Below are 576716 nucleotides of genomic sequence, written 5' to 3'. Positions count from 1 at the left end.
TCTTACAGGGCTTTGAGGGAGCCTGTTTTTGCAGGTTTGTGGGGTTGGGTGAAGTTTCTTCTCAGTGGGAGCAGCTATTCCTGAGTAGCTAAGCTACAGGGCTGCCCTGGGAAATGTTGTAGTCATTCTGGAAGTTTGTTTTAGCTGTCTCTAAATTCAGTTTGAAGATGTAAAGGCTGCTGGTGAGATGTCATCTATAGGGATTTCTGATGGTGGAAATGAGCTGGATTTCCATTTCCCTGTGGGTCTTTCTGAGGAGTCCTCAGCTGCGCTTGCAGCCCGTGCCAGCCCAGATGTCAGGCTGGCAGCGGGGATCGAGCTGGTGGTGGTGGTGGGCATGGGGATGGGTGACTTGTCACCCTCCTCCACCCATGTTTGTCCTTAGCAAGTAGAACAAAAGCTGGGGAGTATTTATGCTGAACCAACAGCTCTCATGGTTCTCCTCCCTTGGCTCTGACTACCTCCAGCAATTTATGGAACAAACCTAGAAAGGCTGCTGTCCTCCTGTGTTTTACATCTCCTTCTCTTTCACTCATCTTTTGAGTTTTTTTCCAGTGCTGCTAGTGCTATCTTTAGTTTGGACTGTGAGACTGGGTGTAAAATGATCTGGAATTGTATTTGGGATCAAACCTCTCTTCTTTTAAGGTAGGCAGCCCAGGGGATGCTTAGGCAGGCTCTCTGTTACTGAGCAGAACCACTCAGCTATGGAGGTGCTCCTGATGCCCACATTAGCTGTGTGGTGATGATACTGCAGGAATAGGTGCTGTGGATGTCCTGAGGGAGAAGGCATCTCTCCCAGCCAAACTTAAAATGCGGAGCTTTAATGAGCTGCATGTTCTCCCCTGTTCAAAATGAGCCCCAATGTCCTTGTTCCACTAACATCTACTTTAATTAGCTCATTCATTTTCCAAGCATTTGCATAGGGGATGATTGAGGAATTAGGATAAGTAATTTTATGAATATTGCTATGAATAGTAAATGTTGTTCCTATTAAAATGGGTAGTTAATAAAACATTTTTATTTCTTATTTTATGCTTGTGCTCTATTTTCAAATGAAACAATGAAAACAATTAGACAAACTAATACTTTCAAAATAGGAAAATAGTGTTCAATCCCTAATGAAAGAAGCTATGATAAAGTGGTTATATCGGTGAAAATGAAAGTGTTCAAGTGAAAGTGAAAATAGGATCAAAATTAGGAAATAATATCCCAGTTCATTTTTGGTAGGATGCTTTAGTCACTGAAAGCAGGGGCAATAGCTTTGAAGTGTATATATATAAATGAATTTGTTACTTAAATTATTATACATCCAGTAAAAGATGAGGACAAAAGTGAAAAAATGGTAATTAAGAGTGCAACACTTTTGTTCTAAACAAAAGCAACATGGGAGGTGGTACAAAAGTCATGTGTATGGGAGATAATCACAGTTCTCAGATATCCTGAGATAAATTCAATTCTCACTTATTGTTTGTTTGCAAGTAATTTCATCCCACAGACCTCGGATAGACATTTTAAATTACCTTCGCCTGTAAGGAAATCTGTATTTAAAAACAAGAATTATAGTTGTTGTGAACTCCTGAGGCCAAAAAAATCCATAAGTTGATCCAAGTGGCTGAGGGGAGGGGCAAGTCACTGAAAGTGCAAAGAAGCTTTTGTTTCTGAAAGCCACAGACAAAAAGAACGTATTATTTAAATTGGTATTTTATCTCCCAAGAGCAAGTTGCAAAGATCATTAGTCTGAAAGTAAAGGATAATTGAGGGTATTGCTAGACTACAATGGTGAACACTAAATACTGACCTCAGAGCAGACATCATAAGGCAGAGCAGCGTGAAAGAAGATGTTAGATCAGGGGAGCTGATAACAGGAGAGAGTTTTATTTTGTGACATCTGGGTCTCTAGCTGCAATGCATGTGGCCTAAGCAGCAGACTGGAGTACTCCTGGGTGCTCAATAAACTCCGTGAACCCTCTTTGTGGTTGCAATCCAGTTCCTACTGAACAAGGGTTTGCCTTGACTGTAGCTGGAAAATGTTAGTTAGTGGGTGTTTAATGCTTAAAGGCACTCTGCCTTCTCGGTATGAGGTTGTTGGCACACACCAGCGGGCACACATCAAACCCAGGCAAGACCCCCCAAGCGTGGGTGCAAGGAAGCCCGCTGCTGCAAACACACTGAGTAGCAGCTTTCTTGATGAAGAGGTGGAAGACAATTTTGCCTTGATTGTGGCTTTGCTCTTTGATCCCAACATATGACGAATACTATAACGAGTACAGAATATGTGAAGACAGTCTGGTGCAGTGATGTTTTCTCCAGGATTATCAAGCATTTCCATTCTATAGCACAAGGATCTGCCTTCAGATGCCCCAAATTATGCCCTGTGGGAGCAGCTCCCCAAAATACTCAACACCTAGAAAAGATCACACCTGCTTGGAGTAGGCTGGGGACTCGGACTCTGTCCTACCTACTAATGAGCTCTGCTATTTCAGCCAAAGGGCAAAAGTCATTAGCTGGGAACAATGTTTGCTCCTCTCCTCAGTAAGCCTCTGGTGCATGTGTGCTATGACTTCAGGGAGTAACGAGGGAACAAAAAGTTTTCTTCCACAGCACTGGAGCTGCAGAGAAGATGACTCTGGGCAGTTTCCAAAAACTCATAGGAAAATGAGCCATGAAAAGGCAATCCTGAGTCTGTGACTACACCTGGGCACTGCAGCATCCAGGGAAGCAAAGCAGGCAGCTCTTATGCAGATGTTGTTCAGCAAACCTCACGCAGAGTTGCACAGAGCACCGCACTTGAACAACGGGCTGTGGGAGAGCGGTCCTTCATCAGAGGATGAGTCCTGAGTGCGGTAAGCAGCAGAAAAATCTTAAATGTTGAAGTCAGGGTCACTGGTGTCTCCAACTAGTGCTGTTTCTGGTGATTTAAATAACCCAGGAAGTCTGCTGACTGTCAAGAACTGCAAAGAAGAAGAAGAAGGAAAAAAAAAATAACAGTGATATATGTCAAACCTCGGCTTCAAGGCAGGAGTGAGCTGTTATGTCCTATAATGCTGTTAATTCTTTTGTATTCCTTAATCTTTTTCAAATGTTCTTGGAGCCCAGCCAGCCTGGAGCACATGTTGTAAATCACTGAAATTTATGGTATATAAGTCTCAGTATATTTCACTTGTCAGATTTAAAGTCTGTTTTGGGAAACAGTCTGAGAATTACCTTCTGTAGAAAGTCTCCTTTACAAAGTACACTGGAAAAAATGCAAATGGGTCCATATAAAATACTTGGTATAGATGCATAAGCGGCCTTGGAACATAGCAGAGGTCCTGTCAACCTATCCGTATCTTGGAGCCATTGCTTGACACCGCACGATCTGGGGTAGGATGGGGTTGAGGAGCAGGTCGGACAAAGGCAGATGTGGCCTCCTGGAGATTTCTGCAGGATTTGGCAGTTTCCAGGCTCTCTCCAGTGACTGCCTCTTCTTGGCTGGCACTGGCAAACAGCTGTTTTTCAAACAGGCTCACGTACTTTTTCTTTACCTTATTGCTACCCTTTTTGGCCCTAACTCTGAAACTCTTGTTTCAGAAAATCAAGAGGCACTTCAACAGAGCTGTCCTTGTAAGTAGAATTCAAAGGCTTGTGGTGCAGCCTGACCTCACCTGCCCATTGCTCTGGAAAGCTCCAGCATAGAAAGATGTTGTGGCCAGCTTTGCATTCATCTGCTTTTTCATCTGCCCCTTAAACTTTTGAAGACTGCTGTTCCTAAAGCTGACTTCTTTTTAATCAAGGACCCCAGTTCCAGTTTTCTTCCTGCACTCAACGCTGCCATGGCAGCCACTTTGGTCAATGAGTTCTGGTCTGAAACTCCACCATGGGGCATCATCGCTTCTGCACTTAGGACTGGAGCTCTAGCGCTTGGTCTCCAAACCTCAAAACACAGCCCAGGGCATGTAGAAATACTTGCAGGACTGGATCTTCAGGCGATAAATGTATTAGAAAGAACAACTACTTGAACAGATCCTGGCACAATCTTAGTGAAATTTTCAAGAAATAAGCACAATATTAATTCCAAACTGCCTTCTGCATAAAGTTTTGGGTGGGAAACTGTAAACAAGAAAAAGCAACATAGTCCTAACACTATCGGAGTAACAAAGGAATACTAAAAATATTCGGAGATGTTATTATCAACCCAGATAATATTAAAGGCTGTGAGGCCCAAAGGAAATTACAACACACACTGGAGATTAAGCAAGCTGTCTCCCAGCTGACTGTGCTGTCTACTCTACCATACTCAGCTATCACTCATTAAACTCTGAAGTATATGTTTGTTGCATAGCAAAGGCAGCAGGATTCATAGAAGACTCGCAGAGTGTGCAAACTGCCACTTTAAACAGAACCTTGTTAGTAATGACGTCTGTTTAGATTACCTGCTTGGCTAACCCAAGTCAGGCTGCAAGAGCAGATTGGGTTTCCACCCAGAAATCTGCAAGCCCTGCGCGTCCCACATGGGGACAGAGCAACATCTGGGCCTTACTGCAGTGCTGCTCTCAGGAGAGTCAAAATGGGTACAATATCCATGTGTAAACCTCTTATTTGTGGCAACTCCGTGAATGCCGGTGGCCTCGTTTGCTGTATCTGGAGCCTCGCTACATACGCATCAGTAATCCTGCCTTTGAGGGCATCTAAAGGGACTGCAGCACAGGCAGGAGGCCAGGAACCACGCAGTCAAAATGTTATTTCTGTGCAATGTGTCTTTTACCCTGAGACTCTAAACGTTTTAGGTTTAAGCAGGGGCCCATAGGGTGTTTGGCTGTGCAGAGGTGGGAGAGGAGGATGGCTCTTAGATCGCTCTCAAAAATTCACCAGACTGGACTCAGTTCTGTGGAGCCCATTAGCGTGAAGCAAGGAATCACTGCGCACCATGGGCTGCTGCTCAGATGAAGTGAGCAGCTGGTCCTAAAAGACCAAAGACTAGTGCAACTGAAGGTTTTACTCCCCAGGCACGGAAAATACTGGATTGGGAATGAACAGTTATTCAAACTCCAGCAGGTTTATTATGAAATAGTCGTCTTGGCCAGAGAAGTGAAGATCAACTTCCAGGAAAACGTGTGAGTCCTCATTTTAATTTCAAATTCTGTTTAACTACAGTGCTAATTACCATTTAAAGCCAACGGCTTCTGTTCACATTTGAGAATCTTGCAAGCAGGGTTTTTAAAGCCTTTATGATTCACCTTTAAGTAGCTGGCAGTCATCATCATCGCATCAAAGTTTAATTTGCTCTGCTCCAGTACAAAGTCCTCACTACTTGGTTGGCAAGGCTGCTTGGGTTAATTACTGTCTACCAGGAAAAGGACAAATTAAATGTAAATAGCCAACAGGTCCAACTAAATAATGAAAGAATTGCCTGTTGCATCACACACTGGGGTTTGCATCTATTTAAGCTTAGTGTATCCATGTATAACGACTTCATTTATATTTTCTCTTTAAATGTATTTGCAATGTCTGCAGAAGAAACAAGACAGAGGTTTTACTAACTAAGCCCAAATTTGCTTTTGCCTCAGTGTAATCCAAACTAGCAATCATTTCAGCTGCGGTATCCCTGGAAGGTGTCAGCCTGGAAAAGGAGTGGTCACCTCTCCCTGGTACGCCTGAGGTACCAGAGCTGCCGCCTTATGGGGTGGATGCTCCTTACCTAAGGACACGTGAAGCTGTGCTTGCAGAGTTGGGATGGTGACCAGTGGGTCAAGAGCAAAATCAGCCCTGTTGGTAGGTTTGGTCCGTTGTGTCTCTCTCCTATTTGTCAAGCATGAACAGCGACACTTTTGAATTTTCTACATCCATGCAAGTAAATGCCATGCTGTCGTCTCCAAAACATTGTGCTATTCCTGCCCTCCCCTTTTTTCTTTGAAACAGTCTTTTCTGATTTTATTATGTGCTTTACCCTGGTTCTAGCACTGAATTTGGTCTCTCCTGCTCCGTGCAAGAAGCTCTGAGAACTGCTGCAGCTCTAGAGATGGAGGTGTCTTGACTTTAATTTCCAGTTTCATCATGGCCTCCTAGGTTCAAGAAAGACCAATCTGAACACCAGTGCAAAAAAATAACAGAATTAATGTCTGGCACAGCCTTTCCTCAAATATTTTGAGACAAAACTTTGCAAAATAAAAAGTTTACTAACACAAAGGAAAAGCCTAGAGAAAGTTGCTCCTCAGAGCATTTTAGAAAGATGTCAGAAGGTGATAAAAGTCAGCAGGAATTTTCAAAGTGCTTCATAATGTGAAAGGAAAAGAGAATATTTAATGTAGCTGTATGTTTGAATGTATTTCATTTATGCCCAAACACTAGCCTCTACCTCTCCACAATCACTCTAACTTCTATATGCTGAAAGGACACACTGAGCACTGATACGCTGTAACACTACAGGCAATTCATTTGTAAAATGACTGCAATTCCTTCTTTTGACACAAATTATATAAGAACCAGGGAAATCATATTCCACTCATTTGGCAAGCACTTAAAAATTAGCATATATCTGTATATTACTTGAGAAGTTAAAAAAAAAAAAAAGGTAGCGTAACCTGCAGAGAGATACAGTAGAAAAATCTGCTCAATACTTGTCTGTGGTCCATAAAGCAGATACAGGTTGAAATGTGTAATGGTCAGAAGGGTGAACCAGGCAAAGTATCAAAAACATTTGAGCTTAGCATTAGTGAGACTCACTTGGAAAGTGCCTGGCACACCTCATGGCAGAAGGAAAATGCAAAATCAGCAGGAATTCAAGGACAGGAGGTAAAAAAAAAGATTCTGACTTGAAAAGAACAGATTTGGTGAGGCTGAAAAGGTGAGGACTGATTACCTGGAAAAAGATACAAATGGCATGGGAATATTAGCATTTAGCAGGTAACAAATGGCGTGGAGAAGGTAGCTTGGGAAATTCTGCCTCCCCCATCTCAACACTGGAGCATAACGACATTAAAAGAAATTAAAAAGAAAAATGTTTTTATATGCAAACCAGTGATTTCCCTGTGGAACTCACCACTTCAGTGAATCAATGAAATTAAGAACATGGCAAGACCTAGAATTAGTGGCTAGGATGAATATTAGGAATATCTAGAGTAGCTGCAATTAGTCATAACAAAAATGCCATGGAAGAGATGAAAATTCATATTTTACCACTCAAAGAAATCCCTAGCTATAAAGGTAAAACCTCATTTGCGTAGTGGATTATTCCTCATCTCTTTTTTTCAGGCTCTAGCCTTCCTTTGAGGCATCTATTATAAATTCTTGTCATCAGAAACAGTACTTCTTTATGTGAACATTGAGACTAGTTCTATGAGTTTGAGGTTTTTAAGCTTAAAAAGTGCCTCTTAGCATAAGAAATACCTGCAAAGTAATGCTCACAATGTGTGAGTTACAGGGAACATTTACTTTTTTTATTTCTTTTCATGACTGAAGTGAATCTGCACCTTATATTTATATGTAATTTTTTTTTTTTCTTAGACAAGCCTTACAAAACTAGAAGTTTGCTATTTTGTACTGTATGCTAAGGCTACTGTCCACAAATTCAAACCAGAACTATATTTAGAGCTTCATGGCTAGGTTGGAAGTTTATTTTATTGTACTCCCCACATGCATTATGTCCACTTCCAGTCATACAGGAGGGCTTATTTCTAAGCCAAATGGAAACCGCAGTAAGATTGATTTCTCTCCCACACAAGTCCAATTTGGCTGATTAAATGTTTTGCCTTTCTCATCAGCTGAGAACCAGAAACTTCAGTTCAGCTGTGTCTTGATTTTCCCCACATCATGCGAAATGAGTTTTCTGTAGGCTGGAAAATAATAATAATAATTTTTAGTATTCTTGTGAAATATTTCAATTCAGAAAAGACTATTTGTTTGGGCAGCTTTGGGGAAGGTGATGATAGTATTTCTTTTCTTCTTTTTTTTTTTTTTTTTCCCCAAAAAAGATGGATTCAGAGCTTCAAATCTTCCATTCCTTGCACTCGCCCTCCTCCTTCAGTCATTTCTGTTTTAACAAAAAGGGAAGGGAAACAAAGTAAGAGGAGAGAAGGAAAAAATTGAGCTACTTCATGTATTTGAGCTGCATCCCCCAGCCAGCAGCAGTCACCATCGCAGCTTTTCGGGTGCAGCGGAGCTGGCCGTCCTTCTCGCCTGATTTCTGTGCAGATGATTCCCGCTCCCAGTATGAATGAGCAGCTGGGAGCAGAGGTGGGACATATCCCCACCGCAGCGGAGCTCTTCGGCAGTGCGGGGACCTCATCGGGGCTGAGGGACATCATCACCGCGGGGTTTGCAGGAGGACGGTGCTCCTCGCTGGCTGGCCACTTTGCTACCTTCCGCTCACCGTAAATAGAATTTTTACTATTTAATATTTTCCCTCCTTAGTGTATGCAGAGAGGGATGGCTGTATGTAATTTCCTTATCTTTCCTAGGTGTGCAGTTCTCAGCTTTATCATGTAATTTTCCCAGCACTGTTTTGAACATTTCCCGATTCTTGCTAATAGTTTTCCCTCAGTTCTTGCTCCCAATTAACCTTTCATACTTCCTTTAATCCAGTAAACTGCACTTTCCACCGTTTACATTTTTTATCTTACTAATTGAGTTTTTTCATCTCCATCTTTTGATTCCAAATCTAATTATATTGTTATTGCTGGTGTAAAACCAGTAGGTTATTGATAACTTCTGTTCATTACTAAATTAAACTCTGCCTTATCATTGTTCATTGCTTAGCACTCTGATGTGGAAATCAACCTTCGCTCGGCTCTTCAATCCTTTCCACTGTTTCCCAAGGCTTGATTTACTAAATATCTTGTGTCAAATCATTCTGCCCAGCCTTCTTCAGTAACAAAATTCAGCTGTGGCTTTGTCCAGGCTTTATTAAAAATACATGACAAGCAGCAAGAGATTAGCCTATCACTTTGTGAAAGGTTCAAGTGTTCCTAAGCAAAACTGCATATATATTATGAGGGAATAGAAGAAATATGTCTCCAAGAACCTTCAAAATCTTGGAGTAAATGCAAAATTTCTTTAGTGCTTGTGGCACAAACATCCTTCAAACACATTCGCATATTCGTTACCTTTTGTGTCACAGAGTAAGAAATTTTTAGCATATTATATATTCTCGTGCCTACAAAGGCTGAGAGCTGTTACATATTCCTTCCCCAACCTGTGCTTTAGATTTAATAAACTGAATGCTGATTTGCATGTTGGCAGAGACGACTCTGTGGAAACAAATAATTGGGTGGGTTTTTTTGCTATAAGCCAAAGTTGATGGCAAGATTTTTCATATAATGCTAAAATAAATATTCTGACTAGCGTGGACTAGTAAATGCTATATATAAGAAAAGGCTCTTTCCAGGGGAGAAAAAGAAAAGCACAACCATCAGCAGAAGCCTGAGACTGGACACAACTCACTCGAGACGCATACCAGTATTTGACTCTATTTAGGTGATCTGAAGACTGTGAATATAGGAAACCCCATCCACGTGTACTGGCTGTCAGTGGATTCTCCCATCCAGATGGATTGATGTAAGGTGATTGCTATCTTCTGCTTTCCTTTTTCCACTCAGGTGTCAATAAGGGTGTTTGCAGGGTTAATTTCCTTCAAAGCTTGCAGGGCAAGTAATTATTTCACCACACTGTGGAGTAATGTTTTTTCTCAAGAACTGAAATGTTGCCTGTTCTCTATTCCTGGTTGTAGTCTACCAAGCTTCCAAGCCAACAAATCACCATCATCTGATGCCCGTAAATACCAGATTTCTGGACACACTTAGTCGCCAAGTAATAAACAGAATTGAATTAAATTAAAAACTTTCTTGGAAATCCAACTCGGGCAATTTCTAATCAGAGCAATATTGCAAAGGTTCCACCAGCTGACCTGACAAATCTTTCTTCCACAATGATTAACTCATCCCAGATTGCATATAGTTAGCTTCTGCTGCAAGAGACAAAGCCTCTTGTTCAGAATAAGTGCAAATCATGTGTGGAAAGCACTGCAATGGTAAGTGAGGGTCATCTCACTTCTACAGCACAAAAGAGAAGAATTTTAAAAAATTTAGAGATATTCAATTACTAATGGTAGAGGGCCATGGAAGTTCAGAGAGAGCTCTGAAGGGCAATATGGTACGGAATAAGAAATAAAGTTAGGTATCAGCTGCATAGGAATGAAATTGAACTGGACATTCATGTTACAGAAGAAGAAAATGACTAATGGGATGATCAGACAAAGAGATCAAAAGCAAGGAGGGCAATTGCCGGAAAATTATTGCCAGCAATTACTGGACAAGACGGGACTGGAACTTTCTCATGACGGGAGGATAAAGCCAGGGTCTTGCTAATCTTTCAGAGAAGAATATTGAGAAGATAAGATGGGCTAATGTCAAATTTAGTGTAATTTTGCTGAAATCACTTGAGAACTCAAGAGACTGATGTAGTCCTATGAGTTCAAAGTTATACAAAGGCTGAAATCCTTTGCAAGGTGACAGTGATCTGGAAACAGAGTACGGAGCTTTACCAGCTGCAACAGCCATTTCACCTTGGTCAATAATTAATCATATTGAGTTTTACAGACAATTCGTATAGTATCTTGGCATAACGTTGTGACACTAGGAAACATTGTCCCTTCTATAAGATTACAGAAAAAGTTTCCAACTCCTTCCCATGCCTAGCATATCCCCTCTGCCACCAGCTCCAGAGATGCAGGCACCAAGTTACTATCGTTACTGAGAGTTTAACCAAGCCCAAACAATTGAATAACCTGCTTTTCTTGTTCCCAGGCAGAACAAGGTTTTAGAATCTACCTTTCCCTTTCTCCCTTTCTCCTTCATTCCTTGCAACAAACTGAGAGTTCTGTCTTTTTTTAAATTATCGTTATTTTTTTTAAACTTCCTTCCTGCTTCCCTGAGGACTGATAGATGCTTTGATGCAAGATACAGCAACTGAAACAGGAGAGTCCCTTGCACTTTCCAATGTAAGCTGCAGTGCAAAGAGGCAGACTGAGCCTCTTCTCCATCTTCTAGAAAACTGAGAGGAAGAGTTGCTGTCCAGATGGACTTGAGTGACCCTGTTCTGGGTCTAAGAGTTACATGAATCTTTTTTTTTTTTTTTTGAAAGAGCAATGGATGTTAAGGAGTGGAATATACAGCACAATTAAAGTTAATGAATATTCCCCAGGCTTGGATAAAATATAGTCTAGATCCTCTGCTGGAATGAACTCAGGGACATCTCAGACTTCAGGAAAGCTTTACCCATTTGCACCTGCTTAGCTTCTGTGCTTAAAAACTGCTAAGTCCTTTGCTACCATGAAGCTTATTTTGGGAACAGTCAAGGTGTGTTTTCATTTAAAGAAGTGCCATCATGCATAATTTTCACCTTCTTTAAATCCCCTGATGCTCTGCTATAATAGAAATAAATGCCTGAATACACTTGTGGAATATTCTGTTTTCTTAAGATAATTCAGAGATCATGTACCTAAATGTAATGCAGTTGTATGTGATTTGTTATTCCTTGTATTATGCATAGACTGCAGGATATGCAATGGTATGGTAAAATCTTTAAAACATATTCTTGATTGACTGAAATCAATATTCGTCTCACTAATTTAATACGAGTTCTGATATATACTGCCTGGCAGCTCAAGTCTTCCATTTGATAACGCCCTATCCGACAGCGAAGACCAAGGACTGTTTCTCTGCCCCTGAAACCTGGGCAGAATCCTTTAACTTCATCAATCAGTGTATGTCTCTTACCTTGGATGTCCTTTGCTTGTCCAGGGAGCCCTAAACTCTCCCAGAGCTGGAGGGTGTAGGTCGATTAAGCATGGTTCGCTGAGCCTGAAATGAGTGCAGTAATTCAAGCCCCGAGAGCTTCAGGAGCGTGTGGTTTTGCACAGGGATGGAAACGGCTCCCTAACTCTTCTGAAGATGCTCCAGGGAAAAACCCCTCCCCGCTCGTCCAGGTCTGATCCTCAACATCCTTCTCTACCTTTCATCCCCGATGATGAGAACAGGCAGAGCTCAATGGCTGGAAATTATGTGTCAGACCAGGCTGGCAGATTACGTTTAACATCTTTTCCTTTCATACAGATGCATCAGCACCTGTGAAATGGCGAAAGAAAATCTGAACATGGGATAGGTGTCTGGGAGGCACAAGAAGAACTTGCCCTTACACATTATTTTCTGATAAAGTTTTCTGTTTTATGCCCAAGCGTCTGTGTACCTCCTGCAGTTTTTCATGATATGACTTACAGGTCACTCCTCTGCCTTTGGTGTGCACGCATGCATGGAATTTAATTGTATTGGTTTACAGGGTTCATGAACCCTCCCTGCCTGCACCTCCTTCCTGGCCAGGTGGGACACTTCCAAAATTCAACAGACTTAAGCCACGTTAGAGGTTCCGCACTGTGCATCCCCCAGCATGGGAGCTGCTCAGAGAAGACCTAGCTCCCAGCTGGCCTAGGGACCCAATTTTCCTTTACATTTAAACTCAGATATTTGGGAAAGGAGGATGTTGGGATGTGCTATTGCTCCACCATGGAGGCAGGACACAGTAGGAGCACTTGCAGTTGACCCTAAACCCACTCCTGAGTCCTCTACTATTTTTAACTGGGGAGAGGTCCCATGAGGAGAGGGGTGTCCTCTAGGACTGCACCTGGAGCCCTGAAGGCAGAGCAAGGCTGTCCTGTGACAAGTGACGAGTGGTGGCCTCTGCAGAGCAAACAGAGCTGAGTGGGAGGAAGGAAATATCACCTGGTTTCTTATGGGGGTGGTCAAGCTCAGAGATGAAGGCCATGAGTCAACAGAAAACAAACACAGGCTGCTTTTTCCCAGTGAAACCTCAAGAGGAAAGCATGGTGGAAGGGAGTGAAAAAATGGGATGTAGCCCCTTTTATTGGTACCTGTTTTGGTACCTCCTTTGGTACCTTCTTCTGCTCCAGCTTCCCTAACTGACTCAAGTCCGCATTTCCAGAAATAAAGAATATACTCGGCTTATCCTGTCCTTCTTGAGTAGGCAATGGAGTTTGCTTCTGTGCTCCTCTTGAGGTAGGATTTTTCAAAATATATATTTTTTTTTTTTCTGGACACCTGCAAAAAAAGCCTACGTGATAGTAGAGCTACAAGAGGAGAGAAAAAAAGCATTTTCTTTTCAGGCATGCCATATAGCGCAGAAAATTTACGATGCTATTGCAAATGAAAGTCAGACTTTGTGACAAATGAGTCATTATTAGCCTGTGAAAACTATCACTCAGTTTAGTTAGCTAGGGCATTATTAAGCCGAGCAGGACGTGATGGGACATTTACAGGAACAGACAAATGGTTCGCCGTCGCGCCCACCTGTATTGTTTATGACACGCACTTTGCTCGGTTTGGCAGGGTGCCACATGGGCTGTGTTAATTTTAGCAGCAAGGACACTAAAGAATGCAGACATGGTTAATAATGTATGCTGTTGGGGTCCTCTATTGTCTCTGCTTTTCTTGTCGCAGTCCTCTGTGTGTTCATTGTGAGAGGAGGGAGGGAGGAAGCCAGTCAGGAAAGAAAAGAAAAAAGAAAAGAACCCAAAATACCCAGCACTTGTCCTCCTAGAAAGGCACAAGGCCAAATTCCCCAGTTGTGTAAATGGGGAAGGGCCTGCGGAAATCAGTGCTGTTTTTTAAAGACAAGCCTGTCGAGAAACTGGCCCCAGTTCTGAGCTTGCCCGTTGCCTGGAGGCATCCCGGTCTTATTTCAGAGATGTTAAATACCTCCAGTTTCCATGGAGGTCAGGGGGTTGACAGAAGTTTCTGTGATGTATAACTGCAATATGGAGCAAGACTGAGCTTCCAGCTGTAGTTGTCTGTGGTGCCTGTTAACACCACTTTTAGCAAAGAGTCTCTGCACCTTCCTACTTCAAATTCACCATTTCTACTGGAGAGCAACTCCTCGCTGCCGCTGCTCGTGGCCTCGCCTGCCCGTTCGCCTCCCTCCCAAACAGCCACGTCCAGAGCTCCCGCTTTCACACTATACGGAAGCAAGCAGTGCTTCCCTTCATGTTAAGGATAATCCCCCTGTTGTTTCTTTTTGTTGTTTCCAAGAGTTCTGGATACTCTTGGATACAAGCTCTGCTGGAGAGGACTCATCCCTCTTCACGTATCTGAAATGAATTTTTCTGCTATTACAAACAAGCCATAACGGAGAAGGCACCAAGACTAACATAGATCTTAATAAGAGGGATTTAGTTTTTAACATACTTATTATGACTGACTAATTAAATGTCTCATAAATACAGGGAAGACAGCTGCAATTCCCGTTTCTGAGCAAAAGAAGTCCACCTACTGTAATAAATCTGTTTTTCAATTTTTATGGATCCTCTAACCTTTGAATTAGCATTGCCTTTTTTTCTTACTGTCTCCAGCAATGAATCAATCGTCATGCCATTTTCCAGCAAATGTTATAACCCAGTCATTCACAAACTCCTGTTGCAAATCCGCCTTCCTGCAAACTCTTATTTGTTAATGCAACAACCTTCAGAATCATCCATTTTAAGAATAGCAGAGTGGGATCAAATTTTTGAGCATAATGACAATGTCAGTGTAGTTTATGAAACCATAACAATGTAAGATATGACATCTGGTAAGCCCATCATGCATGTAATGTATGGTTAGCTTCAATGATTCCTCAGAGTTTTGCTCTCTCTGTAATGTATGGGTGGCAGCGTGCCACTCAAAGTAAGGAGAATCATTCAGCTGCCTTGAATATAAAGTGGAGAATATACTATGCTTCAGCGGGCAGGCTGGTGGCACAGGAATGTTGATGCGGGTGCCCTGCAGAAATGCCACGCAGATAAACAACGTTAGAGGAAAAAACTTGCAGGTCCATAAAGGAAGGACTAGTCTGGGGGGATGCTTTTACATTTATGCTGAAAGATCTTGGTGGCTACGCGAAGGCTGGGCAGTGATGTCCGCTTAGTCGAGGAAGACCTCTCGGGTTCAGGTACAACTAAAGTCCACGTGGTCTGTGCAACCATCTCATTCTCATTTATTTAAGGCTTCTTTTGCACATAGGAGGAAAGCCCCAGATTAAGTTCTGAGGTGGATGATGGAGCAAATAGAGCAGAGCATGGGATGGAGGTCACTGAGCCACTGCTGCCACTGGCACGTGTTCACGAGGATGGTTGCAAAAGGAGCAGCATTTTCCACAGCGACGGTGGTTTTCTAGAAGAAATAGAAATGGGAAAAAATGCCGGCTTTGACATAACCCACCCATTAGAGCCGATCTGCCTCTCAGTGGTAGTTACAGACACTGATTACTATAAAATATGGATATTTCCCAGTCTTTAATGTATTTATCATCACACCCCTTTGAGACAGGGCAGTGCAGCAGGCAGAAAAAGGAGAGTGATCTTGCATCACCTTAGCACCCAAGAATTTAGCAGCCAGGGATTTCGGCTAAATGACCAACCACCATTTCGCCCATAGATAAAGTGGAGAAAAAGGCCCTTTCAAAGGGCAATTTATCCTTCCTGCCTTAGACCCCCTTCCTCAGAGATCTTTGAGGCCCTGGCCCTCAAGCATGCCTTCTTATGCACCTAAAAATGCCTGCGTCTGAGACAATGGCACAAAGCCCTGCATCTCCCATTAATACCCCAACCAGCTCCTGCATCACCCACGTCGGCAGTCATCACAGAGAAACCCTTTCCTAAGTCAGGTTCTTTGATTTCTGGACAACAGCTCATAAAGTTGGTGCCTTTATTTGCACAACCTTTGGTTTGCTTGGCATCGCGACCGTGCTCCAACATTGATGCGACACCTAAAGCATCAGCAGAAGGAAGATGAGAAAGAGCCGTAGGTACATGTAGCCCTGGAGACATCTTTTCATGGTATGGTGGAACATACAGATCACTGTGGAGGGGCTTTAAAGGTGGTGATTTCCAGATGTATTTTTAAGGGAATGGTGTAAACTGGGAGGCAAATGTGATGGGAATTCTGCTGAGATGTTTCTGGTAAGAAGCTACAGTGAATGTGAATGTGACTTAGGTCTTCAGGCAACAATTATATAATATTTTAGAAATACCAAGTATAGTAAATGAAACATGTACACACACATCTCTTCCTCCTTTCAATGTATGTCCTTTTTTGAAACTAGCCAAATGTCATTGTTTGTGCCTTCCAGGATTACAATATTAAACTTGCCATAACTGCAGAATACTTCCAACAGCAAAGTGGGTCTTGTTAGCAATTGTAACCTTCAAATATATCAAGATCACTTGCAGGTCTCCAGCCTTTTAATAAAATTATTATTTTTTGTTAATGGTGTCACAGGCTCATAACTGAAGAATGCAAATAACTAACAAAATTAAATCCTTTCAGGCATTCCCATGGCTGATTTTTATTTATTTATTTAATTTTAATATATGATGGTAGGAAACCATCTTATATTAAATTATGGGTAGCAAAACACAGCCTAGCTCTCAAAGCAAGGTCTCACTGGTAGAGAGAACTCATTAATGTCATTCAAATAAATTGGTGTGAAATATGATCATCCCAAGCAGTACATTTATTTACACTTGCAAATCAGAAATAATACAGTTAAGATATATGAGGCAACAATTAGGGACTATGTCTGCAGGTATTCAAGGAAATATCATTCAGCTTCTACTGCAAAAAATGAGTATTTTATTGCCAGTGTATCTGTCTAATTGAATAATGAGGATACTAACGCTCTTTTACAGGTACAGCAGCAATGGAAATTTCAACTAAATATAGAACTAATTCCCCTGAAGTAGACCTGGTATAATAAGAGGTTTTTCATCAACTCCATACAGAAGCCATCTTCTGCTTTAATTGCAAAGCCCTGGTGATGCCCAACAGGCTGCTCCAGTGGATGCCTTACTCCATGTGGGGTGCACCCCAACACGACATAACTTCCAAAATGTGGTGCTTGAAATGTCCAGAGTGGAAGAGGAGGCAGCGATGGCAGCGATGGCGGGCAGGACAGGTGGAGACTGGTCTTGTAGCGAGTGGTACACGGGCTGTTTTGGAGCCACAAGGTTATTCCTTCCAATTTGCAGAAAATATTTTTAACAAGGGGAGGCTGGAAAGAAAGTTGTCTTGAAGAGGATGGGTCTCACCTAGATCTTTTCATACTGGTCTAACCTAGATATTTCATATTGGTCTCACCTAGATCTTTTCATACTGGTCTAACCTAAATCTTTTCACCCGGGTGCTACTCTAACTCTTCTTTTTACCCTCTCCTCAGGGCAAAGAACAGGGCACAGCCCAGGGTAAAAGGCAGATGTCTCCATGCTCCCAGGAAGCCCCACCTCTGAAGCCATCACCCACCGATGTCCAGAGGAGCATTTCAGCTAACTTCATCCTTGAATTGGGGCCATTCAGGGCAAGGGGAGCAAGAGGGTGACAGCTCTGTGCTATCCAAAGACGCTGGGCACAGTGACTACTCCTGTTCCCATCCCATCTTCAGGCTTTGCTCTGTCTTTACAACAGTTCTTCAGCAGACACAGAGAGTTTGGAAAGAGCAATTGGGACATCTCAGGTTTGCTAAGGCCTCCAGGCCATATAACGATATACTTCAGCAATGATCTCAGCTCAGTTCAAAAGTAAATGGCTTTGCCGTACATTTACCTACCGGTGGTAAATGCTGCTACGGTTGTAGGCTCTTATTCTATTAACATTATTATTTAATTATACTGTAAAGGCCCATGGCAATACTTGGAACATCAATACCCACTAGTGTAGTTTCCTGTAGTTTCCTAGTGTAGTGTGAGTCTACTGTGTTAAAAAAAAGCTTTTAGCAAGTTTATGAACAGTACAATAGAGTCACATTTTTTTAGGAATCAGCTGAAGCATCATGATGAGGGCTACATTTGGGGGATAAAAAAGTACAACTATATTAGGAGGTTATGATTACTACACATGTCATTGTCATATCAGTCATTCAGCAATCATATCCTAATAAACTGCTGTGAAATTTGTCATTTCAAAGTCAGATTAATGCAGATTCATATAATAAAGTCATCACATCACACAGCTAAGTAATTATGTTCAAGCTTTGTCACTGCAATGAATGTCTGTGTGCCTAAGTACTGAGGGTGACTTTTTTTTGGCTGCTGTTTTCTTATTGATGAATTAGAGAAATAGGCTCTTTAATAACTTTCCTCTGGAAAGGTATTTTAATAAGAATCCAGAAAGACAGAGAGGGGAAAAAAAATCACCTTATTTGAATAATATAATAACTACTGGATTCTCCACGCTGTTCTTTGGGAACCTGTGGATTCATGGCACTCATTACAGATCAAAGAACTTAATTCATCTGTATATCCTTGTTTGTGCACAGAAACACAGAATAAGTTAGAGAGTCAGCATATGTTAGAGTGAGCAGCAATCTGTTATGGTAGTAATTTCACTGCTTGCTGTACTACAGAGGGCTGTGCTATAACACGGCTCATTATAATGGATGTACTTTATTTTGTTCAACCAGTCATGGTAAAAATATTTGGCTAATGTTTTCATTGCCTGCCATCTGTGTGGTCAGCAAGGTTGTCCAACAACATCCGAAATGTCACTGCTTCAAACAAGGGCTTAATTGGAATTTAATCAGACAGCTCATTTCTATTAATTAAATACCAGTTGATTAATGCAATGTATTTTGATATGAAATAACTGTGGCCCAGATTCGGCTGTGCTTGTGCACAGTGAGAGCTGCTCCCTCTCCCTAAGGGCGGCTGCTGACTGCAGCACAGCTCAGCTGGTATGAGCAGTGGTATGAAGACTGACTCTGTCCCCAAAAAGCCGTTTAAAACCTGCCAAGCCAAATATCAGAAAATACCGTAATTAAGGTTGCAAGCACAGTCCGGATCCAGCCCTTCCGTCGTTTGTGTTGGGATCACACGTACATTTGTTTTCCCTCTGGCCCCGCTCAGCATTTGGAGAAAGTGTTGCAGTATTTCCTGGCATTGCCGTCATGCACCTCGTGCCGCTGCTCGTCCTCTCTCCAAACCTGTGTAACTTCTCAGATTTATCTTTGTTTCTTAAGGCTTTTGTCGAACATCTCCCAGTGACATCTTTTAGGTTTTTTATGTATGTTAAGGGATTTGCAACCCTGCTCCAAGATGAGGGGGTAGTATGCTTTCCCTCTTATAAATCAAAGCTTGAGGCACATCACAGTGAGGCCATGCAGAAGAGTGCCAACTGATTTTTTTTAATCCTAAATCTGCAATAAGAAAGGACTGTTTTATCAAAATACTACACTGTTTAGATCTTTCTTCATAGCCTATTGGTGGTAGGATTTCATATTTAAGCAGATGCTGGCTCAGTAAATATTGGCTCGTTTTTCTCAGCACCCTAACAATTGCAAGCTTTGTCATGTATTTCAAATCATCTCACAACATCAGTCAAGTGGATGACCCGAATGTGAATTAATTTGACCAGTAGGTTTCTACTGTAGCTAATATGGAGCCTTTAGTTAGTCTGTGGCAGCGTCACTCTGAGTTTTGCAATGCCGTTTTTAAGACCCCGAATGATTGATTCATGGTTGGTGGGAGTCCTGTTTTTGCTTTCACTCAGAAATTGTGTGTTGAATAGGTTTTCTTTCTTGTGAAAAGTGAGAGATGGGAGTAGGGGAAAGGGGAAAGGCAGGGTGGACAGCCAAGACTTCTCCCACATGCAGTCAATATGGGACTGGGAAGTGCATCAGACATGGGAACCCAGAAGTATACATGGCTTCTACAGTTTAGGTACAGACCAACGTATTGCCCCTAAATCACAAGTCCTGACACAGGAGTTGACCATTTAAAAAAGGTCTGGAGTCCCACTGCAGACTTGCATTTTATTTTATGAACACTGTCAGGAGAAAAAAAAAAAAAGTATTCACAAAATGGAAAGACAAAGAATTTTAATAAATAGCATCATTAGGGCAAAGGCAGTCATGCTGCATGTTTCTCAGCCATGTCTTGAAAAATGAGAGAGTCTGATGGCAGAAAGCTGCAGTTCTGATTAGTGTCATTCTCAAAACATCTGAACATTGGGAAATGCACCAGTAACCAGCAGCAATATTCCCAGGGCTGCCCTAAGGTTGACATTGAAGAACAAGGTGCCAGGATGGTGTCATCAATCTAAACAGTAATTTACATTTATCATGAGAAATAAACCCTGGAAACAAATGGCAGCTTGCTACAATAATTTATGCAACTGATATAAACTTAAGGAGTACACGTAGCAATTAACTTTTACCAATCAAAGTGCTACAATCTCTGTGAAAAAGAGTGATGTGAAAGGAGCATCAGGCTGCAGCAGTCCTATGGATTTCTTTGAAATATTCATTGCATATTTTCACTCAAAACTGCCAATGAAAAATCAAGTTGTTAATAAAAAATAATAGTCCGCGAGCAGTTCTTTAACCTACCAGACCCCTGTAAAATCCAGATCCTAGTACTACCGAAGCACCGTGATATTGTGCATGCGTGGATGAAAGGTGTAATTGATATTTGGGTTCATTTCTTCAACAGTTCACTAGAACAGCCTCAAGTAAGAAACGAATTTCAATACAGTTCTCCAAACCCTACGTGCAGCAGGGAGTAGGCAGCACCCCACCAGAACAGGTAGAGAGCACCTAAAAAGCTGCAACACAAGGCTAAAGTAATGAGCCCCTCTCTGATGTGAATCTCTTTTAACCGGTACTCGTTCATTGACCATTCTCATATTACTGACAGTTAAACAGTAATACTGCCCCTTAAATCTGCCTTCCTACTTGCCCTTGGGTTTAATTTAGGGCAGTAATTTCAATCTGCAGCTGGAGCCACTATAAACACTCAACTAAAATGATATTTTTCCTTTATTTTTTTTCCCAAGAACACTAGTATTTTCAGAGTTTTACTTCCTACATGGATGTCCCCTTTTTTAAAAGCCCCTGTAAGAGACACAGGCTGTAAGTTATGCTCCAGCCTCCTCCGAAGTCATGGAAAGGGGCATCCAGAAGTAATTGCAATTCATCCTCCCAGCTTGAAGCAAACAGTTTTAATTGCCCTTATTCTGCTGACAAGGCTTTGTGCTCAGAGGTTGCCTTGGTCAGTACTCATTTAGCAGCCCAACACATCAGTTAAGAGGAATGCAACATTGCTTCTTGGATGGCCAGTGCCACTATTGCCTCTCCCTGGGTGCTAAGGGATCTGCAGACCCTTTGGTCAGCCGTGGCCGGGGGGGTCTCCGTATGCTTTCCTGTCTTTGCACTCATTTTTGAGACAACCTCCGCTAAACAAGCAATAAATAGGCATGTTCTTCCAGCAGCCCTGTGTTAGGATGAGAGGGAGCCTCAGGTGAAGTGGGGTCGGACCAGAGCCACATCTACCCCAGTATCCTGTTCTTGACCTGGCCAGTAATGAATTTTTAGGGTAAGGTCAGGACAGGGTGAGCTTTCCAGCTTTCTGGACCCAGCAGCAGGTTGATGGCTGGCTGGGCTGGAGGCCGTATCCTGACCGGTGCTAGTAAATGCAGCATCCACACATCTGCCAACCCCTTTTCCACTCACTAATGCTTCTTGGCCCCCACCACATCCTTCTAAAAACCTCAGTGTATTATCTCCATAAAGCCAGCGGTGGGAGCCCTGTAGACAAATCTGATGTCAGGGACCCGCTGAATTATATGAGCTGTGCAAAGGAAGGTAAGCAAATGTCCCGACGAGTGTGGAACACGCTGGGCGAGGAGAGGTGTTGCGGAGCAGAGAACGGATCATTACCTGTCTTACAGCATAAGGAGCACAGGCTTTACGTCTTGACCCAGGTCACAGAGAGCTACGGCAGAGGCAGGAACATAAATGCATCTCCTAAATCTCAGTATTGTTCCTTTTCAGAAAATCTTTTTGGTTTACGACATTTAATAAAATAGGTTCTTCTATCACAATGTTTTTGGAGGTCAACTGCCTCTTCTGATCTTATTTCTCCATGTTTCTAATTAAGCTACTGTGAATCCCAACAGATTTCAAAGAGAGGGATCAAGAACCATTGCTTTCATGATCTAGTTAATACTTGTAAATATCAGCTGTCGCCCAATTCCCACTATGAAGTAATAGGTGGAAAGAGGAAGACACCATAAAACACTTTTTACTTAAAGCCAAGAAGCAATAAATGATCTCTATGTCCTTTGAAACCTGAGTGGCTTTTCCTAAGGCTATAAATTTCTTTTTAGGACCCAGCAGATGTACTCATTTTATCAGTTCATAATATTTATTTTTTTTTTATGCTGGATTTTGTGGGAGGCTTTTTTTGTTGTTGTTTATTTGGTCCTTGGACATCTTCACACTTGCAGAACAGGTCTGCCTGCTGAGCAAGAAAACTCTGCATGGTGAAAAGGCCCTGGAAGTCTTTCCTGTGTCACCTCCAGGCAAGGAGGTCCAAAGGACATCACACGGGGCACAATGCTGACTCTGGGCACACCAGAGCTGTGTCCAGCTCTGAGAAATGCCCTTACTGGCCCCAGCACTGCAGAACTGGACTGCCTTGAACAGTCTTCTTAACAAACTGATCTAAAGTTTTTTTATATAAGGGAGGGCTTTCAACAGAAAGTAAATAACTAACTTTTTTTGAGACAGGGGGAGAAGACATCTGAGTATAATGACTAAGCTTATTTTCTCAGGAACTAAGGAAATACTTGAAAATATGTTTATATGCCGACAGTTGCAGATTATGACCTCCCTTGGAATGACCCAATTAATTAAAATTAAAAAATTGGGTAAAATTAAAAAGTGGGGTAACGTCGTTCAGATGCAGCTATTTACACCAACAAGGATGTGACTATTTACACCATCGAAAAATTAGACTTATTCATTTTTATTTCTTTTTTCAGATGAATTAGCAATGATAAATTAGCTCTGTTACATATCACCCTAATTAATTTCCCCTAATGCTTTACTCATCATTGCTGAGCTATTTATGAAAGAACCTGCACTTCTGCATCTTATCTCTTGAGCTATTTCATGGTTCAATCTGATGGGAAAAAACCCCACGTGATCTGGTCTGTTCAGTGCAGGGAGATGTACAGAAAATGGAAGTGGGTGAATGGATAGAAACAGGAAATTGCAGCTTCACACAATCAAGTTGTTGCTCCGAGGGCATCAGGATCAGATTTAGAAAATGAGATGAGAACATAAGGAATTCAGAGGAACTTCTTGATTGTTTTCCTGTGGTTTTTTAAACTTTGTTAGTGTATGAAAATGTGAAGTGGACTCAGCACCACTGGAAATGTCCCACCCCCAGTGAAATACAGCAAATACACTATACGTAACACTGCGTGTAAGTTGGCCTCAATCATCAGGCAGCTGCTGCCTGACTCTACAAAACCTGCACCTTCAGAGCACCCTGAGGAGTTTCTTGTCTTCAAGTAATTTGTTGCTTTCACCCTGTGGTGCTGCGCTATCTCACCAGTGTGGCAGCTCCAGAAGATTCCGACCCAGTTGCAGTGTCCCAGCTTTCTCCGTTTGGGGAAAAAGCAAAACTGCACCCCCATTTCTTCCCTTGGGGAAAATCTCTGGGCATTAAGGAAGAAAGAAGTCCATGAGGCTCTGAGCTGAATTAGTATCCTAAAACATAATTGGCAAGGTTTTGTATTAAGCTCATTTTCAGAGTTTTACCTTGATTTTTTTTTGTAAAAATCTTTGCTCCAGATTGCTTTGTGAATCAGAAGTGGTAGATTTTTCTGAAGGAAGAGAATTCGGATCCATCCTTGTTTTCAGTGCTGAGCATCAAAATGCTACTTTGTAATACTTTTGATGAGTTTGATACTCATAACTACCATTAATATACCTTAAGTGAGAAGACTGACCTCGTCTTTTTCATCATTAGTAGAGTAGTTATGAAGTACTCCCACCATCCTGATAAATGTTCCTAGTCCATAAATGAGTCAAGCCTGGACCAGCTGAGGATCATCTTAACCGCAGAAGAGATGGGAATGAATAGGATAACTCAAGCCAGCAGCATCAGGACTCCCTTGTCTTCCTCCCAGGGAGTCCAAGAGGTGTTGGCTAAATCAATAAATATTTACAATATGAAACAGAAAGCATCCCATATTTCAGCTTTATGGATACCAGCTTGAAATGAAGGACAATCCCATATAGTACAAGTAATTCATTTATCTCATTGTGAGGTGCATGTTGTGTTCTGAGTTACATGGTATAAAATGTAACACGAGTTGCAAAAATGGGTAGGAATAATTTAACGTAGGAAAATTATTTGCTCTAATTTTTTCCAGCTTTAAATGACCTATAAATGCAGTGTAACAGTCACAGAGCTGTTCTTAAAAAAAGTCCAGCTTTTTGAATAAATGACAAATATTATAAGCGTGTCTGCAAAAGGGATTTATAAAATGGAAAAGTCCAGGGCACAAAATATTTCCTCATTTTCTGGTAGAATGTTCTGTTGCTTTTATAACATTGTCGAGGAAGCAGAGTAATACCTTAAATATATGTAAACTTATAAATACACAGGAGCTGAGAGCCATCCTAGCAAGGCAGATGAATAATAAGCATTTCACCAGTCTATATCATGCATCAATGTTGAGACACTGGATAGTATTAAAATTGCTGTACTCTTAACGCAAAAATAAAGAAATCAAAAAGGGACAGACCGCATGCTAAAATGTGTTTCGGAAATCCAGTGCAATGAAAATCACTTTGAACTCTTGATGAGATGAAATGGTTATATGGGCAGGAAATGAAGAATAACATCAGATATTCCTTCTTCCCTCACCTGGACACACCGAGAGCTGTCAGCTGCCCTAGACTAGTCTTGCTTGTCTGATACAAATTGCAGCAAAACAGCTAGTTATGGGAATTAGGCTTGATATGTAGGACTACAAAAAGCTTAAGCATATTCTTATTTAGTCTTGCACATAAGGAAGACTATCTGAATTGATTTTACATGGTACCTTATCTTCCTTTTACACAAAAGCTCTTATTTATCCCGGTTGCTTAACTTGAGGAACTTTGCAGACTGTTGAGAAATGGTAAGGATAAACCTGGAAAGGAGCATTTCTGTAGGAGCCTTGCAGCCAAGTGACCTGATGGCTGGACAGATGCTGTCTGAAGGCTGTACCTGTATTTAAAATGTTGTTGTTGGGACAATTGCCTTGTATCTATGTTGACTGAAATAAAAATAAAAAGCCAGAGACAAAATCACGTGGAACAACATTAGTCGGTAAGGTCTAATCAGCTTACTTCACGTAAGTAAAACCTTAAAACTGTTAAAAGCATTAAGAGATGCCCAGATGAAGGAGCGCTAACCCAACTATGATAGCTGTGGCCCACCTCCACCCAGAGGTTGTTAGTGACCCCGCACAGCCAGGTGAGGAGGGGAGTGTTGCTGTGGGTTGAAAACCCAACTGCACATTTCCTGAAGCTTCTTCAAGGTTGACTCTGGTTTGACTGGAGGTGTGAGAAGGGCTGTGAGCAACTGAGGCAGCAACGGCTGTAGACGTTAGCGTTTTCACTTTTGGACCTTGTCAACAGCATCAGGTCATTGCCACAGAAAGACGCTGACGCTGAAAATGAAACACAGACTAAATGAGAATGGACAGCCCGTGAAAATCTGGAGCACCCTATATCTTCATCACTGTAAGAACAATACTACACAAGGGAAGGGAGACTTTGTTTTTGAAGCAGCCAGAGCTGTGTGTTTATACACCCAGGCACGACTCAGCAGGCAGATAACCCAAAGTTGAACAATCATGCTCTCAATATTGACCACTGTCATAGAGCAGGCAGCAGACTAAGCATTAATAGTTTGGTTTAATATGGTGATTCTTCTCCACACTCTTCTTAAATGCAAGTTTTCAATGTGGTGTGGCTGCAAACCCATTACAATCACTCCAGTGGAACTTGGAGCAGGACAGGAACCCTCTCCCTCAATGCAGCTCTGGTTTCATGGCACAAAGCATCTGGTTTCCATTGCTGCACAACGTATCACCTGAGAGACGTTAACTGAGTGTGAGAACAAGAATCAAGAGAAAAGCAACAGAAATCAAGATCGTGTTGCTGGAGAAAAAGAAAGAGATTGGCATAGCTTAAGTTTCACGGTATGAATGAAGTTCTCCTACAGGGAGGGGATAATGGGCTGTGGGTGTCACTTGAGTGTTACCATGAGGGTTATTTCACTGGTGCCTTACGGCAGAACCAGGAGCAATGAGATTAAATGAAAGAAGCATATAATGAAATAATGGGAAAAAAATCCTTGTAGCAACAAGAACTAACATATTTGTCATCTAATTTCTGTTATGTTAAACAATTTGAATGCCTTTTGAGTTTGGGTCCATGTAACATGACTCACCTGTGAGTATTTTTGTTTCAGTTGTGATACAGGTGTATTATTCTAGGGCAGGAGGCATTGCTCTGTATGGGGTAGAGCTGCATACTCCTGAACTGTGAACTGGAGAGTTTCACCTCCTGGAACTTTATCAAGAATCAAATCAAATTAGTTTGTGAGCCACTGATGTGATAGAAGATTAGCCAAAAAGCCACTGTCTTTGCAAGCTCCCCATTGCCTTTCCTGACAGCTCTTCGGCTCTGCAGTTTTTATTTATAATCTACATGAAGGAGCAGGAAAAGCAAAAATCTTGCTTGGAAATGCTAGTGGAAATGGAAGTGCATGCCTTTGCTTAAGCTATATTATCTTTTTTTTAAATCTGGTAACTCACTATGAACAGCCTCATTCACTATGAAACCAGCTCTTTTATTCATTAAATAAAATTAAAACGGCTTGAGAAGTGCTTTTACCTTCTAAATCTAATAGCATGGGCAGATGCAGAAATTATTGGAAACCAAAGGTCTTTGGGAAATCCCCTGCTAATCACGCCACTGCTCCCTGCAGGTCTGAGTTGTCAGTTCTGGGGACAAAAGCGATCTTTCACTCTCCGTTAGGACGAGGCAGTGAGAGGATGGCATTGCTGGGAAGGTGCCTCTGCAGACAGCAGCACAGGGGGAAGCGAAGGCTCTCCAAACCGAGGTTATGAAATGCAATGGGCTTTGCTTGGTGGTTGGACTCTCAAGTCGGGTTACAGCTGGATGTTCAAAGTCAAGGATGATAGCAGGGTAAAAGTTGAAGTTCAACAGCTGCCAAGCATTGCAGGTGAATGAATCGACTCACAGAAGTGATTTAAGCACCCAAGGGTTAAAATCTGACGGAGCTAAAGATGTCAACTGGACTTTAGAATGTTGGCATTAGGCTTCAAAATGACAAATTCAGGAGAATAAGTTTAAACTAGTCTGTAAAACTGATTGTACCGCCCTATGTGTGCCTATACTTATGTGCTTTTACAGTTCTAACTCTAGTTATAGTAAGCAGTGTATTAAAGCTGTGCCATAACTTTTGATAAACTAGTAATATGATCACATTATCTGCTGTGGGAGCTTTGAAACCTCCCCAATGTTAGCAGTGATGATATGTTATTTCCAAGTAGTGAAAGGGCTGTTTACTCCTCTTTTTAAAATTATTAATGACATTTGGAAAAAAAGAAAAAAAAAAAATCGAACCTCTTACCACCTCTGCTCATAATGTTCATTCTGCCTTATCTTCTACTCTGACATCATAATTTATTTAGAGTGATATTTCAAAAACTTGAATAGGGTATTTCTTGAAGGACTTTCTGCCCCTCTCATCATCCAGGCTTTTCCTGCCCTGCCTTTCGCTGTACCTTTTGCTGACTTACTGCTACAGGCTTAGCAAAGCAAAACTGAGGTTCTCACCCTTCCCTTAGCAATGGTATTATCAGATATGGCAGATGAGGTGTTGCTTTGCACAAGAAATTAGTGGTAAGAACTGATTAATGCTTACCCAACAGGTATTGAATCTGATTCAGATTTCAGACCAATTTTACAATGATGTTACTCTAGTGAGATTGATGGAGCTGCTTCTGATTTACCCTGAGGTACATCCCTTTAATAGAAATGAACTGACTAACAGAAATATGGTCAGATTAAAAAAAAGACAATGTGATTTATCAGCTACTTTCTTCATAGACACTGGTTTTGAAATTTCTCATCTGATGTCCCATCTTGTCTAGAATTTCATTCGTGGCCCTCTTCTTGAGTGGTCTCTGTATTGACCTAAGGATTTTGCTCCTTGGTACATCAATCAGACTACGTTTCCCACAGCCTATTTTAGTAGCATTCCTTTCATCTGACCAACTTCTCTTGCGTTGCAAAAAAAGGCCTTATTCTACAAAGTTTTCAGCAAAAGCATTAATAGATGTTGCAACTTTCAGCACTTATTCTTTATGTCCAATTTTGTTATACAAGTCTTTTCATTACAACCTAATGAATGACCTAGTGATAACTGAAGAATCCCCAAGGAAATTTAGAAACAGCTTGACAGATATTTTGGGAAGCTTACATGATACTGAGCACATCATCTTCAGAGCTAGTTTAATGCCAGTGTATGGACATGACGCAGTGCCGACTAGCTGAATTTCCATTGTATTTTTGAGTGGGGTAGTGATGGAAGATGACTGAGTTTTTTGTTCCCAGCGCCAATGAAAAGATTGACAGGAACTTAAAGAAATGAGATGGAAAGGGTGCAGAAGATGCTGTATTGGCTTATCGCCAGGATGAGGGAGAATATGATACCAGAGTGTGTCATGATGGAAAAGAAACTCCTAGCTTAAATGTAAAGAATTATTATTGAAATTATTACTGAAAAGAGAACCAGTGCTTGGCTCTAAAATTAAAAGCAGAGTTGATAAAATGACCAACAACATTCTGAAAATTTTAATTGAAAAAGTGGGATAAATTTTTCAAAGAGAAATTTCTTCCCTTTTTTTCCTGTCACTAAGTAACACTGCTAACAGCCCAAAAGAGCCACACAGTTTTGGTGAGGAAAAAGTGTTATTGTCAATCAGGCTGGTCTTTTGGTCTTTGTCTGTAATTTAATGCAAAATTTTCTATAGTAAATTCACAAGTTGTGTTTGAGCTAAGGTATCTCTGTAGAGAAGTTATTCACTTCTATTAAATAAGGATATCAAAAATAAAATGTTCTTGACCAATCTATAGGACTTAGGTGCTTTAAACACTCTTCTAGTTCTCTTCTGACAAAATTTTCATACCTCCTAGAAGCATTTCTTTATAATCTTAATTTTTATTTGGCAACATTTTCCCTCTACACATTTCAATACTTTAAACACATGAAGACATTTTTGCACAGAGTATGAGCTTTTGTCCTTGTCCCCCAAAGAGATTTTGGACCTGAGACCAGAGGCAAATTTCTTGAAAGCAGGAGAGTTAAATTGGTATGAAATTGGTACAAGCTAAAGTACGTCCCCTATATTCAGAGGACAGACAAATTGGAGAAGTGACCTTTCAGGGGTACATGCTCATTTATTTCCATGTGTAGATAAACCTTGATCTCATAATAATCAAGGAATGCCCAGACAGTGCTATGATTTTTTCCCTTCTCTTCCTGCTATATCAAAGGTTCGGATGCAAAGTAAAAAGGCCTGCCCTCTCTGACAACCCCAGCTGACATTTTGACACAGACTTTGCCAGGCATCTTCACTCCCTGCTGTGATTGAGAAGGACATCTCTTTGCTGCTGGCCTTGTTATGTAGCAAGCTGTGTCAAGCACTGGGCGTATTCTCCCTGCAAGTGAGCACAAGTCTTTCACCCTACTACTCTTCCCTGTTTCGCAGTGACCTTTTAATTTGATTTCTAGATTTTATTTAATTTTTTTCTCATACATTTCCTGCACAATAACTACTCCTCTAAAGCTGGGGGGCTTTTCTCAATCATATTATTAACATTTGGCTCTTTCTACTGAGGTGTCTTTCCTTCCTTGAGCTGAGATTCAGGACAATACTGTTTATTTCTTCCAACTTCTGCCTTCCTGAGCAAATCAAGGGCATTTAAGCACGCAATTCACAAAGAGGAAGAGATGTGTTATGAGCTACAAACTGGAGCCCAAAGACCAGGGCAGTTTGGGCAATAGAGTCCTCCATAGAGCTCAGAGTCCGCAGAGAGGAGCATGCTGGAAAGGTTTGGCAAGATGGCAAGAGACAGACTCGGGCAGAAGAAATAATTTATCAGTGTGCTTTATTTCACTGAGGAAATGAAACTCCTGAGACATCACACACACCTGATGCTCGCGCTGATACTGAAGAGGGAGAACCGCAAGGACACTATATTGATGCCTCTCTGGACTGATGCATCTCATGGGACTTCAGTGACCAGACATGTGGACTGGGGTGCACTGGGGGTGTCCATGGCTCTACTGTAGAACCCTAACAGCTCCAGACTCCTTTTATCATCCACTGCCTGATAATATAGAGGACTAAACTACTCCAGAAGAGTCACACTCCAGAAATTCCTACTTTTCTCCCCTGAGCGAGGATTGTTTCTGCAGCTGGTTCAGATGCAGATATCTGTACTGCAGACAGCTGCTGGTGAGTATAACAACTCTTATCTTGATTATAGAAACCATAACAACTTTCCTGAGCACAAGTGGTTTCTGATTTCCTTGGTGCGAATGCTGGTGATCCATAGATGTTATGTGCTAGGTGCTATACAGTTCTGTGAAACAGAAAAAAAATAGACTCCGTTTACTTATTCCTCACTGACATACTACTTGCAGATACTCTTAATTGTAGATTTCACAGCAGTTATTTTAGGGAAGTTTGTGTTTCTAACATCTGAAATCATAGAATCACAGAATGGTTTGAGTTGGAAGGGACCTTTCAAGTTCATCTAGTTCAGCCTCCCTGCCACGGGCAGGGACACCTTCCACTAGACCAGGTTGCTCAAAGCCCCATCCAGCCTGGCCTTGAACACTGCCAGGGATGGGGCATCCACAGCTTCTCTGGGAAACCTGTTCCAGTGCCTCACAATCCTAATTGTAAAAAATTCCTTCCTTATATCCTGTCTAAATCAACCTTCTTTCAGTTTAAAACTGTTGCCCCGTGTCCTGTCACTACAGGCATTGGCAAAAAGCCTCCCTTTATATATTGAAAGGCTGCAATAAGGTCTCCCCGGAGCCTTATTTTCTCCAGGGGGAACAACCCCAACTCTCTGAGCCTTTCTTCATAGGAGATGTGTTCCAGCCATCTGACCATTTTCACAGCCCTCCTCTAGACCTGCTCTAACAGGTCCGTGTTCTTCTTGTACTGTAAAGACAATAATTTGCTTTTAAAAAAATTGGTCATGCATTTTGCTATGTTTGATTTTCTTTTTCATTAGCCGCAACATTCTCCGGTAGCTGAAAACTGCTAATTTGCAATGAGAAATAAGATTCAGGAAAAAGATATATCTAATTTTGGAGAGTACTTCCAGATCCCCACTACACCACTCTAAAAGTACAAAGGGTTTTAAAGTTCAGAGACATAGCAGGACCCAGAGGAATTAATGACCTTAGGATAAGCGCAAATAAAGCCCTCTGTGTTGTTAATGTCATGGGTTTGGGGGTTCTTTTTACTTTAGAACTTTAAAAAACATCTTGAAAGCTGCCACTGGTAACCTGTTAGCCTTCTCCTCCTCCTAACAATGTTCACAACATTAATCGAGCCATTTCAATTCTCACTTTGTGTGAGGCAGCTCAGCTCACACTGCTCTGGGTCTGCAGGTCTTTCGAGACCCTGGTGTGAAGAACATTTTCCAAAAATAAAGCAAAAACTGGCACCAATCAACACTCCAAAATGTGTCTTGGCAGAATTGCATCAGGGAAAAACAGGAAACTGTTTCCCAGATAGACCGTGGTCAAAAAAGCCTGACAACTGCAAAGAAGATTTCCCCAAACCAGAGTAGCCCTCGGGAATTTAACTTTAAGCCATTCCCTTCTTTTTTTTGGAGCTGTTTCAGGGCAGAGGATTTGAGCCCAGTTCCCAAAGCATCGTTAGAAACAACCTCCACCACGTGCTCCAAGTGATGGGTCAGCAGCTGACCCCTTCCCGGTCCAAAGCAGGAAAACATTGGTGGCAGCGGGCTGACACTGATCATGGTGTCTCCCGGCTCTCTTTGGGCAGAGTTTGCTTCTCTGTGCTGTCAGTTTTAAGTCTTCATTGTGATTTTGGGACTTGAGCCCTTAAGCCAAACCCACCTTCACGTCTGGTGTTGAGGCTTTTGAGCTGCATTGTGTTTGTCTAAAGAAGCTCGCCGTGAATGAAGTGGGTTGTTTCACTTCTTTATGTCTCTCGTATCCCAGCCAACAAGCCGGTTTATAAAATATTCATAGCATAAATGATGAGCCAGAAAATCAGCTCACGTTGGCATTTTCACATCCCAGCCTACAAGTGCCAGGAGGATTCCTGGGTTCATAAATGTTGGGTCTGGGAGGGACCACCAGGATGGGCGGCTCTGATCAGTAGCCGGTGGAGAAATTGCTGCAGTGACCGCTGTGGACTGCTCCGCTGTGTGTCTGGGGCCAAGCGTGGCTCTGGAGAGTTTCCTGGGCTTGGTTTGGAGGCTGTGAAGATTTGGTTACATCCCTTCCTGAGCTATTCCAAAATCCTCATTAAAAAAAAAAAAAAAAAGTAGTAGAAAAATTAAAAAAAAAAATAAAATAACTACTACCTTTTCTACCAGTGCAGCTCTGCTGGCTTTTATTTATAGTCATTGGATTCAGAGTCCTGAATTAAAGAGCTGCTCAGGAAGAGGAATGTTTTTGCCCTTTCATGGATCCTTTATACACTGCACTCAAGCTAACTCCTAACTTTTTTTTTTTTAAGCAACTGAATGCATTTAGTGTCTCTCTGTAAAGAACCCTCTGATAGCAGCTCTGTGCAGACATTTCAATTTATCAATCTCCTTTCAGAGCGCAGATGCCAAAACTGGACCCGCTATTACAGTAATGGTCTCAGTAATGCTATATACAGAGTGAATATTGTTTCCCGCATTCCTATTCCCCTAGTCATGCACATGAAGACCATGCTGCCCCTTCTTCTTTCTCCCTTCCTCGCACGGTATATTTGGTTTTATACAAGCAGTGTTTCCTATGGCCGTTGAAGACAGCGCTTGGAGTGAGAAGGAGGGACTATCACATGCAGCTATAGACTTTCCCTTTGGCTATCTGGTCTCTGTGTTTCACTGCGTTAAAACATTGTTTGATAATGGACAGCTTTTCCAGGAAATCCAGATCACTTTCTTTCATCACTGGCTCGTATTGAGAAGGCAGTTGTAGTTCTCTGAAATGGGACTGTTTCCTCTATCCAACCTGATCTTCGTAGGAAGGGAAAAAGCCAGTGTAGTTATCTAGAAGCTTTAATCTTGAAATATGGTCATTAGGATTTGCCATGCTACTAGAAGCATATTTGAGTGGTCACGTTTCTTTTTTAAAATAATGATTATTCCTGCATCTCTTACAGGCATCTCTTGCACAGCTTCCAGGTCTGGCTTCCACATCTTTCAAAATATTCATTATTTTTGCCCTTTTCAGCATTGCCTCATAAAAATAAATTATAGGAATTAAAATTGGGAAGGTGATGGTTTAATTTCTCAAAAGCGAAATAATCACTCAGGTTTATGGAAATTGGGTTGTCCAAAAGAAAATGGGGAATATAAAATGCAAATGTCAGGTGGTTGGAAGGAGGTCATGGTGCCAGCACGTATGGCATAGCCCCGGGAGCTTTTCCCACCCAGCACAGTGCCTGCTGAGCCTAAACCCAGTGCTGGGTATCACATCTCCATCTTGACGTGCTGCTGAACCGCATACTTCCAAAGCCATGGCAAAGAAAAGCCATCTCACCTCCAGGAGGATCCTCAGGGTGCCCCAGGTGTCCCCCTGGGACATCAAGTGGCTTTTGCTCTGCAGGGGCAGATCCTCCGAGGGTGAAAATCAGTGTGGCTCCGGTGGGGTCAGTGCAGCTCAACAGGTTTGTACCCGCAGAGTATGTGGCTGCTCGCAAAGGACATTCTCATCCTTATCTTATTTTGCCTGTTCCTGAATTGAATTTACTTGATTAGTCATGAAACAAAAGCCATTGGTAATGGATGAGATTTATGCACCACACATTTTGCTGTCTAATAATAATAATGGCTTAAAAAATTAAAATTGACTTAGCCTGTGAAGGACGTTGTGTTGTCACTGGTATGCTTTTCCTTGCAAAATTCCCACTTTGATGCTGAATGTGAAATCTCATATTAGATGGAAACATATGAGATGCTCACGGCAGACTCTTTGTCATCCTTGTCAGGAGCGGAGGGCTGAACTCTGGGTTCTCAGAGCTCAGGGCGGTTTGAAATGTGCAGCTCCTTTTCTTCACCAAGTTGTTCAATATTCAAAACTAAGTTTGACAAAAATGTGCCAAGAAATATTATGTCAAGGTGTTTTCAAAGGAAAAAAAGGGGGAAAAAATCCATATTGTGAAATAGCTGGTTACTAGAATATAAAATACTGCATCATTAAGAGAAGAGCACAGCGTATCTCCCCTGCTTCCTTTTAGGTCCCAATTCATCAGACAATTCCTCTTGAGTAAAGCACGTGCCAAACTTTATGCATGTGCTTATGTGCCTGGCTGAATACAGATGGACTTAATCATGTGTTTGTATGCTTTGCTCAGCAGGTTTCTTAATTAGAGAAGTTGTTTAAAAAAAAGTCCTACGGTGATGGCTTTTCCATTCTTTCTTTAGGAACCAATGTCTTTAAAACTAGTGATATGCAATTGCATCTCAGCATGTTACAAAATATTAATTAAAGCCACACTCATGCAAACAATCCCTCTTTACCAAAGAGCCCAAGGGGAAAGAAATCCAGGCACCAGCAAATCACTTGTTTATCTGAGCACAAGTTCTTTTGTAAAACATCTAAAAACCAGTGGCGTGATCATGAAATAAATGCCACGATAAATTAACTGGCCTATTGCCTTTTTCCTATGGTACTTGTCAATGCTAGCTCCATAAAGTACGCCTGACTTTCCTAGCTGAAACAGCAGGAAAAAAACACTGCAACTAGCTAATCTCCATTCACTGGGGGAAAAACCATGATGAAAATGCCACCCTGCATCCACTGCAGCTCAGTCAGAAAATATCAAGAGAAACAACCTGATCCTACAACCTCTTTGCACCTGCTTTTCTACAGCTTTTAGAAGCATGAATTGTACACCAAATTTTGGGCCTTGTGATGTTGCACACTCAGAAACTGCCAATGTGGTACCTGCAAAGGCAGCAGGTTCAAAGGGATGAGGGTGCCCACGGCTGCCTGGGTGAATATTTTGGTTTAACAAAGTATTAAAGATGCCATTCAGCCAAGTGCCCAATGTTAAGCAAAGACATGAATTCATCATCACACATAAGCATATAATATAATTATTATAGCAATTTTTTAAAACTAGGTTTACATTTAAGTGCTTCACAGCTTGTTTTCTTTTTATTAATAGGGCTTTCTGTGCATATGCATGCACATATTTTGATAGTGCCCAAACTCAAGCTATGGATGTATTGAAAGTAATGGCTTTACTGACTCAAGCCTATGTTTAAATTAAGAGATTTTCTTTAAAATTACTCTCTAAATTAAACCTAAAGACTATAATCTTTCTTTGCCCTTGTTACCACTGACAACCCTTCAGCTCCCTCTCCAAAGAGAAGAGAAAAGCTAAGTACCACTGAAGGACCACTGAAGCTCAAAATCAGACCACTTTCCCAGATAGGTGGCAAACAGCACAGCACTTGCTACAAAACAGTGAATGAAAATAACTTCTAAAATCTGAATATAGGGGAGAAAAATAATAGAATTTTATTAAACATATATTTTTAGAACTGCAGCAGCTTAGATTCAACTCAGTAACTGAAAAAATTTCTAGTGGCTTTGCCAAGCCTGTATACATACATGGGCAGGGGCCTTGTTCTAGCAACCAGTAGGTAAAGAAAGGAAGATAGCATCCATTTAAAAAAAATCTATTGAGCTTTTTTGAGATGCAATTTTGGAGCCAAGAAATGACTGATCCCATGCATATGTTGTACAATGTTTGCTATGCAGGGAGGGAGAAGAGAGAAGCATAAACAGGGTCTGGAGTACCTTGTGGACAAGGTTGAAGTAGGTACCGTTGCTCCTGCCAAGCATTAGAGGAGTGCAGGCTGAGTTTCCACTCACATTGAGGCTTTTTTGTGGCCACAGCAGCTCTGGTTGAGCCATTCCTCCACGCAAACAGTGAGGCTGCAACTCTGCCCTCAGCAAGGAGATGGAGCATTTTGAAAGCCCCCTGCATTAGAAGCAAGGACAGCTGGAGCAAACAGGCTCATTAAGATCTAACCTAGATGACAGAAATTCTTTTGCCAATTAAATAAAGAGACAGAACTGTTTTATTTTCTTTCTCTCATCATGAATTAACACTGCTAACCTACATATACCTGGTCTGTATTGACCACTCTGAGCTTTGGTCTCCAAAAAGTCTGAATTTCTTGACTGCTCAGTACCTTGGTTTCTGCTCTCCGCATGGTATGCACTCCGGAGGATTCACAGTCAGCAAAGGGAGACAACAGTAAACTACTGCAAAACACATTTTGTTTTTAGGGAATTTTGATATACATTTGGATTTCTCGAGTGATTTGTGGAATTCACTGGTGCGAGGATAAGAGAGAGAAGAGCATGTTGGAGGCTGGTAAAAACAAATAGGCAAAAGGCATGCGAGAATAATATCTGCATTTATCCTTGCTAGGAGAGTCAAAACATTTTTAGTTTTATCCAAAGGAGTATTTTGGACATTAACAAAACATTTCACTATTATTGACACGTTTTAACTTTATCAAAATTAGGGAGCTGAAATGACTCATTTCAACTCCTTTCTTCAGAAAATGGTGTCAGAACTGACATGTTCTCACAAAACATTTTGATCTTTACCAAACAATAGTTTAGCTACAAAAGCTCTCAGGGGAAAACAGTTTGTTTTAAAAACATAGCACCATACCAGCTAATAGGAAGGCAATTAACTCTATCCCAGCTGAAACCAGGACACCAACTTTCTCTGAAATGCAAACTCCTGGGTTTTCCCCCCTCTACACCCACCTCCTGGGGTGTTCCCCAAACCCGCTGCGAGGGTTAAGGAACTGGAAGCAGAGGGGTGTTGGCTGGATGTCCCGTACTTACTGAAGAGCACTGTCCAGGTGTACTCCATCTCCTTCTGCCTCCAAAACAGTCCAGCCACATGAAAGCAGTGAGTTGCTTGTGTTAATACCAGTGTTGTCTTCTCATCCAGGCTAACCAACGTGGTGATAACACACCGGTGTTGCTCTCAGGACCAGCAAGAGGTGCAAGAGCGTGGATCAACACAGCCTCAAGTCTTCAGCATGCACAGCCTCTGTCCCACCAGGTTTCAGTGCTGGAGGCGATGCAGGTGACCCCAGTGATGATATGGACAATCCCAAATGATACTTGTTTCCTTGAAAGTCATGGCCATCCTGATGGCTGTTTTAGACCTGGCAACTGATTTAATGCCTCTGATTGCCAGATATTGCTCACACCTTGATAGTTTCTTGCAGTAATAGATGGACTTGCAGTGGTGGTTTTTTTCTAAAGGAGCGGCTAAGAAGGGTGAGGGGCCATGGGACAATGCGGGGTCCCTGTGCAGGCACCCCATCTGTGTCCGTGTCACAGAAGTGTTAGGACTGCCCATGTGCAGGTGTTTGCATTGCTCTGAGTGTGCAATCACACCCCAGACAGCCCTGGGGTGCCACAGCTGCTGCTCTTTTCATTGCAGAAACTCCCAGGTTTCTTCTCCAAGGAAGCTCTTCAACAGGTGAGCAACATTTTGAGGAGCAAAGTGAATTTCCTCCTCAAGGGGGAACCATTAAGCTGTTGCAGAGAGCAAACCCCAAGGTGGGATCATCTCTGTCCGGGAGACTGTTGGGGGCACATTTCTCCCAAAAATAGTGCTAAGAAATGATGGAATTTAAAACAAAACAGGCTGCAACACATCCTGCTCCAGGGATGTAAGGTGAGGGATGCTCACTGCTTTGCTCCATGCTCCCTCCACCACCACAGCTTGCGAAGGATCCTCTCCTCCTGGATGTGAGCAGCACACACATAACTTGTGCCACAGCAACATGAATACAAAAGATAATACAGAAGGTGAGTGGGGTCTTGAAATGTCACTTGTTTGTCACATTCCTGTTACTACCCCTTATTTTTGCTGCCTGCCTTGGCATCTAGTGGCAGCAAGATGCAGTTATTTCCATTTTACATGAGTGACACCAGTGGGGACAGGGGAAGGTATATGTAGCAGAAGATAATAAGGCTTCTCCTTTGTTCCCCCAAAATAGCAAAGGTCTAACATGATCAAGTCAAAAACGCTGTGCAATTTCTCTGATGTCAGACAGAGAAAGACATCATCTGATGAATCTCTTTGCATGCCTGACCTGAATTCCATGTGAAAATGCTGGATGTGCTTTCTTTTGAAGCTGTTCCCTGTAAAACAAGGAAAAAAGCAAATTCATTCACCAATTTGCCTTCTTTTTAAGAGTATGGATTAAAAAGGTGCTTCCAGACATTGAGAACGTCCATTGTATGTGAGTGAGAAAAAACTGTGCATCCCTCAGGACCAAAAAAACCCCACCAAAAAAAACCCCTCTCTTTTGTGTCACTTAGGCTATCCTAAGTAACACATCAGCATTATCAGGCATATGCAGCTCTTTAAAAAACTTCTGCAGAACTGGGGTGGAAGTTAAGAATATTTTATTACTATTTTTTGGCCAGCGGTTTTCCAGCCTCCATCTGACCCTGAATTCATAAGAAGATTATCTTTGGAGCCTAGGACGGGTTAGGGAAGAAGAGCCTATTGATATTATGTTCAATTTTATATCCTTGAAATGACGTTGAAACTAAAGCTATCCTAGATGCTTTGTTTTAAAATAGGCAGGGTGTGTCCTGAAGTCAAATGCAATGCTGTTGGTGAGAGGTGCAGGGAAATGTTCACTGTCCCCGTTTTTTTGGGGGGAGCAGCGAGGAGGAAACAGGGTTTTATGGCTGTGAGGAGTTCAGTGTTACAAAACCTTTCCTGCTCTTCAGCAAGACAACCGGTGGAGATGTTAAAGCCTTCTTACAGGGTGTGGGACTTGCACCGAAGCAGGCAGCAGCTTGGTCTCCCGGTGACAAGAGCAAGTCAAGTCCAAGTTTTCAGCATGAATCAGGTCAAGCAGAAACTCGAAAATGCGTTTCCCATATATTGGCGAATGTGTCAGCTGCCAGGCTAATGCCTGTCCTCGCTTCACACCTGGAACTTGTCAAAACTCATATGTTCCTGGAAAAGGCTCTGGTTTTGGCAGATACTATCCACTGAAAAAGATGCTTTTGAAAACTCCCGTTGAGCCCTATTTATAATCCAAACCTGCTTGTGTGAGGGTTGAGCTCCACAGATAATGCACGGATTCAAATGAAAAATCACCAGGTTAGCATTTAGGGCTGTAATTTTTTATCTCTCACAAAGTGCTGCTTCTCCAGTTCTGCAGCTCATTTTTGTCAGGTTCAAAGAGGAAGAGAGCTTTATCATTTAGAAAAGGCCAGAAAAATCTAGGCCTCTTTCTTCCTTGAATGTTAATAACCATATACTTTCCCCTCTACCAATTACAACACAACTGATGTCAATTAGTGCACGTCCATTGACTAAAATCTGTCTCATTATTTGCTGTTTTCAACAAAAAGCATAAGGACGTGCCCAAAGGCTCAGCAGCTGCCCGGCTTTTGCAGCAGCGTGTGTTGCAGAGCGAGTTAGCTCCCAGCACCCCGGCAGGTGAGGCTTGTGTCAGAAATTACGAGTTACATTTTCCCCCTTTGGAAGAGCAAGGAGAGGGCATGGCCAGCGTATTGTTACCGGCATTATGCGTCTAGAAAATGAGCTGGCTTTGGAGACCCAAGGTGCAGGTCCTGGGGAAAGCCAGGTCTGCCCCACACACAAGGGTCTGCCTTGGCCAAGGAGCAGAGCAACACGGTGGGAAGCAGCAAGACGTGTGAGTGACTGTTCAGAGCTGTCCTCATCCACCAGAAATGGTGCTCCAGAGAGGGAGATGAGCATGAGGGAGGAGGAGGAGGGAGAGAATAGCTCTGCATGTCCTTCAGGTTGGAATATTTTAATTTGAGCTCATTATTTTGCCAATAAAACTCACGTTAGAGTGAGAACTTGACTCTGCTAAAGGGTTTGAGGCTTAAACCAAGCACTCAGGGGCTCCACATAGTGAACAATCAAACCCAAACACAAATATTTTTTCACTATAAATTTTTAACAAGAAATGTCATTTACATGCTTGTACAGCTAACGCCAAGAACTTTTGGGGAGGTTTTTACAGTGACTTCAAATTAACCAGTGCCTGGGCCAAAGAAGATGACATTCACAATCAGAGTCTGCCTGGTGTCTCACTGGTTGTCTTGGTACTTTTTTTTTTTTTTTCCCCCAGAGATCACTGTGTAATTTTATGGCTGGGTATAAGCAACCTATCAGGGAAAATCGCCAAGTTCAGAATTAGGAAGTTTTCTGTGGCTACCTATTTCCACAGGGCTGTGAAAGGGCATGCTGAGATTGTGCTTCAATAAGAAAGAAACCAATACTGCCAGGCTAAACTCACTCTTCCATAAAAAAAAGGTCCAACTGCTGGGACACTATAGTCAGAGCTAGGTGTTTGTTTGAGTCATCAAATGGGAGTGGGATTCCTTGGAAAGATTTGCCTGGCCCATGAGTTGATGGACAGCCTTGAAGATCCAGGTCTAAACTTCTTCATGCCAAATGCATGTACAGTGTTGTGTAGAAAAGCCTGTTTCATGGAGATCCTCAGAGTTCATGCTGCTGGGAGGTTAATGGACTGCATGAACATGGCAATGAAGGAATCTGGTGAGCTGATGTTTGACCATTTTTCCCATCCCTGCCTTGGTTATATGACCCAGATCTGAGGAGTCTAATTTTCTTTTTTACCACTGAAGGAAATGTACATGTTTTAAAGCGTGTATTTGGGCAGACAGTATTTGCAGGACCCAAGGTATTTTGCAAAACAAGGTCCCAATCACCACCAGCAACATTGTCTGCCTGTTTTCAGGAGAACACTAATGCCTTGTGGGATAGTATCATCTTTCCTCTTTTCAAACTAATTTCACAAGAAGAATTACAAAAGTCTTTTACTGCTGGGGGAACTGAGATGTAGAGAAATTCAGTGACACCAGTGGCCATAAACTTCAGGGAAATGGTGGAGTTACATCTCCTGTGCAACATTTATAATGTACGGCTTGGAAAGACTTGACCCATCCTTGTATTGACCAGGAACTGCATGATTCCCTTTCTGTTGGGGGCAAAGCCAGAAGGTCTGAACAGTAAATAACACTGAACTCCCCTGCACAAGCAGATATTCTGTGGGGACTACAGCGATGCTTTAGCATTTGTCTTCAGACAGACATACTCCTTGCAACCTGCTCTCCAATGTTTATTTGTCCAAACACCTTGTAGATGCTTCAGGCCATAACAGTGAGTCCTTCAGTGAAAAATGTAGACAGGAAAGAAAGAGGAAGAAACACCAATTTGGTTTTCAGCTGGAATTTTATCCAGTCCCTCTTTAAGTGTGAACCCTTTGTGTGGGGCCTGATGCACTACAAACACATCTGCCTCCATATTTTTTCAGTAGGTTTTCAAAAACATGGGTACTACTTCAAAATCAAGGCAGTCACAGGCATCGGGTGTCTTGAGCATGGCAGATGAGAATCAGATTTGTTGCTTGTTTTCTGTGCTGATTTGAAAGCTGATTTTTTTTGGAAAGGTAGGGCAGGTTTGGAAATGATTATTTCCTCCCTTTGAAGCTTCCCCAAAGCGCAACGGGGCAGATGGGGCTGTGAGGTGCATCCTGTACACAGATATAACTAACAGACAAAAAGCTCCTTACGTTCAAGACAACAGAAACGTGGTGAATATCCTTGTTGTTTGCACACTGGAGCAAATTTGTTGCTGGCCCATGCATGCTGCATTCACATATTCCTTTCCTCCTTGGCCCTGTGGCTTTGCCGTGCTGGTGGCAGGCCCCCTCCCTGAGGAGCGAGGTCTCCCACGTCCCACCTCGGATGCTCTCAGACAGAAGTGGCAGCAAGCCTGACAGCCAAGAGATTAGTGCACGTGGGAGGTAAAAACCCTGGTGAAGAGCATGCTTGATATATTAAACACTATCCACTCCCTGTTTTGAATAACAATTTGATTATTCTTAGCTGCGTTCGGAAGAGAAGAATGCTTCTAATCCTGTTTAACCCTCTTTGGTTTTTGAATTAGTTTCCTAAGCTTTTAGGATAATGAAAAGGCATTACCATCCGTCGTCTGGCACCGTTTGTTTCCTACCACCTCGCAGCCCCCCAGCCCTGACGGCCTGTGACACTGCTGAGCATCCCTTGCGATGCTGGAGACCCCGGGAACCTGCACGGTGGTAGGTGCTGGTTGCACAGGATGAAGAGGCAATCCGTTCCACAACCATCGTGCACTTCAAGGTGTTATTTCCTTGAACTTTGTGACCCTTTGTGGCTTACAGTTAAATTCAACTAAAAAACCCCCAAACCCAAACAGAAAAGCAACGCTGGCGTTTGGAAGATTCCCCCCTCTCAATTTTTCCTAGGATTTGGCTTTCACAGTTCTCTGGTCCTTGTGAGCTGCTCTCCTGTGTCTGTTTTGCTTAAGCAGGGTGGGAAAATACGTGTGTGCCTCTGTATACGTGTGTGTGTCTAACTGGGCAGGCTTCTCTGGGAGTTTTTTTATGGTGAAGTCACCTGGTCTTTCTCTCTTGGCTGGGGACAACATCTGTGCTTGGCTTGACAGCAGCGAGAGCTTCCCAACCTACACGGGTGTCCCGGGAATGCTTTGCCGAAACACTGAGTTTCAAGCTGAGCTCTTGGTTATTTCTTTTTTTTTTTTGTAGGAAAGGTAAGTGGCTCATCACTGGGATCTTCCATTACACTGTTTCCTTCTCCCTGAGGCTGCCCAGTAGTGTTGTGCTTTCCCTTTCCCCCAAGGAAAATTAAAAACCAGTTGAAATTGAACAGGCTGCGTGAGCTTTCTTCTAGCTGCCGTGGCTGGGTAAATAACTTACCTTGTCAGCAGGAGACACCATTTTGCCCCCAATCAATACGGCTGACATAGGCGAGCGTCCCTTCTTATTAAATGCTCCTCATCTGCTGAATTTGAGTCACAACTCTATTTTACAAACACACATCATATACATGGATACATTAACAGTCAATACCTTTCCCCTGTTGTTTGTTAGGTAGATTGGGAGACACCGGGGAGTTTTAAATTTTATTCCCAGCCAGGGAGGGATTTTAATGTCATTACTCACGCTGAGATCTTCTCTGCTCTACAAATAGGCCATTGATTTTAATGGGGCAACTTGTAGCGCGAGGCATTATTTAGTGTGATTAAGAGTATTATAATTTGACGACTTCTGTTTGTTACCATAATGGGATGTGCAGATAGTGACAGGATAACTGGTCATTGTTTTCCCACTGAAACGAAAAAAGTGTTTGTGATATAGCAAGTGTAATCTGTTCTCCAGCTCTGGGAGGTATAATTGGAACAAAGGGGAAGGTGGTGAAGATGTCATTTGCGTGTATTGTATGGCTGTTTCTGTCTATGGGTCAGCATTTGCATTTTCCAGAGTTTTGGAAATTTCTAAACTTTTTCCATATTTCTCTCTCCTGTAGGAAGTTTCAAACAAAACGGACCGAGTCTGATCATTCCCTGTTCAGCCATAGTCTCCAGGGCTTTGGGGCTCTCGGGGTACAATATATCTCTCCCAGCTCTACATGACTAAAATGAGCAGGTCCCCAGGGGTCCCTCGGTAGGGACCTCTCACGCGGCCGTGCCCATCAGTCAGAGGCTTTGAGGAACACTGTCACCCCGAAAGCCCCTTCCTACCACAGGCACTGTGGAGCGGGGGGGAACTGGTGTCCCCTGTCCTGGATGGAGAGCAGTCTCTTGCCCAGGGATGTCACTCGTCACATGTTTGGGCTCTTCTCCCGAGCGCAGGGGACGAGCAGAGGCACTCAGACCTCCTCCTTTGCCTCCACCACTGTGGTGCCTCCAGCACATCTGGGGACATCAGGATACACATATTTTATTTTGGTAGGATAGAAATAATTTTTTGGTCAGGCTCGTTTCATCCACAGCATCATCATTCCCTGCACCAAGGAAAGCCGGCAGCGTGGGTGAGCAGGGAAAGGTACAAATACCATTTTCAATGGCAGTTTTTGATGCAATTGCCCCATGCTTATGGGTCAAAACCCACAGAGAGGATTAGCATTGTGGCAGCAGGTGGGCTATTTCATTAGGAGAAGCTTTTCTCCTAATAGGGAGAATGGACAAATCTATCTTTCTACATAAATCTGAGAGATTTATACAGTAGCTCGACGAGTTCAATTCATTTGTCTATGTCTTAATCAACTTCAAAATACAGGAATTGAGGGTAGTATCTATGGGCAACTTTGTTTTTTCTCAAAGTGAGTTTTATTTTGAAATGTTTCCCTGCTCCTCCTGCCTTTTATTGCCTTTGTACTGGCTAAGGTTTCTGATTTTGGGGAGAGCACCCACAGTGAATATTTTTACAGAAAGAGCTAAGATGAGTCATTTACTCCATCCATACAAATGATGGCGAAAAAAATGGAACTTTCAGGGACTAATTACATAGAGATTTTTAAATCAAGGCTTCCAAATAGTATATAATAACTCATGTGGCTGCTAATATGACAAAAAATCTGCTAGATAAAGAACAAAATAGAAGGACCGGGAATATTTAGGATAGTTTAATGATGAATTAAGGAATTATCATTGTTCTTCCTGGGGATTTTAATTTGAAGCGAAGAACATTAGATGCCCCTGTTTCTTGCCTCATTTAACGCTACCAGGGGTAGTCTGCTCTCTTGTTTTCTGGATGTGTTCCCTGCAGTACAACCTATCATGTTAATTGTATTCTCACATTTTTATTACATTCCTTCCCCCAGGACAAAAAATAGTCTCCTTTGGAGAGATCAGATGCTCTCCTCTGAGGCATATTCTCCCCAGCACAGCTCTCATTGCAGAATGGTCCTCACCTGGCTGCTGGGCTCCCCAGGGCAGCCTCCCCAAAGAAGACACAAAAGGAAAAAATAATCACCAGTGAAAACTGTTGCCCTGAAACCAAAATGTCAGCAGCCCGTGCTACCTATCTATGTGCACGTAGAGGCATATATGTCATAACTTGGTTTATTGCCCATAGTTAAAGCAAGGGAGGGCCAGCCTAGCATGTGCACCCATCCTCTCTGGGCAGCAGGATTTGCAGCAGCTGCTGGGCTGGGCATTGCAGATGCCTGCTTTCATCTCATCCCTGTTACTAGCCCAGTGTGTCCACCCTGGCGTCGCACTGATGGGATGGCGTTTTGGCACCTGCGGGACCGGCTCCTTGCACGCTGGCACGCATCCTCCCCCCAGTGCCCAGACAGCATCTGAAGGGCTGTGAGACAACGGGGCCATTGCCATGCAGTCACTAATAAGCAGTAAAATCCTGTGGTGTCCTTCATGCCTCCCCAGGTTTGCTATCAGATTTGGAAGGTGTTACTAATTTTACTGCTAGCCTATACATCAGCCTGTGTTCTCTCAAACACTTCTTGATGGGCTTGGCTTGAATTTCTAATCCATAATGAAGTCTGGAGCTGAGCTAATTAAACATGAGCTGTGGTTTCATTTCAAATCTGTGCACAGGTTGTCCTCAGATGAACCACAGTGAAGGCCCAGATTCAACACAACGCTCAAACACGTCTTGAAGGACCAAACTCGGTGTGCACAAGCGTACCCTCAGAGGCTGTAGCTCTGCAGGGCAGAAGGACCGACCATTGCGAGCATCAGCTATTTACGCAACAGCATTTTCGATGGGCCAGCGTTATTTGGTCTGATCCTACGTGATTTGCTGGGATTTTCGAGGTTCTTCCTGGAATAAAGGGCAGCAAGAACAAAACAGCTCCTCGAAGCCTTCCTGCATCCCGGTTGCTTCTTGCAAGCGAAGAGCGGGATTTCACTCGCTAATTAAGGAGATAAGAGTACGCCCTTTCTCTCCTCTGAGGAAGCAGGCTCTGTGCAGGCTGCGCGGGGGTTAGCACCTTGCCGGAGGACACGCAGTGGATGTGGAGCAGTGCACAGCTTTGAATTCCTGCACGGCGATCCCTTGCCTCCCGGGATCCCCAGTGGAGAGATGTGGTCGCTGGTACTGGGGCAACTGGGGACCCTCTCCCCAGAGCCACTATTTGCGCAGCCAGGGCTGTTGCAAAGCTCTTGCAACGAACCCAGCCCAAGCAGGAAGCAATCGCATCTCAATGCAATTATAAAGAAATACAGCGCTTTCAGGCTTAGAGAAAGCTGTTGCAGGCATTAGCAGTGCAAAGTGGAAAGTGCTGTTTTCTTACTTGCTCTTCTCATTTCTGAAGCTTCAGTCTGACTTGATTTATTCCAGCTACCTTGTGGCTCTTCTACGTTTAGAGAAACAGACTCCTTTTTAAAGTACTGTTTTAAAAGATGTTTTCATCTTTCTTGTCTAGATTGAATTGATATCACAGCTTGTTTGTCCCTGACATTGGTAAACAAACAAATGCATTCTTCTGTTGTTAAATATTAAAAGAGTACCAAGTACAAAACAGATGATTAATGACTTGGATGCTTCCACCTGGCAAACCAAATTACTGAGAATATTGGACAGCACAAACTTCATAATAAATTGATTATTCCATCCCTGCTTAAATGTAGGGTAGAAGGTAAACAAAACCAGATGACTGGTGAACGAACCATTCATGCGTGGACTTAGACCCTGAAACTTCCCTTAAATCATTTTATTGACCTGCTTGTAAAGCTCTGAATATTTCATTAGTGTCAAACTTTGGAGGCGGGAATGGTCAGTGTGTAGTCGAGCCCTGATGTAGGCAGGTCCTGCAACAGATTGGATGAGCCTCTTTCCTACACGAAGCCAGGAATGAATTTCCCTTTTATTTCAGCAAGACTAGTACTTGATTTTGGGTCTTCCTCTGCAAGCACATAATTGGACCTCTTGTCACGCACTAGCCCCCACTGTGTACAGATAAATCCCTTATTTTCACTGATAACAAAACTCTACTCCTTGTTAAAGACAGGGGATAGTCTTTTTAGAAACTGTTTTTCTGAAGTGCTGATGAAACACCAGCACGCTTTGCAAACATAGCTCACATTCAGCTTTATTTTGCCATTTTGGAATAGAGCTGAGACCTTTCTGAAGCAGTTAAAGTGAACCACGCCAGCTCTGAGTGGGCACATGCTCAGCGTGACATACATTTAGTTTTGTATGAGCTTTTGCTATTTCTAAATGCTGAACACTGCGATGACACCTACTGAGGGAATACCAGGTTTCCTCCACACATCTGATTTGCAAAACCTCCAGAAACCTTTTTTTTTTTCATTTCAAAATAAAATGAGTGAGAAAAAAATTCAGAATGACTCTTTTTAATTTGAAACTCAGCGTCCTGCCCACACAGATGGACTATTCTCCTTGGCAAAAGAAAAAAAAAAAAAGCACTTCTCATCGCTGTTTTCGCTGTTTGACTTCTGTTCACCAGCTACAAAAAGGGCTGGAGAGGACAAACTTCATCCCTGTCCACATCTGATGGTGGGACTGTGGGAGTGGGGCAGCTCCGGGCACTGCACACATGAATTCAGGTGTAACAGGTGAGAAATGGTTGTATTGCTTTTCCAGTGTTGGTCCTGAGAGTCCCTTCCCCAAGTACCTAGTACCCTCAGTGTCTGGTATGATTGCTATATGACCAAGGTTTTTTTCCAGAAAAACAGCACCTCTGGCTGTTTTCTTCTTCTAAGAGGCAGTTTAGAAATAGTAAGAGATGCAGAGAAGTGGTGAAACCCAATTTATACTTTCTTATTTTTTAAGCAGATGAGTCATTTATATATTTTGGCAATTAATTCATCCGCAGTAACAGCAGGCTTAGCTGCCTGTAACCAGCCTACCCCTAGCACAGGAGATTTAATGGGGTTACAAGGCACTTAAAGATGAAGCTCTGAATGACAGAAGGGAAAAACAAACAACATTTTCTGTTCTGTTTAAAGGAAAGATTATTCAGAAAAAGAAAAAAAACAACCAACGTGAAAAGCTTTAAAAAAATACTATTTCTCTTTTCCTCCCCTCAAAAATGAAGTTTTTATTGCTTTTTGTGGTCAAGCCTAAGGCAGGTTTTGCTATTTGAAAACAAAGTGCCATCAACCTCTAGCAAATACAAACTTGCAGTCTCTGGTTTCTTCAAGCCAGCTATGATTTTTTGCCTTCGTAAATATTTATTTCCCCTAACCAAGCAAGAAATCCAGTGGGATTTATTTGATTAACCACACATTTCTGTACAATCCACTGCAGAATGTAAAGGAGAATTTGTAACCAGACACACAATGGAAGAGGACCTCAGATCTCTCTGAGGAGTGAGGCTGGTGGGATTTTATCCCGTGTCTCACCTTGCGTTGTCCTGTGTGGGTATCTTTTTAAACCCTTAGGGCAGTGAAGCTCCCATCCCTTTGGGACTGTAAATGACATTTCATGTTTATCATACATGCAGCAGGCTGATCTGCATCTTTCCCAAAAGCTTTCTCCAGCTAGGGAGTGAGGTTTGACTCCAGTGTCATGACAAATGTTTGCCAGCTCCCCAGTGCTGTGGAGCACAGCCAGGCAAGTGTCTTGGAGAGCATTAAGGCACCAGACAAGAGCAAGTGGAGGATGCAGTTAGCACAGTGGGGAAAGGATGTGCTTCTAAATGTGGTTCGTTAAATCCATCACTCCAAAGCAATAATAAACGTGGAACTTCAATGGCGTAGGTGAGACTTGCAGGCTTACTCTATGCAGTTTTTTTATGGTTAGGGTTAACTTGTCCATGTGGACCCCAGGATAGCACCCAGACATGCCAGGTCTGGCAAGAACACGTCTGTGTATGAAGGCTCCCACCAAGCACAGATTTGGACCTTTTTCTCCGTGTGCAGCTCTGCGGGCTGTGCACACAGGCTGTGTTCAGAGACACTCTGATTTCCACCAGCACTGGCTCAGGCCCCAGTGCAATTCCAGGGAAACCTGCAAGCAGCAGCCAGTCCCTCCCATGGGTAGGCAGAGGAGGGGCAGGTGGTCCCAGTGTGCCAGGAGCCAGGAGCGGAGAGTCATCTCCAACAGTTGGAGGTCAGGTTGTGCCAAGAAAAGGTGTTTTCTGTCCTGTTCTTTGCAGATTCATAAGAGTTCCTGCTCACAACAGCTGGTTCCTGTAAAAGCCAGATAAGTGGTGTGTCAGCTGCAACCACGGAATCCTGCCAGGCGTGCCGGCTTGACCGGTCACCTTGGCTACATCTGAGCCTGGCAGTGCACTGCCCGTTCAGGTCTGACATCCATGCACTGCACTTGAGGTCCGCAAAGTACCACCGTTATCCTGCCTTACCCTTCCAGAAGGCAGATGGATAAGAAGATGGAGAGAGCTCACATTTCCTACTGTTGCTGTAGACCAAAATGTCTTTTCCTTAGTGCATAGACCTTGACATACCAAGGAGCAACTCTGGACAGGGGCAAAAGGCACAACCCACTTCCCCAAACACATAAGCTAGTTTGGAGATGGTCTGCAAATAGTTAAAAAGGAGCAAGTGTAATCCCCTGGTGAGCTTCTGCCTTACATCCTCTTGTCCCTGATTCCTAGGAGCCCATTGAGTCCTACAGAGATGCCCAAGCCAGTGGGGACCCAGGGCAGTAAGTGTGCCTGGCTTCAGACACCTGGACCCACGCTGACTCCATCCCTCAACCAGCATCTCGCATCACGCTCTCCTAGTTTGACTTCTGAGATTACCCTAGTTGGTTGTGTCACAGGCAGATCAGCTCAAGCTTACCAAAATAAATTTTTTGTTTGCCAGTTCAGGGCAATTACTTTGCCACTTGGGCAAAATGATGCCCCAGTTTTGTGTTGCATTGAAGCAGCTCCTTAGGCAGACTTGGTTGAATGGTTCTGGCCAGCTGTTTTAAGACCAAAATGAAGTCTTCATTAAAGAAGGTAGGCTGTATGTAAGGTCTCAAAGATTTCTTCTTTTAAGATCTTCAGGCTCTTCTGGAAGCTCAGCTGAATGTGAAACCAAACCAGGAAATACTAAGAACTAGAAATGTGCAGCATGCTCTGTAAGTCAACAAGATTGCTGCAAGTTAGCACTTCTGCACAGCAGGTCTTGCTCATCTGCTCTTTCCCCAAAGCCATACTTTGTGCTTTGCGTGTCCTCCACCAGCTGAGCAAGCACAATCTTTGTTATAGGACCTCAGACACCCTCTGTTCTGCTCCAGCTACTCCTGGTGCTACGTTTGTTCCACCGCTTGCTTCATTAATGATTTTATCCCCATTACTATGGCACACTGTACTCCTGGCAAGTGTTTCTCATAGCTCTCTATTTGCAGTGGCTGTGGGTTCACAAAACATGGTGTCTGTGGACCCGCTGGAGGTGAGGCACAGTGAAGGGAGAGCAGGGGAGTGAGGCAGGCCTTTTCACTCTCTAAATCAAAATCTAATAAAAATGGACAAAATCTCTATTTGTGTTTTGCACAGTTTTTTTTCATGACCATAGTCAATAATATGACAATAAAGGTGATCCCAAAATAAACCTGGATTATCACATATGTTTGGTTTGTTTGATAAATAAATCATCAACCCCTTGATAATCCCACCAGTACACTTAGATTTGTGCAGTACTGCAAAAAAAAAGGGAAGTTAAATGTTTATTTGGATAAATGCCCATTAGTTTTTTCCTTTTCTCCTCCTTCAAAGACTCCTCCAGCCAGCTCTCAAAGCACTTTTTTCTTTTTTTCCTTCATACACAGTTCAATGCATTTGCTAATATATGGCTGCTAGAGCTGAGTTAATTTTAAACAGAAAGCACCGTAATGATGTAGGTCATTCGGTCACCCACAAAGATCATCTCCACTGGCTCAGCTACATCTTGTACATGCTGATGAGAGCTCCAGATCACGTACTGGCTGAGATCCTCTGGCACCACTCCGCTCGGAGGCAGCAAAGGGGCCCCACTCTCTGTCTTCGTTAGTAATTAAAAGCAGCATATGTGTTTGAGGCTAGGAGCGAGGCACTCCAGCCTGGACCAAGCCACCGTTACGGCTTGGTGCAACATCACCCAAAAGGCACCTGACGTGGTGCAAGGCAAGAGCCAGACCAGACACCCAGCACCGGGGATTTTTGGGTGGGGATGGAGGTGCAGGGAGGCTCGGGCAGGGCGGCCGGAGGGGACGCAGGAGGGAATTGCGATCGCTGGTGCTGCAGTTGGCAGTGAGGTGCACAAAGCCTTACTCGGTCTCTGCAAGGGAAACCAGGAGAGCCACAGCCACGTTTGAGACTGATCCTGACACCTCATTTCTGATGCAGAGACGCTGAGCCATTGCCCTGTCTATCGCTGCTAAAACAAATGTAGCTAACTCTCCTGCAGCAGCAAAACTTGGAGAGGAAAAAAAACCCAGTGGGCTCATTTGCAGTTGCAACCAGATTGCAAAGGTTGAGGGAGAATTTGGGGGCCCTGGATGCTCTGTTCCCCCTCATCGCACGCCGGGCTGTAGCCTTGCAACAAACACTATCTGCCCAAACCAGAAACACGGATGATTGCTGTGAGATTCTTTGATGGGAAGAAGAGTTAAGGTAGTTACACTCTTTTCACAGCCCTTCAACAGTTCCTCTGTAATCACGGGAATTGCTTAACCACACACTGGCTTGCTTTGCAAACGTATCGCTGCTATCCAACACCCCCGAAAGCTGTTACGGCGGTGTTCAAGGGGCAGGCAAAACATTTCAGGCGGGTGGCTGAGCGAGCGCGGCTCCCTGATGTGGGGATGCTGGGCCACCACAACGCTGGAGCCGGTGGGAGGGAGACAGGGAGAGACCCTGGGTCCAGCCACGCTCACCGTCCCTGCAAAGGTTCTTCTCGCAGGCCCTGGGGCTGCACCCTGCACCCGCTGTGATAGGAAGGCACGCGGACCAAAGATGCGTCCCCTCCGTCGTCTGCTATCCCACGGGTGAAGAGTCAGAAGTCCCTTCTGCCATCCATCACCACAACCCCGCGATGGCACCGGCAAAGCCTGGCAAGGCTGCTGTGAGGAACGGAAAGGACCAAATAACCTCAGGATGGTAAAGGACTAATGTTCCCGCTGTACCGAAGGCTTTTATCTCTACCAAGGAGCATGAGCGTTTCTCTGCAGTAGTTGCAATAGTTTCAGAAATACTTTCTGCACTAGTCCCAATAGCTCGTGCAATAGTGGCAGCAGCAGAGCAGGGCAGGGGAGCAGCTGGGAGAAGCATCTGCTTTGCGCTCACGTCCCAGCTGGAGGAGCGCAGGCAGGTTTGCCGGGTAGTGTCCCCACTCAACCAAATCCTTTTACGCCGTGGAGACTCTTCAGTCCCGTAATGACCCCAGAGCACCAGCTTCAGCTTGGCTGGGCTCTGCCATCCTGCCTCAAAAGGGCCAGCGGATCTCCGTGCCCCAGTACAACCTTTACACCGGCCCCTGCCTCACTCTGCAGCTGGTCCCCTGGAAGTGAGTCGGACAACCTGGATCTCCAGGGGAAGCTGAAGGGTTGTCTCCTGTCCCATGTCCCACGACACACGGGTGCACGGCCGGAGGAGCGTAAAGGTGTCTGGAGGACAACCGCCCGCCCCGTCATGATAGAGGGCTGTCCTGCCATCAGATGACTCCTGCAAGAGAGGAACCATTTCCACCTCTTTAGTTTGTTTCTTAAGCAATTGCCCATTTGGAGGCGAATATTTCAATCTGTGTCTTTTTGTAATGGAATTGAATTTGCAGTTTGATGGCAGCTATAGATCAATACATATTTTCCCTGAAAGCAGCAAGAGATTGCTTGTGAAAGGTAACGAGATTAGTTAAGAAGTTAAATACCATTACATCTGGAATTGTGGCAAATCGTTTGTGCCATGGTCTGTTGATTAGCCTTATTACTCAAACTGCCACAATCCCTAGCTGAGTTCTCTTTGCTTTGTCTGTTCGGCAGGTCTTCCTCCGCTGGCACAGTGGGACTGTCCTCCCTCTTGGCTCTGCCATGAGGAAGCCTGCCAAGGAATTCTCGTGTCCGGTCCTCTTTGTGAGCAGAGGAAACATGCTCCCCGTGGCTTTGCTCCTACCCCGCTGGTACCCGGTGCTCCTCAGGATGGGTTCAGACCAGTTTGTGGTCCACGTGGAGTTTCTTGTGCCAGTGATAGTGAATACGCCAAAGGTCTCTTTACTAGCACTAATGCCAGATTTTGTTTGAATTGAGCTTGTTCTTTCAAACATTCTTCCTAACATTAAGAAATAAAGCAGATAAAAAGGCTACAGGGTATGCCAGGCTGACCTCATCGCTCCTAAAGGCTATACAAGCAAGTCCATCAGCTTCCCTGGGCTCTCCAGATTTCCCAGAAGTTATGCTGAAATATCTTTTAATTTATTTAGGAAAGTAAATCCTTCTGTTCAGTGAGGCACCTGCATCTCACTGGGTTTGGTGGTCCTTTAGCGGTGTCTGTACTCCCCTTGGAAAATGTGATATGGACCTTTTTTAAACACGTTCCCGTATGTGGCAGCTTCTCCCTAGCTCTTTCCTTGTCATCCCTCTTTGTTTTCTCTGCTGTTTTCCAACAGCAGTTTGGTTTTCTTTTTTCAGCCAACAAAACCGTGCGCTGCACAGCAGACATCTGGCAGGGATGCTGGTCATCCTGCTGCTGCTCCCCAGCAGTCAGCTCATCTTAGCCGTGACCACCAGCGTCTCCGACCCAGGGATTTGTCCCCCCCACAGAAAGGTAGAGCCACTCCTGGCTTCCAGCCCACGGTGAGCAGCTTTCTCCATTATAAACCACTCAGGGGGCACGCGAGCGAGCTGGCAGGGCAAGGAGACAGCGTGATGGATAACCGAGCAGCAGCAAGATCACACCATTAGTGATCTCAGGCTCTTTTGACACGGTGAGCTGACATCCCCATAAATACTGCTCGGGCTGCTGCTCAGGGCTCTGTGTTTCTCTGAGCTGGCTAGCTGTTCAAGTATTCATCTGCCTCTCTTCCCACACACAGGAACCAGACCGGCAAGTGCTTTTAGGCTAAAGTCATTGCATGCATGTGCGTTTGCTGGAGCACTTGAGTTCTGCCTAGAATTTCACAGGTCAGTAAGTGGAAGCTCTGAGAGAAGCCGAGTTAAAAAAGAAAAAAACCCAAACAAAACCAACCCAAATTATTCAAGAGCTGCTTCTGTTCCATAGCTGCGACATGCAACTGGTATACGGGATGCTGAGTAATACAAAACCCTATCTTGCAAAGGAGCAAAATTAAAAGGAGGTGGTTTTGGGGACTAATGTTGCCAGGTGGCTCTGGAGCCTGGGATGAGATCCTGCTTCTCAGGATGGCTGGCAATCCCCTGTTCCAGGCACTTAGGCTAATTTTCTGGGGTCTCTGGTTCGCTGGTTAAATTAGCAAGTTTAGGAAACTGCACAAAACCAGAAATCTGGCCCAGGAGGTAGTTTTTATTTAATTCTGTTCTGAAAAATGAAGTTTATGTTTTTTGCCCAGAACTGAGCATTTGAGGCTGTGTTGCTCTGATGTTAGTGTAAAATAATTGTAAACCTGTTTCCCCTTACGCTGATAGCACTGAAAAAAAGTGCTTCTCTGCTGCTGAACCGAATGTTTGCTCGCTCATAGAAAAGCCTGGCAATTGATGCAATCCCACATTCAGTTTAGCTTTTGAGGGCTCAGAAGAGGAGGGTCAATGCTCAGGGAGAGACGTGGGACCACGTCTGGCTAGGCTGAGCCAGGCGGTGCAATAACGGGTAAATCGCGTCCATCGGAGCAAGGACAGCCCCCGGTGACTCTTCACAAGCTTTCCAAAAGTTATGGACACAAAACTCATGCTAAAGCTCACGACGTCTTAAGTTATTGAAAATAACCTGGAAAAAAGCCCCAAATGCAGTGGACAAATCCCCAGCCACTTTTTAAACCCATTTTCAGGCATCTGTGTAACAACCTGCTTTTGACATGCACTGTCAGTGACATTCCCCACCAACTTCAGAGTGGGCTGGAGCTGTTCGGTGGCTTTAATATTCAGATGTTTAATGAGATGCCCAATTAAGCTGAACCATAGCCATTTGTGCTGCCATTTATTACAGAAACCCAGGGGAGTTAAGTGACTGACTCATTAGGATTTCAACATATAGATCCTTAGTGTTTTTAAAAAGTAAATAAAAGAGAAAGCTTAATTTCTTGACACTGTTCTGATGGAGGACAGAGGATTAAAAAAGGTAGAACAGGAAGGTTGAGTGTAGTGCAGCATTTCACGCAGAGCAAAGGAGGTGAGGCAGGGACTGTTTCGCCGGCGACGACATGCAAGACGTGTGAAAATTTTGGCCTCTGCAATTTGCATCTCCCCAGACAGAGCCAGATGCCATTTCAGGTTTCAAAGAGAAGTTAACAGGATCAAAATTCGCTTCACTAAATCTCAGTTGGTTCGGAAATGTGCCCACGAACTTGAAAACAAGCTGGCGTCACAGGGACTCACGCTGTGCAATGAAAGCTTTGCGTAGCTGTAGCAAATGCAGTGTCAGGTCGGAAATATGGTGCCTTTGCCCTTTTTTTGGGAGGAGTAGCAATGAACGCTGAGCACGGTGGGACTGCACAGTCCTTTTTGCCTGGTGCAATTTCACATAGGTTAACGAACAAAGTACGAGTTGACTGAGGGCCAATATATGTTACATATCTATCTATATCTATATTCTGGCTGCTCTCTCGTGCCAAAATGTGCCCTGGGCAGTGGGAGGGGAGGACAGTCCCCAGCGTTGCTCGCTGGCACTGTGCCGCTGCTCCCACAGCATTTGGGATGTTTAGGGCACAACATGCTGTGCAGATGAAGGTCTTGGCTCTCACCTGCATAAATCGAGGCTGCTACTTGGCGCTTGCACCAGAGTAACTCCACTGAGGGGAGAACGTGATCTGAACAATTTTGAGAAAGACCACTAGCCGGATTGTCTTGGTGGATTGCTTTCAGGTGTGCAAGGTATCAGACCTGGCTATGCAACTCGCTTCTCTTTTGTGGTTGCCTAGTTATTCAGGTTTTTATTTTGCATGTTCCTTTCTCCTAGTTTTTGGGGGTTTGTTTTTTTCTCCATTCTGTTGCAAATCTGAGAACTTCTAGTCGTTTTGACTTTTTTTTTAGGTGAAGCGATAAACATTTTCTGTACAATTGCCTATCTGGGTTTAGAGAAAGTTATTTCAAATGCAGCAGCAGCTAAGGAAGCAAAATGATGTTCCAAAACATTTCTCATGAACAGGGACCGTACTAATGTGCTACATGTACCCTGCCAGGTTCACTGCCCACTCTATGAAAACAAACGTTGATCGGGGCACTGCAGTAGGAAGACCAACAAGAAATGTTGGTTTGACTTCAGCCCTCCAACCAAAGCTAAAAACCCTGCAGACTGTGCAAGTTAACTGCAAATTCTGCCGTGCAGGTCTATATCACAGCGTACGTTCAACTGTGCTTTCATGGGTGTCTTGTGAGCACCACCAATTTCATGTGTGATTGGTTTTTGGAAATGTGTTGAACAGAATCCATTTTCAGAGCTCATTTATTCATGATGAGGTTCATGTCACAAAATGCCAATAATCTGTTTTGAATTATAAAGGTTAAATCTCCCAGTACGCTTGTTACTCTAGGTAGAACAGACCTCAGTGAGAGCATCTCGCTGAGCTTTTTCCCTCCCAGACATTGTTTTCCTCCCTCCTAACCCAGTAAATCATCTGTTGTGATCTTAAACCACTTCCTGAGCTTAGAATTATAATCTTTTATTGACTGAAGTACTGCTAAGGGTTCTTAGGACAGTAATAAATATGTGCTTTCTGGATTGGCTCTAATTTATTGCAGAAAGTATAAAACTCAGGTCACCAACAAAATCTCAAATCTATGTGCAGTTATTGGTTTTTTTTATGTTAATACTCCAAAATATTAATGTGGGCAGGCTATGGTTGTGGGGACAGAAATTACTTCTGTTCAATTACAAGTAAAAATATATTTTTAAAATGTACAATATAATACAATTAAGTTATTATTAATTAAATATAATTCAAAGTCTAGCTGTGTGCATTCAGGCTATTATGCCGCCAGTGCCCATAGCTGGCCTCTCTGCAGATGGTTGCTCAGACCAGCGCAATCACTTTCTCCACAGTTGTATTCACACTGTATCTTAAATAATCTAAATGCTTAAATACTCTAAGTCTAAATTAAACAATCAGTTTAAAATAATCTAAAATTAACTATTTATACCTATTCTATTTATACTAATAAGACTCTAAAGAAGAAAAAACAAACCCCTAACTATGGAAAAAGTGAGAGGTCCGTTTCAGCACATACATGCAATATTTCCTACCCTCCTGCCCCCCCATTGTTAAGCAAAAGCAGTGGCAGTAAAATTCATCATTATATATTTTTCAAAAAGCTTGATTAGGAGAGTGCGAAAGGCTCAGGAAGTTATTTACAACTATGTATGTGTTACACGTGTGGTACTGCTATTTCAGGCTTTTTGATTTCTTTCTCAGCATCAGCTCCAAACATCAGTTCATCCAAAGTCATTTCCATCTGCAAAGACCAAATTGAGAAGTTCCCCGAAACACTATTTGTGTGTGTGTGTGCATGCATGCACAGCTTCAAAACTGTAACATTGCCCCAGGATCTCGACAGTCCCTGCCAACGATGCAGAAAAATTTCCGGAGGACCCTAAGCAAGGTCAGATCTCCCCAAGTGGCAACGTGGGGACAGTTTTATCAGAGCAATGGACCAGATGCCTCTGGGGAAGGAAGGAAGAAACCCCTTGGGGGATATCGAGGGAATAAGTGCCCCACAGGTGTTTTTTCCATGGACTTTTTTTGGTTTTTTCCCAAATCTCTTCATTCCTTTCAGGCTGTCTCATAAAGATACTGTGCAGCTCCACCTGCAAAGTGTTCCTGACGTGGAGGATGTGGCTGCTGGAGAAGGTGTCCTGCTGCTGTGCTCCCCCGCTGCTGGCAGGAGTGAGTGATGTGGCATTATTTCCCTGTCTTCTGGAAAATAAATTTAACTTCGGGCAGAAGCACAGATCTGAGTTCTGTCTTCCCAGGGCATTTCAGAAGGCATCAAACAATGTTAAACCTCAGGGCTATTTAAGCAAATACCAGAGAAATAATTGCTGGCAATTCCCTGACAGCTTGCAGCAAGCTTCCCATGAAGTTTTTCAGTAAAACAAACATCTGATGCACAGCAAACATGACAAAACCACTGTATTTATGATGACATTTTTTTTTCTCTTCCTTGCTCTTACTTATATTTAAATGTAGTGAATAAATGGGTTTAAATAAGATTTCCAGTATAACACATGCATGTCTCAGCTTATTCATTTTAGCATGAACCTGCTGTACAGGTGGGGTTGCCTGCTCCTGCCAGGAACAGGGAAAAAAGATGTCTCAGCTCTTTCCAAACATTATCAACAAATACTCCAAGTTTTTTCCAGCTGGGGACACGTCAGTGGGTCAGAAAAGTCTGCTGCTCATAAGACTAATATCCAGCACACAGCGAGGGCTGAGACTGCCTGCAATCAGCCAGAGAAATGCATTATGTCGCACAGGAAAATGTGGTAATAAATCTAATAAAAAAATATTTTCAAGAGCACCCGACAGGCAGCCTTGTCCCCCAAAATCTTCCTGCCCCACAGCCGGGAGAGTGGCCGGGCTCTGGCCACACCGCTTGCTTGTTCCAGCTGTAGCAGCACTAAAAGTAGTTCTGCAATAAGTGTCATTTTAAGTGTCATTCACCAAGTGCTCTGATCCTCATGCATGCCTGAGCTCTCTGTCTAGCAGGGATTCAGTTATTTAGGTAAAAATGGCTGTATCCACCTGTGCGGCAATATTTACTTACAAATGTCACTAACAACTTGTTAAGGGTTTTAGTTTTGTATATAAGAAATGCCAGCAGCCTCGTCAAGTCTTTTGCACAGCTCAAGAATAAAATCTACAATCAACTGAAACTGATGGAATATGAAAACCTAACAGAAAGCAGCATCACCTTTCTCTGAAGCCCACAAAAGAGTTTGCATTATCCTCCTTACCAGGAGGGCCCAAAATGGGTCCTGTAGATGAACTTCAGTCCATGAAGCTTGCACATTCACACCCCAGTGTTCAAACAGAAGCAGCCCGGAGCAAATGGGAGCTCTGGCAGGACAGGGAGCTCCCCAAGGGCTGTGTTACACAAGAATACATGGAAACACCTCTTTTCTGCATAAAGAGATACTTATGGGGATAAGAAAATTAATTGTGATATTATTATTCTCTAATTAGTAGGAAAGCGACTAACATTGCTGTCAGAAAGGGCATCAGAAGCACAGAAACAGATATAAAGGTGTATGCTCAGCACTGCGGCTACTGTAGAAAAGGTCTTCTTTTTAAAAAACAAGAATGTGAAACTGAGACTCAAAAGGAGGAGAAACACACCCATTTGAGCAATGAGAGCCATGGCGTCCCAGAGAAGGGACACCCACAATTACGATTTTAGTGGCTGCCAAGCTGTTTCACGTAGCTGCGATTTAAAAGGAGCCCCGAAAAAGCATGCCGGGTGTGGAGGCATCTCCGGAGCGGCTCTGCTCTGCCTTGCTGCAAGGCTGGGATTTTCCTTTCCAAAAGAGAAAAGATTTTGAAACCTGGGTGGCTCCCCAGGTGGTCCCCAGGCTGCCCCTGGCCTTGGCAGGTCGTGCTCCCCCCCCGCGCGGGGACGCAGCCCCGTGCTGTGGGCTCTGGCATGGACCCTCCTCTGCCTGGGCTTTGCGTTTCCAGCCCCTTCCCTCACTTTTTCAGTGCAAATTGAGTACTGGGGGCTTTGCATGGAGCAGCAATATTTCCTGTTCAGTCTTTGTGTGGGGTTTTTTTTCCTGTGGCACCTCACAAGACAGCAGGGCTGCCAGCTCTAGGGTGAGATTTCTATGCAGGAAAAGGGGAAAAAAACCCCTACTGATGGGATAGTAAATTACCTTTTTATGTTTAAAGTAATGGTGCTATCTTCCCTTCCGTCTTGTAATTTATAGTGTGTTTATATTTTTAAAATTTCTTTTCCAGTTTGACCATGCTTCTTGTGTTTCATATCATCCCAGGTACCTACTTGGACCACAAGCCTGTGGATCCTGTGGTTTGTGAGACATCGCTGTCTTCCTGCAGAGACATCCTGTTGTGCTTAACCAAAGCAGGTGGAAGACTGAGACATCAGGTGCTTAGACCAAGGAAATGTACACCCTTCCTCTCCGCTGCCAGTTTTAGGTTTCACTGCATCACATCCTAACTTGGAGACCACGTTGAAGACACCTCTGAGACTGCACAGGCAATTATAATGTGGAACCACTGACGAAACCCCTCCGTAGATAGTTTTCTATGCAAAGGACAATGTCAATCATAGAGCAGTGGAGCCCATGCATCTTCCAGCACACGGTCCGTGGAAAAAGTAGATGCTATTGAAGCCCCGGTGATGTAACCCATGACTCAAGTGAAACGCATTTTTGGTTAATCAGGGTATTTCTGAAAGGAAGCATCGCTCATTGATTTCTCCAGGGGGAAGCTGGCAATTTTAAACCTCTTCTTTGTTCTTTTTGAAGTGTCAGACAACATTTTTGGCCAGTCCCAAGGTGTAACCAGGGTAGGAAAGGTTTTATCAAATGGTCTCTTTATTTCTCGTAGCTTGGCTCCAAAATCCCTGGCTGGCAACTGATTTCTAAAGCACAACAATGATCTGCTGCTTTCAAGCCACGCCACGGAGATCAAGTATGATTGCTGCCATAACAGCTGGACTCTACCAGCCGCCCAAAGAAAGACAAAGGGGCCATCTCAGGGTTTAAGAAATACATATATTTCCTTTCATTATGAATTGTATCAGAGTGCACCAGGAGACGTTAAGATGCAGAAAGTCACTTGTGTACTTCTTTCATTCTGAAAAGAAAAGCTCCAGCTTCACAGCTGCCTTGCTGGGAGGGTGTGAACGAGCACGGGAGATGTGTCCCACCAAGCCCTCCAAAGTGAGAAAAGTGGAGGAATGCTTTTGTTACTATTTTTTTTCTTCTCAGTCACCAGGATAGCAATTTAACCCAGCTTCCCCAGGAAGGGTTAAGGATGTACCCTGTATTTGACCAGGCAAGCTCGGATGGAGGCAGGCGCTATGTCTGCTTCCATGTTACCTTTTTTTCCTTTTCAACCTTTATTTTTTATTATTGTTCCAGCTCCCAGACCTGAAAAAATCCACAGAATGAGATTTCAATATGCACTTCTAAAACTCCCCAGCAGCCAGAGCTGGCAAGAAGCTCATCATGCTGTGTGAAGTGAGGGAGAGGTGCTGTCAGGCACCCAGTACAAAAACCACTCAGCAATGGAAAGTAATTCCATCAGTGTGGAGCTGGTGACCGCTTTCAATTGCAGCTTGCAACGTACAGACTCCCAGTCTCTCTGAGCTGCAGCACAACAGAAATGTGTAGTATAATCTCCTTCTAGGAATAAAAATATCCTGCATTATAACCTGCTCATCCTCCCTTTTCATCCCTAGACTTAGGAAAGCAAAATAAAGTGAACACATTTTAAACAAATGAACAAAATGATTCACCCAGTAACCCCAGTTTAATCTGGAAAATTGCTATTCTGGGATCTGAAACAGAATTAAGGCAAAACACAGGAACATTTAGACAAGAGGACTTCAAAAGGTCATCTCTCAGAAGCAGGACTGCAGATTGGGATCCACTGCCAGGAGGACAGAGAGAAACACTCCCATCGGTATGTACAGGCTTTTTATAATCACATTCTGAGCACCAGGTAAAACAAAAACAGAAGCAAAGGTTATAAATAAAAGCTAGGAAAGCAGGTGCCTAAAAAAACCCATCAGCTGGGATAGCTGGTTTGGGATAACCATCCTCTGCAGTGGAAACTTGCACCATCTTCAGACATCATCTGCTCTATTGTGTGCTTGGTTCCAGACTAAGAGCTGAAGTCACCCTTCTCAATTCTTAAGAGTTGCTTATTGATATTGTAAGTAACGAATTTTAACCCTAACCTACCTTTATTTTTTGGTGATCCTAACATCTTGGAGAAGAAAAGGAAGAAAAAAGCCAGGCATGCACATTTGCATGTGCAATTATGCCCCCTAATTTGCTGCTGTAATTACGATGAGAGCACATTAAAATCATGTAATTGCATGCGTAATGGATAATTAGGCATGTGTGTGGATACAGTCTGATAGCTTGCACATTTAACTGTGGCAGCAGTGTAAATATTTTGCACAAAAGTTTTCGTAGGCTTAACTAGTTTTGCTAGTGCAAGTCCTTGGTGTCCTACATGACACCACTGTATAGATGCCAACTTTTGCATATATATTCCTTCACAAGGAAGTGAAGTGATACTTTTTCCCCATGCAAAAGCCTGCCTCTGTGGAAGGAAGGCCAATAATTTTGTCTCTTCCTGGAAATAGCGCAGCTAATGTGAATTATGGTGGATCTGTTCATTCAGCTGTGGGCAGTGCAGGGCAATCTCTGGCCGTTGCCATTGCATTGGGGTAAGTGCTAGCAAATACCAATATTAAAAGGTCATTTACCAGCATGAAAAATGATTTGTAGAGCTTGTTTCTCCTGTTTATTTATTCTGGAGGATTATCAAGTCCGCATTATCTGTTGTTTATCTGTAATTAGGTCAAAGCAAGGTTTGCTTCATTCATGTTCTTGTTCCACCCATTTTTCAAAGTGTCATCTTAGTCTTCTGTAATTATTGAGTACTTCACAGATCAAGTCAGTTTTGAAACCCGTTAAAAATCCAATTAATGAAGAACTTGAGAGTTCCGCTTTTGCTGTGGGACTGCCTCAAGCCCTAGCTTTGCTTGCATGTGAAGTGGTTTTGCCTTTGACTTCATGTACTGCAAGGATCACTTGTTTATTGAATGGCTCGTCAGCTCCTGCTGCATAGCTGTGATACTAATTGGTTGCTTGAATTTCATGAGCTTTTTAAGCAAAGATGTGGGATGTTCTAGTTCAGCCAAGTTTGATAAACTTTTAACTTAGTTCACATCTATCTGCTTCTGTCTCTGGCAGTCACACTGCTGAGCAAGGTCTCCAATGCCCATGTGCCCCAACCCGGATCACTGTCTTTGCTCACAGAAAACTGTGGTCCCAGTGAAATTCATCTTCCTCCTTCAACTCCATCACAGCTGGGTGGCATCTCTCTATCCAAAGGCCCTAGGTACTCTTTCTCACGGTACTAATCAGAGCAAGTGCAGAGCTTACCGACCAACCAACCCATGACTTTGGGTGTTCACGATCCAAGAGCTGGCTCCTCTCAGCAATTGCTTTCCCTTCCTCTCTGACCTGTCTAGGAGCAGCAAGCTCTCCTTATCTGCTCTCCAGCTCCCTGTCCAACCTTCACTCCTTTCTTGGCCACCACCCTGAAACACAAAAATTCAGTTGTCTCTACCTCTCCAGAAAGTTTTGCCCTTGCTCTGGACAAAACTCTGAGGCTTGTAGCCAGCTTATTTCCAGGAGACCACAACCAGCAGGGTTCCAAATAAAGAGCTGGTCTCTCCTGGCACTTGGGACCAGCCCCTCCAACTCCTGCTCCCCAGCCAAAGGGGAATTTTGAAGGGAAATTTGGCTTATCACCTGTTTAGTCTGACCCTGCTCGGAGAAGGGTGCAGATGACTTTTCTCTGCAGTGAAGGTGACACCACTTGGTAGACTTTACAGGGAACTTCTTCACAGCCAGACTGAGCAACCACCACAGTCTTAGCTGTGACTGAGCTGTCTTTACTCATCAGAGTAAGGCAATAAATGGCTTGGGGAAGTCTTAGTCTCTTCTGCAGCTAGGTTGAGGGCAAAGCCAATCAGCCCTTAGAGAATTACTTAAACAACCTGAACCTGCTCATTAGCTTTGTCATTGCCATGAAAGGAGCAGGTCATAGCATTATTGTTAGGGTAGGCTGACCCTTCGCTCACTGCCCCAAAAGCTCCCAGGGACCAGCTGAGTTGGCTACTGCACACTGGGATGTGGCACAATAGCTTGTCTCAATTCTGTAATCAAACTTTGCCAAGTGCAAAGATTTCAAGGGAAATAAAATGTATGAACCCAAACAGAAGACACAATGAAAAGACAAAATTATGAAGGTTGTAGAAAGGGCTGTTTAATCACTTGGTATTGCTGTGATTTTTGTAATGCCATCTATAGCAAGTAATTCCGTCATTACACTTCTCATCATCATTTTAAATAACCTACTTTATAGAACAATGAGATTAATTAATCCCATTAGTTCAGATTTGCTAGGAGACCCTAATGAATTTTCATCTAGGATTTATGTCTTCCTCATCCTAAGAGCCAGAGAAAGGTTTGGGAATGTGGGAAATTTCCTTGGCGGGTGCTTGGTGTCCCCTCTTTCCTGACAGGAGATGGTTTGTCTGTGAAAAGGGACAGTTCTGCTATTACTAAGGGGCTCTCAGTCCCTGCGTTCATGTCTCAGGGTCGCGTGAACCCTTGGGCCACCCTGATGGTCAACGGGACCAATTTGTATCAGGACAGATTCAGGAGTAGTGAGAAACCATGAGAAACCTTTGAGAGAGGACCATCTGGTCCATGAGACAGGAGAAGAAATGACAGAGGTGAGCAGAGAGGAGCATGGGAGGACCATCAGGGGTTCCTCCGACCTCCAGAAGATATGTGGCACCACTTTAGTGCTGGAAGCACGACAGTAACAGTCTGTGATGATGCCGTCTCTGAGATGAGATTACTGAAACAGGTCTGCGTCTCCGACATCTGCCAGCAGCCTTACCCGATGGGAGTCTGATCCTGCACGCGGCAGCGCGCAACCTTCTGCCGTGGGACGTTGCAGCCCAGTCCCTGCATCCCATCGGACTTCCCCGCGCCTGCCAGCGCCCTGCCAGCCAGCTACAGGGTGTGCTTCTTCAAGGCACCTGGATCCAGAGTGAATGACTCGCAAAACTGCAGCAAAAACAGGAGTGAAGGCCCTGAGGGGTAGAGCGGGCAGATGGGAAAAAGCGGCAGGAAAAACTCTGAGCATCTGGCTGTGGCTTTACATCTGTCACGGGAGGTTTGTTACCTCTCAGAGAGACACGTCTTAAACAGTTTTCCGTCGGGCTCATCAGCTCCCTTTCAGTTAACGCAACAATTGGTGCCTGGGTCCTGGCACTTCACATTTATCTTGTGACGTTTCCCAGCGCGGCTCGAGCGAGCCGCATCGCAGAGGTTTCACATATTGGGGCACCATCTAAAGGGCAGCTGTTATTGCACATAAATATTCCAAAGGAATCTATATTTACACAACAGAGGAAGAGGAAAACACAGCCTCACAGAACTTGCTGGAGTTAGCACACTTGTTTAAACAAAGCTTCTTTTAGCAGTATTGAATTAAAGCATCTCTTTAGCAGCCTCAGCAAAGGGGTTTCTTTCCTCATGCTCTGTGACTGGCATTACATTGTATTTAACATTTGCATTTTCTTGTTTAGCTTCATACCTCCAAATGACCCCAGCCCATGGAAGGGAACATTGCAGACAACCTTGGGTGAAGGCGAGCAAATTAGAGTGAAGGGAGAAGTGAGAAGCTGTCAGGGGAAATAGCTAGACCTCCCAGGTTGGATTATCACTTTACCTGGGATCAGACATTGTCAATTTGTCAAGAAGTAGGAAGTTAACAATAGTGAATTGATCCCTCAGAGGATTAGTTTAATCCCACTGTGATAATCAATATAATAAGCACTTATTAGCTTTCTATTCAAGCTGATGCCTCTCTCCAGAAGAGCACACAAATCTCAAATAGCAAAGGATCCTGCTGATCTCTACCACTGGCAGCAGGTGCTGGGAGAGGAGGAGGAGAGCAGGACAAGGCGAGGAAGGGAGCTCACCAGGAGCACACAGAAGGACTCATTCTGTTCTGCAACCCTGACTTCCCTCAAAAAAAGGTTTTATTTTGGGAAGCGGGGGGGGAAGTCACACATAGACACCCCCCACCCCACCCCTGCCAAAAGCAAGTCAGAAAGAACATATTTCTAGGAGAAATGTAATTCTTAAAAAATGGCTGCCTTTGTTAGCATAGACGATATTGTCTTGGGTCAGGTCCATGTGTTTTGTGTCACAGCAGTTACTGAACTGGCTTGTGCTCACAGGCCATCTGCTGAGGTCCTAATTGGTAAAAATCCTTTACTCATTTCATCCCATTTCCTCCTGTTTAGCTTTTCCCAGGGCTTTAGTCCTGCAGCTGTAAATAAACTTTCCACCGATGTCCCTACCCAAAGAGGCACTGAAAGGCTGACCGGGAAAATTTCTCTCCTTATTCTTGACACTCGGCAATATCAGCCCAAATTCACTCTTGGACCATGCCTTGGGGTTGGGTTGCAGTAGATTTGTAATGAGGCTTGGATACATGGGCTCAGAAAATGTATTTTCCTTCTTTCCCTATCAGCTTCACCTGAACAGCTTTAAAAAACTACGCAATTTCAAAGGAAAGCCATGCATGTTATTTTTTGTGATGCAAAAGGATAAAGTCCTGAAATACAAAATTGGAAAGGCAGTTATACTGAGAAAGTGTAAAATGAGTGAATGCAAACTTGAACTATTCCTGACAGCAGTTTAGCTTTTAAAAGTCACTTAATGCCCTCCTGGGGCAGTCTCTTAATCACAGTAGGCTAATGGGCAGTTCAGAAATAGGTCCCATCACAGATGTTGCCTTTCAGAAGAGTCCTAGTTTTCAGGTCCTCCTCGTCCCATGCTTTGTACCAGAAGGATGCATACAGGTTTTCAGAGCAGCACTTGGGACCCAGCACTCATTCCAGTGAACTAATTAATTTAATCAGAGCTCTCACCTTCTTTTCACCTTACTTACTAATTTCAGTGAAACATATTGCTTCTTTCAGAGATTTGTGAGAATATAAATAAAACATTGCTTTAGACTGTTTACGCCTGTCTTGCCATTTGAAATGCACCAGTCCAGTGATATGTTGGTTTTTCTCACTAGACTCATTCCTCATCTGGAGAGTTAATTGAATTGCCGTTTTATCTGATTTCATCCTTCCCAGAAAGCATGCCTTGCACTGTTACGATTTTCATGGCTTCATTACAACTTACACATTTATGAGCGTGGAAAGGATTAGCAACTCCTTTTTTTATACCCACGCTATCCGGGCTACGAAGGAGAGTTTACATTCTCTGCTGCAGAGCAATGATACTGGTGACTGCCAGCACCTAAAGTGTTTCCCCTCCTTATTGCCTCAGTTGCTTGTTGTATTCTAAATAGGCTGGGAAACTCTAGAGACAGCTCCTGTCTAACATTATCTCCTTGTAGAGTACCAAGCCCAGAATCATCTCAGGGCACCAGTGTAAAGTAAATAAAACCCAATCTGCTCCCAGATCGAGACCCCTATGGCTCTGTCAAGGCAGTACTGCCCTTTCCCTGTACATTATTCAAAGCAACACTCGTGCTTAGTACAGCTGTGTCTGTGGGCCAAACAAGTACCGCTCTTTGCAGGACCAAGCCATTGCAGATGGGTACCAAGACATGGGTTTTGTAGAGCCCCAGGGTTCTCCTGACTCTCTGTACATCAAACATCCATCATGACAGAAGGAAGTGCTGTCAAGGGGGGGTTGGTTCAGCAAAGCTAAAGCAGGATGAAAAAGTTCTTAACTTAGGAACTAGGAGATGAAAAATGGAAGTGGAAGATTTAGGTTTAATGTATGGAAAAGATTTTCCAAGGATCTCAAATAGACCACCTTTCATAAGAAAGGCAGCGGCGATCACATTATTTGGGATGCTCTCAGTTATGGTGTACTGAGCTTATAAACATTTACTGTGCAATGATTTCATGCATCTGAACCATCCATTGGGAAACTAAAGGGAGTAATATCACTCCCGTGCACGTAAGTGGTTGTGGAAAATCAGACCTTAGCACTGTTGACATGACCCAGGCAATGAGGACAGAGTGTGGTGGGTTGACCTTGGCTGGACACCAGGTGCCCACCGAGCCGCTCTATCATTCCCCTCCTCAGCAGGGTGTGGGGGGCAGAATAAGATGGAAAAAACTCGTGGGTCAAGGTAAAGGTGCTTTAATAAAGCAAAAGCAAAGGCCATGTGTGGAAGCAAAGGAAAACAAAAGATTTATTCTCTACTTTCCATCAGGAGGCGATGTCCAGCCAGGTCCTGGGAAGTAGGGCTTCAGTACACATAGCACTTGCTCCAGAAGACAAATGTTGTAATAACAAAAGCTCCCCCTCCTCCTTCTTTCTCTTAGCTTTTATAGCTGAGCTGACATCATATGGTATGGAAAATCCCTTTGGTCAGTTTGGGTCAGCTGTCCTGGCTCTGTCCCCTCCCCAGATCTTGCCCACCCCCAGCCTGCCGGTGAGGGGGGGATGTTGGAGAGACAGCCCTGATGCTGTGGGAGCACCGCTCAGCAGTGGCCACAACACCAGTGGGTTATCCACACCTTTCTGGGTACCAATACAGAGCACGGCACTACGAGGGCTGCTATGGGGAGAATTAACTCCATCTCAGCCAGACTGAACACGTGGAGATCGGCCATACTCTAAAAAGATGGAGAGAGCTTAGGGAGAGGGTGATGGTCTCTGCCCAGCCTGATCAGGACACATCACTGAATGCAGGTACCGCTGGGCTCTGGAAGGGACTGAATGATGCTGACAGAGCAACCTGAAAATCTTTCTAACTTTCTTATTTTCCTCTGATTACACTAATTCTCACTGAGGATAAGTACGAGCATGTAGGAAGAAAGACTATTGTTTCAGCTGATTTCCAGGAGGAAGAGTTGCTCAGCTGCCGTGGTCTTGTATCCCAAAGGTGTACAGTGAATTAAACAGATTGCAATCAGTCCAAAATACTTCACCTGGAAATAGCATATAAGTTGGCATTATCAGCAATAGCGCTATATTCTTTAGTGTGGGGTTCAAGATCTTTTTCAGGTGTCCTGGCAAGTAAAAAAGAGCTTTAGAACAAAATTATATTGGAGCCCTGCTCACAAAAAAAACAGTTTTGAGGAATTAGAAAGACTGGAAAGAGACATCTGAACCTAAGTAGGGCTTTTAACTGGGTATCAAGTGGTCGGGCTGTATCCAGCAGCGGTGTGGTCTGAGACAGATGGAATGGATAAAGACTGAAACGCAGACTGCAGGGGGGACAAGCAGAGCCTTAAACCCACTCTACGTAATTTTTCCAGGTCCCTCCCAGTCTATGATGCTCAAAAAGTTGAAAGCAGTAAGTATGTAGTGTAGCTTAAAGATAAAGGAGGTGTCTCTACCCATAGCTATGTATAGGATCACCTACAAGTGCCTGAAGCAGTTGTGAACATCACCCTGAGAAATATTACTCATGCTGGTAAAGCGTGAGTCTGGCTGCTATAAGGACACGCTGTCCTACCACAGTGCATTTCGGAACAGATCCCTCAACCTTCTTCATTGCGTTACTTGAGCATTTTGTTGTTACTGTGTGCAGTCACCATGCCACGCAGGGCGCATCCCTCCCCACGTTGCCCCACGTGCCCCAGCCTGCCTGGCAAGGAGTTTCCCAGTTGCTGCCTGCACACAGGACTGGAGACGGGCAGGAGGCAGGCAGGGTAAAGCACCGTGTCCTTGTGCCAGCTTCAGGGACGGTGTTTTTTTCAAACACTCTAGAGTTACATGCCTGCCCTTCATACTAAAATCCACCTCTGGCTGCACAAAACGTCCTCTCAGCAAAACCGAGGCTGAAGCAGTCCCTCCTGTGCAGGATTCGTGCAGAGCTCGGCGAGGCAGCGGCACCCTGCTGCTCTCCCCTGGCCGGCGGGGTTGCAGCATTTCTGCCTGCCCAACCATTCATCCCCTGCTTCTGGTTGCCAGGGTTCAGCTCATTTCCCCGCATTTGCCTTCTGTCCCCTGTTTGTGTGTTGGCGGCTCTTTGTTACTCGGATGTCAAGAGAGCTCATTGCCACTGGAATGCACCAAGCTAGTCTTCCCGTTAACGGGCAACCACCACCATGGCTTCTGCTGAGAGACCATCTACCTTCTGCTTCTGCTTTGGACACCAGAATGAACGAAGGCCAAACCCTGATCCCCATGTACTACAGACCTTGAAATGCTCACTGCTTTCCTGGAGGTGCTGCAAACCAAGGGTCCTGTGGTCACCCAGGGACACATTTGGCCCCGGTGCAAGCTGTGGCAGCCTCCGTACTGCTCCAGGCAGAAGCAGCTGGAAGGGTCCTGGGGGGCTGCGCTGGCACCAGTGCAGTGTGCTGGTGACTGGCTCTTTACAGCTCCTGGCAAGACTTTCCCGTGCTTCCCACCTAAAAATGGCTTGGAATAGCATGCAGGGAGAGCAAGTGCCCCACCTGGGATTGGTAGGACATAAATGCAATTTTCAGTTGCCTCTAAGTGGGATGTTGATGCCTTTTCCCATCACTTACAGTTTCATGTCGGTCCCAGGCAGCTGGTGGGCTCCTCTAACCTATCTGCATCACAAGCGAAAGGCAGTTTTGAGGAAGACTAAGGAAGAAAACTTCCAGAAAGCTTGAATTGGACATACCCTCAGCCCCTGTCACCACATTTATATGAGATTTCGCAGGAGCTGAGAAGTGTGCCTTGTGTTCTATATGGGTGGCCTGCTCCTGGAAAGTCAAGATTTTACCAGGCTTGTACCACTCCTTGGGCAGGAGGTCCCGGTGCATCCCGCGCACTTTAGCCATGCCTCACACACTTGGGAGTGCATCTGCACCTGCAGGGTGAAGATGTCCACCCACTCTGACACAGCTGCAGCTACAGGTTAATCAGAAAATGAGGACAAGCACCTAGAGCTCTCCACGGCACCTGGACAAGCTTTCTGGTAGGAAAAACAGGCCACACCTTGGAAAACCCACTTGCATGGATGTCTTAGCTGCAGCTATGTTGCCGCAGCTGCAGGGATCAGCAGCATGATGCAGAGGGAATTACATGGCCCCTAACGTTGTCTCACTGTGTGTGGCTGAATAATTCATTGGTGTTCATTACTGGTCCTCTCTCCCTCTTCTCTCTTCCCCCAGCCCTCAGTTTCTTAATGAGGTGACCCTTATTCAGCCCTTTACTCCATGCCCATCACAGAGGGCATTCCAAGTACTCAGGGGCCGTGAACCAAAGCTCTATCTTTCACAAGAAAAATTTACACCTGATGCTCAAAGTGACACACTCCAGAGGCAGGCTCTAATCCCCATGCATTATTCTGTATTTTCACAGTCATTCCTCAGAGGGAAGCAGTTTATTACAGAATTGGCACCATGCTTGTGTATGTATGGTTGTGAGACCTGGGGAGCTGTGGGTCAGCCAAGCACCATTGCTCAGCAGAAGCAGTTGCTCTGTCCATCTGAATCTGAAGGAAGAGCTGAGACCGAGGTGTACAGCCCTACCACCACGTCATCTTGTGGCTCTCTTTCCATCTTTAAAGTCCACAAGTCTTCAAAGGTTGAGATTTCTCCTGGTGCTCAACAGAAGAGGAATGCATGTTCCTCAAGGGAATGTATATGTTTTGGCTTTGCTACAAAACAGCTCTTTCAGCTAATATAATGGAAACTGAGATGTTTTTGTAACAGGACCATGGGAAGGGTATCCATAAGAAGCTCTCAATTAACACCTATGCTCAGTGCACAGCCAACGGGTGGTGCCAAGATTTGCAATCATGGTATTTTCTCATAAGCCAGACACTGCTTTGTTATGTTCAGTAAGCAATACAAAAATAACAAAAGCTGTTTGAAACCCCCCTGCAGACATCCTTTCAAACTAGTGAGCCCTTGGACAGCAGCCTCCAAACCCAATCTCTCTTGGCTGCTGGACTGGTGCAGCACAGCATCTTGTCGAGGCAGTGCTCAGCACCTTCCCGAGCTGGCACAAACAGTGCTCGGGGTGAGAAGGATGTGTGCCCCACGTGCAAGGGCTTCTCAGAAAACCCGCTGCATAATGACCTGGTATGAAAATGACTTACTGATTTTTGAGGTCAGTAGAAACTGCTCTGATCAGATAGTCTTGCCTATTACCTTTATCAAACATATCTTTTACCTTGTGCTTGCACTACACAAATGCTAACCTGTGGTTCAGCAGTATGATGTCTTTAAGGCGAAGCACCTAAATACCAAGTAAAAGTTTTAAAACCTTATGATTTACCATGATTCTAGGAAAACTGCTCCAATGGCTGATTCCCTCTTTAAAAAAGAGCAACATCTGTGCCCTGTTTCAAGTCTGAATTTCTTTGTCAAGCTTCAGCTTTCAGCCATTGATGGGTGTTTTTTCCCCTACCTTTTTTTGCAGAATTTAAGGTGGCTCTCATAATAATCTTTCCATGTTCTGGACTGTGTTCAAGTCAACTTTTAACCTTTCTTTTGTTAAGCTGAACAGACTGAGCCACTGTGGACTTTCACTGCAACGCTAGTTGCAATGAAGCATTAGGACATGATTATTTTGAGGCTTTCTGTAAATAAGTGTCTCCTTTGGGATTAAGGAGCGGGCATGAGGCATGCAGAGGGTCTAAAGCAACACCTTTCTGGCTCAGCCCTAATTTCTGCAGCTAGTGATTAGGCATACTGCCAGAGTTCAAAGCACCGCCTGTTTAAGGAAAATAACATTAATGGAGGAGGTGTTCACCACAGGAATGACATGATTACTTGACTGCTGTTAATGAGGGCTGAGGAGCAAACTGCAGCCAGATACTGGATGAAAATGTTGCTGCTCCCTGAAGCTGAGACAGGGAACTCTGAGATCAAGTTCAAACGGCTCATGGAGAGTCTCCTCTCTGTGGCATGAAAACACCAGAATCGGAAAGCTTTAGGATGCTGCCAGAAGGCCATGGGCTTCAACCCTACCTAAAGCACATCAAAGACTGTCGATGTCTTTAGATGACTTCAGACACTCAGCCACAGGACACACAACATACCTGTCTGGAGACCAGACTGTACTCCTGGTCTGCTTTTTCCATATCGGGATGAGAATAAAGCCTTTGAGTGTGCAGAGGGGCCATCCCTGTGCCCACTGCTCAGAGCAAAGATGGGTGGATCTGCCATGTGTGGCAAAACTCTAGGCTTTACCCCAGAGTTTTGAAAGATGCAGGACTTGGGCTAAAGCAAACATATCCCTGGATAAATATGAAGGCATGCGAAAGATGAATAGTTCGACACTTTGCAGTTCCAGAGTTAATCTTATAAAATGTCTTAGTACAAGGTTTTATGTGTAAGACAAACAATTTTAAAGAAACATTTTCAGTTGCTATTACTTAATCTGAAATCAATGCCTTGCTTACATGAAATAGAAAAAAAGACTACTTTACAGTTGTCTGATTTCATTCCTCAATAATAAAAATTGATCCATCTTTCTTTGAAAGTAAGGGAAAAAACCCAGCATAACTGTTCTCAGCAACACTTGTGTAACACTGTTACCTGAAATATCACAAAATAACTATTAATAGTAATTAATTCTACTAAAATACATTGTCCCCTAAGAGACTGGGTCAGCTACTGTAATGCATATTAGCAAGCAGCTCCTGCCCTGAGGATTTTACTTTTCAAAAAGGTTGACGGAGAAAATTAGATGAGTATGAGCATCTTCTCTACTACTTCAGTGAGAAACTGAGGCATAGATTCAGTGCATGGCCACCCTCGTTCAAGGAGTCTCTGCTGGAGTAAAACCCATCCCCAGACCCACAGTGATTTCCAGCAAAGTGATGACTATCCTAATAGTTGTTAAGGCTGGTGGCAAGACTGTATTCCCGAGTTTAGTTAAAACTTCTCCATTTAAATGACAGTAAATGAGTGCCTGTCTCTTGGATAAGCCATTTGTTGGATAAGAATCCTGAAAAAGCTCATGAACTTTATTCTGGACTTTCAACATCAGTAAATATCTCAAGGCTGCTGTCCAGGTAAGCCAATGGGAAATGTAAATGCAACATCATGAAGCTAATATATGTAAGTTGTGGACACTTGGTAGCCTCAGTTCACTGTGGCTTAGTTTTACCTCCTCCAAGGGTCTATGGTGAACGACAGTTGTCCTAATTCTGAATCAGAGCATCCACATGGGGAGATTCGCAGTTGGACCAGATGATCATTGTAGGTCCCTTCCCTTTCCTTCCCTTCTCTTCCCTTGATTAATGAGCTTAGTCTTCATGCTTTGGGTTACTCTTCATGCTTTGGGTTTCTACATCTCTGCTTTCTTGTGTGTTCCTCTGCAGAGAAGATGACACTGAACTTCGCCGCACGTGCCCGGCATTGGGCATCAAGATGGAGGATCTAAAGTCTTTATTAGGCAAATTGCTGGGTGTTTCACTAATGTTACTGCCACATGGCAGTGCTTGAGTTTCTCAAAGCCCTCACTTGCTGATAAGAAAACACTGAAAACATCCACTTATAAAACATACTTTGAACAGGAAAAAGTGGCAATTTAGATTCTTGTGCTTTCTGCTCTTTGCAGGCTACGCCGTAGAGGCAAGTAAACAGTCAAGGCTGTGATCTGAAGTGGCACAGTAGATGTGCATCCTGAAAAGCAGTGCATCCTGCTGCTTCTGTGCTTGAGTTGTGCTATAATTGATGGGTAGGTGCAAAATGTACACGTTTAGCTGGGAAAGGGCAGAGCAGTGTGCTTACAACACAGCATCAGAGGTGACTGAAACAGGCAGAAGAGCCTCGTTCAGTTAGAAACGGCACCTCGGACTTGGCCTGTGCCGGGGATGGAGAAGGCACCGCAAAGCACAGCTCTGCAGCGGGGAGACGTGCCCCCGGCTGACGGCATGTGGGAAACGGCTGGAGCCAGGGGCAGGCTCAGCACTCGGCAGTGAAGTAATTAATTAAGCAGTGATGAACAGCATGACAGACCCGTGAGGAAAGGAACATAACCAGTGTGGAAATGTCTGATAAATGGGAGGAAACATGACCGTGAAAGGTGTCCCTTGCTGCCACCAGTGGCCCCTGACAGTGATGCCAGGGGAGGTGGCAGAGCCCCGAGGACAAAGTCAGCACTGTCCACCTGGAGCTGCCAGCCGTGGACCCGGCGTGCCGAGACCAGAACATGCAGCTGCGTTACGAGATGTCCCTTAAGTCCCCTCCGTGGAGAACTTACAACCTCCAGCAGAAAGTAACATAAATACATCGGATCGATTTCCTTGAACTCGCATAAATCTATGAAGTCAGCAAAGCCACACTGATTTACTTCCCGTGAGGAAATGGCCAATAAAGATGATGTTTAATCACTGTCTCTCTCCTCCTGCATGACACACGAATCATTCTCTGTTGCCCTCATTCTGCAACCAACAGCTTGGGCTTGTCCACAGCCCCTTGCAGGAGCCCAGAGGCGAGAAAGAGAAATGTCAGCATTGCCCACATCGCTGCCGAGCTGCTCCAGAAGGCAGCTCCCCTTTGGACTGGTCTCATTTTACACTGTAATTTGGCTTTAACCTCCTACCCATACTCATTGCTTTCCCTTTTCTGCTGTGTTAAACACTTTTCTAACCCAAAACCAGGAAGCCCAGGGCCAGCTGCAGCGTGGTTGAGAGAGGGGCTCTCAGCAAAAGATCAAGTTCATATAAAGGGAAAAGCAGAGCGAGACGCTGGACCCTTGGGGGAATCGAGTCGCTGGAGATCCCGTGGATGTCTCCATCCTCTCCCGCATCTCCATCCACGCGGGGAGGCTCTCAGCAGAGCCCAGTCACTGAGGAGGGGCTTTGCCTCCAAGGGCTTTGCCTTCCCCTGTTTGCCTTATTTATGAGCCTGTGTCCATCACCTGCGTTGGGCTTGGGGCAGACGAGCTCCCGCTTCAGCTGCTGGCACAACCCCAGCAGCCCTCCCTGGGGCCATTTGTGCAGAATTAGGCCATTTTCAAGCCTCCCAGTGTTTGCCTAAACCAGAACAGAGCCTGTCCTCTGGGAGAGCGTTTGAACGAGCCTCTTCCTGATCTGGTTTGGCTGTGCCTGATGGGGAGTTCAGATGGGCAGCTATGGCCATCTCCTCAGGGACTGAGAAGGAAAAGGAAAAAAAGGGAAAGGAAAGGGAAAGGGAAAAAGGAAAAGGAAAAGGAAAAAAGGAAAAGGAAAAGGAAAAAAGGAAAGGGGAAAGGAAAAGAAAAAGGGAAAAGGGAAAAAGGGAAAGAGGGAAAAGGGAAAAGGGAAAAAGGGAAAGAGGGGAAAAGGGAAGGGAAGGGAAGGGAGAAGGGAAGGGAGAAGGAAAGGAAAGGAAAGGAAAGGAAAGGAAAGGAAAGGAAAGGAAAGGAAAGGAAAGGAAAGGAAAGGAAAGGAAAGGAAAGGAAAAAAATCAGCACAGGATCCTGAGATCCCACAGAAACCTTATTCCATGTCTGTTCTCCTTTTTTGTATCAAACACAAAAGGAATCTTCCCTTTCACACAAACCCCTCTGTTTTCTAGTCTTTTTAGGAATTTGGTGTCACACTCTGACTCTGGAGTTTCAATGAGCACATCTTTAATTTCAACTGGCTTAACATGTGTTATTAAACTGAGCTAATTAACCCAAAATACATTCTTAGTGAAAACAAAGCTGTTCCTAGTTTTCAGAGGAAGGTACCAAATCAAGGAGCAGATTATACCTGTGTTAAACCAGTAGACAAGTTTTAAATAATTTTCTTTTTACAAAGTGACATCTTAATCCATGCAGTGGAAAAGGGCACACCTGCACACCACTGAGTTTTGACAACATAGCCTTACATAAATGGGAGATAAAATGCATTAGTTTAACCCTCCTCCAGGGCCCATACCTTCTTATGCCACCAAACAGAGTCATGATCAATCAAGAGTCCGTAGTCTCAGCCCACTTTTTGTAATATCTTCATGAAGTAAGGCACTTCCATTAGTGTGATGTACTGTGTTTTCACATATACACTATACCCCTAGCTATAGCCTTGACCAGCTGCATGGCAGGAATAAATACAGAGCCATGTCTTACCTGTATTTCCCAATAGGATAGCTAATGCTCCTCAGTGCTCGGTAGTGAAGGCTTGTCTCTTTTGGGCTGTGCAAAAACACCTCTAGGAAGAGGTACAAAAGCTAAAAATTGCCTTGTCTTCACTAGAATCTTAACTGGAGTAAAGTCAAGAGCACATCTATTATATTCATAGTAAAGACAAGTCCTTCATCATCTGCTTGTAGCATGGTACTTAGAACATCAAGAGGTAACGGCATTGGAAATTGGTGCAATCAGTTCCCAGAACACAAGCCTTAACACAGTAAAGGGGAATAACAATAACACAAAAATAAATTGCTACAGTTATAGCTGTTTTATTTCTCTCATATTGGTAGAAATTTAATATCCCACTAGAGCTATTTAGTTGTTTGTTTTAAAGTTAACTTTGTCCTTTAGGAAAGAAATTGGGAAGAAACTGTGTAGATTTGTCCAATATCAGAGAAACATAAATCTTCCCTACTTAAGCAGTCAACGGTCCCTGCTTCTCCTGCAGCCAACATGGAGGCTGTCCTGGAGAGCGTTACTCATGCCGTCTCACGTACTATACTTAAACGAAGGAAAAAAGAAACCTCCTATGGGAGAACTATCCCATGTGCAATGCTGTTGTCCAGTGTACAAAGCAAGAACCAGATGCTGGGATGCTGCTGCTCCTACTTGCAGGATGAGGAGCCCCGAGCTGTGGCAGAGCAGAGTTGTCCTGTCTGAGCATCCCAGGTACCCCACGTACCTGTTGGCGAGAGACTCTGCAGGACACACATCACCCTGGGAACAGCAGCTGTCTTCTCAGACCAAAGGTCCAGTTAATCCAGTGTCCTGGCCCTCACGGTGGCCAAAAGTGGATGTGCAGGGACGAGTATAAACACAGGGAAAAGACGTGCTATCCTTGCCTAGGTACTCCATCCTCCAGCCATTTGCAACTCATGAACTGAACAAGAAGTAGTGTCTGTGTAGCTAGTGACTCTTCAAGAATTTCTGCTCCATGAATTAGTCCAGGCTCCCCCTGAAGCTGTGTAGTCTCATTCTGGAGTTGCGAACACTGGCAGAAACCCATTTCTCTTGTTGGCTTTTCCACAAAACCTGTCTCTCCTTGGTAGACCTCCAGTGTGACGCCAAAGGTCAGACTCTGTGCTTCAGACAGGCACAATTTAGGGAAAAATAATGAGAAAATCAGCATAAAGGAAAAAATATCCAGCCGAAGACAGTCTGACTGGCTCTCACCCACAGGTGCCCTTTATTTTCACATGAGCTCATGTTATACTGATGATGCTACTGATCCTTATAACAAATTCTTCCTGCTATTTGGGACTGCGTTAAGTGGTGCCTGACCAAATTGCCCAAAAAAAGAAAAGTCTCGAGAGGTTGGCTGGCCTGATGGGAAAGCATTGGACAAAGACTTGGGCTCTAATGCTGGCTGTGCTTGTGGGCAAGTTCCTTCACCTTCTGTGCCTTTCTTTCCCTTCCTCACCTTGGTTCATCTTATGTGTCCTGAAAGTGAGCACCCACGGCAGGGTAGTGTCTCACGAAGGACTTGCCCTTGGATCATCTCTGTCCCATATTTGTGGGTTTAGAGGAGTCTGCGTGCCTCAAGGCCTTCTGTTCCCACCTCCCCTCCGCTTTCTCATTCCCAAATGCTGTGAGAAGAAAACGATGCCGTGCTGCAGTACTGCTTCACAAATCCCAATGCCGATTCGGGTCTGTCTTTTGCTTTGCAGAAATACTTTCAAGAACAAGTAGCCAGAACCTCTACAGCTACAAATCACTGCTGTAAAGCAACATTTATAAAATGAGAGACCATGTTCTGCAAAACACTAACCTGCAAAAATGCCACTGAGCCCCAGACACAGTGCCAGGTAGCCTGGAGAGGACTGCAGCCACGAGGGCAGCCAAGGAAATCAGCACTAATAGGGACACGGTGTCACATTTGCATCCAGCATTTATGACCCCATTGCCACTGACTAGATACAATTTTGGTGTCTACACTGAAAACCTCATGGGCATCAGGAGTGCATGAGACCCGAAAAACCTGCTTGTAATGAGACTTGAGATGGGTCTGTTTAGAGAAGGCGTAGAGGTGACTTGCTCATCATTTACAAGTACCTACATGTGACACATTTTCTGATGAGAGAGGGCTCTTTCATCCAGCAGGAAAAGGAATAATTAAGGATAATATTTAGTACCTGGACCTGGAAAAATTCAGGCTTGAAATGAGGTGGAATTTTCAACAAGAAGAGTAGCTAGCCACTCAAACAATTTATTTAGTGGTTCTGACACCACTCAAAGGCCTTAAATCAAGTTTGAATATGATTGTGGGAGCTCTGCCATTAGCAGAAGCTGCAGGCTTGATGCAGGCTATTTGGGCAAGGGGTTCTGACAGGGGAGGAAGATAACCCACATCATAAGCCAGCTCAGTTCAAGCTGAAGGTTTTCAAGTAGTGACTTCTCTGATCCCCCAAATGGCACACTTTTAGCAACTTTAAACAAGAGGAAGTTTCACACAATACAATAAATATTTTAAAACAAAGACCCACAATACATCTAAGGAGCTTGAGTTTTGAAGGAAAAAAAAACTTCAGTATTTTTCTGGGGTTTCAGCTCTTCAACAATACCCAAGATCAGAGCAACATTTTGCTGAAAAGTTCAGCCTCTGGTTAAATGTCACTACGTTGGCAAATTTCCTAAAGGTCTTGGCCAGCTGGCTGCACTCAAAGTTTGTGAACCTTCAACCCTTTGGGTTATTTCCACAATTTCTTTGTTAAAAGTAACTAGCATTGATTTGCATCAGTTAAGCACCTGGCTCCTGTTTTTGCCTTGTTTCTCTATGCAGTTGCAGAAACTGTAATGTTACTTAGAATCAAAATTTTACACTCATTGATGTGTAGCAGGCACATACCATTAAAAGAGTTTTACCAGAAAAGATTATCCATCACTTTAAATAGGTCATGCATACACTTAGCATATGTTACATTAATTCTCTTACATGCAGCCAATCACACTGGCTAATTGAAAATTTCTGTAGTCACAACCAAAGAAAGTAATTTCTCTGATGATTAATAAGCAGGGAGTCCGGGAAAAGAGGAGAAAAAAGAAGCAGGAGCATGAAAGAGGAACCAGACTTGGTGGGAAGTTCAAGAAGAGCTGCATCCTACAATGGACCCTCCAGTTGCTGGGGTAATTTATATTTAAAAGTCTCCATCTCCACCTTGCACCTGGCAGCCCTGAGCAGGGAGGGACCCCTCAGCATCTTCTCCCAGGTCCTGCCATCTGCTTGGGAAGGTGAGTACTGAGGATCAGACCCATTTCAGAGTTTAACACCTCCCAGGGCTCACCGAGTGGAGGAGTGGAGGGGAGCACTGAGATGCCGTTGTTGGGGACGTGGTTAATGCGTCACTTAGCATGAATTCAACCAAGACATTTTTTCCTTCTAATTACGCCCATGGCTTTCTTCAGCTGGGTTAAACTCCTTCTTAATGCCAGGTATTTTTAACCACTGCCCTTTGCAAACGCTGCACCAATGTCCTTGTTTATCAAATTTCAGGTCAGAACAAGTTTTGCTGAATTCTTAAAAGTGACAGAGCAAATGGCTTCAGCCTTGCCTGCTGACATACCACCACATTACATGTCTGCGTCCCCTCTGAAATATAGGAAGTGTTCCCCAGTTGCACTGGCAGAAATGGGAGATGAATCAATTCCTCTGCATTTGTTCCCAGGCGCCCGTAGTTGACTGTCAGGACTGGGCTCAGTCCTTCTAGAATTGATTAAGCCCCTTCCTGGCAATTACGGTCACGCACACACTTCCAACATCACCGTCCCGGGCTGTGTAGGCGATGTCTAGTTCGGTGCCAGCGGATCTGCACCAACTCTGAGCACTCCTCCACCTTGTTGCCTTCCCTTCAGACTCTGAAATGCTGCAACGGTTTGCAGGGCAACTCGGTATGGGAATATTTTTTTGAGACACGCTGTAATACCAGTTAAGGACAGATGATCTTGCAGGGACGGGCTGAATTTGTCGTTGATGTCTGCACACCTCCTGGGCAGTCCGTCGCTTGTTGCTTGCTACTGCAGCGGGTTTAAAAGCTAGAAGACCTGTGCCAGGGGGTGGCCTTGGGGACCTGCCTTCCTCCGCGTCTGAGCAAGGTCCTGGGCTCTGGGGCTGGCTTGACCCCGGGGGGAGGACCAGCACCTCTGTCTGCAGTCTCTGCAGGGGATGCTTAGACAGGGCAAATGTGACCAAAAAGCAGCAAAACAGGAGCCATCAGGGGAAGCTGCTTCAGGCATCCTTGTAGGAGCACGGGCTAGCGGCTCTGGGAGCCAGCAATCAAATCGCAGCTCCAAACTGTGAGTTTCCCTTTAACAACTGCAAACCCGACCTGAATGAAGATAATAAACACATTCCCTTCCTACCAGAGCATCTCCCAGAAAGGTAAATCCCAGTTTGCATTTAAATCATGCTCGTTTCACAGAAATTCCCTGAAGAAGCCCCTGGCAGTGAGGAACTGCTTCCACCCACTAGATCCGTGAGCATCGCATTGCTCCGGCATCTCCCAGCGCACGGCACTTTTAGTAGACTGTGCCTGGTTTCCCCTGTAATGAGTACCAGGTCTAAATGAATCCAATTTATTTTGAGATGCTTTCAAGAGCTGCTGCTTTGCATTTCCATTGCCCACCACTCCCTGTGAAGCTTCCCTTGCTTCAGCAGTAATGTCATTTGGATATTAATTCACCAAGTGCCTACCTAGTGTCCCTCTTCATTAGCCAAGTACATCATTTATGGAAAGGCTTTAATTAATGAAGCCAGAATTGCCCTTTGCTATGTTATTTTCATTTCCTTGGGCCAAGCAAGGTAGCGCCCAGCTTGCTCTGTGCTTGGAGACATCTCCTGTTAACGTCACGGAGAGCTTCGCCCGTGTTGGCACAAGGTACTATCTGAGACAGCTGAATCCAGGGTGGGATATCTCAGCTGGAGTAGGTCTAAGAGGGGACTGGGGGTGCAGAGAGAGGTCCTGGGCTGAGGATTGTGCTCATTTACAGCAGCTGTTACATATCTCCTTATGCGGGTCCACAGATCTGACTGGCTCTGTGATAGCCGCTATAATAGACCATCAAAGGACAGCTTCGTCGTGACATTCATTCTTCTCCACTGTCAGCAATCTCCTCTGCTCTTCTTCGGCAGGCACACAGCTCCCAAAGTGCCCCGAACAAAAGCAGTATATGCATTTTTACACAGCGTGAAGATCAGCTGCTAAGAAATGTGCTGCAGCCCACTCCCCAGCTGTGCTCTGAACATCTGCATCCACCCGCCAGGAGCACGCTGCCGGAGGAGGGCACTGCCTCCTTTGCGAGAGCTCAGCGTTATTCACAGCAAAGCACAAGATCTTGAATTGTCATCTCAAGTAAAATCCATGCCAGGACCTTCTTCATCTGTGCGGCGTTTTCTCCTCCCACCAGCTCCGCCATGGCTCCGGCTCTTGCCTCTCTGCTGGGAACACAGCACTCCCCAAACCACTGAAGTCATGCAGCTGTAGGTGCAAAAAGTGCCAAACGCCACCACCTCACAGCTTCCCTTGTTGAGTGGAGCCCATCAACACGCCTGCCAGGAGCAGAGCCCAGCCACCCCTGCTCTGCTCGGAGCCCTTCCCAGGTGCAGATGCTGGGAGACCCACATCCCAGTCCACCCCCATTCTCCACCAGCCCCACGCTGACCCCACTTCGTGCTCTACCCAAAGCCCTGGAGCTTGCTCACGTCCTGCTCATGGAGCTCAGTGGCTTCTGCACATGGGCTGGGGTGCCGGAGCGATGCTGAGACAGGCTGAAGACACTCTCCTGTACGGGGCTTGCAACCCATCTTCATCAGAGCAGCCGATTCATGACCTGGCTTCTAAGGAAGCATGGAGGCCAAGCCGAAGCTGGATTAATGTAGCGATGGATGCCCTTGAACAAGACCAAGGACTGGCCACAGAGCAGAGCCTGGTGGGAATGGAGATGGCAGGTGCCGGCCAGGAGTATTGCTGGTCCCGGAGGATAACGGGAAGTCCTCCGTGTTGTGCCGCACAGTTTCATTTTAAATGATTGCTCTATCTGACTGAGCCATTCTGCGCTGAACAAGGCTGTTGCTTTCTGCTGCTTTCAAGCGGCGCAGATTTAAAGCTATAAAAGAATAACTGCATTACGGTAGGTCTGGGGTGGTAAGTATTAAAGCTCTTTAGCCTTTCCCCTTTAAGGGGATTGTTTAACAAAGACAGTCCCACTCACCACTTTACTCCATCTTTATGCTAAAAGGTACCAGTAGACCAGAAAATTATTTTAGATTTCAAAGGAGCTTCATTTCTGGAAGGTGCCTCTGAGTTTTCTCATCCATAACCACAGAGAGGGAAGGTTTCTGAATGGCAATAACAATCTGTTGCTGCATTCACTTCCAGAGAGATATAACACAGTGAAAGACATCCTTCTGACAAGACTCGCTGAGGAATAGCACGCTGAAAGCATTCAAGGCAACTGGGGAAGAAATGTGAGCCAATATTTCAACCAGGTTCCTAAATCATCGCATTTTCGCAGCAGCATCAGCGACACAAAAATGAAGAGAAAACACAGAGACCTGAAATCAGTGGCAGCTTTAGGTCACTGCAAATGCTTTAAATAGCCTCCTTTCACAATTCCAGCTGTTTATGCAAGTTGATATTCTTTAACTTCACAGTTTGTCACAGCTTATTATTCATGGTTGCATTGTTGTTCCTTCCCCAACGAGGGGAGCAAAGCTGAGGAGGGGACTGGACCCCAGCTCCCGGGTGAGCAGCATGGCCAGCTAGGAAGCTTTCACCTAAGTAAGCTTGGTTTTGTAAGCCATGGGAGCAAGCTGGCTTTTTGGCAGAATTGTGGTTGGTTTCAACTGCTAATAGCTCAAGAATTTGGTGGCTTTGATTCCTATTTAATTTCAGTATAATGAACATCACTTTTACTATTTAACCTCCTTGTATTCGGCAGTAGATTTAATGTTGCAAAGCACAATTCATCAGTCCTGGAGGAGCGTAATATGCCCAAATGCTGTTATAGATGGTAGTAGAAGGGCCATGTTCTGGCACAGCCCCTCTAATTTATTTAGGTACTTACATGGCCTTCATCACCATAGTTACCTGAGTGCTATCATTAATGAATTCATTAACATTAAAGTGCTTTGTGTGATTTTACCCTTGGAGGGGAAGAAGTATTGTGCCTGGTTTGCTGAGAGAACTGAGGCAGAAGGCAGAGGGACAAGCTTGGTGTCACACAGAAAGTCTCTATCAGGTGCAAGAAGCAAAGCAAGTTCATGCAAGCCCAAATGCAGGGCCACAACTGCAAAACGTGTTTCTTTTCCACTTCTGAGGATTGACGATCAACATAAGTAAAACGTAATTACTGGTAGTTCTCTGCCCTAGGATGACTATTGCACCAAAAACCTACACGTGCATTACAACTCTTATGAACCATCATATCTGCATTTCCAATACAGAAAAAATGTTGTATTTTCATCTGTATTGGGTTTGCATGGCAAAGGTTTGGTAGTGGTGGGGCTACAGGGGTGGCTTCTGTGAGAAGCTGCTAGAAGCTTCCCCCATGTCCAACAGAGCCAATGCCAGCTGGCTCCGAGACGGACCTGCCGCTGGCCAAGGCTGAGCCCATCAGCAAAGGTGGTAGTGCCTCTGGGAGAACAGATTTAAGAAGGGTGAAAAAAAACAATTGAGTGACTGCAGTCAGAGAGAGGAGTGAGAACATGTAAGAGAAACAACCCCGCAGACCCCCAGGTCAGTGAAGAAGGAGGGGAGGAGATGCTCCAGGCGCCGGAGCAGAGATTCCCCTGCAGCCCGTGGGGAAGACCATGGTGAGGCAGGCTGTCCCCCTGCAGCCCAGGGAGGTCCATGGTGGAGCAGATCTCCACCTGCAGCCTGGGGAGGACCCCACGCCGGAGCAGGTGGGTGCCCAAAGGAGGCTGTGACCCCGTGGGAAGCCCACGCTGGACCAGGCTCCTGGCAGGACCTGTGGCCCCGTGGAGAGAGGAGCCCACGCTGGAGCAGGTTTTCTGGAAGGACTTGTGACCCTGTGGGGGACCCACGCTGGAGCAGTCTGCGCCTGAAGGACTGCAGCCCAGGGAAGGGACCCATGCTGGAGCAGTTTGTGAAGAACTGCAGCCAGCGGGAAGGACCCACGTTGGAGAATTTCATGGAGGACTGTCTCCCGTGGGAGGGACCCCACGCTGGAACAGGGGAAGAGTGTGAGGAGTCCTCCCCCTGAGGAGGAAGGAGCGGCAGAGACAACGTGTGATGAACTGACCTCAACCCCCATTCCCCATCCCCATGCATCTCTGGGGGGAGGACGTGGAGAAAATCGGGAGTGGAGTTGAGCCAGGAAGGAGGGAGGGGTGGGAGGAAAGAAGGTGTTTTGAGATTTGGTTTTATTTCGCATTATCCTACTCTGGTTTGATTGGTAATAAATTAAGTTAGTTTTCCCCAAGTTGAGTCTTGTTTGCTTGTGACGGTAATTGGTTGAGTGATCTCTCCTTGTCCTTATCTTGACTCATAAGTCTTTCATTACATTTTCTCTCCCCTGTCCAGCTGAGGAAGGGAGTGATAGAGCAGCTTTGGTGGGTACCTGGTGTCGAGCCAGGGTCAACCCACCACATCATGTTATGTCTGTACCTTCACAACTGGCTTTTAACTATTGTAATTTGCACTTCCGCAGAAACCTCTGACTGACCAGGCGTTAAACACAGCACTGGAGCATGGTTTGTCTAGCCCTGCTTGGCAGATGCTCTGGTCCCATCAGCTGGGACAAGGCACAGCTGGGGGGATGCCATGAACTTTTGCGGTATTTCACATCACCTTAACCTGTAGGCATGGAATGTTTTAGTCAATTTTCTGGGTGTGAAACTTTACTTCCTAGATAAATCCCCAAGAGAATGAGTTCTGACTCTTGCCAGAGGAAACAATTATCACGGCTGAACAATAACCATTTTGGTTGGCCTTTTTACCTCCCAAAACTCTTGGTAGAAAAGCAGTCACCATCTTCACACCCTGTTGAAGCTAGCTCTGCCTTCACATTCCCAGTGATTTTGGGGCTTTTTGTTTTAAGATTAAGAGAGCTTAGTGGGTGTGAACAATGTCCTGGCTCTTTGGGAAAACTGTGCAAACAGATGAATCAAGCAAAGGTTCCTAGAAGTTGAAATATGTGAATTTGTCCCAACTGTAAGAAGAAGGGTTCGTTGTCCTTGGGGATACTCAGAAGTGAACTGGCCCCAGCCCTGAGCTACCTCATTTAACTTTGCATCTGGCCTGCTTTGAGAAGGAGGTTGGGCCAGGTGACTTCCAGAAGTCCCTTCCAACCTAAATTACCCTTTGCTACCATTAATTTAATATCTGGTCAAATATCACTGACTGCAAAATCATAATAAAGCTATTTCACTTGGGTTTTAAGAAATACTAAGTTAATCTAATAAGAAAGTAATTCATCACTTCCAAGTCCCATCTAGCAGAGTAAGGAGTACTTACACTGAGCTTGGATAAGCCAGGGGAGGTGGGCAACACGCTGGCTGTTTCAGTTCAGTGCTAATAAATGCAAAATCATTAGGACTCTTGCAAAGACCTTGTCTCACCTTGGGCTGGTCAAAGATGCCCTCTCCGATTGCCACAGTGACCTCTGCTAAACATCTTGCTTTTCAAGTCATCTAACGCCTTCACAATAAACTGGTCCTCTTCAGTGCTAGCAATGCCTCTCACCAAGGAAACTTCCCTGTGGTTCATCAGCAGGCATCTCTGGGAGGTATTTGTCCCATTTATCCTAGCCTTTTCCCAGTCAGCAGGTCTGCAACAGGTTGGTCTCTCTCCAGGGTGTCACGACCAGGGCTGGACAGACCAGGGAGTCAGGTTGAATTCGGAATTCCATCAGGCTAAGTTAAGGTGAAACGACACAAAACGATCAGTTAAACATTTTATTCATGGCAGAAGCAGCCTGAACTTGGGAGGCATAAAAGTAGGTGGCGGGGTTTCTCACAACAGGAATTGGCATGGAACTACCTCAGTAAACCGTGTAACCCGTGGTAACCATATACACCAATTCAGGGAATGAGGAGATGCCTCCCATCAGGTCAGGAGGTTCAGAGCAGACCCCCTCGCTTTCTAGACTCCTCAGAGAGGAGCCCAGGGGTGGCTGGATCCACTCCTAGTCCCAGACTTGGTCAATGGTTTTATGTCTAAAGGGATGAGGTGTAGGGATTATGGAAAGGAAAGAGAAAGAGAGAGCAAGACAGAAGGAGAAGAAGGAAAAGAGAAAGATCTCACCGGTCCTGGGTCCAACGTTGGTCTAAAGGTCCAGTTCTGGTAGGCACGCGTGCGTGGGGCTTCAGTTTGTGTCTTTTTATCATCTCCTTGACCCTCCTTTGGACAGGCATTCTAACTCATTAGACTAATTAGGTGTCATGAGCGGTTTGTGCTTCCAGAACCTTCGGGAAATGGGTCAGTGGGCTTGGGGGTCGTTTGGGGAGGAACTTCCCCTTCCCTGCAGACACGACCATGGTTTGATCTTTGGCCATGCAGGGTGAGCTGCCCTGCTTGGCACATCAGAACAGCACGTCACATGGGTGCTGATCGGCTTCTTTTCACCTGTGGTTCCTTGCTAGGCAGGGTTCCTTGTTATGCAGATTTTGTCGTTATGCAGAACTTGCCCCACCACAACGTTTAGGACATTAACCATTTCAGTCTCTCTCCAGGGCACTCGGCTTACCCCTACAGATGCTCCTCTCCCATAGGCTGCACGTGGAGCCAAACTCCTTAGCACAAGCACCTAAGTTAGATTCCCCAAATTTCTGCAACTACTACTGATCTGTAGTTCTTTTTCTGATGTCATTAATGTCCATATTAAATAGGACCTGTCAAAGACATATTTGTAGTGATCTCTAGCAGTCACCTCTCTCCATCCCAAGCCACCCCAGCTGAACATACAGACACTTTCCCTTTGGCCAGCACCCTAACGATCTGGCAATGTAGGTATTAATCCCCAGCACCTCTACCTTCAGTAATAATTTCCTGTGGAGAACAAAGTCAAATGCTTTACTTACATTAGATAGCCTCGATCTGCTGCATTTCTCTTATCTAAGGAACTGGTTTGATATTAAAAAAAAAGATATGCAATGTCTCTGTTGTAATCTAACATTGATAAAACCATGATGTAATTTATATTGTCTACCCTTTGCTTTCACATCCTTAATTACTCTTTCCTTCAGAAAGTGTTTGGAGACTGAGCAGAATATCGAGATCAAACCACCATGACTGGAGCTCCCCAGGCCCTGTCACGTATACAGGTTTTTTCAGTATGGTATATGCTAAAACCACAAAGACCTGACTCTCAAGCTCTCAGTTCCTTGGCTAGCCTTGCTATTGATACTGATATTTTGTGGTTGGTTTTTTTTCACTACTGAAGGTAGAGGATAGGCCCTTGGCTTGTTCACACGCAGCAGTTGGAGGTTTTCTTACCTTTTGTATTTTGCAATTTCTGCTGCATCTCCTTCATTTCTATAAAGTAGATGGAGGGTTCAGACTCCTGGACACCCTTCTCCTTACAGAAAACAAAGGCATATTCATTCAACATTAGGCCTTTTCTCAATTAACCCTAATCTTCATTCTATTTAGCCCTTTTTATATGTACAAATCACAAACTTGCTGTAACAGGCTGTTGGCCATTCTCATTTTCCTTTTATACTTTCTGACCTCTGAGGCAAAATTTACCTTTCCAGACATCCCCTGTTCTGTTTGCTGGGAAGTATCTGCTCATTCTCAGTATCTTCTCTGAGGTTCCTGCATGACCAGGAAAGTCCGTGGCTTTACCCAGCTAATGGTGGTGTGTTTGTTTTATCTCCTGGTGGGAATACGGAGCTTGCAGTACCTCCTGCCTCCTCCACATTTGCATGACTGAGCTCTCTTCATGTCCCCCCCCCGCCCAGGTTTCTGTATTAACTGTGTCAGTTGTGGAAATGATAACAGGGTTAACACAGAGTGTAACGGAGTCCTCTGCTTAACATGAGAGACAGAGCAAGTAAAACACTAGACTACACATAGAAAATAATGCAGATAAAATTTGCAAGCTATTATGTGACTTGTCTATATACAGCATTGATTATTTTATGTAAAGGAGGAATTAGTGCAGAAAATTTTTACAATGAAAGAATGAAGGCTTTGTAAACCTCATCTGTTCACAATTAAGTTGCTTTTCCTTATGCTGGAGACAGACAGCAAGGAGCATTATAAGCCTATGCAAACTAGAGCCCTCCTTTCCCTGTCCTGTGCTGCAGGATGAGGGTCCCTTCATGGAAATGAAAAGGTAGGGAAGTCTACGTTGATACAAGAGCTTAGCACAGAATTAGACAGTCTAATTAATTGTTGATAAATGTTATAGAAACGGAAAGAATTAACAGGATTCAGGAAAGGATTGGAAGCCGATATAAGCATTATGGCAGCAGAGTACAATTAAATCATGCGCTCGTGAATTTCTGTATGTATTTATGTGTATTCAGTGTATATACATGTTGATGTGTGTTTATATACATACACAGATTTACTCACCTCTGCTTTGTAGACATAAACATATAAATATATATGCACATAAATACACAAATGGTCTATCAAGACTATCAATCAATATTAATGAACAACCTTGGGCTAGCACAGAACTGCTCTCTGGTTGGCATTTAGATATTCTTCTTCACCTGATGCGCAAACTGAAGGAGAGACAAACAAAGGCTCCAAAAGGAGCTGCAAACAGGGGCTGCTTGTCCCTGCTGACCGCTGTTACCACTGAGGACCTTCTTACTTCCAAAGCATAAATGGCCGTAAAAAGCTATTGACTTGCTCTCCCGAGCCCATCAAAAGGAGTGGAAGGACACTCACCAGCCAGGCCTTGGATCGCACCCACAGGATGTTTCTGTTTCTTAGCGCGAGGTAGGTAACCGTAGCTATCTGCAGAGGAAAAATGACTGAAAACATCAAACAAGTGAGACGTCTGGTTTGCTCTCACCAAATAACACCGTGCTGCAGATGTGCCCTCATGTACATGAAGGGGTATTTTCTCTCTTTTCCTCTTCCATAAAGAAAAACGGAAGAAAACTGTAAGAGCTGCAAACCTTGAGTAGGCACAGAGTTTGCTTTTCATGAGGAAATGCACAAATTCAGTCATTCTGGCATCTCCAAACCTCACCGGTACTGGAGAGGCTCAGCAAGACCTGCGGGTTTCAGACCTGTCCACCATGAGCGCTGGGACACCTCCGCATCGGCCAGCTGCATCAGCAGATGCTCAACATCAAACACCAGCCCTGCAACAAGCTTCTCTCTTTTACAAATGCTGGATGAGCCCATTCCGGGGCCATTTAGTGGATATGGGACATCTTGGGCACCACAGTAAAGCTCCCACCGTTCGTATCGAAGGGGCTGACTCTATATATAGGATTGAAAAGACTTAAGAAAAATGATTACACTTAGGTTAGGACTAAGAAAATGGTTCTGAGAAGGAGAGGAAAGCAAGTGCTCAACTGCTGTTCCAGGATCTTTTGAAGGCTCAGCAGCTCTGTGCAGCTTTCTCAAAACTCACCACCCAACTACGGGATTAATTCTAATAATTAAATATTAACTCTGCTTAAACCAAAGAGATTCCACAGAGATGACTTCATATTTCAAGATTAATATCATCTCAGCTTATATGCACACTATCCATGGTAATTAGGAAAGCTACTTGCTTCTGTAATTTGAAATTATATTCAGTATGACCTCCTAAGCTGACGCCATTACAGTCACCAAAATTTACCACAGTGAATTTCACTTTGCCTAGTTAAAGGCTTGCTTTTTTTTTTTTTTTTTAAGGAGGAAAAAATTAAATGAAAAAAACCCCTAAGTCTAAAAGTATGATCCTGAACCTCTGTTTGCCTTATTCCCTGCCCTGGAGTCTCTAAGCTCCTTCATTCCTGGTAGTCCTAAAAGTCTCCCATACATAAAGGTCTTCTCCTGAGCACGTACAGAGGTATCTCAGTTCTCACAAGGCAGAGCAGATCACCTCATGCCTGAGATATGTCCTTGTTGAGACAAGTCCCACAAACACTGGCCACCTCCCTGTGGGATTTTTCTGGTGGTGGACAGTAAAGACACCTAAGTATATGATGTTGGTTTCTGCTTGCCCATCTCCAGCTTTGCACCATGGCATGTCCCCAGCCACGGTAATCTGCCTGCCTGCTGCATGCCGTTGCCAATTCAGTGTCCCACTGTGCCCGTCCCAGGTAACCCCATGTCTGCACCCATTATCTGAGCCGACCTCACGAGGTCTCTGGTTCCACACTGACATACATGGTTAAATGCTTCAGACTGCTTTAAAACTGAGACTGGAAAGCAAATTCTGGGGTGGGTTTATTAAACATACAGCCTGTTTTCTAATGCTTACTGTATTTTAATCTTGGATGTAGTCATGTAGCTGCCGGAGGCCAATCAAAGGTGCAACTTTTGGTAAACTGTTTAATGTTCTGAGTTTCTGCCTTCTCCCTGTTGGGAAAGAAGAGAACAAGCGCCTCTTATCATGTTTGTATAATTAAAGCAAAAAAGAAAATCACAACCTCCACCCTCAGTCACAACAGGGAATTCATGAGTACAGAATGCAGTCAAATACAATTATTTATCAGTCCTAGCCTGAGAATAGCTTTTATGAAAATCCTTTATTATCCTTTCAATCAAAGACAGAAGAGGCAAAACTATCCTATGGCTAAGTCACTCTGCCCTTCAATACCTCTCTTACTGTTTTATCCTTATAGGTATTTTCACTAGCATATTTTGCCCAGTGTTCTGGGCATTAGTGGTTGGAGTTATTTTTGGTTTTGCTTCCAAGCATTTCAACTTAGGTGTGAATGAGGGCACTCAGCCTTTGCACTGCTCACAGAGATGAAACTGTAGGAGCCGTTTTTCTATCCTGTTGATGGTGAGATGGTGCTGTCAAATTCGGTATGGACTACAAGGTCCAAGCCTGAGCTTCATTGGATAGGGCAAACCATCCCCATTGCATTTTTTCTTCATCAAGAAGGTCCCCACAGGCAGTAACACAAAAGAACTCCTATACTTTATACAATTTCTTCCTGTTGCCTCTGTGTGACACAGTCATTTGAAATTTTGGGTTCAGTGGAAGATGCTGTGATACAGAGCTGCCATTATCACCCATTGTACCCAGAAGAGAGAAACGGAGGGATTCATATTTAGTTCTGTGACAGTCAAACTGCAACCTTTTTAAGTGACTCTCATTGCGAGCCTTCCCACATGGTGTGGCACTAAATGTGGTACCTGAACTAATCCCACACTTTGCTGGTGATTTGCTTTTCAAAATATGGATGTGTTAGTCTAAAGGAATGAGAAAGTCATTTGTTGGAAGAGGTAATATTTCAGGTTTGAAAATGTGCTCTTACTGGAGACTTCTTTATGTTTTCTACCTGTACCTATCAAACCAATTAAAAGTGCTACCTCTCTGTGCAGACTTGACCTCACTAGTGTATGTAAAGTCTGAGAAGGAATTCAAGATATTCTGAAATAAAAGTAAAGGCCGAATAATGAAATAACGATAGCAAGCTATGAGCCCTTTTCCTCTGAAAGTTGGCTGAAATCCTAAATTAAACCCTTTCATCCCAGCAACTGGTTTGAAGCTCCTAGTTCAAACTGAAAATAGTCGTAACCATCTCTTGAGGAATAAAGAGTTGACCCATCTGAAATCTGATCTACAGTGCATATCTTTAAAAGTTCCAGTAATCCTCATATAATTATTGTATAGTAGACTTTTTTTTCCTTCTACTCCCACATGTGCACTTCAATGGAAAAAAACACTTTTTATTTTTCTGTTTTATGAATAATACAGAAATACATAAATAATAGAGATGTTATTAATAAAATGGCCAAATATGTATTCCCCTCAAAATGCATGAGTTTGAATGGAATGTCAAACAGATTACTCGATGAATATTTGATATTTTAATTTATTGGGCAATTTCTTACAAGAATAGCTGAAGTCCTCAATTAGACTTCATACCCCTGGCCCTCCATCACATCTGCCACCGAATCATGCCGTATTCCTTCCACTCCTACGAACCTGCCTCTCAAGAAAGATTGGTGGTTGCAAGAGCAGTCAAAAACTACCTCCATGCTGACACTGAGACTGTCAGTCGTGGGCTGTCCCTCAGCACAGATCAAACCAGTCTTTGGGATGCTCTAACTTGCCCCAGGACTTGATGTCTCTTCTTTCTGGGGTGCAAAGACATCTCCTTCCAGAAGATGTCTGAGAGCAGATGAGCTTTTGCACAGCAGCGGGCAAAGGTCCCCAGCCGGGAGCTAAAATGAAGGGTGCAGCACAGCCTCAAATCACGCAGCCACAGCTTCAGACTCGTCCGTGGAAAGACAAGCTTTTGCAGAAGCTGAAACCTCCCACCCGACAGACGCGGGCACTGGAGGCAGCAGTGCGGGGTGGTGGGAGCCGGGTAGAGCCCTGGTCCCATCTTCTTCCTCAGCTGAAACTACAGGGGCTCTTGCTCTGCGGGAGAGCGAGGCAAACCGTACCGCGGTGCTGCTGTACGTACAAAAGGCTCAGGTACACTTCAGGTCCCCCTCTTTGCTCCTGCATACCCAAGGACCGCTCAAAAAGCAGAACAAGACCTGGAAACCCCACAGCAATGATTAAAGACACAGGGGAAACGTGGGTGTGGAAAGAAATTAAAGACACTAATGCTCTTGAGCCGCCTAGAATTTTATTTAATTAATTTTTCAATCATGTTGAAAGTGGTGAACATTTTTTCTCAGCCGTGACATTCTGACTTTTCAACAAAATGAAAAATAAATTTGGCTCGAGCAGAAGATAAACAACAGCCACCAGGGTTTCTGCAGGGGATGTATCCCCGCTCCTGGTGCTGGCTTTCTGCTCTTCCCACTGGAGAAGCAGTAAAATAAGGCAGAGAAAAGGATGCTCCGAATGGAGCAACTTCACGCCACTTCCACCCAAGTTGAACTGAAATAGGCTTGTGGTTCAGCTCAGATCACTTCCATTTTTCAGCCCACCTTTGCTAAGCAGTTTGCAAAGATGAAAAAGAGACATTAGAAAATAACAGAAGGGGAAGAGAAGTCTGACTCACGTGAAACAGGAATAGAAAAGCATCTTTTCTGAAAATAGATGAAAAAGGAGTAATTTTTTTCTTGAATTCACCTGCAAAATTCATTGCCGTAAGCTATTATTGAGGTGAACAGGCTTTTACTGTTAAAAGTATTAGACAGGTGTGTGAAGTACCTAGTAAACTGGATATAAATTAAAAGACACATTTTTCAGAAAACTTAGTGCATATTAGACAATTACAACCCTTTTTAAAAGCCAGGAGACATTTCCATTGATTTCACCTAGACTGCACCTCTAACAGCATCTAAATCCCACTCTATTTTAGTCTCAAACTGCTTTCATTGGCCTGAATAAGGAAAAATAATTACATTCACAATGCAGAAGAGTTTTGCAATGTCTGACATTAGTTCCTGTTGAACAAGAACCCGTCCGGGAATTGCACATCAGCCCCACTGCAGCATTTCCTGCGCATACAGGAAAACGCCGATAGGTGTAGGTACGTTATGTTTTCAAAAGCACATTGACCACCAAAGCACAGCAGCTGCATTTATCGCACTTTAGGAGGTGTAACATAACCCAAGCAGACGTTTCCAAGACCCTCCACCCCGAGGGCTTGGTTGGAGCAGAGGGATAAGTTGCTCCCATCTACTTGGGGCTGGCACAGACCCCACTGCTCCACACACTGCGCATTCCCCTACCATTTACAGTGTTTTAAAGGTCTTAAAAATCAACCAGCATCCTTTGTCACATGTGTCCAGGGAAGCCTGGCTCCTCTTGGTGCTCTGGATCCAGCTTCCAAGGGAAAGGGTTATTATCACCACTACGTTTTGGGAAAAAAACTGAAACATTGCCTAAAATTGCTTTCCAAAGCAGAGCAATGTCGGGACTGTGTGACCCTCCACACGAACCTCCTGGGGCGACGGCAAAGGCTTTTGAACGCTCAGAGGCACTGTGCAGCATTGCATTCCACCGAGGATCATCGTCCTTGCCTGGCAAGGTGAGGGCCACGCATGGTGTCACGAGCGATGCTGAGACCTCTGACAGGCTGCTGGCAAAGCTGTCCCAGGGAATAGTCACCCGGAGAGCACACGGTGATCCGCTGCCACCACCACGCGCTGGATTCAGGCCATGAAGCAAAGGGGTTTCTTCCACTGCGCAGCTGTCTGTAAGGCAGTTTTCTGGTCTGTGGAGCATCCATCACCGTGAAGAAGGCACCCCTGGGGCTAAAGAGAGGGGATTGCTCCAACCTGTTTGTCCCCATCGTTATGCTGTAAGCGTAATGATGATCAGAAGCTCACGGTCGGTGAAGCTATCACCATGTGGGACAATACCCAGTCTAAACTTGCCCTGGCTCCTATGTTACTCCCAACCAGCCTCCAGGATGATGCTCTTATCCCTCTGTTAATGCCACGACTCCAGGGACACGGCGGACCTAAAGGTGACTTGGTAGAAACCAGCAAGACCCAACGGCAAGTCTTTCACTGCAGCTCCGGTGAAGGTGCTCCTTTGACTTTTCCCATGGCACGAGGGGGTCTGGCAGGTCCTGGGGCCAGTGCTGGGCTCCTCGCAGCTAACGGCCTTGGCATCACTTGCAGCCACGCTGGTCTGACCTCTCCTACAGAAAAACAACTTTTAAAGCACCTGATGATGAAGACGTAGCTGTCAAACGTGGTGGGTGCTTGGGCCCTGGCTCTGCGATGGCTAGGATGAAAATGGAGTAGACTTCACCCAGGTGCCTCTGTGAGTTTTTTTGATGCACTATGTACAAGGTCTAGGTTGGATGAATAATTAAGATGAAGAAGTTGAACTCTGAATCCATCACTTGGAGCTCCACGAAAGTCTTTGTGGCAGTTTGTGGCACCAGTTAGGGGCTGACTGAGGCAAGATATGACCGGTGATGACAAAAGAGTCTTTGTCAGTTCATCAGTGAGAGCTTTTGGTGAGAGTCACTCCCCCAAAGGGAATTATCTCCATTTATCAACATTTAGAAGAGGTTAATAGCTCCTCTTATTGGGTGGGGATGCAGGCAAGCTCATTTCAGGAATCAGAGAATGAGAAGTCATCCAGTTTCTCACAAGATGTGCTCTAAGGTGAGAAACCATTTTCCCCCTGCATTGGTACAGCCCCGAGCACACGGGAGCAGTAGTCCAGGACAAGCTCCTGCTTAGGAGTGAACACGGCCTCTTGCTCTTCATCTCTCCCGGCCATCCTCATTTGGCATCAACATATGGCTGGGAAATGCAGTCATTTAAAGTCATTGCATCGCCTAGGCTTTTTTTCTCCTTTCAAGCTTGTCATGCTAATTTCTAGCCTTATGTGCCAGCCATGAATCTTAGCTTAAAATCAAAGCATTTCCAAGCAGACTTTCTCAGGAGAGCCTCCGACAGAGGCGAAGCCATGTTTGCTACCAGAAGGAGACTTCTCAAGCAACAAAGTGCATTGCACAGTTGTTGAAAGCCTATTTCTCTGGGGTTTCTTAGCGCTAATCAAGGCAGGCACGGGTGTTCAGTTTGAGAGTCAAAAAAAAAAAAAAAAAAGACATGAAAACCCACAAGAAGACAGAGGTTCAAGGAGGGGCAGGTAATCAGGGACACACAAAGCGAGGTCCACAGCAGCAATACTTTAAAAAAAATCAATATAACCCTTTAAGCGGAGGTCTTGGTTTGATTGCTGTTCTTTTACGTGAATAGCGATTACTGGGCCTGAGAACTGCAAAGGATCTCCCGTTATTTCATTGCTGCACTGCTGCCTGATGGGAGCTATCATTTTAAAGAGGAGAATACCAAGTTGGGTGTCCACACTTCCGAAAACTGTTGTTTGTTTTTTTTTTTTTTCTTTAAGAATGCTCTATTTAGCATAAGCAATTTCAACATGCTTGTTCAGGTCCAGCTGAGCGTGGAGACCAGCTGCAAACCTCGTGCTGTTTGGAAGAAGCGGCAAAGCATCACAGCCCTCACCTGGGGAAGGTGCAGGAGCTCGTGGGTCAGCGGCATAATGGAGGAGCTGCCAGAGGTGGTGGTCAGACTGGGTATTTGTCCTTGCGTCCAGGGTTTTCTGGCCTAAATTTGTTTTGCTTTGGTCAGTAACGGTACCAAGGGAAGAAAAAAAAAATTTAAAAATTTAAAAGAAGTTTCTCATGCAGGGTCATGCAAGAGAAAACCAGAGGCACACAACCCAGTGACCACACCAAACACGTTATCGTTGGGGCCATGCAACGTTGTGCTCACAGCTTGCAGGGTGGCTGTCCCAGTGCTGCGTCACAAGGAGACGTCTGGAGCAGTTTGGCCGCTGGAGCACAGTGAGATACAGCACAGCTCCAGGGCTGGAGCTTCAGCGCCAGAAACAAACGCTGTACAGCACACCTCCTCTGGGTATCTCCAATACAGAGCTGGTACAAAACGAAAGGCAGTTGTAACCTCTGTAACCCACCTCTCCAACGCGAGCAACTCAACAGAAGAAAAGCAAAGGATGCCACACAGCCTTGCCTAGACAGGACCACACTCAGCCACGCACGCCCAACCTCACTATGCACACCTAACTCACTCTTGCAGGAGTGTGACACTCCGGGGACAGCTGCTTTGCAGGTGTAAATGATAACACACTGATTTGCACCAGCTGCCAGGCTGGCCCTCTCAGTCGAAAAATCTTCCAAACTCTAATGCGGCTACACAGTGTTCACCCTGCTGAAATTTTATTAACACTTTCTCCAGACACCTCTAAGCTCCCTGTCCATGGCCATGAATCATCAGCGACACTCACAGTGTAATAGCCCGGTGAAAAATTAATTTGTTCATCTCCAGGTTCCTGGGAAGTGTGAGACTCGCAGAGCTGATCCCTTTGCACCTTCCCAGGAGGTTTCGTCCCACGTGCTCCAGGAGTACCGCGTACGGAGGAAACCTGCCTGCACCCTGGGGGCAATGCCCAGCATCCCATCAGCACCCCTCAAAGCCCCAAAACTGAATTAAAATAAGTATATTCTTTTTCATCCTTAACCACAGTGGGTTAAAAACTGCAGCGGGTTTCTCTGGAAGGGGACCTGCCTTCCTGAAAGGATTTGGGGTGAGAAAGCGAAGCGGGATCTGGTGGTGCTTCGTCCCTCGGCCCACGGCCAGCAGAGTGCACTCAAAAGACATTCTCTGCTCGTGCAAACCTCTCCTGCTAATAAAATCCACCCTGTGTTTAATATGTAGTGGCTGTAGTGAGGAGCTACTGAAACTTAATTGTTTCCCCCTGCATTATGAAGAAGAATAGAGACGCTCCAATGGGATTTCATTTTATTCAGGGAAATAAACTCGGTCTGATTGTGTTATTTTAAATAATTCCCAGGATTCATTTCCATAGTGCAACAGGGGCAACTTCACCAGCAGGAGTGTTGTGTATTAATATTTCCCTTTAACTTAACAAGAATTCACATTTTTTTTCTGCTGATGATGCACAAGACACTCATTATTTTCTGAATGTCAGCCTTATTGGAGCTATCCTTGTGCACTACTTGTTTGTAAAATAGCCAGGCTATGGTAAGGACTGCATTTTTAGTATTTTGTTTATTATTGCCAGGATGCCCAACTTCTTCTGTTGCCTATAATTTGAAGCTTGTGGCCACAATGTGGCCAATACATTGAGCAGCCCCATTTGTCACTGGTTAATTAGATGTGACCCATTTCTTTCACGCTGTTCTTCCCTTCCACTCCGGGGAACGGCTGTTCGCATGCCAGTCAGCGTTAGCCCAGCAGGGCAGAATATTTTTTTGATTATTTGACACAACAGTGCTGCATTTTGCAGCCAAAACTGTGCGTGTGTGCATACACACAAACGAAAAAAACCACACATCTTGCTGGTGCAACAGTATTGTCATTGTGGGAAGCCAAAACCAGACAGTGGATGTGTCTGAACACGGCAGGTTTAAGCTAATTCAGCTGGCCCATCCCTCCGGACAGGATGCGTCGGTGTAGTGGATGGCACCGCCGAGTTTATGAGGATCTAAGAGGACTTTTCCTTTCCTCCTGGTCCAAGGAGATGGGGACCTCAAGGTGACTTACAGGTTAGCTATGTGCAAGCAAGGAAAGCTGCCTTTGAACGGCGGCGGCGAGTTGTGTGCGTCCACCTGGCTCTTTTTAAGGCTGCTCCTCCGAAACATAAACGTCCCTTATGCGCAGCCCGTGCCCCAGCCCGTGGGTACGGTCGGACCTGCTGCAAGGGGACGTGCTGCCGGTTCGCAGCTCTGGGGACAGTGAGCATCCCCGTGGCTGCTTTTCCCGGCTGGCAGATGGACTGAGAGACAGGCAGACACAGCGTCTCACAGTCTAGCTTCTATTTTTCTGCCAGTTTAACACAGGCCCTTCAGGAGGATGAAGGAAAACTGGTGGACCAAAGCAGGGCTTGTTTCAGCCGCTCACAGTGAAAGGACCTGGAGGGTATTTTTTTTTTTTTTAACACGTTACAGCTGGCGTGCTCGGTGCTGGCAGCCGAGCACAGCCCTGCTCCTCTGCAAGCCCCAGCTCCGGCTTCTCTGTCCTGCCCGTGACCACGAGCTGCAGCTCCTCATAGAAACACAACGGAGAGATGAAGCTCGTCAGCAAAGTAAGCATTTTGTTAAGGGCTCATGATGCAAGAGAAGGGTGGGGGTAAAACGTAGGTGAGAGCGGCAAATGAAGGCAGGGGCTGCTTAGAGGGCTGCCCTTTGCTGAGCAGAAACACCGGTAGATGTGAGCACCGGAGCTTCCTCGCAGCCCAGCAAGCCCTAGCAAGAATCCAAGTACAGCTTTTCTAAGAAGAAGGGGGCAAAAGGGCTGTAGCCCTGGCCACCACCTTGTTACTCGCTCATAGCAGATGACGTGTACGTAGGCGTTCGTTTGTTCGGGCCACCTCTACCCACCTCCAGAGACACGCACGTGGATCTAACTGGAGCACCCACATCACCAACATGCAGCCGTCTCTGGGCGAAATGGTTGCTGGCCCTGGAGCCCCAAACGGACCTGCCTCTCTTCACAAAGACGATGAAGAGCTCATGGGCATACAGCAAACTGAGGCATCCAGGAAAGAAAGGCACAAAAAGTGCCATATTTTAATTACATCGAATTGCTCTTCCAGGTGTTTTCCACTGCCCTCTGACTCGGTGAGCCCAGGAAGGCTCACGCATGGTTTAGATGTTATTATTGTGTTTGTATACCCCTACAGCTTCATGCACATGAAAGCTTCAACTGCGCATCAGAGTTTGAGGACCATGGCAAAACCCTGTTCTCGTGGCAGGTATTAATGGTTTCATTTGCGCTCTCTCTGGCTTTATTTCTGAGACTGAAACAGAGCAAGCGATGCATTACAGAAAGAATGAAAGACCAGAGGGTTGTTACATGGAGTTGAACTCTTTGTCCCAGGAGGGTAAACCTAAAGCCGCTCTGACAAGACATCACCCCTCAGGGTGGTGTAAAACAAGCTGCACACGTGGGTACAGAGATCTCTCCAGTCAATGAGAGACAGACAAATGCATACCTACGGGTCACTGCTTCTCGCTTCCTGAACCACACGATGGCCGTTTGGAAATTTCCCCTCTAATCCAAACTAGAAGTATATTCACCATAAAATGACAGCTTGTTTGAAGAAAAAAGAAACCCCACCTCACTCCCTGAGAGTGCAGTGGCTTTTTGCTGTTGCCTCCCGCAGGGTATGAAGAAGAGGAGAAGGGTCCCTGCTTTCTGCCCGACTTCACATCGGCAGATCAGTTTGCTTCTTTCCATTTCTTTATGGGATGAAGTCTTTTACTGAAAATCAGTGGAAAGCAATATTTTGCCTGGTTGCTTGAACTGGGCTACAGTCTTGGAGAAGATGAACCTTAATCTAGATTTTACTGGGCAGTGCCCAGTGGTTGGGCTCCCTCCGTGTAAGGCTGAAGGATAAGCTGCTGCCATGGCACTTATCACAGAGTCACTTTTTTCAGCCGTACCTCTGGATCCAGAGCAAGAAGCCGGACAACAAATTTCAGCCATGAAGCATCACGCAGACCATTAACTGACATTATCCCGGGGTGCATGGATACCAAAAGTGACTGCATTTGTTCTGAACAAATGAGAAACCTACCAGAGAGAGTAAGCCCAAGGCACACAATAACATTTAACTTTGCCTTAGACCAGTGTATCTCCCGTCAGCAGCCCAAATGGTTTCATCCATGTAAATTCTTGGACGCCAGGAGGATTCTTCTCAATTCACACCAGTCCTGGAGAGCAGACCTAGCCTGAAATTAGGTAGTTTGATGTAATTTATAATAGTTCTGAGACTTAAACTGCACCAGTGAAGATAACAGGTGTGTCTAAAGGGTCCGTCACAGTTATTTATCTAATAACTCCATCCCTTGGAGGTTTGGCCCTAAACATTGTTAAATGAGCCTGTTTCAATTTTCAGAACAAACTACATCTTATCAAGAGAGTGTGAAAAGGCACAAGGCAGATGCTGCCGAAACCTTTGGAGGATCTGGGGCCGCCACTTCAAATGGGTCTTCAGTGGTTATTTTCATTTCCAGCACCTGACCCGAAGAAGGGAAAGCCTCGCTGATACGGCAGCTAAAACCCATGGGCTAAGAATAAAGGTGGGAAGAGCCTGTGCTGTTCAAAAGGAGAGCATTTAGTGTTTGTGCTCGTAACTTGCTCCTTTGCCAGTATGAAGGGTAGAGATTTAGTGCGTATGTGTGTCTGAGAGAAAAGTAAAAATTACATACAAATGGAGGAACTCTCATCACGCTGCAGCTGCAGAGACCGGAGCTTTAACAAAAATACTATATACTGCAATGCACAAGCAGAGCTGACAGTCGACTCTTACCTGGAGAAGAGCAACATTTTCACAGCAAGAAATGATCCAATTTTTGTGCCGCTTGTAACGGTTAAGCCTGGCATTGCACCCCCACTTGCACTTCCATCAGAGCATGGTTGGTCACGGTCAAGGTGAAACACTTTCTCAGGCACAGCTCCCGCCGGCTGAGCCCGTCCCACACGACCCACGCAGGGACCAGACTGGCTTTGCGCCTTGGGCTGGCATAAGGGCGATGCTCCCATTCGCTCTGCAAATGCCTCTTGTTGGGCATTCCTGCGTATGCTTGCCCATAATACCTCCACGTGCAAAGGTTGTCCCTCTGGGAAGCAAACTCCTCCGCAGCCCAACAGAGAGCACTGTCATGCAAATAGAAAGGCTGGGAAATGCAGTTATCTGGCTTTGATGGAGTCATGCAATTCCTGTCTGGGCCACCTTAGAGGGACGGGTGCCGTCCCACCACGGGGATTCCTTCTACGCCCTTGCAAGAACTCAAACAGTAAATGATCCAGGCTTGAATCAGGCACCTGACAAGCACTTTTCTGCCCCTTTTTTAGATACTTATTCTAGGATGATTTACTACTTTCGTATAATCTGCTCACACTCTAAACATGCCTCAGATGATACATGCAGTCCCCAAATTCAGCAGAATTGTGAGACCAAGTTAAATTATTTAGTTTTGCCTTAGTTTTGTTGGATGTTGGAAATCTCAAGCCAGCGTGGCTGATAAGGAGGGACTAGAGTAACAGGCACAACTCACCGACACTGCCAAATTACTCAGAATCTTAATGCTACTTAATGGTCTCCTTTAGTCAAATCTCAATTATTTGTAGACTTGCTCCCAGCGAGAGAGAGAAAATAATTTGCTTCTGTCTGGTGTTGGATGAAATGAAAAAGCTGCTAAGAAAAGAGCTTCTGAAATAAATGGCTGCTGGAGTGTGGGAAGCATTAGAGTCCCAGAACTTTTGTTATTCAAGCAGTTAGCCTAATTCAGTTTGATTGATTTCATTTTATTTTATTTACCTTGCTCCCTCCTGCAACAGAGGGGCCTATAAGACACACTTGGTGCTACACACCACTATACGATCCTCTCGATACCGAGAAATGCAAACCAGCCCACTGCGATGTGCTTCGCCGATGGCTCCTTATTTCTGGGGGCAGAAGAGTGCCGTCAGCTTTACTTACCCGGGAAGATTTTGCATCAAGCAATACAGCAGTATTGCTAGCAAGGCAGCATTGCTCGCACTCGGCGGTTAATGCCCCGGCTAGAACGATGCCCCGTGCTCAGCTGCAGAACCTGTGTCAGGAGAAGGTGAGGGACTAATGCTGCCGTTACTTCCCACGGGAAAGTGCTGCAGTTAATTTTCTTGGGATCCGATGCCTTTTTTTAATCAAGACTGATACCCTGATAGACCAAATCATTGCAGCCCCAGCTGTGATAACCTACCGCACAGTTCCTTGAAGTGTGAGGGCTGGCTAAAATTAAGCTAAGCAAGCAGTTGAAAACCTACCCCAGTGCCTGCTACAAGATTATTTGCATTTTCCCCTTTAATAAAAAAGTAGGAGCAACCTGATGCTTGCAGACACCCTACAGGGCGGACGGCACAAACTACACCTTTCTCGGCAGACTGGACTGTGCTCTGCCCGTGGCCGAAACCCCCGCCGAGGTCGGCAGAGCCCTGGCTGCACACAGAGGTGCTCAGCCACGGATGGGTCCCAAAGCTCCCCGATTCCTCCAAGGGACCCCAAGCACGGGTCCAAGGAGGCTGTGCTGGGCAGACCTTGCTGTCCTCCTGCTTTCCCAGCTCTTCGCCCCACGGGTGCATCACCCGTCCGACGCGTGGTCTCCTTGGGCAGCCTCTGAGGACACTCGGCCGGGGCTGGTGGGTCACTCTGCACCGTCTGAGCAAGAAGAGGGTCTTCGTGGTTTTGGGAGCTGGCAGGGAGCAGGGGATGGTACTGAAATAGAAACTTGTTTTGGGGTTAAAAGTGACAGATGAGCCTTGTGAGCCTTTCCAGTGATAAATGAAAGCCATAAAGTGAACCTGGGGGGATTTTCAGGCTGAAGCGGCATATGCAAGTAGTCTGCGGGGACCTTCTTTGCAACATGTTTTCCCTCCCAAAGCAAACTGCAAGTGCTGGAGCTGACGGAGCCCAGCCACAAACCCCAGTCCTGGCCCAGGGAACACCCGAAGGAGACCAGCTGAATTTCACAAGCCCCAGAACAATTTCCAGCTAACTTATTTCAGTGGGGAGCAACCCCACTGCTATTTCATGTCAGAACGAGCGATTTGGGAAACTCCAGGTGGCTGTCGGCTCTGACTTGGTGAGTTATTTTAATTCCTCCTTTTTCTTCAGGAAACTACTGTCTAGCGAGATGGTTGGGTTTAGGTTCACAGCTTAACATCATCAAGCAGATCTTAGTAGTAGCCGTAATGTTTAAACATTTAAGAGCAAGATACTTTAAAAAAAGCCACGTCAGATGATACTATTCAGTGGAAATCATTTGGGCACTTATCCCACAGAGATTTATGCACATGCTTAATTTCAGACCGCGAGTTACTCACATGAATTTCAAGCACAGTGCTTTTGTGGTAAGGTTTACTAGGTGCCTTCCCCTCTGCAGAGCCGAAGCCTGAACTTCCAAGAAAGCGTGCCAATGATGTGCTAACAAAATGCTGTGTCCCTTCTAATGGCTGTTCCACAGGGTAGAGCAGCAGCCAGTTAATGATTTCAGCTTTCAGGACTGAATAAGGTATATCTGTGCTGTGAGGATCTCGGATTTAACCATGTGACGGCTGGAAAGAGGGTGAGAAAGGACCAGCCCTTTACGGGTTATTGATGTTCAAGCTATAAAGCAGACAATAAGGTACACGTCCCTCTTCCTTCCACCTCCACTTGAAGTATCTCAAACAAGAAGGGGTAGGGCTGGGCCCTGGACATCTCCTGCCAAGACCTGCCACGGACGGAGCTTTACAGGTGAGGAAAACACGCACTGTCCTCGCAAGGTCAAAAGAGCTTTTGGAGTATGTCCATGTACCATGCCGCGGGGCTGTTGGCCATAGGAGTAAGAAAGGAGACTGGGGGCAAAAGTAGCTGGGAGGGGACACCAGAGCCCTGGGTGCAAGTCTGGGTTGGGATGACCATCGCCCAGAAGATGTGGCACAGCTGGTGCTTCGAGGGCCAGTTTGGCACACGCGTAGCAGGACGGAGAGGCTGACGGTAGAGAAAAGACAAAAGGCAACTGAAGGTTGAACGTAATCTATTGAAGGCCATGCTGTGAGTGCAACCTCAGGAGATCTGCTGAGGCAGATTACCCCGAATTCTCCTTGCAACTGAGAGGCAGATAAAAAGGAGCGTCAGATGGACCCAGACATGCAATCTGGGACTCCCTTCGAATAGCGAGGCCCACCGGTGAAGGTGATGAGATGCGTTTGGGTGGTGTCATGGAGGGACTAGCTTGGCTAGGCTGTGAGCAGTGCAGTGGCAGCTGAGGACCTCCACCCTCCAGTGGTGCCCATGGCTTCCAGACTGTTGAGTCGACTTGAGCTGAACCTCCCTGGGACTTGCTGTGCGGGAGGCAGCTACAGGCCCCGGTCTCCCCTCACCCCCAGATGTCCCATCACTGAATGAGACATGTCCACAACCTGGCAGTCCTTCACCTCCTCTGGATAAGCGGCTCCACTACACCTGGAAGGCTTTTTGCATGTGAAGCGGGAAGAAACCTGCATTAAATGGCTGCTGTTCTGCCACGTCCTACAGTCAAGCAAGAAGCTGCTTGGCGAGAGTTGGCCGTTTCCTCCAGTACGTCACCGTAAGCGAGGAAGCCACGCTGCTCTGGCTTCCCGCACGGAACAACCTTTGCTGAAGCCCACCCAGGGGCCGCGAACAATCTGTCCCGAGGAGTCAGTGCAGCTGGAGGAACTACCCTGCGTTTGGTAGCGTTGCTGTCTGCCTTAGCGATGAAGCAACAACCACGTGGATTTTGGTGTGCGTCTATATACCAGCGTGGATCTCTGCAAGGCTTCCCAACCTTCAACCAGCAGAGAAAACCTTCCCCAATCCCCCACTGACCTGATTTCCTGTGGGAAAATGGTTGCAGACAGGCTCAGTTCTGGGAACGCATTAAACCTTCGCTCCAGAGGCAGTGAGAGTATCTGGTGCCGAACAGTGTGTCTCTGGCGGGGTGGGGGCACAATATTTTGAGCGCATTTACAGTGCAATCTCAGCACCATCCTCACAGGCTCCAGCTGGCAGCGGGTCAGTGATGGGCCCCAGCCAGTGCTGAGTGCCAGCCTGCGCTCTGTGGGCATGGGGCTTGCCCAGAGAAGCACTGCGCCCATCCCTCCTTCCACCTCCAACTTTCTTACCAGGTCGGGAAGAGGGAGCAGCCCCAGCAAGAACCGAACTCGGCCCCTTGCATCCGTCAGTGGATTTCCAAATGATGAATTGGATGGCTCTGAGCCCTTTGGGGATGGAAGCTCAAGAGAGCAATGCATTGGATCATCTCAGAAGGGCAGCACTGAGGAGCTCAGCCCCTGCCACCAGTGGCCAGGAGAGCACTCAACATCGCTAGACGAGTCCAAGCCTTGTTAACGGTGTCCCGCCTCGCGCCAGTGGGGCCACAAGAAACCCTGACAGTGCAATTGCTTCTTCCAGAGCACGTCGCTTTGTCCTGGCCTTGAGCACTAATCCCTAACTGGTGCAGGCGGAGGAGGAAGCTGAATGCAACTGTGTCCAAGGTGCGCACGGTTTTGGTGCAATCGCTCGCGGGAACCAAGCAAGAAGGGGAGAGGACAGGGGCAGTCGCTTCCCAACAAGTCCTTAGTTTGCTCTGGTAAATTGGAGGCAAGAGACCTTCACCAGCACGAGTCCCACGGGACCCCAAAATGTACAGACATCAGGCAGCCTGGGAAGGTGCTGGGAGCCAGTGAGGTATCTCAGATACTTGGTGAAGGCCGACCACCGCCGAAGGGGGAAATGACCAGATGAAAACCCAGCAGCGGGCAGCGGTTGGGGCATGCTTAGCCACATGGCTGCCTGCCAGATGCACGGAGCAGCTTGTCCCCTTTGTGCCCCCTCCCTGTGTCACCTCTTGTCGTGCCAGGGCCTGGGAGCCCCCCCCCCCCCCCCCGAGGCTGGCGACTGTCCTTAGCCCCATGCCCTGGCGCACTCAACCTTAAGCAAGCACAGGGTGCTTAGTCAGTCTTGGCTGGGGAAAGCAGCGCTGCTGCCCCACGAGTGCGTGTCACCGGTGGGGCAGAACACGAACCCCGCTGTCCCCCCCCCCAGCACCGGGCAGCGAGGCAGCGGAGTGGATTTGGGGGGGGGGGCAGGACACACAACGAGGGGACAGCAGGCTCAGAGTGCCCTCAGGGAAACCCCACGTCCGCGGACGGGCCAGAACCCCCCCCCCCCCCTCCCCTCCTTTCTTCCCCCCCCCCCCTTCCCTCCCCTCCGGCAACCGGGATCGGAGCGCGGACCCAGCGCGGACTCAGGGCGCCCCGCACCGTCCGCACCGCGCAACCCGCCTCCGGGGCGCACCGCGGAACGCACCGCACCGCACCGCAGCGCACCGCGGAACCCGCTTCCCAGCGGAGCCCGGCGCTCCCCGGCTTGGTGGCGGTGAGCCGCGGGGACACGGGAGGCGGCGGCGGCGGAGGAGGAGGAGGAGGAGGAGGGAGGAAGAGGAGGAGGAGGAGGCGGAGGAAGGCGCGCAGCAGCGAGCCACGCAGCTTTGACGTCGCCGGGCTGCGGCTCCCCGGCTCCGCTTGCCGGCACGTATAGCACAACGTGACGGCACACCGCCGCCCTCCATTCACACTCACCCGCTCGCACTCAGCGCACACGCACCCACCCGCATCGGCGGAGGGAAGCCCACCCCCCCACCCACCAACACCCCCCCCCCACACACCCCGCCATGGGCTCCGCGGCCGCTCCGCAGGCGCGCTGAAAACCGCCCCCCCCCCCCCCTCCCGCCCGCCCTCCGCGCTTAGAGCAAGACCCACCTCCGCGGCTCCCACCCCCCCACGCCACCTCCGCACCAGCGCGGGGGGGGGTCCCCGCGCATCATGCGGGGGTCGCGGCGCTGCGATGGCATCTGATGGCCGCGGGGCGCGGGAGGCTGCGGAGGCCCCGCGCAGCTCTCGGCGGCCCCGGCAAGAAGAAGAAGAAGCGGCGGCGGCGGCTGCTGCCGCTGCCGGAGCCCTGAGGGGGCTGCCGTTCTGAAGGGGGGGGGCTCCGCGCCGCTCCGCGCCTCTCCGCGCCGCCCGCTGCGCAGGAGGAGGAGGAGGAAGAGGAGGAGGAGGCGGAGGAGGAGGAGGAGGAGGAGGAGGAGGAGGAGGAGGAGGAGGAGGAGGGAGGACCGGAGCGGTGCCCGCCGCCTTGCCCCCGCCGCCCTGCCTTGCGCGGGCGTGCGCGGCTCGGCCGCAGCGGAGCGCGGGGCTCCGGCGGGCGCTGCGCTGCCTCCCCCCCCCCTCCCCGGCTCTCTCCCCCCGCCCCGGCTCCGGGCTGGATATGTGGATGCTCACGTGAAGATGGATGTAGCGATCGGGCTGCTGGGGCTGCTGACGGTTCTGCTGGAGGGCAGCTCCGGCCAAGGGGTGTACGGTGAGTCCGGGGCGCGGCGTGACCTTGTCGCCGGGGCGGGAGGGCGGGGGTGTGTGTGAGTGTGTGTGTGTCCGTCGTCCTCCATATCCCCCCCCCCCCCCCCCCCAATACACACACACACATCCCGCGGGGGCGGCGGGGCTCCGCTGCGCTCCGCGGAAGCCGGCGGAGGCAGCGCCGTTGCCATGAGACGCTGACATTGCACGGCGAAAACCCGGGGCGGGGAGGGGGGCCGGGGGGGTGGGGGGGCTCCGGGCCGGTCCCGGGCCGGCCGCGGAGCGGGTGGTCGCAGCCGCTATGGGGTTTCTCCGCGCCCGCGGAGCCGCCCCGGGGGTGTGTGTGTGTGGGGGGGGGGGGGGGGGGCCGCCGCACTTGTTAGCAGCGTCGCTGCCGCCCGCCCGCGGCCGCGGAGCGAGGGGCGGGGGCGAGCCGCAAACTTCGCGGTGCTCCGCCGGGGGCGCGCAGACCCCGCGGCCGAGGGCGGCTCCGCGCAGGGGAGAGCCCCGCGGAACCGTTTCCCCGGCCTTCCCCCCCCCCCCCCCCCCCGCCTCCCCTCCCCAAGGCAGTGACTTGCAAATCGCCGCCGCGGAGCGGGACGCGGAGAGCTCCGCGGAGCGCGGAGCCGAGAGCCGGCGGCATCCCCTCTCCCCTTCCCGCTTTTAGCGCTCGGGTCCCGGGCGGTTGCGTGGGGTCCGGTGCTGGGGCCGCGGGTCTGGTTGCTTCCCCCCCTCCCCGCCGCCACCACCCCCAAGTTGGCCCCGTTTCGGCGGAGCCCGGAGCCGAGCAGCGGGGAGAACCGGCCGCCCCGCCGGACCGCGGTGCTGCGCGGGGAGGATGCCGCCCGGTGCGCTGGCCCCGGCTCCGGTGATGCCCCGGTGATGCCCCGGCCCTGGTGATGATGTCCCGGTGGTGATGTCCCGGCCCCGGTGATGCCCCAGTGATGATGTCCCAGTCCCGGTGCTGCCCCTGCACCGGTGATGATGTCCCGCTCCCGCTGATGCCCGGCCCCGGTGATGCCCCAGTGATGATGCCCCAGTCCTGGTGATGCCCCAGTCCTGGTGATGCACCGGTAATGATGTCCTGGTCCCAGTGATGCCCCAGTCCTGGTGATGATGCCCCGGTCCCGGTGATGCCCTGGCCCCGGTGATGCCCCACTCCCGGCAATGATGCCCCGGTCCCAGTGATGCCCCACTCCCGGGGATGATGCCCCGGTCCCGGTGATGCCCCGGTCCCGGCCCGGTGGCGGGGGGGTTATGTAAGTGGCGCGGCTGGGCTCGGTGGCGGTGCGGTCCTGCGGGGAGCGTTGGCTCTGGTAGTCGGTGTTGAGGAGACTTCGTGAATTTGCCAGTAAATGCTTCGTTTGACATCTGCTCCTTCGAGCCCCTGCGCCTGTTTCAGCACTAAAATATTTGCTTCTCACTAACAAGGCAGCCCCAGCTAGAGATGCGCTCCCCCTCCCCTCCTCTTTTTTTTTTTTAATTTTGCAAAATTTCAGTGTAATTGAAAATGTCTGAGGGGTTCTGCTCGCAGCGGCTGGATCACTAACGTGCAGATCTTAGCACCAGCAGCGCCGGGGCTCTCTGCCTTCCTCGACACACAGGCACATATTGTTGGATGCGCTGGAATAGCAACTGCTGTCGTGAATAGGAGAGGGCTTGTTCAGGCAGAGCGTGTTTTGTGGGGGCCTACAGGAAAGGGAGCTCTTGCCCTAGACTGAACACCGGCATCGATGCACAGGCGATGTCACATGCAGATTTGTAGTAAGACTTTTGTTTGGCAATGATGCGTTTTCATCCTGTAAAATGTAACGCCTTATTTAGGTTAAGGACGATGGGTGAAGGGCTGGTGAGAGTGCGGCGGGGGGGGAGTGGTGTGAAGTCAATCGTATGTGGCTGCACTATATTTGAAACCTGTTTCATGTGAATCTGTGTTTCTTCATTGACTCCCAAAGGTCAGTTTGAGAAAGCAGACAGCGCTCTGCCAAAAAAAAGCCAAGCCCAGGGTATGTCTCCCGGCAGCCTGGAGCACCTTGAAGAGCCTGCTCGGTGTGCTAGGGCTATTTTGAGAAAGGAGGTTTTGAAAGTAGTGCCCTGAGTTACATTAGCAAAAGCGAGCCCCAGCCTGCGAGAGGCAGCCTGCTTAGTGCTTGTTGCTTTGGAAAAATAAGTTTGTGGGATTTGAACAACTTTTTTTGTCCCTTATTGAAGATTTCGAGATCCTCACAGCTCTGCTTCCAAGCCTGGTGCAGTTAGGAAGATGTCTTGCTGAGTTAACCCACTTGTTCCCTGCTTTTGTGCCAATAACCCGCAATGCCGGCGTCCCTTCTGTGAGCAGGCAGAGCCCCAGCAGCCTCCTCCGTAAGGAAGGCTCGGGGAGTTGCTCCGCTTCGCGAAGCGAAGGAGCGTGGTACGGTGTCTGGCCATCCTCCCCGAGCCCTGCCGCCCTCTCCAGCCCTGCACGGAGAACTTGCTGCTTTGCCGGTCACTCAGACCCATCACTCAGGCGCCTTCTGCCGCTCCGACTTCTCTCCAGTTCCTCCCGTTGAGGTTGTGTCTCATCCGCAGCAGGACATGTGTCCCCGGGCTGGGGTCTCGCTCGTGATGTGCGTTGCCCAAGCTCCACCTGCCTGCTCTCCGGCGCTGCCTGCCTGCCTGCCGCCGATGCTCGTCTCCGACGCTGCAGGAGGTGTAGGGAAGGACCGCTCAGCTCTGCCCTGTGCCGGCACAGTGCCTGCCGTGGCAGCGTGCGTGTCCACCCAGAACAGCAGCGCTTGAGAGCTGTTTTGGTGCCCTTAAATGCAAAATAAGTGGTCCACGTGTGCTTATTCCTAGTTCGTACAAAAAAGCAAATTAATGTCCTGTGATGTCTGGCTGTACATCTCACCGTTAACTTTCCTCTGTTGCTTCTGAATAGTAAAGCCGTGATTAAAAAGTCGGTTGCTCGTACAGCTGAACCTAAGGGGGAACTGAGGCACCGGCACTGAGAACAGTTTCCTGAGGCTGAAGAGCGGGTCAGTGACGGAGCCAGGACAGGCGCAGGTCTGCCCGCTGCCCGCCGTCCCCTGCTCCGTGCCTCACGCTGCATCTTCAGGGGGTGGGGGGAGAGCAGAGCTCCTAAAATCCCCAGCAAGATATACAGTTCCTCAGCTCTGCTTTGCCCAGCTTGTTTTGTTTGGTGAAATAATCTAGAAAAAACTCAAGTGCTGTATGCACTTTTCCTCCTCTTTAAATTATGCATGACTTGCACTGTTAATAAAGCAGAAAATGTAGGTATTCAGAACATGATGGTTATCCTTTCACCGAACCGCAAGTTGCAAGAGAAGAAATGGCTAAATGAGAAGGCCAACACGGGCATGGAGCGTTTTTAAGCAGATAAGCAGCAGCTCATCAAAATGTGGGAGTTTTGTGAGAGTGGAGAGCAGATTTTTGTGACTGTTTCCCTGGTGCCGAACTGCCCCGGCCGGGGGGGGTCTCACTGGGGACCCGGGGTTCAGGCGCTTGCTCCGGTGTTAAAGCCGACACTTTCTGGCTCTGGGAAGCTGTTTCCAAAAGACAGGAGTCGCCACAGTAACTGGGAGCAGCCGCGGTACCTGCTGGGTGAGGTGTTGCTGCACCCATGGGGTGTCGCACACGGGAAAGGGGTGCAGCCCCCCCAGCACCCGGAGCAGCCCCCTCCGTGACACGGCTTCCCCGGGGCCACCGGGGCATGTTTTACCTACTTCTTGCAGAGCTTTTTAGTTATTTTCCCATGACTTCAGCTGGAAATAAGCAGGGCAGCTACTGAGGACAAGTTTTTCGTGGATGTAAACACCAGGTATGTCGTAGGGAAAAGTGTTTGCGTGCAATACTCCTCCCTCTGTGCACCCCCCCACTGTGTTGGATACTAACTCCTACAATGAAAAGCACTGAACATCCCACCTGCAGATGCAGATGACTTTAGGACGGCTCTAAATGCCTGCTGAAAGCAAGTGAGCACAAATGTAACGAGTATCCACTGTGCTCAGACACGTCAGAGTCTCCCCGAGGCTCTGCACCAAATCGGGCTGTGGGACTCCGCGTGCAAAGTGTTGGGAGAAGCGACGACGGCCAAGGGAACAACCAGGCTTTTCGTTGCTGGCGCAATGTAACGTGGAAGCGTGGGTATTTATTGTATTAAATGTCAGAGAGGTTGCCCTTGTTCCTCGTGCCAAGCATAAAATGTTATCCAACGGACTTAATTTTTATTGCAGTGGTGTGTTTTATAAAGAAGCAGGTTTGGAAATGGGGAACCCAAACCCCAGAGCTGCCCCTTCCACCCCAGGTAGCAGCTTGAGCAGGGTCTGCTGAAGCGCTTCGTATCCCGGGGGAGGTGGAGCAGGGTTACCCAGTGTCGGGAAAGATCTTCCATCGCCTCCGGCTGCCTCTTTATAATGATGATGATTATTTTGTGGTACACTCAGCTCCCCGGGGGGATTAATGACTGCTGGCTTCGGAGCTGAGAGTCTCTGCGTGCCGCTGGTGACCTGGCCTTTCCCTAACGCTTGCTCTGGTCGAACAAGTGGATTGGAAGGATGAAAGAAGGGAGGGGGGGAAAAAAAAACCCAACACACTGAGCAAGAGCGGTTTCCCCGTTAGAAAGGCTGGTTGCCCGTTTCTGTCGGTGAGGGCAGCCTCTGGATCGCTGGTCCCAGATGTCACCGCGGTGGCACGGGGACGGAGGGTAATTCCGCGGCGCTGCTCGCCTCGGCTGGGCATGAATGCGGGCGTTGTGTGGGCCGGTTTAACCCTGCACAATTTGGGATATTGTGCGAGGGAAACGCGGCGGTCCCGGGAACAGGGGAGGAATTATGCGGTGCCGCAGGGGCCGGCGTTTCTGAGCAGCTGTGTGCTCCTCCGCCGCCAGCTCCGGGAGGTTTTGCAGGAGCCAACTGATCACCGAGAGCTTTAACTCTTAACTGAGCCCCGGGGAGGGATCTCCTCCTCCCTCTCACGCCGCAGATGTTTACATTGGGATTTCAGCAGTGGTCTGAGGTGAACTCCAGCTTCAGCAGCCAAACCTGGGAGCGTGCAGAGGCGGGGAAGCAGCCGTCGTGCCTCTTACGGACAGCCAAGGGATTGGGATTGACTCTGCTCCCGTGGTTCTTAGTTGTGCCACAGGTAAGGGGCCGTGCAGCACCCGGCATCGCGGGAGCGACGGAGTCTGGTGTCCAGGCGCGCTGGTCTGTGCATTCGGGGGGGCTGGTCTTGCCCTGGGGTGCAGCAGTGTGCGGTCAAAGAGTGCAGATAGAGTCAAATTGTAAAAATGCTCTATAGTGAACGTGTGGGAGAAGATCAGCAATGGAGATTAAACCTGACTCGAGGTCTGCTGAATCGATGCAGAAACTTCCATCAGGTTTTGCGTGTCCCGGGACGTGTGTGACAGCTCAAAGCGATCCCCCTGGCATGCAGCGAGTTGCCACGGTGCTGTGCTGGACGGTGTCGCGGCACATCTCATCCTCCCGGGAGCAGCTGGTGCTCTGTGCATCTCTGGTCAAAATGTTGCCTTTGACTCTGCGTGAGGGAGATTTGGAGGAAATCTGGCGGCAAGGAGACAGTCTTTAAACAAATAAAATAACAGCTCTCCTGGCTCAGAAGAGCAAAATCCAGTTTAATTAGAATCAGTCAGATAAGTGCTGGAGAGGAAGGAAACAGATGAATGATTAAAGCTCAGTTCTGTCTTCCACCCTCCTCAAATATTTTCTGGGACATCCTTCGGTGAAGGGATGATCTGCTCCCTGCACGCAATGCAGTGCCAGCCTATATATGCATGTATATATATGTATACTCTTGTAGGGCACTGGGTCTTCTGCAGTATATCCCCTTCTTGCAGCGGAAAAAAACCCCTTTGGATGGGAGGCACACAGACACGGGCCACGCAGGAAGAAAATGCAAGCGGGGAGGTTGCTCCCTGCATCCCCCTGCCAGTGCCAGGACGCCGTCACCCTCCCTGACTCGGGCTCAGGGCCATAAGTTGTTTCTTAAACGATGTTTCTTAAACCTGGAAAAGACTCTTTGTTTGGAGAAAGGGGTTTTTGAGAGCGGCTGTCCGAGGGAAGGCAGCTCCATCGGTCCCCACGACCCGGGTCTGACCCGGTGCCGGTGTTCGGCGTTCGCAGCGCTGCCGCTCCATCACGGCTGGGTGAGCCCTCCCTTGTAGCCACACCGAGTCCCCACGGCTGGCTCCCCGTTAGGTCCTTTGGTTTATCTTTTTATAGAACCTCTTTCCAATTTCGAGTTATGTCTGGATCCGGCTGAATTATTTCCTGCCATCTCCATAAATAATGGCCTTGCTAAATATAGCTGAAAATGGAGGGAAGTCAGTTTGCTATTCTCAGACAGATTTTGAAGCCTGGCTCTTCTAGAAGGAGGACTTTCTTTCAAGACACGGTGGCTGTCCAGGAGCGGTCCGGTGCCCCACCGTGGGAGATACCTCCTTCCGTGAATGCTTCTTGCAACCCTGAAAGCTTGAAGGACCGAGTGGTTGCCTTGAACGTCCTTACAGGCCCACGTTGCTCTTGGCAGCATTCAGCTTGATTTTGACGTCTGTTTGCCCCGATTGCTTGTTGCCAGCATATTTGGGTACCAGGGAGGTTTGTGATCTGGAAAACAGGTCTTATGAGGAGGGACTAGAGAAGATCCATGCGTTAAGGTGGTTAAGACTGACTGAGGTAGTTAAAAAGGGAGATAAATGTATGTTATAATTATCTCAGGAAGGAAGAGACAGGCAGTGGTGAAGAGCTAGCTCCAAGCAGCCACCTAAGGTGTTGGAGGAGCCAACAGCAATCATTTGAAGTTATCAAAGCCCACAGTGGAAATAAAGATGAGTTTTTTTAACAGCTGGGGTAATTAGCTGTTGGAGCAGCTCACCGAGAGATGTGCTGGACTCCCTGATGTCGAACATCTTTGATATACAATCAAATGTTGCTTCTTAAATTGGCGAGCTTGATACAGGTGGGGATTGCTAAGGGAAATCTCTGGCTCATGGTTATGTGGGAGGTCAGCCCGGATGAGACCCACTGTCTCTCCTGGCCTCAAACTCCAGGAAACAATCTGTTTTTAATATATCAAAGCAGTGATTGGAGTAATATATGTTACTTAGCAAATGGTCTGGACTTTAGTTATGTCGCTAATACGTGAATACCTGATTAAAACACCACGTACCCTTCAGAGCGCAGCGTATGAAATGCGTCGGTAGGTAACTCTCAGAGTGGGAAGGGAGGAGGAGATGGGATCAAGGGACCGAAAGGTCCCTTCCACTCCTCTGCGTGCGTGTAACGCCTGCCGTATCGCTTTCCGTGGGCTTTCTGGTGGGTGTAGCGCACGCCTTCTTCCAGCTGTGGTAGGCGCTGCTCGGGAGTTCACAGCCAGGTTTTTTGGCAGGTGGCCTCTGAGCGCCAAAGTGCCCAAGTCCCACTGGCTTCAAAACGAGAGCGGTGCCCAGGTACCCTGGGAACGGGGCTCCGGGGGGGCTCTGGAGGCGTTGCAGCTGAGGGATGCCACGCTCCGAGATGTAGTGGCTGGGCAGAGTCTCACCGAGTGCTGCCTGCTCTGCCGGAGCCACCTCGTCGGGCTTCGTGGCACCAGCAAATGGAGAAATCCCCCGAGTGTCGTTCTGTAACTTGGAAATGTGTTTTTTGTGACTCGACGGAGTAGCTGGTTATCTCTCACGTGCTGTAAGACTGCCCTGGAAGATGCCGTCTCTGCAGAGCGGATAAGCATCGGTGTCTTGAAGCCGGGGAGCCGAGAGGCCGCCGGGGCCAGGGCTGGGGCAGAAGCAACCAGGAGCTGCTGCAGCATGTCCTCGGGGCATGAAGAGGTGGGTGGAGGAGGGTGCCAGGCACAGGACACCCCGTGCCAGCAGCATACAGGCGCCGGAGGGTGATGCAGCCCTCGGTGAGCGGGCGCCTTCACGCCTTGCTGCAAAAGGCTTGCTCTGACCCTCACCGTCACCAGCCTGATTTTTACTGAAGACGTGGGAGTGGCGCTGGATGAAAACCACCTGGAAGGTGGGGTGGAAGAGAAAGATCAACCCCGGAGCAAGCCTAGGACCATGCTGGGGGCTGTGCACGGCTGGGCTGGGGTGGAAGCGGGCACTGGGGGTTGGGGAGGCAGTGTCCCCTCTTAATGGCATGGCGGGGGGGCTGTAGCGGGGTGGGAAAACCTTCCTCCCGTGTCAGTAGAGCTCTTCAGAGGCATGCCACATGGCATGGCCATGGCTTTGGGAAGAGCCACATCCTTTCCTTGGCCCCTTTTCTTCTCTGGCCCCTTTCACATTTCATCCGAGATGGATTTCAAGTATGAAAAGATAATTATTTAAAAAAAAAATAAAATCCAAGGCTGGAATTTCTAGGCAAGCAAGTGCAAGCTGTATTTCAACATGCACTTCTCTCTTTAGCCTGTTAGCAGTACAAATCCACACTAGCAGTAATATTTTTCTCTCGTTTAACAGAAGTGGTAAGTGCTACCGGAGGATCGAAGGGAAACGGGGGTGGGAATGGTGGAGCGGGGAGGGCAACACGATACCCAGTCGGGGCATGAAGGATGAGACGTGGTGTGATCCTCCAGCCCCCGCGCTGCTGCCGTGGCTTTCACCAGGCTGCCGGGTGGCACCAGACAATTTTTTGTGAAGGAATAATTCAAGAAGATAGCTGTAATTTTAGGGTGAAGAAAACACTCTGCTTCTGCCTTTATTGTGCTTTTTAGATCTCCTCCAGTCTTCGCAGTGCTCTTCAAAGAGCCAGCAGTGAAGAGCCTCCGTCCCAGCACCCACCCTGTGGGAGGTCCCACCAAAGGTCCCCCAGTTCTGCCTGGCACCCAGCATTGGTACCCTGCGGTGTCCCTGGACAGGAGACACAGACAGCTGTGGGCCCATAGAACGCTAGTATTTTGGGATGAAATAAAAATGCCCATCAGATACAGGTACGAGCCTCCTCGGCTCCTGCCGAAGCCTTTTCTGTGTCCCGCTTGCTGTGGCATGGCTCTGGAGCCGGTACATCCCAGACTGTGGATTGGCACGGGCACCCCAAACATCCAAGCATCCCATGTCGGGACACGGTAACGGGCTCTTGAGGACTGTTTGAATGACAAGGGACGCCTCGGTGCTCAAGGGTTCACCGATGGCACATTTTGGATTTCATCTTTGGATGCTTTTGTCACACGTTGGGCTGGTCCTTGTTTGCAGGACTGTGGGACATTTGTAATGATTTTCAGCTCGTAACGTACTTCTTTATTAACAAATGCATGTGGCTGCACAATACTTCAGCATTTGAATGTTTGGGGAAGAGGGGTGGGTCATGAAATTACGTTGAGATGCCTCTGTCAAGCACTTTGCTCTTCCCACATGGCCTGTACCTGACGCGTGCCCCAACACGCTACAGCATCGTGTACCCCTCTGCACCGTGCAAGAGGGTGGGCTCCTAAGTCATCCTGCTTTTCCATTGCACCCAGCCCCATCAAGGATGGTTCCTGCAGCTTGTGAGGTGGTAATGATGCTGCAATAAGCACGCAGAAAGTTGAACCGCAGTTGCTGTGAGCTCACCCGTGGCCGTGGGTTTAGGCGTGAGCTGCCTGCGGCTTTGGCGTGGCCGTACACAGGCTGTGTAGCAAGCGCGGGAGCCCGGAGTGGCTGTATCCCGACTGTCGGTGCGTGCTTGCACGAAACTCGGTGTCACTGCTGCCGTCTCACTGAAATGGGGCATGTTAGTAATTGCACTGGTGCTTTGGTGAGGTGTCGGTTGGAGTTGGTTCGCACGTGGCCGCTGCTAGACGATGCCTTGCTTTGTCGTGTCTGCACTGCACGGAAATAACTTGGGCAGTGTAGTTAAATTAATGAGTCTTTAGCTTCCTAGAAAAGCGCGGTTTCCGTAAAAAATTATTAAAATGACCAATTTTCTTTACGACTCGTGATTTGTTAAATAATTTGTTTTCCCCACGATTGAGAAAAATGGTTTTGTGGATTGTACCCACCAGGTGGGAATCACAGAGTCACTGCGACCACCAGAAGGGCCGGAGGAGAGGGCAGCATTTAGCATGCTGATTGTCCGGGCTGTAATTATATGCTAAATGGTACTTGTGGCCAGTGAGACTTTGCCTTTCGGTGCTGGTCGGGAGGACTTTGGACCGGCGAGAGGAGCTTTGGCGGTGTGCTGGTAAGAAGAGCTGGGGATCCTGCCGGCTGCTGGGTTGAGCCTGCCCGCAGTGACCGACCAACGTCGGTGCTTCTCCATCACCGGCAGAGATGCCCTGCGAGGACAGGTGGATACGTGCTGTCTGTGCGCTCCTTACCGAGAGCCTCTTATGGCTTTTAGCATCTCCGTCATCTTCCCTGAGCCGTGGGAGAGTCTGGATCCAGCGACCGTATGCTAAGGGTCTTGTTACGCAGCACTGGCGTCCGTTTTAAAGCAAGGTTTTCTGGTTTCGCGAAGGTAAAAGCTAACTGTCCTTGATGCACCGACCTGGGAGCCTTCAGTCCTCTGGAGACAGTCAGAAAAGCTGCGCCGTCATCTGGAACGTGAAACTGCTGGGACTTTTACTCCTTACATCGTTTCACTCACTAATTCTGCCTGGTGGCCTATGGATTGGCGAGATAGGGATCAAAGAGGCAGGGAGATAAAAGCTTTATATCAAGCCGACCGACAAGCAGTCAGTCATCCTCCCATTTTAGCGGGGCGCGCTGTGATGCTTAATTCCAATCGAGGAGTCGATAGGAGCTGCGCCTGCTCCATCCGCGTGCGGGGCAAGGCGTGTTCGTACCGCGGCACGGCTCGCTACGGCTTCCTCGCAGGTACGCGCAGCCGGTGTTGCTGTTAATACGTGGATTAATATTCTGGGTTCCTGTCTCATTTCTTGAACTGGAGTTAAACCTTGTGGGGGCAGTTCTTGTTTTATGAATATTTGAACCTTGGGGAACGCTGAACTTGAAAGTATTTTCCATACTAGGGAGATGATGTGGCATAATGAGATGTTACTGGAGCTACCGTGCTTTGCAGTCCTCCTCAAGCAGTCTGGGAGGAAGCTTATAGAAATGATGTTGATTTTAGGTACCTCTTATTTGTGCAGTGTTTTGAGAAGTTACTTCTACTGCCTCTGTGTCGCAAGGGTCTCCGCCTCCACAGAGGTTAAATAACTTCCTTCCATCCACCAGAAGAGCCTGACCCTGCTGGGATGGAGACTCGGATTTCCATGTTGTGTAGCTTCTTCCACTGGTCCGTGTCTGCTTTTTGAAAATCTTTTTGGTCTAATGGAAGCCTGACAGGCTTCCAGGTAAGTCCTGCTGACCATCTCACTGTTTTGAGCTGCCGTGATTAGATCATGATGGAGTTGTGCTCACTTTACTTTTTTCCCTTTCCCAAAGTCATCCCTTGCTGTTATGCTGGTGATGGTTTGTGGAGCTACCCTGACACAGTTGTACAATAACCTACTTTTGGGGAATAAAAATTCAGCTCAAGTGTTCCTTCCGCAGCGTCGTGTGGTCACTGTCTTTATTACAGGGATTAAGATTGTATGTTCACTGAGCACAATTGCAATCATTTGGCAGTTGAAGCCATTCTTTTCAATTGCTTGATCATTTACACACTAGTTTGCTCCTGCTCAAACTCTTCGGAAACACTGGCCTTAGCATTTCATTAGCATCATGTTGTACAGTAGCTGGTGGGTGCAGGGGGCATGCACTTCCAAGTATTGCACCACGAGAGCATCATTTAGGTTGGAAGGGGGCTCGGAAGGTCTCTGGTCCAACCCCACCATTGGGATGGGTTGCCCAGGGCCCTGCCTGGTCCAGTTTTGAACATCTCTGCAGCTGTTCACCCACAGCCCTCTGGGTCCTTGTCCCAGTGTTTGACCAAACCCCTTGTGAAAATGTTGTGCCTTGCACCCAGGAACAAGTTCCCTTCCTGCATCTTGTGCCTGTTGGCTTCTTGTCATTTTGCTGCGCACCTCCATGAAGACACTGGCTTTGTCTTCTCTGTGACCGTCCACTGGGTGTGTGATGATAGCAATTAGTGTCTTCACCTTCTTTTTTCTGGACTGGTTGCCACTTGACCTGCTGCCTGTGTTTTTGCTAATACAGCCCAGGACGTGGCTGGCTTTCATCCCTGCAGCAGCGCACCAAAACCTTTTCGGTAGAGACGCTTTCTCAGCCTGTCCTGCCACATGGGGTTGCTTCCTCCCAGCTGCAGGACTTTTTATTTGTCCATACCAAAATTCAGGATTTTTTTGTCAGCCCATTTCTCCAGTCTGTCCTGCTTTTTGGCTTTCCCCATCCAGTCTCCGTGTTCCTGGGCCACGTCTCTATATTGTCCCCTTCCTCAAAGTGACAAAGTGCTCTGAGCATCTCCCTGGGGAAGAGCAGACCCTCCTCTGAGCAGGGGGGAACATGAGCAAACAGGGCAGACTGATGCTTTGACTCTCGTCCCATGCTTAGAAAGAAAAGTCTGTTTTGTGTTCCCAGCTCACCATGCTGGGACTGGTTGAGGTGGGATGATAACTCCTCACGACCCTGATGGAGGTGGCACATCTCGGAGCAGCTCGGAGGGCTCCTGCAGGGAGCAGGTCCTCGCCCGTGTGAACGAGGCGTGTGCAGTGGTACTTCGAGTACAGGTTTTTTCCTTTGAAAATCTGGCATCTTAGTGTACCGCTGTGAAACTGAAAATCCTTGTGAATATGCTCGCAGCATGATGGGTGCTGGAACAAGTGCTGGCTGTTGAAATGTGCTTGGTGGGAGTAACGCGGTGGAGAGAACTGGGGTGATTTGCATTCTGTAATTAGAATAACCCAACCGTTTGGAGAAGGATGAGCCGATCTGATGAACTGATTAAATAAAAAGTCATTGAGATAATGTTTATAACAACAATGCACACACTTTATCCAACCTCTCCTGCCTTAATAGTCCCTTTATCTTGTAATGTGACCCCTTTTCTAAGAAAATTATTTGTGCTGTTAACAATAGTATTTAATAAAAAAAGTAGCTGGATACCTGAGAAACTCCAGGATTTCCCCAAGAATCAAAAAAAAAGGATCCTTACCATCCTAGCTGTGCAATCTGCCGGCTCTTGGTGGTTCTTTGTGCTGGAAAGGGGAAAAGCGTGTGAACGAGGGGCAGGAGAAAGGCAAGAAGAAGGGGAGTATGGTGGTGGTTCCCTCCCGTGCCCCCACCGCATCCCTGTGCCGCTACCCGTCTTTCATCAAACCATCCCCTTCCATCATGTCGCCTCCCATCCCAGGCATGCCACCAGCGGCTTCCAGCTTCACCCTGAGCTAAAAACTTGAAGGTCATTACAATTTAGGGCTCAGGGGCCTGGATTATGAATTAGCAAATAAATGAATATTTCCTGCTGGAAGGAGCTGGAGGAACTGGACGCTGCATTAGGCTGCTCACCTGATTAATAGCTGTTTTTCCTGAAGGTGAAGTTACTCTGCTCTTCTGGGTGTTGGATTGCTTTCTTTTTTTCTTTTTGCTTAGCATTATATTGATGGGATATAACGCAATAAAGCGGTTTTGGCAGCATTACACTGCAAGGGCCAAAGCAACGAGGGAGTGTTGCCACAGTAGCTGTTTTAGAACAAGTTTTGCCCTGGCGTTCAGTCTTCTGAAATGATGGGGCACAGTCCTCCTTCCCTTGCAAGCCTCATGCCGTCCCTCCTCTGGCAGAGGGGTAAGAGGCAGACCTGAGAGAGACATCACCATTTCGTGCAGCTGACAGCATCCCATACACCCAGCTGCCATTTAGATAGCTCGTTATTTCGGTTGCCAGCCAGGGCTGTTCCCCACTTCCCCATTTTTTTTCCTCTTTCCCCCACATCCCTGCCAAATGGTGCAAAAGAGAACTTTGTATATCAATCAGCCACTTTCCTGCAGTCTCCCCTCAAAATTTAGCACAGCCTCACTTTTTCCTCTGCACATAGGCGAGGCTGCCAATACAAAATTGTTTGTAGAGCTGTTTACAAGGGGCACGTCTGCAGCCCCACAGCTGGAATTAATTCTGATCGTTACTTAAAGCAAGGCCAGGCTGGCAGCTTGCTTTTCTTCCCGTAGGGGTTGTGAGCAGCCTTGGAGCGAGTTGGCAAAGCTGGGGTGCTCCAGTTACTCTCCTCTTCCAAATGTGAGTTTTATTTTTCCTCTTCTTTCATTAAAATGACTCATTTGCCTGTGGGGGGAGGAGAAGGTGTGTGGGGGAAGCTGGTACTTTCTTATATGCACTGCACAAATGGGTTAAACCGTGATCGGGGAGGTGGCTTCTTTGTTGTGACACTCGGTTCTTCTGTGGGCTCTTGAGCAAAGGTCACAGAGCAGCTTTGTGGTGGGTCTGTAGGGATGCTCTGGTCCCAGGGCTGCATCTGCCATGTGCTTCTCTAGGTTATCCTGTGTGATGTTTGACTAAGTCCCAGGGAGGAAGAGACAAAAATGATGCTTTAAGGAGAGATGGGTCTCTGGGATGCGCCTGGTCAAAGTTCACTGAGGCCGGACCTGGGGCAAAAGGAGAAATATGTGGTTTTTTGGATAAGTGGTAATCTCCAGGAGTTGCAGGAGTCATCCCGGGCGATCAGAGTGTTTTGCCAAAGCGGAAATGTGCTGGGGGTTATTCTGTTTTGGGTTTTGCTTTTTTTTTTTGTTGTTTTAACTGCATAAGTGCTTTAATATAGAACAGAAGGGAATTTTCAAACAGGCATTTCAAAATGAAAAATTGAACTGTTTCACTTTAAAAATGTCAAAACATTTAAATGTTTTCCAATTATTCAGAAATGCTGTGAGGAATTTATGGAATATGTCAGGCGTTGGAATTTGCCTTTTTTTTTTTTCTGAAAAAAGTTTTGTGGGAGGAGGGGGAAAAAATGGCCTGCTTGAGCTTGCATAGCGGTGAACCCCATCTGGTATGTTGTGTCCCAAGTCTTAGGTCAATGAGAAATGAGCTGATCTCCAATCGTATACAAGAAAACCTGTCCCCTTTCAGTAATTTCTTCTATTATAATATGATTGTACATGTGCCATCAGCTTCCTTTGTACTGACATTTGGAGCGATCTATTTTAAATGAGCAAGGCTGTTGTCGCTTACTTGGCTTTCTTTGTAGCTAGAGGTCAGATCCAGCTCATGATGCCAGCTGGGTTTTGTCTAGCCTATAGTGTCCTGTTGTATTGCAATGCCAATTAATTGATTATCAGTTAATCCATTGTACATGACTGTAAATGCTAATAGCCATGTGGATGAACAATTGTTTGAGGTGTTCCTTCCCATGCAGAAGCTGGGATGTCTGTGTCAGCAGAAACCAGGACTGAAATGATTAATGTGTACGAATGAGCATTTTCTGTATTCATGGGGCGTGACTTAATTTGTGTTGGTATTAATGCCTTCCTGGGCTGCTGTGAACGTTCAGCCAGTGCCTGCTCTTAGCCAAGTGCGTATTTCCATACAAACAGAAGATCTGCTTTGTAATCTGTGGTCAACCATGTTGAAGAGCTTTTCACTAATAAGCTATGAGAGTGCTCATCTGAGGCAGAAGCTCTCACATTTTCTAGTTAGTTTAATTAATATATATGTTTTGCCTTATAGGAAAGCTTAACTTTACCTCAGGCACCTGAAAAAAAAAAAAAAGAACTTTTACTGTTGCAGCTAAATATTCTTGTAAAGAGAACATTTTGTTGCCCACAGCTACTCTATACTCAAGCAAGTAGAGCCCTCAAACTTCAGGGGCTTTTAGAAATGTAATACCAATACCCTGCAACTAAACTCCCATCCAGCAAAGTCCGATGGGATTTCACTAATGGGCTTTCCCATCCCCCCAGCACTCACGTAGGAGCCCCCTGAGAGCTCTCTCCCTGCTGTGGTGTGATGAGTCAGAGAGAAGGGAATGGAGCTCCTCTGTATTTTTTTAAGGATTATGGTAAATTGTAGGAGCGATGCAGAGATTTAGGGCAAGCATTAGAAATGAGCGCGTTTAACTAAGGAATAGGTGCGAGTCCTTTCTTTCCGTGTTTACCAGCCAAGGTCTGAACTCCTTCGCTCTCTTAGGTAGTTCTTGATGTTCCTTTCACAGCTGATGTTCTGGAGAAAGAGTGGTGCCATGTGCTCTGCCTGAGCTGCTCAGGTAATAGTGAATATGGATGGGGAAAACAGAAAACTGGGCACTCTGCTACCTGCAGACAGTGTCGTCTTGGCAGTACGAGATAAGCTGTCCGGTGAACTCTGGAACAGAGCTGGAGGGTGCCAAGTGTGGAAACAGATCAGGGTGATATTTAGATGTGGGTACTGCTGTTTCTGAAGCCCTTGCCCCTCTTGGTTGATTGATGTTGGTAAGAAGTACTTGATGTTCAGTTGGCAGGTTCCTGCAGTCCAGTGACTCGTTTGTTCATCGTGGGCTGGTAGCCAGATTTGTTGCACTGGAGATGAACGTGGTGGATTGATCTATGAGGGCAAGTGTAGTCTTGTTCCTCAACCCAGGTGTTGCAAAGGTAGGGCAGACCCAGCGTTCACATGGAAACAGGATTTTTGTTTAAGACACTTCCAGCTCCAACCTCTGGAGCTTTTGTATGGTTGCCTTGGTGCAAAAATGCCCAGTCCCCTGTCTGCAGCAAACCCCCTTATAGCTGGGAGTGAGGACGATGCATAATGGCCTCCTCTTCCCAGAATTCAGTTTCCCACTGCTGCCTGCGATACTCTTCTAGATGGGATCAGAGCTCATCTGCTCCCTGATGCAGCGCCACATCTGCGTGGTGTTCAGCTTGTAAGGCTGGGAGAGGTTTTAATGAGAAGTGTTGCCATGAAATGGCTGAATTGTTATTCAGAGACTCTAAGTTGCTCTTGAGGCAGTAAGTCCTGGTGGCTTGCATTCTGTGGGAGACCTGAGTTTTGTCTTGGTACAGTGGGGCAGAGAAAGGAAACTTTGAAGCCCCCCAAGTCAGTGCAGTGGGTCGGCCAAGAGGAGGGTGGGAGAGGGCTGAGACCTGTGGGCACTGCTGTTGTGCATCAGAGGAATAATACTTCTGCCTGAGTGACTCCAGATTTGCTATAAACAAAATCATGATCTTGCCCTTGTATCGTTCTCTTTATTAATGACCCTGGGTCAAAGCAGCTGGGCAGAGCATGTGTGGGTGGTGCAGAGCTGCCTTGCTGAGTGTCATGACCAGCACTGCTGGCATCTTCCAGGGCTGATGGAAGTTCAGAGCTCTGGGCTTGGCTGGTTTCTGTTCACGTTTCCCTAACTGCTGTTTGAAAATGCAGTACGCATAGTGCAGGGGAAGAAACATTGCTCTGACCCCAAAGTCTCTCCAGTACCAATGCAATGGGTGAGCAGGGTTTCTCACCTCTACGTTTTTACTGGAGTGGAAGCACTCTCTCGATCGGAGACGAAAGTGGCTGTGGAGGAGCTCAGCCTGTGCCGCAAACCTGCTGCGGGAGCTGTCGGCTGGTATTTTTAGATGACATCTCTCCTCCGAGGCAGGAGCCCAGGCTTCCTTTTTCACTCTGGGTATGAAGCACAACGGCTCTGGCACGGTGGATGATGGTTCCGGCAAAGGTGTTGGGGAGCAGCTGTGCTGGAAACGCAACTGTTGTGAATGGGAGTGGGAAATACCTTGAGTTGTGGGGCTGTGATTCAGCCCTTGCACTGATTTATATAATCTCTGCTACTGATATATCCTGCTACTAATACTGCCCGGCAGGCTTGAGCAGCCTTGCTGTGCTTCTATATCCTGATGTCTTGGTGGTCCGTAATCTCTGAACGGTCCATGTGCCTCAAACCTGATGTTGGCCATCCCCAGTTTGTGTAACTGAGCTTGGCTGCAGGGTACTGGCTTGGAGCAGTGCTGACCTTCGTTGGTTGGTCTCAGTTTCTGATGCGGGAGGGTGTGTGTGTGCGCATATGCAGGCAGAAATAAAGCAGATGGAAGTGTGTGGTAATGAGGACAGCTGAAGATTAATCTGTGGGTCAGTAGCACTCCACCATTGAGAGTTGCACAGCCGTAGCTAATACAGGAATAAATTAAATTGCAACAGTAGTTAGGATTGGTGTTGAAAACCTGCTCCACAAATTGGTTGTGCAGTGAAATATGTCCAGAGAGGAACCCGTCTATCATCATCCCTATTTTGGGAGTTGGACTTGATGATCCTTATGGGTCCCTTCCAACTTGAGACATGCTATGCTATGATTGAAAGCTTAGTTTGTTTTTAGGGTCTTGTGCTTAAAAAGGGGTTAAAAACCACTTTAACTGCTCCAGTGCCCGGAAGGGGGAGAATTAAGGACTGAAAAGCTGTTCTGCAGGTTGCCTGGAGAGGTTGTGGCATTTCCATCCTTGGAGATATTAAAAAACTGGCTGGACATGGTCCTGGGCAGCTGGCTCTAGATGCCCCTGCTTGAGCAGGGGGGTCACACCAGATGACCTCCAGAGGTCCCTTCCCACCTCAACCATGCTGTGATTCTCCATGAGCATTGCCCCAAAAGGAGTTGCAGTTCATACAAGGACAGTCCTGTTTTTCCATTTTCTTCACTCATGTTTCCTTGAAAGCAAACAAGTACAGGTAATGTCCAGATTGCCATTGGGAGATCAAGAAAAAGAAATGGAAGAACAGGTATTGCCATGTACTGTGGCACAGGATGACAAGAACTGGAAAATCCTGCTTTATTTTTCATGCTGTCAAAACATTATGGCTAAAATTGCCCTGGCAAACAACTTTTAACCACATACTGTTATGTATTTTTGAGTAGGAACTGTAAAGTGAGTATCAAAGCGAGCATGCTTTGTGGCTGTGCCCTGTCTGAAGAAAACACTGTCGTAGGGCCATGGAGGATGTGGTTGTTGAGGGATGTTTTTACCACACAGCCACGGTGGGTGGGTGCTGGTGGGTGGTCTGTGGCTCCTGCTGCTGCCAGGCTGCCAATTATATTGGCAGTCCCATTTGCTGGTCGTTCATAGGCCATAGGATGGGGAAGAAAAAATGTTTGCAAGATAGGTCATGCCAATGGGGGAAAAAGTGAGCCAGCTTGGTGGAGACATCCTTAAAAGAAGAGTAAATCTACTAGTGTGATGAGTGGGGAAGTGCTCTGCTTACACTGGGGCTCAGCAAATCAGCATTCTGCTGTCAAAATCACACATTTCTAGAATTATTTCATTATTTATCCATTATAGCAGAATTCTCTTATGCTTTTTAATGTAAAATCTGTGGCTGCTTGGCATCGTGCTGCTCTCTGCTATCGCAAGGCTTCATAACATGGTTCTGTAATGAAGAGGTCTCTATCAAACTGTGTGTACTTGGATGTGCCCAGATGTGCTCGTAGTGCTAATTCCAGTGGTTTGGGGAGCAGGAGGTCAGGCTGGCAGCCCGCTCATCGCACAGGGCTGTGCTTGTGCCATTCCCATGAAGGGTAGTAGGAGCCAAGGGCTGCACATTAAGGAATCAATTCTACAATCATAATGTGGGCAAATCCCACCAGGTGTTTTGCTTGCACATTTGGTTTCTTAGCCAAGATGGTCTCTATTTCATAAGCCTGTAATGACTCACCAGTGGTTTTGCTCTTGCAAGGAATGAATGTGCGCTCCTTCCTTCCTCATATCCTTCAGAAAGCGAATGTACAGCACTTGGCTGCTTGTTCTGCAGTTATTAGCTTATAAAGCACCATATGGAAGAATATTAAATAAAGCACTGGCTTTTTCTGAGTGCTGAGTGATGTTAGCTGATAGCACTAGTCCTTCTGAGAGTGGCAGTTGTGTGTTTCTGGCTGTCTCCCTGCTGTCTGTTACAGAATTTGTGCCACGTCCCTCTCGGAAGGGCTGATACAGGTAAGAGCCACTCAGCACAAGAAGGACCTGGGGTCTATAAAACAGAATTGGACTTCTGTCACCTGCAGGGCCGTTGTATAACATGCTCCCAAATCCAGTAGCTCCCTGCGAGGCTTATACTGGTGCTGGATGACTGTCTGCATGGCATACGCCTTGGTGGGGAGGGCTGTTCTGAAGTGTGATGGTGTATTCCCCAGTATAACAGTGCTTTTGGGTCACGGCCTTCCAGAAATGCATCTCTGGTTCTGGATGTACCTCACAAAAGGTAAAAAACTTCTGTGCGGCAGTGGTGCTCAGCTCCTGGGGCTCGTGCTGAGCCCAGGCAGAGCTCAGTGCTGATGTGATGAGGGTAAGGTGAGCCTGGAGACACCTGTAGTAGTGGTTCCCAATGTTATTTTAGCAAGACCTTATTCTTGTGTCCGTCTCGTCTTTGCCTTCTCTCTCTCAAATCCCATCTTTGACAAACTAGTCGGGACTTTTCCCAGGTGCTCTGTGCCAGAGGTTTAACCTCTGCAGCCTGCAGAGTTTGCTGCTTGCCTCACCACCAGCACAGCACTCAGGGAGCCTGGATGCTACTCCTGAACTGTGCGAGATACATAAAATAGCCCCAAAGGAGCAAATCTCCTGCACTGCGGAGAGATGCTGTCGGGTGTCTGTTGTGCTCGAAAAGTTTCTAGTTTTACCTAGTTAGAGATCACAGTGAAGTAAAAACAAAATCATATGCGGAATTAAGATCCCCTTAGGGTTGGTTTTTCTCAATTAAAATTTCAAGTTTACAGCTGCTCACTTAAAGCAGGAAATGCGTTTTACCACTTAAGCGTACGGTTGTGTCATTAACTTCATAATTGTAAGACTGTGTTATTACACATTAAAACGTTAATAAAACTTACCTAAAGCATGGAGGTTTAAAGCAAAACTCTGACAAGCTGTGTGAAGCCGGTGCTTTAATAGACCAGCTAGAGTAAACTGTTTTGTGTACAGACCTTAATTTGGAAATTTCTGCGGCTGCTCCCTCAGAGGTGTGTGCTCAGGGGTATCCCTGTGCAGGGGAAACGCAAGGTTCCTGGAGTATTAAAGTTCCCAAGGTCTGGAAGGAGGAGGCTGGTTTCCCAGTTTAAAAGCCATTTGGAGGGTGTGATGCAGTGGTCACTGGGGGACTGGGTAGGGTGGGAAGTTGAGGACAGAGATGGAAAGGGAGAGATGAAGTGTGCTAAGGAAACTAATAAAGAGCTTAGCAGGGCAGAAAACTAGAGCTGTTTTTCCTTTTTTGAGACAAATTTACTTGGCCTGCAAAGCCTTCAGGGTGGGACTATGCTGTGTTTGTGCATCACCTGTCACAGTGGGATCACAGCTCCTGGCAGAATTTCCAAGGATTTATTGCAATGTAAATAATAATAATTAGCATGTCCTTATGAAGTAGTCATGGTAGTATTTAGTTTAAGGTGGGGGGGAAAACAAAAGGAGAAGCATTATTAATTACTGTAAGAAGTATTAAAGGATCATTTGCCTTTCACAAAGGCATGGCGAATGTAGGAGATCTGATACCAGGAGCCCATTTTAGTGTGAATCCCCTTGGCTCTGCCGTGCTGGCCCCATCCCTGCTGCTGCTGGAGGAGAGGGACAGGGATGGAGCGGGGTGAGCCCCAGATGTGGGTGAGCTGTAAGCTGTTGTTCAACTGCAGGGTAATTTCTAGAAGGTCCTGTGGAATGTTTTCCATTTTTATGTATTTAAAAAAAACCCAACCAAACAAAAAAACCACCACCACCAACAAAAAAAAAAAACCCAACCCCAAACCAAAGAAATTGGAAGATCAGAAAACACAGTAGGCTCTGCAAAGCTTGTCAGCTTGTTTCCTTTTTAAATAGGAAGGTGAAAATGAGGTTTACAGAGGAAGGAAGTAGAAATCAAAGGAAGGATGGTGATGGCTTTCTAAATTGTCTTGGAGTATGTCCTAGGTGCATCAGAGAAATACCGAGCAAATCCTCCCAAACTTGAGCAGAGAGGTGGGAAATGAGGAAGCAGTCTGGGCATCTGATTCAGGTCACGGGTGGTTAGTGCTAAATACGTGCTCTAATTAGCTGACTGAAAGAGTTTCTCATGCTCTTCTAGGGAAAAACCTGCTATTGACATGTGCTGTTACTGTAATTCAACAGAATCCATTCTCCTTTGCCTGGGAAAAAACCCTTTTTCAACTTCCCATCATCTAAGCACCTCTGTTGTAATGGTACGTTTGTGACTAGAACAGTCTAGTGCCTTGGTGATACAAGAATGTAAGAAATTGGTACAGTCTGGTCAGGGCATTGTGTAGGATAAGGAAAGCAGCCCAGAAACAGCAACACTTAAGCTTTCAGGCATTTAAAGAGTTATGAAAAGATGAAACCCAAATAATCCTAACAGTAAAGCCGTCCTATTGCACACTTTGAGGTACTGCGCTGTCTGTTCTTCAGGAGTAAGTACATGATATCTCTTCTCTGATCCCTGCGGTAGTGGGAACTAAAATAAGTCTAGGGGATCTGTTCACAAAATAACCATCTTCTGGGTTTGATTGTGTTTTCATTTTAAGATGAATCTTGAAGTTCATCTCCCTGCTTTAGTATCTGAACGTGATTCTATTGAGTACCAGCTCCCCCGTAAGGGTTTCGGGACTGTTGTATTGCATTGATTCCTTTTGCTCTGCAGTCTGGCACAGACTTAAACTTCTGTGCCATGCGTGACTAAACTGTCCTACAGACCTTTCAGCCCTGCAGGAAGGAGCTGTGCCTCACCAAAAGCAATGGTGTCTGATAGGAAAACTCTTGAAGTCTTCCTTGTTTTGGACTATACATTTCTTTTGATGGATTTTGGGGAGAAAATGACGTAGAGCCTGCAAAAGGAGGAATGGGGACTTGAGAGGCAGTATGTAACGGCAGGGCAGCTGTATTTGGACAAAACTGGTCTGAAAAATGGGCAGTGTTCTGAAGCAGCTCACTTTGAGAGCGTCTCGAACACAACGGGAAGCTTCTGCCCCAACCTCCTGGGGAAAGAATGGGTTTAACATTTACTACTCTAAGATACTACAAGATACCTTTTATTGTTCTCACCATCCATGTGTGACAATAACTCACAGCCTGGACAAGTTTTTATTTTAAAGGGAAGAGAGGGATAAAATGTCCAAGGGACATCTCGTGTTAGCTGAGGTGCAGATTGCTTGCCAGAAGTGCATGGGGCTGCTTTAAACTGGAGATGCAGAAAATGGAAAATAGAGGCATCCAGACTTAAAACAGACATGCTGTTGCTGTGCCATAAACAGGATTTCTTCCTGAATGTGTGCCTGTGTCCATCTGATTCAGGTTGTCGGACTGAAGACATCCAGTAGATTTTTAATTTTGAAAAGGGTATTTGGGCAAAGCAACCTTTCTGGCTGAGCAAAGCAACATGCAGTCAGATGGATGGCAGATCTGCGTCTAGGTGTGTCTGCATGGGTTTGGGTCCTGGTGAGATGGTGGCTCTGGGTCTTGGGTCAGAGGTGGTCACCCCTGTGTCCTCAGGAGCAGGGCAGCCCCATGGGAACAGTTCTCTCTCAAAGCAGGAGACAAGGCGTCCCCAAGGGCATGCTTGAACCCGACCACATATTGGGGACGTGATGCAGAGAACGGTGTGGGAAGTGGCACCATTCACCTGTGGCTGCTGGAGGTCCCTGAAGGGTCCTGCTGAGGTGGAGAGAGGTGTGGGGGGAACAGTGGGACCTGGGTGCTGTGGCATGGAGAGGAATCTGGAAACTTCTGGTTCAGCCCTCTGGCTTCTAAGGGAAGATACAGTGCTCTTTGTTTCTCTTCGTTGTGTAGAGTTGCCAAAACCCAGAAAGTTTTCAGGGCAGAAATATTTCTTTTAACAACCAACCCATCAGGTAGTAGTGATCTTGGAGACCCTGAGAGCATTGCAGTCTCCCTGGCAATATGAAAGGAGGCACAAACCAATGCAATGCTTATGTTTGGATAAAAAGCAATACTCTGGGTTTTGACACAGTTGTGGCCAAGTGATTTATTGGCTTGCTGTCCTAGGAAAATGAGGCTTACTCAACCATACTGTCTGTATGTCTGTTCCTCACTGCTGGCTCTCAGAGCTGGAGAGGAATCTCTATTCATCTGAGGGTGTCCTCCAAGGACACAAAACCCAAAATGCTCAGTGCCCTCCCACCCTGCGCCCTCATTCCTGTATACGTGTGTGTGGCTGGTTCAGCTCTTACTAACATGGGCAGCTTTTTAAAAACAAAACCCAAACACTTTAAACTATACGTCATTGTGCTGAGAAACAGGGTTCCTGGGAGCTCTGGGAGAAGTCACTGAATGTGTCGATTTGCAGCGATATTATAGTAGTTCCAGTTGTGCCTGATTTCACTAAAAGCTGTGTTCCTTGTGCTGAAATACTGTATGCTCTTAAACTGGTATCCCCACCTGTATAAAGGGCTGGTCAGTGATCATCTTGGCCCACGTTATTTCTAGAAGGTGGATTATACTTTCAGCAAGAGTTGCTACATTTTGTGCAAAACTCTTAAAATCCCAAAAAACTTTTAACTAAAACAGGTATTTATAGATACTGCATTAAAACCAAATGTCGCCAGCAGTTTCTGTGCTTCAATATTGCTGGTGAGGGTCTTCTGTTGGAAGGAAAAGGCATGTTAGGAGTTACTCACGGCTCAGCTGTGTTTCCTGCCCTCAGCTGTGCTGAAATACCTTGATTTTTGCCTTTAGCCTGGGTGTGTTCAGAGACCTCATTTGTAGTGGGTCCTCACAAACAGCTGTCCTGGCTGAGCCCAGGAGATCCAAATTATGGAGCAGGAGTGAAATACGTAGGTGGAAGCATCCTAAAATGGGTCCCCCACTATAACCCTCTGCAAAATTGTATAGCTACACCCTGAGTTATGACATCATTTCCCCAATTGTAAGGAAATGAGTCTAGGTAGTATGTGATGTTCTCATACCCCTCTGAAGTGCCTACAGCCGTGCAGTTCAGGTGCTGAGGACTGCACTGAGCATCACAGGCAGGTTTTGCTCCCTGTGCTGAGCCCCATGCCAGCATGGGGACGTTTCTGATATTCCTGGCTTTGGTTTGGTACCTTGCTCGGTATGTTTATGCGTGGCATGGTCATCTCTCCCTGCCCTGATCTACCTGTGCAGTTGTGGGGGGGGGTCGTGATTAACGTGCGGTGCTGACTTTTGGCAGTGTCCTCTCCTCCTGCAGAGCCTGTCGCAGCCCCCCGGGAAGGGGAATCGGTGCTGACCTGTGCAAAGACCCGGTGCGATGTAATAATGCAGCAAATGGTGCCAGGGGAAGCTGGAGCTGTTAATTTTGCTGCGTAGGCGCAGTTGGTAGTCGCTTCTGGTGAAAGGGGAGAATGTAGTTTATGGCCTATTTGAAGAGAGATTTAAGTGTAGGCCTGATTTGAAGGATGAGGCTAAGTACCCTTGTGAAAACAGAAAGAAGGGTGTTAACTTCTTTTGGAAAGCACTTCTAGATTTGCAGATGTAAAGTACTGAGAGCTCTGCATCTCTGAGGATTATTATTAATTAGGGCTGTTGCAGTGGAGAGCTTCAGGCTATGGAGGAAGCTATGCCAAGGGTTCGCCCCAAGCGTACGCGTGGCATTTGGATACGGCACAGGGTGTAGGCATTAGGGTCAGTCCAGAACCGTGTCCTGCAGGGAGCTGGCAGAGCAGGTCTCCCAGGAGCAAGTATTTTCCTTGACGAACAGTGCTTCAAGCTCGCTTGCTGTGGCTCAACATGCCTCGTGCCTGCGTCCTGCTCAGGTTATTTAACAGGGCGACCTGTAAAGTCCCATTGACTAACTCAGCAGACGTCTGTGCTGTGTTACTTTGGGCAGGTCTCACCTTGCAATTAAACGTGGTGTTGCCTTGAGGCAACCATCCACGCAGGCAGTGCAGCCAGGCTGCTCAGCCCTGCCAGCCCTGTGTCCCTGTCCCTTGCAGCAGTGCTCTGCAGTTTTGGGGCTGTGCTTAGGAAGAGCCTGTACCTTGCTGCTTTACGTGTGAAAAAGAAAGTTACAGAAAAAATATTGAATTTTTATTTTTCCTACTTGCGTGAGGTTTGCAGCAGAACCAAAACCCGAATCTTCTCAGACTGACTTGCAAGATGCTGTGCCGGGTGTGCAGAGCAGAGCCCTGTGCTGTGGAGGTAGTGGATGCGGCACCTGGAGGTGGGCTGTGAAATCATATTAAACGTATAGAGGCTGTTGGCAAAGGTGCTGAATGAGTTCTCCCTGCCTGTCTGAGCTGTGGTCCAAGGCTTGGCCCCTCCGGCCCTCCATCTGCTGAGTTTGAGGCAGTCTGAATGAGTTTGGGAAAATGAGGGATGGGTGCCGAGTCCTGCACAGAGCCCTGCAGCTGCAGACCTTCGTTTCTATTAGCAACAGTCCGTGTTCAGAGTCAGGGGAACTCCTGCTCCCATTTGTCATTCAGATGCTGGGTTTTTTGCAAGTGTATCTCAGTAGGTACAACTGACTGCAATGTTATAAATGTCTTCCTGTGAGATGCCGTAGTCCTTTTTCGTAGTGTCTCCTTGAAGACGTTGAGCAGGGAGAGCTACACAATGTGCTGCCACATGGGGTCCTTTTGTATGTAGATCCTCTTATTTGCTAATGGGATTTAGATTTAGACTTCCATCTAACTAACCTGAACACTTGCCCTAAGGTAAAGCAGTCTTTTATACCTTGCAAAAGCAGTACATTAAATGAAGTGGCAAGCAGGTGGAGGCTTTACATACCGTGTTGTCTGTACTGTCAATGCAGAGTACTGCAAAAATCACATGTAGCCCTGCGGCAGGGACCAGGTTCTCCTTGAAAGGCTTCGCTTAATCCAGTGGCACTGGAAAATGTGTTCTGCTCACTTGCAGATGCTTTTGTCAAAGCAGGAAACAGAGCAAAGTGAAGAGAGCGTGGGATGGTGCAGGGACAACACTTGCTGAGCAGCTGGGATGCGCTGTGATCTGCAATAACAGTGTTGTGGAAGATGTCCTGCCTTCAAACTTGAGGTTAGATGGTCCTCTCCAGGCCTTACTTCAGGAACTGAGGTGCAGGAGAGAAGCTATATATCTTCTAAAGAGTAGCAATATTGTTAGGGAGGGTACTGGCTTTTCTTTATGGTTTGCTTAGCTATGTGTGTATCTAGGGAACTTGATCCTTTCCAAAATGCTGGCAGGTGCCCAAAAGTCCATTGACATACAGATGATGAGTTAAAAGTCATCACGTAATTGGAGAGCTCTGTGGGATAAGGTTAATGTATATAAGCGTGTATGTATACAACACAACTGTTATATATGTAAAACTGTCAGGTATTTATAGGATTGTAGTATTGGATGTTGGTTTGGAGAAGGTGCATCAGGAAGTCAGATCACGTCCCCACTTGGGCACGAGAGGAAGCTCATGTAGGCTGGGCCTGGGGGAGCAGTTTCTTTTGGGGCTTCCCATGTATCCACCAAGATCTCATTCCATCCTGGGCTGGTGCAGAGCTGACATGCTGCCGCATGGAGGAACCTGCCCCTTTCTGAGCAAAGGGCATGTCTGTGGCTTTTCCACTGATGTTATATTTGCTCCCAGCTGTGCACATCTGGCAGCATTGCCTCACCTATGCTCCTAACTCCATGCTTTGCACAAAGACCTGCATCCAAACAAAACTTCTGCCACCCTCCGTGGGACCCAGAATTCCTGTTGTTCCTTTGAACCCATCCTTAAAGCACGTCATGGCCACACTGATCTCCTGCTCCCTCCCATGCTATGGTCTCCCCTGAGGATTTTGGGGCAGTCCAGAGACCCGGTATGGTCTGCTGCTTCGAGGAATCTACTGTGGAAGTACAGGAGTGTTTGGGGATTCCTTGTGGGTCCAAGGCTTTAAGATAGCTTCAGGATAGCAGGATCCAACTCCTGCTGAGTTTATTCCCTTGCTCGTAGCAGCTTCGGACTGAGGTGGCCCACGGCTCAGTGAAATGTTTGGTGTGAGCAGTTATGGGCTGGTCTTGCCTCTTGCCCTGCTATTGCTAAAGATATCCTTAATGGCTGTGGCTGCACCGAGGCTTCTTGTGAGCCGTTTTACTTTCTCAAAATAAGCAGTGAGGGGTTGGAAATTTATTTTGCAGTGGGATTTCACCTTCCCTCTCAGCAAAAGCTGCGGGGGCAGTACCCCAGGGGCAGAGTACAGCTGAACCTGCTGACTGCAAAAAGCATCCCTGATATTTTATTTTTTGGTCTTTTTATAGCAGCCCCTTGGCTACAAAGGCTGTGCAGTGATGTGCCAGGCTGCATCTCCTGCACGTGTGCGATGGTGAGGGAAGGAGGAGTGAGTGGTACTCATGTGCAAGGGCTCTTCACAAAGTCTGCTAGCAGAGCTGCTTGCATTATATAAATTATATAGGTGCATTGCTGTCAGGCACTGAGCTGGACAGCTGAGGAGTTTTCCTGGATGGGACTGGGTTCTGGGTAGAGTTATAGATGGGGGAAGGAGGGCTGGAAACCTTTGGCTTGTCTTCTATTTTCTGTGCAGGGTGTGAAAGACTCATCAGGGATCCAGTGTTGTAAATGTCTATATACAATGTCTCTTACCCACTTCTTCAGGGTCTGGGGCATCGCAGGAGCTTTGCAGCTCTGTGCTTTTCATGTGTCAAGTGAGTACTGTGAGAAAATCTTGTTAGGGTGCATCATTAATTGCTTCATTACTATGTAGCATGGTAGAAGTGTTAGAACTACATAAAAACATTGTTTTTCCCTGTGTTCCTGACTATGGTAGGTAGGTCTTGTGGAATTATGTTTGTGTGACATGCTCCTTTATCACAAGGAAATAGCTTTCATTTTGTGTGAATTGAATAAAAATGTGCAGAATGACATCATGCTGCTTAAGCAAATGGCAACAGCAAAAGTTGAACTAGTTCAGCGTGTTTGCTTTTTATAGCACATGAATGAAATTGCTCACTAGAGCAGCTGTGAGTTGAAGAGTTCTTAACCATACATATTTCAGGTAAATCAGTTCTGAAAAGTCCTTTTTAAAGTCTCCAGGGAGAGAGACAGCAAGGAAGAAGTCGTCAAACTGAAGATTAATTTAAGGCACATTGTTTCTCGCTATGGAGTGCAGTGCAGGGCTATGAAGCTTGGGAGACTGAACATTAAAATTACCATCCTGTTACATAAGTGCTAAATAAAGAATATAATCAAGACTTTACAGGGAAATGGTTCAGATCATCAGATGGAGTGCAAAGGTTACTTTAAATTTCCACAGACGCTTGGCTCTCTAAACACAGCACGGTTATCCTCCGTACGTGTGCCCTGCTCCTAGTAGGGCACCTGTGATCCTTGCAGGAAAGCCACCTCTTCCTCCTGCCGGGCTCCTTCAGGAGCTCTTCCAGCTCTTTCCAGTCAACAACTGGCCTTTGGATTTGAAGCAGTTATGCACGTGGTGGTTGTGCAGGAAGCCCAGGTTTATTTCTTCAGGACAGGAAAGCTTTAATTCCCTTGGTTGTGCTTGTGTTGGCAGGGTGTTTCTTTGACCATGGGAGATACGAATCCATAGAAAGGCTGCAGGGAGGATTGAAAGCTCTTATGGGTCAACACTCTCAACACTTCAAGGTCATCCTGAAGTCCAGGCTCTCAGACCTGGATCTGTTGCAGGACCCAGATGAGCTCACCCAAAGGTCACATCTAGACTTGTTAATACTTCTTTGTTCCCCCACCTTGTGCTCAGGGCAGGTTGGGAAGATGGTTGAACGGCGAGTGTGGCTGATGAGTTAGCATCGTCTCTCCCAGTGCTGCGCAGAAAGGTGCTGAGGTTGAAAGGCTTGGAACTGTGTCCTGTGGCTGTTGCTTGTATGTATTTACAGGAAACATCACACCCGTACGAGGGGGTCTCTTCCATGCTGATGTGCAACAGGTAGAGCCAAAGTTGTTAACCCTAAACAAGGGCATGAGTATGAGAATGGCTTCCCTAGGTCAGACCCCATGGCAGTGCTTTCCCTTCACAGGAACTTGTGGCAGATAACTGGAGACAGTGTATAAGGTCTGTTCTGGAAATCAGGCTTCCCCCAGTGTGCCCTCCTGACTTCTGCCAGCTCTGAAGGATTTCCTGAAATGGAGGTTGCATACATATCTGTACATTTAAGAGTCTTAAATGAGTCTTTCCTTCTTCAATTCTTCTCACTGCTTTTGGAACACTTTCTATTTTTGGTCTCCAAAATATTCTCTGAGAGCGCTACACAATTTCCTTGCATGGTGTGAAGCAGCAACCACACAATTTCATTGCTGCCTCCTAGTTCTTGCATTATGAAAAACAGTGCAAGCTCACTCTGCCACCTTCTCATGATATTAATGATTTTATGAGAGACTGCAGCACCAGATGAAGCAGAGTGGAAGAAGAATGACTGCTGCTGCTTTCCTTTGCACTGCAAGTATGACAAACTCAGATGCTGGTTCTTCTAGCAGATGACAGAAGTGCTCATGCAGCACACTGGATGGAATGTAATTGTGTGTGCATTTGGATGGGAGTGCATTCTTCAGCAAATCTCCATATTCTGGCAGAAAAAATAGATTCCCAGATGTTAAGGTTAGAAAAACCTGTGAAATCCTCTGGTTATTTCCGATGCACCATGGAGACCTTTAAAGATGCATATGTGTTTCTAAGGGGTGATCCTATAGTCAGAAATGGAAAACCCCTATTAAGGAGAGTGAAGCTCTCAGTAAATTTTTGTAGTTCTTTGCACATTTTTGTTCTGATTTTGATTGATCCAAAAGGTTCTTTTGCCTTTTCAATTAGTTGCATTACAGTTTTATCAATTGGTGAAGGGATGGAGGAAGACTTCTAACTGCTCACAGGCTTCATGTCTACGTGCATGTCCCACCTTCTGAACACAATTTCTGAAGTTTTTGATATTCTTTGCAAAGTGCTTTGGAGCCTGGGCAGGAAAAATGAGTGAGAGTAGTTGTTGCTGATGTTAACTTCGAGGAATTTATTGAAGGACTAACAGTATTTTTTTTTTTTCTTTTCTCCTCAAGACCCTGTCAGCTCCATTTGAAGGGCTCAGGATGGTGGCACAGATAGCATCTGAGCTTTCAGTTGCTTTTAAAATAAATTTATGGTTCTCATGATAGTATAGAAGAGCTTGACAATGTGACTCTTATGGGTTTGAAAAGCAATAACTTTGAATTTACTTCTGAGAACTCTTGATGTACTGGCCCTTCCCATGGGTTGAGTATTGTCCAGGAAGTGCAGTATATTATATGCCCCAAAACACATCAACTCAGATTTAATGGAGTTGGTGAGAGCTTGAGGTCAAAGGAAAAAGCTGGAAATCAAAATGACTGGAGGAGTAAGGAACAAAATCCAGAGCAGACTGCAGAAACAGGCACAGCAGAGACCCTGCTCTGGCAGAGTGGGAGTCTTGAATCCTCCTTGGGGGTAAATGCATTTCAGAAAGGACAGTGGAGGTGAGGAAACGAGGTGAAGCTTCTGAAATACCAACAGCAGCAAAGTCAAGTGAGCCAGAGAGCTGTTGGCTGTAGTGAACGAAATGCAGGTCCCCAACCCAAGTGGGGTGTAAAAAGCCTTCTGCAGCCGATGGGCTAGAAGTTAAAACATGCCAGCACTGCGCTGTACCTGGAGGAAATGAGCACAGTGGGGAGCAGGTGGGCAAAGCTCAAAGCAAATGCATTACCCCAGCTCAGGTGCTCGGGTCCTTCATGAGACCATCTGGACCTCACAAAATCCTGTCTCCAGTTTGGCTACTCACTTGATTTCCAGTCTACATCTCCAGCTAAATTCAGTGTGCCCAGGAGTGCCCACCCAGCATGGAGCAGTGGGGTTAAACACACAAACCTGCTAACTTCCAAAAGAAGGTGGGCACGTGTGGCATCGCCTGTTGGGATGGGGCCCCAGCTCCTGGGGATGCTGGAGCTGTGCCCGGGCAGCTCGGAGAGTACCGCTGAGCTCAGACCAAATCACTTTGTGGATGATTCAAACCACCCGTGTGTACAGGTGGTCTCCCAGGAACGTCCCCTGGTGCTGCGTAACTCACTGGGTTTGGGTGCATCCGTGTGACCTGCAGAGCTTTGTGCCAAAAGCCTGACCCAAATTCTCCAGCGCCGCTGTGGTTGGGCTCCCCGGGGCTCAGCGCGCTCTCGAACCTCCAGACCAGCTGTCTCGCCTTCAAGGGCTGAGCAGGAGAATGCGGTTTTAGGGTATTGCATGCTTTTTCTTTTTCTTTTTTTGGCATGGAAATAATTGTGTAATGAGAGAGCTAAGAACACTCTGGTAGCTTTGCGTGGTTCCTCTCTAACTCTAGCACTGAAGAGCAATTAATCAATGTGAAAAGTAATTATGACATTAAACGACCAGTGACAGAACTCATGTTTTCCCACCCACAAGCTTCCGTGGTTTTCCAAAGCTGCTCTTCTGAGTATCGTAGTGTGGTGGGAGCTCTGATGCCATTTTTCAGCATCCTATCTTCACTTTTTGAATCATTTCTGTAACTTTCAGCAGGGCAGTCACTTGCCTCCTGGCATATGGAATAACTGGAGACATTTTGATAATCATGAGGGGGGGAATTATTTTCTGGAAATAGAAGTGTTGACATCTGCTTCAGAAAATAACAAATGTTCAACCAAATAAACTCATTAAATACCCCTTGAGTGCCATGGCAAAACTATAATTGCACATCTTGCCTGACATCCTGAGCTTGTATGCAAGGATTGCTAATTATTCTGCAGTTTTCCCTCTTAGATGAGTGCCACAATAATGAATATTTATCAGAAGGTTCCTAGTGGTTTGTTTCCGATGGGTTTGATCATGACAGTCTCGCACTGCTGGTATGTGAAACAAATGCCCAGTATATTTATGGACATACTGGTAGCTGTTCCAGCACTGAAATGGAGTAATCACGCTGCCTGTTGTTGTTGTATGATGGCCATCCTTAAAGGTACCAGTCGAGATTGGGGCCTCAGCAGTTTTTACAGTGCTTGTAAATACCTTGTATACCTACCTGAAGGCAGTCCTTATTTGTTTTATATATATATATATATATAAAAAATATCTCTATAATGTAGTTTATGTACTGCAAATACATAGTTCATATACCTAAAGGCATTAAACCAAAATAGATAGGAGAACGTTCAGGAAACTTTGCTGCCTTCATTTGGAGCTGGCCATCAGGGCAGAATTCAGCTCTCATTTTGTTTTATTTTACATGAATAATTTATTCACATGAAAATAGCTCTTGGATATAGCTGCAGCTGAGAAATGGGGAAGAACTTGGAGAACTGCAAGAGTTCCCCTCAGTTAATGTCTTATTAAAATGTTTTTGTTGTGTCTCAATGTTTTTATTTGGGTTTTTTCATATTTAATGAAAAGATTAAAGCAGAGCACAACATAAATATTTTGGGTTTGAGTAAGAGGATCCAAAATAGTGATGTTTCAACAAAATCAAAAACCCAGCAGTAACAACAAATACCACTTCAGTTCAGCTCAGCCTAAATCATTTTTTTCCCCAGTTTGGCAAGTGAACCAAAAAATCAATATTTGTCCAGCTCTAGAACTGGGTCAAAAAGAGATTAAATTATTTCTCTGACATACAGTCAGGGGCAGCACTAGGAGCGGAATGCACATGTTGAGCACACCCATCTCCTCCTGAATAACTAAACACTTATTTTTTTATGTATCTAGAATTGAAGGCTGCAGTAGTGGAAGGGGAGATTAGTATTTATTTTTCCCTTTACAGATACATTAAAAAATAAGGCTGGTTGAGGTGTGTGGCTGTGGGTCAGAGCAAGCAGCCCTGTCTCAGAGCCGTCAGTACTCCGCACCTACGGCTGGAGTAACGCGGTGGTACATCCTCGCTGTTTATCTCCATAATCTCATTTATTCCTTTCCATAGCTGTAACACTTTAAATGCAAGGCTATCTAGGTGAATAACTTTAAGACTAAATATCTGAATATTGCCCATTCCAAATAACAGTTTTTGCGGCCTGGCAATGTGCAACCCATTTGGCTTGGTGGGGAAAACAGCACGGAGGCTTCGAGCCATTAAATAGCTTGTCTCTGTTTAAGGCAGAAGCCTGTGATTTGCATCAGGAGGTGCTGTTGTGTGCACACGGGCTGTGCTTTGTATGGAGCAGGAGGTGGCAATTAAAACCTAAATTTTTATATGTAGGGAGTGAACAGGGTGAAGGTTTACCCATGTTTCAGCATTGACATAACCATTGATTTGCTCAAAGCTTTCATTGTTTCGTTCAGATAAGATGCAATACAAATAGGGCTATGTGAAGAAATAGGCAGGCTTTATTAGGATGATGTCTTCCATACCTAGGATTTATAAACAGGCTGGGTTTTTTTTTTTAGGAAAAAGAATCATAACTTTTCTGGATATTTTATGTATTTATTTTGTATTGAGTTGCTATGGCTGACTTGTGACAGCATCAACTGCAACAAAAAAAAAACCCCAGCCTGTCATTCAGCTTTCTGGATAATGTAGATATATACATGTCCACTTGGCATGTTGCATTCCCATCCTCTGCTTCTCAGCGACAGACAAGATGTTGGCCAGCACTGCTTGGCCCTGGCACACCAGAACTAGACCCAGTTATCTTTGGTGTGAGCCCAGAAACGTTTGAACAATCACAGATGCTCACTGGAATACTGCAAGTAATGATGAATCCAGCATTAACCCTTCAAGTAGGTCTGGTGGAGCCTTGTCCTTTTTTAGAAACATACCCTTGTATCCTTGCTGAGAGAAGAACAGGTTTCCCGTTTCATCATGGGTGCTGCTGGGGGTTGGCAATTTCTGTTTGATAGAGGAGGGTCCACAAGTATGTGGTTGTACTCAAAATGATCAGTGATTACAGGTTGGGACAGCAGTCTCATATCATGGGTTTTAAAAGCGGGGGGGGGGGAACTTTTTCCTTGTCTGTGCTTGTACGTCCTTCCCCTTTGCAGATGAAGACTTCCATGCCTGGAAGAAATACAACTAAAACACTTATTACTCTTTAAACTGAGCTGGTGACTTGGTTATGTGCTGTGGGTAAGGTAAATATTGGGGAATAGCCATTCTCTTGCTCCAGTGCTGCCAAATCTCGAAGTAGGCAGTGCTTTATTTGTGAGTAATTGAGGCTGCAGCTGCTGAGGTCCCTTCGCCATGTGAACAGACCCACTTTTTGATTACTGCTAGAGGAATATGCTAGGCTGGGCTGGGAGTGTGGCAGATGTGGCACTGCTCTTCCACGGTGTGGAAGTCCTGTTTTTTTTTTTTTCTAATTGCTTCTCTGCAATGTGAGATTGTACATATGTGCACACATGAATTTACCCACTCCCACCATGCGAAGCCTTCTGCAGTTGCAGCCAGCTGCATAGCTGAAGAGTCAGCAGTTGGGGAAGGAGGGTTGTTCAAGCAGCCTTGGATAAGGCCTTCCAACTTCATATTAGTATAGTCTTTAATTAGATAAGCATGAATTGCTTTCTCAAGATCCCCACTCAGCTGAACAGAGCAGGAATATTGTTTGATATATTCTTCTCTCTTCACTTGGTTGTGTTTTCTCTTTTATTGTTTTAAACCTGAACAGAAAATGAAGAAGATGCTTGATCCAGGTTGTATGCTCTGTTGCATCATTAATAGCACGATAAATAAATTGTGGTGGCACTGGAGTGTTGTTGGGCAGGAACCCAACCAGCCACGTAGCTGCAGGTGCCCCTCACTATCCAGACACACCACAGGACCACGATGCTGCTCAGAATATACAACTGCTAATTTCTGCATCTTATCACTGTAGGATCCGGCTGCTCATTAAGGACTTGTGGAGGAGAAAAAACCCCAGCAACCTCCCAAGAACTGCATCTGCACTTCTGGTTCTGCTTAACTTTTCTGTATAACACCTTATGCCTCTCTTCCTGGGTTTTGGATGCATTAGGTTGTCACTGCTGCTGGTGACAGCCATAAAACCATCCATCAGCAGACAGCTCTGCAGGGTGGTAATGTTGTTCCCCAGAACAACAAATAAATAAAAACTAATACCAGGCAAGTAACTGCTAATTTAGGGTGTGTGAACATTCATCAGAGCTGCAGAAGCAGCTGGTATCATCTAATTTTTTTTTTTAATGCTTGGATTAATGGCATCAGAAGGGCTGTGATCCTCCTGGGGTGCCAGTGGGGAGGTTGCATGCCTGCTAGCAGGTCCAGGCAGTGCAGGACCCCCACTCCAGCATCACCAGGGTTGAGCATCGTGATGGGGTGCTGGTGTGTGTTTGTTTCTGCATGTCCCTGTGTACTGTGAACGTGAGGGGCTCAGCCAGGTTCTGTTGACTCGTGTCTGTTGGGTTGGACCTTCTGCAGGTGGTTCTGAACCCTACCTAGAAGTTGTTTTAGGCTACTACGGCTGTCTGCTTCTTGTGTTGACTTGACAGACTCCAGCAATGGGAATGCTTGTTTAGTATTTGGTGCCCAGTTAGAGGTCAGAGTCCTTGCATTTAAAGATGCTGGGATTTTAAGATTTCAACTTTTTTTTTTTCACTGTGATAACAGTTGCTAAATATTATTCCTACAACTTACATGTCTGAGACACAAATTCTCAGTATACATAGCAAACCACAAATACAGACAGCAAAAGACTTCTACACTCTTGGAGGTCATAGACCTTAGATATAAGCTAACAGCAGCCTGTACACAAACATGCTTTGATGGCTGCAGCCTAAGCAAGTGATACTGGTTTAATGTTTGAATGAGTAAATGCTCCCAAGTCCCCTTAGGTTATCTCTCTGCGCATCCGCAGCCACTCCCTGTAATCTCATCTAATCTCTGTGTATACCGAATGGTATAAATTGAAATGATTACCCTGCCTGGCAAGCATTATTGTTTCCTCTAGAAAAAAAAATTAATTTTTATGGATTTTATGGTTTGTAGCTAAAACTGGCTCCAGCCCATCACGTTAGTGCCAGAAATGCATTTCAAGTCTCTGAAATCAGCTTTTCCATAGACTCTCTCCTGCTCCTAGGTAGGGTTTGGGTGTTAAATGCAGCCGGAGGTGGCTTCAGTACAGAATGTGTCCCCAGCCTGGTCTGGCAGGGTGGCACTGATGGTTCCCCTAAGAAAGTGGGAGTCCGTCTTGCTTTTTCCAAGGTAGGACTTTGGTTGCTCTCTTGATTTCATGTGGTGGAAAGCAGATGCCATTTCACTTTCCACACTCATTAATGCGGTGGCCTTTCTGGCTGTGTACTTTGGCAGCGCTGACAGCTCTGTGAGCAGGCTCCGTGCTCTCCCAGAGCATCTCCCCCGGGATGGGGGAGCTGCAAATGGCAAACTCACACAAGCTGCAGCATTTCCACTTCAAAAGCCTGAAGCCCAATCCAAAGGAACACAAAACCCAATGTGTGCATCTTGTAAAATGGCTCCCAGCCTCATTAGGACAATTAAAACACTTGTATCTCCACTAAAGTATATTGTGGGATTAATGAATGGGGTTTATATTTCTAAAAGCAGGTATAATGTCATCTTCTGCCATGTGTAATGTCTTCAGATGGTGAGATGGGCAGATTGGTCTGCTGGTCCAGCAATTGCTAACGGCTGGGATAATAAGAGGAGGTTCAGAATAATCTCAGATATTCATCATCTTGCCACCTCTTTCTGCTTCTTCTGAGCCCTGATATGGTTTGGCAGCTGCTGTTTGGGTGCCCCAGGCTGAGGAGCAGGGCTGTCCCATGAAGCTGTGGCCACGGAGCGGTGTGTCCCTGCCACGGTTGACCTTGTGTGGTCACGCTGGTGACCACATGGGGTATTGGTAAGGCTGTGGAAATGCGTTTCATAAATTCAAATTTGATTTTAATTGGAAGCCTGAATGGCATGTTGGAAATGGGAGTGGGTAAGGGACACTGAGAAATTCCTGGACTTGCAATAGCCAGCACTTGTCAGCGTGTGGCATGAAAACTATCCCTGGGTGAGGTTATTGAGCGGTTGGGGGCTCGGGGCTTGCTGAGGCTGCAGGCTGTGTGGCAGAGCCTGGTGTGCCAGAGTCTTTCCCAGGTTGTTTCTGACACCAGATCACAAAAGCTGTGATTAACGGTGAGCCCAGGCAGTCACACAGTCAAATAAAATAACACCAGAAACCAAAGGACCACATGCGTTAGAAATGAAGCCTAAGCTATAACTTGGATGCAAGTGGGAGCCACTTTGTGATCTTCCTTGGGCTGACTCTAGAATGGCAACTTTTTACATAACTCCGGATGATGACAAGTCGGGGAAAACCACCCCAAAATAACCTGCTAGTGTAGTCTTCCCTTTTTTTTCCCTAATGCGCACACAATTTTCCTCCAAACATGACTTTTACCCAAAGTTTATGTTGTCTGCTAATGTCTGTGATAAAGACAACTTTAAAAGACAATACTAAAACCGAAGAGGGCTGGAAGTGGGAGGAGGTGAGGGGTATCTCTGGGGGACACCCCTCCCTGTCCATCCCTGCTAAATGGAGGGGAGGACACCGGAGTGCTGACAAATACTCCCAAGCAACTGTGTTTAGCGTACGAAGTATTGACAGAGGGCTTGCGATACTGCCCGAGCCGTTCATCGTGCATGAGCACTTCGATTCAATATACATCTGCGTCTTTCCACGTAGTTACTGTGTGTGTCTGAAGGCTGAGGATTGCTCATTTCCACTGGATTTCTGCGGTCCAGCAGGAATGTGATGGAGTAGTTAAAAAAATATGGAAAAAACTACTAGGTTTCTTTTTATGAAGGTTTTTCCCACTGCTGTCATTCTTGAAAACAGCAGACTTTTTTTATCCAAATTTCTAGAAAATGAAATTAAACTGGGGCTAGGAGAGAGACTGAATAAAAATGACTCATGTGAATGGATGCCATTGAAATCCTGTATATCTGCAAATGATAATTGTAAATTAAACCCTTTATTTGTTATAAGCTCTGTTTCGCATGTATCTATACACCCATCCCTTTACATAGCCTTTATGAAGCACCCAACCAGTGAAACATTGAGAAAATGGAGGCGCAAACAAGACCTGCATCATGCATACCTCTATATGCAAACTCACCGCATGATTTATTTCCATATTTGCATACACTTAAAAATATACTAGCAAAGCTTCAAGATACTCTATGAGAACCTCCATAACACTTGTTTATCTCTTGCCTCTTTTAAATATGGATTTGCATAGCTGAGTGCCATGATTTAAATTGCAAATGGCACATACAGAAGCAAAACCTGAGCTCTGTAATGGGGCGAGAGGTACGTTTCAAAGGCATCGGCTTAATTGTGTTCCCTCACTGTTGCGTTGAACTCTGGTTGCCCGCACGTCCTCTGCCTGCCATTCTTGATAGCCTTCTGCATGCTGTCCTCTGCACAGCTGCTTCCCAGCCGTACGCTGTACTCCTCTCCGTTGCTCGTGCACAGGGACTATGTTGAAAAGCGAAGGTTACCCTCCTGAGACTCCCTCTCTTGAAATTTATGGAGTAGCGAAGCTGAATTCGACATGAGCCATAACTCTCTGGCACGGGACGGATGGATCAGCTCCAGTGTAAACTAAGGCTGGTTTAGTCAAATCGGCCATCTGCCCATGATGAATTTATGCGCTCGTGTGGCACATTGCCATGCAGTGGCTGAGCTCTGCCTGGCTCAGAGATGTCCATGAGGAGGACATCTTACTCCAAATCAAGTTTTCTCCATATTTTTGGTAATTTCTACCATTGTGACCATACTTTAATTTGCTCTGGTGACAGTGCTCTGGGTGCAGTCTCTGCCCCAAAAAGCTCACGGTCTGTTGGGCAATCGGGAAAATCCTCTTTTCCTCCATGGTGGGGTGGCTCGAGGGATGCTCATGGAGTGCTGGAGCCCGCTCTGCGGTGTGCGCAAGGACATGTGCCGCTGCTGGGGAAGGCTTGCTTCCTCGGGGGTGCTGAGCACCCCGGTGTGGTGTGTAGTGCCTGTGGGCGGCTGCCTGCCTCTCATCTGCTGGTGCTGAGCTGCCTCCTCCAGTGCTGGCAGCGGCAAGGCTGCAGCGCTGGACCCAACCACGTCTTCGTTCTTCCCTGAGCACGTGTTTGCAGCTCCCAGGCTGGCTGGTGGCATCTTCTCATCTGTGCCAGCACTGCAGCCCTCTGTGCGGGTGGCTTTGGATAACGAGCACCTCTGGGGATGGATGGGGGAGAGGATCCTTCTCGCTGAGGTTGTGTAAGGCTCCTTTGTCCTTGGCTCATCTGCACAGCTTAAGTGAGAAAGCCTGGAGTTGTGCAGGAGGAAGAAGTTTCCCAAAAGGAGTGTTTCCACACTTCTGTGGTAGGAAGAGGACGAGAGAAACCTCATACTGAGTTGAGCTACAGCAGCAGGTCTGCTGTAGTTGTGCACCCTCAGCCTTGTAGAAGTCTTCTTCCCACTGTGGGCTGTCAGCTGCAAATCTCTGTGAAAGCTCGTTTGCATTAAATGACTCTGGCAAAGGAAGGGCTGGAGAAAATAATCCTCTTGCCTTGAGCAGGAGGGGTGATTTTATGTAGTGTTTTATTGGGTCATCATAAATTGTTTCTGGTCTCATGTTCATTTTTCCCAGGTAAGTTGTGTTGTGCTGTCACTTCAGCCTTAAAAGCACAGTTGGGTGCCCCTTGGGAAGGGCATTGAGCTGGTTTTGGAGACCACCATCGGCAGAGTCGCTGTCTGTGGTCACTCTCCTGCCTTGGGCGTTGAACCCTAGAGGCTGACGATGCCATGGGTGTTATAACCCAGGAAAGGTCCGTGGGCTGTGCGGGGGGAATGTGAGACGTGCTGTGCCGTGCAGCTCATCCAGGGACAACTGTGGTGTCCTGTGCCAGAGCTGGTGGTTTGTCAGAGGACGAGGGGTGGGATATCTTTGATTTGCATGTTTTGGGACTTTTCATGGATTAATCATGCTGAGGGTGTGGTTTGTGTCCAACCATGTGAACAACACCAGGGAGCTGGCAGGCAGGTACAGTTGAGGTGAAGCACGTGCTGTTGTGTGACAAACTTGGAGATGATGCTGGGTCCAAATCCGTACCTTAGGAGATCTGCACAATCTTCTGCTGAGGTCTCCTGGGATAGCACCCAGAGCCAGCTGGTCATCAAGGTATTTGAGAAACGCTAGGCAGAGGAAAAGGCAGACTGACAGCATGGACCTCGTGTTGGCAAGAAGGAAAGAGATGGCTGCCAGAAAATGTATTAGCACAGACTTTGCTGAAGCTGGTAGTCATGGGGCATGGCATGGCTTGGCCAGAGAGCTGGTGCGAGAGCTCTCGAACGAGTGACTGTGGGTGCAGAGGTCTGATGCCAGCCTGAATGCCCCAGGACCTCCCGTCTAATCTCCCCCAGAGAGGGCAAGGGAGGGTACAATGGTGTCTTTCATGCAGTAAGTGGGGAAAAATATTTGCTTTGGAGAGATCGTTTCAACACCTTCTTGATGAATGGCAGACATGCTGCTGGCAGACCGAACCTGTCTCCTCTGAGCCCCTCTGTAGCACCTCAGTCCAATGGCTAGTCTCCTCAGGCTTTGCCAGCATGCTGACAACTGCTGATATGGAATGCAAATACCTTTACTCATTTCCAAATGCCGAATATTGGCTGGAAGCAGCCATGGTAGGTTCATCTTCTTGGTTGGCGGTACCAAGCAGCCCAGGCAGTAGGTGCTTTTGCAGGAGCATGTATTAAGCAAAGGGTCCCAAGGACCCATTATTGCTGTTTGGTTCCCACATATATTCAGGATATTAACTATTCTATACTCTTGCCATTCCTCTCGACATATGTTATATAATCATTTTTGCTATAAAAACACTTTCTGTATGTTTTAGTGTTTGCAAACCTCAATTACATCTTCTAATAACCCAGGCTTAAAGCTTTGCACTGACTCTGGTTTGAAATGATAACATGTTTCTTCCCAAATATGCTTTGTATAACAAAGTTAGTGAAGTAAATATTTTATATTTGAAAGTATTATTTTCTACTGGAGGGAGAGAAAAAAAAAATTACTGTCGCATCTTTTTTTAATCTGTCCTTGACTTGTGCTGGTTTTGGCTGGGATAGAGTTAATTTTCTTCATAGTAGCTAGTATGGGACTGTGTTTTGGATTTGTGCTGAAAACAGGGTTGATAATACAGGGATGTTTTTGTTACTGCTGAGCAGTGCTTACACAGAGCAGAGGCCTTTTCAGCTTCTCACCCCACCCCACCAGTGAGGAGGCTGGGGGGGCACAAGGAGTTGGGAGGGGACACAGCTGGGACAGCTGATCCCAGCTGACCCCAGGGGTATTCCAAACCGTAGGATGTCATGCTCAGCATATAAAGCTGGGGGAAGAAGGAAGGGGGGATGTTTGGAGTGATGGCATTTGTCTTCCCAAGGGACTGTTAGGTGTGCTGGAGCCCTGCTGTCCTGGAGATGGCTGAACTCCTGCCTGCCCATGGGGAGTGGGGAATGAATTCCTTGGTTTGCTTTGCTTGTGCGTGTGGCTTTTGCTTTACCTATTAAACTGTCTTTAACTCAACCCATGAGTTTTCTCACTTTTACCCTTCTGATTCTCTCCCCCATCCCACCGGGGGGTTGTGAGCAAGTGGCTGTGTGGGGCTTAGTTGCCAACTGGGGTTAAACCACAGCAGTCCTCTTATGATGCCCAACGTGGGGCTTGAAGGGTTCGAGATAACAACAGGTTTGATTGGAATGTGCTAGATGGAATTTGTAGCTGTTATTGCTGTTTAGCTATTAATTGGTAGGCTCCTGTGCTTGCCATGGGGCTTGCTTGCCTCACTGTCTATTAGAGTCTAGTGCTCGTTAGTGGCTGCTCTTTGCTTTCGCTGCTTGCTGTACTGCTTATCATCTTACTCCGTACTGTGCCTGGGAACATTCTGATAACAGCAACGGCCGTGCGCCTGGGCTGGCAGATGGCCAGGGCATCGCTGGTGTTTCTGTGCTGCTGTACTGGAGAGGCTGGAACTCCAGGGTGAACTTGAGTGGAAGGGATGGCGACCTGGGGATGAGTCCGCTTTGGGAGCAGGACAACCCAAAGCCTCTGTGGCTGTGGTTATGTCTGTGCCACAGCAGATATATCCCTGAAGGGATTGTGGCCCAAGGATAAGTCCATGCTGGAGAAGGTACGCCTCGAAGCATCCGTGGCTGTGCATGAGGTCATGCTGGAGCACCTCAAAGTGTGTGGCTGTGGATAAGCCCACGACAGAGCAGGTACAGCCCTGGAGGGACTGCAGCCATGGGCAAGGCCATGCTGGAGCAGGTTTACTTCTGAAGGGACTGTGGCTGTGGGTAAGGCCACGCTGGAGCAGGTACATCTCTGAAGGCATTGTCACCCATGGAGAAGGCCACGTTGGAACAGGCGCACCTCAAAGTGACTGCGGCTGTGGAGAAGTCTCTGTCGCAGCAGGTATAGCCCTGGAGAGAGACGGTGGATCGTAGATAAGGCTCCACTTGGAGCAGGTACAACCCTAAAGGACTGCAGTCCATGGATAAGTCCAAGCCAGAGCAGGGTCAAGGGGAGGAGTTCATTGCAATGCTAAACCCCACGGTCTGGTCTGAAGGGACAAGGGGTGGAGACTGTAATGGAAGTAATTTTAAATTGTTGTAACCCATGATTTGAGTTGCATGTTATAGGAATTACTGTAGCAGGAACCACCTGACCCAACGGAGGACAAGCCTTACGAGCAGCAGTACAAGTGCAAGAGTGACCTGACCTGCTTTTGGTACCCAATAACTCCACGCCACACACCGCCTCTCCTGTCCTGAGTGACCACCATAACAGATGGAGCTCAAAGTCATGACTAAATGATCTCAGTGGACATTTTAAAGACATTTCACAGGGGTGGTCCATAGACTTAAGGGAGTGATATCTGTGTATTATATCCAAGGAAGGGAAGGGGTTGGCAGTTAGTGAGGATGTATTGGATAGTGTGGTACCTGAGCATGATGTAAATGGTATGGAATAAGGGGTGGAGAATGTGCTGGTTTGGGCTGGGATAGAGTTAATTTTCTTCACAGTAGGTAGTATGGGACTATGTTTTGGATTTGTGCTGGGAAGAGTGTTGATAATGCAGGGATGTTTTTGTTACTGCTGAGCGTTACTGAAAAACACTGTCAGCTCCACCCTATGAAGATTTTATTCAGAGAAGTAAATGTTTTGGTGGCGGCATTATGTTCCCATTCAATACACCTCGCAGTTTGTAAGCTGCTGAAGGAAGAAATGGGGACACTTTTGTTTCATTTCCAAAGCAAAGCAAAAGCCTGTTTCGAATGTGACAGGCTGTGTTATGAGGCTGGGGATGTCTCTCTGTTCTGATGAGGTACTAAAATCTTGATGCGATGGGCTGTGTGGCTGCGGTGTCAGTGCAAGCAAAAGCAAGCTGTGTAGGTCATTAAGTGATTGCCATAAACCTGCACGTCAGCCCCTCTGAAGTGGGGGATACATTCCTCGAGGGCTTTTCTCACCTTCTGCCTCCGTTAACCTGCAACTTCATTGACATTGCTGACAAAAAAAAGGAATATTTAGTGTGCTGATCTTGGAAAAAGCCAAAATGTTTTCTTCATCTGGATCAGCAGCTTCTTTGTGTTCAGTTCAGCCCCGCTGGCGTTGCTGACACAACCAGGTTTTCACTGCATCTCTGTGCTGCTGGCCAAAGCTGGAGGTGGCTTTCCCAGCAGCTTTGGCTGTCTTTGGGAAGCCCCTGTTAGAGCTGTGCTGCTTCTGGGGTGGCTGCTGAGCTCTATAGGAGGGGCTGAAAGTTCTGCTCCAGGCCAGGTAGGGTCTACAGGGGTTGCAGGAAAGAAAACTCATCGTTGTGGGTAGGCTGTGTACCTTTGCTGTGAGTGCTCAAGCGTATTTATTATAAATATGAATGTACTCTATGCAGCAAATTTTCATGAGATTGATGTCCATCCAGAGTTTACTCCAGTAATCCTCCAGGATTTCTGTGTGCTTCAGTATTTAAGCTTAATCCGTCCCATCTAACTTGAGATGTCTCCATTGGAGCCAGCTAGCTTGGACACCCTGCCACAGCTAACCCCTGTCGTGGCCAGCTGAGAAAACAAGAGGTCCAACCCCAACTGACCAACCAACCTCTTCACCTTCAGCTGATAAAGTCACCATCCCTATCGAAGTCAGTGAAGGGATGCCTCTGAAAGCCATACTCTCTAATGGGGTTTTCCTCTGGAGACCCTCTTAAGAGGCTCTTTTCCTTCTCTTTGCCAAGACGAGGAACATCGTTGCTTATGTTTGCAGTAATGCTTCATTAGCCACTGAAAATTTAATTGCAAGTTAGGTGCAGGCTGTATGCCATCCATTTTACTCTGGCCTGGAAGATCAGTGTGCTGTTCTTGCTCATGGGACCAGATGGCAATTTAGAAATGCAATGGGGTCGCTTCTAGTAATTTGGCCAAAATCCAGTGTAGACCATTATATTCTGCCTACCTAAAATCTTCCTGTTGCTTTGTTTAACTTTAGTTGGCAGCCAAACTGTTCATCCTTGGCAGATGAAAAGGATGCCTCTGCGTTTAAAAAAGCAATGCTGAAGTTTTAATCGTTTAATGTTCTGTTGAGCAAAGTCAGTAGAAGACGATTAATCGATATTAGAGATACAAACTGGGGCTTACTGCTTTTTAGCAAAAGGATAAAACAAATACCAGTGGACTAGTGGAATGAGCGTGTGCATGCTCTGTGTGTGTGGGGGTCTGTTTCTTTAGAAATCCCTGCTTTTCCTTGTTAAAGTAGCAGTATAATGTAGCACAGCTTGATTTACTTTAACAGCAAATTAGTTAATGATCCAGGTTTTTATTTTGTTGTGCTTTTAATTTGGTGGAGTGCTAATCAATCATAATTCACAAGGGCATGCGCCCTTTCAAATGCCCTAGTCCTGGTCTGCTTTAGCAGATAATCCTGGGTGTGTTGATGAAGTCAGCTTTGGCCCAGAGCGGGTACACAGTGTGCTATAGCACCTTGATATTATTGCAAAATGTAATAAGTTTCATAACCTGAAGAGTATTTTTAATTACCTCCCCACAATCCCTTTTAAGTGATGGTTAATGTCCATTTGACTCAATCTGCGTAGTGCTCTGCTGAGGCAGGAGCAAATGCCTCTATCTCCTGGCAGCTGACAAGGGACACAAAGCTCTTGGACACACAGTTCCTATTAGCCAGTTGCTACCTGAGATTATTTGTAGGACTGGAGTTAACTTTTAATGTGTAATGATGCCTTTGAGCTACACGTGAAGATGGAGAACAGGGTGGGAGCAATTACTGTACCTAAGGAGCAAAATGAGCTATCCCAAGTCATGCCACTTGGCTGTATCCATCATCCCAATGGAAAACCTTATGGGTTTTATCCTTGGGATGCTGCTGTGAGGTTGGGGTTGTTCATTTTGCTGAGGCACGGGGCAGCAGGAAGGGAAGGGGCACCAGATTTGGGGCAGTTTCAGTCACAAATGGATTTAGTGTGATTTCTCTGCTCGTGGGAAGAATCCACTTCTTGTCTGTGTTGCTGAACTGTCCCTGCAAGGGATGATTTGTATCTGATTAACTGCATCATAAACATACCTCGGAAGAGCAAACATTTGCCACTGAAACAGTTCCTGCAGCTCCCAGATCGAGGGCGTTTTTGTAAATCCTCCTCGGGGAGGGCAGGCGCAGCCCTTTCCCACGCTGTGCCGACTGCACATGGCTCTGCAAGTGCTATGGGGAGACGGCACTGTCGGCTGGAGGAGAAACTTCTGCCATGAGGACGGCAGTCTGGGGCTCTTAGAGCCGCCCAGGAAACTTTCCTGGCACTTTTCTGGCTGCTGCAAATCCTTTGGGAATGGAGGGGCCAGCCAAAGGCAATGCCAAGGGGATGCACGTGCTGCGTACAGAGCGAACGGGCGAAGCGTTGCTCCCGAAGCTGGCCACCCCTCTGCGATGTTTCCATCCTTGAAAGTGCAGCAGGTGAAGCTCTGACCCCAGCGAGGCGACTGGGAACGCTGCCACCGCCTCCAGCAGAGCCAGGATCCTGCCTACGAGCTTGTACAATGTCTGCGTCCGTCCTGCCGAGCCACGGTGATCATTCCTCCACGGCGTGTTGGGGTGGGTTTCTGGGCTCATTGCTTATTTTTTTTTTTTCTTTAAAATAACATTTCACTGGCTCAGAGCGGAGATGCGAGTCAGGCATCGTCCCCCGGGCAGGGATGTTGCCTGTGTGCCACGCTGCTTTGGCTGCCTTTCAGTCCTGCCCCATCTTTCCGACTCAGCTGAGGTCTTAATTTAAATTCTGCTATTGATTGGGGATTGTTTGCTTGGATGCACTCCTGCTTATTTTAATGGAGCTGTTAATAAAATGTCAACTATTGCGTGTGCTCTGCTGCTGGCTGGCTGCTCAGCTGTAGCCTGGCCGAGGAGGGCGAAGGGAAACCTGTCCCGGCGTTACACTGCTGGGAGGCTGCTTGTATGCTGTTGCTTTTAATTACCCATATAAATACAAATACAGTTTAAAAGCACATGGCTTTATGTATACCTGTAATAGTTTCATTTAGGACCAGGAATCGGGAGGGATTTTTGTTTTTTTTTTTCTTCCTCTTTCTTAGCCCTTTGTTCCCTGGTGCCAACGTGTCATGATAATAAATTTTTTCTGCAGGTATGTTTTGGTAGAGTTAATGACATTGCAAGTAGCTCTTGCTGGGTTTGTGCTTGAAGTGAGTTTAATCCTTGAGCTGCGAATGCTGGAGACAGCAGAACTAGGAGCGATCGCAGGATGCGGTGTAGAGGTCGCCTTTTCGCGGAAGAGTTTGGTATTTGGTGTGAGCAAGGCTGAATGTGCTCGTTTTAGAGACCAGTCTGCATTTATGGCTGTGGGAACTGAGGGTCAGGTCTGTCGGACGTGTGAAATGCCATTTTATACTAAAAAACCTGAAGTATTTCAGGAATGGTATCCCTCCAGTGCAGTTATAAATGCAGCGGTATTGTAGTAGCGTAGCTTGATTCGTCTGCGTACGTCAAAATGTTTTGTGGAAGAAATTCCGAGTAATTTCCTCTGCTTTGCAGAGGAGGAAATCAGGCTGGAGGCACGTGTTCTGGGGCTGTGACAGCAGGTCAGAGCTAAGACAGGCTGGTACTGAGGTTACTTTTTCTCCCAGCCAAGGCTGTCTCTCTAAAGGACATAAAAATTGGTTAGATCTCAGCCTGGCATAGGCATCTTGCCAAATTAGGAGCTACAGCTCCTTGAGAGGCTGATTTATTTTTTAGATAGTTTTTATTTTTACTGATTTTTTTCTAGAAATCTTTCTTTTACATTTTGCAAGTTTTTCTTAGCCTCATTGAGGGGACAGATTGAGTGAACTTATTCAGTGTTTTCCAGCACACAAAACATGGCAAACTTCATTTGTGCCTGGCAGAACTTTAGTGACTTAATCATGAGAGACTTATGCCCATCAAATGCCTAGAGGTCAAAGGATGGGTGTGTACTAGTTTTTTGGGGTTTTAGTTTAAAAAAAAAAAAAATCAAACAAAACTACTAATAAAGGCTATTTAGTGAAATACTAAAGTGGTTAGAATAATTGTCCTGGAAAAAATGCATTTTTAGAGAGTAAGTCTGGAGACATTTCAACAGAAAACAATTTTTGCTGGTGGTCTCAAATGCGTTGTGTGCTGAAGGCATGACAGAGCCTCCTCAGCTGAGGAGCCCTTTGATTAGGGCTCAGATTCAACAGATCCGTTTCCTCTCTTGCATGTTCCCACAGCAAGAGCAATGCTGACTAATTTCTTTTCATTTTCAACCTCATAACTCAGTTTGATTACATGTTGTATTAATTTGGTGGTTTGATGATTTAGAGCTATTAAACTTAGTTTCAGTCTGTTATGACCACAACTTGATCATCATTCTGTTCTGTCTTGAATTAGCTTGTAAATATGCTTGCTTATTGCATATTTGTTTGCTCATCCTTTCTTAAATAAAATCTACTAAAAGGAAATAGAACAGGCTATTCTGTCAAATTGCAGCGTGGGTTGCAACCTCAAAGGCATGGGTGACCTCAACTGATGAACAAAGATGATGTTCAGCTCTGCTTTCCAGCTAATGTCAGTGGAATTGTCTGTTGTCTTTTTTTCAGATGACCCCAGACTCTCCTGTTAAAACAGGCCAGGTGGGAACCATCTCTGACCTAGAATCAATTTACTGGGGGTGGTGGTGGTGTGAGTGTAGGTCCTTGCTGAAGAGGTGCCAACTGTGCTTACGGGACTCCCAGTTGGTGCCCAGCTTGCCCTGGTGAACCATGGGTCTGGGAGATGTTCCTGGAGTGCTTCACAAGATCCCACTAGAAATCCTCTCTCCTGATGGTTTAAATAAACCATTCAGCACTTGGGGAAGATCACAAAATAGAGACTAGTGGCTGTCCAGTCCCTGAAGGCAGCTTTGCAGCATTCCTGGTGAAACTGTAGCTCAGCTGAATTCAACAGCAGAACCTTCCGGTGGAAAGACTCACCAGGGCTGGGTTTTCTCTGCAGACTTTTGGTCAACACAGAAAGCCGATGAGGTGGTTGAGAGCAGGTGCAGAAGATGGGAGGACCATCCTCTGCCCATAAAATGGAAGAAGTGGGCATCACGGTTTCTGTAGCATCATAACACAGCATCCTCTGCAGCTGGCCCTACAGGTACTGCGAGGGGAACATTTGATAGAAATATAGTTTGGATCAAGTTATGAAAAACTCCTGTAATGTTGACAAATTAAGAATTTCCTTTTTGTGCAAAGGCCATGCATAAGAATGGCTATTTTGAGCTGTAAGTGAATATATATGTTATGTGGAGAGCAGGTTATGTGCTAGGTACAGAAAGGTAGTTGGGTGATTTTATGGTTGTCATTCTGTGTAATGTTCTACTCGGTTATTAGCATGAGTGAAGCACACTTGTGCTGCTTGCTGAACTTTTTATTATGTCTCCACAAATGTACCCTCTAAAATTAGCAAGTAGTCCAGCCCAGCTATTTTTAGTTAAAAGGTTTTATTTCTGACACAATTGGTCAAGGGAAATGAATAGGGTTTTCCAAGAAACTCTTGATGAAAGCAAGAGAGCAACTCTGTTAGAAACCTGAACACACCGTTCATGTCCCCAGCAGTTCCTGGGGGTTGAGAGCATTTGAGTGTTGCCCACCAGGGTATGTAAGTACCTAACTCCCATTAAACTCATCAAATCAATAGGTTTTAGACACCTCCACTTCAAAAGCGTAGGCCTGGAATTGTTGTGTAAGCAGCAGCTAGCACATCGCTAATAGGACTCAGAAGAAGGTGATGCTATAATTGCTGATGGTGATTGTGCGTGTGTGGTGGCGGGTTTTTTTTTGAGTGTGTACTCAGACAACCCCCTAGAGCATATGCTTTGTGGAAAAAATGATTTGAATGAAATATAGAAAAGTAGTTTAATTGCAGTGATAATGTGTGTGTCGTTTGTGGAGTTGATTGGAAAAAATGTCATAAAGCTATTAGTAGCCCATAACTGCAGTTCTCCCCTGAGCTCCTCGCTTACATTTTCTTTGTCACCTTGGATCGCTTTTTCTTCTTCTGTTGTGTTTGGGGATTATATATAGGGCTAAAAAAGCACACGGTGAGTGTCTGCATTTTTACCTGCAACAATTTCATCCATCATCATCCTCCGAGGGATGTGTTTCTATGTTGTAATTTCTTTACACATCTGCTGGGTGTTTTTTTTTTTTACTTGACTTCTCTTGATTTTAATGGCTGTTTGACTCCCACATTTCAGTCAGATTCTGTTATCTGTAAAATGCAGCTGCAGGCATGTTTTCAGCAGGCATGGTTTTTTATATATAGATATTATATATATATATATATATACAGGCGTGTGCACACACACACATATATACACCCTTTCTAGACTTTTTCAATATGTACTTTAAGTCCTGTTCCAAATGAATTGCAATCGAGCTTTGATGTTTTCTCAGTCTGACAAGTAGTCAGCAGACTCACACTAGGAAAATATTTGTTGATGTTTGAAGATTATTTGCTGATATCTGAGCTGTGCTGATGGATTGTGCGCGCCCTGGTTGTGAATTTGCTCTGCTCTGGGTCCTCGTGTTGATTTTCCCTTATGGTAGATGACATCGGGATCCTTTCTTTGAGAAAAGTGGGAATGAGGATGTACTGTTGGATTGGAAGAATGTGAGAAACTTCTTAGAGCGCTTTGTGGTTTATTTCAGCTGGGATATACTAGAATGGCAAGAGAGGTTGAAAGACTGAGACTTGTGTCTCATGGAGTTCTGCATGTCCTAGACATGTACTAGATGTTAAGTACTATTATTACATACATTTCAAAGGTCTTAGATTTCAGCTGGGAACCTCCGGGTGTAGAAGTCCAGCATGCCATAACTCTAGGAGAAGCAAATATACTCAATGATAGCAGTCAGTGATACATTTTGAGTAATGCTTGTGTGGGAGGAATGGCATGTGGGTCTCTCCCAGGTCTTTCATTCAGCCCCCCCAGCATAACAGAAAGAGGCACTGGGAAGAGCAGAAGATGTATGTAATCATGTGGGTCAAATTGGGTTGCTGATGCCTTACTCTGTCTTCTTAGAGCTGCAGGTGAGATTGAGATGGCTGGGGAGGAGAAAGGACTGGGTTCCTGTTGCCTACGGTATTTCCTGCAGGTGCAACTCCTAAAGGATTCCATGTCCTCTCTGTACAAATACAGCAAGTCCTGGGAAGGTTTTAACCATAAGCTGTTATTGAAGCTATTTTAGAGATGCAGTGTTGCAAAATGAATAATTGGCTTTCTTTGAAGTCCCCAGAAAGAAAGAGGGAGCAAGATGTCCCCTTCTCAAAGGGCAGACAGAAGGAGAGGCTGCATAAGACAAACCTCTGTGGCTCCTAAGTCTTCTGTGGCGAAACACAAAGGTTTGGTTCAGAGGCAGGGAAAGAAAACTTGGTGAACATCCTTTAATCTCAGATTTCATCTACAATCATGGACTCTGAGCTGAGTTTGGATTTTGGATTAGACTCTTTTGCATAGTTAATGTGTTTGGTTTAGATGCAGCAATACAATTTTTCCTACCCAAAGCTGATTTAACAGGAATTGGATAGGCCATTTTTCCCCTTTCTTCTAGTAATGCAAGATAGTGGGACCTGGGAGGTCTCAAGTTTGTGGCCATCGCTTCTCCCAGCCAGAGCTTAGTGTTAACGACATCTGTTTGTTAGTGCTTCCAGCAGCTATTCTGCTCTGAGCTGGGTAGCACTGCACGTGGAGTGTGTCCACTGGTGAGCAAGAGAGACTCTTGGGATGTAAATGAATGAAAACATATTTCACTGCAGTTCTAGTTAGGGCTGTTTTCATTACCAAACGCCTTCTACTTAAGACAGCCTGGGATTCATTCACTCCTGTTTATGTTCCTCAGTTACCCTTGAAATAGCTCTGCTTTAGTCATTGAAAACGTAAGTTACTGTTAGATCTTTCATTGGCATTGCTATAAAAATGATTGCCCTTTCAAGTCTTGACTTAGAAACCTGCGTATGTGTGCAGCTTGGGGGGGAAATATTGGAACATGTTAAAAAAATGTGGTGGAACATATTCCACTTCTTTATGTCTTTGACCAGCTCAAAGATGGCCAATTCCTTCACGTTTGGCAAGATAGAATCATAGAATCATTTAGGTTGGAAAGGACCTTTAAGATCATCGAGTCCAACCGTTAACCTAACACTGCCAAGTCCACCACTAAACCATGTCCCCAAGTGCCACGTCTATGTGTCTTTTAAATACCTCCAGGGATGGTGACTCCACCACTTCCCTGGGCAGCCTGTTCCAATGCTTGACAACGCTTTTGGTGAAGAAATTTTTTCCTAATATCCAATCTAAACCTTCCCTGTTAAAACTTGAGGCCATTTCCTCTTGTCTTATCACTTGTTACTTGATAGAAGAGACCAGTACCCACCTCACTACAACCTCCTTTTAGGTAGTTGTAGAGAGCGATAAGGTCTCCCCTCAGTCTCCTTTTCTCCAGGCTGAACAATCCCAGTTTCCTCAGCCGTTCCCCATAAGACTTGTGCTCTAGACCCTTCACCAGCTTTGTTGCTGCTCTTTGGACATGCTCCAGCACCTCCATGTCTTTCCTGTAGTGAGGGACCCAAAACTGAACACAGTATTCGAGGTGCGGCCTCACCAGTGCCGAGTACAGGGGGACGATCACTGCCCTAGTCCTGCTGGCCACACTATTTCTGATACAGGCCAGGATGCCGTTGGCCTTCTTGGCCACCTGGGCACACTGCTGGCTCATATTCAGCCGGCTGTCGACCAGCACCCCCAGGTCCTTTTCCGCCGGACAGCTTTCCAGCCGCTCTTCCCCAAGCCTGTAGCGCTGCATGGGGTTGTTGTGACCCAAGTGCAGGACCCGGCACTTGGCCTTGTTGAACCCCGTACAATTGGCCTCGGCCCATCGATCCAGCCTGTCCAGATCCCTCTGTAGACCCTTCCTGACCTCAAGCAGATCAACACTCCCACCCAACTTGGTGTTGTCTGCAACAACTGAGGGTGCACTCGATCCCCTTGTCCAGATCATTGATAAAGATATTAAACAGAACTGGCCCCAGTACTGAGCCCTGGGGAATGCCACTTGTGACTGGCCACCAACTGGATTTAACTCTGTTTACCACCACTCTTTGGGCCTGGCCAGCCAGCCAGTTTTTAACCCAGCAAAAAGTACGCCCGTCCAAGCCATGAGCAGCCAGTTTTTCCAGGAGAATGCTGTGGGAAAGGATGTCAAAGGCTTTACTAAAGTCCAGGTAGACGGCATCCACAGCCTTTCCGGCATCCACTAAGTGGGTCACCTTGCCATGGAAGGAGATCAGGTTAGTCAGGCAGGACCCGCCTTTCACAAAACCATGCTGACTGGGCCTGATCACCTGGTTGTTCTGCACATGCTGTGTGGTGGTGCTTAAGATCTGCTCTATAAACTTCCCTGGCACCAAGGTCAGACCGAGAGGCCTATGGTTTCCCAGATCCTCCTCCTGTCCCTTCTTGTAGATGGACATCACATTACATGGTGCATTATGCAGCTGATGGGGAACCTCCTTTACCACAGACAGATACCAATAATTTCAGCATTACTCTGTCATCTCTTGAGGGAACCACTGAGCTATAGATTTGAATTAGCATCCTCAGTTGAAATATTGTCAAACATAGGCCAATGTATGGATGGAGATGTGTTTGCTGTGTCCACAGAGCGAAGCAACTCTTCATAAGTTGCTCATATCATTGGCTCTTGAAAGGTTAAGATCATTTCAGTAAGTAAAACAGTTTAATTCATATTCTAGTTCCTTTTATGTCTCAGCATTAGATGGTACATGGACACATGGGCAGTGTTCTGTCTTTAACAGTTAGCAAGGTCTGTGCTTACTGTGCCCCAGCCCCAAAACCCTGCTGTTCCCTTCCCAAGACTCTTCTTGCTGGCAGAAGCCCCCAGGTTCCCCAGCAGGTGGGCAGGTGTTGAAATTAGTCATGAAAACATCTCTGTGTCCTGTAGGAAAAAGTCCAGGGCCTTTTGTTTGAAGACAAACAGTGAGCAGGTCATGGGTGCACCATGCTCAGGCATCAAAGCAGTGGTTTGGCCAATGCAGCAAGTGGTTTTCCTCAGCAATGCTTTACTCTTTATAGCTCTCCGAGTGTGAACGAGGTCTCCTTTGGGCTGTAGTGTGACAGCAGCAGAGGAGGAGGATGGTAGTTTCCAGATAAGGATGGTGAATGTCCTTTGCTGTCTGTCCTTGGTTATGTCTGTCTGCCATGCAGGTGCACGGCCCTTCTCATATATCCTCCATCATGGTATAAGCTTTAACTTTGGTTTCTTTTTTTGTGGACGCTGCTTTGTTATAATTTCTCATTCCCCACAACAGCGAGATTTTTTTTTTTTTTTTTTTGATCCTCCTCATTCTCAGGATCATCACTATTTTGATGTGTTCCTCATGCTCTGAAGGAGCCACTAGCTGAAGAAGCTCTTCTGGTGCTGCCCCTGTGCCTGGGGCTGGTCCTGCCCTTTCCCAGCCTGGGCTCAAGGTTTTCCTTTACCTTTTGGATGATATTTTCATGAAATTGGATAAGAGTCTGGCTTCAGCTCACTGTTTACACGTGTAGCTTTAAGCACGTCAGGAGGAGGGTGAGGTGGAATATTTCAATGAATGTGCTTTGAATTATTTAAGAATTCATCTCAAACTCCTCAGCTGACTTCAAAAAATAAACCTGAAAAAGGAAACCTGTTTTATGGATTATTCAATTCTGACAATTCCTGATGGAAACACTTTGACTTTGCCACTTTGAAATGACGTTTTACTTCTCAACCTGCCTCTGTTTAGTATAAAAAAAATGCAGAACCCCCCCAAATTTGCAAAAAAAGCCTGTTTTTGTCCAATTTAAATATTTTTCTTTTTTCTTCCTCCTTTGGAAATTCTGAATTGTCTTCATTTTTCATTGGCAGAGCATGTTTCCTCAGCTAGCAAGCCCAAAACCCAGGTCCTGGCTCACGTTCCATCTTCCACTACTGGTCCCTGCTCCTGCTTTCTGGCCACATGGCCCTGTACAGCCAACACTGCCATTATTTGGGGGGGGAATATGTTTCATTTTGAGTGCCTGCAAGTGCAAAAAGTTTGTGTGGGTCTCAAACTTGTTGTCTGTCGGTATGAGACGGGAAGGACTCTTCTCCACCCCCTCCATGTGCTGAGTCCCAGTTTGGTGGAGGAGCAGTGACAACTGCAGTTGGGGTTGGGATTATCATGTTGACAGAAAGTGCTCCTGAATGCTAGAGAAAAGAGAAAATGCTTTATATGCCTTGCTCTTCTCTCTCAGCTTTTCTGACAGCTGCCCAAAGAAAAATCCTTAATTTTTTTCTTGGTCATGCTTTTTCTTATGGGTGGGGAGAAAAATAAGTCTTCTGAAGATGTAAGTCAAGAAAGAGGGTTGAAAGGAAGCTGAGTCTGTAAACTGGCTGAGCGGGGACACTTCATATTATAATGGTGTTAGAAAAGACCTTTTGGTAGGAGTGCTGCTGAGGGTGTTGGTGGCATGAACTTCACAGAGCTATGCCATTATGTAGCCTTATTAGAAAAAAATGGGGAATCTGGATGGTTTTGGGTGAGCCTTGGGGAAGAGCCTTCCTCCTTGTGGGTGCAAGAGTCAGGTTCTTGCTAGCCACATCCACATGCAGACAAAAAGAGCTCTGCAAGGTGTAGCAATGTTATTGTGGCAGCTTTTGTACCCAAAAGGGGAAAGCAAACAGTTTGTGATACTCGGGAGCAGAAGATGAGTGAGGAACTATGGAACCAACATCACAACAATGTTGTGGGGCTAACTAAACCGGGCAAAAGTATAGAAATCCAGAGGTAAATGTGCTGTGCTCTGCTCAGCCTTTGCCTCCAGGCATGGCAGCAGATGCACTTGGATGTTGGATGCAGTATGCTGCTGAGCGGGGGATTTAGGGACGGAAGAGCAACCTTGAACCTGAGCTGCCTTCCTGTTGTCAAAGCAGTTAAATTCTTAACAAGAATTTAACAGGTTTTTGTATTTAATTTCATTTTCTTTCTGGGGACAACTATCAGTCTGTGTGACAGCAGCCGTTGTGGGGCCTGACTGGACGTGAAGCAGCCACAACTCACCCAAAATTGCAAATGTCAAATGGATTTATTTTGTACAGTTTTGTATATGTGGTACATACAAGTCAACATTAATGAACAGTGGCACTCCCTGATATCCAAGAAAACTGCTGTTCTTGTGCATCCTAAACTGTTTTTCCAGCATGTGCTCTTTAATGTACACACTGATGCTATAAAATTTCACTCAGTGTAGCAGACATGGCTACAGCTAATGAAACAGTCACTGGTGTCCCTTGTGTTTTCAAAACTCTTCCAACTCTTCCTTGAGCTACTCTAGCTCTGAGCATCTGTGGAGACCTTGCTTCATCATGGGATGCCCACAGGGTAACTGAGTACTTTCCAAAAATTGGATGCTCTGCCCATGAAACTACATAGAAAGCCGTTATCTTGATATTGGGAACCCCCACCGCCAGTTTGCGTTTGAGCTGGAAAGGAGAAAGGCTGTGTTTAATTTTGGGTAGAAGTGCTGTGGGTATCTCATGCTTCTGGAGGCCGACTGATGGAGGAGCAGCGAAAGCAAAGCTTTAATTTGCAGATCACAGGATTATGACTTTGAAATGCCTTGTCCTACCCTGTCCATGTTTAACTGGGGTGCTCAGCTGAGCACTGCGGGAGGTAGCTGTAGGCATGTTTTACACCATGCAGAGTTGCTGGACCACCAGCAAAGAGTGGACAAGTCCAGAGAGGAGCCACTTGGCCCTTGGTCAGCACCAGAGCAGTGGCCAGGTGGTGATGGGAGCTGGAGGTGGGTGTCTGGGGTGCGGAGGAGCTGTTGGGGAGCCCCTGTCCAGTGCGTGCAGCAGCTGGTGAATAATGCAGAAATTAATTGAAAATGTAATGAAACTGAAACCGTGGTCTTTCAGCAAGTCACTCAGATGCTGTGTCTTGCGTGTCTGTGCTGAGTCGGGCACTGAGAGCACCCTCTGGGACTGCACCTGCAAACCTGATACCAGGAGAACAGGAGGGAAAATTGGGTGTGGGAAATTAAGCGGTAGTGAGAAACTTCTCATGCACTGGGCAGGCAGCTTGTTCGAGCTGAGTAACTACTCTTTTAATTTAGTGTGATTTGATTAATGTCAGCCAAGTCTTTAGGATTGCAAATAGGCCTAATCAGGGAGATGGGCAAGTTTAAAGTGCAATCTTTACATAATAAGGGCTCAGTAAATGTTTGTTTTTCCCATTTTTTTTTTTTCCCTTTTCTCATAATTGCCCAATATTAGCCTGGTGTTTCTGTGCTTTAGTTCTTTTCCCCTCCTCTTTTGTAAGATACTTGTAAGATACATGGTTATAGGTGGTTCTTCCCAATGACTGTCAGCAAAACTTAAATTTCTTTTATTTCAGCTGTATAGGACCTTGTCAGTGATTTCTCTGTAACATCTTTGATATAAAGGTGTACGCGAAACTACCGTGTGCAAATCATATATGTATTTTGAGTCGATTAGTCCAGTCCTGACTTCAGGAGAAAAATCTGTGTGTATTCTGGCATCTAGAGCAGAAGTTCTGTGGGTTCACCCTTCTCCAGCCAAATGAAGCCTGATGATGTGAGCAGAAAAGTTTGTGAAACCCTAAAAGTCTGCTTACTGCTTTGGCTTGACTCGTGTTCAACACTATTTTCTTTTTCTTGTTCCTAACTCTAGCTTCTCACTGGTAGAACAGCACCTGATGCTGGTGGATTATGGATCTGCTTTGTTTTTCTTGCTTTACACACTATTGCTGCCGCTGGCTGGATTCTGCCCTGGATTCTCTATAAATCCTTGCTGTCCACCTGACGATTTGCTGAGGAAATTCTGTGGCTCAGGACGTGTGGTATGGCTGTGCCTGGGTGCGGGCAGGACCAGCTCCCTACCAAGGGACAGGCTGCAGATAGATCCCGTCCTTCTGTTGGACAAGAAAAAGATTTTAGTTAGCAACTGTTTCTGCTCTTGAAGTTTTTCTCAAAGTTTTAACTCTTGCAGCATTTTGGAGAGTGAGGTTCTTCTGGACAGTTGCTTGTGCGGTTTGGGAGGAGGGATGCAGCTCTGGTCCCCAGCTGCACAGCGTGGGAAATAGGATGAGGCTGTGTGGGGAGTCCTGGTGTGTCTCATGGGCAGAGCCCAGAAGGAGCAGTTTTCCTTGGAAGGTGGTCTGGAGAGGAGGAGGAGGAGGAGGAAGGTGCAGTCCTTGGAGGAGCCTTTTGGAATGGAGAGGCTGAGCAGGTTTTAGGTCTTGTTATTTCAAAACCTGAAGAGGAGAGAGGGTGGCTATTGGCAAATGCAGTTCTAGCAAACGTGGATGGGAAGGAATTACTCCAAAATACCCAGCAAACCCAAGTGGAAATAATTTGCGTGATGTCATTCCATGATCACCTTTCTTTTTGTTGGGTCTTGGTTGAATGGAGACAATAGGCAAAGTTCAGTCTTGTCTTTTCTTTTCTTATAGCGGAGTGATTACATTCAGCAACATCTAAAGGGTTCTTCGGGTTCCCTGATGAACCACAACGGCACTGGTTGGTATATGACTGGCAATACAATAAAAAAAGTAATTCCCAGCAATTTGGCCCCAAATTCAAAACAATTATTTAATTTCAATAGAACTCTCAAAGGCACAAGCAAATTCTGCTTGGCACCTTTCTGATACAAATCATGTACATTTAGTGATAGCTGAGCAATTTTTTAAAATGAACTGTTTCCTACAAGGAGCTTTCAGCATGAGAAACAAAACCAATTACTCACAAATTCAGATTACTTTCAGCAAACAGCAAGACAAAGTTAATAACATAGCAATTAAAAGTGAAATTTTGTTTCTATTTCAAAGGGGAATACATTATTTTTTCATGTCAAAATGAGCTTTTATTTTTAAAGCAGTCCTAGGTATGAAAACAAAACAGATTCAGTCTGGGACTGCTGAGAACACTTCATTTTTGCCTGAAACTGCTTTTACCACAATTTTTCTATTTTGCTGAGAAAACCAAACCAACTTTTGATTGCTTCTCCAGTTCTTGTGTGTGACTAAATTGAAGCAAGCCCCAGCTATTCTGGTAGCTCTTCATGGCAACAGATGAGGAAGCTTGCTATCAAAGGCCATCTCTTGTTGCTACAGGGTCTTCCTGTTGTTTTCTCCTCTGCTTTCACACCGTATTTGTGTTTTCCTTTTAATTTTCCTTCCTGTTGTCACACATTTGAAGACTTCTCTTTCGTTGAGCGAGAAGAGGGCTTGCACTTTTCCCTTGCTGTGTTTAACCTCTCTGCATTTGCACCAGGGCTGGGGGATCCCACAGTGCCTTTTCTAAACCCAGAAGGTGCTTTTATAGCTTTGGGAGATCAGTAGTGAAGCCAGAATCTCCTTGGAAGTGGGACAGGCCTTCTCCCCCCCCCCCCCCCCCCCCCCCCCCCCCCTTTTTTTTTGTAGGTTTTTTGTTTGCAAAGTCATTGCAGAGGTAGTTTTCCATGCCAGGCTGTAGCCAGTTTGAGATTGAGCCAAGAAGGGCATCCAAGAATTAGGCTTGCTCTAGCATAGTTGAGGAGATGTGAAAACATCCAACTATTTTATTCCAGTGATTAGTAACCTGGTGCTGTGCCAGTCTGCCACTAGGTCTGCTAGCACCGACCTAAACAGTTAGATATGTGTTCTCAGTTACTTATAATAAATGGCAATTTGTTTTTATTTCAGATTAAATTTTGCTTCATTACATAGGACTTTTCATTGCTCTGAATCATATCCTAGGAATCATCCATTAAACTTTAAAGACATCTTTATTTTGGTTTATTGATATCTTTTTTTTTTTTCTGATCTGTGTGCTGAAGATGTTCCTTGAGAACACGGCCTGCCAGAAATTGCCTTGTCTTATAGACACAAAGAAGTGTGGTTTTATGCATTGGTTTAAAAAAATAGTAATAATAAAAATCCTGAAAGAACTTGCTTCAAGATATAGAGAAACACAAGATGCAGTGTGTTAATTCTTGCTGTTTAAAAATCTAAATAAATCTTTAGGTACATAATCATGTAATAAAACTCTCCAAGGTTAGAACAAGCACTTTGAACTGGGGAATTGCACCTTCGGTCCTTTCCTGCGCTACAGGTTTGCAGTAAGACCTGGGTGCTTGAGATAAACTGCTACAACCCTCTGCTCCAGGATGGGAATGGTGGTGGTCACCAGCCAGGCAAGGAGCAGAGCTGTACTGCGAGGACAAGTCCATTAATACCTCAGTGCAATGCAGCAAAGGGGAGTGGGGAAGAGCAAAATAAGAATTAAAGTGAACAGTCGTAACACATTTGTAATAATGTCTTTTATAAGTATTATCTAGGTTTTTCACTGTGAGCAAGCTGCTAAAAAAAAAAAAATTAAAAGGAAAAGACTTGCAAATAGGCCAATGTGAATAAAATGTGTTGTGTGTGATAGTCTGACGGTACCGACGGCCAACAGGTCGCTTTGCTATAGCTGCAGGAACACACTGAGAGCTGGGATGCGACACTGAGCAAGATGTGCAAGAATGATGGGCAGAAATTCCTCCTTTATATAAAGTTAATGTTTTACTTTGAGTACAGTTATTTATTCCACAAACAAATTATTGAACTATAAGAACAAGGACAATTAGACAGTTCTCCTCCTCCTGAGACTTTGTAAGAGTTTGATTTCTGAAGAGTGCTTTTTGGGGCTTGAGGTCTTTGGGTTTTTTTGTTTTCTTTTAAAGCTTTCCCCTGCAATTGCAAGTGTAAGGGTTAGCTGTGTACAAGCTGATTTCAATTTATTTGTGTACTTATGTCACATTCTCTCCTCCTTGGTGACTTACACAGCAGCTCACCAAAAGCTGCGAGCATAGCTGAGACCCGAGCATTGCCAGGCTAATGAGAGGGAATTGCCCCATGGTCCTGCGGGGACTTGTCAGTATTGAATTTGTGAACCCTGTGGCGTGTTGCAGGGCTGTGCAGAGCAGGGAGGGCTTGCTCCGTTGTGTGCATCTACCCTTGGGTTGGCCCCAGCGAACTCCTAGTGTGCAGCTCAGAAATATCCTTTATTAAGCAAAGAAAAACATAAATGCCTATTCATTTCAAATTTGCAAGTGTACTAGTAATACCTGAATACTTAAAACTGTGCATCCAAAAAAGGCTGTATTTCAGCTCAGCAATGGCACTGTACAGACCTTGTACGTTAATTTTATTCCTTAGTATGATGCCAAACACTTATTTTCCTGTGCCTGATTTTTTACAGATTAAAATAATGTCATTAGTTCTTCACACAAAGCCATCGGCTTGCTAAATTACCTTAAAGTGATGACAAGTAGGTGACACCAGCATGATTGCCTACATTAATCATGAGCCTTTTATGAGGCTTTTGCCAATCCAGCACTTAATTTCACCCAAGTTGATGTTTTGAAAACAAACACAGGAGAAAGATGAGTTTTTTAAATAGCAGAGTTTGGCCAAGATTTCTGAGACGGAGGATGTTCCCATAGAGGGGGTCTCTGAGATAGCCTCCCCTACGTGAGAAAGCATCAAAATGTGGTCATGTGCATCTAGTGAAGAGCTTCCTTACATGCTTTCCTACCTGTTCTTACCAGAGCTGTGGCCTGGCAGATGGAGCCTATATTAAGCCACTGACTCTGTTGCCTGGCTTAGAAGCAGTGAGGCAGTTGGCCCACGCTCTCTGCATCCATCTCCTCGCCATCCTGCTTGAAAGAAAATCTTTTGAACCCAGAGACCAGTTTTAAGCACCAGAAGAAGTCACTTCAGGGATAATGAAGACTTCTGGGACAATATACTGCTGTACAGAGTAAAAAAAAGTGACATCTGTGTCTCTGGGAAAAGCATTACAAGTATTTTGGAAGCAACCAGGTCATGTGTGCATCTCGGGGCTGCTGTGGCATGAACGGTCTCGAGGGCAGTAAGACAGGGGACGTGGCGGGAGGAGGGCTAGGGGACAGGGCTTTGGTATCTTCGCAGCTTTCTGGTCAAACTGTCTCGTGTATTCATTTATCTTGTGGCTTAGAGAGATGTAACAGGTCCCTATCAGTCAGTGTGCTCCAACAGAATTTTTTACTTTGGGGGGAAGAAGGAAGAAAGGGAAACTTTAGTGCTTTAGTAAGAAGTAAAAACCGGGCATGGGCTTCTGCAGAGCGGTGCTGGTGCCCCTGCAGCATGGTGACGGCTTATCTTCCCCGGCAGTGTGCTTGCGGTGCCTGGGAGGCTCTTGCCTGCCTTGCGGGAGAGGGCAGAATAATCTTCAGGGAAACCTCTGTTAACCTGGAAGAATGTTTTGACTGACATCGCATGGGACAGATTGTGATCCCTTCTGACATGCTCCGTATCTTAAAACAAACAGCAAATTGCATTGGTCTTCCAGGAAGGTTTGGAGTCCTTGAGACATAGTATGAAAAACTGAGAGAAACCGCTCTACTCCTAATCCAGCGTGAGCAGCATTGCAGTTCTTGGCTCTGCTCTCCTGCCTGCATGGCTTTTCCTTGCAGGTTTCTAAGGTGGTCTTTAAATGCAAGAGGTGATTCTTGCCGCATCCTGCATTGTGTGTTGAAAACACGGTGGTGTAATTTTGCCATGCAGGTGGAGCAAGCTGTTCCTGGGACAGGAGGACTTGGGAACATTGGGGCGAGCAGGAACCCCAACGAAAAAAAGTGGTTATTTACAGGAGAGTATGTTGTTGTCTTTTGCACAAATACACTTGTGGCGTGGAGAAAGTATGTGGGATGTGCTTCTTCATTAATCCCAGTTGGAGTCACCCTGATGTTCCCAGGCAGCTGTGTCAAGAACAGGAGCTCGGGGACCCCGGCGGTGTGCGCTGCTTGCTGGGAAGCATAGTACAAAGCACACAGAGACCCTGTGCTGTACGGTGTATGAAAAGGCAGTGCCCATTCATGAGCATCAATGCTGGGGCTGGTCCTGTCCTCTCACCTGGTACCCGCTGCACATGTGCTCGGGGCTGGAGAGTCCGGTAAGAAAAAGAATTTATTGGGATCTTGGAATAGGGTAATGCTGGGGAGTGGGGAATGAGTCTCTTGAACAGGATTGGCAGTCCCTGTTGGGGGGGGTGATAGGAGGCTCTTTTCAGCAGCTGGAGCGCGTGAGCCTCCCCAAAACGGTGTTCTGCTCAGTTCTCATACCTACCCTCAGTCCTGCTCCAGCACCTGTGATCCACGGCTCTCAGTTATTGTAAACTGTGTGTGAAACATCTCACAACTATCTTAACTGTGTACAAAATCACTGTCCTGTATGGGCCCCTCTGCATCTGCAGGAGCAACTTTTATTGATTATTAACAAGTGTCTTATCTCTGTACAGTTGGATCAATTTTCTAGCAAACTGCCTAGTTCATGAAGACCTTAATAAAATGGCTAGTCATCGTGACATATTTTCTTTAGGGACTTGGAGAAGCAACCTTGCCCACAAGCCGGGTACAGTATAGCTTAAATATTATCTCTGTTGAACCCGTTTTACAACATGTCTCCAAATAGGCCTTACATTAGTACAAGATGTGTGAGATTAGAAGATTCCAACAACAGAAACGCTCTTCTGAAACACCAGAAAAGTATTTGTATGAGCTATTCCTCCAGCTCCAGTTTATTCCACATGATGGACCAAAAGATGTCTGCCAGAAGGGCAATTGGTCTGGAGTTAGAAAGAGATCAAGAACTGGAGACTGAATGAGCAGACCTGGTCTGGCTATGAAGGCACGCAAAACCAAGCGTGTTCCCCATTGCGCAGCATCAAATGTTGGCAGGTACCTCAACGAGGGAAAGTGGACGTTTGGGTGCCCAAGGGCTTTGCCTCCCTTCTGCTTCCAGAGAGTGATTAATTTGGTTAAACACTCTCAAATTACCAATGATGGCTGTGATAAAATGGAGACAGATGGGTAAGGGGAATATTTTTGAAAGGCTTTCCAAAATTCTGCTTCAGCAATGACCAACTTCATGTCCCAGTTTAGGAAGTCCTGGTGTTGAGCGGGTGCCCAGTCTGGCTAAAACTGCTCATGTGCTTTCCTGCAACAGAGCCAGGGCAGTTTGCTGAATTGCTGTAAGAGAAGCAGGAGCTCTTCTAACCAAAAATAAAAATGCTATTAAAAAAAAAAAAAAAAATCAAAGGACCATCCTCTGTGTAGTCTTCATAGGATTTAGTCAGATGTGAAAATGGCATTACCAAAGCTGGGGGGGAACCACACCCCAACCAAGGCCAGTGAAGATGTAAAGGGAATTGTGTGCAAAAGTTTCTCCAGAAAGAGAGGCGTTTTCTGCTAGACAAGGCAAAATAAAATCTAGACCACAGGAAGAGTTGCATTAAACTCTCTGCACGGTGATGGGCAAGGCAATGAATCACACCACCCGCTCGTTGTTTCTAAATGAATAACGGGTCATACTTTGCACAGAAACATGCATTTGGGAGGTGACACCACTTGCCCGTTGCGGTGTGTTTCTGTGGGCTGGAATGAAATCAGCAGCTAATCCCTGCGAGCGAGTCCCCTGCCTATTGCAGAGGTGCTTGCAGCGTCTCACAGCGGGCAGGAGCCAAGCGCTGCGGGAAGGGGGACGCGGGGGTGGGTGTGCGATTAGGGGTGGGCATCGTGAGCTGGGATCAGAGCGCGGTATCGAGGGGCAAGAGGTGCAGATGCCCACGGTCTTCCCCTCCATCCCATTCTTGCTCTGAATAGAAAGTAATGGCAATTGCAGAAATGACTGTTTAAATTCCACCAAGCAAGCAATGAGGCAGTCCCCTCAACCGTCTCAAAATACAATATGCCATTTGCATTTCATACTCTATATAGTTGTGGGTCTGTCTTTGCCTTTTTCCTCTGAATCTTGCACCAGCTGAGCGTTGCACAGTGGCTGCTGCTGGGTCCAAGGCTTTGAGGATCGACCTGCATGGCACGACTGCTGTTTCACGGACAACTTTTACCTCTTTGCCCATCTGTTTTTGGCCCTTTCTAAGGGACATGCCCATGCAGGACTTCTGGGCTTTACTGTGATGATGTGATCATGATAAGGCTGAGTGACACCAGGCAGAAATAGGTTTTCCTTTCTTTCTTGGTGGCACAGATATGCTGTTGCAGGGGACTGCTCTCAAGTGCTCCTGAGCAAGCAATAGGATGTTTTTGGTTGATGCTAAGTTTTGAAGAGTTGGCTCTAGGTGAGAGTGTTTCAGGAAAATATCAGAGTGGCCTTGAAATGGTTTAACTTGCTTCTTGGTGAAGAACTAAAGGTTTTAAATGATTATAAAAAAAACCCAACCCGACCACAAAACTACTGTAAAAAGACAGGAGGTAGTGAATTTTGCTTTGTAGCCAGTCTTGTGCATGTTTCAGTAGAAATTAAAAAGCTTTTGATTCCAACCACCAGTGATTTTGAAGAATATCAGCTATTTCCTTTCCTCTCAACATGTTGCACTGTCATTTCAGCAGCTCGGAGGTGTTCCCAAAGGAAATCTCCGTTAGTGCCCTGGAGAAGTTTCCTAACTGCTGTTGCACTAGGTGACGCAGAAGCAGACCCTGCGAGCTGTGTCCACCCCACCTCTCCTCCCACAGCGTTTTGTGAAAGAAGGGTTTAGTAAACATCAGCCTGATTTTCCTGGGAATGGGAAAAGGGCTGATGAAAGCCAAAGGAGAGGTGAGACATGACGTTAGTTGGCTGAAGCTGCAGAAGTGTATCCCGCAGGTTTGGATGCTGGACAGGCACCATTGCTCATGTCCTTTATTTTTAACTACCTAATTCAGCAGAGATTTTCATGGGCTGGTCAGTCTGTCTCGCCATCCCACAGATTGTCTCACCAGCTACCTCTTGGCAGCAAGACCCCGCGTATGCAATTGTGCACATGCACGCAGAGCCTAGAGTCGTCTAGAAAAGACTTATAGAATTATTATGCCTGTGTTATCACTCTGGAAGTGGCTTGGGTCAACCTTTGATTTCAATCTTTGATGGACCATGCCTGGGTTGAGCACCCAGCTCCTGCTGGTGCCAGCGGGATGACTTGCCACCTCCAGCCTGAGTGTTTGGGGCCATTGACAGCAAAGGAAGGAATATTTTCTTTTGTGACATCTTAATGTTGTGTGTGTTGTTTGTTTTTGGTTTTTTTTTTCTTGGATTTTCTGCACAGCATGGCTCCCTATATGGTGGACCAGACAGGGCTTGGAAAATGAGCCATCAGGTTTAGCACTGGAGTGGTCCCCAGAAGGAATAATCAATACTGTTATCCCTACTACCCATCTGTCCTGCTACAGCAATGGAATAAGAAGTGCTACATAGGAATATTTCTCACTTAGAAAGCTGATAACAAGAGTTTAATGAAGTGCAGCCCAGGATAAGCAGTAGATGTTTGCTTTGCACCTTTGAGCTGGAGAAGGTGTGAGGGTGAAAAGGAGCTCTGGAGATGGCAAGCAAGGGAGGGGATTGCTGGAGTGGGTATTTTTATACCTGACACCTCAGCCTAGGTGTCTGGGAAAAATATGTTTTGGGTTAAATCTGTCAAGCCTCAGCAAATAACTCATTTCTCTCAACCCTGAAACAGGGCAAGTGTTTGAGGTGAGAAGATTCGCCTAGAGTGCCCTTTCAGGTGCAGCTTTTCAGTGCTGCCTGGTTGAAGATTGGCACCCCACCGCTTCCCTATGGAAATTCAATCAGGAAAGCCATGGGATGCCAGCACTTCTGTTCCTCATAGGTGTCACCAGGCTGCCTTGTTTGCTGCGGATTTGTTGCAGTGCTAGTGGCCTTGTCTTGGAAGCTATGGCAGAAAACTACTTCCAGGACTTTGCCTCCTTTGCAAGTGGCTCACAAATTTTGGGGGCCATGCAAAAGCGTGCGGATGTGTATGGCTATTCCTGGTTGGGCTGCAAGAGAAGCAGAGTGTGTCCCAGCTCCCTGGGAGTCACCAAGGGCTCTGCTGAAGAGAAGCCAGCTGGAGCCGATCCTAGATCACAGCCAGGAATGAGGTCCTATGTAGCGTTTACTCTTGAAGTTAGGAACTGAAACAGGAGCTAAGTACACAGAGTGTTGTGTCTTCATGCATATGCCTTTATGCAACTGTTAGCAATGCTGGTTACCCAAAGGTTTGTGTCCTGTGTTTGAGCTTGGTCTAGAAGTCCTGCAAGCCCAAGAAAGTATGGGCAGTGCCTTGAGGGATCTTGGCACAGCTTGGCCCCTCCACTGGAGAGGCTACTCATATGATTCCCTCTCCTTAGGAGCATTATAGTTAAGGGAACCTCTTAAATGAGAGTTGGTCATAGCGTAGAGGCCGCAGACATGGGTTTAATCCCAGCTGTTCAGCCTACAGCATCCCTGTATTCCCAGAACATGTGTGAAATAGTTTTCCCTGTTTCATGAGAAGCAGCTACAGCAGTTACTGTATGTGATGTGCTGTAAGTGCTGCAGAGGAAGGGAGGGTCCAGGTGAGGGCTGATGAGTGGTTTTGTTTTTTTTTTTTTTTTACTCTAAAGTACTCCAGCAGATGCGATGTCTGTAAGTGCATTGCAGAGCTTCTCCTACTGCCTGCCTTGTGCATTGGCCAGGCTTGCGTGTTGGGAGGCAAACGGGTGAATCTCCGTAGACCGTACTCCATCTCGGTCGTCGTCTCTGCATACAGGTGCTGTGTTATGGGAAGCATCAAAGCTGTCAGCAGGCAGCAGCTCAGGCTGGAGGTGCTCCCTGTCCCAGGAAGGGGTTGTCTCGTGCATGGAGCAGCTTACCTCTGGCACTCAGGACTTATTTTTGGGCGAGAAATAGATGTTGAGCTTCCTTTTTTTGACCCTTTTTCAGGACTGTTTTTACAGACATTTTATAGTGATATCACCCTTTGAGTACCTAAATGGATAATTGCTTATCTGGGTATTGCTGATTTCTACTTCTGTTAGTAGAAAGGAGCCTTTTACCAGCTCAACAATATAGGTTATTGCTCTTCTATCAGACTAACTATGCTATAGTGGGTCTTTTCATAGTAGTACAGCTGCGTTCCTGGTGGTGGCAATGGGAGGCAGGGGAGATGGCTTGTATTGACGTGATATTCTCGTGCACCGCAACCTGCTGCGTGCGGCTTCTGCGTGACCTTCCTCAGCTGGGTCCGCTGAGCTTTGGTCCTCTGTAAATGCAGGTAATTGTTCAACAATTGTTCAATTGTTCCCTGTGCCAGGAAACTCAGAAATACAAGGTGCCAGTCAAGTGCAGAGGACCCTGCATATCCCCACCAGCTTGCCTGCTTGCTTTCAGCTGCTGTTCTTGTGGCAAGACTCATCATAAAATAATTGGAATTACCTGGCCAGTCTCAAGGGTGTAAATCACTTGATTGCTGTGCAACTTGCAGCACTTCCTTCAGTACATGTCCTACTTACAGCTTCAGCCTTTCAAAAGTCATGTTAGTATCTGGCAGCTTGGACTCGGTGAACTTTGGCCTCGCCTGTCACATCAACCTCACTGCTCGAATGGGGTTTGCAGGAACTGCAGCCCTCGGGCACAATTCTGGTAGATCGAGTTTGGATGCTTTAGTCTTGTCAACTGCAGGCCTTGGATTAAGTGCAAATTCATCACATTTAAAGTTAGAAATTGAGGATCAAACTCCCCCCCCAACACGTCCTGAAAATGGATTAATAATCATCTGAAATCTGTTCTTTTGGTAAATGTAGATTAGTTCATTATTTTTAGCCCATGGAGGCTTTTAAAGTTAATCTGTGGTTGACACAGTTTCTATTTTAATACAATTATTAAATGAAAGAAGCTGCTAGTTATGTGTTAAAGAAGCTGTATGCCAAGGTTAATAGTTAATAACAAACTTTAATAATCAAACAGCCAGTTGTGGCTATATCAAAACAAATATTAATTATGCACGGAGATACTGCTGCTTGATCTTTATGATCCACTTCTGAAAATGTAATTGATTATAAAAGGAGTATATTCTATGTACAATAATTTGCACCATAAAGCCTGGAACCTGGTATTTCCATTGGAAAATTGCTTCTTTCTTGGAGCAATTAATATCTCACAACCCCTGAATTTGTCATAGTGGCCCAGGGTGTATTTGAAAAAAAAAAAAATGAGTTACCTTAGCAACTGCAATGTCTCGGCAATTTGAGCCACAGCACTTCTGTACAGGAGAATGTAACATAGATGGTCATATATGACTAAGTTTACTTTAAAAACATTTTGAGGTTGACATGATGCTATATTAGCAAATAAATATTCTGCTGCTTAGCATTATATTTTTGCAGTCCAGACTTTTTTATTTGCTCTTTGTCACCATTCTTTCAGTTTTTACCTGGTAACTGGGCTAGTGTTTTCTTAGACCTGGGTGGCCCATGGCAGGATAGTCTCTAACATTGTCTTTTGCTCCCAAAAATGAAGTTAGATGTTAATTGGGTGCTTCCAGAGAGTTAGTTGCCAGTGGTATGGTGTGGCAGAAAGTGCTTGAACGGGTTCAAGGGAGCTATGAAATGCCCCGCACTGAGATCTGGTGAGCTGCCAGTCCGTGAGCTGGAACCTCTTTCACTGTGGGCTGAAGGGCTGAGGGTCGCCCAGGATGTTTTTGCCAGACCTTGAAAATGAATGTGGGCTTCAGCTGTCCTTTCTGGGGCTGCAGGACAGGGCTGGGGGAAGCAAGGCGGGTCTGGAAGCTCCCTGTGGGGTGGGATGGTGGGCTTCTGCGGGAAAGCTGGTCCCAACAGCTTGCTTCCCCTCTGCGTGGTAAAAGACGCTGTTAACTCGGCTCCCTGACCGTGCCAGACATTTCAGGCTTTCTTGAGCGCTGTGGAGGAGCGGGTGAAGTTCCTGTGGGCAGAGTTGGGCAGTGGGACCGTGCTGCCCTCAGCCCCCATCTCGGGCGCGTTGTTTTGCAATACCACATTGGAGAGCACTTATTTCTGTGTGAAAACAAGAATTATTGCCATTTAGACTGGTTAGCACTGGGAACGTGGCCCCTGAAGTCACTGTGTGCCCAGGGGAGCGATGGTTGGCACCCTGATGCTGAAGCATCCTTGGCTGCGCTGGACCGTGGGTCTGCCCAGCCTGGACCAGCCCTGCTTGGCACCCATGGGTGGAGGAGAGGGGTGGGATCCTGCCTTAAGGTGGGAGCAAGGCTCGTGCCGGTGGAGCAGTCAGCAGCACCCTTTGAAAGCTTAGTGCTAAATTTTGTGTCTTTTGGGGGGAGAAGAAAAAAACCTATTTGTGGCAGTGACTAGCCTGAGGCGTAGCACGAAACCCAGCGACGGCAGAGCAAATACATGCTAGATGGGAATACGGGTGTCGCGGCACCACTGATGGCACAACTGAAACCAGCCTTGAGCATCTTCCTGGGGAAGAGAGTTTCGGGGAGTGCAGCAGCAATTAGGGATGTCAGAACAGAAGAGGTTTGTTAGTGAAGATAGGGCAGAGACACACTTTTACCTATGTGGGTGTTGAGCAACAGTTAGAAATAGGATGCAGATGCAGAAGATCATTGCAGACTGCTCAACTTAAAGCTTTGGCTGAACACTTACAAGTTATATAAGCTAATATTTAAATAAAGGACTTTCTTATAAAGTTTCTGGGTAGGACAAACAAAATACTCAGTTCTCATCAGTATTGCTGTTGGTACCTGAATGGAGAAGGGGAGTTTAAAAGGCAGTTGTAACTTTTTAATGTTGTTTGTTTTTTTTTTTTTTTATAAAATCAGAACTTGGGGACAACTGAAAACAGAGCTGAACATGGAAGCACCACCATGTCGTAAGGGAAATGCTGAGTAGGTGGGACTGTGTGCAGGAGATCTCCTTTCACTGAGATGCCATGGCCCTGCCAAATTGTCTCCTGTTTTGCAGACAGGTTGCTATGTTGTGCTGTGCCTGGTATAAAAACTCACTAAATCTGTGTGCATTCTTATATAACCTCCTCTGAAAACAATTAAAAAGATCTTGATCTGATATACATGCTCTTAACTTAAGTAGAACTCCATATGCGAGCATCTGGAAGCCCCGAGGTGCGATTCTGGTTGTGTAAGGCTTGGAGACTGAAGGCTTGAAATCTTCCAGGTGTAGAGACTGTGGTGATTAATCTGTGTTGCTTTTAAAAACAACTTTGAAAAACCAAATTACGGTTTTCTGGGGTAGGTACTATGAAGGGGCAGGTTGCCAGGCTGAGCTGAACGATGCAGATGCTTGCAGGGACAGCGTTTGTTCTAGCATGGTAAACTGGTTCAAAAGCAGCATCCTGCAGGATGGCAATGCTGCCGGGAAGATTTCCCACCGTTGCATTAATTCTTCCAACCCCGCAGACCATGGAGGTCTTGTTACAAGTGCTGTCTGCGCGGTCAGCTCAGGCTGCCAGCGCCCTGGCCGGTGCGGAGTGCCTGTGGGGACATCTCCTTCCAGACATGGAGATCTGCTCTCCGTGTCTAAGGACGTGAGGCTGTGTTTTTAACTGATTTATTAAGTATCGTTTGGGATTGGATTAATTTTGGCCTAAACTGCCATGCTTCATCAAGATCAGAGCTGTGAGGGTGTTCGTAAATCTTTTTCTGAAGAGGCCTTGGGAAAAAAACCCTGTTTATTTCTCTCAGCTCTGGTTAAGAGCTTGCTGGCACATAGGAATGAATACCTGCTGTTACCTGGGCTCGGGTGACAGGGTGAAGGGCATAGGAAAGTCTACCCACCCCAAAATCTCCCAGTTGTGTTCACTTTTAATTCCCATAATGGCATGAGTTGTTTCCTCTCTTCTTTCTGTTCCTTCTTGTTGCATCTCCTTTTGGCAGTTTGCACCGAACAAGCTTAATTTAAGTGGTTAAAACCCATTTCCCATGAAAAAACAGCACAAAGTTTTGCGTTTCGTCGAGTGGTGTTGCAAGGGCGAAGTCCTCTACAGACTCGGATGTCGTTAGGCACCACCAGTAACCTGAAGTCATTATAAACCCAATGCAATGTTTAGGCAGCGGTCTGCACACGCAGAAGGCAAGGGGATGGGAAGAGAGTCCTGCGGTGACCGTGCCGTGTTTGCGTGGTGGGCCGGGAGCTGGTTCTGCTCGGGAGCACTGCTGGGCAGCGAGCAGGGGGTGAGGAGCTGTTTGTCATCCTCCAGCACGAGGGGATGCTATGTTTTTATTGCTGCATTTCAGAGTTCAGGTAAAGGTATATCAGTGCAAACTAAGGTTTCATGGGATCCCACAATGTCTACCTTCCATGGGTTTCATTAATTTGAGTTTCCCCTTATGAGATATTCTTGTATCAGCAGGGGACCTTTATATCTTAAAAAAAAAAAAGTAGTGCAAAAAGAATAACAATTTCTATCAGAATCAAAAAAAAGGGAGATAAAAATAAGCTTTTTGTGCTAGTGGTCTGTAAGCCTGTTTGTACGGGACCACTCCTGTGAGTGCAGGCATGCAGTCTAAGGTACAGCACCGTGTACCCAAGGCAACAGCTCTGAGCACACTATAACCAGCAAATATATGCATTTTTTTCACCGTTGAATGCAGAAAACCCAAACAACTGCACCTGTACGCTTAACAAGAATTCAGATAAGAACAGTTGGACAAAATTCCAGTGTTCAGACCATGTAACCTGCTGCGTGTGGGTGTTTTGGGGGGGGTGAGCTCACCGACAGCCTGCGGGAGCCGAGGGCTCCCCATCACCCTGCCGGCGGAGCCGTGCCCCCCTCAGCCCCATCTTCCTGGTGGATGCTGTATTGTTGCTACAGCTACTTTAATTTAGAAATTCCTCAGTGGAGAATGAAGGGGCATGTTTTACAGCCCCTTAAAGGTTCCTGTTTTACTTCGCTCTGTGGATGTAGCGAACAGCCCTTGCAATATTTGATGCTTTGCCCCTTGGCTGTGTGTTTTGCTCTCTGTACTTTGGGGTGTCAGCAAGAACCGACCCGCTGGCCTGGGGGGTCCCTGGGAACCTCCTCACCTCACCGCACATGTGGAGCTGAATTTACAGCCTCCTGATGGCTGAAAATCCACCTGGAAGAAACATGGAGCAGAGAAATATTTTCTGATTAATCTCTTGGGTCCTCTTTCCTCTGGGTTGCTCTAAATACGGATGGTCTTTGCTGGAGTTAGTTGGATTATGCTCACAAGAGCCCGTTTTCAGGATGGTAGTGTCCAAGGTGCTGCTATTTTTAGATCACTTAAAGCGGTAAAATCCAGCTCTGTTCAACTATCGGCACTTCAGTGATATTTTTTTTTATTGGTGTGAGACTGTGTTCGCCGCCACCGCAGCGATCGCTGGAAAAATACAATCTGACAAAATTGCTGGCTTTGAAAGGCAACGATGCCATTTTGACCACACAAGGAGTGTGCTGCTGTTACCTAACAGTGCCGAGATCTTTATTTTGAATGTTTCTGCTGTCACCCTGTTTTTATGACTTACTGTGGTAAAATCTGCACTTGGCAGGCTTTGCAGATATTCCTGGGACCTGAATGCTTTTGTAGCCTGGAGCCTGCTAGGGAGAGAGCAAGAGCAGCCCGAGGCCCCTTACCTCAGAACAGGGCATACCACTGGCAATTTAAATTGCTGCAGTTCTTCCTAATGCTGATTACAAGGCTTATTTAAGCTTTTGTATGTTATTTCCTGGTTCCAGTTCCCTATTTTAAAGGAATTTGTAAGCTCTTTGCTGCTTTTTTTTGTTTCAGTGTTGACGTGGCAGCCAGACTGACTGTCTGTACTGATTTATCTGCTTCTCTGCTCTTCCACTTTGTCATTCAGGATGCGGTTGTTAATTAAAGATGCCCTCCGCTATCTGAGCAGACTAATAGCTTTCCTTCCCCACCATGGGGCTGAGCAGGAGCTCTCCATGCTCCCTGCGCGGCAGACGTGCCTCTGGGGCAGGAGCAAGTGTGTTTGCTCCAAAAGTGCCCGTCTACATCTCCCTTTAGCTGCAGCTGTTACTTCCACTGCAAAATGTGGAATCGGAAACTTCCCCCCCCCCTCGATATTCAAATAAGCGTAACGAGCATTCAGATGTCCATGAGTAATCCCAATCCCAGCTCTCCCTCTCTCTGGTGGAACAAAACACCGCTTTCTTGTGCTGTTTGCGTTGCAGTTTGCTGAGCTACTGTGCTGCTTTTGTGAGCCCGGAGCAGAGCCGGGGCGGTGGGAGTGGGTCAGAGTCGCTCCTGCTGCTTTTCGTGCCCTGCACAATCAGCACATTCACCGCCGGTGGCCCTGGCGTGGACGTCCATCCCGTGGGGTGGAGGAGCCCGTCTGCTGTGGGGAGAGCTGGGGCTGCCGCGAGGAAAGGTGTCGGAGGGAGCACGGCCTTTATCGTGGGCTACCATGCTCTCCTGTCACTGTTAAACCACTTTTTTTTCTCCTTGTTCCTCATAGACTGTTGCAGAGTAACACATTAAAAAGGGGTTTCTGTTCTCCTTGACGTCCTTCTTTCTGTCCTTCACAGAATATTCTTAAATCTTGAAATAATTAGCTACAAGAAACATAAACCCGTATTTGCTCCCCAATGTCAGTTATTCTAACAGCGGTATCCCCATGGCTTTGCTATCATTTATTACATACAGAGCCTTCTGGTTGTGCCGGGCATTTTATTTTTAATATATGTCTGTGTGATGTGCTTGTATGGGCAGAATAGCACTCTTGGTTCCTAATGCTAAAAATGGAAAACAGAACGAAACAAAGAATTGCAGTTTAAACTCAGGATCAACTACAAAAGGACAAGGGAGCTCGCTCACAAAATAAAAAAAAAGAATAAATGACAATGTGAAGGAGAAACATTAAATACAGATATCTTAAATAATGTTGCAGAAACCTCCTAAATACTTTGGATGGCAAAGTAAATTGTTTTCTGCACAAAGAGAACAATTCTTTTTCTTGCTTCTATCACAGTAAATCCCACGAACATCAGTAAAATCGATAGTGTGGCACTCGTAGGAAGCAACAACACTTTTTCTGTGATTAATAGTGCTGCATCTGGCTAAGGAAGATGTAAAACAGGGCAGGAGTCTGGCTCTTCCAAAGCCACCATGGTGCAAGCTCTTCCGTAAAGGCGCAAGGATTTCAGTGGTCGTCCCCAGGAGTTCATTTACCCTGGGGTAGGGATGGGAGTGCGGGAAGGCTGACCCAAAGTTGACTGACTTGCTTTTTTTTGGAGGTTTTTTTTTTTTTTGGTAGAAAGCTTTGGTGGTTCCTTAGACAAAGAGAAACATCCAACTATCCAGTGAAATTGTACAGGGAACAAAGTCTACGTAAAGCAAGAACTGCCCAAATGTCTGATGGTGCAGCACAGAGGATATTATCTATAGGTCCTCAATTAGTCCTCACAACCAAGTCTCCTTGAGTCTGCAGGATTAACAATACCTGGGTATTAGGTAGACTTTTAAAATTCAAGGAGGGGAGCGTTACTTGCCATGCACGAGGAAACTAGCAGACTTGCAGCTAATCCCATCAGCGTCAGATTTGGTGATTTCTGATGGGACCGGGTGGTAGGTGCTGGGGCTGCGTTAGCCATGGCATCCCTGCCTGCCAGACAAGCCCGCCTGCCTGCTAGGAGGTGGAGATTGCTGGGAGAAATGCCATCCCAGCCCGGCATACTCTGTTGCAGAAGTCAGGGCTGCGTGTTCGCTTGCCTTGTCTTCCATTTGTTTGTGTCACAAAGCACTGTTCAAAGAGCATGATCTTTCATTTCGCGCACAGTCCCCAGATGAAGACCTTTGTTGGTTGTTTCTGGTATGAATACGTGCTGCACCATGATAAAGTTACTGGGGAGTACAAAGGAGAGTCTGTCTGAGTGCAGAAGTTAACTCTTTGCTCGGCAAAATACAAGGCGGGCAAGAGCAAAAAAGGCTGCTCAGGTGAAGAGTGAGGGGGTTTGGTTTGGGAGAGGGTGGGTCCTTTTGCCAATGTACTCTAAAGAGGATTTTAGAGCATCGTACATCCCATCCTCCCCCCCGGTGTCCGGGGTCCTAATCACGTGTCCAGGGCACTAAGTTGTTTTGGGATTTCCTGGCCTGGGATGGGACAGTCTGCTCGGCAGCATGGCTCACGAGCCTGGGTTTGCTGGTTATTGCAGGCCAAGCTATGAGGAATGTCCGTATATCAGTGAACCAGATGGGAGTTGTTCATGTTCCACCAGGATCTCACACCTGCTTCTGTTGACTTAGTCGTTTGGTGGTTGATTGATGTGCTAATGATTAGTGGAATTGACTGAGTTTCTTGTCCCCTTGCAGGAAGATGTTTTTGACCAAAGGGGCGTGTCTTTTCCCCCAGTGTTGACTCGTTATTCCTCCCTAACTACTTCATTCCTAGATACCCATCCTTCTGCATTCTTGCTGGTCCAACACATTGGCAAGGAGTGCAGTTTAACAACTCTCTAGGGCAGGTGGTACCTGGGTGGAAGCTGCTGATGGGAGAAAAAGCTGTGGTCTGCAGAAATGGGTCGAGCAGCAGTGTAGAGGAGATTAGAAGAGCTCATGGAAGTGACGAGGGGGTGAAGCTGTGCTGGGGGAGGTGTTCTTGGAGGCAGCGTGTGCTACTAAAGTAGAAACTTGATTGTTAAAATCGGAGAGCGGACTTGTTTGCAATCACGCTGAGATTTCAATATGCCATCCCAGTCCCCCTGCGTCTGGCACTTTAGCAGGAGTTGGATCGGGTCATTTCTGGCCTCGCAGCACTGCTAGAAGAAGCTGTGCATCTCAAAGCCGTACAGGGGTGGAGGTTTCATGCTCTGGGGAGCTTCTTGCTTAGCATCCCACGTGTTTCCACCTGGACATGGCAGCATGTGAAAAGAATGTTTTCTCACAGAAATGGATCAAAATCCATCCTGTGGTCTACTCAGGTATCTAGTGAATTTGAGAAGCTTGATCAGAGTGGACCGTTTTGTAGTCTTCTTTAAGGATGTTGAGTCTGGATGTGTCTAACCAGAAGGTCACTCCCAGCACAACTGATAAGGCACTGGCTCCAGCCTTTATAACTGGATTATCCAGGAGGACTGCAGTTGTCTTGGCACACTGTTGGTATTATATCTTCAGATGCTTGGGCTGATAAGCCAGAAGGGAATCTTCAGTGGAAGATAAATGAGATTTGCATTGAAATCTAAATGGAAACAGCTTTGGCAAAAGATGTCTGTGAATCCCTCAATGTAATGTGCAGCTCTCAGACTTGGAAGTCAATTTATTCTGAAAATATGGGAGTATAAAAAGTACATCGAAGCTTAAAAATAAATTAATGAAGGATATCATAAAGTATCCAATATGTGCTAGAAGAAAAATGAAAAAAAAAAAAAAAGGAAAGAAAACATTTGTTAAAAGCTTCATCACAGGTAATGCTAGGTAAACAGATAACAGCTTTTAGTAAGTGATAGTAAGATCTTTAAGGAATGAGCTATTTGTGCTTCAGGGCAACAAATTTTAATGGATCCAAGGAAACCCAGCAGCATGAGGACATATTACTGAACTCCACCCATGGGTTCTTTTTCTGTCCCTGAAAACCATATATGAGTATAGATATAGATAAATAAATAGGAAACATTCCTGTGCAGGCACCCCGAACTTTACTTCAGAACACTTAACATTATCTGATATATCTTTGCATTAAAGGAAAGAGGCGAGTAACCCGTGGGGATATAAAAATAGCTATAAGAAGCAGTAGTGGAAGAAAAAAAAAAAAAACAGCTATAGACAAATTATTTCCTTTTTTTGAGAATAATTGAGTGCTGCTCTGCTGGAGACAGAGGATGTTCATATCCTTAAAGGAAGATGAAAAGCCAGGGTTGATGCTAACACTTCTGTTTCATGCTTAGTGACCTAATACGTGGTCATGGCTGATGTTCAGGTCTGTTGGGATTGCATAAATTAGAGAAGCAAACCAGGGAACATCTCCCTGACCTGTGGAGGAGGATGTGGAAGGGTTCGTTTTCTCCCTGGATCTGTAAGTTCACTAGACGATTGTTCTGTCATTAGAAAAGTGTTTATAAATGCCTGAGAAGGAAAATGCAAGCTACTTCTCCATGGCAAGCAAAAAAGAGTTTTAAAAGGATTCAAAACTGGCAGGAATGGGGGATGAAGATTAGGTCTAAAGAAGAAACAGTCAGGGTCTCAATGCAGAGGTCTGTATCAGCCCCTTTATACTATACTTACGGTGACAAAAACCATATAGATATTTGACTGTGGGGAAATCCTCATTAGCATGGAGTGACTAAATCGGCACCTTTGTCCCCTCTATCTCATGGGTGCAGCCCAGTGTCAAGGGAAGGGGCCAGTTGTGATTCTTCTGCAGACCATGTCTTATTTTTCCTTTATTTTGTTCTTGTTGCGATAATTAGGTCCTTTCATTCTCTTTAGCTGGGCTCATACCTCCCTTGAGTCTTATCCTGTATTTCTTTTGCCAGTAAGACTTCCACTGTCTCCAGCTAAGTTAGGTGTGTGCCCAGGACTGAAGGGTAAAGCCTTTGCAATAATTTTTAGTTACAGAAAACACATCATTTGGTTTGACTACACCGACACAGGGAACGGGGCATGTATTTGGATATTTGGGAACTTGGAAAGTGTGTGATCAGTTGATGCTTCATTTATTCATTGGTTATTCTGTACCTTGTTAATTGGAGAAGATGAGCTTCATGTATGAGTACTGGGCCAATGTTACTCTTCCTTCAAGAGAAAGCACCGCGGGAGGGATTGGGTCCTTAATATTAAGGAAGCAAAGTCAAGTTAGTAGAAGGTTTGCTCATAAATGAGGGAAGAGCCATTTTGCCATGTTTGTGTTGAACAAAACATAAGGGGAGGTTTTTGGAGAGAGCTGCCAGCTTGGATTCATTCTGCTTATCATTCCTCTGGCTTGTGCTGCCATATTGTCTCTCTTTGGAGTCTGACCTTTACAGGGGAGTGATCCTGTTTAAAACAGGTGGGATGAATCATCCCCTGGCATTACTTCTCTTTCTATGCTGGTTATAGAAGTAGGGACCTAGTTGGGTTAGACGCCACCTTTTGGATGGCTAAATGTAAGTGGGATGAGTCCCACACAGACTTTTTAGCATCCCTTGCCATCTTCGCTAACTTCTGCTGCAAAGTGAGCTTGCCCCCCAGCTGACATCTGAGTCCAAAGGTGACTGAGAACCTCTCAGAAATAACATCTACGCTTTTCACTTAAACACGTGTCGTACATAACCTGCCTGGACAGCTGTGTCCGAGGGGGACTGGGCTAATTCACACTGGGAATGGGGTGTGTGGCACTTAACGCTAAGGCACTTATTGCAGTAATACCCCCCCGGGCAAAAGTCTCTCAGGCCAACAACAGGAATTGCAACAAGCTGTGAACACAGCCTGATGCAGTGGAGAAAACATTTGCAGAAAAACCCTTGTGAGAACAAGACGGCGCATTGAAACTGGAGGATGTGAAGTGATAATTGCTGCTAAACAGCCAATAAAAAATGGCATAGGCAGCTTTGGCCACCCTTTTTATAAGCTATGTCATTGTCTTACTGAGCGTTTTGACTTGAGTTATTTTTACCTGGTGATTTACCTGTTGATCTAAGAATAACTTGTGGAATAAACAGATACGCACCTCATCACAGAACAAGGGTGAAGTTCAACAAGTGTGCATGGAAGTGCCATATTTTTACAAAACATCATGTGCTATTTTCTGGAAATTGTCCATAATTACAGTCAGTGAGATAATGTGATGGATGTTTGTTTGTTCTCTGCTTGACCGTCAGTCAAGGTCTGAATTCCATTTGTGGTTTCAAAATATTCTCAACAAGATGTTCCTGATTGTGGGGAGAATGAAGACTATTCTTTACTCAAGGGGCCAAAGTCTGAGTAAGGTGGAATTTGTCAGAAGTCACAAGGTCCATGTTTGTCTTATGATAGGACATCTCAGGATGCAAGTTACTGTCCTGGCAGTAGTAGCTGGGTGCATTGTAGGAGACTGGGAACTTTCCAGCAAGTCTCTGCAAAGGATGACTCTTTTGATGCCTTTGTGGTGCTGGTGGATTACTCTTATCCCCCTTAAATCCTTCTCTTTGTCACAGCAGTGCTGTAAGTGAAAATGATCTTTTTCCTCTTGAAGAAGATGGCAAATGGAAATCTGAAGACTGGGGCTGTGAAAATGATGTAGGTCAAAAAAATATGCAGTTTCAGGTCAAATCCTGAAAGCAGAAAGACGACTTTCAATTCTTGAAGTAAATCAGGAATGACTTCACTGAAACTAGTGGGGTTGACACGTATATAGGAATAATTCCAGATAACATGCACCAAAAATACATGGTCTCCTGAGGCACTGCAGCCTAAGCATGTTTCCTTCATTATATTCAGCTGAGCATTGCTTTGGGTTCGGTTTATTCAGTCTTAATGGCTGACCTTACTGGTGCTATACAGGTTGATGGACTATATTTTCATTTGTCTCTCCAAGCTGAGAATGACAGGACCGTTTCTCATGACCAGACCTTTCCTGCTCTGTAGTGGCAGAGCTCCAGTGTAATGGATCATCATTGTGTTAAACCAAATGAGGATTTACCTTTGTTTCAGGTAAAACATAATAAATGAATACTACGTGCATAAATGCGCAGGACTCTCTTATCATACCTACTTCTTCCCGTGGCATGCTTCCAGACAACTCGGATGTGCTGCTGGCAATAATTCTGTCTGGTCAGAGGATTTCTGGGCAGTCTGGGATTTATAATGAATTACTTGTGATAGCTGGTGAGAGGAGGTTTTTAGCAGTGTTTGGGGTGAGGTATCTAAATGTGTTTAGTAATTTTTGATCTGGGTCAGAACAGGTTTACAAAAGCTAGACGTTATCACTGGGAAGATGTGCTGAAGCTGGACCCAGAAATCCAGTCACTCCATGAAGTGCTTGAAGGTTTTAGGAATGGAAGGTCCCAAGTTGCCTGTCTATAATCACATCCTCAGGGCATAACTATATCCTGTTTGTCTTCTCTTTTCCCTTCTATTTATCATGTACCTTCCTATTGCAGGACTAAGAAATTGAATTCCTTTTTCTGACTCATTACTTTGCTGTTCCTATTTGTTTGTCGCTGTTATAGGCACCTACAAGCAACCGCTCTGGCTCTCAAAGCCGTCCCTCTCACTTTCCTGTCTTAACTACCCCTCTCTCAGGTATTACCGTGGTGAAGCATCAGGCTTATATCCTAACAGAAACTAAAGAGTAATTACAGTTATGTAGTTTGCGATGCCATTAAGTCAAATGACAAAGGCAAAGAAATTCCTAGTAAAAATGTCAAGGGAGAAAAACCTGTCGGTAGCATTTCTTAAACTGCCTTATTTGATGTCATGCTGTTGTTATTTATTATTTATGCAGCACCAGAGCTGTGCCTGGCACTTTAAACATGAATGAAAAGACGCAGGTTAGATTTAACACAAAATAGACTGGCAGAATATGGATGGGCAGCAGTCTATATGGTGGTGGTGGGGGGAAATGCTGTTTTTCCTGAAGTGGGAGAAGGAAAATGTGGACACATTTTTGGGCTTTTTGGTGTTTGTTTGTTTTTTTTTTTTTCTTTTAAATGAGATTCATCAGCAGACTCTTCTGAAGGCTTTGATTCTGTCTGTGGACCTTTAGACTACGATTTGCAAAGTGGGAGATGAGAGATTTCTGAATTGAAGTCTGTGACTATTAGGCGTGGAAGATCTGTCTGATGTCTATAAATACATTGCTGTGGGAATATGTGGCAGGAAAAAAAAGAATTTAGGCAAAAGGCCAGAACTGTTAAATGTGCAAATGGACAAAACTGGCCATAAATAAGGTTATACTGAGACTTTCGGAGGTGATGCCCAACCATCTCAGCCACGCGCTCTGAAAGATACACCAGTGAGTTTCATAAGGCCAAAAAGCCCAAGGACTGCTGAGATGTCGCGTGGAAATCTGCACGTGACATGGCTGACGGTCTCTGGTGCTTCATCGTGTGGCTGGTGTTCCTGCTGCGTGCCATGGGCTGATCCACCACAGCTCAGACGGGAAATCTGTTGTGAGGAGCAGTGTCCCTAGCAACATCTCGCGAGCAGGTTATTAATAAACAGGAGCAAATGCTGCAAAGCAATTCCTGAGAGAAGAGGTCTGGAGTGCTGAGATACCTTTGGTGCTTTTTTTTTTTCCCCTTTTTGCACTTTTGTCCCTTGTCCGTTATTTCTACTGCACATGTTTGAAACTCCACCCTTTTCTCTTGGGATACAGGCCTCCCTTGTTCAGGACAGATTTATTCCCTTTTGAGTCTGGGTTTGGGCCTCATGCAGGAGCTTGCCAGGGAAAATGGTTGAGCTTTGGCCGCATGTCATGGTTTTGAGTTTCATCCCATTCTTCTCCAGCACATCACCATGGAGGGAGATGTGGATGCCTGGGGAGATAAGCGCTGCACAATATGGTCATGTTCTGAAGTTTGTTTTAAGGCTGAGGTTCAAAATCCCTTCCTTTCTCAAAGAAAATTCCCAGACATGTAACCCTCATCCAATCGGTATCAGCTCAATGGAGGAAATGCTAAAAATAAAGCAAAATGAAGAAACCATTGACATAGCTAATGGAGTTCCTTCAATACAGAGAGCCCTGAAGATCAATGCTGTCATCATATTGTGAAACTAGCCATTTTGTGCAATCGCTAAAATATGTTTTTACTTTGTGACAGTCTCCACTGTGAAAATAAATGCTATAAGGTGATCGATGTTATGGTGTGGGTTTACAATCAAATATGAAAACCATGGAGTATTGCAAAGCAGAAATGCGGTAAAAGGTATTTAGGTGTGTCCTTGGGAGCTAATAACTCCAAGATAACCAGGCCTGGCTCATTCATGTAATGCCAATAAACCATTTTCAGTCACTTCACAAAATGGCTAGCTTCACCATGATATATCCTGTGGTACGTACAGGCAGGCTCAGGGGCAAGGGGAGGCACAAGTCATTTGTTAGAACCCACCAGGGATCCTGTGCCAGAGCTCACATAGTATGAATCAAAGCTCAAGGATTGGGGTAGATGGAGAGCAAATAGCAGAGGTGTCCTACCCCGCTCTGTCCTGCATCCGCAGCACGAATCATGCCGAGACTAATGCCTGCAGCACCTGCTGCTGTTCTTACTGATGGAATACTCTGTCTTTGTAAAGTTACAAAAAAAAAAAAAAAAAAAAAAAAAAAAAAAGAAAATTCCAATCTGCCCTTGTCTTTGAAATAACTTTTCTCCCTTCTTCATTAATCAGGAAAGCTGTTACAGCTCTTGACAGCACTCTGGAGCAAAACAAAAGGGCCTAATTCACTAATAGGACCTAATGCATAGTTAAATTCTGCAGTGAGTCAGTCTATTTATCAAGACAGTTCAACTTGAAAATTAGTCATGTAGAAAGATTTTGTTGGCGTGTATGGAGTGGGCACATTTTCCTGAAAAAGGGGCATACGTACCGTGAGGACTTTGAGAACAGAAGCCTCACGCTTCTCAGATGTGATGAATTTATTTGAAAGTTGGGTCATTTCTCTGCCCAAATAGTTGAGGCAATCAAGGTGCAAAGTGCCTGCTAATACAATAGTACAAATAAATTCTTGTCTGGCCCAAGGTAAGAGCAAGGCATTCATAATACCTTAACAGTCCCTGGTGTTGCTGAAGCTCTCCCTGCAGTGTCCCTTCTTAGCCCATGTTTTGGGAGGCTTCTCTGTCGTTGTTGTTTAAAAAAATTAATATGGAAAGTGTGCTTTAGGTACCATCTTAGTGACAAAATTTTGTGTTCAAGCCCGGAGTTTATGCTTTCTATGTAGTTGATAGGGAAAAAAAGTATTTAAGCCCTTAAAGTAGACACGCATTGGGTGCTTTAGGTCCATAGGAGGTGTGTACCTGCTAGCACCGATATGGAGAGCCTAGGCTTCGCGTGCAGGCACCGAAACCAGGCAATGCTCGGTGTGTGTGGGTCTCCCACATGCACTTGCAAAAGGAATGAAACACCCAAGGATGGAAAAGTGCGAGCTCCATCTTGCCCTGCTGGGAATTTTTCTGAGATGGACTCTTATTCGTATGTGCTGGCAGAAGGTAGGTCCTACCCATTTTTGGATAAAAATGACTATTTTTATATCTGCCCTGTGAATGGACTCCCTGCATCAGGTGGAGACAGTTGAAGCACAGAAACCCAAATGCTTGTGCCAGTTTAATGTACAAGGCTGTAGTGAGGTTGGCGTGAGTGTGCTTGGGAGCCACCAAAATGGGCTTCATAAAGAGGATGAAGTGCATCATCTGCACTTAGCAGGGCTGCTAGAAGTCTGATATGGGCTTTCAGGAAGGCATTACCTGTAGATCAAGGACATTTTTGAAGAAAAAGCCCATGGCTGCTGTTTTTAAGTATAATATATTGTGACTGCTTTTGTGGCAGATAGATACAAAAACCATGCAGATGACCTTACATTTTATCTTTATGTGTATTTGGAAAAATGGCAGTTCATATTTAATGAGGTTATCTACCAGGTGAATGAAATGCTATTACACACAGTGATCTTGCTGTGATCTTTGTTTTTGGCTCCCAGACTGCTCAGCGGGATGAACCAGAGCAGTTCCACGGAAACTGCACTGCGCTGGTCAGGAGGAGTCATTTCCAGACCTATTGCTTGACTGGTTTATAACGTCCCAGGTGTTAGAGTTTGCCTGATACATCCCATTATAATGTCTGAGTTTTATAGTGTATAACTGAGTGACATTTTCAACTCTTCAGCCTTCAATTTCCCCTTTAGAGAGTCCTGCTAGGACTCAGGTTTTCAGGAATATTTCAGCTAATATGTTTCAGCTATTTAACAAAATGAGTGTAAGGAAAATGACGTCATTTGGCTCATCTTAAAAGATATGCTTAGAGGCATTTCCCTGAGGCAACTCTGGCACCTTCATAGCTGTTGTGGTTTCAGCCCAGCCGGTAACAAAGCACCAGGCAGCCATTTGCTCACTCCCCCCCGGCCACAGTGGGATGGGGAGAAAATATAAAGGCAGGCTCGTGGGTCGAGACAAGGACAGGGAGGGATCACTCCCGGCTTACAGTCACGGGCAGAAGACAGGCTCAACGTGGGGAAGAAACAAAATCAATTTAATCTGCTACCAATCAAATCACAACAAGGCTATTAGGAAGCAAAACCCAACCTGAGAACAGCTTCCCCCCCGCCCTCCCGCCTCAGCCCCACTCCCGGCTCTCTCTCCCCAGGGGAGCAGGGGACGGGGCTGGGGTCGGTTCCTCACCCCTTGTCTCTGCCGCTCCTTCCTCCTCGGGGGGAGGAGGACTCCGCGCTCGGCCCCTGCTCCGCCGTGGGGTGTCTCCCGCGGGAGGCAGCCCTTCACCAACTGCTCCAGCGTGGGTCCTTCCCGCGGGCTGCAGTTCCTCACCAACTGCTCCAGCGCGGGTCCCTTCCACGGGCTGCAGTCCTTCGGGCACAGACTGCTCCAGCGCGGGCTTTACCACAGAGTCGCGGCCATTTTGGGCGGCCTCCACAGGCTGGGGGGGACAGCCTGCCGCCTCACCGCGTCCTCCCCCGCTCCTCCTCCTTCCCTGACCTCGGTATCCGCAGAGCGGTTCCTCTCACATCCCGATCCCACTACTCACTACCAGTTCCCCTTCTGAAATCTGTTCTCCCAGGGGCACTACCACCATCACTGACAGGCTCTGCCTGGGCCAGCGGCGGGTCCGGCTCCGAGCCGGGGGAGCTTCGAGCAGCTTCTCACAGGAGCCGGCCCTGCGGCCCCTGCCCCGCTACCAAAAAAAAAAAACCCCCGCGCCACACCAACCCATAACAATAGTGTAGAGCAAGGCCCAGATAGTTAATGGAGGCGTATGCTTTTCTCGTAAAAGATGCTCATACTTGACCAAGTTACAAGCACCTGAAAATCTACCTGTGTGATCAGTGGAGACTTACGGGAGCTTTTCCTAATTCAAAACCCGAGAGAACAAGTGTCGTAGAAGTCATGTTCAGTGCATCGAGGAGGGAAGAGTAGGGTGGGAGGACCCAAGAAGCAGCCTGGAGGTGTTAGATGATGAGGACTAGATGGTAAGACGCAGAGCATTGTCTTGAGCAGCTGAGCAGCTACTCACTAGGGGTGCTGGGTTTTTGTAGCCCCACGTAGATACCCTCACACTGCTTTGCGTATTTTTCCAGAGTGAAGGCGTTTGGAGCAGGATTCCAGGTTTCTATGAATCAAGTATGGCAAAACATGAATTTCTGGATTTGGGGCCAAAGGAGTTGCATGTAGGCACAGAAGAGATTTTTCAGAAGCACTTAGTTGTCCCATCTTTATTGATTTCAATGTACAAGTAGTTACTTGGACACAGCTAGATAAGTATGTGTGCCTTTATACACCTTTAAAATTTCAGCTTTAATCAACTACTGTGAGACCATCTTAGGGGAAAAAGAAAAAAAAAAACCACAAGGGTATGAATGTCTCTGCATAGTGGAAAATGCGGGCATGGAGTAGAAGTACTAGCTTGGGCACAGGTGCAGGAAGGGAACATGGAGAAATCCTGAGTAAGTTCTCATTTAGTGAATGAGAGTGAGTGCATGTGGCAGAGCACCATACGGGCATGTAATTGAAGATTATTGTGCTAGTCATCCACAGCAACCAGGAAAACCTGGTTCCTGCGCAATATTCAGCATGTAATGCTCATAATGTGCTTGTTTTGGAATAAGAAATTATTTCTTAAAATGAATAGATTGTGTTATTTTTGTTCACTTCTGTGGGATGAATCTGAGAAAAGACTGACCAAAGCTCAGATATGAATTCAGTCTGTGAGTAAGCAAGCCTCAGGATAGCATTGTAAAATAAGCCTTGTGACTATGTTACTGTGGCTTAACAAGTCCCTGCCAAGCCCAGAAGTTTACTGTGACGGATCAGCTTGTGTGTGGCAGCTCCTCATGAACGATAACTGGTTGTGTTGGAGCTTGAGATGTCTCTGAGCTGCTCCAGCCTTAATTGGGGTATGCTGACCCTCCTCGTTCAGGTGGATAAATGATCAACTGAACGCCAAAAGGGACAGATTGGGGACCTGACGCAGTGGGCTGCTTCTTGGAAGCTTTTGGAATTACTGTAGCTTACTCGTAGGTTGCCTCTTCATAGGCCTTATTTTTGTCAGCTCCAGCACTTTCTGTTATAAGTTTCTATTCTGGTTGTGTTTCTAATCAAGGATTAGGGCTGCTGGAGAGATGATGAAGAAAATCGTCTGTGTTTTAGAGGCCCTAGGAGACATACCACCAACCAAGCAAAGCAGCGCGAAGCAGTGGGCTTCCTGCATGGGGCAACACAAAGCAGAGGGTGGTGGAGCAGTGGAGGTCTCTGCACACAGTTTCCCTGCCCAGTGCCTGCACTCTGCCTATCTCAAATTTGTCTAATTACACATTCCAGATACTTTTCTACTTTGCTTTCAATTACTGTTTCTACCAAGACTTCAAGTACCTGGACCTAAAGAATAATTACATAGCAGCTCACTAACGCTCCTGCACTTGAAACACTATGCAAACTGCAATATACCTGCTTCTTACCTGCAAGAGCACTCATTCTTTAATTAACGTCTCTGGAAGACCATTACAAATCTATTTGTTCCTTCTCTCCCTTCTCTCTCTCTTTGTTGCTCTTGTCTCTCATTTTTCATTAGCATGGTTTTCTCTCTTGAAATGAAATTGTAATTGATGATCTGAGTAATGTTTTGATAAACTTTAAAGAAGGATGGTGTGCGGTGCTGCCTTTGAGCGCAGAGCCAGCTGTCTCCTGCAGACACAAAGTGTGCTCCTGAACCTTGTTGCCTTAGGCTGACCATTACCCACAGCTAATGATGAGAAAATAAATCTGAACAAAACCCCAAACCCCGCTGCTTATCACTCCTTTCTCTACTCCTGTAGAATTTGTGTGCTTTTACCTGTATCAGTGTGCTGCTGTGGTTTTATAACAGTGCCCATCTCTGGATTATCTGAGTGCCTGGTTGAACAGCGTCATTTTTCTCTCCCAGAATGTGAGAGAGTCCTTCAGCTCCCTTCCCTGCACAGCCATATAATGCCTGCTTGCTCTTACAAGCCTGGCTATTGCATTTACAAGAAAGCAGCTAAATGCAGGTGTGCAGATTCAGACATACTCAGCGGGGCAAACTGTGATTTAATTTGTTTGAAGGGGGTATAAAACTTCTTAGATAAGCTTTGTTAATAGAAATGTGCAATCGTATCTCTAAAGGAAACACTTCTCCAAATATCAATGCAATTGATCTCCTTTTCAGTTTTAATTAAGCCATATCTTCCTTCATGATTGCACACCAAATTGTTTTGCTGCTTGTTGCAGACACAAGGGTTTAGCCAAAACCCTTCTATTGCTGCTGGAAAATCTGAAGATTTTCATCCAGTGTGCTCTAGAGGAGTAAAAGTCAGGAAGGTGCTTCCACAGGTTAGTTTGTTGTTGGTGGTTTTGTTTTTTTTTTTGAGTGCAGCTGCCTACAGAAACAAAATGCAAAACTCTTTGAAGCATTGTGCTTTGGGCCAAAGCTGGGAAACTGGGTTGAACCGTTTTCCTCTTGCAAACAATTGTTTGAACAGAACAAACTCTCCTTGAATTATTGCCACTGCATGTGGAATCGTCGTTTTGGGGGCATCAGGATGCAGTTTGTCTTCAGTGTAGAAGCCAAGAGAGCACGCTTTCAGGGAAAATCTAGCAAGACTAGCAATTATATTATTAAACGTGTATTATTATGAATTTTTAAAAGATGCATTTCCAAGACTCTTGGGCAAGTTGGAGTCCGATAGCAAACGCTAGAGTACTACTTGATAAGCAGGTACCGTCTACATGTACTCCAAGGCTTATTAAAGGCTATAGAGAGACTGCCTGCTACCGTGTTTTGTTTAGCAGTAAACTGTATGCTGTGTTGGACTGAGGTCGTCTGCTCTGTGGGCAAAAGACTGTTGGGCTGTAAAACATGGTGGTGGTACAAGTTTAAACAAATGCATGCAATCTGGATGCTTGCATAGAAAAGAGATACTCAAATTCAGCTAGTCCTAGACTGAGCATAAGTTTCTGGGAGAAGTATTTGCAAGAATTCTTCCAGTTTCTCTGTTTTATTGCAAAATGCATGTAGGGCGTTTCAAGAGAAGTTAGTTTTCAATTTAAGAAAACTGTTTACTTGCAGTAAACAGATATGTGTAATACCTGTTTTACTGCAGGCACAATTGTTCCTGTCAGTAGCTCGGTTCATCCTTAGCCAGTGTCATTAATAGAGGGGGGATAACCAGTCCTTCCCATCACACTCCAGTTAGTGGTGTGATCCTGGTAGTTGCAGTGAACCAGTGGTGTTGAGGAAACAGTACTAACTTCTGGTCAGTGGCTTACCTGGTACTCTGATGGATGAAGCAATATTGCCTTTATTTCTCTGAGTTTTTATGTATTTGAGTAGCTTGTGATTGCCAGGTTGTTGAAAGTGCTTAGGACTATCTCATCTCTTAAACTATGCATAGGAGTGCTGCCTGTCACAAAGGTGTGTAGTTATTTAATATGTAAATGCTTGTGTGTGAAATGAGAGACTTGACAGTGGAAACCATTTGTGTATATCTTTTTGGTGCTTTTCTGGTCTATATTTCACAAAAAAATGTGATAGCTTGCACTTAAACTGGCAGGAAAACTGCCATAATTGGAGTGGCATGTCTTTTTTTTATATTTATATTTATTTCAAAGTACAAAAATGCTTTTTGGAGGAAAAAGCAGAAGAAGAATAGCTGGCATCCTGAAGGGAAAAAATTCAATATGAAACAGCCACTAAAGTAGGTCAGTTTTTAAATCTAGTGACTTGTCAGTGCCTTTTAAAAATAGGAACCGTCAGGTATCCAGGTCTTCTGTCTGCCTCCAGGATTTTTTTTTGTCTGAGTTTTGGCAAATCCAAGACCCAGATAGTGCGATTACTGAATTGACATCAAAGTGCTGTTAGTGTGCTTCAGCTTAAAGTCACCATGTTCGGGATCCAGGCGCCTACTTTTGCTGAGCAATCCTGAGTGTGCCCAAAGGCAAGAGGACTTTCTGGGGAGCCCAGAGATCCAGACCTTTGCTCAGGTGAGCCAACCTGGCCGTAGCCTCCACCTATGTCCCGTTTTGTGAGCAGGTTGCAGCCATGTGGTCCACTTCCAAAGTCATGACATGATCAGAGTAGAAGAGACTGGTGGAAAGACTTCAGCCCAGGAGCATCTGGGTTTCCAAAGCACCGGTTGGGACCTCTGGGCAGCCTTGGCCTCATAGATGGTGTTGATGTAGGTCTTGAGAGGAGGTAGATGGGCGTGAAGGGAAGGTTGGGTGATGAATTAGTCCATATTAAGGAAAAAGATGAAGGAGGAAATTCTTAAAGTAATGATGCACGGTGAGGTTTGTTTTTTTTTAGGAATGACAGTATGAGAGTGCAGCTGAATGTGAATTCCTGCTCAAGACCTGAGGGATGGCCAAGTTTATACAGCATCTCTGTAGGAAACTGTGGGGGATGGCTTGTATATCTGCAGCCTCTATTATCCCTACAACAATGCCATCACTGTCAGATGCCATGTTATCTATCATTCATGGCAGTGACATAGCTATGGGAAAGAAAAGAAATAATTAAAACTTGGCCTAAAACACTGTTAGGCTTGGTTAGCAGAGGCATTATGCACTGGGGGAATTTAAAGAACAGTTAAAATTGAGAGCCAAGACTGTTAGTGAGCTGCTGTCTCCATGGTCTTTATTCTTTGAGACAGGAAGGGCAGACAGGACACACAGACATAAGGGAAGGACTGTCACTTCAGGGGAGTTTGGCTGAGGATAGCAGCAGGTTGCTCTGCTTGGCTGTACGGCTGGAGAAGAGCGTGCTTGGTGATGGGGGGACATGTGCTGTCGCAGAGGATGGACCCAGAGGTGTGATAAGCATGATGAGGGTAGGATCCCCCCAAAATGCGGCACTAGGAGGGGGTTGCCGGGGGGAGGGAGGCTCACAGAGCTGGCCTGGTAACACCAGTTACGTGTGAGGAGCACACGTAGGAGCAGCAGCCGTTGTTCTTCAAGCAGTGACTTCAGTGGGGATTGACCCCCAGAGCCGGGTGCTGAGTGGGGTGGTGTGAATCCCTCCTTATGTTTGTCAGCATTTGGCTGCAAGGCTGCAGATGGGAAGGCCTTGATTTCTGTAGTAATACTGTCTCTGCAATCAGGTTTTCAATGAAAGCTTCTGTTCTGCAGCCCCGATTGCAGCACAATAGCCCAGATGCCTGCAAAATCTCCGAATTTGTTTCTTCCTCAGTAAAAAGAGTGGTGCCCTTTCTTTGCTCCTCTCTAAATTAGATACTACTCTGGAGAAAACACCAGAGCAATGTAGCATATCGGTAATATTCAGTGTGGATCCTGTTCTGCGCTGCTTCCTTACAGGCACAGAAGGGTATTTATTAGAGACAGAAATCTTAGTCTTGGAGTGTTGTTTCTCCATAAAGTATGCTTTTGTCTTCTGAAAAATAGCTGTTCGGTGACATGAAGATGAAGGACTGCAACCTAGATGTGGCTGTTGTGACACCTGGGAAGTTAAAGCTGTAGAAAGATTTGGCATTCAAGGCTGAGGTCTGTGGAGGATTGGAGGTGACACTGTCATTTACATCCTTGTCCTCTGACAGGTGAACAAAGCTATAGTCTTGCATTGCAAACATACTGGGGGGAAAAAATGAAACCATCTATTTGTTATTCATAGCAGGGTTAGAGCTTTCTGTGCTTGCTTAAGTCTCTTGTCTTTCTGTGGAGCAAGCTAATGTATGTGCTAATGTAGAAATTTGCTGAAGCTCCTAACAGCATGAAAAAGGACACACTCAATGAAAAGCTTATCAGTCATTATTAAAGTTTGCCAATGTGGGAAACAGTGTGATCATCACAGATACCTCTCGTTATCATACACCTGCTGGCAGCCTTCCCAAAGGGAGATTGCTATCAGACCCATTTGCTGGGATAGTTGAAATGCAGAGAGCTGGCTCGGAGCTGCTTTGCTGCGTGCAGAGGCATCTCATGCCATGGTGGGCATACAGCCTCAATGACCAAGATGCCTCATGGCTGCCCAGTGTTATGTGATGACTTGTAGATTGGTGTAAAATTGGGCCCAGTCTTCCTTCTTGTTTCCCTAAGTGTTTTTTTTTTTTTTTCTTTTAAATTGCTTATGAAAAAAATGCTTGGGCTAATCAGACAGCATCATGATGTCAGCCAAGCCCACGTGGCTGTGAAGGTTCACCACGCTCAGCAGTCAGTGGCACACACATGCGAGAACAAGACCAGCACGACCTCTGTTTTCGTGTCTGCGTCCAGCTGCCCTACGTGTATTTACATCTGATTTGACTAAGGATGGCCTGTAGCATGAACTCAAAGTGAGATCAAACTTCTATCTCTAGATCCAAGGTGGGATCCCTCGCCCTTTTTGACCCCGGTCTCTGATGTGTTGCCTGAGGAGATGGTGGTCACTGCTTGCTGCCTGACCCCCATGCGGGCACCAACGGGTGTAGATGCATGGCACAGTTTGAGCTGGATGTGCCCCACTGCATCTCTGTAGGTCACCTTATCTCATGGTGAGGGTATGGCCATTCCCATAGGACTTCTTGTAGAAGGTTATGCATGTCTCTGTGCGGGTACAGCCTTTCTTTTTATATGTTTCTATGCTCGTGCATCACAAAATACTAGAATAATGGTAACTTCCCAGTCATACTTCCCTGCACTAATACTGGCTACTCATATTTCCGCACCTTAGGTAACAGGATAAAGTCCTAGGCCCTGCAGAACACTTGCTATTAATTTACTTTTTCTTACTGACCTACAGTATTCCTAATGAGTCTTCTACCTTGTTCTCCAGCCTAAATGCACCAAGCCTACTTGTATTGGGAAACCTTTGAGTGCATTGAATGTGTTTTAGCCAAAGCTAGGGCCACCTACAGTGAAATGTATCTGGTCTTCCCCTAAATCTGCCCAGTCTTCCACCTACACGTTTCAACTAACATGTGCCCTTGCTCAATGCCAAAAGGGAGTTGAGCTTGTGTTGGGAGAGAAAGATGACTGGGAAGAGCCAGGAGCTGGAAAGCCTTTCTGTCCTGTGGGTTTGGCTTCTTTACCTTAGCAAATTGCAAGCTGAGAGGGGATCCAGTGCTGTTAGCAGAAAAGGCAAAAGTGGTTGTTTAGATGTTTAAGCCAGAGAACAGCAATTGCGCATGAACAAATCAATATAAAACAAAGCAAGAAGACATCTGAGACTCCAATTAAGAAGGAGATTTATAATCATGGGGATAGTGAGGCTCTGGAACAATTTTTAGTAGTAGCATTGGGGTGAAAAACAGCCCTGGGCTTTCAAGGTGGGTAGCTCATAGAAAGGGCTATGTGTTGGAGATGCCTCTAGTGTTAAGAGTTGCAGCCTAGGACGGTGAGGTTCCATCATCTTTTATTCCTATTGCCTTTATATTTGGATAGTTGAATTTGTCTTGTACCCATGGCGTGCCCCAGGGTGAATGTAGGCATCTGCTCTTTCCAGCGCCAAGGTTTCCATCCAGAAGGCCCCAAATTGTCCTACGCGAAGCCACACAGCCTGAGAGGTAGCATGTCAGCACTTCTTTTCCCCAGGAAAGGGATGCTCTGCTACTGTTTGTATGTTTGAATGTAAATAATAATTCTGTCCCTATTATATACCCTCAGTTTCTGTTTAGCTGGAAAGCTTCTCTGGACTCCCATTTATCAGTGTGTGACTGTAGTTTTTATACCCAAGTCTTTCTCTGGAAAACTATAATGTTCCACTGGCATGATATGAAACAAAGCAGTGAAAGAGGATGTGTATATTATTTTTTAATGAGAACTGGCTTATTCCTGGGAGGAAGGGGTTTACTTTACTAGAGAAAATAAGACCACAATTCCAGAGCCTCCCATGCAAGTCAGTTCATGAAAACCTGACCTCCAAGAAGCACATCTCTACCTCCCGTTTACCCACTGCTAATAGACAGCACAGAGTCCATTAGGTTCAAAATAGCACCTTCCAGTATTAGCTTTAATCTCTGCTGTAGGGTAGATTTACTTCTGTTTGTACCTTTACACAGCCCACTCCATCCCTGCCTGCTCCTCTGCTAGAATTAGCCCCTAAATTAGGCTCATTCTCCTGTCCCTGGGAACAGGATATTAAAGTTAGGAGGAGATGGGCTGAGATGGGCATTTTGCCTCCTGTGTTATTAGCTGGCCGTAGCAACAGGCTTGTAATCACCTCCTTGCTTCTACACCAGGAAGGAGCTACAACCCTGCTGCTTCGCAAACTGGCATCTGCTGGCATCTGCGAAGAAGCCACACGTGGTGGGTGGTAGTGCCGGGTGCCTGACCGGCATCCTTGCCTCTCCCCAGCCGAGCCAGCCCCCGGCGAGATCGCCCTGAAAGCATCGTGAGCGTGCAGCAGGTTGGCGTGCTGGCCGGCAGCCCACCGGCACTAGCTCAAGGTGTGATTAGCTAACCAGAAAGCGTTGCAGATATTTTTCCTAAAACACCAATTGCTCCCCGCTGTGCTGTTCCTTCGCTTGCAGCAATTTCTAGGCTGCTGCTTCTCTTTGACAACACCGTTCTGAACACTCTCAGGACTCCTGCTTTATTTGCAATAGAGGTCATTTCAGCTTAAGTCGCCTGGAGGTTTTAGGGCACACTAATAAAGCCTTGTGGGAGGTGGTCTCATTTTTACATAGTGCTTTGCTTATTGGAGCTCTGTTTAAAAGAATACAAGATACCTGGTGTGCCCACGGAGATAAAAATGAATTGAAAGGTCAACACAGCCTTCGTGTTCCCGCTTTTGCCTGTAGAGATTTTTTGCACAGAGAAAAGGCTGTGGTCTATAATTTATTGCTTTGAGAAAGTGCTGAGAGGGCTGTACTAGGAACAGCTTAGAGAAAATATGATTATGCACACACACATATGCTGGCAAGTCAGCAAAGGAAGGACAGAAGGCAGTTCACCATGCCAGATCATGTCTTGGCTATTTGTGCATGTCACTTAAGATGGCCAAAGATTTGTGGCTTTTGTAGAGGTTTATATGTTGTCTTGTGTTCTAAGTAAGATGAGCTGGAGCTTGTAGCTGCTTTGCTCAAGACCTTTGGAGAAGCTGAGGGGTATGGTGAGGGAGCGTGGAATGGTAATTGCAGCAGCTATGAAGTCTCTGGAGCTAATGACAGGTCCTGAGTTTCCCTGTACAGCTGAATGTGGGTTTTTTTGCACAGTAGGACTCTATCTTCTATGCAGAACATGTGCAATTTTTGCTTCTCCCCTACTATGCTCATCTTTTCCTCCCAAGGAAGGTGAAAATGAAGAAATTAGTTTTCGAAGAAGCCCTGATTGAAGTCAGTGGGACGTACTTCCATGTACCCTGCACCTCTGATCTATCTGGCTTCTCTGACTTCTCATTCTTCCACTGTCTTACACTTTCGCAGATTTACAGATTCCTTGGTGAGCTTAGGGTTGATTGTAGGATTGCAATGAACTGCCTGGACTGGGTGCTACAATTTCCCCTGGAGCCTTTCCTTATGTAGGCTTAAACCTGTAGCCAGCAGCAGTTCCCGCAAATGACTTGCACTAGAGCAGGTAGACAACCAACCTGTTCTCCACAGCTGGCCAGCATGTCAGCCAGGCTGTGGGTCCTCCTCTTTTGCCGCAGTCTGTTTTCATCCTGAAGTGTACCATTCCCTGGGGAACATGGACCTACGGCACCCTGAGAGCTGTACGTCACCTACTGCATCTTATATGGGATGTCATCAAGATGGTATGGACCTCAGCTGGAAATGCTGAACAAGAATGTGGCCGTTAACTTTTCATATTTAAACTGACTGAACATGTACAACTGGTGCAGCAACCTCTGAGTGATGATCCTAGTGATGAGTTCCTCACCTTCTTCTACCCTGCCAGAATTCTCCTATACCAAGAGAGACTCACTGCCCCTTCCACCTGCCCCTTTCTTATGGCGATTTATTTTTGAGGGCATCATAAAGCACCAAATGACTACAAATTACAGGAACATTGTAATACTCTGGCTTTGAGGCGACTTTACTAGTCATGTGAGGGCTTTAAGGTGGGAAATAAAGTACAGACCAGCTGCCTCAGCCACACATGGCTGGCATTTCAGCATAAATGTAAACTGAATCTGAGCTGGGCTGCATGAGGCAGGATGCATTTTTTGTGACAGAAGTGAGGTGAGCGAATCTTAAGAATAAAAATGAAAGGGAAAAAAAAATCTTAGGCATATTGTATTTGGATGACAGGCTAAAGCAAAAAGAGGGTCACTAGGAAAATAGAGATGATCGTGTTATTCTGTCACTGAAAAAAACTGTCCTGAGAAAGCATTTCCACTCAGGAAAATATCAGCTGGTAAAGTTTGTTTCTTGGTTTTCTCCAAGGCTTCGCAGACCTTTTAATGAAAACAGAAGTTGCTGAGTGGTGTTAAAGCGTGGCTCCAGAAGGTCAGTTTGTAGGTTGGTGTGTTCTCGTGGTGTATTGTAAACACAGGTAGCTCAGCTTGTGTTCGTGAGCCACGAGCCCGTAGGTTGAGAACATGTGGACTTTGGGGTGGGAAGACCATTACTAGCTGGGATACCAGAAACCTTCCATGTTCCTGTCAAACAGGTTGCCCGGAGAGGTTGTGGAGTCTCGATCCTTGGGGATAGTCAAACCCTGGCTGTTCCCTGGAGCAATCGGCTCCAGCTGTCCTGCCTGGAGCAGCAGTGTTGGACCAGATCATCTCTAGAGGTGCCTCCAACCTCAACCATTCTGTGTTTCAATGGTTTATCCACACTTCAGTGCAAAGGAAAGGACTGGAGCTATGTAGTCCCCTTTATTTCCATCTACCTCCTTGGCCTTCTTCCATCCTAATACATATACGGCCACCCAAGCTGGGAAGCACTTTCATTATATTTTGGAACCTGTCCCACTAAGAGACTCTTTTGGAATAACTGCCACAAAGGAGATATCAGCATAAAGAAACAAAGCATATATCCATGCCAAATGGGTTGCCAAAACTGCATGAACACAAAAAATGAGTGGTTTAAAAAAAAAAAAAAAAAAAAGTTGGATAGTGGTACAAATTAAATTAGGAGATGCGGAAATAAGCAATTAAAAGTAGATGAAAACATGTATACTGCATGCCAGCAAGTAAAATAATATGTCAAAAAAAAAAAAAAGTTGTGTGAATTCAAGCCCCTTGGAAAGTGTGAAATTGTTAGGTTTTGGGTAGCTGATCATTTGACTTGCCTTGTAAGAAAACAGAATTAAAAGCAGTTAAGCTGCAGTTTTCATGTTTTCCCCACCATTTAAAAGGTACTCCCAATGCTGGGATGACAAAGCGCTACTCCATCTGCAGTATTTCTGTGGCAAGGTGAAGGCCTGCACTGGGATTAAGTTTTGGTTTTGTTTTTTTTTTTTCCCCCTAGAGCAGAAGAACAAAGTCTTCCTAAGCGTGGGGCATGGTGGTGTTAAAACTCTCATCGCTGCAGCTCCTTGCATCTGAGCACAGATTTACAGCATGCCCTGAAGTCCCCGATATTTATGATCTTTGTGTGGTTGTTGATAAGTCTTTCAAGTAATTGCAGGTGTAATATCAGTCTGCTTTAGTGTGCAGTATAAACCAATTAAAGGCAGCTGGTAGTCTGTGCCAGATACAACAGTCGTAAGATCTAGGAGAAGAAAGTGAGAATGTTGTCCTCAATTTTGCCTCAGCTCAGTTTCCTTTCAGCTCTGTTTCTTCCCCTCTTTCCTCAGCAAAGTGCAGCCAAAATAAATCTTAGTTTGCAGGAATCTCTGCTCAACAGTAGTTTCTGGTTTGAGACGGGTTATGAGCTCAAAATTTTCAGTTGTCCTGTTTGGCAAAGCTGACTGTTCTGGAGACATTTAAATTTGGAAGTGATGCTAACAGTTGGCTTCAGTGTGCCCAGTGAAAAAGAAATTATGTGGCATTGTGGACAAAGCCAAGCTGTAAGGAGAAAAGGAGGAGAGGAACACAATAGAGAAACACGTCAGCATCGCACTGTCTTGAAATATTTCATGTCCAGGTAGTTGTGTAAAGTACTCTAGTTCATATAAAACCAGCTCAAAATCTAAGATCATCTTTAAATTTTTTTTTTAAAAGAATTTGAAAGAAATGTCTAAATGAGAAGTTACTGTACAAAATACAAGGTTGAAAATTTGTGATCAGTCTCATGAGAGGTGATGTAGCCAGAGTGCCGCGTTTTAGCCCGCTTAAAAATGCAGCCTTGGATAAACAGGAAGGCAGTTTGGGCACCCCAGATTCTGCCTTGCAGTGGAGTGGAGCAATCTCATGTTCAGCACTTTGGCATCTCCCTCAGGCTTGGGCACTGCTCCTGGTAGGATTAGCTGGGAGATTAAGCTGCTTCCCGAGTTCTGGCATGCAAGTAAGAATACACTGGATACTTTGCTCTCTGGAGATCAGAAGATTACCTTAATGCTGAACATGGGAAGCAGCAGATTGTTTTTTATCCAGCAAGGAATAGGTATTGTAATTCAACCCCAGAGCCACACTGGTATTTTGCTAAGAGCGATGGCCTGCAACTACTCATATATTTGTGCAAGTATGTATGGCTTTTGTATCAATATATGTGCAGTATCATGACACAGAATAAATAAAGTATGCATGAATAAGTAATTTACATTTTATATATAATCTTAAGGCTGCATCATCTGCTGCTTTCTCTTCATCTATTTCCATTTCTTTTCCTTCTTTCAATCAATCACTGCTCTTGTATCCTTCATTTTTTTCAAGCATTCCGTTTCTTTTCTCAAGCTTTTTCTTGCTCCGTATGATTTCCGTTTATATTCCGTCCCATGCTCGGTCCCTATCCCGTACATTCCCCATGTCCTGCATATTCTCTTTGAGAAACCCTAGCATCCTCAGCCCAGCAGAAATGCAGATCTTTGCCCAAAGCTTGCACAAAACCTGCTACGCAGGCTTAACTTGGCACATGAGGCGTTTTATCGGGGTTTTGATGACCTCTTTCTTCTCCAGCTTGCCCTTATAAATGCTCCAAGGGAAGGCAGGCTTGATAGCAGGAGGCAGTGTCGGATGGGTGTCAGCAATGATTGCAAGCAAAATGACTCGCTGAGCTTTCTGCAGCTCCAAGCACGTGGGCAGAGAAGCAAAGATTGAGAGACAACCCTGGGAATAAACCCCTCGGTGGCGGTTGTGTTGGGAGATGTGAGAAATGGCAGGTGGGACGGTGAAGCAGAGGCTTCTTCGAGTGTGAGGAGATTGGTCCCGCTTCCTCACAGGTTATATTTGGGCACCATTGGGGCCGGGCTTTATTGCTTTCAAGGTTTATTTGTTCACAGATTTTTTTTTTTTTTTTAGGATTAATATAGTTTGACTTATCACAGGATAATCCTGTAATGCAGTGCTCAGGTAAATTTGTTCTTCGTATCTAGATTCTTCTCTTGTAATGCTAAATGATGTCACCTCTACTCCCTGAAGATGTGCTGTAAATTTTGGGGGCTTATTTCAGAAATTTCAGCTTTGCATATTGTTATAAAACCCCAAGAAACCAGCCAAACAATAACCCCCCCCATAATGAGGCACCAGTCTTTACGAACTTCTAGAAGCAAATAACTTTTGACATCTGCAGAACTACTTGTTTGTCTCTAAAAACTCAAGAGTTGTCAATCCCCATGTTACTTTTTAATGAAAAGTGGGAGTGACTGTTCTCCTAGAATATACTTCAGGGAGTTTTCTCATGGTGCTGTGCAGCCAGATGCCGGGTCCCCTGCCCACGGTCTCAGCTGGGGTGGGACATGTCACCCGTGAGCAGGGGAAGGGGCAGCTGGGGGGTCACCCCGAGTGTCACCCCGAGACTGCGGTGCAGCCACCAGCCAGCCTGGGGAACGGATGGGGTAAGCCCATTTTTTCTTGCCAAAGCCATTTATTTTAAATGGATGTGAAGAATTGTGGTGTCGTCAAGATACGTAGAGCGTAAGTTCACTTTGAGCAAAATGCGTGTGGAAAATCTCACTGCGAGGAGGGCTGGCATACTTTTCACTGTGTGAAAACCAGTGTCAGAGCAAGCAACGCTGTGCCACAGTAGCAATAACTTTTTGTCATTTTATGTGCAGTAAAATTAACAGTATTTTGAGAGTAAGGTCCATAAATAAAGTGTTATGTAAGCTTTTAATGATGTTATCTTTTTCACTTACCTTTGGCTTTACTCAGCATCTGGTTTATTGCATCTGTGGTGCTGCTGGGTTTTTAATATGTCTGTGTGAATTTAAGTCAGAGCTGAACTTCATAAAAATGCAATAATGGCCAAATGTTTAAAGGCACATGTGTGAAATGCACAATTAACCATGGCTTGAGTGAAGTAATTAAAAATCATCCTGAAATGTAGGAGAGCTCCACATGGCATCGTGATTCTCTAAGCAGCTGTTGTGTAGTGTCCATTTTATTCCTTAATTATTTCATTTCTTAATTACTTTCTATCAATGCACAACCTTGTATTTTTGCAATAATAAAATAGCAAATTCTTTGGGTTTTTAGCGTTCACTACTGTCAGTCAAAGCAAGCCGGGCTTTGAGCGTATGTGGTCAGGACTGCCTAAAATCAGGCCACGAAATGAACCACCCTAATTAAACATCTAAAGCTGTAGATGTGATGGACCACCGACCAGTCCTGAAGGCCCCTAGAAGCGGTACGGCAGCTTGGTCTTGAAAGGATGCTGGCAAAGCGTACTGAGATCCAGCTCAGCCAGAGCTGTCCGCTGAGGACCCTGCGAGGGTCCATCTTTCATCTTCTTGACTGGTTCTTCTCAGCGTCCTGCTGAAGAATTGAATTTCTATGGCACTTTTATCCTTTTGTTTATGTTTGCGACATAACAGTAAGCATCTTGGGGGAGACAGTAAATAATCTCATAATTCATGAATATTTATGCTTGCACTTGAATGATTAGAAAGTTAGGCCCCAAATTAGTTAGTCAAGAGACTAACTTGTTCCTAGCAGAGCCTTGATGGGCTTTCTGCTTCTGAAATCAAATATATATTTTTCTTTTTATTCCAGGAAAGCAAAGCCAGGCTTGAGCCAGGTGCGTGTCTGATACCAGCCCACTGGTGCAGAGAGCTGCAGTAAAAATATCTTTTCAAAACTAAGAGCTAGATTTGCAGACTATTTCTAGGATACATGCATTACAAACAAATGCGATGGCGTGAAATGGTGCAAGAGTTAACAGTATCATTAAATCTTCCCTAACAGCGAATGAAATTGCTGAAATGCTATAAGGAGATAATGCTTCATTATGTTTGAAATTAATTAGTGTCTTTAAGGAGGCCTATATTTTAGTTGTCTGAATCTGAACGAGTGACTTAAATGGTAACATCTCGGCTTTTTTTTTGTGACCTCAGCTGTGCTGTCTGCTTAAATGCTGCCTCAGAGGCGAAAAAAGGACCTGCTTTTCATATGTACTTCTCCTCATCCAAGGCATTTGAAGTGAAATAATAAGTTCTGAGATAAGTGCCCTGCAGGCCCTTTGGGGTGTCACGGTGCATAAGTCTTCCTGGAATCCGTACCTGCAGAGCTAAAAATAGGGAAAGTCGTGTGCTGCTTTTCATTACTTTTTCGATGAGACGAGGGTAGAAAACAGGCATTGACTTTTCCTCGTTGTTGTGTGTTATTCACACAGGTCTGAGCAGCTTTAGTTCCATTTATCGAAAACTGAAAAGGCTCCAAAAAAAAAAAAAAAAAAAAAATCCAAGGGGAAGTTTTTGTGTTTGGAGAATTACATAGAGGAGGAGAATGAGGGGACATGGAAGGAAATTCAGAAACACTGCTGAGACAGAAAGAAAAGAAAAAGTCTTGGTGTGTTATTCAGGGTTAGGGGGAGCTGCAGGAACAAGTCATGAGCCGATGTTTCAGCCTGATGTGGTAGCTTCATTTTCTCTGATAGATGATCTTTTGGGAGATACTAGGCATAGACATCATGGGTAACAGTCAAACCTTGCTTAGAAGAGTGAATGCAATTGAGGTGTCATCCAGAGCTGTATGTCCAAGAGAGTGGTCCACGATCGCCGCCTCTAGCTACCAAGCATCCAGGAGCTGAAGGGTGGCCCTTCTCCCATCAGTGGTCCATCTCTGCTGCCTTCCTGCTGTTTGCCTGGGCTATCAGTCTCGCACCTCCCTGGGATTCCTACACCCCACCTCTGCCTCCCAAAATACCTCCCTGCAAACACACAGCTGCCTTACTGCCCTCCTCCAGCTCCCTTCCCAAAAGTATCTTGTGCAAGTGTCCACCAAAACTTTTAATTCCCAGAGGATTTCCCCGATCACTGCAAACAAGGCTAAGCGCACTGCTCTCTCCAATGGATCAACACAAAGACCTTATGTTCGGGAGGGGGTTTCCAGCCTGGACTGTTTCAAGTCTGTCTGCTCCTTTCCCTTGGGAATGCAAGATGGCTTGTTAGGAGATGATCTGGCTCTCTGCGCTTCTGAAAGAAAAAAAAAAAAAAAAAAAACAAAACCAAAAACCAAATCAAAACATTGCCTATGACTACAGCTTTTGCCTGGTTTGATGGTCTTAAACCATCCTTACTACTGTGATGCTACCACAGAAGAAAAACACACGAAAAAACCAGAGTAAAATTAGATTTGGCTGTGATTCAGTAGCTGATGGAGAGCTGGGAATCAGGGTGATACACTGACCTTTATGGCATCATGGTTTGCTTTTCTGGTGCATTCTCTCTCTCTGCATCTATTACTTGAAAGTCCCCACCTGTCTGGAAATGATAAACTCTTTCAGCAGAATTGTCCCCGGGGGTGTTTGAAGAGTGCTCATCATCGTGGGTGGTAACAGTGGTCCTGAGCTGCATCCTGGACTCCCAGTGAAAACAAATCATCTTGTTGATGAGTTTATCCCAAAGGCTTCCTGTAGCTGTTGGCTCAGTGAGTGATATCCAGGACGTAAGGTTGGATGTGACACTCTTCTTTTTTTCATCATGCCAGCTTTGTCAAGGTAACTTTCATATTTAGATATATATTTTTTTTTTTTTTTTTGGCAGTGAAATTTTAAATGGCATTTACTGATGCTGCTCAAGACTTCTGAGTATTAAGATAAATCTTAATTTACCACCCAGGGGCAGGGTGGTGCAGGGAAACCTTGGCACGTGGAGGGCTGCGGAGGCTGGGTCAGGAGCTGGCCTTGGAGCATCACGCAACGGCCAGGGAAATTCGGTGAGGGCGACGAGGGTCTGGAAATGGTGGGGCAAGCCAAGGTGGGGTGGGGACGTAGAGCAGCGTGCGCTGCTGTGAATGCAAAGGGCTGAGAGCAGCCGCCGAGCCCTCGCGGAGTGGCCAGGGTGGCCTTCCCTGAGCTGGTGAGGGATGCTCCAGGGATGACTCACTCTGTCAAGTGGTGATTGATTACAAGAAGCCTCTGGCAATTAACTGTTGAGGCATGTGGGATGTTTAATTAGCACAGGATTCAGCAATTTATTGTATCAGTGTGTACTTAATCACGCACATCTGGGATGGCCTGGTCTGTAGCTCTGCTGTGGGCTCACAGGATCTAAGGAATAGAGATATCCCAGATTCGACTAGAAAAGGTTATGAAATCCAGCACAACTGCGTGTTTTTCTCTCTTCTATACGGTCTCTGCCTCTCTCCTGTGTAGGAGTGCTAACCTTGATGCTTTAGAAGCTGAAGGCAAGCTGTGAAATAAATTATTTTTCCTCTCCAAGCCAAGTCTCTAGGATCATCTAGAATAGTAGGCTGATAATTTTCTACAATTATTAATCTACTGAGAAAGAGTATTAATAGTTGAAATCTCTAAATGTTTTGTTTACCCTTCAGTTTCTCATGATTGCTGATTAGAAAAGATGTTTTTTCTGGATATTTTGGAGAAAATAATTTTTCCAGTGCTGATAATTTAATCCACAGATTAAATTTGACCCACTTCTCTCAGTGTCATTATTTCACCTCAGGTACTTATAATCTAAAGTCCTTCCTCTATTGTACTGTGCTTCAAATCCTAGGAGGATTATGTGTAATTATGTGACAGACGCATGGGATGGGAAAAGCTAAAAATGTATGCATTTATTTTTTTTTACCTGCTGAGGAGTTTTGTCTTCTCTCATTAAGAGACACGATGAGGAGAGGAGGTTCTTCCTGCCATTAACACACCACACGGGAATATTTATTGCTGTGCAGCTATCCCAGGTTCTCATGCAATGCTTGGCACGTGTGATAAGGCTGTCAGGACATGGGGTTGGTATTAAAACTGATGAGCACACCTTTGTCTGGCTCGAGGCATCATGAAATTTTCAGGCACAGCAGACTACTAGACTTTCCTAGGTAGCATACTCTTTACAGGCTATATGTAGCCTGCAAATAGTATGTGCAGCATGGAAAACACATAGGAAATGGTTAATGGATCTCAATGGGAGAATTAAAAGAAATGGGGTCTGACTTGGTTTTTAGGTAGCAAGTACTTAAAAGCAGCAGCAGTAAGGAAAATATGAGTATTTTCCTGGTATGTTATTTTTGCTGTAATATCAAGAGTTTATAAAGAATATGGCTCAGCAAAAAATAAATTTAAATAAATTTCATAAAAAATTTTGCTTCCTGTGAAATTACAAGATTTGGAGCCCAGATGTCCTATTCCGGTCAGATGTTATGTTTTTGAAAAGTACCTGTGAGCTACCATTTAATGTCTTCAACCTTCCAGAATCTGTCAGTAGTAAGGTGCAATGCTGCTGTTAAGAACAACGTGCTCAAGTTATAACCCTAGAAATCCTGCTAAAAGCCTTTTTTTTTTTTTTCTGCTATTGTTTTCCTGTAAACTACAGAGTGTTTTTATTTATAGATTATAACTTCAGAAATATTAGGAAGATATTTGATATTACAGCCATTTGAATAATGACACGAAGATGCATGTAAGTTTTTTGGGGGTTTTTTTTGGTTTTTTTTTTTTTTTTTCCCCATAGGGTAACTTATTGCTATCAGATTTTTTTTTTAAGGAAACAAGTAATTTCAGAAAAGAGTGGGGCTTTAAATATAAAGTAGCAATCCAAGTTATTCCCTCTGGAGAGAGTAAGAGTGGTCAATACTTTAGGCTTTGCCCTGAACCTCAGTAGGTCTCATCTGGCTCATAGATTTTGTTGGAAATGGCACCATTTTGATATATGACTTTCTGATGGTGCATAACCATTAAAATAGTCTAGTTTCTTGGCTGTGAGTGTATCAATAAATACACACACATTATTTATACATAAAACAGAGCATGAGCTTATATCTGTGCACAAATACAAAAATACTTCTGGTTTTGAACCGCTGTTTAGAGAACTGCTGGGATGTTTTTTTAGTTCTTCGACGCAGGCAGATAAGATTTTGAAGAGTTTTTGAGTCTGAATGGAATGCCTCCAAGCTATGAAAAGTAATACCTACTGCTCAAAGTGCTGGCAGAAAATACAGATAAGCTTTCCCCTTCTTCTGCAGAGAGACCCGTTCTCTTGTACATACTTGCCTGGCAGGCTATGTCTGATGGGGCCATGGCTGGAAAAGCACTTGCAATGACTAAGAGGTCACCCAAATTTGTTCCCTCCTGTTCTCCCTGTGTAGCTTTTCAGCTGTGCTGTAATTTTTTTAAGCTTCTATCCCTTTATTTTTGTGTGATGTGGAATATGCCTCTTTATCCTTCAGCACATGAGCCGTTGCACAGTTGTTTGTCATGGGATGCCACTTGCGTATTCGGCATTAATCTCAACTGTGCTTGTTTTATGGACTTAATTCAGTTAACTGGTTTGGTTTTTTTTTTTCTGACAAATTAGCAGCCCGTTTTTCCAAAGCTGTGCTCTGGTTTCTCTGTAGATCTGTTTGAATCAACACAAACACTCGCCATCCCAACTTGCCCTCTGGCTTATTGCAAAGTATGTCACAGTCTCTTTCTGTGGTATGTTCATCAGAAGAATAACAGCTGACGAGCACTGCTCAGAGCAGAGCTGAGTCCTCTACTACATCAGCAAAGATCTCTGCTCTGACAACTGCTAACAACTTGGGGTAGAAGGTAGGGCATGGGGTTTTAACAACAAAAATACTAAACCAGGAAAAAAATATGTATTTAGATGCATTTTCTAATACTGAAACTTTTCATATAAACCCCCTAATTATTCCTGCTGCAGAGCTATGAGTATGCAACAGGACTGTAAAAGTGAACATCTTTGCATTACTTAGTGTAGCATTTAACATAGAACAAAAATATTTCTAGAAATCCATTGTTTCCAACAGCACGATAATTACTCTGTTTTCTCTAAATGGACCTGTTTTGCTTTGCTTTGATTCTACAGAGAATTCTTACTAAACATTGTTAGTAATTTCTTGATAAAATTCTGTATTTTCTGGAAAATGCTGATTTTTGAAGATGAAATCAAAGTTTGATTTTGTTTGTAGGTCTAGCGTGGCATTCCATCAGTGAAGATGAACAGGTTAGGAGCATTATCCATGGCATTTAGCTGGCTGTGGAAAATCAGTCTTGTCACACAGACCTAATTTCCTTCTTCTGTGAGGTTGCAGGTTTAACTGGCAAAGCTAAATTCACCGAGATGCTGAACTTAGATTATTAGAAGACATTTGACCTAGAACTAAATATCACTCTAATTAAGAAGTGATCCCTGCAGCCTATCAAAACCTGGCATACAAGAAAGGCTTAACGACTGGCAGCTCTCATGAGCAGGAGTAGTTCATGGTGAATGGTTGCTGGTGGGGATTAGTGCTAATGGTGTGATAAAGGCTGCGGGTGACTGAATTAACCACCAATTACCATAGAATCATAGAATGGTTTGGGTTGGAAGGGACCTTAAAGATCATCTAGTTCCACTAGACTAGGTTGCCCAAAGCCCCATCCAGCCTGGCCTTGAACACTGCTGGTGATGGGGCATCCACAGCTTCTCTGGGAAACCTGTTCCAGTGCCTCACCACCCTCACAGTGAAAAACTTCTTCCTTACTTCTAATCTAAATCTACCCTCCTTCAGTTTAAAGCCATCACCCTGTGTCCTATCCTTACGTGCCTTTGTAAAAAGTCCCTCCCCAGCTTTCCTGTAGCCCCCTTTAGGTACTGGAAGGCTGCTATAAGGTCTCCCTGGAGCCTTCTCTTCTCCAGGCTGAACAACCTCAACTCTCTCAGCCTGTCTTCTTCACAGGAGAGGTGCTCCAGCCCTCTCATCATCTTTGTTGCCCTCCCCTGGACTCGCTCCAACAGGTCCATGTCCTTCTTATGTTGGGGACCCCAGAGCTGGACGCAGTACTGCAGGGGGGGTCTCACCAGAGCGGAGCAGAGGGGCAGAATCCCCTCCCTCGACCTGCTGGTCACGCTGCTTCTGATCCAGCCCAGGACATGGTTGGCTTTCTGGGCTGCGAGCGCACATTGCCGGCTCATGTGGAGCTTCTTATCAACCAAGACCCCCCCCAAGTCCTTCTCCTGAGGGCTGCTCTCAATCCATGATGGTCTGGAAACAAATTTGAGTACACAGTGATGAAGACAGGCTACTTGTATACTGCGGTCTGAAAAGTTTGGGAAAATAGATGTGGTAAAAATAGCAAATAGATATAGAGATGGTGAATGTAGGCCAGGCACAGGGGAGGTGAGTCCTGGGGTCATGTCCTAGTCCTGGGGGAGGTCTGGGAGAGTGAAGCCTCTTGCAAAGATCTGGGTTTCATAGCAAGGGGCTAACTGAAGGTGAGCTGCCAACACTACAACACAGCAGCACAAGGAGGTCTGGGATGGTGGTGGCAGATCCCTGTGCTTCAGTGGTGAAGATAGCACTGGTCTGGTCATTTCCACGCTGTTTTGGTGGTTAGCATTTTAAAAATCGGTTTTGCAATAGAGAGCTAAAAGGGGTTGGTGAATGTAGGAAATGCTCCATGTAATATGGATTTAGAGATTCAAAGCGCCTGATTTGTCTCCTCAATATGGCCGTGCTGGGTTGGGGAGAAGATGAGCAAGTTACCCCAACCCTGGAGGCTCTTTTGGAGACAGCTGACTCTTTGGTCACAGTTAGTAGGTGCTGCTGTTGCTCTGCCCATGCTCAATGGTTAAAACTGTCCAGGAAACTGCAATGGAAGAACAAAAGTGGCAGGCAGATTAAAAACTTTTAGGGAAGCAATTCAAAATCTTTGGATTCGTTGATCTGGAAATGGATGTGCTGGCTAAGCTTTAAGTAATTATTACACGTCACAAACCCGGCTTTGGAGTATAGTAAGGTTGGTTTTGTTTTTTTTTTCCTAAGATCTCAAGAAAAGTAAATGAGAAGCATTGCATTCCCCTTAATATTTCCATTTTCAGCTATATCTGTAATATCTCTTCCCTTCAAATAATGCTTGTATTCATGCATTTAAGTGCAGGCTTATTACGTACTAGTATTTTGACCGGAACATAGGACTTCACAAACAGGCATCGCATTACCTCTAGAGCTGTTGTTTCTTCACAGTTTCTTACAGCAGCATATTTAAAAGGCTTCCTGTATGTTTCTAGCAGAAGACAAACAAGGAGTGGCTAGCATTTGTTTAATGTACAGTAAACAAGGCCAGCTCTGTATGAGGGGATTTTCTTGGAACCCGACAGAAGAAATGGAAGATGGCACCACTGAAGGTGCTTCTTCCTCAGGGCTGCCCTTCCGTTTGCTGGCCCTGGGGTTTGTGGATGTAACCAGGGCCACCTTCACAGCCCTGAGGAACAGAAGTGTCTCCTGGGTCCCCTTTCACCCTGCTGTCATCAGTCCCTCCTTGTAGCTTCCTGAAGCGGTGGTCAGATTCCTCAGAGGAACAGGGACCTCCTTTTTAAGCCGTTTCTGGTGGATCATTGGAAACAGTCTTGTCTTTATTTCCTTTGCTCAGATTTTCCCACTGTCACATGTTTTCATGGCTCCAGCCCAAGACCTTTCCTATATTGCAAAGATGGGTGAGCAGCTGCCTCTCCAGCCAACATCAATGCCTTTCCTCAGGAGGTTGCACAGATAATTTGTTCATTGTAGCTGCACAAAAGCAAAGCCCTTCCTTCCTTCCTTCCTCCATCAACTTCCCTGCCCCATCCAGCCCTCGGTGAGCCCCCGAGCGGCTCGGCACGTGAGTAACAGCAGGAGTGGGTAAGGGAGCGTTACACCACCGTGGTGGGTCTCCCTCACTGTTTGCCACCTGCCCTTGACGCTTAACGCGGAAATCTGTAGCGTGAATGTGAACGAGCACAGCCCCGACTTTGGGATCGAAGGACGGGCCAGCGTGGTGTGGGTCAGCTTCGTGTCCTCCTGCTCTCTGCAGAAACAGGGTGGCAGCTTTGGCTCTCCAGATGCTGAAATTGCTGAAAGAACAAGTTATGTGTTTTAACTGGACCCATGACATAAGATAATATGCATACGGATTTTTGACTCGGGGCAAAAAAACATGGAAGATTATTTTTATCACAGGTTTGCCTTGCCCAGTGGTTAGTCGTTAGAGTGTTAACATTTTTATTTGTTTTTAATATATATAAACATTTATTTTTTGTGTTTTATCTATATTTAAAAAATCCCTAAAATTCAGTTCACATACGACTTCCTTTCATGAGGACTGTGCTGATTTTAGGTGGTTTTATAAGTGACATATCAGATAGGATTCTCGCATTCGTCAGCCATTACAAGACTTTGGGGTATATCTTGGGATTGTCCTTTTTATTCCTGTTATATCCTTTTTGTCCTATCTGCTATCAGCCATGGTGTCTGTAAAATAAGTGGGTGATCATTAGCCTTTAAATAAGTAGTAGTGAGGCTCTTGGGCCTTTTGTTGATGCTCCCAGAGCACAACAGGCAGGCGTGCAGGGCTCCTGGGGTGGTAGGCAGGAGGCAGGGGTCAGCATCCGAGGCTGTTTTAAGAATAAGCTATTCTGGCAAAAATGGATGCGGTGAGCAAGACCGGTTGGAGCTCTGCAGAAGTGGATAGCAGTCTGGGGAAGAAGCAAGGAAAAAAACCAAGTGAGCACCAGAAGCAGGCATCAAGCAAACATCATCATAAAAAAGATACTAATTGTTGCTTTAGTTCATGGGAGCTGGAAAAAGTCCATTTGTCTGGAGTTGCCTGTCTGTACCCACAATAACATTAAGCTCTTCTGACACATTATTATTAGCCGGCTGTTTTGGGGCCAGGAAACTTGCCACCCTGCAGGGATGTGTCACAGTGGGCAGCATGGGGATGCCAGCGTGAACGCCAGGTACCTGGGACGGAGTGGGATGGTCTTGGCAAGGGGAGGGAGCAGCAGTGGCGACTTTGGCAAGAGCTCCTTGCCTGGATGGCCGTGGAGAGCTGTGAAAGCCCCGCATCCTGCTGCCTGCACGCTCTCCCAGCCCTGCAGACCAATGCAATTGCTCTGGCACTGCAAATTTTCAGCTTTAGAAATGAGGAAACAAGTATCCTACTATACTGGAGAGCAAAAAGTGTTTTCAATGGCTGTTGAAGGGAAGGGTGGGGAATACTTACAAATACTGCTTGAAGGGATCAGTCACCCACAGGTCTGGAACAGCGTGGAAGAGCTGTTTGTATGTTGCGTCCTGCAAGAAGAGTTCCAGAAGCTGGAACTGCTTTAAAACAGAAAAAACCAAACCAAAACAAAAATCAGATACATAACTTAAGTAGATCAAACAACACCCCATTGACTTCAGACCCCAAATGTTTAACATGCATGTGCTTCACCTGAATAATCTTACATGGAAAAAGCAAAACCAGGCCATCTCTGATAAACATTAGATATTTAAACACCTGGGCAGATGTCGAGGAGCTGTTTAAAAATAAGCAAAATATTCAGCTTTTCAGTCATGTTTAATTTAAACTGTTCAGCGTGAGAAATGTCTTAGGCTAAGCAGATGCTCTGGAAGTTGCTCATTTGTCAATACTATTTTATAATTACTCCTTGTTAACTTGAGATGGGCCGAAATGGATAATCCTGTTAGAAGTGGTACCTTTTCAGTGCGGTGCTATTTAAATGGGAGCAGTGCCCCCTTCTGAGGCTGGAGGTGGTGGCAGAGCAATGCAGCAAGTTTATGGAGAAGGAATTTGCAACTTTTTTTAAATTTATGCTGGCAGTTGTCCCTAGCAGGCTGAAGAGTAAATGGAGGTTGGATCCCAGTGGGCTGGGAACTCAGCAGTGTCTGGATGTGCTACTAGCAGAGTATTTCTGTATGCCACTGGGCAGAAGCTGGCACATGGGAGTCTTGCTAGCTAATGCTGAGGCTTGTCTCAGGCAGAAGTCTGATCTTTGGGTCTGCATTACTATATGTATATATATTTTATCCACTGGAAGTAATAATTGTTACTCTCCAACTCGTTCTCCAGATGCTACAAACAAATCTAATTCTAGGCATTTATTATAAATCTCCCTCTGCGATGTGATCCCAGACCCTGGTGCGGTGGTGGGCCACCAGTGCAGCAAGCAGCCAACAGCCCCCGTAGACCCCTCTGTCATCAGAGCACAGCGAGCTCTCCTGCCGCAGTCTGGAGCGTGCGGAGCCCTTGCTGGGTTCCTTGGTGAGATTGCTGGTCCAGAGACTTTGTGGGCCATGGGATAACAAATTTACTTGTCAGCCTCTGGTGTGACCAGGGACTGTCGCTGTTTTGAAGAGACACAGAAACGGAGGCAATGGATGCGGTGGGAATGCACAAAGCAGGGCAGGCAGGCAGGGATGCTTGCTGGCTGTCACCTGCCAGCTCCTAGAAACCTTCGGCACTGAGCCTCCTCAAGTCAGGGTGGCACCTTCGTGTTTAATAGGATGCCCTTAATAGGATTTTCTTCCACTAATTTGGTGCTACATGATAAGACACACATAAAAAAAAAAAATTCATCTAACAAATCACAAAAACACCGCAAGAAATAGTAATGTTAGAATGACTAAATATTACAAGTTATTAACCTGTGAATAGTAAAGTGATACATTAAAAATTGATACTGCAGCCTCAAATTTTGATTATGTACCTCTGTAGTAAAAGAAAGATTGTGTCTTATACCAACGTGCAAGCACAAAGTAGCCTCACACTGCACAGAGTAGACTGTAAGTCAATGGAGTTACTCCTGATTTATGTTGAGAGAGCCTGGCTCACTAATTCTTAAAGATAACTTAATTGTATATGATATGTTTAAGCATACAAACAAATGTCTCTGATTAATTTGTATTTATGCTTCAGTAATATATCGGGAACATTCTCATCTTTTTTCATGAAGGATCACCAGGATAAATTATCTCCAAGGTTTCTAGATGTACGTAGACACGTTTTGTTTGGATTATGTCGAGAAGTGGGATTAAACTCTGTGAAGTAATTGCACAGCAGGGTACAGATTTGGTATTGGAGTGAAAGTTGCACTTTGAAAATGGAAGTTTTATGTATGAGGGGAGGGAAAGAAATCAGGAATGACAGTTTATAAAAGTCAAAACTGTTTCTCTTCTATCCTGCCAACTGAATGTAATCATTCATCCTAGATGTTTTTTCCTTTTATTCCTTTACTTCTTTAAAGAGATGTAAATTTTGCTGTTGAATAAGAATTACCTTTGGAAGGGCGACAAAATACATTTCAACTTGCTATGATGGATAATAAGACCATTAGAGCAACAACAGAAAATCTGATTTAGGGTAACCTGGAGGCACGTTGGGAGAGACTCCAAAGAAGCGTGAGCCAAGCTGCTGGAGTCAGTGCCAGGTAGGAGAATGAATCCTTCAGGAAGACTGTCTGTCCCTGGCAGGTCTTTGTGTATGCACTAGGGAGGAATGAGCAGCCTGGAAAGCTGCTTTACAGGACATACTGTGGTCAATAATATATCTCATGGAGAAACACGGGACCACAACGGTTCTTCTGAATTACCAAATTCTGTGACTTATTATTTCAGTCAGCTGCCTCATATAAAGAATTTCATCAACTGATCCTGAAGGTTGTTATGCTTCTTTCTTGTGCCCATTCCCATTATTGCCACGATATTCCAGGACCACCTATGATGAGTAGAAAACTTGCTATTTGCATCCTAAGGTAATTTCCAACTAATTGGTTACAGTTTATTCTTATACAGTAGAGGGAATTCCTTTCAGCATAAATCTCCTGCATAGATTTGTAGGCAGAAATCACATCCCTGCTTGGCTGTTGCTTTGGTAGCTCAACAAGCTAAAGTAGTCAGTCTTTTAAGATTGGCTGTCCCTTTTCTTGAGCGTCCAACTGAAGACATCACATTTGGGCCAAGGTGACAGCTGTTTGTCAGCAGCAGGGAAGTCTGCTGGTCACACTGATGCTGTCTTGTTTTGTTTTATCATATGTGTATTTAGGACCTGTTTTATAGCCTTTATAAAGGTAATTCTGGATTCAAGGTGTTTATCCTGAAGGGAGGGGCAAGCACATGTCCCTGCTGACCTCTGATAGAGACTGTGGTTTTTCTATGGTTGTATTTTCTGCAAACAATGAAGACTCCTGAGTGGGTCATTACGTTGTTAAAAGGACCAAAAAATTCACAGCAATTGGATTAAAATCCCTCTTTCCATCAATATCTCATGACACTTGTGTTAGCCTTAGGGCTATTGAAACCAGGCAACCAGACCTAAAATAAATTGAGTCAAAGAGGAACATGTTTCAGAAAATGTGTTGCAGAAACAAACAGGATAGGTTTACTCATGCAATATTCAGACCACCAAACCAGTAATACCCTATCTCCCCTGGGAAGAGGGGAATCAAATAACTCTGTGTGTGTGATAATGTTTCAAAGTATGCAGCACCTTGTGCCATCTTTGAGCAACTAGATTGCCACAATGAAAATATTGAGGTATGTCAGTTATTGTGCATGGTTTGATGGCACCTTCCCCACCCCATGCCAGTTTCTACAGCACATATATCAATGTGGAGCTGTATGGGGAATTAATAATATTATTTGACTTTGAAATTTTGATAAAATGAACTTGCCCTTTGTAAAGCAATTCTGTTCATTAGTGAACAAAAAGTTACTGATTTGGGGAAAAAAAAAAATATTTTGACTCAAGATGTTCCTATTTGCTTAAAAAGAAATTTCCTAATGTTAAGGAACGTTGTAATTTGTAACCTTTGATTACATGTCAACTTTTTGTTTTGGAAGAATCCTAACATTTACCTTCATGTTGGGGGTAATATGTTTCTCTGAAAAAATAAATTTTACGTGCTGTTTTGTTGGTGGGCTTCTGTCAAAGCTGTCTTGAAGTAAGGATGACATCTCCTGGGTTAGCTATCATTTCTGCACACAGGTCTCTGCCAGCAGGTGAATGAAGAGGCTCTTGTTGGTGCCTTCAGGAGAGCAAGGCTGGTTGAAAGCTGTGCGCCTCTGTTTTCTCGTTTTGATTGTCTTCTGACAAAGTCAATTAAGAGGAAGAAAGTTCAGTTAGATTTGTATTCCTCAGCCTCGTTTCAGCTGTTGTTGGCTAATAAACTCCAACTGAGCTGTCATTCAGAGACGTCACTTTTTGCCTCGATGGCAGATGATTTGACTCTGGAGCACACTTTGTTTGTGACAGCTTTAACAGAAAAGACTAAAGGCTCTGTTCATTATTCTTACACTTTTTCATACAAAGTTGATTGGTTTCTTTCATTGAACTACCCTAAGTCTCTGGATGAAAATCACAGCAGATATAGTACAAGTCTTGGATTGACTGGAGTACCTGAAGCCGTGCCTGGTGGAGCCTCCATGGCGAGGTTGGGTATAATTGAGCATGATTTGAGTGCTGCCTCGTGGATGGAAAATGCTTGGAGGGATCGAGGCAACACACGGCAGCGAGCAGCAATCTGCTTTGTGGTGCTGCAAGAAGAGGAGCTGATGAAGCTGTTGCAGGCTCTGAGGTCCTGTTGTAACTCCCACACTTCTAATGATTGCTAAGAGAGGGTTGTCAGTGTGTTGTCTAAAAGCATAAATGGAGTTGGGTGAATAACTCTTTCAGTTAACTTCGTAATAACCAACTCATTCACAGGGCCTGATCTCGAGCCTATTGAAGTTAATGAGAGCTGTTCTGCTTGCTCTTCTTTTTTCTGATTACTAATTGTGTGTAAACAGCTTTCGGTCATCACAAGTTTGTTTATTTGAAATTATTTGCAGATTAATTTTGGTAATTTATTCCTCCTTGAGCATGCAGGGTATTCAGCATTTGAAGTAGATGATTTCAGTTGTTCACATTTGCAGCTCTCGCCTGTGCTTGGTTCCTGTATCCTGACTGAACAGAGTTGTTGTGAGCATCCTCATTCACTTATTCAAAACTTGCTTTTTCATGCATTCATGGCCAAGTTCACGGGAACTTCTGACCTGCTGTGCTGAGTCTGGTCAAAGCTCAGTCCTGCCCAGTGTGCCTCTTGATAATGGTCGTATTATGGATGCTTAAATAATGAGCACACAGAGCGATTGTTGGGTTTATATTCCTAATGAACTGTAACATTACCAATGACTAATAATCATCTTCCCTGCAACTTTATACAATGAGCATTGCAGCATAGAGTGTGAGGTTCCCAGTCCATGTAACATCAGTGTGGATCAGGCAATCTAGTTCAAGACTTTTCTTTCAAATTTCTAAAGAATTTAAATGTTTACTGATACGCATGTCTGCATTATTTTAACATTATTCTGATATCAACCATATTTTCCAGCTTTCCTTTTTCATGTTCAAAGTGATGCGGAACAAGCAAGTGACACTGGGGTTGCTGGTTTATCCTATTTTAGTAAATATTTTGTGGGCCACAGCTGTTTGAAGATGGGCAATGCTCAAGTATTGATGCCATGTTGAAAGGGGGAAGGGAATTGTGAGCCCCTGGGTCAAAGTCCCGTAGCACAGAGCAGAGCTGGAGGGCATGCCACTCGTGACGTGCGATATGGGGCCCGGCTGCTTGGCCCACACGGTCTCGTCAGGGATCTGTGGGACCCCTGAGGAGCCACACACAGAATTACCCCTCGCACAATCATGTTTTTCAGCTAAGGCATGTGCCTTGTGGCTCTGGGCTGCGTGAGTGCTTTGGCTTGCAGAGCTGTGAAGGCTGGTGATACGGAAAGGCAAATTCTGCCATGGACTTTGACTGTAGTCAAAGCTGGTGGAGACTGTAGGTAACAGCCAGATGGCAGTTATCCCATGGATGCAGAAAGTTGCTCTCTTGAAAGTTTGCTTAACTTTTCCTTAAAGACAGTAATGGTCTGAAGTTCTGCAGCTCAAAGGGATTTTGTGCCATTTGGCTTCAGCCCATACCAATGTATCTGAGCAGAAATCCTTCTAGACTGATCTTGCCTATATAAAGATGTATATCTTAATGTGTCATCTTATAAAATATGTATTTGCTGACACTTTTACCACTCAGATTTTTGGAGCTCTGTTTTTTAAGGAGGATAAGTTCAGTTTCAACAGTGACTGTAAACATTTAGGTGTCTGAGCTGGTGGGGAAGATGGGGCACAAGCGGGTTCCAGATATGCAGAACTGGTTCATAAAGAGCTCTTGTCATGTTAAGGTTGTCGGAAAAGAAACCTTCAATGTTCGGTAGCAGTTATGGTGGCTGAAATACTGCTGAGAAGCACAATAGCGTATGCCTGGATGAATTGTGTAAGGTGAGGAGCAGAGGCATTGGAAAACAGGGTCAGCCAGAGAGCAGGCTCCACACGGCAGCGTTGCAGGGCGAGGGATGAGAGGATGTAAAACATCGGTGAAGCGCTGTAGGAAAGAGAATGGGCTCAAACTAATACATGCTTGGTTATTTTAACAAAACCAGAAAGTATGGATTTCTGCTGTCAATAAGCATCAACAGAAATGCTGGGTTTGAGCATCTCAAGGGTTTTCTGTATTAACACTTAATATTTGATTCTAGTCCTGAAGGGCTCTATGCTTGTGTCTTATGTCATGTATTGTAAATTGTTCTTTGGCCTCAATGTATTGTAAATTGTTCTTTGGCCTCAATACACCCAGAGAAATAGAAAGAGGAAAGGCAGGAGTGGGAGAACATCGCAGCATAAGAACAGGCTGTAGGGTGACACTGTGTTCACACATTTGTGCAGTATGGGAACTAAATTGTGCTGTGAAAATCTGTATCTTGCTCTGGCTGAAGTCATGAGGCACTTTCCCATAATGGCGGGATCCAGCCCTGAACACATTGTGATGCTTGCAGAAAAACCCACAAAACCCCCCCAAGAAACCCATGCAGTTGTGGCTTCTCTCTTCTGCAAAGCTTTGATCCCGTGGCCACTGGGAGGGTGGAAAGACTGTTATCTCTCTGCTGAGCATTTTCTCCATTCCTCCGCCTTCTGTGTGCAGGGGTAGGCAGAGGGTCGAGCACCCTTTGGGGAGGGCCAAATGTCTGTGATCTCTTGCTGCTGAGGTGCTCCTTGGGATGGGCCTTATCCTGAGGGGATGGTTTAGGTGCACCACCCGTGCTGCAGCTGGGGACCCTGTCCTCCCCTTCCTCAGCAGGGCCAGGCTGACAGCCAGCACCGTGGGAATGACCTGTAGCTTGGAGCGGTCAACGAGCCGAAACTTGCTCATGAATCATGTCACGGTGAGGCTGGAGCCACCGTGTCCTCATCCAACTTCGCGTAGGTCCTTGTGACACGTGGGGCATGGCCACAGGTAAATGGAGGGGACCCTGTTGGGTGGTGGGTGAGCATCTACTACCACAGCTGGTGGGCTCTGCAGTGGGCAGCCCAGGGCCCAGAAGGTTTTGTGTTGCTGGTGATGGGAGCAGGATGAGATGCTACGTGTGTTGCGGATGCATGGTTTCCCAGTGGGGAGCTGGCCACGCCAGGCAGCAAGGCTGTCCTGTTATGGGCAAGTCTCCTCTGTACTGTGCTGGGACATCATCCCTGCCTCCCCTCGCCAGCCCAGGATGCTCGAGGATTGACATTAATAGTTCAATGGATGATGATCTCTTTTCTGAAGAGCTTTCTGAATGGCGTCTTTATTGTAAATGTCAGGCAGGTTTTCCTTCTGCGAAGAAACACAGGCAAACACATGTTGGGATCACATTTGTTCATCATATTAACTTGTTCAGTGTTGCCTAGAAAATCAATACTGCCTTTTAATACAGAAAGCCCTGGACAAGATGCCCCGGGTGAAAGTCCGTGGAAAGAGCGTTCCTTCAGAGAGATGGCTGCTGGGTGAAACGAGCACCGGTTGTCTTCAGCGCTTTGGCTGGCAAGCAGGAGCTGCTGTCAAACGAGCTGCAGCTCATTGGCTGCATTTCCAGCTTCTTGGGCCGCTTCAGGGGCATTGCATCGTGTCCGTTCTGCCATCCAGCCAGCATGTAGCACACCCAGATCTGGCCCAAGGCTGGACTCGTGGATCCTGTGAAGCCTGCAGAGCCAGCTCCATCAGACCCTTGGTTTTGGGTGGTTTTCATTCATCATCTGAGCTTCCTAGGCGTTGCTTGTTTGAGCTTGGAGATACCTCTTACAACAGATTTATACAATGTAGAAAGTTTCTGGGTCAGAAGTACACCTTTTTGAATTTGAGTTGCTTTCTTAAACATCAGATGCGTGTCAGGACAATTATTTATTCTTTTTTTCTTTTTTCCCAGTTTAACTTCATTTGGTTTAGCTTAAATGATTCAGAATTGATTTCAGATAAACTATTTAAGTGTGGTTGTAGCTGCACAGATTCTTGATGCAGCTTAAAAGGCACTGCCTCTTCCCTCACCTTCTCCTTCCCCTTCCTTCCACCTGCTTAATGGTCTTGTTAGAATATGGAACATTTTTCCAAGCTTTTACAGAAGTTTTATAAAAGCTGTGAACCAGTAGTCACAGACTGGAAGCAAGGCACTTTTCCATTTTGGTTTGGGCAGGTTTTTAGTTATGTTTGTACCCTCTCTCAACGCATGGCAAGCGAGCAGTTCCCAGCTGCGCTGTGATGCAGAGCAAGACCATGCTGGGGCATCGTCCGTCATCCTGCTATACCCTCGGTAGCTTCAGTTTCGTGTTGCTGCTTTCTTCTAGTTGCCGGAGAGCTTTGCAGCCACCCCCTGCAAGGACCTCTGGGCTGCTGTGCGGTGGTGTGAGTGAAAGTGGGGGTACCTGCATCCTCCGAATGCCCGGTGGGATGGGGGGAGGCAGGGGTTTCTACAGGAGGAGGTGGGGGGAGGAGGGCTCGGGAGGGAGAGATGTGTCTCTCGGGTGGCATGTCCCGGTCAGGACCCTGGAACGTGCTTTAGCAAAAGGCAGGAGCAAGGATGTGGTCTATCAAGTCTCAGCTGAATACCGGCAAAAAGTATTAGTTTGCTGTGCAATTTATAATCTAAATCAACCTGCGAGGACCCAAAGAGGGGTTGCAAGAGGTGGAGAAAGCTTGAGTATCCTAATCCTATTGCTGTAAACTGCGACCTTACTGAAATCTGATGAAATGCACTTGTGCAGGTAAAGGGAGAATTTATCCTGACGTTTATACTACATATACAAGGCTGTATTTTCTTCCTGTTTATGCCAGTTTTACTCCATTGGCATTTATTCCTATTGTAAATCACAAAAGAGCAAGTCCTTTATTACTAGGTAATTTAAAATAGCTTATGTTATATTGTCTGACCCTTACAGTAATTCTAAACTATTCCTTCATCCCCTGCCATCTGTGTGCAAATAAAACGGTCAGGGGAACTTTTTCCTTAGGAAAAAGAAAATGTAGGTGGCTTGATTTTTGCTGCTAATGTTGGTGGAAAATTTTGCTAAATTAAATATTGATATAGCTGAATATTTTCAGTGCAAATTTCATTTAAATCAAACCAAAAAGGCTTTTTTTTTTTTTTTTTTTGTCTGAGCATCGTCATCAGAAGAAATCTATCATCTTCTCTACTTACCTCAGCAACTTGCAAATCGGTTTTATGTAGGAAAGGAGCAAAGTTTGCTCGTGTCAGGTCTGTTCCCCTTAGCCCAGCCCAGCGCTGCTGAGCCTCCATCAGCACGTGACGTGGGGTGAGGCCCGTCGGGGTGGACAAACGGCGCGTGTGGGCAGTGCGCTTTAATCATGCAGACAGGGCAACCTGCTACTTTTTCCTTTCCTGCTGGTTCCTTTCCATTTTGGGTTCAGTTAATGAAGAACCATCTGCTGAATATTTAGGATTTAGAGCTGCACAGTCAGTACAGAGGTCTGGTTTTGCCAAGTTCTAGCAGAAGAATGGAGGAAAATAACTTGTGTTCCTAGGTTTTCTTGGGTGTTGAGTGGAGGCGCCCAGACTTGCAGTGCAAGACAGTCTTGGCTCCCGAAGAAGAGATGGAATATGGTAGTCCTCATTTTCATTAAAGACCATTCCTCTACTCCGCACCCACAAGCTATGCCAGCCTCTTCATCCTCAGAGAGATGCTTGGCGTTGCTCCAGAGGGAAATAAAACCCAGAAAACCCCCCTCTCACGGTGCTGTTTCTCCTCTGCGCGGCTTCTTCCATGCGGGGAACGACTCAGCCCGGGGATGCTGCAAGCCTGCAGCCTTGGGGGGGGTCCGTGTGCCGGTGGCCACCTTGGCCCGACGAGGGCAGCCCTGGGGCTGCGGCTCCAGCGCAGGGGTCCCGGGATGTTCCCCCGCTGTGCCACCACGCTAGCAGCTCCCACAGAGGGCAATTAGTGCCGCCTTAGATGTGTTATTTTTCACTGCAGTTTAATGTCATTTGATCAAAGCCTTCGATGTTCCTTGAGCAGTAGCTTAAACCTTTTTTTGCGCCTACGTCGTCCTCTGTGTAGACTGGGTGCTCACGTGTACGTGTGGTGAGATGTTAAGCCTTTTGGATCTTGTTCTTAATATTAAACAGACATTTATGAAATCAGCTATAATTTAAAACTATCAAACACTTTTGTGACTTACGAGGAGCTAGATAATGAGGAGGATATTAGGTAGCCATATTCTTATTTTTTGAGGTTGGAAGAAGAATTTATGCAATCGTTATTTTTTTTTTTACAAACATTTTGAAGCATATGTGGATATTTTCATTATTGAGTGCTATCTTTAGCTCTTCCAATTAATTTCAAATTCCAGGAGTCCATATAATCTGACAGAGTTTGCTGTGCTGACAAATGTATTAAGGACAGCTTATGATACGCTAATTAGGAGTGCATTTAAAGAGCCAATAATCTAATAGTTTTGAAGAAATCTGCTTATACTTTTTTCCATTTTCATCTGTTATTTCTCAAGCATTTTGTTTTCTGAGATCACAGCAGCAGTATAAGGGCAAGACTGTCAGCTGCTGGAAATCAAAGTACTGCTAGTGAAGTTGCTTAGATGCCGCTGAATTATTCCAGCTGAGGATACGGTCCCCAAAGCTCAGCCCTCAAGAATTCATCTGCTGTGGCTTCGTATTTCTTGTGTGAAGTTCCTCCATTGCCTGTGCATTGAAGTCAGTTCTGCAACCAGAAGTTTATTGCTTTGCCTGGGGAAATACGCAAAAAGAACTGTTAAACTCTTCAAACCAAGGACTTGTTCACATGAAAATACACTTTGTGATAGATGTAAGGAGAGAAATGCAATTGGAACTACCTTGACTGTCACCAGAATCTGTTTCACATGGAAATACCAATTGGTACTTGACTCTGCAAATTATTTTATAGTGATAATGTCTATATTGATATGAAAATAAAAATCTGAAGATCTGAATCATGAGATCTGAAAAGGTCCTCTGAATCTTATTTCCCCTGTGGCTATTGCAGTGCTGGCATCCTCAGAGGGGACTCGCTCTGTCACTGTATCTCTGTGCCTCAATGTCTACACAAAAATCTGGGCAGGCAGATGCTGCTTACTCATTACTCATCTGTTGCGGATGTTTTAACTTCCAATTAAAAAATGAAAAACATTTTGATGGAATTCCTGAAGGGGGGGAAAAAAAATCAGTAGTCTGACAAAGTGTAAGGTTAATCACCATGTTTTGGATTTAAAAGTAAATTCAGAACTTGTCTTTTGATGAAGAAAGAAAATTTTAGAAAGTTGTTTTTTTGGGTTTTTTTTGGTGTGTTTTTTTGTGGTTTTTTTTTTTTTTTTTTTCCCCCCGCTCTGCCATTCCTTTTCTTTTTTTTGGTACTGTTGAATGGATTTGCTCCCAGGAGGAGGGGTGAGGGGACTTTGTGATCTTACATGACCAAGCCCAGTGACTGGGTCAAGGAAGGAGCAGGGAAGAGCTGAGCTGCTGGCGGGTCCAGCCAGGCAAGATTACAGGAGAATCCCCCTTCTTGCCTTCATCCTGTCCCTTTGCTCCTTGTTGGGAATTGAGCATGTGGAGTGGCTTCTGGCTGTGATTTGCTGAATGATGAATCCTGTCTCTGGGTTAGCCTGTCCTCAGAAACCCTTTACTGACCTAGGTCCTGCATCTCTCTGTTTTCATGCGTTCTGCATCTAAATTTGTTGTCAGGGCAACTGCAAAGGTTTGAAAACAGAATAAACAGGACTGCACACTGACTGTTTGAATGTGCATAGCAGACTTTTTTTTTTTTCTTAAGAAACCCACATGTGGAAGGTGTGGATAGATAGATTACTCTGCCTCACCCTTTATAGGGTCTGCCATTCTGCTTGGGCTGCAGCTATCGGACATCCAGTACTATGAGCAGATGACCTCATGATAGGAACTAAAAAACGTCGTCTTTTTTCATCTGAATTGAAATGATAATAGGGAGCAGACTGCTCGCAGGATTTGCAAATTAATTCTGCAGCAATGGCTGATGTTGGCTTCCCTCTGTTCATAAATAATATGGTTTTGCCTTGTGCTGGTTAGCAGAGCTCAGCTGTAAGAGGAGCTTTTAAACTTTTTGGCTTTGTTCTTTAAGTGTGGGAATGGGCAAAGCCAAATGTCAAGAGTTTACAATGGTGGAAGTGTTTGACTTTGTCATGCTGTTGTATTAAGTAACAAAAAGACTTAAAAAAAAAAAAAGTAACTCTTTCTAGTAATTTTTGTAAGACCTTTTTTACCCAAATGCCTTTTGTGAGGAATCTAAATCATTCTTGGGCCAAGGTCTTCGGTGATAGTGACTCCTGCATCAGCACCGGGTAAGTAGCTTTTGTGCACAGAGTACAATGCAAACTGGAGTCGCAGTCAGACCCGTGCGATACGGGTTAGATCAGCCGGTCGGCGTGTCTGACTGGCATACGCTCCAGGCATTTTGCCTTTGCACTGCTGAGGTCTCTAGTACGGTTTCACAGTAGAATATAAGGTTGAAGAAATTGAGAGACAGATTGCGTTTAAGTGTTACATACAGGAAAGCCACATATCCAGCATGCCAGAGGGTATTATTGACAATAGAGAAGCTGCAAGAAATATACTCATCTTTTCCCTTATCTCCCTGTTTTTATTCTTAAAGCCTGAGCCCCAGTGCTGTGCTTCATCATTGCACTGAGCGTGTGGTGTCTAAAGCAGAGCAGAGCTCTTCTGCTTGATAACATTTTGCCTGCATTCCTCTGCAAATGCCCAAAGAGCGTATCAAAGGCTGGGGGCTCCTATCTGCCGGTCCCAACCCTTGGGAAGTCACTGCTGGTTGACTGTAACAGGGATCAGATGTGGCACCGCTCGAGTGCGTGCTGCTGCTGAACTTGAGGGTTGCATAGCGTATTGAAAAGCACCGGTGATTAATTTTGGCTAGGAGAAATGAGATACATTTCCCACTCTAAATGCTTTAACAGGCTTACACAAATTTTTTCACGAAAGGAGCGACTCTGTAATGAAACTTAATGGCTAATTGCACTCTGTTAATAAAATTGGAGATGTCATCAGCCACTGAAAAGGGACTGGTAAATCATATAAACAATAATACACAACCTAATGTTGCCTGAGTACCAAGGTGGGAGTTTAATAATTTTCATCATTAATTTTTATTGATTTGTTGATCATTCATTGATGCCTATTCAAATAAATCACAGAAATGCTGATAGCTAACTTAACTCTGAAGGCAAGCTACATATTCAACGGCACATCAATACCGAGCTATTAGTTTGGCTTCCCAGGGAAATGAGACCTGTGGGGAGGTGATTTCTGTTTCTGCTGGTCTGTCTGTCAATCCAAGTGGCAATTTATATTGAAAGGGCTGGGCCAGTTTGAAGCACACTTGATGGAGGAGCCTCAAAGACTGCTCAGCTGCTAGGTCTCGTGGAACTATTTCCATCTGCAATGGTTGTACACAAAGGAGTGTCCTAACAGTACTTTTTCCAGGAGAAAAATTGCAATGTGAGCTCATCTCCTAGTAGACATCAATGAATTGCAAAGTTGATAGGGCAGGGATTGGCTGACAGAGAGATGTTATAAATTCCCCAGTGTCAGGAGAGCTTCAGTGGGAGCTTGGCCCACACCGAGCCTCTCCCTGGAGGACCAGCCACTGGAAACTGGGCTATTTTAAACATCTCCTCCTTAATTCCTGGTAGCTCTTCCAAGCAGGGTGGGTGGTGGGTCTGACGATCCTGTACCGCTGTCAGTTGTGTGCGGGCAGTCGGCGCAGAAAATCACACAAGCATCAAACAGCGTTTGAGGACCTCCGTCCCCTCCATTTTAAATGCTTCTCTGCAGCGCTCTTCTGTACCAGCACAGCCTGTGCTTTACTGAAGGGAAGGAAAACAGGCACTCTCTTGCTTCTGCTTATCTGGCCTCATGGCATGCTTTGGCCAAAATTTGGAAATGTGTTGATTTATGCTATGAGCAGGCAGGATTTTCCCTGGGCTGCCTGGAAAAGCTCCCAAGCAGTCACAGCTCAGTGCTCCAGATTTCCTTCACAGGAGGAAAAGGCTTAGGGCTGGCAGAGCCCCCACTTCTGCTCCCCATGCCGGTGCCTGAAGGAAACGGGTGTGTTTTAGGGCAAATCACCTTGTCCATTGCAAAGTGACTGAAATGGGGGTTACTGACCTTTTAAACGCCAGATGTGGTTGTCACTGCATGGTTGAACTGATTAAGCGTATTTACAGCTGACGTGGTTGGGGGGTGGAGTGCTGTGCTTTGTGGGTCCTGACAAGTTGCTGCACTATCCCTTGACCAAGTGGAGGCATCTGGCTAGTTGACTTGGTGTCCCCAGACTGGTGCTGACTTTCTGAAGAGCTGCTGTAGGTTAAACACGCTTTTCCCCCAGCTCAAACCTCGTGGGGTCTCTCACTTTGAGCCTGTCTTCCGAGGAAGCTCGGAAGATGAAGGCTGTATAAGCTCTTCCTGAAGAAATTGTGCCAACGGCCAGTACAAGGCAGGCATGAAAAAAAACACAAGACAATGCAGACCTACAATTCCTTTCTCTGTTCTGTCCCCAGTTTTAAATGGTGTTTGGAGATTATTCTGCCTATGAGGACTGCAGCACCTGGCTCACCTGCTGAATTCCTCATCTCCTCATGCATATTCTCATGCTTTCTCCCACCTGCTTGCGTTCTGGATCCCCCATAAACATTTTAATCCTGCTTCCGCTGTCAGGTTTTGTTATTTTGCCCTGGGGAAACTCAGTCCTGCTATTTGCCCTCTCCCAGGAAAGCTGGAAGAATAGCTTGGTCAAGAATGAGATTATGCTTTTGTTCTTTCCAGGTAAAATCCATGTTGGTGCTTAGTCTCTTGAGATCAGCCTGCTTCTGGATAAACCCAGCTCCTGCAACTCTGTAGCACAACGGGCATGAAATCAGTTCAGAGCAAACAAAGCATACAGGCAGTCCATAAAGTGGAGCAGGGGCTGGTATGCTTTATGTACACAGGTCCCCCAGAATTTATGACAATTATAAAAATACATGGTTTTGCTTAATCTGTTCTTATGCCAGCAAGAGAGAGAAAACAGCTGAAATATATGTTCACTTTTAAGAATAAAAATTAAAATAAACCAATCGTTAGAGATACATTTTAGGATCTGGGGGAGAATCACAGTCATGGATGTGTTGGTTGGAATTGGCTTTCAGGATTTGAAGTGGGACTGTTGACAACCCTAGGTCAGGCTAGCCAGGACCAAGTCATCTACCAAGGCTTCAAGCTCCAAGGATGGCATTTCCACAACTGGTCTGGGCCCTCTTCTCAGGGGATACGCTAATTTTGTATATGCGAAAAGAGTTTGTACAAAATCATCGCTATCACTGTCTTTTTGCTAGTGTTAAAGGACCTTTTAAAAACAAATCAGAGATGGGCACTTTCTGTCTGATGACAAGTTCTCAACAAGAAACGCAGTTTTAAAAGGCTCAGTAGTAGAAAATGCTATTTGCGATATTCCCTCCCAGGCCATTTTTCAGAGCTGGTGGGTTTGGTGGGGGTCAGTGATGGTCAGGTCGCACTGTGAGCTCCTGGGCCTGCTGCCCTTGGGCAATGGGGAGCTCCTTCTTGGTGACCACTGGTACTGGTGGGTTGTGTGTGATGCTGCTGGTCTCCTCGGGCATTGCTTCTCTCCTGAAAGCCTGGTCCTTCTCTCCTCATGGAACATCAAGAGAGCTTCACTCCTCCAGGGAGTGGGAGGATGGGGCTTAGTCACAAGAACCTGATAACCTCTTGTACAAATAAACTGAAGGTTTATTACTTAATTCAGACAGTTGCTTCAAACAAGTCAGTTCCCATAAATAACTATTTCTATTTTTTTTTCCCTCTTGGTTTTTAGGGATGAACTAACAGAGGTCACAAGCTGTAAGAACATGCTTGGTTAATCCTGCTTAGCCTGTGCAGCCCTGGGCAGGCTGGTTTTTAGCCGTAGCTGCCGGGCACCGTTGCAGCTCGGGGTGTGCAGTCTCCCTCCCGCCCCAGAGTTCCCAGGGCTGGCTATGCATGCTGGCTGAGCCTGCAAAACTATTATAATCCTGGAGTACAGGAGCTAATAGAAAAATGACTCATTTTCTTGGTGCTTCTGCTGTCTGGGTCGTTTTTTTGTTTGTTTATTTTTAACTGTGTTACTCTTTTCCTACTGAAGCTAAAGGGAATTACACAAGTTTTGATAGTGCCTGGAATATATAAAATCTGGTATAATAGGTTTCTAGCTTTATATAATGGAACATATTCTAGTCATTCAGCAGTCACTCCTACACCCAGTGTTTCAAAACAAAGATGCGAAAACTAGGTGTGAGACATTGAAGTACAGGAAACACAATTTTAATTCAAGAAATCATTTTTATTCCTGAAAGGAGGTTTGTTTTCTTGATAGTCCCTGCTTACTGGGACAGATTTGTGCTATCTCACAAGAAATGCAAATTGTTGTTTAAAAAGCTGTTTATTCTTGCTTAACACTATAAAGCAGCATTTTTTTCATTTGCATTCATGTAAGGTTATGTATTTTAAAAATCCTCTTTAATATTAAACTGTCTCTTTTCAGTCAGCAAGCTAAAATGAAATCCTTTCTGAGGCCCCTACAGCATTTAGTGAAACTTTCATTGCTGAGCCAAACAAGAACAGGCTTTTTTTCAGGACAACATGATCCCTGTTGCTGGCATTCACATGGATTTTGAAGCACCTACAGCACTTCCTCCTGCTTCAGGACACCCTCATAAGCCGTATTTTTGTTGCTTTTGCCTAGGCTGATGAGAAGTTAAACATTGCACATGTATGTGTTTGCAGTCTGATTGTGGCAGTGCTCTGAGGCAAGGCTGGTCGTCTTTCCTGCATCTCCAAGCCACGTGGGGCCAAGAGTCCTGCCCACCCCATGTGCCTGCATGAGCAAGGAAAGGAGGAGCTCTGGGAATAGTCCTCAAGCTCTTTATGGGCAGCGTTGTGTTAAGCACTGGGACAGGCTGTCCAGGGAAGTGGTTGGGTCACCATCCCTGGAAGTATTTAAAAGATGTGTAGTGGTGGCACTTGAGGACATGGTTCAGTGGTGGACTTGGCAGTGTTAGGTTAATCGTTGGACTCGATGATCTTAACAGTCTTTTCCAACATAAATGGTTCTATGATTCCTTCTAGCCAACCCTTCTGGGCTGTCTTTTCTCCCAGAGCTGGTGGTTCAGGCACCCAGCAGCTCCCCATAAAAGCGTGGTCCAGTTTCTTTGAGTTTAAGCAGTGCTTTGCACCATTTAAATATTTCCATCTTTACCCTAATGAGATGCCCATGGCTCATCTGCAGGTGGTGGAGCACAGATATGGTCCTCCCGGTGAGGTGCCCCGGCTGGGCATGCATCGCTGGGTATCGCTCTTCCAAGTCTTGATGCTGCCAAGCTGTGCTTTGTGATGGCAAGCTGGGCTGGGCTGGGCTCCAATGGCTTGGGTAGCTCCAGGGAAGCTGAACTTGGAGCTTTTCCACCTAAACTCAGCTAACCCCATCGTGGATCCTGGAGGTACGTACAGGTCTGCGGAACAGACAGTGATTTTTTTTGTTCATTACATCCTAGCATTATGTTAAAGCATGGGTCTGGGGAAAGGCATTTTAATGTTCTTATTGGATGCCAGCCCCAACATCATTCTGCTTGGTTGCACTCTGTTGGTTCATCAGAAGTGCCCTGTTATGGATGTGCCACGACGTGGGCCTCAGCGTGGCTTTGAGCAAGGTGTAGTGTAATAGTGGCATTATCAAATTAATAGGTCCAGGCGTCTCTGCACCTCAGAGTGAATCTCAATGGATCTTGCTTCATTTGCTGCTATGCTTGGCTGCAGAGGGGATGGGAGGTGGAGGCAAACTAATTTTCTGCCAGCTTGTACTAGCAGCAAATGAAGCTTCAGTTGTTACAGTGGGACAGGGGAAACTACACGAACCATGGGAAGAAGGTCCAGAGCTGGCCTACTCGGAACATTCTTGGTGCCTGCCTAGAGCTCCTGCCGTGGATCTTGATTCCCTCCTTGCCTGCGTCTGTGATTCATCACAGTCTCAGCGTAATAAAATTTCAGATTTCCTAAGAGGGACACGACCTTTGCCATGTTGTGCTGGGACCTGTGGCTAATTTCTGTAGCATTATCTATCTATCTATCTATCTATATATATATGTGCAGTTTCTTTAGGGCTGTATCTATGTCCTTGATGCTGCTTGTCATGAACCGTGCTGCCCGACTTTTCTTGGTTAAAAATACATTTCTGAAAGATGTTTCGTCAAAGTGTGCAAATGGGAGTAATGGTTAAGAATTCAGGATTCATTACAAAAAGGTGATTTTTAATGTGTTTGATTTTCATGTGTGTCTGCCATTTTAGGTGGGGGAAAGTCAACACATTACTGTATGCTCAGAACAGCCAAATAAGTAAGACATGTTTACTGCTAGACTATAATACTGTTGAAACAGGTCTGGCAACATCATCTGTTTTGTGATGCCAGGAACAACAAAGTGTTGCTTCAATTAAGCCCGTCACTTGTAGATCATTTCTTCTCTTATTTTAGAAGATTCATTGAACCCACTGCCTGCAATCTGTAAGTTGCAAACCACTCAGAGAGCTGCTCAGGGAGGAAGATGTAGTGTAGGAAGGTTTCCCTCTACACTTGTCTTTGCAATTCCCCCCAAATCAGTGCGATCCTGGAAAGATGCCATATTTGTTGTGTGCAAAGGATGTATCAACCTGACGTGTTGTGAACTAACCAAGAAATCACAACAGTGTCATTCTCTGAGCATGCAGGAGTAAGAGGCTGGGAAATTTAGAAGTACCAATTGCAGGGGCTGCTATTTTAATAAAGGAAGCGTGGAATACTTGCTTTCTGTGGCATGGGAAAACGTGACTGCTGTGCTAAGCTTTAATTGCCGGTTTAAGGGTGTCAAGCAGAAGCAAGAATTACAAGGCAGTGTGTCTCAATGACTTTCTTTTTACTTGTAGCGAGGACCCAGTTTAAAACCAAAACAAAGAAACTCCTTCTTAGAAATCCTGCCTGGAAGTTCTGTACCAGAGGGATGTTTTCTCAGGGCTGATACTCCAGGCGACTTAGTTTGTATTTCCAAGGTCAAGAGAGGTACTATTGCCATGAGTATGTCCCATGCGCAGCCCTGGTTGAAGTGGAGGTACCCATGTTGTCCTCCTGTTTCTTGGGAGAGTAACTTGGCAGTCAAAAATCTGTAAATCTTATCAGAGTGTGTGCATGAGAAGAGCAGTCCATCTCCTTGAATTGAATTAGCTGACCTTTTGATGGGTGAAAGAAAGAGCAAGAGGTAAGTCAGGAGATAAATTCCTGCAAGAGCATAGAGGAAATTATTCTTAATTCTTTGCCTTGGCAGGGACACATGATTGTGACCAAGCAACGGCAGTTGCATTGGTAGCCCTTTGCTCCTGCAGAAACGGCAGCAGGGATGGTATATTGCAGTGAGGTCTCTCTGGTGGCTCAGCTGAGGTAGAAAGAGGCAGAGTTAGTACGAGAAATGTGCATGCATTAGGAAAAGGGTTTTCTTTGGCATGTGATGGTATCTCTGATATTCCTGGACAATCCACAAAAATCCTTAAAATAAAAATGCACTGACATCAATTAATTCCATGTATAGAAAAGGGAGCCTGTCTTACACCCATACGTACAGAAATATGTACGGTGGTTGGGATTGTACAGAAGTCTTTCAAAGCTGGGCTTTCCCACCTGCGTGGATGTGGTGGCTGTCCTGGCAGGCTGAGCAGAGAAGAGACTGAAATGTCAACAGGATTGCTTTGTGTCTTCTCTGGCTCATTCGGGTCTTTTCAATTCATCTATGAAGAGTGCAGCTTTGCTTACCAACTTTGCTATGTGCTGCTAAACAAAGAGGGGTAAATGTTTAAGGACACATAAATGCTGAGGAAGAATAAGTAGTGAGTTGTTGAACGGTTAGAGCTAACTAGAAACCAAGTTCCCATGTTTTTAGTAAGTATTTTCTTCTCTGAGTTTCATAGAAAACTCATGTTAAATGAGCTTTTTGCAAAGGATGCTCTATAATTGTGTTCCCGTAATTAACTGAAGGCTGAGACAGCACCGGTTAAGAGTAGAAGCCATCTGCTTTGTGGCTGCTGCCAGGCATGGAGAGCTTCAGTGTTACAGTTCCTCCCAAATGTAATTATCTCTGGCCACAGTTATTTGCTGGTGAAAAGTTCCACTTACACACACAGAGATTTGGTCGAGACCTTGTTGGAAAACAATGGTGAGAGACTTAAACTCTGAACAATATCAGAACTCAGGTCCTGTAATTATTTCCTTTAATCTGAGCAATGGTAAGATCTTCATGATTTGTGGAAGTTGTAGGACTACTGAAAATGTAATTAAAAATGAGATATGTATGTGAAATAGGAGACCCATAATGATTCTGCTGGAAAATGTAGAATGTATTTGTCATGAAAAAAACGCTTTTCTTCTGGTTGCCTTCCCTGGGCTTTCCCCAGCATCCGTCGTGGGGAGCAGCGCTGGGACTGGAGCGGGGCACGTCTGCATGCTCAGCCTCTGTGCTGCAGGGCATCAGCCCTGCCTGCACGTGGGTATGGTTTGCTTATCATTTCCACGGTTTTACTCTGCTGCTCCGCATCAGGAGCCTTTCCATGTAAAACCAATTAGCAAGAGTGAAGCCCCCAGTGAATTTCATGCAGTTCTGCAGCATAATAAGGAGGAAATAATTTTATTTTATTTTTTTTTTTTTTTAGAAAGAGAATATTTAAAGTAATTGCAGATGTGTTTGTAACTCAGAATTAAGTTTTCCCATACTCACATCAGCTCTTAATTCTACTAATTGCAAATGAAGTGACCAGGAGTCTCAGTGGTGTTGCCATGATGAACGCACTGCCCTATGGCAATAATTCTCGTCAATGCAGAGTTTAGAGTATTTTGCTGCAGGTAACGTGGGATTTGTGACATCCTTTTCCAACTGGAAGTTAGGTGACACTCAGTCCGCTAATAAATTTATTACTGGACCAGCTTTTTTTGAAGGTGTAGTATTCTTTGGGGGAAGTGGGGAATGGGAAATGTTATGCAACTAGTTTTCATTAAATAAATATTCAGGGTATTGATTACATTCTTCATTTTGGGTCCCAGCTGAGAGAAATGCCAGGCACCTAACACAGGAAGCCTTTGGCTAGAGGCTGTGTGTTGCTGACCTGTGCGAGGGGCTTGCCCTAGCAAGGGCTGTTTGAAATCAGTTGTGACATTCCTGGTTCAATCCGTATTGTGCAAAGTGCTACTGAGCAAGCACAGGTCTTCTTGTGGAAATGTCTGAAATTACTACATTTGGTTTAAACTCTTAAATATCTTCCCTTTAGTATTTCTTTATTTTAATTTATCTTTTAAATAGCATTGTGGCTATATGTTACCTTCAGTAGCCTTAGCAGGTAAGTGATAGCAGGGAGAGGTCTGTAGTTTAAAAGGTTCCTGTGTATCAGTACTAAATATTTTCTACCTACTTTCAGCTTATGCACATGGTAGCATCTGTTGTGCACTCTCTTCTTCTGAGCTGACCTTGCCTACCAGACTACCAAGAGAAGGATGAAGTCAATTTTTTTTCCTCTTTGGTTGGACTGATTTTTGCTACATTGCTTGATATTTGCCCATATCTCTGTGACTTAAACTGTGTTTCCGGCACTCAGGAAGCCGCCTTGATTGATAGCACTAACATAAGAAGGCACCGAGCTAATTAAATCACACTGCCGCTTCCCAAGACTGCTGTCACAGGCTGACCTAATTTTGACGCTACAAAGCTTATCAGCAGAGTATCTATTGAGTTAGGGGAACCATAACGCTGTTTCTAGGAACAGATAGATCTATTTTATTCCCCCCCCCCCCCCCCTTACAACTCATTACACTGCTGTTTATTGTTCTTCCTGCTGAGTAAGTATTAAAAACTTATGATCTATGGCATATGGTCTCTGTCTGTTGGTATCTGTTTCTGGAATGGTAGGTATGCTCCAGTTCAGAGAGGGATGGGGAAAAGGCCGTGATAACTCTTCAGACATGAATATGGGCTGAGATCCTTGTCTCTGTTATGAACTTTTCTTATTTAAAGTGATTTGGAATAACGAAACCATCACTGTTGCATCTCCTGAGCAGGCATAATCTGCTCTCCTGCTAATTGCAGTGAGCTGCTGGCGGCTGGCTGAAGCTGGCGGGGACCCCGATTCGTGCTGGTGAAGCACGAGAGCAAACTCGTGCAAGGGTTTTGTGCAATTTCTTTGTCTTTCTTGGTCTGATGCGTGCGAGTCCAGGTGCATAGAACCAAGATGAATCAATACATACCAAAAGGTGGAGGTGGCTAGGGACGTGGAAAAGAAGGAGGAAGAGAAAGGCTTCACCTTCTTGCTGTCACTGGAAGACTGGGAAGCTGAGGATGTTTTTTGTGGAGGTTCAACCCTCTTCTCAAAAAAATAATTTACGCTTCGATCTGTTTTTAGTTGGACAACGTCACAAAGTCATATGTAAACAAATATCCCATGCCCTAGAAACTTCTGAGATTATCTTAGAAATCATGAATAAATGCTTTTTAGATTTTGTGCATCTTCTGTCAGTTAGGAAACAGTGCAATCAGTCACATAGACTTAGACTTTTTTTGATAAGAGCTGAAATGGCCATTTATTAATAAGATTACAGCAGCTATTTTTTTAGAAAAATACCAGTTATTGTAAAGGTTGTGATTAAGGTCAAGAGAGTTACCAGCACGTTAAACAGAAAGGCGGACTGGAGCACTCCAGTTGTCCAAGGTCTCTTATTCGCACCACAGCTACACAAACATACTGTAAGTCATGAAGGATCTCCTCTCTGAGTATTATACTAACTCTCATTTGTTTATTTGCTTTTTCTGGGTGGCCAGCTTGGTTTGAAAAAAAGCCCTCTTTTCTACTTACTCCTGCAGTGCCTTAGAAAATAAATTTTATTCTGCATATTTCCCTTCAAAGGTAGCTAGCATTCATCACAGCATCAGGTTCATCCTTTGACTTTTTTTAAGTGCGTCTAGATACCTGCATACATATTCAACTTTGGACACTTCTAATTTTGCCTTCACAGAAATTTTTCTGATTCTTTTTTCTTTTTTTTTTTTTTTCGGGTCTGTGCTGTCTGGGGAACTTGTTGCAAGTTGAAACCCAATCACTTGTGTAGGCGTCTATGTGTGTGCAAGAGACAGAGAAGGGAAAGAAATTGAAATTGCTGGAAAAGAGCAGCCAATAAAGGGGGCTTATGTAACGTCAACATATAACGAGATACGGTGAAAGGTCAGGCTGGCACCATTTTTCATCTGAAAGAAGAAATGTCATGGAGCTGCACAACTTCTTTGCAGCAGAAGTTAGGCGGGGTTGTCCTTGGGTTTGTTGTTAAGGCTTTTCCTTCTGACCTGACACTTAGCTTTCCTTGCGTCGTGTGCGCGCTTTGCCGGGAACAGCACCGTGATGGATTCTTTCATGCAATATTTACTGCCTATAATCACAAGACAAATTCTTCTAAAGTGCCACAAACAAAATAAATGCTAAGTATATATTACTTTAATGTCTCATCTGCTATTAAATCCTTGGAGGCATATTTCAGAAGTAGCTGTAATGAATATTCCTGCAGTAGAGAGGGAGGTGACATTTCATAATTATGCAATGTCTTCTAAACCATAAGACTTTAAAACTCAAAGAAGTAAGAACGTTTTTTATTTTCCTTTATTCGTTTGATCTCCTCTTAAAGCAGTGTATTCTTTTGCCATAATAACACACAAGGGGGTATTTTTTCTTTTTCTATATTGCTTCCCAAACCTAATGGATATGGTGCAGTGGCATAGACACTAAAATGAAGGACACTTCAAATGTAATTTGAAGTTATATGAATATAATATGAATGAAAAATGTAATATTAATGTAATATGGATTTAAAAGGCAGCAGGATGTTGGCATAATGTTGCTGACTCTTCTAATTTTATCAGAAGTCTCATGATCTATGCTGAACCTTGTTTTACCTTTCTGCTCCGTGGCTCTGCTTTAGCATGTCAGTATTTTATTATTTGTATTGTGGAGATCATAAAAGCCCCAGTGGTGGCCCAGAGCCCTGTTGTACAGCAGCTGTGCATGGCAGAGCAAGGAGGATGCTCTGTGTCCCAGGACGTTGAACTCTTGAGGCATGTGGAGGGGAAGCAGCTCTTCCTAGCACAGGGAAAGCTTGGTGGAGCATTAGTGCTGCTGTTCTACTTAGGAAAAAAAAATAATAATTAAGAATTAACAGGTTCTTTTAAGGTCAGAGTGTGACACATGAGGCTGACTCCTAAACAAGGACATCTCTGTCCTTGCAGGAGAGACGGTGAGCTCCATGGGAAGAGCAACCTGGATCTATGGTACAAAGGGATGGATAGATTCAATTTTTTTCTTCTAAGCAGTAAGTAGCATCTTTAGCCTTGCAAAGTGCCAGCTGTGTAATCGTACAGGGAGGGTGCTGGGGCTGCAAAACAGTTCTCCTGAGCAGTAGGAAAGCAAAGCTGAGGTAGCTCCTGTGTACGGAGGCAGGTGGATACACTTGCCTGACTAGACGTGACCATAGGCTGAGCGTTGTGTGTATATTCAGTCATTGTGTTGTACTTGGCAATAACTGATGCCAGGGAGCAATTTTTACTGGCCTCGCAAAACTGCCAAGAGCAGGGATGCATTGGTCTTCAGCCTGTATTCATCTTTGCTTAATAGGGGCTGCCTGCAGATGAGAGGAGAGGGCGAGCTGGTGGGTCTTTGGAACTCGGCGCGCGGTGGCTCGAGGAGCAGAGCTTGCTGGAGGCTTTGCTTGAGCTCGCTGCCGCTGGCGCAGCTGGAACTGCTGGGACACCCCTGTCTGATGGGAGGCTGTGAGCGTGGGGTGGGGGGGACGACGCTTTTTGCTCTTGTGCCCACTTGGTTAGTCTTGAGTGGGCCCACCAAGCTGTTGTCTCGGCCGATCTGGTGGTCTTCTAGACCTGTGTCGCCTCGTACCGTTAGACTTTGTGAGCGCACCAGTAACGCGGGAAACATCCATTCCCTACACGAGCTCTTCTGCCTGAGCTGGTGCTCTGCAGAGAGGGTCTGCCGAGGACAGATTTCTTAAATGCTTACTGAAGAGGTTAACTTAGGCCAAGCACGTTGAAAAATGAAAAAATATAGTAGGCTGAGTGGCACAGGGGCAACACAAGGTAGCTGGGAATATCGGGCTTAGTCATTACAGCCTGAAATAATTATTCTCTTCCTGTTCATTTAGTTGACCTGCCACTGTCCTGTTCAGGGTCCTTTGGTTGAGTCTCATTTTCTTCAGTCTCATTTTCTTCAGCCTCTGGAGAGTGAGGGTCAGAAATTTGAATTATTAGCAGGCTTGTATCAATCCTAGGCATTGTGCAGCAGTTGATACCACCACAGGCTGTGTCAACTGGGAGCCGTGGGGGGGTCAGACCAGTATTGGCATGGTCGTGGGGGGTCTGCAGGGGTGCCACAGCGATGCACCCCAGGAATCCCACGTGCGCTTGATGTGGGTGTTAGCTGAGCAATTGCAGGTTGTTCAAAGAACCAGTAGAATGGTGCGAGAGGGAGGCGATGTGCAGCCCAGAGCCCTGAAAACGGAGCTGCAGTCTCGGGCAGGGGGGTACGGCTGCTGCAAGGGACTTGGGGAGCACGCACGGGTGTTATCCCAGCAGCACGGGGCTCCTGTCCGTGGGAAACTGGACCGGGAGCTCGACAGCTTCGAGTCCTGTTGGGCTCAGCTCTAATTGTTCTGCTTGCTGGTTGTGATTTAAGACTTCAGTTAGGACTTCAAGATGAATCCACTTTTACTGAACAGGAGCAGCACGCAGATGAGCAGAGAGGGTGAAAAACCAGGTCTTTAAAACTCTCCAGAATTAAATTTTATCTCTTCTGCTGTTTAGTTTATGTTACTTTATTTGGCAGTAGGACTGTAACTCAGCTTTCTTATCCTATCGATCCACTCTCTGAAAATTTTAATAGTTGTGAATTTTGCGGTTCAGAAGTAAAGAAAATTGTAGAGCCAGGAACATGCTTTGGAGACTTGCCAAAGCAGAGCTGTAATTTGTACCTGCGGTATTAGCAACAACATTGCGGTATTCCTACATGTACAACAGGTAAAACAGTGTAACTTCCTGTAGTTCGGGTTGCATATACAAGAAAATTAAAGTAAGGGTTCTGCTTGAACTTAACCTCTGGTCCAAATCCTGATCCCTTCGGCAGCAAGAGGATTTTGGTATCGACTTTGAAAGGAAGCAGCACCAGTCCCACTGTTTCTCCTGCTTAATTTTAATGGTTTAATTAAGGCCTCTCATTTGCATAATGAGTGTGATAATGCATTTAGAAAGATATATAATAAAAAAGAACAATAACGCAGAGTTCATTTGGAAACGGAAGCAAAAATAACTGGAATGCAAATGAGATTGCAAAGGTTTTGTTCAGGGGATCGCTAGGTATTAATAAATTCCGTGGCAATCCCTTCTGGTGCCAGATACTCGTGTGCTGAGTAAGCAAGGGTATTCTCCGTGGTGAAAATACTCGGCTCCAGCCTCGGTCCTCCCAGCTGGGGGGTATGCAGGGACCCCAGGCTGCTGCAGTGGAAATGGGTCTGAGCAAAGCCCCGGGGGTGCAGGCGATGATGCTCACCTGGTTTCTCTCTCTGGGTCTTGCAGCCCCCCCCACTGTGCGGATCGTGCACTCGGGCCTGGCGTGCAACATCGAGGAGGAACGCTACTCGGAGCGGGTCTACACCATCCGCGAGGGCGAGACGCTGGAGCTGACCTGCCTGGTCACCGGCCATCCTCGGCCACAGGTGAGCCCCCGCCGTGCCCGGTGGCAGCCTGCCACTGGCCACCGCGCCTTTCCTCTGCTCGCTCTGTCTCTGAGCCCGGGTAGGTTGGCTTCATCTTCTGCTACGGACTAGACTGGTGCAGGGTGCTAGACATCAACGCAATGGGATCCTGGGTGGGGTGGGGGGGATTTGTCCGGGCTGTTGGTTTGATATTGAGGTCTTGCAGAAGAAACACCAACAGCAGAAAAGTCTATGACTCTTTCTTTTTTTTTTTTTTTTTTTTTTTTTTTTTTTTTGAATGACTGGCTAGGAACGCGATACTAAAATCAGCAAGTCTATGTTGTACGTTAACATGGGGTCCCGACGTGGGTGTTTGAGATCCATGGAGGTTGGTAGAAGGAAAGGAAAAATAAATGTGAGGGCAGGGACAACTGCAAGTAGACAGTATGCACCAGAGTGAACAGCTGGAGTGGGGGCACGCAAGAGCTCGGGGCAATCTCGCTGTGTGCCTGGCTCTTGGAGGTCATTGGAACCACAGCGTTGCAGCCCTACAGAAAACAAAAGTCAAACAGAAAGAAGCTACCCATTTCCAGGCCTAGCTCTGTTTTATAGCATCACATTCAAAGCCAAAGAGTCTTGTCAGGCTGTGCTACAGCTGTGTCCCCCGTCACCCCCCGCCTTTGCCCAGGGTACTCCGCTAACAGGTTATTTTAGATAGGGACCTTTTAAGACCTGTGCAAGTGTAATGCTTTATTCCGCCCCCCCTCTCTGCTTTTCCATTTCCATCTTTTCCTTTGCTCTTTGAACCAAGCCTGCTCTCTGTTCCCTCTTCTGCCATTGCCACTCTGCCTTCTGCTGTGTCCCCTCACCTTGCTCTGTGGATAAACAAGCTGAGTACCGAGAGCTGAGGGTGCGTCTGTAATTAGCCGAGATTACCACGTTTCACAGTGCACATGTTTGTATGAGATTTTGAATGCTAGAATAGCTCGCAAGGATTTTCTTTGCAAGGTGGTGAATTAAACACCTCCCTCTTGCAATGGCATAGGACGGGCAGGAGCTGTGAAGTGCAGTTCGCCGGGGTGGGAGCTGGGGAAGGGGGATTCACTGGGGACCTCAAGTCTGCAGATGAGTGATGTTCCTCCAGGAAGGAGATGTGCTGATTCTCTGCCGTTTATTCTTTAGCTCTTTCCAGTTTAATGAGAAGATTTAAAAATAAAGTTGAAGTTTAGCCTGTGCTGGTTCCAGGGAAGGCGTAGGTCAGGCTGTGTCTTAGAAAACTTTACTTTAACTGCACACAGTTGCACTCTCTCAGCTGCAGTCACACATTAAAGCCACGTTCTAAAACAAGCCTTTTTTCTTTTAAACTAAGTGATGTCTGTCTAGCCTTTGCCAGGTGAAGGAGAAAGGAAAAAAAAAAAAAAAAAGGCCTTAAAAAAAAAAAAAAGACTGGGCTAAGTGTCTGTTTTTGATAACACCCCAAGTAAGATCAGTGGTTTTAAAATCAGTTCTGTTGTTATGTTTGAGTGGAAGTAAATAGCACGTTCCTATGCAGGCAGAAAAGAGCAGGCTAAAGGTAGGCTGACGCTTCCAGTGAGCTTCTTTGGAGAATGTTTCTTTCTCAAACCATCTCCTCCATCTGCTCCAGCAAAGCTGACCAGCAGCCTGCAAGGTTTGGTGCAGCTGAAATCAAAGATCCCTCTCAAACCTGCCTGCCTTGGAGGCTCGAGGCAGCCTCAAAGCCAGCGGGGCCGTTATCCATCAGGAAATGCTTTGGACCAGCTATGAAAAGTGCCATCTCGAGCAGTAACAAAGCTTCTGATGTTGCTGAATCAAAAAAAAAAAAAAAAATCTGTTCAACCAAAACGTCTTATCAAGAAAACAAGCACACGGCTGCTTTTTTCATAAAAATCTCTAATTTCTCATCTGGGATTCAGGATGGAAAATTGATTTCTCTTCGTTTTACCTGTTTATAGATTTTTCTTTGTCAGCCAGCACCTCGGTCTTCTCTCTTGCGCTCACTCTCATGTTACAGCTCTGAGACTTGCAATATTTTTTGCAGATTAATTGCCTGAGAGCAGGGGGATAGTTTTGGTAGTCTCAGATGGGTGATTCTGCAGAGAAATACAGGAGGCTTGGCAGGGCTGCATTTGAACATTAGCCTTTTTATGACCTTCCTATTAAATTTCCATCCAATTTTAGTTCTCCAAAAAGTAAAAAAAAAAAAAAAAAAAAAAAAAAAAAAAAAAAAAAAAAAAAAAAAAAAAGCCTAAGACACCATAGCTTTTTGCGTTGCCATATTTAAACTTCAGCATGCTACTCTGTGGGAGCCGCAGCCCCTTGGACTCATTGCCTGTGAAATTTGGCTTCTCTTAACAAAGACTGCTGTGAATCACACCAACATTTGTGTTGCTTTTGTCAGTGGGGCTGCTGGGGAAAAGCACTGATCAGGGTCAGGCAGGAGATCAGGGTGGACGTAAAATCAGCAAGCTGGTGCTCGCTGTTTCCAGCTGTCAGAGAACTACTCTTACTTGCCAATAATTACTCCTGGGTATTTTAAATACAGATAGTGTAAGATTTTTATTTATTTTGCTTATTGGATGCATTCTGCTTTATTGGATGCATTCTGCTTTATGGCCCTGGTTCTTTAGGGGGAGGTCTGCAGTGTGTTTCTGTTGTGACTAAGAGGCAGTGGCTGGGTGGCAGGGGTGATATGGCATTTATTTTTACGCCTTCCTTTTTTATATGTGCAGAATTTGTATATGAAACTTGTTGAAATATTGTTGGTCTCTCATGTTCAGACAGCATTTATGAGATGGGTTTGAGGGGAAGTATCTGGTAAGGTGCTTCCTATTCTCCTTGCAAATGGAAGTGGTGAAAATACATTTTTTATTTTCTTTTTTTTTTTCTACAAGAGACTTCCATCCATATTTTGTGGTAATTGCCAGTCTTTTCAGTACTTCAATTTTTTACTGATTTTTGCACAGAAGGTTATCATATTTGGTTTGCAAATTGTATGGAAATTATTTTCAAAACGATATTTTATCAGACCCTGGGAAGTGAGTTTATAAAATACGTAATTATGTATCTATTCTAAGAATGCTATTCAACTTGCATGTGTTTCTCAAACTTTTTCAATTACTATTGGCATACATAGAAACTCTCTTTGTTTTAAACACTGTAAGAAGTAAGCAACCCTGCACTAGGCATTTATAAAATCCCCTATTGGCGTTCCCCCCCTCAAGTGATGAGTGGGCAGAAAACACGCATGAACTGAGGAGAAGAGGACGTGGTGCAAGCGCGCTGTGAGTCAGTTGATGAGACCGTCCGTCCTGCACCCTTCCTCCAAGAAGTGGCCTTTTTAGCTGCTGGCGTGATTTGGACCTCCGCCTTGCAAAAGCTCTTCAGTCTCTGGAGCTGTTGTGGTTTTGGTTCTCGGAGGCCGCATCGCCTTCGCTTCTCCCACCGTGGCAGTATCCAAGTCGCGCTGCAGTAATGACTGCCAGGTGATGCTGGCCCCCAAAATACATAGTGTGCAGTACCAGGGTTATTGCTGGCTTGGAGTCTTTGCAGGGTTTTACCAGGTCACTTGGATTAATGAATTGCCGTAGCTTCCTTTATTTGTGTTTTAAAAAATAGGAGTCTGATATGTATGTACAACTCCTATTTTCTGCAGTAAACTCAAGTCTTGGCCAACTGCTGTCCTGTGCTGCTCCTTTACACTCCAGTGGCAACTGCCTAAGGGACCATGAGGAATTCTTGTCTGAAAGAAAGGCTGCTGGATGTATCGTGGAGCAGAAATGCCACACTAGTAGGACAGTGGTTCATGGAGGGGGACCAGAACGTTAGCGCTGGGCCAAGCAGGAAAGTGGTGCACCTCGGCAGGGGTGCCAAGAGCAACCTGCTTTCTGCACATGCTGTTCGTTCTCTTGCCTTGTCTCCCTGCTAATTGGGATTGCTTTGGCCATCGCAGGTGACGGTGTTAAAGCTAAACGGAGGCTGCCAAGTTCCACCTGTAAACACGTGTGTGGTCCCCACTGCGTGGGTACAGGAGGTGAATTTTGGGCTTTAGTCTTCACAAACATTGTGCTGGTTCGTTAACAGAGAGTGTCTGCTTCTGTTTCTGCTCAGTGAGGTATGGGAACCAGGCAGCAGTGCTCAAGTAAAAAGATCATTCGATATGTAAGGCTGGTGTGAGTAACAAGCTTTATTTAATGTCCTTAAAGAGAAACTGTGGAAGTACCTTCTGCAAGCCTTCAGGTTTGGGAACAGCATTTAAGAGTGGGTGCAAATGCTAAAGCAGAGAGTTCTTCTGATTTGCAAGCTGAGTTTGGTAATTGAGCACCTTAATAGCTAGGGGTTTGGAGCTACAGTTAATTACACCTACAAAATTAAAGTCTCTTTAAAATCATGCACTCTACTTAACAAAGAATTTTTTTCTTGGTTTGGGGGCTAATTAGCTGCATTCACCTGCTTTCCTGATTCTGAGCTCACAGTAGGTCTCCACAACTATTCAGAGGCAGTTTGAAAGCCAAGTATCTAATGGTTAGTAGAAGAAAATCTCTCGTGAATGTTCCTCCTCTGGGTCTTCTTAAGGTCTCAGCCAGATGGCAGGCGGGCATGTACCAGACCTAGCGATGGGCTGGAGAAGATGCCAGCACTACAGGATGGGTCAGCTTAAGAAGCTGAGCCTAGAGGAGGACCAAGGTGAGCCCTCTGTTTAGCTCTAGAGGACATCAGGTCTTGTCTGATGTTTGTCCAGTTGTTGCCTTCCTGTCAGCCTAAAAGGAGCACAGTGACTCTGTGGTTTAGAGAGGTGCCTACGAGTGAGCCTCAGACCATTGCTGTAAATTGCTGTGAGAGGAGATGGTCCTCAGGGAGTCTCCAAAGGCTCCTCTATGTGCTCTGCCACACCAAGCACCTTTTTCCTCAATCCTCACCATCCCATGGACCATCCCCAAGGAGAGGAGACCTTGCCGATGCTCTGTCGCAGCCTCCTGCGCTGCGGGACTGCTGTTACCACCACAGTGTCTATCTGGTTTTCCTTTCTACCACATTAAGAGTTCCCCTGGCATGTAAAGAGAGAGGCGGCAGGTTGCAGATGTGTCCTTCTCCTTTGTTTTGCAAGGTGGCTCCTGCACACCCAAGTTTTGTATCTAGGACACAATTACACATAAATATGCCTTTGTGTGCAGGTTAATGCCTGCAGTTGAGTGCTTGTAGATTCAAAAACTCTTCCTGGGAAAAAGGGCAGGGCTGAGACCCCCGGAGCAAGTGTGTTTTTCTGCGTGAGAGTGCTTTCAGCTTGTCCTGCGGAAGCCACTTCTGCTTGTGCCACCTGCGTGTTGTGCTTTGGTGGTATTTTACACTCCTTCCCGTGGGCACGAGGGACTGCAGCGGGGGGATTGTGGGAGCGGGGAATCAGACCAGAATATGTGGGATCCGTATTTTCTCCTCCTTCCTTCACGGATTGGAAAAGGCAAAGAGAAAGTGCTGCTTATGGGGTTTCTCTCCTAAGGGTACTCTCGCAGCTTTAGAAGAAAGCTGGTGGGGCCGGTGGGGACGTGCACGCCGTGGTGCCAGACCACTCCGCTCCTGCTTAGCTTGCTGAGGACACGCTGCGTGATTTGAGGCTGCCCTTGGTGGGTGTCTGCTGCAGGTGGAAGTCTGGGAGGAGGAATAAATGTTTTCTTTTTTTTTTCCTCTTTGATGTCAATGCTCCTGTGTGCTTTACCAAAGCGCACGTTTATGCCTTTTTGTCTTTCCAGGCATTGCTTTTAACTTTTCAATCAATTGATGTAGTTCTGTAACAGGCTGATGACTTGCGCGCGCCTCTTTGTGATCTGCTCCAAGTCGTGTTGAAATGACACTGCTCTATAGGGGCCTCTCTTTGAAAATGTGTTCTTCAGATTTACTGGCTTCCCATCATGTGCCACAAAATTCTCCCTACGATTAGTTACAGGCAGGTGGAGGTAGGGAAACTCGTGTATTCAGAGTGGGGGTTGCACTTTCCAACTGGAAACTGTTTTGCAACTTTGTTTAAAATTTTTTGAGGTCTAATCGATATCAGTGAGGCCTTTGGGGAGAATAATGTAAGGCTACAGTAATTATTGCAAAGGAAGAGAATTACAAACACTTGCACACTGTTGTTCCCCAAAGCTTAGCCTCACTCCTAATTATAGAAAAAGCTCTGAGCACCCCAATACTTCATTGCATGTCTACTTGTTATCTGTGGAGTGATTGTGTAGCATTTGATATATCACTGCTGTTCATAATTTGCAGCATTTTTATACACAGCACTCATCACTTGATCTATTAAATGCGCCATTAGTTGCCATAGAAACTAATTTTCCTTGATTAAGTTTTTGAAATGCCACATCCATGCTCAGGTGAGGCTAACGGTGGGTGGGCAAATGCAGCCCTTTTTTCATCAATTACTGCTTTCAGGATTTTGCTCAGAGGTTGGTTTGGATTTCTGAACAAATTTCTGCAAAGCCCCTCGCTGTTTGGGAGCGAGGGCAACGTGACGAGTCCTCCCCTGTTGGCGGCTGGCTCTGTCCCTCGGGGCGAGGGGCTGCCGTGTCACCCTTGGGACCCGTACGTTTTCCAGACGTTAGCCCAGGAACTGAGCGTTGTGCTGTACCTGCCTGTCAGCTCGACAAGAGACGTTTAAGGATGTGCTAAGGCCACTTATCCCTATGACGCAAATAAGTTATTTGCTCTTTTCTGTGGCTAATAGGTGACATTTTATTTACGCCAGTGAGGCTCTCCTGCACAGCCTATGGAGGGATGTAGCTTATCCTAACCTTCCTTGGCTGCTCCAGCCTGTGCTGGGGGGGTCCAGCCGGTGGCAGCAGTGACTGTGGCTGTCCCAAGGTGAGCAGTGACATTTGGGCCACAGAGGTCGGAAGAAGCAGCATCTTCTGAAAGAGCAGGGACTGCCTGGGGTTTTGTACTCCTGGTTGTCCACTAAAAGCTGAATGATAAAGACCTCAGTCGGTATAACCTCACCTACGTCGTTGTTTTATTTTTTCTCGGGGTGTTTTTTTCCCCTGTGCCTTTCACCTCTGTGTGCCGTCACACCTCAGGTTACGTTATCCTGTCACGAGTGGTACGTTCCGAGATGTAAAACGTGCTGAGTGGAGGGAGGGGGATGCCCGAGTCCTCATCCAGTTGCTTCACTGTGGCTGCAGGGTGGCGATGGGGACAGCTGTGGGAGTGCTCTCTGTCCCCACCAGCATGGCCCAACGCTCTCTGGCAAGTGATGGGGTCCCCACACTTGTCCCCCTGCCCCGACCAAGCTCCAGGAGTCGGAGGAGGCAGCAGCTGCTGCTGACACCCGTGGTCCGGCTGTCCGAGTCGTGTGCTCTCCGCTCCCAGCGAGCTCGGGGATTTTGAGTATTTTGGGGATGCAACATGCCCTAATGAGCCCCGAGGCTTTCTTCTGCAGAAGCATGGCAGATTCCACCTCCTCGCATCCTTCTGGCACTCTTCTCCTATGCAGTGCTATCGGACTATGTCGTTTGATCCCCTTGAAATCAAGGGGCTAAGACGTGCACTTAGCCCTCGTTGTGTGTGAAGAGAGTGGCGGAGAGCTTGGCTCTCCCAGAAAGTAGCGCATGGGAGGATCTGCTTTTGGAAGACCCCAAATTTTCTCCCTGCCTCTGTTTTGCCGTGTTTTCTTTCCACTTGTAGGAGTGGAGTGCTGTGCTGATGGCCACTCTGTCAACAAGTAGATGCTCCCCTTGCAGCTGAGAAGCTGCTTGGAGATACTTTGTGCTTCCCGAGCTTGGTGCTTGCACACCCTGAGCAGAGCCGGGACTGCTGCTCCGCCGGGACGTGTGTGGCCCTGGGGGGGACGTGCACCCTGCCTGTTGGGAATTCGGGTGGCGAAAGGGGGTGGTCCGAGCGGCGCGGATGTTCTCCCTGGGCTGCGGGGGACCGTCAGGGATGCTGATGCTGTGTGCCAGCTTGGTCGGAGCAGCGAGGCGATGAGCACGGAGCCTGCCCTACAGAAATGGAGGTGCTGGCTGGCAGGGGACGTTCTCAGTGTAGGCTCGGTGCTTGAGTCCCCAGAGGTGCCTGGGCAAGCCACGTCGGGCCGGACTGGGGTTAGCAGGGCTGACCCATTTTGCACCTGCTTTGTTGTAGCTATTGTCTACAGTGTGTGGATGACAGGGCTTGTATTGCAGATTTAAACTGCAGAAGAAGGAATTGTTTGACTTTAATTATCATCCAGTGCTGAGTGGTACGATGGGGCTCGAATAAACAACTGAACGGAGCAATAGGCTAGACAGGAAAGCAGTGATATCACAGTGGGGGGGAAACCTTGTCTTGCCTTTCATTTAATTTGTTGGGTTTGTTTTTTTTTTTTTTCTCTTTTTTCCTTTCCAAAGCAAGCATGCTGAACCTAATGGTATGAGTTAGGTGGGATGGATGAGGCCCCTGCTGAGAGATTGGCCAGCACCTCCCTGTGTGACGGGATGTCTGTGTTTCCCCAAATAAATGCAGAGGCTCTTCGGAGAAGCAGAAAGGAGCAAACTTTTCAAATTAGGGAGGAAGATCAATAGGGGCAATATATAGAGGGTAAAGGGCTAGCACATTTGTCCTTATCAGGGCAGAACCATGGTGCTAAGCGTGACCGAAAGGTCAGTCCAGCCCAGTGTAGCCCCAGTCAGCAGCAGCTTTTGCTCGGCCTTCTACGTTTGCATTCAGAAGCAACAGCAGGGAAGGAAACAAATAAGATTGGGTAAGACCATTAGTTTCACTTGCTTATTGGGAATTTTTCTCCTGTCTCAAATGAGCGGTAGGAATAAACCAAACTTATGGAACTAAATAGATTTTTGGTGGGTCCCAGCACGTCTGCGGAGTGGCTAACTGCATTCCTTTACACAAAGCAGTGCTGCTGTCCTGGGTTAGAGCATGTCGTGTGCTCGGTTTGCGATGTGCTCACATGCACAAGTGTCTCGGTCCCAAGAAGCGTGGTGCAACTCCGGGAGTCTCTTGCTCGCTTGCCTCTCAACGCTGTCCCTCACTGTGGATGCTGTGATTTCTGTCGCGGACTTTTTTTCACGTTTAACACTTATTTCTCTTGTCAGACAGAGCAGAGGAGGGTTGTAGCGAGCACTGAATGTATCTGCAGTGCCCTGCAGAGGTGGGAATTCAGGTGCTGTACTTTAGGAAGAAAACAGCAAATAAACTGTTCATAGCCTCAACAGCAAAAATGGCATGTAAAGTTTAATCACATAGTTCTTTTAATGCTGAAGAACAATGGAAACACGTGCCCTTCGTAGCTAAGTGTGAGCTTTATCGAGTCAAATGTTTATAAAGGGTTTTTTGCCAGCATAAAATGCAGGCTAATTTAGTCATGAGTCAGGCTGGATTTTGTCAGGTGTTCACTGAACATTTGTAAAGTCTTCCCGTGAACTGAGGAGTGTCATATGAAATCATCATCAATTCTCTTAACAAGAGTACAATTACTGTAATAAGGAGATGCAGAATGCAATAGGAAAACAGCTGTTCCAGTGTAAGTAACCCCCCCCCCCCCCCAAATTGCTTTCTTTGGCCCCATCAGCAGTTAATAAAAATTCCTATCAATTAAAAAAGAAAATGTAGAATCCACTTTACCTCAAAGGAGCCTTTTATGTTTCACTTGCAGCTGATCAAAGAGAACATCACGTGGGGTTTTTGTTTTGTTTTTCTGAAATGCTTTTTATATTTTAATGGATGGAGTGCCATAAAATGTTAATTCTTTTTTTGCGCACGCTAATAAGGTGAAGGTAGGATTCTGTTCTGAAACATTAGAGGAGGCTACACTAATCACACTAATTAAGATGGTATGCATTTTAAATAATGAAGGTGTTTCTATAATGTGCTACAGTTACATGTGTCTGTTGAAGGAGATACCTCGCTGCTTGGCAAGGAGCTTGTTTGCTGGAGCTGAAAGGAGAGGTGAGTGAAGCACTGTGTGGTGCACACCAGTTGCCTGTCAACTCCAAACACTCATGGACTGGGGTTTTGCTCTGCTCTCTGATATCCTGATGTACCACGGGTGTTTGAAAAGTTGCCTTTGCTTGCTTCTAAACCTCATTTATTGATATTGTCAATAAATATATCTTTGTCTCAGTGCTTCTGTATATTGTCTCAATGCTAAAGCTTATATAGCCTCAGCTGTGGGAGGAAAGGCTTTCCTGAGGATGACTGTGGGAGCCTTGAAGTAAGAGCAGGCAGAGGTGGGGAAATAAGTGAGGCAGGAGGGAGGTCCAGAGGTGCTGAGATCCAGCTGTTTCTGTTGATTATGGCATTGATGGTGAAGGTTATAAGAATTTAGACTTCCCAAAAAGCAACCCAGGAGAAAACATAAGCCCCTAAAGAAGACATTTCCCCCCAAATCTGTTTTGGACCTGAAGTCCTTGCCTAGTGGCAATCTAATGCTAAAAACTTGCAGTTAAGTTGTACTTAATGTCAGGGCTTGGTGGAGTTGTCTTTGTTAGGTGGCAGCTATGTAGCCTCTTCTCCACCCTGTCGTGGGACGCAGAACTTTTTGGGCAGCTGGAATGAGGAGGGTTCAGCATCCTTGCTGGTCCGTCCGCCCCTCTGGCACACAGGCTTTCACTGCGACCCTGAGCTGGATGCTGCGGTCAGTGCCTTCCTTGCTGGGCTCCACTGAGCGCTTTCATCTTCAGGATGACAACAATCTTGTTCCCTCTGTAAGTATTATAATGTAATCCTGCCTTGAACGACATCATTTTGGTATGGTAACTCAGTTGTTTGCTGCAAACAGCACGTTATCCCACTGAATAATTTGTGAATATGCCACTGAAAGAAATGTGAAGCCATTCACCCTATCATCTGCAGGAAGCTGGGTTAAAAGGCACGTGGTTTGCAAGCTGATAAAGAAATTAAAGTCCTTGGTTGTTCTATTCTGAATAATTTGACCAGTCATATCTTGCTGATTCGCTTCGTTCCAGGTGGCTGCTGTCTCTTGACACGAAATATGTTTGCAGGTTTCTAAAAAGGGCTTGGGAGTGGTGGGGGAAAGAGGTCAGCTTAAATCATGATAAATGCAACATCAGGGCAAGTGAAGTGTGTATTTCAGTCACACTCTCAGTTGAGAATATTGAGCCTAGGCCTGCTAAAGCATCAGCAATCACTGAAATGAGACTATCAGAGAATCACAGGGAGTTGGAAATGACATCCAGGTTGGTGATTTTTACCATACCAGTTTTGTATTGACCCTTGTGGAAGCTTAAAAGCTACCAGAAATCCCCTACAGAAAGTTTCCAATGAACACAGAGCATGAATCTCCCATCATCAAAAGGAAAACAGCAACATTTTCTGGTTTACTGAAATATGGACACTTGTCCTCTGAATGGATTGCATCTGTCTTCTCCCCTTCCCCTCGATCTTCCCCCCCCAGCTGTGCTCTGCAGTCTTTGGTTTCTGTCTGTATATTGTCAGCTTTTGTTTTCCTTTTTCTTGATGGCCCTTAAAAGGTAGGACGTTGGCTGAAAGGATGGAGAAGTAGCTCTGGGATGCTGCAGAAGTAGCTGTTTTTCTATGGCTGTTGAACATACTAGTCTCATAAGTAAAAATGAGGTGGGTGGTTTTGGAATGAGGTCTGTTGCTGTAAGGCCTTGCTCGCTGAAAAAGAATGTATTTGATGAGTAAAGAGATAATTTAGTAACCCAGGGAAACTAGCAACATATGCAGATCTGCTGTGGCTGAAGCAGAAGTACATTCTGGTAGCTGGTCTGTGAAAGGTACCTACTAAAGAAACACTTGAAGATGCTTTTTATGGAGCAGAATAGGGAGTCGTTCCCATTGCTGTGGACATAGTGAAAGACAGGTTCTCCTACATCTGCGAGTAAAACCTCAGAGCAGCGAGCTCCTCCTATATTTTCCCATAGCAGCAAGAAGTGTTCATGGCTGGAAACCACATTTGTTTTGCTGCCCATTTGAGGAGTTCTCCAAAAATGATATATGTTAGATCCAAAAGTCCAAATGTATGTTAGTGCCTCTGAGAAGGTGTGGTATGACTACAAACTTGATGCTGGTGCCTTCTAGGCTTGACTCCAGAGTTTGTCTCGTGTCCTTCAAGGGCAGATTTATTTAACACGAGTGTGCACTTCCATGACGGGCAGTTTTGTCATTGAACATTAGAGGCTTGATTGTTCTTCAGAGCCTTTTTCTTCTATCCCACTAAATTCAGGGAGCAGAGGGAAGGTCCTTCTGTAACACACTGTGGTTCTACTTGCCGTGAACTTACTGTTGTGTTTTCCACATATCTGCATATGGTCTTGAGGGCAGTGCTTTCACAGCAGTAACTTGATGGCACCTGAGGACCGGGAGCTATACCCTCAACTACTAAGGCAGGCTCTTGAGATTCTTGCTTTTGCATTTTAAGGAAAGAAGTGATGCTCCCAAAACATAGTCCATCTGAGCTGTCTGTTGGTGGTAGAGTTTGAACAAATTGGGTTGTTTCTGGTATGACCGTTAAACGACGCCTCTGTGATCCTTCTCTGTGGTTTTATTTGCTGTGCTGCTGTTGTCATAGATAAAATTATATCGTAGACTGAGCTGTCCTTCAGCCTCTGTCAGCTGGGAGTGGCCCTTTTTGGGAAGTACTGCATTTATTTTTGGTGCTATCCACCTGAGCACTTGTACCTGGATGTTCTGCAGAGCACAAGTGAGCTTCTCAGGCTGGAAGAACCATATGCCTTTTGCTGAAGGATGCTCTGTAATTGAGGCTCATTCCCAAGTGGTGCTGAAGAGCTCTTGTTATGTTAGTTGTTGTGTTAGGCTTCCCCCTCCACCTTCTGGAGTCAGCTTAGGCACGTGTGGAGGTTTTTGTTTGTTTTTGGTTTGGGTTGGGTTTTTTTGATAGACTGTTCTATATATTAGTAAAGGCAAGAAATCTGAACCTGAAGAGGAGAAGTTGAACTTTAAATAAGCTTAACTATTTAATGTGTGTAAATGTTTGCCTTCCCAGGCAAAAGCAATTAAAAAGAAGACTCAACTGTCGCTGTCCTAATTCATTTGGTATGCACCAGGTATTTGTTCTGGTACTGTACTACAGGGTACACAACACAGCTGCTGAAAGCAAGCTAAACAAAGCTAAAAAATGTTACTGTTCTGATAAGTATGACTACATTGGTTGTCTTAAAGGTAGCTAAATGTACAAGGAGCTTTAAAATCCCTTTCTAGGGTACAACAGCATGTTCCATCAGAACAAGCAGGAACAACCTTTGTGTGGTTTTTTTCTGTGTTATCTTTTTCCGTGTGGGCTGTTATTCTTCTTCATAACAGCAATTGCATAATTAGACACCAAACAATGAATATTTCAAAATTATTCTTATTAGTGTTTTTTACAGAAAAATCTTGCTGCACTGAGTGACTCTGCTCCTTAGTTTTGAGTGGTTTGACTTGTTCTACTTCTGCTTGAAAGGTATAACCTTGGTATAGTCTTGATAGGTCCTTATAAATAATTACAGCAACATTATAGGCTGAATCCTCTTACCCTTGCAGATTTCATGATCCAGGAGATAAAAATAACAAGTGAGATTATTTTTTTTCCTGCCTGTATGTCTATCAATCAAAATGATAAAGATATTTATGACTTGCACGTTTTAATGGTGTAATTAGATATAATTACATGTTCAAATGATTACACATATGAACACTAATTACATAATTGAAGACAATTATGCTAACTAGGTAAATACATAATTAACTAAAAATCTCTTGTAAAATCAAGGAAATTTGCACAACAGCCAAAGAAAGTAAAATCACAATAAAAAATAAATAACCCTTTCAGTCTGAAAACTCTAAGAGCCAACCAGCCGTGTATAGCTGGAGAAGACCTGGCCATTTAACTTCTGGTGGGCTGAAGCTTCGTTCAGTTGTCTCTTTTATTTTGTATTCTCCTTGTAAGAGGAAGGTGAACGTTAAAGCAAAAAGCTGTGCTGTAATTGTGTTTGTCTTGGTCTCTGGCAATGATTTGCTGACCTCCGTAGGCTGGATTTTGGTGGTTCATTGGGATATGGGCTTTTTGGTGGTGGGGAGGGAATTGTTTTGTCTCTTTAATTGTGGGTTCTTAATATAGAAGGAAGGGAAAGCTCAAAGCTAATTAGTTTTTTTTCTATTTTAATGCAACAGTGCAACTTCAATATACCAAGAATGGGCTCATAGTGGCAGCGCTGCCCTACTGAGGCTGTGGGATGAAGGCTCATTAAAGCTTCATCACCAGCCCCTGCAAAGCATTTTCCCTTGATGCACCAGCTTGCCTTGCACACCCTTTCCAACTGCAAAAATTGGTTAAGGCTCATACAGTAGAAATGTAGTGAGATGTCCAGAGCCTCAGTAAACTCCCCAGTGCAGAAGTGTGTTTGGGGATGGATCGTTACTGTGTATCAGGTGATGCTGAATCAGTGGCTGTTAGCCCCTCTTCCCTGTGCTATCAACTTTTTCAGTTTTAAATATTCCCTGATTCCTGTCCTTTTATTTCTAGTTGCAAAATGAACCGGGTTCTTTTTTCTTTTTTTTTTTTTTTTTTTCCCCTTAATGTCTATTTGCAATTCTCTTGATATGTGGGAACTGTTCCCAGTTCCCTTTCTTTGGCACTCGTGGGAGTCATTTAAAGGTATGCCAGGAAAGCTCAACAAGACATGAATGATGCTATTTGTGACTACTGGATTTTTCATGAATTTTCTTCTCGTTGGGTTCTGAACTGGACATAAGCTAAAATCTCGAAGGCAGTAGGATTCAAACACGTGCTCAAATTTCTTTTTCCTGAACAAAGGTCTTGCCAGAACCCTTCTCAACTGTGCCAGGTTGTCGTGGCCAGCAACTAAGCACCACGTAGCCACTCACTCACTTCTCCCCCACCCAGTGGGATGGGGAGAGAATCGCAAAAAAATAAAGGTAAAAGTCATGGATTGAGATAAGAACAGTTTAATAGACCAGAAAGGAAGAAACTAATAATGATAATAATAATAACAATAATAAAATGACAATAATAATAAAAGGGTTGAAACATACAAAACAAGTGATGCACGATGCAATTGCTCACCAGTCGCTGACTGATGCCCAGTTAGTTCCTGAGCTGACCCCCAGCCCCACTCCCCCCAGTTTATATACTGGACATGACGTCACATGGTATGGAATACCCCTTTGGCCAGTTTGGATCAGCTGTCCCGGCTGTGTCCCCTTCCAACGCCTTGTGCCCTTCCAGCCTTCTTGCTGGCTGGGCATGAGAAGCTGAAAAATCCTTGACTTAGCCTAAACACTACTTGGCAACAACTGAAACCATCAGTGTGTTATCAACATTCTTCTCATACCGAACCCAAAACACAGCACTGTACCAGCTGCTAGGAGGAGAATTAACTCTATCCCAGCCAAAACCAGGACACAGGTACAGGGCAGAAAAGACTCAGTCTTTTTCTGGTGTTGCTTAATATTGTTTTAGACTTTTTCACTGTCTGAAGGACGATTTGCCAATTCTTCATCCTCTAAAACAAAGGGAAAAAAAGCATACGCAGCAGCAAAATCATGGCAACAGAGGTGTTTTTTGGGTGTCTGTCACCGGCACTTTCGAGTAGAAACCTAGGAACTTCCATCCTGTCTGAGCCCAGATGTCCCTTGTCCAGCACCTGGAGTACATGGGTAGGATGTGCTTAATCTTGCAGCCTCTGGGTGTCTGATGTTTTGGAATTGCCTGATCAAAAGGTTGTATAGGATGACTGTGGTAACTAGGTATGGATAGGTTTAATTTCTATGCATGAATATTCTCTCTTTTGGAATCAGTTTAGATCGTGTTTGTTAATAAGCTGTGACTATTAGATAGACAACACAATTATGTGTTGTATTTTGAAAGAAAAAATGTTCTTTAACAACAAACCAAACAAACCTTGCCGTTTGATAATTTCAGTCAATGACTCTGATTTGTTATGTTACAAGAAACCGTGGGCTTGATGCCATATCTGTGACTTGTGCTCAGCAGCTGCTGATCTTTTCTGACCTTAAGTTCTGTTGATAGCATTTCATACCAAGCTGCCTTCTCAGCTGAGCTGCCAACTCTCTCTTGTCAAGATTTCTTCTCTTTTCCCTTTTCTCCTTGCCTACCCCCCTTCCCAATTCTCCCACCTTTCAAGCAAAATAAAATGTCATCTCTTTTCTTTGTCATCACAGCTAAAATAAGTTAAATCTCAGGATCTAACTCTCATTTTTAGCTGAATGAGATTGTAAGGTGTAATTCAGCATGTATGAGGGTTGGTTCCTGTGGAAGGAAGATAAAGCACAGCTAATCTGGATCACAGAGATTTAGGGTTTAATTCAGAAAGATGTCTGGAAATAAGGCAGGTGTGCATCTTCCATCTCAGAGGGATGCAACGCAGGGTGTGCTGTAGGAAATGTTGATAAGGTCCAACGTGACCGTAAAGGCAGAGCCCGGTGGTCATCAGCTTTCAATATTTAGAAGGGATTTTTCTCAGAGACTCTTCATGTACCAAGTCTGCTATCAGTGCTGTTTGAAGTACAGCATGATTTTTCTGGATTACGTTTTATGAAGTTTTTAAAATGGGAACTAGTTTAAGTAAACAGACTGATATTGCATTGCAGGAAATCAATAACCTCGGTGCTATTTGCAGAAGACAATGTAGTGGAAAAAGAGCCATTTAAACCCAGCGTTTTATGATGTTCAGTTAAGTGGATTTAATTTGTTCAAGCAGAGGTGGGCCAGAAACGTGCCTGGATTACCGTCGGAGCGCACAGGATGGTACGAGTGGTGGCACCTCTGCCTCTGCAGGCTTGAGCTTTGCTGGAGGAGCAGGAGGAGGGAAGGCAATGATTTGCCTGCTCCAGCAGGAGCAAAGAATTAAGGATCCACAAAACTTTGCACTTAGCCCTTGGAGATACATGCATGTTCTGGGAACAAGGTTGGTTTTGTTTTTTGTTTTTTTTTTTTTAGTTTTCACGCAGAAGGAAAAGAAGTACATTTTTCTTTCTATTGTTGGCTCCTCCATGCTAAGAGTATGTAGGTCTCTGCCTTGTAGCGTTCGGCATCTGCACAGAAATAGCTTTCTGTTGCAATTCTATTTTCGCCACGCATGCAGCCGTGCTGGCGTCAGCGACTGCTGCTCTTGTTTTCTTATTTACAGATACATTTATTTGTGGCACTTGGCAGTCAGTTTAAAGGCTGCATGTCTGCCCAAAAATATCTCCCCTAATGATTGTTGCAGGAAGTAGTCAAGATCGTATTACTGAAAAACCAGAAGAGAAAGATTTTCTTCTGTTTTTATCAGTTTACTTGTAAGTCTCTGACAGCATTTTGGGTGTGCTCTGTGAAGCTGTTTCTCTTGAATACTCTTGTTTCTCCCAGGGGTCTTGCAGGGGAGTGAAATGGGTAGAGATGGAGAAGAATGAGAAGCAGAAGCAATACCTGAAATGACTGTTATAAAAGGAAAAAAACATCCATTTTAAACTGCCTGGATTTCAAGATGGCTTTGTCACTTTGAAACGCGATTCTATTATGAAGAGTGACTTCAAAGTAGAAAAATCCTGTTTAGCAGCCACTTTTTCCTCTCTCTGTTTAGACTCCAGTCTTCTGAGTTTAATGACAGAAACACATTTTTATGCCTTTTTGCTCTTGAGGGAGACAAGTAGTTCTGGGAAGGGGGGAACTGATGCCTTCTGGTTTCCCACTGCTTCTTGTGCTGTGGTTGAACAGTGGCTCCTCACACCTCCGTCCTTCTCTAAGACCCTTCCACATCCCCATCCCCAAACTGGATGAAGGCATCGCCTCTGGGCGCCAGGAGGTGGGGGTGGTACCACGCCGGGGCTGGCTGCGTGCCCGTACCAAATTTGGGTAAAACCGGGCTCTGAAAGTTTGCGCAGGGAAGAACAGCAGCCACGTAAGGCACTTTGCTTGCGAAATGGGGCTAGTAAGAGCTATTTAGGGTAAGGTGGGTTTTTACGTCTTTGGATGCTGCGCGGACGCTGCATTGGTTGCGGTTGCGCCGAAGTGCTGGGTGGTGGAAATTCAGTACCAGGCGATGGTTTGGGCTCTAGAGCTGGTTCCTGGTGGTGAGGACAAGGAGGAGATGTCACATCCCTGGATCTGTGCCGAAACCTCCAGAACTCCTGAAAAAGTCCTTCGGCACTGCTGACTTTTATTTAGTGAAATGTCTTGGATAGAAGATGTTTTGCATAAACATCTTGGGCTGAGCAAATGGAAAGTGATTTCTAATCCATTTTATTACTGCCTTAACTTTGCATTATGTTGAAAATTGATCTGCTATCGAATTTCGGTCCCTCATGTATGTTTTAAAGATGTTGATTGCTTTTCCCTGATTTTTTCATTTGATACTGTAAATTTGCTGGGCTTATCACCGGCACTCTTGAGCATGTTTCTGTTATTTTAATCAGTACTGTGGCTTTTCTCTATACCCTTGCCAGTTCTTCAACATCTTCCTGAGGTTATACGCCTCAGAGTGGGACTGTCACTTTAGACTTTATTCCAAGGGCAATTGTAGAAGCTTCAGGTAGAGACAACGTACAACGGCTAATCTATCCGATTATGTTCTGCTTTATACAACCAAAACAATCTCTCAGCGCTTTGGTTCACTGGTAGTTCAGAGTAGTGGTGGGACTGGCATGGAGCACATGGTTAGCTGTGCGACCACCTCCCCATCCCCAGTCTTTTTTAGGAATTGTAGGTTCTGAGAAGTGCACAGAATGGTGCCTTCCTAGGAGGTACCTTTGCAGAGCATCACTGGAAACACCTCCTCCATCAACCCATTTCTCTTCTTTACAGCTCTTCCAGTGACTGGCCTCCAGGTTTTCTCTTACTGTAGCACTGCTCTTGTAGATCATGTGAGTTTGATTATACCAGCCTTTCTTTTTGAAAACTGTAAGGATTTTAGATCATTTACTGTACCTATATGGCAACAATAGCAACTTATTCTGTCCCGGGGAAAAAAAAAAAAAAAAAAAAAAAAAAAAAAAGTGCTATGATTTAGATTGGTCTACAGGGGAAATAAGAGTCTAGATGTGAATTTCACAGAGTTCTCTGATGGTCTCATCACCAAGCTTAGTTCTGTGCTAGTGGTGGTAGCTACAAGTTACAAAATGACTTGTATTTATTTGCATTTAAACCATTTAAGAACTATAGTGAATGAATTTCCACGCATTTAAGTTATGAGGATGTATTTATGACTCTGGTGGTTTAACATGGTATACCAACATTGGAAGGTCACCATAAAAATGAATAACTAGGAATTCAAATGGTGTGAAGTCTGCTTCATTCTGCCCTTAGGTTATGTTCTTTATTATGAAGGTGAAAAGTTGTATTTCATTTTGAAGCAAATTAATGCTGCTGAATAAAAAAAGCTGAGAGAATAATAAAAATACAACATCCGCAGAAGTTTGGATCATTTCATGAAACTCCTTGAATAATTTAGTTGGTGGACAGTAAATAATTTCCCATCGGGAAGGCATAACCACGCAAGGCCCTTTTAAGTCCTGCAGCTATTGACAATTTTAAAATGATACCAACCTTGGTAAAAACAAGGCTCTGTGAAATTCATTGAACTCAGTCCTTCTCAGTCCTTCCCAGTTAATGCTACAGAAACCATTTTCCTGCCACGCGGAATGAAAAAAACCTCCATCCTTTAGTGAGATATTTATAGTAAAATGTATATTGATTATTCAGTATAAAAGTGCTAATTTCTGAAGCAGTGAAACATCTTAAAGTCATAAGGAAAAACATTATAGTCAAATTAAGATAAATTGCTGTAATTAATCATTTAGCAGGTTACTCAAAGATGTTTTGAGAAAGTATGTATAGAAGTTTCCCCAGACACTACCTTTTCATGAAGAAACACAGACTGATTCAACTAAGCAAGATACTCTAAGAAGGATCTAAAGAAGGATTGTTTTACCAATTTATCTTATGATCGCAATATTCTTTTCTTCAGGATCTACTCATTAATTTCCTCTTATATTGTTCAATGATCACTTAAAATTTATTCACTTATATCCAGTTAATTTTTAGGTTTTCAGCCTTTGAGAGTAAGAAATCCTTCCTCTGCACTTTCAAAGCCAAATTCTTAATTCTTGGTATTCAGATGTCTTAGACCTGTGTGGTGCCTAATTTTGGAGAGTTTTGATGACAACGTGTACAAGTCTGGGTAGAACAACTGAGACATGAGCCTTTTAAATTTAGGAACAGTGAAGTCACCTTTGCTGCCTTGAAATTGTAGCACTGGAGAAACTGTGTTTAAAAATATAGTTTTTCATTGAGGAAAACCTCTCTGGAAGTCAAATGGACAAATAACCGGACAGACCAAACCAAAAAAATATTCTTTCTTTGGGCTTTGTTCTTACCTAAAGCACAGCCTTCCCTTCCCTTACTCCACCCTGCAGGTCTGGACTACCCTGTCCCCGTGTCTGCTGCCTGGTGACACGTCCGAGATGGACCCTGCTCCATCAGCTCATGGGCGCTGAGCCGTGGTGTGGTAAAGCTCCACAAAAGCCTTTGCAGCGTTTATAGTACATAAATCAATGCCAGCTCTGAGGGGAAATTTGTGGCAAGTGTAGAACTTGGATTTGTTGCCAGCTTTGGTCTTTTTTGGGTGGCTATTCTGTTCCTTCACATCTGGGAGATTCCAGTTAGGGCTAATAGGAATTAAAACAAATTTGGACTGCTTAAGAAGTGTATATATATCCCATTGCTACATATTAGCCTGTTTTCTGTCTTCAGACTTAAAAATGGAATTCAAGCCTGCTGTTTTTTTTAATGGCAGTATGTGATCAACTGTTACCCTGTTGTATATGACATGCAAGTTGCTTGGCCTGATGTGATGGGAGGATTCGACAATGTTTCACATGATTGCTATAAAAGTTTCCTGACGCAATGAGGAGTTGGAGTTGCTGTGCTGTTGGGAGGAGCTGCATTTTGCTCAGTGTACCAGTGAGATCTGTCATTTTTTGTGCACGGGGTGTCAGTTTATACAAAACTCCTGCATTTGGGATGCTAGGTTACACTGTTGGGGCTTGGGTAACTCTTGGGTACCTTGGGTTTGGGTATAAATCATCTGTCTTGCAGAAGAACAGGAAGTTCAGAGATGAAGGAAGGAATAGTCAGCTTAGATATAGTTTTTCTCACATTATCAGATGTTGAAGGCTTCAGTTATTCTTCTTGACCCTTTCATTTATTGCAACTTACCATTTTGGGGTCACAAGACTACAGTCTTCATCCATAGACTCCAGCCACAGCACTGCTATGACTGGGATGTTTTGGGCTAAAGTGAACTGTGAACAAAGCACTAAAGTTCTTCTGTAGCACTTGATTGCTTGTAACTTTGTGGTTTTTAATGCTGATTTTCTCTGTAATTAATAACCACAATTTTTCCTCTGCTGGAGAATAAAAGGAAGTCGTCTTTTCCTATGTGTTATAGCAACCAAGCTGGAAAATAACAATTTCTCTGTGATCTCTGGCACTGAATCAGAACTGATCATGTCCTGCATGTTAACAGTTACTGTCATAGACTGCTTTTAGTTAGATGAGTAAAAAATTGTGCTTTTGCATGCCAGCCTACTGAAGCATTAGTATATGTGTAAACATAAGCACACGAGTTGTCCCATAAAGGCAACAGCATCAGTTGCATGCCTGGCCTGGGGACAGGGCTGAGTTTTCTCTCTCCTGTTTCTGTGAAGTCTGAGCAGTCCAGGTGTGGAGCGATGAAACCCAGTCTTCTGAGGTGGTTGCATCTTGGCTTCTGCAAACTTGAAGAAATACATATGGAAACAAAAGTCTCTCCAGTTCTGCATTTGGTTTCACACGGATAACAGCTTTCTAGCCCTGTCCAAGATAGAGGATCATCATTTTTTCACAGTAAGCAGGGCTTGCTTTGAGTTGGCTGTTTTGCCACTCTAATATTCCACATAAGAAGTTTTGAACAATGAACAGTACTTTTACCTGAAGCCATTTTCAAGCCAAATATTTCAGACATTATCATATGAAATAAATAGGAAGAGAATATTTCATACCACTGTTGCCTATTGATAGCCTGTAGCAATATCTATTCCAATAACGCCAGATGTTTTGTACCCTCCGTCTCATCGGGCATGGTGCATCATGCTGCCTCCGGTTTGCTAAAAATCAAAACGCAACATCCCCCTCCCATTTTATTTAGCTGTATGTAGCTAATCCTGTAATTTAAATGTGTGAATGCTTTCCTTTCATGTATGGTGAGGATGACCTGATGAACACATGGGACGTTTCCTAGAGCAAACGTGTCCTCACAAAAGTAAGTCCAAGGTAGTGTCCTGGAGAGTGGTGGTGGTTTAGATCAGTGCTGTATCTCCTGTTTTGTGGGCACAGTGCAGGAATAGCTGTGATTTGGTTTATGTGACCAAGGGAAGGATATTTATAAACCTTCGGAGGTGTACATTTGATTTGACTATCCACTGAGTCATCAAAAGGTCCTGCAGAAGTGTTTGCCTGGACACAAGTGAGATGGCACCCGTTCAGACAAGAAGCTGTTAGATCACCTGGTGATGGTCTTCATGCCGAGGACTTTGAGCAGTTCTGTGCAGAAACCTTGGAGTTGAACACCTTGCTCTCTGCTGTGAACCTGTGCCCATGTACAGGTACAAAATCCATCCCTGCCAGTCCCGTGGTGGTGGTTTGCATCTGCCTTGCAATCATTTGGCTCTGAGACATGCTTGCAGGAAGGGAAGGGGGATCTCATTGATAAAAAGGCTATTTGGGGTCAAAGCATGTTCCACTTGTCTTATCGCGTATAGGTATGAATGGTCTCTGCTGGTGTCAGGCAATGAAAACTTGGATCCAGTGCGCTCTGCTGGATTTTTTGTTTGTTTCTTTCTCTTTTCTTTTGTCTTGTATAAAGTGGTTGGTTGGTTGGTTTTTTTGGTTTGTTGTCTAACAGCAGCATATGGAAATCTCCACGGGACTGCGGCTAGACCCCAGGCTGACCCATTTCAAATGACCTTGGGTGTACTTCACAGGGTACTGAGGTCTCAGGGTGGTTATCTCCCCACTCAAGAGAAGGAAGAGGTCAGGGGAGATGTGTATGCTCAAAACTGCTTCAGATGGTTTCCCTAACCGAAGGAGCAGAAGTCACTTTCTCTTTCCTGGCCCAAAAAGGGCCTTTTGTGCAGTATGTCTTTGGTGTTCATTGTGAAGGCGGTGAGTGCTTCTTGCCTTCAGTAGCTGCTGCCCCAGCCATTGCTTTCCTGAGAACAAAAATAGTCTCATGAAAAAATAAATTGAAGGGATTATTTTCCTTTTTTTTTTTTTGGAGGAGGAGGGGTGGTGGTCATGTTTAAAATGGCTTTTTCCAAAGACTCTGATGTCTTTAGGCACAAAGAAATGTTCCAGCACATCCCAGTGAAGTTGTGCAAAGACCTCTTTTACTGCTGTTTGCATACAAAGGAGGACTTTAATCTGAGGCAGGGATTTGGGGATTATAACAGTGATCAGGAGGTTCTCCTCATCCTTGTTTTCGTAGTGATGTCAGAGGGCAGCGACTGCAATCAGTGGCAGTGAGATGCAGTACCAACCCCCAGTGCGGGCACTGGGTATGTTTTAAAGAATGTATTTACTTGTAGAGTTGCTGCATTAGGCAGATTTCAGCCTCATAGTATAAGAAAAAGATTGTCAAAACCTCATTTTCCACCAACTATTTCCATGGGAGAAAGAAAAGGTGCCATGGCAAAATGGTTGGGGTTTTCGGTTTGGGATATTTTTTTTTTTTTTTTTGGGGGGGGGTGGTGGGGGGATGGTGGTAGTGGTGGTTAGTGTTTTGAGCCAAGGAAAATGTTTTTTATTCAGAGTAAAGATATGTTAATGTTTATTGTCTTTGATCAAGCCAGTGTTTAAAACAGAAGTATTTCATTTTTATAATGTCAGAATTAAATATTTTTCTTATTCTGCTGTTCTCTTTTTGGGCATGAGAAGTTTGTTGAAGCTGAGAAAAGTTAGGCAAAATATCCTCAGAAGTTTTTTTTAATCTCCATTTTTAGTCTAAAAATGTAAAGTCTACGACTCTTACTCAAGTTGCAGGAAAGCTCACTGAGTGAAATATGACTGTGTGTCTCAAGGCATCTTCTTAAGCCAATAAAATACTGTCAAAGATATTGATGGTTAGAGAACTTATGGGCATATACATATCAGACAAGTACATAGGTCATGATATAGCTAGATGGGTCATAACTTATTAATTTTTAAAAGTTGAATAATTTTTGAGTTGTTCATAAATCATTTTTTACTTCTGCATGTTTTGCAAGAAAAAAAGAAAAGGAAAGAAAAAAGAAAAGGAAGATTTCATAAATACAGACCATAATCATATAGCAGAACAATGACAATACATGGGTGGGATTCCCAAATGTGCATTGGAGTAACAGTGAGTACTTTGAAAAATTGCATCCTTAGAAGCCAGTGAGTGCGTATCTGCGTAATGGATTAACATTTATTAGCCCGATTTGTGTACACCGTGATGTGCGTACGTAACTTTTAATTAAAACTTTGCATTAAAGGCAAGAATGGCTTTGACTTCTTGGTGGAACAGAATTTATTTACTTCCCACATTATCCACGCTATCTGAGTAGACACGCAGAGCACACAGTGCTGCTTCTGCACTAGGAACTGGGAGGTTTCAAAGAGAGGAGCAGATTATGAATAGTAAACACTGCTAAAATGCATCTGGGTGAGCGGTTGTTTTGTGCCAAGTTATTTCAAAATATTGGAGTATCTGAACTATGTGAATATACAGTCTAATTTTTTTTTTTTTTTTTTTTTTTTAAGTTAGTAAACTAGAGGCTTACCAAATCCTCTGCCATAAGGAGGTGTGGGTGCTGCTTTGGGATTTAGGCTGATACCTGCCACAATGTCCCATGAGCCCATGGTTCCCCTTTACCATGGCTCCCCACCTTGAAAATGGGATAATGTCTGTGCTGTGGCAGAAGGTGCTCTGAAGGTCACTGCATTGAGCGGTGATGAGGACTTGGATGCTAGAGCTGTGAGACGCTCCATCTCTAAGGATGGAGTTGATGGTCTCAGTCTCTTGGAAGTCGTTAGAGGCCACCCCAAAGCGTGGACTGGAGCTTGCAGTGGGTGAAACCACTAAGGACCTCTCAGAAGAGGTTTTCAGCCTCAGACATCTGGCTTTCCTGTGCCCAGTTTTTCGATTGCTGTATTAGCATAGTGTTTGAGAGTCGTCTTTCTTCACAGTGTGTTCAATAAATTACAATGCAATATTGATCAGCATGTTTTTGTGTGTATGTTGAGTTAAAGCTAAGGTAAATAATGAACTGAAGTTAAATCAGGCTAGTGATATTCCTGGAGGATATCTTTTAAGAGAGAATCTAGTTGACAGTATTCCTTTTATTCTTCAGGGATCTCTACATACACTACAAAATTAGTTAATTTGTTAAAATTTTGCCTCTTTCCTCTAAAACATACATGTATATATAATTTTTTTGAAGCTGAAAAGTCTACTTTTGTTGACAGCCAAACCGCATCCTGTTAAAATTCCTTATAATATGGAGAAAATAGATACATCAGCATTAGGAAGCAGTGGAAGGGGAAGGCTTTTGCATTCATAAAAAAGATAAAACTGACAGTATCTGAATAAACTTTGCTATATTTTTTTGTGTAAGTCGTGTAATGTTACCAGTTACATAGATGCTGATAATACTTATAACACGTTATTTAAGTTATATGTTCTTTTGACAGGGCAGACTGCCTTCCATTGGAAACTTTTTGTGGGAGAGGAAGGGGAGGAAGAAAGAAGTCATGGTATTAATTTTTTTCCAGTTAAAAATCAGAGCTGTTTTTAAAATTCTGATTACATAAAGGAAAATAAAACATGCAAGAAATTCAGTGAACATCTTAAATACTGTTTTAAAATACTTCTCAAGTCTTTGAAATATATATGATGAAATTGTATTCTGCAGCATGCGGAAGCTGAGTGTGTGTTCCAAAATTATCCTGCAGCACATTTATATGGATGATTTAAAAAGCCCTGGAGCCAAGAGTTTAGAATAGAAGTACAGACAGATTGATACTGGTAAATATAGCAGTGCTAATACTGTCTCTCTCACATGCAGACCGAATGTTGTAGATGTGGAGTTTGGCATATTTGCTTTACCCCAGAGCGGCAGAACCGTGTGAGAGTTATGCAGGTCACCTGGCAAGAGGGCAAAGCCAGTCGGGCTTATGAATTTAATAAGCCAGAAAGAGATGAGAATTTTTTTGAAGTATTGTTTGCTGTAATTTCAGCCTCTGAAGCCCGTGCCTGCTCTTGCTTCAAGGGGAGGAGAATTTACATGGGCTACAGCTGGTCATGAATTTTTTTAGTTTGGAGCCTTTTGTAGAAGATCCCTCCTGTCCAGGAAAAGTTCCCGAGGAGAGGAAGGCTGAGCCCTGCCCACCTTGTGCAGGTTACTGGAATCTGAACCCCAGTTCTGGGTCAGGACTGGGAATGGTGGAACTCAAGTGTCTCTGCACCCAGGGGGAAAGATCTCCCTCCAGCCAAGGCAACCCTTAGGGCCACCTTGGTGCCCACCAAGGGCCACCCAGCTCAGCCATGGGACCTTCCTTCACGTGGGAGAGGGCTGGAAGCACAGCGTGTCCAGCTCAGGCTTGGCTGGACACAGAGACAGGCACTTGGTCCCGGTGACAGGCGTGCACTGCCTGAGCTACAAGGCTGCAACACCTTGTCCAAACCAATACTGGCTCAAGGTTGCTTGTAGATGGCCTGCCAACAGATCAGTGTCTGAATGCTCTTCTTTAAATCATGGCTTCACTGACTACTTTTGGACAATCCTTTTGGACCGTAGCCTGGGAACTAATAGCCAAATATTTATTATCTTGTCTTGTGTCAATCTCATTTTTATCAATGACTACACAATTTTTAGTCTTTATCCTGGCATGGAATTAGTGGATGGGGTTGAGAAGAGACAGCTTTGAGAAGCTTCAGAAGAGATGTAGACTCCTCTTTATGCAAATATCCCATTTGTGGCCTCTATGGGCAAGAAAAACCTACCATTTAAAAAAGCAGTTTTGGTCTGTACCTGAATGTTGCTTGTCCCAGTCATTGAATTAGTGTGAACTGAAAGAGGAGGAGGTACCTGCGGAGCTTCTGGAGGTCTGGTGCCTTTTATGAGATAGCTTAGTCCACCGAGTCATGCAGGTAAGGACTTGGGTCATCAAGCATTGGTGTTAGCAATGTGCGCGTATCCACCTCTGTGCAGCTGTCGGTTGTAGTGGGCTGTTACTGGCATTTTTATGGGTTTGGAATTTAAAAGTTCCCTTTAAAAAGTCTTCACCTTTGGAAAATAATTACCAGAGTAAAGGAATTGCCGTAAATGACATTAAAAAAACCAAACCGCCTATTTGAAGAAATAGCTGTTAGTAGTTTGTTGCAGTTTCAACCAAGTGATCATTTGACTCCTTAAAATTGGATTTTATTGCTGCTAAAAGATAATCCATCAGTTGTTTTGAAGGTGCTTTCCAATATGCCCTCATCTTCATGAATACGATTTCAATGAAAACTATCCGTGTTCAGTGCAGGAGTACAGCCACCTTTTCTGGTGAGCTCTGCTTGTTGCTGTTCATGGGGAATTTTTCTGCAGCCATTCCAGCTGTGTGTCACTGATGGTGGCTTGAGTTATTCTCCATATCTTTGCTAGTGGCATTTATTTTTTATGGGGTGTTTCCATCAAAAGTAATCAACTATTTCGAAGCGAGGCTGGTGAATGCAAGATTTATGGTTCAGGGGCTCCTGGATGAAGTGTTTGATTGTAAGCGTGAGATATTCAGTTTTCTGGAGAAGTTCCTCGAGTCCTCCAGCATAAAATCCTGGCTGACGCACACGTTGTTCTGGGTTCGGTGAAGAGATCTGTACTCTGCTCGCTTTTACAGACTTAAAGTAACAATCTTTTTTGGTGCTTGCTCAGATCAGGTGGACCAAAACAGCAGGAAGTGCCTCTGACAGATTTCAAGACTCGAGTGTCTTCAATGAAACCCTGAGGATATCCAACATCCAGCGACACCAAGGAGGACGCTACTACTGCAAGGCTGAGAACGGCTTAGGTTCGCCAGCCATAAAGTCCATAAGAGTGGACGTGTACTGTAAGTAAACCGCTTGGGGAGTTCATACTGTGCTTTTTATTAACTTCTTACAGTATCTGGCGTTACAAAGAGGTGACCAGCTCTTTGGGAAGGCCAGTTCTAAACAGTACGTTAGGGCAGATTCTGCAGCTTTTGGGAGTATTTATGGTCAGAAGACTTGTGGCTGCTGCCAGTGAAGTCAGGTGGGGCTGCTCGCATATGGAAAAATCTTTAAACAAAATCACAATACTTCGGTAAGAAAGATGAAGCTCAGGTACAACTCAGCCTGCTCTAGGTATCAGAGGAAAATTTGTCTGCAGCTTGCACAGGGTGAAGATCTAGTACGTAGCACAGCCCTTAATCTCTTGTACTTTTGGCTGTGCTTGCCCTTGAAACTGATATGGGAGCAAGTACTCTTTTGCTATTTTGCCTTAATTGCTGCTGAAAGATGTTTGGGTTTTTTGTTTGTTTTTTTAAATGCCAATCTCTTCACGTTCCTGTGATATGCAGTTTTAAAAGCTGCATTTGAAATGTTGGGCAGTATATGAAGTATTGGGATTGCAATGCAATTGGTCACCAGAGCTCACAGAAAACAAGGAAACAATTTAAAACATCATGCTGCAATAAATGCACAAAATGAAATTAAAAAAGAAAAAAAAAATCCCATTCTGACTTGCACAGACTCCAGTGTCAGTGAGTGGGCTAGTCAGACAAAGCACGGCTGTCGCTTGTGATCAGGTAGTTTATTGCTGTAGGTTTAATGGAAAACTTTGCATCTGATGCTGTAAATTATGTGACTGGACTCAGCTGTTGGAAAGAGGGAAGACCTGAATGCCTCAAACAACTGTGGTTTTGTGTACATTTCAGATTAAGAAAAAACTGTTCAAAATCTGTTTGAAATGCTCCAAAGATAGAAAGTCTTTACAATATACGTTTGGAGACTCTTCTAATGCAAGTAGTGTCGTGTAAACAAATATGTTTACGTGCCACATATGTACTTAAACAAATCGCTAGAGCTTGAAGTTAGCCCTTTAGACTCTTGAGTCCTTCAAAGAGAAACCTGACTGTCTTATGACTATACCAGCATTGGGCTTGTGTTTCCCCAAAAGTACCCTCTGTCTGTCAGCTGAATCTCAGGATGTATGTTAATTTAGAGACCGAAGTGGTGACAATTTTTGTGGGTTAGTTATGGGATTGGTGGAGGGGGCAACTGCCTTTTGGGGGATTTTCCTGCCTAGCGTGTGCGCTTAGCTTCATGATGTGCTTAACGAGCTATAACATAGCAATGCCAAATTTGTAAATCCTTTATGAACAATAACTGAATTAGGAAGCAATTGCTCATTAACTTGTTGGAGTCCAATAAATGAGCAGGCAACCGTAATGACTGCGTATAAGCACACCACGCGAAGCATTCAGTGTTTGTAACGGGGCTGGCCCGAGATTTGCAGCGAGGGGCGAGCGGGCTGCCCGGTGCAGGCAGCGTTCAGGGCTCAGTGGTGCAGGTTGCGGTCCCAGCACCCCGGTCGTGCAGGGGCTCGAGCTGCCCCGGGGAGCCCCAGGGTCCTCCGCGCACACACGGCTGCTGAAAACGTTTCGTAGGTCAGCCCTGTGTAGCTGTTCCATGAAAACCCCCAGAGCAAACGTTTAAGTCTCTTCTTCTGGATGCCGTTAAAGCACTTCTCTCTTACCCCAGCATCCATGTGTTAGATTCTCCGTCATTCTTAATTGTAGGCATGGCTGTGACACTGATGTTGGCAGGAAAGGCAGGAAAAGCAGTCGCAAGACTGGAATGCTATATGGTCTGAACAGGGAGCGTTGAGACAGATTGTTTTGAAACTTTGATTTTTCTTAATTTCAGTGAGACTTCCTTCTGGAATATGTCTTTTTCCTTGTAACTTATTTTGTTTAGCTATTAATATGTGTTCTCGGATTTGCTGTCTGGGATTTATTACGGGTTTAATTTTGTTTTTTAAATCATATGCTGCTGCTTAATATACTTCAAATACAGATGATGTCTTTCTGGAACATGAAAAACTTCAGGTTCCAGCTGTGATTAAATCCTAGGTGATTTCTCTCTGTATGCAGGCTGATATTTCACTGAGTATTTTCATCTGTTAATGACCAAATATTTGCAGGCAGACAGTACTGCTGCAGTAAGCTTAAGTTGCCAGCGAAGATTGGATCTAGCTGTGAAAAAGATAGGAGAAAAGACCCTGTACCCCGGAGAAAAGCTCGTAAGAAATCAAAGTATTGGAAATTGAAATGTTCCTGTTGAAATTTCCAAGTAGCTTAAAATAATTTTGTCTTTTTTTACTTGAAATTTTCTGTGTTGATTTTCTGTTTGTTGACTGTTTCCTTTATAGATCATATGTTGTGTGTGTGCAATGTCAAGAACTCTGGGCAGTACTGAGCAGGAGTATTGCGGGTGGGTGTGTTTTCTTGAACGATTACCCACAAGATGGTTTTGCTTAGAGACCCCAAAACAAACCATAAGGATCACAAGTACTTAGCCAACATGTTCTGTCAAAGCGTGTTTTGTTTTTTTTTTTAGTGAACATGTATTTAGTAAAATTACATAAAGACAGTTTTCTTACAGATTTAGGTAACTGTCAAAACTAAACCTGTGGAAATCGATGACATTCCCTTTTGAAAGCGAAACTTTATCATTAGAGTAAGAAAGAAATGTTTTTAATTTTTTGATGAAACCCTCAAATGTGTTTAAGGAAACAAGTAAAATGTTTAAATTTCTTAAAAACTGTATGGGTGAAAAATCAGTTTGGAAGCATCTTGGCTTGTAAAGCTAAAGAGAGAAAACAATGTTAAAGTTGCGTTCCATGTTAGTTTTGGATCAAGAGCACTTCCTAAGGGCTAATTTAAGTCTTCAGCCTCTAATTTAAAATTTGAAAAGGCACTATATCTGTGTAGCTTGAAAATGAATTGTTGAAAAAAAAATCCACAGAAAATCTTTGTTTCCTCATTCATCTCCATTATTGACTTGCTGGCTGGTTGGAAAATTTTAATATCAACATTTGGATGGGAAATGTCACTCTCCGGTAATTTCCTGTTTTTCATTTTCCAGTTAGCTCTGGCATTCAGCAGCACTTGGAGCCACATTTGCTCCTACTGCAATAATTAATTCTACACATATAAGTGGTGAATGAGTGAGTGTTGGGCTGTGTGAGAGGAGAGGGGGTGGTTACATTATTTTTATGGACTTTCTGCAGTCTTGAAAATGCTTTTAGTTTTGTTTTTGCAGGAAGGTTCCATCAGAAGTTGCCAGATATTTTGCATGGATCTGCAGGTGTCAGGTGGCTTATCTGTTAAAGAAGTCTCAAAAAATAGCATTATCAATTTCTCATGATCTCAGATGACTCTGAGCAAATCTTCTGACCGCTTGGTCCTCGGTGTTCAAGAGGTACTTGATGAGTCTTCTGTAAAGAAGATCTAAACTAAAGCTCTTGGGCGGCTGCAGAGCATTTACAGAAACCTGCCTGTGGTAGGACACGTGTTTTGGGTCTTGCCCGTGATGTGGTTGGGAAACAAGAGAGCGAACTGCGCTCCATCCCTGTCACCCAGTGCTCATTTCTGTTTGGGCCCATCTGCAAAGAGTGGGTGCTGGGTCTCAGTTCCCACATTGTATAGCAGGATCCAGATGGACCGGTTCATTCAGTATTTGGAAGTAAACTATATTAGTGTTCATAGATAGATGCATGTTATTCCTTCACTCTGCGAGTTCAATGCAGGCATAATGGTCACTTGGTATTATTTTGGTGTAGTCTGTAACTCTGATTTACCACTTTCTGAAAACTATTTGTCTTAGTCTGAATTACATGCTGCTTGAGGGCATAGTACTTTTTTCTTTTCTAAGAAGTTAAACAAAACCCCGAACACTTTATAACTATGTTCATGGGTAAGGAACACAGCTAAGGAGTTAAAGTAAACACATGCAATCATTTTGAAAACAGCCAGAGGTGTAAATTGTCTGCTGGACTGAAGGGAAAAAAACGCTTTGTCAAGAATAAGTAGTTCACATTGTTTACAGTCAAACATGTAACCGTGTATCCTGGTGGGCTGGTTTTACTTGGTTCACATCAGACATGCCTGCTAGATATCTGAATCTCCGAGAGCTCAAGGAAAGTCATTCAGGTGCAGCATTCTCATCAAGCTCCATTTAGTTGTGACGCTGCTTTTAGTGATGCACCAAGGAGGAGAGGAAATTTTGCTGGCACTTCTGCAGGTGATGGCGGTGGTACTGTACCTACTTTATTTAAAACTATCATGGATTATACCAAACTAGGTTACAAGCTATTCTATTCCTTTAACATAAGCAGATCTAAGTCAAACCTTTTAAAACCAGCAGTCCCTTTTAGTCTGGTGTCAAAATACTTGAATGTAAAAACGGGGGGGGGAAGTGGTTCAGTGTTGCCAAAGTTCTCATTTCATCTATAGCTACTCTTGGAAAGAGCAAGGAGTCCATGCCTGTTCCTGGGCAGACACAGAGCCTCTTTCCAACACTTTGCAACTCATCTTCTTGTTTTTCTTTCTTGAGAACAAGTCCTATGAGGAGCGGCTGAGGGAACTGGAGTTGTTCAGCCTGGAGAAAAGGAGGCTGTGGGGAGACCTCATCTCTACAACTCCCTGAAAGGAGGTTGTAGCGAGGTGGGTACTGGTGTCTTCTCCCAAGTAACTAGTGATAGTTAGTTCTGAGAGGAAACGGCCTCAAGTTGTGCCAGGGGAGGTTTAGATTGGATATTAGGAAAAATTTCTTCACCAAAAGGGTTGTCAAGCATTGGAACAGGCTGCCCAGGGAAGTGGTGGAGTCACCATCCCTGGAGGAATTTTAAGATGTGTAGCTGTGGCACTTAGGGACATGGTTTTATGGTGGACTTGGCAGTGTTAGGTTAATGCTTGGACTCCATGATCTTAAAGTTCTTTTCCAACATAAACGATTCTATGATTCTCTGCTAGTTTCTTTTAGAAAGATCTCCTTTTTACTTTCTGGGGGGATAGGACTGTGCTAAATAGAATGTCTTCTTTAGAAGACAACTTTCTGTCCTTACTTTATATGTCTAAGAAAATAGGTTTTTGCTTTCCCAGGTTTGACTGAAGATCCTCATCTCTCGCATCAGATTAAAACAAATGCACTCGGTCCCCATGGCAGCGTATTCTCAGGAGGGAGGTTTCCATTCTTGCTAAGCCACCAGGAGAAGAAGGTGCCTCATATATCCAAGTTGTATTCATCTTAGACTTGAACTCTTTTTCTTCTTTCTCTGGAAGTATCTCTTTAAAGTACATCTCATCTTTCCTCTTTGAAGAAAAAGCTTTTGTACTTGACTCCTAGGAAAATTTTTGCTTGACTTGGGGAGGACACTTTCTCCTTTTATAAGGAAGGAAACTTATGGTAAAATGAAGTATTTTTATTTAAAGAAGAAGAGCTCCTACAAGAAATCCTTTCTGCTTGTTACCAAAGGATAATTTACCAGATTTTTAACAAAAAAGTACTGTTTAATTCGAAATGTATTTTCGCATTCCTGTTGCTTCATGGATACTTATGGACACAAGCGTAGGCTGCACAGCTTGAGTAAAAGAAGGTGGAGCGAAAGGTCAGATTTATGTTAAAAGATGTCTGAAATTAATTTGGAAGTCAGGATGAAAAACATTTATCAAACAGATATAGTGCACAGATATGTTCAGATTTTATTGCGTGGTAGAAGAGAGACATACACTGTGCAGAAAACACTGCTTGTTGAGAAGATCTGTAATTCCAGGATTAAGAGGTCGATCTGGGGGTCTAGGGGAAACAACCATTTCTTTTGCTCAGAGATCCACTTAAATCTTTGCTTGCAGTTCTATTTACGGAAACCGCCCCCTTTGCAGTTCTATTTACAGAAACCGTCCCTTTACACAAGATTAGTTAGATCCACCATAGGGTATTTTGTTCACATGAAACAAGTCCATCCACCGTCAACTGCTTCTGCGAGCACTGGCTTTTGGCTTCTTTTCCATTGCAGTATTGTTAGGGCAAGGCGGAAGGCAAGGCAGCCTGATGCAGTTTATTCGCAGCACTCAGTTTATCCTATGGTGGGAATATGCCCTGCACCAAATCCAGTCCTCTGTGTAACACAAATGCAGTTACAGGACGGGGAAGGCTCCTGCAGGCCCCTAGCTATTCCTCCCAAATAGCTGTTGATGTGCATGTATATTATGTGTAATATTTGTGGAGGTTGTAGTTGTCTTGGGTCTCTGCTTATCACCTGTGAGGTTTCCCTAACTCTCGCACTGCCAGGTTCAGATCTCTCGTTTCAGTTTTTTTATGGGTTACTTTTATGGTTTCTGCTTCTCTGACGGGTCTCGTGGCGTGTGGCTGCAGCAATTGCTTTTGCTGCCCATCGTCTCCATTGCCATACGGAAGTTTGTGTTGTTGACTCCTACAGCACCTGCCCTGGGCTGGCTGTGAACATCATCAGGAAGCTTCAGGACCGGGGTTAGCAAGGCCTGCGAGTGCTCAGGATTACATCCGAATCTTGTGACGTCAGTGAGGAAGAGATCAAAGCAAGATCTAGCTTTAGTCTCGGTTCCAAGCCCAGTCTTGATGCCCTTAATGATAGGGATCATTTTATTCTGAAGAGTACCCTTTTCATAGGTGTCATGCATTAAAGACCTCATCAATTCCTGTCTCAGACTGGAGACTTTGACAAAACACCTCCTGCGGCTGTAGCTGTCTCCCAGGCTTTTTTTGATGCAACTCGGCCCTGGAGTCAGGAGGGATGGGACCTCCCAGCTTCAGTGTTCGTGATGTGGGATTGACTGAAACATGTTCAGTGTTGACAGATTATTTTAGCAAACAAGGAGCATCACAGTTTTCCTGGCTTGGGATGACACAAAATGCTGCTGATAGTACGTGTCAAATGACAAAAATATCAAACTGCTAATCTTCAGCGTTCGAGCGCGTCTCCTAGTAGCGTGTGCAATCACGAGTCTGCAAGAGAAGTGTTATTCAGAGGGAACACAGGGTCTGTAATTTGGAGATCGTGACGCTAATTTCCCTTACCGATCTGGAAAAGGCTGTTGCAGGGAAATGTTGAGTGTTGTGCAAAGGGATTTAGTTGCATTGCTCTCCATCTCTGTCATCAGTGTTAATGGCAGTCATAGGGCTCTGTCCCCACACTGGGAAGTCCACCCCTAATTTTCTGTTGATTGCATAAATCCTATTGTTAGGATGCAGAATCAAATGTAATGTTGATAATTATTTAACTCCCAATAATTGCTCTGCTGGGCCACTGCAGAAGTACCCTGCGTCGTGCTCCGACCTCTGCTACGGTGCAGTGCCATAGGGCTTGAACGTGCCTGTCGGGAAGCCACGGCTTTGCTTTATCTCTTCATAAATGGCATATAGACACGTGTACACACGATTAGTATGATATGCTTACTTATGTAGAGCAAACCAGATGTGATAATGAAGATAAAGTACTGGGAATGGGGAAAGGAATTAGCTGAAACTGCCAGCTGCCTCCCACACTGCTCCATGTCCTTCCCAGCCTTGCTCAGTTCACCGCAGCCCTAAGAAGCCAGAGAAGCTGGATTTAAACTTGCTGGGATGAGCAGGAGGTGATGCTTTCTCCCGGAGTGCTATTTTTGTCCGGATGAGATAATTGTGTGCTCTTCTTGAATGATAAGAAGGTTGCCCTCCGATTCCCTCTCGCTACACTGCTGGTATGTGCCCAAGTCTGCCTGACACTGGGAAGTGTGGGGAATTTTATATGGAAAAATATTAAAATATGAGCTCTTTACACTAATTCTACTGAAGCAATTAAGGCATAAGTTCACAGGGAGGATTTATAGCAACGGGCTATCTGTTTCATGCATATAACATTGGTGGTAAAAGTGAGAATTGAAGATGGTGCTTTCTGGTGAGTCTTAAAGTACCTCCCTAGATAATTGCCATGTTTCAGTCTTTCAACATCCCATATTTTCCAGTTTCCATTGCACGAGAGCATTAAAGGAATCCCTTTCAATAACTCGGCTTTCTCCGTCCTAAACAATAACCTCCAGATTTTAAAACATAGGCACTGGCAGCATCCACTTCTGTAGATTCACATGTTATTGTGGCTGCTAGAATGGTTTTGAACCTCTGTCCTGACCACTATAGTATTCCTTTAAATTTTTTTTTTCTGAATAACACAGATGTAGTTGTTGGACTATTAATATGACTATAACACCCGAGTAGCAGGTTAATCCTTTTTTGCTCTGGGGTTCACATAGGGAGCATCTGATGTGATGTTGATGCTTTGGCCGAAGTGCTGGCCTCTGCGCTTTCCATGATGGGAGCAGGGCTGGCGCGTGGAGCTGGTTGCAGATGTGCGTAGCACACATTTAGCTCCTGTCGAGCTTTGCAGTGGGGATGTTTCCTGCTTGGGCTTGGGTGGCACCTTAATCCCACACATTGGTGGCATGTATTTTCTGCACGCTTCTCTGCAGATGTTTATATCGGTCTCCTGGCCACAGCAATTAAGATATAATTCAGGGATTGAAAATATAGTTCAGCTGTTTCATTATTTTCTGTGCTGCCTCGACTTGTGTTTGCCTTGTACTGGCTGCAGTGAATCATGCGCTCTTATTGCAATGACATTTTTAATTTCCATCTCTTGTATCTATCAATATTCATTGATATGTTATTTGATCTTCTTTTCTGGCCTTTTGTTTATTAGAAGCCCAGTGACATGCTTAAATCGTCATTCGCATGGTTGGATGAAAGACCAGAAACAATGAATGCAAATTTAAAAAGAAAAAAAAGAGGAAAATTAATATAAAGCAATAGCATAAGCATTGGTACATAAGGAAAGCAAATATATTCATCCTTCATCACTTTTTTGCATGATACAATAAAAGAAGACACTTTAAAATGAGATATCATGCAGATGGGGAAAGCATTTAAAAGCTTTCCAATATTGATAGTTGTAATCTTTCAACATGAGAGAAATACAAATCTAATTTGTGGGTTTCTGATTATTCCCTCTCTGAGGTCAAATTTGTGCATTACCATATGAAAGCCTCTGAAAATGGCTGTGCTTGGTGGTTACTGGAAGAGGACCACCTCTCCCCAGTACGCAGCCCCGGTGGTGGGAGAGGTTGGGCTGGCTGGGGCGGGCGGCTCGGGTCTGCGCTGGGTCGGCACAAGACTCATGGCAGCTGAGGGATCCGATGATGTGAGTGCCTTCATCAGACCCCAATTCATTCCCTAAATTGCAGAAACACAAAGATTTGGGTTCAATCCGCACTTAAGCGTATGGGTTTTGGAGCTGCAGATGCGTTTGGGAAGTGAGAGTAAGTTTCCCTGTGGGAAAAGGAGAGGAGTACAAGCAACCGCTTTAGAGATGCTACACTTGCATGCACGAGGCTTTTCTGTGGGAGTATCAGAGACCCTGCAGAAAGCAGAAAGCTGGATATTAGCTTGGACCAGTACCGTATTATCGTGTCTTCCTGGACTGCTGGGCGTTGGTAGGTCTGTTGTGATTGTGTCCCTACAACTCACCTGGAGTAGCATCACTCCTGTCCTTCGGCAACGAGCAGGCAGCCTTTGCTCCATCACTGGCACGTAGGCACAGTGGGATTTTTGGGTGGTCAGCAGCCTAGGTGAGCTAGAAACAACCGCTGAAGCTGTGGTCAGATGTACTAATGCCCGAACTTGCTACCTGCTATTTTCTGATCCCTTTTTGTTTCCAGCCCCCCTGTGAAACTCTTCTGCTCACAGAAGAAGGTGTTGTGTTGTGCATAGAGTCTGGGGTCACTGAAACAACGGCAGCCAGGGATGCTCACCGGTACTAGAGACACCTTGTGCGGGTTGGCCACCACACAACCGACGACTCTGCAGCTTCACCGGGAGCTCAGAGAGTGATGGAGCAGGAAAATGACTGACACCCCAGTGCTCTTGAAGGAGGTTTAAAACCATCCTCTTGGCGCAGTGCCAGGTTGTGGTTGAGGACTCAAGCCCCTGTCTGAGAATTTTTGCAGTGGCTGAAGCAAAAGAGCAGACAAACATGTAAACATCTCGAGGAAGTTGTGTCTTTTCTTAAAAGAAATGTAAAAGGGGTGGTTTTCCTCTCTCCGTCGTCGCTTTGGCCATTACTTGTGCCTGCGTTTTCCATGACGGTGGGAGAATCTGCTTATCCTTTGCTATGTTTCTTGAGGAATCCTTTGGCTGGAGAGTTGGATCACAGAGAATTATTCTGCCTAATTATTGCCTGAGGAGGTACAAGATCGCAGTGGAGGATGCATTTGGGAAGCTGAAGGGCGGACGGTGTCTCACAAATAGATTAGAGGCTGCTTAGCAGTATTTGGTTGAAATTTGTTTCCTGCTATGCATCTGCACATCTTCCACGAGGGTAAGGAAAAGCACCCAGACAAGGGTGGGAGTGTTGCAGAATTTCAGAGAGCAATGAAAAATCAGTGAGCAACCCGTTATTACCAAAAAGAGGTTTGCCTCGGGCATATAAGCAGAAATGCCTTTTGAAAAGATTTGTCTTTGTTTTTTTGTTTTGGTGTGGCTTTTTTTTATTTCAGTGCATGTGTATATTTCAGGAAGTTTTCTGTAACTTTTCATCCTTTTTTTTTTTGATAGAAAAGAATTTGTCTGAAGATTGAAGACTGTACTTTTCACCGCACAAGACCTGGTTTATTCCTGCTTTTTATACAGTTGTTACACATTCGAGCATAGAGGTTGCTGCTTCCCCTGAATGGGGAGGTGTCACGTTCTTTGGTAGCGTGTTGGTGCTGGTTTCAGTTGAGGTCTCGATCCCTGGTGTGGGACAGGAGGGTGGGCTCTGCCCTGGGGTTCGGCTCTCATGGAGTCCTGAAACAACGTCTCGCTGTACGTTCGCATGAAAGCCACCAAAGGAGTTGAACCAAACCATTCTCCTTAACAAAAGTGGAAATATAAATGGCATCAATGTATTTCATGAGGGCCTCTGACATGAGAGCTGTACTGCTTTGGATTTTTATTCTTATTGTCTGGTACCTCTAATTTGGAAATTGGGTATCAAATGCCTGGGAGTCCTGATCTAATGATTTGACTGAGTAGATGAGAAAGTTTATGGTAGGTGACTGACAGTGGATTTGGGACTGGGACAATTTCATGCAACGTTTTTGTTTTGCAGGCAATGGCAGAGCTGGTAAGACAGGGTTTGTGGAGGCATTAATTACTGCGTTTGCACCTTCCCTGGAAGTCCTGCGCACGGGGTGCTAGTGGTGTCTCTGGGGCGATCCTTGGCGGTGGTGCTCGGCGTGCCAGCTCAGAGACTGTTTTAGGTAGTACCGGTAGAAATCACACTTGCTCCTCTGCTGCTCATCCTAGCAGTGAAGGATGTTTTCCTGACATAAGTGGTGAGGAGCAGAGAGCAAGTATGTTTAGGAGGGTTAAGCAAAGCCTAGCACAGTGCATCTGGACATTATTCACCACAGCGGTCCATGGCAACAGTATGAAAAAAGTAAGGAAGGATGTAGCTGCGTACTGTAGAACAAGTGAGGTACCTCTACCGTGAAATATTAATGCAAATGTGGAGCGCTTACAGTAATTTCAATACCTTTTTACACCCCCAGCAGACACACTATTCAGACTGAATTAAATAGCTTTGCAGTGACTGTTAACTGTTATCAGTTCCTTACTAGCTTGTGTGCATTTTTATTTTCTACAATGAAAATCTTTGTACAAGCAAGAGGGAAAAAAAAAAAGCATGATGTTGTTTGCACTGACGAAAGGTTGTACTTAATGCTTGTAAAATGCCAGTAAAATACTTGTACTTTCAGAATTGAGCCAGAATGATAAAATGCTTTTTGGGCTTCACGAGCTGCAAAATTCCTGGTTTGTGGTACACTTTCGATCAAATATTTTATGGTGAGCTTTCCTGTTTTCTGTGGGGCTGGAGAGGAGTTTCATGTGTGGAGGGGGTGGTTGGGGTGGAATGACCAGTGGGTTCTCCTTCTGGGACACAAGGTCATTCCAGTCTGAACCCCAGGTGCCTCCATGATGCAGCACAGAGCATCTCTGGTAGGCTGCAAGGAAAGGGAACTGCTGGTTGGTTTTCTTTTTTATCCTGCTTTTTCTTTTTTTTTTTTTTTTTTTAATATTATTTTATTTAACTTCCATAACTGCACATCTGATTTTCAGCTCTGTGTGGAAACCCTGAACTGACCAGCCATAGAAGCTGAAAATGTCTGTGTCCTTCTCTTAAACTGCATTTTAGCCCCTTGTTGCTACTTTTATGCCTTGCCAAGCAGCTCTGCACAATGGTCTGATGCGTCTTACTGATCCTAACAACAAATTTTGTCTTTAAAACCTGTTGGGAAGTCGAACTGGTAATGCTGGGAAACAACCCCGAGCCGTGGCTGGAGAGCTGGCTGCTGCCCCAGGCACTGCATCCTATCCCTTTGGGGTGTGTTTGAGTTCAGTCCCAAAGAGAAGAGGAGGAGGATGTTGGTTTGCCCCATGTAGTTCCCTTCGCCTTCCCTGGGTTTGTGCTAGATCGGGCTTGTTTTCTAAAAGCGTTTCACTTCAGGGTGCTTGATGGAAAGTCACGTTAAGCTTACTGACATAAGACTTTGTTGTCCAAAATGAGGGCATCCTTTAGACAGTCTGGCAGGTCTGTATGTCCATTTTTATAATGCAAACCGTTTGCATACCTTCTGTTTCCTAGTAGAAGCACACAACTGAAAATGCAAACCTCACATGACATAGGTTGGTGTAGAGATTTCCAGTACGGTGCTAATCTGAATCCTGGATGCTCCTGAGCAATGAAATTTATTGTGAACACCTAACGCTGACCCTGGGGAGATGGCACAGCGGGGTTGCATAAATGCCTGTGCCTTAGCACGGGGCTGTTTGTATTCAATGTCTCATTGCCCTGTTCAGCTATTTCTGATCCCATTGGGAATGGAGTACGGTGTCTGTGTGCTGCTCTGCAAGAAAGACAAAGCTTATTAGCAGGGACAGAGAGCAAATGGTTATGAAGGGGAGAAGCCTCCTCAAAATTTCTGAGAAGGGAAAGAGGATGAGTAATATAGCTGAGGAACAGAGGTGGTACAATCCCTACTTACCATTAGCCACTGATTCTACATGTGTGATTTGCTGGACTCGTAACATTTCCAGGATGGTTCTGTTTGCAGGAATTTATCATTGGTCTCATGCCTATGTCTTCATTAATTTTATAAATGCTAGGGAGTCGAATTAAGGAACAAGAGGTGAAAATCGGAAGCACCAGTAATGTGGCAATCAGTGCCTGTGTCACATTTTAATAACAAAACCCAGAATTTCCTGGGTGTTGGTAGCAGAACAAGGAAGAACAATTTTCACGTCTGCTGCGTTTGACTGCAGCTGCGTGGTGCAGCACCCCTGCGAAAGACTGCTCTTCCAGACATGATGGGAAGGCGGCGGGGTTACTCTGGGTTTATCTGTTTTCCAGTACTTTTATTGCTGGCTGTGCTTGGAGTGAGGCTTGCATTTACCATCACCTCCTTGCTTAGCAAATACAAGAGCCAGAAGAATGTGAAAGCCCGGCAGATGCTGCGAGCGGTCCGGCAGAAGATGAGGGGGGTGGGAGGATTTGGCAGACGAGTGAGACTTCGGGAAGGAAAGCTGGAGAGGTTCGTTTCAGCAGATTCTTGGAGCACAGCCTCGTGATTTCCTTGTGTTGTTACACCGAGGTGTGTTTCGGGTGCTAATTGCAGCTCCATCAGTCAGGGACCACCCCAAGGTTTTTAGACATCCCTCCAATGCCAACGTGCCTAACAGCTTCGTCCCAGCTCGCCTTTTGCAGGCCGAGTGCTGGGTTTTATCTGAGCTGAATTTCCCGCTTCTCTTGTTTAAATATGATTTTAAATGCAGCTGCTATTTTAAGACTTGGCAACCTGCTGATGGCCTGATCTGAAATGATGTTGGTTTGCCTAATAGCTTGGGATTTTTATGCAGTAGGTGTTGGGACTGCAGAGTCCCTAATAGCATATTTTAGAGTTCTGATGGATTTTTAAATAGCCTTCCAGCATCAAGGCAGGCTTTCCTGTAATCTGCATTTTCCAGTAAAATAGGAGGCTGGTTACCTACTGATTTACAGTTTTCAGGAAATCTATTCATGTTCCATCCCTCCCTTTCACTCTCCCCTGTTTTTTGCCTTCATCACCCTATTGAGCTCCACACGCAAGGGAAGGACGTGACCTCCGGCTCTTAACTGATGCGTTGCAGGCAGCATCCCTGTGGCAAGGCCAGGGAGGAGGAGCAGGAGGAGCAGGAGGGGTGTAGGGGCATTACATCTGGAAACCTCAGTCCATGCAGTTCCTTACAGAAAATTGGAACAACAAGCTGATGCATGCCCTCCTTCCCTGTGGATAGCCTGCACCGACAGTGACCCCTGTAAAAGTACACTTTGTTTGGAAAAAAACTCTTTATATAATCCTCTCCTTGAAATAAAGGAGAATCAGGCCAGAGAGCAGCTGTGGGTATGCAAATGTCCCCATGTATTATATGCTTTGCCACGTGCTGACAGGATTTTGGGGGGATTTTTTTAGTGTTTTTCAGTTTACACATACAAATATCTGGAGGTCACTGGGACAGAACATATAGGAACTTCCAATGCATGCAGATTTTTCAGAAGACATTTCCTATGTTGTTCACATTTCCTTTCCTTTTGTAGAAGTATCTGCATTGCCTATGCTTAGTAAAACTGTAGTTAAAGTAAGTTGTAACATACCCTCCTGTGACGCCCTAATACTGTGAGCTGGGAATTTGGAGCAACCCATAACTTCTAATGGGATGTAAGAGCATGTGTATTGTCAAAATTTAATGTGTCCTGGTTTATCTTGCTCCAGTGTGCTGGAGGCACTGCTCATAAATTAAACAGCCAGTGATTAGTAAAAAACTGAAACATTGCATAACCAGGATTTGAATGAGCTGATGTCTCAGATGGCTTTTTGTAGCTTCTTGTTAAATGGCACGAGATGACACCAAGCTGAGAAGGACTGCAAGGAGGCAGCTGTGACCAAAGAAACAGGTTGGACAGCTTGGAAAAGTCGTCTGTGAAATGTGTTTTGGTAAGAAGGTGGCAGGTTCTATGTCCTTAGCTTCTGCAAAGGAAAATAGCCAGCAGAGAGGGTCTGTGAGTTGCAGGGAGTCTGAACGTGCTGTAACCATGCCGTGCAGTTTTGGAAAGCAGAAATCTTGCACTTGGAAGGAGGTGAGGGGATATTTCTGTAAGGAATTGAAGTAGCCCTTCTGTTCTAGTGCTTCCTGGTCTGGGGAGTGCTGCATCATACCTCAGGGAAGATGCAAATCGATGGAAAAGATCAGGGGAGTGACAGATGAGCAGGAAAAGTTTCTGATGCAGGAGTAAAATGATTCATGAGGATTGTTTGCAGCAAAGAGGAGAAGGCCAAGGAAGGGTGCAGTTGATAGGAGCCTTCAGATGGGCAAAAGAAAAGAAGATTATTTTTTTTTTTTTTCTGAAGATCCCCAAAGGATAAGACAGACAGTAATTGCCTTAAATTGCAGTGAGAGATCTAGGTTAGACAGCAAGAAAAGCTGTTTGATGGTGGAGATGGGCAGATACTGAAAGAGGAGCTCCAGGGAACAGGGAGCTCTTTGGGGACGGGCTGGAGAAGCATCTCTCGGTGCTGGCAGTGGCAGAGCCGGTCCTGCCCCGGGCACAGGGAAGGATGAGCCAGAGCTCACGAGGGCTTTTCTGGCCCTTTTTTCCATGATTCTGTTCCCATCATCAGTCCTGACCAGGGCTGTGATGTGGTTTCCTCACAGGACTGTCACAGGCTGAGGTGGGATTTTTGCAAGGAGGAAAAATACAGAAGATCCATTGGAACATACAGAGATTAGCTAATTGAATAACTGAGCTGGGAAAAAAACCCAACCCCTCCCTGCCCCCCCAAAACATAAACATATGTCATATTGGTTTATATTAAGTATTATGCTTGCTAAAACTACAGCTCAAGAGAGTTGCAGATAGACTGCTGGTGTTATTTTTTGTGTGTGTGTGTGAAATAATAATTAGTCTCTTTTGAAAACAGAAAATGCAAACCAGCTCAGAGGCCATTATTTACTTTATCTTTGCATAAATTTGTCAATGCTGAGAGGAATCTGTACATGTTGTTTAAACTTTGGACTTGAATTCCCATGTACTTACACTGCTCGCTTGCTGATTATGTTCCTGCCAGATCCAGGAGATCTACTGAAATAAATTAAAACAGTGTTGGGCCCACTGCGTTCATGAGATGGCACAGCCCAACACCAGTGCAGTCTGCAAGACTGTGAATGGCGTGGGCTCATTTAAAATTAAACAGATGAACATGGAATGTGTTAAAATATCCCAACAGAGAGCTTATTTGCCAGCTGTTTGATTGTTTTCCTCTGGCATTATCTGCAAAGCAATTACGCATGAATAAAAACTTCTCGAGACGCTTTCAAGGAAATATTGACCGCTAACATTTTAATTAAGGCACATTGAAGTAGAAACATTTGAATCAACAACAAGGACAATAGCAAAGCAGGTTGGGTTTCAAAAAAGGAGGCTTGTTTACCATCCTCCTAATAACACATCCAGTCTGTACCCTTGACTGAAGTGTCAGTTTAAACTAGCTATATGCATTCATTTCCCCCTTTTGTCTTAAAAATAATAATAAAAAATTGAAGGACAGGCAATTTTAAAATAAGCTTAGCCCATCATCTACATCCATAAACAAAACATACTTGTGCATTGAACTGCAGTGCTCGTGGAGCAGTATGGGATGGCCCTCTTGAGTGCACCCATCTCTTCACTGGTGACAAGGTAATTCTGCAGGGCTGGAGGATCACGGGTGTTGCTTTACGCCTCAGCATTTCTCCATCATTGCTGCTCAGATGAGAAGAGGTAAATGTGTTCTGCCAACTGCTGGAGAGGGAAGGATAGACTGAGCATTTGTCTTAGGAGCTCGTCCTGGGTGTGACTTTATGCAGGTTTGTGTCCTTGCTTCGGTTTAGCCACAGCCCAGTGAAGCCGACACGGTGGATTTGGGTCTGGTAACTGTGCTGAAGAGTTAATGAGAAAAAATTAGTCCTTTGCTGTGCAAGGAGAGGGATGGTTGGACTGATCAGGAGTAGTCCAGTACCCACCATCCCTCTGAAAACCAAATGCTTGCAGCACTGGCCGTGCACCTGGGGAAGTTCATTGCTGCCAAATTTTACAGGGGTTCCCTGCGCAGTAATTTACCTACAAAAAAAGAAACACACAGTTTCCAGGAAGTCTTCAGGAAATGTTCTGCCCCAGTTGTTTGGTTTTTGGTTTTGGTTTTTTTTTTCCCTAAGGTGTATTCAGACACTGTGATGAGGGGAAAGATAAATAGCCTGCGTGCCCTCAGTCCTCCGTCTGACTTGAGCCTCGCCTCGCGCTCCACACGTGCTGTTCGTGTTGTACCCCGGTGCTTATCTGCAGATTCTTGTCTACTGCAGTCAGACGTGTCTGGGGGACCCAGTTTCTAGCGAATCCTTGTCCTCCCCTCCTGCAGGCACCTCCTCCTTTTCAGAAGGGAGAATCCCTCATTTCAGCACTTTATCCGGTGAATTATTAACATAAGCGGTGCGAACAGCATAGGAGCAAGGATGCAGATCTTCCCCTTCCAAAAAAGGTGGCTAAACACTGAGCTACAGACTCACACCCTTACCCGCCATCTCTCTGTGGATCAATTGATATTGTGTTATTTTCTGGAAGATGCAATCATACTGGGAAGAGGGCTGCTTCCCAGAACCACCCGTGGGCAGGGCAGGCTTCTGGGAAGGGGAGGCGTAGGTATGAAACAGGAGAGTCACGGGTTGCTATCCCACTTTTTGAGTAATTACTTTAAGCAATGGATGTTAGATAACTGGGTTATTGCTTTTGGTACTGTCTCCTGCAGGGGCTTCCAGGAGATGGACACTGGTAGCACTGGTATTAGGAGATCCAGCCTGGAAGGGCTCCCCAAACTGCATACGCCGCTGCCAAGCCCTATGTTGAGTTGCCTCACGGGCTTTAGACATTTAGTACAGAGGCCGGGTAGCTGAGCCTGGGTTTTTGACTCCACAAACCAGGAGGACATAAGTGAAGCAAGTCTTGGATCAAGTATTTAGGTCTTCTTAATTAAATGAAACAGGATGCTCTTCGAAGACACAGTAGCGTTTAACTTCTCAGGTTGCAAAAGAACATTTGGAATTTACCTACGATAAACATGTATATTTATAAAAGAAATCTTAAAGAGAGTTTGGGGACTGCTGGTCACGTGCACTATGTTTCTCTTTCATCAATAGGATCATGACGGTAAACAGTTTTCTTGTGAGTGCTACCGCATCTGATCCGTTTGTATGTGGTGGGATACGCATGGCCACATGTAAAAGTCCTTGCCTGAACCAGTTATTTAAATTCCTTTTTTTTAAGCACTAGGTAGAAAGGAGTGGGCACTTTGAGAGTGTGAGTAATTAGTCCTGATGCAGACAGGTATCATGTTTAGATGAGATTCTCTCGCTGCCTTTTCCTGCTCTTGTGCCCTAACCTGTACCCTAGAAAAAACTCAGTACTAACATCCCTTACAGCGTCAGTGGCAAGTTTATCATCTAGTGGGTGGCATCTTCCTGCTTTTTTAATAAGTCTGCAGTAACTCTTAAACTAAACAATTAGACACCTGGGTCTAAGAGGAGGAGTAATTCATGGTGCTTATATTTTTGTGAAGTATTTAGAAGCGAAACAGCTGTTTATAGGCAATCTGCGCAACCGCTGCTACTTTGCATGGTGCCTGCACTCCAACAGTTTGAGTCAAGCAAGCATCGCTTTGGTTTAACGCTGCCGTGATATTGGAGAGATGACAGTGCAGGATTGTTTCTGGGGAAGTTACTGGGCATTAAGGAAAGGTGCAGTTTATTTACAGCACGTGGAGAGCACCTTTGTGCTGCGTACCTTAGCCTGTTAAGAAAATAGAGTTGCTCCTCCTCTGAGGGGATGCGGCACTGGCACAGCACAGACTCACGCCAGCCTTCCTGGGCAGCAGCTCTGCTGGATGGACAAGCCCTAGGGATGTATGCTTTGTTGAAGGGTTTGTTTTCTAATTCTGGAAGTTTGGGGTTAGCTTTTTGGCAAGCAGCTCGCCAGAACAGAAAAAACTTAAACCAGAGCAGGAGAATCTTGCAGCCCTGGTCTCTCACTGAAATTTATGCTGAAAATGTGAATGCGCTTTGGGAAACATTGAGTAGAAGGAGATAAATATCACCCTAACATGTAAAGATCCCAAGGAAATCAATTACTAGAAAAAGGATGGCTTTTTTTGTTCCTTTTTTGAAAGCTAAAAAAAAAAAAAAAAAAAAAAGAGACAGCTCTGGGCCTGTGAGAATACTGACCCTTTAAATAAGGAAATCACAAACTGCATCCTAAAGATGCTTCAGCGGGTACCATTTGAAATTCAGCCTACATTCTCCCCTTCCCTCTCTCCCGCAGTGTATGCTGTTATTCACAGTATCTTCTTCCTTACTTATGGAAATCCTCCAGTGTGTCAGTCATCGTGGGATGGCAAATGTTGAGATTAATAACCGACTTGAGGCTGTCCTCTGCTTGGAGATCAGCACGGGGTTTGGAGTCCAATCAAAAGCATTCAGCCACACCTAATTCTCATCAGTTTGTGATATGGGTGATTGGGTGACGACCTGATTTTTACAAGCATGGTCATTATTTTCTGGACTAGACCAGCACTGGATTTAGCTGTTTAAATGGGCTGTTATGCATTAGGTACAGGCAGTATAGGTCATAACAGAAGCTGAAAGTGATGATGTATTTAGAGTTAATGAGTTAACTTGGTTCCAGAAGATCCTAGTTATGACCTTTATTGCTTTTTTGGGGGGGTTGTGGATGGGGAACACAGGCAAAACACATATGCTATCTTAAAAAAAAAAAACAAACAACAACTAAACAACAACTTCTTCAGAAGACTGGCCTAGAATACTAAGGATACTAGACTAATGATATTTTAAAGGAAACACTGGCTTTTTTTGCATGACTGTTTGATCTCTGACTTTGCTAAAAAACAAACAAACAAACAAAAAAAAAAACCAAGAAAAGCCAAACATCCCCCCCCAAAACCAACCAACCAACAAGAAACATAATATTTTATCAACATTTCTAATTTTGTTAAGTGGCATATATGAAAAATATTAGCCACATGCTTGGAGTATGATTTCATTTATTTCCGTAAGTTAATTATGGAGGAACTCAGTGAAAGCAAAGTCACCTTGAGGAAAGTCAATACTAGTCAAAAATACTCTGTTTTTACAGGGTTGCTTTTTTATTCCCTATAACTCAATGAAATCAGTGTCTTGAAAAGAAACTTCGCAGCAATTCAACTGGCTGTGCATTTGAATTAACCTCTTATTTAAATGCATCAAGGGGCACATGGCTCTTAGTGCTGCAACCTTTGCTTTCTGCAGACTACTCTGTCGTCTCCCTCGCCTCCCATTCTTGAAGTTTTCTTAGAAGTGACACTTGCTTATGCTACTGCTTTCTCTCTCTCCTTTTACTTAGAAAATGCTGAACAAAAAATGAAATTCCATTAAAATAATGCAATAACTTCATGAAGGTTCCAGTGCAGCCCATTACTGTTTGCTGGCCATTTTAAACACTATTCGTTATTTTCAAATAATTTATTAAGCATTATTTAAGCATATTTCATTATTTTTTAAATAAATGAGGAAAAGTAAATATTAACCTATTGCATGATTGATTTCATAATAGGGTAGAATAAAATAGAATATTTCAGTTGGATGGGACCTACAATGATCATCTAGTCCAACTCCCTGAGTACTTCAGGGCTGACCAAAAGTTAAACCATGTTATTAAGGGCATTGTCCAAATGCCTCTTCAACACTGACTGCCTTGGGGCATCGACCACCTCTCTGGGAAGCCTGTTCCAGGGTTTGACCACCCGCTTGGTGAAGAAATGCTTCCTAAGGTCAAGTCTAAACCTCCCCTGGCACAGCTTTGAGCCATTCCCACGAGTCCTATCACTGGACAGGATTACATGATATAAGGATACAATGGATAAAGGGATCTATTGCTCAAAAGTGTATGTGGATCCAAGTATATTTTTGTTTTTCAAGGATCTTTGGGAGCTGGCATCTTAGAAAAACTTGGACACGGTACTGAGCAACGTGCTTCTAGTTTACCCCGCTTTGAGCAGGACAGGGTGGATAGGGAGATGACTAGCAATCTCTTCCACCTCGACCATTTGGTGATTCTGTGAAGTCTTGTAATTACTGAATTACTGCAGAATGTATATTGTACTTTTGTATTTAAACTGGACTGAGTTGTAGATTGGAAAAAAAAAATAAAATTGAACTGACTTTGGAGGTTTTAAGATGCCATGTATGAAGATTTTCTTGTTGCTGATTTTATATGCACTGGATTGAAAAGCTTTCCCATACCTTTATCTTCACTGATTACTCAGTTCTCTCCTATTTCCTTGAATGGGAAGAAAGTGAAACGGCTGTGATACAGGGCAGATTAGAGAAACAATGAAATCCAAACTCAGCTCACAACCTATAAGTTCTCAAAAAAAATTGCTATTCACAGTAGACCAAAGAGTTTTATATGTAACCTCCTCTCTTACATGCTTTGCATATAGTAGCGTCAGCTGATCATATCTTAAGTAGCTGATGGACTAGATTCCCTGATTTTTTGCACAGCATCAAAGAGAATCAATCTTGCAACCTGAAAAGCTTGAGCATGCGTGACGTGCGCTGTTCAGAGTGAAAGACCTTCTCTTGGAGCCAGCCGTGGAAGTAAGAGGAATTGACATCATGACTTTCCATCTTCCCAGACGTGTAATCGTGCAGCGTGTCCATCGTCTGCGTTGGCTCTTAGTACGTGTAAGTGGAATGGGTGGAAAAAATAACTTTAAAATATATGTCTCCCTCCTATTTTGAGCAGACAGATATTGAGCATTCTGATGAAAATTTTTGTTGGCTTTGATTTGGAAGTAAATGAATGGAAGTTGACAAATTCTACATATAAACCTCTTCCATGTACCATATCTTTCTGGGAGGCATGTTTACGAGCCAGCCTGTAAAGCAGGGGCTCCTTCCTGGTATGCACACTGCAAGGGACTGTGTAAGCCTGGCCAAAGTTAAGTGGAAAAAAAACCCCTAATAAATAGGCAGTTTGCTATTTTTTTTTTACCCAAATGAGGTGAAGAAGAGCAGGAAGCTTCATTCTGGGTCTGTGTGGCCCAGCAGATCTGAGAGCTGCTGCCGTTGCTGTCGCTGCTAGGATGGTGACACAGTACATTTGGGCAGCATGTGTTTTTCAAGGTAACCAGGCTAATTCTGCAGGTCTCAATGCTAACACGAACTCACACCGTGTGGTAATTGTTGGTTTGCGTTTTCAGAGGTAGGAGTCAAATTCTGTACATCCTGCTCATTAATTGGACCCTTTGGTTATGTTAATCTGACACAGGGGTCACAGAGCCTCTGGCCGGTGCGCAGTTCGACCCTGCTGCTTGAGCCATTGGTGCACAGGCAGAAGTTCACTGGGGAGCCTCCAGCAACGTTACTGGCTTCTCATGTGGATGCAACGCTGGGAGAGACTCCTGGAGTCAATAGGAGGAGTGTGAGTCAAAAGCTTTGATGCTGTAGGACTTCGCAGGCTCCTTCTTGGTGTTCAAAAAACACGTAGACGTGGCACTTCAGGACATGATTTAGTGGGCATGGTGGTGTTGGGTCAACGGTTGGACTTGATAATCTTAGAGGTCTTTTCCAAACTTAATGATTTGATTTGATTTGACTCCTTTGCAGAAGTTTTGTATAGGACCTATATAGTGCAAAGATACCCATAGAGGCTGTTGGAGGCTCCCAGCTGCTATCGTGGATGTTGGAGGGATTGCTGTAGCTGTTTTGTTAACATTTCCCCCGTTTCCAGAGGTACAGTTGTAACTGTCCCAGTGATTTGGGGAGCTATTAGGATAAGGGTTGCCAAACTGAAATGAGAACAAAGTGGGCAACTTCTCGCATCTTGGGACAGCCCTGAGGAATAAGGGGAGTCCTTCCCTGTAGCGGATGCTGATTAAGAGACTGCCAGAGCACTTGTGCGGAAATAAGTCATTCAGTTAGTTCCATCTATATAAACTGATATCCAATGGTGGTGTTAATAATATCTATAAGGAGAGTGTGAATAAAAATCTCGCTTTTCTTCAATGTCAGTGGAGTTATTTGTCAACTTCAGTGTCGTTCACTTCAGTTTCAAAACTTGTGCAAGGAAAAGCTCAATTTCATTTTCTGAATGACCTTTGGCTAATTAGCACTGGATTGGTAACTATGTGTTAACATGTCAGTGTAGATGGTGCTGCTAATGCCTGAGTTTGGACTTGCTGTGGGTTTTTTTGCTCTCTCTTTGACCTGAGGAGCTATAAATGCCCTTTCAAAGGTTTATCATTCTTGGGAAACTATTTAGCAAATGTTGCTAGTTGTTACAAACTGAGAGAGAATGGCTAAACCTCAAATTTACCAACCTACTTCAAGTAAAGCAGTCAAATATCTCAGTACAAGGTCCTGGATGTATACTGATTAGAATATGTGTTTTTCTTTAATTCTTCATCCTCTGGTCTAATTTGCTTTACGTGTGTCCGTTTCCATAGGACATTGTTTCGTGGCAGTTTCATAACAAGGAACCAGCGAATTTAGTCTGCCTTTGAAATTCTAGAAGGATCAGGAGGGAATGCCAGAAGGTCTGTAGAGAGCAACTGAAGAACTCAAAAGAGAATTTCTCTTTGACTAGCATTAGTTTGGGAAGGCATTCCCCAAAACCCCTTTCAAAAACTCATAGGGAAGTGATAGTGCTGTGGTCGATTGAGCCTCAGCTTGTGCTGTGGATTCATGTTGCACAGCAAGACCCTTCCTGCTCATTTCCCTTTTCTCCTGCAACTTTAGATTTATATTCTAGTATGTCCAGGCAAATGAATCTGACTGCAAGGGAGGGATCCTTTAGATCGTTGATTTTTTTTCTTGCAACTCATAATTAGAGCATTGAGTAGTGTAGCAAGTATCTTCCTGTGGCTATAAATAAGGCTGCCCATTTGATTTTGCGGCTGAAGCAGGAGTGCTTATTCTGGGTGAGAATGCCAGGGTCAAAACCTCCGAGGTTTCTGGGGATGAGGGGATCCTGTATTTCACAGGAGATGGAAATGTGAGCTTGAGAGCCAGGCACCGCACTGACCGAATTCCCCAGGAGCCCCGGGCGTTCATCTGCGCGCAAAATTTGAAGCAAGTAGTATTAACTTGTTTGCATAAACATGTGTCAACGTTAGGATTCATTCTCTCCAAATCAATTTGTGCCCCAGCATCCACCAAAGCCTCTGCACGGCTCCCTGCGACCGCCCGTGGAGGTGCAGACCGCGCTGGTTTGTGTTAGCCTTGTCAAACTCCTCGTCATCTGCGTGTGCACCAGCACCGATGTGAACTGGCCCGATCTGACCCAGACCGTGTTAGTCTGTGTTTGCCATTGGGTAATTTAACTAAAACAAACTCTATTTAGAATAAATTCCTGGAGGCTGAAAATACAGCAGCATAGCTTCAGTTGATGAGCGCTTTCTTAGGTTGTCGCCCGTGCCTTTCCATTGCTTGTACTCGCCTCTTTGTTTTGGGGCTATTTCATGGAGTTTGGGGGTTCCAGCGGTTTAGATTGCACTGCCACCGCTTGCCAGCGGCTTCGGCAGCAGGGCAGGTGGGAAGACCTGTGCTTTTCTTTGGAGCAGGAGTCTGAAGCACTGACTTACCAGGTGGGAGCAGCCATCCCGATGTGCCAGGAATAAGCGTGCAAAATCACCTTTGGAGAGATTTGCAAAGGCACAAATGCGTGTCTGGTAACCCATTCCCACTGGGATACGGAGATGTTTCCCCTTCTGATGTCTCCGCTAGACACCCGGACTCAAATGCCCAGTTCTTGCATACTCTGATTTCTTGTTGTTTAGGAAGAGAGAAAGACTCACTGCTCTGTCTCTCTTGCATTTGCGATGTGCTGTTGTTTGCAACGTGAGTCGGAGACTGAGCACCGGGGAGAGACCCTGGCCGGGGCTGCCACCCGGTGTCATCCAGCCTGGGAGCGATATTCCGAGGCTGGCGGAGGAGAGCAGGGGTTTGGCTGTGGCTGCAGTCTGCTCGCTGCTGGCATTGAGTTATGCTTTTCTGCCTGCAGTTCTGTTACAGGTTTTACTGGGTTAGGGATGTTCTGAAAGGGGAAGTTTTTAAAAGATTCAGAATTAAGATTATTTTTCCATTAGGTTAAAATATGTACATATGATTATGTCAATTATGGGTGAATATTGTTATGAGAATAATAAACTTATGTTATGGTACTACAACAATGATACTAGGGGATGTATTAACACAGAACACTGACAGACACAGTTTGCATAAGAAAAGAGATAATAGATAAAAGTAGACAGACAGAAAACAAGGAATCACAGGAATGGTGCTGGTCAGCAGGAGCAAGAGCGGCCACAGCACACCCGCCCACCTTGCTATTTCTGGGTGTCCAAAGACATAGACCTTTTACAGTAAACACTAAAATAACTGATTAATACATAATGACAACCTTGCTTGTGGAAATTAAGAAGTGAAGATTAAATATGCATGCATGCAGGAATGGAAATGCAAAACTTCTATTAGGATCAGCCAAGGAAGATTTTTATTTTCATGTTGAGCTCATTTCAATGATGTTTAATTAGCCCTGCATAGCTGCTGAGGAAGTATCTTGCAGAATTTGTTCAATGTAATACTCCTAACATCAGTATTTTTCAACTAAAGAAAAAAGCTTACAGTTAATTACAAAGCATTAATTCCATAGTATTACCTGGCTGCATATGCAGATTTTATTTTCCTCCTTGGAAAAAAATCTAGTAAGAATGCTATAAGGTTATTTGAATGCCTTTTACGCTATTCCTTTTCTAAATTAAACCTGTCTCTAACACATGATAATAGCTGTAGTTAGATCAGTCTGAGATGAGTACATGACAGATGAGGTTCAAGATAATTGATGCTGTAAATATCCCTCAAGTTGAAAATTCTGTCTGTTTGTAGGAATCTGATTTAAGCCATAATAGAAATAGGCCTAGGTTTTATAAAGCACTGAGTTTATGACTTAGGATGTCTTTCAAATTTGCTGTTGGTAACTGGAAGTACTCCCCTTCTGCCAACTGGACGTATCTGAAAACTTCCCTGGCATATGGTTTGTTTTGCAGGCTGCTTCTCTGGAAGGCGAGATTTTGCTGCTGTTCTGAAGAGATGTAGTGTCTCATTATAAGCAGAAATGCACTCCTGCACTTAATTTCCTTTATCTGAGGAGCAAAAGGTGCGGAGGAAGGCTCAGCCCTGCGAGTCAGCACGTGCAGGTCTACCAGGAGCACTGCAGAAGGCATCTAACCAAACACCTCAAGGTCCTCCACCTGCATAACTATACATTATTTTGTATAATTAGAGTTACAGTATTAATAAAACCCCACACCTCCAGCTCCCTTCCCTCTCCCTAAGATCTGCTGTTTCCTGTAGTCTCCCCGGTAGCTCCGTGATGACAGGCTGTGTAGAGGGCACCCGTGGGTGCCTCTGGGGCCAGGGTGCTTGCTGCATGCCTGCTGGCCACGATGAGCTCCTGGTGCGGTGTTGCCCTCAGCTAATCCGAGCCTTGCTCCGGTGCCCGCTTCTCCCCACGTGCATACGCCAATTTTATATAATGTGCTGGAGGTTAATTATCTTTGGGATCTCGATCCCCATTTGAAATTTTGCTAAAAGAAGCTCAGAAGGTTTTGGGAAGGGAGGTTTGGCAGATGGGCAGTCAAATGCAATTATCTAAGGAAGCAAATCTTTGCTGCTCTTTGAGATTCAGCTGCATTTACATACTATAATAAAGTTTTGGTATGAATTTTTGCTGATGATGCAAAATTGATGGGCATCATCAGTATGGAGAGAAGCAAGATGTGGAGTAGGTGACCTCCTAAGGGTCCCTTCCAAGGTGGATGGGATTTTAGTCTATGCTCCTACAACGAACTGGCTGGGGGATTTCTTTCAAGTCAGCAGAAAGACTTCACTTGTCTGGGTTCAGGCGTGGGCACTAAATATTCTGGGCAGGTTCATTTTCCTCTTCCTTTTTGCAGTAGTTTTGTTTGATTTGTTGTCTTCATTTGCCTCCAAGGAGATTCTTACATGCCCTCCTTTTTCATCATCCACTCACCATTATTTATTTCTTCTAGTCCTGGCTTTCTTTTTATTTCTCTTCCCCTAAAATGCATATTTTGTATTCTGTTCAAGTAAAACTGGGAAAAAATACAGTCGTCTTTAAGAGTAGAGATTGTGAAAAAGTATGCAGAGAACTGGTTAGATTTCTATACTGACATTTTTAATGGGAAAGAGTTTAAGGCTGGAAAATAAATGTGAATCTTGGAAGAGCAGAACATATACGAGGCGGGGAGGAAGGAAACCTGGCACTTTCTGTTATATAGGTATAGACTGTCAGATATATATTTTTTTACTGAAGTAAAATGTTTTTGTGCTCATTTTAGGACATATGAAGTCCAGAAGAAGGCAGTAAGAGAGCAGTGGAGTGTTATCAGGAGCCCCTGCTCTCCAGGGTGCCACTATTTGCACTCGATATGTTCAGAATGTAGTTTTTAACAGGGATTGAAACTTTGTGAGTAACTCTGGAAGAAGTCCACTGAAGCCACTAACTGGAGATGGATGTGGTCTAGAAGTAGACCTTCTTAACCCAGTTTGATGTTCATTGCTTCAAAAAAATTAAGTTTTGTTTCTTTAAAAAATGAAGGCGCAAGCGTTAATTAGGTTTGGGATTATGCAACCAATAATTACTTACTTATAATGTTAAAAAATCCTATGTGTAACAATTACTCCTACTAATGTGTCGTGCATGTCAGGTGGCCTTTAGTATTAGTGCCTGTTTCTCCTGGCTTGACTGGTAAATCCTTTTTTCTTTTATAATGTAATCTTCCGTTCTGTTTCTTTACAGGTACAGAGAAAATTAAAAAAACAAGGTTACCTGTTTATAAAACAAGGATAATAACAAGACAGTTATTGCAGAATTCCTCCTCAAGCAATTGTATATATTTGAATAAGAATTTGTGTTTCTTGAAGACTGTCCAACTCCTGTATGCTTGTGTCTGAATCTTAGTTCATAAAAGGAAGATAAATCACTGGAAGGTGAAGAACCTGTAGCAGAGTCATACATTATGAGTACTTTTTGTAACTGCTGTCGTGTTATCTAGCTGTCCTTTCAATCCCTGCAGTGAAAGAGTGGCTTTAACCCTTGTTTCTACATGCTTTGTTTGTGGGTAGTCATGGTTCATCAACATTTTTCACAGCCATGTCCGGCCGGCTGGGGAACCAAAGTGTGCTGACACTCTGGTATGTATAGGCTAATGCAAGTGGAATGGAAAGATAGTTTAAATAATTTCTTGATTCAGGTGTACTTGATTTAATGATAATGATCTGGAATTCTTTAATCAACTCTCTCTTTAATTACCTTTTTTTGAAAAATTTAATACTAGAATTGACCACGACATCAGTCTAATTTAACCTCCTTTACCTTACAGCCCTATCTGGTTGGTTTTTTGTTTGGTTTTTTTTTTTTTTTTTTTTTTGCAGCTGTTCTTATATTGAATGTAATAATTTGTATTTCACTAAAAAGCATCTGGTCTTGGTTTGAACAGGTGAGGAATCTTCTGTATGCCCAGGTAGTCTGTTCCTCTGTTCAACTGCTTTATCTTCAAAAAAAAAAAAGGTCTTTATTCTTTCCCATATTGAACTGGGTTTCCTTCAGTTTCCAGCTATTGTTGCTTGTTGTATATATTACCGGTAGCCAAAAGAGCTCTTTTGTACCTGCTGTTTTCCCACCATGAGGTGCTTACATCCTATAATAAAGTTACCGTTCAGTCTTCTTTTCTACAAAATTAAATGTGTCTCGCTCTTTACATCTTTCACTGCAAGCCAAAGTCATAAGTACTTTCTCTAGTGCATAAGTACTTTTCTGTTGCTCTTTCTTTGCCCTTTAATTTCTTAATGTTGCTTAACAATGGCTGACACCAGATTAGGATCCTTACTCAGGTCTCCAATTCTATATATGAAAGAAAATTATACCCTTACTCTTATTGCACGCAGTGATCCCAGCAATCCCATCTATTTCAGAACTGTGCTGAGAGGTCTTTGCCGGTGTGCCTCTCAGACCGTGCCAGGGCACAGTCTTGCGCTGTTAACCTCTATTATGAGTTCATAGATGTATATCGTTCTGTGTGAGCGTCCGACTCTTCATTATTAGGAAAACCCACTGATCTTTATTCATGTATGCACATGCATGCGCATGTAGAAATTCAGTATTGTGGTCAGTGGTGCTGTTTGTGCTGTAAATGTAAAATCCTGAGCACCAGTGTACCTGCTGTCCAGGGACTCCGATGCTACTTTAGTCTCTTAAATAATGAGATTGGGCTAAGTTTGGTGTCCTTGGATCAACAAAACTATTGCTGCCCTCTTGCAGGGCTGTCAGCCCTGTGCCATCCTCCCCATGTCATTAGGACGTACTGGTATGAACAGTTCATCCAGTGGGTGCAGTTTATATGGGTTTCAATCAGGTGTATTTATAACCTCATCAAAAGAATGAAGCAAGCGTTTACTCCATAAAACTACATCACTGAGTGTTCGTTACATTTCTCCTCTTGGGTTCTTTGTTGATAGACTCCAACCCTCAGTAAAGCATGGCAGGCAGAACTGCTCTCGAGCTGCACAGGGTATTGTTGACTACTAAGGTCATCCTGCTTGTCCTTTCGTGTTTGAGCATGTTAGCAGCCTTCTAGCATGTGTTTGATCTTCCCAAAATAGTATTGGAAATCAATATAAGCTCATCAGGGGTCTTCCAGGGTCACACTCTTACTCTTGTGGGAGCAAGGAAGAAAGGCTTGCTTGCTTATAGGATCTGGCCTTGTAAATGGTGCTTGCTTTCTGCTATTGAGTCTGTACTGCACACACAATACGGCACTGCAGATGCATAATAAATCTCTTTTAAAGGGCTATAGAGGGAAAAATATCTTATGTGGAGCTCCAGGTAACTTGGCTCCCCTGTTTCCAGCTTGTTTGGAGCTCTTGTGTCTCCACACTGCATGTACTAATGGATGGCATGCAAGACAGCTCATTATCCTTTCCATAGGTAGGCAAGAAATACATATTTGTTGAATTTTTGTGCATCTTCTGAATCATGCGTAACTGCTCTGTACCATACAGTACTACAAAGCCCTTCAAACCTGCGTAATTATTGATAGCTTGTGCTAGGTCAAGGAGGCTATAGTAAGGAAAATAGGACGAAAAATATTGTACTTTTATATTTAAGAATAACTTATGAGTTAGGCAGGCTAAATGTATGCGTCACTGCTGTCTCCTCTCTGGGTGTCTTGATGAAGCAATTTCAATCAGTTTACCAGATGCATGTTTTATTATTATCCTGACTTCCAAGCATCGCTTGCTTTGAACATCCGAAGACAAAGGCATCTAATTAACAAATGAAATCATCAAGCTGTGTAGTCCCAGCAGCTGAAAAAAGATGATATAGCAAATATAGTCTGTGATCCTGCTCTCCTGTCTGTGTATGTGAAACTCCCTTGGAGTTCAGGTGAGGGTCGCAGGAGATGGTCCGTGTTTCCGACTTGCAGCCAGTACGATGCCTCCAGTGCTTTGCAATTCAGCGTAGAGAGGATATTAATAGCATCCGCCACAGTTGCGCACCTTCCACGCCAACATCTCTGACCGTCGTGATGCAATTCACAGTGCATTTAGATTAGACCCATTTTGAACAGCTTATACTGGGTTTTCTTGTTTGTTTCAGAGCTTAGGGATGTGTGAAGGGAATTCTTCCAATATAGCGTTTAGAATGCCTGTGCCATCTGGGTTTTGGAAACTGTTTGGTTCAATTCAAAGATTAAGGACTGAAAAATTGAACCTAATGGTGGCATAAACCTCTGTGGAAAACATACTTCTGTAATTATTTTAATTTTGATTAATAGACTTTAACTACATAGCAACACCCATGACTTCAGTTTAATTTAAAGAATGATTAGTCAGTTAACTCTTCATAATTTGATCAACCCAAAATGAAAATTTTAGTGGCTTTTTTTTCTCTTGTAAAGCATGTAGAAAAAATTCATTTAGCTGAGCTTCCTAATGCTAAATCTTTCTCCACTGCAGTAAGATCTCCCTGTCTCTTCAGTGATTTCCCCTCTTTCCTCTTCCCAGCTTAACTGCTGTGCACTACCTGAAGTCCGTAGCTTCCCTCCCAGAATGCTGAGCCCCTGACTCTTCCAGTGCTTTTAGTGAACAAACACCCAGGGATACTTACACATAGGCACAGAGCTTTAAATAGTTTTCAGGTTTTTTAAAGTCTATTTGGAAATTTGAATATCAGTTAGTAACAATTCAATTAGACACTGAAACTGAAGTTCTGGAGAGCTTTGACAAGTGAGCGTTAATGCCACCAAGATCAGGTGACTTTAAAATAACCTGTCTAAAGGCAATGAATTTGTCAGTTGCATGCCTCTGTTGTAATAACTCTGCAGAATACCTTGGCACTATTATGAAAAAGACATACTTTGTATTATGTTTGCAGCTCTCGCACTGCCTGAGCTAAATACAGTCTTATATAACAATCCAGTAAAACATTTGTCTAACCCTGCCCAACAGCGGGGCAGGCAGTTGAGTGTTCAGTGAAATCTCACAATTGCAAGCATTATTTTGTCTCCTATTAGTGCTGCTTCTTTTGCTTTGATGCAGCTGTTGAGATCTATCCAGCACTGCCGACGGAAAAATCAGTCAAGTTCTGCAGTGCAAATTTTCTATTAATTGACCATTATGAAATGCTTTGGCAGAGGGCTTGCCGCGTTTGCATTCCCAACTTAAATTTCTTTGAGGTGTCTTTATACTCTTATCAAATCCATCCCCTGTCATGGTACAGTGCCGTGCAGAAAAAAGGTGCCTGCTTCTCTCTGTCGTAGAGGAGTAGCGGTGTCGGAGGGGGTGAGCACGCATCCAGCATGGACCTGCTGCAAGAGAGCAGGTAGCACAAGCAAGCGATGGCATCACAGCTCATGACATCATGGAGTAATTTAGGTTGGAAAGGATCTCTTGTCCAACCTACTGCTCAAAGCAGGGCCGGCTTCACAGTTAGGTTAGATTGCTCAGGGCTGTGTCCAGTCAAGCTTTGAATGTCTCCAAGGGTGGTATCCTGCTGCCCCTCTGGGCGCTTGTCTGATTGCACGGGGAATTTGTTTTCGCTTAAAACCAGGAGGAATTTCTCTTGGTGCAACTTATACCTGTTGGCTCATGGTGCTTTGTTCTGCTCTTCCGAGTTTGCCTTCATCTTCTTTATAACTTCCCGGTAGTTAGTCAGGAATTAGATCACCCCTTCATCTTATCTTCTCCAGGCTGGCCAAACCCAGCTCCCCCAGCCTCTGCTTGTATGGCACCTGCTCCAGCCCTCCAATCATCATGGTGGTCTCCTCTGCAGTTGCTCCAGTATGTCCATGTCTTGACCTGGACAGGGTGCTCTGGATGTTGTCTCGCAGGTGCGGGGTAGAGGGGAAGGATCCTTTCCCTGGACCTGCTGGCTGCACTCTTGCTGTTGCAGCCTGGGATGTAGTCGGCCACCTCCTGTTCAGCTTTGCCGCCGGGACCTCCAAGACCCTTCTGCAAAGAGGTTTTAGGCTTTAAGTGATTTATTCTGTCTAGTCTTGATTAAATTCATCAAAATGAAGCAGAGTCAAGACTTGGACTTCTTGTGTATGTCACCTAAGGGGATGCACCTTCATCTAAGGGCGAGAGATTGGCGGAGCGGTCCCCTGACTCGGTGTTGGAGACTTTTGGCTGCCAGTCATCCTTGTTTGTGGTCTAAGGATGTGCTTTAATAAGCAGATGCTGGAAAGCATTCGTGTGTGAAATGTTCTGTTGTTCATCAAAATATAGGGAACAGGTGCTTTGGCCTAGAAATTGAAGCAAGCTAATTTCCTTCTTTTTATTTTCTATTGCATGAGTAGAAGACATAACATTTCAGCAATCTCATCCCTTTTCACATGCTACTGTGATTTAAAATAACCTTTAAAACAAAAATGAAATCTCATTAGAAAATGGCATCCTAATTTGGAGCAACAATTTCATAATTTGTTTCTGTGATATTAAATTAAATGTTTTGTAGAGTAGAATGAAGGTAACATTTACTTAAAATTCGTGCTCTATTACAAGATATTATTGCTTGAATTATTCCAAATTTTGGAACATGTTTTGTTTCTAATTAATCAAGAGCTTCTCAAGCTTTATTCTTGTTATGCAAATCAAAATGTAAGCATCTAAAGAATAATTTTTAAGTGCAAACCGCTTTTCAGTGTGGATGTTTGAAACCTGCTAATCTATTCAGATTGTTAATGAGGGGCATCCTTTAATAATCCCATGTGCCTCTGGCTCACCTCTAGTTTAGAAAACTATCAAACCCCCAGATCTTTTAAGAACTGCTATGCTGATGGTCCATCATGTACAATATACAGTTACGGTGGTGTTTGGCTCGCACTTGGGGAAAGGACATGGAGCAAAATGCATGTGAGGCTTCCCCAAAACCAACTGTCCTTGTTTTCAACACCTTTGAAAAGGGACTCAAGTGTGCGGGTGCCTTTGAGCGTGACCGCCTTCCCTTTGACACCGGTGGTCATGCTAAGAATTGAGCACCTTGTTCTGCATTTCACTGAACTGTGGCCTCAAATAAATCTGATGAATTGACATTTAGATAGTTACTCACACAAGACTTTGCAAAAATAGGGTTACATTTGTGGATGAATAATTAATGAAACACTACTTAAAGCGTTATTTAAATTTTGTTTAAGGAAGAAGCACTGCCGTTAAGGTTCTGAAATTATTTCAGTCAAGGCTGAGTTGCACGTGAGAATGTGGTGTTGCTGTGTGCTTGCAGACCGGATCGGTACAGGTATAATTAGGCAAATTGTTCCTACTCTCTGTGGGTAACAGCATCAGTGCCTGTATTGTAACTGTTGGAGCCAAACCTGGACGTACCTTTGAAACAGAGGGGCTAGACTTAGAGAAGCAACTTCCCCTTGGCTGCCAGCCCTCCAGGTAGTGTAACTTCTCCCTAAAGCTCACCAGGGAATTGCTTACCACGTCATTTGGAGGTTGAGTGTTTTTAACGACTTCTTAGTAAAAATAGCCATTGCTTTTCTTGTTTTGTTTCTTTTTTTTTTCCCCTTCTTCGACGCAATTGTACCTTCAGAGAAAACTCATAATAAACAATAGTAACATCCTGCAAACAGGAATCTACTTGTTCCTGATGGAATAAAGCCCAAATTAATTAATTAGGTGTACTCACATTCCAAGGGCTATCGTTATTTCTTCCCTTTATAAGATGAGTGAATTCTGTGGTGGGGATCTAATTTTCTTTGAGCTGATGCAGTGGGAGTAATTATATGATATCTGTATTTTAATCAAGAGAAGTGTGTTCTAAAGCCTGTGATGAATTTACCTGCTTGAAGTTAAATGCATGTAACTAAAAGAAGGGAATATGCATTAAATTACTGTATTAAATTGCTGCTTTAAAGGAAAACAGCTGCATGCACATGATCTATGTTCTAGTGGAGCCTACCATTAGGATGCAAATTAGTCTGTCTATTTATTTCCAAAGCTTTATAAACTATTTTGTCTAAGAGACATTTAAATTAAAATCATGCATAAGAAACAAGTAGTAAAGATGAACACCATATGAAACCTAAGTATTAGTGGAAACATAACAGAAATATGATTGACATTATCATATGTGATATCGTATATATTGTTGTATCTAAAAGCCCGAGTTGTAAATGAAGATCCAGTTGTGCTAGGTGCTGTGCAGATGAAAACAAACTCTAAAACTGAATTCTGCTGCAGAAGTCCTAAAACCTACGTTTGTGGCTTTTAGAGCTGTATTGCCTCTATTTTGCTGTTGACTTGTATGCAAGGCGATGCACGCGCTTCCCATCGCAGAACCGTCGTAGAGTCAACTGAAGCCTGACTTTATCTTGGTTGTTCTTTCTGTCTCTCCAGATTTGGATGATCCAATAGTAACAGTCCACCAGAGCATCGGGGAAGCAAAAGAGCAGTTTTACTATGAGAGAACGGTGTTCCTCAGGTGCGTTGCCAACTCCAATCCGCCTGTTCGGTACAGCTGGCGCCGCGGCCAAGAGGTATTGCTGCAAGGGTCTGATAAAGGAGTGGAGATCTATGAGCCCTTCTTTACCCAGGTAGGAATGAAAGTACAGTATTTTTTCCTTCCTTAGGCTACTTGCACCAGATTCTTTGTAACTGGATCTGCCTGCATATCCCTGCTGGGTTTGTGGTGTGGGTAAGTGGGCATGCCCTCTAGATAACTACACCCCGACACAAATGCACCCGTATGTTATTATAAGTCTTCCTAATATAAAAATATGTCTCTTAATTTTTTTGTCAAATTATGAAATAGGAAATTATAGGAAGATGCACGGTGAGTGCTGTCTGCAGGAGTCCCTTTGAAGTCATTTTACTTGGGCACTGCAAGCCCAAACCTCTGATTAGACTGCTATTTCCTAATCTTTTCCAATACAATGCAAAGTGATTCTGCACAGAAGTTACAGCCTAAAAAGCTTTTCGAGGAGGCTGAACTCTATGGCAACTCCCTGTGTTGTTTTTTTCTATTTTATTCTGCCTTTCACTTCTTTGAATATAAGTTTTTGTTCCAGAATTACACACTTAAAAGATGAGGTGGCAAAAATGGAAAGAAGTGGTTTTTTTAAGTCTTCCTACTCTCACTCACAGCCACGAAGGCAGACTGGGCCATCAAAAGAGTCTGTCAGATTAGATCAGATTAATTTATTGTTAGCACATTTGCACGGTCTCAGACTATAAAGGTGGCATATCCTATTGTCTACGGACAAAAGTGTGTGACGGTGTTTGCAAAAAGGAAAAAAAAAGAAGAAAAATGGAGAAAAAATTGTTTTGGAAAGTCTGAAGCAATAACGAGTAAAGACAGAGGTGAAAACTGCCTGGTAATTTGGTCTTCATAGCAGCAAGCAACCTGCAACTTTCATAAATAATTTTCAGCTAATGATTTGAGAGCACCTTCATTTTTTCTTTTTATTGTACTTGACAGCTTTATATTACTACAGTGGCCTGGTATTTTACGGAGAAACGTGTAGCCTGGAACCTTGCAGAGATGAGAATTAGATTACATAGTCAAGTTATTGGTCTCCTAAATGTGATGAGATTATTTTTAATTTAACATGTAAGGACCCAGTTTAGAAAATCTGTGGCTTGTTTCTTTGGACTCAAGTGTGTAAACTGGAGGTTTTTAATGTTTTAATTAAAAAGTGAGAGACTCCCTTCACATGGGACTTATGGATTTATATTTCAATATGGAAATGCTGATGATTACCTTCCCTATTGTCTAATAAGAACATATCTACTAAAATGCATCACATGAAATTAGATATTTTTTTTTTTAATATTTTTGGGTTATAAAATCTAACCTAGGATTAGGAGCATTCGTCCTAGAACCTCTTTCTGGGTGGAATTAATGACTAAATCAGATTGTCATGTTGATAGTCGAAAGCTTATCCATAACCTTTTTACATTTATTGGAGGTCAGGTTGAATTAGTGTATCTTGGTGTACCTACAAGATCTGATACATGTTTGTAAGAGGAAAAGATGTAATTAAAGGTTCAAGAGTCATAAATGTCTACTGCACCTCCCTGCATAATTGGTTCTGCTTATGATACGGTAACAAAAAGTAAGAGCTGATGTGAAGAGGGATAGAGGGGATTTGACATCAGAGCGTCAAAAGATATGAATTTGAGGTGGCATTTTTTGGTGACTGCTTTGAAGGTGGATTATGAATCCAAAAGTCAAATTAAATGTAAAGGAAAACAAGTAGTAACACAATTAAATTTTCTAAGTTATTGTACCTCAAAAAAGCTAGGGGTTTTTTTGATGGTTTTCTTGTTTTATTAAATCATAGAAGGAACCTGGAAAACTCAGCATATACAAATAAATTTTTGAACTTTGAACAGATTTTTTTGATGAGTCAGGTAACGTCAGCTACTTATTTTAGCTGCCATGGGGAAAAAAATTGAACAAACAGGCACATTCTCATCTGTGGGAGTGTTTGAAATACTGAACTTTTCAAAACCAAAATCTTGATGCAGAATTTTTTCCTAAGAGTTTGCATCATCCTCATTGCACATTGTAATTGCACAGCCTGAGTGCAAGATTAAATTTGCTGTATTTACAATAATTATGCAATTAGACATAATTAGACTAATTATCCAAACCAATGAAGAAAATATATACATTTTTATAAATCTCTGCAATCTGGGGACATGATCCAGAATACCATTGTGAGTTCAGCCCACAAGTTCATCTTGGAGTCCACAGCTAAGGAACGAATTGATGGAATGCAGCTGCTCTCTGTTTCCAGAACTCAATGACTTTGGTAGCTGAGTTCCTGCTAACCTGGATCAGGCCCTTCTCTAGCCTAGCTAAACCTCTTCTTAAAGTAGGATCTTTATCTTTGGGAACAGCCTTTCAAAGACTTGGTCTTGCAAACACTAAATCAGCACGTGCTTAATTTAAATCATGTAATTTCCATGGGACTGATTACACATACAAAGCATTTCAGTTCCAATACTCTAAACATCTACCAAGCTTGATTTCAATGGCTTTTTTTTTTTTTTTCTTGTCTGGCTAGCTGTATCTTCTCTTTTATTGTTTTTTTTTTTTTGCTAGTTCTGTACATGCATTTTCACAACCAACATATTTTTGCTTATATAGGCCTGGGCAGTTGATGCACATGATATTTTTAAAAAAAAATTACATTTGTTGCTCAAGCTGTGGTAATATTAAAAGTTGTTCAGCTTTAACAGGACAAGTGATAACGAACATTTTCCAAAGTTTGCTCTTTTGATGCTTTGTGAGCCCGTTCAGAGTGGCTGCCTCCCTGGGCTGGGGTTCTGCCTTTGCCTTGTGTAAGCATAATACATTTTTAGCTTATCACTGTAAACACAGCCAACAACTTGAAAGCAGGCAGCTGGAGGAGGAGATTGAAAGCCCGAGGAAGTTTGTTATTTTAATGCTAGAATGAATAACGTGCAGGTATTGATACATATAGATTATCTGATGTTTCCGCAGCCCTCCATGCTGTCGCATCCTCACACCTCACGCCCTGATGTGCTCCGCTGTGCTCCCTGTGCTTTCTTCCTCCCTGCTCTGTCCCATGACATCTATACGAGCTCAGGATTTTGTGTCTAACACTCCTTTCAGTGCTTTGTTACTCTCGTTGCTAACAATACTGTAAGATTTTACATACATATTTCAACAACTTACTTTTTCTCCTGAGTTTCTGGTTCTGCAGTGCCCATTTCACATAGTACTGCAGTGGAAATCTCATATTTTCCAGTTTTCTCTTGATTGTGTCTGAAGGAACTCCTTCATTACATATCCCGTTCAGGTCCCTGCTCCATCATTTACACTGCTGGCTAAAAATAAAATCCATCAGCAGCTCATTTTCAAAGGAAAACAGCAGGATTTCTGTAGCTTGTGATTTTTTTCATCATGTAGGTTGTACCTTAAGATATATTATCCCAAGTAATGCTGCAACTTGAAAGACTCTGTCAAACCAATTTCCCCCTCGCTGCTCTCTTTTCTTTTGCCTTTAATATATCAGTGGGGCTACAGTTTTAGGTTATGCCAGCTGCCATTTTTTCAGGTAATTAATTAAAATATGTTTTCCGGACCACTTCAACATCTGCTTCTAATTAACCACTTCTGCATCTTCCTCTTGCCTCCTGAAAGCCAGTCTTGGTGTTTCCTGCATCCCTCCTTGTTCCTCTGCCTTCCTAACGCTCTCTTTTGCATGTGCAGGGAGAAACAAAGATCCTGAAGCTGAAGAACCTCCGACCTCAGGACTACGCAAATTACAGCTGCATCGCCTCGGTGAGGAATGTCTGCAGCATCCCTGACAAGATGGTGTCCTTCCGACTCTCTAATAAAACAGGTGGGCCTCCAGCAGTGACCCTCCCCAGTCATTTAATGTCCCCGTGGCCTTTTGTGTTTCGCTGTTGTTCTCTTGCTTCAAACGTACGTGACCGTACGCGGCCGCACAGCGGTAGGATCTATGCGGGAGCAAGTTGTAGAAGCCGTTTTCAGGTGTTTTCTTTTTTTCTCACCAAAGATAGGATTTGAAGAAGAGTTTTGATTGATTGCTCCCTATTTATCGCTTTCTGGATTTTATATCAGGATTTACATTTTCCCCCAGTGTCAGGGAAGTGTGCTGTTATGGGTAGACTTCAAAGAAGATACTGCTGCTAGGTAAGAGGAAGGGACATCTCAGTCACGGCTGGGCATAGAGTAAAAACAAATACTCAAACACTTCTCTCAGTGCTTTGTTGAAAGCTCATTATTTTTGGTCAACAAAATATTTTAGGAAAAAAATCAACCGTTTTATATTCTTACATTGATTTAAATGATTGATTTTATATGATCGATTTGATATATTCTTACATCGATTTGAACATTGATTTCTTACACTGATTTAAACAAAAATGTTTTCTTTCCGATTTAATTGATTCAAATGAAAATATTCAAGCAGTTGTGTTGAAGTGCTTTTCAGGAGGGTAACTAGGCATTTAGCTATGGTCTCTGAGCAAGCTGTCTCCATGTTGTGGCATTTCTTGTGCCTTTGCTCATTTCTTTGGACTTCTCCCTGGCCGACCAAACAGTCAGTTGTATATCTCCCTCTCTTTGTGGCTGTATCACTGCTATGTATCTCAAGAGCCTCATGTGGGGGTTGATCGCAAGAAGTGCAGTTGGGAATGCTGGTTTCCAGGAGGATGAAATTACAGATTTTAATTCTCTTAAAGGCTCTGTGTCCAGGATCCGCAGAGAACGTGTTTGAAATGGTTTATAAACCTGATGCCAAAGAGCAAAGTTCTCAGCTTAGGTTTCTAAATAATTAGAAAAATCAGAGAATTGTTTTCTGGAGAACAGTTCTGCAGCAAATGTTGTAACAGTTGAAGACTTCAGGTTAGATTATGTTGGGTTATGCCTTAATAGCATGTGCCTCAGGGCACTGAAAACAGGTAGCAAATGAACAAAACAGTTGAGGCATTAACATGCTGAGTGCATCTAAGATGAGCTATGAATTTTATTTGCACTTGCACATTTCACATTATTTCTGTCCTGACAGCTTTATTCCAAGGAGTTGCCTCCAGCTTTTTCTGAATTTCTGATTTGACAGCAGGGACTTCAGAATTGTGGTATGTACCATTACTGTACATGACCCACTGCAAAGCAAATTCACAGCTCAGCGTTAAAGCTGCCACTGGCAGTAGGGGAATTACAGTCAGTTCTGAAGGTATCTGGCAAAATGATTTGAAGCCCTTAATTTACTCACTCATTAATTTTGCCAGGAAAAAAAAAAAATCATAACGTCAGGTTTGTCCCTAATTAGTTGCTTTGATTTCATACCAGAAAAGGCATGAAACCCTGTCTGCCATGGAGAGCTGTAGCTGATAGGTGGGAGCAACTTTCCTCTCAACACCGGTAATAACTCATCCACCTTCATCCATGAGAACAGAGTATGAGAGTTGTTACTGCTCCCATTTGTCAGAGTGATAATTTTGCCAGAACAGTCTCTGTCCATGTTGGACCTCATCTGCAACAGAAGTTTGTGTATGTTACAGTAATGGGGCAACATCAAATAGCATAACTGTTACAACTGAGGACAGGTGATGATGATCTAGTTTTGCAAAAAGAATGAATTATTCCCACCTTACAACTGTCGTGTTTATTTTGGGAGAAAGGTGTCTTGCTACGTTAACAGGAATTGCTCTTCTGGAGTAATTTCCAAAGTAAACAAGCCTGAAAAATTGCAAGGATTCACACTTTCTCATGAAGAACTTGCTTGCAACCATCATCAAGGGCAAGATTAAATACGTGTAGTAATTACTGCAAAAACTCATTAAAGACAGTGACTGATGTGTTGATGACTCCGAGACAAAACTTTTCTCATTTGGTATGACTTCATCTGATATAGAAGTTCTCTGGTAGAACTTCACCTGGTGTAACTTCATAGAAGTTATATAAATTGTAAATCCAGAGTAATCCAGGATAAATCCAAAGTAATGAAAATCAGAGTCTGAACTTGGTACTCTGTTTCGGTATAGAGCAGTCCTAGCCTGTCCATCTGTTTTTTAATTTAAAGCTGGAGGAATGTAATGGAGACGCCTATCTAATGGAAACAAAGGAGAGACAAACAGAAGTGTCTGTAAGGTGGCAAACGTGCACAATAATTATTGTAATTTATGTGGCTACAAGTGAATTTAAATTCAGCTGCAAATTACATGATCGTAATGTAAAATTGCTGGCAATTTGGCTATTCTGCATTTATCAGGCCTGTAAGTATAACTGGTGTGAGAAGTTTTTGTTGAACTTGGCTGTTACTGATGAGAGAGGTGACTAAGGAGAATAGCTGAGGCTTACAGCAGCTGTGGGTTTCTGTCTCCTTCCAGTTGTGATTTGGCTCACTGGGTTCAGGCTTTTATTGCAGGACACGGAGGCTGTTGCGTGATTTGTCAAGCTCCCTTTGATTGATTGAGTTGTGAGCAAAGTCGGGAAGGTTTTTCCCTGCCATGGATGTGCGCTCCAGCTTGGGTTGCTCAGGGATATCAGCTGTCCCGGCAGCCAGATGGGGTTTGGGAGGGTTTTTCGGGCCATCTGCGTGCGGCGGCTTGCCGTTCCCCTCGGCTGATTGACGCGGTGAGCGCACGGCGGCGGGGAAGCTGCTGTGCCGCAGGGAGCACCTTGGCTCCCCGCTGGCCCTGATTGATTGCCACCCCACGCTGACGCGCAGCAGGACTTCTGCACGCTGTAACGGGTGCTCGTTACGTGTGACGAGCGTTGGCAGGTTGTGCTTGAGGAATTGTGCTCAGCAGATGTGGAAAAAAACCAAACCAAAACAAACAAAAAAACCCCAATGTAACTATTCCTGTATGCCTGGAAATCCTTACTGCTCTTACACTATCCTGCTACTATCCTGCCTACTTTATGCGTCCAGGGCCACTGAGGTTCTCGCAGATGACAGCCAAGTCACCTGTTGAACTTTCTGCTTCATAATCTCCCCGTACTGTTAGAGACTATGGTGACACAGGCACAGCAATGCTTGTTTTTTCCTCTTTCTTTCTCTGAAACACTTTCAAGTCTCCCCACCTTCCCTCACCAAGAGCTATAAGTGACTCGGGCACGAACGTAGACACTTGTTTCAAGGAAAGCATTGCAGATCCAGGTGCTCTGCTGCTACTATTTATGCCACAGAGTCTTTCATACATCTATATTTCTGTGCACACACCTGAATTGAGAGGCTAATTTGAGGAACACCGGGCATGTCTTTGGGTGAGTAGTTCAGGTTTCTGTTCAGTGCCGCCTGCCAGCTTGTCCCTGTAACCTTTTTGTTTTCGGTGCTCACTGTCTTGCTGATTATTCGATTGCGTGTCGTAGCATCACCACAGTAACAATCAATTACTGTGATAGAACCAATGCAAAGGAAACTTTCTGTGTACTTCTCCTTGAATAATTAGAGAGGTAATTAAGCTGATGCCATCAAATGAACATGCATTCATCAGTATACTTTGGACACGATGCAGGTTTAAAGTGTTACACATAGGTATAATTAGGTGCACTCACATGCCCTTCATTCAACAGCAGTGTGTTAATTACATCTGTTCTGCGTGAGCCTGAAGCCTTAGACGCACCGTCATATCTCTGTAGGTACTACAGGAGTTAGAGTGCGTTGGCATCATTTTTCAGACACATGGATTTCTTTGTTCCAGTGCAGACTAGTTTAAAATACAAAAACCAAAGTGGATGTTGTAATGAGAGAAGCTGAGATCATCTCAGATGCATGTGACCATGCATATGCTGAAGCCCAAGATGACAATTAGCAGTAATATTGTACAGCAGCAGGTAGAGGCACTTGTTGAGCACAGGCCCGCTTTGTATGTAAAGACAGCTATTACTCTGCAAATTTATTATCTAAATAGATGAGATGAGAAGTTTGAAGGGAAGCAGAAACACTGTGAAGAGATTCACCTGCTGGCAGATTGCTGGTGAGTGGCAGGAACAGAAATAGAAGTCAAGATGTGAGGAACAACAGCGAAGGGATTAATTTTGCGACTCTCATTTGTTTTTAGTAGACTGAGTCCCTTTAAAATCAGCACGAAGAAGTTAATTTGGATAAGTTAATGCAAGCAGGAGTTGTAAAACCAAATACAGCTGCTTTGCAACAAAATCAAGGGGTTATTCTGACAAGGAGGAGGAACCCTGAGAATTTTCTCAGTGTATGTGCTTGAATCCACGCTGTTGGAAGAGGAGCAGCTGCGAGGGTGGGTGTCACAGGGTCATGACCTCCATGCCTTCTGTCTACGTTACCCGTTTTTGTTGCCTCACTATGTCCATGCTGCACCTGAGAAGAAATCCGATTGAGCTGATTCTGGTTCCTGCTCTACCCATTGGGCTTTTCTTGGGGTTGCTACTGTCCCGTCTCTTCCCCAAGGCCTCAGAGGGTTCTTGCATGGCGCTCACATGTCTTTTCCCCATTCATGTTTTTCTCCCTCTTAGACCTCTTAGTGTATTTGTGTTCCTGAAATCAGTGAAATTTTTCCTCCAAACAGTCCTTGCAGTTTGAAACTGCAAGAAGCACAGAAGACAGAGCTGGCAGCAAAGGCTTCTGGGGTGGGGGGAGCACAGTGCTACAGGTTGTGTCTTCTCATAGGAACCGCTCCCCAACACCTTTCTTATCTCCTGATCCCCCTTACAAGTGTTTTGGAATCACCACCTTGATTCCTCTATTATACCTTCTCATCCTCTTCCCTTGTCTTTAGTAAGACCTTTGATATGACCTCCCATAGTTTCCCTATAGCTAGATTTGTGAGATGTGAATGATTAGTGGAAAAATTGGATGGACCTTTGGACTTGAAGGGTGGCATGATGTCCAGCTGATGGTCATTTGTTCACGTCATCCCTCGGGGATCAAAACCGGGAACAATACTGTACAACATAATTATTCATGACCAAAACGATGGGACCCAGTGCACTTTTGGCAAGTTCTCAGATACCGGATTGGGAGTAGTGGTCAGTACAGGGGTCTTGACAGGCTGGTGAAAAGGGCAGACAGGAGCCTCATGAATTAGCTGAGGGAAGTGCCACATCCTGCCCCTGGAGAGGAACAACCACCCCGTGTACCAGTATGTGTTGGGGCCAACTGGCTAGAAAGCAGCTTTGCAGAAAGGGTGCTGGGTTGCCTTGCAGACAAGTCGAAGATGAGCCAGCAATGTGCCCATGCCAAAAAGGCCAACAGCAAGCTGGGCTGCACTAGCGGGACTGCAGCCAGCAGGTCCAGGGCAGTGATCCTTCCCCTCGGTTCAGCACTTGGGAGGCTGCATTGGACTGCTCTGTCCAGTTTGGGGCTTCCTAGAGCAAGCAAGGGATGGATGGACTGGAGCAAGCAAGGGATGGATGGACTGGAGCAAGCAAGGGATGGATGGACTGGAGCAAGGCCAGTGGAGGCCACAAAGATGGTCTGGAGCTAGAGCAGGTGACACGTGGGAGGAGGCTGAAGGAGCTGGGTTTGCTCACCTTGGGGAAGGTGCTCAAACTTTGACGGGATGAGGCTTGAGCAACCTGATCTAATCGGCATTGTTTCAAGCAGGGGTCTGACCAGAGGCCTCCAGAGATCCCTTCTGATGGAGATCACTCTACAGTTCTGTGATTAAACAAGCACATTAAAAGACAAAACAGTGTTGTGGAAGTTGTTGTTTGAATTCGGTATTATCTCTGCTCCCCAGCATGGTGTTGTCTATGTAAGAACTGATGACAGTCCTGAAGACCTATCACCCTGCCTTAGCCTTTTTGATCAGGAGGTACTTCTTTTCGAAGATGCTTAGCAGAAACAAGTGCAGTCTACTTTAGAAATACAGGGCTTATGTTATTGCAAGCATAATTCTGCTCTGTGTCAAACATGGATTATTGACAGATGATATTAAAATCTGTCACCAGTTTGCATGTGACTCACTATTTAATCTTTAGAGCTGGGAAAGGTAACTTCAAATACAGCTAACTGAATTGTACATCTGAATGCCCAGATCTAATAATAACACGAATGGATCCTTTTAAAAGTGTTCATTGTTTCAAAGTGTCAGAGAAAAGGCATGATATTTACCTATAAAACCACTGAAATTCTGGGCTTCCTCTAATATTTATTCTAATATGATTGACTAAAAGCAAAAAGAACTTCTATCTTGATCTACAGAGCATTTTTTGGTGGCACAGATTAATTTGAAAATGTATATTGGTTTGTATGTTAGCAGCCAGTTCAGGCTGCTCAGTGCAGGTGATCATTAATACATAATATTGAGGCTGATTTTTGGCAGCCTCCAACATAGAAATAGTGCACAACAGTAACTTTTACCAAGAAAGATGGGTATTTCAATATGTGATTTTTCAGCTGCATGACATAGTTTATTCAAATCACAGCTGAAGCTGGCGTTCTGTCTGGGGCATGTGGTGGGAAACAAATTGAAGAAAAGCTTAATTCACTTTTAATCCCTCCATTAAGCAGTAGTCTGTCACGATAAACTTGCTTTGTTTCCCTTCATTCAGACAATACAGTGTTAAGAGAATTATCTCATTTTGCAAAAAATATTTCTCTTAGTACGCCCTGGCATTCTCAGATAGTGCAACAGCGAGATGTGATCCTGCACTAAAGAGGCTTGAAATCCTCAGATAGGAAATACAGCCAGCTGTATACTCAGAGCTGAATACTGAAGGGGGATGGTTTTAATGCTTTAGCAAAAAGGAATAATAGGAAATAAAGCTGGGAAGGACCCCAAGAGGTCATCTAGTTCCATTCTTCATGGCAGAGTGCACGAGATCTAAACCTTGTCCGACCGATGTCCACTTAACCTGGCTGCCAGCAGCAGAGGTGCTGCATTATTGGCAGGTAGTCTGGCCCATCTCTGTGGTCCTGCCCACCATGGCATGAAGAAGAGTTTATCCTCTTGTCCTTTGCAGCAATGTTTTGTATATTTGAAGATGGTTTATCTTGTCCCATCTCTTCTGTCGGATAACGAACCTAGCTCCTTTATTTTTGCCTGACTCAGATCATCTCTACCTCACACTGTTCCTGTTGATCTCCTCTGTCCATCTCCTCGGTGAAGTTTGGTGCTTCAGGGCATGTAGAGTACTCCACAGCACCCAGCCTCACAAGCACGGGCTTCAATGCAGGGCTTCTTCCATACGTTTCCCAACAAAGTTCTTGTTTATGCATCCCTGTATGATAACTCCCTTTTACTGAGCACATATTGGTAATGTTTGCTTTGTGTCCAGACTGCCATCCACCATAACCCTGAGGGTCCTTTCTCTGCAGCTCCTCATTAGCCAGTCATTCCTAATCCACTAATTGTGTGGGCGATTGTTGCTCTTGCAAGACAGGATTTGTCTCGCCTAACTAGCAGTCTGAAAGCTGAGGTGGCTGTAGTACACTGGTTGCTCAGGGAGCACTGTACTCGCTGGAGAGAGGGAGAGAGATGGCTCCACAGAGCAATTCATCCCATCTATTTTTGGAGAGCAGGAATTGTGCTTTAGGGGTGCTTATATCTCATCGAGATACATGACCTCGGATTGCATGCCTGACTTTCGGGTAGTTGAAATTAGCTGAGATGAATTTAAGCCTACATGTACAACCGTGCATATAAATTTAGTGATGAAGGGGACAGTTTCATGATTGGGTTAAGCTGATTTAACACTGCTCTGCTGCTAAAGGGAGGATCCTGCCTTCCCTTCATACCCTCTTGATAAAATGTCCACAGAATGAATAGTTCATACAGTGTGGGAGCTGTGAGCTATTGTAGTCGTCTCCAGAGCGTAACCACCGAGGAAGTGCTCTGAATAGCAAACGTATCCGCCTCCCTTCCTCCCTGTTGGAGCTATCAATGCCACATCTGTGCGTGAACGGCAGCACGAGCAAAGTGCGAGTCATCAAAGTGCTGCTGCTGCTGGATGAAAAGCAGCCAGGCAAATCGGGAATAAAGAGATGAGTCATCAAAGCTGCATCCCCATTGGTTAAAAAACAGAGGATTTCAGAAAAAGTTGGAGGAGGAAAAAAAAGGCTATTGAGAATAGAGGGAGAGCTCAGGGAGTGGGCTACGGTTACCTGGGCTGGCTTGTTCACGTCTATGTGAACACATAAAGACTGAGTCCAGCTGAAAATGGACCTTGTTAAACATCATGTCATTCTTTGCTTTGTTTCTTTCCTGTAACTCCCCTCTCTGCTTCCCCTGCAACCTCATAATTTTCCAGTCTTGATAGTACAACCGGACAAAATGATCTTGCACTTTACTCAACTTTTAAGCCTCTTTAATTTGGTGGAATGCTCAGGGGAAACTGAAAAATATGAGTGTTTTTTTGTTTTGGTTTGGTTTTTTTTTTTTTTATATCTGACCATGTAGCATATTCAAATTGAGTAGGGACTGCTGATACGTGGCAGGTACATGCACCCCAGTCTGAGATTAAGGCACGCAGACTAATGGGTGGCTCTGGCAGTCGTGGGGGGCAGCTGCCCTGGGTGGGGGGAGCCACCCCTTTGTGCTAGAACACGTCTGGCTGCTTTTGCAAAGATGAGAACTCACCCTGTGTGTCAGGGTAAACCCTAAACCCACCATCAGCAATACTGAAAGCTGATCTGGGAATATATTACTTGAGTAATTCCATGTATTAAGTCAAAAAAAAGGGCACCTGCCTTAAAGAATTGGGATTTGAGAACTTTGCTTTTATTTCCTTTGCTCCTAAAAGTGCTGGAATTTTAAAGGCAGTGAAAATGAAATGGGGAAAAAGAGCAAGTAAAACAAAAAAAAGGTTGAGATGTATGGTGAACAGATCTGGTTTATGTGTCTAAACACAAAGTTTGTTAGAACTGGAAGTCGTTACGGCTGGAGTATTTTGCTACTCTTCTGCAAATGGATTGCATGCAGCACCTGAGACACCACTGAAGTTAAAAGCTCTACATGACCAGTCATTACTTGACAGTGACTTTATAAAAACATGTTTTTACAGTGAGGGTGATTAAGCACTGGCACAGGTTGCCCAGAGAGGTTGTGGAGTCTCCATCCTCAGAGACAGTCAAAAGACATCTGGTCATGGTCCTGGGCAACCTGCGGTAGGGGACCCTGCTTGAGCAGGGGATTGGACCAGATGACCTCCACAGATGCCTCCAACCTCAACCGTCATGTGATTCTGTGACAAATTCTGCTCCTAAGCCTGCAAAGAGCTCATGTTTAAGAGTCTCTGCGTAATTTTTCTCCCTTGGCGTTGTTGGAGAACTCGTTGCCAAGACAAAAGGTGAACCTGCCCTTGGGAAGCCTTGCCTCTTCCCAGCAGAGTCCACAGCTAAGTTTGCATGTCCTGACAGAGCAGATGAACTGCCGGCGCACATAGGTGCATGTTTGCTTGACGATTTGGCCCACTGGAGTATCTTACCCTGGCTGGCTGAATACGTGCTCGTACCTTCTGCCTAGAAGAGTTGTCTCTTTTGTGAGACCAACGATTAGGACTGTCAAATAGGAGTCAGAAGGTAATGGTTCTCTCAGCAGGGAGGGTAAAGCAGAGAGGATAGGTGTATAAAAGGAATTTTCATTGGTGTTCAGTTTGGGTTTTTTCGGTTTTGGTTGGGGTTGGTTTTTTTTTGGGGGGGGGGGGGGGGGGAATTGGGTTTTTTAAAGGACTATTGATGGAAAGAAAGGACCTACCATATTGCAGCGTGCTGTGGCAGTGTGGTCAATAAAAAGTTTATTTTTACCCTCTAATTCAAAATCTGGACCTCAACTGGGAATTATAATGTATTCTTTTTTGAACTTTACTGAGTAAATAAGTACAGAAATGATGGTCCCAGCCCAGCAGGGACCTCAAGTGTTCTCTCTTTTTGCTCTGACTTGAAAGAGACTATTCATAATGTGTATAGTTAGTATATGCATTGTATTCCTGCAAGAAATCATGGCTGTAAATTAAACGGATGTGTACACACACACAGAGGTATATATGAAAGTATAATTCAATTATGTTCTATTACTTGATTTCTGCATATGAAATAATTCACAAAACTGAAGGAAATAATGTGCTTTCATTTTTATTCATCATAGATGACTGAGTTGTCAAGGACATGACTTTCTGCTTCTACTTTGATATTGCTATTAAAGTATTAGTTTTCCTTTGCATCTCCAGTAATCCCTAAAGCCAATTGTGGCATTTTCTCAATTCCATATACCCAGTCTAAATACGTATATTTGTCTCACTGTAATTATAACACATGTTGGTGTCAGATTTTTTCTGTACGGTACATCAATGACCGATATCTTTTTCCTCCCACTGTAGTGTCTGTCTCAGATACCCGTCCAAGGCAGCAGTAGAAACTCTGCTTCTTTCAAGTTCAGTGAACATCTGTATCGGATCATTGATTAGAAGATGTTTCCAGTCTCCCTGTCAATGAGCCTGTGGCAGCTCTGTTTAAACTGGAAGCATTTTGTTGTAGAGCTAGGTTGTTATGTCGAAGGTGCTTGCTAAACTGGTATTGTTAAGCATGTATCTTAGAGTGTTAATGATGACTTAATGGCTGCTAGCTTTGTGCTGGATCTGAGAAACTTTTGTCCCAGTCATTAATCAAAACCAGTGTGTTGTCTGCTGTTTTATTGCTCTGTGAGGATTGGTATATGTTGTAGCCACATTTTACAATTAATCTCCGTCTGTATGTCATCAGTGCCTAACTTGTCTTGCATGCACATGTTAATACTAGGTAAAAAGACCTGATGCAGTTCTGATTTAAATTCTCCATAGTGACTTGACTAGCAGGGCCCTGTATTGCGACCCGGTGTACTTCCAATAGCACTTTGTCGTATGCGCTGTTGAGTTCACAGCCAGGCTCTACGGTCCTATGAAATACATTGGATGCAGAAGCAATACTTGCACACGAAAGCCTCTGAATTGAAGTCCCTTTAAAAAGGCTGCAGCTGCAATATGAATGGGGACCTGAACAGTTTCCCTCGTCATGAGTAGTGCCTTGTTCTTTGTGGGGAAGAGCTCGCAGTGGCACTGCGGCTGTCTTTGTCCCCTGGCAAACCAACCATGACTTCGAAATGTGGGACTGGCGCTCAGAACCCCCTACTTCTAAAGGCCAGTAAAGATGCAGAGCTCTTTTGAACACTGAGCCGTTCTCATTACGAAGTCCAAATACGATGTTTGGAAAGCTTGTTCCATGCACTCACCCATGGAAATATTTACCAAAGCTTGCTATTGTTTGATAATGAATTTTATTATTCCTATCAGAGAGTTGAAAGAAAGTTTCCGTTGGGCAGGTTGCCTGGCTGAGTCTCTGCCGGTGCCGGGGTGAAGATTCTGGCTGGGAGATGCTTTGCTTGCCAAACCTCGATGGCCCAGCGTTTGTCTCGTTAATCCTGATGGCTGATAGTCATCTAAGAGAGACCTCAGCCGGGGTGAAGCTTTGGAAGTGGCTTTGGGGGTGATAATACACTCCATTTAGTATTGGCTCCTTTTGGCAGGGATGTTTTTGTTGCATTGCGAATTCTGTATAAATTTATAAGATTTCATACATGAGCACCTCCTGTGTCTCTATCAGTTTTGGTATTGTGCAGCTGTGTTGGCTCTGATGCTTAACTTTCCAAACCAGTACTGTACATTACTTTAAACTATAAAATACATCGCTATTCAACTCTACATGAAATTGAGGATATCAGTCCTGTATCTGCATGTGTTTGTCAGCATGTCTCCATGACCTGAACTGTGACACAGGGTTTTATGGTATGAACAGATGGAGCTCTGGGGCTAAAAATTAAAAAAATTCTGATTATTTAGTTTAAAAAAATTCAGACTGTTTAGTTTAGAAAGGAGATGAATAAGGAGGAAGACAGCAAAAATAAATAAATGACATAATGCGAGATTAAACCAAATCCAGAAGAATACGGCAGTAGAAAGCAATAAAATATATCTCTGAATTAAAACTTTCTGTGTAATTTTATGGGATCTCTGCAAGATTTAAGCTGAAACTGAGGAGCTCCTCCTTATGCCAGGAGGCAGCTGTTTAGCAGAGGAAAATTCCGGGCTGGTGCAGTTGTGCATCTTTTGATTGCACATCTACCTGCTGAATTCTGGGGTCTTTGAAGCACTTTGATTTTGAAGTTCCTTTCATGCAAGAAGAGCCCTGTGTAAATGCGGTGACCAGCAAAGTACCTTGCTTGGTGACACTAAATTTTATAAAACTTAAATAATAAAATCAAGGTTGGAGGCATAAATTGCTGGCTTACTGTCACTGCAATATGTGTCTTTTTGAATGATCTCGGTTGGGACCATGTGAAAGCTTGTTAGTGAGGATGCGAGGGTCTTCACAAGCCTCAAAAAGCTTAGGTTACTTTTCTGTGCCTTTCCAAAACTGAACAGGCAGAATGTCAGTGCTGACTCTAGCCTTGTTTCGGAAAAGCAGGCTGGACTGTAGAAGTGGAAGGGAGCTTGGCTCACACTTGTATGCCTGCTCCCACAGTCGATGTGGATGCCATTGGGTGAAACCACTTGTATCTTGGAGGCTGAAGCCTGACTCCCCAAAGCAAGATACATAGTAAAGGCAAAACCAGTGCATTTCAGACTTGTACCAGGAATACGCAATTGCATGTACTGGCTTTTACGATAGCGTGGTTTTAATAAGAGCCAGATCTTTTGGAGAAGTCTTTATCTCCTCTTCCTTCTGACTCAACTCCCTGATTTCCTGCTATCTAAAGAAATATCACAGCTTGAGGTGCTGGGACTGCATCGTGGGTCTCCTACTTGGGGTTCCAATCATGTTAGATGCTTTACAAACGCAAAGGATGTATAAACACATGCATTGTCCTTTGGGATCAGATTTCATGTCTGTCCTTAACAAGAGCCAGCAGGAGACATTTCAGATGAGGGCATAAACAGTGTGCAGTAGACAGATATGTGATAGTCTGCCCTCCTATTTCAGAAAAAGATACATTTTATGCCCTGAAGCATGAGTTTTAATAATCCTTCAACAATATTTTGGTATAATCATCAACTATTATAATTGCTCTGGATCATCTTGTCATCTTTATAAATGCCTGCTCCATTTTTTAAACATGATGGACCAAAAAAAAAAAAAGTGTGGTGATGAATTACACAGTTCAGATTTATGCTGTATGTGGTGTTTAGCCCCAAAAGTTTACAAATAAATAAAAGAGAGAAGTACATTTTAGAGAGACAGGTAGGCCAAAATTTCAGTTTTCTGAAAGTGCAAGGATCTAAGAGGATTTGCGAAACACTGGGATCAAAGTGAGGTTGGCACACGTATGTTGTTAAAAAGGGCGCTTTCTGCCCATTCCCATCTATAGGCTCCAGAAGCATTTGTAAATCCTCATCCTAAAGTTAGGATTGATGTCACCCATCTTCTGCCATCTAAATCTTATCTGTCTAGATTAAACTAATCTTTGGTCTCTGTCTGCAGTCAGTAGAGAGATGGATACCACAGGGGAAGATTCTTGCAAGAAGATAGCTCAAGGTAGATAAGGGGAATCACATTTTGGCAGTACCTCTTGCTGTCATTGAGACTAGAACAGGGAGAGATCTCACATGATAGTGAGCTCCATTTCCCTAGCTCAAATAGGAGCTAGTCCTAAACTTTTTGTCTAACAGATGTTTGCTTAGAAAATCTGGAAGAGAGAGAGATTCTGCAGCAACCCTGAGCAGCCCAGTCCAGGGCTTACTGTCTCTACTGTTACATGGAGTTTTGCCGTTGTGCCTTCATTACTCCCCTCTGTGCTACAGCTTTGTATTCCCGATCTGTGGGGAGAGGCAGCTTTTTGCAGCTGCATTGCAGCAGCATCCTGTGGGGAGCAGTTAGAAGTGTTCCTCTGGTTTGGGACGGGAAAGCATTTCTGGATGGAGTCAGAGGAGCTATCCAGTAAAGTCGACCTGCAGAAGGCCTATGCAGAATGCTGTTAATTAACCCAGGTTAAGTAATACAGGTCTTCCAGCAGGTGACTACACTTGTGATTTAGCCCCATTCGTTTCCACATCTAGGTCCAGGCTGATGTAGAGAAGTGAACACACAAGCACTCTAGCTTAGAGCTAAAGCCGTTTTTCTGCCACCCCACCATGTCCGAGCCCATCACTGGAGTTACCAGGCATTTAGAATTTTTGCCGTTTGCCTCCTTCTTTCCCTGGCTAGCTCTCCCTGCTTTTCTCTCTTTCTCTCTCCCCTTTCCGTGCTGAAACAGCCAGTCAGAGCTGTGATGAGAAACCACGGCTCTCCAGCTCATCTTTGGCACATGAGGAGATGGGTGTTGACTACCACCTTTCCCCATCCCTGGCTGGAAGGAGCAGAGGTCAATGTTGATGGCATTGAGAGTGGAGTTTGCACTTTCCGGGCTGGGTGAGCGTGGGGCTGGTGGTGGGGCTGAGCGTGCTTCAGCAGTGGAAAGACAAAGTCCAAGTGACCAGCAGGAAACTTTCAATCTCTCCATTCCTAGGCCAGAATTTGGCAAGGTGCATGTGACAATAAATCAGGCAAGCGGTGCGGTAGACCTAATTCTATCCTCGGTTGCACCATGAAGCTGAAAGTAAGAGGTTCTGTGTTATTGGTGCATTGCAATACTGTGCAGGCTATGTATAGGGTTTCAAGCAGAGAAATATCAAAATAACAGCTCGTTGTTGCCGTGGATTCATATTCTGTTTGTAATAGGTATTTGACCCTTTATATGCTACACTGAGTTTCCTGTGCTGGAAACTTTAACGTCCCTTCTGAATTTCTTCATATTCTTTGGTTTAAATCAGGCTTTTAATGGTAGTAGTTGAGTGTACTGCTGAATTTTTGTTTGTGTTTGTCTAGTGGGATAGGTTGTAGTTAAGTGAAATGTGTGGTGTAAGCAAAGAGAAATTACTGTATGCAAACCATAATTTTCATGTACTTACTGTTTTGAGTGCTGTGATGAAAGGGATGTATCACAGCATTTTTATCACATCAGCTACTATCTTTGTCTCTCTACCTGAAGAATAGCAAAGGGCCCCCTTTCATCTGGAGGATTACGAGGCCATTATGATAAACAGCACCTCCAGGTTGGGTTGACATTGTTGGAACTTTCATCTTTTGTTCTAAGTTTTGAAGTGTTATTTGTGCTTCTCTTGTTCCCTGTCTCATGACTTGATGTTTAGTGAGAGCAGAGAGCAGCTCCTTGCCAGAGTTGTTCAGGAAAAATCATTAAACTTGGGAGGGAGGGAGGGAGAGAGAAAAAAGAGGGGCCAGCTGAGTGCTTACCCCCTGGTTGGGGATGACCCTACAGGTCTGGAGCTCAGTTCTCGTTGCACAGCGAGTACCTGGATCCCTGCTTATGCTGCCTTCACCCAAGCAAAATCTACTTAAGCATGAAACATGATATATTGCTCTGTTTCATACCTCTAATCCCAAAACAGGGGTCCATCAGCTGATGGATGCATCAACTGATGAAAGAATATGAGGTCAGAGGACACGAGCAAAGAGACACTGACACAGTTAGTGGGCAGTGCTGACTTGTTTTCTGTCTGTATTTTTAGCCATGCACCCTGTTTCTTCACCTTTAAGTTGGTTCCATGAACCCAGGAATTTATGCTGGCAAGTATCTGCAAGTATCATCTTCTGAATGCAGAGAAAGCTAATTCCTCTTGGGTGAACTCCAGATAAAGAAAACTTTTATTTTATAGTTGACTCTGGTATTTGCCTTAGTGATTATTGTGTATTCTTTTAATATTGAAATAAGATTCATATATAAAGCAGAACACACAAGAATATATCTCTATGCATTGGGTTTGCGTGACAAAGTTTTCGTAGTGGTGGGGCTACAGGGGTGGCTTCTGTGAGAAGCTGCTAGAAGCTTCCCCCATGTCCAACAGAGCCAATGCCAGCTGGCTCCAAGACGGACCTGCTGCTGGCCAAGGCCAAGCCCATCAGCAGCGGTGGTAGCGCCTCTGGGAGAATAGATTTAAGAAAGGGAAAAAAACCCAAAACTGGGTAACTGCAGCTAGAGAGAGGAGTGAGAAGATGTGAGAGCAACAACCCTGCAGACCCCCAGGTCAGTGAAGAAGGAGGGGAGGAGATGCTCCAGGCGCCGGAGCAGAGATTCCTCTGCAGCCCGTGGTGAAGACCATGGTGAGGTGGAAACACAAAGTCCAAGTGACTAGCAGGGAGGTCACTCCCTCCCTGCAGCCCAGGGAGGTCCACGGGGGAGCAGATCTCCACCTGCAGCCCGGGGAGGACCCCACGCCAGAGCAGGGGGATGCCTGAAGGAGGCTGTGACCCCGTGGGAAGCCCGCGCTGGATCAGGCTCCTGGCAGGACCTGTGGCCCCGTGGAGAGAGGAGCCCACGCTGGAGCAGGTTTTCTGGCAGGACTTGTGACCCCGTGGGGGACCCACGCTGGAGCAGTCTGTGCCTGAAGGACTGCAGCCCAGGGAAGGGACCCACACTGGAGCAGTTTGTGAAGAACTGCAGCCCGTGGGAAGGACCCACATTGGAGAAGTTCGTGGAGGACTGTCTCCCGTGGGAGGGACCCCACGGTGGAGCAGGGGAAGAGTGTGAGGAGTCCTCCCACTGAGGAGGAAGGAGCGGCAGAGACGTGTGATGAACTGACCCCAACCCACATTCCCCATCCTGCTGCACTGCTGTGGGGAGGAAAGAGAGAATTTGGGAATGAAGTTGTACCCAGGAAGAAGGGAGGGGTGGGGGGAAGGTGTTTTAAGATCTGGTTTTATTTCTCATTACCCTACTCTGATTTGATTGGTAATAAATTAAGTTAATTTTCCCCAAGTCTGTTTTGCTCGTGATGGTACTTGGTGAGTGATCTCTCCCTGTCCTTATCTCGACCCACGAGCCGTTTGTTCTATTTTCTGTCCCTTGTCCAGCTGAGGGGGGTCAGTGATAGAGCGGCTTTGGTGGGCACCTGGCATCCAGCCAGGGTCAACCCACCACACTCTGTAATAATGAGGATAGCGGTATGCTTTCTGGATATAATGTTTTTATTTCCTTTCATTTTTTATTGTCACATTTTCTGGTATTCTTTGCCCAGAATTTCAACCCTTCACCTTTATGCCTGTGTTTATTTAGTATTGCTGCTTTTTCTGTACTAGCAATATGTACATATATATTGGCTCATTGCTTATGCAGTTTAGGGTATGCCTTCAAGCAAAGCCCGAGTCCAGCAAGGGTGGATCCCTCAATGCAAGTGGCAGGGGATGTCACGGTTCAGATTGTGATTTTAAATTCCAGCATCTAAAATGAATTGCTCTGCCCTGTCCCTTCATACTGAGCATTTCTGTTGCTCCTCTTAGATCATATACAAATATTCCATGGAAAAGAAGAGGCAAGAAGAGAGAATGAAATTTAATCATTTGCTTCTCCTTTCTGAGAGCAGCAGCATCTTTCCATTAGCCTGTGCTGCATTGTAGTTCAGCTGGATTGGTGGTCGTGCCCAAACAAAGCCCTGCAGCTGGTGATAGGATATTGCGTGGAAATTAATAGGGACCCAAGTCTGCAACTCTCCCGTGTGACTGTGAGGAGATGGAGCCATGGCCAGGCTGTCTGCTGGTGCTGTGAGCTGCAGGTTGCACAGCCCATACAGGGGAAAAAAGCATCTGTGCTGGATTCTTCAGTTTCTCCACGTGCAAGGAGATGGCCCAAGGGAGGTGACTCTTCCTCATTCAACAGACCCAACTCAAACTCCACAAATTCATCTCAGTTGGCAGCCAAGTGCCAAGGAGTTCATCGGGGAGGCAGGTGGATTAAGAGGGCTGGTTTTCAATGGGTAGGATCTGACTTGAAGAGAACAACATGCTTTCCATGCCAAATAAGAAGATTGTTACTAATTCCTTTCTTCCAGGGTTTAAAATCCAGCGTGCTGGCACCCGTCCCATACATATACATTACTTCCTCAAGCACAGCTGCAGGGTTGTCCATACATAAATCCTCATCTGCAGTTTGACAGCAAGGTGAAGATGATGACTGAGCAGGGTGAGAAATGTGGTGTTAGGGGGAGCATCGGGATGGGGAGCACCTTCTCAGAGGGCACGTAGTCGTGCGAAGAGGGCTGTAGCTGACGTGCCTTTGCTGATCTCAGTTGGCTTGAGTGTGCTTGTCGGGACTGAGCAATGCCACAGATGTAGCCCTGCTACACCTTTCTCTTCCTCTTGTGTTTTGCAGCATCCCCTTCAATTAAGCTTCTTGTGGATGACCCGATAGTGGTGAACCCTGGAGAAGCGATCACCTTAGTCTGTGTGACGACAGGAGGGGAGCCAGCCCCCAGCCTGACGTGGGTGAGGTCTGCCGGCATCCTGCCCGAGAAGACGGTCCTGAACGGCGGCACTTTAACGATACCTGCCATCACGTCAGAAGATGCTGGCACATACAGTTGCATTGCCAATAACAATGTTGGAAATCCTGCGAAAAAGTCCACCAACATCATCGTAAGAGGTAAGTTGAGCTGGCAAACTGTTGACCTTTATCTTGGAAGATTACTTGAATCCTAATCTGGCAGGATAGCAATGGTCACATAGTGGAGCCCTATGTTTCTAAATGTATTTCTGGTCATTTCTAATAATGTATGAGATGAATTAGTGTTGGCTTCAAATAGCCAGTGGCCCTTGTGCTGGGCTCAAACCCCTTAGCTGGAACAAGGGTGGGGTAGTGCCCCTTCGTATTACAAAGATGCGGCAGCTCTCCCATCCAAACTGGAGACAAATGATCGTGAAAGGACACCATGTGTTCTGGGCATTGCCTGTGCTGATTCCCTGCGCACGCTGTCTTGGCAGTGAATGCGTCCTGAGCTCCTGGAGATGTCATTACCTACTTTGCCCTTTTCTTCCTCCTCATCAGCTGAACATGTTATTGAAATTAAGGCTGTTGTGCATGCTGTGAATCTGCTGCCATCAGACGACTGCTCCCTGGGTAGGAGCTTTAGATTAGTACCTATGCTTTAATTATACTAAATAGCAGGATAAATGTCTGTCTCAGATAAAAGTAAGAGAAGAGTGCTTCCAGAACAATTACTACCAGGTGGAGAGAAACTCTCCCTGGTTGTTTATCGCTTTCTGGAAAACCCCAGGGACATGGCCAGTTGGTTTGAAGAAGGAGTTCGATTGGCTGATAGGCATCATCAGAGTGGATTAATCTACCTGAACCAAACAGTTCATCTGAAACTAATTTTCTATAATCTAATCTGTGAATGGTAGTGAAACATAAACTCCCACACTATATAGGAACTTTAAATAATAGCATGTGATTAATCATACTCAGGAGAAACTGCTGTATGGAGCCAGTGGTGTGAATATTTTATGAGAGCCATAACCCCTGTTCACTTCTTATTGCCCAACATATCATACTCTTCAGCAGAAGGAGGAATTAGAAGCTATTTCTGTTCTGGGGGTCAGGGAGAGAGCATTGCATCAGCCTAGGTCTGCAGGATTTTATCAGGAGATGTCCACAGATTTATTTGTAATATTGTATTTCCATTTGAATTTTTGACATTTGGATTAGGGATTTTGTTGTCAAGAGGCAAAAGCAGTCTTGTTTCAGGAATATAGCATTGACATTAATTTGCTGTGATTTACGACGGTGATGAGGTTGTGAAGGGGAGATGTGAGTGAAAAACACACTCGGAATAAGCAAAGGGAGAGGAAAGGCTTTGTGTGAAAAGAAATCTTGCTATTTTAATTGACCCAGCAGACAGCACCGGAGAGCCCAGAGGAAAAGCCAAAGTCCCTAGCTCCCTGCAGATACAAGTTTCATGAGTCATGGCATGATAATAATATGCCCTCACATTTTTATTTATAGAAGACCATGCCTATGAGATGCCTAGGAGCTGCAAGATGTTGAACAAAAATCATTAAAGCATTTGAGGTGACTTTTTTGGTTTTTCCTCTCTGCTGTATGGCCCTGTTAATTCTGAGAAGGGACTGCAATGAGGAACAACCCATTAAATAAATGAAGCGCAGCTCCTTTCTAGCCCCATTGCATTGCTACCTGCTATGATTTCCCCCTTATTATTTCTGTTAAAGGGGAAGAACTGTCTTTTAGAAAAAAATCTTTATTCAATTCTTGGTTGATTTACCTTTACTAAAAGTGATGGTGAGTTTAGGAGTGAAATATGAGAGAAATTCATATCAGAGTTTTGATTTTACTTTGTGTATATATTTCTTACCATTTTGCCTTTAGCTCATTGCTTCTCTCCGTTTCATCTCTTTTTTGTTACTGTGTATCAGAATTTTCACACAGCAGCTGAGGAGAAAAGAGTATTTACTTGAAATAGCATCTAAGCCTTGCAGGAGAAGCATTTGGTAAATGGAGTTCACATTTTCTGTCAGGTGGACTACCAGTCCCAGGATTAGACAATAATCCCCTAATCTTACCCAGAAAGAAATGTAAAGTTGTCTCAAAGCATCATCAGGGCTCAGATGAAGTTTGTTCCCTTTAAAATTCACTAAATTTCACTGTGCATTTATCTGAACGTGTCTTGATTGGATGTGCTTCGTTCCATGGATGCTACCTTACCTTCAGCAGCTCTTGATTTTTTCTGGGCATTTTCCTATCTTTGTGGCTGTCTGCCCAAATCTATGACTACCCACCACACCTGACTTCGAACCCATTGTGAATGATGTCATATGACCACCACGCATTTAATAATAATTAAAAAAAATCTAAAACCAGAGATAATCCTTCAAAAAGAAACAAATAAAAGTAAATAAATGAATAACAAAATAATTTATCATTTTTGAAAGTCAGAAATTACGTGGATTAATAAGGACTAGAAGAAACAGATGAGGTTGCGTTTAAAGAGCAGATTCAGGCATTGAGGCACTGACGTGACACCGAGGTGTATTGATGTCAGCTCCGTGTTCCTCCATCAGTCTTTTCTGAGACCCTTAAAAAGTGGGGATAAATATAGTGAAATGGCAAGATGACCAGATATGATGGCTTGGGGGAATGTATATCACCTGAAAGATGGTGCAAAATGTGCCTGTGTGGAAGTGCTGTGTAATGTGTGTTCTCTGCTTCTCCATGGTGTAAATAACTAGTAATATGTGTTCTCCACTTCTGCAGGTTCTAAATAACTAGTTTCTGCAATTGTCATGTGCTGCTGAAGGGGTGGTGGGATAGCAGGTGCCACTAAAGGTCTCAATGTATTGCTTTCCATTTGTTAGCTCCCAGGATTTATCTGGAAGCCTCCTAGTATGCATAAGCCTTCAATATGTTCCTTGTCTTTCCACGGTTACTTGATTTCCTCTCCTTCCAGTGAGCATTGGCACGGAAGGAGATGTTTGTTCTTAAAATAAAAAACAGACTAAAGCTACCGTTGCAGTGAAGAACCTATTTAGTCATAACCATCTTTGGATTCTTTTTCTCTTTTTTTTTTTTTTTTTTCCTCTTTTGGCCTGCATAACTTAAAAGTAATTGTAAATCCTTCCAACAAAAACAAGCTGGGTCCTTGCTTGTTGGTTCAGATGAACACAGATCCCTTGCAAAACAGCAGGCATTACACACAGGTGCTGAGGGAAGAGACTCCCTTATACGCTGCCTCCTTAAGCAGTTAAACTAATACTTTCAGATAAAGCAATGTCCTTTAAAGATACCCCTTTCTTAAGCAAGTTGTAAGCTGCAAACTCCGCTCCCTTTGTCTCTGTTCTGCTGAGATGTTGTGTTAGTGCTTTTTCCTCTTGGCTGTCAGATAATGTTAATGAAAGTTTTGCTGAGATGATAAAGAGAAATTGTTTTGAGTACCACAATGCCGTTCCATAAGAGGTACAGCCATAATGTAATATCTTTCATTTCCTCCGTTTGCTTTGAACAGGAGCTCACCAGAGGCAAATCAGTGACCATGTGCTATTTACCTGTCGAAATCTTAGTGAGAAAGTCTGTGAAATACAGCCTTTTTAAAGAATGCCATTATCAGCTTAACTGTACCCAAAGTTATTGCAAAATATTTCATTCCATCAAAGACATTGTCATCCATCAAGGTGCCTTGGGTCAAACCAGAGAAAGAAATGCTCTCTCATTTCAGCAAAGCTGGCTGCTCACCAATTCTAATTATGAAAGTTTCTTTCTAAGTATTTTCTTTAGATTAATGAGTTCTTTAAATGATTGCAAGTCTGCTAGCATTTGAGTATTGGTGGGTGTTCTCATCAGTGGCATCTTCACATCCTGCTCTCAGACTGATGATGAGATTCCAATAACATATTTCTAGACAAAACCATTAGAAAGCAGAGGAAGCTCTAAGGGAATCTTGACTCTTCTCATTCTAGTGAAACTTGATTGTTTTATCCTTGTTTAAAAAAAAAAAAAAAAAAAAAAGGCAGTCTTGAGCAGCAAATCCAATACACCCCTTCTGGATAAACAAAGTTCCTAACAACCTCCATGCCTGATGTGTGTATTTTTTGCTGTGCTTGCTTGGAGGATGTTCTGTTTTTCTGACTTTTCCGTGATAGAGCGAAACAATGTTGTTCTGATGCAATAGAAATCATTTGTCAGAAAGGCCAGGAAGGGGGAAATCTGTTGCACTTCTTTTAGAGTTCTTTCCCACCCAAAATATTTCTGTTAGTTTGCTTTCATCATGAATTTGTTGCTATATACCTCTGTTGGTCTCAGCTAGAGGTAAATCATAGAATGGTTTGGGTTGGAAGGGACTTGAAAGACCGTCTAGTTCCTGCCACGGGCAGGGACACCTTCCACCAGACCAGGTTGCCCAAAGCCCCATCCAGCCTGGCCTTGGACACTGCCAGGGATGGGGCATCCACAACTGCTCCGGGCAACCTGTTCCAGTGCCTCACTACCCTGACAGTGAAGAACTTCTTCCTTACATCTAATCTAAATCTGCCCTCTTTCAGTTTAAAGCCATTACCCCTTGTCCTATCCCTACATGCCCTTGTAAAAAGTCCCTCCCCATCTTTCCTGTAGCCCTCCTGTTAGGTACTGGCAGGCTGCTATAAGGTCTGCCTGGAGCCTTCTCTTCTCCAGGCTGAACAACCCCAACTCCCTCAGCCTGTCCTCATAGGAGAGGTGCTCCAGCCCTCTCATCATCCTCATGGCCCTCCTCTGGATCCGCTCTGACAGGTCCATGTCCTTCTTATGTTGGGGATCCCAGATCTGGACGCAGTACTGCAGGGGGGGTCTCACCAGAGCGGAGCAGAGGGGCAGAATCCCCTCCCTCGACCTGCTGGTCACGCTTCTTCTGATCCAGCCCAGCACACGGTTGGCTTTCTGGGCTGCAAGCGCACATTGCCGGCTCCTGCTGAGCTTCTCGTCATCCAACACCCCCAAGTCCTTCTCCTCAGGGCTGCTCTCAATCCACTCATCGCCCAGTCTGTATTTGTGCTTGGGATTGCCCTGACCCATGTGCAGGACCTTGCACTTGGCCTTGTTGAACTTCGTGAGGTTTGGATGGGCCCACCTCTCCAGCCTGCCAAGGTCCGTCTGGATGGCAAGCATAATCAGTCTTGATTGAAAATCAGTATCATGATATCTTGAATAGTAATCAGTCTTCCTATGGATATTTTGTTAATAAAAATAAGAAGGAAACACACACACATTTGTGTTAAAATCAAATGCAAAACCTTGCTTACTCACAGCCCTTAGGCCAGCACACATGGTGATATGGATACTTCTTCATGTCCCATGCACGCACACCTATGCAGAGAGGACTTCACATTATTGCCAGGACCTTGGTAGTTAGAGACCTCACCTGTGATGTGGCCCCAGGCTCAGTTCCTTGCCTTGATCTGGCATGGGAAGTTGAACATCCAGCTTATCCCATGTCCCAGGAAACTCTTCTAGCGTGAGGATCTTTTGGATGTTGCTGTTGGAGGTTATTTTACTCCTTTAAAAATCTCTTTTTCAATGCATATTTGGAGAGGGAAGCAAAAGGCATTAGAGAAATGTTAATATTGGCCTTGTGATCCTTAAGATACTACATAAAAGCATGATCATCACAATACCATACAGATTCTGGGTGGCAATTGGAAATGTCAAAAGAGGCAGGGATCAAGATAATCATATGTCTACGGCTTCTGGAAAATTATACATTTTCAGCATGACTCAAACTGGGAACTCAGAATTAGGAGAGCATGGAAGAACAAATATTCCAAAGACACTGTGAAGGGGGAAATGAAAATAAAATCTCTCTGTAGCTACCAGTATGTCAATAAAGAATTAAAGGCTTTTGATGATGAAGGGATGCAAGGTGGCTCCTCTGTCCAATAAGAGCAAAAATGCTGGGTAGCATCTTTGAAGGACACCTGTGCATTAGCTTGGGAAACAAGTAGAGCCAGAGAAATGTTTTACCGGTCTTTAAAGTACGGAGCACTGAAATGATTTGGAAGGGTGTCATGTGCACCAACTCAGATTTGTTGCCTCATCAGCAACTTCTCCCATTACGTTCTTCAAATAGATCAATTCGTCTCTTCTATTCTAACGGCAACGTTTTTTTAGTGCCAATTGACTCTGACTGTGTGACTTTTCCCTTCTGTGAAGCAGAAGCATAATGTTTGGAGTTAATTTTTCAAAGGGGTGGGATTCCCTGTCAGTTTAAATATAAAATAATGACCTGTGCTCAACATTAGCACAAAAGCTTTTGCTGAACAAAAAGCACTCTGAGGAAATGCGTTTTAAGGCTGAGATTGCTAGAAGTACCTATTCCATTATGTCTTTAAAAAGTGTATGTGAACTGTGTGGTAGTGACTGCTAAAAGGAAGGTGGAAAAAAAAAAAAAAAAGAGAAGACGCAGATTGTGAAATAAATGAAATTTTTGTTGCTTTTGTAATAGATTTAAAAAAAATAAAAAATCCTCTAATCTGGTATTACTGATGTCCTTTCTCGCACACCTGGTTTACCCTTCTGCTTTCCTGCAACGGCTCTGTTTATCCCAGAGCTTTTTCTTAGGAAATTCCCTTGTTGGTTCAGAGCAGTTGCATGAAGTAAAGCATAAAAATAAGCCTGTCTGGTTACACATCAGCACCTCTGCTGTCACCCCTCAAAGATCCTCAAATACCGTTAATTGAAATGTGAGCGGGGCCCCCACAGGCTGATGCCAAGCGCCAGAACAGAGGCAAGGCTCACAAGTTTTATCCGAAAGGTGGAAATTGGGTTTTGGCAGCACCCGGCAGGTCACCCTGGCAGTTGTGCAGCTGCTGGATGCCGGCCAGCGGCCGAGCGATGTGTCGATCTGACACGTGTGATCGTTAGCTGGCATCATCTGTGATGGTGGGAGCGCTGGGTGGGGATGCTGGCTCCAGCATGCCGGGTCTAAAACGTTGGGTTTTCTGTGCAACCAGCAGAAGGACCTTTTTTTTTTTCCTCCTTCTTTTCCCTCTCTCTGTATTCTGCGAAGGTCTCACAGCAGACTGATTATACTAGTGCGTATTTCATGGCTGGAGAAAGCCGAAGGCCTTGGCAAATATCCATACGCATAAAACGGGCATTACTACACCACGCAGAAGTGCCGACCGCCGTTGACTCCCTAATGAGGGACTGTGCCGGCGCGCGGAGCTTCGCTATGCGTGGTGCTGCGTGGCCGCGGGTGCTGCGGGAGGCTGGCAGAGAGGAGCTCCCTGGGATGCTTCAGTAAGGTGGAAATTCAGCAGCCCCCGTGCTGGCTTTCAGTATCCATTGATGGTTGTGCTTTCCTTGGGGCAGGCTAGAAAGCATGAGTGAATTCATGAAAGTGCCAAGGTTTTGAAATTCATATTCCGGAATAGGACTGGAAGGGCCCTCCTGGGTCATCGAATCCAGCTGTCTTTATCCCAGGCATCCACTTCATCTCATTTCATCTCTTGTATAATCTTTTTTTTTTGTAAAATTACCAGCTCCACCTGCAATTTTCATAGCTTTCTTCCAGCACCCTCCCAGCAGTCTCTTCCCGTATTTCACTGCTCTGACGTTGAGATCGTCTCTCATTGCCATCGTAATGTGCCTGTGGTGGGTTTGCCATCCCCTGAAAGCAGCTTTGCTGCGGAGTGGCATCAGGCAAGCTCTGCAAATGCCGTGCCAGAACGGACGGCTGGGCTTTGCTGAACCACCGTGGCAGTTCGGCACCTTCGCCCTGCCAGGGGCTCTCTCTGTCCTCCCTCTTATGTTACGCCAAGGTCTATTTTTTTTTTATCCTAATCTTAAGCAATTTACTTAACTCTTTGTTTTAACAGCACTCACCCCCTTGCTTAGGTTCTGCTGTGTCTTGTTGGACAAGACAAACTACCCTCCTCTGGTGTGGCGTTTAAGTGGACCTTTCAAAAATGTTTGCAAAAGGACTTTGGGAGAGACCCCTGCGCTGGATGAGGATGAAGAATAGCTCTGTAAATTGGAGGCTGGACACCAGCCTGGTCTCCCACCCCACACCAGCTCTCCCTGCTCGCCTACAGGAGTCAGCACCACTGCAAGCATCTTTCCGGGGCCTCCTCCAGCTTTTTAAGCATAAGTACAGTTTAAGCCAAAAAAAAAAAAAAAAAAAAAAAAGCCCGCCAATTCCAATTCTTCCACCAAGAGATGCACCCTGTGAATATGATTTCAACGAGACAAGATTTTTAGCCTAGAAAGCCTGATCTTGCAGCATATCCAGTGTGTTGCTACAGCCATAAGTTACCAGTGTGCTATCCTAAAAGTTTACAGCTCTGAGAATGCATGTGTAAAAAAGTTGAGCTTCAGAGTTTAATAAGTTCATTTATTTTTATTATCTGCAATAGCAGTCTTGGGCATGTGCTGTCTCTCCCAGGCTGGAGTGTATCATGGACGAGTTCATAAAATGCTTCCATATAAAAATGTAGACGGTTTATTGATTCTTCTGCCCTTTCATTAGGACTTCCCAGAATTTTTGTGTACAGAAATTTTATTTTTAAATAAGTTTGCTGCTCTGTGAAACATCGTGTGTGCCTGTTGGGCACCACATATCTATAAAGATATATCAGAAGGGATTTCAAGAGGTAGTATTCATTTGATTTCTCTCCTTCTGACCCTTGCATTGTAGCTGTATCAGCTATCCACGTTCTTTCTGCACCAGGGGCAAGGAAAAAAAGTTACCCTTACTGTTGGTTGGCCAACAATTATTAACTACTAATGCATGATACATTTTTTTGGCAGGGGTGTGGTGTCATAGTTTAATATTGTATTAGATCTTGGCTGATTAATACGTGATGAGGTTTGTGTAGTCTTAATGTTACTATTTTGGCAGAAAAAAAAAAAAGTTTTTCAAAGTTTTGTCTCATCTTGAAGGGAGAGGAAGAGAAGAGGTGAAAGAACAGTGCACAATCTTTTCTTCTGATGTTACCAAGATACTTTGATGACCTTGAAATGTGTTTTGAGTTACTTATTGGTATTGCGTCAGGCAACTGTGAATGAGATTGGTAGGTGTCTGCCCAGTCCGACAAATCATTTTGGAAAGTTTTATAGGAACCCGATTAATTTTTGAGGCATTGAACTGTGGAATAAAAACAAAGTGTTGAAGGGAAACGCATCCCATATTGGAACAAATCCAGGCTCTAATGAAATCCTGCAGTCAAATAAAGCTCTTGAGCCACACAAGAAGCAGGAGATGGGGACAATCCAGTGTGGAAGCCTTGGAAACTGGGGGTTTGCTCTAGGTTTTGGAAGAAAAGCAAGTACTGTGTGCTGAGTTTCGTTAGCAGTGTGTGGGCAAAGAGAAGAGTGAAGATTTGCATTATATTACTTTTGGACACCCAGGAAAACTCAGCAAGGCTATATTTTTTTTGACAGCTTTGGCATAAGAATTAAACTTTATAAAGGCGTTGGCCCTGGAAAACACCCAGCTGTAATGTGCAGAGGATTTATAATTTGTTTGGCAAGTGCACAGCCCACTGGGGATTGTGTCAGCTTCTCTGAATTGTTTAATTTATATCCCAATTCTTGTCTGGCTTGTGACGAGACTTGCGAAGTTCCCGTTTGCCCGTGAGATGGGCAGTGTGTGGGATGGGGCAGCCCTGAGCCCACAGGTCTGGCCAGGATTGCACGCAGTACGTTGTCTTGGCAAGCTGTAACAGTGTTGGATTTTGTAGCATAGGAAATTGTTTGGGTTTTTTTTTTTTTCCCTTTTTCCTGCTGGGGGTTTTAGAAAGTACTAAATGCCAGCTGCCAATTTGTCACCACTGCTTATTCATTAGCCTTTATTCATTTTTTGCTATTTCACCCTCATGTACCCACCTTGATGCGTTTGAATAATTATCTGCATCTGCTTAAAATCAGAGATGAAAGCAGCCTTCTACTGGGCAGATGGTCCCTTGTAGGACACTGCAGTTTCTGTCCTCAAAGCAGCTTTATACTGGTGTGACACCACTGGAACGACTCCTGGTTTTCACAAGCAGGGAACCGCGGGCAGAAGGTTGTGCAGTCTCCATCCCTGGAGGGTTTCAAGCCCTGAACAACCTGGTCTGAGCTCACATCTGGCCCTGCTTTGAGCAGGAGATACATCTAGAAACCTCCTGAGCTCCCTTCCTACCTGAATATTTCTATGAACCTATATCTTTTTGCTTTTCTGATGATGCTTATTTCTCTTGAATATTGACTTCTAAAAGCAGTTAAAAGAGAAACCATGCTGTGTTTCACATACTTTGATCTCAGCTTTATCTATTTAATGGATCATATACCGAGTAACTTGTAAACTGAAATCTTCTTCATTACAAAGAAGTATACACCTCCCCTTCCTTCAAAAGAAAAGCAGCGTTAGAAATAGGAGCTAATTAACTAGAGCACACGTAAAAACAGACACCTGCCACACGGCATCTCCAGAATAATAAATCCTTTTCTTTTAAAAATTAGAAGCATTTATAAAAATAGAGACAAAACCTGAAATCTCTCCACAGTATTTGCATTTAAATTGAAAACGGGAATGCATCTGGTCTTGTAAGTGCCAAATAATTACTTGATATTAAAAAGTTTGGAGATGCTCTAGTAGAAGATGCTTGACAACTTAATTGTTCTGATAGCTACCGAAAGTTAAGGTTTTAAAAAACTTTAAGCTAAAACCATGTTGACAGAAGCAAAATGAACTGTTGGTAAAATCCTGAGAATATATGTCTTTTTTTAGCAAGACTTTACTTCAAGTCTGTCTTTGGATAGAAAGGTAACTATGGGGAACATTCAGGCAGCATAATTTTGTCATAGTTATCTTGCAGAGTCCTAAATACCCTATTTAAGAAATTTGAATTTTGAGTGTGGTCAGCATTGGTGCATTCTCCTGAAAAGCTCTGTGAATGTTTATGTAGTTATGCTGCTTTTTAATGTTCTCCTTATGACCCAAACAAGGTGCACCCTGCCTACTTGCTCGGCAGGCATATTTTCTGCTGGAGAGAGTTCTCTTATGTGAAAACATCAAATAGCATTATTTGCTGTTAATGCAGGTGAAGCTAGCTTTGTGCAGAGTTTATGGGTGATTTTATTTGATGTTAGACTGACTTTTTAATTCTGAGCAAAATGTGCAGACCTCCTTTCAGAATAAGAAAGTTTCTATATCTCAGCAGTGGACCAAGCAGTTATAGGGTTGTAGCGATGAGCCAAAAGGTAAGAAAGCTTTCTCTGCTAGAGGAGAAATAAAACAACAGTATGATGCTGACCTTGGCAGACCTGGTGGTCCCCTTTCAGCCAAGAATGAGTCTGAATAACAGGGTACAAAATAGACGCAACGGCTGTGCGGGCAAGTTGGCAAGACTTTGAGTATTTAATTCAAAAAATGCTGTGGGCTGGTGCTGTGCAGAAGATACTGAGGGATCTATCCCGTCCACTTTCTTTTTATCCAGTTTGGTATTTCTGTAAGAGAAAAGGTGAAGCCCATGGCTGGATGCAAGGTGCTCACTCTCAGAGTTTGTAGGTCCTGTGAACTGGCTGGAAGACAAAGCACATATTGGCAGATTTGCACAATTCTGGTTTTTGCGGGGGGAGGTTCTTGCTTTGTTTGGTTCCAGGAATGACCAGGGAGGGTTCTTACTGAAAGACATTGAAACGTGTACTGATTTGTTCTGTATGGTAGATCTTGCAGACCCTGCCAGGCCACATCTACCATGACTTATTATTTGAGACCCAGTTTAAACACCCCAAGGAGAGGATGGCTTCTTGTGATCTGTGGTGCAGAATGGTTTTCAAGATCGTTCAGAGACAAAAAGCAAAAGCTGGATAGAAAGAGGTGTCTGTTGCCTCTCAGCCGCTATTTGATTAAAAAACCCCACAAAACGCTGTGATTACAGTAGCTGAGTGTTAGAATAGCACAAAAAATCAGAGGTAAACAGTGGAAGGAGGAAACAGAAGGACTTGCAGAAACCTTGGCATATCCAGAGGGAAGAGCTCAGGCGCCCAAGGCTGCTGCTACTTAATTTGTGGCCGGTGTGCTCTCTAATTAGAAGTGCTCAGTGCACAGTGACAATGAGGAACTGCAGATGGAACTGTGAACTGCAGTTTTTCTTTTCTCTCTCTGTTATTTTAATTAGTCACCAGCAGATATATGAGCCTTTAACCAATCTATTTTAACCTTTCTTAAATGATTCTTCTTTAAGTAATGCTGAATTTGGACATACTTTTTTTTTTTTTTCCCCCCAGTTTATATTATTCCCCCAAATCCATTAATCTAATTTCCCTTACTATTTGGAAAATTGACTTCTTAAAGCACCAGCTGGACATAGAGGTTTTATCCAATAAAATTACCATTTCAACAACTGCATCCCTTTAGTAAAGCTTCCTATTCTTTATTGTCCAAGCGTCACACCATGCTCCAAATTCAAAACCACCAACACATCATGAGGTCCAGTTTCACTAGAGCAAAGTTTTCTACCCCGACCTGGCTACAGATTGCTTCATTGAAGTATGGCATGAAGCGCGTGTCCAGGTTGGATCTTGGGTACGTTTGGACTTGAGGCTAAGCTGAGACTTTACTTTGCATCAGCTGTTGACGTGGCTGTGTCGTTCACCACAGAATAGTGTGGCCTTAAAAAGCATTCCGTTTGTAAATGTGGTCTGCCGTTTGTTATTGAAATTTTCCATACATGGTTGCATGTCTATAACAGTGCTGAGTATGATGGACGATAGTCATTCATCAGAAAGGAACAGAGGTGGTTATCTACAGGACACTTCAGAGTAGGCTCATCTGTGTCCAGAATTGATGAGCAGACTGTACAGATGTCATAATCCAGATAAACTTTCATTACGGAGAGCTGATATCTGCAAACTTTGTTACGTGGAGTGTGGATTTGCTCTTCTGTTTTCTAATTAGGCTAGAAGACTGTAATACTGAATTATTTTCTTTTTGTTATTTTCCTTTCAAGTGTTTTGTTGGTTGGCAAAAGCAAATTTGAGTTTTCAGTGTTTCTTATACACAATAATGTCAAAACGTATTTTAATGTAACAGAATGAAGTTTAACGAACTATACTGTGATATTCACTAGTGAGAAAGATATTTTGGACAGTTGTTAAATTGTCTCTACTCAGCTTAGCTGTTTGATAATGTAGTTTAAGGCAATATCCTGTAGAATACTGAAGACAATGCAGCATTGTTGCCCACGGCCAAAATAAACAAAGACTTTGTGTTTCTTTGGAGCTTATGAGAGGAACTTTTTTTTGCTTCTGTTGATTTGATAGAGGTAGACATATTGATGACGAAAGAAACATGAGAGAAGGATTTCCATGAGTCCTTCTTCAGTGGGAATGCCTTTTTATTTAGTACAGAGATCTATTTATGCTGGGCTTCCACATAAAAATAAATAAACCAGACAACATGGACTGTAGTGCAGTTCCCGAGGTGTGGTACTGGAGTAGATTCTCTTGTTTCATACATTCATTCATGTAATCATTCAGACAAACAATCTGAAACCCAGCCCAGTTGTGTCCTGTTGGATGATAGCTTTGACAAACAGGTGGCTAAGGAAGCATCAAGCGGTATTCATATTTGTTCTGTCCTTTGCCTGTGTTGCAAGGGAACGTGGTGGGATGGTCCCTATCTCATGGGAAACCAGTGTTACAGACTCCTGGTCAGCTGGTAGTCTGTGATCCCCCAACTTAAACACAGATCTTTTTTCACTTAACAGAGATGATCTGCACATTAGTCCAAGTTTGTGATTGCTTTGCAATTAGTTACGTGTGTCATTGTAATACAGCAAAGCTCAGGTCACAGAAATGATGCATCAGACTAATGACATAAGTTGAAATGTGCCTTTTTCTCTGCTGTTTGAGGTTTGAAACAGATTATTTCAGGGGAACATAAATAATTCAGCATTCCTGCAGTAAAACATCACTTGATGTACTACTATACATTTTTGTGTGCCTTTAATGACAGTGAACCTAGTAATTTTATTTTTTCCTTATTTTTCAGTGGTGGGATACTTATGATTTAATAAAGATCACGTGTTAGTCACAGAATCCACCAAACCAGATCCGGGTGCTTACACCCCATATATTAAATGCATCTATTCTGTATGTTGAACTTGTGTATTTCACTGACTGCTGTATTTATTTATTGCTGAAATTCTATATTACAAAGCTGGTGCCTTAAACCTGGACAGGCACAGGTGAGCTGTGTCTGATACCTCCACAGCTGCAAGCAAAATCAGTGAATTGCTCCTTGAGGGGAAGGAAGTTGAGTTTTTATTTTCCTCTACAAAATCTGGTAACCAGCAAAGACTGCAAGTATGAGCAACAGCATGCAGTGAGAAAAGTTGGCTTCTCAAGGTGTCTTGACAGATTAGGAAAAAGGTTTAGGTTTATGAATACACTTTACGAGTCTTTTAGGGACTATCTAAAATCTTTGTTGTAAGGCTGTGAATCTTTTGAATTGCAGTTGTGTGAAAGCAGGATTGCTTTTCCCATCTGTAAGGGTCTAAGGAGATGAGGGACCTGGTGTGATTGAAGCAAGAGCTGGTGATAAGAGTTGACTTTCTTTACCTGCCGCCTGCCTTACATCTTTCTCTCAAGAACCAATGAATCATCCCAGTAATCATCTTTTGGTACAAAGATCACAGCAGTAATGTGGAGAGTTGCTTCTCAGTCTTTTAAAGCAAGCAGTCTATGTCTGGATTAACAGACTGGAGTTTCTGGAGAATGAAGCTGGGGTTTGCAGCTCACTTCCCGAGCCAACTGTTCCCACGGTGCTTTTTCTGCTTTTTTTCCTTTGATGTGAAACAGAAGTATTGGAAAAGGGCTTAACATAAAGCATATAGAAGTCATGGAAGGACCATCATTCACTGTGGTGAACATTGGATCAGATCTTTGGTCTTTTCCTTGCTGTTTCTCTGCAGGCCATTGGCCTTAAAAATAAAGTCAAGATCTTTCCCATTAGCACAAACTCTTTTTCATGCACGTGAGAAGGAAACATCAAGGGGTCAGTAACATCTGAACACTAAGAAAGGATTGCTGCCTTGCCTGACCCTGGGGATGCAGCTGAAACACAGAACCCCCAGCAGTTTTGGAGGATCCTGGAAGTGAGCTGGATCTGGAGGTGAAAGTATTGGCACTTACTTGATAGAATGCCAGTGCTGGGTGCTCAGAAACAAGTGGCGTGCTGGATGCTGAGTTCACCAAACCTCCAAAATGTACTCGTGGTGCTCTAAGACACATGCAGGTCTTTAGATCTTGGCAGATTATCAGGTGACGTTCTCATCTTGTTCACTGGGAACAGCTTAAAAGAAAATTGCCCACGAGCCTTAACAAAATGTGAAGGGGAAGAATCAAAGTTAGTCAAAGCTACTTCTGGTGAGCGCACAGAGGCTGGACCTCATGTGGCATCCGACTGCTCAGTAAGGTTAAAATAAGTAATTTGCAGTTACTGCTAGTAACTAGTAGCAGAACTAGTAAGTTCTGCTACTTAATATTGCTGTTGCTGTGGGCTGCACACAGACACAAACATCAGCAAACACAAAGCCGAGCATTCCCCAATGTCCTGCGTCAGCTTAGGAAGCAGCCAGTGGCCAATAGTTATTATGTCAAAGCCTGCAAATAGTGCAGCAGCTAATGTATTCTGTTATGGTGTTTGATGCCATTTGTATGTCATGAAATGTGCATTGATGAGATGTGAACATTTTGATGCATTAAAGGAGTGTTTTGGGTTGATTGGGGTGGGAAGATACGACTTAACCTGATGAATGCAAATAGACCTTGGTTGAGATACTGAAATACATTTTATTGCTTTGAAATGTAATTAATGAGGGAGGGCAAAGACAGTTTTGTGAGGAGTTTGAGGAAAAAATTGTTTCATCTTTGTTTATTTCATCACATCATAGTTCTTTGGGGCCTCTTTGGAGAAAGACTGGCACTTTCCTGAGTCTCAAAGTACATTTACAGACTTATTTGCACATTTGCTGCTATTTTGTAGCCCTTTGTGTTGATTATGTTCTGAAATCTCTGCTGGGAAGCAGCTGTGGTTAACATGTCTGCATTTTGTTGGTTAACCTTGTGTCTCTTATTTGTTATATCTAACCTTATGGAAACCTCTGATGATGCCTCAAACGTAACTGATAATACATGGAAAAGCCAGAGTCAGAATTCATCGCATGTTTCAATATACTTGACGTTATATAGGGGGATGCCTGGAAATTATGGTCCAAGAACCTCCACATGAGGACAACCCAAACCACTGTTTTATGGGGATTGACCGTGAATGCAAACGTTTGTGCAGAATACACACAGAAATCACTTTTCCATTACCTGCTGGATTTGTATCAGGCTCAAATCAGGTGTTCCCAAGAGGTCAGTATATGACACACAATGTAAATCCATCAGGTCTGAAGTCTTTTTGGAGACCACGTCTAGCATATGTGTATCTAAGACTCTACGCCTTCTTGCCTGCAAGAAACAGCTTTGTATTCCCAAGACTGCTGAAGGCACAGTTACTCTGGAGTCTACTGACCCCATGTTGGTTTCCCAAGGGCAGCCCTGTTAGTTCAGGGCCCGAGACTAGCTTAACGAGGCCCTTCATTGCTGTAATAACTTTTCTTTCAAAGACCTGAGCAGGGTCATCCCAGCCCCTCCTGCCTCTGCCAGCCAAGAGTGCCCTAAACTCTGACTTTCACAGTCCTCTGCTCCATCGCAGTGTAACCGAGAGTGGTTCATCTGCTCAGAAGGGTTTCTGACCCGGTAGGTCAGGAAGTTTCCAGTATGTGAAGTGATTTGCAGTCTCATCAGTCTGGAGCGGGAGATCCAGGTTCAATTTCCCCTTCCTACAGAGAGCTCTACCTCCTAGGATGCTGTAGCACCGTAGCTGCTACTGCCATGTTCGGGATTTTGGGGAAGGGAGGTTTGCGACTGCTCAGGAGCGGCGGCAGTACTGCATCTTGCAGAGCTTTCCATCCTTAAAAATGAATGGTGGAGCAAGCCCTCCAGGAATTCCAGTGAGAGGCACTCTGTTTGTTGGGCTGCTTCTGGGCCAAATATTGAGCAACTCGGCACTATCATGTCTGGGACAGTTCTGGCCATGGTCCCGGCTCCCAGGTCAGAGAGGAGCGTGTCTGCCCATCGTGGCTCCATGCTGCTCCCCGCTTCCACCGCCCTCCAGCTCCACGTGTCTGCAGCTATCAGGTGTCTTCGGGCACCTGCGATTGATTTCTTGGGGATATCTTCCAGGTACAGATGGTGATTTTCATGTGCTTTGGTGGCACATTAGAAATTCCGAGATACATGGGTTAATTGTAGAGATCACTGTGTTTATTCTGGTGCCAAGTGAGATTAGGTATTTACAGATATGGGTTGTTTAATGATCTTAACTCTGAAAAGACACTGTATTTTAAAGTCAAATTTTCTGCTGATTTTGTTGGTGACAGAAGAAAATGCTGATAGCTGTGCAGTTTTTGGAGTCTTGGAGAATGAGGTTATGAAAACAGTACATTGACTTTCAATCATAGGTTGTAGTTACACAGTTGGATTGTTTGATGTGGGGATTTCATGGCTGTAACTGATGAATATAGTGTGTACGTTCACACGGCTTAAGAGACATTAAGAGGTTTGGTTTGGGGGAAGGGAGGAGGAAAGGGAATAGAGCAAAGAGACTTTTTCCTTCACTTCAGAATTTATAGAAACTCCCTTAACTTTTTCCATGTAGTGCACTGAGTCACAGCCCTCCTCTGAACTCCTTGTATTTGGATGTATGGAAAAATACTTAGCTCGGGTGTATGCTCTGCACAGTTCTTTGGTGGTTAGAGTTTGCTGTAGCTGATCAGGAGAGTGGATGATCCAGCCCAGTTATTTCTTGTACCTAACACAGCCTGCATAAAACCAAACCAACAAGCAACAGACACAAAATTTAGTTGGTTTTGTAATTCAGTCCATGAGACAGAGCGTGGAGCCCTTCCCGGCCCATGAAGTAAGTGGCTTATGGCCCAAAGTTTGAGGTTCTGTACCCCTTATCTTAGCTTGCAGACGGTATTGTGGTACTAGCCATAACGAAGGAGAGATGAAAGTTCATGTGACTTTTCTATTAGACCTTGTTCCTTTATAAGAATGAGAAACTGATGAAATAGTCTATTTCAGCACTCAAAGCAAAGGAAGAAAATTCAGAAATAAAAATAGTTTATTGAGGTTATTAGCAACTAATTCTGGTTGAAATGTGCTGCTCATCATGCCTACTGAGTTATTTTTTCTTTTTCCCTGTCTGAAAATTATTTGCATAATATATTTACTGTTTTTTGTGTGTGTAAGCATTGTTTGTTCTTCCATTTTCAAACAAAAAAGTTCAGCTCGTGTTTCAAAGTTACTTTCTGTGGCAGTTTCAAACTGTCATACAATGTATAGTTCATCCTCTTGAATCAAAGTGCGTGTTCATTCTGCTTCCTGGGGAACTGGCTGCAGCTTTTAAAAGCAAATGAGAGATGCTCAGTAAAGACTAGTGCATTTTGGTGCAAACTTAATCTTGGTAATAGTCACGAAACTTTCTTAAATAAATGAAATAATAATAATTTCTTAAAAACACATCAGCCACTTGGATTCTTGAATACACAGTTACAACTAAACAGCAGCACCCAGACAAACGCCTTTCTTGCCATACCTGATCAGCACAGCAAATGTAACAGTTTTTTTATTCTCTAATTAAAAGGGCTGGCTTCGTCAATGGAAGAAGTTTCTCACACCGTGTGTGAGGGGGTGTCCACAAGTAGCCAGATTTTATGCTTCTTTTCCCACATTGAAAAAAACCCTAATTATTCATTAAATGTTAATTCTTTTCAAAGTTGTGAAAGTGCTAATTCAGCATGGCATTTGCAAGCTCCCAAGAGTTGTTTTGTTCAAGGAGCTACTGAGCCAACAAAATTGAGTCTGAATTAGCATTTTCGCCACTTGTAGAGATGTAAGGAGCTGAAGCACCGTGCTTTCTTAGCGTGCTTGGTGCCTCATCCATCTATTTCATATTTGATGTTGTTACGCTTTCTGTATGCAGCAAGTGAAAAGTACATATTACCCGAAGTATGGGATCCAGGGAAGTTTTCAGCTCATAGCCTTTGCCGTTTGTAATGACGTCATGCTTCGTTGGCTGTAAGTGTGTAAAGATATGAGGGCAGAAAGGAGGGTGCTGCAAATGGGTCCTTTACTCAAATGCTCCATGTGTGGGGAACTGTGCGTGGATGAGGGGGCAGAGAGTGTGAGAAAACAGGGCAACTTGGAAAACTTTTAGAATAGAAGTCAGCATGATGACAAGAAATGATGGATTTAAATATGCCTTCCAGTGCTTGCATTCAACCTGGGTATTTGCTTGTAACATTTCTAACTAGTATTTTAATTGTGGGACTTTCCAGTTGGAGATAGCATATATAAACATACATATATACTTATGCACACATATACAGGGGGAGAGGGATCTTGGGACTGTATAAGTAGCATTTTATATTCAGTACATCAAAATATATGTGTATCTGAAAGACTTAACGGCTGATTCTGAAGCACTCTTTCAAAAATAAGTATCATACCAACACTGCTTTAGAGCAATCACTTTATTGATGTAAATGGTGATAGTTGTATGCTCATTTAGAAAGTGACAAGAAAAATCAGATAAGTGAGTTGCAGTATTGTTTTGCTCTTGTGCAGGAGATTGATGAGTGAATGCTAGTAAAAGATGCTGGTCTCACCAAGAAGATGGTGGGAAATAATGTTTTCCAGAGTCACTGTGCCCCTGCATGGGTGTAGGGCTCTCCTGAGTGCTGAGCCTGCCTTTGAGATGGCCTCAAAAACCTCGTCTGCCTTGGGGTTCCCATCCGAAACCCTGAGGCTACCTGATCTCTGCTTTGCTGTGGGCTAGAGAATTAAATTAATTTATATTGCAGCCTTAAATAGTTGTTGTGGTTTGACCCCAGCCAGCAACTAAGCACCACGCAGCCGCTCACTCACTCCCCCCACCCAGTGGGATGGGGGAGAGAATCGGAAAAAAAGTAAAACTCATGGGTTGAGATAAGAACAGTTTAATAGAACAGAAAAGAAGAAACTAATAATGATGATAATAACAATAATAAAGTGACAATAGCAATAGTAAAAGGATTGGAATATACAAATTATGCACAATGCAATTGCTCACCACCCACCAACCGATGCCCAGTTAGTCCCCGAGAGGCGATCCCCCCCCCTCCACTCCTCCCAGTTTATATACTGGATATGACATCACATGGTATGGAATACCCCTTTGGCCAGTTTGGGTCAGCTGTCCCAGCTGTGTCCCCTCCCAACTCCTTGTGCCCCTCCAGCCTTCTTGCTGGCTGGGCAGGAGAAGCTGAGAAATCCTTGACTTGGTCTAAACACTACTTGGCAACAACCGAAACCATCAGTGTGTTATCAACATTCTTCTCATACTGAACCCAAAACACAGCACTGTACCAGCTGCTAGGAAGAGAATTAACTCTATTCCAGCTGAAACCAGGACAATAGTCTTGGATGCAGGTAGAGGTCCTTGGGATACAGTGTGCCTCTCTAAATGATCATGTTCTGCTCTCAGTTATGTGTGCGACCTTCAGCCTCAGGTTTCTCCTGCGAGTATGGGATGGGTTTTCCTCATCTGACAAGACCCAGCTGGGGAAGCGCAACCAAGGTGCTCGTGATGGGCTGTCCTGCGTGGTTACATCTCTGAAGAGCATCTTTTTGCCTTTTCCCATTGACCATTGCCTAGAGATGTACTTTCAGCCCCCTTACCTTTTAGAGCTGGCAGCAGTTTCCCCAGCTGGACCAGGCAGCGCAGTCGGCTGCCGCTGCTCCGCAGTTCGGTGGGGTAAGGCTCCGGGCAGCCGCGGGGACCGAGGGAGCCCTCCAGGCTGCCCCGGGGAAGGAGCAGTGTATGTAAACCAGGGCAGGCTGTAGCCTCAGGCATGTGCTTACCTCTTCTCATTTAACCAGCTGGCACAAAGCTATTTTGCATGGTTGTGTTTGTTTCCGGATAGATTGGAGATGACACTACTGGTTGTATTAGTGATGTTAGGTTGATATCTCTATTTTCTCTTCTCTCGGTGCTCTGATAGTATGGGGGTGAGGAAGGGCTTGTAAATATCTCCAGAGACAGATAACAAACACTGAACGTTCATGAATTTTTTTGGTTACTCTTCAGTTGCCAGCAGCTCAAACTAATTTACGTGCTGTGACTTCCTATTTTTCATTTTGGAAATGACAAGTATTTTAGCGATGTATACTCTGTGATGATAATTGATTAAGATTTGATCCTACAAAAAAATAACCACGTGCTAAATGTGTGTATTGGACGTTTCAGTGAATTCCCGAGCATCATAGAATCATAGAATGGTTTGGGTTGGAAAGGACCTTTAAAGTTCATCTCGTCCAACCCCCCTGCAATGAGCAGGGATATCTTCAACTAGACCAGGTTGCTCAGGGTCCGCTCCAACTTGACCTTGAATGTTTCCAGGGATGGGGCATCCACAACCTCTCTGGGCAACCTGTGCCAGTGCTTCACCACCCTCACAGTGAAAAACTTCTTCCCTATAGCTAGTGTAAATCTACCCTCTTTTAGTTTAAAACCATTACTCCTTGTCCTATCACTACAAGCCCTATTACAATCATATGTAAGCATAAGTGAAGCGTGAGCATAAGTCTTTGCAAAGTCTGAATGTGCAAAATTTGTACTTTATTATAGTAAACTTTTTTTTTTGCATATTTCAGCCTTAAAAAAAGGACGTTTTTGGATCACCCCTGACCCATATCACAAAGACGACAACATCCAGATTGGGCGAGAGGTGAAAATCTCCTGCCAGGTGGAAGCCATCCCTTCTGAAGAGCTTACGTTCAGCTGGTTTAAAAATGGACGTCCCTTGCGAAGCTCTGAAAGGATGGTCATCACACAGACTGACCCCGATGTGTCACCTGGCACCACAAACCTGGACATTATTGACTTGAAATTCACTGACTTTGGGACATACACATGTGTTGCATCTCTGAAGGGAGGTGGCATATCGGATATCAGCATTGATGTCAACATCTCCAGCAGTACGGGTAAGGAGGCTTTCTTTGATATCAGTTTTACTTTGATGCAGCCAAGCTATGGCTCTCCTTTACTCATGGAAAAAAAGGTGTATACACAGAACACTTCTCACCACGAAGATATCCAAGCAAACCCTTGATCAAGGGCTGAGTTGCTTTGATTAAAGAACAGAAGCCTGAATAAATAGCATGTGGTGCATTCTCCCCAAAACGCACTAGGATCTGATTTACCCAGACTCATTGTCTTTTACTGTCAGAAAGTTATTGCTTCCATAAAAGGACTTTGGCCTTTATTTAGGACTTCAAGGCATTCAGAGTCATGAAAAAATAGCTAGCAGGAAATTACAAGGAGAAACAGGAGGGTGTTACGTTAACCAAACTGAATCCATCCAGCTACTCTAATCGAACAGCAAGTGCCAAGTACGAAGGCAGGAGCTCTTTTTTCTTAAAGATTACGCATTGCATGTGGGTAAATCATGCTATTCCCAATCAGCAAAAAGTTTAAGGTATCTGTTATGTGTATTTCCAGATCAGTGATTGAAACGTCTCTCTCTTTGATGAGCTAGAGCCTTGGCTATTATTTTGATAATAAATATCTTGTACTATGGAATAGGAATATGTAACACAATAGTAATTGCCTGCTTTTCTTTATCTCATTGCTAATAGCTGGTTTGTAACCAATAGATTTCATAGAATTTTCCCCCCAATAGTTGACTTTAATAACTGAGGTAGTCTATGTTAATAAAATGAACTAGAAAACATTCTGAATGAAGAATTTTTTTCCTGACAAAAATTAGCTGCAACCAGAAAAAAAAAGAGTTGTTGCTGGTTGATTTCTACGGAGAAGGATAAAGAAAAGCATTTCTGTTTTCAGAACACTATTTTATGTTAAAATGCAGAGGCAGATATTGTCAGTATTATATCTACTATCCATCCTATCTTTTATATGAAGAGCTGCTGTGCTTTTCCTCAGATTGTGCTTGTTGTTCACTGGGATAAGGCATGCGATGCATGCCATTTAGAAGTAAGACAACAAAGAACACACTGGAAAACATTTTTATAGCATGTGTCGTGGTTTAACCCCAGCCAGCAACTAAGCACCACGCAGCTGCTTGCTCACTCCCCCCACCCAGTGGGATGGGGTAGAGAATCAGAAAAAAGTAAAACTCGTGGGTTGAGATAAGAACAGTTTAATAGGATGGAAAAAGAAGAAAATAATAATAATGATAAAAATAATACTTATAAAATTACAATAATAATAATAAAAGAATTAGAGTATACAAAACAAGTGATGCACAATGCAATTGCTCACCACTCGCTGACCGATACCTAGTCAGTTCCCAAGAGGCGATCTGCCACAGGCCAACCCCCCCCCCCCCCCAGTTTATATACTGGACATGACATCACACGGTATGGAATACCCCTTTGGCCAGTTGGGGTCAGCTGTCCCGGCTGTGTCCCCTCCCAACTCCTTGTGCCCCTCCAGCCTTCTTGCTGGCTGGGCAGGAGAAGCTGAAAAATCCTTGACTTGGTCTAAACACTACTAGCAACAACTGAAACCATCAGTGTGTTATCAACATTCTTCTCATACTGAACCCAAAACACAGCACTGTACCAGCTACTGGGAAGACAATTAACTCTATCCCCACGAAAACCAGGACAGCATGGAAGGAAAATGTTTAATAGACATCTTCCGACCCCTTTTTACCAAACACATTCAAGTATATGCTTTGTACTTTTTCAAAAAGATTAAATGCACACTTTTGCCTCAAAGAGTATATCCACAGTTCTATTCTCCAAATTTTACAACGTCAGTAATACTTTGCAAGTACATGCCATGGCTAAACAATCTCTGTTACAACTTTCATGATAAATTATTATTTAGATTTTAATACATGAGCCTGCCCTCCATCTTCAGTACAATACTGGTACCATAGATCCTGCTTGAGCACCACATTGCTTCTGACATGAGTCTGGAAGGCTTGCCCACTGCAAGTGTTTCATGAAGAATATTGTGTACAACAGGGAAATGAGACAGGATTGACTTGTGGTTTGGATAGGAGCCTGGGAAGGAAAGCCATGTGATTGAGTTAGGGGCCACTTAAGCAAAATGGACATATATAAGCCCATGGGACTAGCTAGGAGGTATCTAAGGGAACTGGCCAGTGTCACTTCAAGGCCACTTTGTTATCTTTGAAAAGTCATGGTGACCTACAGAGATCCAACAAAGACTGGGAAAACTGAAATTTTAGCCCATCTTCCAAGAAGGCACGAAGGAGAGGCAGGGGGGTACAGGCCGGTCATCCTCACCTCGGGGAAGGTCAGGGAGCGTGTTCTCCTAGAAGCTGTCAGTCCACGTGAAGGACCAGGAGGTGACTGGAAACAACCAGCATGGATTATCAGAAGCTGGCTGTGCCTGACCCAACCTGGTTGCCCGCTACAATAAAAAGACTGTCTCTGTGGGCAAGGGGAGGGAAAGAAAAGCTGTTTGCCTTGACTTTAGTAAAGCCTTCAAGCACAGTCTTTTGTAGCATCTTTATAGCCAAACTGGTGAAGCATAGTTTGGAGATGTGGACTGGAAATAAGGTGTGTTTGTAAAATGAGCTGCAGAGAGTTGTGTTCACTGATAGAGGCGCAAAATATGTGCATGTGTAAGTGAACAAGCAGTCAGCATTTTTACACAGTTCACCTTTGCTGTGTCCCACCCTGAAACGTAATGCACACATACACAAACCTTGAGAGATGGGAGGAAAGCACTAATTTTATTTAGTTTAGTTAGTTCTTATTTTATTATTTGCTATTTATTTTCTATTTGTGTTATTGTTCGGGGATCCTTGAGTATTTCACTTCTTTTTGCTCAATTTTGTAAGTATAAACCAGAAGTATTTATTTTTACTGTTTGATAACCCTTGAAATGATTTTGCGCAATTTTGTGGACTTTTAGTTAACTTCAGAATGCCTATGCTGGAGCAACGCAAGGAGCTTGGGGAGGTAGTTGTGGAGGGCTGTTCCCTTGCAGTGGTACAGCCTGGGGCTGCCTGGCCAGGGAGCAGCTCTGCGGGGTCCCGGTAGGCAGCGAGCGGCCATGAGCAGCAGCGTGCCATGGCAGCGATGGAGGCCAATGGATACCACGTCCAGTTTTGGACCCTCGATGTAGGAGAGGCTTCAACAAACTGGGCCAAGTACAGCGGAGGCCATGAAGATGGTCAAGAGCGGCTGGGGGAAGGGGCTTGTCCAGTCTGGAGAAGAGACAGCCCTGGGGCACCTAACAGCAGCCGTCCCCTGCCTGTAAGGGATGTATCGAGAGGATGGAGCCAGGCTCTTCCACCAGTGTGTACTGGGAAGGTGAGAGGCAAGGGGCGTGAGTTGAAATGAGAAGTTCAGACTGCATATAAGGAGCAACTTTTTCCCTATGAGGATGTCCGAGCGGGAAACATTGTGGGACCTCCATGCCCAGGAGGTTTTGAAGACCTGATAAAGCCCTAAGCAGCCTGGTCTGACCTCACATCTGGCCATGCCTTGAGCTGGAGCTTAGACTAGAGACCTCCCGAGCTCCCCTCCCGCCTCAATTATCCCTTGAAGAATGTAGGGATAGAAGCACTAACCAACAGATTCATGGACAAGGGAGCAGCCTGTCGGCCAAAAGAAACATGTTCTTCAAGCTTATTAATGCATAGCTTACGAACAGGTAAAGAACTGGGAGGATTATTGTAGGGTAAGAGCTGAGTTTGGCGTGATGGATGGCAGTTGCATGCAAACTTTGTTACCTGCTTGCCAGGGTGAAGTGGACAGTGACGTTTGTGCAGTCATGCATTACCCATCTGGCAGACAGTAACCGCTATATTATCTGTACTTGCTGGGGAATCATTTGGGAAATTGATGGGATTTATTGGAAGCATCCATTAGATGGCTGTACCTATAAGCTCGTCACAATTTCTGCAGGCAGTGATGAATGATGTCAGCTCTTAAATTTACTGTCCCGTAACACTCAAGAAAATCAGAAGGGGGGAAGAAAAACTAGTGTTTGGGATCAGCCTTATTTAGCATCTTAAAAGAAATTCTGCCTGTTTGTATGACTTCATTACCCGATTAAGTGGAAGCTGAAATAGTTTCAGTGTGCTTTTGAAGGTCATTACTGATTCATCAAGATTCATTACTGCTGTGGTAATTATGAACATAAGGCCTAGGCACAAACATGTTTTCCAAATGCCAGGACTTGCACGGATATATTAATATCGTGCTGTGTCTGTTTGCTGGTTTTGGGGAGAATTCTCTCTTCCTGACGTGGACGAGGTTCCTCCTGGAGTCACCGAGTGAGGCAGGAGGGGCTGTGCCACCTCGTAAGGAAGGAGGGAGACAGTTAGGTCTCCTCTGTCCCTCCAGCAGATTGGAAAGGGACATGTTGCCGTGCAAGGGACATGCCAGCCTCTTGGCATACTCGGCATTGCACTTGTTTAGTAGGAATATTTTTCCCTTGACATTTTGTACTTTCAACAAGAAAGGCATAGATTTATGTCCTGAGTATCTTATATAAATGGACCTGAAGTAATGCCCTAGCAGCCTCGCCCCCACACATCTCCATAAAGTAGGTCACTGAATAGTGGAAATGAAGAATCAAATGTTGAATATTTGCCCTATAAAAGCCCTGTCATCCATAAAACCAACCCTGGGCGAATGTTACTGAAAGACAGGATGGCTCTTCTGTGTGTGTGTGTGTGCATGTCATGGGGAATCTGAAGGCAGAAGATGTTAAAACAGCAACAAAAAACCCCAGTAAAATAGGCTCATGGTAAGCAAAAAAGAGAGATGGATCAGGAGAGTGTGTTAGTCTTTGTAAGCGATCTTATTCTCTGCCTTAAATATTATATTCAAAGCAAGAAGAATAAGGCTTTAGGTGATGTATGGTCTGCTCTGTTCAGTATGGGTTCTTACGCTATCTTTATCCCCCTAAAATCAGTATCAGTACAGTAAGAGATGTAACATCTGTCACTTCTGGCTTACTCTCTTTTCATCTTCCCCCTGGAGGTAGTATTGTGCAGTGAAGTGAGTTGTTATTTGGGGGGGGAGGTATTTTACTTTATTCTCTGGCTGCACTGCTCTGAATTTCTACTAGAAGGGCTGGATGGAGGAGATGGTGACCCTTCTTTTCCTAAAAGAGCCCTTTCTACTGTTTCACTCCTACCCAGTGTGGGCACAACTACGTGCCCTACATAGCAAATATGTCAAACAAATTCTTCATCTCTGGGTGAACCTGAGGATGTACTGAGCATGTACCACCCCAGGGGAGACACAGCCCGAAGTGGGTCGTGGACTTTGGGCATGAGCACAGGGCAGGCTGGTGGCCTCCAGGTCTGCTGTTCCACCTCTGCGGCTAGTCATGTTGACAGATAGATTTGGTTTTAGTTAAGTGCTGCCAGAGACAAGGAGAGAAATTCTTGAAAAACTAGTATATATGAGGTTGTGTCTGCTCCCTGCAGTATGGTAAGAGGGCTTCCCTGTTAAGTTAATCAGCTATCTATTAAATAATGAATTAATTAAACATCCAGGCTGATGTGTTAGGACATGTGGCCTTGATCTGTTTGTAAAGTATGTGTCCTCTGGTCATCTTGTTCCTCCTTTGATGATACATGAAAGAGACCTTCATTTTACTTCTAAATGTTTATTAAAATCACAGTACTGCCTCTTTGCATAATGAAAAAATGCTTTTTGTGAGATAATTAGTGGTCCAATTAAGATATTTGTAAACCTTAAGCACTGTCCAGAGTGATCATTCATGGGCAACCCTGAGACATACCAGAAAATAGACAGATGTTTCATTATTGCAGTAAATTGATTATTTTTGTAAGCCATTATCTTTGGAGTTTATCTTTGAAAGGAATAGGTGAACAGAAGGGACAGATAAATGCTGGATTTTGTTAAAAAGCTTTTCTTTTATAGTTCTATTTTAGTACTTAATGTACAGAGATTTTTCTTTTTAATTCTATCCCTGGGAGCCGCCGTCCCTTCCCATCACACAGCTTGCAGCACGGCTGGCCAAGCTGTTTGGCTGCCTGCTCCTGCGAGGATGGGGGCAAGGACGGGCCATCTCCTGCTCTGCAGCCCCTTCCCTCGCCAGCACCTGGTTCCCCCCAGGAAATCTGATTTCTCCAGGGTGTGCTCATCCACCGCAGATTGACTTCAGCTGGCTTTCTGGGAGCAGACACCCTCTTTAGCGGCCACATATTGCAGAGTCTCTTTATTCTTCTCTGGAGGGCTGTGGAGTTGGCTCATCATCTCGCATTGCATATGGCTCATGGAGCTCCTCAGCATGACTCCTGCGAGATCACTGAAAGCTAATTTGGCTAATTTGCCGCTGGCTGTGTATGTTCTCGGTTGAAAATGTGCCTCTTCAGAGTCTATTGCAGAATAAGGTGGTGTTTTAAGGTATTAAAAGTATGTTGAGGTATAAGAACTGATTCTGGAATTATTTTGCTGTTTAAGTAGATCTCTTAAGCCCCCACCATGAAACCTGTGGTTGATATTCATGTGTTCACTCGCAATTAGAAGTGGCTTCTGCCCAAGAAAACATGGGCTGCGGTGCTTTCTCTTCTTTGTGTATGGGCAGGACAGCACACAGACAACCAGAGCAACGAGAACAGAAAGCGACCATGAAATCAAGACACGATTTCCTCACAGCTCGCTCGATTTACCTTCCACATGAGTAACTAGATAGATCCTCTTTCATGGTGATGAAAGGTTAAAGTAAATTCTCTTGACGTCAGCTGCTTTTCCAATCGTTTGGCTGGATCAGCAGTCTCCCCCAGGGCTCTTTTCTCACCTCTGGAGATCCTTTCAGCGTATGCTCCCCCATATTCCCCAACACTTTTTCTAAAAGAAATGCACATTAAGGGTATGCTGAGCAGTTTTAGTCTCTGTTTACAGAAATGTCTACAGAACCTGAATAATTATCGCTTGCTGCCCTTCAAAGGCTAAATGATCTTGTTCAAATACATTTTGTGTACCAACTCAGCTTCCTATACCAAAGCTCAGTCTGCCCTGTCTTAAAAAAACCCCTCCGTCACATAAGGAGTATGAATCATGAACAGGGATCGAAATGCATGTCTCTGGCAGAGGATGATTAATACTAGAGATTCAGACCTTCAAATTCATAAATATTAGAGAAGGAGGATACGCAAATAATTTCACCTCTATCTCCTAGCCAGTACAGTGCAGATTCTTCAATATTCCTTATCCAGGCTGGTTTTAAATTACTTGAAGAATGTGACTACCAACACTTCTTTTGGGAGATTATCTCTGAGTAATCTCCAGTGCGGATTATTTCTTGATATTCAGCTCAAATACTCCTTTGCTCTGCTTTATCCTATAATTACTAGTTATTACCATTAGTCCGTTTTAAGCAGCCTGATCACACTAGCCCACAGCTCCTCCCAGCCCACAGACTCCCCATCACTGCTAAGCTTGGCAGTCATTGCTTCAGGGCTATGGCTTGTCTTTCTGCCTGTTTAAGGCACCTGAGGAAATACAGAAGTGATACTACCCCTACTTCACCTGTGCCACCTGTAATCCCCAGTAAAGAGCTCAGGAGTCATGCTGGTCCCTCCCAAGCCTGCCATGGGGTCACCACTTCTAGGCCCTCCCTGTCCTTCTTACGCTGGTCGTCTTCTGCCCCTTTGAACGATTTCTGTGTAAGCAGATTCTTGCCTCTGCCATTGCCTCTTTGGCAATTAATTAAGCTATCTGGAGGTTCAAAACAGGGACGGTGACTTGACCCATCAGGACTTCAAAGATCTAGGGTAGACTAGAACTAGGTTTGGTCTACCTGACTGTCTGTCTATGCAGTGAATAAATGTATTAGGCTCATGCATTTGGCTTTTTCTTTGAAATAGCTACTTTGGTCCTGTCCCCATTCTCCTACAGACACAGTGACTGTGCTGGATCAAGGATCCTATGGAATTACAGTAGGACTACCACAGGAGATCAGATGGAAAGTTCTAGTCTGGTTTCCTATCGCCGGTAACAGACACATCTGCCTAGGGAGCAGTTTAACAAAAAAAAATGAGGACAAGAATACAGTGATACCTTCTGCCATCTGACCTTCTGGTGAGTCAGTGACTTTCGGTGGCAAAGGTTGTCTCAGACTATTTTATTTAAGAGCCAGGAGTGGACATATATCAACAATAGCCCTTTTATGCGTGTGCCTCTACCAATTTCAAAGGATGATACTATGTGGTTTTAAAGTAGGTGCTACTTTAGTGTTACTAACGCTTTTGTTTTTCAAGTGATAACCCTCTACTTTAGGAAACAGATTTAACTGCTAAGAGTATTAACTTCTGTTTTAAGCCACTTGCTGCATGAATAAGGTAATGTTTGTTGTTTCAAATATAGACTTTAGCTAATTTATTATTCTGCACAGGCAGGAACAGAATTGACCTTTATTTGCAGCAGGCTCTGTAGCTGGTGCTGCAGGAGACATGCTGATGCCTCAGCGGGGAGGGCTGAGCCCCTCCGAGACTCTTGGCTTGTGCCACAGCAGCACCTGCCAGGAGAGGGAGGCTGGCACAGCTGGCAGCACCCCAACACGGCCAGCAGCACCCCGACACAGCTGGCAACACCCTGCTCGCTTGCTTGGCACTTCTGCTCGCTTGGCTGGCACCTCCCCGGGCTCGCCCCACTGGCAGCACCTTTGCTAGCACGCCCACGTTCGTGCATGTTTGCTTGCACACCCTTGCACCGTTGGTCGTGCACCTTTGCTCCTTCACCTTTGCTCGTGCACCCTTGTTCGTGCACCTTTGCTCATTCGCCCTTGATTGTGCACCCTTGTTCGTGCACCTTTGCTCATTCGCCCTTGATTGTGCACCCTTGCTCAGGCATTCTTGCTTCTAGTAACAAGTGATGGGGTGAGAGGAAACAGCCTCAAGTTGCACCAGGGGAGGTTTAGATTGGATATTAGGAAAAATTTCTTCACCGAAAGGGTTGTCGAGCATTGGAACAGGCTGCCCAGGGAAGTGGTGGAGTCACCATCCCTGGAGGTTTTTAAAAGACAGGTAGACGTGGCGCTTAGGGACATGGTTTAGTGGTGGGCTTGGCAGTGTTAGGTTGGACTTGATGATCTCAAGGGTCTTTTCCAACCTAAATGATTTTATGGTTTTATGTTTCTATACCCTTGCTCACACAGACTTGCCAGGCCCTCCTCCACAGCAGGCTCAGCTGCCTGGTCCCTGGTCCTGGGGCTTCCCTATGTCTTGGGTTGTAGTAAGGGAAGAAAAACTTGGAATGATTATTTTCTCCTCAATTCTCCAGCTCCACCCCCCCACCCCACCCCACCTCCGCCATCTTCCTGATTTCTCTGTGGGCATTGCATTGATTTGAGTATCTTTAGTGGCTTTTTTAGCATTATTGCTTATGAAAACAAGTCATACATGATCAGGCTGCCAGTGCCTGTCAGTTGGTGTGTCGCAATCCCGCACGCCCCCTGATATTTTTTGACCCTGTAGCTAATTTAAGCCAAATTTGACAGCAGAATAGACATCTCGGAGATAATTAAGTACCTGCAAGTTTGTAAAAATAAATAGGTGAGTATAAAAAGGGAAACCCTAGTAAAACTCGTCCCTAGGCAAAGGTTCAGTGCTGTCCTTCTTCCTAATTAAACAGTAGAGAATCAGCATCTGAGTTAAGGGGACCCTTAGCCATAACCGCTGTGGTGGGGGCAGAGAAATACTTCATGGGAGCTCACCGTCTTAGGCACTGTCAGTCAAATGTGATACATGAAAGCTGCAGCCAGGCTTCTTATTTGTGGTATTGCCCATGAAATGATTTGTTTTAATAGATGGCCTTGTCCCTCCCCTCTCCTTCTCTGTTTCCAGTAACAAGAACATTAATAAATACAGTAAACCATAATAATATATTAACTGGCTTACAATGTGACAGATACTGGTTGTGCTGCAAAATGGCACAGGAGAAGATGAGTCAGGGTATTTTAAGGTATCTTTCCATCTGGGGTACTGATACAGCCTATCTTATCAGCCTGCCTGCAGACCTCATAGTCTATGGTCCTTATCTTGGCAGTGTGCGGTTTTTGCAGTACAGTTATCTCTATTTTTCAGAAAGAAAACTGAGTTAAAGAGAGGGTAAATTACTTGCTCACAGTTGCACAGGACCTTTTTGGCATGCATCTTTTATTTTCCCCTCAAAAATGTGTGTCCTGTGCCATTCACTCTCCTTCCTCTCAAATGCCTCCAGAAGCTACATGTGACCATGAGAAGCAGGGTGTATTCTTTCCTGGTTTCTTCCTTATACGATTCATAGCTTGCTCTGTGTACAAATTTCTGAATTACCCCTGCCTCTTGGTCTGAGATGCTGTTTCTTGCAGCTGGCAGGCTCCCACAGCTGGAGCTCAGGGCTGGTGCCTTCCTGCATCCCCACAGTGCAGCTGCATGGGAAGCAAGTCTTCGTAAGTCCCCAGCTGCACTCTACATCTCTGCCCCTGTTCCTCTCTAGGTCCGCATCTTGGACGCACTAAATTTGTCTGTTTACTCCTCCCGTGATGAGCTTAGTGAAGGAGTTTCTTAAACCAGAGGAACATTGCGGATATCTGGGGAGCAGCTCCTCAATTTATTTGTATCCCAGCCCTGTTTCAAGTGCAGCGTTGGGTCAGCCTCCACCCATGAAGCTGGCTTTGCTGCCTTCTCTCTCATTTTTTGTCTCTCTTCTGTCATGCGTTGCCTTCACAGGCAGCATTTGCACAGGACCGCTTGCTGTGCCAAAGGCAAGTCTTGCTCCTGGCTCAGTGCTTGAGATGAGAAGTTACAGCCCTTGCTCCAGCCAGAAAGTGGGTGATTTCTGAGGCTAAGATGGTGTGATTTTAGAGTCCAGACCTGTTGCTCTGATGGCAGTCTGAAAAGGATGGAGTCTGGAACAGGCTGCCAGCACAACATGTCCAGAAATAGGTCTACACGGACAACTACCAAAGGGAAAACTCGTGTCCTGGACCCATCTGGACCATGGGCTTGCAAGCAGAACTGTAGATAGTGCTGTAGGCTGGTACATAGCAGATAGCAGACCTTCTCCCTCTTGATAGCAGGTATTTTGTTTGAGGGCTGTGACCCCACAGTCTTGGCCTCACGGTTCTCACGGTCAGTGAATCCCTGAGACGGGAGAAGGTTGTGCTTCCCCAGGGCAGCTGGAGGTGCCGCAGGGGCAGGGAGGGAGAGGAGAGCTACGAGGGAGCCTGCAGCATCCGTACCAACTGGGACATGCTTTGATCTAAGCACGTTCACAGCAGGGAACAGATCCACTGCCCAGGGGGGAAGGGAAAAAGTAAATCTTTTTTACTGGTCCAGAGCGAGCTGTGTATTATTTGATCTAAGCTGAGAAACCACAAGCCAGGTGAGCTGGAAAAAAATGTTCAGAAGGAGGCTCCTTCCTGCAGGCAGGCAGCACACAGCGTGCTTGCAAACCTTTCTCTTTAAACTGTATTTTTCTTCTTAGAACAATACCCTCTTCCCAGTTTAGTCTGTGTTTTCCTAGAGCATTGCTTTAGAAAGTGGCCATTTGGTATCTATCTGATGTGCTGGCTTTCAGGAGAGAAGGCGGAGGAGTCCCACCACAAGCACCCGGCTGGTTCACGTCCAGCACAAGTACCGTGTACTGCACAGCAAGAGTGTGGGCTGTAGAAATGAGGGAGAGGCAAGGGCACACGTTGATGGAGAAACGCAGTGAGAATAGCTTGGAGAACCCCAGAGCAGCACCCGTGCTCCTTCTGTCTCATCCCTCACCACCTTCAGCACCCTTTTCCCTCTGGTAGAGCTCTGACAAGACTGCTTCCATGGCTTTGTACCACCCTCCCTTCGCTGGGGTGGACCATCATGTCCTGCAGCCCTTGCTCTTCAGGGGCTTTTGGGTATCTTCATGGGGTGGTTCTCCTCGGGCTCCCTCCAAGTGATCCAGGTCTCTGGGACACTGGCCTGTGGTCAGAACCTGCTATGGCACACACGGGCATAACTGAAAAATAAGAATGTTTTATTAATGTTGGGAATGTTTTATTAAGCAGTCTTTCTCTGTTACTTTTTTTTCTTTTTTCTTTTCCTCCTTCTTTTTTTGAAGTATAAAATAATTTTTCCTTTACACTCCTGTGGAAAAAGTTATTTCCACTTTTGCATGTCCCACCAGATTCAGAAGGAGCTATTAAAGCCTTCAAAACAGCTGAAAACAGCGTTTTGGTACCTATGAAAGTCCCTGACTTAAGCTCTGACTCCTAGCTGGCTTATGAGGTCTGTAGACACAGGGTAGATCCCAGGGGAAAACTGGAACTGTTTCTCACTGGTACAAGTCTGTTGTTTCTGTCTCTGGGGGCCTGAAAATAGCCTTTGATTATTTTTTTCCTGCGGACAGGAGTTATGGTGCAGGCTGTATTTTGTCAGTCCTGGCATTGAAGCAAAGCAGTTGAGGGCAGGACAGCGTGGAGAGGTAATGCTCCTAGGAGGGACTGTTTTAAAACAGAAAGCCTCTCTCTGTGTGTTTCAGAACAGAAGGCCCATAAAGGCAGCCCAGTTTTCAGAAGGCACGAAAGGAAAGAGAGGGTGGGCAGTGATTAAATCAGGCTTTTCCATATCTTCACCCACCACACGGCAGCCCGCGCCCTCCTGCTAAGCAAGGGGCCACGGTGCCGAAGGCACCATGTGTGATCTGGAGATCAGAGGCAGCTTCGGAGACGGCGCTTTCATTTGTGTTGCACTAAGAGAGGAGTAAGAAATTGCCTATAAACCCAGTATGGGTATGATGAGATGGGAACGATAACTGGACGTGGCAAAACCATTCTCGTCAGGTCGGCGGAGCTTGCGGTGCTTTGTAATTATTAAATGCTGTCACCAAAAAGACTGAGGCAGAGGGGCTGCCTCTGATGGGACCGATGGTGGAAGCTCACTGGGATGCCCGTCACGCAAACACCGAGGCCTTTGCCGGGGCGCCGTGCCATTTCTGTCCCGATTGAGCGCCTCGCACAGCAGCATCCCTTCTGTGGCAAGCGAGATCTTCTCCTCCCTGCCGAGGACTGGTGATTCAGAGCCGTGACTGATAATTTGGAGAGGCACTGGGGGCAGTTAGAAAGTCTTGCTCTTGCAAGACTGTGGAGAGGAGGAAGGATGGGTCCTTGGGCATCGCCGCTCACTGTGCAGCGGTGCCAGGTATTCCTGCTCCATGGGGTTGTCTAACCCCTGCTGGAAACAGTTGCTCACGTATTCCTTCCAGATTTGGTAATGCAAATCTCTATGAAAAAAATACCACTTTGATAAACCTCCTGTGATAGAAAGATGCCAACTGCCTTTCGGTTTCAGGTGTTGAATTCTGAGCTGATTTCTGAATTGGCAGGATTCTTCCTCATTGCGTGGCCATTTTAAGAGCTGGATAAAATCAGCAGCCAGTCTGTTATAAAGAAAGGTTCTTAGTGCCAAATACTCATAAAAAGGAAAGCCATAACTTGCAGTGATAAAGTGCTAGCTGTGACCGGTGGTCCAAATGCGCTGATGTACATTGGTACGGCATATTGGCATGTCAGAGACACGCAGGGAGGCAAGTGTCATAGCTGGGGCTGTTAAATCTTGTTTTAACCACTTCAAGCAGCTGAGGTCCTTGTCTCATAAATGTAGTAGCATTGCACAGTCTTCCAATATATGTAGTCAATATGCATTGCTGTCTATGTATAAATTCCTTCTTGATACACAATTACGACTGTAACAAGCAAGAAAGCCACCTGATGTCTCTGTAATGCTAATGGCTGAACCGTCTCTTTTTCTCTTTTTAAGTCCCACCCAATTTGACTGTTCCTCAAGAAAAGTCACCCCTGGTCACCCGGGAAGGGGACACGATTGAGCTGCAGTGCCAGGTGACAGGGAAGCCCAAGCCTATCATTCTCTGGTCCCGAGCAGACAAGGAGGTCGCGATGCCAGACGGGGCGATGCAGACGGAGAGCTACGATGGGATCCTGAGGATAGTGAATGTGTCCAGGGAGATGACGGGAACCTACAGGTGCCAGACCAGCCAATACAATGGGTTTAATGTGAAACCCAGAGAAGCTTTGGTACAGCTCATTGTACAGTGTAAGTAGACCCTTATTTTCTTTCCACGTGGTTTTGCTGAGAAAAAGAAGTTGATTTATTTCTCCCCTAAATACAGAGCAGCAAGAGCCTTATGGTTGTTACGTTTTTGATGCTGTGTTGTTTGGCTCTGTAGTTCCCCGAATCCATTATTTTAATGTAAATATAGAGGTAAAAATGACATAGGAGTCCCATTTATATTTAAAAAAAAGTGTGAGGCAATCATTATTTTCCCAATGCCTAGCTTTAAATTTCTTGACACGGGAACAAACACATGAGATAGGAGGACATATTTCTATAAATGCAGATCTGATACTGATCTCATTTGCTGATACTGTGTAAAACAAGAAGAAAAAAATGAGAGAAAGAGCGGTTCCATCTTAGCTGATCTGCATGCAGAACTGACTCTCTGAATGTGAAGCAGCAGCATCAGGAATGAGAAGGAAAACATAAGGGGAAATCAATTATTTTGGAAATGTTCAGTGTTTATTATTGGAAAATGAAAAGTCTGGTTTGGTATGGTTTATGGGGAATATTGAGCCATTCTTTGTTGCTCTGTATCTGATAAAGATGTTCACTAAATGACTTTCATGTGTTTGTATCATTGGTACTTATTTTCACTTTTTTTATAAAGTGACTTGTGCAGCCCTCATTTATTCCGGTTTCAGATGCCCAAATATTATGGCAGATTTGCTTTTTAGCAGTGTTCTGTGCTCAGCACAACTGACCTCCTTTGGGGCCTCCAGGGATGAGATGCTGCAATATACATAGTTATTACTAATAATCAACTGATTTGTTTTTTCCAAGGTCTGTTGTATAACAAATTATTTATGCACTTGATTACATGTTGTGGTATCTACAGCGCTTTCATCAGAGCTATTTACTGGTGTGCCGGCACAGCTTTTTATCAAAGCGTGCTTCTGTCTCAGCCAGCAGACACGTGGATTAATGACACCAAGAGCCTCCTGAGAGTCAAGCCTGCGGGCAAGCTGGAGCCTTCTCGCTTGGGCTTCTGGTTGTGGGTTCATCTGCATTAGGACTGCCTTCATCCCGCCTGCACTGATGTATCTCAGTTGGAAGCAGAGGGGTCTTTGGCTCCCTCTCTAGAGATTGCAGAAAATGACTTGGATCTTAGATCATCCTCCAGAGAGGTCTGTCTGTCCCTAGAGAGCATAAAAGGACCATGGGGGGATTAGTCTCCTACCGATGGCACTTTTAAAGCAGATGGATCGTTTTAGGGAAGACTGGCTCCTGTAGGAATGAATGGGCTGGACCACTCTGCACGAGCTGCCTTAATTCAGAGCTGTGGTGGCACTGGGGAGCCCTCGCTGACACAAGAATTTTTACTCGTGTCGTTATTACTAGGATCGTGGTTATTCTGATAATAGCTTTTGTGGTTATCATCACTAGGACTACTCCTGATGACACACAGCTTCTCTTTCACATCTCCTGTAACAAGCCGTCATCATTATAGGTGTTTAATTTTAGCTGCACAGAAAAGGTGATTTACAGAAGGTAAATGTCATGAAAGGGTAGAAGATGAAACACGTGGAAAGGCAGAATGTAGGACATGTGGATTGGGCCCCAAGTCCATCCTGTAAATGGACATGTCACCAGGGCACCAGTCGTTGTCAGGGCTGATAGAGCTGGTGGTACTGTGTCCGGGGCCCTCGCGGCATGAACGGTGCGAGAGAGGAGGGGCTGATGCTGGGGAAAATGCAGAGAGAGGCAGCACAAAACCATTGCAGGGATTTTCAGTTGCTGCAGTTTATCAGGTGTGTGCACAGAGGCTGGGTGTGGTAGATTTTGGCTACCACAGCTTTGCTGGGACATATCTTTGCTATCCATTGCAAACGTTAAAAACACAAGATTGCTCAGTATGGTTATAAATTAGAGAAAAACAGGGTTGTGGCAACTTGCTGGCATACTCCCCAGCCTGTTGCTCTTGGGACACTGGGTTGGGACAGCTCAGGAGGACAGCAGCAACGCGGCTCATAGAAATGGTTGACTAACACTAGTTCCTCAGAGAGCAACAGTGATGGGTGAGAAAGGTGATAATGTGCAAGATTTTTGCACAGCTTGGACTAAAGATTAGCCTGTGTGGTGTTGCAGGCCTTGATGATCTTGAATGGCGGAGAGGAAACATGAATAATAAACTCAGTAAGAGCTGATTTGCAGACAGCCCTGTGAGTCTGCGAACAAGAACCGCTATACAAACAGTGGAGCAATGGTCCTCTTGAATAAGGAGGAGGGAAAGTGGCTTCTTTCCTCTTCTCTGTCAGTGATTTGCTGTGGGAACTAGAAAAAGATATTGTTTTCTGGCCACTTGGATCCTCCACCTTAGCCACTTAGTTTATATTCTCTTTTTGTCAGTGCCCATCATCTTTTCCATGTGTCCATACAGGCTCCAGCATGGTTATTATAACATCCTGGTTTGGGTTGGTTGCAATGATGTGTGGATAATGGACATGTGGATGATGGAAGCTTCTTCAAGTAATTCAGTTCATGTACAAATACGCGTGTGGAGGGTGTTCCTGATAAAGCAAGACCTTCAGTGGGAAGGCTCTAGAGGTAAATCCACTCAGCAGTTACAAACAGCAAACCCACAAAGTAATGGCCAGGGCAAGCTGGCTGTCCATCCCCAGCGCCAAGACGTTCTCATCTCATTCCTTGGGAGTGTTATGAGCCCGGAAGGAGCTCTGTTTCATGTGTTTTCCGGTAATAAAAGTAATTTTCAGCTTTGCTTGCCTTTTTTTTTTTTTTTTTTTTTAAATCCTCAGAAGCTCACTTCACTGGGCGATGCTGGAAGAACAAGTATTCAGAAGCACTCTTGACATGGCTCAGTATAACAGCTGTGATGTGTCCCACATTTTGCCCTGGAAGACTTTATTTGAAGTCTGTCACAGTCTTAGAAACTCTTCTATTTATCCAGTGGGCTCGGCATCATTTATTCTGGTCTCCATTTCAAAGCTTTTAAGCAGATGCTGTTATTTGTTAGAGGAAGGGACGGTTGAGTCTGGGTCTTGGGGAATGTTTCCCAGGATATGGATGAGGACTTCCCACCAGCTGCACTTCTTCAGGACCTGAACCAGTCCCTGGTGGACCCAGTGGGATGACTCCCACTGACTTCCAAAGGCTGGTGGACGCATTGCTGGGATTGCTATTATTTTACAATATTTTACTGGTGGGAAAAAAGCTCTGGTTTTATGTATTTTTAGTGCTGTGCTGGATGCAGTGGTTCACATATCCTGAAAGAGATGAGAGACACAACTTGAAAATGGTTATTATAAGTAGGAGTATAACAGGTATTTACAGGAGATTTTTTCTTTAATCTGCTTTTGTTTAGATTTCTACTCACTTTATTCAGATCCTAGCAAGTGACAATTTGGAGACGAATGGACAAAGCAGATATATAATGCTTTGATTATTTTTCTTGTGGGAGGAAAGTACGTGTGTTCATATCAACTTCAGCATCATTTCCATAACTAGCACAGCATTTATTCAATTGTCATAAAAATCAGTTCTTTTCAGTAATTTTGTAATAATTATTTTAGATGCTTCTATCGGTTATAAACAGGGAAAGATATTTAATGAAACACTTTTATTTATAGAATAACTTATTGATTTGTCTTTGTATATGGTGCATGGGTGTGTAAGCAGATATGTTCATGGATGTTGGTAGCTGGGTACATTTACATGCTCTGGGGTGTCAGAAGAGTTTCTACTCGTGAGAGTAGGACTTTCTGTCTCACCAAAGTGGCATATTAGTCTATTTTGTTCCACAGGGCAAATCTTTCAGTGGAACTACTGCTCTAGGTCATATCTGTTGGTTCAAACTAAAGAAAAATTAAAGATAAATTCAACGATAAAAAAATGCCTTTAATCTGACCTATTCTCAGTTCATCTGACCAGTTTTAACAGAGTTTTTCTTTTCCTCGCCGCTCTTTTCCTCTGCCATCCCCTTAACCCCATGCTCAGTGATGCCAGGATCCCGGACTGTGAGTTCTCTGGGAAAATGGCTGTTTTCTGGGCTTTGTCACAGTTTGGCCTCAAGTTGTGGTTTAAGATTTTTGGTTTTTCACGCTTGCCATCAAATTCTAAATATTCTCATAGGAAGATGAAAATGCATGACGGGAAACCAAAAGTAAAGGAAGACTCATCTCTCCTAGCCCACGTCTCCTGGACAAGACGTGGTCGGTGTGCTTTTCGGTACACTTTGCGTCATGTGATCCTTGTCATGTCCTGAAGTGATTGCTCAACAGTAAAATGCAGCAAAGAGGAGACTTGTTTTCAGGTGTAATTGAGTAGGCTTTAAAAAGGAATTAAACTGAAAATTTTAACCATCCGAATGTTAGGTACCCGTGCTTCCTGTGTGGCTATGGAGAGCGAAACATCCTCAGAAAGCAGCAGAGCCTGTCCTAAGGAAAGTGTCTGGGATGGTTTTTCTTTGTCCCAGTTCTGCAAAATAGAGATAACAGTTCCTACCCTAGAGGTTTTGGAGATGAGATTCTGAGGATGCTGTAGTAATGAAAGACACGCAATATCTGATTTGATCAATAAATCTCGTATCCTTTGCTTATTGCTATTATTATCCTGTGGTGTTTTCTCTTCGGTGTGTTGGCACTCATCACAAGCTATGGGCTTTACTGACTTTGATCTTTACTGTTTGACAGATTTTGTGAGTGCTGCTAGCTTTTCTCTGAGAGATTAATTAGGATCATGGAAGTACGGCACCAGCCGCAAGAAAAGCTAAACACCTTCGGTGGGATTTGATCGCTGTTGTTACTGCACTGTCCACCTCCTGTGGGAGATTGGAGAAGACCTCTGGGGGAAGAACAGGAGTAAAAGACTACTCTGTGAAGTGCTTGAGTTCATTTCTCGCTCTTCCTTGCCTTTCCCCACAGAATAAAAGAAGGATGAAGCTAGTTGTGATGCTAGGGACAGAGCTGGGGGAGGTCTGTCATCGTAGGTAAGTCATCAGCAGAGCCTGGTCTGTGAAGTCCTGCCGGCACGGGTTCCCCAGGAGCCGTGCAAGCAGAGACAGACTTTGGAGAGCAGAGGTTTTTGCAGGTCCCGCGGATGTTGTCTTGGTGTGTCTGCCCTGGAGAGGAGCAGGCAGCACCAAAGAGCCCGGTTTGCTGTGCAGCCAGCTCCTTTGCGCCCGCCTTTGCAGGGACTTTCTGCCTGTTTCTTACCCACGACTCGGCTCTTTTGAACGTGCTGTCAGCTACAGTATGGTCGATGTATGAGCCCTTCAGGGAATGGCATTGATCCTTCTGTATCTTCCTTCTACATTTTGGAGAGCTTTTTGCATGGGGAAGGCCATTTGCTGGGTCCGGGAGGATCCCTTCAGCAGGTTTCAATGACATGAGCAGTTTACTGGGAGGCCTGGGCTCACCGTGCAAAATCAGCCTCGCAAAGCAGCAGTGCCGGCGTTTAACCAGTTCGTCTCCCAAGTGCGGTTTGCCGTGTGCCTGCGAGTGGGAAAGGGGTGCTGAGTGGGGCGGAGGAGGCACGTGTGTGGCTGTTTAGAGACCTGTGCTGGCTCGCGGTCACTGAACGTGCTCGTGCAACGGCACTGTCGGTATTGTTTTGGTGCTGCAAGACGCGCTGCTCGTTCCCCCCAAAGCTGGTGCTCAAACATGAAAGATGCTGGTCCGGATGGAGCCCCAGCTTGTGCCTGCCCTTGGGGGACCCATCAGAAGACCCACCGGCCGTGAACCTCCTGCCGTGAGCCCAGGAAGGTCTCTAGGACGTGGCCTCCTTGCTCTGAGTTGAGGGGGTGGCATCTGAAAAGGGAGGGCTGTTCCAGACGTGCGCTCCTAAAGGCGGCTTGTCCCAGTTCAGTTTCAGAAGGGCACTAAGACAGGCAAGTGGAAAGTGGGAATTAAGTGCGGTGACAATGCTCGGAGCTCTGCACCTGCTCGCAGCACCGACCATTTTCTTGTGTGCAAATTTGAATAAATAAAAGTTAAAAAAAAAAAAAAAAAAGCCTACTGTTGGCAGACAGGATGCAATCCAGTAATAATTTAAATGCACCACTTTTACTGCTGGAAGAGAATGCTCGGGAAATAAAAATGCCATCAGGTACAATATAATCAAATGTTTACATCGTGTACCTTATCAAGTGATGATAGCAGGAAGGATAGAATCATTTTTCACAGTGGACATTGCTGCCTGTTGGGCTTGCGTTTTATATGCTCCAGTTTTACTTTGGTGCTACATAAAATATTGTTTATAATATAAACTGTTTTACAAATGCATTGGTCTCCAAGTACTTGTAAAGCCTCTTAAAATATCAAAGATATTTCATGGTAACCTGGTTGGCAGAGCAGTTGGCCACATTGTGATGCTCTGAATTTTCCTTTCAGTTTGAGTTCCAGTTTATGTATGTCATTCCTAGTCAGTAATAAATTCTAAACAACTAATGAAATCACGCTGAAGGGGAACGTTCTTCAGGGATTATATCTGAAATGGAACAGAGCTAATTAGTAAGAAATATGAGGCTGAATTATGATCTCAGGTGCATCATTGCAAATCTGTAGTGTATCAGTGGGGCATAAATTAGTTGTTCGGGTTTTACATCGGCAGGAGAGTTCAGAACTGGGTCCACTTTGCTTTGATTGTAGATGTTATTTGCAGCTGAGGATGGGAAAAAATAACCTTTTATCCTTTAGACAGGCAATTTGGCAGCTCAGAAAAATTGCCATATCTATTCTGTGACTGTCTAAATATGTGCCTGCTGAAATATTTATATGTAAATATTATATATTATATTAATAATGAAATAAAAGGTTGTTGCAAAAGAAAGGAACGAAGTGTTCTCCATCCAAAATAGAACTAGAATTAATGAGCTTAAAACTCCTGGAGATTTAGGAAAGTAATTATGAGAAACTTTTTAACAGGTAGAGTGGCTAATCCCTGCAGTAATTTGCCAGGAGGCTTACAGATTCTGAGCCCATGGATGGAGTTTTTGAAGCCGGGTGGACAAAGCCCTGCAGGGACTGGGGATGGGCAGGCAGGGGGACGGGGACCAGGATCACTGCTCTGGTTTGGAGATGTTCACAGTGAGTTTCAGCTCCAGAGAAACGTGCCCTGTGGTTCCCAGGGCCGTGACAGCAGCTCATTACTTAGGAAGATTTTTGCACTCAAGTTCTTCATTCGTATTGCTGGGCAGAGCCAGGCGCATTAATGGTATTGTTTCGTGAGTGGGGATCAGGAGTGCAAGTAAAACTCCCAGAGAGTGAAACATTCCAGATTTTCAAATCTCCTTATAAAATTTTAACTGTGAAAATGTATTAAAAAGGGGGTAGTCAGGGAATCTCCGTAGATGAGAAGAGTAATTGAATGGGGAAAATGTCTTTATTTTTAAATAATCATTGAAAGCTATTTTTAAGCAGGTTGAAATGATAAAGGAAATCAGTATTTACATTTTACATTCATATTATTTACATCACAGTTATGCTTCTTTTTTTCCTTATGTTATGACTGAAGATTTGAATGGAAGAAGCTGATTAGTATTCAGGACAAGTGTTATATAACCCAGTACATTCCCAGGCTGTTGGGCTTATTACTTTCTGAATGACTTCCTTCTCTGTAGGTAGGATTTGGTTTTGATTTAGGCTGGTTGTGGTGGGAGAGAGGGCAAGCTAAAAGAGGACTAGAACTGGTCCTTGCTACTTTTATATTTCTGGGCCATTTTTCATGTCTTTTTGGAGAATGGGAATTAATAAATGACCTTAACAACTTCAAAACTTCAAAAAAAAATATACGTTGCTCCCATTTGCCGTTATCATTTTGGTTTGCTTTCTGAAGTTGCTTTCTCCGTCCTGGTGTGTTGTGTTGGAAGAACTCCGCATCCCTGGGTTGTAGGTTTTTCCCAGGGTTGCTCTCATGACACAGGTCCATGCTGCCTACCTGAGCCTAAAGATTCGGTCTGCCCTATGGTAATATATATTTAGGCGGTTGAGATATTTTTACCGCTGTTCTTGTGTTTAACCTATCGGTAGAGTTCCCAGCTCCTTAGTTCTTAGACTAGAAATTTTCCAGAAAACTCTCTTACTGCTTTTATGTAAAACAATGGTCAAAATATCTTCTATAAAATCCTCCGTGAAAGCTGATAGAGAATGATTTCAGCATAGTGCATAAGCAATTATGGCTTTCTATGTAATTTATCTGAACGGAGCAAGGGAGGAAAAATATATGGAAATAACTGATGGCTTGATCAGTAAAGCAAAATACTAGGAGCTTTTTGACATTAGCAAGGTCAAAGGCAGTGTGTATCTAGTGACCTGGAGAAGTAATGAATAAGCGAACAGTGGCAACATGGAAAATTGTAAATGAGAATGAGATCATTTGAATTTTTTCTTATTTAATATTAAAACTATAGTTGCTGAGAGAACCTCCTGAGAGGTATCTTTTTCTTGTTAGAAATTCTAAAAGACAGCATAGCAGAGAGTACCCCAGAACCTGCAGCATAAACACAGATGTTATTGGAAAAAAATTGAATTATTCATAGAGGTTTCTTTTTGACAATTGGTTGTGTAGAAGATAGTCTTACACCACAGAGCAGTTCACAGCAGTGTCTGAGGGCAAGACCAAAGACAGTCTTCTAGACAAAAAGGTTTTTGTTTTTTTAAGAAGTGAGAATGAGAGGAGGAGTGGGAGTAGATGTAGATGTTGCATATCTATATTTAAAATATGAAGAATCAGAATAGGTTGTCTTTGAATGCTCTACTTCTCCTGGAGATGGCATCCAGGATCTGAGTAGTCAAATTGATAATCCTGGGAGAACGGCACTTTTTAATCCATCAGTATTTCTGTCAGGTTTGTTCACAGAAACTTGCTCTCTCTTAACCATGGTAGCTTTTTGCTGACGCTGGCATATCGGTACTTCCAGCTGTTTCAAGTTAGCTCCGCGAAGCTAAGCTGTCCCCTTGAAACTCAAGAGAGGGAGGATCAGCATGAAGCAAACAGCATCTGTGTTCCATTAAAAACCTTCAATGCACATAAACGGTAGGCTGAAATGTGGTGGAGTTTGGGTTTGTTCCACAGCCATGCAAGGAGAAGACGGTCCCCCCCAGAGCACGTGGATGCTCTGATCCTAAATGCCACCAAGCTGGGCAGGAGGCCTCCGGTATAAACGTAACGCTCTGAAAGTCAGGAAGGTCTTGTACGTGCTCGTACATCGAGTGAGACCAGCACCTTTCTGTGATGTTTCACCCTGCTCCTTCCCAGCATAGGTTTGGGGATTGGATAAATAGTCTTTGGATGATGCCTTTTCTAGTAGTTTCATGACTAATGCAGGTGGGTGGAAAGGCTGTGGAAATTCCTGGGAAACAGGGTGGAGCCGGCACCAGAGAAGCTATGGAGGAGAGTGCACACGCTGTTAGATAAAATCCCTGGCCTTTACGCAGATTCGCTATCCCTGAAGGTCTGGGACACCCAGGGACATCCCTCTGCTGCCTGAGTCACGCTCGGGGCTTTTTCGGGGTGAGGAGCTTCCAGGGTGAGAGTGATGCTCCCTCCCGCTTCATGGCCATGCTGAAGTGCTGCAGAGCTGTGACAGCTCTCGCTGCCCTCGTCTGTGGCATACTGGTTTCGTGATTTCTAGGAGGACACACTGACACTGGAGCTTTCTTCCTAATTGCGTAGCGGGGAGGGGAGGGGAGGTACTGGGGAGATACGGCACGGGTAGGTCCTGCCTAATCGGACAGTGCTCTGCTCCCACCTCGGCAAGGCAAGCGTTAGTCCCTTGACTTGCAAATGGGCGATTAATTCCTCCTCACGGTGCTGTTCTTACACAGGGACCCAGTCGGAGATAACACCAGGGGAGGAAAAGCTGGTAGCACCCACGTTCGTTAGCATGTCAGCTTGCATAGCTGCCAGATATGCGGCACCTCCTGGAAGGAACCAAGAAAACCCCAGTTGTTTCTTGGAAAGGCTTCCATGGGCTTTTGAGAGCTAATGGGAAGGACAGTGGGCTGTCCATGGAGCTTTATTTCCTACATGTGGTATTTTCAAGAGCAAAGGTTTTCTTCTGGCTTTGTATTGTGCATGAGACCATGCCCTATTTTAAAGAAACTATGTTGCGATACGATAAAAGACACACAAGCTTCACAATTAATAACTATTTAATAGATAGGAATCAAAGGGCAGATGTACACAGAGACTAACAACCAAAAAGTTTAGAGGGAAATACATAAGAGAAAGAATGTTTCAGGAAAAAAAAAAAAAAAAGAGTTAGGAGAAAAAAAAAAAAACCTACAAATATCAGCAAACACCTTTATCCTGTCTTTGGCATTTTAAGTTATTTACCTCCTCTTGCCCCCTTTACTACTTTCTTATTAATTTAAGATGCTCTCCAGCAGTGTCATTTTGGCTGTAAAAACTGTTACACAAAGTTCAGGCACAGACGCGAGCTTTCACCAAAGCAGATTTGTAACAAAGTCAACAACCAACCAACTTGTGGAAAGATGAATTGGAATAATTAGGTTGGCCATTCAGCTAGTTTTTCTGCCATTGGCCATTTTAACTGAATAAGATGCTAGGTAAAAAGATTTCCTTTTTTTTGTCCCATATTAGGAGGCTTACTCCCATAATGAAAGAAATATGCATTTCAACTAAAACTGTGATTGCAAAGTGAAGCATTAAAAGTTTAAGGTTATTTGGATTGACATAGGCACGCAACTGATTTTGTCCATGACTGCTTCTGTGTAACATCATATATTTGTTTACATGATTATTTATTTTGCTCTATAAATCACTGTCTTCCTGTCTAACTTTTGAATATTTGACTTTGTGACTTATAAGTGTCTTATAAAATAGAGTCTTTTAAGGCTATATACATATTTAGAGAAAGATTGCCACTTTCTCTGTGCTTCCTCATGGCAGATTTTATTTTTGTTTGTATTATACAGACATGTTGTCCACTGTGTTAATATGAAGTTTTGCAAATCATTTTACCTGAGGAAAAAATGGTGTCAGCAGGGACATTCCTTTCACTCAGCAGCAGGAATGAAATTAGACCTCAGTTGTGCTGGTACGTAATCAGGTTTTTCTAATGGAGCTAGTCCAGAGGACGCTGAACTCATTACAGCAGTCACTGAGATGTTGTGAAAGCTGGGAGGATCTTTGTTGCTCTGGGGCAGTGATGCTTTTTTGGAGACCCTCCTTCTTTGGGTCACTCCCATCAGGCTTTGGAAAAATCTGTGTTGTCCATGTTGCATGAGATCCTCTTGTACTCTTCTCCTCCCAGCAAAGAAACCACATTATGAGTTGAATTACTGAAGACGATAGGACTCTTGCCAGCGGCATCAGCAGATGAAGGGTTTCAAAGAGCACTGGACACGTAGGTTATGCATCTTCTATGTCAATGGCTAAGTAGGGTCTGGATTTAACCTTGTGCTCCTTGCACTTTGCCTTGCTGCCCAGCTCCACCACCCTTCTGGAGAGCATCATTCTTCCTGGTGCAAAGAGATTTAAATCATGCCTGTTGTTACCCAGCAGCAATGCCATGCGCTGCTCTGACCCCAGTTTCTTGCTGTGCAGACCACAGCCATCTGCCACGGATGGTCTTTGTGGGCTGGCGGCAGCGTTAGTAAAGCTGCACAAGTTGCTTTCTTGAGGAAAGTTTATGATATAAAATTCCTAGTAACAGGATTTCTCATGCTCTCCTTATATTCAGAAGCTTTCTGTGTAATAAAAGGGAAATTTCACACCTTTCGTTTATTATTGGGTCGGTAAATAAAAATTTCGGAGAGTAAACAAAGAGGAGGCATATCCTATTTCTTTTTTTTTGAGGAATTGTTATTTCTAGGTAGTCCAGGCCCTTGAAAATATATTCAAATGATTCACAATTGATACATATTTCTCACTTTTCCAGGCTCCTTTGTAGTTACTATGCCCATTAATACATATTCTTATCAATAAAGCCATTTTTATCCCTGTTTTAATCAACTGTTTCCCTCAAGGTGTAGCCACTTATTCAGATTTATTTTATCATTCAGATTTATTATTGGTACACTTTCTCTGTTTTACTCTGTTTGTAACAAGTAATAGACTGTATCTATCCTCATTTTCCTGTTTGTGGCAGAACTGCCTTGCACACAGAGAGGCAGGGGCACAAGCGATGCCCGCTCTTCGTTAGCATGAAATGACAGGGGACTGACCTCTGCAAGGAGGGATGGCTATTTTTTCTCTTGGAGGTCGTGGTTTGCACTGGAAAGGTCAACAGATGCAGTTTCTTCTATAACTTGTTTTGTAAGGGGAATTACCATGTGTTTAGGCTTACAACATAAAACCATGCCAAGCACTTTCATCGGTGAAGAAGCCTATTACTTCTCGAATGATCTCATTAGATGTGTTTTCCCTGTATTGTCTTTGGTACCCTCAACACATGCTATTGTACTTTGAGAGCCATGGAGGGAAAACGTAGGTGTCTCTACATATCTACTCCATTTAAATCTTTGGTGGTATGAAAAGAGAGGCTGTTGGGTTTTTATTATCTTTTTCAAACTAAGCTTTGTAACTCTGAGCCCGGAAAACCAAACATCTCACTCTGTTGGAGGGAGTTGAAATTGTAAAGCCATATTAACAAACAGTATATTCTTCTCAGTGTGTGCATATGTAGGGCTTTCTGAAATTGCCAGTGTCGTGGCTGTAGTGCACTGGTGGAAGCTGCCCTAAAACAGCCTTACCTGGCTTCTGAAAGGCATTGGTCAAAACTATTAATGTTCTTCAGCCTCCACACGCTCTCTGTTCGTCCCTGCCCTACAGCTCTTTCTCATTCAGACCTCTGTTACAGTTTAAGCCCCTTACTCTTCATCCAACCCACGGTGGGGATGGAGAGCAGTTTGTCCTCTTTGGGTTGCTCCTTACCCAGTTAGACTGTTGTCTTGTCAACCTTCAGGTTTCTCTAAATGACGTGGACCCATTTCCTGCAGATTTCCCTTACACGCTGAGTTGTCTAGAAGTGATCGCTATTGCTATTTTCATCCATACTCTCTGAGGTAAGCCCCCATCTTCTTGAGGTTAGCCCTCATCTTCTTGAAGTGTGTCTCCAAGCCTGGTGTCCTGGTTTCAGCTGGGATAGAGTTAGTTGTCTTCCTAGAGGCTGGTACAGTGCTACGTTTTTTAGTTAGGTATGAGAAGAATGTTGATAACACTGACATTTTCAGTTGTTGCTAAGTAATGTTTAGTCTAAAGTCAAGGATTTTTCAGCTTCTCATGCCCAGCCAGCAAGAAGGCTGGAGGGGCACAAGGAGTTGGGAGGGGACACAGCTGGGACGGCTGACCTGATCCAAACTGGCCAAAGGGGTATTCCATACCATGTGATGTCATGCCCAGTATATAAACTGGGGGGGAGTGGGGATGGGTCAATTGCCGCTCGGGGACTAACTGGGCATCAGTTGGCAGGTGGTGAGTAATTGCATTGTGCATCACTTGCATATTCCAATCTTTTTGTTATTACTATTGTCATTTTATTAGTATTATCATTATTAGTTTCTTCTTTTCTCTTCTATTACACTGTTCTTATCTCAACCCACAAGTTTTACTTTTTTTCCCCCTGATTCTCTCCCCCATCCCACTGGGTGGGGGAAGTGAGTGAGCGGCTGCGTGGTGCTTAGTTGCTGGCTGGGGTTAAACCACGACAACCTGGGCACAGCTACGTCCCGTTCTGCCTGTGGCTGCTGGGCAGAGGAGAGGTGTGTTGCAGTGTAGACCTGTTCTTCCATTGCAGACTGATGCACAGCAGCGTGACACTGCTGATTCCTCTTCAGCTGTGATCCATTGTGAGGCCAAGGCATTATTTTGCAGACCCCTTTCCCACCTGATGGTTCTCCATGCTGCCTTTGTCCAGCTCTTTTTCCTTGTCCAAGTACCTGGCTTGGATAGAGCCAGACCCCAGGGCTCCTGCAATACACCCTTTGGATCTGGCCAGAAACCTCTGGCAAGGACTCTGTGAGCATGGCTGTCTGATGAGTTTTACACCACCCTGTGCTCATTTTCCTACCATAGCAGGTCACACTTCTATGGCTGGCTTATGGCAATGTCACGGCAAAAGCATCAGAAACCTGGCTCAGGCCAAGATGCAGGATATCAGCAATTTCTCCCCAACCACCTGTCTCTCTTACACTCTCAAAGAAGGAAATTAGATTATTTTGACATGATATGCTGTTGACAAATCCCTAGTGACAGTGACTCATTTCAGTGTTATCTTCCAAGCGCCCACAAATTATTGGATTGTTTGTTGCAGAATGTTTCTGGGAACTGAAATTAAGGTGTCTGGGCTATAGCTTTCCAGCTGCTCCTCCCACTCCACCCCCATTTTCGAGGCAGGCATTGGGTTTGTCATTGGATCACTTTCTTGTACCTCCCTGGTTCCCTATCAGTCCTCTTGAGAGGTTTCAGTGATTATTATAGACTGATGCTTGTCCAGCCCCTCCAGTGTGAATATGCATGTACTCTTCATGTTCTTCTAAGCTCAGTTTTTCCTACAGTTGTGAATTATTTTTGATGTCTGAGGAGGGTCAACTCTTTTAGAAAATTGTACTGCATCAAAGGAGTGAAAGAGCTTGGCTCTTCTGTATCAAATATTATTTGTGTGGTGTGGCTCTAAAACTTGATGAAAATATATTGTCTTTCTAATTAACTGCAAAGAAATTGATGATATTGCATTGTGCCACCAGGAAAATTAGAGTAACCACAACTCAAGTTCACATGTGCTACATGTGCTTTTGTTCATATCCTTTGTGCAGATCTAGGTTGGCTTTTTGCTCTCCAGATAGAGGTCAGAGCCTCTGAGTTAGTCTTCTGTTTTTCTTCTCAAAAAAGATAGTTGGCTGCAGTGTCAAGGTCAATTCACTTGCAAGTCTCCTCTGTCCTGTTCATCACCTCTGCCTCAGCCTGATTTGAGGCGGTCCTAGCCTTTTCTCTTTAATCACATAGAGATTAAAATTCATTCCAGTCTTTCACAGAGCCTGGAAGGCCCCAAATTTGTGACTTCTCAGGCACTGACTCTTAACCAAGTCGTCAGGACTTGATCTTTCGGTTCCTGGAGGTGCTAATCATGGAAGTTCCCACCATCTCCCTCCTTGCTTCGATCTCTCCTTTTTGTTAGGCTCTTTGCAGAGTTGTATTGCCCAAGTGTGAAGTTCAGCCTGCGCATGTGCCCAGTTAATTGTACTTTTTGCCACTTTAGTCCGTAGCATCTGACTGCCTGAGCTGGAAATTCTCAACCAAAGTGTCATGTTAAGACCTTAAAGCCCGTACTACAGTTAGCCAACTGATTTCTTCTCTTTATTACTCACATTACAAGCCTTTTTGAAGAAAGCCACTGGTTTTATTCACAAATATCTTGTATGCTCTTGCTGTATTTTGAGTACCAAAGCTCAATATGGAAGAGGCCACGCTGGTGTGAGTTTTATTTATTGTGTATTTATTGTTTTCAGCTTCATTAAGAGAGCAAACTGTCTCCTGTTTGTAATGGATTAGAGGAGAAAGAACACAAAAGGACTTTATAATGAGCTCAGACACCCACAGAGGCCTCCTATATTTTGGACATATCTAATTCTAGTTTTGTCCCTGAATTGCTTTAGTGTGGCCATTATTTAGTACATCTACAACTGTACTCACATTTTCTTTGGAGCAGAAGATTTATGTCTCAAACAAAGCAAAATAAATCCTGGCTGGAAAAAACTTCCTATTTAATTTAATATCATCAACCTAGAATGAGTTTCTTTTAAGCCATTTTCTGCTGCACTGGTATATATCTTTAAGCTACAAAAGACATATTTCGTAGTGGTAAACATGGAGATAGGTCCAGTCATTTTGGTGTTTTATTCATATAAGCCAGAAGGGAATTTGGTCCCACAGGTCAACAGTTGAATTAATATTTGCCTTGGAGAAAATTAATTGGAATCCTTGCTGGACTTCGGACTTGGATATTAATTAATCCAGGTGTAATCAGATCTCTTTAAAGTATTACTTGGCTTGCTTATTTCTGATCTCATGGTCTTGGATGTGGCAGCCCACTTACTGTTGGATCCACATTGACCAGACTGAATTTGTTGGTCCAAAAAAATGAAGACGTTGAACCAGTAATGAAACCAGCCTGATCTTCTCATGGCTGTGCTCCCTCTCACCAGGTCATGTCATTTATGAGATGAAAAGTTTTTAGAAATATTGTTGACCTTCGTAGTGATTCTCCTGCATACACCTAGTAATTACTGAACAATGTGGACTTAGGAGCCTATGACCCTTTAATACTAATATTCATCTTAGCACCTCTTTGAGGCACTCAGTCTAACGCATGAGAGTTTGATCCTGGACGAAAACATTAATGTGCTGCAGTGTGTAGACGTGCTGATGGTGAAAAGGCGAGCTAGAATAGGAACACTGATGTTAAATGATCTACAGAAATGACTGAGAAATGTCTTCCCTGGGTTTTGCCATTCGTGCCATGTTGGATACTCACACAGAACAAATCTATACACATCCAGCTATATTCCACTAATCAACAAATCACACTCATTCACAGGAGCTCATACAACTTTGTTTCTGAAAATTGGTAATTAGCAGCTTATTCCTCTTAGATGTATTATGGATGATGATTGCCATGACCCATCTCAAAATTTTGTGCCCCTTGGGATATTGCTTAGTCTGGGACCAGTCCTTCATAAAGCCTCCTTGAAAAGAAATTTTGATAGTTGCATTTTTTTTCTTTTGTGAAAGGAGGAAATTAGCAGTTTATGGCTACTCTTAAGAGCCACCTTGATTTTCTTTTCAAATCAAGAAGGGTTTCTGAGAAAAAAATTATCCATGTCTGATATATAATTAGTGCCCGTCAGACTGAAATTCAACAATGTATACTTGCTGATTGCTTCTAGCTAAAAAAACGCGTTCAGTTCCCAACTACCTCAGATAGCTCTGTGTGATGATGTGTGTATGTTGTTATCGCACATAGACGTATGGTAATATCATCTTTATCACTCGCTGTACCTGAGGCCATACCTACACGCACTCCCCTGGGTGCTGTGCCATGCGGCATGGTCCAGGATGAGCATGGGTGGTGTGCTGAGCATGTGTGGAGAGGTTGAGGTTACAGCTTAATTTTCCTGGAAGAGGCTTGTTCTGTGGGGAGGACAGTGCGTTCGCTGCTTTTTGCTGCATTTGCTGTGAGAGAGCAAGTGATCTTTTGGGACCAGCGTCCACCTTCTGTACATACCCATTTCTCCATCCAGCTTCTGGTTAATCTGTGGAAGTACTCCGTACTTCGTCGTTCTGCTTTAACAGAAATCTGCCTGGGAAGTATTGCTCATGTAGACAAAAATAGAGTTATATAGAAAGGACCTTGGTGATCTCAGAAATGCAGAGGTTAAAATGAAAGCTGCTGTTCTTGGAGACCAAGGCAAGCGTATTGCTTATCTGGGTTGTTTGTTCGTGTTTGAAATGGATGTAGAGAAGGGTCTGCCTGGCTGCAGGAGTTGGTCAAGGGATCACTGAGGTATTTCTGGCATGAAAACCTGATCCTGGGATGCAGTACCAGGCGTATGCCCAATGTAAAGACAAGTATCCCTCTGAGCCTCTCTGTAAGGCAGCATGGAGACCTCCTCTGTGCATTTGAGTGCATGTTCATGATGGCTGGACACAAAACAGAACATGTGCAAAGCAAGATTTGACGTTACAGGAGGAGACTGTAATAATTTGCCATGTTTCATCTTCCTGAGGAAAGACTAGGAGATCAAATGGCACTCTGAATGTACACCATGGAGCTGACAGAGGGAGAATAACTATTGAAAGCTCTAAAAGCCAATGCTGATGCAAGAATACATAGATACAAATTGGTCTTCAATACAGGCAGATTTTTAATCATGACAGCAGTGAGATTTATCAGACGGTTTTATAGCCTAGTTGAGTATGATAGCTGGGCAGTGGTTTGGTAATGCAGGGTATTCTTCCAGTCTTACGTTCTTGTGATCCTGTGGGCAGGACTGATTTTAGAGAAGAAGCTTGTGAAAGACTTGTAAATAAGACAAGATGTTACAGTCAGAAATGCTGCAAGAAACTGGAGGCTTTCTTCAGAAATGATCAGAAATATCAAAGACATGGTTCCTCCCTGTGTCTGCAGGTGTGCCACACGTCTGCAAGGTACAAAATGCATACACAGTGCTTGTCCCTTCCTGGGAACCAGTTATACTTCTAGTTCTAGTGGTGGAGAATCAAATACTGTGGGCTAACCTAATAGATCTCGGCTTATTAGCAATGTTTGTTTGTATTATTTAAGTCAGGTGAAGATGTTTGATAAAAGTCCATTCTCATCTTATGATCGAGAAGGGTTACACTTGCCCAGAGGTTTTGAGAAATGTATCCTAAGGCACGTGTTATGATTCAGTTAATTAATACCTGCTACACTTTCAAATTCACTGAAATTATGCCGTATCTAATATTTCAAAATGAGATAATGCATATCAGGTGGGTGTAATGATATGGATTGAAATAAGATGTTTTCCCTTCCAGTTACAAATCATGGAAGATAGTTGGTATCTGTGTAATGGACTTGTGGTTTGGCTGATGCATCTCTAGCGGAAAAGAGAGGTAAGATTTGTGGAGTAGAATGGTGGGAAAAGCGAAGAAAACACAAGGCATTCAGGAAGGATATGCCAGTGTATTTTTCATAGCAATGAGGTAGAATAAACGCAGCAATACCACTAACTATGCAGAGCTCCAAAATTCATCCAACACAAGCCCTGGCAGAGTTCAGAGAGGAAATGAAAAATAGAGAAAAACATATTTCTTCGATAACCTTGAAAATTCAATTTTGGAGATAAAACAGAGCTTGATAAAATTGGTTGAGAGGGTAGATGAACTAGAACAGTAGAGGAAACAGCTGGAAGAAAGAGAATAGCAATATATAGATTTACTGAAAACAAAAAGGCAATTATGCATAAAACCTTGGGAAAAAAACCCAGACTTAGAAGAAATAACAAAATTTTATGGAAACCTGTGGGAGGAGGAAAACAATTAAATGTTGGACTTTATTCCCTTCTGCATAAAATTGCTGCACACAGAAGACAAATCTGGCTGCCCAAAAAACAGCCCCAGAAACAGAGGCTATATTCTTTCTTTACACATTTATTTATTTATTTGTGCATTTATTTATTTATTTGAAATTGCATCTGAATACAAATCCAGGCCCAACTTTGACAAGCAGAGCCTGTTTCATTCAAAAGGCAGTGTCTTATTAGCAGTCTTCCGAATGGGGATTAAATTATTCACAGCGATCAACACTAGGAAAATACAAATGAACTCAAAAATAGGTTCTCTGCTGCTGTATTATGGCAGATCTACTCGCAGTGCTTTCATTTCAGAGCAAGTCTCTGGTTTAATGCTAGCCATTAAAGTGCAGAGTCATTTGGCTTCAGACACATTTAAGACATGGGATATTGTGTGCTTATTTCTTTTTAGGAGCTTGTAACTCTTGCTTTCCCTGTGGCTGCTCGTGTTGCTGCCCCGTGGCTGAGGTTTGGGGCTCGTTGCTCACGCGGGGCTGGGGCTGGGCTCGCTGGCAGGTTCTGCTGTTTCCTACCTTGGGTGCTTGGGTTTGGGGCGATAGCATCGCAGCGACTGTACCTTTTTGGGGTCCCTGAGGAGGGCATGAAGCACCGTGGTGTGAGGCGAGGCTGTTTTGGGGAGATGCCAGCGTAGGAGGGTGGGTGGCTCGTACCTGCCCGGCTGCACTGCTGGAATATTTGGGTTCAAATGGCGTCGTTGTATCTCTGAGAGCCACAGATGGGTGGGAAGCAGGAATCTTCTTTCTTCCCATGTTGTGGTGGCCTGTTTGCTGGCCAGATTGGAGGCAACTCAAAGAAGGGGATGTCTGAAAGAGGCAGCATCCAGCAAACACTGTGGCCTGAATTTTGTGCAAGGGCGTTTTTCGTCTTAAGAAACAACGGAACAAGCAAATTCAAAGGGCTCGTCCCACCATCTCCAAAACAAAACAAAAAATTCCAGTGGCAGATGCCTCCCAGCGTTTGCACGTGAGCAGGAGTAGGGTGGAAGGAAGTGGAGCCACGGGCAGTGGAGACAAGGGACTCCCCCGACTCTCGCAGGAGGGAAAGCTGAGCTGTTGTGAGACTGATTGCTGCTAACAACTCTGCCTCCTTCAAGGAGCAGACTAAGGCAAAGGTTTTTAAAAATAAATGTGCAGAATTGTTCAAAGTCCGTTCTTCAATCTCAGTGTTTGATTTGGGGACTCGGTAGGCATGACATACAGAAATCTTAGCCTACAAGATTTATTCAGCTCGGTTTCTCTATTTCTGCACCTTGTTCTCTCAGACCTGGTGGACCCCGGTTTGTGTGCGAGGGGCTGGAGATGGTCGTACCGAAAGTCCCCTGTCTGGGATCTCTGGCTTTGCTCTGTGGGGGCTGTTTTATCCCATTGCTGTCTCCAGTGTCATCTGCTGCCTCCATCGCTGGGGCTCTCTCTATGTTTCTTCCTTTGAAATAGTTTGCTCCCTTTTGAATCCTTCAGGTGAGTAAGGGAAGGAAGCAGTTTGGGGAGGTTTTGTTGCTGTATTCCTGCTTTCTCTGGTGTCTGTTCTTTCCAAACCATGTATTCAGGTCAGCAAAAATGACCCAAATCCAGCAACTGGTTGATTGTTGGGCAGATGTATTGTATATGCTGGTCAGGACTGACTTATTTTCCTCTTGGTAGTAACGATCGTTAATGGATACTGCAGTTCTTAGGAGTATCCAGTGTATGTATTGTGATTGCATTTGCTTTGTTTTATTTTTAGGGAGCCTCACATTTCATTAGAGAGGGCAGCAGATACATTTTCTGCAGTGCGTGTTTTGTTTTGTTTTTCAATTGAATTATGCTATGTTCAAAATCACAAGCAGAGCTATCATAGCCCCCAGCTCATTAGATGATCTAATATGATGTTTTCAGCGAGCTATCTTGTCAAAGCAAAGACTGGCGGTGGATTAAAGTGTCACAAAAGCTTTAGAAACTGATTTCTGGGTTGGCTTTGCTTGGTTTTATTTTGTTTTGTTTTGTTTTCAATACTGTTCCAGAAGGACTCACACCAAACCACAGGGTAATGGTTAGGACATTTGCATGCAATGTCAAAGACTAGTATTTTTAAGTCCGTGCTTTACTTGATTTAGAGAGAGGGTTTGATCTCACACAGAAATCCTTGTTACTGGGCACCTTTTCTGAATGATGTAGTTAATAAGTATTTATACAAGCTAGAATAACTGCTCCTAATTCAGTGTCTAGATCCAGCCACTTGGCGAACCTGGGCTTTTGCGATCTTGATGTGTACACTTAAAGGCAGTGCCAGAGCCTCAATGGTTGTTTTGGTAAGATCCTTTCAAAATCGAAAAGACCTATTCAAACCTGAATTGCTGGAGGTGGAAACAAGTGGCCGAAATCTTCTAAAGCCAAATTTTCAGAAATAGATGCCTAGATTTTGCTCTGAATGCAGATATTGAAACATCCTCATAGCTTTCGGGGTCAAAGTTGGTTGGTTTGTTTGTTTCCCATGAGTGTTCTAATCTTTAAAGTGTTAAAAGGCCACCATTTTCCATCATTTTTCATTCTGACATAGAGCAAACGCCAACCACAAAACACGGCATTTTTTCTGGGGAGATGTTGTGTTCGGGGCAGGCCCATTAATTAGGTGCTATCTCTGAGTTACAGCAGCCTTTAACACAGCCCCTCTGAAAGCTCGCTGAGTGGCATCACAAAGTTTTCTTTGTCCTTAAGAAAATGCAATTACATTAAGAAATTGCTTTGAGGAGTTAAACAATAAAAAAAATTAAAAATTAATTGGCGGGGACATTCCAGGAGTATGGAGATAATTGAACTATTCCATGCATCCAGACCTAACCTTGGGGGAGAGGAACAAGGGTAGGATGGGAACAGGCTTCACTCTGGTTTTGTGTCACTGTAGCTGGCTCGGGACTAAGGACCTGTCATTAGGAAATGGAGGTTCAGGATAGCAGAAGAAGGAAAAGCTGCAGTGTGAGGGAATGTATAGACAAATTAAAAGTTCCTGAGGAGGGAAACAAGCAGCACAGCTTCCTTTGCGTTCATCTCCAGCTTATATTTTACTTAATAGAGACGGTTTCCAGCTGTAGCTGCACTTACGGTATGGCGTTGAGTCCACCACTATACCATCTGTGTCCTCCAGTGGCTAATAAAGCCAAGTTCGCGCTTCAATCTTCCCGTCAGTGAGGACATTAATAGGATCTTGATTCTTTCTCTAGCAACTTATATTTCATTAAAATTGTATGAACTTAATATCTTTGAGGCCGCTTCCTTTCTGCCCTGCTTTCTCAATACCAGCCAGTGAATTACGCGCTGGCAGCTGGCTTCGCCCCTCTCTCATGATCACCATTCCCTATTTGATGCAGTTATTGATTGCAGCCCGTCCTGGAGCAGTAATCTGGTTTACCAGAACATTTATCCATGTGCTTTGAAAAGAACTCACAGATTAGTACCATTTGCAGCACTTACTATAAGAATGGAACAAGCCTAAAAGTTGATTTAAAAGAAGTTTGTTCTTCCACGCTGCCTGAAAGGAGAGCACTTCTTCTTCAGCTAGGTACCTCTACTCCCTAGCAGAGTAATTCACGCACACTGAGCCACACTGAACTGTTCTGTATCTTCCAGATCAAGTGAAAGGGGCGAAGAGAATGGGTTTAATTATAAAAGTGGTGTAGCCTCTGCCAATCTGATATTCAATTAATTTATGATGATAAATAATAAAATTATATTCATTTCTTAGAGCCCTTAGAAAAGAACTGGCAAGAAGATGCAAGATATGGTGTTTAGGGGGGGAACAGCACCTCCAGGCCAGGGAACTACTTCAGCCTGTCTTGCCCCTGATGCTTATTCTTTTCTCAGCCCATCAATATTCTGGGCTGCTAGCAAGTCACTGATAAGCTGCACTAACATTCAGCTGCCAGGGCTGCAGAGCAGTGGGAGAGGGAACCAGCATGTGGACTGAGAGTTTTGCTGGATTAAGGAGGGACCCTGCAGATTAGAGGATAGGGTTTTGCACCGATGCATGAGATTGCAATTAGAAACATCTGCTGTGCAGTGCTTGCACTTGCTGCAGGAGGTGCCCCTGCTCGCTCCCATCCAGGGATCTCCGTTGTGCCCTCGTGTGCTGCCATCTCCCGCAGGACTTGCTTCGTCCTGAGGTTGCTCCAGGACCCACCGTAAGACCCTGATCTTCAGTTCGAGCCTTGCAAATCCCTGTCACAGACGCAGCGCTGCCCTTTGCCTTCTCAGACCTGTTTATTTTTCAATCACTTCTCAGGAAAATTCAACTCGTGATGCTGGAGCAGCCTAGGCAACAATTATCCAGATAAAGGTTTGGGTGGGGTAGTCAGAGATTTAGCTACGTCTGGGGAAAAAAGTTGTAAGTGTCGGTAGTCCCATGAGGCTGGATGTAGAAATGAATCCTAAATTTCTAGTGAAGGTACCAGTTTTGCCCAAGATTTGAAAAAGAAACCCCAAAACCAAAAAACCCAAAGAAATTCAGACTAAATCCACATGCCTGTGGGAGGAAGTGATTTTCCCTTTCATCCTATAAAACCAAGCCTTCATTTGCAATGCCCTTCCCTCTTCTGCCCAAGGATTTTCACCCATTGTACACCTCGAAGAACAAGTACCATCAACAAAGCAGGTGGCATCTGCGGTGTTTTGGCAGGAGTGAAAGGGGTTTTCTATCTCTTCTTCTGAAGTGCTTGACTGAGGGTGTCCAGGCTGTCCCATGGCCAGTTCTCAAAGAATTTTGTTAACTGGAGTGGGAAGGTGAGTCGTTCCCCTTGTCCCGGAGATGTGCTGCTGCGGTTCAGTATCTTCGGTGCTCAGCAGTGTAATTCCTGCAGTCGGATTGCAGAGAGCAGATTTAAGCATCTCTCGCATGACCTATAGGCACCAAACACATTTGTCCGCATCTTCCCATTTGGGTGCACCACTTAAGACTTGCTAAGCATAGGGCAACTAATTCAAAGAGGGTAAACACACCCAAACCTGGTTATTCTGCCTCAGCTGAGGACACTTCGTCCTGCTCTTGCTGCTCAGGAGGCACTGAGGAATGGTCCAGGGGAGAAGCGGCTGTCTGAGCTGAGAATAGGCTTGCCCTAATAAATTCCCCTTTTGCCCCTGTCCTGCTGGTGTGTCTCTGAGCTGTTCTCTTCTGGCACTAATTGTTTTCTTCTATTTTCTTTTAAACTTGACAGAAGTTGTCTTTGTAACCTGCAAGACAATTTGCCCTCCAGCTCGGAGCCTAGTCCCTCTCATTTTCCATGGCTGTAACAGAGTCCCAGGCTGAGCCATATCCAGGGTTTAAATCCCTGACCTCTGAATTTAAAAGCATTGACCTTGGCTGCTTAAAAAATAGGGCCAGCTCAGTCGGCTTTAGTGTGGCTGTAGTCTCTGATGTTTGTGTGTGTCCCAGCCTCTAAAGGAGATGAAAGCCTCACCTGGCCCAAAGGTACAAGCACAATGTAGCTTAATGCTATGACTTTTGCACATGAAATGGCCCAAAGTCTCCCAAGGACAGAGTCAGTCTTGACAGAGAAAGAAATAAATTTGTTTTCTTATTGGTAATTCTTTGCTACAGATCAACAGAAAAAAAACCAAAAAACATTTGCTTATAAAGTGACCTTGTCCCCAAGAGAAATAAAGTACGCAGGTGAAAAAACTGATACCTGTTTCAAGCTAAATAAAGGTTGCCGCAAACACCATCCAGAGCAGCAGTAAAATTTTTTTCTGAGTTGTTTTAAGTCCATACACTTGTTTTATGTTCACATTTCTATATTTTCTGCTCTCCTCAGAACATCTATTTGCCTCCCCTGTCCAGGTAAAAAATGCTTTTTATTGCAAAACATTGTGCAGAAATCTCCCCCAGGTGTTTCCAGATGTACTCTGCTCCTCGCTCAGCATGTCTCTACTCTGCCTCCTCTCTCTGCCTGGTTTTTCAGATTTATCCCTGTTGCATTTTGTACCCGAGGCGGTAGCATCCTTCTCCATCCCTTCCCGGGGAGTCCCGCGCAGCCTGGGCGACGCACGAGCACAGCTGCGATGCGGTGACCCCGGCGAGGCAGCGGCAGCATCGCTGGGAGCCCGCGCTCCCACGGTCTCCGGGGGATGAAGATCACCCTGGGACGGCCGAGCTGCGCCGGCGCTGGTCGTGACTGGTGCCATGTCTGTAGTTACGGGACAGACGAGGCTGCTGCTGGCTGCGGCTCCCCTGCCTTACGCTGGAAAACTGCAAAGAGCTCCAGGAGCGTTCGCAGGAATGAGGCACGGTGTTTAAAATGCACAGTTAAATCATTTAGTCAGGGTTCCTGTATACTGCTGACCTAGATGTCACTGACTGTTTTAATCAATGACTTATGTCAATAGCTCAGCCTGACGATAACAAGGAACAGTGCGTGCATTGCTTCCTTTGTGGTTTTAACAGTCTTACTGTTAAAATCCGTGTCTTATGTCTACCTTGAGTTTGCCCGAACACATACCTCACCTGTTCTTTCCTGTTTTGCCTTCCCTTCCTGTGTATTTGAGTGCCCTTGTAGGACTCGGCATTTTCACAGTGTGGATGTGTTTATGGAGTGCCATCCAGTCACTTCTTTATCCTTGCTTTGAGAAGTTACACAGATCAAACTCTTTATTTTTCTGCTTCTGGTAAGCCATTTTGTCTCTCCATCAGATCAGTTTCCTGGCTTTTTCTTAGACTCTCCCCTAACAACACTTTAAACATGCGGACAGTCGGAGCGTTTGCAAGCTGGTGTTGCTGGCATTGCCCGCAGAGGTAAGCTCCCTTCTTCTCTCCCTCCATCGGCTTCCCCAGCTGCTCATTGCTGCGCCAGGAGCTCATGGTGAACTGCTTGTGCACGGTAATGTCTCCATCGCCTTTGCAGTCCCCATTCTGTAGATACGGGTGGCACTTTTCGGAGACACCGGAGCATCTCTATCACCGATGCTAGACCAGATCGGCCGTGACTTTTTGAGCCAAGTTTCGAAACATCCAAGGATGGGGACTGCACAGCCTCCGTGGGGGCCTGTCCCAGAGCTGCATTGCCCTCCTGATGGAAAAGTCTTTCCCAATGGCTCTCCCGCCACCGAACAGACCCGAGGCTGGCAGCAGTGCAGAGCCTGGGCTGCTTGCACCGTGCTGTGTTGCTCTCCAGCGGGTGCTGGCGTAGAACTTTGCAATTCTACTTTTGTACAGAAACTTGCAATTTGGTTGAACGAGCCCAGCTTGCCAGTTAACCTAGCTCTAGGTATGACTGCATCATCTACTTTGTTATTTAATATTCATTTAATCCTTGTGTTCTATGTCATCTTCCCAATGCAAGGTTCATGCATCCTTCCTGGTCGTTGATTAAACAATTCAGGCTGTAGTACTAATACCCATGGAATTTAATTGAAATCACCCTGTGTACTGCTTCCCTAGTGACATCCCTCCTCAGGCCATGTGTGTCCATCAGCTATGTGGTGCAAGGTTAGGGTATGCAGCATTATGGTATACATCCATCGAGGGATCTGGGGTTTCTGTTCAAGAGCTGGAAAAACTGCCTTGCTGTGGGAGACTGGAAAAGCTAATTCTATTTAATTTATTCAAGAAAATAAAATACACAGATAGATTGTACTCTATGTATAACTTTTTGAGGATACGATTTCCAAAAGTAAGTAGAGGAAGATCCAGAAATGAAATGTATTTTTTTAATCACTTGGACAGCTGAAATATGGTTGTGGATTCATGTTAATTGTCAGGGATCTTTAAATGAGCTGGGACGTCTTCTGCAAAAGTCTGTATCTTCCAGCCCAGAGTTGAGTTATGGGTCCGACGTGAAAATACTGGAGTTAAGTTCTGGAGGCATGAGGCCACAGCAGCTACTTGCAATTGTCCCTTCTATTGTTAGACCCCTTGGATCTCAGAACATGTCCAGGTAGTTTGTAGACTCAAGGGTCCCGGCAAATTTCATGCATCTAAATATTTCAGCTATACAGAAACAAAAAAATGTGTGACAAATGAAGGATTGATTCCTGGAGGATTTACTAGCCACCAGATGACTAAGGAATTGCCAGGACCATGGCTGGTGACGTGAGTTCAGCAGGACTTCCATGCAGGCGGGTTGGATCCAAGGCTATGAATGACATATTACCTCTGCCTATGCTCAGCCTCCCAAAGTAGTTAATATGCACTCCGTTCTAGTGATTCTGAGTGTAGATGCCTCTGTATCATTCATTTCCTCTTTGTCAATATTAACTGATGTGTTAGTGATTAAGTTCAGCCAAGGCATTATTGCGTCGTCATTAATCATGCCTACATCTGTCATAGAAGTCATTAGAAAGAACCCGTCGTAGCTATTTTTATAGCCCATTTAATTTTCATGCAGGCATTGCATTTTTATTCTTGTAATGTATCTTCACAATGATAAAAATTTGCATATCTTCATTCACTGAAGAGGATCTATTAGCCAAAGCACAAATAAAATGCTACTGCTGCCACGGGGGTTTCTGTAGGAATCGGATTCCGATGACCATGTATTTATGCCTACATACATGTACTACGTTAAAAGGAATCATTTTGCAGGTAGAATTACTACCCTGCACAATTCTAATTTGTTGGAAATTAAACATAAGTGGTTGATTCTGGCTGCTACATGACATAAATTACTAGCAAATTGTTCTGTAAGATTTCATTATAAAGTACATGCTGTTGTGAATGATTTGCTGCTTTAGTCCTGAACTTTTATTTGTGTGCCAGCGCTTGAAGGACAATGGCAGAACTTAACTTTTGTTTAAAGTCATACAAATCTAGAATTGATGCTATTTACTTGTCTTATTTGGCCTTTCAAATCTTCTTTCATTTACTTTTATCCAAAAGCCAAGCACAAAAGGCACTTGTTGAAATACGTTAGGATCTTGTATTAATGTCGCACAGTATTTTTAGTAAATGCAAAGCAACATTAGACTCATGGAGCTTTTCTTGGGCTGGTGTAAAGCACTGTAGTGCTACTGGCTTTAGCTGAGCAATAACAGTGCTTAAATGTAGCTCCTGTGAGAATAATAGTTCTGAAATGTGATGATAGTTCCAACGGGAAGACTTTATATTCATGTATTGTTAAGGCTGAAAAAAACTTCATCACTGTCTGTATAAAAGTTCTCTTGGCAAATCTGGTTTTAAACACTATTCCACTATGCACCATGAAATCATTCTGTGGCTAGTGAGTTGCGCTAAAATTTGAAGGCTTTGGCCATCATCCTAACTTCAGTGAGCAGCAACAATCCTTCCAGTGCAGAATAACTCAGGTACCTCTCACAGGCAACTTTATATTCTGGGGATTAGGCCAAGATGCAGGAATCATTTTTCCTACCCCATAGCCTGTTCCTTTGCTGTTTCTTTTTTGGCCCAGGGTGGCAGGGAGGAACTCAAGGGAGAAAGAGAGCCACAATCATCTGTCTGCTCAGATGGCCAGAGATAGAAACTTGATAGATCTGGCATCGCTTCTCTGCTCTGAGCTGCAGGAGGTATTTAATCACGGAGGGAAAGTAGCAACAACCCAGTGCTACGCTGTCCCTCGCCTGGGATGGTGCCCTTGCATTGCGCCCTTGTGCTGTGTTGGCCTCAAATCCAATCCTGTTGCTCCTACAGCAGCTTCCCTAGCTGTTTCCCCACTGTAGGCATCCTGAACGGTCTTGTGCTCTTGGTAAGAGCTCGAGTTGGCTGCTGCTCCTTGCTCTGAGTGACCCCCTTGATTTCAAGCCTTCAGTGGATGCAGTCACCAAGGTCAAGAACTCGCTCAGCAAGCGCGGGCTGGTGACACTACAAAGAAAATCACTTATTCAGGAATGCGTGCGAGAAAAAGAAATAAGGGAGCCCAGGTTGGGAGTACTGGCAGAGCAGCCCACGCCACCGGTCATGCGTGCTACAGCAGCGTCAGGGAGCTCTGCGCACCGACCAGTGACCATGCTATGATAGCATGGTGATGCTGTGAAAAAAAACGTGTTTCCAAAGATTGCGGGATCTGATGGAAGAGGACGGTTTTGTTACAAGAACTAGAAGATCTTTATTCTTTCATGAAAGACTTCATCATCAGGAGATGGCCTTTCTGAAAAATTTTGTTTAAAAGGGGTAACTTCCTCCTTATTGTTTTGTAGCCTGAGATTTCTACTGAAGCATCTGATATTTCTGAAGAACTTTAACTAAAAATACAAAAGCATACAGCAGGAAGACCTTTAATAACCGAAATAGGCTTGTTCTTCTCTGACTGAAAATAAAGGAAATCATATATAGGGACAGAGTTTCCTTTTATTGAAGGACCAGATGGTGACCAGAAAAATGATTTAGTAAAAAAAAATTGATCCAGTGTGAGTGTTGGTGATGGTGGTTCCAAAGCCTGCCTTTGTCCTAAATGGATTTGCGTCTGTGCTGAACTCGGGATGCAGGCATGGGGCACAGCCAAAGATTTCCTGGCTGTACAGCATTGCGCATCGCAAAACAGCTCCCCGTCGGCACGTTGCTGCTTTGCACCATGCACGTTTGTGACGCCTGCCGTAACTTCCCCGATTCGTGCCGTTCCTGAGCTCTGGCGTTTCAGAGGGGTGGTTTGGGCAGGGCGTCCTCCTCTCTGCTCTGTACACGTTCAGTATTATAGGCCCTAATCCTGCAAATGATGAAGTGGTTATTGTGGGAGTGAGTAGCCTAAAAATGAATTTTGCTGCTAAATATTTCAAGGGAACGGGTATGAATCACTTGAGGAAAGAGTGAGGGTGTAGCATACCTGTCTGGATCGCTAAGGGAGGAGAGCTGAGCACCCTGGTTCAAATGCACCAGGCAGGGGAAGGGCTTTTTCAATATTTATGATTAGGCTTTTAAGAAGGTTGCTTGATACAGCAGATGGCAAATACTAAGTGAATATTGGGTGTTATTTGAGTATGTAAGTGCTAAAGTGTGTTAAAGTTTTCTTTAACCTTTCATGTGGTAGTTTTCTTTAACCACTGTGAAAATTATTCCTTACAATTAAATACTTGGGATTTTTAATTGAAGCAGTATAATATTTAACAGTGAAATAACTCCTGCAGTTATTTTCCAGATTGCTTTTAAGGAGACAAATAATATGTGTGAATTAAGAGTCTCTTCATTCTAAAATTAACGTTTTTACATAGACTGAATGTAATACCTGAATGTTTGTTTCATTATCTCTTAGAAAAGCGTATAGGTATTAATAGGAGTTAAACCAATATGTTTTAATAACCATTACCTGCTATTTCCATTAGTTCTTTTATATTTATGTGAGTTTGGTTCGTTTGTCCACTTTTCAGTTTTTTTCTTAACCTATCTAAAGAAAATTCTGGAAAAGAGATATTAAATTATCTTCAAAAGTCAAAAAAGTTTTTTTAAAAAGTCATACTTTTGCAAGACTTGGTAGGACCTTTCCTGCAAGGATTTCAGAAAATATACCTCTGAAATATTATGATGAATTGGCCTGAGAAGCAGAAGCAGAGACCTTTCTGGTCTTTGCAAGGCAGCAGGGTTTGGGCTGGGGTTTAGAGGTCTAACGAGAGAGTTCCTTCTAATAACTGGAAGGGCCCATCTCACAGAGCAGGGAAAATAAGCAAATAGAGCACAGGAAATGGAGAGAGACAGCAAGTCTGGTACTAAAATAATAATAACAGATCCCATGTCTAATCAGGTAGTTATGTTGACAGTTTCTTTAAAGTCACATTGAATCTTGAGTTTCTCCCCAACTGAGGCGCTTGCATTCAGTGATTAAATATCCCGGAGGCCTGTGAAGAGATTTGAATAGGGGAAACAATATAGTTTTAGCAGCAGGGAAGGGGATGATTTGATCAAGAGCAGGTTGGGTAGAGCTGGACTGGAGGAATGAGATGTGACGAGACCACACGGAGATGCAATAGAAAGGCGGTTCTGGTAGGACTCCTTTTAGATGTTGCTTTGAGTTCATCTCCGCGTAGGTCAGCCCTTTGGTAACTGCAGGAAGGCTGCTCCAGGGAGAACAAGAGACAGATATGGCAATCCTTCCCCCATATCTGAATTTAAAACAAGCTTCCTAGGGTTTGACAAATCTTCAGTGCAATTTTTTTCACAATTTGTTCATCCACTTCCAAAACAAATGCCCTGATTTACGATCGTCAGTTGCTGGTGGGGAGCAGCTCTGAGCGGAGGCAACTCCCACGGCTTGCAGCCACGCACAGCGTGATGGCTACGCGAAACGGGGACGTACAGCTTTTGTTTTGCATCACAGCATTGTTGTGGGATTGCAGTCTCTTTTATGGGTCCATAAAACACTTTGAGACCAAGCGCATGGCTAGCAAAGCTAAATACAGCTCAGACCTACCTGCAAAGTTGGCAGATGATGTTTGTGTGCAATCTCTTTTCAGCTGAAAAACGCTTTAAAATAAGCGCAGAGTTTATCCCGGCTAGCTCTCGGCAAAGCGTGCAGGCTGCAAGGGTGTCACCAGCGGGTCCCTGCTTTGCCAGGGGTGTTCCTCGGTCCTGGGGAGGGGTGAGACAAATTTGGGTGCCATGACTTGCCCATGCAGAGGGAGGGACGAGGGACAGCTGTTAAGGGTTAAGACATTGCTTCCTTCGTGATGTCTTGTAAGATAAAAAGTGTTGCCACCGTGTTGTTCGAGATTTATATTTTCAGACATTACAATTTTCATTTCACAAAATAGAAGGAATAGCAGCACAGCCCATAAAAGATCATCAACAGAGTAGACGCTATTGAAAGTCTGTGGATTATACCCGTTTCATGGCTTTTTAAAGAAGCTCATCATTATTCAACAATCACATTCTTGCTAGAGCTAGTCAAATAAAGCAAATAATGATTTGCAGATATGTGGGAAAATTAATGTTGCAGCTTTACTCCTAAGTTATTTCTTGTTTGTTTACTCATTTGAATATTTTTCACTTGCAAAAGTTTCACGTGTTTTAGCACAAATATTTAATCTTATAAACCTCAGAGCTGCTCTGTGATGCTTGCTGCTTGTTCAATATTTTCAGAAAATTTATTTTCCTGTCAAGAAGCAAAAGCAGGACAGAGGCATCAGCCAGGAAAAATCCCAGCAAATGTCTGCAGCCAGTGGATGCAACTTGAACCACAAAATTGAAGTTATCAAATTCTTCAGAGTGGTGACTAGGCGTCTGTGATTGTAAATCCTTTTGCAAACCATGCACTAACATGCGCTGTTGCAGCCAACGCAAAAAAAAAAAGAAAAAAAAATTTACACTGAAATCTACCTAAATCAAAATCTATCTAACTTGAAATTTAGACCTTGTTATGTCTGAAAGTTAGGTTAGCTGTAAAACTTTAGACTCCATTGAAAGCTCAGTCTGGCACATGCTGTCCCCTGTCTGGATGAAGTGTGAGGGGCAATCTCAGTCCTGTGGATAAGGCAATGTACGACGCGTTGTGTGCCAGGAATAAAAACCAAGTTGCGTCAAGTGTCTTGAATTTGTCGTGCAAGTGTTGTCTGCACCCGGGAGGAGGGTTCGCCTCCTTCCTGCACTAAATGGAGCTAACCAAAATTATCCACTGGCATGTGTCTGTAGTAATGGCCCTGTATGGTAATAGGTGGGTTTGGCTTGCAGCTCTATTGGGAGCATTCCCTGGTGCTTTGGGGGGCTCACGGCTCACTCTTATCTGAAACCCAGCTCTGCCAGATGTTCCCCCGTGAGATACCTCCTCCTGGACACCGGCTGGAAGTTGGGACAAGAATGATAAATTTAAGAGATGTCCTTTTTCTTTCTGACTTTACACTGTTAGATCTTCTAGGATGTCAGGCAGGTTTTGCGTGACATCGTGGTGTCAGTGCAGCTTCCCACCAGGCTGCTGTTATTTCGGTTTTAGTGTATTAAACGGAGTATGAAAAGCACCTAAAAAGGCACCTGCCAGTGATTTGTGCCTCGTGTGACCTTTCGCTGCTGTGAGCTCAGGCCTTCTCTTTCACCTTTCCAGCTCTTGCTGAATGCCATCCTCACGTGCCTTGTCTAATTTATAGTGTTAAGAGTCCTGGAGCAGAAAACAGCAAGTTTTTTTCTGTGAGAATCTGTTGTTAGACACACTCTACAGAATTGTTCAAGTGTTCAGTAACAAAGAAAACCACTATTGGTTTTAACCAAAATCACCTGAAAACTAATTAGAAACTGATAAGCTTCAGCTGATCCTGGCTTTCTAAGAAGAAAATAGGAGTTTGATGAAAAAGAAAATCATTTAGGGAAAGTCAATTTTCAATTCAGATGTTTTTAAGACAGTTCTTGTTGACCACTACCTATGAAAACTGCTATTTAACATTAATTTTACAATGGAGGGGGTGGGGGAGGTACTTGATATGCGCACCATCATGTTTTTCTGGAAGGAGTTAGATTCGGCAGCTTCCCCTTTTTCATATATTATTTTTCTCATACAATTCTCCATAACTGGCACCCTGCAGGAGCCTGAGAGAGACTCCCTGCATCACCCTTAAATCGCAGCTTGGGGAGAGCGTTGCCCATCCCTGACCTCATTCACAGTGAGGAAATGCATGAATGTGCTCCAGAGGCTTTTGGGGCGAGAGCTAAACAGTCCTCTCTGCCTCCAGAATTGCTGGAAGGTCATTTGCTCAAAGGGTTCAACTTATTTGTCAATTAAAGCATCCTCTGTGAGCGACAGTAAGTATCCTCTGCAGAAGTTCAGCTTCATTAGGAGAACAAGCTATTTATTTCTTGTATTTTTTTTTAAAAAGCTAGAGAATAAAAGTAGATTTTTATTTGTTTGACCCTACCCTGACATGGGTAGGGCTGATACATTTACCACTATAAACTAAACTATATAGATCCAATTACCTGAGTGGTTGCAATATAATCCTCAGCTTCCTCCTCCTGGCTTGCAGAGATCCGTGCATGCTAAAGCAATGCAGCTCTCTTGTTCTCCTTTTTCCGGGGTAATTACTGCTTATAAACTGAATTTGGCAACACCGAGTATTGCTGGGCTCGGAGGAAAATATTTTTGTGCTTGTTAGTGCTGTCATATTTCATTTATTGGCACGTTATCACGTAGCTGTAATCACTGTCGTGGCGGTGTCACACTGTGTGGATGGCGGCCGTGTTACTCTCTAAAACGGGTCCTGCCCCGAGGAGCTCGCCGTGGGAGCGCAGCCCCGGGGGAGAAGTGCGGGTGGATGTGGGCGCCCGGAGCGGCGGACCTGACAGCAAACCAGAGGGGCTGGCACAGCCGATGCAGGGCTCGGCATACTCGCTGCCAAGTTTGCAGGATGTAAGTTGTCTATTAAGTTTCCTAGGTTTGTTTGTGGTTTTTTTAAGTTTAAATGTTGGTGATTTATTTATTTAAAAATATACCTTCTTTTTTTTATATTAGTCAGATTTTATTACAGTGAAAATATACCTGGAATAGTTGTACCACAGGCAACAATCTTCCCTTTTCCTTTTTGTTTCCAAATAAAGATTTTTTTAAAATATTTTTCAATAATTTTACAACAAGAAAAGGATCTCTGAAAACTACTTCATGAGGATTTCTGGGAAAGAAAACAGAAATTGAACAAGAGATTGGGGCAGATGCTCAGGTGGCATCCGTAGAGCTGTATCTCTGAGGAAACCCACGGTGTCCTGGCTATTGGTGCCAGCTGGGCACCTTCCTTGAGTACTGAGGTGTGTCCTACGTAAGAAATGTTTTCTAAGGACTGATGGGAATGTAGTAATTTATAGTAAGTGTGAATTTTAAAAAAATTCCTATTAGGGTATTTTTCAAGTGCCAGTGGTATATTGTAAAAACAAGGATTGATAAACACTGTAAATACAATGGGTGTTCCCTCTAGGTGCTGCCTATCCTAATTAGCTCTAATTATCAAAGGCGCACTTCAGAAAGACAGCTCATTTACCGCTGTTTTACATGACGGTGATGGTCCCATAGGTAGCCAGGAGCACCGCAGGTCCTCGGCACGGTGTGCCCTCCCTTCCCTAGCACTGCTCCTGCCTGACCACACCGAGGAGAAACGCCGAGGCTCCGCGCTTGTCCCTTGGTCCAAAAGGTTCAGAAAATTTCCATGGTGTCGCACCTGGGAAGCGAATTTCCGCGCAAATAGGGATTGCCCTTGGTGTGTTGTGGGTTGTTTTCTGTGTACAGGGCTGGTTTGTGAATGCGTGGTTCCAGGTTGGTTTTGAAATTCTGTTTTAATTTATGGGTGGGTATGCAAGTGATTTTTTCTATTTCCGGACATAATGTTTTCATTTCACTGAAATAAATCCATTACCCGAGGTTGTAATATCTGTCTCTCAGCTTTCCCTGGAAAATCACTGTTGTCATTTTCATGGGGATCACAATCCTTATGTACTCGAGTTTCCTAAAGCTCTCTGGCCATGTATTCTGGTCTTCTCTGTGTCTCGGACATCAGGTTTTATTCAGTCACCTTCACATCCAACCCAGTAGCTAAGCAAAACCACAAGTTTGACTATAGAATTCCAGAAATACATAAATTCCAAAGTGTGCTTTTACAGTCTGGTCAAAGTCCTTTGAATTTTCTGTCTGGTTAAAAGACCAAGCAAGATTTGTAAAGCAGCACTGTAAGAAGTTTCTCATTGCCTCAAAAGAGTATTTTCATGATTCTCTTTTGCCTAACTCTTCGGCATTATTAAGATCTCTCAACTTCACAAAATAGAGCCTCTGCTTATTTTTTTCATTTATTTAAGTATATACGCACTTGCTTTCTGCGGGCCTGTGTGGGAACCAAGGGAATCTTACATACCAGAATCTCAATTTAGCCACCAAACTCCACAAGAGTTAGCTTTAAACTGTAAAACTGTTTATAGTGTATAGGGATTATTATTATTTTTTCAAATGTGTGCATATTTGATTTTTATTTATCTTGAAAAATATGGTGTTCATTTAGCTTCAAAAAGATACAGACAGAGGTTGAGATGCTCCGTTATCCACTGACTTCTGGAAGCTGTTGGAGGCATTTTCATGGAGATCATGCCCTGCCTGGTTAACAGCAGCTGTAAATCACTTAAGAGCTGTAAAGACTAAGGAATTTACCTGCCTAGACTTGCATAGTGCTTCCACCGCTCTCATAGCCGAGAGCGTTTCTCCATGGCACCCAGAGAGGACTGACTGGTGTTGTCTTTGCAGTGCCCAGAGCAAAGGCAGCTCTCCAGCGGCTCCTCACGGAGCAGACGAGGCAGATGATGGTGCTTCTCCTTCCCCTGCCTCCTGGGGAAAGGGTCCTGGGTTTTGGGGGGGGTTGGTGGATTCATCATTGGAGAAGAACGGTGGAGGAGGGCTGGCAGGGTGGATGCTGCAGGCGGAGCGGCCGTCTGCTCTCCGCCACGCTGCTTGGCACGTCCTTTGCCATCAGAGGGGTCTTGGGGGGTAGTTTGTTTTAGCAGAGCTGGGGCGAGAGCGGTTTAGTGGTCCCAGTTGAGTATTTATACAGATCCCTTGGAAGGGAGCACTGTTGGAGTGGGCATGCTCTCCAGCCCTTGCCGTCAGCCTGGCTGCTTCTCCGTGGTAGCCAGGAAGCTGCTTTGAATTTATTTTTTGGTGACATTTTGTTTTCTACTGCATTAAATGGAACCAAGTCAGGACCTGGAAAGCTTAAAGTGCCATTTCATTTTAGTTTTCAATTGCGTATGAAAATAATCCTCAGAATAGCTGGAGGCGCACGGAGAGAACAGCTGGAGGATGGAGACATGGGAATAACGACTGCAGAGGGGTGGAAATCGTGTAAGGCTTTGCCAGCATCGTAATGAGTCCTGCAGTGCAGATGAATAGAGCGATCTTTCCCCAGCATGTCTCAGCATCCAGTGATCTGCTGGAGGCTCTATTCCCACCACCAGTTTTCACAGCCGCTCGTAGGCGTATCGTGCCTGGCCGGGTCTGACTCTGTTCTGACTTTAACCTCCAGAACAAAACATGGCAACGAGTTGCCCAAATGGCTGCAGTACTTTGTCTAAAGGAACAGTTCCTGGCATTTGCCTTAAACCTGCTGCTGCACCACCGCTTCGCTGGGTCTCTCCCTTTCAGTGAGCTCTGGACGTCGCCGGCTGTTTGCAGTGTTAATGAACACTGAGCTGTTTTCGGAGAAATATCCACGACAGCTCCAAGATCTCCTTCCTTAAAGGCATCACTTGATTAGGCTCCGTTAGACTGGACTTCATTAGGAACTGGGTTTTTCTTTGCAACCGATGAATTAATTACATGCGTGGGTTTTATTACCGGTTTACTCGATTTTGCAGTATTCTTCCCCAGCTGCTGTTAGCCAGACTCAGATTTAAATCCCCAACGACACCCCCAGCACTGCAGTCTGCGGTACTGCCCATGAAGGTGAGCAGCGGGTGTCTTTGGGTGTCTTTGGGAGCCCACACCGACACCCGAGGACGTCCCAGGTACTGTGAACTCAGCAGCTCTTCTTCCCCACTACCTCCTGTCTTCAAGTCTTTTACTAATACACAAGAAGAACCCCCCCCATCCACACCTGTGCACCCTAATCCGTGAGAGCTTGGGGATTTTTCTAAAAGCTTTTGCTGAGGTACCTTGTTACAATTAAAAAAAAAAAAAAATAGGAAAAATACAGCTTTACTGTCAGTTCTACTGACTGTCTGCTACCGGGGCTCCAGGAGTGCGGCTTCTCTGAGCAGCTTTGCCGAGGAAGTCTGCAGAGCTGTATATCAAATGAAAGCGCACAGACTTCCTTTATTTTTAGGTTCAGAACAAATGATACTGGAGGAAGGTAAAACCTATTAAAATATTTGAATAGACATTATATATGTTATATATATTGATCCTATTGATCTATACAAGCACATATCAGACAGCAGAGTTCCATGCATCTAACTCTGGTATATTTACACATATATATTAATGAATCATTTTTTGTTATAAAAGCACACAAACCCCATTGCCAACAACACAGTATGTAATATCTACTTTGTAACCTATAAACTACTCACTGATGTGGCCTGGGAGACGAAGTGCTGCCTCTGCTGGAAGTTGAAGAAATGCCACACGATTTTCCTGAGAGTAATCTTCAGAGCCTGGGTGTGATATATCAGAGGCACAGGTGTAGGCACAAAATAAAAAAAATAAAATTGACTGCCTAGCCCAAGCCTTCATTACCAGGCAGGATACAAATCCTAGCAAGTAACTTTCCCTCACAGGCAAACATGCCCTCAATAACTTAAAAAAAAAAGAAAAGGAAAGAAGAAAGGCTGCCTTTTTAAGCTAGAATGCCTCTGACTTTCCACGGCACATCCCTCAGGCAATAAAATAATTTACAGTACGTTTCAATCAGATATTGGAAACAGCGCTTGCTTAAATCATCTTGGCTTCGCTGGCATTTTAAATATGTGGTGGTTTAGCAGCGGTCCCTGGCTCGGAGGGTGTGAGTCCCCCCTCCCGCATCGCCCCGTCCGTCACGGGCTGGTCTGCAGGGCAGCGCTGCAGTCCCCTGCCCTCCCAGACCTGATAAGATGGTGTCACCTGACCCGATTTATCATTTACTGGTCTTGTTTTCTGTGGTGCAGATCCCACCCTGAGAGTAACTAAAGGTTGCTCCTTCTCTGTAGCTGACATAGATTGTTGTCAGAACATTCTTATTGGGTCAATCAAATAAAAAGCGGCTACAAATGCAATAGAAACTGAAGCAGAGGCATCAGTTTTTCATATTTATTCCTGTTGCTAGAGCTGGGAGAGAGAAACTAATTAATTTGCTTAGGCTAGAATGCAAATTGGAGAAACCAAATCAGCAGGTAAAAGTCTCTGCTCAAGGCCACACAGTCAAAATAAATTCACTGAATGGTACGTTTTCCCCTTAACAAATCTTACAATAAAGACCGTGATATGATCCGCACCATGAAGAGCAGCTGTCTGGTTTAAAACAAACAAGCAGCCTTGCTGTCATTTCTCTTGATAACCAGAGAGCCTTCATTTTCCATTTTATAATCCTTAAAACATGAATGTATGTAGGCTAAAAAAATTCATTAAACATTAATATAAAGCCTGTTTTAACTTCAGACTGTTTGCTTCCAAAGATAATTGTTTAAGAGAATGAACTGTACTTCCTTTGCAGCTTTTCCATATATTTTTCAAAAACTAATGCTGGAATTATGAAAGATAAGAATAAGTACAGCAAAGTAAATTAAATCAAATTGCTAAAGCCTTGGGGAAGAGCTAATGCAAATGAATTAAACACATATAAGTTCCAAACAGCTACGGAGTAAGTTTCCTTCTGAGCACCATTACTCTCAGAAGATGCCTGAGACACTAGCACCTTTGCTAGCTGTGAAGTCACTATCTTGTAAAAACAAAAACCAGAAAAATAAACTGTTAGCTCTGGCTACTGTTATATATTGTAGTTTTTATCATCCCTTTCCTTTTCCATTAAAGTTATTACCTGCAAAAGTGTAACTCTGAAATGAACAACCAAAGTTAATTTTCTTTTTCTGTCACTGGGTATCATCTGTTCATGGATAGATGGAAATTCTCTATTTTAAAGACTATTTTGACCTTAAAGGCAGGGGAAACTTTCATTTAAAAGCTATTTAGAAGGCTAAAGTATCCTATAAGTAAATAAACCAGGGGAAGAAGAAAGAAGGGACTGAATACCAATATATGCTAAAAGTCCTTAAAGCGGAGCTGCCATGGAGAGGTGAACAGAGAATTATTGTTCACTGAATGTGGTGCATCAAATGGAAGCAGCAAAACGAACAAAAGAGGAGGACATTATTGCAAATTGTAGACAAGTTTTGGATGTTCAAACATTAAATGGCCTTATAAGTAATGGGCGAAAATGATAGCAAAATCATCCACTAAAGGCTATTTAACACATCACACACAGAGCTTTCAGAAAGTTCCTATCCCAAAGCTCTCCAGTGCCCTCTGTGCTCTCCCTCTCCCCCGGGCACTCAGGACCAGTGGAGGATGCTGGGCCAGGAGGGTCTTCAGCTGGATGCTGTTTGAGCATCCTTATGTTGTATTATTTGATAGGGTAATCTGTGTCCAGCTCAAAGTTGGTGAGAAGTTTGCTTGGATGTCAAGGTATATTATGATGTTGGCTCTGAGGGTAAAGGCAATAGGGCTGAAGAGGCTACGGGTATGGAATTATCACAGCTGAAATGGAAAGAAAACTGGGAGAGCTTACTTCTCAGGGCAGAGAAATGACTGGACGATAGTAAATATTAGTAAATTTGATTAGTAATTTCTCTGACATCCATTATATATCATGATTTAGAAGGTATTTGGAAAGTACAAACAATTGTAAGACAGAGTGCTTGGAGGAAAATATGAGAATCTGTGAAAGGCAGATCAGGCTTGACTAGCTAAACAGCTCTCCCTCAGAGGAAAGCTGAGATCTGGCACGTTTTCTTTCCCAAGAGTAATTCTTATCTTTAAGCCAACAATTCCCTGCAAAGCTACTGTCTTGCAAAACTATTAATGAAGCAGAATAAGATGGAGAGATTGTACAGTGAGGGCAGATGAAGACGCTATTGGGTTGTGTTGGAAGGGCAAACATTAGGCTGGAGAGAGAGACTAGTGGAATTTCTTACTAATTTGTCGTCTTTGATATTTTTTATTCTGTACCTGGGCAGAATGAATAGTCAAGCTGTGATGAAATTTTCTGATGACACAAAATTGGGGGATGTTATCAATGGAAAGAAGGCTTGTGGTATTGAGGATTTAGCATTTCTGGTCTTTTATTTGGAATTCTCTGTGGCTGTACTGCAGCCCATGTACCAGTTAAGAATCTGGCTTCAAAATTATACAAAGCCATATGATATTTAATCTACAAGGAGGAAGGGTCAGGCTGGGATCGATGGGGTTTTGAATCAGTAGTTTCCACGTCATCTCTTCTTCATCAGTCATTTTTGGGGGAATCTCAGTCAGGGGCAATTGTCCTCAGAGTTAATATCTGGCCTTTCATCATCCTGCACCACTGAGCCCTGTGTCCCACCTCTGATGCTGTTCATCACTTCTGCTTCTCCGCTCACCTTGCTGCCAAATCATGGTAGTCCTCTCCCAGTAATTCCAAACTTGGATCATGATACAAGATAAATGGTGATTATTGCAATGAGCTGCAAAAACAATACGTAGATGTCATGAGCTCTAAGCAATGTTGTCTTAATATGACAGTCACCAAAATTTACCTTAAGTTCAAGTACTCTGTGTTTAGCTGGATTCTCATCTAAGCAAGAGATGGTGAGCAGCAGTACATGCGCAAGTATGGTTCCTAATTTACAGGAGCTGAGGGAATCTGTTTACAGCTTCCATTTTGTAGGGAATTAAATACAAAGATTCTGAAGGTTATTAGTATCTGTGACGGAGATGATACCAACCAATGAAGAACCGGAGGACAAGATGCTCTTGGAGACATAACGGTAAAAGAGAGCTCCTTCTGAAAGAAGCATGGCGTGCACTCTGGGAAGATCGTTCTCTTGCAGAGCTCGTCAGGGATTTTATATTTTTATGTTTTATGTCTGTAAGACAGCTCTTTTAATATGAATGCAAAGATTTCATGTATCTTACTGGCACAGGAGGCTTTCAGGATTTCTCCTTTCTCACGGGCTAAAAAATGAGCTGTTTTTTTTTAAAGAGCCAGAACGTCTTGTCACTCACTGTTTTGCATTCAATTGCAAACACATGCACGTTTTTCATGCACGTTACCTGATCTAAGTAGCTATGCTGACAAGAGCTGAGTGCCAACATTATTCTGTCCAGGTTGCCCTTATTCTTCTGCAATGATTAAGTTATCAAAAGGCAAATTGGAGGGTGAAGTTAGGTTTTTGCATACACTGTATGTTGGCTATATTTTATTTATTTTGTATTTTGCTGGAATCAAAAGTCTGTCAGAGTTTGTAGCTGCAAATCTAAATTATTTAAAATGCCGTTTAGTTCAAGTTATGGGAAAACGGCCAATTCTGTGCTTACTGAAATATCAAAACTACCACCTGAGTGGATAGAAAATATTAACATATGATTATATATTTGTTGAAGCCTGAAGGCAACTGCTGGGATGGGGTGCGGAGGGGTGTCTGTGCTGCTGCATTGATCCGTCTTCTGCCACTGCAAAGTTAGGTCCCCTACTGAACACAGAATTGCTGCCTCGATGCCGTGCCAGGGTCATTGTTGTCTTGTGCGCTTTATCTAAACTGAGTCAAGGCTTCTATCTCTTTTTCTCCCCCTTCCTCTTCCAGAAAGTCCCGTGTGTCGGGGTCTGTGGTTCCTCTGTGAGGCTTCGGAGGGCTGAGCCTCCTGGGCTGCACAGGCGCAGGACCTCTCGCTGCATCTTGAGTGATAACGTCGGTCAAGTAGCACGGTATCTTTAAGTACTCCGCAGAAAATGTCAATAAGTAGAATGCAATGCCTCGGATGCGTACATTTCTGTTACTAGCTGATGGGTATCTATCGAGGTTGTATACTTACCGTTATTGAGTCCCCTATTGTGGATGCCAGGTCATGCGGCGGTGCTCTAGCCTTTCAGCAGTGGCCGATTAACTCTGTCGCTCACGCTAATTCGCTCACGAAGCTCCTACTCTCTGTTCTTGCCTCCCGCAGACCCCCCCGCCGTAGAGCCCACCTTCCTGGAGATACGGCAAGGCCAAGGTCGGAGCATCACCATGAGCTGCCGGGTCCTGAGGGCATATCCCACCCGGGTCCTCACCTACGAGTGGCGTCTGGGCAGCAAGCTGCTGCGCACCGGCCAGTTCGACGTCCAGGACTCCACGGAGTACACCGTCGGCAGCCTCTCCCGCGACAGCTATGGCATCTACAACTGCAACATCATCAACGAAGCGGGTGCCGGCCGGTGCAGCTTCCTCGTGACAGGTAGGCTTGGAGGTGTCTTGGTGCGGCGAGATGATGGGCTGAGCGTGCTGCAGGCTTGTGCTGGGTAATGCTAGTCGTGCTTCGGCTAACGAATTACCAAAGAGATATATCCTTGGAAGTCGAATCGTGGCTTAAGGCAGCTGGTTTGGATTCTGGGGAGGTTGGCAACAGCATAGGAGATTTAGCTTATTTCGGTGGTTTGAGGATAAAGATTTTTATGTGCAAAATGTAAATATCCCTTCTCTGCAGGCATCTGTCAGTATGCTCTCTCAGGCCTGAGAGAGTCATCAAGCAGCAAATTTCTGCTGTTTGAAGTTTACAATAAGGCTTGAAATTCCTCTTCTCTTTTGGTACGCTCAGCAAGCTTGGAGACCGGGGTGGGCAGACCACAGTCTCAAGCAACTTCAAGCTACCCAAGTACAGAGGGGTGTTGAAATCTGTTCCTTTTCTCAAAATGCAAAGGACTTTGTGAAGTTAGCACACAGGATCACAGACTCAGGGAGGATGTGCAACCCCTGCCACAATCTACCCATGTTGTGTAATTAACGCACTGGATTGAGATATGTCTTTTATCATTAGTATCTTGGATCTGAATGTTAAACTGGGTGTTTAGACATGCAAGTCTTGATTCTTCCTCTATTGGAAACCAGTTGCCGTGACTGGAAGACTCAGCTGCCTGATCCTGCAACACCCCATGCCTGCAGCTGACGTTGTGCCCAAGCTGAGGTCCTCTGGTCGCTGGAGTCACATCAACTGTAGGTTCCCCATCCCTCTAGGCTGGTTGTCCAGGCACTTTTTAGTGGGGAAGTTTTTCCCTTTCACTGAAGGGAAAAAAAGCATCTCTGTGAAGTGAACCGCTTCCTCCCAAGCTCTGCGCTGGGTCAGGAGCCCCCTGGTCCTCTGCACCAGCTGAGAGGGGTGTCCAGCCACCCACCTCGTGTGGGCTCTCTCTGGAGGTCAGCACGAGCAGCCCCAGCTTCCCTAAGGATGTCGGAGCAGTAGCCCTGTTTCAGCTCAAAATCCCTCCCATCAGCTGCTTGAAAAGGAATGATGGGAAAAGAAACCAACAAAGAAGAAATTCAGAATACGTAGAGGAGAGCTGTCTTAGAAGGAAAGATCCTTCATCTTAGTCGGGATTTTATTAAGTGACTTGGGTCCTGCTACAATCCAATCTAAGTGAGGTTTTGCTTTTGGGGTTGCTGGCAGCCTGCCATTGTTTAGGAAAATGGGCATTATTATTACCTTCACTGCTACCAGCTGAAAGGGCATGGATTTAATGGATGAGCTGCAGAGCACCTCTCAGGGACCCTGTTCTGCACAAAGTCCTAGATATCAGGATAGGCCCTCCACACACATCTGTCCTGGGAATAAAGGAAGCAATTTGATTCAGCTCCCTCGTGTTTTTCATAAAATTTGGTTTTATAGGAAAAAATGTAGGCCTGCTTTCATGTGGATACTTTTTTTTTTCTTTTGGACTTAGTTGAATGGCATCTCGTTGGCAGGGATTTCATCAGGCCAGCGGCGCAAGGCACAAATGTGGTGGGAACGCAGCGAGCACCCCAATGACTGATGGCTCTGCTTCTTTCAAAATGTAATCAAGCCTTTGGCTGACTTATCATTCACAGCCTGCGTGGAGGTATTTTCACAGCCACTGACTTCTCCAAATCTTTGGAGTTTAATCCAAAAGGTGGCTCTGAAGGAAACCAGAGAAACAGTCTTTTTTCTTAAATAAGTAAATGCAGTTCAATTTACTGTTCATCATGCTTTGGACCCGAGACTGTGGAAACCTATTCTAAGGCAATTATTTTACCAAGACTGGGGCAATCTTAGTGGCTTTCTGTGATTTATTACCATGCCAAAGCAAACCACATAACTGAAAATTAGTACTAAAATGGTTTTATGATATACTCGCAGCCCTCTGTGTGCCTTGCTCATTTTTAGTTTATACCATTACGCGAATTTATGCTGTATGGTTGGGTTAAGGATGCTGAAAGTAACACTTTGACTTTTGTGCTTTCCTCAGTCTTTTAAGTTTAATACTGACATATTTAGTAAATATATGCTTTGACACGTGGAGTTGAAACTGCTCTCAGGGAAGAGCAGCAGCTGTATTCTGGTCCCAAGTCTCATCAGGACAGATGAAGTTAAAGCACTGGGGAACTGAAAAAGTGTAGAAGAAAAATGACAAAGTGGTTAAAAAGGAGGCTTACATTTCACCAGGAATGTGAATACAGAAAAGAAATGGGCCACTTCTTAGATACACGCATGGAGGAAAAAAGCCAAATAAATAACCTGGTGGCAGGAATCTGGCGATACTGGAGAGCTTTTCTTTTTGGTGGAATAATGGGAGTTGTAGCTGATTTTTAGTCAGTTTTATTTCCAGGTTTTCATGTAGTAGCGGTGTGCTGCAATGCTTATGTTGCAGGCACTGCAGAGAAGCATTGGTATGCTAAGAGAAAGGTTTTCAGTACAGTATTAAAAGCAGCCTGGATGAAAAGATTTATACTGGCCCTGGAGTTTGAAAAACCTGTTTTTACTGCATTTGTATTTTGAGCCAGATTTGAGAAGATGAAAGCGAAATAAATCACATGAGGAAAAGGGGGTTAATTTATATCAAGCGCACCAATCTGAGGCAGATTTAACCTGCTACTGTCTTAAAAATAAATAAGAACATACAAGCAAAATTGTATTTGTAGGAAAGCAAAGATGAGTTCATGCTACTCACAGCTTCACTATCTATATATTTTATTCAGTGGTTGATAGTGCATATCATATCCAAAGAGCAACAGAAAGTACGTTTCAGGCAGTGTGTTGTTAAAACCCTGCCAAAGCTGGGAGCAGATAGGGAAAAAAAAGATGCACAAAACATCGTGAATGGCACAGAAGCCTCCGTGGAGGTGGAGGAAGGATTCGAGTGCTGGAGAAAGAGGCTGGGTGAGCGCAGGGAGGGTCCCCCCTCCCCGGAGAGACTGCTGCTGGTGGTGGGTGCTCCTCGAGGCGCAGACCTCGAACCCTCCCTGGGTCACATCCTGGCTCCTGCCAGCCCCTGCCACCCCAGGCACACCTTTTTCACAGCAGCTTGGGTCTCTTCAAGGCAGGGGAGGTTGAACTCTGTATTTTCTAGGTTGCCAGTGTGCAAGAGATTGATGAAGCAAGCCCTCGCGTTGCTGTCAGAAGGGCTGGTGCTACAGCGGGGCTTGTTTAGCAATGTTCTGTGCACCTGGGGAGCTATTTAGGATTAAGAATACCTGTAATTGAGGTTACCTGACAAGTCTTGGAATAACACTTTATTTTTGGCGTCTTATAACTTTGGCAAGTTTTAACCACTTGCGCTGAAATTTGCTATGCTGGTGGCTGCCTCAGGCTGACTTGTTCACAAAAATTGCTGTCCAAAAGGGTTTTTTTAAGTAAGGGAAACAACATTTTGTTTCATCTACGTTAAATTCCTGCGGCTCTTTAATCAATATGTTTAACAGGGCCAGATACACATTCTTGCATGATTCCTTGCTTAAGTTACATTGGGAAATCTGTCTGTCCATAGTTTATGGTGCTGGCTTGACAAAGCTGTATATAATTTTTGACATACTATTTAAATTAATAATCATAATACTGGGTAGTACTAAACAAAGCTCTAATGGCATTATGTTGGCGTAGTTACTTTTACCAACTAACTTCTGATCCCACCCTTGAGCAATGACGGTTTTGAATGTTGTTTTTGTGTTGTTCTGTATTGTGGAAATTTTTCGCCATAAAATACTGCATTAATTAAGAGCCAATCTTTAATTATTTACTTATCCAGTCTTGCGTCACACCTTCAGTGCTTCTGGCTAAAAAGCAACGTCAAGCCGATCAACTTGTAATTATGTAGGTTATAATTGTTAGCTACCAGCATGACCACAGCTTTCCCTTTCTTTGGAGCTTCACTGGTGTTACCGAATTAAAGACAGAGCAGAACAAACCTGAGGGCATGCACATACCTGCCCATGTCCGCAGTCTAGTTGGGGATGTCCACTCGGTCTGCCTGAGGATCTCCCACCTCCTGCCTTCCTTTTCCCCATGCCTTAGGAAATCGGAATCTCCGGAGCTGGACACTGAATCATCCCCTCTGTATGATCCCAGCATCCATCCCCAGTAGGAGCTGTGTGATTCCTCATGTAGCCTTGTGGGAACATCCTCGCTGGAAACTTGTTCAGAAATTTCTGCCTCAGTGTTTCTTCTTTGCCCTTGGCACCATCCACGGTAGCGCTGTGGTCTGTGCAGCGTCGAGCTGAAATCCTATCAGAATTACCATCCAGCCTTTTGTGAAAGCCAGATGCTTTTGACACAAGGGCATCATCTTAAAATAAATTCCAGACACTTGAAATTGCAGGGTATCAGGTTCTTCTCCATGGCTCTGTTAGCTGAATTAAACAGTGTTCTGCCGTTTAAAGTTTTATAGCTTCATTAATACTTTTTTTATTAGGGAAGGCCTTTTGCACTGAACTGAGGGACAGAAATGTATATTGTTTGTAGCCTCCCATTTTAAATTTTCTTAGAAACTCTCTGGCATTCATGTAAAGCAACAAGCAAAAATTCTATTTTAGAAAGCTTTTTGGAAGCAGATTCGTTGTACTCTTTTTACCTGCACAACCCCATAACATCAGGATTTTGCCAGTGAACTGTTTACAACATATTTTTTTTTGCCAGTGTGAAGGCAACTTCCCAAGCAAGTAATTCAGTGCAATTTTCACGAGCTGAACTGGATGTGTGTTGGCTGGAAGACGTGACAATGCCTCTAATGTCAATTCTGTTCCTCACTGCATGGTTGCCCATCGTGGAGTGATTGACCAGTGACTGGACTGGTGGAGGGACATGTGGGAGCTGTGTGTTGTATTTCTCTTTACGAATGCCTCAAATTCCGCAGTTTTCCTCTCCATTTGTCAGGAACCTGTAGCTATTGTGCCAGACACTGGAGTCATTGCGGCTGGGTAGTCCCTAGCAGTGGCCAAGTGATGCTGGGCGTTAGTGAACCCTTGCTCGCAATAGTTTTTTTCCAAAACCATTTGTTCCTTCTCGTTCTAGCCGATAACTGCTAGCCGTTGTTTTGGGCTTTGGGTTATTTGTGTGAGTTGACCAGTTGACCAGTTCGGTTTTTTGGTAATAGCTCTCGCATGAGTTCAATGACATGGACACATTAGGAAAGCTCATTGGCAAGTGTGGAAGTAGAACCATAGGGATCAAGAATAATCTACCTGTCTAAAATATTTAGAAGAATAGTCTTCCTAAAGTACTGAAAGATTAACTGGTGAGTTGAAAACAATTATTCACTTTTCTTTTTGTCAGTGAGAGGTATGCCAGCACAGTTTAAATGAATATTTTCATTACCTTGGTGAGCTTTAAAGCTATCAGAGACCATCCTATCTTTCCTGTAGCACCAGCTCTTCACACACTCTCAGTTTAAGGGGGCTGTCTAGGGAACTCAGTAATCGTAACTCAGGGGCAAAACCAGGTCCCTGGTAGAAATACCAAAAAGTAAGATTTTTACCCATTTGAGGTGTATGCCAATTAATTTTATGCTCATTTCCAAACAAAACTATAACCCAGAACTGAAGCGAGCACGGCCTGAGTATTCCTCCTGACACCGCCGCGTTCATCAGTTAGCTCTGTAACACTGCTGTCCTCCCCCCACCAAAGGACAGCTTCTGCCAAACAAACCTATGAGCCTCAAACACGCTCAAGTGGGGAGTAATAATATGACTTTATGCTCTGATTCTTTGTCTGGAGAGCCTTTCAGTAATCATGCTGTTATTTTACCCAAGGTATGAACCTTGCTAGCCCATAGCCTCCAGCCGGTGGTCAAAACCTTACCCAGCCCTCTTCGAGGACAGTGGCTGTGCTCCTGTCGTCCAGGCTCTGCTGGCAGGTACTGCAGGCGAGCTCCTTGGCTCTTTCCTTGGAAGCTTTGGAGGAAATTATGTCCACGTGGAAAGGTTCAGTGTTGCCAAACGGGCTTCGTAGCTTCCTGAGCCAGGAGGTGGCAGGATTCCTGCTCCGTTCCCTGCATCCTCCAGGATGGTAATGTCCCTTTGTCATTTACCATTCTGTTCCTATTATTAAAATTAGTCACAGGCATGTTACTGGGGCAGGTTAGGGACAGCTGTTGGTCTCTTAGGAAGCTTGTATGGGAAAGGCACGTGCTGTGCTGGAAATACAGATATTTTCTTTTCTTAGAATAAATCAAATATCCTCCTTGGTAGATACAATTCTGTTTCTCTTATACACATTTCCCTCAGTGGGAATTAAGGAATTATATTTGCTTTGTTCTTTTAAATATTTATCTTTTTCTTTTAATATATGACATTTTTCCTCCAAACCGTTTACTGTCGGTATTTTTGGCAGGGTAAAACCCTGGTTCGACTGAAGTCTAAAGAAAACTGATCCACTTTGGTGAATTCAAAATTTGTCATGTAGAGTCAGCACCGGAGGGCTTGAGGGTTGGTGGATTTTTTTTTTTTTTTCAATCAAAATCTTCCCTGTTTATGCTATCTGCTTCTCTAATACTGTGTTATCTCCCCAATGCCTTCTTGCATCCATCCTCTGCGTCCTCTCTGTTCAAGCAAGTCCCCGCACGGGTATGCGGGAGCCCTGCAGCAATGTGCTAGTGCCCGTTAGCTAGCTGCCATTAATTTTTAATCTAAAGATCCTCTCTTCAGTGTTATTATTCCTGTTTGTTTATTTCAGCTATTTTTTTTTTTTTCTACTGAGGGTTTGGGTTTTTTTTTTTTCATTTTATCATCTTAATGCAGAGCAGGGATTGTCTTTGCAGCTGGCTGCCCCTGGGGCCGCTGCTGAAGGGCAGCACAGAGCGGCAGAGTGGGTCTTCGCCAGCGTTCTGCCACGTTACAAGAAAATTCAATTTAGCCATTTTCTCCCTTAGAGTATTTGTTAGGCACTTGATATCCTTTCCCTCCAGCTTAAGCCAAATTTAGTACTCGAACAATGGGAGAGACAGAAGGATGAAGAGGGGAGGCGAACTGCGGGAGGTTGTCCTCTTGTCTCCCTGCTCTCGACCGTCTCATCCTCTCCCTTCTCCGCTCTGCTCTCCCCACACAGCCCACGCTAGTTTCAGAGCATGGGAAAAAAAAAATGTCATATGAGGTCAAAGAATGTCTACACAAGTATACCAACAAAGTACGCAAAAATCTCTTTTAAAATACCTGACTTGCGCTGTCAGGTACTTGGAAGCTCCTATCCTTCTGTATTCCATTGCAGTTCTATGCTCCATCTGCTCCCTGCCCCCAAATCCTCTATTTTACCTTCTTTGAGCGTTAGACAAATCATTTCTTTTTCTAATTCATTATTCTGTCATAAAGATTACCTTAAATAAAACAATTTGGTATTACTCTTTAACGTCCAAATCATCTTGGAGCATATACACATTGTCTGAGGTCATTTCTGAAACCAAAGTGCTGCTTGGACTCTGTGCCCAAATTTCTGCGGGTCATTTGTGACTGGCTGCTGGCTCCAGACCATGGAGCACTAACCTACTTATTGCTTTTAGATACTTCATCTGCCTCGAGATTAGCCATGACATTTTCCTGAACCGCTGAGATACTTCTGGTAGTTTGGCCCTGGGTCGTTCGGCGGTGCGTTCCCGTCTGTCAGCAGGCACTCAGATACTTGACTTTAATGGCCAATTTTCTGACGGTTATCCTCTTGAAATCTGCCGGAGTGCAAGGCTGAGACTGAGGTCCGATTCCTTTTGCTCTTTATCTTCTTCTCTTGGGTAGTGTTATTGAGAGCCTCGGATTGAATTTTCATCTCCTTACTGCTGATTTACAGCCTGAACAAAGATGCTATCGCAGTGATGTCTGTTTTGGAAAATTGCTTTAAAACCATGCAAAAGTGGAGAAGAGTGCTTTTTTTTTTTTTCCCTTTTTGTCCTTTTTTTTTTTTTTTTTTAACAATTCAATGCTAGCAAGACCAGCTGTCTTATTTTCATGGCTGTCAACAACCGCAGAGCCCCTTGACTTCAGTGGGATGTGCGAGTGCTGGGCAGCACGGAGAAGCGAAGCCATCCAGCAATGCCAGCTGGTCCAGCCCAGCTCTTTGTCCCGAGCGGGACACCGTGGAAGAAACTGGTGTAACACTGGTTTGGAGATTCCCACGTGCTCTTTTCTGCCTGTCGTGAGATGGCTGAGCTGTAGGAACCCACTGTAGGGATTGTGTCACTGCCCATGTCTTGTGTTCAGGTGAGGATCCCACTGAAATTACCATGTCTGATTATCAGCCTGGATGTGGAGGTCTCTCTTCCCCAGAAAGTAAATGCACTATTAATAATATCCTAGTGACAGAGGGACGATTTCTTCCACATGCTTTACTGAAGAGGAGGGTCCTGGCCGCAGTCAAACCATGCCTGCAAGTCGGTGGTCTGTCTGAGCTGGCTCCAGCGCAGCCAGGACAGCGACCAGCAGAAGTGATGAAGGCACAGTCCCTCCACCCAAACTAAACCCAAGCGTTTGTACTACTCTCTGCTCAATTTAATTACTACTTAAACTGGTAAATTCCCGCTATGTTGCCTTTGCCCATGCGTGCTGTGTTCTTGAGAAAATCAAGTTCCAGCTCGCTGCAGAAGTTTGGGGTCTATCGCTGCAATGTTATCAGCCCTGGGACCTCATCACTGTGGATGGGGGAAACTGATGTCTGATGTCTGTGAGCTCCAGAAAATACGGTAAGTTTAGAGATAGGTTAGAGAAAAGGGTTCACGGTCACATTCCGAGTTATTCAGAATCCCCAGACTGGTGTACTGGCATTTCCATTTTTCAAGGTGTAGCATCTAGATTTTCAGGCATGAAAATGTCCCAGATTTTTCTCCCCTCTTTCCTTACAGTGACACAATTGTGTTTTGAAAAAAGTCAAGACCCAATGCTGCTTTGTTCTGATGTTTCAATACATGACTGTGAGGGGAGCTTTACCAAAAACTCACCTGTATTTAGTGGTGCCACTTTCTCCAGAAAACAGAATTAGAAAACCAAATCTGATTTAAAAACAAACAAACAAACAATCAAAAAACCCAAATAAAAAACTTCTGTGCTGGTTTTCTGGAGAAAATGCTGTGTTAGTATAGCCAGAGAATCTTTTTTCTTCTTCTTTTAGGATTACTTGTAAATGAGTGTGTTGTCAAGAACCTACTTCATGGCTGATATGTCAAATACATTAATTAGATCAATAACTTCAGGTAGTCTCAAAATGCCAAATAAAAAGGAAGGATATCGGGCAGAGCATGGCCCCTTCTCCACAACACAGACCAAGGCAAAGTCCTCTTCACCATCCCATGGGCTGCTGTGCTATGTGGGTGCAGTATGTTTAAATGATATAGGTTATAAAGAAGGTGGGAGTTTTTCACAGGAGAACTACAGGGTCATTTTTTTCCATGAATATTTATTTTCCAGAGCTTGCACAAATTTCCAGAGGAAAAAAGTTTCAGTTCTTAAAGTAAAAAGAACTGACGCCTTTGGTCATGATGCAGTTCATGCCTTGACCAAAATCTGATGTTGTTTATTCTATTTTTTTATTAGTTATGGGGTAGTATCTGCTTTGCGTTAAGCATTTCACACTTGTACAAGAAGGAATAGTCACTGTCCTGAAAAACTTAAAATATTAACAAAAGAGAAAGTTGTTTTTTTTTTTTAAATAAACTAAACAAATCCTTATGTGGCACACAACAGAAATGGCTTTTTAATATAATGAGAAAGAAATGGGGGCCTTCAAAGATTAAGTCAGAGAGGTTAAACCCAGTAAAATGGAGTATGTTTTTTGAAAAATTGCCGAGTTCAAAGAAAACCTAATCAAACATCAAAACAGCTTCTTTAGTGCAGTAAAATGTAGGTTTTTTTCTTCAACTGCAGAATTCATGTTTGTGCTAATCTAAATAATACATATGAATCCAGAAATGAGGTCCCATTAAATCTTTTAAAACAAGGTTATTTTTTCGCCTCAATCAATTTTGTGGGCAGTAAGAATATATGTGTACTCTGGGAAGAGCTCTCTGGATGCAGGTATGGTACTTTCTGGAGCAGAGGGTTAGATGAGTGGCATAGTCATCTGTTAAATCAGCCTGAAATATGGGAAAAAAAGTTGAGGATAAAAAATAACTAAATAAAATAATGAGCTACATCCAGGGCAATCAACAGGTTCATGCCTTCATTTTAGGAAGGATGTGGCCATGGAACGCATCTGCAATGGGAAGCGCAACAGTGACAGAGGGACCTTAAGCACACCTCAACCTCTCTGTTGCTCTAGAAGTTCAAAAACCATATACAAGAGAGAAAACCAAATCAGCAGGAAAGGATGAAAGTTTCTCCACCCTCATCCTACCTTTTGCCCAAAGCCAGCTCAACACCCTTCATAGCGTGGGAACTGGAGAGCTCATTTCAGAGCTCAGATGAAGAGAGAAAAGGTTTTGCTGGGAAAGGGGGAGTAGCAGCATCTTTCCCCATCATCAACACTTCCCTCTTTTCCAGGCTGAGTGTTTTGGACCAGAGGAATCTTGTCTTTAACACTGAATTGTTTCAGGATTCAGTTTTTAAGAGCAAAAGCAGAGGGAAACATCAATTTTTGTTTGATTTCGGTCAAAATTTGCTTTTTATTTTCAGTTAAAATTACAATGAACAGTAAATTATTCACTTAATCTTTATAATTAACTTTGCGCATCTCTTTTCAATATGCCAGTTTCTTTATTGCATCTTTTATTGTGGTTCAACTCCACTGTAGGCTTCTGTTGGTGGTATGAGGGTGGGTAGATTAGCGTGCTGCCTGCCCAGACCCCTCAGAGGTGGGTTCCTTGTCCCCAGGACTGGCAGCACTATGTGAGCTGTTCTTGGCCCTGCTGGACATGCTGTGGCAGGGTTTCCAAAGTGGGTTGCATCAGTCTTCCACTGTGTTTTTCATCTCGGGGCCGTGATGGTTTTCTCCATACAAGGCAACTCCTGGCTCTTTTTGAGGAGCATCGTTGACTGGTGGGCGCGTTAAGGGGAGCCTCAAGGATGGAAGCACGTTGCACCGGCAGCATCTGGCACACCGTGTGAGGGTTGTGCTGGGACGGCTCCCTGCTGCCTCTCCAGTGGCTTTTACCTCCCTGCAACTTTATAGGTCAAAAAAGCCCCCAACCCTCCCATAAGGAGGTTTCTGAGAAGCAGTCGGGGACTGAGTTTATTATCCCCGTCCCTCCAATGAGGTAGGCAGTGATGGTGGCACAACGAGCCCTCCATGAGTGAATGGCTGCTGATGGCATCTCCTGGTGTTTTAAAGCATCCCTCTCCTCTCCGTACATAAAAAAAACCCCACAAATGAACAGACTGATGGCAGCAGGATGTTAAATAAGTGCATGGGGCTCAGCTGTACCCTGACTCAGTAATCATTTAACAGAACAGCAGAGCAAGATGCCAAATCTTGCTGTCCCCAAAGCCTGGCACGATGCTGGGGGCATTTGTTTCTTCCCCCTCCCAGTTTTTCCATTTCCTTTCAAACTGGAGGTCATGCTGTACAGATTTCTAGAGGTAACTTTCAGTCCTTCTCAGCTGAAGGATATTTTAGATTTACCAAAAATTGCTCAAACTGTTACCAGCTGCATTGAGGCAAGATGGGAGGGATGTCCCCATTCTGTCTGATGGCTGGGTCTGAGCAGCCTTGAAGTCTGTTGGCTTTTGGTCCCAGCCCAATTCCTTACAGAATCATGCCAAAAAGGAAACAAAATTATTTAAAAGATTTAAACTAAACTTTTTTTTTTTTATATACCAAAAAAAATGATGTAAAGCTACTGGGTGTATGCTGAAGAATTTTTGCTTTTTTACCCCAGTATAACAAAATCATGTAAGATGATTCCAAGCTTCAGACAGATTATAATCTATCAATGTAGGAGATTATCTCAATAGAAGAGAATGGTTTTAGCACTAAGAACGTACTGATAAAACACCTTCAGACCTTAGCGTGTCCCAGTATAGACAAGTCATAAGATGTTAATCTATGGACTATTAATAAGACTATTTTCTGACCAAAGAAAAGGTTTATGTCCTTTCCTAAACTGTCTTTAACATTTTTTTTTACAGTTAGAAATTGAGAATTAGTTTAAAATATGCAATTCTGTATGACTACGTGGTGGGGTTGGCTAGAGAAGCAGTGCTGTTTTTCAAGGCACCTACTGCCAAAAATGATTGTACTGCTTCAGAGTCTGGGCAACTCAAACACAATTTTACACACTTGAAACAGGAACAGTACAGAGTGACACAGAAACATGGCAAGAAAGAGAGGTGATAGGGGAAAAACAGTGAGAAAGGGAGTAAGTTGGAGGTTCATAACCTAAAATCCTGTTTGAAACCACACTTCATCTTCAGATAGTGTACTTTACTTTTCTTGAATAGTGCAGCCAAACTCATGAGCATTGCTACAGCTCTGTTGTTTCAGTGGAGTAACAGTCAGTTTAAATTAATTAAGCTCCTCTGAGACCTTTTATCCACACTATATCATTGGCTTCTTTTCTGTAGCAAGACTCAAGACAGCTTTGACAGTCGTGTGTTTTATTGAATTATGAGGTCTGATGTCAGGGATACACTCCTGCCCATCATCCAGACCACAAAACAACCCTACCCCTTCTGTTGTTGCTTGTGTTTGATGAGCAAAATAATCTGTGTAAATTATCCAACAACCTTTGTCATTAGCAGGGGCAGCCAAAGACTGAAGACGTTTTTCAGTGACGTGACTCCTGTCTTGTAGACTGTGTTTGGAGTAGTTACTGGGTATGGGTGCCTTGCTGGCAGACAGTCTTGGAGCATAGCTGAACCTCAGAAGAGTCAGAAGCACAGATGGAAACCAGCAATTTGGATTTAAATTATCTGTGCATACAGGAATTTTAAGTAGCATACTTTTTTTCTTGCCTGGTTCTTAAGTTGCATAGCCATTCTGAGAAATCATCAGCTTGTAATGGATTACAGCAGGTCATCCTCAACTTTGAGCATAAACTGCCTTTTTTTGGAGCCCCGTTCCCTGAGCGCAGGACTTCTGATGCCAGGGCCAGGCTGTCGCTTGCTTGCAGGTGAAAACCAGGGGTTTAGCTGAAGAGAAAACTAGTATACGAGGATCTAGGCTTCTTGAGGGCAAGCTGGCATCTAGCCATGGACCAAAGCCTGCCACATGCAGAGATCTTCCCGAAGCCTATTCAGGGACACAGAAGCAACATGCTTAAATATCAGTAAGGTTCATTCCCCTAAAAGGGGTGCAGTATTCACAGAGGGGATTTGAAAGGATGGAGATCTTTGTCTGTGACTGTGACTTTAGATAAGGACCGCCTGGTCCTTGTGCCTTCCTCCTTACTGTCTTGGGGACCAGGCTGCAACGTGCCCATGTGCTACATCCTTCTGCATCAGCAAGGCTGGATCTCCAGGTGCCGTCCCTCTGCTAAAGCTGGCATTCAATGCCGTCTAGCTCCTGTATGCCGCACCTACAGACCTGGCTGCTGGGAGGCAGGACTCCTTTGCCTGCCCTCTGAGTTTCTTAGATGACTGCGAGCGAGCCTTGTGAACGCACATCATGCGCAAGGCTGATATAAAATAACAGAGACATTTTGTGTTGTCTTGCAAATTCACCTCTGTTCCATTTTGCCACAAAACTGAGGATAATTTTGTGTGGAAGGACAATGCAAAATGAAATGAAGAAACACTAGTACAATTACATTTGCTTCTGCATTAATTGGATGGTATAATATGTCTAATATAATGATTATGTCCAGCCAGTTAAACTCTTGGTCTCAGAAAGTCCCACTGAATTGACTGAAAAGTTGTGGGGGGGGAAGGGGGGACGGGACTCTTACATGTTTCATTTGCCACCTCTTCTGTGAAGTCCCAAATCCAACATTGCCTTTGTCTTTGCCTGCTTCTCACTTGAGTTCATCTGGTATTCTTTGCCTCTGTGTTAATCTCCAGGTTGAACTGTACCTTATAATTCACTTTCTAGCTGAGTTGTCCTAACATTTTTCAATACTATGATGAAAACCAGTTCCAGCCAAGACTTCCCTTAAAGTTATTTGAAAACAATGCAATGTTTAAAAAAAGGGAGAAAATTGATTGAAATTGCGTGTTTTAAAAACATGTCAGCAGCTTGCAATCTCATTTCTGAAATCAGCTTTATTAATACCCCATCTGTCAGTTGCATTTCTCATAACTTGTGGACAGAACTTTATATAGGTTGCTCGAACCTCATTTGGTTTGGAATCAATGATTTTGCAAAGTATTCTTGCTTTCTGAGCCCACATTGTCCTTTTGTCTTTGACCATTGGGTTTGTCTGCTCTTTCTCGCCTGGCTGGCCAGTAGCTCGCCAAGGCAGAGGAGCGTTACGCAGCGTATCTGAGCCAGACCCTGGGCCGTGCTACGTGGTGGATCACACGTGATCCGACGCCGAGACGCCCAAACCGCTGCCAGCGCAGGCTGCCTGGTCTCGCAGCACTGCGCGGAGACGCCGGGTCTGGCGGCTGACCCTGCGTGCCTTGGCTGCTCCCCAACGCGCCGGAGACCTCTTGGCATTCCAGGTAGGGGTTGGAGATGAAGGCCAGCACTGTGTCAGTGTGGGTTTGTTCTCTATCGTAGAGCTAGCTTGCTGGCGCTGTCTCCGGGATCTGAGTGGCACCCCGCTGCGGTCACCCACAGACCTGCCCTGGGCAGTCCTCGTCACCGGCTGCTCTGCCGAGAAAACGCCAAGAGCGCACACCTCCACCGCGTCATCTCACTGCACCTTGGTGGGGACACGTCCTGACGTGTGGCCCACGCTGGACCGTTTCTTCCCAATCCTCCCTTCTTGGAAGGAATTCGGAGATTACACATGCAAGCCGTTTACATTATTTGCATTTTCATCTTTTTTTATGCCGCTGTGCGCAGACATGTTCATAACTGCTATTCTACTCGGGGTTTTTGCCTGCATGCAAATGGCTTATAATTTACCAGGACTGCTCACATTAAAGATCTGGATGCCTGGGTAAAGCAGAAGTGCACAGGACAGCAGAAGTAAGGACAGAGGTAGTGTTAGAAGCAGCAAAGTCCTTGATTTCTGTAGACAAGTCTCTGAGCACAGCTGGGATAACTGATCCCCGTCTGACCTGTTTCTTCTGGTTTTTTTTTGTTTTTTTTACTGGTTGTTTTGTTAAAATGGGCCCATGTGCTTGTGTGGTACCTGTGGAGTTTGCCGTGTTTACAAGAGATGTCTCAGTCGCTCTGCAGGTCATGTGGATGCTTTACAAGTCTGGTGGCATTGGGAATATCAGCGTCTTGTTTGATGGTGGTGGAAAACTGTCACGGGCAAGTTGAGGGAAGAAATGACCAGGTGTTTAACATCACGGGTAGGTCAGTGTGTTGTTTTCCCTTTTCTCACTACAAATATATATCACAGGCTGGGTTCTTCCAGCCTGGTGGAAAAAACTCTCTGTTTTGGTGAGGAACTGTGAGTTTGAGGTAGGGCCTTGAGAGCCCTGAGGCTCCTCTGGCACCCATGGACTCTTAGATTTAAGTATGGAGAGAGCCGGTAGAGTAAGTGATTTGAATTACTGTTAGAATTAATTTTTTTCTTTATGAAGACACCTATACAAACTACCTGTAAATCCTTGCTGTCCGTAGCACTGTTTCTCTAAGGAAGATTTGATTACAAGCTGACTATAAGTTATTAGCTATAAGTTATTAGCTTTCCAGTAAGTCTAAATGAATGTTACAGGCTATAAACCGACTATATAAATTACAATCTCTCATGTAAAGCTTAATGACGGTTGCAGTCACATTTATATCTTTCCCAAGGACAGGAGAAAATTTCTTACTGTGTTACTGATTACAATAGTCTTATACCCCAGTTTCGTGTCTCGAGTCAAACTGGCAGTGTGTTGGTGTTTTTTTTTCCCACCTGGTGTCTTTGGTCTGAAACTTGAAGTGCTTTCCTATGCACCTCGTTCCCTCGCAAGCATCACCTCATGGCAGCAGTTTCCCATGGAAAATGCGTTACGGAGCTGGAGTTGGGCATGGACCATCTCTTCCTCCAGGAAAAGCAGCACGTGTCCTCTTCAGGTTTCGTTTGGTTTGGTTTGTTTTTTTCTCTCTTGCAGCACTGTTTGCTCCTCATGAGCAGGAAACATCTGTCCTCCACATCTGTGTCTTCCCCCAGTTTGGGAGCAGCAGCCCTCTGTAGTCCAACCGCAGCTTTCCCAGCTGCAGCAAGAGCTCTGCTGTGTTCTCAGACCTTAGGAATAAGCAGTTAGGCTCTACCTTAGTCAAATGGTAAGTAGTCAATGCTTACCTCAATTCAGAAACACATGCAAAAATGTCAGAATAAGTAACTTATCTCCCCACTTGTTTAAATATTTCTCGAGTTTGCCAATCTAGGGACAGTCATGGATGACTGGGAACTCTAGGAAGTGGAAAAAATAGTCAAAGACCATATGTCACTTATGTTCTCACTTCTGTGGTCTTTAAAATTTCTACTGAAGTATCACTACCATTTAAAAAAATTACTTTTCATTTATCTGCTAGGCACAGTAGGTATTTGGTTTTAATTAAAGACCTTGGAGGCTGTGGAGATTACAACAGTGCTATGGAGCCCAGAGCATCTCCTAAAAATGTACAACAGGAAAGACCATTTCCAAAGCATGCAGAGTATTGATGTTGTTTTGTTTCCCGCTGAATTCACTCCTGCTGGTGGAGAATCTGAATTAAGAGGAGCTTTGCCAGCCCCCTCAGAAGCAGATTGCTGCCCTACCCCACGTGCTTGACCAGGGCAGTTGAAACTGCGGGCGGTCAAATATGAAAGACAGTTCTTACTGTGTTAACAGGTTTTTTTCACCCATCTCCTGGTCCAAAGCCCAGTAAAGGCAGTGGACTCTGAGCCAGAGACTGATTTCTTGACAGTTAATTTCCAAACTCGGCAGAGTTTTGAAATTTGGGATATTTACTTCTCGCAGGTCATCAGTGGAGCAGGCAGTGCCAAAGGTGACCTTTTAGCAAAGGTGACGAGGTGTTATTACTGGATCTCAACCATGCTTTTCCTGTCGTCTAGTACGAAAAGAAAAATGAAGTTAATTAACTCCACCCTGAGGCCGAAGTACCTAATTTGAGGGGTGGAAGGAGGGGTTATCTGAGGTTTTCACTGTGCTTCGGACTTAACTAGTTTTTAATGCAAGTCTGCCCTAGGGGAAGAAGGAAAATAAAGTTAGTTCACCCAAAAAAGGAAAGGATTGTGAATGCAGCAGTGGATTGCACCACTTGAGAAACTACTACTTGCACGTCCTGTTTGGGTTTAGTTGCGTTTCTGTGCGTTGCTGCTTGAAAGCCGCGGAAGGACCCGACGAGCCTGGCCTGGTTCTCCCTTTGCAGTGCAATGCTGCCGATACGAGGGAAATCACAGCACTAAGGCAGGTCCTGGGCACGTGTTTTCAGCAGCGACCAGTCCCACGTGCTCAGCGTGAGCCTGGAGCCTAGAGCAGAGGCATTGTCTTCTCCTGCTTCCCGGTCTGCTGGCAAGCGGTACCGTACGTGACTACCGAGCTGCTGTCGCAGAGGGATGGGAAACCACTGTTTCTCAGGCACTGGTGGATGTGGCCTCCAGGAATGTGTCTAAACATCTGATGTCCTTTTGGCCTCCATGGTTTGCAGTGGTTTTGGATACCAGAGTGTGGTCCCAGGTGAAGGAGGTGAGCTGCAGCCAGGCGTCCTCAAGCACAGCATCGCTGCTGCCTCTCTGCTTTGCCACCACGCCCCAGGCTCTTCCAAAGTAGCCTCTGGAGACTGACAATTAAGAGTAAACGCATCCCTTCTTGTTGACCACAGGGTGCTTTGTGCAACTAGATTAATAAAGATGAATGGTGCAGCTTTTGAAGTCGAGAGCTCTTGGTAGCTGAGCTGTAAGGTCTATACCTTACAGGTATGTAAGGTCTGTCTGGGGGCCAAACCGGTGACCCCAAGAGTTTGAGAACATGGAGCTGTCTCCCTGGATGATGCAAGTGCTTTAGTGTGCAATCCTCTGGGCTGGTGATAGTTACTTTACGGTGGCTAAACAGAACTGAAAAAACAAGAAGAGCAAAAGGCATCCCTTCCGTGGGCTGGCTGCTCTGTTGCTGGCAGCCCTGAAGGTGTGTTTTCAGGGAGCCTTGTACATGGGAGTGAAGAACGTGCCCCAATTAATATTAGAGCTGAACCAGGCCCTCCCCATGAAGAAACCTGCCCACTGTCGTTGCTGCAAATAATTTCAGCAGTGTTTCAATCCCACAGAGCCCAAAGAAACTGCACTAAAGAGCATTTAGCAGGGAGCTCTTGGGTATTGGCACTGCAGAGCTGACACAAGGAGTGCCCAAGGAGGAGTAAAAATCTGCATTTCAATACTGCTGGTGTGAAGCAGGGGCAGTTCAGTTGCTGGCGAGCATTTTGTTTAATTTCTTCCTCCAAAATGATTGCTTGTGTGATGTGTGGGTATTGTGTGATGGTTCTGGAGTGGATCGGAGCATCCACGAGCTGTCATATTTACCAGGAACTGGGGAGCCCGCAGTAGGGAAGGGATGGGGAATGAGGCAGCTGCATGACTCTGAATGCCAAGATGGGAGAGCTTACAGCTGCCTAGGAAGTCCTGATAAGCTTAGGAGGCATCAGAGGATCCTGGCTGTGGATCAGGACTGATGGACGGAGCCGCAGGCGGGCATGGCCACTGGGCAGGTGCGGAGGAAGACCTGCGGTACCCGGCAGCGGGGAGGGATGCTCGGGAACGGCGTGGAACGCCGGCCCCAGGCTCACCCGTGGGCTGGGGGAAACAGCGTGGCCGAGGGATGGAGCCGGTCCAGCGGCTGCTGCCTGTTCCTTGCGTTGCTCCCGAAGGACTGCACAGAGCCACATCGTCTCCCGGCTGCAAATGTTTCTTCTGTGACTCAGTGTTGCGCTCTGATCCCGAGATACGTGTTTTGCCAGGCACTGTCTTTCCCCCCCTCACCCCCTTGTCAGAGACCACGGTTTTGTTTACGTGCATGTGGTGACACGTTATTATTTGTGATTTCACGACAGCATCCTGTTCTCTGTATGACACCGCTTTCAAATCCCTACCCATCCTTCGTTTATCAGGTCTTTAGCGCTTACTGGCAAGTGACACTGCTTCCCCCTTCCACGCCTGCAGTTCCCGGGGGATTTCTGTAGAGTTCACTCGGCGACAGGTAAATTACCGCCTCCACCTCCAGCAGCGGCTTCGCTTTGTTTTCTGTTGAGCTGTATTTCACCTTGCTTTAGTAACCGCTTTCTAGTCAGGCACAGACACGTGTCTGCAAACATGCACGCATATATGCAGGTTATATGTGTGTGCATGCGTGCGTGCGTGTCTATAGAAATTATTACATGAAATTATGGCAAGGAGGTATATAACTGCATGTGAGCTTGCAGAAAGCTCGCCAAAAAAAGGGGGCTGTGTGTGTGAATCAGCCAGCTTCAGAGACTGTTCTAAACTGGATTTATTTATCCCTCAAAATGTCATCGCACAGGTCACATCTTATCATGACCTGTTTGAAAGGAAATACAAATACATTGTACCATGTTATAAACCTAATTTCAAATTGCGTTGAAGCTTTTTGTGAACAAACATGGACATGTTAGGCTCAAACGAATTGAAATGAAACTCTGCAACGCATTGTGTTTAGTTCTTGGTGAGATCTGGTCTCGATGTGAAAAGGAACAATGTTTTTTACTGTGACTCCCGTGTTGGAAGGAGGAGGAATTGCAGACAAGAGCAGTGAGAGCTCTTCCATGGCTCAGCCAGCAGATGTCACGTTTGGTTATCGCTGGCGAGGCATTGATCACAACGCTGCCGTCCTGCAGCTGCAGGTGGGAGGCTAGGGAAGGGTGCAGGAGAACTGGGTGAAATATGTAGCATACTCCATGGCATAAACTTATATTAGTTTAAGTGTTAACTGGGATGTTGGTTTACTGGTTCAAAGCAGACCCTTCTGTACCTGGAATGGGAACCTCTTAAATCATTTGGGAGGGGCAGAGTACATATACATTTAAATTTGTGCTCCTATTAGGCATTTGAAAGTTCAGTCTGATTCCCAAATCATTCCTTCCCTGCAAGTTGCAATATATTAGCAAATCTTTATATCCCTTGGGAAGAGACTTTTACTGGAAAGTGTGGGAGAGTGTCATCCCCTAGTTCACGGTGTTGGGAGCAGCAGGTCATCTGTTCCTGCAGTAAAGAATTCCCTAGAAGAGCAGCGTCATCCACCTACTTTGTGGGGATTATTTACTCTTAATGCTTGCACTTGATTAGCTTTAGTACTACTCTGCGCTTAAATGCCTCTTCAGCTGCTCAGCCGAACTGTTGTTTTATGGCTTAGACTGCCCTTTCCTGGAAACCCAAGCCCAAAGATCTTCCTGTGGGCAAACTGGTTTCGGTGGGGCAGGAGCCCCAGCTTATGGTCTGGTGCCCTGGGCTCTGGTCCGGGCTTTGCTTTGCAGCCTGCTCTGCCTCGTCCCTGTCTGACCAGCAGGTATCAGTGTTGATTTTCTCATACAAGGATAAATGACTATGTCAGAATTTACCTAGGTCTCACAGGTGGGGCTACAGGTACAGACTGTAGAACTGCGACTCTCAGGCTCTGTATGTGACTCCAGACAATACCAGTCCTTGGAAGTCACTCTTTAGGAGGACTAAGGGAAAGCCACGTCTGCACTATTTGCTGTCAATCCTCAAGTTTCGGCCAGGCAATATCTTAGTGATGCTGTGCAAATGAAACCTGCAATGTAATAGTGCGAATGGAAAGATTTGAGGCTCTACAGAAAATTCCAAATGAAAAATACCATCCAAAAGTAAGTGATGTGAGGGTGATAGCGGTTGCAAGCAGGGCAAGAGGGGATCTGTAGCTGCGTAGCTGGAGAAAGGAATAAGCCAAGCTTTTAGTTTGGTTAGAGCTAGACTGCTATGGAAGAAAAAGCACTGTTAACTTCTGGTGTGAAGCTGGTAGCATATGAAATACAGAATATTGAAGAGGACTGTAGGTGGAGCCTCTAAATGGTGTAACGGAGCAGAGGACCCACAGACAGCCACAGTGGGGACTGATCTGCGAATCGCAATGAGCTCTCAATAAGGAGGCAGCTTGTTTTACTAAAGCTGTTATGAAAGTTGGGGAGAACAAGGGCGGGCAGGTGGTTCTGGCACCTGACCAGGTGGAGTTTCCAAAAGGACTGAGGCTGCGTGAAAACAGATGTTCACCTCTAAGAGCAGTTTTGGCCAAAAAATCATAGGGAGAGACTCTTGCAAATGTTGAAACGCATTCCTTTGTGCTGTTCATCCTGAACTGCTTCTGCTTCCAACCTTCCAGCCTGGATTGGGACGGATGGGCACAGGCAGTAGGGCCAGTGATGGTGGAAAGTCCAAAACTGGGATGCGAAGAGCTGGAAGGTGTGGGATTACAGGGAGGCTGGACGTGATGGGGATGCTTCGGCTGCAGGACTGGGACTGTGTTGGGAGGAGGAGCAGATCTAGGAGAAGACATATGCTTCCTTTCACATATGCAAATAAAGAACAAAGTATCTTCTCTTTCTTATTGAAAATCCTTCATAAAATATATATCCTGTAATAAAGCAGAGCACAGTAATGGGCAGCATTTTTCATAAACTCTGTGTCTCCCAGTATTTTACACAGTTAAATATTTTGTTTTGCTTAGGATTTATAGTCTTCATGCATTTTAAAGATAGAAAGGTCTGGAGCTGAATTTGCCAAAAGGGGAAGCATTTGTAAATCTCTGATTTTATTTTATTTCTCCCTAAACGTTTATAGCTCCTGTTATAAAGTGCAAGACACCCTGATCATCGCTTATACTGAACTCCTTGTCATGATAAGCTAAAGTGCATATGTGCTACCAATATGGAACAGAGATGGCAAAGATGCTGCATTCGTAAACCATCTAACGCCAAGCAAATTAGCAGAAATAGATATGAAGATAAGGGGAACATAAACAGACAACGCAAGGAAATGATTCCTTTAGTGCTCTGTCTGCGTGTCTACTAAAGCTGTCACTGTTACTGGTGCTGTGCCTGCACAGTTACTACTGTTTGTTTCTGCATGACAAGCCAGCATAAACACTAACCCGGTATTCTGCAACTCCATCTGGGGTATGTAGTCAGCTGCTATAATTAGGGAGAGAATGTCGTTGTTCAGTTTATTGCCATTGCTTGAAATCAGTGGGTTGTGTTTGCACTCATTACAATTTAAATTTGCAGTGCATGGTTTTGATTTCTTACGTTACTTAGGAAACCAGGTACTGGCAACTGAAATGAAACAATTCCTTTAGAAGATTACTTTATTTTCCTGAGTTTCTGAGGGATAAATGAGTGAGTGATCTGAAAAGAACCACAGGAAGATCTCCTGTGCTTGGTCAAGGAGTTTCTCTAATAGGTACCAGTTCAGGACCCATTTGAGTAAGTGCAGCAATCCACTTCTGTTCAGGACAGTACTTCAGCATTTGCTGAGATCCCAGTGGTGCAATGGCATGTAACATGAATTTAACGGTAAGCAGTTGAAGTGGCTTTTCTGTTTGTTTGCTTGTTTTCTGTGAATCAGTTCCATATTGTGTTTCATACCATTTTTGACCTTACAGTAGTAGAGAGTTTGTAGATAATATTTTGGATGTACTGCCTGGAGGAATTCAAATGCTGCACAGCAGATGCTAATGACTGCAAAAGGGCTCTGAGTGAGAGGGGCTGTTACTGGGGAAGAGCACTGCATTTGTTCTGCAACACTGAGACCGGTGACAGATGATGCTTGTTCCTTTCTGATCCAGACCCAGATTCATTATGAAATAAGTAATTACCGAAACTAGGCTCGTAACTTGATGACTCTTATCCATCAGAAAATAATGATGTTTTAACACTGTCTGCTGTAGTTTGCCCTTTAAAGCTGGCGAGTTGCTGTCACCTCATCCATACATCAGAAAAACATGCATGTCTGCTCATGGTTTGGTCAGCTGTTGCACATTAAATGAAAAACTAATTATTGTTTAGAAACATGGATAAATGCATCATATCAGTTATATTCAAATAAGCTGTACCTTCTTGTGCATTAGCGAGTGCCTGAGGAAGTCCTGCTGTAACCCATGCCGCACTGGCAAGTATTTCTGTAAATCAAGAGCAGAAGTGATTAGGGCTCAGAGGCGATGACGGTGCCAGAGCTGTCGTGGCAGTTTTGCAAACTGCTTTGTGCCCTGTTCTCCTGCTGAAACTCAGGGATACTCCCGTTTGTCATGGGGAGTCTTCATGCTAGAAAGGAAGAAAGAGGCAGTGCACCTTGACTACCTCATTTATGAGGGCGGTTGCGATGCCATAGCTGCGGCAGAGCGTCTCATCCCGGGGAAGTGTCCCCAGCCGACTCCGAGCCTTTTCGGAGAGTCCCATCCCTGGGCTGGCTTTGCTCCGGAGGAGGTTTGCGTGGCAGGAGAAGGGTGTTCCCACTGCCCCCCCCAGGGAAACAACTTGCTCCTTCGCTTCTGCAGAGTGGACTCCATTCCTTTTCTCCCAAATCCCACTTTTTTCCATGAAACCTTCACCCAGGGACTATTTCCTTCCTGGCCAGGCCTGGGTGCATTTCAGTGGGGTTTAGGCTGAGCTATGCAGCCCATCCCCATGGCGCACGTGTTTGAGGGGAGTTTCTGCTTGTACAGTGGCAAGCAGTGCTGGTACCACTGTTACTGAAGAGAGTGCACCTAGGAGAAATGCAACCTGTCGCCAGCAAAACAGAACACAAACTTCAGGTAAAACCCTTTTAGGGATGTATTTTCCAAATTCATCATTGTTAAATATATTTTTCTGTGGGCTTTCTCCACTTTGCTAGACAACGAATAGTTTTCTTCCTCGTATAAGAAGCTGTACGATGCCCTGCCTACTGCTTGTCCACAGGCGCGTGGTGCCAAATAGCAGAGCAGTGCTGGCATGTCCGCGGTGGTGCTTATTCCTGAGATGCTGAGACCCGATGGTGAGCGCAGGGAAATGCCCCACTGGCCCGCAGCAGCCTCCACACTCTGCCTGAGTTCAGAACAGATTTGCCAGCCGCCACGTTGGTTTCTCCTGCCTGTGCACATCAGTGGAGCAGCCACACCGCTTTCGGGACAGACGCTGTCTCATTTGAAGCTGGCTCAGATAACTACTACTGTCTGCAGGCAATAAGCATTTTTTTCCTATGAATATACCTGTTTAAGTTGTCCTTTAGCTGGCTATCCACTATTTGAAGTACTCTTCAATTAAGTCCTCGTGCTCAATACATCTTAGAAGTGGGTATATTTTTGTCCCACCCACAAGACGCATTAGCGTTTGGGAACTGCTACTCAGAAAGGACCTCAGGACATACGTTCCTTTGTGCCACACTAATTAATCACAGTCATGTCCTCAGATCAATATTTCTTGTGATATGGTATCACATCTCCCTGAAGTCCTATTTCAGACTTTCATAGAAATTAATATGTAGCCAATTTTAACTACAGTGATAGAGGACAGAGAGGGGGACTCCCTTATAAAGCCCATGGCTGCTGCCCTGGAAGAGGGTCTCTGGGTTGGATGTTCCCCTGGCTGCTGATCTGCTGGGCATTAAGTAGGGATGCAGAAAACGCACCAATAATGCCCAATAAAAAAAGCTGTTTGGCCCTTGAAATTAAAGATGCAAGAGGGAAAAATTGCTGCTCACTGCCAATAATCACGGACTTCTGCAGTGTTTCTACAATTCAGGAGCTTCAGAAGGGCAGGGACGTGCTTGTGAATCCAGATGAATGGGAGCGGAGAATTGGGTGCTGGGTTTTTTTTCTTCCCCCTGTGCTAACCTGAGGAGGGAGATAGCTAAAATCCTGAACAAATCCTGTGTGCCCAGGAGTGCAGTTAGCCATAATTGCTAATTGTAGGCTTCATATGTAGATGCATTCAGGTTGATGGAACAACAGCGACAAATGCAGCAGGATGTGTAATTGTGCTGGTCATGCTGGGTGGCCTCTGCAAGCATGCCGGGGAGGAATTCACACTTCATTTTAGCAGTGTAGTCTTCAAACACAAATATTTGCTCTGTCTGGTTATGCATTTTTGTCTTGTGCGGGGGCCAGCCCAGATGAGCAAAACTGCACTCGGTATTACCTCTCCTTACGCTGCTCGCACCCTTCCCACGTGCACAATCCCAACCTTCTTTATTCTGCACATGCTACATATTCAGAAGGTGAAAAAAATAAATGTTTTGTTAGTGTTAGAAAGGAAAACAAACAATACACTCCACATCAAACTGTGTCATGTATCCTCTCCCTGGCAGAGCCCCAAGCATCACAGTTACTCGGACTCCAGCAGCACGACCACAGAGGGAGGGATTAATTAAAACTAGTACATGTTAATGGAGCTCTAATCCCAAGTTCAGATTGCCTTAAAGACACAAAAAATATCATGGCATTAAACTCTCCTCCCTCGGGACCTGCTGGCGCGGCACGTCGGTGGGAGGTTGCCCCTTCCAGGGATTCAATGCTCCTGGATCCATAGAAGCTGCCTGCAGAAGCTGCCCTGCCTTCACCCTGCCTTCGCCCCTCGACCGATGGCTGCAGCATGCCGAGAAGAGTTTCACCATTTTCCCTTATATAGCTGAATAGGCACAGACCTGGGGGTCCCTCCCAGTGCACCAAAATCCCCTTTGATGGACAACAGAGGAGCGGCCAGTTGGTCACCGCTACCTCCAGTTAGCTGAAGCCTCCCAAGGTTTGGTCGCAGGGGCAGGCTGAGCTCTGCCTGCCTGTCCTGAAATGTTTTAATAAATCCTTGAAGGCCGCAAAAGCTGAAGGGAGTCAGAGGAAGGCCATTTTTGCTGCCTGTGCTTAAAAGGGGCAAATGATGGGAGCCGGGGAAATGTTTCCTGTACTCGTGTCTCATAGCTCCCGCGCCTCCAAAGGCAACATCTGCTTTTTGTGTACTCCAAAACATTGCCCAGCTTTCTTGTATTTCTGAAGTTAGCAAGTTAAGGTCTTAATGTTGTGTTGTTAAATTTTCAGTATCTCCATTCACACCAGAAATCTCTTCTGTTCAGAGGGATTTAGAATAATTCAACTCTTCATGGATCCTCATTATTTCTCAAAAGGTGACTGTGTTGTTCAAGTGCCCATATTGTGACAAGCACCTAATTATGGATCCTTTCTGTAGACCCCCAGAGATGCCATTATGTCCACCTGCAGTAGAAGGGGGAAGATTACAATTTGCATTCAGCATGAGCTTTTCTCTATTATTTCCACTGCACGTAAATAGGGAAAACTAATCTTATCGACCACTGATCCTCTTTTCATTTATCTTACATTTCTTTTTTTTTTTAAACAGCAGTTTTGCTTTGCTGCTTTTCCTCAGAGTATTGTTGTTTGCTACTTCAGCACTAGTGTATCTGCTCTACTCCAGTCTAATTGAATGTGCACCTTCGTTGGGCAATTGGCAAAAATATCTTGCCTAAAAGGGCTTTTCATCCTTTGAAAAGAAAAGCGTGGCTGGAGGGAATGACACACCCAAAGATAAAAGCTTGATCAATAACTACAAGATTGGTATATATTCACATGATTTTTCCTTTGTCCCTTTTCATTTTTATTTTTTTTTTAATGCACTTTTCCCTCTTCTCGCTACCTTTTTGATGATTGAAATTCTCAGACTTCCAGGTCAAAATGCCTCCCCATCCATCTCTATTTACATCTGTAGGCAAGAATAGTTTTGAGGAGAAAATACCTAAATACAGTGTGCATTTTGGCACAAGCTCCTAATATCTGAATTAAAGGAGGTGAGTAATGAATGCATACCCCTCTCACAGGTCGACATGAGCAGGCAGACCACGTCTTCCCATGAGGTTGTCCTGTGTTTTTCATTGCATTTCATAATTACTCCCACTGACAAAATCCCTGCAGAAATAGAAGAAGGACAAAGGTGTGCTTTGGGAGGCGGAAAGACCTCATTCTGCTTCTGTTTTTCTCTAATGACAAGTCTCTTTTAGACCTTCGCAGGAGGATAACATCTGCAAATGTTTTGGTTTCCCATGTTTCATCTCCTTTTTGCATAATTCAAGTGACAAAACGTAGCGTTTAACCCAACAGACCCTGGTTTGTGTTTGCCCCCATACTGTTTCTAATAACGTTAAGCTCGAAGCATAGAAACTCCAGAGAAAGGAAACAGAGCTGGGCAGGGCAAGGATGGACCTGTTCCATGAAGAATCATAGGATTGTAGAATGGTTTGTGTTGGAATGGACCTTCAAAGGCCATCTAGTCCAACCCCCCTGCCATGGGCAGGGACACCTTCCACTAGACCAGGTTGCTCAGAGCCCCGTCCAGCCTGACGTTGGATGTTTCCAGGGATGGGGCATCGACCACCTCTCTGGGCAACCTGTGCCAGTGTTTCTCCACCCTCATTGTAAAACATTTCTTCCTTACTTCTAATCTAAATCTACCCTCTTTCAGTTTAAAGCCATTACCCCTTGTCCTATCCCTACATGCCCTTGTAAAAAGTCCCTCCCCAGCTTTCCTGTAGCCCCCTTTAGGTACTGGAAGGCTGCTATAAGGTCTGCCTGGAGCCTTCTCTTCTCCAGGCTGAACAACCCCAACTCCCTCAGCGTGTCCTCACAGGAGAGGTGCTCCAGCCCTCTCATCACCTTCGTGGCCCTCCTCTGGACCCGCTCCAACAGGTCCATGTCCTTCTTACATTGGGGACCCCAGATCTGGACGCAGTACTGCAGGGGGGTCTCACCAGAGCGGAGCAGAGGGGCAGAATCCCCTCCCTCGACCTGCTGGTCATGCTGCTTTGGATGCAGCCCAGCACACGGTTGGCTTTCTGGGCTGCGAGCGCACATTGTTGGCTCATGTCCAGCTTTTCATCCACCAGTACCCCCAAGTCCTTCTCCACAGAGCTGCTCTCATATTTTTTAATTTTATTTTATTTATTTTTTTTATTTTTAATTTTTTTGGTCAGTCTTTGACTTGGGTTTTTATTCCTGTTGTATCAGTTAGGGCAAAAGCTGGTGGTTAACAACACTTCCTACAAATCCAGCTGTTAAAACTTGTTTCACGTCAATCCAACCCTTTTTGCTTTAAGAAACGGAAGCAATGCTGCGTTGTTGGTATGACATGCTAAAAAAAGATCAATGCAAAATGAGTTAAAAATAGAAAACTGATTTATGTCTCTGACACGTACTGGTGTGTGCTCTAACATTGTTTGACTTTCCTTTAGGACAAATCCACTGAGATTTTTGAGGGGTATGTTGGAACTGCATATTCCAGTGAAGTTCCCTCAAAGGTTTTTGTGTACACCACTGTCCCTACCACATCTGCTTGTAGCCTTTATGGACTCAATTTATTTGCCTGCACAGAGGTGCCTGGTGGTACATGAGATGCTCTAGGATGGTGTACGCAGCTCCAGCTACGGCTCTAGCAGGTCCTGGGTCTCTTATAGCTCTTGTGTCATATTTCCCACCCAGTCTAGATGGCTCAGCTACCCTACTGCATCTCAGATGCCACTACATGCCCATGGTTAGGTAAGCACATTGGGCACTGTGTGTCGTTTTTGCTATTATAGACAAATCACTCTTTATGGGATACTCTAGAGGCGCAAAGGTATTTTGCATGTAAAGGTGTCACTAGTATTCGTGTGTTTAAGTCAAAGGGAACTCAAATTCAGTGAATCAAGCAGTGTTTTCTCATGTGTTCGGGAAATCATCCTCAGTTTTTTCATATTTATAAAGGATGAAGGCTATAATAAGCTTCTGGTGAAACACCCATGTACCCAACATGCACTGTGAGATGTCATTTCCCTCTGTTGTGCAAATCGGTATGTTCAGCTAAATAATGTACTGTGATATTGTGCACATCTGTGGTGTTACAAAGGATGACTTGTGTGCATTTTCACTCGGGAATGTTGGAGAGGAGAAGGTGTGATGAAAGCAGCAGTCACTTGAAATATCCATCTTGTATTTCCAGCTCACGGATGTCATTTGGTATTATTTGTGCCAGGTATAGCAGCTGTCACTGAGTCTTTCTCTGCTCAGTGTAGTGCAGATTGGTTTGATATTTCTATTTATAGTCAGCTGGGCTGTGAAAAATTAGTGCAGAGGCATGTTACATTGCTCCAGCTTGCCTTTGCTAGGAGCTCAGTTAATTTTTCCCCTCCCACGCCCACAACTGGGCCACAGGTGCCACTGAGGAGTGAGTTAACGTTAAAGGCAAACCATTGCCACAAATCCTTTAAAAAAGTGGATGGAGGCAAATAATTCCAAAGTGTGTTTCTGGAAGAAGACATTTAACAAAACAACTCAGAACAGAGGGGAAGAGGGCGGTTGCAGGCTGGGTCTCAGCACTTGGCTCCAAAACTGGCTGCCTGATCATTCTGTGGTTTCTTTGTTTTCCTCCTTTTTATTCCTGTCTCCTACAGGCAAAGCCTACGCTCCCGAGTTCTACTACGACACCTACAACCCCCTGTGGCAGAACAGACCCCGCGTGTACTCCTACAGTCTCCAGTGGACTCAGATGAACCCCGACGCTGTGGACCGCATCCTTGCCTATCGCTTAGGGATTAGGCAGGTGAGGAAGGAAATCTGTTTGTGCAGGACATGCCTTTTAAATCTGCTGACCTCTGTGAGGACTGCCGGGCCTTTATTTTATTTTATTTTATTTCATTAATTTTAAAACGTATTTTACTTTATTTATTTTTGTCCTCCCTCTTTTCATCTTTTGTGAGTCAGAGTTGTTTCTTCTCCTTCCGGAAGGTTTGCTGCCATCTTGCAGAAGTAGTCCTCTGCCGCTTGCAGATCCTGGAAACTAATTTGCACTTTTGCAGTGTGAAACGCAGAGATTAAAGAGCTGTTCCTCAGAGGGTTTGCAAAGGCTGTGGCTCAAGATATGCTAGAAAGATTACATGAAAGACACTTGCAGTGAAATTAAACTTTTTTTATCTCTCTGTATGTATCTATATATCTTTTATTAGATCTTCCATGTTAATAGATAAATATAGGGATAGCTGTAGCATTCCTATGGAAACACGTGGTGATCCTTGAGAACTGAAACATCGTTTTCGACCACATTAAAGCTGATCACAATGTGTCTTCACAGATTCACTATGAACTTTTCAATGGGAATTGGCACTGTTAAGGAAGCGTGGGATCAACCCACTTGCAGAGGAATTGTTAAATGAACACAGTCGTCCCCATTAATTTTCCCTTTAACAATTTTAGAAAAATATCATCTGTCTCCTTTGAAGGTTATTGCTACAAAGCTTGAGTTTTAATAGTCAACTAAAGTGAGAGAACCAATCTGTGCATTGCTTAAACTCTCGTTAAATGGCAATCCCTCTGCTTACTCCCCTGCACAGGGCAAAGTGATCTTTGTTTGCACTTGCACTTTCCTACAGCAAAGCCCATACAAAATCTCACAATTTTATGCTCTAAAGCCAGAAAATTGTTGTGCCGTAACACTTGTTTGCGATCCTGTCTAGAGTCTGTCCATGTTCAGGACATGGTTTAGTGGGCATGGTGGTATTGGGTTGACGGTTGGACTCGATGATCTTAAAGGTCTTTTCCAACCTAAATGATTCTATGATTCTATGATTCATGTCAAACGCTACAAGTGACACTGACAGCTTGGGTTTTGGCATTGCTCGGCTTTCTCAAGGAAAAATACATGGTTTGAAAATAACACTCCTTGCTATGAACACCTCCTTGGCCACCATGCCCACCTCCAAGTCCTATCTTACCAGTTGGGCTGCCAGCCTTGGTCTGGCCGAGACGTGCGCTGGCAGAGAAGGCTGTGCCATGCCGTGATGTGCCATGCCATGCCGTGCCGTGCCATGCCATGCCATGCCATCCTGTGCCGTGCCGTGCCGTGCCGTGCCTGGTTGGGATCGCAGGGCTCCCACCACCCCGGCTCCTGGTGACATGCCCCCGGCTCTCGCTCCCAACCTGGACGTGCTGCAATCAAATGAAGACGTTTTGCCACTTACTTGTGAGAATCCGTCCGATATTGGTTTGGTCTTGTTTTACACTCTCTCATTGAGCTTGCTTTTCTTTAAATAATACCACAACTGATTGATTTAGAAAGTATATGTTTGGTTATTCAATGCCTCAAATAATAGTTTGTGCAGGGAGAAAGAGATAGGGGATTAAGACAGATTCTTGAAGACATATATTTTTGAAAATGTGACTGCAGAAAGTATTTTGTTGTCCTGCAGATCTCCTACTGGGATGAGCTTTGTAAGCTGCAAAATAAATATACGATTTGAGCATGTTATTTATGCTGAGGGGATGGGGTTTTTTGCTTCTATAACTTCCGTGGTAGTTGTGGAGTTGACTGGGATACATCCAGGGAAGGGCTTTGATACCTGGAGGGTGCTGGCTCTCCTTCACTCAGAGTTTGTCTCTGCCTGAATCTAACTAATTTGAAATGAAAATCGGCGACTTTTAATACATGTTTATGTAACTGCTTGCATCATTGGGCACAAATCAGTTCCATTATTCCCAGTACCCAAGAGGAATTATGAAATCAAAAAAAGAATTTGCTGAGGTAAAAGAATATATAATGAAATTAATTGCATTAGGATTTTTAGCTTCTTTTTTTCCATTTCATTTTAATTTACTTTTAATTACCTATTTATATAATTATCTAGAGTTACTATACTCTAATTTCCTTGACAACACTCTGTCAGGCTAATCAAAATATTTTCCTTTCGTCTATCTGAAGCCACATTTAAAACATGGGTGATTTAGAACCTAGTGAGCCATCCGGACACTCTCGTCCATTATTGCAGTAATTCCCTCTGAAACAAGGGTGATAATTAAACTTCTTTTTTTTTTTTGACACCTACTGGGACTAGCTACCAGCAGATTGCCTTCTGAACTGTTTGTATTTAGATAGTTTATTTGACTTAGCAATGTGGTTTTTACTGGGTTTTGCTATGGTTTTTATTTAACAATAAAAGTGGGGATGAGCATCCTTCGGGAGTGGCAGAAAACACCGCTCATGGCTGTGCAAAGTTCATCGCAGAAACAGGGCGGGAGGGTTTCCAGGTCGAAGCGAGGGTCCGAGCTGGCGAGCAGCCTGCAGCCCAACATGCTGCTATTGTAAAAAGTGACTGCTCTTCATCTTTGTTTTCATCTTCTAATGCATTGCAGAACACTGCCAGTGGGCTACGTAGTGGGTCAGTGTGTTGGTATCTGCTTCTGATTCGATTAACACCATTACCTTTATCTGATCAGTAAATTGCTTTTGTATTAAGAATGCTAAAATCAGAGCGCAAGCATCTCTTCCTCTTTACCTGACCTGTACATTGCTGCTTCATGTGAGACAGAATCCAGGGAATATTTTGGGAATATTTAGTTGATAGCAGGTTTAGGCTTATTGAATTTTCTGGGAATTGTTGAAGTCTGTAATATTGACAATATTTTTAATGACATTTTATAAACCCAAGAGTTTCTTAGGAGACTCAGAGTGGTTTGGCTGCTTTTCTGTATTTGCCAGGTGGCTGTAGAAAGCAACACAAAGGTTGTGCTTAATAATGAAACTTCTAAAGGGCAAAGGAGCCTGATAATAGAGCGTAGAAGACCAGGGATTTTCCTTAAAGACAAATTGTTCAGCTAGGAGTAATTACATTATACAGTGTTATAACAACAGGAAAGTATCTCCACTGGCTGACATATAGTGAGATTGTAGAGCTGGAGATGTCTCTGCCTTGACCAGCTCAGGCAAGCAGTTTTGAAAAGTTTTGCTGGCAACAGAAACTACTGGAGAGAAAAGTCCAGTGCCAGAGATATAGTGCAGGCAGACGGAACAGGGATGCTGGAGCAAAGGAGCTGTGCCATGCTGAGGTGGGTGTATGTGATGAAAATAATTCAGTTCTCTTTCCGTAGAGGTCCGAGCAGGAGGTACGAGCTATTTCACCGTGGATGCCAGGAGAGGCTGTTGCACTATCAGGACCTTCAGGATTCTGTGGTTGCTTTGTAACATCGAAAACAAATGTTTTAAGAACAAAACTAATGAATTTAAGAAGTTAATTGAAAATCTGTAAGAATCACTGCATTTATATGTTATCTATGTGTCTTTCATTAAGATCATTTTATAGCTCTCCCCCCACTCCTTTATTTAAAGCTACAAACTGCATGTACAGCACACTGATGGTGAGCAGAAGTTTGTTCAGTCGAGTTTGTCCTGCTGGCATGGTAGTGTGTGATGGATGCTCCCTCCTGGGAGAATCAGGGAGGAACAGAAATTATTTAGAGCACTTTGCTTTCCGCTTAAGCCCAGACACTCCTGTTGTTGCCTTTTGGGGATTCATTCTGTGCTTAACGTTATTTTTTAACAAGCATAGGCTCTTGTCTGTGTTTCTAGTTGATGCAGCACATGGAGAGTGGCTTCCTGGTGCTGGGTTTTAATTGGTTTTGAGGATGCTGAGCTGCAGTATCTGCCAAGCCTGCTGTGATGGAGCATCTAGCCACCAAGCAGTCTGTATGGCTGTGCTCCTCTTTAATTGAACAGTGACAAATAACTGTTTTAAAAAATGAGGCGCTAACTAAATGGCCATAGAGTTTACTTGTTGAGTGAGTGTAAAAGCTGCTGTTCACGTGCTTTGATAGCGCTCAGAGCCCTCAAGCATGTCTTGAGGAGGTGGCACAGCTCTGCAGTATGCATCCAGGCCCTGTCCCTCCAAGGAGTTATTAAGGATGTGGTCTTCTCCTCATGGAAATTTCTGGTTTGTTCACTTAGAAGAAAAAGTATTTACTTGATGAGAGATAATAGCAAGGGACCTGGTCTGATTTGCAGTTCTTGTAAGACCAGTCTAGATAATTTTGGCAGGGTAAAAGGGACTTGAAGTGGTTGGTCCCTTTCCTGAAAGGAGGAAAGCCCTCGAGGACAATGGATTCAGTCTATGGACAGTCCTGCTGCCAACCTTTGGCAAAAAGAAAGACTCAGAAGGTGGCAGAGAAATACTGCAATGTATATAATAGCTACTTCTCTTGGGCCACCGGCTCCAAAGGAAGGAAAGATTAAAGTATTCCTTTCATTACCATGCATTCTCCTGCATGTTGCCCAAATTTAGAGAGCACAAAGGTGGTGAACAACTATTTAGGTACATCTGGGCATGGCATGTGCAAGCACATCTGCCATCTGAGTTCCACGTGCCAGAAAGGAAAAGAAAGAATTGAGCCCATCTGTTCTTCTCCCCCTGCCCCCGCCCCCGCCAGTTTTCATGAGCTTTTTCCAGGCTGGCAATGAGAGGACACATTCCTGGTCCAGGAGCAGCACATCGTTCTAGTACCTCAGAGCATCAGTAGCAATTTTCCCACTGCTGAAGGGAAAGTCTGAATAGACATCTGAGCAGAAAAATGAGAGATGTGTGGAGCCTAAACAAAGGTCCATTTGAAAAGCTCGTTTATGGTTACCACAGTCTTGTATGGCAGAGTAAGTTGGAAATTAGGGATGCAGCTAGAGCAGGGTGTAGTCAAGAGGAATAGGTAAGAGTCTACGGTTGCTTCTTGGCAGAAAATGGGGGCATACATTTCATGCTTGAAGATACAGACCTGAAAGCAGAGGAAGTACAAATGAAGTTAATTAATTTCAGCAATCCTGAGCCAGTCATGGAGGGGTTCTACAGCTTCTTCTGCAGGACCATGTCCATGCAGCAAGTATGCAGCCTTTACCTGGCAGAGCAAGTCCAGTTACCTCCTGGACCCCTAAAGGGCCCACATTGTCTGTTGCAGTGACCAAAAGGGATAGTATTATATTAAAAATACAAGGACGTTGACTTGTTTGTGTTCTGTGAGTACAGCTCTCGGACTCACAGGCCTGTGTTTGCAGTGAATTAGGGCTCAGAGTCCACCTTCTTCTTGGTGGTGCTCAATAACCCAGACCGTTGCATGGCCCAGTGCCTCTGTGGGACCATCTCTCTCTCCAGTTCTCTTTCCCTGGGGCTTGCTTTAATTTTCGTAATATTCCTGGAATAGGGCTGCCAGACTCTACCCTGTATGAATCACCAGAGCAGTGTTACACATTTCTGTCAGATCCTGCTTCTTGTCACCTACCTTGTCACTAGAGTTAAAATAAAGTCATGTCTCAGGCACAAGAGGGTAATTTAATGGTAGGAAAGCAGGACACAGGAGAAACTTCTTTGGCATTTTAAGCATTGGTTAAAGAGAAGTTGAGAGAAACCAGCACAGCAAATGCTAGAAAAGTTACTTGAGAAAAAAAGTGGAGCTTGGTTTAATGACATATCAGGGAAGCCAAGAAAGTCAAAAAGGGAGAGGGAAGGTCCTGTCAGGTGAAGAAAGAGTCACAAGAATAGAGGGGTGTCATTTTTCTGCCTATAGAGTGAAAATGGAAATCGTTATTTAGTGAAGTATTTAGAATGAAAGTCAGTTATGAGAAATTTATTTATTTTAGCACACTCAAGGCCCCCACCTGATGGGTAATAATTCTCCAGATGTTCCTTCTATCAGGATCACGGCGCTGTCATCACACAACCTACTGGAAAGGGAAAGATGTTTGCAAGCTGGGTATTTTCATTTGCTTTACTACAGAGCATGTAAAATAGCTATACATCAAAATATATACAAAAATTGTATTCAGAACCATTAAAAAATAATTACATCTGTAGTAATGGATTTCAGAGGAAGAAGTAAGAGAGTTGAAAATTCACATGTGTATTAGAATATTTCTAATGTTGTTTTCATGAAAAATTTTAAGCCTTCTACAGAGGGATATAAGCTGTCCCTGAGATTTCACGGTGTGCATTTCTTTTAGGAAGTCTAAACAAGGCTTTGCTTTTTTTGTGTTACGTCTGCACTTGTGAAATGAGGCAGAGAGTTTGGCAAAAAAAATGAGTGCAACATGCAAAGGCACGTTTCTTATTGATTTTCTTGGGTTTGGTAAATTGAATTAGAGAAGCAATGGTTCTGTTTTACAATTTTCAGTTTGCAATACTGGTACCTCCTATGCTTATTCTTTGTAAGACTGAGGCTTGATTTTCAAAATAGCAAGCTGGGAGGGCTGTCATTTGAGATTTGTACCAAGGTCTTTTAATTGCCATTTAAAAATGGTTACATCTCCCAATCTTCAGATAGATTAGGCAAATGCTTATGTATAATTCTGAAAAAATATTCTACTGATTACATCTTAAGAAATTCAGAGGTAAAAGTTATACACATAAATACATCTTTTTTCTGTCAGGTCCTGACGTTCTGACTTTGATCCCAAAGATGCTCCCGACTGTAACCACTCTCCCTGGTCTGGGAGTTGATCTGCGCGACTCCAGCGTAGCTTGTTTTGGAGGCTGTGGGCTGTATTTTCTAGAGATGCAAACAGAAAACATCCCAGGCAGAGCTGTGCCCATTCACATTACCACAAAACGCGGACTGTAAAACTAAACTCCTTTCTTCACAAAAATTTACAGGCAAAATCTAACATATTCATTTGATCCAAGCAATTACTGCCTGCTGGGACTGCCTTGGTTTGATTTTTTGTTATATAAGCATAAACTCCTGCTATTTCATTACTAATTTTAATATCTAATTCATATGAACATTTTAGTCTGGTTTCTTAAGGAAACAAGACACAGAAGAATGTCCTAAAGTTACTGCCTGTGATTCTAAACCCAGCTCTTCATTTTGGTCAGATCTGATGGGGTAGAGAGGTGCAGCAGGCAAGGAGGGTCCCACCAGTGTTGTGAAAGCATGTGGACTGCTCAAGGAGAGAGATGTAATTATAGAAAAAAATTGAAGGGTAGGATCACATTAATCAAAAAGAAAAAAACATGGACCTGGGGCAGACTGTATGAATTCCCTAGCTTCATAGCAAGCTCTGCGGACCCCCCCTCCTGGGATATCTTGCATTGGGGCAATATCTAATCTTTCTCTCCAGGGTGTCTCAGACACATCTATATATTTCTCTGTGTACGTTACAGGAGCCAGAGATCTCTATTGCCAAGTCCCCTGCTTGAAGCAGTGACAGTGATGGAACCTGAGGCTTTCATTGCACGTTTCCCTTCAGTGAAAAAAAAATACAGACTTATTTGTACTTAGGAGCATATGCTTTCACCCAGCACTGCCAAAATCAAGTCCCACACTGTAGCCTCAGCCTGTGCATGGTGGTCACACTCAGCTTTCATTTATTCTGTCTCAGCAGAAAAATCTGCAATATGAATTGATTACTGCTGACAAATGCAGTGTATCAGTCAAACTTCAGGAAAGACGCAGGAGAAAATGGAGTGAACTGAAGAGCAATTTAGTGAGTTAAATTACTCAAGCTGGAGGAATTTGTTTTAGTAAACGAGTTATTTTCTTTTCACTACATTTAGACCCTTGTGGTAGGGTTGAGACTCCCCTTCCTGGTGCACCTGTGCGTGCAGCCAGAGCCTCGGGTAGAGAGCCTGAATTGCACGACTCATCAACATCCAAACAAGGATGTGCTTTTCTTTAAATTGTCCAGCCGTCTGTGGGCACCCCTCCAGCAGAAGCTGGGCCCTTGATGAAAACGTGCTCCACTTACAGTACAAACAGCAGAACAGCAGATAAGATGGCATGTGTGTTTTCGTGACTGCTTTTTCACCCTGCTGCTCTGTGTAGTTGTCCAATGAATGCAAACAGCAGGCAGTCTGGATTTCGATGCTGATCAGATCCAGGTCTAAAATGAAAAATATGATTGCCTAGAAATATTTTTCATTACTCTGCCTTACTCTTTATATAAATTCTTGTAATGCAAGACTGTTTAAAAAAAAAATCTGTAAATGACAGCAATGGTTTTCTTGTTAGTGTTGATTTCATATGATGTCATACAATTGTTCAGAAATGTTAAAGGATTTGCAAAAATGAAGACTAACAGAGAAACAGAGCAATGAAACTTTGAAAACTGAAGATCTACATAAAAATTCTGGTATATGTCCTTAGGCAAACACATGGCATATAAGAGTTGTGTGTCTGGCATGCAGCATGCTTTTTGTCATAGTAAAATATAGTGTAAATAAATACTTGAAAAGGCCTTTGAGCATTACAGAAACTTAATTCTGATGAAGGATGCATCCTTTTTAGTGAAGATAATTTCTGAGCAGCATCAATGCCTAAGAATGATAAATAAATTGCATAGTATATTCTAGGTAGTCTGTTAAAATATGTTAGGATATCAGGATAAAACTTAGCAATAGCTGCACTTGCTCAAGGTGCAGGTCCCTTATCCCAGGAGTTTATCGGCACCCTAGACAAGCCATGGGTGCTGAAGGAGAGATGCGTCCCAAAGAGGAATGGAGGTGGAAGGTGTCTGAGGCAAAGGTTGTCCCTCAGCTGTGCCATTTTGTGACCCCTCATGTACCATTCTTCCCTGAACTGGTTGAGTTCCCTTTGCACTGTTTGCACTTTTGAGCTTCGTATCGTCCCACATCAGTGAGTTCACCGCTGCCACTGCCCCTTGCGTGGAAAGTGAGCATCTGCCCTAGCACACGGCAATCACCCACACAGAAGTAGCTTGAAGAACACTATTCCTGACACCATCAAGTGTCCCAAAATTAAATAATGTCAGAATAGAGCTGTTTGTCCCACTGAATAAATATTGCTCACTGAATGAGCTTCACCTCTTTCCCCGTGACTGTTCCGTATGTGTCCTTACGTCTTCTTTGTTCTCTCACGTTCAAGACCTGTTCTAAAGACAGATTTGCTGTGTTCTTCCTGTACCAGTAGGACACATCCATGCCTTAGTTCATGGGCTGCAATGAACTTATTTTCACAGCAATCCTCTGAGGTAGTTTTATGAAAGTGAAACACAGAGAACAGTCAGAAATATTCACTGCTAGTCAGGCTCGCTTTGAGAAAGGGATTTTACCTCTGCGTATTTAAAGGCAGCATCAAGATTCACCCTTAAAGATGCTTCACCTGCAATCTGGACGTCCCATGTCACCGAGAACAGATGCTGTCACTCTCATTCTGGACCTTTTTGTGCAGTGTTTCCCCTCACCACCCTCCTGAGACATCTCTCCATTTCCATAGGCTTTGCATCTGGTGTCATGGCCAAGTTATTTTCAAATTCAGTGCTGCAGCCAGGTGACAGGAGGGCAGCAGCAGCTCTCAGCAGAATTAAAGAGCATGGCAAAAGAGCTTAGACTCCAAGGGCTAACAAACTCAAACAAGAACATGGAGCTTCATTGCAGAATACTTCACGGTGAAAAAAGTCCAGTTACTGTTTTTTCTGTCAGCCAAGTGTTGAGTATTTGCTGTATTTCTGGTCTTTGGTAACAAATGGAAGTGCTCTTGTGTGGCAAAGAAAGCTGTCACATCCCTTAGCATCTCCCTTCTGCGCTGGGATGAGCAATTCTGGCAGCCTGTAAAGGGAGTATTTATCTTCTGAGCTTCTTGACCTGTTTCTAAGGCCGCTCAGGTTGAATAAGTATCTGCACGTCTAGATGGTGCATGAACTGAAACTATTAAATCTGTTTGAGTTCCGCCTGGATTTTCCCTAGCGCTGTTAATGAGTACATTTACAAAATGAGTGCTGCAGATCTTCAGATGTAAAAAATAAAAATGAAATTAATTGCTTACTTATCAATGATCAAAGCTGAGACTTCACCAACATTACTCCCCGTGAGCAGCCTTAACGACTGCGTAAGGGACAGCTGGAGCAGGACAGACCCCAGCGCTGGGAACTCTGCAGACCAGGGCTTCCTCTTGCTGGGATGCTCCTTTGGCTCCTGCCTCCAGGTTTCTGTAAAACAAGCTATTACTTTTGTATAGTCTTACCTTTGTATCGGTCTTAAACTAATAGATTAGGAATCCCAGATGTCTGCTAGACACTTGGGTATTTTTTGCTGGGCATAGTCTCGCTGTCTCTCACCATAACTTCTGTCATTACTGAAGCAAATACATGTAATTTAGGAAAAAATCATTGTAAAAAATACATTTTACAAAAAAGAAAAAAAAAGAGCAGTGCCATTATGAAACGAAACCTGTTTCTGCTCCACAGTGATGTACTGTTACTGTCTCTGTTCATCCAGCTGAGGCCAGGAAGTATTTCTTTGTTTTTAAGAGTCCTGTGTGAATTTTAGTTGCAGTTTGGAGAGAAAAGCTGGTAAATGAGCATTATCCTTTTTTTAATAATGCAATTAGGTTGGCAATTCCTTAAACACAGGTTTTGCTTGCTCCTAGGTGAGGGATATTTGTAGCTAAATCAGAACATACTAGCCAATGTGTACTAAGTACCCGCTTTTGTCAAATAATGTGCATTACAAAAATTATAAATTGTTGGGATGAGAGTGATTTGCTCCTATAGACAACTGCTTCATCCATTGTTTTGCTGTTAGTGAATTCTTTATTCTCTGAAACATACATATGTTTAAATTGCGTAGAAACCATATTGCCTTTCAATAAGCAAATGAGCACCCTACTGCAATGCATCTGTGTTTTCAAGCTGATTTAAAACATCACATTTACATTTTGAGAACTTCATTAAACATCTAGTGGCTATTTCCTTTCCTCTCGTGCAGCAATTGTCTTAAGTATTTAAGAAATGGTTTGTTGAAACATTCATATCTGACAGTTGAGCTGTTATTTGTTGGCAAAAATTCATTCTTACTTAAAAAGTTAAGCAAAATCAGTATGTTCACTTTCCTTAGAAATGCACTTTGGCATCATGCGCTTGTCTTATCACATTGTTACTCCTTGATCTATTTATGCAGAGACTCATGTAGGTTGCTTAAAATGCAGCCTTGTTTTTCCAGTTCATTTACCAAGACAACCCCGCTTGTTCATAGTATTGACTAAGCAGCGAAGCTCCAGCGTGCCGTACTTTAAAAGGGTTGGGTTTGTCGTCTTGATTGCAGCTACAGTCATTAATTTGTCACTGTGTAATTATTTTGTATGAAAAAATATGGTCATTCGTAAATAGCTTTTAGAAATCACAAGAAAATGAGTTGCTTCGGTAGTGACAGGAGTGCATTATCTGTCGTTCGAGATCCATCTGGAGCAGGTTGTAGCATTGTGGGATACTCACTAAGTCATCACCACTGAAATAATGAAATGTGTCTTGGGATAGATAGGTTCTCGATCATGGAAATGTAGTTGTTGGTATAAGCATGAAGTGTTTAATTTAAACTTAGGAACTTAATCTTGATGCCACTTTGATAATTATATCTCTCGTTACCCTGATGAAAATAATGGTCTGCCTATTGCAGATAAACCTGCTGCTTAATATGCAAAACCACAGCCGTGCTGTTGGCAGTAGCGTTGCTGGAAGTGCCCAGCTTGCCCGCAACGCGGCTGTGCCGTGTGCTTTGAAGTGTGAGAGTCGGCACCAGCCCAGTTTCCCAATACGTGAACATTGAATTTGATATGTCACTAAGAAGGAACGAGAAAACTTTCTCTGAAAACTAGCTTTAACGTGGGTTAATAATTAACCCACCTTTTGTGAATGCCTGACAAAATAGGGATTAAAAATTGAAAAACTCTTTTGGTAGATGTCTAGCAGTAGCGAAAGAGCAGGAGAACCTGCCCCGCTGAGGTTGAGAACAGTGCAGCTCCTGTTTAATCCCACAGACTTTAGTGAATTCATCTGGGAGTCAGCCAATTTTAAAGTCTGAAAATGGATTCTCTTGGATTGTATCATATTTTAGCCTTTAAGGAGGAAAAAAAAAAAAAGATACTGACTTGAATGCAGTGTCATCACATTCAAGGTTGTGACTGATCTGAGTCCACAGATTGAAGAAGTGCACATTGTGACCCTTACCAAGAGCAAAATCGCGCTGCCTACTTTCAGTCAATGGGTGTTTCCATTAAAATGCAAGCAGAGAGGATGCATCTCCAGTGGGTCAAGCCAAACATGGCATGGTAGAACCTAGCAGGGTTAGGACTTCATGGGTGATGGTAGTGATGAAGATACTCACTGTGCGGCAGGGAGATCAGGGCCACCTATTACAGCCCTGAATCCATTTTTATTACCAAGTCCCACAAGAAGAAAGATAATTATTTTTAAGAAGGTTTTTATACTTGTCTTCTTAGTAGCATTGACATTTTTATTAAAACTGTAGGTAACTTTGTTTCAAGAAGAGTTCCAAAACAATACAGAAAGCAATAGCCCAAACAGACAGCTGATATTAAACATCGATATGATAATCAGAAAACATTAGCTTTTTGTTCTGCTCAGGTGAGCTTTGATCCTGGAGCAGAACAGACCTCAGCCGCAGAGAAGGTTGCACTGGGGGTGCTGGGCAGGGTCTGGGAGCAAGCGATTGCCGGTCCTGAAGTGTCGATGGGGAATACGGTCAGCGTGAGGTACAGCCTCTTGTCGGTGAGTAGACTTAGCTGATGGGTGCAACAGTTCATCTATCGCTAATAGCAGACTGGTATTTGCTTTTTGATTGAAATCGTGGAGTGAGGATGCATTCAAACTAATCAGCAATAAAACTGGCATGTGCGACACCATCAGAACACCTGTTCTGTATCACAGCGTAACTCAGGAGACGATAAATCCTCCTGCAGGTAGCATTTATGGAAAAAGCAGTGCAGAGTACAGGGAGTTTCCATTTCTCAGGGTCACTGTTGCACACAGCCTTTCATTTGTAACTATCCTGCTCAACAATCGAATTGAAGGATGAGGACAACGTTATGTGTCTTTCATCACGGTGAACTGCATAGATTTGGTCACCCTCTACTTGCTTCTGAAGGTGCTGAGGTCTGCCAAGACGTTGTCTGCACATAAGGAACATTTTTCTGTCTCATTAGTAGCTCTCTGAAGAATATTCTGACATTAATGTATTTCAGCTTTGGATTTGGATTTGGCTTTGGAATTAGTGACCCAGATTCTTCCAATTTTTTGTATTTCAAAGCATCCTTGTACGTGTCCCCTGGTCAGCCTTTGGAGATGGCCAACACTCCATTAGTTGCTTTCATTAACCATTCAATGATAAAGTAGAGTTCAGTTGTAGAGGGAGCCTGAAGCTCATGAAATAAATTAGCAAACTCATATAGCATAGCATGCATCAGGTTAGGAACATAGGCAAATTCAGGATTTTGTGCTAAAGGGCCATGAAACCCTACGTGTTGAATTGCCTTGACATTCTTTTGTATGTTTTCAAAGTGCATACAAAAATGGTCCCAAATGTCACCCAGTGTTTCTATACTCCTGAAAGTTAATCCACCCAGAACAAACCCACTTTTGGACCTCACCTTCAAGCTCTTGCTTCACTGAGCACATGTTCAGTTTTGCATGAGCAGCTGTGAATATCTTTGTGCTTTTCCATACCAGCTCCCAGGTGGGTGACAGCAGTGGCTTCACCTGCAGCTCTCGGTGCAGCTCCCAGCGCAGCTCCGTGCCGGCAGCCTGCAGCTCCTCAGAACGTTTCTGGTGCTGTCTGGGCATCACGTGGAGGTGTTTCCTTTCCATAGTTTGTCTTTTGCCAAAGACAGATTCAGGTGGCTTTTTATAAATGATAACAGTTAGTGAATCCCGAGTTGCACAAACATTCAAGGAGTGATGAGCGAGTGCTTCCAGCTCTCTGATATTTACTGTCAGCAGGATGAAAGCAAATGAAACAAGTGAGACTTTCCCGGAGCAGACGCGAAGGGTCTGCGGCTCTGATCTCCGTGGCGGCTGCTCTGCTCCTCAGCAGGCGATAGCCGCGTTCCCTGTACCGCCGGCAGCGATGCAGCCGCGGTGACCTAGAAAACGATCGGCTCCGCTTTAAAGAAGTATTAAAAAGTCAACCGGTACCTGTAAACCAGAGAGTAACTTGTTCAAGCTTGTTATTTGAAAGATTAAAGTTCCTACCTTTCCTTTATTTTCCGTCCACAGATGTCTGCGGTCCCAGTCAGTTGATAATGAGAAAGTCTCTTCAAAGAGCCCAGAGCAGGTCACTTCTCTGTACGCTTCCTTCTGGTCACCGTTTGGCTTCATTGTATTTTTAACTTCTGTTTTCATTCAGCAGTGTACGGGGTCAGATGTATTCAAATACATATTATGAGCTCGTGAAGGGGATTTCTGTGAAGGTTGCATGGTCACTGGCTGCAAAATGGAGTATGTAATTTTCTGTCCGGGCCATAGCACAGTTCTCATTCCCATACATGTACAGGTATGGATCAAATTTGCCACAAAGGAAAAAGTGAACGGGGATAAATTTTATTGCCTTTCAGATTAAAGGAAGCCATGCATATTATAAATCCAGAATTTACTCTTTGTCCCCGTGTCTAAGGTTGTTAAAAGCAAAGAAACAACAACCTCCCAGCTATGAAATATTCTAAATTACAGTTTGCTTAGCAAATGGACTGAAGTATCCTAGTTCATATCTTAAAAGATGTTTTTATTATTATTCATTTGTATGGAAAAACAGAAGGCAGTGTATTTTATCTTCCAATTAACAAGTTTTTAGCAGATATTTGTCCTGTATTTTGATTTTGGTCTGATAAAAATGACCTCTCTCTTTTCCTGCGTTACCATTTTCCACCCTGCCTTTAAAACCTGAGATGTAATACGTATTTAAAGAGGACCTAACTGTTGGATCATCTAGCTTCCAGCTTTCACATACTAGCTTTCCTTAAATTGTTCCCGTCTCTTTCTTCTTCAAATATGAGGCCATAAATTTGGATCATGGACAGATGTTTCTGACATCTGAACCACTCATCCATCAATTTATAGCCCATAAAAACTGTGTCTATAACATTCTGTATCTTTGGACTCCAAGCTCCTAATTACTAAAGACTCGGGGACTTTTAGTTTCCTAAAAAAAAAAAAAAAAAGAAAGAGAGAAAATTTTTTTATGCTTTTGTGTATACCACATAAAACCAATTACGCAACGTGCTAAACACAAAATAAGTAAAATGAATGGTAGGACCAAATACAGAATGATTGTTAATGTAATCTTGCAAGAAGAAAGTCGATTTACATGCCTGCGATTGTTCTTATGGATTAGAAGTTAGCTAATTGAAAAAGATTGTGCCCGCTGTTAAATGTGCTTTAGATACTCTGTTTTCCAGGCAGGAAAGAGGGAAAGAAGAGGCAGCAGAGGCAGGTCCTGCCCAGCAGAAGGGTGGCCACGTGCTCCTCCAGCAAACACCTCCAGCCCCATAACGGTGTCCAACCTCCCTCGGGGCGCTCTGGCTCAGAGAACGTCCCTGGCTCCAGCAAGCTCTGGGCTGTGATTGACCTCAAACCTCACGGCGTGTCTGCTCCGGGCTCTCTTTGACCTCTTGGTCCCTGTTGCCTCAACAGCAGCTGGCATCCGAATTTGCAGGAGAGCAGAGAGCAGGTACCAGCTCAGCACGGAAACAAACGTGGGCTCTCGGCAGTTCCACTGATTGCATGTGAAAATATTAAATAAGAAAAGAGATGTCGTCAACAGCAGTGTTGCATGATGCACGGTGGAAAATAAAACGATGAGCGTGGTAGAACATGCTTTGCAGCTGGCCTTGTTGGTTTTGCCTGGATTCCAAATACTTGTCACTGTGAGTCATTTCAGGGCTGGAACTATCCTTTGAAATTAAGATGACACAGGAGCCACCTACCTGATAAGGTTTATGTTCAAAACCAGATAGCTCTCATTATATTGCTGGGCAAAATTGCTAAAGAAGAGCAGCCACTGGATTTCCGCAGCAGAAATAAGGCAAACACTAAATGGGAGTTTTCCCCCTGCAGTGTGCAGAGAAAAGTATTTGCCCATGAACTGAACAGTGCTATTTTATATTTATATATATATATATATATAAAACTGCTAAAGAAAACTCTTCTTTTATTAAGGAAAATCAATTGTTGTTGTTGTTATAAATTGTAAAGAAATTACTTTAAAGACTGCCAGAGCTTTTTATAGGAGTATACAGTACATTAATTTACATTGCTTCAGTTGTCATTAATTAAAGAGATGCTTGTCTGACTTTTTGAGTCAATGAAGAAATTTATGATTGAAATCAATAGGCCAAGTACAATGGACTAAGGATGTGTTTATTTTTTATAAACATAACTGTGCATATAGGCAATCAATATTTAATCATCCCATAGGATTAATTTCTCAAGAAATCTATATGTTCAAGTCTTTTAGAGAATATAGTGTTTCTCAACAACAGGCACAGAATAAATACCCTTTCCTTGACAGCGTAGAGGAGATGGTTTCAGCCTGCTGCAATAAAACACTGCCACACTTTTACAGTCCCCTTTCTCTGATGTCAGGGAAATACATTTTGCTTGTCTGTTAGCTTTAGGGAACAAAGATTTCTAAATATTCAAAGTAACTAAGAAAAAAGGAGTCCCTGTGAAGCATTCTGTGCTCTGGATTGACTGAACGTAGGTACGCTCTGCTAAATTAATTACAGGTTAGATACACGATAATGCTAATAAATGCTCCAGAAACTAATGTGATTTTTCCTCAGTGCTTTACAAATATTCACAAACCACTGGAAAACTGTTGTTTCAGCTTGGTCAACGTAAATTTCCTGAAATGTATTTCATCCTTATCTCTATAAGGGAAAGGGCTTTGATTATAAGAATTTTTCTCCTTCAGAAATTCTTTTTCAAGCAAGTCTTGATTCTTACTGATTTTAAAGCTCTGGACACATAAATTGACATGCAGGCAGATGTTTTACGGTTGTGTATGCTTCTGTATTCTCTCTTTGAAGCATCAGTCTTGACTTTTTAATATAAAAAAGCACAGCCTGAATGTTAGAGAGAGACTGCACAGGTGATTTCGAGGAAGTGGGTGGTGCAGATTTGGCTCCTTTCCCATCCAAGGGAGCCCAAATAGATGCCCAGATCTCTGGAGGCAGACAGGCGGTGCTGCAGGAGCAAGGGCAGAGGGCTGGGTTGTTCTTGGTGCTTCAAGGCCAACCAGTGAGTGACCAAGAGCTTTGGGTTCCTCCTACACGGAGACTGGCTTTGCAGAGCCTCCGCGGTTTCATGCTAGGAGTCTGAACAACCCTAAGGTGTTGTGGGAATCTAAATCCTATTTTTAAGGTGTCTTGGGCATTTCAGTTGTCGGTGTTAGGTGTCTCAGCACCATGCAGACCTTTAAAAACGTTGTGCTAGAAAACCCTTGTTCCTCCGGCTGGTTGCATGGCTCTCCAACTCCGAATAGATCTGACCTTCATTTTTTTTGCTGTATCAGCAAGTAAACGAGCTCAACTGCTACACTTATTTTCAACAGTTTTAATATTTGTCAGCCAACGATGCCGTTGCTGTTTCACGCCAGGTTTGGGAAGCGGCTCCGCGGCGGTGCCCAGGCTGCGGGCTGGGATCCGACGGGGATGTCCCAGGCTCTAGGAGTGATGCCTCCATGCAGCCACTTCACTTCCACTGCGACCGTAGGGTTTATTTTAGTGGAAAGAGAAGGTTGAAAGCTGAATGTGGTGAAAGCTGTGCTGATACTGATTTTCTTTACTTATTTGTTCAATAGCAGAGCTGAAAAATCAGGCATGGGGAGGTTTCGTGTCAAACCTAGTGAACAATTTTGAGATGTTTGGGGTTTTTTCTGGTTTCCATGGTAAAAAATAGAATTAGAACAGAGCTGGTGTTGATTGCAAGGCAAAAAGATGTGTGTTGCTTCCTATGGAGAAATACCAATATCCAGTACTGGCCTAGGATGCATAATACTGAAATGAAAAATCAGATTGTTTTGCTTTCACAATGAGTAAAATAATGGAGCTTCTTTATTGCTTTTGTTTGGGTGGTTGTAGAAAAGGGTGATGATCTAAAGCAGCAACTGAATGTGATACAAATTCATGACTAGTTTTGGTAATTGCAAACGTTAAAGACGAAGTATTAATTATTAAAATTATTTGCTGAAGTCTCCGTTTCAGTAATTTCTTATCCAAAGACGAGGTGTAATGGAGAATATTTTTACAGTAGACCACTGTAAGGAATCAGAAGCAGCTCTAAGCAATGGCTAGTTAACTTAAAACAACTGCCAGAAAGCAATGGCTAGCTAACTTAAAATAACTGCCAGAAAGTCAGTATTAGCTCACACAACTGGAAGCACAGTTTTGTTAATACAGTACTCACAAATGTAATTGGTAACCAACATGATGGCGTAAAACATGTGGCTTAAAAAAACACTAATGATGTCTTAAAAATAGTTATTTTCTTCATGTTGAAAATTAGGTAATTTTCTCCAGACTTTATGTTTCTCTGATTCTTAATTTTTGTGAAAGGTACAGACAAAATGATGAAATTATGTTTGGTATTATACCACTCACTTTTGGGGTACGGTCAATTAGTTTAATCTTGCTTGTGAAAATTTCTTGTATTCAAGTTGATAGTTTGATTTAAAAAAAAATAAAATAAAAATTGGAATCCATTGCAAAGAACAAGCAACAATAATCATAATGGAAGTAAGAGCAGGGAATTTTCCTTTTGAAGGACCATCAGCCTTCGTGAGTTCTGCAGAGCAGTTTCTGTTCCAGTATATTAGCATCACTTAAATTTTGGGGGGAGCTGTTGAGGCAAAACTAAAAAAAATATAGAGACCTTAGGTTTCCATTTGTGGGCTGTATTAGTTGCATGTAAATTTGTTCCCCATTTGTGAATTCTATAAATTTCTGCTTATCATTATAATTTTAAAATCTTGTACGTATTTCAGATAAAACACTTGGTCTTCATTATAAAGCTTTTAAGAAATTGTGCCAGGAACGGCACTAGGTGCCTTGTTGTTGTCACTGTCTATAAAGATACGGTGAATTCAGCTCCTACCACAGTTTGGTATAGTCAGAAATATTGGGTAGAATGGAGTTTCTCAGGAATTTTTTTTTTTTTAAATGATGTTGTTTTTCAGTATGGGAGCAGGGGTGTGTGAATGAAAAAGTTTCTCTTTGAGAAAAAAATTCTCATTTACCTTGGTCATTTTTGCACTTGTAGATGTACTTGAAGGACATTTTAAAATAGCCATGTTGGGTTTAGAAAATTTAAAATTTGCGTTTAAGAAATACAAAACCAGAAATACTTGCACAGATAAAATAGAAGGTTATTTTACTTGACTGGCTAGATAGCTTGGTAAATTTACAAATATTCACAAAGGCTTGTTTCCAGTTCCTCCCCTGAGAGCAGCAGCTTTTCTCTGGAAGCACTTTCCAGTTTGACCACGCTAGCCGTGGCGAGCGTCCGTCCGCATGGGTCCAGCGAGAAGATCCGTACGGGCAAATTCCCCATGCACCGCTGTAAAAAATACGGTCTAAATCTTATCATAATTATCCTTAATATCTTCTCTGCAGCACACTCATCACTTTGCTCTCAAGGACAATGGTCTACTCGAGACAAGGCTTATCCGTTACTGGGAGGGCTCCCTGACAGCCCATGAAGGTGCACAGTGCCTTATGCATTATTCAATGTATACGAAAGGTCCCGGTGCCCTTTCTGTTTGTTTTTGCAATGTTTTAAATAATCTGTGCACCTTTGTTGTGAGCATTAAAGGCAGATCGGAATTCCGTGGCCGTTTTACCCGGTGTGCGTGAGAAGCGGAGCCTTGTCTTTGCACCTTCACATCCTTTTCCACACGCAGCGTTGACCGTACGCAGCATTCGTCTTTTTTCTCCTGAGCGCTCGGATTTCAGCAATGCCTGGAAGGTTTTTGTGAGATGGGAGCAGGAGAGGTGTGCGTGGCATAAAATCAGGGCGGCCGGTGGGCAGAGCAGAGGATGGGAGGAGCAGTTGCCCTAACGTGTGCTGACAGTTGCTTTGCGAGCTGTGGGATGCGAAAATAACACAGTGCAAAACCTGCGTGAAGCAGGTATCCGTGGCATGTTTTTATTCATGGGTATCTAAAGAATAGACAAGGAGAACAGACTGAATTTCTGTTAAACAACCTGTACCTTGGGTTTCATCGACTGTTGTGTTGGTCTCAGTACTTAGGTACAAAGCGCTGTGAAAGAGTTGGCATCTAACAGAATCTGTCAAATTCAAATTTTTCATGAGCCCCACTGGGATGACCTTTTAAGATACAATATAAATGCACATATTTTCAGTATCTTTATTACTTTTAATAATAACTCTTTGTAGTGTAGTGGTCTTGGGAAACCATTCAGAGGAACGCTGCACGGTCCAGGCTGTGTACAAAGTTGTGGTGGACATTTCGTTACTATCGTGTCTTATGAAGCGGGTGATTTGAATGCTCGCAACAGGGAAAAGGGGATGCGATTGGGGTGGACACCCATGGGATGCTGCTCAGGGCAGACGCTGTAGGTTGGGCTCAGGCCGGCGTCCCCAGGGTCCTCAGCAATGCGCTTACCTCTCGTCCCGCCCTACACCCACACATCCATCCGAACGCTTGCTGGTGCAAGGGCCAGGCTTCCAAGACAGACCGCTACCCTGTGCACGTGCAGGATTTGTATTAACCGACGTAACTCTGCACATCGGGCAGGCAGTGGTGTGGTTTTTCCTTACGGCAACTTGTTTTTACATTTCTAACCTAATCTGAGATTTTTTTACCTAGCATTTCTCCTATGCATGACTTAACGCCTGCGGGGCCAGCCCTGAAGAGCCACCTGAGCCTATAGCATGGCTCAGCCAGCATGTGCAAGAGGAGAAACCCTGAAATAACATCTCAGATGCACTCAGCATTGGTCTAACTCAAGCCCCGCAAAGGCTCAAAGAACGGTAAAACACACACTGATTTTGGTGGAAGCAAAGTGAAGCTGATGTCTAGAGCTGTTCCATGACCCCGATTTTCTTAAGAATGTCTCTTGTTTTTTTGCTTCGTGGTCTGAGTTTTATTTAATGGGCATATAGCTGTACGTGTGTAACATACTTTAACGATAAAAGTATTGACATCTCTGTCCCACTGCTATGAATTTCAAGCTTGGAGTCTGTTAATATTGCTGCAAATGTAGTTTATTTGGATGAAATGTGGTAGATTTAGTACTAGATTTCAGCAATTTCAGTGTACATTTTTACTGCATCAGCAAATTAAAGTTTTCGAATAAAAGGTTTTCTGTCCTTAATAAACTCTGTATCGGCGAACATGGAATAGGTAAGAACTTCAGCGTCGTGACAGGTGTAGTAACCTTATTGGAACATCTCATTTTAGCATCACTGCACCTGTAGAGTTGTCTTGGGATGCATGGTAAATATTTAATGATTTTTCCTTTGTTTTCTGCAGATAGTGTCTGTAATAAGGCAGAGTATCTGCAAGTAATATTGCAATACCAAGTCATTCTGCTGCCCAAAATGTGTATGATTTCTGCTTATCTATAAACTAGTTAAAGTAATGTTAGAGGCAATGTGGCACTCTCTTCTTCTGATGCCTTCTTCTTAATTAGATTTTTTTTTTCTTTTCATTTCTTGGTAAGGCATATAAATAAAAGAAACTATGGATTTTGATGTTGAAAACACTGTGCAGTCTATAAAGCACAAAAATCTATGCTTTGCTTTTTTTTTATAAAACAGCCTCTTGTTTGCTCATATTGACTTTCATTGTTCTCTGAAATCCATCTGTCTTTGAGTTTACAAGGATTCCTGATAATTATGCACTAAGGCCATTAATGGCTAGCCTATTTCTTTCTCACTCATCAACAAAAGTGGTAAGTGCTTGGAAATCAAACTGCATTTCAGTTCTTCAGCATGCTCCTATTAGCTTCAAATGATGCCCCAAATGACAGCTGTGAAACCTCATTGCCTCTAATGAGGAGGCAGCACCCAGCTCATGGAGCCACGGCTCTCCCAGCCGGCGTGCACGGTGACAGAAAACACGTCTGCCACTGCATTTGGCCAATATTATTTTAAAGTCGTGGAGGGAATGGGGCTACTAGACGTGAGGAGCCAATTTACCTGGTCAGGTTTGAAGGCATAGCATTTGAGAGCTGGTAAATTCAGCCTTGGTAAACTGATGAAATGAACTGAAATGAATAGCGTTTGTTTTAAGCAAAAAAAAGGTTATTTAACATTTTGACAAGTAGGTTTTAAATATAGGGGCAGATTTCCAAAGAAATTCAGGCTCCTAAAGATGGAAGAATTCCGTGAGATTTTGAAAAATGCCGCAGCATCTGCTTGGATGCTTGGGTGCTTACACTCCGTCACAAACCGGGTGCTTAGCCCTTGCTGTAGTCTCTGTCCAGTGAGTGCCAGCAATCCTCCCGAACTGAATTAACGCTGCTCTTTTCCTGCATGCAGCAAACTTCGGGTGCTGCACGCTGCCTGCAGCCTTTGGGCGGCCCGAGGTTTGGTGCAGGACCTGCGTGGGCGGAGGAGGACGGGCAGATGGCAGGCAGGGGTGGCCTTTTGATAAAATGGGTTTGCAATCTGTCATCTCATCACAGAAACGCTCAGTAGTGGGTTATTTCAGGGAGGTTCGCGTTCTTGCTGTATCTCTAATCCTCCTGGGTCGTTTGAAGGTTTAAGGAAGCACCTGGGGTTGCACGGGTCTGCCATGTGCTCCCATTCATTTCTAAGGTGAAGACAATATCCATCCCAAAAGCTTTGACATTTGCATTCTTCTTTTGATTTTAGGCTGGACAACAGCGTTGGTGGGAACAGGAAATTACAGTGAATGGAAATATTCAAAAGGGAGAATTAATTACCTACAACCTCACTGAGCTGATCAAGCCAGAGGCGTATGAAGTCCGTCTAACGCCCATCACCAGATTTGGGGAGGGGGACTCAACTATTCGGGTCATCAAGTATAGTGGTAAGAAGACCTTTGTGTACGAGCAAATGCGTTGCGGTGCATTCTGCACAATTCGGTCTGCTGTACAGGGTATGGCTGCACTGGGTTGCGCTTTGTGAACTGATTACCAGTCCTGCAAATAATGCTGCAAGGACTGAGTGTGGGCATCCGGGAAGGAGGGTTCTGGGCAGAACTGGGAAAAAACAAAAGTTTCCACCTCTGGGAATATTCACAATGACAGCAACAACAACAAATTCTGAATAGCCAAAATTCAAAAACATATCAAAGTTTTTGTGAAATAAAGGAAAAAGATGGAACAAATTAATGTTAGCTTCATGAGATAGCTCATTTCAAGAGTTTGTTCTTACTTTGAACACTTTGAAGGGCAATGAGTTTTGGAGAAAAAGCAACAAAACAAGTAGTATTCTGAAGGTGTCAAATCAGTTGTGATATCATCAAAATACTTTTTTTTCACCCAGAATGAGCACTTTTTGAGAAGTTCTTATTTGAATGTGAATGATTTTAAAAAAAAAAAGGTACCGTTTCTAGACCTATGCAAGTGGAAAAGGGCATTTGTACTTTTTCCTCTAAAAGGTCATGCCATGAAAAAGATTTGTCCACTTTAATCTAACAAGAAAAATACAGTATCCATACATCCTTCCATTCAGTCTCCCAGCATTACCAGGAATTAATTCCTAGAGCTCTGAAAAATCCCTCAAAATACCCTTCTTAGGGTATTTATTTAATGAATAACTGAATCAGTTTTTGTTTTTCTTCTGTAAAAATCGCTATGAATGAGTAAGAGGTACCTTAGAGAGAAGGTAGCTCTGCTAAAGATATCGTTGTGCAGTTTGCAATGGGAACCTGATGTGCTGCGTGGAAAGTTTTTATAATTGAAAAAGGGAAGTGTTGGCAGGGGGAGATATTTGTAAACATGGAATCATGAAAGTATGAGTTTATCATTTGGGGACAGACTTCTGTAGTAGGGCCTGTAGAGACAGGACAAGGGGTAATGGTTTTAAACTAAAAGAAGGTAGATTTAGACTAGATGTAAGGAAGAAATTTTTTACACTGAGTGTGGTGAGGCCCTGGCCCAGGTTGCCCAGAGAGGTGGTCGATGCCCCATCCCTGGAAACATTCAAGGTCAGGCTGGACGGGGCTCTGAGCAGCCTGGTCTAGTGGAAGGTGTCCCTGCCCATGGCAGGGGGGTTGGACTAGGTGGCCTTTGAAGGTCCCTTCCAACTCAAACTGTTCTATGATTCCATGATTCTGTCATGAGGAACCTCGCTAATCTCGCAGGACAAAAGCCATGTGACATGCAGGTCAAGTCACAGCTAGCCATGTAGGTCCAATTCCTCCAGGAGCTGGATGCAACAGTAATTAGTGCTATACAGATACCTAAGAGAGTCCAAAGCAGAAAATCACGTGCAGCAGAAGACGCAAAAGCAACCTACAGATCAAGAATTACTTTCAAAAATCATTGTCAAATAATTTAAAGTAGTGAACAAATCTGAAAAAAAATTAAATGGCTTGTGCATCGTATGTGCAATTCTTTATGATCAATGATTAGCTCAGCCCTACTCAATCTCATCATAAGTTATTTTTCTCACCATATTAATATCAAGGGGAAAAATTACATTAAGCAATCTCAAATATCAATTCTAAAGAATGTAGTGGCACATTTCACTGAATGCCAGATCTGCTAACGATGGTGATGGGTGAATGTTAGGTTTCGCCTGTTACAGGAAAGTGTTTGCAAAGTCTACGTTTCCCAATGCTCATGAGAACAAAAGGTCAATTAAAAAGAGGACTCGTTTACTAAATCTATGAACATACAAATGAGGAGAAGATGCCCATTCCGCTGCAATTCCTGTTGGACTTTGCCTCCTTGCTGGACCTCTTTACCCTAATAAGTGCCCATAGGCCGACACTAGCGGTAGGAGTCCGGTCTCTTTGGGGCTCCTCACATGCACAAGGGAAAGACACAGAGTCTTCCCAAAGGTGATCAGGAGCAGAAGCTTCTTTCAGACGTTTGGGATTTCTCTGCATCAATCCCAATCTCTCCATGCTGGCTGTGTACTCTGGCAAGTCTCAGGGGGTTGATTGAGGTCTCGGCTATGGCTCACAACCGTGCTGAGTTTGAGGTTTTAACGAAACATTATGTGATTTACATTTCTAGCCCCTGGCTGGCAGGAAGAACATTCCCATGCAGCATAAAAGGCATATTTTGTCTGCTGAAATTTTTTCTGCTAGAATCTGCCATTAGCGCAGATGTGAACAGCATTCCATTTCAAACGTGCTGATGAGGTGCCAATGCAAAATCCAGCCGCCCAGGAGAGAGGAAGCCGCTGCCTTGTGTCCCAGATGGAGAGATGCTTTTGGAGCAATACACAGTGCTATTACTCTGGTGCCGACAAATTCACAGCTTCAGAAATCATGAGCCAGATGCTAATCAGTAAGATAAACCTAAAGTGACTTCCCTTTGAAGAGGGATCCCAGAACCGCTGAGGCTTTGTGTGCTTAAAATATGCATTTTTATCTCAGCATCCATCCAATGACTATAGTGTCAGCAAACTATTACCAGGCTAATTTTAAGGATGTTATAGCTTCAACTGTAAAATAATGATATCACATACATTCTTATAATGCAAATATGATACTTATAATCTGAAATGCTGGAATCTTAGAAAAGCAGTTAATGGGCTAGCAGGATGCACAGCAGCAGGCCTGCATCAACGGAAGAAATAATTATAAACAATACCCAGAAAATAAAAGACATCATGCGAATGTTTCTTAAAAGGCGAACAAAGATAATTTTTTACATTTTTCTCCCATTACAATTTTTTTAGTTGTGAGACCTCAGGCAAGAAGAAAAACATTTGAATTTTCCTATTTTCAGTGGGGATTTTGTGTGTGTGCCTCTGTGTGTTCAGTTTTGATCAGTACTCCAGAAGCACCCTGGCCTCTAGCAGTGTCAGCCCTTCTTTCTCATCCCACCACTTTAGGAATACACTTTTTGGAGGAACAGGACCCAGGACCACGTCCTTTCAGATCTTGAATATCTCCAAGGATGGAGACTTCACGATGCCTCTGGGCAACCTGTTTGGTGCTCGATCACCCTTAGAGTAAAAGGGTGTTTTTTCTTAGGTTTAAAATGGACAAATGTATTTGTATTGCTGGTGAGGATTCCTATTGCAAACATCTTGCTTTGTTTTTTTAACCATTAAGCAGGCTGATAGGATTTCACCCCATTTTAAAGAAATGCAGCCACTGTGAAAAGCGGATCAGACACGTTGCAGTTAGAATTGCTAAAAATGGTAGCAGTGTCTTTTGCCTTTAAGAAATGCATTAACTTTTGCAGTTGAGTTTCATTTTTGTGCAAATAGAGGATAGATAGGCCATGCACTACCTGGGTTTTACTTTGACAGCTTAAGCTTGTCTTTTGTAGTAGGACAATCTTGGGTAGGTACTGCACAGAACTGATTTCTCCAGAACAGTTATGAAGTGTGTAAGGATCAACATGACATTTCTAGTGTATTGGTTGCGTTTGCTGCCTCACTAGAGAGGAGAAAGTTTCTCCAGATTACTTCCAGGGGATGAATCACCCTCTGGACATGCCCATATCTCTCCAGGGACTTTAGAGACACTCCAATGACACTCTTAGATGAGGTGTCTAACTTTGAGATCACTAAAGTTAAGCCACATTAATCCTGCCTGTGAAGTCATTTTTATTGGATTACACTCCTTTGTACGTGATGCAGAGTACATCGCCTTTTAAATTAAAACCCACAACTGGAGATTAACATGGAAATTGCTAATATATAAAAATAACAGCTTCCAGTGTGCTAGCCTGCTGGTAGCCATCTGAATGTCCAAAGTAAAGGAGACTATTAAAGCAGGAAAACCTCAGTAATGAGCTCTTTACAGTACACCCTGCCATCCCAAGTGGGGGCTGTAAATACAAATAAAAACTCCACAGTATCCAATCCCATGAACCAAAAACTTACCCATGGTGTAAGCATTTCATAGGGAAATCCCTCACCTGCCATGAATTATTCTCTCCTCTGCACGCCAAAAGGACGGGAGAAAAGAGCAATCATCACAGTAGGAGCGACATTGATAATTACAGCCAAACATCACTTGAGAAATTCTTTGGTAGATACATATGTTACTCTGCTAGTGAACACAGTCTGCCAAGTAAATACAAACAGGGCAATTTAAGTAGCACTAATGAGTGTTTTGTAGGCTAATACAAAACAGATATGTCTCGTAGTAACAGCAGATATGTCTCATAGTAACAGTTTAAATATTATCTCCACCACTTTACAGAAATCTATGTCAGCCTATTTGATACGAACTGGCTGTAAAGTCCTCCAACTACTCCAATTAAAACTTCTGCACTTGCTGTTTTAGATGTGTACTTATGTTTAAATATTTTTAAATTTAACCAGTGATTAAAGAAGAAAGTTTAGCTCCCTTCTATGAAAACAGCCAGCAACCCAATGTCACTACTATTGGTACGTAGAATCAGCAGCAGATAGTCGATGGTGGCCAGTTGCTTTGTAGTCCAGCTTGCGTGTTTTCATATGAGGGTTAGATACTCCCCAGATTCTGTATGGAAGAAAAGTATATAATTGTGGTTAGTATTTATTGCTATTATTCTTATTATTCTATTTCTAGCCCCAGAAAAATAAAATTGGCACCAAACAGGGCATAAATGATAGGATTTATAAGTTTGCACAGACATACATTTCCAGTATTATCCAGTGTTATAAATAGTAAGTTAGGATAATTGCTATTATGGGAATAAGAAAGCCTTGTCCTTGTAGAGTAGCAGTATCTACAGTGAAGATTGCTTTTCCTGTGCAAAGCGAGTGCTCAGAGGTATAGGCTCTTGTTCTTCATTAAAGCTCTTAGGTGCTGGTTGTAATTACCACAAGTAACCGGTTTCCAGTGGTAAAAAATACAGCAGCTGAATATCTAGCATGCTTCTACTTACCTCTGGCTTTATGTTTTTTCATGGTTACGAAAGCTGGTTTGCAGCTATTTCTTTAAAGGAAGGACATAATGTTGCAGTCTCTGAAGGCCACCTGACTTGTAAGCTGAACAAGTGTCTGTGTTGGGAAGGATCTGTGCGAAATTTAACTGTCTTTGTATAAATGCAGTTACACCTAATAGAAGGGCAAGCATTAAGAAAAACCATGCAGCCCACATTTTTTCTGCTGTGACTTGCACAAATACAGATCACCAAAAAGTAAAATCATCCAACAAACTGAAATTCCAGCAGGTTTTATTCTCTGCTTGCTTAGGGAACAGCAGGAAGATTAAGGGATCATCCGTCTTGGCTCTAACCAAGCTCAAACGTTTCATGACACTTTGTTCTCCTCCCGAGATTCTCCACCAGCAAAACCTTCCTCCCAGCACAAGCCAGGGTCAGCTGAGCAGAGCAGTGATAACCCTCTGAGGTGCACAGATTTTCCAGACATTTCAAAGTCATCCTTGGGAACTTACTTCCTCAGTCATCCATTAATTTCCCTTTATGGCTGATTTAACTTACTACCTGTGTGTCATGCATGCAGCAATCTTATCTTTCTGCAGTGGGAGCTAGAGCCATTACATGTTGTCTTACAGCAGTGTGCTGTATTACTTAGAATAGTGAGATTTCTGAGCTTTTTGTTTGGTTGTGGTCTTTTTTTTTTCCTAGTTTATGGTGTTAGATAAGTTCAGACTAACTGCTTTAATTTGTTTTTCTGCTTTTGTCAATCAGTGTGAACTGAAGCTAGTTTGGCAAGAAGCCTTTTTTGCTCTGCTGTGAACAATCTGAATAGCATGACTCAAGGTTACATGCTGATGATAGTTTCCATAAAAGCCCGTACGTTTAGTTACAAATCAAACATCAGTAAATGCAGTTTCCAGCAATTTCAGCTAATTCCAAGTTCAATCACTCAAGGATTTCACAAAATGAATGTTTCTTGGAGAATGAAAGGTAATTTGTTGGTAAAAGCTATGAGGTTATCTAATATAATGTAATGACTAAGTTTCTTAAGAAGATTGCACTGGGGCAAATCACTGTTCATTTGTTTCAGAGAAGGCAAGATAAAATGGCAGAGTTGCTAATTTAGAGCTGTTTTGAAAACTTCAGATTGAATCTAATCTACACAGAATCCGTGGCTGGGGTCACAAAGCAAGAGCTCATGTCTGTAAACATGGCATGGGAAGGGCAGCAAGAAAACATGGAACAACGCTTGTACTGAAGTCTGGCATTACCAGATGTACCCGTTATTTGGAGATAAAATTTTAAGTCAAACTTTCTGTTAATAACATGCAATTCCAGCTGTGAGTTTAGCATCCTTCTGTTTCTCACGTGGATAAGGGCTTATAGCAGAAGGGCCCTGTTTCGTAAGTCATCCACCCTCAAATTTACCCTTCTGCAAACAGGTAGCACAGAACTGCAGACTAATTTCTCATTCAAAGCCCATTTCCCACATTTAGCATTGCATAGGTAACTCTGGACCTAAACCTGGGTAGCCATTCCCATGGTTAAAATATCTGTAGCTGTTTGACTATCATTCTGTTTCAGCCTGTTAAGGTATTAAGTAGATGAACTTCAGTATTAAAGAATTATGGATGTAAAGGGGTTTGTAATTTTGCCAGGGGTCTGTGAAATAAAAGTGCCAGTTTTATCAGGTTCCCCAAAGATTCCCAGTACCCAATAGTCCTGCCGTGTCATGCGGGGCATTGCACAGACCCATAAAAGAACAGACAGAAATAATATTTTTCAGCAAAGTTATCTCGACACTTCTCCGCAATGTTGGCAAAATTATTTTTGATGCCTCCCAAGGTGAGGGGTCAGCACGGGCTGCTCCTGCCGTGGGATGGGGAGTGGGCAGAGGTGGGATGCAGAGGGGTGGGATGCTGCACTGGTGCTCGTCTGCCTCTGAGAGCGCAGCCCCAGGAGAGCAGCCTCCAGGACCCAGCCGTGCCGCTGGGACCCTGTCCTGGTCACTGAACGTGGCTTCTCCAGCAAGCACGGAGTGTGCTGACACTGCTGGCAGCTTTTTCGGACAACACATTTCACTTTCCTTTGTCATCTTCTTAAATTTCTTTAAAGTATATCCTCCCTAGAAGAGAGTTTATGTGCCAGAAGACTCTCATGTTTTTTTCTCGGTTGTGTCTCTTGGTCTAATGAGTTCAAACCTCTTCTCACAAACTTGCTGCGCATATGTTTTCTGCTATTTAAAAGGAAAATTGGCATTTCTAAGAAGAATGCAAGTGCTGTCTGTTTCTTAAAGACTTGTATGTACACAGACATCTTAAACTGAAGAATAGTATTATTCATTGAGTAGAATGGTAATTCATTATGTTAAGTATTCCTGAACAATGCTGAAAGGAAATTTTAAGTGATGAGCAAGGTCCAGTGCAGAACCTCTGCTTTTGATGAATTCATCCTTTCTCTAGTTTTTTGTTGGATTCCTGTACAAAGGCATCACCCTGGAGTTTTGCTGTGCAGCTGTCCCCATCCTTACAATATCTGTGCCAATAATCTAGGGTTGATGCTTAATTACAGCATCTTCTTCCCCAGGCTTCAGGTATTAGTGATGGAGCGTAGTCGTTGTGGATGGGAGAGGCTGTTGTTTCTCACTGAAATCATTGCCTTTGGATTGCCAGGGAGCCACAAAATTTGCTCAAAAAGGAAGTTAGAGTTTTGCTGGCTGTCTCGGTGTAGGAGCCATGATCAAGGTCTTGAGGGGGAGGGAACAACAGGAAATTTAGGATATTCTGAATACTGATGAATTAGAATTTCTTCTTTGTGCTAATTTTATTTTTGCTCTGTCTTCCAGCTCCAGTAAATCCACATCTACGTAAGTATTTCTTTATCTTTCCAGCTTTTATGTGTATGAAGATTTGTCCTTGCACCCGTTGTCCCTTACAGTTAAAAAGTAAATTATAAGTATTTCACTTTCAGTTACAGCCCATGGATTGCAGGGACCACCTTAGTTTTGTGCGCAAGCTGGACTGGCGGCTGAAGGTGTCATTCCTCTTGTTCTGCCAAGGTGCTAAAGCAAGAGTAGATGGAGAAAGGAAAAATTATAGCTCCAGCTCATCTTTCTTTCCCTCTGCCCAAACAGTTCATCGAAAGGAAAATACTAATGTTCTGAAATAACGTCCATTTGTGGGCGTTGCAGCTCAGTGTGTATGGGTGATGCTGTGGTTTAGTCATGGGAGTAGCTAAATACTGCTAAAATAAACAGCTGAAAGTTCAAGTACTGTGTAGGAACAGTGTCTGCACCTCAACAGGTGTGGTAAAAATCTTGAATAAGTCAGTTTATGAAATGTTCTGAGTTCATTTATCCTTGCATAAGAACTACATTTGCAGTTCTTGAGTTGTTTTGATACTTCCCAGGGTAGTCAGAAGCTCATCTGTAGCTTTAAAACCAAAAGAAGAACGTTTTTTCATGCAGTGCATACAGGAATCACAGACCTCATTTGCACAGAGAAATGTGGAGACCAAAAGTGTAACTAGGGTGTGAAAGTGTTTAGACAAATGCACAGGAGGCAGCTCCACAGGCATGATTGAAAATGCAAACTCTGACTGTGTATTCGCTAATGTGCTGGTGCTCGGGCACGGGGGTGTTGCAGGGTAGAAAGGACTTCTCTTACAGTTTGTGCTTACACTTCTCCACGGGCACTAAATCCCCAAAAATGTTGCAGACAGGAGAGTGGGCTGGAGCTTTAGTATGTCCCAGTAAAACCTCTCTATTCCTAACAGTCCCCACATCTATCTACTTCATTATTTTCTTCCACGCCACAGCGAATGCATATTTTGCTGTTGCAACATATTCTGCCATTACTCTTGCTTTTAATAACGTAGGTGAAAAATATTCCTGTATAGGGAGTGGGATCCAGTCTGCCATTCTTGCTGCTATAGTGCAGCCATAACCAGGCAGAAGAGCAGCGCCGGGCTGCGCGAGCAGCCTCTCTCTCCATCTCTCACACGTGACGGCTAAGCCTTTCTGTAAATTTTAAACTTATTTGCAGAAGATCTTGTGCAATGCATTAATAATTAATCAGGGCTTAGTTCAAAGCTCACGGGACCTGAAGGAACCACTCCCATTGACTTAAATGAGCAGCAGATGAGACCCTTGCTAATTAATATATTAAATATATACTCTATGATGTTAAGAAAAAAATGCATTGCAGTCCCAAGTGCTTCACACTGTAGTCCTCTATTAATTTAATATCTGAAACTGTCTCATTTTCAAAATGTCTCTATAGCTCTAGTAAGCACGTGGCAGCGCGCAGGTGGCATCTGAACGGTCCTTGCCGTAGGGAGCGTGTGAGCTCAAGGCAGGGAGGGCATCTCCGGCAACCTGTCCACCGTTCCCTTCATCTGCTTTCTTTGTCTGCCCCTCTCTGTACTGGTGGCACTGGGAAAGTTTGCCCACCACAACTAGAGGGTACCCAGTGTAACTTCTTTCAGATGACCAAAGAGATGGTAAAATTTTGGTGTGCTTTTTTTCCCCAAAGGCTTTTTGAGTGAAATCCTTTGAGAGGCAAGAAATCTTGGTCTGCAAATGGGTTAAAACCTGCAAGCTGGAGGAAAGAGATTCTGTCTCCCATAACAAATTCAATCTCATTATTATCCTTGCTTTCTACAAAACTTCTGTGTTTTTCTAAACCTGTTGGGCTTAATTCTGATTTTATTTACAAGATTGTGAATGAAGAGTAAGAGCTGTATTCGGCTGGGACAAGATACCTGTATTGGAAACCAAAGTCACGTTCCTCTTGCTTCAATTCTGGAATAATCACATTGCATAAATCCTTCCTTTTTATGAAATTTCTGCAATACATAAGCAAGTAGCATAAAATGACATAAACCCTGAGACGTAGCCTCAGATCTACATTTCATTTTGTAACATACAATATAAACCATTTAATGTAAACTCTAAGGATTTCGTATCAATTAGTGCAGCTGGATGTTACACCTGAATAATGGAAAGGATTAGATGTTAGAGAGTCATATTCAACTTGAATTTTGTGGAAATAGATGACAAAAATTCATACTACAATGAAGAGTATTTTACCTTGAGAACACTTTCATATTTTGCCCTAATTGGCAATGAAATTATTAATAACCTGAATCCACTTCCAGAGCTGGCATGTGCTTTGACAAAAATTGACCACTATCTTTAATGTTAATTAGCACCATTGTTAGTGCTTTCAGCAAACTGTAGTGGTCTCAGCGGTGTCATGATGAGCGGGAGCACCCATGGGTGCTTGGGGAAGGGCTGGCTGTTCCTCCTGCACTTGGTGTGCCCCATTAATGAACAGCTCAAGATCATCCAGATCTATTTAAAAGCTCCTACTTCTTGCATAAGAAAAGTACTGAGCTAATCCAGGGGAACTATTTCCCATTTTTATTCTTCTGTCATTTTTTAAGAAGTGTTTAGTGCCAAGAATATTTAGCACTAACCCTTTCTGCTGTATTCCAAATGGTGGAGTCCCACATGAAACCAGTGTTTTCCTATTAAATGGCAAACTTTTACTTACCTTTTTTCATCTGGCCTGAATATATATATATATATATTTTTTTTTTTTTTTTTTTAACTTGAAGAAAAATCTTTTGTTCTGCTGATGTGGAATTTCTTAATGAAGCTCTGAGGGCATGGTGCGACATGCAAATGCAGCTTTTAAGGTACTGGAGGGGCAGTGTTAGAAACTGCTGAATGGCTGAAAATGCTTTGTGTTAATTCACTTTGCTGCAGGTCTGGATCTGGTAGTTAGAACTTTTCTCCTTTAGCTACTGTTTGGCCTTTAATTTCATGACACTGTGTAGAAGCAGCACCATTTTTGCTATAGGAAGGGCTTGCATAAATGGAGGTGGAAGCCAAATGCACAAAATATAGTGTAAACCAAGCAAATTTGGAGCTCAGGTCCTATAAAAGGTATTCTTGGAAATGAGAGGCAGAGAGAGGCATTTTGTTCAGCGTGCTTCATTCAAGTCCTTGTGTCTTTCAAGAGCTTTGTCAGGGTCTTTGCATTCTCTTTCTGGTCTTCGGGATAAAGACGGAGATGTAGGTCTGCATCTATTCACATGATTCTCTCTCGGAGGATTTTGGATGTAATCTGCCCGTGTGTATTCCTTGTGGCCTTGTACTTTGATTTCCTCGTCTCTCAGGAAGAACCACAATCAGGCCTCTACTAGTACTTCTTCTCTGCAATGCTCATGATGCTGCTCCTCCATTGACCGATTTTCTGTATTGCCACTTTTTCATCATTCAAAATTCAGGATTCAGAAGACCTGCGTCCAGAACCAAACCAAGGTGCAAGGTCCTGAAATTGGCTCCCCATCATGCCGATGGTTATCAGTCATGTTTGCCAGTTCAGGAACTGTGTTTAGGAAATTAATTCTCCTGGAGGACCTAATAAAGTTGATGGATTTACTGAGAAATCAAGTCAATCTGCTTGAGGTGCTAATAGCCAAGGAAGTTTCTGTGGACTGCATTTTTGTGATAACCTGGTTTTATAGAATGGTGTTTTATGCTGACTGTTGGGGAGGGGGTACAGTTTGCATTGCTCTTTGGATGGGCGGGAGCAGAGTGAGGAAGGCTTGGAAATCACTCCTAATGCACCTTGTGGTTTGGAATGAATTTTTCAAGCCTGCTTCTTCAGCCTGCAGTGTTACCTGATTTTAAATAAGCTTCAGACCAGCATCCTTGCTTAGCAGTACATATCCAAGCTAAGCTCCAGGTCCCTCTGTCTTCACTGATTTACAGTGAAGCTCCAGTGGCTTAAGTGGATTTATAGTTCACCGAAACCCCAAACCTGCAAACATTTATATACCTTCTCAGTTTAACACAGATGAATAATCCCATGACGCCTGGTGTTAGAGTTCCTCATAACAATGAATATAAATTGCACCCCTATAAAGAAGGCCGTAGCTGACACAGTGTGCAGACAGCTGCATTCTCCCTAGAGAAGACAGCTTTGCTTGTTTTCTCAGATAAATCAATTGGCTTTGCTGGAAGAGTAAACTCAGCAGGAACTGTTCATGTGCATAAAATTAAGCTTTTGCACATTTTACTAAATGGGGACTTATTCTGTTCTGAGATGAAAACTGAACCTTGAAGTTTTGATTAATTTTGGTTCCTAAACGTCTGACAGTAGGACTTTCTCATCCCATCATCACCCAGCAGGCAGGATCACTGGACTGGGGTGTCTCATGGACCTCTGTTTCACAAAGGAGAGGATCCCAGTAATCCTCTCTGGGGTTCTTGGCATTTTTATTCTTTAGACCTAAGCTTTTACCACTTGACCTCAAGTACATAACAGAAATCTTAGTGAAAGTCTAGAAGGTGTCTTCAGGACACGATACAGTCACCTGTCCTGCCCATATAGGTTCAGATAGAGCTAAACCTTCCTCCCAGGTATTTGTCTAATTGGTTATTATAATCCACTGAGTGGGACTCAGTGCTCTTCCTGAGCAATCCATTCATGTGCTTCACTGTCCTGATTTTTAGAGATTTTCATGTCTACCCTAAAGCTCCTTTGCTGTCATTTTAGCCATTACTTCCCTTCCCATCCCTATTGAAAACCAAGAATAGTTTAGGAGATGTCACTTGGAGATAATGTTTTTATTTTGAAAAGTCCTCTTTTTTTTTTTTTTTTTTTTTTTGCTGTCCTCTTTTCCCTAACATTCTTAACCCTAAACCAAAATAACCCATGTCTCACTTTTTTTCCCATAGTTCATGTTTTATGGACAAAGCTGCCCGTTTTTCTCAGCTTTTTAGAAATGTGAGCTGGGTAAGAAGAGACAGTGTCTCTAAGGGCAATTATATACATCTGAATATGTGAGAAGGAGCTATACGATAAGATTTGAATGTAATTTCAAGTAACACCAACACAGATTGATGACCGTGATTTCTTTTTCATTGAGGTTACTGCGAAAGAAAACATACACTACTAAAGGCTGAAAACTGACGTAAAATAAATGTATGTCTATTTTCCAGTGCTGTTAATAAGCATCATCCCAGAATGTGTTTGCTATAATTGACAAGTACTTTGACAAAGAAGCATGGGATGAATAGTTTCAGCTGCTAAATTTCTGCTCATTTTCTGCGTTGGCAGGAGAGTTCCACTGTGGGTTTGAGGATGGTAACATTTGCCTTTTCACTCAAGATGACACGGACAATTTCGACTGGACGAAACAAAGCACTGCCACTAGAGACACAAAATACACCCCGAACACGGGGCCAAATGCGGATCGGACTGGCTCCAAGGAAGGTAAGCCCCAGCAGTGTGCCTGGTCCTGCGGCACTGGGAGCTCTGCTGCTCTGTTGGGATGAAGGACCTGTCCAGGAGAGCCAATTCAGCCAGCTACATCGTTTCTCCTGATCATACCAAGAATAAGCATACTTCAAGGACTTCTAAAAGAAATTGCCAATGCTGAGATGTGTGGCTGGTCCCGAAGCACAACCCACTAATGGTGCCATTAACCATCTTGTATTGTTTCTATTGTGTCATTTTCAAAGCGATTGCTTTCACGTTATAGTCTAGTGGGGAAATATTCTGGCACATCTTGAAATATTCTTCTGTTTTATGTCATTTAAATTCTAACTTGGACTCTCTCAGACTGTCACAATGAGATTTTTTTTGCCCCATTTTTACTTTGGGTGTTGCTAAAATGTGTAATTTTCAATCTGCTACCCCAGTTAACAGAAGCGTGCCATCTTGACTGTAGTGTATATTTGCATTTGAAAAGTCAGACGTATTGTGCTGAATTTATCAAGTACTGCAGTAACTCATGCTATTTTATTGTATGCCCCCTGCTTGCACTACCAAAGGGGAAAAAATCATACTGCATTGTATTTGCTTAGTTGGATTAAGTCAATACTATCTCTGTTGCTGGCACAGTCCAGGATCAGAACAAAAGAATATTGTCTTCTTTAATGAAAGTGAGCTTTCGAACATGTGATTGACATGGCCAGTTGAGAATGTTCCTTGAAAGGTTTCCATCAAGATATTTTCCTTTTATTTTAAAAGTCGTCCTCGCTCACTGCTTATAGGAACAAATTGCAACCTTGAGACTGAAGTCTGAACCCCATCATAAAGATTTTTTTCTTTTCTTGTGCATATACAATGTTACATTGATTTGAAGTTGTTTATGAGTACTGACCTGCTAGCTCTGATTTTACTCTTGGTAGAAAACATGTCTTTGAAGCAATTGTGGAAAGGACATGGGCTTAATGTAGAAGAAATATGTCCCAGAAACCATGGTGATGTCAGATGAATATGAAAAATTAATCAAGATTCTTGATAGCCCTGGTGTCTTCCTGCATGTATATGTGTTGGACTTTGAAGACTGCAACCTAATGATTTCCATTTGGACTTCCCCTAGGTTTCTACATGTACATTGAGACATCACGCCCCAGGCTGGAAGGAGAAAAGGCCAGACTTGTTAGTCCTGTTTTCAGTGTTGCTCCAAAAAATCCTTACGGAGCTACGAACACAGCCTATTGTTTTAGCTTCTACTATCACATGTATGGACAGCACATAGGTGAGAGAAAGCCACTGACCTTGTCTTTTCACTTTGGGAGAAATAGCAGGAGAAATGTCCACTTGCATGAAACAAAAGCACGGGAGGACTGCCAACACCTGCAAGGGCCAGTTGCAACCAAAGCTGGCAAGAGAGATGCCTGATAGCCCCTAATTGCTGTAAAACTGTGTTTTCCACTAATCAGCATGCTAGCAGGAGCCACTTTTACAGCTGGGAAGTGTTTTGTGCACGCATGAGGTTTTGAGCAGGGAACTTTAGAGCATGAGAACAGAAAAGGTGATATTTGCAAGGACTTTGCTTGATACTAAAACAGTGTTTTGAGTCACTCCTCACTAATTCAGGATCAAGCAATTAGCAGGAGCTCTCCTCATGTGCTGGCAGCTGGAGTGGCACAGTCTGTGCGTGATGCAGCAGCACACGGTTCCTTTGTAAAAGTCATGAACAATTCCCTCACAAGCTGTGGGAGTATATATTTTCAAGGTGTATATGTAAGTCTACTTCTAGTCATAGCTCTTTCAAGACACACGTTTAATTTCTTTGTGTAGTATGAAAAAAAGGTGTGGGAAAATATAAAAGTATAAATGATAGAGAGCCAATTTTTATAAATCCTGTAAATCCCTGTGGGGTGCTTGGTGCTAACCAGTGTGTCAAGAGGCTTTCTGGTGCCAAGCTGATCTGACTTGATATATTTTTATATATATTTCAAGGGCAAGCACATCCTCACAGTACATGCTGGTGGTTGCTTCGGGAAACCTTCACCTGCCTCCAGGCAGAGGTCAGGTTTTAAATAGAGCAGACAAGTTCACTTAGTTTTTGGTTAGTTGTCTCTGCACTGCTGAGCACGTGAATGCAGCCTCAGGTCTAAATTCTCCTGGATCTACATCGCAGCAGGAGCTTGGCTGTTTATTGGAAGGAAGCGATTGAGCCATGCCATGCTTAGTGAAAAAAATATAGACTGCCCTGTATGGTCGTATACCAGCCTATTTCTGGTATGTGACAGTGAAGAGCAAAGTTACAAACATAAAGGGTCAAAGAGTTTTTTCTGGAATACCTTAGGGTTAGGATAAAGTATAAGAAAAACAGCCACTGAGGCTGACGTCTGTTCACAAAACAGGGACCTCTCATAGGTGCAATTTCGGGTTTTTTCCTGGGCTACCTTTTCAGCAAGTGCCCATGTCCTTAGCTGCTTCTGCTGAGATCACCCTTTCCTGTTTATGTGTAATTTCTTGAATTGGCATGTATAATGCTGGCTCATGAAGGAGCTGACCCACAAGTGAAGATGGTGACAGTGATGATTAGTGATCACAGTTACATAGGATTTGTTCATGGCAATGTGGACACCTAGTTGTCGAAAAACAAAATTGCTCAATACCAGTTTTGTTTCTTAACGTTAAAAAAAATAGTTACCATCATTTTAGCTAGTGTTCAAAATTATCTACTTTTGGATAGCTTTGTACAAACTTACATATTATTCTGTCTTTAAAGAGCAGACTGACAGAAAAATAGTAATTTAATAGCATCAGCCATGGGTTTGAACGCACGCTCATACATGTCTACTATATTCAAAATTTTAAATCCTGATAATGACAAAATGTTATGAAACACATGAGAATGCAACATGCATACAAGAAATAAATTATGAAATCAGCAAATATATACCATTTGATTCTCTGGATGTGAACTGTCACTGTGAAATTGTTCACATGAGGATAATGAAAAGAAAAGAATGAGTGATGAAATTCTAAGACTTCAATGATTTAAGCCCATGATTATTGTATGAATAGTCGTATTGATGAGGTAACTACTTGAATGAGTTTATAAAGGTTTGTGATCTTAGAAATTACTTTGGGTTAGGAAAGGGGTTATTATAACACAATGATTTGCCCAGGTGAATCAAACCTTATCATAGAATCATAGAATCGTTTAGGTTGGAAAAGAACTTTATCATCATTGAGTCCAACCATTAACCTAACACTGCCAAGTCCACCATAAAACCATGTCCCTAAGTGCCACATCAGCCTGTCTTTCAAATACCTCCGGGGATGGTGACTCCACCACTTCCCTGGGCAGCCTGTTCCAATGCTTGACAACCCTTCCGATGAAGAAATTTTTCCTAATATCCAATCTAAACCTCCCCTGGCACAACTTGAGGCGGTTTCCTTTTGTCCTACCACTAGTTACTTGGGAGAAGAGATGGACCCCACCTCGCTACAACCTCCTTTCAGGTAGTTGTGGAGAGCGATAAGGTCTCCCCTCAGCCTCCTTTTGTGTTTCAGATGATGCACCTTTGCGGTAAGGAGGCAGGTCGAGGGAGGGGATCCTGCCCCTCTGCTCAGCACTAGTGAGACACTGCTGGGGTGCTGGGTCCAGTGCTGGGCCCTCCAGTACAGGAGAGACATGGGCTTACTGGAGAGAGCCCAGCTCAGGGCCACAAAGATGGTGAAGGGACTGGAGCATCTCTCATATGCAGGGAGGCTGAGAGAGCTGGGACTGTTCAGCCTGGAGAAGAGAAGGCTCAGGGGATCTCATCAATGTATGTGAATACCTGAAGGGAGAACGTAAAGAAGATGGAGCTCAGAGATGCTCAGGGACAGGACAAGAGGCAATGTGCACAAACTGAAATAGAGGCAATTCTTTTAAACGTAAGAAATTTTTTTTTTTTTTTTTAACTGTGAAGTCGGTCAAACACTGGCACAGGTTGTGCAGAGAGGTTGTGGAGTCTCTGTCCTTGGAGACATCCAAAATCCGATTGCACATAGTCCTGGGCAACCTGCTCTGATCTACCACACTTTGAGCAGGGGTTTGGATGGGACGATCTCCAGAGGTGCCTCACAACCTCAAGGATTCTGTGGGAAATATTTAATTGGTAATATTTTTTTTCAGGAGAGTTAGATTTTATTAAGGATTAATCCCCTGTGGATAATTCTAAATCTTACTGCTAAAACAGATGGACTGTTTTATCACAAGCTGTTAGAAGCCTTGACCCTTCACCGCTGTTCTGGAATTTGCAGCCAACGTATAGAAGGTGCTTCTTATCCCTATTTGGGAATGAGCGCTGCCAGTCGGGGCAGCTATCGGCTGTAATATGCACTGCCGGCTCACTGATTTCTTCACAACAGCAGGATAGGAGCAGCTAACTGAGACTTCGTATATGATCTCTGTGCTGTAGGATCTCTCTTTGGAATAACCGCGAGCTGCTGAATCTTGACCTGAATTAACTGAAAACTGGAAGTGTCTTTCAGGGGAATTTGGCTTAAATAAATCCCAGTCTTTTCCTTCCTTGGACCTGGGGACAGCATGTTCAGAGAAGATGCATGGCCATTAACCTTTGAGTTTTCATCCAAAGTGCTGTAGCATTGTTCAGCAGACTTTGGTGCATTTCCACTGGATTGCTTTATTCTCCCTAGTTATCAGTATCCATAAGATTTCCAAGCAGTATTAGGGTTATTATTCCCATGTCTCAGGGACAAAGTACTTTATTTCCAAAACAGTTTTGGTGCTCATCCAAATGTTTCTGCATTTCCAACAAGGTTTTGAAGGATCTCTAATAAAATGGAATATCATCCTGGAATGATGCTCTGTTGCTGGTGTGGACTGGTCTTGGAGGCTTAGGGGAAAAGCTACTTCCTCCATTCTTAAAAACGAGTGACCCCAGTGACATCAATTTGAGAATATGCCTGTTGCACTACATTGAAAAAAACCAGCCTACCAGTTTATCCAGCTCAGCTTCTGTGCCTGCTGTTCAGGTCTTTGGTGTCTCTGGAGGAGAGTCTGAAAATCTCTGTAGTGATAAGGAGAGGTACTTGGGAGTCTTTGCAGAGAGCAGAGCACAGATCTGAGATTAGCACTCACGCTACAGCACAGCTCTGACGAGATAAACAAGGACCTACATCCCATGCCATGGCAGTTAGATTCAGGAAGATAAAGCGTTTCTTTACCTGAAATAGATGGCTCTTACTTACAAGTCAGGTTGTAATTCCTGACAGATCACATAGAGCTAACTCTGAGAGTGCTGGCTGCCAGAGAAACTGCATGCGCTTTGCTCCACACTCTTCAAAAGGAGAAGGTAGATTATCCCTAAAGCGTAAGAGGAATAGAAGTTCCCATTACTTGATTTGCAGCACACAATAAGCCATTGTTGGGGGAGAAGAAAATGAAGAGTCACTGTCCTTGTTGTGTCTCTATGTTGAGACAGAAAAAGGTTGTAATTCCATTACAGCTGTCACCATCTTTTAAAACAGTCTGTATTTCCGATTTTTCCATCTACACCCCAAAATGGGGCATTTCTAATTGATGCTCCAAGAACAATAATTTTTGTTGTCATTAGAGAGCCATCACAAAACAAAAAGTGGAAGCAGAACATGCTGTCAGAGCACACTGTGAAACCTGCTTGTGTTGGCACAGTGATGAGCGCCCAAAATGCCACTCCAGTGTTGCAGCTGGCGACGTCTCCGAAGCACCCTGCACTCTCTTGGCAGGGTGCTGTCAGAAAGTAAACTTTATTCCTTAATTCACCATTGTTACTCCTGCCCGTTGTTTTGGTCTCCTAGTGAAGAGTCACTTCATTACCCATTTGTCTAGAGTTTGGAATAGTTTGAAATCTTCAGACGAATTCTTGCTGGACACACCTCAGCGTGAACCCTATAGCCAACCCATCCTCTCCCACAGCATCAGCTTTGCAAAGGCCATGTAATTTTTCCAAAACCTTACTGGCAGAATTTCAAGGATCAGCATCTGTTGCAGATGTCATTAGTTAAGTTTTCAGCGACATTTCAGGCAGGTGTGAGCATATCTAGCAATGGGGGTCAGGCAGGTACATCCACACTAACCAACGTGCTGGGCAACGACTGAGCATATCTGGCAGAGTCATGGCTATTTTGTATTTTAAGTAAGACTGCTATCATTCCGCTATTAATTTGAAGAAATTGTGTGACACAGAGAGGCTGAGTATGCTATGAACAAACTTAAATCTCTAACCTCATCACTGATGGAATTACATGCTTTTCGTACCTAAATTATTCAGTTATTCCAAACAGCCCTGCGGCATGGGCTGTATCAGCCGGCACAAACAGGTGAAACAATTAGCCAACAATTAATCCCTTGCTTGATATGAGCATTGCTTTTTGTCTTTTAGAAAAATAACATTACATAAGACTCTATTTTATAACTTTAGGTAGTCTTGTCTAAGACCCTGCCTTTTTCAGACCATAGACTCAGCACGGTTGTTGAAAAAAGTCTTGGAGAGAAGCAGATGGGAAGGAAGGGAGAACTGTTGTAGCTGAACAACACAAACCTTGCCCAAGAGCTGTCATTGCTGTTGTTTGGAATAGGGCTGAGGCTGAGCTGCCGCTTGCTGTGAGCAGCCCCGCACAGCCCTGCGACATATTATTACTGGGCTGGGCTGCAGGGCTGCTCCAGGGAACCCTCCTGAGCTTTTCCCTTCTTGCAAGCCCTTTCTGTTTCAGGTCTTTTTGTTTTACCCAGTAGCGCGCGTGTAGGCAGAGACAGAATGTCCTCGTTAGAAGCCGTGTTTCCCTTGTGCTGCTTCTGCGCCCTCCCCTGCATTTGAAAAATAAAATGCTGCAGTGGGAGGCAGGTGGGAGACACGGTGCCGCCCAGTCGTGCCGGCGAGCATCGCTTCCCCCACCTCCTTCAAAGAAGATGTATGGCCTCATTCTGGGCACCCTGGTGAAATAGCCGTGATGAGAATATTTGCTGCTCCATTACACGTCTAGCCTTATGTTTTTCAAGGCACTGAGTTTTGCTGTTGCTAGAAATAAGAACTTTTTATTAGCAGGAGCTGAGTCACTGTGCAGCTGCCTCAGATCTGAGAGGTTTCATTGCAAATATAATTTGTATGAGCTTCCCAGCTGCCATGCCTAACACCCTAAAAAAACAGTAGTCTTGTGTGAACTTCACTGTCTGAACTTTCTTGAATGAAGGCAAATGCAATGATTTACGTAGTACAAAGAGACCACTGCCCCACACATCTGCAGATAACAGTGGTGGGCAAGAAGGAGCAAAATCTCCAAACTATGTGAATTACTGAACCCTGATAAATGAAGTCGATGCATTTGCTGTCTCTTGGTGCACCAGGACAGTCTGGTTTCTGTTCATGGTCTGAGGCAGTGAGGTTAACCAGAGAGAAGGACTGCTGAATGCAGACGATCTGTTACCTGTTGCAAATAACGCCTGTGCTGGAACCAGTAACGTAATGGTCAGCAGTGGGGAAAGACCCGGGTCTCTGGGTTTTTTCTCCACAGTGAGGGACTTTACCGGGGTTATTTTAACTCAGAGGATTATGTTGTCCTTCAAAAGTACTCCTTAGCAGGAGCAAGGGCATCACATCTATCTCTGAGATAGATTTGCCAGGCTCTATGGCACTCCATTAGTTAAACAATGTACAGAGTAAACAAGAAGTGGGACAGCCTTTATAAGCAAGAGCTAAGCATAAAGCAACCAAGTCGCTTATTCATCCTTCGGTAAGGAGGTTATAAATGCCTCGTTTGCAGTAAAGCACCGAAAACTCCTTTTTGCCCATCTCACCCTGGGAAGCCTCGTGTCCTTCCCAAGCTGCAGGGAGCAATGGGTGCTCCCTGTGCCCTCCGTTTCCCTCTGCTGAGAATTCACATCGCCAGTTCGCGGTGTGCCCAAGTTGAAAAGTTTTTGAATTTATGACAAGCAACTCTCCACATCCACTCGGACCTAGCAGAGGCCCGTGCAAAATGGGAAGGGGTGGGCGAGCAGGCGACTGCTGCTGTACGCAGCCCAGCATCTCTGCTCCATCAGAGAGCCTAACCAATTCCAGTTCTCCACCTCTTTTCTAGGAAGTTTGAACGTTTACCTGCGGTTGAAAGGTCAGACCACGATAGAGAACCCGTTGTGGTCTTCAAGTGGAAATAAGGGACAGCACTGGAACCAAGCCCGCGTTAATATAAACCCCCCAACTTCATTTCAGGTAATGGCTTGTGCATCGCACATCAGGAACGGGAGTATTTGGTTTTCGGAGGGGGGGCCTGTGTACGCTGACCCTTTCCTTCTGACACAGGATTTCACAGCTTCACTTCAGCTCTGAAAGCTGCTTTATGGACAGATAATTGCCTTCCTTGCTTTAAATAGGTGAGCACCATCGAGCTTAATAATGCACACTTTAGTGGCAGAACAGCAGCTATTTGCCTGAAGACGGAATGTCTTTCAGTTTTCAGAAGATGCTGGTAGCCAATATAAAACATATTTTTATTTCAGATTAGCAACTGGAATACAAAATTACTTCCTGCGAAAAAAATATTTAGGGTCCATGGTACAGTGCCGGTGTTAGACGACTCTTGAAATACGTGTATTTTCTGCAGAAAAAGGAATGATCTCCGAGTCTTTGCTGAAAGGTACCAAAGCAGCAGTGTGGCCTGCGCAGAGCTCCTGGTACGGCAGAGCTGCACGCCTCATTCACTAGGCGCATGCAAGCTATGACAGGTTTTCACACATTTCATTTTTGATTTGACAGTGAGATGCTGATAGACTGTTATGGGCAGTTCTCATTCACGCTGTCAGCTGTTTGTAACTGGAACAGACCCAAAAAGGCAGCTGCCGCGAGCAAGCCCTCGTGTGTTTGAGGCTGGGAATATCGTCATGGAAGACAGGAGTCACAAGCTGTGCCCTGCGGTGCAATGTTCTCCAGGCTCCTCTGTCCCCTCTCTGTCACCTCCAGGTCCCCTGGGGGAGATAATGGCTTTTGGGAAAAAGAGTCATTCAGTGCAAGTCAGAACCGCTATCTTAAACATGCAGCTTGGGATTCGCTTTATGGGTAGTTACTGATTCTGACCCTTTCTTTTTATTTCCATGCGTGAGAGGCAGTGACAGAAGAGAAATTATTTGACGTACCTGATCACATAAGCATTGCGTGGGGGGAAATTAGAGGAGAACTTCTGAAGAAGAGGGATATGGAAAGTATAACGTTACATGGTGTTTGAGTGGAACAAAGTGGCAGAATTGGGGAGGAAGAGTGCAGAGAAGAGAGGTACGAGTGTTAAAGCACCCTCAGAGCGTGGGGGCCGAGTACAAGGGAGCTGATCAGAGTGGGTGAGTCTTGCATTGGTGAAGTCAGGATAAATCCAAGAAGTGTGAACAGTGAAGGAGAGAAAAACGATTTAGTGTCCGAACGTAAGAAATGGACTGATAAAGGGACAGAAGAGATGGCTGGGAAAGCTGAAACCGAAGTGATCGCAGTTGTGTCTGAGAGGGATTCCTGAGACCCGGGACGGGCTCTAGCAGAAGTAGGGGAAGGACGAGGACATCAGCTCCGGGCAGAGAGGTGCAAAGGATATGGCACTAGCAATGCAGAGGAGTGGAGGAGGGTGACGGGGTACAAACCTGGGGTCGCCTCATCAGCGTGGAAAGAAGGCATGGCTTTGGGTGCAAGGGCAGGCTGGGGCGTTCGCCTTGCAGGGGACCATCCGTGGCGAGGCGCTGGCAGAGCACCCAGAGCCACAGCCAGCAGCTCCCGGTACCCCGGTTGCTGCTTTCACCGAGGACTCTGAGCATCAGCCCTTGCACGGGGCCCTGTTGCTTTCGGAAAAGTTACGGGGGTCACTTCTGCTACTGGTGCACCCGGTCGCAGTGCTTTAAAACCATATTCGCTGGTGCCACAAGCTGGTGCACAAAATGGAAGCTCCTCTACTTGGCTATTTTTCACCTTTTACATTGTTGCGTTTAAAGGCTTCAACATAAAATGAATGTAAAGCTGTGAAGCTCTGCACAAATATAACAAATAAATGTCAGAGTGGTTGGAACCTTAAATTACTTTTTTAGCAGCTCTTGCATCAAGCAAACTTTATTTTCCATTTAGGAGTCTAAGCAGGAAAGAATATAAACCTCCCAGTTAAATTTAAGGAGAGTGAACTGAAGTGAATCTTTGCAGTAAAACAGTACACTGACACAGAAATTAAAACTTTTTATAGGTTAATTTGTATGGGTAAAAGTGCAGCCCAGATTTGTTTTATACCTTCCCAGTCCCTGTGATATATAACAAAGATTCTGTCATGAAGAACTGAGAGGACTACAGTGCTTTGAATCAGAAAAAGTATTGCATAAAAGCTATGTCAGTAAGATAGTCACTTATTAAGTATTTTTAAAGAATAAACACAGGGAAAAAAAAAGAGAGCAAGTGGAAGTGATACATTGCACACTGGCATCTAGGAAGGTGTCAACTCTAGTTCAGATTTGAGCAGGACCACTGCCATCGCCCTCAGTTACAATTTCCTTGACACCTTCTTGTGTCAAAGACATTTTTGGCAAAAAGAGGGCCTGATCTGCCCTTAAGTAAATGACCCTGCTGGAGCACTGGGATTTTCAGCCCCTTACAGGGAGCGTGAGGGTCTTACACCCTTATCCTCACACTGGCTGGCGGGGGACATTCACGAGGCTCCTCTCTACTTCTTATCAGGAGACTGGCCAGGAAGGTAAAATCTGTCTGAAATCCTCTTGAAGAAGCACAAGCTGAATCCCCCGGAGACACTCGGGATAACTCTGGAGGCACCGTAGGGGCTTATTTCCATTTCCCCTGTGTAAGAGAGCAGAGTGGCCTTTGCTGTGTGCGTAAGCCCCTCTATTCCTCAGCTAAATGCAGTATTTTTAACAACAGTTTTGTAAAGTCACAGACATGCAGATAATAGGTTTTGTGGGATACTGATAGGGGATTCTGATCATCTGGCACCTCCTGCAAATAGCTGTGAACTGCGGGCTGGATTGTGCTCCGTGCCTTGCCAACACTCATCTGCGGTGATTTGTTCTGAGCATGTGGCCAAGCTGGCTAATAGCAACCCGTCTCTGAGGCCCATAAAATGCACTGCCAAATGCAGATTTTAATTAAATGCTGGCCGTTGTATTTGTATAGAGTCCTTTTGTCTGGAAACAGTGTTTTTCATTATCAGGAAAGATTTGACTTTAAAATCCATTGACTGGTTATATGCCTGCTGCCAAGGAGCAGGAAGGCAAGCTGTACTTTGGGGGAGAAGAGAAGACACTTTCCTCTGGAGCTGAATACTTCCCATCATCAGAAGTAGAGTCAAAAAATTGTCAGAGGGATAATTACTTGAGACACTGTTTTCAGACAACAGGGTAAATTATGGAAAAACTTACCATTTTCCCAATTACAGTTCCCTGTTGCATTAATATCCACCTTGTTATAGTAATTAACCTACAGCATCGCACTTCAATAAAATACCAATGGAGTCTCCTGCTCCAAACGCACAGCTTTCACATTTATTTAGTGCTCCCAGCACAGACCTTGCCGCATGGCTTAGGATACAACAGGCAGGCTGTAAATACATGCCTTATATTGCCAGCTTACCGCTGCAGGGTCAGGCGCCTACTGGGGATGCTCAGCTTAGCAAAAGGATGGGATGTGTCTGTGGCCAAGGTTGAGGGATGTGTCCTCCGTGGAAAAGCAGAGCGGAGAATTGCATGTGCAATGCGACGTCTGGTGACATCGTGCACCGTTGTGATACGGTGCTTGGGTGATACTCATTCAGCTGGACTCGCTACTGAGACCCTGTGATTTACAGGGTCATCTTCCCCTGCCCTGAGTGTTTACTCGTCATTTATAATGAAAGGTATTAATTTCAAATGAGCAGCTCTGGTTGAACTGCATTAATGAGCAAAGAAATGTCAGAAGCTGCCAAAAGAAGAGGCTTGGATCTGTGTCCTGCTGAAATCAATGACAACAGAGAGAGCCCATCTGAGTGCCCCAGACGTCTCTCTGATGCAGTTTGATCATTATGAAGTGTAATTTAAGTATTTTGCTCCAGATGGAATTAATTTTTTTTTCAAATTGACTCTACCCCCAAGAGTTAATGTCTCCATTAGTGCCACAGCACACCCTTATAAAATTCATTGAATTTCATGCATATATTGTTGCAGATTAAAGTTAAAAAACTTGTCATCTACGTTAACCAAAAATATTTCAAAGGACCGAGGAGGGGAAAAAAAGGGAAAGGAGAGATAACTGTGCAAATGGTGCTGCTTGGGAAATACATTCCTTACATAATTCCTTCATCTCTTTAGAAAGGCTTTGAAGTTTTCTACTGAATAAATTTTTCGCAACACAGAATAAGTCCACTCTTCTGCAAAGCTAATTAAGCAGCACTATGGCAGGACAGCATCACATTGGGTTTGGGGAAGGAGAGCGGATAACTTTGTTTCTTTAGTACAATAGTAATCCATAGCTAATAACAAACATTACGGCAAATAATATTACTGACCTTGCAACAAGCCACCCATCTCCATACAGGCACCATTTGCTTTCCCAGCTGTAGCAGCTGGGGTTTCAGACTAGGAATATTTGACGGAGAGTGATTAATAGGACCTTGAAATCACAGGCATCCATTTAGCAGAGGTTAAAGCCTTAAAGAGGAATAAAATCTCTACCCTGACCCTCTCTGTGATAAAACACATCACAATGTCCTCTGATAAATATAAAACGATTCCTAGAAAGGATCAAAGCTTCTAGACATGATGATGAGCCACTATAAGGGACAGGAGAGAAGAGGGGCTGTCACTGTCGTCAGTTCCTGCCACGGCAGGAGATCTGGGAGGTTAAAATCCACCGAGGTGATCGCAGGAGATCGCCGTGGGACCCCAGGGGATCTGAACCAAAGGTAGTCCCTTCCTGACCCCTTCAGATAAATATAGCTTTGCGTTACGGGTGAAGGGACACCAACCTGGCTCCTGAGAGGTTTCTCCCAAGCTTTCCTGGGCCAGGGGAAGGTGGCAGGGGGGCAGCTCCTGTCCTTCTCCTGCCTGCAGGGAAGGGACACGGGGCTGCGGATGAGGGAGCCCAGTGTGGGAGATGGGGTGGGAGCGACTGGTTGGGCCACTTTCAAGCGCCAGAAACCTCATTTTACTGTGGAGTTTTGCTGGCTCCTCCGTGTTTTCATGCAGTGTCTGGTCGAGTGGATGCTCGGTCCTTCATGTCGCAGATGCTGTTCTTCAAGCTGTGCCTCTGCCATTCGCTTCAGGTGGCCTGATTTTCTGGGGAAAACACCCCAAATCTCTTTAAAACTTTTCCTCTGTTTAATTCTGCTCTTTGCTTCAGGAATATCACACTTACATAAGTACACACATTACAGTTAGAATAGTGGCAAAGCTGACCTCGAGACACCAGGTAGACAACTAGGCAGACAACTAGCAGCTCTGATATTTTTTAGCTTGTTCTGAAGATTAAAAGCCTCCATGGCTCACACATCCTCTGTGTTCACCTTACAAGTACGTGTGAACTCAGTTACATTTTTTTGCACCATAGAAAGTGTTTGTAAATTATTCCAAGTCCATCGACGTAGTTTAATGCCATGCAAAATGCAGCTGAACGTTTTCCATTTGTCACCCTCTGATCTGCTGCTGCTTTTTTTTTTTTTTTTTTTTTGCAGCTCATATTTGAAGGGATCCGAGGTCCTGGCATCGAAGGTGATATTGCTATTGATGATGTATCAATTGTGGAAGGAGAGTGTATGAAATCAGACCAACCGGCCAACAGTAAGTGGCTCTTCCACACGTGGGAGAGAGCAAATTGCTTCTTGTGGTTATAAATTTGAGACGCCTTCTAAAATGGATTTTCTCCAGGAGAACAATATATCGTTCAGTTCAGTTGGAGAGGCTTAAAGTGAAACATTTTCCTTGGAAGCAAGCTCTGGAGTCAAAATGTCTTTGTTCAGATATGAAAATGCTGGTTTAGCAGAGATGCAAGTGAAAGGCTGATGGGCATTAGGTGGAGGGGAGAGCAGCGGGCTGCACTCCACGGTGAAGCTGGGCTGGGCGGCCTGTGATTCGAGATGGGCAGAAAGTTAAAGCAACATTAAAAAAAATGTTGAGGGGGCCCAAACAACATGAAATTAATGAATATCAGTGTTGTGATTCCCTGTGGACCTTGTTTCATCCCTCCACCCCCGTGCGTGCAATACAGTGCAGACCTCCACTACGCAGCCAGGTGGTTTTTTATCCCAGCGTCTCCTGCCTCACTCAGTTGGCGAGTGCCATTCTCGTCCCCTCTTTGTAGGAGGTGACCTTGCAGAGTGCTTTCCCTAGCAGAGGCCAGGGGAGGTTGGTAGCACTCGGTGTGAGAAGCGGAGACAGCCCGGGTGAGCACCATCCCGTTGTCCTCCCCGGCTGCCTCCATGGTGGTGTGCAGGACAGGTTGTGGTGGCTGAGCCCTTTGTCTTCTAAGCCTTGTAGCAATGCTGACTGTGTCTGGGCAGCTCTTTAATTCTACCTTTTTCCCCCCTTTTTGTAGATTTACGATCAGGTGCTGTTGGGACATTAGCACATATACGACTTATCCCAGTTATCATCCTCATGTCTGTCTTAAGTCATCAGAGGTGACCTTATCCTGGCAGAGGCTACAAAAGATTCACCAGGCACTGGCATGAAGAAAGAGTCTTTGTAAAATGGACATTTAAAAACAAACTACCAAAGATTCCTCCACTGACTGACTCAAAAGTTAAATAAATACATAAATAAATAAAAAAAAAAATTAAAAAGCACTGGGGACATAAAAGGCATCACGGGAGTGTAACTCACTATGAACCACACGTGAGAACGAGATCTGGCCTAAGTAAGGAAGAGACCTTCAGGTGCTTTTGTGGTCAATAATGAATACAGGATCATCTGGTTGAACTCTCGGAAAAGAGCTATAGAAACCCTTGTCAAAGCACAAAGTCATGGCTGGTTTTGTTTCAAATGAATAGTTTGCTTGTTACCATGGAAACCTAATGGCCTGCCAAAAAAAAAAAAAAAAAGAAGGAGAGAGAGAGGAAATAAAAACAAAAACAGAGAGAGAGAGAGAAAAACACCTCACTGTAAACAGGGTATGTGAAGAGCTGGCATTCATTTTCCCTTCAAGAAGGTTTTTAGTATAGAGTTAAATAATTGTAGGCCCTTTCTACTTTGGCTGTCACCTCCCCTAGAGAATAACCCTAAATCAGAGCTGTTTTAAGACATTTATGTTTCATTTCTCATGGCTATGCTTGATAACTGTATGCTGTCTCCTTTTGCATGCATTACTATCCAGGATGTGCGACCTGGGCTTACATATTACACAGGCTTATCGGAGTTTGCTTGCGGCCACTCGAACACCCCTCTCCCCTCCCCAACTAAGTCATCTGTTCTAATGAAGTGAAGAAACCAAACCACCGTCTTTTATAAATTGCCATGGAAACCAAGTGCCTTCAATGAAACAAGCCTGATTTAAAAAAAAATAAAAAAAAATAAAATAATAATAATAATTTCAACACAGAAGCTTGCACTGCTAAAATGTGGTTTGTGCAAACTATTTTCTAAACAAACTACGGAGCCTGGGTGTGCAGACTGCAGGCAAGGAGACGAAGCCGATTCTGGAGATGGATGGACCTAAGCTGCTGCGTAAGCCCTTTCGGATGAGATATTTGTTGTTTAACCTTCCAGACAGCCATGGCCTTTCAGCTTATTATCCATTAGAAAATAGCTTCCGTTGGTCCTGGAAACGGGAGCAGCACTCTTTTTTGTTGTTGTTGTTGTTGTTTTTTCAGGTTATCAAGTGGGTCAACCAGAGGAAAAGGTTGTTAAGATACACTTAGCGCAGAAGGTGGTAAAACACAGAAGTGATTTTCTTACTCTAACCTCCATTCGCAAGGCAGTCGGCCCCAGCGTTAGCGGGACGGGGAGGCGTGCGTGGGGGACGGCAGTGCGTACCGAGACACCAAGCAAACCGCAGAGCTCGCTGCAAACCTGGCGCCGGCGAAGCACCGAGGGTGCCGTGCCTCTGCCCTGGAGCCAGACTCTGTGCAGATCGCGAAAGATTATTTTGTTATTGTAGCGAAATTAAAAAAAAAAAAAAAAAAAAAAAATCCACTTTTACAACAAAAAAATAAAAGCTGTACAAATGGTTTTGAGCTACCTGAACACGTACCGTTAGCCAGCTGGTTTTCCACTGCATTGTAAAGTTCCCTTACAGTTGGTTATGACGATTTGAAGACCTTTTTCCTTAAATTATCTCAGCTTTTAACTTCATTTAAAAAAAAAAAAGACTTTTGTCTAAAGAAGAGTATTATTATTATAATTATTATAATTATTATTATTATTATTCTGTGTTCTCTCAACACCCTAGGATTAAAAAAAAAACCTGATATGCAAGTAATTGGAGTACAAACATGAAAACAAACAAACAAATGAGTATAATATTTGCAAATATGAGTATAAAAAGCACAACGAGATGCAGTAAAACAATGACAAGGCTTGATTTTTTTTATTCTGTAGAGAAATGTTTGTGCAAATTCAGTAATTCAACTGAAGAGATAATTTTACAGCTATGTTCAATAAAGCCTCTTTCCAGGTAAGGTAAGCCAAGTGGTACGTGTGTTTGTTGAGCAATGTGCCCGTGCGCCCCAGATGGGTGCAACTGGGATGGCTTGGTTTTTATCTTGATAAACTGGTGTTGTCTGGAGATATAACGGTCCATACTGGTGATGCTCGGGGGCTGGAGCTTTCCAAGGATGCTGTCGGCTCCCTGGTTTGTAGGTGTCTGTAATTCCTCACGCCACAGCGGGAAGGCTGCTCGGAAGATGGTGGGAGCTCTGAGTCTGGATGGATTGTGGGGTTTGACACCCTTAAAAAAAAAAAAAAAACAAACAAATTTCTCACTGGCAAGCACTGGATTTTAATTGTGGACGGAGGACCAGGTCAGGTATGGTGAGACCCTGATGCAGATTTTTGCTTAGGAGGTTGGTGTGTCTCGTAATTCAGGATTTGTGGAAACCAAAGCTTCACACGTACCCTCCCGCTGATCTCTCGTGAAAGCCACGGAACTGCGGGATCGTCCGAGAGGTTTCTCTTCGGGCGCTTTTGGCGTGACTGTCTCCGGAGGGGCCGGCTTTGCCCGAGGCTGCTGGGAGCCCTGCCAGGAGTGGAAGCGTGGGGGTTTTTTTTTGCAGCAGACTCTCCCGTTACGTTTCCTATTCCGTCTCTGAGCATCGTGGGATCTGGGCGGCTCCTTTTTGCTCGTTTGGTGGTTTGGGCAGCGGCTGCGGCGATGCTGCCGCGGCGGGTGCTGCACGAGGTCCCCGCCGCGCGGGGACGGGCACACGCGCTCTCGCTTCGCCACGCTCAGCTGATGACAAACCTTGTTCTGCTGTATTTTATGGCACCTGATTTCACTGTGTTGATCAGATGAAACGGGAAATACGAAGAAAAAAAAAAAAATAGCGGCAATCTGTCAGTCATTTTGAAGTAAAACATGAAGCATTCCATTTCCTTTAAAATATTTTCCCTCAAATTTATCCCGTCCAAAAATAGACTCAAAGTAAACTGAAATTTGGACACCCGTGGATCGGCACAGGCCAGGAGAAGCATCTTCGAAGCACCGGGCAGAGCTCCAGCCTCGGGGCTGACAGCGGCGGCATGACGGGGCACTCTGCGGGAAGGGAGGATTTGGAAAGCGCCCTGCGATGTCCTCTTGTGCTCGGGCAGCTGTGATGAAGACAGCGTGAAGATAATGAAATGGAGATTGTCCTTGCTTGTTTAGATCCCAGGCTGAGACTGCAAACTGAAATCTGTATTTCCTCTTTGTATTTTGATTTTTCTTTCCCTTGGTTGAGGACCACGTTGAGTATTTGATAAAGGTTTTAAACTGACAGCCAAAGACCACAGACATCTTTTTTCAGGGCAGGATAATCTGTTTGTCCTGAAAAGCCCAGGTCTTTGTGTGAAAGGAAATTTTATTTCCATGCCTATTTCAGTTTTACTCTGCTTGGGTGCAGAAGAAGGTGCTAAGAAAAGCTGGTTTTCTCTTTCAGATGTTGATTTAGGAGTAGTGTTATCTTCCTTTACATTCCAAATAGAAGCCACTGAAAAGGCAATGGGATTTCACTTTGTCTGGGCCATGAGTAAGAAGTAACAACTGAGATATATATTTCCTAGTCTTGGTTTTGTTTTTTTTTTTCTTTTTCATTTTGGTGTGAAAATGAATGTAGTATTTGTAAAATTTTTGGACTGACAATCAGACAAAGGGAGTTTGAACTGGTGGCTCTTGTATGAAATTTGCTACATCCTATGATTCAGTTCTTGGGTATCCAACCTAGTAATGTTTCTGATGTATTTTTAAATTGGACATCAAATACATAATTGTGCAAATGTGGACTTTGCAGCAACTACAGCACTTGGCTGTTGGGATCAGCGACCATGGTTTCTGTGAGGGTGGCTGTGGGAGTTAGCCGGGTGTTTCTGAGGCAGAGGCAGGTGGAGCCCATGATAAACTTTCCAATTTTTTTCAATTCTTTCTCAGAATGATCTGGGAGAATAAGGACATTATTGGAGTAGTCCCCTTTCATTGCCTCCAGCAAAGCCATGCAAGTTCATTTCTTTCACAAAACACATAGTTTGAATGTGAAATCCCACATACAATTCTGAAGCATTTTGATCTCACTGCGCTACCAACCCACCACTTCTCCAGCCTGGCTTGGATCCTGGCTGGGACACAAGGGGGGATAAAAGAGCATAGACTAAAAGGGGGCAGACACATTACAAATCACACTACTGATGCACAATTACGATTTGAAGGCAGGAGCGGCTCCCTGAGAGCCCATCAATGTGTCATGTGTGGCTTACATGATGAAGGCATTAACTAGTGGAGGATAGGGTCTTTACACTGAGCCCATCTCATATCAGCCAGATTTTGGAGACTATTAGCTAAGGGTGTGCTACTGTCAGGCCCACAGAAATCCTTGGAAATGTGACATTTCCTCTTAATTTGGGAGAGGAACTGCTGGTTCACCCAACTGAGATGGAGCTGCAGCTGCCAGTCCCCAAATGGCTGCAAGCCCCTCGCACAGTACCAACGTCCACTGATGCTGGAGCAGTTTCCTTCTTGACACCCAGCACTTGAATCTCTGCTGCATTCACCAGCATAAATGGCTTAATTTAGTTTGAACGGCTCTTGGGGCAATTGGGATCCCCAAATTTTAAACCAAATTTGATCAGTGAAAACATCAGCTTATTGGTCAAGTTTGTTTTCTCTTTTACTGCCTTGTAAGGTCAGTGAAATCCCTTTGTAGTGAGCAGTTCAGTCAGAATGACCAGATTTTTTTCCACCCTTAGTGGAAGAGGCTTACCTGGTTTTATTTTTGGAGGGTTTACTCGCTAGTAATGTTTTTTCATGTATCAAAGGATAATTGAAACTCTCTTCCTCCCCAAGAAGAACTGTGATCCATCAGAAGAATGGCTTTCTAGAGCAGTTCAATAAAAAAGATACAGTTTGGTATTATAAGCACTCTCTGCCTATATATGCTAATAAAGAGATTGGGTGCCATCTGGATTAATTCCTGTATTTTCCCATAAAACTATAAAAAGCTATAAAAAAGGTTATTATTACATTTCAAATTCTTTTTTTTTTTTTTTTTTTTTGCAAAAACCCAACACCACAGGAGAGCATGCTCGCTACTATATGGCTGCCCCACCACGATGCCAGTGTGAGTCTCAGCAGCACAGAAGGAATTAAACCAGCATGTACTAACCATTTGATTTTTCTTCGTGCAAAGGAGCTTAGCGACCCACAGCTCATGCAATCCTAGAGTCGCTGGACCTTCAGTGTTCAGAATTTTTATGTCATCTGTCCCTAAACCCCCAACTCCGGTGTCACCTCGTAAATCCCATGGGAACGTGCCCCGGCACGCGCTGGTGTAGGCAGGGAAAGGTGATCTGCGGGACTCGGGCTGGGAAGGGATGTGCTGAGCACAACAACCAACCATGCCCCTGCTCACAAATTCATCAATCTTAAAACCAATTAAAAGGTAGAAGAGGGAGGATGCATTTGATTTTTGCCCTCTATGCTGCTCATAAGGCTGTTGCGAAACCTCACTGCTGGGAGGTTTGCCACCCACATTCTTGTTGCCAGCATAAATATGTTCACAACCGGTTTAGCATCATTTGTTCTTGTGCCAGCAGTGTTAAAACATATTTTCCTCCCTTTCTGGTGTTAAGCTGCTCTCCCTCTGTACGCCCAGACCACCTTCAGGTCCCCCTTTTAGCTGTTTTTGGCCAGGCTACAATATTTGTATCTCTGGGTTAGAAAAGACATATAATAAAAAATAAGAGCTATCATTAACCCAAATAGAGGATACCTGGGATAGTACATCCTGGTGTGACTTACTAAAATACAATATAGTTTTCCTTTCTATCTGTCAGATTAGGGAGCTCGTACTATGAGCTTTATATTAGGGAAGTTTATTGAATTTTCTCCCCAGAACACGACATCCAAAGTCTGTGAAGATGTCATCCCACTTCCACTTGAGTGCTTCTGGAGAGCAAGTCTTCCAGAGGTTTCAGTGGTCACATTAAGACTTTCCTTTAATAAAATAGCATCTTACCCATACCACTCAGAGAAATAGTTGTGTTAGAATGAGACTACTCAAGCGAGAACAAACTGATCAAGTCATCAGAGAACACAAAATCTGCATCGGATGTCTGACGAGAAACTGAAACATAAATAGGACGATTATGTTTGCGTTCCCTCTGTAGATGTGTCTGCATGCATTCTGGTAGCCTCACCTAACATGGTCTCTCCTAGCTGGTTCTTTGTATGACATGACCAGGTTGAGTGTCACCTTATCGGAGCCTAACAAGGACCTATGACGGGTGACTTGCAACCAATTTCCCTCCATTTCTATTCTCTGTAAATTTTTTTCCATTGAGAAAGAGACTTGAATGTTGGCAAGCACTTGGACAAATGCATATTAATGTAGCTTTGCTCACAGCTAAGGTCATGGTTGACAACTGGAGAAATATCACCGCCGATTCCTCGGGATCCAGGATCTTTGCATGCAACAAGTCTTCACCTTCTGGAGGCTGGAGGTTTGCAGTCCTCCGCCCATAGGGAAGAAACAGGAACACTGCAACAACCACGACTGTAAATCTATTGAATTGTTTTTGACGGATATGACCACAAAAGAGATTGAAGAAACACACATTACTGCAAGTAAGAATTAGCAGCCTCAGCACCTTCTCAGGAAAGATCAGATGTGCTTCTGCTTGCACACTACCAACTGCAAAGGGAAAAAATCTGTGTGTTTGTGTGTGTAAATATTATATAAATACCTGTAATTGTATGTATGTAATGTATATATAAAGATTATTACATTTTAACGATCTCAAGTATTGTATATAGCCAAAACTTGGTCTCTTATTTTACTAGCACACCCACTGTAGATTTATTTTTTGTCATTGTTGTTAATGTATCTGGTTAAATTACAAACTGGTCTCACTTTTACCTCAAAGGGTATATGTTCTTTATGTACATTTTATAAAGAAAAAAAAAATCACTCAGTATTTTTGGTTACCTTTTCAATTGCCAGCAGTATTTTCTGTCTTGTCCTCTTTGGCTGCGTGCTGTCTTCGCTCCTGCCCCCCAGATCCACTGCAGTGGAGGGCAGTTGGGAGGGACTGGGTTTGGTGGGCAGTATTTCTCACTCGATATGTCCCTGCCTTCCTGAGAGATGTAAGAAAGGAGGACTGTCTCTCCTCATCCCACCCCTCCACCTCTTGCTAGGTACTGAAGGGTTTTGGTTAGACCGTGAAGAAGCCATGCCACCCTCTTCTCTGCTGGGGCCTTTCCTTCCCTTGCTTGGTGCCAGCAGAGTAACCAGGTTTTACCCAGCTGTACGGACAGCTGAGGGTTGAAGTCCACTTCTTTGACTTTCCATAATCCCCACACAATCCCTGGGAAGCAGAACAAGAGAGAACTGCGTGAAGATGTGCGTACCATGCCAAACCAGGCTATTTCAGAGCACTCCTCCCCATGCCAGCCATGTGGGTAGAGATGTGATGGGCAGACATAGCTAGCCAGTGTATCTCTGCTTTTGTGTAATAGTGTGGTGTAGCACAGCATCTCCAGATCCAACCTGGACCTTACTGCATGACAAGTCCAGATTCGTCAAGGTCAGTGGCTACGTGGTCCAATGTGGGGGGTTGCCCATCTGGACCGCAGCAATCGTGGGGTTGATGCCCATTCTCTGCTACAGGCATGACTTGGGTATTTCTATTTCTTGTCCAGCTCGTCTAATGAGACCGCAGTTTGGAGCTGGGAGCTATCTCCATCTCTGTGCAGTCAGGCACACTTTTAATCAAGGGGTTTCCAGAGTACTTTAACATGACAAATTAGAAGAGTTATTTCTTCCTGAAGTCTGGTATTAGCTCAAGAACAGGAAGGCTCCAGGTTTTCACTGGCTAGCTACCATATATTTTGAAAAGGCCTAAGTAGGACATTAAACTTCGTTGGTGTTTGGTGTTTGATGCAAATCAAGGGTAAAGTGCTGTGCTCTGATTTGGCCGTGTTGTGTGTCCATGTCATGCTGCTGGAAAAATGAATGCACAAAGAGCAAAGCAGAATTGAAGAGGGAGCCCTCGCTTGTGGTTCCTTCTGCAGCTATGTTGTGTTGGTCTGTGTGGAGATAAACTTTTTTACAATCCTTCAGAATTAGAAGTCTATTTTTACTGTAGGTGAAATGAGACTACAATCTACATAAATAAAAGCAGACGTTGTTTCTTGTTACATTTTGCAAATGCTGACATTTCTTTGCCCTTTTCAGTTATGGTGGTTGCCTCCATCATTTTCTTGATGAGATTTGTGACTGTGAGCTGTCAGCTTTGAAGCACATGTTCAAATTAATTCACAAGATAACACTCAGAGTTTCCAGACAACTCTTGCTCTTCAGTGGCCTCCACCACGCTGACAAACAGCAACACACTGAAATTCACAGCATCAGAAAAGAACTATGCGGGTCTTTTATTTTTCAGCTTGAAACTTTTCACTATCCCATTGGATCTCACAACCTGAAACCCTTTCTACTTGCCCTCATCCTATCCTTAGGATATTCAGTACTCACACTGGTGGGCTGAAGCATTTTCTTCACTTTATTTCAGACACACTGACCTGCTCCCCCTTCCCCTCATGGTCATTACGTCTTAGCTCCACATTGGGCCAAGAGGAGCTCCAAGACCATGGAGTACGAACACAGCCTGTATTACATATATTACTGTTAGAAGTATTATATATATTGTATTTACACCCCAGCTGAGTAAGCTATCCACTGTCAAATGGAGGTGCTCTGCATCATTGCCTGCAGTTGCCACCATCCCCTGTCTGCCTCAGGGACCAGGACTTGAACCTCGCCGTCCCATCCCACCCGATTCCACAAAGGTTTGTGGAGGTTGGTGGACTGACACAAACATCTATGCAAAAATGTTTGATTTTGATATTGTTTTCCTAAAAAAACCACCGTTAAGTTTGTTGGATAGATTTTACCTGGCTTTTGGTTTGTGGAAACTTTTTATCTGTGGGAACAGGATCATTTCAGAGTAAGATTAGCTAGGACCAAGTGGCAAGCCTAGCCTGTAAGATAGACTGCCTGTATAGGTCAATGCTTACTCCTAATCAGTTGCTTATTTTTGTGAAGTTGGTGTATTAGCGCTCTGGATGTGAGTAGCACAGCATGTCGAGCTGCCAGGACTGTCAGATCTGTCTCCCTAGGGAATACTTTTTATTCTTGTTGGAGCTGTTTTGGCATGTTGCTTTTTTTTTTTTTTTTTTTTTTTTTATGACAGGAGGACGGGGCGTATTTGCAAGGATTAAAGTATTACTGTAGTGGCTCTAGGCCTTTCACAATCCCCATTATTTGCTTTAATCCCACCAGAACACAATGCTTCTCTCATATTCCTTAATTACGGAGTGAAAATTAATAAAAAATAAGATATAAAAAATGACATTCTGATGAGGAATGTAAATCCCCATTTATTTTGTGTGCAGCAAAAATTTGTGGTTCTACTGTGTTCAGTAACACTTGACATTTTCAGCCTAACAACTCCTCAGGGAACAAGGCTTACACGATGCTTCTGTGACTTGTTTTTTGTATCTCTGTCCTTTCATTTTAATAAGTCCTGAAATTTTTGTCCCATTTCAAATGGGCTTGAAGGCCAGTTGAGATCACAATAACGATTCATTTATTTACAGATAGGGATTTTTTGGGGAAATGAGCCAGCAGGTAAGGATGTTTTGTTACTGCTCCCCAGGGAGGGTGAGTCTGTAGTGGATATCTCTTGAGTGCGGGGAAGGTTTAGTGGCCAGCAGAACATCCAGCCAGGAAAAATACATTGAGAGGAAGTCAGGTTCATGCAGTGACCTGAAAATACCAGCAGACCCAATCCTGCAATAGCTGAATTAAGGCAGGAAGTACATTAAGGACAATGACTATGGAGAGGTGAGAATCTCTTGGGGTTTTATTATTATTAATATTTTGGTCCCCCCCCCCCCCCCCGCAAATCTCCCAGGGTCAGTGTAGCTACCAGCATCCTATTCTTCCATTAGAAGCTGAAGACTAGATCCTAAGGACAGGATCAGGCACTAATACTTACACTGCTATTTAGGTGCTAATAAGGCACCCTAATGACTCAAGCAGCCAGATTTTCAAACAGCTGTGCCATGCTCCCAAGCACCAAGCCCTGGCAGGGCTTGTGGTCTGGAGACTTTCTGCCTTTGCCATCCGCATAAAGAGAGGCAGAAGGGATCATGGAAAGATTCAAAGAGGTTTTGCGTGGGGAGAGACAAAGTCAAGGCTCTTCAGCCTGGAAAGGAGGCACTGAGAGAGGGTGTGACAGAAGTCTTAAATCTAGCGGGGTCTGGAAAAAAAGTGGTAATGATTGTTCATATTTCTCATAATACAGAAATAATCACTCAGCCTTAGAATAGCTTTTCCTCCCAAGTTTGTCTCAATGTGCAACACATACCATGTGTCCTGTGTTGCGGTCTTCCTGCCTTGTCCTGTATTTTTCCCACCTATTTCCTAGGAGATCCCATAGGCAGGCACCATCTGGTATGAAATACAGGAATGGAATAGAATAGAATAGAATAGAATAGACTATTTTCAGTTGGAAGGGAACTACAATGATCATGTAGTCCAACTCCCTGACCAATTCAGGGCTGACCAAAAGTTCAAGCGTGTTGTTAAGGGCATTGTCCAAATGCCTCTTCAACACTGACAAGCTTGGGGCATCGACCACCTCTCCAAGAAGCCTGTTCCAGGGTTTGACCACCCTCTTGGTAAAGAAATGCTGCCTAATGTCCAGTCTCAACCTGTCCTCGTGCAGCTTTGAGCCATTCCCAGGCGTCCTGTCACTGGATCCCAGGAGAAGAGCTCAGCACCTCCACCTCCACATCCCCTCCTCAGGAAGGCGCAGAGAGCAATGAGGTCACCCCTCAGCCTCCTTTTCTCCGAACTAGACAAACTCGAAGTCCTGCTCCTCATCGGACATGCCTTCCAGCCCTTTCGCCAGCTTTGTTGCCCTCCTCTCAACACACATCCTCCCCTTCCAGGCTTTCAGTGAGCAAAGACAAACCGTAACTCTTGCAAATGCAGTCCAGGACTTGGACCAGGACATCCACGCTTAGAAACTTCTTCAGGAGCTCTCCTCAGGCTGATGAACCTCTGGTAACAGACAGTGTTTTCTACTCTGTATGTCTTCCTCCTTCTTCCTCTGGTTATTATCATCTCTGCCAACTCTCCTTCAATGTTATTCTTCCGATTCCCTTGTGAAACATCACTGATGCTCTCTTGCACCATTGTCTCATTTCATTAGCCTTGGAGAGACCCTTCCAAGGGGTTAATAATGTCCTTAGACTCACTTTCCCTTAGAGAAAGTGAGAAATAAGACAAATACAAATCCTGTTTTGCTTTAAAGGACAAAATGTTCAAAAACTTACTAATAAATTGTCTTCATTGCTAATAGGTGGTAATTGCATCCTGTGTGAAGGCACTGAGAGAGACAGACTGAGGCTTAAATAGCCTCTAAACCTCTTTCTAATTGTCATTATGGGTCCGGCTGTTCACTCAGCAAGAGGATTCTCAGTGCAAGATCCATTCCCTGCTGGGTTTGAACACAGACGAATACTAATATGGAGATAATGCAGGGGAGATTGACCACTTGAAAGAAAAGAAAGTATTTGATTTGTCTAAAAAAAAAAAAAATTAAGAGCTCTTTTTAATTAAAGAGACTTATTTAACAGGATAACTGGCTGAAAGTGCAGTCTGATATTTTCCGTTTGATTCAGTCCAGGGAACATCTGGGACAGCATCCCTTTGCGTGGCGGGAACATGCGTCCCTGGGTATTTGTTCAATATTGGTTATAATGAGGCTGCCTGGTAGGAGCACTGGATGCAAATTTGATATTAGTGCTGTTACCAGTAACAACAGCATTATAATAATGATAGCAATGCTCTGTGGGACATAAGAGCTGTCAGGAAGAGAGGCGGCGGCTGTCTGCATTAGGTTTGACTCTGGATAACGAAGACTTAATCGTCTTTCAAAAAAATAAAGGAAAATAGGAGGATGCTGTGCTTTTTACCTGTCGTTGAGTCTTAGTGGATAGAGACAACTCTCTGAAGTGGGCACTGACTCTGTGGGCCTGGGTACAGCATGGGCTGGTGGGTGGCTGCAGGTCTTGTAGCTGTCCCAAAGCTACGTGTGAAAGCTTGCACACCAGGAACCGACTGTGAAAGCACCGTTTTCAACAAAAAGTGCTTTGGATGCTAGAGGACCACATGTCCCATGCGTCAATGTTGTGAGGATTTCAGTGCTAGAGATTGTTATGCCATGCAGTTTAAAAAGACTTCAGGTATGTCTATGAGGGTTTTAATACCAGACCAAGTCCACTTCACCCGTAAGAAATGAATGTAGATGTGCCCAGTTTTGGATACTTGCATTCAGTGTCTATCAAAAAGGTGGCTCAGTTTCCTGCTTAGACTCATAGGACATTAGGACAAGGAAGAAAAGTGGATAACACGAAGAAATCTTTTATTAGCTACAGCAGCCCTTTCCTAGTAAAATTAGTAAGTTGGCAAGAGTGATTAATCTTATAGTCTTAGTATTTTATTGTGAAATTAAGAGGTTACTGGAGGAGGAGAACGAAGTTTCCTTTGTGTGACCTAGAAAATAGGGCACTGCCATAACAAAGCAGCGAGCATCAGGCTACTGAAAATCCATGGAAGTTTCTTGCTATGCTGCATAGGGTATCTAACGCCTTCTGGCCTCCTTTGGGACCAGCACTGCCTCCAAAGGCCAGGAGTTGCATTAGTTACATTAATCCAGGAAATAGGATGCAATTTGTTGCGGTATGTAGATGCCAATACTGAAACAGCTTGCCAGGAGAAATGGTGAGTTTACCATCGTTTTGGGTGTGTCAGGTGACATTAGATTTCCTCAGAGAAGATAAGCTCTGCCTTGGGAAGAGAAATCCAGCTATAGTCAGCCTTTGTGGTCCTCTTCGACTTTGGGGTCCGTGACTCTCGACAGCATCCCACCCACCCTTCACAGGCAAGAGAGGAGAGAGAAGCCTGTCTTGCCCTAAGCATGCTCCAAACATGTGAAGACGGTGATTATAATCAAATCTCATACCTCAGGGCTTCAGGCAATTGCTTGCAGGTGCCAGGAAGGAATTCACCTCCAGACACAGCTGCTCACACTCATTCTGGCTGTATTTGCTTGCTGTTAAGCTGAAGCAGCAGGGATTTGCCACAGCTGGAGATGGGCAGGGTGGCTGTGCAGGTTGTACTTGTGGCTGCTCTGTCCGGATGCCTGCCAGGTGGTTCTTGTTCACATTTGTAGGGTAAGCTGGCATATTTGCAGCTCATGCAGGAATTTTTGACTAGGTGGAACTAACAGATTGTTTTGTTCTTTCTTGCCTTCCTCCACAGGACAGTCTGCCACAGGTCATCTATTCAATTCCCTGCCCATGCATCAATGGTGTGTGGGTCTCCTGTGGCACACAACAGTTCATCCATTTGCAAAGAATGAAAGATTTCCATTTACTTACTGCTATGAGAGTGGATATAGGGGTTTCCAATGAAGTTTAATGATCTGTGACATTCAGGTTATGATTCAGGTGATCTAAGAATTTCATCTGCATTTAAACTGCATGACTTTTTTCTTAGTGTAGACATTAGCCTCACAGCAGAAGTATATTTTTCAAATGAGTAATCAGGCAGGATTTTATATTGTTATGTGGTTAAAGGCCGAAACGTTGTCAGACAACGTGTGGTGCCTTCCTGATGGTAACTCAGTCTTTTATAGACCCGTAAAATGAGGCCCTACCTAGCTAGGACCTCTCTGTGTATCTACTGCCAGGATTTAAATCTCACAAATCCATCATCCTGTCCTGGGAATGGAGAGGTACACAGGACTGGTGTTTGTAGAGCAGTTGGCAGAATTTGGCTTTGGAGATAACAACAATATTTAAGTCACCTTGTGTGGAAAAATTTATGATTGCAATTAATCTGTTTCCATGAGCTGCTGTCATCTAATGACCAGTATGTCGTATCACAGCATGGTCAAAGCTGAGCGTACAAGCACTCTAAATAAATATGGCAGTGGCTGTCAACTTTATTGAGACCAGACCCATCACTGTGTTCCTCTTCCTTCCTCCACTCTGTCCTTGAAAGCTCACTCTTTCTCTACCCAGCCACTATCTCCCGCACTGCTACCTCTGCCTCTCCACCTCCTTGGACATTGGGAGACGTTGAGGCTTGAAGCAACTTGAGGAAGAAGGAAGCTGAAGGCACCGAGACATTTTCGGAGCAGATGGAGGCTGTGAAATCTGTCCCAACGGGACGAATGTTGCAGGCAACAGTCCAGGTTGTCTGCAAGTGAGAGGTTTGGCTGATCTGGGGAGGTTGGCTGGGATGCTGGAGCTGAGGGCAAGGACAGGGGTCTGGAGATAGGAGCCAGGGTTCATACTAGGATGTGGCCCCGAAGGGAAAGAAAGGGTTGGCCAGTGCTTGGGCCCTAGGACGGTACATGGTGATCAGGCTGCTGTCTGGCCCTGGTGCTGACCCACTCCTGGCTCATCTGCCCTCACTCCCTGTGAGAAATGAGCACCAGCAGCAGCGAGAGGCTAGAAGGGACTCGGGTGAGGTTGCAAACCTGTACCTTAAGCCAGAACACGATGAGACTGACTGCATTCCTTCTGTCAGCTTCTGCCCTGGTCCAGCGAGGTTATTGTGGTTGAATTCTCAAGGGCTTTATCTGATAGAGTTTTTGGCACAAGATTCCAAAATTGCAATGAAAATAACCTCTGGCCAGATACCCCTTAGTCCTGGAGTTGCCTGTCCGCTCTAAACATGTCCCTACCACCACCCCTTCCAGCCTTTGCATGCCATATATAATTTCCGAGCATGCCAGGAACTTTGAGAGTTTCAGCAGGTTTAGCCAGGCTTTTATCTCCAACACAATCCTCTTCAGGGGATCTGTGGTGTGCAGCCATAGTCCGTGCCAGCAGGACTGTGCTGCCTGCAAACCCAGCTCTAGCCAGTTCCTTCTAATGAATGCTTTCCTATCGTACCGTATTGCTTCTCATCACAGTCTCTGCAATGGAGAGGCCAGAAGAGTCCAGATGGCGGCTTTTCCCCTGATTGCATTTGGCCTGTTCAGCAAAAATGGCAAAATTCGCAGCGTTAAAGAGCGTAACCGCAAAAGGCAGCGTGGCTGTGTCACCTCGTGCATAGCGGATTCAGCTGAAGCAGGGAGAGCTGCATGCTCGGTCCTCCTCCCGGAGCCAGTAAAGCGGTGTGCGGGCTCCGGTGCAAAAGGAGGGGGAACAAGCACTTTGGAGCTACGTGCCTCCTGCAGAGCCCCTCCTGAGCATGTTTACACAGCCAAAGCAAAGCACAGGATCTGGCTCATTTTGCAAGATGATTACATGATTCATAGACGTACTCCTGGGGACAATGATAATCTCTTCAGAGAAGGCTGAAGAATTGGTACCTCAGTAAAACTTCCTTCAATTTTATTAATTGAATTCAATTCTTCCTTTGCTGATATGCAGAAGACCATATTTTCTTGCTTTGTCATTCCTAATGAAAATCTTCTCACATCTGGGACATATATTATATACCTAGCTGGTATATTAAATGCATTTCCTCTATAATATAGAGATATTTTTTTATTTAAGATGAAAAATTAATTGAACAACTAATCTTCCTACTTCTGCTGTTGCTGTATGTAGTGAAATTTAATTTCATTACTAAAAGTACATGTTCCATTACGCTTTTTAAGTGGTATATTTATTTTTCTAATGAACTTTAATTTTAGTCCCTTAAGGAACATGATCATATTGAGATCCAGACTAAATTCTGCATTTTGCTTTGAGTTGTAGACATTAGTCAGAATGTATTAGATTTATTGGTTCTTTTGATTAACCTTAAAGGAGACAAGACTTCATAAGTAACCATCTCTGGAAACATTTTTCTTTTTTTTTTATGTATGATAATCAGTTTTCCAGGCACACCTCCATGTGCTGGCTGTATTGTTCAGGTTTCTTTTCAGCTTGGTTGCTTTAATCCAATGGAAAACTCATGTCAATTCTAATTCTTCCAGCTTTGGATGAGTCTTCAGAGTCCCACCAACACCCATTATGCTCTTCTTTGAAATAACTTGGAAAAATGCAACTGAAGTTTTTAATCCTGCCAAATTTATGCATATGCTCAGTTTTGCTCAAGTGAATAATCCCCTGGAAGGGATCATGTTCGTGTACTCATGTGCCCAAATCTCTGGAACCGGGAAGCTTAAGAGTATACCCATCAGGCAGTACACTTCAGAGAGATCGAAACTGCTGACCTGACCCAACGTAGATCTAGAAAACATAGTGCAGCACAACTTTATTAGAGCTTATGTCTGGATGCAGAAAAAAGGAGCGTTTTTTTTTTTTTTTTCCCTCTAGGGCCCCTGAGCGAACAAATCCTGTTTCTTGGCTGTGCTGGCTTTTGCTCTCAAGGTCCCTCTGCCTCCAGTTGTGAAATGAATCCTTGGTGAGAAACTCCAGTGCCTCCATGCTTTTGCTATCCTTTCCAAAGACATCGTGAGCAGCACTCTAGTATATCCACCATTTTCTTGGCTTTCCTTTCTATATATTTAGGATCAGATGCCAGCTGAACTTTGTGTTTGGGTTGGGTTTTTTTTTTTTCCCCCCTCTCTTTCTTCTAAGCCAAAAGTTATTGCTTATTCCTTTTCATCTAGGCAGAAATTATTTTAAATTCTTTCCAATTGCTCTATTTGAAAATTCATTCAAAAGGATTATAATTGAGATCTGAGATTTTCATTTCACATATGACAAAAGCCAAGATTATCATCTCCTGCTGAAAATCACACCTGGCTCCAAACTTCAAAACTAGTATGAGCCACTGTTCATTATGGGAGATGCAGTCAAGGGCAGAGGGGAGAAATGAAAATACTCCAGTAAGAAATTATCATGAAATTCCCAGACTGAAATACTGGGGTTTGGCTATGTCTCAGCATCTAGTTGAAAATTCATTTATTTGCTTTTCCTTGGGAAAAAAACCCCAACAAAACAACACACTAGGTTTAATCTGGATGAGAAAAGAGGAGTTAGTATGCTCTCCCTCAGCACTGTGTCCTTTGCTGAGCAGGAGGTGTAAGAAGGTACAGTGGGAATTAGGAGAGGAATAGATGCTTATTCCTCTTACCAGTAAAATAGGATTTCCCAGTGAAGAATGCATTGACTTCCTTAGTGCAGAAATAAGCCATGATTCACCTCCAAAAAATGCTCTGGGTTTGTTAGGAAATGTGTCAACACAAGATGGATGTAATTACTGGGGTCTGCTCAGCACTGATGAACAGCGGTTTGGAAAATTCTGTTCAGTTTAGGGCATTACAACTCACCAAATATCCAGAGAAGCTAGATATCCTACAGGACACTGCCATGAATGAAAAGGTGTTTGAGAAACTTGGCGTTTCTCCTGAGGAAAGGTGCAAGAACTGACTTTGTCTTGCTTGGAAGAGAGGCGATGGAAGGGGATATGATAAGCCTTTTTGGCAAGGAGGTACCAGCAGACATCGATGTGGCCCCCGGATGAGCAGAGTGACCTGATGACCACCTGCGTGATGGTGATCGGTTGCCCCGGATTGCTGGAGAACAGAGATTAGTAAAGCTGTGAGTCTTGTAGCATATGAGAGTTTGTTAAAAAAAGAGTCGTCCCCTTTCTCTGCCTGTGTCAACAGGAAAGCATGAGGCGGCAGGACTAAGGTGAGCGCTGGAGGTGACGTTGTGTGCCATGAAACCGTTCCCAGCTGTGACAGTGAAATCACCAGGATGCCACCGCTATGGAGAGGTTTCCTTAGGAGCAGAGTAGACCTGGCATGGTCCGGGGCACTTGGCCAAGCCTCAATGCAAGAGCTGCGGCAGAAGTGTTTGCCAGTCAACTTGACTTACGTACCCTCCACCCCTGGGGGGCTTTTAGCTGGTGTGACAATGGTGAGCTGCATGACCCTTCCCCAAAAGTGGTTTGCTGTGACAAGATCTAGTTAGGAGTCTTCTAAGAGATAGGAAGCCAAGAAAGAGGGTTCCTGGAAAATGCTAGTAAATCGTATTGAATTATTCTTTGGGATGTATCAGTACCAATTATTTTTAGTGAAGAAGTCAGTCTGGGTTTCCCAGCCAGGTCCTTTAAGAGGATTTTCCCATGCCCTTCTCCAGGGCTTTGCATAGAGCTCTTTAGGAGGTTTGGTAATAAATCTTCAAACTAACAAATTTTTAATGAAGAGTTCAATGGCCATATCCTAGAGGATATATGGCCCATGAATGGAAACAGTTTGTTTTTCCTAAGTGTAAATCAAGGTAGCTATTTCTTGTGTGACAAATTCCCCATTACTCAAAGAAAGAACAACAAGAAGCATTCTGAAGGCCACTAAGCCACTTAGACAAGTAGGCATAGCAGATCATAAAAGATGCCCTGGATTTTTTGCTGATCTAAAGATATTGTGAACCAGCCAGCCAGCTGAGCAACACTTATTTAAGAAATTGAAGATCTGCTCTTCCTTTTTCATATTTTTTCCCCTTTCCTGAGAGTCATAAAAGACTAATGGTGAACAAAAAGCAAAACCCTCATTCAGACACACCATGTGTCCTCAGGACTTGAGGAGTCACTCTTATGATTTCCTTCAGCTGACCATTGACCACTTCCAGCTGTTCCAAATTTTCTCTGGAATCACTTCATTTTAATTTAACCAGAAAACAAAGACAGGCTGTCTTATGGGTATGCTTTCAGTTTTACTAGGGCTGAGCTTCCTGAAGAGTGAGTCCTCCTTGTGTGGCGTTTTAATGAAAGTTGGGTAAGTTTTAATGAGTAATACTGTAACTTGAAGCAGAAATTCGAAGCACTCTATCTCGGTAACTTTTATGCCAAAGGTCTCATATTCCTCCATTACCTTTGAATTCTGTCTTATAAATTGTGATTGATTAAGGCATGTCTTCTAGAAAGGAATGTAGGTTTGAAGATTTTAAGAGATTAAAACCAAACATTTTTTTCCCGGCAGTTGATCTTTACAGTTAATGACTCTTACTATTAAGATGCCATGATTTACTTAACTTCTTATTTTGTCAGATTCTGGTGGGAATAGCCTGCTATGCTTTATCTCTGCTATGCTAAAAAGATTGCTTCTGTTGTATGTTCTCACTCGCCATACATGCGAATCTTAGTATGTCTTGGGTCTCTTCCATTTCAAAATTATTCTGGGTAAACTAAACCATAGTCTGTCACTTTAAGGTGTCTGGTACAGTGACGTTATTCTATCGCTGAAATACAAAGTCACACAGCCATAAAATCTACACAAATCAGAGTAGGACCAAAGTCTCCAAGAAGGCGAGTGATTTAGTAGCCATGAAATACTGATGAATATGTGAGGGATACGGTTACAACTATGTCTGCCAGCTTCCAGGCAGACAGGTAGTTTATTCACTCTATCTACTTGCAAATGAAGCCAACATAGTTCTGAATGTCTGTATTATAAATGGGAGGAATTTAAATTATTTATAGCTCTGTGTTTAAGAAACCAATGACCGGTTAAATCTGGGGTCTTTTCCCTTGTCCTATATCTCTGCTCTATGGGTAGAAACTATGGTATGCCTTTAATCAGGGGACAGGTAGCTCAGCTGTAGCCCAGATCTATCCTGTTGCACCCAAACTGGCTTGCTTAAAGCTAGGTGAGGTAACTTTCTGCCTTCACTAGACTGTGGACATATGCAGATCTCTAAAGAAATTTATTGTTGACCCGCCAGATGAGGCTCCCTATAATTTGCCTATAGATAAATTCCTTTTCCTGCATGTATTGTCTAAAAAGTCGTAAAAATATTGTTGAAGAGCAAAGGTGTCTTTCCTACAAAAGCATATTGTGAATAAGTTGGAAGATGAAATTTTGAATTTAAGTGATGGACAGCTAGTATCAGCTTCCTATATTATTAAAAGTCCTAACTTCATCAAAGCCCCATATACCCATTATATCTCAAATGAGAAACTATACATCTGTGAGCCAAATCTAAAACTGATAATCTGTTTTATTGTTTAAATATAGCTTTTCTTCCAGGTAAGAACTATGTACTTCTGCATGCTGGAAATCCGATCAGTGTCTTGTCTGGTTTCATATCCTGTTATAAACTGTAGGAGATACAGAGAGAAATGCATTAAGAGTAAGGTGAGTTATGTACAGACAAGGTCAAATCAGTTAAAAAAAACTCCAAGCATTCTTTTTTTTCTTTCTAAAGTAATACATAGAGAGAAAGAGAAGGAAAATATTTTGGAAAGCTAAAAATGCCTAGTTAAGTTGCAAGTTTAAAACTTAAACACCTTGTTTAACAGAGGAACCTTCTCCAGAGATTTGTACCAATTTCGAAACAACTTTTGCATTGAATAAGCCATTAAAATCCTCCGGCTGAAAAAAAAATTGTTAGAGAGATTTCTAAAAATATTATCACCATCTGCAGGGTATGAGTGAGAGAGTGGAAGATCAGAGACCTGCGATGCAAACGCCCAGCCGTCACGTGCCCACCAGGAGCAGCGTATTCCTGCTTCCCATCAGCGCCCGCCGTGGCTGTGGGGCTGTAAGGGTGCGAGCGTTAGGGGGGAGGACGGACAGCTGGGGAAAGTCCTACCCTGTGTTGTTGGGACAGAGGGAAAGAGTGCTTGAGAGCTTACCTGAAATAATTTGGAAGTGGTTTTGTGGGTATTTCTGCAGTCAGACCTCAAAGAAGCTTATCTTTGATTTTTCTTTTAACTTCTGTTGTGTTTGTGGGCTCCATGTGCGGCCCAAACAAAGTTGTCAGGGTAACTCCCAATGCTGAAAACATTTCGTGTCCCTTCTATCAAACGGTTTGAATGGCAGGGTCACTGCTCTCAAATTGCCCTGGGACAGAAAGATCCCTGTTCCCTTGCAAAGGCCTGTAAGTGAATTGAATGTGTTACAGATGCTTTGGATTGTCCCCTGTGGTCTGACAGCAAAACCTTCATGGTAACCCCTTGCAAGTCTGCGTGTGAGTGTTCAGTATGTGCTGGCAACATTTGTTTTACTTAATAGCTGAATTATTAATGACACAGGTACATGCTTCTTGGCAATTTATGTAGTCTTACAGTTCCTGGCTGACTGCTTAAGAATACCAGATTTCTGATTTTTTTTTTTTTTTTTCTCTCCAAGGTGAAGTTGACCTAAAAAAGAATTTAGCTTAAAAGTAGTAATCTTGTACTCTCCAAACTCTGAATGGCAATAACTGACATTTTATCTCCTTCTGACTATACTGTATTCATGAATCTAGCTAACTTGATTTAGTTTCTAAAATTTAACTAACACCTTGGCAAAGTTATTTTTTGTGCTATCAAAATAGCCAATGGGAATAGTCTGCCCAGTACCAGCATGCTTTAGTATTTCAAATACATTTAAAAATAATCTGTATTTCTTTGAAAAACCCAAGTGTATAATGAAAGCACAGATTAGGTTAAAAACAAGATCAGTTGGTGTGACCTTCTGACTGGAAGGAGTAGAAAATAGTATCTGTCTCTTCCTCTTCCTTCAAACTTCTCAAGTCTCATCCTTCCTTGTTGCCCAAAAGGAGCTGAAGCCATAATAACAGAAAGGGAATGAGCTGCAAAAATGAGGTTCTTTATATGACTTCTCACATTATCTCTTAATAAGAAGGGTATGCATATGTATTCCAATACATATATAAATGCCATCAATTTTTCTTTATGTAGCTTTTCCACTCCATTTTTCATTTTTGTCTTTTATCATTGTCAGTTAGGTCTTTTGTCTGTTTTTCTTGACCATACACACAGAATCTAATACAACTGGCTCTGGATGATGAATGCTATGTCAAGAAATTTTGCTAATATAAATAAGCAGCATACTGTGTAAATATAGGTTGCCCTGTAAACAGGCAGGTCACTAAGAAGTCTTTCACTGTTTTAAAAAGAAGTCAGTAGACAATGCGACAGCAGTGTGTCTACTACAGCAACATGATCAGCAATCCCAACCAACCTAACCAAGTTTCAAAAAAGTTTATTGTCTTGAATGTGGTCAGTTTGCTTCAGCTTCCTCTCCAGTCATCAGCTCTTTCCTTGTTCCTTCCCTCTCACCTCCACAGAGTGATTTTTATATGCATCTGCTGGTTTTATTTAAAGCCATTTATCTTCTGGTGTCAGACAATGAATTAATTAGATTTCTTTTTTTCCTGCTACCCAGTATTCTGGTTGACCGATAAGGGCAAGATGTTTTATTCCTTTCTTTTCAAAAGTTTTTGGGTTTACAATTTTCTTTTTGCTGTAGGCTTTTATTCCCATGAGACAAGCAGACAGCAGCCTCCTGGTGTGTCGTCATCAGCATTGCTGATGATGTGGTAGTGACTGACCTAAACTTGATGACAAATCACTGCATTGAGACCACACCTGGAGTGCTGGGTCCAAGTCTGGGCTCCCCAGGACAAGAAAGATGGGGGACATGCTGGATAGAGTCCAGCAAAGGGGCATGAAGATGAAGAAGGGACTGGAGCATCTCTCATCCGAGGAGAGGCTGAGGGAGCTGGGACTGTTCAGGCTCAGGGGGATTTATCGGTGGGGATAAATACCTGCGGGGACAGGTGCAAAGAAGACGAAGCCAGGCTCTCCTCGTGGTGCCCAGGGACAGGATGAGAGGCAAAGGGTACAAAGAGAAACACAGGAAATCCCACTTCAACTTTTTTTTTACAGTGAGGGTGACCCAGCACTGGTACAGGTTACCCAGAGAGGTTGTGGAGTCTCCATCCTTGGAGATGTTCAAAAGCTGGCTGGACACATCTCTGGGCAACCTGCTCTAAGTACGGGGTTTTGGGCCAGATAACCTCCAAAATTCCCTTCCAACCTCAACCATTCTGTGAAACATGGTTTATGACAGAAAAAAAAAAAAAAATGTTGGCAATAAGTTTCACTGTTGATATAGTTGATGTAAACTAAGGAAAAGATTAATTCCACGTAAATTCAGCTGAAAAATCAACTACTTGCCTAGGCTTATGATGTCACTGGGGAGTGTGAGAGAAGCATTGCCAAAAAGACCATTTAATTTTCTGTTTTGGACAGCTATGGCAATGTGGAATGAGCTGCCTGGAGGTGACTGTCGCTCCTGTTACCTCTAGAGAGAAACTGGACTAAAGTTAAGTGAGCCAAAGCCAGCCTGAGGATTTAGCTGGGCTGCTCCAAGAGGGGCTCCAGGTCAAACCCCCAGCTGGTCTCATGCTCCGCAGTCTGCGACAGGCCCTGAGAAAGCTGAAAAGTGCTAGAAAAATCTCACTCTTTAATCTATTGTAAAATACATGCACCTTTTTTCTTGATTAATCAATGATTTACTGTTTCAAGTAAGTAAATAATTTACTGAATCCTAGCTGAGTTTGTAATAGCTGCTGCGAAGCATAAAATAGACCTGTACTGGGTACCCCATGGGAGAACTGGGTCCTTCTGGTCTCCAGTCAGTGCTTCAGTGAGGCTTGTTCTCTGTTCTTGTAGTAATGTCAAGGAGTTATTTGTCAGCACTCTTTGGGTGCCTTTAATTGTGATTTATCAAGTTCAGTAACTCTAATGTTGTTGTGATAATCTGTTTTTGGGTATATTTTCTTTATTCATTCTTGAAGTCCTTTATCCTCCTTTTTTCCCCACTTTCTTTCATCATTTATTTAATGAATTGGAATATTTAGATCTTTTACACTGCAATTATGTCAGTGCAAGTTGACATAGCTGTCTCCTTCAGCAGAGCTGCTAAACATTAGTCAACAAAATGACTATGGAAAAACAGATTCTTCTGTTTTAATCTCTGAAAAACTTTGTTTCCAAGTACATATCAATATGAACTGTTTTCTTAACTACTTCTCAGTATGGGTTGAATCAGGAAGACAGATGTGTCATTTATAACTACTTTAAATTGCTCTGGATTGAAATAATTTCATCGCCGACAGTTTTCATGGCAAGCTGGATTAATGCACTAGAGCGTTTATATATCCTGGAAAGATTCCTAGGGACAGCTTACTAGCTAATAACAGCCCAGTTCCTGTCCCGACTAACGAATTGCCTCTATTTTGTCAAATAGTATGCGTGTACCTATTGGTCCTGGATTTGTTCCCTGTTCGTAGCAGGGTTGGACATGGTCAGGTCAAAACCTGAAGAAATTGCTCTTCATTGCTTTCTTTTTCAAAGGGGGATGCAGGTTACACTTTTGGTCTTTGGGGGTTGTGTAGAAGTGGAGCAAGCTTTTGCGTGGCCTGCAAAGAAATTATAAAGCGTTTTGCTCACTCTGTGAGTTTTTTCCGCTTTGTGTTATTTTTGAAATGCAGTGGCTCTATTAAGTGAAATGTGTGAAATTGGTGAGAAGTAAGTGAAATCCCCTGGCGGTGTGCTTTAAGGTGACTGTTGTCTTGAATATCCATCCTTTGCTCAACATGGAACCTTCCTATGCAGAAATAACTGACTCCCTGGGTTATTTGCCGTGTCCCCGGGACAGTAAAATTAGTGTTCAGGCTGCCTGGAGAAAAGGTGGAACTTCAGTCATGGATTATCAGTTCAGTCTACCCATGAACTGAGTTCATTCAACATTAAATGTCTAAACAACATGCTCCCATATTAAAAAAAAAAAAAACAAAACAAACAAACCCCCCCAAAACCCAAAAAACAACAAAACGCAACACCCCCCCCCCCCCCCCCCCAACCATTCAGGCTTAGCTCTGCTTTTGGTTGTGCTAGTATAAATGTACAGTGATGCTGCATCAGTGACAGAAACTGCATCCCCATGCCACTGGTCAGTGCAAGAGCAGAATCAGACCTGCATCTTGTCTCCTGCTGTATGCTCTTTTGTTTTCTTTTCTATTGTATTAGGCAGGTATAAATTGCTTCCACTGTATTATATTTAATAGTCTGCAGGTAAGGAGCAGGGGAAAAAAGGAATGTGTTGAAGTGACTTCAAAAACTAAAAATATTCTGAAGCCTGTGGGAATTAACTCACCCACGCAGTTGTTGAAGAAGTCCGTTTAAATACCATCTGGTGGGTAGAGACCTTCTAGTTATCTGTGACAAAAGGCCACAGCCCTCCTTTGTATGATCATTTGCACTAATTTTATTAATATTGACTGGTGGCTTTCACCAGTGGGAGGAAGTGTCTAACCTGCTGAACAAACTATATAAATAGAATTTGGTTTGGCACTGGAATATTTCAGCCTTGAATACCACTCCATGCGTTGCCAACATCGTGCAGGCTACAGCTGAGGTTATGTTACTGTAATATGAATTAGTGCCTTGCACTGTCTAAAAATAATGCATCCCTTAAAATTAGCAAACCGTTAATACTAGCATGCTTTGAGGGATGTGGCTGTATCTATGATTGCGTCAAAAATGTATAAGTTATGCTGAGCTTAAAATAATGCAGGTTAAGAATTTAAAAAAAAAAAAAAAAAAAACCACAACATGATACACTTCTAACTTCTCCTCTGTTTTTTGAAGACCTGGAACAAAAAGCAAAAAAGCTTCAAGCTTGTAACTATATATTCGCTACAGATTAAACAGATTTTTTATTTCTTCATTGCTTCTGCTGCTTTACCTGTCCCAGTTGGCAATGTCTTTCAGAGTTAATATGAGGATCAAGGTAATTACAAATCTTCTGTGAGAAGAATAAGGAGTAGCACATCGAAAATAAAACTCTGCTGTGGATTTGTCACAACCAGTCAAAAAGGAAGATCATCTTCTGTTACCAATGTGCCTTGAGAGGAGATGTTACAGGAGCACTTTGGGGAATGCACCTTTGCTCTCACCCCAGACAGAAGAGACAAGGTCTTGGAAGAACTAACAACCATGGTGGCTGCTTCTGGTGTAGTTCTGTTGTTTTGGCCCAGAATACCTTTGATACAGCCTGGACATCACTGTGCAGAAGCAATAGTGGTGCTTTGACCTGCTCAAAGTGCTGTCTCTCCGGTGCCGCTCTCCTGGCAGGCAGAACTAAAACAGATGCTGTGTCCTGTGGGAACAGCGCTGGGACGCAGAGACCTTCAGAGGCAACAGCTCTGTTTTGACCGCAGAACACCCAAAACACTTAGCAAAGGGGAAATTAATTTTTCCATCACCTAATAGATTTTGTGGAAAGAAACCTGCTCCCTCAGCAGCAGATTCCCCAAACTAAAAACACACCAAATGCTTTACAAGACCACAATACAGATTTATCAGGCCTACCATGCTGTCCTCAGCAGTGTCAATAGGAAATAACAAAGAAAGAAATTTAAATGCACATGTGCTCCTATTGCCTTAGAGTATTTCCTGGAGAGCTGCAGCTAAGAGAGTTCAAGTCGGGTATCTCTCTACACTATAGCTCTCAATGCTTTTCTTCTTTCATGCATTTATCCAATTGCTCTTTGAGTCCCTGTTAATATTAGCATCCACAAGAACCTGCAGAAAGGGATTTCACATATTATCTATGTGGTGTGTGAAGGAGAACCTCTCGTGCCTGCTGTGACTCTGTCTCCCATCTGATGCCACTTTGATCTTTAATTGGAAGGGACAAGAACAATTATTCCTTGCACAGTTTCTTCAGGCCATTCTTGACTTTATAGACTTCTGTCCTGTGCTTCCTTCCAGGCTGAGTTCAGGCTATTTAATCATTCCTCATATGAAAGGCTGTTCGTGCCTTAATTCATCTTTGTTACTTTCTTTATGCATTTTTCACTCTCCTTTTGACTTGATAGGTTGATAGAAATGGGCCTGAAACTGAGGTGTTTAAATGAGTCTGCATGTGTAAAGGTAAAGATGGTGACCTTGGAGTGGCTGATGTTTTTGTTCTTTCAAAATTACCAAAATGGGTGGCATAGACTCAATACCACAGAAATATTCAGCCAATCTGTACAAAGACCACCAGGACTGGCAGAGGTGACAGGTTATATTTCCACCGAGTGCCACGTTCCTGCCCGTGCCCAGAGATGGCTCTGTGCAGCCCGTCTTCCCCTGCACAGATTTGCATCAAGTAAATAGTTTGAGAAGTGGACATTTAAATTTGTGTAAGTCTTCACAGTGAACACCCCAAGACTGAATTTATGTCTCTCCAAGCCTTTCTTCTCAGTGCCCTAGGAACTGCTCTGTTAGATACTCTGTCTTGGGAATGGAAAATTATTTTCATTATTTAATGCCAGAACTTTCAGCCAATTAAGCAATTTGATTAGCTGAAAATTCTTCAATGGGCTTGAATCCTTAGCAGGCAAGTAAACAATATGGATTTTACAGTTTGCTTGAAATCTCATTCTTCATGCAAGTGATGGAGATGCTGCTTTGGTTTGCTGCTTTTCCTCTTTTACATCCTTGAGAAAATCTCTGTCTAATCCAAGAAAACGGATCTGAAAACTGATCAGAGAAAATGATGCTGTTTCTCTGTCGGGTCCAGGGGGTACCTGTGCTGCACAACAGCAGAAGAGCATTGACAGCAGATGCCAAAACCATGTTGTCGCAGACCAACAATAGTTAGGAACACTTCCAGCAGTGTTTTCTTGGAAAGCAGAGGTGCTGAGCCCCGGTGTGCCCATGTGCGAGTGTCCTAGGACCCATCTGCTGTGTAGTAAGTACCAGCACCCAGAGCACTACTGCGCCAGCCCTTGCTTTCATTTACTTGCACAAACCATGACTGAAAAAAGCCCTGTCCTGTCCCTTTTTGCAATGTTTCTGATGAAACAGAATAGAATTTTTCAGTTTTTCATTTTAGCAAGAAAAAAGATTTCATTTGTCTTCCCATTACTGATGCAAAATGATTCCTTCCCCCTACTATTTCTGCATGTCTCCCCAAGAAACAGAAATATTTCCATCATGCCAATCTATAGATTAGAATTTGGGGATCAAGTTTTGTCTCACAGGCCACGTGAGGGTGGCAAACATCAACTCTTGTTATCCCTATTAAAAAAAAAAATATTCAGAGTTCTAATTGAAACAGAGGTTAGCAGAATTGAAAGAACTTCCAGTATCATAATGTCTCACTGCATTCCTTTAAAATGTTCTTATAATTGACTGGAGACAGCAGAAAATTATTAATTAAAGGAGCGCCAGGTATTGATTTCAGCTTCTGCTGCTTCTGAGCTGCTTCAGTAGCAAAACCCGTTTGCATGGAAATGACGGGGAGTTTGTAGCGTGCTCCGAGTTTGATGTCGGCAGTGCCACAGGCGCTGCCTGCCAAAGCGGTCTGGGGTTCCACCTCAGCCCGGCTGGTGTCACACGAAATGCTTTACTGCATTTTACGCAGCGCACGCTCCGATGTATATATTCAGCGCTATTTCCTGGTCGCCTTTGCTGGTGCTGGCTTTACTCACGTAGCTGTAGTCAGAACAGCTTTTAATGCATTTTCCAATTTACCAAATGACAGATTTAGTGGTGTGTTGAGAAGCCAATGGAAAGTAAAAAGGATTTGATCTAACAGAGAAAAATACCTCTCCCACCACTGCCCTCCTCCTCCACCATTTACAGCAGGGTGATGTGTCAACCTCAGCAATCTGAGTCACATTCCCAAAATAATAAAATACCATGTTTAGCTGCCCTTTTTTTTTTTTTTTTTTTTTTTTTTTTTTTTTTCCTCTCTCTTCTCCCTCTACCCCCAGGATAAGCTGGCTGGCTGGGGCTTACACGCTGCAGCACTTTCTTTTTTTTCTTCCTTTTTTTTTTTTTCAAAAGGCTCCCAGAATTAAAAAAACAGGTTCGGGAGATGCATAGGTGTAGTTGCAATTTTCCACCTCTTCAGCTGAGGTAGCATTGCTCATCTTCTCTCTAATATACAGAAGAAAAAAAAACCTCTAAAAGAGAGATCAGTTATTCTGATGTTTATCAAAGGAATGTCTACCCTGTGACTGACCTGATTTTTGATGGAAAAGAAATGCTTTTTTAAAGGTTACTCAGTTTAAGAATGATTTCGTAGAACACAGTTATACTTGTTTCATTGATTTTTTTTTTTTTTTTTTTTTTTTTTTTTTAATGGAAAAAACATAAGCTGAAGTTGGGACATACCATTTGACTTTTTTTTTTTGTGTGTGTGTCTGTGTGTGGAGGTTTTCCTTCATTAAAGGAACTAAAAGAAATGGATGGGTAATTTTTAGGAATATCTCAAGCAGTTCTATGGATGGGAAAGCTGTTTCATTTGTTCATTCAAAAAAAACCCCTAGATTGGTCAGTCTCTAGAAAAGCCACATGACAGCAGTGGGGCACAATGGGCACCACCCTGTTCATTTTTCATAGTCTGAAGTTTTAGGATACACCAGATGTAGGTCAGTAGCTAACAGGCTACATATTTAGGGAATATCAAATATTGACTGTCCCAAACTCTGTTTATTTCTGTTCATGTTTTGTATTCTATCTCTGGATGCTCTTGGTATTTATAAAAATTTCCACCCTTATGTGACCACTGCTATGTTCTACTATATTTTATGTGCAGTGCAATATAAAATAGTAATGATATAATTGATATCTATATGGTGTGTAATGCATATATTTATTATGAAGCTGCAACATATTGCAATGCAATGTCATGTAAAAAAAATACAATATTCTCTATTACAAAGGTCTTCTTTTATAAAAGAGGCTGTGGCATGCAGGAATAGATTTTACAGAGCCCTTAGGCATCTCGCATCCATTGATATCAGGTTTGGGTTCCCAAAGTGGTATTTCAAAAGTAAATCATGTCTCAAGATGCGGGAGGATGCACGGGTGGGATCTGCAATGGTCAAGAAAGGATCTCCCTTCACCACTGCTTGCTGAGACTTGGCGACCCAACTGGATCAAGCCCTTGTGCCCACTAAGACCCAAATCCTTATATACACTTAATGAAGCAACTCTCCACTTCATGAGTATGCCTGTAGGTCTGCCTACACCCTTCCATGCCGAGTTTCCTAGAAAATATGGTTGTTAGGAACTTAATTCTTGTTCTCTTCACCACTTCTCATCAGATTAAAGAGGTTACGCTGGAAAAGCAGGTGTCCAACCTGCTGTTGTGGCTGCTTGCTTGCACCCAACCCAGGGCGCCGAAGTGGGGGGTCTTTGTGCCAGCAGGTAAAATCACGAAGAGCAGATTTCTCTTGATGCTGCTGAGCCTGCCTCCACCAAGTGATGAGGAGCTCCTCTTCAGAGGCCAGCACAGCTCCATGAGCGGTCGTTGAAGCCTTTGCAGCGTGCACATTAACGCACCGGGGTTTGACCCCTTCTCCTGGCTGGCACTGTTTGACTGGTTTATTTATCTAGAACAGCAAGCTGTTGCAGCAGCTGGCACTTTACATAAATGTGTGCATTAATAAATAAACCACTGTCTCTGCAATGTTGCTTTTAGGAGCTCAAGATTTATGTCTCCGAGTGGGCCGCTTGTAACGGAGAAAGGCTTTAATGTACTTTGGTAGAACAGAGGAGCGGAATGCAAACAGAGCTCTTGCATCAAGGACGTCCTCAGAGCAGGGAGCTGCGACGCAAGTGTGCGCTGCTCCCGGAGTAATGCAAGCTGCAGCAGCATGCCAATACGATTGCATAGGCCTGACTAATGGCATTAGTTAGCACGCTGGGAGAGAGAAACAACATGGCTTTTGGCTGCTGGGGTACGTGAATGGAAGATGCAAATGAAACCTCAGGGCCGTGTTTTGGAAATCAGGAAAAATTCATGGCGGCCCTCCACCAGGACTTGCTCCTGAAGGGAAGGCAGGCAGAAAACACCTCCGTGTGGCCGAGAAAACCCCGCTGAGTCACTGAGAAAACCCCTTCCCTGTGAAGAGAGGCACTGCAGGCGTGAGCCAGCCCCGCAGTCCCCACCGTCCTGCGTGTTCTCCCTGGCGCTGGCAGCACCCGCTGGTCTGTGAACGTGCAAGGCAGGATGCGTTGGGTATGCAATAACCTTCAACTTTGTTTCCTCCGATCGCTATGGATTTCAATCTAGTTTACGTACCAGGCATGAGGATTTCATAATCCTTGCAAAACTCTGTAATGAAGGCTCTGCTCAGTTTTTTGTATTGTCGCTCTTGTAACTTGAAATCTTCTTATTCTTCCTAATCATGTTTAGTCCCTTCTTCCACCGAGTCTCTTCTGACAATTAATTTCTTAGGATGACCATACCTTGTGCCAGAAAATATTTTCCTTTTAGGGCAAGCTACTTTTCAGGCTAATTCAGTCTCCACATCTTTGTTGCAAGGGCCACAGTGAAAACCAAAGCGGTTCTCTGCCTACTCTTCCAGACTGGTGGTGGTTTATCCTGTGCCATTGTAAGCAGCAAGACGGTTCCATCACAGAGTCTGAGTTATATTTAAATATTTGGACTTTCATTAATTCACTTGCCTCACCAAGTTGTTTCCCAAAGAAAGCACTAACGCCAAACAAAAAGATCCATAATTTATAGTGAAGGGTTAGAATGCAAATAGTATCTTTTCCTTTTCTTTAAATTCATTCAACATATCTATTTTCCTTTGAATTGATTTATAAGAGTTCTTAGCAGACTTATATATAATTCATAAACAATTTCTATTTTTTATATTCCTTAAGCTGGTTTGATTACTTCTTTCTTATCTTTGATTCTTTCCTCACTTTCTCTGGCAAAAGTGGTGCTAGTTGCTATGGTAACTTCTCCTTCCTAACATTTTCTGTTGTTGGTTTTTTTTTTTTCTCCTCCCCTTCCCTTCCAGAAGAAACTTTTGGTCCATTCGCAGACCTCTTCCCTACTCCCTCCCAGCTCTGCCGCATCTTTGCGCTAAGCAGAGGCTTCAGGAGACAAACTGTAAAGAGCATTTCCCAGGCCCTCTCCAAGCTTTCCAAGCCCCAGGGACACCATCCCCACCCAGGTACCGCTGGCTCTTTGCGATGGCTGCCTGCCACGCACCTCACGCCGTGGGGCCGGAGGGAGCTGGGAGAGACCCTGCACCTACGCACCTATCCCCAACCCCATCTCTCTGCCCAGGCTCACCCTCCATCACTCCACCTTCCAGAAGAAGACAGAGAAAACAAAACAAAGCAAAGCAGCTAATGCCCCCAGCTTTGTACACAGCAGCTTTCACATGTCCCACCAGCCCAGTAGGTCCCAGCCTGATCTCCTTGAAGGGCTGAGCCATGGGGCTGAGAGGGTGGGCGAGGGTCCAAGCTTGTAAATTCAGGATTTCGAGGCCATCCTGGGGTGTGTTAGCTGATTGAGGTGGGTCAAGGAGAGCTCTGAGTTAGCACTGTCCTCTGGGTCCTGTAGGGCTTTTCTAGCATTTATTGCTGGGGAAGTCTCCGCTTCATAGCGTAGCACCTGGTCCGTGCTGGGGTGCCCTGCAGCCTTGGAAGAGGGATGGGATGAGGGATATTTCCAGGCGCTGCTCAGCTCTTGGCTCCCTGTATCTCTCTGCAGCCTGCCCTGGGTGCAAAGCGGGGGTGCAGAAGGGTGACAGGGGGTTTGGCAAACCTTACAGGGAAGGGTGACGTTTGGGTTCCTGCCGCTGGGGTCCGCAGGGACCCCAAGTTCCCAGGGATCCGCCTGTGTTTGTGGTGTGTGCTGCATCGATGCCTTTCTGCTCAAGCTGCGATGAGGGCAAACGGTACGGGCAACGTCTCACGGTCACATCAGAAAGGCAGAAGCAGTAGGACAGAAGTGAACATGCTGGTTGTGTAACTGTTTCACTGAAACCTGCCTTTAAACATTGATAAATTGCAACAGCAAAGTGAGTGGAAGGAGCGCATGAGGTTTAGCATTTTGAACTTTTTTTAAAAATATATAACTCTGTAATATTCCCGTTACCTCACACTAGGAGGTCCCATCCAAGGTGTCATTTGTAGGAAGCTTCATATCTTTTGCTGGCTTTGCTCATGCAGCGGGAAAAATGGACAGACTGGGCGTCCCCTGCTCTGCCTGTCCATCACAGCTACAGTCTTCTGCTGAATTGGTGGGGTTTAGACCAACACATACAAATGACTGGAGGCGCAGCCCAGGTCCCCCCCATCCTTTTCTGCACTCACTAGAAATGACTGATCCCCTGAAGGGGAATTACTGCCACTACCTGTCTGCTGCAGGGAAAAAAACTGCTTGGCTCACATAGTTTAAATGAAATCAGGGCTGAAGTGGTTTATCGATTTATTAACAACACTTAATTAACTGGCAATCAGTGAACTCCACATTCAGGATCAATACCACAGGTAAGCTGTGATGCTAGACACTCACAAAATGCTGATAAATGCCTACACCTGTCTTTAATCCCAGAAAACTGTAATTGCACACACACACAAACACAGGACGTGTGTGTACAAACCCCTTCCGAATGCAGTGTCCAACAGGAAGGCTGCTCTGTGTGGCCTTGGAGAAGTTATGGTGGCATCTGGGCTGCTTCTGGTAGTGTCAAACCAGCTTTTACCTCTTTCCACCCAAGGTCTCTTCCCACTGTTACAAATGTTCATGCTGCTTTGCTGCCTCTTCTCAAGCTTCTTTATTTCCAAAGTGGTTTTGTGATCAACGACTTACTGTTTAATCCAGGTGATGGTCATCTTCCTCCATAATGTGGTCAGCCTTGGGACCCAATGTGCTCTAGAATAGTGCATTTGCCCACACCTGCATGGCTTGCACCTATGTTCCCTTTGTGCCAGGTATTTTTATCCACATCATTTGCCAAGGGTGGGCTAGGGAGCCCCCTCCACCACCATGTTCTGCACCCAGCAACACGCTCTTTGCGTTGAGGTGGACATCAAGGAATGGTGAAATCTGGTCTGCAAAGCACTCCTCTCTAGAGGGAAAGCCACAGGAGTAAAGCTGTTCCCTGGTGAGCATTCCTTCGGTAATGGCCACAGGTGTTTCTCCCCTGGCAGACAAGGTAAGCACAGAAATTCATGCTCATCAGCACCTCATGCCTTCGAACTAGAAGTTTCAGATTGTTTGTGTGTCTCCACCATGGCAGAGGTCCATGAAGCCACAGAAGCGTGAATCCATTGGCAGCTCTACCAGTCTACTCTTTGGTTTGCTGCTCAAGGTACTGTTTTCAGGTGAGATGTACCTGGTGAACAAAATTACAAACACTGTGGAATAGAGCCAGAGTAACTTGTTTTTTATTTATTGTTGCTGCAAAATTGCAACTAGGCTTGAAATAGAAAAATTCTGCTTCAATTAAAAAAACAAAACCAAACTCAACAAAATAAAAACAGAAGCAGCAAAAAATAAATGTTTCCAGTATTAATTTGATTGTGAAGTTTCCACAAGTCTCTGGTAGCAACCAGCAGGGGAAAATATGGAATGAAGTATATTTTTTTCCCACGTTATTGAACCTCAAAACAAAATGCAACATAAAATAATCACACTCCACCTTACCATGTGTGTGAGGAATGCTAAGACATTTCAATCCGCATTACCAGCCCACAGAATTAGCATATAATGCCATTCACTATGAAACAGATAATCTGCAGCATGACCTTGCTTTTTCCTGTTGTAAGAGAGCAGGCTGAAGGCCAAGTTTTTTTGTGCTGTGTGCTGTTCTTTAACATACATAAATAATACATATTCAGAAGGAAAAGAAAAGCTATTAGCAAACACACAGGCAGCAATAGGGGCCTGCACTAAGTGCATAATTTATTCCTCCCGTTTTCCTTCCAAACTGAAAAATATGGGGCGGGGGGATGAATTTTCTCCAATGTTTAGTTAATTGGCTCAAGCATTCCAAAACATGGGCTTTACAAATATTTGTGCAATACTAATTTGATATATCTAATTTATACCCTATTTAATAAATTACTGTTGTAATCTCTCCTGACCTGGCTAACAATCTGACACGTGTTGGATGAGCAAAGATTCTGCTTTCTCGCCTTGCTGACTCGGTTTTTAGGGAGGTTTTTTAGTTACTAAAGCAGCAACCGTTGGCATGAGTCCATTGGTGAGAATGTCAGCTTTGTTGTAATTTATATTATTATTACTATTAGTAGTATCGCTGTCATTATTACTATTATTGCTGTTACTACTTGCATTTCTGCAGCCATGGAGGCTCTGCAATGCCAGGTGCAGAATGCTGTTCTGCTAAAACATTCCCGATCCAAGGAATTCGCAGCCAAAAAGGGAAGATAGAAGGCAGGAGAGGAAGAAGAGACAAAATGCCATGTCCAGGATGCCCATAGCACCGTCTATATTCGAGGGAGCGACAAACCACTCGTGCGTGTACCCCTGAGCCCCTGGCTTTGGCTCGGTGGCGGGAGCCAAATAATGGCTGGAGGTCCCTCCTTTCCCAGAGTGCCACCCAGTGCCACCGCTGTGGGCACCCACGTCCCAAAGCAAAGCTCTGGCTGCTGCTTCCTCCTGTCCTTCACTTACCGCGTGTCCCCCCAGCCCAGGTCCCCGTGCAACCTTTTGTATGGCTGTACTGCCCACTCGATCACTGAAGGGCAACTTCTCTTCCTCAAAAAAAAGGGATGTTTGCTTGCTCTTATCTCAGATTTCTGTGAAATCCATATAACCAGCATATGTAATTTGTACAGGTATAATACTATATACTTGGAGCTGTATTTCTGGGTTGCTTGAAATAGATTTCTGTGAGTGCATAATATTTAGTGCTTAAAAAGGCACTGTATCTGACACTGTTCTTGAGCGAGCATGGTTTATTTTGGAACAGAAGTCTGGTGGCTGTTGCATGATTTCACTTTCTCCAATTTAATTAATGCAACTTTAATCTGGCTTCCTAAAGATGTAATCCAGCTCTGACAGCACCCCCAAATTCCTTTGTGTCTCAATATATTTTCAAATTCTTAGTCAAATGTGGCAGTGATGTACAGGTATCGGGCAGGTTTATATGCTGTTTATGGAAATTTGTAGCCTAATTGCTCCTTAGTATTGCTCCAATAACTGAGAAAGGGTCACTTTTTTATTTCACACAATATTAGGCATCAGAGAGTGCACTTGAGGCCTTATACATTCATTACATCAAGACCAACTTCAACAGTTTCTGGTGTCACAGAAGTTTTCTTTCTTGTGCTCCGTACTAATGGTGTCGATCAGGCAATCCCATTCCTCGTGCATCAGCTGAGCTGACAGGAGGTATCCCTGCCGTGCAGGTAGACCCCATTGCTTTCTGTTAGGCAGTTTTTCCATTTTCTTGGCTTGACCGGTGGTCAGACCTGTGTGTAGGGGCAAAATTGCTTCTAGAGTGACTTGAGTAATTCCCGAGCCCTGTAGTGCCGATTGGACCAAGGTAGGCTGTTAGGTAGTGGGGCAAGGGGTTTGGTGATGCACTGCAAGAGCAGAACATAGGAGAGGTCCCTCTCAGCTCCTGCCCAGGCACCCCATGAGTGTCCCTCAGCTCTGAACAGGGCAGAGTTAATGTGTCTACAGTCTTTTGGTAAGCTGACGCAGAAGAGGTAAGTTGGTTACAGTTGACAATGGTTATAGGAATTTTAGTTTGTATTCCAGCAAGTGCAGCAAGAACTAGCATTTAGTGCTATTCTGAAAATCCCATCCACAATGCACTTACTCCTTCTTGCAGCAATTTCCTTTCTTCTACACTTCTTTTTTTTTTTTTTTTTTTGGAGGCTGGGCACAAACTCTTTCTGCAGGAGTAGAGGTGAGGATGTTTCCCTGCTAAAATCTTTCAGATTGACTGTTATTTCTCTTTCCTTCATTTAATTTCATACTTTCAACCTCTTGTGCTTAAAAGTTAGCATTTATATCAGCCCACATAATTTGAAATCTTTCTTTCTCATTCTAGACTCTACCTGGGGACCAGCCGGTAAGTAGGTTTGCCTCATTTCTTTCCAACTAATAGAAAACAAATGAATAGATGTATGTTAGAAATAACCCATATTCTGCTCATCATAAAACATGTCCATCATAATGTGACAGAGCATACCAAGAAGCACTGGGCTTCAGAGGAAGCTGGCAACAGGAAAATTATCCCAGAGCATCACATAATTCAGTAATATTGGCAATAACAAAAATTTCATTGTGCAGCAAAAGGCTTAGTTGCTGGACACCGCTGCTGCAGCAAAGCAAGATGTAACAGAGAGAATTGCAAAGGACAGGGAAATGTGTGATTAACTGGTCTCAAAACGCAGGAATTCACCTACTGTAGGATCAAATACTGTAGTACATTTCCATGGACTCGGGCAGCTTACTTTAAAGTCAATATGAGATGATTTTACGGGGGGAGGCGGGAAACAAGTAATCCGTCACATGAAAAAATATGAAGCTGCTCAAAATAGTTTTGTGAAAGATGGTGGTTATTTTGGAGTTTACTGTGAGTTCATATTGAATTCATTCCGCACTAGGCTTGTCAGGATATACACCCTAGGAGGAATGGGCTGGAGACTCCCATCCACACGCTGAACCCCACCTCTGAAAACAGACCGAGCTGCTGGGTACTGAGAGCAGTTGCTGGGTTGAAAAAGGGAGCTCTGGAAGACAGTGGAAGGACTGATATTTCAAACAAGAGATGTACGGCTGGGTGCAAGTTAAAACTGCTTAAGCTTTTAGGGAAGATACCAAAGCACACAGGCTGTTATAAAAGCAAGTGTCGTGTTTAGGTTGTTTTGTTGTTGTTAAGATGGGGCAGTACATAGTTTTACAAAAGACTGCCTTCAAATGCGCTATTTACAACTCATTGTAGGACCCGAAGGGGAGAGCTGGAATAAACCAGGCGAGTCTGATCTATTAAATAAGGGCAGATGAGCAGGCTACTGCAGTCTTCAGGCCAGTAAGAAAATGGAAGGATTCTGACCCCCCCCCTTATGGTGATTGTGGGTCCTCATTGCAGTCATCACTCACAGCACTGACCCAAGGGGTGGGAAACGCTGTCGTGAAGTGGGGAGGTTGTGCTCCAGTTTTTACTGGGAGCCTAACAAGCTTGTGCGGTTTCTAATGGCCATCCCATGCCAGCTGCTGTGCAGTGGCAGAGGAGTGACGTGATTTAACAGCCAGCCTTAAAATCTCAGCAGAAGCTCCAGCTCTTCCTTCCAGGGTTATTGCAGTTCAGATTAATCTCTCCTCTTTTCTTGAATGACAAGTTCCTAAATTTTAAACATATTACATTCACAGAAGCACCTGCAAATGGCTATTCCCTCCCCACACACCGCCATCACCTTGTTCTCCAGATATGACCTTCCTTTTCAGGAATATACATTTTGATGCTCGGACTCTATGTAGCCAGGGAGCAAAGTGGTGCTGGATTCACTATTGTGCCTGTATGTTGAAAAACACACGCATCCACAGAGAGTTAATGGGTGAAGAAGAGTATTCTGCTGCTTTAGGCAAGGGCTTTGTGCTCTGGAGAGCTGGGCTCTGCCCCAGCCTCAGCTGGAGATCCCTCGCCATCCTGGCTGCTGAAGCAGTCGTGCCTCGGTACCCTAATGCCAGAGGTCTCTTTGAAGCCTGAGTTCTTCAGCTGGGGCTGTCTGATACAGAGCACTTGGATAACATCTCGTACAGCGCAACGCCAGCCATGGCTGGAGCTCAGTAATACAAATCCAGAATAAAAGGGTGTCTGTAATAAGTAGTTGCTCAAGCAGAACTATTTTCTTTGAGATCCTGTGTCTTTTTGCATCATATGCCAATGTTTTGTGGGTGCAATGCAAGGCTTAACCTCTTAAACGGTACAGGCTGCGTTCAGAGATGCCAAGTTTCTGCTGTTTCCATGGACGAGAAGGCAGAGAGCGCACAAAGGTCCAGCACCTCTGAAAAGCATGGTAGTTCCCTGGGTGCTCAACTACATGGCTTTAAATACATTAGCTCTTCCTTTTAGTATTGCAAGACAAACACAGACCTTGCAAATTTAAACCTAAACCCCATGAAGGTTTTTTATTCCTTATATAGGTGTTTTGAGTCATACTTATTCTTATTGGATAGGGCTAGTGAGAAGTCAGGAAGAGAGCAAAGAGTTCACGATGACTGCTGCATGCTGTCACTGATGCTTCAGAAAAAAGTGGAAGTGCGGCCTCTCCTAGCTCTTCATGAAAACTTCCTAGCTGACAAGAAAGGAAAGTTTAGTATTTTTAAATTAAAACTAAAAGAAAATGTGTTTCAGTGCAAAACAGGACATTTTAAATGAAATGAAAATTGTACACAGTTTTTGCTTAAAAAAACAGCGCCATAGGTCATTCTCTGTCAAAAGTATTTTACAAGAAATCTTCTCTTGCTCATAACTCCAATACTAGCTCAAGACACATAGTCCATACTTTAATTACATTCAAAATGTACGCTAATCGTACTTACAACACAACAATTGTGCTATTTTCCTTTACAGATTACAAGAAAATAACACTGACATTTTGCCTTGTGCCCTGATGTCATTCAGCATCTCATAGGATTGGGCTGAACAGTAAGTCTCAACATTCATCTTGCATTGTTCAATTTTTATAATGCTCTTCAGCATTTTTGATTGGCATTAACAGCTTGACACTGTTAGGAGAGAGAGAGAGAGGAGCTTTTCATTGTCTGTAATTATCAGACAGTAGATTTGATGCTGGATGAATCAATAATTCTATTTCAAGTGAATGCTCAAATTTTTAGCCTTTTATTCCAAGAAATATGACATATATTCAAAGAAGGCATCATTAAATAAAAGTAGTGATAATTGCCTGCCTTTTTTAAAAAAGAAAAAATAGTTGACCCTGCATATAAATTTTCCCTCAAAGAATCCATTAGTCTTTTTTTATGTTAGTTAGCACAGTTGGTAGTAATGATTCAGAGAATAAATGAACTAATAGCTTTATGCATGATCTGGGGTGACAGACCTGAAATAGCTGGGAAGAATTCATATTGAAACTGGTATGCTTCATTTGCTGTCAAATGCTATTTTTGACTTTTATCATAGAACTGTAAAATCATAGAATGGTTTGGGTTGGGGGGGACCTTAAAGATCATCTAGTTCCAACCCCCCTGCCATGGGCAGGGACATCTTTCACCAGATATGGTTGCTCAAAGCCCCATCCAACCTGACTTTGAGCACTTCCAATGGTGGGGCATCCACAACTTCTCTGGGCAACTTGTTTCAGGGTCTCACCACCCACATCTTCTTTATATCCGATCTAAATCCACCCTCTTTCAGTTCAAAACCATTGACCCATGTCCTACAGGCATTGATAAGTCTTTTTCCATCTTATAAGCCCCATATATATTGAAAGACAATAAGGTCCCCCTTCTCTTCTCCAGGCTGAACAACTCCAACTCTCTAAACCTGTCTTCATAGGAGAGGTGCTCCAGCCCTGTGGTTATTTTTGTGGCCCTCCTCTGGACCCACTCCAACAGGTCCATGTCCTTCTTACGTTGGGAAGCCCAGATCTGGACGCAGTACTGCGGGGGGGGTCTCACCAGAGCGGGGCAGAGGGGCAGAATCCCCTCCCTCGACCTGCTGGTCACGCTGCTTTGGATGCAGCCCAGGATACGGTTGGCTTTCTGGTCTGCAAGCGCACTTTGTTGGCTCATGTCCAATTTTTCATCTACCACTATCCCCAAGCCCTCCTCTGCAGGGCTGCTCTCAAGCAATTACTCCTCCAGTCTGTACTGATGTTGGGGATTGCCCCAACCCAGGTATAGGACCTTGCCCTTGGCCTTGTTGAATTCCATGAGACTGTATGACCTTTGTTCCTGGGCATATAGATCCTTCAGTCCCTAGCACAGGACAGCGAGGTGAGAAGAAATTTGTGCCGTTTCTTACCATGAGAGTGCTGCCTGCAAACTGCTGATTGCGTGAAGGCTGCATTTCATGGATGAGCCATGAGTATCTGCTTCCTCTGCTTTATCCCCATCAAAACAGCTTTGCAGGTGACTGGCACAGAGACTAGGGGAATGTTTTATTTTGGCTGGATGTATTTCTGTAAGGTGGATGGAGATGTAGGCACTGTTTAAGATTCTGTCACCGCATTAGACTGCAGAATAGACATTGGAGGATTGCCACCGTGTGTCTGCACTCATCAGCAAGGCAACATCCTGCAGTGCCAAAAATTTCTTCCAAAATTACCTTGCTTCTGTTTTGATCAGCTGTACTGCAGGTCTGCTTAAGTCTGGTCATATCTCTGTTACCTGGAGAGTACTCTTCCACGTGAATGGTCAAGCAGATACTGTGAAGACTGGAGCCGTGGTACAATCACCACATTCACATCTTTATCAGTCAGCTCCTTCGAGGTCAAAATCTTGTCACGAGCTGAAAGAAGTCTTCAAAATAACAGTTTTGAGGAGAAAAACTGCTGCAGAAATCACCCAGTTCATCAATGCATTCCTTCAGGGTGTCCAGCAGAGTCCCCAGGGCAGTTGTCACTGCTGTGCCCCTTCTTCTCCCTATTCTGTGTAACCCTCTTCTTAAAGTTACAGACTCTTTTCCTGTTGTCTTTACTAGACGCTCATCTCAAGGGAAGTTATCTATTATAATGGGGGATATCTGGCTAGAAAAGATCCTGAGATTGCTGAATCAACTAGATTCCCTCACTGTCATTGAACTGTCCTATCCAAATGTTTGCTATTTCCTTATCCTGGTGCCTTTTTTTTTTTTTTTTTTTTTTTTTTTTTCCTTCTGTAGACTCTTATGTTCCAACCTTAAACAAAAGAGTGCTGGTAACAGCCTCCCAGGGAAGGGCAGTAGCTCTGAGGTAGATGGTCCCGGTATCATGGACCAGTTCAGGAACTGTCTCCTGTATGCAATAGTTCCAGGATAGGGCGTTACATTTTCTGCATCTGCTGCTGGTTTCTCCAGCATTAAAAGGATAATGTCCAACAGGCAGTTGGGCAGTCTCATGTGAGGAGAGCCTAGCTCTGTCGGTATGTAGGCAGGGCAGCAGAGCAGCACGGCACTTTGGCTGATTTGGTCTCGATACCCGGGCTGAGGGACGACTCCGCTTTCCAGCTCCAGCTGACATCTCCATACGCTTGCACCCGGTAGCGAGTGGATCAGACAAGGTCTGTGATAGCCAAGCTTTCCACAGCACTAGAGGTATCAGCTTACGCAGGAAGGCCCTCCAGAACCCATTCTAAAGCACCAGAGTGCTTGTTAGAGTAGAGAAAAAAAAGCTATTTATTGTTGCTGACATAACAGATAAATATACTACTATCAACTCTTATTCAGCAATTGTCCTTAATTTGCATTCATGATCCCTGCATTCAAATGATGAAATCTTTCCATTACTACTCCCCCAGTAAAATACATCTGTTTTCCTTTTTCTTTGATTTCTAAGCCTTTAGAAATCGTATTTTCCGTCGCTGTTTGGCAATTCAAGAACCAAAAGCTTTCTTCGTAGCCTAAATGAGAGTTGAAAATGTGATGCTGAAACACTCCCCCAGGAGTCCCCGTGTCTCTAACACAGGGATCAAATCTGGTACGTGCTGGCACCGCCGGGTCCCATCGGCGTGCCGGGGAGAGTGCTGGGCTGACATCCTGGCCGCAGCCCTTGGATGTGTCGGTGCCTCCCTCCTCCCCTGGCACGGCTTGAGCTTTATGCAGTTTTACGGACTTATCTCAGCTCCGCCAACATCTCCAGGCCTTCTGAGATCACAGTAACTTCTCCGGATTGAGACGTGCCCTATTAAATACAAAAATAGCCGAAGGAGATTCTGAAACAAGGGTGATTGAATGATGATATTCGCAGAAGCAGAGCGGCATATGAAGGAATGAAAGCAGATCATTTGCAGATTAGCAGTAAAACTTGTACACTTGAGGAATATAGCAATACTCCGTCTGTCGGAGAGCTGAATTCGCCACTAATTAAAAGCGCAATACTTCAGATGAAATTTCCCTAAAACCTGGAACTCAAGGAGACTCTACTGCAGCCTCTGCAGTAATCGTGCCACTCGACCCTGCTGAGCTGTGGGGAGCAGAGGGAGGGACGGGTACTGTCCATCCAGCTGATCGGGTTTTTTCAGCCCAGATTTGCCCTGGGGACCACCTTGCTCCTTCATGGTTTCTGTATGTAGGTGTGCTACAAAAAAAACGAAACGGCCGTCAACCCTGACTTTATGACAGTGAGGAAAGGAGGAAAATGGCTCTTCAATTAAAAGAATAGTGGAGTATGAAAGAATCAAGTTCTTAGAATAAGCAGTGGCAGTTCAAAATGGTATTTTCATATGGTATAAAACACATTACGTTGCTGGCTGAATTCATAATTAAATTAATAGTTTGGTAGAAATAATTTTATTATTGAAGCATTATCAGCAAGTATGTGACGCAACTTGCTTCTTAAATCTCAGGGTGAAGGGATCTGGAGTCTGAAAGTCTTTTTATGCCATCAAAATTTATGAAGGTGTATCTGCCACCACTGGGAAGACAGTGAGGGACAGGTCTGAGGTTGTCTGTAGAAAACTGTAAATTCAGCACTGGGTTTAACACCATCTTCTTTAAGAGATGCACCTGCATGTTTGTTTGAGTACTGAGAGACACAAACAGAAACATGTAAATATTGAGAAATTGATCACGCTCTCTCTCTCTTACTCTTTTCTTCTGGAAATTCATTATATTTAAATGGAATAATTCTTAAATTAAAGCACTTGTTTTAAAATACTTTAAGTCATGGTAGCCAGCAACAATAAATGTTTTTCAGCTAAATTAACTATTTTCTTCCTTCAAAGTTGAAAGAATGCTCTGTCCTTATCTCCCACATGGAACAAAGGGTATAGTCAGAGTCGACCCTCATCTGACCTACTGCTGACATTCTTGTATTCCTGCGGAGTCCCTTTCTCCCATGTCTGTTATCCTGAGATGCGTTTACATGTAAGACGCATTGGATTTATTATAGCAGACTACAGAGGGTTGAGGAATAGCCATGGTTACAATATGATTACAAGCAATTTAGAGCAGTATTGATAGGCTGGCTATTGACAGAACAAAAGACTAAAAATGATTAAGGAGCAGGGTGGATTACCTTCATAATGGCACGGGTAACATCCTATCTCTGGCTATCTGGGAGATGTAGACACCAAAGAAGAAGAGAAGAGATCCCTGAGGCAAGGGAGGTTTAGCCTGGGCACTAGGGAAAGCACCAAGACAGTTAGACTGTGCAATGTTTCAAAGGAGCTGCTATGTGAAAGTTGGAGAGATTTGCAATATTGACTTTCTTTCTCAATAAGAAAATGAATCGTTGAATATTATTATTGAAGAGGAAATGACAAAGAATAGAAGCTTGTAATAAATCACTATCTGATTGGATTTACTGGAGTCAAAAAATTAACCATGGAAAAAAAATTGCTCTGTGCTGCAGCTTAGACGGTGGATACTCAGATGTGCAGATTTTTCCTATTTCCTTTTAGTGAGCTTTGCTCAGTCATCATTCATTTCTAAGGTGTCCACATCTCCCATTCATAAATTCTTGTCAGGCTGTTTGATGTTATCTGCTGTGCTGAAAACATCCACCCTCTCCCCAGCCTTCAGCTCAAGACAAAAGTTAGTAAAGAAGAAATTTTAGTGCCAGTTGGAGGGATTTTGACCCAGACACTTATTGCACAAGAGGGAACTATGCTGTGAGCTTACACTTATCAAAAGCCTGCCCAGGGAAGGATTTTAAAAACATACAATGCCCATGCTAATAGATATCTCCTTAGTAAGCTTTATGCACTATAGTGAAGAGATGCATTCGCTTCATTTTCAGATGTGTCTTTTTCTGGGGCTCATAGTACTCGTCCCACTCTTGCAAGCGTAATGCTTCTATTCCACAGTTCTGTAACCCTGCATTGCAGTTAGAAATCTATAGGTTTTCCTCCAAATAGTGTAAATGCTGAGGGGGGCACTTGCATCCCATTATAAGTGGTCAGTGACCTAAGCCGGTAGATCCTTCTCCAGCTATAAAAAGGTGCATTACCCTTTCCTGACCAAAACACACCTCCAGGCTGGGGAGATGGCAGGAAGCCTGTGAGAGGATGCCACTTGCCAAGAAGGCTCAAAATAGATCAGCAACAGGTTTTCTTTGGCATATTTGCAAGCTAAGCTACCTCCAGGGGAGAATGAGCAAAGTGTTCTTGGAGATTGTCTTTCAGAGCTCTCACTTGACCAAATCTCTGTTCCCCTTTATTCTTCTTGTTTATCGCCTCCTTTTATTTTCTTTCACTATCAAGTTTGCTGAAACAGGCAGACAGTCAAAGGCCTAAGGTGTTCATTTTTCTGTCTCTACTATGATGAACAGCAAAGTCATCCAAATGATTAGCAGAACTGGTTTTGGAAGTATTGGTGGAGAAGCCAGCCATGTGTCATAGTCGACAAAGGTAGTATGTCAAGATTTAAACAAAATGTTTACAGGAAAATAGGTGATTTGATTCATCAGCTGCAGGTAAGACTTTTTTTTTTTTTTTTTCCTTCCATTTCCTTTTAACACCACACAAAAAAAAATGTGTAATATTGTTGTTCCTTTGGTATATCATGAAAAGAGGAGAGGAAGAGAAGAGAAAGGCTTTCCCCAAAGACCAGACTTCTTGTCAAGAAAGATAAAAGCGATGAAAGATGAGAGAGTCATGGGGCAGACTTGATTAAAAAATATGTAATACAGATTTCTCATTTCTCTATCTGTGACACACAACCTCCTCCATGAAATTATTTCTAGATTTGCTTCCCATGTTCCCTAGTCTACAATTTAAAGATAAAGATTGCATTTCCCAGGTTTTATCATCATGGCTGTGTAGGTTTTTGTCTCTCACAAAAGATATAACTTCCCAGAGTTCAACAGCTCTTCATAACCTGTCAGGATTCTAATGTAATGTGCATTCAGTATATTTACAGTTTATTTTAAAATGGCCAAGACACTCCTGGACTACTCTTCCCCCTTTTAATAAGCTTTTGGTTCTCAGCCAGGTGAACTTCCCTCTGGTGTAATTCTTTCCTCCTGGGGGATAGAGGATTAGGATGGGTAAATGTTACAACACAGAAGGTCCTAACAGAAGTTTTCTATTTCATTTCTCAATCCTTTTTGCTTCAGATATGTAGTGACAAATTGCTTTGATTGTTAGAAATATTAGTGATTGTATTGTCCTGGAAAAGTAGAAAGCTTGTTAGTTATTTGAACTTGAGCTCATGGTCTAATAGCCAAGAAGAAAAAATCCGAGGTACTGATTTATTTGGGGGGACAGACACGCAGACTGGGAGCTGAAGAGTTGTTAGAAGTAGTTAAACTTACGCTTGAACTTAAAGTCACTGTGGTTAAGGTGGAGAGGAAGGAAACAGAGTCCTACAGTACCCAGTCCTGTGGTACCTACACAGAGAACTGGGAGAGGTGAGGGTGAGGGCCACTGAGAGGAGAGACAAGTGAGGACCCAACAGCAAAAAGACTATCACTGCCTATTTTCAAAGACAGCTGTGAGGTTGCAAAGGACAAAACCATTTTCTGGGCTTGGTGTGAAGGAGATCAGTAGAGCCCCTGGGTTTGTTTTTTTTAAGATGTAAAGGTCTAATATATGCTTCTGTCATGCAAACAAACAGCCAGAGGACAATGAGAAGTGAAAATAGAGAAGAATAAGGGAATTAAAGAGGATATGAGGGAGATTGTGGAAGGGTGGGCTGGTGTAGGGTGAAGGGGCCAGGAGGCCAAGTAAAAGAGAAACATCAGCATCTGTGAGTGAGAGGGAAAAGAGACTCTGGTGGTGAGAATTTTATTTGCTACAAGAAACAAGACATTCAGTCTGATGTGCAAAGCATTCAAATCTGATGCACAAATCTGACTACTTAATAGGGGACTCCTTTCTCTTACTGTTGCTCTTCATTGCCTCAAGTTAGGTCTGGATCCTTAGATAAACTCCACAGTCTACTAAGTGTGTCTTTTCTCCCACTGCTACTAATAATACTACTTGAGGTTGTGTGATGAGCTGCGGCATTTTGTATCCCTGGACCTCAGCTCCCAGCTAATCTCTTTGTCAAGTATCTCAATTATTTTAAAAACAATCACTGTCTTTTCTGTCAGCATGTGTTTTTGTCCCCTACTGTGCAACCCAGCACAGCAGGTCTGTGTCCTGGTAGAGACCACACAGAGAAATTCCTTTTCAATCGCAATAATATTCTCCTCTGATCTAGGAGATACTGTTCTTCATGATTTATTAAGTGCAGGCTCTAATAATTTGTGATCTGCCATTGCAGCTCTGCGAAATTAATACTTGTGGCATTTTTCTTGTGGTATAAATTTGATCACTAATTTCTTTTCTACTTGCAGAGCTCTGGCCAGCAGAAGTCAGAGAGCTCTTTACAGACACCCTGAAGGACTTTGCTGCAATAGATACCTTTTGTTTGCATCCTGTCATGCCTGAGCTTGAATCATTATTGTCAGTAGCTCAAGGCCTCTGAGATTGCTAAACGTTTTAATGCTATTTTGCAGTAACTCCTGTCTAAAACCATCCAGTATCTGTACACAGAGCAGTGCACACCGAGCAGAAAATGTCATAATTCCCAGTAAGCAGTAAAATACTTTTTCACCCACAAAGGAAGAGCACTGGTATTACGGTCACGCTTTTTTCGTGATCCGAACTGAGAAATCTTGATGTATCCTACGTTTGCAACCCGTACTATGTTCCGCTTTGCTGCAGTTGATGGTTCCTCAGCATAGCACACCGGGTCCTGCTAGCAGGCAGGGATCTGCCAGGAGCTCCTGGGCACAGCGAGGGGCTCAGCCCTTGCCTGGGGCAGGATGCCCTGGGACCAGCCACACTCCTTGCCCAAAGCAGATTCGTTATCTCCTGCCTTAGCTCCAGCACTGGGCACCCTGAGGGTGCTCTTAACTGGAGGGCGGATGGCTGGAGATTTTAGATGGTACTCAGCACGCCATAAAATGCGTTCCTCACAAGGAATGAATAATTGTACTGACCAGCATGTCTAATCACCGCCTGGAAGACTGGAATGTCACAGCCTGGCTGAATTGCAAATACAGGTTTACAAAACCAATATGTATTTTAAATACCCCAAAGGCAGCGCCAGGCATGCTGCTGCAGTTCACTGAATTAGCATTATTCATGTGTGTAGAACTCCTTATCTTAAGAATGTACTTTTAGTTTCAAGATGATATTTTTCTACTTTGTTTCTTTGTACAGCAGGTTCCGTCTCCACCGGCATTCATGCTGAGCACTGACTCCCTCCTCCCTAACAATCATTTTGCTTTTTGGAGTGCACTGATCACTGTTAGCCTTGCTCTCCGCAACGGATTCCCGCTGTTCTGCCCCAAAGGCAGCTCTAAACTGGGACACCTTTTCAAATCCAGAGGACAGCATCAGACTTCTGCAGCAGTGCCTGTTTCAGTAAACCACCCCATCTCCTGCTATTACAGTTCTCTTTGTTTCTGTCTCCAGCACAGCACGGGCAAATGGCTTGTTTATACCCATTTATTTTTGTTCTCCTGATGTTTGTTCCTTCTCACCGCAGTTCCCAGTGAGGACTGCTGGTAGGGAATAAACCCATGGCTTTCCTCTCTCTACTGCAAACCGTGCACTTGAGCTGAAGAAATAAAACCGGTGGTGAAGTGTTATGCATCCACGCGAACCGCTAGCAGAGGAGTATAGAAAACTTTCTTGCTTTGTTACGAAGCAACGTGTGTCCTCCCCAGCTGGAACGGCTCCTGCAGTTTTGGAGACGCAAAAGGTCTCACACCTGCAACGAGCGGTGCCGTTCTCTGTGCGACGGGACAGCCACGGTGGGTTCCCACACTGCTGTGTCATCTGCACGTGTCACCGCTTGCCATGAAGCTCCGGTAATTGCTTCAGCTTTATGCACCTTGCGGCCTTACAGCCCTCTCAGCGCGTACTCCTTACTATAAATGTAAACAGGTTCCTCTGAGCAAAGTTAAATGAATACGGGAGCAAACTGACCCGTCAAATGGTCAGTGCTACTTGAGAAGATCACATAGCCAAATGTTAGGAAAAAGTGCCAATATTTAAAACTGCTTGCGTCAGAAATTCTCCTGTTAAAGATGAAACAGACATAAATTGGCCTGGTGGTTTTATAGTAGCAAATTGCAACAATAAAAAAAATAATTAAAAACTTATTGGATATGTCTAGGGCCACTGGTGGGCGATTGCTTGTCTTATTAACCACATTAATATCCTTTATGTAACAAATTTCAATTTCAGCGACTATAATTCGTGTATGGCATACAAAGACAATGACTAAACACTAAAAGCAAAGTGTGGTTATTCGGAACTACTTCACTGCGTTTCCCACTGTGGCAGAAGGACAAGCCCAAGGCAATGGATCCCTCGGTCTCCCAGCCCTGCTGCGCTGGGAGCCTCGTCAGAAGCAGCACAGCCTCAGCAAATAACAGGCTCCGTTCTCAGGTCCCATCTAAAACACAGCCTCGGTTTCCACTGCAATAGGGATGTTTTCCGCTACGACAGAACACTGTGATAGGGAGGGATTTCCTTGTAGAGGAAAGTCAGCATAGAGAAAATATTTATATCTATCTAGCCGGTTAATATTTTTTTAAAGTGTAGGGAATGGAATTCAAAAAATTTAAAATAACAGCCTATTAATTTCTCCTTCTTTGACCTTCTTCTATTATTTATCTAGTTTTAATATTTCTTCCCTCTGTTTGCTGGCTTGTTTCAGAAGTCTACCTCATCTTGCACAGTGAATTCATCATTTTGGTTCGGGTCATTAATCTCTGCTTTTCCTTCAAAAGATAGTAAATGTTTAATGGCTGGGTAATGTAACAGGCAGTAAGACAGAAGTATTTGACACAGTTTTGAAGGACATTAGAATAATGTTCCTCCAAATTCATTTAGATCTCTGTATTTCATTTGTAAGATGTTCAGTGGTCTTTCAACGACTCAATGGGTTTATATGCTCCATGATTATTTTGGGAAGGGATATAAACCCACCTTCCTTAGGAAATAAGTCAACAGCTTTCAGAGAGGAATGAGAAAACGTATTTTTCTCATCGTAATCCCTATTTATTTATTGCAGGACTTCCAACATTTTCTTCAGTACAACCATGCAATAGATCGTCTCAAAGCTGGCAGAGTTGGCGTTCCCTCTGTGCAGCCCTTGCAGTGCAGAGGACACAGCTGGCATTCCACGGGCTACGGACAAGCGAGACGGGCAACAGGAACATAGGAGGAATGTAGGAAGCTGGGGACGTGAGCCACAGTCTGTACGTACATACTGAACATTTTCTTCAGTACCACCAAAAGGGGTGGTGAAGATCTGCTTTAAACAAAACCAGGGAAAAAGATTTGGATGGGGATGCTCTGGGCTCAGGGAGGTGGGCTGGAAGGTGGAAGCCATGGTTCCTCCTTTCACTCCCCAGCAGATTGCCCATGCGCTGAACGTGCCACTGCTCCCCAGACAAAATCGCCCATGCAAGGTTGACTGGGACATTAATACAGACTGGGAGACATCTGCCTTTATTGCCCACATCAGCTGGATGCTAGAGGGAACACCATGACCGTCAGGATTCAGGCTCTTCTGGGAAAAAGTAGGAGCACTCTTTGTTCCTTTCATTGAAGCTGTGACTGCTCGAAAAACACAAAAAATGAGAATTCCCTGGGACAGAAAAATTCTTATCTGACCACTGGCTGACTGTCGCTTGGAGAAAGAGGGAGGGGTGCTTCCTTTTCAGGGCCATCTTGTATTTTGTCCAAACACTACCTAAATTTCACAAAAGAGACTGCTTGCCTCAGTAAATGATACAGGCTATGTCTGGGGTTAATAGCTAATGTGTAACTATTAATAAGCTTTCATGTTATTGTGCTATTAAGCAGCATTTGGGTTTTTTTTTCCTTTCAATTAAGGTCCATAAAGTTGTAGAATAGCCCTGTGGTTCAGGAACATGCTAATGGTGAATCTGAGTCTTCTCTCACAGAATAGGATCTAGCTTTTATCTGCATTTAAAAAAAAAAAAAACAAAAAAAGAGAGAGAGAGGAATAATTATTGTGAAATAGGTTATGTTTTCTATCCTTCATCTTAGAGAGAAGAAAAATGTTTTCTAGTTCTGCAAATGTACCTTGCTCCCAGGTGGGGTGGTGGCAGGCAACAGCAATGTCCATGTCAAATACACAGAACTGAAGGCCAAAGGGTAATTAGAAATATCATAAAAGTAATTTGGATGCTGAACTTGCTGTAAGTCCTCAGCATCTTAAGGAGCAAATATTTCCATGGTTATTTCTCCTAAGGAAAATAACTGTAAAGGGACGACAGTTCATATATGCAAGGTCTCCACTGCTACTTTTGAAAAAGCCTGTAGCTAAATCTTTACATCCACTGCAGTTTTGTAAGCTGAAAAGCAAAACATAGCCGCTATTATTGTCACTGTCCAAACAGTTTATAGCTTAGGGAAAACAGGAAACTATAGCACTAGTTCATTTGCGGGGAGGTCTGAGAAACAACAGACCACAGCCGTGTCCGTGTCCATCAGAAGGACCCACTACTGCACCTTGATCCACGCTGTCCTTCTGTGTCATACAAGGCAGCATGGTCTCATGCTGCTTCTTGCCCAGGCCCTGGAGTTTAAATGCATAAAATCTCTGTGGCTGAGTGTAGGATTGGCCCGTCAGTGCTCTCCAGCTCCCTGTTATCGAACAAGGTGATGCCAACAGTTCTGCTCTTCTCCCAGCCTTCAGGAATGGTCCCCAGTGACCTCCCCAGGGCTGGTGCTGAGCAGTCCTCCTTCTCTGCTGCCCTTTCCAACCTCCCCAGTAATTGCATTTGAAATTCTATAGATTTTGGACTGGAGCACGTCTCGGGAGTTTACCTTTGCACTTCGGCAACTGCTCAGATATTGGGGAAAGTTCAGGATAGAGACCGATCGCTTGCCTTACGCAAACCCTGGTGCCCGCCCAGCCTGGGTGTGGGCACATTCTGCACCACCGCACCTTGGAAAGGAGCATCGTCCTAATTCATCCTCTCATGGCTGAATTTTTACTCCAGTAACGTCTGTCTGACTTCGTGTTGACAAATAAGTAATGAATTTGGCTGGACAGATGTCCTGGCTTCGGCTGGGATAGAGTTAATTTTCTTCCTAGTAACTGGTACAGTGTGTTTTGGATTTAGTGTGAGAATACTGTTGATAACACACGGGGTTTAGTTGTTGCTAAGTAGCGCTTATCCCAAGTTAAGGATTTTTCAGTTTCCCATGCTCTGCCAGCAAGCAGGTGTACAAGAAGCTGGGAGGGAGCACGGCCAGGACCGCTGACCTGAACTAGCCAAAGGGCTATTCCATACCATAGAACATCATGCTCAGTGTATAAACTGGGGGAATTTGGCTGGGAGGGGTGGATCGCTGCTCGGGCATCGTCAGCAGTGGTGAGCAATTGCATTGTGCATCACTCATCTTTTCTTGGGTCTAATTTCTTATTTTTTCGCTATAGTCCTTTTCATTACAATTATTGTTATTGTTGTTATATTTGTATTATTATTGTTGGTTTGTTTGTTTTTTTTATTTTAGTTATTAAACTGTTCTTATCTCAAAAAAAAAAAAAAAAAATTGCCGATGGCGATGGCGGGCAGTAACGGAGACGGAGCCAGGCTCTTCTCAGTGGTGCCCAGTGACAGAGCAATGAGCACAAATTAAAAAACACAGGAAATTCCACTTAAACTTATGAAAAAACTTTTTTGTCATAAGGGTGTTTAAACACTGGAGCAGGTTGCCCAGAGAGGTTGTAGAGTCTCCACCCCTGGAGACAGTGAAAACCCGGTTGGACACAGCACTGAACAACATGTTCTCACTGGCCCTTGGATGAGACAATGTCCAGAGCTGCCTCCAACCTCAGCAATTCCATGATCTGCTGTGTTTCTGTGAAATACTTTTTTTTCCAAAGCAAATTCAGCCTAACTTTTAAATTTGATAGCCAGTTACTTTCTGTAACTCCATTTTGCTCCACAGAAAGTATATCCTTGTAGATGAAAGAGAATGTGGCTCTTCCTAGATTTATTAATCTGTCCATTTTACATTAGCTATCTGTGCAAAATGATGGGCATTTCTTAATTCAAACTTCTTATGGTGAAACATATGGTCTCGTACGTGATGCGAGAATAATTTCAAGTTTCTAAATTCTATCTAGACACAGACGTGAATACCCAATAGCAGCAAAGGAAATTTGAAAGCAGTTTAGACTAAGCCTCGGGTATAATAATCTGCAAATGAAATGCAAATTCCTCTCAGCAGGAGTGCAATATACTGTTGTCTCAACAGGGGTACTACTTACTGTTGCTTTGGAAACGCTTACGAGGGGAAGCATGGTCCATCGCTTCGGCAGAGGGTAAAAGGCGGCTCATCCCTTCATTCTGCTTGACTTCCAAACCTGGTTTTTGGAAGTGGGGTGTTCGCCCTTAAAGGCTGGCTTGTGCAGTAATTAATAGTATTTCCATTTGTACAGAGCCCTGCGGAAGCCTCTGTCCACTCCTGGATCCGTAACGAGAGTCACAACCACCTTTCACATCCCAAAGTTAAAACGCTCTTAGAGATACCCTCACAGCACACATGAACTGCACCACTCACGAATGATATGGAAACACCACAACATTTATTACAGCCAAACTCTTGATTTATATTTGCCATTATTACATTGCTGCATTGGTAAGTGGCCTGATAGCTATTGCATCTACAAACATTCAGCCCTTCGGCCTTTGGTACCCAGGGCTCTGCCTGGGAACTTTTCACCCTGCCATCTTTGTGGCTGTATATAGGGATAATATATACAAATTTCCTGCATCAAAATCAAGACAATTGTTAAAATCTAGGCATCTGTTATTGTCCATAGAGTTTCATTACTTTAAATGTTGATATAACGTTTGTCCCAGATACTGCAAATCCTTCAGATACCAAAGCGTCTGTAAAGATTCTATCACTGCTAACGTTCACTTCTATCACTGCTCAAGTTAATGTTTAGACCTATGCTTTGTGTTACGCACGTTGGTGGGATGTGTTTCACCACTGATTTCCATGACCCCAGCATTCCATCTGCTAATCAAAAGGCTTTTAAAAGTTTTTTTCAGCTATTTGGTCAGCAGCAGCACATTTCCTCGGTAAATGATCTTGACTCAGAAGAAGACAGAACTGAGGATATGCAGTGTATGTGGCGATTTTCCCTTTATTCAGCCGTTCAGTGCTAGATTTTAGCTAAGTTATTGGGTCGGGCATAACAGTGGAGCACAAATGCTCCTGGTTTAAGGACGTTTGACTCCTTTTTCTTAACCTGCTTCAGTAATGTGAAGAGAGATAGTCACGTTTGTGAAGTGCTTTGAGATGTGATGAGGGAAACTGAGAGGGATTATTATTTATTACGGCAGCGAAGTGACAAGCCCTGTGAGTGTGGATGGGACTGAGGTCTACCATCTCGTGAAAGAGAATTAATACTCTGTTCAACATTCCAATATTTTCATAAATAATCGGTTCAAGCATTCAGGGCAATCAAGCTCATTTCTTAAGTGTCATTAATCATCATTTCTTAACTGATCAGGCAGTAATGTCAAAAGAATAGTAACAACAAAAGACTGCAGGGAAATATGCTGTTTTAAGCATGTGGAAGATCTTCTGAAGTTAATTTCAATTTAATTTAATTGCTTTAATGAATGTGACTGCCAGAATGGAAATAGAGTACAGTTTTCTACATTTTCTTTCTGAATCTCCTAGGTACCATAAAAAATGACATTTTTCATTGTGCAGTGCTTTGCATGGCAGAGATTTTAAAATAAATAAGTGTGTTATGCCATCAAGTGTCATTAAGTGTCATAAATCATGAGGATTGCTGGTTAAGACTGAAAGAAGTAGGTAATATTCCATAACACTAATTTATAAAAGGCCAAGAACTCTACTAGTCCCCTGTAAATGACTCAATTGACACAAAATACTTTGTGTATAAGATAAACAAAATGAGAAAAAAAAGTGGTAAAGGAGTTACAAAATAGAAACAGAGTTCTACATCCTGAGCTTAAATTTCATGCTTCAGAATTTATTTTCATTTGTGCTAAATAGCAATGTTTTACATATTAATATTGATAATTATTACTGCAATTCTACAGATGACTTAGCCAAGACAACCAACTCATCACAGCAGAGTGGAGCTACACCTGGCACCACAGCCTCTGGTCGGAAGCGTTCATAGCCTCAGTGCACCAGCCAGCCAAAGGCTGAGAGGTAGGAAATACTGCTGTTCTCATTGCATGGGTAGGGAGTTCACCCAAGATCAGAGACAGGGCATTTTAAATAGAATTAAAATTAAACCGTGTTTCCAATATTCAGGCTAGTATCAAAATCCAAGACCATTATCTCACATCTGATTTCAGAACCCTTAAATATTTTAAAGTTCAAGCTAAGTAATAAACTAACGTACACCACATGGAAGGAAAAGGGAGGCTACTTGGGTGCAAAAGGTGGAAGAAGGTGCACGGTGACGACAGATATTTCTCAAAGCCAGAGACAATAGACAAAAGCTGGTTTTTTGTGCAGCTGTGGACTGAGGGAGGGATGCAGCTCTTCTAGGACTGACTTAGAAACAGGAAGAGTTTAATGCAAGTCAGATACATCTTTTTGCTAATGTGGGCAAATTGCTGAGGCGAAAGCCTGCAGCTGGGGTGCAGGAATTCCGATAGCAGAGTGGGGAAAAAATAACAGCTCCTAGAGAGGGTCCCACTTGCAGGGAATGGTCCTTCCTAGCTGAGCTTTCTGTTATCTCTTTGAGTGATAACCCAGATGCCGTTTTCCATTCACTTGGAATAAAGAGCAGCCCGTTCCTTGTGACAGTCACTGAGGAGCTCCCACGAGCTGACAGCAGTGCCTCTCTTTAGGGAGGCTCCAAATATTTGAAGCGGAACGTCCAGTACATGTCTCACCCTATCAGAAATCAAGGTTGAGCGCTTGCTTGTCTGCATGTTCGTACCGTGTTATAATGTCACATGTCCTCTGCATTTTTTGCTGACCAGCCAGACGCACACGTAAGCCAGGATCGGCAACAGGGAGCCGTGACTCTGTGGCCGTGTGGCGGGGGGGGGACCCCAGTGTGGGCTCTGCCCCCCCCCCGGACCTGCAGCACCCTGTCTGCTGAAAGCTGTGCTGAAGATAAGCTAACAGGCACAAATGAAGTATCCCAGTCCTCTGTAGCAATGAAATGCCTGGAAAAGCCAAAAGGAAGGAGTGGTGACTGCATTTAATTCAAGTAAAAATGCCTAGTGACATAGTCCAAGGACAGTTTAAAAAAAAAAAAAAATCTGGACCAAAATTTGCATGTGGGGAGGATCTATTTCTTGAATAAAATAACAGAGCAATTCTGGCTGTTATCCGTCTCTCATTTGAGAGAGACTTTACTGTGGGAGGAAGGAAAATAACCAAATAACTGAAGGAAAGTCCCTTTGGAGAATCTGTCAGGGAGTTTGTTTTTCATTTATTCCCTTGTAAATCACAGCCACCTCACCACTCTTACACTGCAGCAGCACCCTTCCAGAGGCAGCACTTCCCTCTCTGTCCTTCCACTATATCTCCCATCTTTTCCCCTGTGTCTTTCCTCTTCCCTGGGCTTTTCTTGCAGTGCTGATGGTGAGCCAAGACCCAGCTCAACCCTTCCTCCCCAGGAGGAGGATGCTGATGGAGAGGGACCACCCAGACTTACTAACATCATGGAGCAGGAAGGGAGCTGGCGATTTTATTGACATGTGCCGAGGTCCTTTGGCCACTCCGAAAACTCGTCCATGAGCAGAGAGATGCTGTGCTGCCCCTCTTGTATGACCATTTCTTTACATCCTTTAAGTCTGCTCTATTAAAGCCAGGTAACAGCGACAGCTACAATCACTGACAGCTCAGAGTGAAGCCAGAAACTCTTTCCATTTGACTAACAAGTGGCATGAGAAAACAGAAAACTTCAGTTAATATTCTTAATATAGAGCCTTTGAGCAATGCAAATTGTTCCTCTGTATAACCACTCAATTTTGATTTTAACTATTCCTGTGTCTTGCCCTGATTAATTTTCCCTAATATTTATGAGTCAATAATTTCCAGTTTGTTGTGTATCTCTTACCATGTCTATCGGGGTAATCATGCAAACTGGTGGCTCTGTACTTATAACCCTGTTCCCACTTTACAGTGGTAGTGTTATTGGAATGTATCTGCCTCCTTAATATCATAATTTCTATAAATATAAACAACAATCTTCCCAAAGGCAGATAATCCCCATCAGTGTAATGACAAGACAGATATTTCCAGTCACTTTAATAAATTACCAAATTTTGAGAGTGATATGGTCATTGGAAAATACATCTCAAAGGGACCTTGGGAGTTCATCTTTTCCATCTCCCTGCTCTAAAACAGGATCAAAAGCTTCTAAGCAATCCTCAGGATATTTTTGTCAAACGTAAAAAAAATTCCTTAGTATCACTGCTAACAATGGTTTCACAGCCACACATTAGTATGTCCCAGATTCTGTTTCGTCATCTGCATGTGAAGGAAAGTATTTAAGAGTACTAAATCCAGGGCAGCCCTTTGCAAGACACATTTCACATGCCCTAAAATAGACCACTGATAACTAATCTCAGAGTGTTTCAGCTGATGGCTCATCAATAATCTGATTATTTCACTTTCATCGTATTTCATTCATGGGAATGTCAGGTACAACTACGTAAAAAGAGCTGCTAGAGCAAAAATAGTGACTCTTTCCTCTCTCTCCAATTACTCTTTTGATAACAGAAAATTTGTTGGCTTGACACTACTGCCTTTGAGAAAATCACATTGGATGTTTTATCATCTTACTCTTCTCCTAGCACTTATAAATAGATTGCTAAGCAATGTTTCAGTGTCCTTCTTTACAGAGGTTATGCTGATAAGTCTATAGTTCTGTCTCCTTATCTTTTCTCTTCTTAAAGAGAGGTCCTGTATTTGCTCTTTCCTGTACCTTGGGGAGCTTACCAGCCCTTTCTGAGTTTTCCAAGGTAATCACTAATGGTTTCGAAATTGCTATGTTTAGTTCCCTAAGTGCTCGGATGGATTTCACCAGGTCTTGATGAGTTGAATATTTATAACTCAGATAAATAACGTTGCACTGATTCTGTGTTGTGTTGTTGTTAGCTATATTAATATTAATTCTCAGCAGAACCTAATTAATATTCATAATTTTTTTTCTATGAAGGCTGAGAAAAACGTGCTTTAAGCATTCAAGCCGCCTTCTTGTTCATTGTTTCTTCTTGCCCATGAAATACCAAAATGACATTTTTCTGTCTCTCATTACTTCTAGTGTCTTACTGCTATTTTGTCTTATGTTCTTTCCAGCTGTAACTCTTTTTCTCCTAATTCCTCCCTGTTCTCTTGGAGCAAGCTCTTTTAAAACAGGCATTCGGGTGAAGTAATTGTGGTTTTTCTGGAAACTCGTTTCCTTGGGAAATTTTACTTAGTAAGATTGTGTAAATCCATCTAGATGAAAAGGACTTCATACAATGTTCTCGGCATCTTTCTTTCCCCCTTTCTCTCTTTTCTTTCCATGATTAATTAATTAGAATGGATAACTCCATTATACAAATCCAATAATAAATATTTCCATAGGACATCATTGCTCCATTCCCACAAAGTCATTGAATCTGGCTTTAGAACTTCATTTGACTTCATACAGCCTCATCCAGATTGAACTCCAGCAGCAGATGCTTTTCCACTAGAATGAGCCTGGCTACCAGCACTGCTCAACAACCATTTCTTTTTTTTTTTTGACTGTGAAAGGTTTCTCCAACCAAACATACTGGAAATTCCTACGCAGGGCTCATAGCTACCAAGCGGCCATTATATAAGTTAACTGAAGAAATACTCTTTCCCTGAGCAGGTTTTGAAAGCCAGGCCTCCAAAGACCTAAGCATGGGAGAGAGTTGTCATGCCTCTTGTATCAAGCCTATATGATATTAAAATATAATTTAACCAAGAATCTGAGTGTTGCTTACTAGTCTCAGTAATATTAGTACTGCCGTTTTTTTCATAAATCTTCCTACATTTTAATGGTCAGGAGATGGTGGAGGAGTTATTATGTATAATATACCTTGTTTTGTATGTTTTAACATTTAAAGGATGAATATGCTTCATACCCTGCAGGCATTCATCTATTAAAATGCCAGTGTAATGGATCTGAAATCTGTGGCAGGGAGAAGAAAAGGATTTTTTTTCCTTCCTTTGAGCAAGATTGGCCTATCCTGAAAATGATGGATCATCCAGAACAGAGAATGGGAATTGATACCTAAGATATGGCTTTGTTACAGTTAAGTGAAATTTATCACGCTCTGCAGCAGGAGAAATTTTTGTATTTTTTTTGTCACAATGCATTTAATGCAGCTGGTAATTTAGGAAAGGAAATATGAGTTCTCCTGGAACATGGAGACAAAAAACTTCCGCTCTTCAAGTGACTGACAACAATGGTTTCTCCCAAGCTGAAAGCAGACCAAAATGTTCACTGTAGTGAAACCATAGACCTTCTTAGGAGAAGAAAACATACAGCCAGAAAGCTTAGATGGATTTTCATATTTTTTAAGTTTATATTTTGTCTGTATGTGATCATATTTGGACCTCTGATTAATTTAATTCTGTGTATTTCATGTTAATTTGGTGCAGCAGTAAACTAGCTGGTGAATGGAGATATCAATCTGTCATGTTTCTGTAATGGCAGGGGAACCACTCCTAATATAGATAGAGATTATGCATTGAATCTCAGAAGAAAAAAACAGCATAGATAACACATATTCCTTATCTCCAAACCATGGAGGTATTTTTAACTATTAATAGAAAATTTTCTCAGAGTTGTAACTGGATAAATGTGGGAAGTTTTCAAATCATCTTTCCTTGAAAATGATGGAAAACTGTAGCATTTTCTCTGTGCCACTCCCTCCTTCTCACTCTTTTCTTCTGCTGCTGCTCCTTTCCTGTGCCTTTCCTCTGCACTGGCATAGGTTATCCCTGGGCCACATTCCCTTCAGGGTTGTACCTGCTCTGCTGTGGAGCTCCTCCTGTTGCTCTGACCTTGTTCAGTCTTCCTTCCACTCCAGACACCTTTTACTGCGCTTTTTAATTTTTTTTTTTTTTTTTTTTTTTTTTTTTTTTTTTTCCCCCACAGAGGCACCACACACATTGCTGATGGTCCCCAAAGGAAGAAGCATATGTCCTTCTGAACTTGAGGGACATCAGGAAGAGCCCATCCTGTCTGCTTTATCTGGAAACACAAAATATGAACCAACAGTGACTGTCCCTGGGAATCAATAGTTTCATGTGGAATTGGGTACTCAACAGGAAAAGACAGTAAGAAGGAAAAAAAAAAAGGCCAAATTTATCGTGTGAAAGATCACACATCCTAAAGTGAGAGATGGGAAAGTCTCTCTCTGTCCATACTAGAAACAGATGTTTGTGGTCCCCATCAATAATAAGGAGATGTTTCTGTTTAGATATCTTCTGAAAACATAGTTGAACAGAGATATCTTCAGGGAAAGATGAATAAAAAAGTCTACATAAAAAGCCTCTGTTTGCCACACCTAAAATTTCCATCTCCAAGGTCAAGCCTCCCATATCTCACATATGTTTCCTCAAAGCTGAAGCTGACACTACTATTCCTAAAATAAAGAGAGGTGGACAATTGAATTTCATTTAACATGGAGTATTAGCAATAGGCATTGACTGTTGGTAAGAAGCAGTGGGTACATCACTGCAAACATAATCACAGCACTAGCTCGGACAACAAATCTCAGTATTTCCCGGGCATTGGCTACATAGCAAGGTGTCCGGTGCAGTTCCTTTTCTTCAACAGGAAACAAGAAAACAAGTGATAAAAATTTTAATATAGTAAGAACTGTGATAACACAAACCCATAAAAAGCAATTAATGTGATGACGTTCTATGCAAACTGATGGTTCTTTATAACTAACAATCCATTCATAGTTTATTCTAACTCAGACCTGTAAATTTTACTCTAAAATATTTGTAACTGTCTATTTTGTCCCATTGATGTAAAGATTGTTTGTCAATGAAATAGCAGATATTTGTTCAGAGCATGTAAGTTGTGACTGCTTTTATGTTTCAAATGTACTGCATAATTCAAGGATTTGAGAAAATGTAATTTTTAAAAGGACTATTTAAGAAAATACACGATTACTTACAACTCAGGTTTAATATATTGTTCTATTTTCTTTTTACCCTTAGGATAACTTCACTTTATGTACTGTAATTTTGTACCGAGGAATGGAATGAGCAAAGATGCAAGTTATTTAGCTGTTCAGATCTGCTAAATGAAAAATAATCGCTTCCAACAAAGAAGGGACATTATTAGCTACTCATAACATATGCTTTTACAGATTATTATCATTCCAGCAACCTTTCCATTAATTTGTTTCACTGACTATCTGGACAGAAAGCAATCTCTGATTTTCTCCAAATTCATCAGGATGCTCCTGGAGTAATCATTTCTCACTTATAGTTTGAGTACTCCACTCAGCTAGCACATTTGTCATGACTGACAGCAGGCTATGAAACCTTACAGCTCTCCATGAGGTGTCTAAAAGCAAGGAGAACTACGCACCATGAGACACTCAAGGAGCTACAAGTCTATAAAAGTGCATTAACTCTTGCACTGTCCTAGTGAGAGAGACACTGTAGACCTCAGCAGTGTTTTATTGCCTGTGGGCTTGGGTGTTCCCCTTGATACTTGGAAAGTATTTGACAAAATGGACACCAGAGAGTACGGATAATCAAAACTTCTCTTCCAAAGCTCGGAGCAATCTTTGGCATGATTAGCCCTGCCAATGTAATGCAGGGAATATTTATGAAACTTAGGAAATATTCAAGGACGTGCTCACGCACAGTAAAATCCCACAGACGCAATAAAAGCGATGCAGGGCAAACTGCCCTCATAGTTAAAAGGGAGTATGGGAATAACTGATAAGGGAAGCCAAATGGAGCAAGGATGAGGCCATGCCCAGTGGTAGCATTTCTTAAAAATGAAACATGAGGCCTTTGCAAGAGGTAGATCACATGGAAAATGCAGATGTACCCAGCAGGTATCTTTTTGCTGTTGTAGGTGGAATTAGAGTTTTGTCTTTGTCAGCAAGACAGATGTGAGATAGTATCTGCTAAAATCAAACATCTCAGATGAAAGGATACAAGCGTCCCAAAGGAAAATATTGAGGAGGTTTGTGAACCACTACTTTACTTTGAAGCAAAGCTGGGTTAATACTTTATGGTTAACCATTTTCCAGTATTGTCCTAATACTTTAAAAGAGATGGAGAGATGATCCAAAGGAAAATAGAGAAGCCAGCATGGTTAATAATATGGAAGTTGGTTTTGTGTTTTTTTCTTTTCCCCAAGACCAGCAAGGTAGGTCTAAAAAGAAAGAATTAATACATGTTTAAACAAAACAATCTGGTTTCACGGGAGGCAGCTTTGGTCGTATTTTTCTGTTGTCTTCTTATGGTTGTGTGTGTGTTAATGAAAACCAGCATATGAACAAAGCAGTACCGGATTTTTCAAAGGAGAGCATTCCCTGCTCTTGTATCTCCAGTGTCAGTAACACAAAAATCACTTGTGGACATGCAGCAGCTAATGTTTCTCCTTTTCCTTAGATAAAATGGAGAATCACTGGTTCACATGGTAAGTCTTGCCCAAAGAGCTGATAGCCTTCTCCAGGAGACCTGCTGAATTTCTTGCTCTGGCATCAAGTACTCTTTTTGCTTTGCAGTCTTATGTAGCTAAAATTGAATAACCCCATTAAGAAAGAATGTGAGAAAGGTATATTGTGATGTGTTTACAATAACTTGGTTATTAGAATCATTAATTCTATATCATTATTAATATTAAAAGAATATGCAATGCCCATGCAAACTAGAAGAGGGACAGTTTGTTGACTGTAATGGACTGAGTTGGTTGCTAAATTCATTTATTTCTTTGGAAAGGCTTCAGATAAAGAAGAGATTTGTCTGTTTTCCTGAAACAAACAAAAAACCAAACAAAACCCCAACTTATAATACTGGGAAATTATTGTAATGACCCTACTTTCAGGCAATGATCACAATCAAATGCCAAACCCAGGGTTTAACCATTTGCCAGTCTATACTGGAAAACAATGGTTGTCCTCAGCGATTGTTGCCAGATTATCTGCTTTCTGCAGGTGTCCGAAAGGCTTTAGAGGATAGTTATAGGCTAGTAAAGAGACAGGTACTGGTCATATGGTGGTATACATAGTCCTACTGAGTGCCAGATTTGGGACCGTGAAGGAATATTCCCTGCTGAGATGCTGAAGGGCTCGGTGCTCCCACTCACCACAAAAGCTTTTCTATTCATTAAAGGGCATGTATAGTCCACAACCAGCTACCTTAGCTCTCTGCATGCCCAAAAGTGGTTCGAATTTGGGTCTTACCTGCATGAAAGAGAGCAGACGGCAGCCCTGAAATTACCGAAACGCCATGATTTACTACCCCATTTTCAGCAGGATAACAAACCAGCTCTGTAGCAGGCAGCACCCACATTAGCACAGGTTTTTTATGATCACTGTTTCAAGGCAAAACATATTCATAGGTATTATGTTTATGTTTGTTTTGTGTGGGTTATTTTCCAGAAAAAAACAATTGGTTTATTTACCCATTCCTGCAAAACTTACTTACAGATGTGGGATTTAAACAATAGTGCAAAATGTAGGGGAGGTCTTAAACAAACGCCTCCCGAAATAGGTATATTTGAAAGTGCTTAGAAGAGCTGAAGAGGAGCTTTTAGTGGATGTGTTGCCATACAGGTTGGCATCGGGGAGTTCTATTACTCTTCACAAAGAAGCAGAGAGAGCGTCCAGAGCTTTTCATCTTCCATCTAGCAAATCCATGGAGCAATACTCAATAAATAGATCAGTCAGCTAAAGGTTAATACTTTCAAAGGCCTTATTGGAAGCTAACAATTGTGTGTTTGAGGTATTTCAGCATCTTTCTTTGCCTACTTCTAATTCCCCAATGAAATCCCTAAAAGTAAAAGACGATTTTTAGACAACTTTCAGTGGGACTCAGCAAAACTGTTTTAATGACCAGCTCCTGCTTATGCATATACTGAAGAGACTAAATGCAGCTGAGGCTGGAGACACATATATGCACGCAGATCAGCAGGAATTGCATAGCTCATAAATAAAACAGGAGTGAATGTGATTTTTTTTTTTTAAATATATATCTTTTTTACTTGCTTTACATTTATTTTTAAATCAAAAGGAAGAGGATAAAATCATCCAGTTAATTCAGCCAGATGATGACTTCAGCAGAGATTCTTAAAAGGAGCACCAAGAAACCCAACCAGAAGAAATGTGCTTTTTCCTCTATATACTTGCGACTTTCCTAATTCGTTTTTTAGGCTTCCTAAGGCTAGGCTTCAGTGTTCAGTTCATTATACTTTGAATTTGTAGCCTTTCTGTATCACTCCACCCTACCCATATTAGACTTTGAAAAAATAAACAGATGGAAAATAGAAAATAGATGGATAATTCTTGCTATTTTATGTTGCTTTCTGAAGCAACACAAATTTCTCCATCCAGCACAACAATGACCAGAGTGCCCCATAAATAAAGGACCAAGTAGTCTCTCAGTATTAGACAGTTTGCAATATTTCTGCCTTCTGGCTTTCTGTGTTATTTAAATCAATCACTCAGCAACAAAGTACTCAAGAAATTACTTTTGCCTTCATGGCCCAGGACCATCACTAGGTACCAGGCTTTTCATAAAACAAAAATAAAATAGCAAGGCAAAAGAATATAAGGGATGATCAGAAGACAATTAAGAGAAGTTAAAAAGCACAGGCAAAAGGCAGGACAGAAGTCCTTTCTAGTGTCTTGATTCAACCACATGTCAGTAGGTAGAACGTGAGGACAGGAGGAGAGTCCTATATATATATATATATATTTTTTTTTTTTCTCAAGTTGTTTGATCAAGAGAGCAAAAGAGACAAAGTTTCGGCCCTGCTGTGAGGCACAGTTCACATTTCTCTTTGGCTCTGCAGTTGATGATCTCAGAGATGCCACAGTGGCCCTAGGCAAGTGCCAGGACATGAAGAAACGAAGGTGGCTTCAAAGTTAGCCATGGTTCCCAGCAGGTTGCTTGGCCACCATCAAGATGTCCAGGAGGAGCAGGAGCCACAAATGCATGCTCCATCTCTTCCTCCCAGACTGCAGTGAGCCCCCCTCATCATCTGATTTCAGATGCTTGATCAACACTACAACATCCTCTGCAGAAAGCAACTCTCCCATGAAGTGATGGAAGCTGCAGCCACACGGGCAGGTCTGTTCTACAGCTTCTTGTGTTTGACCTAGGTCTTCATACAGTTGAACTCTTCTTTCTGCTAGGTTACACTCAACTTCCACATCACTTTATCTTTTCCTAGGGAAACTAAAGAGCAATAAGTTGGCTTTAGAAAAATATTCAATAGCCTTTTAAAAAATCATAAAGCCATTAAGGAGATGGCAATAATGTAACATACTGAAGCAATTTATAAAGATCCTAAAAATAAGTCCAAGAAATCTTTGTGCCAGTCAAACATAAGCAACATATATATTTCCATGAAAATACCAACATAATTCAGACTGAGAAGTAAATGGTTGCAATATTCTCTACTTTGTGTTTTAAATACCTTATGCAATCAGAAATCAACCTTGTTGATTGATTTAGCTAACTGATTACATATAAAATATAGTCTAAAAGATCCTTCTAACTCTGCAATTTCAGTCATTTCTCATTCAAACAGCTGTCTGAGTTATTTTTCCTTTAAAGAAAAAAAAAACCCTCACATTTTCTCCTGCTACATAAAGTGATAAATTAGTCATACCATTTTTGAAAAAACCTCCGCAAACAAATAAAATCACACACACCACCCCCCCCCCCCCCCCCCCAACCCCTACAACTCTGGTAATGTTTCTCTATTTGGGGCTGAAAAGTAAGCAACACACATTCACATTTTACGCTCTTTCTACACTACTTGCCAAACATTTATTTACCAACTGGAGTAATACAAGGATATATTTGACTCCATTTTAAACTGTGCGTTAAAACCAAATGAAAATCTAAAAAACCTGAACTGAAAAATTAGGATTGGCTAGAAGGGTATGTTTGGATTTTGCATGCCTTTGCAATAACTACCCAAGCAGATTAGTGACTTTACTAAGTCAATCAGCTGCTTGGAGGGTTGGAGAATAGACAGCTGGATTCGGGTTATTCATATGTGCGTAATACTCCGAAGCTGGGGACACAGCACTGTCAGTTGAAAGCCTACAGCAATTCACCCCAGCAACTCCAGCTCCACGAATCCACCAGCCCTTCCTAGCAGGACCAAGGAGAGCACAAGATGAGGATCAAGGCCACAGAAATTAAAAGTTTTTTCACCTCACTGCAAAGGAGTGAGAAAAAATAGCAATCATATGATGAGGCAAAATCAGAAGGTACAAAGCACAGGATGAGATACTGCAGACAGAGAAGCATCAAGAAATCACTCTGTTGAGTATGTTAGTAGTTAAATAGGAGCAAACTGGTCCTCCAGCAATGGAAGTATGAAAACTTATCATCTGATAATGCAGGGAAGGTTAAGATTTGTAATGCTTTTTTTTATAGTTCAACTTCCACCAATTTCAATTCCTGCAAAAATACCGGAACATATCCTGAAACAAGGCATTGATAAAGATTTGGGAGGTGTCAAGGAAGGAAGGAAGAGCCAACATGGATTTGTCAGATCATGTCATGCTGATCTAATTTCTTTCTATGACATTGTAATGGGCTCAATGGATGGGGGAGAGGTAGGAACATCTTATATTTTGATTCAGCAAGGCTTTTGACTTTTGACTTTTATGACAGTTGTGTAAGTAAAATGGAGGCATATGGTCTTAGGGGAAAACACTGCATGACAAGTGAAAAAATGTTGGCAAAACATACATGGCTTTTCAGAGGTTCATCTGTAAAATGGATATACCTTCTAGTGGGATTTTGGAATGGAAATACTTTCCAGTGGGATTTTGTCTGGCATGGAAGAAAACATAAGTAACAGCACCACTTCAGTTTACCTATGAAGTACCCAAGTCTATTTTAACAATTCCTAGAAGTGGCCCATTTCAAGTTCCAGAATGTCAGACCAGGTCTCCCATACGATAGATTACATACTGTTTAATGTACACTGAGATTTCCACAGCTGTGACACTACTCTGAGATAATGACTGCTCAGTAATGCATTGTTAGAGTCTAGTTAGATGTAGCTAAGAAAAAATAGATGACAAAGATACAGCCAGTAGAGATTAGATAAAAAAATAGGCTGGTGGATTGTCTCCTGGGGAAAGCATAGTACCTTCTGCTCTGAATTACAAATGCTTTAAGGACAAAGTGGGCACGCTTCACAAAGTAGCAATATGTCTTTTTCTGTATTTCCAAATTCTCACTGCAATAGGAGAGGATGAAATTGAGTATGGTGATTCTTCTCCTTGTAACACTTCGGCAAACCCCAAGCACCGTGGCAGTTTAGTTAAGGTGCTTCTCCAGACCAGCCTTCCTGCACCTTTGGAGACACTTCCCTATGAAAAGCAAAAAGCATGAAAAAAGGCAAACATCTGATTATTCTGGAGTAGATCCACCTGCCCTTCTATTCCAGATCCTGGTGATAAAATATCGTAAAGGTGATTGATTCCAGCTTTCACCAAAAAGGAAATTAGCTGTAAATGCTGGCCAAAGGAGCAGCTTTGGTTTTATTTCTGGAAGCTAAATGCTTCCAGGCACTGTATCTTGCTGCTGGAAATGCTAAACTGTTTGTCTCATCTTATCAACATCACCAAAGTGTGACAGGAAACAACAGTGAATTATTACTATAAACTCAGGTCCTCACAAATGACAGAAAGTAAATAATACAATTTTACAGCCTGCAATATCACTGCACCAGATATTCCTGAGAAATGTGTCTGAATAAAGTAGGAACAAACCAAAGTACAGCTTACTTTCAAAATCAGAAGGAAAAAAAGAGAAAAAAAAAAGATTCAGTTTCTCTCCTGAATGTTTCTTTACAAATTTCTGGTGTTTTCTTATGACATTTACATGTCATGAGGAAAAGAAAATACCAGAATATTTTCTTTGTTCTACTTGTGTTGCATATGCTTACCTTTCTGATCCATTATTAGCTCCACTTAGAAAAAAGAAAAGTATTTTTGGAAGAAATCACCATTGGTTCAGGTTTGCAGAGTTGGGGTAGAACATTTCTTTCAATTTAACACATTTCTAACAGCATACTCAATACTAATGTTTAGGAAATTCATTGTAGTAGTCAGTATAATATATTTATGGAATTGGTTTTTGAATAATTAAAAAAAGTTAGTAACTATTTCAGTAGCATTTTAAGTAAAAGTGTGCATTCAAATCAAGCAAAAAAAGAGCAAAAAGGTGATAATTTTCAATCTATATTATAAAAATCAGCATTTTTAGTCTCTATTTCGACAGCACTAGCAAATCACCGCAGAGTATGAAACCCATTTGTATTAGACTTTGTACAAGCATGCACTGAAACGTAATATGACGCCATATGAATTTAAAGGGTTTTTATTAAAAAAAAATCAGCATTTATTCTGTCTTATCCACAGCTGAAAGTTTTTCTATCAGATAATGCCATCTCTCATAAAAGCTAAAAACGCACACAATGACAGTTCTTTAAGGGCATCTGCATGTGTGTTCACAGAAAGCTTTTAATGTAAAACCTGATAGCCAATTTCAGTAGTTTAAAATTGTTCTTCTTTTATCTCAATAGCAAGGGACTACTTTCATTTATAACAGAATTTGGATAATATTAACTATTGCCATCAAATAGTCCTGTGCTACCTGTGTTCTTTTATAAGAAACTCCTTTGTTTTTTTTGCCTGAGGACACATCGCAGTTGGCTTCTTGGGCAGTCATTGGAACAACTTTATTAACTTCCCAATTATGCCATATTTTTGAAAGTAAATGGTGATATTTAAAATCAATGACAAGAAAGTAGAAAACCCACCATTTCTGCAGATTAGTTTTAATTCTGGTTTTTTTGCTGCCACTTTTTAGTGGATGCACATACAGTCTTGTAAGACATTCTTCAAAATCTGCAGTAGCTCATCAGGTGAGGAGCCATCATCCATCGAAACAGAGGAGGAAATGATGTGCCCAGGAGTTCATGAGCTTCCAGGACAGATAAACTGATGAGGCATCCAAACTCAATCTCATTTTCTGCAGGTGACATACACTAGATCAAAAAAAAGCAGAGTATTTCGCTGGCTTGATATGAAAGGGGCCCAACTGAGCCAAAGCTCAGAGGAATTGCAAAGATGAGGCAGTGGTAGGAGGTTTTTGGCAACTGTTCACAGCCTCTCCCAGTTGAAAAGTTCACCAGCCGTAAAGGCAATACTGTGACTGTGTTTAACTTCATCCATGCTCCCATGGGCTTGGCAGTGATGTATTTGCGTGAGTCTCTGCCTTCTGTTACTGATTTGTTTCCTCCGCTGACATTACAGGGACCCTGGGAAGAACATGGCCTAAACCTTGAATGAGCAAGCAATGCCAGTGCAAAGCAAAATGTATTCTGTTGCCTGACCCTTGCTAGAAAGAGCTAATGTGGAGAGCCACGACCACCAGGCAAGGCAAGGGGAAACCCTTTGCCTCCACGTGGACACGAGGAGGGATGGGAGGTTGGGATATTCCCACATAGTCTCCTGATGGGGAGTCTGAAGCTCATTGTTTACCAGGGGCTCAGCAATCTTTCTAAATGGTGAGGGATGCTCCTGTTTACCATCTAAAGGTCTGCAGGAGTATAAAAAGCAAAAGGGCAGAGGGACACCCCTATGAGGTTATAGGTTTAGGCTCATAAACCCTTGCAGTTCACTGGGGAGATTATAAGGCTTTTGTGTAAGGCGTGCCATGTTCTGGGTGTGCAATTGGCTTCCTTCCTTCCTCTTCTCCGGTACGGTACATCTCAAAGTTTCGGTCATGGAAACCTGACCGAGGTGGCGTGCATGGCTGGGCTGATGTCTGCAAGAGAGTACTGCAGGGGGCACCCCAGCTCGGAGGGGGGTGCTGGCAGGGGCAAACGTGAAGTACTCCGAGCAACTCCTCAATATTTCTGCTCTTAGTGCAAATTCCTAGAAAGATCTATTTTCTTTCATCAAATTACCTAATCGATTCTTCAACCCATGTCAAGTTTTATCATCTGCAGTTTCCTGAGACCGAATTGTGCGAGGAAGTACTGCTTTTTCTCTGTCCTGAACAGAGCATCTGCTGGCTTCGTGGTGCTATGGAGTTCACGGCAAGATTGGGCCAGGCTGGTAGAAACACAGCATATGAAAGTGAAGAACCACCCTGTAACCTGCATTTCTGGTGAGTGTATCACCCTGGGAGATGCTTTGCCACCGAGTCTGTCCTTCCAGCCCAGGAGCTGCCTGTGTCGCCTTCACACTCCCTCTAAAAGCAGATTTGCCCGTAACCTTTTGGCAGGAGACAATCTAGCTAATGTTCACCTGCTTTGTCTCCAACCCTTGTCTTGGTCTGCTAACGGGACAATATTTGCAGCTTTTCATGTCAGTGTTGGTTTTGTGGGTTGTTACCCCAAGGCGCGGGGAAGTGAGTGACTCTGTGAGACCTCCAGCCTCCCCGACATGCCTCAGCACAATGAAAACACTTACTTTAAACAAATCAAATCCGGCACCCTGCTGCAATCACACAAGAGCACGCGGGGTTCACCTGTTCTCGTCATCGTATTCGTGACACACAGGTGTCCTCTATTTTCTTTCAATCCTGTGGAAATGGAATACAAAGCAAAACACGGGCTCTCCACTGTGCATAGTATTCTGTTATAAATCACATGGAAAAAAAAATCATCCCCTTGAGCTATGCCAGCTTTAAGGATGTCTAGAATAGAGTGAGAATGATTTTTAACACTTATTTCTCATTTTGCATTAGCTAGCAACAGTGGGTACCCAGTGCACGAGAAGTGTACGCAGCAGCCTGACTGTCTGCCATGGGAGCAGAGCTCAACCCTGCCAAAGGTGGCGGGAGTCTTTTTGCTTAGTGTTGGGCATTAAGTCTTTTTCCAGCTTATATGAAACCTCTGTATTTAAAGGAAGAGAAATATATTCGAGAAGAAAAATTAATAGCTTGAAATGTATTGCAAACAGCAAAGAAAAAAATCCACACAAAGGAGATTGTGTGTGTTTGTACACCTGTGCATGTTTAGATCAATGTAAATATTTCATTTACTGCCAATTAAAACAAACCCTTCATTTTTGACATTTTTGAACATGTTAAATAGTTATTTCTTTTTAATTCAGTTGGTGGTTATTGGTTGAAACTTGTTGTTTCCCATTAGCTTTTTCGGTTTCAGGAATTTGGAATTTTCTTGTCAAAAAATATTTGGTTAAAAATATAATGATTCTGCTGCAGTCTCAGTGGGTATTACCAGGACTCAGTATCTCCAGATCACGTTGATAGATTCCCAGGCCTGTAACACTTTTCCTGTTGTTTCTAAACCTGAAAAATAAAGCTTTAAGCAAAATTCCTTCCCTTTCTTTTATTAGAAAACTGGGAAGGAGTCTGTAAGGTGGATGTGAGGAGAGTCACCTTCATAAAGACGGATCACAAAAACTAAGACTCAGAGTTTCTGAGCTATTGTTTATTATTTTACTTACAGCAGAAAGAATAAACTTTGCTTTGCAACTTAAATGAATATTTAGAAATTTCTATTTGAAGCTTGTAGAAATGAGATTCTTAATTGTTCTCCAAATTCAGTTTTAAGCAATTCTGGTTTTAACATAACTACAAAATCTAAAACTAAAATTAAAATGGTTTTCCCTGGAATAGCCAAGCTCTCCTTCACAATGTTGGTATAGAAAGGTGTGGAATTAGCATGAAAAATATAAAGCCAGGGTTTCTGAATGTTAAGAAGTTTTACATTTTTTTCACTAATAAAATATAGAAGGGTAATGTCAAAGTTCTAAAAAAGAGAGTTTCTCAAGGATCTCAATAGAAAATTAAATTAGAGTTTAGCATCGTTCTATAGGATTATGTGCTGTAAGAAACTGATGGGAAAAAACCAAATAATAATAATAAAAATACAGACAAAAACTTAATTCATTTTTTAAGCATTTAGCACAAGTAGTGGCTTACTGACAGACCCTTAGGGTCTCTTTAGATGGTCAGTTGTGCTTCATTTATATTTCACACTTCCCTGTTTGAAGTACATTTTTCAAGTCATGCAGCAGATAAACGGCACTACACTGGCCAACAGTAGAATAAATGTTATACCATATGGATATCTAAATGTGATATCTTGGTAGGATTTTTTCATTTTTTTTGAGATAAATGGAATTGGATCAAAAGTAATAAAAATAACTGTTCAAATTGTTGCAAGAGTATTCCTACAGAGTACTGTCTAAACAGCACAAGAGAAAACCCCATAACAGCAGAAGTCACATCATCAGCTGAGGAATAGCAGGAGAGGAGGAAGAGCTGATTTTTTGGTAGTGAATGGGAGGTGGAAGAGAGAATGACAGTTTTAGAAAAACCTGGGGCGGAAGAGCACATACAGGAGAACTGCATGGTTATGTTGTAACAGGGGAAGCAGGAAAGTCTTATCCCTATAACAAGTACGTGATGAGCAGAATTATTTTCCAATTTTCACCCACAATAATATAATTCTGTCTGCCTTTGCCTTCATCATTCTATGTATCTTCTAAATTGATCATAATCATTGTGGAAAGCTCCTTGTGCTACAGAGAACAGAAAGGCAAAGAAACCAGAAACAGAACATAAGGTCTTGGGCATCACCGGTCAGGCACCAGTTAAATGTATTACATGTTGTGATACTTTCGTATTAGAGGTCCTAATGGATTTATGGGCAGCGCATCTGTTGCCCACTGAAAAAGATCTTTCTCCCTTGGTTACCTAACATTGTGGGTAACAGCACCGCCATATGATCTGTTAATGAGAACTATATAGAAATTTCCATATTGAATAAGTGTAAAAGAAATCAGGTCACAAAAATTCAAGACAGCAGATTTTGACGGACTCCACACAACTGAGAAGACAGCCTTGTTCTTGTGTCTTCCTCAGTTATGTACACACTTACCAGGTCATACGTATTTATGTGTAGGTGTTCAGAGGTGGATGTCTCTACATAAATTTAGCTCCTGCAATCATCATCCCCATATCAGTGGTAATTATTCAAAAGGCACGTAGCTCTGGGGTACTCAGGTATGCTTTGTGCTGCATTTTCTTAGCACGTGAAAGACTCTCTTGTTGCTCGGTCTGGTGGCACTGTATAAATCACTGACAGACTAATGATATGTGCCAGGGAGGGGGGCAATACATCATCAGAAAGTTTCAGGTGCCTGTGTTTCTGCGCCTGAGAGCTACCTCTAGTTAACGAACCATGCGGTCCAGCCTTTGGTCCCAAACTGGGCAGTGTTTGTCCCTTCACATCCCACTGGTGCTTGGACACTCGGCGAGCTCGTTGTCTTGCCTCCAGCAGACTGACCGGCATTTCCAGGGCTCTTCTGAAGTATTTACACTGATCCCCAGTCTGGATGCAGCCATGCATCTGCTTGCTTGCTTCAGCCAGCGGTAGTTAATTAATCATTGGAACAATTTAGCAAAGCTGCCAGTGAATTCTGCATTCTGTTATGTAAGTTTTCCAGCCCTAGTTTGCTCCATCCTGTGTTCATTCGAGCTCCAGCAGCCTGTGCTATGTGGAACGACAAATCGTAAGACTTCAGTGCTCACCTCAGGTTTTATAACCCGTACATCCGAACTAGTGCCAGGAGTTTTTTAAACTCTTCTGATTTTGCCCATGAGTCTGTTGCAGCTTCTTTTCTGCTTATTCCTGTTGGTGTCTTGCTCTTTAGTGTTTGTCAACAAGAACCTAATCTATAATTCAATTTAAACGCTTTGATTTTCTCTCTTAATGGACAGGCTGGTGAGAGACTGTGATGTATCTGAGACTGGACTAAAATGTAAATTAGCTTAACCAAATCTTTCCTTTTAATTAGAATAATTGTTTTGCTGCATTTCTTACATTCATGAGGATATTCAGCCTATGGGTAAGTAAATTAAATTTAAGGGTATGTAATTCACATTGTATTTTTATTGGACTCTGAGTCATAACTTGTTTTTAATCTTAATTAGAACTGCAGTTCCTCTAAACAAGCAAAATGTGTCATAACAATTTAACACATTATGGGGCTGGCCGATAAATCTGATGCTCAGAAAACAGTGCTGTGATTCAGTGCAGTACAGCCTGGGTGAGAAGCTATCATCACCCTCTTAATCAGGAATGAATTTGTGGATATTGATGTGCCAGGAAAAACAAAGCTGCTGTCCCTGGGTCATGGCAGTAACTCAGCTGCCGAGTCTTCAGTTGCAACGGTGAAGGGTCAACAACTAGAACTGACGCAACAACATGCCAAGGTACATCATCTACATTACCTGGAGGTACCTTGTCACATCAAACTAGTTAATAAACTCAAATAAAGCAAAATTAACTTCTTTCTCTTTTGGCTGCTGCCAAAAGGCAGGAGGGCCAACACTTAGGCTGCTCTGAATGTTCGATCAATGCTCCCCGTATCGAAGCAGAAGGCTGAGCTGGAACCTGGGTGCTCAGTGAGATGTCACGGTTTGAAAAATATATATTCCTGTAGAAGCTGCTGGGTGTCAGTGTTAGGGTTTAACTGGAGACATGACAGTCGGAACGGTGAGGGTCACAGTACCTTAAAGATAGCACTGAGGTTTCTGAATTCTGGGGAGCTTTTTGGTAGGTGGGAGTATACAGGACCAGAATATTACTTAAGCAACTGGGTGCCCCTCCGCAGTCACCATGAGTAGACATGGTCATGGACAAACTAGCTCTAATTATAATAAGTAATCCTGGTGTTATCCTAATGCTGGACTGTCTGCTTTACCATCATTAAGGAACTCATAACATCGTGACAAAGCACAGCACCAGGCGACGGTGGAGCTGAAATGCCAATATTCTTTGGTCCTAATGACACCATACTTTTGTCCTAAAGCCACATAAGAAGTTTTTACCCTGCTGTTAATAACAACAGATTCATATTTTCTTTTGTGGACTGGATGTATTTGTGGCTCTGTGTGGACTTGATGAAGGTTGTGTCAGAGTCAGTGAAGCAAGGCTTGAGGAAATCCCTGTAAGACCAAGCTGGAGAAAGGAAGATAGGGTGTAACCAAAGGACTAGGTGGAGGATAGACATGCTGAGACCTCTCTGACAGTGTGAGCCATAAAAGTGGCAAAGAAGAGAAGGAAAAGGGCTCGAATAAGCACTCTAAATGACAGGTCTTCCAGGAGAGAGGCGTTTAAAATTTCTTGAGTGTTTTATAAAAAAATGAAATCTTAAAAAAGTTTGGTTTGCAATTTTTTTTTTTTTTCATTTCCAATTCTTATTGTGTCCTTGGAATAAAAAGAAGCAAAAAAGAGAAAAGAGAAAAAATATTGAATAGAAGAAACAAAGAAAAAGGGAGAAAAATAATAGAAAATAATGTTAATAAACTATTTATTAAATGCTTTAAATGAAAATTAAAACAGGAATAGAACTTAAATTTTCTTTTTTAACACAATAAAGAAAACTGATTTTGAAAATTTTAATTTTCTGTGGTAACTCATTACAGGTGGTTTGTTTTTTCCCCAGCTCTCATTGTACCCTAGAGGACATAATGCTGTGCCAGTTAGTAACAAGAGTCAGGAATATTGAATTTCCCACCTGTTGGTACAGAGATGCAATGTGGCTTTTGGACAATTAGAACAATAATCCATCTGTATCACTTACTAAACACTTGTGTTCTTTGGTAAAGAAATTTAATTTTCATGTAGTACAAATACAGTTCTTTTCCCAAACTACCTCAGAATAAGCATTTTGCAAGGGAACAGGTGGCTCCAGAAAACAAGGTAGATGCAGTAAAGAATGGCAGACATTACACTAGATGATAAACTCAGAATGGTAAAAAAAATAGAAGCATTGTTTCAATTTGTTTACAAAATTTCAGATTTCAATTCTGCTGAAGACTTTCTGCAGATTTACAGCTTAAATTCAGAATATCCACATACACACTGACCACCCCTAGCAAAAGGCTGCTGCAAAACATAAATTCAAAGGATAGAAACAGTGCAGATCGGATGTGGTAATTTTTAGATGATGCACAACAGAAAAATGGAGCATTGCCAGCTCCATTATTTGAGCAGTGCTGCTCTGGGCACCTGTGGGAAGCATCTTATGGCTAAGGTGAGAAATGAGGGAGCTGAGTCCAGGTCAACAATAGTGTTGTATGTGCAAGTGGGACTGCTGGATGCTGCCAACATGAAATCTCTTATTGCTCATGACCTTTCAGTGATGGGGAAAAAAAAAAAAAAAAAAAAAGAATTTGTTGCTGTCTTTCAAGTCGAACACAAAACACAGCAGAGAAATCTATTTTAAGAATACCAAAAAAAGGTATTTTAAGAAGATGATCAGAAGAAGAAAATAGCCGTAAAAATAACACGTTAGATTCCTATGTTACAGCAGTACAATTTTTGAAGATCACAGTGCATATATCCATGAAGGACCGTAGCTGAAATGTTGCTAAGCAGCATCAGAATCTTAATCCCTGAAGTGTCATTTGAAACCAGGGTCGCCTCTACAAATTGCAAGAGAGCTTTCTTCCCTCCCCACCTTCCCAGCTCATTTTCATTCAAGGTGGCAGAGGCCACAAACTTTACAACTCCCTCCTAAACTGAGCTTTTGAGCCGTGCTCCCAAGACTATTGCCGATGTGCTAAAACATCAGCAGAGGTGAGCTGTCATGCTGGATGATGACTAATGACTGACTGATGACCTATTCACAGACAGAACATCCTCCGGTTGGTTTATCCCAGCCGGTACTCATTAAAGAGAGAACTCAGGCAACAGCAAGTAGAAAAAAGACAGATGCATTACAAGATTTTGCACAAGTTATTTTAATTTGGAACTGAATTTGCATGAGAAGGGTATGAACACCTGAGCGATTTTAATATGCAGATCCTTCGGGGAGTTTGGCAGAAGAGCTTTCAGGCAGAGCTGGAAATTAATGTTTTTTAATACACTTAGAAACTAATGCAAAAAATACACACTAGACACATTACGCTGGTAGCTCTCAAGCGCCTTCTCTTATGGTCCCAGTTCTGGCATAATTCCCCTCCTGTCACCATCTCCAGGCTCATGACACTGAGCCCCTGCAATAAGACTGGAAATCCCTGCAATAATATTTTGGGGGTTTCGTTGGCTCCTTTGTTTTTCCTTTTGTGCATGTTCCTTGTAAAACTTACTTACCTTGGGCAGGGAGTAACCCTGCAGAGGCTATGTCCTTCTGCCAGTAGCTCCAGCAAGTACCATGGGCAAAGGGTGTCCAGCCAACAGCTGCTATCGCATCAAGTACCCATTGCCTCACGTCTTCTCCCCAGATAGAGGTGCATGTGTCCCGCTACTTTAATCTCATTGTTAAATCCTCTAAGACAGCAGCCTGTACAGCACGCACACTTCACACAATAACTGAGCGTGCTGGAGGGATTCTCCTCATTGCTCCTCTCCCCGGAGCGTTGTGCCATGTTGCCCTGTGCTGTGTGTATGTCCCCACACTGTGGCAGCTGTAGCCCTTCTACAGGAGCAAGGGTTGTTCTGTATATGTCCTCATATTCTTTCCCTGTTGGTTGTATAGGAGGCAACATACAGGGCTAGGTGATTATTTGATCTGACTCACTACGGCAGATCTTATTTTTAATGAATGGGTGAAGTGGTCTCACAAATTCATAGCACAGCTTTAAGCACCTAAAATGTCTGGGGCTAGGAGGAAGGGTATCTGAAAGTATCTAACAGGGACTGTAAATAAACTAGTGAATACTTCCCAGTAATCCCAAGCCTAGGGAGTCCTCCTGCAACTGGTGTTTGGGTGACCAAGGTTGGAGTACTCTGCTGACATTTGGTAGGTCTCTGGTCCTGACAGGGTTGTACAGCTCCTCCAAAACACAGTGTAAGCTTCTTCTGAGCTCCATCTTTCCCAATCATCTGAGTTGACTTGTATGCAGTCCTCCATCACATCTCACAGCATAAAACATAAAAGAGGAAAAAGAGATGCAACAGCTCCAGTGGATAACTACTTTATTCAGGGCATGGATTTTGCTGAGCTTCGGGTTCCTACAGGGAAATGAAACACCTTACAAGGACCATCTTATGAAAGAGGGATTTGTGCAAGGGCAACTGGGAGATGACAGTGCAGTATTTTTTCATCTGGCAACGAGGACCTCAAATGTTCCTCTTGACTATTGTGTTGCAGTGAAAGAGGTGAAGAAGGAAGGGAATTACAGCATTTCAAACCATAAGAAAAGCAGGCTGAAAAGATTAACTAGGAGCCTATAATCAACCTTACTGCTAGAGCTTGCTTGCAGTTAACGCAGCTGTATTTACTTTATAGATCTCAAGCAAGGCCATGGAAGAGCACTCCCAGGAGCTCTGATGGGTGCTTTTGGCCCATGCAGAGCTGTCTCAATGTCAGATCACACTGAAAGCATAATAACTGGGATTCTTCAGCCTTCATAGAATTGCATAGAAACAGCTTGTCAAAATTTAATGCATTGAATATCATGGCCTTACTATTGCAGTTTAACTCTCACCCCTGCAATGGCACGTCATCAAGCTCTTCTAGGCAAAGCACACTATAAAAGAACAATATTTCATGTGCTTGTTTTATTTCTTTATGGACATACTGTCCATATGCTCTAGTGTTGTAAGGATAACATACAGACAAGAAAATTCATGTTCAAACTCAACCAATATGCAGCAGTGAAACTCAGGTTAATCTGCTACCAGCATGCCAGAGAAGAGAATAATTCAATTCCCCTCTCCTTTCTAACTGTTATACCCTATATACATATATATGGGCCCACAGATGATTTCAAGATGAACACAGACAGTACAAGGAAAGCATTCAGATACTGGATTATTTTTTTTTCTTTCCTCTTTTTCCAGAGAAATGCATCCTGATAGGTATGAAGGGATGAGCAAAATATATCAATATTCAGCAGGCTGAATGAATGCTGTCAAAACACATGGTCAGTCCTGCAAGCTCCCAACCTCCCGAAGGGATCGTGGGTCTTGGGCACGTGCCGGCGCCCCTCGTCACTGCAGCCAACAGCCAGCCCATCGCTACTGCAGGGACTGCTGAGCAGGGAGTGACACAGCAAATGAGGTCATCGGGGAAATAAAGTTGTTCCATGGTACTTTGTGACCTTGAAGAAAGTTAAACTCCAGCTCTGGAGAGTGCATAATTGAAGAGTCATGGAACAGGCATGGCTTTAGCTTTAATGCCCTCCCTCTCCCATCACCTCCCCGTGGAAGCCTCCCCGCACCATGACGGTGGCCTGAGCAGATGCAGCAGGAATGGGTAAAATCACCTCTATAAGGAAATAGATGAATGCCTATCAGTGGGTCTCAACTGCTTTCTACATCAAAAAAAAAAAAAAAAAAAAAAAAAAGTCCCCATCCTGGTGTCCTGTCTGCAGGTGAGCAACAACAGATGCTGGGGAAGACTGCGTATGAGGGATCACCTCTGCCCCAAGATATTCTCCCCGCTGCCAGCAATAAGCAGTTTAAGCTATTTCCAAATCAGCATTTTTAATATGCTCCGAAGGACCTACCTCCTGTGAATATGGCTAATCCTTTCTGAAAATATTTCTATTTTGGGAAACTCACTTTGACAATAAAGTCGTAATTTAATTATTTATTGCACATTTCCCTGCTTTCAGGAGTCTGAGTTTAGCTGAACTCAGTATTTTGAAGGAGAGTCACCAGATGACTTCAGCTTGGGAGCAAGACTGCTTTTCTTTGTATTTGGGGTTTTTTTGCTCTGTTTGCCATTTACCATGTCAGAGCTGTGGTAGTTTTCTGTGCTTATCTGTGAAAGCCTGGGCTTGGGGCAAAATTTACCTGGTAAAATATAAAAGTTTTTTTGCTCCTTAGTGCTCTTTCCTCATTCTTGGACATATTTCTATAAAGAAAAAAGTATTATGAGGATGCAGTGGAATATTTATTTGACGCGTGTAATTTGTGCAGCATACAGATCCCTCTGGGGAGACGGTAAAGGGGTTCAGGCAGTCCCTAATGTTTTGGCATAAGGTACCAATCTGCACTCGCTCACTCCCAGGGGTGCCAAAATGAGGTAGCTAACTGCTGATCCCCAGCCCAAAGGTCCTCCTGGCCAGTGAACTGAAATAAAGAGATTATCCTTTTCTGCTGTTAAGACTCTGGGATCAGCTTTAGAGGGAGCGAGACAGGCAAGGAGCGCTGCCCTGGCCTCCTGGATGATGGCCAAGCCACCCAAAGGCATCTTTGCATCACTGCTGCCTCCAGCAGAACTCCAAAACCAAGCAAGGATGCAACCAGAAATAACCTCGGCAAAAGGAGAGCCCTCGCTTCCACCAGCAGAAACACGTTTCAGCTGAGCACTCAGCTTGAAATCCACACAAGCCTGAAATCTAAGTGCTTGTCCATCAGTCTTCCGCCATGGATTAAATTCGTATCTTTTAAATGAACAGTGTTTAAGGAATGGAGATGAAATGGCACTAACAGCACAACATTTTCTGGCACTGTCTGCTGCTTTTCATTACAAAAATCTAGGTCAAGATTAGTTTAAAAGTAGCTTTCCAAGGGAGAAGTATCAGTCAGACATAGAACATTTGCCTGAAAATAGCTAATATAAAATAGGTACAAAACTGCCAGATAAGCACAGGGTGCAAAAACATAGTTCCTGCTCTCAGTAATGTCTCAGCGGCTTCCTAGCACATAAAAACTAGCTGTAATCACACATTTTACTTTACTTCTCTCCATCACACTGATGGCCAATTTATCCACAGCAGCATATTTACAGGCCTGTTTACCGAATTGAAATTCTTCTCCAGAGCGGATGCTACATTACCTCGGAGTGCGATAGGATTTAATTGAAGCAGCATGAGAGAGCTGATGAATGTGATGCTTGCAACGAGGGGACTGGAGCTGGGGCAGAATTTCAATGGAGGAATTAAAAATCTGTGCTAGCCATTCTTAGCAGGTAGCAGAGATGATTCAAGATCATCTTCCAAGTGTGTAGAGCCAAAGCTATTTACTTCAAACTATTGACAGATACCCTATTTACAACCATGTACCAAAGTTCTCACAGTTTAATTTGGTGTTGGATGGTGTTATACACGTGCACCTGTGCAGACGACACATGTATAAGACACATTCAAGCTACTGACAGAGAATACCAAGGGCTTATGTAAATTGTGGAAGATGGGGCAACTCAAAGACTCTTAGGTTTTGTTTTTCATCTTAAGTATTCCAGACATGCCAACTTCTGTACTGCAGTTCTTAACTCTGCCCTGTAAGTGCCATAAACCATCCGTGCTTGTCTTTGGGACCAAATAGCATGCGGCGTAAGGGTATGGTCCGTTCAGATAACCTTTGTGGAAGACGTACTAGAAAAAGGAGTGCTCTGATGATGTTTATCTCCCTTTGCAGAGTTTTTCTCTTAGCGACCTGCTGTTTCATCAGGTACCAGGTTTCAGAGCAACCCAGGGTGAGCCTGAAAACATCCCTACACAGTGTGGTTTCTGTGAGGACCACAGGATCTGTGGCCACAGAGTTGCTCTGGTTTGAGACAAAGCTATTAGGTCCTTTCCCATGGCCATGGACGTCCTATCACTGTGTTCTTTATACTATTCCTGTCTTCTTGAATTTATGCTGTGATCTCCAAATTGACTAGTAATGTGTGACTGCAGTAAATGTTACACTGAAATCCCAACATATGGGCCCTACCATGTTTTTGTTGCCTATAAAATTAGCTGTTATAGGAAAAGCTATTGCGTTTTGCTGGCATGAGCTACGTTTGGCAATCACCTGTCACACTCATCTCATTTTGCATCTATCTTCATGGTTTTGATTATATTTTCTCACAGTTCTAAAGCAGTGCTAGTCTTAAGATTAGATTATTTTTCAGAGCACCTGTTCTTCCTATGGTCAAGGGATTCAGATGGAGACTTCACCACTATTTCTTCTTGTTTAACCTCCTATAGAGGAACACATTTGCTAACCCTGAAGAACAACACACACGCGTACAGAGCGCCAGTTATTCTTGCCAGCTTCTAGATAACTATCCAGGCTGGACTGAAAGGGGTTTGCTCTCCTAAACTAAGGACCACATCAGCTTTGTTGAAGCTCTTTCTTCTTGGAGACCTTCCACGCTGGGCACAGGGGTTGCTAGTTTGAAGCTTCACTTTGGTCATGTCTTTTCTGCCAGAAGTTGAGATCGATTCTTAATGAGTCCAAATCTTTGCTTCACTCTCATTACTGAAGTAATCATGATCAATAAAAAAGAGTTTGTTTTCTTACTTATTCCTAGTCAGGAAACATGTATTTAAAATAAAAATTGAAACCCACTTGGAGTGTAGAGCCAGGAACAGTTAAAGACATAAATGGATTGAAAGAGGGAAACTAACAGTTAAGGAATCTGAAATTCTCAACTCCATCTACACATTAATAACATTCATTGCAACTAAGGCATTTCACTTTTTCTGTGAATACAACCTCGCTGCTTTTTTTTTAAGATCTATTTTAAAATATCTGTGTATTATTCTATCTACCTTTCTTACCTGAAAAGCCTGTTCACAGTACACCCATTCTCATCAGATGAATAGCAATCCTACATTATGTGACCATTCTGACTTACAGTATTTATTATTTCCCATTGTGTATTTTTCTAGCTAAAACATTTACATGGACATTTAGTACAATTATTTATTCTGGAGCATATAGTAGAGAAAAAGCTGATCTATGTATCTAAATGTTATTATGTGCAGTAGAAAAAATCATTTTCACAGCTGAAGTTGGTTTCATAAAGGAAAATCGGTCATTTTATTTATTTAATTTTTCTTCTCAGCAGTTACCAGAAATTTAAAATGACAAAACAATTTATAGTACAATAGACCCATTATTATGCTTCTGTAATAACTTTTGGCAGTGGGTAGTTTATGGAAATCTATGCTTTGGAGGTGTTTTTTGTAATGGCAGAACATCAGAAATTATTCTGAATTTTGTCCACAATGTTGTCTTGAAATATACTGAATGTATCTGTGGATTGAATCAGAGTTCTCCCTGAAGAGCCAGAAAATGCTAATTAAAATTCAATAGTTTTTTCATTACCTTCACAAATGCAAATAATGTACTCTAAACACTTGCAAATAAGTGTTATTGATCCTTCTGAGTCAAGCAGCTTCAGTGCTAATAGGACTCTTTTGTAGCCTTCCTACAGCTTAGAGATTAATTGTACTCACTTAGAGCCTGGTAGCCCTAAGCTGTCCAAGTCTGGGGAGTGTCCATGCCTCAGAAACCTTGTCAGTCTGAAGATGTGATTTTGCACAAAGTTAAGGCTGGAAATATTATTTATTTCTTATGTTTTACAGTATTGATTTAGACAGGGATGCACTCCCCTCTGCAGCACTCCCCTGTAAAAGCAGGTGAACTGGCACTGAGCAGCACTGGGCAGGAGCTGTGTTTCTCAAGAAAATCTGGAATTTAAAAACTGTCTGGTTTTGAATAGAGCACAGACAAAGCTATTGAAGAGGAACTGTCACAGGTGTGTTTGGAGTAGACTGAAATTTATATTTCAATAAACTGAAATCCTTTATTTATTTATTTTTTCCAGTTTAACTACCTATTGGAGCAGTCAGTTTGAAACAGAAGATACAAAGTCAAAACCACTTCATTCTCGTGTGTTAGTTTGTTTGTCTTCCAATAGGAAAAATAATAAAAATCAGCATACCTCCGTCAATTACTTTAATTTCTGTTAACCAGTAGGAGGACAGATGCCTACTGGAAACTACTGATGTAAGCACACTTTCTCAGTTTTGCCCCATCCATGAGTGAGGTTGGAAACATTCTATATCCACTCCTAAATTACCCAAACTGAGAAGCTCTCGAGCAAACCCTATACCAGAGTGTTGCTGCAGCAGGGTTGCATCTCAGACACAAGCTTGGGAAAGGCCCCTTTTCCCCACGTGTTTCCATGGATCAGGTCAGGCTGCAAGGACGGATGGACACGGCTGTGCAGCTGGCTGACCCACAGGCAGTGCTGCTTGGAGGAGCAAAAGTGATGGTAAATGACCCCAAGACCTGCTGGGCAGAGACACGAAAAGCTTTAAAAAGAGTTATAGGGTGCTTGCTTCGAGATTGCTTGCAGGCTGTTACCATCTTGAAGAGGATGTCACCACCTGGAACGGCAGGGCTAATGAGCAGGACTCAACAAAGACAGACTCTCCCAGTCCTTTCCATAGGATTAGCTTTGTTGCAGTGGAAAAATATATATGTTTTTTGCCTGAGTTAGTTAAAAGCTGGGGAAGTCAGAACTGACTATGGAAAATTGCTGCTCATTGAAGCAGAGTTATTAATGGGACTTGGAGCAATGCACACACCTTGCTGCAGCTGTAGATGAACCACTGTATGTCAGCAAAGGCATTTATCTATCCCAATGGTATTTGTTCAAACTGGCAAAAGAAATACTGAAACCTGGTAAGCGACAAAAGGTTGAGATAAGACCAAAATGAGTCTTTTCTAGTTGCAGGAAAAATTTCAGTAAGTATGTGGGGAAAAAAAATCACAAAAAGTAAAGAAAGTAGAGCTTTGAAACAGTTGACAATTTAGATACAGTATATAAAAAGGTCTAAATCATGGAAACCTTTATGAAAAAGACCTGACATATGCTGCTGCCTTGAATTAGCTTGCTTTAATTGATTGGATAATTTTAGATTCCTGGTGGACCTCCGAGGTATTTAACAGTATTGTGCCGTACAGGAGATGTTAGTAAGTCTAAAACATAATGTTTCTCCTCTGGTTCACAATTCAGCTGATGCTCTAGGCTTCCATAAAACCAATTTTTATTTTTTTTTTTTTAATTAAAAAGTGTTCTGTCACTCTAAATTGCTTTCCTATGTGTTTTCATCTTGAAAACAGCAGGTGGATGTGAACAAGCCCAAGCCTATTTATATTTCATAGTAATTCCCACATGTATGAGGTTTGCAAGGCAACATTCAGGAAACATGCTGATGCTGGTGTGCAGGAGACCTGTGGGCAAAACTAGACAGACTTTGGGAGAATAGGCAGAGTTTTAATTTGAAATTAAAACATGGTAGGCACAAAGACACCACAGTCCAACACCAGCATAGGTCTCATTACAGTTGGTAATTCTGGTTTCAATGGACTTAACTTTCCTGTTCAACCTTAGATCAATCAAGTCTAAAATGAATTCACACAAGTTAGATGAAATGGTCCTTTTTTAATAATTTATGTCCTTCCGCAACTAATTCCTTGTTGGATGGTGTAGGATAGAAATTGAGCTAATTAAAGAAAAAAAAAGTTCATTGGACTCTATTCTCCAAACTAAAATAATTTATTCTAATGATGACTTTCATAGTTTAGGTACCAACTGCTTTTAAGTGGTTTTGTTGTTGTTATTGGTTTTATTTGTTTG

The 576716-nt window shown here is 44.0% G+C and overlaps 1 protein-coding gene and 1 long non-coding RNA gene across 2 annotated transcripts; one reads left to right on the top strand and one right to left on the bottom strand.

Moving 5' to 3' along the window:
• Positions 1-77213: 77213 nt before the first annotated feature.
• Positions 77214-86913, bottom strand: LOC115350509. Its single transcript, XR_003926471.2, has 2 exons — positions 86535-86913; positions 77214-78677 (listed from the first exon to the last, which is right to left on the bottom strand). It is a non-coding gene; the product is annotated as an uncharacterized LOC115350509 (long non-coding RNA).
• A 21422-nt stretch (positions 86914-108335) lies between these two features.
• On the top strand, positions 108336-493363 carry MDGA2 (MAM domain containing glycosylphosphatidylinositol anchor 2). The gene is made up of 17 exons (XM_030036202.1): positions 108336-108454; positions 246029-246168; positions 274126-274300; positions 309426-309622; positions 313273-313405; positions 331683-331952; positions 353583-353912; positions 367700-367993; positions 410588-410857; positions 440289-440437; positions 463286-463463; positions 471284-471304; positions 476571-476726; positions 477841-477999; positions 484827-484957; positions 490419-490524; positions 491279-493363. Exons 1-17 carry the CDS (start codon positions 108382-108384, stop codon positions 491365-491367), a joined length of 2871 nt encoding a protein of 956 aa, XP_029892062.1. The 5' UTR covers positions 108336-108381; the 3' UTR covers positions 491368-493363.
• The last annotated feature ends 83353 nt before the right edge of the window (positions 493364-576716 follow it).

This window comes from Aquila chrysaetos, chromosome 2 (assembly GCF_900496995.4).
Source record: "Aquila chrysaetos chrysaetos chromosome 2, bAquChr1.4, whole genome shotgun sequence".
NCBI classification, from domain to species: Eukaryota; Metazoa; Chordata; class Aves; order Accipitriformes; family Accipitridae; genus Aquila; species Aquila chrysaetos.
This window is presented reverse-complemented; position numbering and strand designations above follow the sequence as displayed.

Bases quoted from the DNA above. Each gene is read 5' to 3' on its own strand.
- MDGA2 (XM_030036202.1), top strand. From the start codon at position 108,382: ATGGATGTAGCGATCGGGCTGCTGGGGCTGCTGACGGTTCTGCTGGAG. The intron at 471,305-476,570 runs GTAAGTATTTCT...CTGCGTTGGCAG, and splicing joins TCCAGTAAATCCACATCTAC to GAGAGTTCCACTGTGGGTTT. The intron at 476,727-477,840 runs GTAAGCCCCAGC...GACTTCCCCTAG, and splicing joins TCGGACTGGCTCCAAGGAAG to GTTTCTACATGTACATTGAG.